This window comes from Zophobas morio, unplaced genomic scaffold (genome assembly GCF_036711695.1).
Source record: "Zophobas morio isolate AGI-343-1 ecotype UQ-CSIRO unplaced genomic scaffold, CSIRO_AGI_Zmor_V1 ptg000024l, whole genome shotgun sequence".
NCBI classification, from domain to species: Eukaryota; Metazoa; Arthropoda; class Insecta; order Coleoptera; family Tenebrionidae; genus Zophobas; species Zophobas morio.
The window spans coordinates 12,734,748-13,307,029 of NW_026972129.1; the positions used below are offsets into that span (position 1 = coordinate 12,734,748).

At 32.6% G+C, this 572,282-nt stretch overlaps 20 protein-coding genes, 5 long non-coding RNA genes and 1 other non-coding gene across 71 annotated transcripts; 13 read left to right on the plus strand and 13 right to left on the minus strand.

The window, feature by feature from the left end:
• Nucleotides 1-5,946: 5,946 nt before the first annotated feature.
• Nucleotides 5,947-24,889, plus strand: LOC135135361 (GTP cyclohydrolase 1-like). 2 transcript variants are annotated; one of them, XM_064064388.1, is made up of 4 exons: nucleotides 5,947-6,128; nucleotides 15,679-15,888; nucleotides 23,831-24,113; nucleotides 24,172-24,889. In XM_064064388.1, the coding sequence occupies exons 1-4, from the start codon at nucleotides 6,053-6,055 to the stop codon at nucleotides 24,299-24,301; spliced, it is 699 nt and encodes a 232-aa protein (XP_063920458.1). In that variant the 5' UTR covers nucleotides 5,947-6,052; the 3' UTR covers nucleotides 24,302-24,889. The 2 variants fall into 2 exon arrangements, with proteins under 2 accessions (XP_063920458.1, XP_063920457.1); XM_064064387.1 differs by lacking the exon at nucleotides 5,947-6,128 and adding an exon at nucleotides 15,216-15,484 and having other exon boundaries at nucleotides 24,172-24,885.
• Nucleotides 24,890-32,552: 7,663 nt separating this feature from the next.
• Nucleotides 32,553-34,118, plus strand: LOC135134901 (large ribosomal subunit protein mL38-like). Its single transcript, XM_064063783.1, has 5 exons — nucleotides 32,553-32,788; nucleotides 32,841-32,996; nucleotides 33,049-33,373; nucleotides 33,433-33,728; nucleotides 33,781-34,118. The coding sequence occupies exons 1-5, from the start codon at nucleotides 32,650-32,652 to the stop codon at nucleotides 34,071-34,073; spliced, it is 1,209 nt and encodes a 402-aa protein (XP_063919853.1). The 5' UTR covers nucleotides 32,553-32,649; the 3' UTR covers nucleotides 34,074-34,118.
• Nucleotides 34,119-35,049: 931 nt separating this feature from the next.
• Nucleotides 35,050-42,155, plus strand: LOC135134985 (uncharacterized). Its single transcript, XR_010281416.1, has 2 exons — nucleotides 35,050-35,588; nucleotides 41,465-42,155. It is a non-coding gene; the product is annotated as an uncharacterized LOC135134985 (long non-coding RNA).
• LOC135134983 (ATP-dependent DNA helicase Q4) lies at nucleotides 42,135-72,049 on the minus strand. Of its 2 annotated transcripts, none has more exons than XM_064063915.1 (6): nucleotides 71,870-72,049; nucleotides 69,774-71,814; nucleotides 69,336-69,719; nucleotides 53,952-54,655; nucleotides 53,371-53,833; nucleotides 42,135-42,763 (listed from the first exon to the last, which is right to left on the minus strand). In XM_064063915.1, exons 1-6 carry the CDS (start codon nucleotides 71,978-71,980, stop codon nucleotides 42,219-42,221), a joined length of 4,248 nt encoding a protein of 1,415 aa, XP_063919985.1. In that variant the 5' UTR covers nucleotides 71,981-72,049; the 3' UTR covers nucleotides 42,135-42,218. The 2 variants fall into 2 exon arrangements, with proteins under 2 accessions (XP_063919985.1, XP_063919986.1); XM_064063916.1 differs by lacking the exon at nucleotides 42,135-42,763 and having other exon boundaries at nucleotides 53,507-53,628; nucleotides 53,684-53,833.
• LOC135135209 (uncharacterized) lies at nucleotides 63,805-64,543 on the minus strand. The gene is made up of 2 exons (XR_010281467.1): nucleotides 64,083-64,543; nucleotides 63,805-64,030 (listed from the first exon to the last, which is right to left on the minus strand). It is a non-coding gene; the product is annotated as an uncharacterized LOC135135209 (long non-coding RNA).
• A 796-nt stretch (nucleotides 72,050-72,845) lies between the features above and the next one.
• LOC135134882 (putative uncharacterized protein DDB_G0271606) lies at nucleotides 72,846-74,990 on the minus strand. Its single transcript, XM_064063757.1, has 2 exons — nucleotides 73,527-74,990; nucleotides 72,846-73,476 (listed from the first exon to the last, which is right to left on the minus strand). Exons 1-2 carry the CDS (start codon nucleotides 74,756-74,758, stop codon nucleotides 73,119-73,121), a joined length of 1,590 nt encoding a protein of 529 aa, XP_063919827.1. The 5' UTR covers nucleotides 74,759-74,990; the 3' UTR covers nucleotides 72,846-73,118.
• A 45-nt stretch (nucleotides 74,991-75,035) lies between these two features.
• On the plus strand, nucleotides 75,036-76,837 carry LOC135134883 (uncharacterized). The gene is made up of 4 exons (XM_064063758.1): nucleotides 75,036-75,381; nucleotides 75,444-75,576; nucleotides 75,639-75,725; nucleotides 75,775-76,837. Exons 1-4 carry the CDS (start codon nucleotides 75,165-75,167, stop codon nucleotides 76,775-76,777), a joined length of 1,440 nt encoding a protein of 479 aa, XP_063919828.1. The 5' UTR covers nucleotides 75,036-75,164; the 3' UTR covers nucleotides 76,778-76,837.
• Nucleotides 76,822-79,444, minus strand: LOC135134884 (uncharacterized). 6 transcript variants are annotated; one of them, XR_010281404.1, is made up of 7 exons: nucleotides 79,396-79,444; nucleotides 78,354-78,734; nucleotides 78,205-78,295; nucleotides 77,971-78,152; nucleotides 77,532-77,914; nucleotides 77,195-77,485; nucleotides 76,822-77,141 (listed from the first exon to the last, which is right to left on the minus strand). XR_010281404.1 is itself a non-coding variant. In XM_064063761.1 (7 exons), the coding sequence occupies exons 1-5, from the start codon at nucleotides 78,799-78,801 to the stop codon at nucleotides 77,808-77,810; spliced, it is 585 nt and encodes a 194-aa protein (XP_063919831.1). In that variant the 5' UTR covers nucleotides 78,802-79,335; the 3' UTR covers nucleotides 76,822-77,141; nucleotides 77,195-77,485; nucleotides 77,532-77,807. The 6 variants fall into 6 exon arrangements, 2 of the variants coding, with proteins under 2 accessions (XP_063919831.1, XP_063919830.1); XR_010281406.1 differs by having other exon boundaries at nucleotides 78,354-78,538; nucleotides 79,396-79,413; XR_010281403.1 differs by lacking the exon at nucleotides 79,396-79,444 and adding an exon at nucleotides 78,782-79,333.
• A 276-nt stretch (nucleotides 79,445-79,720) lies between these two features.
• Nucleotides 79,721-86,618, minus strand: LOC135135141 (pyrimidodiazepine synthase-like). The gene is made up of 5 exons (XM_064064137.1): nucleotides 86,401-86,618; nucleotides 81,174-81,282; nucleotides 80,682-80,904; nucleotides 80,116-80,355; nucleotides 79,721-80,061 (listed from the first exon to the last, which is right to left on the minus strand). Exons 1-5 carry the CDS (start codon nucleotides 86,423-86,425, stop codon nucleotides 79,936-79,938), a joined length of 723 nt encoding a protein of 240 aa, XP_063920207.1. The 5' UTR covers nucleotides 86,426-86,618; the 3' UTR covers nucleotides 79,721-79,935.
• On the minus strand, nucleotides 81,063-81,135 carry Trnaf-gaa (transfer RNA phenylalanine (anticodon GAA)). The gene has a single exon. It is a non-coding gene; the product is annotated as a tRNA-Phe (tRNA).
• A 7,451-nt stretch (nucleotides 86,619-94,069) lies between the features above and the next one.
• On the plus strand, nucleotides 94,070-144,855 carry LOC135135049 (uncharacterized). The gene is made up of 4 exons (XM_064063989.1): nucleotides 94,070-94,545; nucleotides 140,109-140,270; nucleotides 140,324-140,538; nucleotides 143,891-144,855. Exons 1-4 carry the CDS (start codon nucleotides 94,279-94,281, stop codon nucleotides 144,678-144,680), a joined length of 1,434 nt encoding a protein of 477 aa, XP_063920059.1. The 5' UTR covers nucleotides 94,070-94,278; the 3' UTR covers nucleotides 144,681-144,855.
• A 5,216-nt stretch (nucleotides 144,856-150,071) lies between these two features.
• LOC135135263 (uncharacterized) lies at nucleotides 150,072-152,179 on the minus strand. Of its 2 annotated transcripts, XR_010281479.1 has the most exons (3): nucleotides 151,918-152,168; nucleotides 151,211-151,859; nucleotides 150,072-151,148 (listed from the first exon to the last, which is right to left on the minus strand). It is a non-coding gene; the product is annotated as an uncharacterized LOC135135263 (long non-coding RNA). The 2 variants fall into 2 exon arrangements; XR_010281478.1 differs by having other exon boundaries at nucleotides 150,072-151,859; nucleotides 151,918-152,179.
• LOC135135261 (hepatic leukemia factor) lies at nucleotides 151,142-276,043 on the plus strand. 3 transcript variants are annotated; one of them, XM_064064290.1, is made up of 5 exons: nucleotides 151,142-151,270; nucleotides 269,173-269,348; nucleotides 269,400-269,577; nucleotides 274,087-274,328; nucleotides 274,420-276,043. In XM_064064290.1, exons 1-5 carry the CDS (start codon nucleotides 151,177-151,179, stop codon nucleotides 274,504-274,506), a joined length of 777 nt encoding a protein of 258 aa, XP_063920360.1. In that variant the 5' UTR covers nucleotides 151,142-151,176; the 3' UTR covers nucleotides 274,507-276,043. The 3 variants fall into 3 exon arrangements, with proteins under 3 accessions (XP_063920360.1, XP_063920358.1, XP_063920359.1); XM_064064288.1 differs by lacking the exon at nucleotides 151,142-151,270 and adding an exon at nucleotides 201,248-201,531; XM_064064289.1 differs by lacking the exon at nucleotides 151,142-151,270 and adding an exon at nucleotides 201,248-201,531 and having other exon boundaries at nucleotides 274,144-274,328.
• Nucleotides 165,215-166,655, minus strand: LOC135135021 (uncharacterized). Of its 2 annotated transcripts, XR_010281424.1 has the most exons (4): nucleotides 166,437-166,655; nucleotides 166,214-166,381; nucleotides 166,051-166,156; nucleotides 165,215-165,887 (listed from the first exon to the last, which is right to left on the minus strand). It is a non-coding gene; the product is annotated as an uncharacterized LOC135135021 (long non-coding RNA). The 2 variants fall into 2 exon arrangements; XR_010281423.1 differs by having other exon boundaries at nucleotides 166,214-166,644.
• A 23,040-nt stretch (nucleotides 276,044-299,083) lies between the features above and the next one.
• On the plus strand, nucleotides 299,084-299,503 carry LOC135135606 (uncharacterized). Its single transcript, XM_064064699.1, has one exon. It carries the CDS (start codon nucleotides 299,084-299,086, stop codon nucleotides 299,501-299,503), a length of 420 nt encoding a protein of 139 aa, XP_063920769.1.
• A 6,280-nt stretch (nucleotides 299,504-305,783) lies between these two features.
• Nucleotides 305,784-399,202, plus strand: LOC135135532 (G-protein coupled receptor Mth2-like). 15 transcript variants are annotated; one of them, XM_064064608.1, is made up of 8 exons: nucleotides 318,262-318,348; nucleotides 319,367-320,158; nucleotides 392,765-392,947; nucleotides 393,560-393,638; nucleotides 394,680-394,861; nucleotides 396,927-397,095; nucleotides 398,037-398,234; nucleotides 398,880-399,202. In XM_064064608.1, exons 2-8 carry the CDS (start codon nucleotides 319,567-319,569, stop codon nucleotides 399,031-399,033), a joined length of 1,557 nt encoding a protein of 518 aa, XP_063920678.1. In that variant the 5' UTR covers nucleotides 318,262-318,348; nucleotides 319,367-319,566; the 3' UTR covers nucleotides 399,034-399,202. The 15 variants fall into 15 exon arrangements, 14 of the variants coding, with proteins under 14 accessions (XP_063920682.1, XP_063920679.1, XP_063920678.1 ...); XR_010281584.1 differs by lacking the exons at nucleotides 318,262-318,348; nucleotides 319,367-320,158 and adding exons at nucleotides 347,711-348,345; nucleotides 398,338-398,442 and having other exon boundaries at nucleotides 398,880-398,972; XM_064064617.1 differs by lacking the exons at nucleotides 318,262-318,348; nucleotides 319,367-320,158 and adding exons at nucleotides 362,911-363,090; nucleotides 363,139-363,374.
• Nucleotides 399,203-406,819: 7,617 nt separating this feature from the next.
• Nucleotides 406,820-413,236, minus strand: LOC135134921 (uncharacterized). 12 transcript variants are annotated; one of them, XM_064063818.1, is made up of 9 exons: nucleotides 413,091-413,236; nucleotides 412,745-412,796; nucleotides 412,567-412,696; nucleotides 412,253-412,465; nucleotides 412,095-412,195; nucleotides 411,634-411,997; nucleotides 408,954-410,714; nucleotides 408,276-408,376; nucleotides 406,820-407,422 (listed from the first exon to the last, which is right to left on the minus strand). In XM_064063818.1, exons 8-9 carry the CDS (start codon nucleotides 408,330-408,332, stop codon nucleotides 406,865-406,867), a joined length of 615 nt encoding a protein of 204 aa, XP_063919888.1. In that variant the 5' UTR covers nucleotides 408,333-408,376; nucleotides 408,954-410,714; nucleotides 411,634-411,997; nucleotides 412,095-412,195; nucleotides 412,253-412,465; nucleotides 412,567-412,696; nucleotides 412,745-412,796; nucleotides 413,091-413,236; the 3' UTR covers nucleotides 406,820-406,864. The 12 variants fall into 12 exon arrangements, with proteins under 12 accessions (XP_063919888.1, XP_063919883.1, XP_063919884.1 ...); XM_064063813.1 differs by having other exon boundaries at nucleotides 412,852-413,236; XM_064063814.1 differs by having other exon boundaries at nucleotides 408,954-409,758; nucleotides 409,813-410,714; nucleotides 412,567-412,796; nucleotides 412,852-413,236.
• On the plus strand, nucleotides 413,236-414,535 carry LOC135134923 (uncharacterized). 2 transcript variants are annotated; one of them, XR_010281410.1, is made up of 3 exons: nucleotides 413,236-413,514; nucleotides 413,624-414,205; nucleotides 414,254-414,535. It is a non-coding gene; the product is annotated as an uncharacterized LOC135134923 (long non-coding RNA). The 2 variants fall into 2 exon arrangements; XR_010281409.1 differs by having other exon boundaries at nucleotides 413,378-414,205.
• A 2,287-nt stretch (nucleotides 414,536-416,822) lies between these two features.
• Nucleotides 416,823-433,964, minus strand: LOC135135260 (pre-mRNA-processing-splicing factor 8). Its single transcript, XM_064064287.1, has 24 exons — nucleotides 433,832-433,964; nucleotides 433,311-433,667; nucleotides 432,665-433,258; nucleotides 432,481-432,606; nucleotides 431,295-431,548; nucleotides 430,861-431,241; nucleotides 430,581-430,807; nucleotides 430,200-430,526; nucleotides 429,770-429,976; nucleotides 428,743-429,653; nucleotides 425,343-425,489; nucleotides 425,143-425,293; nucleotides 424,914-425,090; nucleotides 424,624-424,860; nucleotides 424,384-424,574; nucleotides 424,023-424,328; nucleotides 423,695-423,971; nucleotides 423,480-423,640; nucleotides 423,235-423,426; nucleotides 422,816-423,182; nucleotides 418,314-418,601; nucleotides 418,067-418,260; nucleotides 417,147-418,012; nucleotides 416,823-417,059 (listed from the first exon to the last, which is right to left on the minus strand). The coding sequence occupies exons 2-24, from the start codon at nucleotides 433,664-433,666 to the stop codon at nucleotides 416,905-416,907; spliced, it is 7,092 nt and encodes a 2,363-aa protein (XP_063920357.1). The 5' UTR covers nucleotide 433,667; nucleotides 433,832-433,964; the 3' UTR covers nucleotides 416,823-416,904.
• A 16,626-nt stretch (nucleotides 433,965-450,590) lies between these two features.
• On the plus strand, nucleotides 450,591-507,053 carry LOC135134827 (mucin-2-like). The gene is made up of 20 exons (XM_064063664.1): nucleotides 450,591-450,663; nucleotides 450,764-450,858; nucleotides 485,852-485,912; nucleotides 486,571-486,753; nucleotides 493,413-493,672; nucleotides 493,861-493,985; nucleotides 494,050-494,179; nucleotides 498,537-498,722; nucleotides 498,775-499,037; nucleotides 499,089-499,402; nucleotides 499,502-499,836; nucleotides 499,888-500,150; nucleotides 500,202-500,318; nucleotides 500,371-500,544; nucleotides 500,602-500,763; nucleotides 500,811-500,999; nucleotides 501,051-501,119; nucleotides 501,169-501,267; nucleotides 501,325-501,405; nucleotides 501,458-507,053. The coding sequence occupies exons 2-20, from the start codon at nucleotides 450,853-450,855 to the stop codon at nucleotides 506,820-506,822; spliced, it is 8,382 nt and encodes a 2,793-aa protein (XP_063919734.1). The 5' UTR covers nucleotides 450,591-450,663; nucleotides 450,764-450,852; the 3' UTR covers nucleotides 506,823-507,053.
• A 1,044-nt stretch (nucleotides 507,054-508,097) lies between these two features.
• On the plus strand, nucleotides 508,098-533,790 carry LOC135135607 (uncharacterized). Its single transcript, XM_064064700.1, has 4 exons — nucleotides 508,098-508,124; nucleotides 508,675-508,915; nucleotides 532,681-532,956; nucleotides 533,036-533,790. The coding sequence occupies exons 1-4, from the start codon at nucleotides 508,098-508,100 to the stop codon at nucleotides 533,446-533,448; spliced, it is 957 nt and encodes a 318-aa protein (XP_063920770.1). The 3' UTR covers nucleotides 533,449-533,790.
• Nucleotides 514,253-531,571, minus strand: LOC135134828 (uncharacterized). 5 transcript variants are annotated; one of them, XM_064063665.1, is made up of 5 exons: nucleotides 531,467-531,571; nucleotides 522,218-530,707; nucleotides 515,043-515,148; nucleotides 514,788-514,991; nucleotides 514,253-514,577 (listed from the first exon to the last, which is right to left on the minus strand). In XM_064063665.1, the coding sequence occupies exon 2, from the start codon at nucleotides 529,277-529,279 to the stop codon at nucleotides 523,349-523,351; it is 5,931 nt and encodes a 1,976-aa protein (XP_063919735.1). In that variant the 5' UTR covers nucleotides 529,280-530,707; nucleotides 531,467-531,571; the 3' UTR covers nucleotides 514,253-514,577; nucleotides 514,788-514,991; nucleotides 515,043-515,148; nucleotides 522,218-523,348. The 5 variants fall into 5 exon arrangements, 3 of the variants coding, with proteins under 3 accessions (XP_063919735.1, XP_063919736.1, XP_063919737.1); XM_064063666.1 differs by having other exon boundaries at nucleotides 514,788-514,998; XR_010281388.1 differs by lacking the exon at nucleotides 522,218-530,707 and having other exon boundaries at nucleotides 531,467-531,535.
• A 1,986-nt stretch (nucleotides 533,791-535,776) lies between the features above and the next one.
• On the minus strand, nucleotides 535,777-538,390 carry LOC135134829 (probable RNA 3'-terminal phosphate cyclase-like protein). 2 transcript variants are annotated; one of them, XM_064063668.1, is made up of 4 exons: nucleotides 538,306-538,390; nucleotides 536,821-537,158; nucleotides 536,581-536,766; nucleotides 535,777-536,526 (listed from the first exon to the last, which is right to left on the minus strand). In XM_064063668.1, exons 2-4 carry the CDS (start codon nucleotides 537,113-537,115, stop codon nucleotides 535,880-535,882), a joined length of 1,128 nt encoding a protein of 375 aa, XP_063919738.1. In that variant the 5' UTR covers nucleotides 537,116-537,158; nucleotides 538,306-538,390; the 3' UTR covers nucleotides 535,777-535,879. The 2 variants fall into 2 exon arrangements, with proteins under 2 accessions (XP_063919738.1, XP_063919739.1); XM_064063669.1 differs by lacking the exon at nucleotides 538,306-538,390 and adding an exon at nucleotides 537,637-537,655.
• Nucleotides 538,391-541,359: 2,969 nt separating this feature from the next.
• LOC135135123 (delta(3,5)-Delta(2,4)-dienoyl-CoA isomerase, mitochondrial-like) lies at nucleotides 541,360-544,618 on the plus strand. Its single transcript, XM_064064118.1, has 8 exons — nucleotides 541,360-541,509; nucleotides 541,569-541,674; nucleotides 541,725-541,872; nucleotides 541,940-542,028; nucleotides 542,088-542,332; nucleotides 542,416-542,579; nucleotides 544,018-544,144; nucleotides 544,478-544,618. Exons 2-8 carry the CDS (start codon nucleotides 541,614-541,616, stop codon nucleotides 544,574-544,576), a joined length of 933 nt encoding a protein of 310 aa, XP_063920188.1. The 5' UTR covers nucleotides 541,360-541,509; nucleotides 541,569-541,613; the 3' UTR covers nucleotides 544,577-544,618.
• A 6,594-nt stretch (nucleotides 544,619-551,212) lies between these two features.
• On the plus strand, nucleotides 551,213-554,187 carry LOC135135080 (delta(3,5)-Delta(2,4)-dienoyl-CoA isomerase, mitochondrial-like). Of its 3 annotated transcripts, none has more exons than XM_064064036.1 (8): nucleotides 551,213-551,260; nucleotides 551,544-551,637; nucleotides 551,687-551,834; nucleotides 551,892-551,980; nucleotides 552,031-552,275; nucleotides 552,362-552,525; nucleotides 553,135-553,261; nucleotides 554,046-554,187. In XM_064064036.1, exons 1-8 carry the CDS (start codon nucleotides 551,216-551,218, stop codon nucleotides 554,142-554,144), a joined length of 1,011 nt encoding a protein of 336 aa, XP_063920106.1. In that variant the 5' UTR covers nucleotides 551,213-551,215; the 3' UTR covers nucleotides 554,145-554,187. The 3 variants fall into 3 exon arrangements, with proteins under 3 accessions (XP_063920106.1, XP_063920109.1, XP_063920107.1); XM_064064039.1 differs by lacking the exon at nucleotides 551,213-551,260 and adding an exon at nucleotides 551,271-551,473; XM_064064037.1 differs by lacking the exon at nucleotides 551,213-551,260 and adding an exon at nucleotides 551,271-551,469.
• LOC135135081 (dynein regulatory complex protein 8) lies at nucleotides 553,269-555,048 on the minus strand. 2 transcript variants are annotated; one of them, XM_064064041.1, is made up of 4 exons: nucleotides 554,961-555,048; nucleotides 554,672-554,909; nucleotides 554,410-554,620; nucleotides 553,269-553,713 (listed from the first exon to the last, which is right to left on the minus strand). In XM_064064041.1, exons 1-4 carry the CDS (start codon nucleotides 554,989-554,991, stop codon nucleotides 553,705-553,707), a joined length of 489 nt encoding a protein of 162 aa, XP_063920111.1. In that variant the 5' UTR covers nucleotides 554,992-555,048; the 3' UTR covers nucleotides 553,269-553,704. The 2 variants fall into 2 exon arrangements, with proteins under 2 accessions (XP_063920111.1, XP_063920110.1); XM_064064040.1 differs by lacking the exon at nucleotides 553,269-553,713 and adding an exon at nucleotides 554,123-554,343.
• Nucleotides 555,049-572,282: the final 17,234 nt, after the last annotated feature.

Below are 572,282 nucleotides of genomic sequence, written 5' to 3' on the forward strand. Positions count from 1 at the left end.
AGCCTCCTGAGTTAAAATATCATCGGATATGGCTAAAGCAGATCTTTCACGAATGAGTTACACACAATTTTTACTTCCTGAGTAGGTTTCGCGTTTCCGTTTGTCTGTCTTTGTCGATTATTATCATTAGACAGATAATCTCCGAAACTAATGGACCAATGGTTGTGAAATTTTATGTCTGTTAAGAATATCGTGTAGATGGTAAAACGCGAACCAAAATTTATTTAATAATCCCCACCAAAGAAAAGACGTCATATCACAATTTTCCTGATTAAATCTTATCTAAAATATGCAAAATATTAAGAGTGGTTTGCCACTAATGCATTCATATTTTTAGACTTGCTGATACAGAGTGGCTAATAGTATATTAAAGAACGAGTTTCATAAGGCAAATATTGAGGCACGAATCCAAGTTTATAGAACGAGCGGCGAAGTCGCGAGTTATATAAAGGATGAGTGCCTCAATGGCCTTATGAACGAGTTATTTATACTATTTTTTCTACCGCACACGTTTTTTCCCAAAATTTAATTGAAATTTGCATTTTTTTTAATCTGGGGACTTTTGTCGTGCTTGGTGATGGGTTGGTCTGACACTAACCACGAAATATTTGAGGTTCGAATTTTCACAACAACAACTGTAATTCGAATCAATTCGAGTTTTTGTAATTTAAAATTGGTTAAAATGTCTTGCGAAGAAGTTACGCGTCCAGAAACATGGGAAATTTTAAGTTTACATTTGCCACTGACATTCACCTGACATTTCTCGTCATGGCTACCAATCTTACCGATCTAAATTACACCAGATCTATTAAAGAACGCCTTTCCGCTATTAACGAACTGCTGTGACGTCATTTGCGTGCGTTAATAGCTCTATTAGAAAACCAAAAAACGTGGGCGGTAGAAAAAAAAAATTAATAGATTTAGCAGTTTATTTTATTGATCAAATCAAAAACGGCTCACCGTGAGTATAAGCTAAGGAAGTATTGTAATCGAGCCCATCGGGTGACTGGCTACTTTTAGATTTTCTTGATGTGTTATGACCCCTAGAGTACAAAAATATAGGTCTCCCGTTTTCGCCTGTCGATCTGTCTGCCTGTTTGTCCGCCATCCGCGTGAATTTTTGTTTGACTGATAATCTCCGAAACTACCGAACCGATTGTTGTCAAATTTTATATGAGTATTATGAATATCACGTACCGCTAACCAAACTGTGTCTAATCATCCCCACCAGCAATGTGATGACGTCACATCAAGATTGTATATAGTAAATGGGTTTTAAATTGTAGTCCTACATGTGTAGTTTATGAATCTTTTTTTTCCATCCGAGACATTTAGATTTTTGAAAAGAAAAATCAAAATTGTATAATAACATTTTGGAATTTAATCTTGAAACTGCAATTTGCTTTTACTCTGAAATTTTGTAGACGTTTTAAGCATGATAAATTTGTAACCAAAATATATTTGTTTATTCCTCCAAAAAATTGGTGACCCCATCTCAAAATTTTGCCAAATAAATCCTACCGAGAACGTGCAAAATATGCAAAATATACTTGAGATTTATCATTCATTCACCACTGTTATTATTAGTATTAGGCAGCACATATCCAAACTGATATACATATAAATATTGATGACGTCATCACATAACTTTGTAAAGGAAAAAGTACGCTTCTTTGCATTTATTTTAACTTGCAGGGGTTCTCATAAAAAAAATTAAAACTTGCAAAATCAAATTTTGTAATTTTTCGGAAAAGCTGGATATGTTTTATTACACTCCAGGAGCGAAGGGAGTTTTGTCGAAATAACCTTCGACCAATTTTTACCTTTAGTTCAACAGGCCACACATATCTTTATAGAGGTTATCATAAAATACATTATCACAAAAAAAATAATTTTTCTACTGGAGTTGTTCGATTGTATTTTATTTTTTTTTTAAACTACTCCAACAACTACTAACGAGCCACAAAGTGGACACGACCACACCAACTCTTTTGTTTTGTTTAAAGAAATCAAGTTATGGTTAAAAAAAGCATCGGTGGTTTTGCAGCCATTGTGCTAAACAATTGTTAAATTTATACATGGTCGTGTATGTAACAATGATAATAAGCTTTATTGTCTCGAAAGTTGCAATTGCGCAAGGAACTGTTGAAATATTCTTCTACGTTACTGGATTTTTTTATAATAATCCCTAAATACTCTCTTATTGCGAACTTAATTAACTGGGTCCAGAGATCAACATCACTCAGTTTTACGAATCAAAGAAGCAAATTAATTTCAAGACGTTAAGCCGAAACTAGGTATAATTAATAATATATTTAATATTATTACTAATTAGTATTTACATTATGCATATACAAATGTTTAACGAGTTCGACTATTGTTATTAATACGTTGTTTTTCCTGTGATTTTTTTTGTCTCTTAATGTTAAACATTTACAATTGTATTTACATGTGGTTCCTTTCACTAATCAAAGTTTCACACTATTACACCTACTTCATTATTATTCTCGTTTAAAATATCCACAAAAAAATAATTATGATTAAAAAAATACGGCGTCATAAATTTAGGAGTCACAACGAAAAATTACAGATTTTTCTTTAAAATGAGGATCACATAAAAAATCTCCTGTGTTATCCAAACATCAGAAGCATTTTAATTAAACTACCAGGTACAAAAGTGAGTCTAAGTTATTTAGATAGAACTTCCCTCGTTGCTGAAGTGCAATCGAACAAATAAATATAGCTTCTTGGAAAGAAAATTTAATTTTTCGAATTGCACTTATTTTTTAGAACCCCTATAAATTAAAATAAAGATATGTCTGTAGTGTTGAAGTAAAGGTAAAGAAGCATGCTATGCGTATGTCTCAAGTGAGTTTTTCCTTAACAAAATTTTGTGGTGACGTCATCAACATTTTAGCAAGAACACGTATATCAGTTTTAATAGGTGCAATTCAGTATTAAAAGTAACAATACTTTACACACAGATTGTCGGGAAAATGGGGCGAGATGTTGTTAATTTCACTAATAATATAAATTGACTCATTCACAATTTTTTTTGAGTCGCATGTATCAGCAATTCTAAAAAATCAAATAGACATATGCAGGGGTATATTATCTAAGAAAACATAAATACAATTTGCTATAAAAATTTTTTTTATTCATCCCCACTAGACTGTATTCTGTATATCGAAAAATGGATTCTGAGATACCATATTGTCCGTTAAGGATGTGTTTAATTTTTCAGAATTATTTAATTGTTCCTGATAATAATAAAAGTATAATGCGATTCGTTCTGAAAACACAATTGCATCATGATTAGAGTTACAATGTGCATATAAAAATGAAATATATGTAAATGATATTGATATACATTTATTTAAATATACAGGTGTCCCAGATAAAACATCGTGGCCTTATAATGATATTGAAATTCTGTAAACACTGCTGTGTTTAGTTTGGACTGATTGTTATACAATTTTGGGTGTATTTTAAGTAAAATTTCTCTGATCACTCCCACCAAAAATTTGATGATGTCATTTCAAAACTTTATTTTTTATTAAACCCTCTTATTTTAGACATCTAGATTTTTGGAAAAAACATCAAAATTTTGCAACATTTTACAATCTAACTGAAAAACCGACTACTCCCTCTGAAACTAAATGACGTCATCTAAAAATGTTGTTATCTAAATTATATCTAACATGTTTAAAATACATATCAGACGTCTCTAGTTGTGGTATCAATGCCCACATATTTATTAGAATTTCTTATACAGATGAGTCAAAAACGTAACAAATGAAGCAATTTAACATTAACACAAAATTTACAATAGTCACTTTATAATAGACGGGAATAGATGTATAAACACTGCTAGTGAAATATTTTACTATTTTTCAAAAAATATATAGTACCAAACAGGATGGTCTCATATGAAAAGCCGGAAATTTATATCAAAGTAAATATACTGTTTTGTAGTTTTCTGATAGCAGATTTGAAATAATTTGATAGTTCAAACGCCATTTATGATTGATTTGGAAGAAATTTGTTCCATACATATTTATTTCTGTTGATTATTATTTTAAAAGTAAAACTAAAAATTAAAAAACTAATTGATAATAAATTTTAAGACTTTTTTCGGTATCCGGGTCTACGTTGGTAAAAAAAAGGAGTGCCAGACCTGAGGTATTAATGATGTTAAAATAATCCATAAAAGTTAATAAAATATTTTTGACGCACTCTACCCAGAAAATATATTTCCTGTGGTAAAAAAATTAAACTTTTCCCAAAATTTTAAATTATAGCCAAAATATTAGAAAACCCTAAAATTCCATGGTTTTTATTGCATTCCGCACATTAATTTGGTTCTGACGTACAGCACTTAAAAAATTGGTACCTACCCATAATTTTTATAACCAATCAAATCAGCCAAAAATAAAATAAAAGTAACCAGTGCGGTTTTATTACTGCCCCCCATATCTAAAATTTCCACTGTAAAAGTTGTATTTACCATCTGAGTCATTTTCTTCGAAGGTCAAATTACAAGTTTCCTCTCGGGTTCTCCACTTTGTCTCGCCACCGTTGATTACAGTTACCAACAAACCAGCGGGTTTTTGCCATTTTGCCCACTTCATGGAAAGGATCCAAACAAAGCACACTCCATTACTACCTCCGGAATTATTCATAGAGGAACAAAAAATTGCATACATTTTGAAAAGTTTTTTTCATGGATGTTCAGTGAACCGCAATGGAATTTTATTTTTTTGTAATTTAAAAACAAAACAAAACAACGTCAAAACAATAAAACAATCACAACAATAAAAAAATAGACGAATTTGCAAAACTTCCTAAAAACATCATTAATACACAAATTAGTTAAATTATATTTTGTATAAATTAATGTAGCTACGGTTCTGACGAAAAAACTACTTTCCAGCTAAGTGTGAACTCTGAAATTTTCCGTCTTGTTTCGGAAGTGAATCAGTTTCTCTTAAACACGCGGTAAATCACAAAAACTTTGTACAGCAATTATCATAATTTTATTTAATCTGGTTAAACACACACGTTTTGCGGGATTTCATTGAAAATGTGTAGTGTATAAATCGTAATTGATTGTGTTTTACCTAACGATAATTGAATTTATTGACAATATTATCATATTCAAATCAGACACTTTTTGAGGAATAATTTACTCACTATTTATATTCCTGAAACTGTAATTATAAAACCAAATAAATGCATTTCAAGAGAGGTGTTAAGTGAAGCAGTAAATATAGAGTATAATATGCACATGCATGCTCTAGTAACTGCATGCTATCCCCTTACGTAAACAACAATACTGAAGATACAGGAAACCTATTTTTTTAATAATAATAAATATTGTTCTTAAATTTATTCATAATTTTCATTATAATTCTTACGTCAAGGTTACCTTTTTTATAAAATTATTGCAAAATGTAACCTCGCTAAATGAAATGAGTCACGCAGTCGACAATGCTACTGACAGTTTTTTTTATAAGAAGTATATACCTATGTACATTTTTTCACAATTTTCAATTAAAATTTTTCTAGGGCCTACAAACTCAAATTCGTCTAGTAAAGCATATATTTGTAATGCAGTGAAATCTGCAAACTACATTTGAATTTGCCATTGCTTCAGTGACTGATTATGTAAATAGCATTAGTGTGTTCGATTAAAAAAATGCCCGTGTTTGGATGATGTTATTGTGGGCAAAAATTGCTCCATCCAAAGAGAACAATTTGAGTGGATCCGTTCCATATTCTAGCGTACAAAATTGCTAAAATCTTGAGCGAGAGAGCTATATGTAAAAAGCAAGGATAATTGTAAGAAATTAGAAAAGGGAGGAGTTAATCAATGCCGTGACGTCACCTGCAGAATGAAATATAACACACAAGATCATGTAAACTCCTGACAGTTGTTTTGTTCCCCACTGTGGACAGGGGTGTATCAAAATAAATTGACTTCCTTAAACAAACACCACGAACACGTGTTCGCATTTTTAAAAAGTCCGCGTTTTGTGATCATAAGAAGAAAATGAAGGAATTGGCTATAGCTACAAACGGCATAAACCCGGAAACGCAAATTGGTTGTCCTTGTAAAAGTAAAAATGGTAAGTGTTGAAAAACATTTCTAACATTGACCCATTTTTTTGAATGCCAAAGTGATTAAAGGTTATTGCACCAGGCACAGTCTTTACTCTTATTAACATAAAAAAGTCTCAGCACCTTGTGACTGTTGACATAATTATTTAATTTTTTCGTTAAGTATTCGCGTGCTTTCACACGTGTTTAAGCACGAGGTGCCAGGGACGCATTACATAGAAAACGTAGAGGGCTGGAGACCAAGCCAACAAATCACATGTGACAATGTCTTATTGATACATTTATTTGATTTACATTGTTTAACTTAAAAAAAGAGCAAACATATTTTAAGACTGAAAAAAGTATGTATAGTTAGTCAACATGTTTTTATTAGCGTTGATTTTAATCATCGACAATAGTTGACGTTGAATCAATAAGTACTTGAATCAATATGATTTTAACATTCAATTAGCTTTGTTTAACATAACATAATCTTGTCTTCTGCGGCGTGTTATAGACATAATTATAAATAAATAAATGATTTTTTAAGAAATTTTCATTTAACCATTGTTTATTTTATGTAGATTACATATTGTATTTGTATTTCATTTTTGTAATAAAAATTTTTTAGCTTGTTCTTTCCACTTTTCAAAACTAAGTTTTTGTAAATTTGCATTTTTACTACTTTTGGAATAGTTTGTTCAAGAATTTACTTTGATATTCAATTGACTTAACAATAATAATGGGCACCACAGAATTTTGTGACTCCTGGAATATTTACAACTATTAATTTTTAGTTTTTTTTTGACAAAATATCAAAATGTTAAATCAAAATATTGTTCACAAAAACTCTATAATGAAGGGTATTTAGAGGATTTTTTGTCTAAATTTGATTTGGAGGATCATAGCAAAAGATGATTAATGTCACAAGAAATTACATTTCTATATGTCACAAATCCTTTAAATTTTTTGGACTCAAATATAAGTATAATTAAAAACAGCTTTAATCCTGTAACATCATCTATTGTTTAAATTATTATAGTGTTAGAAAATTTAAAAATTCTGTTTGACCTTCACAAAATTTACTATCATGAAAATGGATCAATTTAAAATAAGCACACGATTAAATTATTACTTAAATTTGCATGAAACAACGTTGTTTTTAAATCAAAATATCTCATATTTGACAAAAATGATAAAAACGTAAATAACCTTGGTTTATAAATTTTATTTTATTTATATTACTTTTGGTAATTATGAAAATATACCAGTTTTAAGCAATATTCATTTAATTTTACACTTTTATAAGACTACCTGCATTCAAATAGCCATATTTGTTTTTACAATGTTGCAAAAAAAGTGTTGACAGTTTACACGATAGAAACGAAACGAATATACACGTATGAACTTTTCATTTTCGTTATCTTTTTTAGCTATGTAATTTGGAAAATACGAAGTGTATATTTTTCCAAACCTCATTGTTACTAATACGATTATCTTACCACAGAAAATATACGTTTTTAATGATGCTAGAAAAAAAAGTCAACTTTTACATTGCGTGGTAATAGGAATTCATCGTTATATTATTTTTCAATGTGAATCATGTTACCATGCTAAATGAAATAAATTAAGTTATAGTAGCTTGAGGTTAGTTCTTGGTTACGTGGGAAAATTCTAAAATACAAGTGGATCCCCTTCGGTCTAAAGAACTGACGTAATCTTTATCATAAGGTTTACAATATCGTCTTCCATGATTATATTTTCTTTTACTTTGCTTTTTTCAACCGGAACAAATGTGAGAAATAGAACTTCTGTACAAAAAGGAAGAAAACATTTAATTACGTTGGTTTTTTTGTACCATACTTATTTGCAATTTATTGATAATTTCACTTTTTGCAATAATAAAGGTACTTCACAGTTCGGATAGTAATTAGCTAAATAGTTTCCTCAGAAAAATCAGAAACTTTTTACAATTTGCACGCGATCGCTGACGTTTAACAGTAAAAGAACAAAAACCTTTGTGGTTTTAAATTTTCAACTCTAAAAATTTCCAACAAATAATGACACTTCTATCTACCGCTTTTAACAATGATATGTCGTCAAGGAAATAAAATTAGTACTTCTATTTCATTAGCAAGTGAGTCATGAATTAAAAAAAAATACTCCTGTTGGAATATTTGTCAATTTAACTATGTTTTTAACATACATACTTAAATATAGTTAAAAGATATTCGATCGAAGTAACCATGATTTTTGCCGCCTTGTCAAAAACATGAACGGCATAATCGAACTGTCAAACTGACTTTAAATACAACTCTATTGAATTGCAACAAGACTCACACATTATCAATTTTAAAATTATGACAACTTTATATGTGGATTTATTTGCTACCGTTCTTTATGATGTTCACAAAATACTTCAACAGAATGACATCATCTCATTCTTATCCCCTTTGCACTTGTACGGTTTTTGCAGACTGTCCTCGAAAGTTTTCGCTTTGATCCTTCTCACAATTTCCTGCAGTTCGCATGTGCATGACATTTCTCTCGCTTCTCTTAATGTAATTTTACAAATAAATCGTACAAAAATGGCAATGATAGCTTCATGAACGTTAAAACCGGACGTACTTGATAAAAAAAATACGGAAACCAGAACGGGGAATGCTGAACCTCCACCTCACATAAATGATACGCATTACATGCGACAGAGAAAGGACAATAATATTGCAACAACAGAAAAAGAAACGACTGAAACGAGTGTAATAATTATTTAGGTTTATTCAAGTGCAGATCACGAGTTATTGGTCAACATACGGTTAATGACTGTTAACAAACCTGTTTGCTATGTGTGATTTCGGCTTTCCAGCTGACGTCACATTTACACGTTTTACGTCATTACGCAAAAAAGTGATTGGCTTACTTATCGCTTCTTCAGAAGTTCCCACTTCCTTGCGATTTCCTTGAAAAAGTTAGTGTTTTCCATCCAGTGTAAAAATTAAAGGTAATTGCGGGGACGGATCCAAGAAAGTAATACCATCTTAACTAGGGTTATTTGGGAAGTACGCTAATGTTGCAAATTAGTTTGAAGGAAATCTCGTGTAATATAATTTTCTTGGAAGGTCTTGTGAAATTCTTGAAAATCTTTTATCTCTTGCTCAATCTGAGGGAAATACCCATTTGATTGTAAAACATACATAATTGATGCTGCTTTTTCCATTTATTGCGCTTGTGGTCTAGAAGGGCTATACAATTATCATTTTTAATTATAATTATATTAGTGATTTTGAAATAGCTTATAATTATGTAACCTTGACTTAATCTACTTTAAATGAAAAATAACAGTCACTACAATAAGACATTATTTTCTGCATGTGCAAGATATCTAGTATGTTTCCAGAATAAATAAAATATGTTGCATTTTTACACGCGAAACAATAAGACCTTTATAGCTGTCAGACACAATCCTGTATGTGGAAATATCGCCTTAGATCGACGTCCTTATAAAAAGAAAACATATTTTAAGGGGAAAACACATGAATATTTTAATTTAAGTTTGATATTCAGTTATACAAAGCCATTAATAAAGAATATTGCGGGTTAATGCACCTACTATTTATATCTGCTACCTACCGCAACAAAAAAGTAACAAAAAAAAAACAACATAATACATAGTCTATGAGCAATGAACCTGGACCCGTTTATGCGGTCTACGAAATTAAATATTATTAGGTTGTTGCATAAAATTAAATATTAGACTGATAAAGGAGGCTTAGCCGTAGAAAAAGTGATACCAAGATTCATTTTGAAGAAGTTATATTAATCTAAAATGTCAATGATATTTGCGGTGTCTACCGGAAGCACACTTTTCCCCACGCTTTTTTCCTGATATTTGCTGTGTCCAATGATGGATTGGATTGTTTTGCACATCTCACGCTAATGAAAATACTTAAATACACCATAAAGCACTTATAGAGGTATAATCCACAAAAAAATCTTCTGTTATTGTGAAGTTTAAAGTTCACGCGTTTAAAAAATACGAACTTTCATTAAAAAATATGGCATGATTTTGATTATACAAGTTTTGCTAGTAAGTTACAATGGGGTCCATTTGACGGATGGCTAATTTTATGTTGTATTCACCTCCGTGGTTGTATTGATGTTTTAGAGCTTCTATAATACGAAAAATAGGTTGCCCATTTCCCTCCTTCTGCTGTTGGAGATTTTATTAAAACGATCATTTCCGAAATTCCTGGACTGATGATTGTAAAGTGAAAAAGATAGTAACAAGATAACCAAAATTTGACACGTCATCTCAAAATTTGGTTAGAAATTGTAAAAAAATTAAAATAGAAAAACATTTTACAGTATAACCTTGCAAATGATTTAAAGCTAAAAATGGTAAACCAATAATCAAAATGGATATGTTTATTCGCTCCAAAAATTTGATGACCTCTTATCAGTAGACGTCTCAAAGATATGAACGAATAAATGTATGAATTAAGTTTTTTTTTTTGGATAAATTAACCTTATCTCATTTGCTTGAAATTTTAGAAATATGCTACTGTACTATATCTGTTTAAATTGCTATATTTTTGTTTCTTTTTATAAAACTGATAATGTCATTACAAAATTTTATTAGCGAAAACTTTGAAATATACATATAGCATACTTTTTACTTCCTGAGCGTAAGTTACGGAAGTTTTGTAATAGAGTACACCCAGGGAACGGTTACTATCATGTTTTCTCGACGTTGCATGATGCCGAGAGTATGAAAAAGTAGATCTCCCGTTTCCGTCTGTCTGTCAAAGATATGTCTCGATATTTATTAGACAGATAATTTCCGAAACTATTGGACTAACTGTCGTGAAATTTTACATGTAGGTATTTTATAAGTGTTACGTAGATGTTACAACGCTAACCAAAATTTAATTAATCATCCCCATCAAAAATTTGATGATGTCACCCCAAAATTTTATAAAATAATATCGACCTATACTTCTAGTTTATGAACTCACTATGACTTTTTATACTAGAGTTTTGTCAGTTCTTTAAATAGTTCTGGGTCTCCAGAAAGTATCAATTCGTTCTGAATGTTGTCATTGCTTGACGATTTTCGATTTTTCAGTTTATTTATCGCTGTTTTTGGCTCCTCCAATGTTATATAAGCATTTTATTGTTCCTTTCTAAAAAGTTGATGACGTAATTGCAACATTTAGTTATGAAAAACTCACTTGAAATATATGGATAGCATGTTCGTTTATTTGTAGTATAACACATATCCTCACATATCTGTATTTTAACTCACGGGGATTATAATAAAAAAATAAATAAAATTTGTAAAATAATAATCAACAATTTCTTGAAGAAGCTGGATGTTGAACTGTACTTCAGAGGCGAGGGAGTTTCTGTCTAAACAATCTTAAGCAATTTTTTTTCAGTGGTTTAAAACTCCACCTCTACTATCATTTTAACATGAAGAGGTTTTCATAAAAAAATTCATATAAAAAACTGTATTTCTATTATTGTGGCTTCAAATGAAACAATTTTTAAAAAGTGGTAGTTAAAAATTCGGTTAGTAAAATATTTCACATTTTTTTAAATATAATAATAATCTGTGAAAAATGTTTGTCATGTTAAATGCATAAAAAATTTGAAAGTTGAAATAAACAACTCGTCTTTATCCTACAGGATTAAAAAATGCAGTAATGCGAAATAGGGTAAAATTGAATTACGGCTGGGAATAAATGTTATCAACATTAAAAAAAAAATCTTTTTATCAGAAAGGACTTTGTATTTGATTCAAATGACCCTCAAACACAACTTTATACAACATGTAGTACAAGTATGAAAATGACTTATTTTAAGTAGTTTAGTGTAGTTAACAATTCTGAGAAGGTCTACTTTTTGAATAATATTGTACAATGTACAGTCATACAAAACTACAAAACATTAATGATTTTGTAGTTTTAATTTAATGATTAATGATACTGTCCATTCCAGGGACAGCTTTTTCTTTAAAACGCGAGGAATACGTCGATAGGATATCGTAACTTCAAAGTAATTTGAAAACGTCATTTCACTCTATATTTTTAACTAAATTTGTAATATTATATACATATACAAAACTATTCATACAACCGTAAGAGCCTGAATAACTTTTGATGCAACTTTCCGGGAATCACCCTTTTCCAGTTGTAGTTCATTTTCAGTCAGTATCAAATTAGTGGTAATGAATTTCTAATGGTAAATAAAGAGACGTACAATTGTAATCTAAGCACTTCGAATATGACGTATCCGCAACATGAATTCCTATTTTATTTTGTAGGGTGTAGTGATCGACTACAGATGTATATTGTGTTGCATTCGAAATACATTCGCTTCGTACTTCTATGGGAACCACCTGTTTATTTCTGATTTAAGTGGCTCTTTACTAGTTTGTTTAATTAGTCTCATTCACAAACGGTGAATTTCCGACTTTAATGTATTTAGAATGACAAATTGTATCTTCAAAGTTTAATAGTCTACAGGTACTCCAATCACTCTGTATTACGGATGATTTACACTATCAAAAACGTGTCTAAAACAAATCTCTACATTTATTCAAACATATTTAACAACTTTGTTCTTTAAAGTTTTCTATTTTTTTAAATTTAAATTGCATAGATGTATGTACAGGGTGAGTTGGCTTATTAAAATCGTAGACAAAACTTAACGACATAGAAACGTCATTAGCGTCAAAATTTTGAGGAGATTCGTATATTATAAGCTGTACATTCACGTGATTTTAGCCACAATTGAATGTGCTAAAAAATTAGGTTAACACCATAGGGTCACTTATACATCAGGTGAATGTTCATCAACTTTATATCTGTCATTTGTGTCACTCTGTTTTGCAGTGGCAAAAGCTTCAAAATTTTCACAAATCAAGTGTAGGCCATTAATGCGAATCAACATTGTCGTTAAGTTTTATCTGAGATTTTAATTTTCTGACTAACGTTATTCTATGCTAGTACAACTTGACATAAAATTTGGTAAAATGGTCTATTGGAATGTTCAGAAAAGCATAACAAAAAATAATTTCACGAGTCTCAAAAATAAATGCTTCATTACTTATGTAAAAACGTGTTTAGAAAACAAATGCTTTAAGAAAATATTGTTTTGCAAAAGAAAATAAATCGTATCAAGTAATAAATATTGAACTTTATAGAGTATTTTTTTATCAATTTTATAGTAAAATTAAAATTCGTATAAATAAAAAAAAAATCTGTGACGATTTTTTTCATTACTTTGCTTTCTATCAATTATTTCTTGTAAGTGAAGTGATGCTTACATAGAACTCATTTGTCTTTATTCACAAACTAAATTTCCTTAGTAGATGTTCATAAATAAAAAAATTATTCGTTCCCTTTTAGCTAACTCCCCATGTACATTATTTAAATTTGTTGAAAACTACGATAAATATCTGCACAAGACGTAAACTATAAAACAAGCACGTACAAAAATACTCTATTTAAAGTTACTATACAGCTGACAGTGTAATTCACTTCTGTTTTTATTGTAACTTATAGGAGTTATGGAGAAAATAAAATTTACAGAATCAAATTTTATAATTTATCTACGACACCAGACTAAATAAGTATCTACGCTTTACGAGCAAGGGAAGTTCTGTCTAAATAACTTTGCGCTAAATCTATTACAACTTGTGCTATACTTATTTTTTGCGTATCCACTTCAGGAGCTTCGGGTTAAATTTAAAGCAGACAAGGTTCGTCTAGCAAAGGCGTTTTATAGCTCTTAAGTATATGACCTATAACTGTAAAACTGTACGTATACTTCAGGATGTGTTCATCCCCAGCAAAAATTTTATTACGTCATCTCGAAATTTTGCTAAGTAAATCTACTTTAAAATATACAAAATAATCTGTGGTTTAATAATCCACCCTTGTAATTTCAAAAACATTTATTTTCTAAAACCGTTTATGGTATATAAATTTTTTCGAAAATAAGAAACATGCGTTTAGAGTTCTTGAAATAAAGAAAAAATAATAACTAGCATTTAAAAAGAAATGATAATTGTTACTCTTCTCAGGTTGTACCTGCAGCTAACTTTACGTCTTAAACGCGTTTTACGAAGAAAATTTTGAAAATTACTGTTTCATTTTTTTCCAAAAATTTGTAGGTAAATTTTTAACCAAAACTTTTTTACAGTAAAATAATGTTTACACAGCAAATTTAAAACGTACTGTAGGTCCAGAATTTAGAATTGAAAATTACCTTAACCTCTGTTGATGACTAATCAAGTTTTGTTTAATCATAATAATCATATTTTTCTTTTGAGTACTAAATATGATGCAAGCTCCTATAGATAAATCGTAATTTTTGTCGCCAATTACAAATATACACAAATATTGAAATATCAAATTTGTGGAGAGTTCTTGTTCTATGGACTTTGAGTTTTAGTTTACACATTAGTAAAGATTACCAGCTGTATTTCCCCCAAATTGCAGCAGCTGCCAAACAAAAACAATTTACTCCTTTTCTGAAATTCCTATAATAACACTGTTCGTTACATGTGTAACATCATTAAAATGACAAATATGTGCAGTAGATGTTTCAGTAGCTTTTGTTTTATTTAGAGAATTTGTTTTCTGAACAGTCGAAAAAAATAAACACCGTAAACGTATAAATTTCAGGTAAATCCAGCGGTGCATATATATTTGTTTATGTAGTTATGTTTGTCGTCCATAAAATAACCTCTTCGACAACATAATTAATTACTATGTTGATAGGCGTTGAAAAGCAAATAACTTGGTGCCGGTCACCTTTTTGATAATTTTACGGTCCATTGGTAGCAATATTTTCAAGTTTAAATAAATTATGATAACATCATAATTAACATAATTAGTCTAATGTTACAACTATTTCATCAGGGGTCACGTTTTTACAATCTCAGATAACATTAAAGACAACAAATTGGTCAATTCGCGTGTAATATATTTGTGAAAGCTGTCAGATCGTATTAATTTTCTAAGCCGTTGCTGGGTATTTTCTTATCGAAACAGCGCTCAGAATTTGCGAAAATCCCACTTAGCGCGGCTTTCATATAAAGTCAACATTCCCACCGAAAGCTGCCAGTTCGCATTCGACTAGGTGAGAGGAGTGTTGTTCAGTACGACGGGTGAATGTACACGTGATATCTTGTCGTTGCATTAACAAGAATATTTTTTAATCAAAACAATGACAACTAATGGAGAATGTCGTTCCAATGGCGTTATGAAATCGAAACCTAGACCTCTACTGTCGCGTAGTTGTTCTGAAAATTATGAAATTAACGACGTGGAGGTGCCGGGAACTCCCAAAACACCTCGAACTTCCACAACTCCAGGTAAAAAAAACGGTTGTGAAAAGTAAATTCTTTTGTAATATCGCTGTAATTAGAAGGCAAAATTAATTTTTAATGTGATGCTGATAAATATATCAAGGTAAATGTTGCTAAGAGGAAGTTTCGTTGAAGGTTTTAACTTATTAATGCTAATTCCTGTAAAAGACGTCCTAGATATTTAAAGTCGGTTTTTTCAGGTCATGAAAAATGCACATTTCACCATGACTTGGAACTGGACCACAATCCTCCCACTAGGGAAGCCATGCTACCAGAGATGTCGAGGTCGTATCGGTTGTTGCTGGGATCTTTAGGGGAAAACCCTGACCGACCTGGACTGCTGAAGACGCCAGAACGAGCAGCTAAGGCGATGTTGTTTTTTACAAAAGGATACGATCAAAGTCTCGAAGGTAGGTGGTGTTTGAGATACAAAGACCCAACGACATGGTTTTATATTGCTACAGTTTTAACATGGCTAAAATTTCGGCTGTGCTCATCTAAAAGAAAAAAAGTTGGCGATCTATTTTTAAATTAATGTGTCTGTTTCAATAAAAAAATGCAGAAATGCAGTTTGACAAAAATGCCTTTTCACGTCGGTCACATTTTTTTACACATTCTGAAAAAGGCATGGAAAACAAGAAATTAAAGAAAAACCTGTTTCTAGATAAATGTGTGTGCAAAATAAAACCCTTGTAAAATATAGAATAAAAATGATGAGTATGTTACCTGTTTAATGAATATCCGCATTATTACATTTTTTTCTATTAGTAATAGTACCCATATTTCTAGATAATGAAATATGAATTTGTATTTTACTGCTTTAAGCCAACCACAGGGAGAAAATATCGTATTTCATGGGTACGTTGAGCAAATAAGAATAAACCTTTGGTAGTTACTGTAAAATGATCCATTAACAATGGACGAGAGGTAGTGTTGCCATGACATTTGCGTATCTATTACGGTTTTGTATCTAAATACTTCATTTATATCGGGTGTCCAATTAAAAATCCGATCAACAGTGTTTATGTCACCAGCTTTTGTTTTTTCCGTATGTCATTTCCGAAATGAATTGTGAAAACCACTTGCCATATCGATTGTTGTGAATTAATAACCTTTAATTTGAGTTTGACACCAACATGACAACTGTCTACGACATACGGAAAAAACAATAAAATAGGACGCAGTCCTCTTGACCATATTTTTAATTAGATACCTGTTAGTTTTCCATTTTAAAGTTTCATGAGAGTTTTTTGTCTATTTGGAAGTAGAAAAAGTATATTCGCAAATATTCATTCAGATGATTGGCTTGACTCGCCTACGGCTCGTTTCACAAACGTCGTCTTCGTGAATAATGGCTATTATAATTGCTCACATAAGTCATATACTATTGTTATCAGTATCAATAGTAGTGTATTATTTATATGACAATTCAAATTATTATTCACATATAATGTAATAACTTATGTGAAATTGTAGAACTATGGTTTTAGCTAATAGATATGTTTGTGGATATCGACATTATACGTTACTACACACATATTTATTTAATGCTAAAATTCGTTTAAAAAAATTTGAAGACTTAAATACAATTCTAAAACATGTTCGTAATTGTTAATAATATGCAAGATATAAATCTTTTTATAAACTGATATTGTGAATATTAGTTGCTTTTTGTTTCATTGTTTTTTGTATTAAATTGTCTTGGAGATTGAAATAAAGAAGGTTCAAATACTACTACACTTCAAAAATTAAACTAAAGCACAAAATTTGGGGAATCTTTTTTGTGAGTAGACATTTCATTTCGATTTTAATTACTTTTATTTTGTAAAACCTATTCATTTCAGAGGAAAATGTGTTTTTTTAATTTCAATGCAAAAAAATAAATCTAGTTTTGGAATTATCGTTCACTTGCATGCGATAAATTTATTATCTACGTTAATGAATTAAGAACCAACCATCATTGGTTTTTTAACTCATTATAGTGTCGAAATTTCTATAGTAAAAATACGAACGCTAGTTCTTTCAACAAAAAGTAAGATATAATTTCAGTCAATAAGCTTTACCGAAACACCTTGTGAATGTGTATTGTTTCTTTAGAAAAATCTGACTCTTAGATTCATTTAAAAATTATTAAAAGCACAGTCACGTCATACCTACTCTTATTATACCAATGGGAGTCACCCAGACCAAGAAAATAATTGTTTATTTAATTCTTTTGAAACAAACAAAACTGCTAAACAGGAACAAATTATATCTCACCACAGATTACGTAAAATCTTCAGTTCAAATTTTTACAACAACGTTATATCGAAATTATATCAAAAAATCCTGAAATTCATTTTCAAAAACTTGAACCCTTCCACTGTAGCAACTTCTTTAACGAGCTATTGTTGTATTCAGCAAATAAACTATGACTTCCTTATTTTTTTTACAGTTGAATAATGTTATCGGTAACAATCTTCAGACAATTAAATATTTACATTTATTGCTCTTATATTTGTTTTGACTTTTTCAAATAATCAACATTAAATACAGGAGTGGTTGAAAGAACGACACATTAATTTCTCGTTTTGTCATTGAAACACATTTCACATCATTCGAGGGTTATATTCTTGCACAAGATGCGCACATCACTGAAAATGATTACAGCTTATTTTAAACTAATGACTAATTTCTTGGGAAAACTGTTGTTATAACACCATCTTATCACTTTTTATAAATTATCTACGTTATTTGAAGAATCTGTAAGCAACATGACTCTGTATAATCCCGGATTCCTGCAAACTTAAATCACATTGAAATGTTGTGTATGGTTTTGCAATTACTTACTTAATCGATTAATATAAATAAACTAATTAATTTCGTATTGTGCAATTTGTCAAATGTCTGCCCTTCGACCTGAGACACTGATATAAAACATAAAGTCGTTTGAAACGTGCTCACCCTAACTTCCCGTTGCATCGTTTACCCTATTACCTAAGTGAATAATAGAAAAATTGAAAGTACACACATTAAATCAATGAGATGCATACAAACAAACATACCTCCCTCATCGTTATTAAACCACTCGATAACTACATCATCCATAATACCGACATATATTTCATAACCATTCTGGTATTGACATCAGGGTCACATGAGTTGTTGTGACACTCTTCATCAACAAGAGATCAAAAATTTAATCTGTTAACGCCCTAACCAACAGAAAAACAGAATCGCACTTATAGATATAATTAAATCTACTCATTAAACCAGCTTGATGTATCCCATATAATAGCAAATTTGTGAAGTAGCCAATCTCAGTGCTATCACAACATAAACCATTTTACCGAGAAAATTAAATTTCCATTAGATACTTTATGATTATATCGGCAATGAAAACGCACTGTATGTTGCAGTAGAACGAACGTGTCGTCTCCATGGCTACAGTATTCAATCTGCCATCATCATGACACAATCACGATTCTCATTGTTCTTATCCCGACTTGTTGCAAGACGGAAGGATCATAATTCGTCAAGGGAATTCAGTTCGATGTAATTGTTCAATTTCTGCTCAATTTCCGCTAGTGCGAACAAGGGGTTTAGATATCTAGGGTCTTGAGAGACTCGTTTTTTAATTTGTAGAAAAGAATGAGGATCTCTCCGACGATTAGTTCTTTTTTTATTATTAAACTCCTAGCTTTTTTTTTTATTTCAATACTCAACATTATTATTTTAATTTGAAGTGTAGTTTTCTGCATAACAAGCGTCCAAAGCATTCTACTTTCCCCTAAATTAAACTGTATAAATCATCACCATTCCTCTCTATCAGTGACAATTATAGTAATAGATTACGTGCACTGCTGCTTTGAATAAACTATATAAAACCTCTCTGGTTGGAACTGGAAGTGAAACAAATTTGTGTCCTATTTATAGCAATAATATGTCCGCAATAGATTGAACAGTTATTTATTGCTTAGGAAGTTAACAAACTAAGGATTACAATATCAAAAACATGTGCACCTTGTACTATTTTTTCTAATAGTAAAACTGCAGTGGAAGTGGACTTAATAATTTATTCGTTTATTAACCTGTCTATGAAGGAACTTTCCCAATGTTTGATATAGATACTCAGACACAGTAATTATTGCTAAATAACCTTCGTCTACATTCATTTACAGTTCCTTGGGAAATTTGCATTCGGAAGCCGATTTTAATGACCAAATTTAAATCAGTGAACTTCAATAGCGTTAAAATTCTCCTATATCCTTGCACACATTCCTTTCAGTGTAAAGTGAATTATCTACAGGACCTCGACGTTTTAGTGAACGACGTAACCGAATTACCTGTTGAATGAGTTTCAGTAAGAGATGAAGGACGATCGTTGAATGAAACCCGTATAAAGACGGTAATTTCCTGAAGAGTCAATTAGTAACTGCCAATTAAGCTTTCAATGGAGCTTTTCATTCAGTGATACACGCAACAATTGCCTCTCTTTTCTCGATTTCATCAAATTTAACCTTATAATTGAGAAGTTAACCCAGTTTTGATCGTTTTTCCACTTGACATTTGACATTAAAAGTTGGGTGTAGTTGAGTAAAATACAGAAAGAAAATTTCCATTTATTGTGGAGTAGATGATAATGCGGTTAACAGTGAGTGGAGATTTCTAAAGGACTTTGGTCAAAGTAGGCAATGGTTTGAGAACCTCAGCTTCCGCAGCTTAAAAGCTCGAGCGCGTTTCTATGGCATTTGAACTTGTATCACTAGTTTTATGGAGCGGCAAAGACGTACATTACTTTGCATCATAAAAAAAAAGCAACAAACAATTGTCCACGTATTCATTGAAACAACCTAACTACTGGAACAAATATTTTTCAGTGATTTTTTTTTTTTAATTTGCTTAGACATTAACAAATTCATAAACGAGTGTAAACTGAAAAAAAAAGATTACGTGAAAGCGTATACGTTTTCCATTTATCTAGTTTATAGTGGTTCAGAATTTAACATAAATTAGGGGACATGAGTGGCACAGTTGACTCAGCATGAGTCGGAGGTTAGATTCCCAGCCAAGACGAGACACCTTGCCTCTGGGTGTTTATGTAGGTCTTCAATGTCTGGGAATGTGGTGGGTACCCAGGTCAATGAGGGTAACATATAATGGGACAAAACACCTCCGCGTGCTTGCTTCAGAGACAGAACTAAATTAATTCTTTGTCACACTAATGACGCTTTCAAGATTTTATTTCTTGCCAACCGTATATTTTTATATGTCTCCCTGTATCTTAATAAAAGAAGAGATAAACTAGATATAGTCGTGTAAAATTTCAAACCACGAATGTAATGACTAATGAGTATTTTAGGATTTATTTGAAATGGTTATTATGTTGTATCAGTATATGATAAAAACTAAATTTAATGACGAATTCAATAACACTAGTACGCAGGTATAAGTTTTTACTTATACCTGCTTACTAGTGTTATCGCTATACACTTTTGTGTATAGCGATGACCTCATCTGTAACCTTCAACTGTTTAATACAAAATGGAATTATATATAGTTTCATTTATATATTGGACGTAGTTTTTATATCTTGTTATGTATTTTTTCATTTTATAATATTACACAAATCACCAAATGTATAAAGTTTGTCTAGAATTATAAGAATTTTATGGACTCCCAAAGTTATCAATTTTACAGCCCTGTTGTCAGTTTTATTGTTTAGCTGAAGAGCGGGGTGAACTCAGGTACAGAAAAGATCGGCTTTCTCCTGACAGGCTCTTTACCTGTACAATAGAATTGACGCCTGAGCTGTGAAACAAATTAACGTTGGGAGTCCATAAAATTCTTATAATACTGGACAAACTTTACACAGATTTACATAGAAAAAAAATCGTTTCTTTAATAACACTGTCTTGACTGTTTTTTGACGTATACTATCCTCAAACATATTTGGCGTTTATGACTTCACACCAATTTGACTCCCATTATAATTCAATAGGCCGTCACAACCGGATGTCTTAAACCCGCTCACCGATACCTACCTGAAAAGACCTTTTCTGGTAAAAGCACAGGGCAGGACTGAGTTTTGCATTTACCGACAACTGCGCCTTTCGAGTTTTTTATTTTACGTAAAAACAAAGTAACTTTGTACTCAATCATTTTTTATTACGGCACAACTACGAGTATTTACTTATTAACTACTACTGCTTATTTATTGATCGAAATAGTCACTGTCATCATCACTCGACTCTTCTAAATTAATAATTAACGGTGTTATCAACCGTGCCCTGTACTGGTCTTCTTCTTTTGTGGAATGTCGTACACAATTGGCCCACATTTCGGCAGTTATTTTGGAAGCTTCTTCCCTAATTATGTCAATTGTTGCACTACTAAATTTTGGTGCCGTATTATTCCTTCTTATATTATTTTTCATTTGCGACCAGATTAGTTCGATGGGGTTAAATATACAATGGTACGGCGGAAGTCTAATCACCCTAAATCCACGATCTCGCGCCATAGCATCTATTTTATATTGTTTCTCAAATTTTCGAGTGTGTAACACTTCTAATAATTGTGTCTTTGTGTAATTTTCTTCAAAGTATAAATCATGTTCTGTAAGGAAATTTTGAAATTTGAAAATTTTAACGAACAAAATTACTCTGAGTCCGGTCCTTCGCGTCTCGACCGTCCCTGGCACGTCGAAAAGGTCTTTTCAGGTAGGTATCGGTGAGCGGGTTTAAGACATCCGGTTGTGACGGCCTATTGAATTATAATGGGAGTCAAATTGGTGTGAAGTCATAAACGCCAAATATGTTTGAGGATAGTATAACATGCTAGTAGTTAAAGAAGCATCAATTTATATTTGAAAAAATATTAATAAATACTATATATTTATGAATATATACATATAATCTGAAATAAACAAAGGTCCTATAAATCTCTACTTTCTTTTTTTGTATATATAAATATTTTATTTCACTGTGCCCATGTAACATGGGACAACTGATATAATCAGTTTTGCATCGACGATTTACGTGTACCATTTGTGAAAATATTACATCATACGATTAAAAAAAAATGTCACGATAGAAATAGCACGTTTTTAGTTTTTTTTATAGAAAAAAGTTAATATTTTAACGGTAAAAGTAAATTTACTACTCCTACTTAAAAATTGTATTTCTAAGTTTTTCTTGAAATTATACTTCTACTGAACACTACTTACTTATCTAAGGAAGATTTTTCGTTGGCTATTTAATTACAACTTAAAAAAAAATTAAATATAATTTTTATATCACTTGTCAATTTGTTAAAGAGTTTTTACAAAGAACGGGAACAGTTTTTTACACTATCAAAAATCATCAAAACAGATTTAATTATTTTGACAGCTTTAGTTGGCAGTTCTAAGACAAATCCAAATTTGATTCAACATTTTATTAGTATACCACGTATACTTAAGGTAAAAAGTAAGAGTGGATTCGTAAATCACACATATATAATGTCCTACATACTTTAAATAGGATTTACCTACAAGATTTTGAAATGACGTCATCAAATTTTTGAGTGGAGATGATCAGACAAATGAGTATTACAGTAATTCTATAGGGTGTTAATAAATTATTTACATCTCGTGGGCTATGAAATATATTCACTACTGTGTCGCTTTATTTGACTTATTGCCAAATTAATTAATCTGTCAATTCAAACTTCTGCCGTCAAAAAACTGTACTTTTCGAAAGCGATAAATTTTTTGGTCCAGTCGTGTTCACGGGCTTCTAGATGTAAATCATTTATTAACACCCTGTATAGCTTATATTCGAGAAGTAGGTATCTAATGCATTAACTTTCCATATTTTCTAATTAGAATGCATCTGTATTATGAGAAATAGAAATATGAATTAAACTCAAAAATAATAATCAGTAATCGTAGGTTGTGTTAAAATTTTTGATAAAATAATAATTTTGATAAATAATAATAATGTAATAAGGAAAATGCACGTACGAAATTATAAACAAGCACTTTTTGTGTCATATACTGTTGTAATATTACTGACATATAATTCAGAAATCCCTCCAACTGCGCCAACTCGAAACAGACAATTACGAAAATCCGCACCTTACGAAGTGTGTAACAGAGCCACCTAATTCGTTTCTCACTGCATTAAATTACAATACCCTCTCAGCATTTGAAAGTCTTAAACGCGATTTATCTTCCTTTTTAGGAGCAATTTTTTCGAGTGCTTATAAAATTCCACACTCGAATATTTCCGAGTAACATGTTGAGAAGGTAATTTATCATGTCGTAGAGAATACACGGATTTCATTTTAAAGGGTATAATCGCAGCCTCACGTCACTTCCATTAATTGTTGCAGAAGTGCTAAACAACGCGATTTTCGACGAGGATCACGACGAAATGGTGGTGGTTAAAGACATCGAAATGTTCTCCATGTGCGAGCACCATTTGGTTCCGTTTTATGGGAAAGTGTCCATCGGCTACCTTCCATGCGGGAAAATTCTTGGTCTCAGCAAGTTAGCAAGGATCGTAGAAATTTATTCCAGGCGGCTTCAAGTTCAGGAGAGATTGACAAAGCAGATTGCAGTTGCTGTAACCAAGGCTGTTCAACCAGCTGGAGTTGCAGTTGTTGTGGAGGGAGTGTAAGTTGATTTTAGAGGGAAAAATGACTTTGAGGCTATTGTATTCTCTTTTGTGCAGGCATATGTGTATGGTGATGCGTGGTGTGCAGAAAATCAATAGCAAAACTGTCACCTCGACCATGCTTGGAGTATTCAGAGATGACCCAAAGACAAGAGAAGAGTTTCTGAATCTGGTACATTCCAAATAATTTTACGAGCGACGAAACGACATATTTATTAAAATTAAGAATGTAAAGTTAAGTTTAAACACTGTCTAACACGATGATAAATCTGAAATTAGAAAATTTTAACAACGAATATGTTTTCCAAGGTTTCATGTTTCCATTTATGTACGCACATTTTATTTAAATGTTGTTATCGTGTTAGAAGACCTACATTTGAAGTTTTTGATTTTACCTTCTAAGAGCTATATACGTACTTATTTTGAAGTATATGTAGAGCTAAGCGCAAATAGAGGACCATCTATAAGACCAATTTAGACAATACACATGAATGTGTGTTATACCATATTTTTTAAATGTTTGTTTGTATTTGCTGTGATATACTAAATTATATATTGGATATATAAAAAAATACTTAAAATCTCTGCAGGGTTGCCAATAATTATTATTATAAATAATTTAAACTCGATTTTAAAAAGTAAATATTTTACACTTGTTAAGAATAGTACTGACAATGGAGTTTTCTATTCTTTATTACTGTTACAGTATTTATAAACATATTTTAAGATTTACTGTACTATGTTTATTGACAATCAACTTAGAATTTTATGCCTATATGACGTATATATTTAAAATCATATTTATGTAAGTGTGAAATGTTGTAAAAATAAAACATGCAAGCTACTTATGTTCTTTCTTTTTGTTTGAAAAGATATACCTATGTTAAATCCTGAAAAAAAAAGTATAGAAAATAACTCTTTGGACTTGGAGCATTCTGATTTCAACAAATTTACTGAATGTACTAAACAACTCCTTAACATTTAACTCAAGTGGTCGAAGATAGTGGCAATGGACATTTATAATAATAACATTAAGGAATAACAGGTTAAGTTTTTTAAAGGAAACAAAGTATTTTATGGAGGATAATAACGACTAAGTTATTTTTTAATCACAAAATTATTAACCATGGCGTGTTTGCCTTTCATCGAATAGGTACTAGAAAGGTGACGTAAAGGATAGGATCGAAGATAAAGTAAAACAATTCGTTTATTTGTACTCACAAATGAGCAGACAGATGTCTCGTTCAGTTTGAGAAAACAATCAATATACCTAAATGATAACAAATAAATTACCATTGAGGTCAGTAGTGCCTGTTATAAAATTTTCTAAGAAATGTTGCCACTTAATTTTTCAAATTTCAGTTATTTAAATTATTACGTATTCATTATTGTTGTGACCTTGAACTATAAATAAAGAATACAAAACATATATGCACTAAACCGGGGAAACCCTGTTGATAAAACGCACAAATAACCTCCGAATTGAGTGAAAAACATCACAGTATACCGTAAATCGTTATTAATTTCCAGCCAGCAGCTACTAGAATAAGGTAGTGATTTTGGTGAATCTCTAACTTATTCGTTTCTTAGAGTTTTATAATTATAGAACACGAAAATAGCAAAGTTTCCATTTTCGATTTACCTCTATCCTCTATTGTCTACCACTTGTTGTCTGTCTGTTGGTGGTATTATCCTATTTTTTTGCCTCCTGAGCGTAAGCGAAAGAAGTATTGTACATTGATTAAATTATTGCAATACGAAATGCGAATTTTTTAAAATTTCTAAAAATTTCGATATTTCAACGGACGATTCTGGAAAAACGGTTGCAGTTATCAAAGAAACGAGGCCCGATGGGAGTTCTAGAGCTCGAAATCTACAAGAAAATGGATTTAGTTAAGTTTCGAAAATGCCAAAAATTGGCCGAAATTTGAAGAAGGGGGGAATATTGAAAAAATTTAGTGACGTAGATCTCGACATGCTGATTCTAAAAATAGTCACGGAGCAACATTTTCGAAAAACTCGATGTAAGATGCGAATTTTTGAAAATTTCTAAAAATTTCCATTATATCAACGGATTATTCTGGAAAAACGGTGGCACTTATCGAAGAAACGATGCCGGAAGTGAGTTCTAGAGCTCCAAATCTAGAAGAAAATGTCTTTAGTTAAGTTTCGAAGACGTCAAAAATTGGCCGAAATTTGAAGATTAGAAAAAATATCACTTTTAAAAAAGTTGTCTAAAAATTGCGAAAAAATTCAGGGATGTATTATTATTAAGTTTAATAGGAACAGAATCAGTCTTATCTTAGCAAGTGCTAGCCCCGCCCACCCGCCCCTTATTGTCTCAGAGTTTATGTCATTTGTCAAAATGAATTATACCTTTGCAAGTACTAGCCCCACGCACTCTATTATCTCAGAGGATATGGCATTTGCCAAAATCAGTCTCATTTTACCAAGTACTAGCCCCGCCCGCCTACCCCTATTTTCTCACAGGATAGCTCTCTAGAATAGTTCTAGCAAGTACTACCCTCAGAGAAAATAAAGGGTTGGTGGGCGAGGCTAGTACTAGATAACATAAGTTTTATTTTGGCAAATGACATATCCTCTGAGAAAATAGGGGGCGGGTGGGTGGGGCTAGTACTTGGTAAGATAACACTGATTTTGGCAAATGACATATCCTCTGAGAAAATAGGGGGCGGGTGGGTGGGGCTAGTACTTGGTGAGATAACACTGATTTTGGCAAATGACATATCGTCTGAGAAAGTAGAGGGGCGGTTGGGCGGGGCTAGAACTTTGTAAGATAAGACTGATTTTGGCAAATCACATATCTTCTGAGAAAATAGGGGGCGGGTGGGCGGGGCTAGTACTTGGTAAGATAAAACTGATTTTGGCAAATGCCATCCTCTGAGAAAATAGGAGGTGGGTGGGAGGCCTAGTATTTGTTAAGATAAAACTGATTTTCCCTTATTAATCATGTAAAAACTTGTGAAATTTAAAAGTCTTAAATTGCAAATTTCCATTGTAACGAGTTAAATTCCGAAGTCCCAAACTGTGCAAAATATGATGAATTTTTACTTGTGATTAATCATTCCATTCATATTTTTTAGATTTGCTTATACTGTACGAGTCAAAATAAATTAATGAATCAGTGAGTTTATTTATGTATATATAATACTATATACTCTGAAATCTTGCAGAGGTTTTAAAGTTATTGTAGGCATGGTAACTTTTTAATCAAAATATATCTGTTTATTCCCCCTAAAAATTCATGACGTCATCTCAAAATTTTGCCGAATAAATTCTACCCAAAATGTGCAAAATATGAGTTTTTACTTGAGATTTGTCACTGCATTCATTTTTTAGATCTGTTTATGTTGGTGGCTCAAAAAACTCATGAATCAGTCAATTTATTTTACTGATTAAATCAGGAACGGCTCATCCCATTTTCTCAGAAAATTTTGGGAATACAATACTGTTATTTTTCAATTTCCATTTTACACTAAATAAAGTAAGTCAGTGAAATGTAGAAATAAGGTGGGAGGGGCTAAATTTAGCTTTTTTCTAGTTTTTTTAGTTTTCTAGTGGCCACGCCTACTAACCCCTAATTCCAGTGACTACTTTTAATGTTGTTCAGTCCTATCTTAGCAAGTTACGAATCGCTTTCAGGTTTTCTCAACCTTACAATACGAAAATGTAGGTCTCCCTTTTCCGTCTGTCTGTGTCAATTTTTGTTAAGACAGATAATGCCCGAAACTACTGGATCAATTGTTGTCAAATTTTATATTACATTTTCGTGTAGATGCTGACCAAAAATTGTCTAATCATCAGAAGGGGATGGGGCCATAAGAAAATCGGGAATTTTCCAGAGGCGCCAGTAGCCGTGGAAACCAGACCGTTAGAATCAAAAAAATTTGTATGCAATTTTAAGTATAGTAAAATTTGAAAAAAAGGCCCATTCGGTCTTTCAGGGGCGCCGGTCTAAATTGTCCCGCGTTGGTTCAGCAAGTCCCATTCGCCCTTGCTATCAGTGGGATCACGTTATATCCAATATTTACAATAGTAATTAATAATTATTATTTAAATTTTATAAAACAAGATATTCTTACACTTGTGGTTTATGAATTCGTGTTGAGTTTTTACCTTAGACTTCAGATTTTTGGACAAAAATCAAAAATGAATTTTACAATTTAATTTTGAAATGCTCTGAAACCTTGCAATGTTTAAGGTGACCGCAGGCATAACTAGTTAATCAAAAATTATTCATTTTAGCTGCCACTCATACTTTATTTTTAAATCAACAAGATCTGCTTCAAAATCAGTTACTTTAGTAGATGTGTTCGAACTGTCGTAAAATAGTCGTAGATTTTTATTTCGCCCAACTTTTAATTTTTTATGTAATACGAGCCCTAACAACTAAATATTGGGACACCAAAAAATTTTTATAAAAAAATCACCAAACTTTTTACAAAAATGTAATTTATTTTAGATAATTAAAATTTTAAAATTAATTCGTTTTGCAAAACTGTTAATGTTTACAGCACAACAAAAACTGATTTCTAACTCAAACAGTGACATAAAACTCTAAAACAACGTAACATTTTGTGACACATTAATATTGGGACACAGCAAATTCAGTAACTGGTCATATCTCCTTTTGCCTTAATAACTGCAGGAATTCTTGCCATCATACTTTCAACTAATTTTCTACAATACACAGGAGTTGTTACCATATCCTACACTCGCTAAATTTCCCGTTGAAGATTGACAATCGCTTGTGATGGATGATTTCCTAAATATTTTTTTATTTCACGCCATACCGTCTCTGCTAGATTAGGATCTGGGCTATTCGATGATCAGGGCAAACATTTATATTATTATTCTTTGTAATAAGTGTTGTAGGTGTGTAACTTGAAGCATCATCCTGTTGAAAAATATAAATATCAACAGGATAGACTGCTTCAGTAGTTGTTAATATTTTTTTACAAAGTCTCTTGATATTTGTTTGAATTTGTAATTTCCCTTCCATGAACGTTGTTAACTGGTCTTTAAATTCCGTTAATAGACATGCACCCCCAAACCATTTTTCCGCTTGCAAACTTGACTCTTTGTTTGAGATAATCCATATTAAAATTCCTTTTTTATTTCAATAACTCTTTTTCGACTATTATCTCACCCAGACATCAAATTTGGACTCAGCGTTATATATTACTTTTCTCCAATTTTTATTTCGGTCATATTAACCGATTTTTCTTGCGGGCAGTTTTTAATTGTGGTTTTACTTTAGCCTAAAATAATATAAATAAATAATAAAGTCCATCAAAGATAGCTTTATTTAAGATTTACAATGTAAAAACCAAGGCCTGATTTGTGTATGCATTCGCGACAATATTGTCTTGAAAAATTTAGTTGGTTATCGCTATTCCAGCAAGTAGTAATTTCTCTTGAAGGAGTCCGTCGTCCACTTTTATAAATTTTCATCAGTTGTCGTTGATCACGCGGCTTCACAAGTGGTAGCCTACCGGGAATTTTACCTTTTATTCCGATGGTACCTCTGTCTGCGTAATATTTTACGACATTTACCATCGACGACTAAGCTATTTGGAACAAATCTTCACTTTTTCTTAGCGATTTTCCCTTGAGCTACTGAGAAATTATTATTTTCAGGACTTTTACTAAAACTAGCCCGCCGCTAACTATTTTTTTCTAAATAAAACCAACACTAGCATGAAATGCTACGATCCCTATAATAATGGCAGCATTTACCAACTACTACGTTTGTATTTCGATGGTATACTTAGCAAATTTTCTCGGGTGTCCCAACATTTAAATGTCAGCAAAAATTGCACATTTTTTGGTTAGGTGACAATTTTTGCGCTCTAAGAAAATTTATTAATTTGCAAAATACCTCACTCTCTGCCAAAATAGACGCCCATGCAAAATTTGCATTTAGTCCAAACAAATTCAATGATATCAAAAATATCTACCGGATTTTTTTGAGAAATTGTCTGTGTCCCAATATTTAGTTGTTAGGGCTCGTACTTATAAATTATTTTTATTATCAATTGAAAATTAAATAAATCTCATAAGTCTTTTATATCATTGTAATCACAATTTTATGGTTATCAATTTAAAAAAATATAGGTTTGCAATCAGTTAAATTAAGCTTTTCTTATCAAGCTAAAAACAATGGCTTTTACAGAATTTCGATATTTCGATTCGTTTTTAAAACATAGATCTGCGGAATTTTAACTGGTACACCTGTATACTATCGGCGAGACATACTTTTCCCGTTAAACTTGTAAATATGTATATGAATTGGTATATTTCACTTTTTTAGCACATAATAATTCTCTAATTCCTGACATTATATTGAAAAAATTGGCCGAAAGTTATTTCGACAGAACATCCCTCGCCCTTGAAGTACAATAAATTCAGATTTGATTTTGCGAATTTTATTTTTTTATGATAATCCTTATAAGTTATGTAATGTAATCAAGTGAGTTTTTCCATAACAAATTTTTGTAATGACGTCATCAACATTTTTGCAAAGTATATCAATTCAGATAGATGCTAATACTAATAGTAACAGTACTGTATTCAATTTTTTGGGAAGTTGGAGTAAAACTAAACAATTTGTTCCTCAGTAATACAAATTTACACGACTAACTACACGGTAAAAATATAACAGCGAATAATTCTAACTCGATTTATACTCATTAATCAACTCGGCTGGATTAGACTACATTGGACGGTGGTCCCTATTTAAACCCTTACGTTTCTTCTAGATAGATCGCTATTCCCGCTTTCGAAGTTGTTCTGGAGTCCACCATATAGAGACGTTCCGTACATACTACGTCGCACTACGCCGTACCTACATGCTAGAAAATCTATAGAGTCACCCTGGATAAGTAATTGTGCTATAAGTGCCTTGATAAACGACAAATATAGTCATCATATTTTGCATATTTCAGAGACGATTTATTTGGCACAATTTTGAGATAACTTCATCAATTTTTTGAGAGACAGACGGACAGACATACGACACACACACGGAAACGTGAGACCACTTTTTTCGTATTCTAAGGGTTATGAAACGTGGAGAAAACATGAAAGTGGCCATTTGTCCGATGGACTCGATTACTATACTTCCTTAGCTTACGCTCGGGAAATAAAAATCATAAAGCTTCAATTGCTGCATGTCGTTGTTTTTTCTCTTGCAACTCAGTTTTCGTGTTACTTGTTTGAAAAGAAACTACGGTATCTGTGATTCTGAATTCTGAGCTTATCTAACACAAAAAAAATCATTGTTACTTCCCTTTCCTTTTTAGCTTACGTTCAGGTCAGGAAGTAAAAATTGACATATTTATCTTAAAAGGATGCCCCTTCATATCCTCTATCGATTTCGAATGATGAGTAACAAAAAATAAGTACAACCAGTCTACACTGCCAGACAAAAACACCCGGACACTTGATTTTTTTATGATTACCTGCGATTGGTCGAACTTTTATAAAAAATATTCCAAAAGGCAAAACATTAATGAATTCATTATCAGAAAACATAACTTTATTCTAAAATATATGGAAACAGAAAAAAATTAAATGGCAGTATATTTACTTTTTATTATGTTACTCTATATTAACAAAAAAGAGAACTTTTAGAAAACATTTGTTTTCGGTTAACACATTTGAGAATGATTACCTACTTAATTAATAATAATTATTATCAAATGAGTTGAGTATATGATGCTATATGCACATTATTACAATTTACGGCGCTTAAACCATTTCGTTGTTCCACTGGAAATTTCCAGAAAACAACTTCTAGGCTTTTCTCTATTGGAGTTTATTTCGTAAAAATATGAGGTCCCTCAAATGTGACAAAACGCGTCTTTTCAAGTGTTTGTAATCTTGAATTCCTGGACTGAAACCTATAGAATAGTTTCAGAAGCTGAAATACCTTCAAATATACATATGAAGCAAACCATTCCTCTGAAACAAACATTTTTCATTTTCTTTGAAACATTTACCGATTTACCTCCACCGAAAGAGTGGATGGTTTTTCAAAAATTAGTATTTTAAATTTGATTGAAAAATAGGTTTGAAATACAATATTAATGTTGTTAATTTGTGGGATTATATTGAGAATATTTGAAAAGGTATTTGTTATAAATGGATTTATTTTCTCGATTGTCTTGGTTTAACGTTGCTTTATGTGCATCAGAATATTTGTCGCCACCAAATGTGTGATAGTATTAAAAAATATTAAATAAAGCTGATTTTGAAAGTGTGTTTCAAAAAAATGCACGAAAAATATGCAGTTACTTTTAAAGAGTTGACCCTCAGTAACACCAGTTAACACTAACTTTTTTTAAATCTGAGAGCGACATCTGACGACGTTATTGATAATGAGGTATAGAAATCTTTATACCTCTTCAAATTTTTCAAACACATAACCTAAAACTTTTGCAACATCATAACCTGGATATGAATGTTGTAGTGATTTAGGGCGGTTTGTCTATTTTTTGATCCCCGAAAACCATGTCTTGCATATTATGGAAATTCTCAAGTAACATAAATACACGCTCTAGCTCAGCGGTAAGAAACTTAATTAGGCATGGTCACCATCTTCGAGGAAAACCTCCTGGTGTAGCCCGTTCATTAAAACAAAGACTAGAAGGTTTATAAAAAACTACCTTTTGAATACTAAAGTAATTTTTATTATTTTTTAGAAATAAATTACAAGAATCCTAGTTTACATTTTAGAGTTGACATAGGCTTACCACCGCCTGTTGTTTCACGATCCACACAATTAAAGGAACGCTTATCTGTCGTAAAACAACTTAGAAAAAATTCTGAATTAGAAAAATTGGCACGGAATAAGCAACGTAGGTCGTTATTTTGCAATCAAATTAAAAAATACAACTGATTCTTTTGTAGTACTGATTAATTTGGAACAGGCAAATGAAGAGTGGCTGCGCACATCTGGATACTACCACATAAAAAAGTTGTCAGATCACTATGGTGTCTATGAACACTTATTTGGAGATGCTTATTTTTTACCAGTTGTACCACTGTGTGTTAATTATACAAAGGCTGATGTAAAACACCCTGTTTATTTTGGTAATTTAATTAAACCATCAGATGCAGAAACTAAACCTGAGGTACACTATGAAAGTGAAAAGGAAGCACTATGGAGTCTTATTTTGACAAATCCTGATGGACATTTCACAAAACAAGATCAAGAGTACATACATTGGTTTGTGTGAGTATATTACATAAAATTGTAAGTGTTCCATTTGACGTGTTTCACATCTTTAATAGTGGCAACATACCAGGAAATAAAATTGATCAGGGTGAAACCATAGTTGAATACCTGCAACCTTTTCCACCTAAGGGAACAGGATATCACCGCCATATATTCATTTTATATAAACAAGAAAAACGCATTGATTTTTCTGAATTAAAAAAATCGGGCCCTTGTTTAAATTTAGAAGATAGAACATTTTCCACACTAGAATTTTATAGACAGCGACAAGAAGATTTAACACCTGGAGGGCTCGCTTTTTTCCAATCTGATTGGGACTCAACTCTGACAGAATTTTACCATAACACATTAAGTAATAATAAATGTATTCACACATGCAATGTAATATCTGACTTTATTTTTAGATATGAAGGAACCAGTATTTGAATACGATTTTCCACCACCATATATAAGACCACAAGAGTGGTTTGCAAAAAGAAGACCATTTAACTTATATTTAGATAAGTACAGAGACCCAAAACAGATCAATAAGGAATTTTTAATGAGAAAATTGAAGAATGTGCATCCATTTAAAGCGCCGCCACCTCCTCTACCATATCCTAATGCTGTATACTTCAAAGACTCTGTTCCGCAATGGTTGAAGTTGGAAAAAATTAAAAGCAGACTGAAATGGGGAAGAATAAATGAAATTGAATGATTGTAATAAGTTTTAGGTGTAAATAAATCTGTGTCTTTCTAGCCATTTTATGAAATCGTAATTGTTACATCATTTTTACTAGATTAGAATTTTAATGATGCTTTATGACATAACATTACAAAACGAGTTCCCTAACTCTGCTTAAGTCTTGCTTGCAGATGTAGAACTATCATACTTAAGTACCTATTTTTACTTTATATTTATTTAGCATTTAAATGTCAAAAAAGTTCTTGCTGCGTGGATCATCCTGGCTTTGGAAATTTTTGTGAGTCAATTTTCATGTTTAATTTTTAATGGTTGCCTATAATATACCACAAAGTAACTATATCAAACCAGGATCACTATAGGATTTTCAACACATTTTCAAAATATCAGTTAAATTAAGCTTTTCCTATCAAGCTAAAAACAAGAATCAGTTTTGTTAAAAACATTATAAATGAAAGTTTTGCAGCACGTATTTTTAAAAATCCATATCCCAATTATTTATGGTAATTTCGAAAGACGGTTTTCAACACCGGTTTCAACTTACAAAACTCTAGCTAGACATCGTATAAGATACATGTTTTTCGCTTGCTCTTTTCTTGTTTCATTTAAAGAAAAAATCCAAATACCTACTCAATTAAAAAATGATATAAACAATTGCCCGATTTCATCACGGTTCTTTTTAATGAGGGTATAAATCTGGCACTTACAAGTTTAAAAACTGTTAAGAATTGGTATAAGAGATTTTAAGCAGCGATATTGGGAAATTTTTATTACAAAATCAATACCTAATTTCACAGACTTGTTTTGAGTCTCCCAGAGTTTCAATCGATAATTTTCCATACAATAATAAATGATTTGTATTTAAACAATATGTTATTGCAATTTAAGACTTAATCTGAATCGGTTATATGTTTATCTTTTAATAAATGACACTTTGTTTTTAGTCTTTAAGTATAAATTAATGTTATTCCTTTAACCACATTTACGATTTTACCACTTATACTGCTACGAATTTATTAAGTATATATTAATAATTATAATTCTTTTTAAACAGAAAATTACAGTTCGGTTTTAAAAGATGAATTAAGTTTAGAAACAAATTCTGTCATCAACAATACTCCAGGTAAAATGCTTGATAGATTTTATTTACAAAACAATAATCGTAAAAAGCAACTTACTGTCATCATAGATCACCCATGATCATTTTATTTATGCTCGTTAAGGAATCAAGAGTCACCTGATAAGTACAGATTGTGTTTAAATTTAAATGTTGCCTTTGTAAATACTAGAGTTCCAGCGCTTAATATAAACTCATAAAGTAATGACGTGTGTGTATCTACAATTACATGTTGTGTAGTCTTCCTCGCGTATAACCCAATAATTATTTTGTTTTACCTTGCTGCTGGCGTGCAACAAAAAAATACAGTGATGTGAAACAACAAGTTTAGATGTAACAACACCAAGTAGTGATTTTAGATCTTACATCAGTTTTTTTTGACAACTACATTCGGCTCTACTTATCGTAAAATGGTAAGCAATTACGTTGTTTCCTAAGTTAATTTTAACTTGTAGAATGTAGGCATTGTCGCAGTAAATATTTATTAGAATAGGTTGGTGTATAAATATAATAATTACATTTAGCAGGCGCACGTTCATTTTATAAATAAGTAATTAAAATGTAGACACGAGTTCCTGTTTGACATCCCATGATATCTTATCATTTCAACCTAATATTTTTATTCAGCTGTAGCCGTATTTATGGTTATTGTATTAAACAACAAAATGGAAGTTCCTATCACTTATGTTTATCTTTTACCTTGGATATAGTTATCTCATGTAAACTTAAACTCCGTAGGTTTTTAAGTTTAATCAATTTTCACTTTTTTGTACTTGACCTCAACACGTAACGACTGAAGCGTAAATTGATTTCCGTCCTTTATAATACCAGGTGCATTATACACAAGAAAGAATCTATAGGTAGTCACCGAGGCATTACCTACCATTTTAATTTTTGATATTGTGGATTTTGTATATAATTATTTTTTCCATTGTATTAGCTTCTTTCGGGCGATAAATATGTTTTAAAAGGTGAAAGTTCCTTGACCTAACCTTTAGAAGTATTTCGAAATAATGCCGAATATATATATACAGACAATGATTAATCGGTGGTGTACTTAATCACAATATTGCGACTTGACGCAAAATTTACAAAAATAATTAACCCACAGCAACATAGCGACAACATCATTTGGTATTCAAATCAATTCCAGTTTCCTTTACTGATTTGAACTACAGCCAAAATATACAAGTGATTTAAGTTATATAAGATGGTAATGCATAACTTCTGATCTCATCTTTAAAACCTTAAATGATACAAAGAACATTAATTAATAAAAACAATACTTTGTTATTACAATAGTTAATAGCAGGTATTTATTCTAGACAAATATTAACATTAAAAAATTAATCATCGATTTAACGTTTTTAACAAAGTTTCGGAAGGGTGTATTACATCCTACCGGGGATAAATTGAGTAAAATGGACTTCTTTCTTCATACAGGAAGTTAAAAAAATCTAAAAGATTATACGAAATTTCAGTTCTACATTCCAAAAAGGGAGGTACCTATGTACAAAAATGTTGACTTTGACTTCCGGCTTTCTGTAATACTATTAATTTTAGATGTACCGATTTTAAATTAATCTAGCTGATAGTTAAACATTACCCTAAATTTGCTTCCTAATTCGATTCCATAAATTGATAATACATAATAATAGAAATAAACTTGACCTTAAATTTATAAAATAAATGCTCTTTTACATTTAATTTAAAACGGACCCATATTTTTAAGCTTTCATAAACAAGTTATCGTTAAGAAATTGCAAAATGTTCATCGCCTAGCATTTATTCACTTCATCCAAAAACTTGATGACGTCGTGTCGTTTCATAAATATCCCTAAGATGCAATGTTTGTGTTTTGATGATGAGGATGATGAATAAATCAATTTATTATATATTTTTATATAGATCCCAGATAAAATTCCGCCACCATATATCTTGAGAATGATAAAAATGTTGAATTCTGTAAACGTCATTGTTTTTAGCTCCCCACAGAGGTGCTGTGCCGCTGCATTTCGTAGATTAGGTATTTATTTCAGTTTCAGTTAATAACAAAATAAATAAATAAAATTTATGTCCGACTACATGATAATATAGTCGTTATGGAAATATTTAGCAGTTATTTTTGCCATTCCTCGATTATTTTTCACAAATAAAGAACAATTTCACGATTTAAAATGCAACTTGAGAAAACACAACTCGATAGCGTGATTAGATGTTTGTTTTTTTTTGTATTTTTACATTTTTTTAAAAGATTTAATTGTTCCAGTCGGACATAACGCTTTGTATGTAATTCGTATATAAACCGGCTTTATTGACTCGGCTTCTTTATCAACTCTGTCGTTACGCTCCCTCGTCTATTAAAATCGGCTTGTCAATAAAGCCTTGGTTTATGTGGTACTTATTAGATAAAGAGCTATTATAGACATGTATGTATTGTTACGATTATCGGTAATTTAAAATCCACGTGGGTAAACTCAACAATTTATTTCTTACTAACTCAAATTTACACAGAGATTATGTACAAAATAATTCCGGCGCAACTTAGCTGGACTCTTGTCTTGATTGAACTGGCTGAATCATCCATTCCCGAAGATGGCCTCTATTTAAACCCATATTTTCCTTCTAGATGTTTCGCAATCGAGGTATGTCTGGAATAGCCATCGCGACTTCCGCTTCCAGACTTTCTTTAGCGCATGCCGCCCGGGCGCCGTCACCGACAATGAGTCATCATCGCCGTACATACTAGAACCCATAGGCGTCGTACCGGGGCGACGTATGGGTTTTTTTAGTAACAAATTAAATTTAAAAACAAATGCAAGTTGAGTAAAATATTTAAAGGGTAGTTTATACAATACTTTAACCGAGATTGAGTTAATCTCTCATTTAACGACGCGTTTAGCGACGTCTGGTTGACGTAGAGTCGGTCACGTCAGTTAATCAAAAACTGAGCTTCTATACATCGGGTCTTAGGTACTTTTCATTTTCAGTTGATAAAAAAAAAACAAAATTTATATGTATATAGGTATATTAAGAAAATGGAAGTTTGGCGAAGTAAAGAACTCTTAACGATAAAAATAATGGCGTTTAGAGAATTTCAATATTTCTATCCGTTTTCATGATAATGTTATTGTTTATTATGGCAACCAATGTACGCCAAAATAAAAATATGAATGTATCTAATGTTTGAGTAAAGGTAAAGAAATGTGCTAACCGTTTGTTACAACTGAGTTTTTCTATTACAAAATTGAATAGTGATTTATAATCAACAAAATAACGAAATAATTTGATTTTATCAATAAAAAATATGAATGCAATGATGAATCACAAGTAAAAACTCATCATATTTTGCCACTTTGGGTAGAATTTATTCGGCAAAATTTTGGAATAATGTCATCAGTTTTTTGGGGAGAATAAATATTTTTATTATTTTTATAAACAATTTACCATGCTTACAATGGCTTTAAAACGTCTGCAAGATTTCAAACCATTCAGTTTTGCAGTTCTTGATTTATTAATTTTTTTAAGTCACCCTGTACAAGTAGATCTAAAAAATATGAATGCAATGATAAATTGCAAATATAGTTTCCACATTTTAGATAGGATTTATTTGGAAAAATTTTGAGATGACGTAATCAATTTTTTGGGGTTGATAAACAGATACCTTTTGGTTAAAAAGTTACCATACTTACAATAACTTCAAAACGTCTGCAAGATTTCCAAGTTTTGAGTTTTGTAATTCTTGATTTAAACAATAAAATAAATTGACTCAGTCATTAATTTTTTTAAGACACCCTGTATAAGCAAACCTAAAAAACACAAGTCACAAGTATAGACTCATCATTAGAGATGTACCGACTGTAGGTCTGGCCGACTAACCGACTAGCCGATTGTTCGGCCAGTAAAAACCGACTAGTCGGCCGACTGTTCGGCTTTGAAAACCGGTTTATAAATGCGACAGACAGTGTGTTTTTTTTTTCTGTTTTTCTGACTACCTTATAATTTTTTTTTTTATTTATTTTAATAAAAGGAATAACTAAAGTTCCTTTGTTTTCCAAAAAATGTGTTAAATTTGTTTGGATAATATTAACATTTAATTTTTTTTAGTAACTCAGTACAAAAATAAAGAATAACACAATTTAGGGCCAGTTTATACAATATTTTTACTGATATTAAGTTGATCGAGCATTCAACAAGGCCATTAGCGACGTCTGATTGGCGTAGAGTCGGTCACATGGTACTTTAACTCGGTGTTAAAAATTAAATCGCAGTTAAATACTTAATTGTGGTTCTGTAAACCGGGTTTAATTGTTTTATATACTATTTCAATTTTAATAAAAAAAAACCGACCGATCGGCTGTTTAGCCGACCAGTCGCCGACTGCCAGCCGACGATGAAAACCGGCCGAATAGTCGGCTTATCCGACCGGTCGACCACTAGTCGGTACGTCCCTACTCATCATCCTTTGCACATTTAAGATAATATTTGTTCAACAAAATTTTGAGGTGACGTTATCAATTTTTTAGGGGAGTGAGCAAATACATTAATAAAATAAATTTGCGCATTCATTAATTTTTTTGAGTCACCGCCTGTATAAGCAAATCCAAAAAATATGAATGGAATGATAAATCACAAGTACACACTTATATTTTCTACATTTTAGATAGGATTTCTTTGACAAAATTTTGAGGCGAGGTCATCAATTTGGGGGGGGGGGGGATAAGTAAATATATTTTGATTAAAAATTCATCATGACAGTCATAACCTTAAAATATCAGCAAGATGTCAAAGCATTCGCTTTTGTAAATTCAAAATTAAATTGCAAAATGTTTTATATATATATATATTTTTTTTTTCAAAAAATCTGGACGTTTCGGGTGAAAACTCAACACGGAGTCATAAACTACATGTGTAGGACTATGTTATTTTATATAATTTAAAACCCATTTATTATTTTAGCGAACAAACAAAGTTTTTCAAAAAGATGAACAGATATTTTTTTTTTTAGAAATTTGCCATGTGTACAATAACCTTAAAGAGTTTGCAAAATTTCAGAGCAGTCGATATCATAGTTTTTAAGTAAGTTTGTAATGTACAATTTTGAATTTTTTAAATCTAAAAATCTGAGGCAAAAAATGTAAGCGAATTAATAAACCACAAATATAGGTGCCTGTTATTTTGCAAAATTTAAGACTATGAAACGTCGGTCGAGAAAAAAATTAAATTAGCCATTCGCTAAATAGCCCCTAATACTTCTTGAAGTACCTAAGCAAAAATCTGGAAAAGTTATTTACACCGACCTTTTTTAGTCTCTGAAACCTTAAGTTTAGTTGTGTTTTCGAAGCGAGAAAAGTTGGGCGCACGTATGTAGGTAACTTTGCGGAAATGTTGGCTCTTCAAGAGCTTTGTGTAGTATTCAAATATTAATAATAAGTATAATAATAAACAACGCAGTAATCTCAAAATAGGTTGGTATATCACTGGAAAGAGTACAAAAATGCTGACCTTGTTCGCAGATAAAGTTAATTTCTAACCAACTGTTCCAGAAGATTTTTTAATATGTATTTCAAAAATACATACATACTTTGTGATTATTGTTTCCAATATTTTAATTTTAAGTCTTGTGTCTTGTTACGGCTCATGTGTATAAAGAAACATGTAAATTAAAATAGTTACACTTTAATATACTTAACACGAATTTTTTTATACTGTATTCATCACAAACTTCTATTATTCCCAGTAACAATTATTAATGTTTTGTAACATTTAACCTTGCAAACATTCTTCTTATTACGTACTAGAAATTAAAACGACAATATTAATTATCTACTGAGAGGAACACTGTGAATCATCAACAAAAGAATTTAAATTACATCAAACCAAAATATACCATATGGTTGAAAAAAGTTATCTAGTAAACTCTGAAATTTAATGTTTAACAAGTATGTTGGCAACAAAGCGTTCAGTTACGGTCACATAACTGTCAAACACCTGCATTGCCAATATCCTAAAAATAAATTTCATGGCCTACTAGAGACTGTTTTTTCGATTATATAGCATATTTGTTCAGACGAAAATACCTTGGATTCTGGACACATGTTAAAAAAATCACGTGTAAGTTCGATGATTTACGGTAATCGAGTAACCCGGAGAGATATGTATATATTTAGCACAAATGCGACAATGTTACCGTCAAGATAGACTCAGTTACAAATCACCTTAGTTGCTACCTATCTACACCTACACTATTTAGTTAAACTGTTACTAACACAGAAATCTTAATTTTCAGAATTTTAAAAAAGATGCAGAGACTGGTGAGGAAATAACAAGACTGAATTTAGAAACCGGAGAAGTGGAATTTATAATAACATCTAAAAAACTACCAGCAAAGCCCAAAGTCTTCAGAATACCGACATCATGCATGAATCTAAAAAAGAGAGAAGAAAAAATAAAGTTTGACAGTTCTCCTACATTTACAGCGGCGCTTGTATTCCTATTACCAACAACCATATTTTTTTCTCCAATCCTTGGACTCCTGGTTGTTTTGATTGAAGTTATCATTCACGTTTGGGCTCACAGAAAAAATAAACTGATCAGACACAAAAACCTGTACTACCAAAGTCCACTTCACATAATCTGCAAAGAGTACTGCGGAGCGTGCAAAGAAGAAGAATCCAAAATAAAGATAACCAAGTTTCAGGAGAAAAGAGCTGATAAATTTAAGAAATACGGTTTCGAATACTTTAAGAGAATTGTTACGTAGCAATAACAATCGTTCAACACCATTGCCAGGATTTTGTTTGTTTAATGTTTATAAACGATTAGCTAAAATCCTAAAGATGTGACAATCTCACTAATGATTAAAATGTTATCTCAATACTGTTAGGTACGGGTACTGCATGTTCTTAATTTGTAGTCGATAATTTGTTGTTATAGTTGATATTTTAATAAAACACATGTTTAAAACTGTTCGAAAATAATTTACTGTCAATAAAATTCAATATTTACATATAAAATTAACCCTTTCAACGAAAATATACAAATCATCTAAAATTTAATATTTCTTTAGTGGCTAGTCTGCAAATTGTATGAAAATCAACGTTAAGATGGCATCTCCAATATTTACACCTTCCCCAAATTACAGCTGGGTAATTTGGACTCATTACACCATGGAATATTCTAGCCACTGCCTTACCCGTAAAATTATTGTCTCTATAAGTACTAATCAGGCCACGAATATTATTTATAATTAGTTGTTCGTCTATAATTTTATTTTCTGTTAAGGTGATCGCGTCCAATGGATTCGGCGACTCGAAGTATTCCCTAATTTTTATTTTTAATTTATCGTTACCTTCTGATGGTTCTTGCGATAAACACGATTTATACGTCTGTGCTGCCACATCGACAAGAGTCTGATGAACGGCACGTAATTGCAAAAGTGCCGTTTTCTCTTGTTTTACCACGTGGTCATACAAACTGTCCAATGCTTCGTCCAATTGCTCGTCGTCCAAATTTCCAGGAGCCAGAAGTCTAAATCCCAGGTTCGAGAAGGAAACATTTAACATTGACCTTTTCGGTTGACCGTTTACTGAAAAAAAAAAAAAACTACGTAAAAACACTTTGAAACTTTACGAAAACTACTAAATTTGACACAGATAAGTATAAAAGAAAATCAACTGAAATTGTTTTGTGTCTCTGCGCAAATGAAGTATTTTTTTCTATATAAAATGTATTTTTCAACAATTTTTTCCCGTTTAGACAAATGTAATATTGTGAATTATGATAATTTAGAAATATAAACAATAAAAAAATTGGTCCAAGATTATTAAGACAGAACTTCCCTCGTCCCTGAAGTAAAGAACAAATCCAGGTTCTACGAAAAATTATAAAATTTGACTTGCGAAATTTTATTTATTTTATGATAATCCCTAAAGTTAAAAAATATCGATAATACATGCCCGCCATAGTGTATGAAAAAAAGTGGTCCAAGAGGAGATCGAATCGGCGACGTCTGGTTAGTTGGTTGTTCTTATACAAATATGAAATATTTTATTTGTTTTTTTTTTGTGGAAAATTTGGATGCCTAGGTTAAAAAATTGGTTCAAGATTACTTTGCCAGAACTTCCCTGGCTCTTGAAGTTCAGTCCAACAAATTCCGAGTCTTTGAAAAATATAAAAAAACTTCATCTTCTGATAACCTTTATATATTCAAACCCCTTGGTCCACGGGGGCGCAATTTCCAAGGAGCTGCCGTCCGCAAACATACAGACAATATGAAATACACATATTCAAAGCAAATAACCAACGGAAGAGTGTATTATCAAACTACAGGCTAAACTTCGATTGTTTATGCTTATACATCGAAAGAATGTCACATAGAAATTTGTTTAACTTGATTGAGTTGTCTCCTCAAAATAGAGGACTAAAATCATTAATTACCTAATCCACAATGTTTTGAATATAATTATTATTATTATCTTATTTGATCGTAATTAAATAAAGACGTGGGTATTCTCACACTATCTAGAAAATGAGGCTCTTAACTTGATCAATATATAATAAACAATTGATCGAAAGCTGCACGTACAATCCGACAAATCCAGCTTTTTAAAAAAAATTACAAAATTTGATTTTAGGATTTTCGTTTTGTGGTAACCGCTGAAAATTAAAAACCAGCGGCATAGTTAAATATCACCCCTGCAGCCCCTGCGCCGTACGGATAATGTAGAATTTATTTAAAGCACATAACTAACGGGATAAAATGTCCTTCAGCAGTAGGTAATAGCAATCTGAAGTTGCTAAGTGTTTATTTATGTCTGATTTGAATGAGTTTGTCTTCTCAAAACACAGGATCAAAATTATTAATTAAACCACAATCGGACAAAATGTTCTGAATATTATAATTCTTATTTTATCATTATTATAATTATAAAGACGTGCGTATTCTTCACATTTTTGAGAAAATGGGGCGACTCAATATTGATATTACTAGTCACAGCACAAAAGAAAAGTAGTCATTGCGTATTGCAAAAACAAGAAAAAAAAAGTAAAAAGCAAAGTTCGAGATCGAACCCACGACCGCAGGTCACCGTTTTGCCCGACACAGCCACTGCGCCACGTAGACGTATATTCCGTGTTGGTAATATAACGTTATTATACCTTGCAATTGTTTTTGCGAAAATTTGAATGTTTACCGAAAAAACTGAAAGCGGATTGGTACACTACAAGTATAGGAGTATATTTTTATATAACATTCCATTCATTTTAAAATAAAATTCATTGAAATGACGTCATCAAATTGTTGCTGGGGATGATTAGCCAAATTTTGGTTAGCATTTAACCATCTACGCGATATTCCTAACATGTACAACAATCGATGCAGTAGTTTCGGAGATTATATCTAAAAAAAAAATCGACAAGACGACAAACAGAGAAGCAGAGGACAGGCAGACGAAAACGGGAGACCTATTTTTTCGTACTCTTGGGGTCATCATAATGAAACATTGACGAAAAATGAAAGTAGCCAATCACCCGATGGGCCCTATTACAATACCAACAAAAATTGGTGAAAAAAGTATAAAATTATTTTCAACTATACAGACTGTTCTAATTTTGAAGCGCAGCACATATTTTATACATTTCCTAAGTGAATTCTTCTTAGGATTTTATTTTTGAAATTTCGCTGCGACGTTGCCAGGTTATTTCAAATTTCTTAAATTTTTCTTTCCCAAATGTTAGCTGAAGAAGTACTGCATGAGGTAAATGGACACTTTTGTTTTTTGACATTTCATAACCCCTAGCGTATGAAAAAAGTATGTTTCGTATTTGCGTCTATCTGTCGACTGACTGTGTCGATTTCTATTAGACAGATAATCTCCGAAACTACCAGACCGATCGTTGTCAAATTTTGTACGTAGGTATGTTAGGAATATCATAATTATATATTATAAATTTGTCTAATCAACCCCAGCAACAATTTGATGAAGTCACCTCAAAATTGTGGTTGGTGAATGCTATTTTTTATAAAATAACATACTCCTGTACTTATGATTTATGAATCCGCTTCGAGTTTTTACCCTCGTATCCAGTTTTCGCAAAAAACCACAATTGTATACTACCGTTTTATATGAATATAAGATTTGACGATTCTTTGTAGGCTAGTAGATCAGAACGTAGATCAGAACCTGAAAGTCGTGGGTTTGCTTCTCTCATGGACGGCCGTTTTTTTTTCTTACATTGCGACTGATATTATCTATATTGTTTTTTCTAGACAACTGAATATGTTTGATCGTACTGCAAGAGTGAGATAAATTCTGTCTAATAATGTGAGTCCAATTTTTATTTTCCGAGCATAAGCTAAGGAAGTGTTGTAATATAATCTATCAGAGGAATGGCTAGTTTCATGATTTCTTGACATTTCATGGCCCCTAGAATACGAAAGAAGAGGACTCTCGTTTCTGTCTGTCGAACCGATTGTTGTCAGATTTCATGTATGTTAAGAATTTCGTGTAGATAGTAAAACGCTGATCAAAATTTGTCTAATCATCCCCTCCTGCACTATAATGACGTCACTTTAAAATTTTCCTTAAACTCCATTTCAATTTTATAAAATAATACAATATTCTTGTACTTGTGCTTTGTAAATCCGCCTTGTTTTTGTTTATTATTATTATTTGTATTATTTAAGTCTTTTTTAGTCACATAATATTTAGCCCCCTAAGCATGTGGAGAGGCACTCTTTTCTGCAGATGAAAGCTCCGTGGTTCGATCCCTGGCGGCGTTTCCAGTTTTTTTTATTAATCAAAATCAAGAACAGTGTACAATTTTGTATTGATATATGAATAAGTTGTATGTTGTGTTTGATTGTTAAATAAGAGCAGCGGAATGCGAGATAAATATTTGGTGTTTATTATCGGAAGGATACAGATCAACTCCCCGTTTCAAGGCCGGTGGTGGCCCGACCAAGCCCGTGAAGGCGGAGGGGGTAAAAACAGGCACCCCCTGGTCATTGGCTCTCACATAACCCCCCACCTTGAAACAATAGAAGTGTTTCGAAATACAGAATATATGCATATAATATTTTACACAGATCATACAGATAAACAAAAGTGCAAAGAAAGCAAGCAAATTATAGACACAAGTAGAAATGAATAGGAATGTCCAGATTTCTGGAATATAGATCATGGATTGATTAATATTAATCAATTGGCAACGCACACACTTTCGTAATTGCACGTTTAACTACACCACCTTTATGCCGCACTGACACTACACGCACCAGGCCGTCGTTTCCAGGATGTAATTGAGTAATACGCCCCAGCGGCCACTGTAACGGCGGTAGATTGTCGTCCTTTAGTACCACCAATGTACCAACTTCCGGAACTTTGGCGGATGTGTGCTGCCACTTGGCCCTGCTCTGCATCGTAGTCAAATACTCCTTTGACCAACGTCTCCAGGAATGCTGGCGGCAGGCCTCAATCAGCTGCCAGCGAGACAGCCTATTGGACGAAATGGCGGTGTGATCCTTTTCTACGGGGGCGGTAAGCGGATGCCCGATTAAAAAATGGCCAGGCGTAAGGGCCGAGAGATCATTCGGATCGTTCGATAATGGCGTCAAGGGGCGTGAGTTTAGTACCGCTTCAATTCTGACCAACAGCGTGTACATCTCCTCATACGTAAGGTGATTTTCGCCGATTACGCGCTTAATGTGATTTTTCACTGATTTAATACCAGCCTCCCAGATACCACCAAAGTTTGGGGCTCTAGGAGGAATAAATTTCCACATGATATTTTCGTTTGCCAGTTTATTTTTAAAAATCTCGCTTTTAAATAATTGTTGAAGCTCTTTTCTCGCGCCTACAAAGTTAGTGGCATTGTCACTAAGAACGAAAGAGATATTTCCGCGGCGCGAAATTAATCGTTTCAGGGCACTAAGAAATGAGTCGGATGTCAGGTCGCCTACCAGTTCGAGATGTACTGCCTTTGTACTTAAACAAATAAAAAGGCAAATATAGGACTTAGTGGTTCTTTTCCCTTTTCCGCGGCCTTCTTTAATTAATAAAGGACCACCGAAATCAACCCCTACCTTGGAAAAGGGACGTGAGGACATTATCCGCTCTTCGGGAAGATTTCCCATAATTTGACTGTAAGGTTTTGGATTGGTCCTATAACATTTTAAGCATTTACCAATTACCTTGCGAACTTGACGCCTGCCAGAAATCGGCCAATATTTTAAGCGCATTTGCGCAAGAGTACCTAATTGCCCCGCATGTAGTAGGCTTTGGTGTATATCTTGTATTATTAATTCGGTTATGTAATGTTTGGGCAACAAGATGGGAAATTTTTTATCAATTGGTAAAGTTTTGACATTGCTTAGTCTACCCCCCACCCTGAGCAAATCATTAGAATCTAGAAACGGATTAAGTTGTAAAATACTACTGTTACCAAGTTTTTTACTGTGAGTCAACTGATGAATTTCGGAGGAGAATGCCTCCTTTTGAACTAATCGGATTATCGTAATTTCCGAATGTTTCAATTCTTGCGTTGTTAAACTGCCCCTGATTTCCGGTTGTTTTTTGACCCTATTCCGTAGGTTTTTCATAACGCGCAGCCAACACGCAATTGCAACTTTTAATTTGCCAAAGGTTGAGTATAGGTCAAAGATAACATTTTTAAAAGAATTGGTTTGTAGATGCACTGCAGTTGAAACAAAGCGTTTTTCTAACAGTAAACCTTCGCCAGAGGAGTCGCACTTGTCTACATTAGAGGCATTAACAATCGGAATTTCCATTTTATGCAGCCAAGCTGGACCATTAAACCACAGTGTATTTGTCGATAATTCCCTAGGAGAGGCACCACGAGTTATTATGTCGGCCGGGTTCTCGCTGCTTTTCACATGGTTCCAGTGGCAATTATTAGTTAACTGCTGTATTTCAGAAACGCGATTAGCGACAAAGGTTTTCCAATTACCTGGATCAGCTGCTAACCACGATAAAACGATCTGAGAATCCGTCCAACAGAAACACTGCTCAGGTAAAATGTTAATCGTTTTAGTGACCTTTACAAGCAATTGGGCTAACAAAAGCGCACCACATAATTCAAGTCTGGGCAAAGAGATGGTTTTTAATGGCGCCACGCGAGATTTGGCGCATAACAAATTGACGTGTATATTTAATTGGGAATCAATGGACCTAACAAAGATTGCTGCACCGTAAGCCTGTTCAGAACTATCGCAGAATCCATGGATTTCTATTTTGATAGCATCACGACAAATTACTGTTCTAGGAAACTGAAGTTTATTTAGATAAGGCAAGCCGCGTAAGAAGGAAGTCCATGCTTTTTTAAGATTATCGGGAATTTCGTCATCCCAGTTAATTTTCAACGACCACAACCGTTGCATTATTATTTTTGCCACTGTTATCACAGGATTAACTAAACCGAGGGGGTCAAATAATTGAGCAATGGCGCTAAGTATAGTACGTTTGGTGGGCTTGACGTTAACAAAGTTAAAATGTGTGTATGAAAGATTATCAGATTCGTTGTCCCAGCGAATACCCAGAGTTTTCTTTTCAAGCTGTTTCTCCGTTATTATGCACTCATTGGATGTAAACTCATCTTTTAACACATCAGCACAATTAGATGACCACTTACTTAGAGAAAATCCCCCCTTCCCGAGAACTGTCTTTAATTCGTCCTTAATCCGCGCTAATTCGGGTATGGTATTTGCGCCAAACAATATGTCGTCCACATAAAAACACTTCATGATGACGTCGTGTGCTAATGGATAATTATCCTTTAGATCTGCGCCCAATTGTTGTACACATTTAATGGCTTGGTAAGAAGAGGAAGTCAGGCCGTAAGTGATGGTTTTAAGTTGGTATGTATTTACGGGTAAATCGGGAGATTCTCGCCATAAGATTTGTTGAAATACACGGTCATCAGGATGCAACCAAATGCACCTGTACATCTTGGATATGTCCGCAGTTATTACGAATTGAGGCAGTCTAAATTGAATAATGATCGTAAGAAGATCAGGCTGCAAAACGGGTCCTGCTAATAAATTGTCGTTTAAACTAAGATTGTTTGAGCTTTTTGCCGATCCGTCAAAAACAACGCGTAGTCTGGTTGAAGAACTATTTTCATTTATGACCCCACTATGGGGCAGGTAATAAGAATGTTTCGAAACGTCGGCAGGTACTGGCTCCATGTGACCTAATTCCAAGTACTCGCGCATAAAGGCCAAATAACCCGCTCTTAATTTATGGTCGCGGGAGAGTTTCCGTTCAAGAGACAACAACCGTTTCATGGCTACATCACGGGAATTTCCCAATTTTGGAATTTGCCGGACAAACGGAAGTCGTACAACAAAGCGACCGTCTTTAGATCGGCTGGTAGTGTCATAAAAGTGGGCTTCGCAAAGGTCTTTGGAAGAATGTTTATTGATGGAAGGGACAATTACCTCGGGTTCAACGTTCTCTATTTCCCAAAACCTGGTAACAGCTGATTCCAAACTTATTTTGTAGCAGTGCAAGGGTTTATTATTAAAATTCGGCATTTTACCTGAGATAATCCATCCCAAAACACTATTTTGTAGAACAGGCTGATTTTTACCGAGTTTTATATTTCCGGAAGTAAGCAGGTTTAAAAATAATTCGGCCCCAATTAATATATCCACGGGAGATGAAACATTAAAAGTCGGATCCGCTAAGTCTAAATTATTGGGTAAATGGATAGTATTTATATCGAACGTATAAGAAGGCAAGTTTTCGGTAATTTTGGGAATAACCAAACATTTAATATTGTAAATAAAATCAGTTGATCTACTTCTGATCTCAACTTCAGCAGACTTAGTCAATCTTGATTGGCTATTTATTCCTAGGATCGACACATTTGAATTTTGAGTTTTCAAATTTAACTGTTTACATAAATTTTCCGTTATGAAGTGAGATTGACTCCCAATGTCTAATAATGCGCGACATTCTTTTATTTTACCTGTGGGACCCTTAACCAATATTACTGCTGTTGATAAAAGTATGTTGTTTGAGACCACTAAATTACAATGAGATGTCCCCTCTCCAGGATCCGTGATATCATTAACTAATTGATCAGTAATCGCATTGGAACTAGCCTTTACATCAATATGTAAAAGAGTGTGGTGTTTTTTATTGCACTGTTTGCAGCCAAATATAGTGCAATCTTTCGTAAAATGGTTTTGTCTAAAACAATTACTGCAACGATTCAATGATTTTATGTGTTGCAGTCTTTCCTGGGGGGTTAACTTTAGAAAATCAGCACAATTAAAAATATTATGATTTTTTTCGCATATAAAACATGAAGCTAACTTTTTGTTACTTTGAGCCTTAGAATATGAAGTATGGAACACACGTTTTCTAAGCGGCGTATTAATGTTACATTTTTGAGGAGGGAGAGATTTTGTATCTTTATTAATTTTATGGATGCTTATCGATTCTAAGGTTTTGCATCGCCTTTCTAAAAATGAAATTAAATCTGTATGGGACGGAATGTTATTGGGTTCAAGTGACTCTTCCCATGTGGAACTAGAAAAATGGTCCAATTTTGAAACTACAATGTAAATGATAAGATCGCTCCATTGATCGACAGGGCGGTCCAACGCTTTCAGGGTATTTAAATTAATACTTAGTGTATCTAAAAAGTCGCGCAAGGATTTACAGTCCGATTTATTAACAAAGGGCAAACTGAAGATATTTTTTAAATGATTGTTAATGATGAAGCGCTTGTTTTCGTATCTGTCTTTCAATAATTTAACCGCAATTGCATAATTTGTGTTGTCCGCTTTTAGCGACTCCAGAGTTTTCTTGGGTTCATCTTCCAAGCATGATTTTAAATAATGTAATTTTTGAGAGTTGGATAATGACTCATTACTGCCAACTAAACTAGAAAAAGTATCAAAAAATGATGCCCATTCGGTATAATCCCCATTGAACTTAGGTAATTCAATAGTTGGCAATTTTACGTTAAGATTTTGATTTGAATGAGATGTGGCTGATGAACTACTAGATAATTGAGATGAGGCCTTTGTCACCAAATCATCATATACACCAAGCACCTCAAATATTTGATTCAGTACATCCCTAAACTTATATTCGACCCGTTCATCAGACTCGTTTTCATCTTCTGAAGTTATTATTATAGAATTGGCACCATAGTGCAAACTGATATTTTCCATTTCCGATTTTAATTGTTCAACGTCCTGTAGGCGACGCTTTAATTGTCCAACCTTTGAATGATTAGTTTCGTCATCAACGAAAATCTCATGTGTGTTTAATTTATCAAGAAGAATTATGAATTTATTGATTGTTTCGTCCTGGCTTTTCGTCATCTTACGTACAAGAAATGCACAACGATATTATAAGAATTGGAGCTTACCTTGATGTCCCCAGAATTGTAGACGACGAATCACAGAAAAATCTGTATATGACGGTTGACCAATATTTCCGATTTGAATAACTTTGTGTCGAAATAGGGCGCACTGCACTATTATATAACACTCGCGGCCGCTGATCCGGCTCGAAGGACCATGTACAATTTTGTATTGATATATGAATAAGTTGTATGTTGTGTTTGATTGTTAAATAAGAGCAGCGGAATGCGAGATAAATATTTGGTGTTTATTATCGGAAGGATACAGATCAACTCCCCGTTTCAAGGCCGGTGGTGGCCCGACCAAGCCCGTGAAGGCGGAGGGGGTAAAAACAGGCACCCCCTGGTCATTGGCTCTCACAAACAGTATACTTAATTTTTTATTTCCCGAGCGTAAGCGAAGAAGTATTGTAATCGAGTCCATTCGCCGACTCGCTATTCTTATGTTTTCTTGACCTTTCATGACCCCTAGCGTACGAAGAAATAGATCTCCCGTTTCCATCTGTCTATCCGAATTTTTATTAAACGGATAATTTCCGGAACTATAAAATTTGGCCAATTATCCCCACCAATAATTTGACGACGTCAGCTCCAAATTATATTTACATACCTTTATTTTAACTTATCTGGGTTATCAAAAATAAGATAAAATATAACTCACAAAATCAAATCTTATAATTTTTCGAAAAAATCTTGTTTTATTGTACTGTAGTTCAATTTTGTCGAAATAAATTCGACCAATTTTTTATTATTACTATTACTGCACGTGTCGGAATTGACATAAAATTCGTGTCCTTTCTGAAATGCGAGTCGGAACAGTTTCCAATGGGAAACTGGAGTAATCCTTTGACCGTTTACCCGATTTTCCAAAAACTGATATTAGTATAATCACAACTGAAGAAAGTTATTGAGGGTCACCCTATTTCGCCAACACCACACGGTGTGCAAAACTGCTACTATTGTTGGTAGTGTACTCTAATATCTATTGTAATTAAAATAAATGTTTGAAATTGCATACAGGGTGACTCAAAAACAACTATTCATATTTTGGAACATCCCTTGAGTAGCATTCTGTTAATTCGGGTGCCATCGAGTCTCCGTTTCCTATCATCCGTGGAGAGGTGCGAACGGACATTCCGTGCCAGACCAAATATAAAGAATCAACAGAGTATGTTTTCGTAACATAATTCGTTCGAATTAAAGGCAGTGGCGGAGTATGGGTAATTAAAGTATGATCATTAATAAATTAAGGAAAACAAGCTCCACAAGAACCTCAAAAAAAAGTAGAAGCAATAGTATTTTACTTTCCGGATGTAATTTACTTTATTAAAATATCCCATCACAGAAGTCTGATGAAGAGAAATCATGGTGGGATGGAGTCACGGTTTTGAAGGTATAAGAGAAGGACAATCTAAACTCGTTGATCTTTTTACCAATCCAAAGGTTCATAAAAAATTGCACTGGGTTATTTTTAACATTATATGTTACAATAGTTTAGGAGCAGATAGAGAAAAACTTGCGGTTTGTTGTAGTGTCAGTAAAATTGAGTCTTGGTATACTAAGTGTTTTTTCAAATATTTAGGTTGTAGTTTTTTGAAACACCCTGTTTTTACTGCAATCTATTGCGCCTTTGTTTTATTTTGATAGTTTCTGCGATTTTACAATTTTTTTAATAAAATCAAAACCGATCCACCCCATGTAAAATTTTTAGCTTAATGTCTCGTGAAATCGTGGCGTACTCGGAACACACTTTTTTTAGTTACAGCAGCTTAGCAAATAATTCTGTATACATACCTGACGTCCATTCTAGATTTTTTAGTTTGTGCTTACAAATGCCGCTGTCCCATCCTATCGCAGCCGCAATATCTACAACGGCGAACTCTACAACGTTCTGCTCTTTTTCTTCTTTATTCTTCTGAAGAGCTAAAGCCATCGCAAGCGGAGGACACTCCTTTGCAGCTTTCCGTATTTGATTAGCTCCCCCATACGATATAATTTTACAAACAGTATAAGCTGGACTTAGTAACTCAATATACTTCTTTTCATGTAATTCTAAATAGCAAAGGAGAGTTGAAATATTTTCCTCAGGTATGTCTAAAGCTCTTACGGTTTCTTCAATCGAGAACGCCACTTCATGCTTGGGACAGGTTTCCTTGCATGAACATGGCAGAAAAATTTTCTGTAAAAGTTTTCTGATAACGTGACGATCTATAGAATTTGCGTAGATGTGACGTCTCAGCTCGTTTTCGTCGTTACCCTAAAATCACAAGATTTATCATCCATTTAATACTTGTTACAAGTAATCATTAATAATCATTAAATTAATTCGAAATAGAGCCGTATCAAATCAAACAACTATTAGGTGAATAACTTACTTTTGCATCTAGGAAAAGATGGCAATGTGCAGGCAAACCGTCCCTACCAGCACGTCCGATTTCCTGAACATAACTTTCAAAATTCTTTGGCATGTTGTAATGGATCACAGCACGAATGTCAGATTTATTTATACCCATTCCAAAAGCCACCGTTGCTACTACTATTCGCAACTCCCCAGACATAAAAGCTTTCTGAATTGTTCTTCTTCTGCTAGCAGACAAACCAGCGTGATATGGTTCAGCTTGAACACTTATGCGTTTTCTCTTCTTGTTATCAGTTTGTTCGTATTGCAAACTGGTTCTCAAAAATTTCGTCACACGATTGCATTCTTCACGCCGAGTGCAGTACACGATTATACTTTTACAGTTTGTGAATCTCTCTGATGTCAGCAGAGCTAACAGAGCTTGATCTCTTTGATGATCCTTAGAAACCGTTAATATTAAATTGTCGGGGAGAGGTATATCGCTGATAATGCCATTTCTACCATCCGGTATTTGTAAATGTTCTACTATGCTATCGCTAGTGGACCTAGTTGCTGTGGCAGTTAGACCCAAAACGGTTTTCACCCCCATTCGTTCCCTTAGAACTCGGCAGATTAAGAGGTAGCTGGGCCGAAAATTGTGGGACCACTGGGAGACACAATGGGCTTCATCGATGCACGCAAATGCGATGGGGGGAAGTTTGCGAAGTAAAGAACCAAAACCTACAAGTTAAACTTAGTGTAACAAAAAGATGTAACAATAAGTTAACTAAGAGTACGAAAATTTACAAAAATCTTTTGTTCATGAATAGTAGATTACAACAAAGAAATAATAAAAAATACCATTTATTTAACATTGTGTCCAAATTATTTTTATCAATAAAATAAAAATAAAAAGGGAACAACTGTAGGTTGGATTACAATAATGTTTGCTTGCATAAATATCACCATTATGTAGTTCAGATCTTCAAATGTACATAAATCAGTAAAAATTTATTTAATAATTTTGTTAGATGGTGTTATCAGATCTTGGGTTTTTGATACTTACAACAAAGGAACAATCATAACGTTGCTGTCTTTCCAGAATATGGTTAAATTAGAAGAACGTATAAAACAATCGAAATTCAATTATAAAAAAAAAAATGGTTTGAAGTTATTTCGACAAAATTTCCCTTGTCCCTGAAGCAAAATCAAGAGAGATCGGACTCGTAAGGGTATATTTTTGTGTCCTCGCTGTATTTAGTAATGGGATTATCTTTCCGTAATGTGTAGTATAAACGCCGCTGATATGCATGAATCTGAAGGAAAACTAATCCTTTTTTGTACCATACAATTAGCCACCTAAAGGTTAATGGCTCCGACGCCAGGTTCAGGTGCATCATTGCGTTGGCTGTTTGCCGCCTTATCCGCAAGAATCCGCTCCGATTTTTAGATAAATTATAAAAATTAATTCTGTAATTTTATATGATAATTCCTATAAAAGTGTCCCAGCAAAACACTCAAAGTACCATATGATCGAAAAAAAGATCCTTTAGTAGGCTGTTCAATTTATTTTTAAAATAACGATGTTGACAACAGTAATGCGCTCCTTGTTCAGTTTGACAATCAAATAACTGCTAAATAAAGGGTCAAATAGCTGCAATGTCAGAATCATTATTTTAAAAATAAATTGCACGATGTACCAGGAGCTTTTTCGGTCATATGGGACATTATTTTGTTTAAATTTTTTTGCATTCATAAGTTTTGTTTTTTGTATTGACTCAAAATGAAATAAACACAAGTTTTTATGTTAACGAATTCAGAAAAAAAAACTACAAGAAACTCTAAAGAAATATACAGGCTGAAATCAGTGATCGCGCTTCGCGATATCTCATTAATTAATAGAAGTAGAAAAAAAACAAACATGAAAGTTGTACAGTTTTTTGAGAACATATATCAAAATTATTTTCAACTATGCGGAATGTTCTGTTTTTAAGGCTTAGCACACAACTTAGTTTTTTCAAATAGAATACCCTAAATATTTTTATATATTTTAATTGACCTCTTCTTAGGCTTTATAACTATAATTTATTTTAAAAATTCCGATGCAACGTTGCCAAGTTCTTTCAATTTTCTATCTAAATATTGATATATCAGTTTTTTCAAACGGAACACCCAGTATTTTTAGTAATAATACTACATCTTATTCTATTTTTTGTTCTCTTTCTCTTTTATTAAGTATTTTCTATATTTAATATTGACAGTAGTAATAAAATGTTCTATTTGAAAAACTGAAACATCGATATTTGAAAAATATAAAGTTTAATTTTTTTGTAAATACTCTGCATATTAACATTTTATTTAATTGATACCATAACCATGTTTATCTCTCCATTTTTTCGTGAACCCTTGCATTGCTAAAAAAATAAAAAGCCTTGGAAGAAGCTAAAAATATGTAAAAATATATGGGGTATTCTATATAAAAAAATTGGTCGAAGGTTATTTCGACAGAACTTGCCTCGCCCCTGAAGTGCAATAAAACAAACCCAGCTTTGTAGAAAAATTATAAAATTTGATTAGTCCCTTTAACAAAATTTTGTGATGATGTTGTCAACATTTTTGCAAACTATTCCCAAATTTTCGGGAAAATGGAGTTAGTCGTTATCGATTTCAGTAAAATAAATTGACTCATTCACTAATTTTTATTAATCACCTATATAAGAAATTGAGCTGCCATCATCAATTTTTTAAGGGAGATAAATCGATATATTTTGATTAAAAATTTTACCATGTTTATGATAAGTTTAAAACGTCTGCAAGATTTCGAAGCATACTGTTGTGCAGTTCCTGATTTAATCAATAAAATAAATTGACTCTTCCATTAATTTTTTTGGGTCACCTGTATAAGTAATTCTAAAAACTATGAGTGCGTTGATACGCCAGAAGTATGGAGTCATAATACTGTGCATGTTTCAAAGAGGATTTATTCGGCAAAATTTTCAGATGACCGTCATCAATTCTTTGGCAGGGATAAATGAATAAATTTTGCTTATTGATTTACCAAGACCTTAACATATTTGTAAGATTATCAGAGCATTCGGTTTTGGTTTTGCAGTTTCAAAGTTAAATTGCAAAGTATTGTTATACAAAATTCGACACGGATTCACACACCACGAGTACGGAGTATCTTATTTTAAAAAAAATTTCTATTATAAATTTTGGAGATGACGTCATTCCATTGGTGGTGGGGACGATTAGCCAAATTTTAGTTAGCGTTTAAATATACATGATATTCCTTATTTACATACAAAATAGAGATTACGTATATAATAAAAATGGATACAGACACCAGACAGACACCAAACAGACAGACGGAAACGGAAAACCACTTTTTTCGTACTCTAGAGGTCATGACACGTCGAGAAAATATCAAAGTGGCAAATCGGCGTCTGGACTCGATTACTATACTTCCTTAGTTTACGCTCGGGAAGTGTAAAATTATGTTGTGTTCGAAACCAAAACACTCTGTATAATCGAAAATAATTTTAATGTATGCTACTTAAAGATACTTAAAGAGCCGTACAACATTAGTCTCTGACTAATTTTTCTATCTCTAATAAATAATAAGTAATCATTAATGGGAATACAATGTGTACAATGTACATTTATTTAATAAATTTTTGAAATGAAAATTTTGAATTTTTTGACGTTATGATATTATTAAGTTTCCAAGATAAATTTTACTCAGTATTTTGTAATTTTATGTAATAATTGTTGCAATATGTCAGAATTAGATACGCTCTGGCCCAGTACCGGTGCGACACTTGTGTGGTTGAAAGTCTGGACCCTTTTGTCTTTGTCGGCGTTTCACGGCAAATCGACGTCCAGATGTCGAGACCTTTTTTACTAACTGCCCATTCACAATGGACATAAGACATAAGAACGAGCGCATAACATAATTTACGTTTTTGGTTTGTGTCTGGCTTATGCTTATCTACGTTCACAGTGGACAGAGTGAACTCTGCAAGAATTGTTAAACTGCGCAAACGCAGAACGGAATAACTCCCGGCTAAACATAGAAACGGCTAACCTCAAACTGAGTCAATCAAAATATCTAACCTACAATTTCATACGATATTCGAACTTGACAACTCGCAGTACAGAACAGACTCGCAGTGTGAAGCTTTGATTATAATTTATATAATATAATCAAAGGTGTGAAGTGCCAAGTGCCAACTGTCAAAGGGAATTCAATAGCAGCATTCAAAAGTCCCTAGATTTTAACATAATTTTGACATAATTCGTGCATAAAGTTGAACTTATTTCAACTTTGTGTACGCACATAAGGATTACATAAAACGTTTATAAGCATAAGAATTACGTTCGTCCACTGTGAACAAGGGTACACGTTTTCCATCGTTTCAACTTTATGTATTTATGTAAGCTTTATGTACTTGTTATGCCTTATGTCCATTGTGAATGGGCAGTAAGTTAGTTTTCACATATTGTACATATCTAAGTCAGTTAATAAATACCTTCGCTAGTGTTAACATCGTTGGCCTTTTATTTTTCGCACTTTAAATACGCACATAAATTAACAGGTTATGGGCCCAGATTACGTATCGAGTATTGTGCAATTAGTATTTTGAAAAAGTGCAATTAGCGGAATATCAGCGATTAGTTCCTATTCGAAGTTGTGATTTGTAGTTGGTCAGTGTTCAAGTTCGGTTTCGCGGCCAATAGTAGCAGACACATCGAAAATGGATAAGTTCGCGATAGCTAAGTTTAACGGCAACGATTTTGCAGTATGGAAGTTTCAAATGCGCGCCTATCTGCGGTATCACGAATTGTTAGACGTTGTCGAAGGTATGAAAGCTCGCCCTGATTCGGGAGGTACGTCCAAGGAACAAGAAGAATGGGACAGAAAAGACGAGAAAGCTCAATTTGCGTTATCGTGCGCTCTAGAGACGAATGTTGTGCGTCATATAATGAATATGAAGACTGCAGCTGAAATGTGGACACGACTGGTGACTATTTACGAACAAAAGAACAAGACGTCGATTCATATTTTACACCAAAAATTTTATAATTATCAAATGCGACCAGGCGCAACAACTACTGAACATGTTGCTGCTATCGAAGAGCTGGTGAGACAACTGGAAGATCTGAATCAGAAACCCACCGATGAAAAAATAATCACCAAAGTACTGTACACATTACCACAAGAGTATCAGCATATAGCAGCGACTTTTGATATGCTTCCAGAAAAAGAGCAAACCATGGTCAACCTTCTTCCTCGGTTATTAAAGCTGGAAACAATGAGAAATGGAATGGTCGAGATTAAAAACGACGAAGAAGACAACTCAGCCCTTTACACAAGCAACGGCAATCGGGGACAACGCCAAAATCATCAAAGAAATAGAGGTGGTCGTTATCAAAATCAGCAGCGACAGCAATTTACAAAACAGCGATTTAGTGGGAAGTGTTATAATTGCGGTAAGACGGGACATAGAAAGATCGACTGCTACAAACCCCAAAACACTCAAAACAATGGCCAAGCGAATACAGCATCAAACAGCGGCGCATCGAGTGCGATGATGTACACAGCCGAAACGATGGCTGTCGGTAACGCGGGCGAATTATGGGTCGCGCAAGTAAACACATGACTTTTCGACGCGACATTATTACAAATTACAGGGAGTTTAGTGCAAGTGAGAGAAAACCGATCACAGTGGGCAACAATGAAACTATTTACGCGGAAGGTGAAGGAGATGTAATGATTAGCTCGTACGTTAATGGACAAGTACTGGAGCAAGGCATGAGTGAAGTGTGGTACGTGCCTGAAATTGGGAAAAATCTGTTCTCAATAAGTGCAGCTAGTAATCATGGTGTTAACGCATTATTCAGCAAACACACGTTACAATTGTTTAGTCGTGGCAAAGTGGTAGCCACCGGACAATTGGCTAAAAACGGTTTATTCGAAATGAATATTCGCGCGCGGGCAACGGCAGAGGCTATGATCGCAAGTGCAAGTGCTCAAAACGTTCGAGTGTGGCATGAACGGCTTGGACATGTTGCATTTAAAGTGGTTCGCGAAATGGCCAAAAGTGACGCGATAACTGGCATGAAAGTTGTGGACTCGAAAGATAGTACGGACAATGAGGACACATTTTGCGAAGACTGTGTATACGGCAAGCACGTGCGACAACCGTTCCCGTCCTCAAATTCGCGGGCCGAACGATCTAACAGGACATTAAATGAAATGGTGCGGTGTCAACTTGCAAGCGGAAACCTGCCCCAAGGACTATGGGCGGAAATGATTAGAAACGGGGCTCACATTAGAAATAGAATACCACGTGCCCGTCTCGAAGGGAAAACCCCCTACGAACTCTGGACCGGTCGAAAGCCTGATTTGAGTCATTTGCGTAAAATTGGTAGTACTGCATATGCATTAATTGACGAGTCGAAACGGAGCAAATTTGAAAAGAAGAGCGAACGGCTCATCTTAGTTGGATATGAATTTGAGCAACACGCATATCGACTTTGGCGGCCAGGTACAAAAGTAATTATTAAGAGTCGTGACGTAAAAATTGTCGAATTACCACCAAAAAGACCTCTTCAATTGTTACCTGAAATCGCTACAAATGAAGAACAATCAACACCAACACGAGCGGCGTACTCGAAACGCGTGGTACCTTCAGATGAAAACTCCATCGTAAACAACATCCGATCTAAGACGAAGAAAAGGATGGAAGAAAAAGATGAAATGACCGAAGTTCAATTTGCAGCCCTCCTGACTGAAGGTGAGAAAATAGTGACTAAAACACCTGAAACTCTCGCAGAAGCGCTAGCCACGAATGATTCAAAACAGTGGGAGCTTGCAATGGCTGATGAATTGGAGTCTTTAGCCAAAAATGAAGTTTGGAAATTGGTGGAGCTTCCAGCGAACAGACGACCAATCCAAAATAAATGGATATTCAAGATTAAAACCAACCCGGACGGCAGCATCAATAAATACAAGGCACCGTTGGTCATTAAGGGATGTTCGCAAAAAGCGGGCATCGACTACGCGGAAACGTTTTCACCCGTTGCACGGTTCGAATCAGTGCGTGTATTGTTGGCCATCGCGGCGGCCAAAGATTATGAACTCTTTCAGATTGACGTGAAAACTGCTTTCCTTTATAGTGAGCTAAAAGAGGAAATATATATGGTGCAACCGGACGGTTTTGACGACGGTAGTGGCCGTGTGTGTAAACTAAACAAAAGTTTATACGGACTGAAACAGGCACCATTAGTGTTTCATGAGAAAATGGACCCTACTCGGTTTGACCGGTGTGTGTACGCGTCTGACAATAACGAACTTTATTTCGCGCTGTACGTGGATGATGGACTGGTAATCGGTTGTTCTGTGGAATGTGTCAACAGTTTCATAAACAAACCAAAACTGAATTTTGAAGTTACCGGTGACGTGGCAAACTGTATGCAAATAGTGCGCGATCGTGGGACAAAAACTCTACACTTAAAGCAAACCGCTGAACATTTGGTGCGAAATCCTGTTCACCATCGACGCACCATACACATCGACGTCAAGTTCCACTACACATGTGACGCCTATCAACGGGGAGAGATTGATATCAACCACGTTGGGACAACGGAACAACTGGCGGATATGTTCACGAAACCGCTAAGCCGTGATAAATTTGCCAATAATTTAAAATTGTTGAATTTACATTCAGTTTAAGACTTATTCTCTTAAGTATTATTTTATTTGTGTGTTCTAATTTTTCTTGTGTTTGTTTATTTAGTTCATCTGACCAGAGCGAGTGGGAGTGTTGCAATATGTCAGAATTAGATACGCTCTGGCCCAGTACCGGTGCGACACTTGTGTGGTTGAAAGTCTGGACCCTTTTGTCTTTGTCGGCGTTTCACGGCAAATCGACGTCCAGATGTCGAGACCTTTTTTACTAAGTTAGTTTTCACATATTGTACATATCTAAGTCAGTTAATAAATACCTTCGCTAGTGTTAACATCGTTGGCCTTTTATTTTTCGCACTTTAAATACGCACATAAATTAACAATAATAACCCGTAATTCCAAAAAATTAAATCCTTTCCCAGATTAAAAAAAACTGTAAAATTTGCTTTAATCCGTATACGTATCATTAAAAATATGATACATATTTAAACCACAAACAAAGTAAATAACATGTTACAACATAAACTGCAAGCAAGATTTAGGTACTTAACGAAAATTTTAAATGATGTCATAGAATTTTTGAAGAGAATAAACACATGAATTCTAATTATTGATTTACCTTACTGACAATAATTTTAAAACGTTTGAAAATTTTCTATGTGATCGGTTTGAAAGTTTTGAATTTAAATGTAAAATTTAGTTTTTCCAAAAATGTACACGAATAAGGTTAAATCTAGGGGTGGATTAATAAATCACTTGTATAGAAGTATGTAACTTTGCAATACTTTGCATTAACTTAAATAAGACCTACTTAGCAAATTGTGGAAACCACGTCATCAAATTTTTGATGGGGATGAGTACATAAATGGTTAGTATTTTATCATTTACATTTATTCATAAGATAACCTAAAACTCCGCTACAATCAGTTCAGTAGTTTCGGAGATTGTTTTGCTACTTTCATGACAATCCTAAACTGCACTTAAAATTGAAAAATAATCAATTTGACACTTTCCAAGATTTTCTACTTAAAAAGTTTCTGTCAAACAGACGAAAATGGAAATCTCAATTATGAATTTTACGATCTAGAAACAGTCAAAAAAAAATTGGTCTAAAGAGTTTAGATAGTACTTCCCTCGCTGTCGGAAACTTGACGACTGCATGCCTATTGTGTTTTTTTTCTCATTACATTTTTGTAGTGGGAATTTAAAAAAAAATTGCGATGACGTCATCAACATTTTTGCAAGGACACGTATATCAGTTGGGATAGATGTAGTGTAATACTAAGAATAAAATTATTATATTCTCAAATTTTCGGGAAAATGAATTGGGTCGTTTTGAATATTGATTTGTAATAATCAATAAAATAACGAAACAATTTACTAACGTATACGTATCAGAGGCAACTGAAAATCGTGTATGTATAAACATTCTTAATTTAAGATGACAGGCGTAACAGCATACGTGAGAGTCAAACAGAGAAACTGTAAACAAAACGACCATCGGTTTTATTGCTTCGACTTCCGCTTATTATACAGGGTCATTATAAAATATTGTAGTCGAAGAAGGCCATGATTTTGGTGACATTTTGTGCCGCCTTTTTCAGTTTTGTGGAAAGGATTACACTAATATTGGAATTTTTATTTTTAACGCCACATTAGTTGACATTAGCGGCTGCACTGTTTCAACGCTTCATCAAATTCTGTCAGATGTCAATAATTTTTTCGTTTGTACTGGTACGTTTTCCCTCACTTTGTGCGTTAATTGACTTGTCTTGTTTTCATTTTTGCTGTCTTCCCCTTTGTTAGAACTTTAATAAGTGTCTCAAAAAACAGTTTTTATCAAAACTACAGATCATTGTGGAATAATCTCAGGTAATGAACAGAGAGGAATAACTATGGTCAGTGTTACAAATGATTTTTTTAGTTCTTTGGCGCAATCATCATGCCTATTACCGTAATGGGGTGTTAAATGAGGATGGGGATGGAGTGTACTCTGTGGAGGCGTCTAAAAACGAGTATCTAGTGAAATGTTCTGTTGTCATTGATGAAGAATCTTTGAAGACGCTATACGGCGAATTATGGCCAGATTTAACGACACTGGTAGCATTTCTAAGTGAAAACCGACGGGGAGACCTCAAGTTAGTGAAGACGTTGTTGAAGATTTAAGGATGAGAATGGAACAAAGTCCGAATAAAGCTTTGTCAAAAATCTTTACTGTCCGGAGTACCATACAGCCCATGTCAGAAAATCGTAAAAGAGAAGTTACATATGCATCCATACAAGATTTTGTTGGTTCAGGAGCTGCAACCAGCTGATTTTCCTTGCCGCGTTGGGTATTGTAGTTGGTTTCAAGCTGATATGGACGATAACGGGATTCTCGATTTGTCGTTCTTTTCTGATGAAGCCTGGTTTCATCTGTTAGGCTATTATGTCAACTGACAGAACTTCAGAATTTGGTGTATAGAAAATACTCACGCTTTTGAAGAAACACCATCACACGCAATGAAGGTTGGTGTGTGGTTAGCTGTTTCCAGACGACGATTCATAGGCCTGATACCACAGTAGAGATAACAATCAGTAGAGACAGCTCGCCGTTTTTCGTGACCCGTTTTCGTGGGTGGTCGTTCGCATTATGACTAGACAGCGGATTTCTGTCGGGCTAGGCAAGGCCAAACTCGGTACGGCTCGTGCGGGATGGAAATTCAGTGCAGTTACTAGCTGCACTTCGTCTATTTTCGAATAAAATAACGGTGCTTCGTTGTACTTTGCTGTTAATTCCCGTTCTCATTTACCTAGCTGTTTTACGAATTAAGGTTTCGTGAATTGTATTTATGGAATAAGTGAAAATTAAATGCACTGATTATTACCCGCTACTGATTCACAGCGATTCACGCGTCCCCACCTAATAATCGTGACGTAGCCCGACAGAAATCCGCTCTCTAATTATGACCGAATGAGGGCGCCCAACTGACGTCTAAAATATTTGAAATTTGGCAGTTTTGTTAGAATATTTTTGCCGGTTTTGCTTGTTTAAGACTGCTTTTCCGGTAGAATTGTACAAATAGTGTAAAAATGTAATTTTCACAATAAAAGGTAAAATCTTTGTCCGATGAATTTTCATACAGGATCCCTGTTGTGCGCCTTATTCTCTCCATCGTGTTTGGAATACTTGGAAAAGATAGTAAACATAACACACTTTTTGTTTAAAAAGTCGTCGCAAACGGACAACAACGGTGGTTATGAAATAAATAATAAAAATTTATTATATATGATTCCGTTGTTGTGGTAAAATTAAATATAAAAATAATAAGAAACAAATTACACGTAACAAAAAATTATATAAGCAGACCTTCTCTCAATAAACAATTTTTTTATTCATCATGTATATATATATTTTTTGACCTACACAATCTTGAGTTTTATTTTGAAACGTTGCTTAACCCATAAGCAGTCGCGCGTGGATAAAAATGACCCAAGCCGTACATTTTGTCAAATATCCTTTTTCGCTTAATCCCTATGGACTTCCGGTTTCATGAATTCCTTAATTATTCTTACCTGCGTCGACCCATACCAATTACCTGCACTTTATGTGAGCCGACAAATATGCATTTTTTTTGTAATAATTTTTTTTAAATAAAAATTTTACTTTATATGATATTACGCTTACGGGTTAAGTTGTTAGGTAAAATGGATTTGACTATATATTAATAAGACGCCTTTGCCAAGACAGACGCACTAGAAAACTGTTTTGGATGGATTAGGAAACAAAATGGAAATTCTATTAACCCCACATCTAATCAATTTCAAATGGCTTTTAGAAAATTAATCATACAAGATTATTTTGATGAAACGAACACAGGTAATCAAAACTGCGAGCCTGATATGGAAGAAATTTTAAAGTTAAATGTAGGTCGTCGTTTTGATGAAGAAGAATCAGTCACCACAATGCAGAAGACCACCTTAAAACTGCACAGTTTGCAATAAATTGCGTACACGAATCAATTTTTGAAATTGTAAATGAAGTGATACTTTTTAAATTGGGTGGCGACATCTAGGAATAGTTTAGGCAACGACCACCCATGACGGCTTAAAATTCGGGTCAGAAAGAACAAAGGCGCCGACACGAGCTGTCTCTACTGATTGTTATCTCTACTGTGCTGATACTTTTTCAAGTAAATGAATGTGATCAATAAACAAAATTAGATGTAGAAAGTGTATGTAGGTACTGCAATAAAGTTTTTTATTTTCAGTAACTTTCATTTTTCTTTCGGTGTTAGTTGCATTCTCTTAATTTAAAACTTACTTCAACTTACTGTTTAGTAATAATTGTAATTTTACTATTAGGAAAGTTAAAAATCTTTATTAAACATTCTGTTGTTTCAAGAGATCTCATAATCATCTACAGAACTCTTAACACTATGCTCCTGAAATTTTTATTTTATAACCTTAAAACATGTGCAAGATGTCAGAGCATTCCGTTTTGTAGTTCCTGATTAAATCAATAAAATATATTTACGCATTCATTAATTTTTTTGAGTCACTCTGTATATGCAAATCCAAAAAATATGAATGGAGTGATAAATGACAAGTGCAGGCTCATCATATTTTGTACATTTTAGATATGATTTATTCGGCAAACTTTCGAGCTGACGTCATCACGTTTTTGGAGGGGATAAGCAAATATATTTTGACTAAACATTTATTATGCTCTTTATGACCTTAAAACAAGATTTCAGAGCATTCGGTTTTGTAGTTCCTGATTAAATCAATAAAATATATTTACGCATTCATTAATTTTTTTGAGTCACCCTGTATATGCAAATCCAAAAAATATGAATGGAGTGATAGATCACAAGTACAGACTCATCATATTTTGTACATTTTAGATACGATTTATTCCACAAACTTTTGAGCTGACGTCATCAAGTTTTTGGAGGGGATAAGCAAATATTTTTTGACTAAAGATTTATGATGCTCTTTATAGCCTTAAAACATCTGCAACATTTCAAAGCATTCTGGTTAGCAGATTAAAAATTAAATTTCAAAATGTTGTTTTATAATTTTGATTTTTTTTCCAAAAATCTGGACGTTTCGGGTGAAAAGTCGATTCAGAGTTGTAAACTACATGTGTAGGACTATGTTATTTTATACAATTGAAAACCCATTTACTATGTACAATTTTGAAGTGACGTCATCGCATTAGTGGTGGGGATGATTAGACAAATTTTGGTTAGCGTTTTACCATCTACATGATATTCTTAATATAAGTACAAAATTTCACAACAATCGGTCGAGTACTTTCGGAGATTATCTGTCTAATAAAAATCCGGGACAACAGACGGACAGACGGACGGACAGACGGACAGACAGACGGAAATGGGAGACCTATTTCTTCGTCTTCTAGGGGTCATGAAAGATCGAGAAAACGTAAAAGTAGAGAGTCGGCCGACGGACTCGATTACAATACTTCCTTTGCTTACGCTCGGGAAGTAATAACTATATTGGTTGATTTGCAGAAATATTTTTAAATAAAACTAGAAATAGAAAAATGTATTTTAAAACTTAGGAAAAATTATTTTTTTCACTAGCAGCCTGGACGCATGCAAATGTCGACTCATTTAGAGGGAGCAAATTCAATTTTTGCTACCACGGGTTCAAAAAGAAAAATTGAGGTTATGTACGCAATGTTTGATGTGATTATTTCTTAAAAAATGAAGAAATGTGTGCTACAAACATTACTTGAGTATACGCATGGTAGTTGGTAGACGGTAGAAGATAAAATGATTAACTCAGCGACAAGTATAAACGGTTTTCTTTGTGTTGAAGATTTAGATTAAGTTTGATTAAACATCAAAACAAAATCATGTTGCGTCAAAAAATTGAACGTTTATTTTTTCAGTTTATTGTCTTATGGTTTCTGCTAGTGAAAAAAATAGTATATTAACCACGGTTGCAAAGCCACTTCTAGACCTCGCGCTTCAGAGCCCTCGACGCTGCGCGTCTCGGGTTCTAATTTGCGCTCGGTCTAGAATGCTTGGCTCTGCAACCTTGGCTAATAATATACTATTTTTAACATTCATGTAATTTAAAGCAAAGATTATAAAAATACTGTAAATCAACTCTAGGGCGATAAGAAATGGGTGTGGAATATCTCAAAATCGTTGGTTCTTTGGAAATTGTTCAGCTCTAAACTAAACTTTAAATAATAATAATAATAATTAATTATAAAAAATTGGTACTACAACCAAAATATCTCAAAAGTCAAAACTATATAAATTTCCCCAGTTTTCTCAATGAATTATTATCGATTAGCATAAAATAGCACTTCTTTCTATTCCAGTCGACCTACGATCAATATTTTTACGAATTGTAACATCATGGCAACCAGTAATGAAAGACATACCTTGCATACATGCATGCACGCACACTTGAGAAATTTGATAACCTGACAAAAATCCAACACGATTATTTTTTAACTTTAACTTCATCTAAACATTTGAGAAGTTTAAAACTTAAATATGAAAAAATAGATTTCTCGTTTCCGTCTGTCATTTTATTAAACTAAATTTTCCACTAAATATATGATGTCAGATGACGTCATCTCAAAATTCTCTTAAATAAATTCTATTAAAATACAAAATAATATGGATCTATACATATAGCTTACTATTCCTGTTGTGTTTTAACTTTGGGTATGTAGGTTTTGGCAAAAAACAAAATTGTATAACAAAATTTTACAGGTAAATCGCTAATCAGACTTTATGTACTCGCATATTCCCTACAAAAACTGGATGACGTCATCTCACAATTTTGCAAAGTCGAAAGAATAGCATATCTGTGCATGTCGGTTCTTCATACGCTCTAATTTTTTTTTTAACTGTTTATATAGGATGTCTCTAAAAATGAATGGACGAAGCATTTATTTTAATGAATAAAAAATATATATCTTGTTTTTCTGAAATTATGGCAGCACAGTACTGTTATTATAACTACCAAACTGTATCTATTCACATTGATGTTTTTATCCCGAATATAATTTGATGACATCACAAAATTTTATTAAGAAAATCTTCCTTGAAATGTAGGCACAATACGCTCCTTTATCTGCAGTTTAGTAATCCACCCTTATTTTTATTGTAACTTATAAGGGTTATGATAACAAAAAAGTCGTAGAATCTAATTTTATAATTTGTCTAAAATGTTCTGGACTTAGTTAATTGTGCTTCAGAGGCGGAGGAAGTTCTATTTACACAACTTTAGAACAGTTCGTTCACGACTTTTATAATTATTAAATAGTATTCCTACACAAAGTTTGTGGTAATTATTTGCTCTTTGCTATTCGTACGATGGCAAAAAGTTTCGTAACCAAGAGAAAACTGAAACTGTTACTCTAAAACTACTACCTACTTGTAGTGCCAGCGTAAGTAACTTTTAATAACTATTTCTTTTTATAATGGGATTTAATTAAATGCATTTATAAATTTGTTAATATCATAAACTGTTGACGTCAAAAATATCATCTACTTCATTATCAAACAACTTGAAGGCATTTATATCATTCTTAATAATAATAATTTAAACGCTGTTATACGCCTATACATTATAATCATTTTACAACAACACCAATCATATTCCACAAGATTTTCTTAAATTACTTTGTTGTAATTTCCTCTAAATTTTTAATGACTGGGTAAAAATAAACATAAATAGAATTAATTCTACACAAACCTGTTTGTTTTTCCCCTGCAACCACAGCTTCTGGTGAAACCAATAAAACATTCAAAAGTCCTGATGATATTAATTCTAAAACCTTCTGTCTTTGTACTTTTGTCTGATTAGTATGCAAACAAGCAGCTTTTAAAAAAGCTGGAATTCCAGTGACTTGATCTTCCATTAGAGATACCAGTGGGGAAATAATGAGAGAAATGCAAGGTTCTCTTCTTGAATACAAATACGCCGGCAACTGGTAACACAAACTTTTACCAGAACCAGTACTTAAGGTAACTAATGTAGATTTTCCAGACAAGATTCTCATTACTGCTTGTTCTTGCCCTGGTCTAAATGAAGAATGACCAAATTTTTTCAAAGCAGAGAAAACTTCTTCTGGAGTCTCTAAAATAAGTTTTCTGATGAGAAAAAAAATCCTACATATATTGAAGAACATACCTATAACCATTCCATCTTCATTTGTTTTATAATATGGTTCCACGACTGTCACGTAATCCAAGTATGACTGCAAATCTAACTTGGCAAAATGTTCTTCGAGTTTTAAAGTTTCCGCCAATAAAAGATCAGTATCGCCGTCGTCAAATATATCGTCATCTGAGCCATCCAGGGTGTCTTCTTGCGATTCTGAGGTTGTGACCATGTTTGATTTTCTTATAGCCAATGAACTTTCTTTTGCCATTTTGGATGCATCTTCAAGTGTAGGAAATGGACAAACTTCTTCATCTGCTTCTAAAGGTAGAAGTGTGTCGCCTTTAGTTTTTGGGCAATTTCTAGCAAAATGTCCAACATCTCCACAATTGAAACAAGTAAGCATTCCGCCGTCACAGCCACCCATATCCATATCAGGACCAGCAAGTGCCTTCTTCTTATTTTTCCACTGCTGTTTTTTGTATCTGCTAAAGTTCATATTTTTCTTGCCTCTGCTATAAATCTTCTTCTTCAAATTAATTGTAATAAAATTCTCATTTAAACTGCCTGACTGGATTTTCTTTTGCAACTTTTCCTTTTCTTGTTCACGTTTACTTTTAATCTGGGGTTTATTTTCTTTTGTTTCTTCTTTATTAATTATCTTTGTTGATGTTTCAATTTTGATGAGTTTTTTAATATTTTTGAAGCGTGGTGCTGAAATTCTGGGTTTAATTGAATACTCTAATTCATATGTGGACTCAGTTTCCTCTTCATTGTTTTCTTTTAACTGCGCTACTTTTTTTGCTCTAGGCTTTCTTTTCTTGGAGGTGTCCACCAGTGTATCTTCTCTATTTTCTTCAGTCAATAAATCACTATATTTCGTTTTTTCTTTGCTGAGAGAAAATTCTGGATCATTGGAGTCATTATCTGAATGGAATGGATCTTCATTTTCACTATGGGACTCAACCATGTTTACTTTTGTTTTAGTACTTCGACGAGAAACTCTAATAGTTGGTGGCTCCTCTGTCACTTTTTTTCTTGGGTTTGTCTTTCTTTTTTTAGTAGTTCGCGGTGTAGTTTTTTTTAGTTTGTTCTTTGGGGTATTGGGGATGTCACTATTATCCAACACAGCATCCTCTTTGAACTCAAAAGGATCATCAACTACTACTTTTGATTCATTTATATTATTAGTAATGTCTTGGTTTTTGCTCTTCTCATCACTCAAATTTATGTTCTTTTCTTCACTAACATTAATTTCGCTATTTTGGGTCTGCATGTTTTCAGTAACACTATCTACTTTTTGGGATATGTCAAGTCTTGCTCTTTTAGCAGTATGTCCTAAATTTACAGAGTTTTCTTCATCCGAATTGTCAATAATATCATCACTGTCATAATTAAGATGCATCATAGTTTCGTCAAGATATTCATTACACATTGAACTACTGGATTTTTCAATTTCAACACCAGTAGTCATCCCCACTCTTTCAAGCCAGCCTGAATCAACAGATTTCAATGGTTTGTACTTATTATCTAAAACACTTTGTACTATGTTTGTTGACTGTGAAGTAACTTTCTCAGAAGGAGCCACTATTTTCACATTACTTTTATTAAATATTCCTTCAAAAGATACGCGATCCTTTTCTGCAGAACTACTTTCTGTAAAAGACTGAGTTGGTTGAGACAAAACCGAATTATCAAAACTTGATGACTCATTTTTCTTCTGTGAAAACGACGATGACTTTCGTGAATACCGTTTTGATAATTTTGAGCCACAAAATAACTTTTTTGATAGAGTTGTGTTGAAATTTGGTTTGTCATCGTCTGCTCTTTTTTCAGGCTTGTTGTCTAAATGTGAACCCCACACTTCACTGGCCGGTTCCTCTACAGTTTCTACGTGAACTGTGTCGTTGGTTTCAATTGCGGGGCTGTTTTCGGGTACTTTTTCGTTATTTTCGTCGTCTGAATTAAAACCATCGACACCTTTAAAGCTCTGTTCTAAAGCTGCTGTTTTTAGTTGATAGTACTGGCGATACGCTGCTCTAACTTTTCTATCTGCTTCACGAATATCTAACTGAATGTGGACAAGAGTTAATAAATTAAAAAATGCTAAGAAAAGTACACAATACCTTCGAGGGTAAACGGCCGTGTGTCTTCGTAAAATTGTGCTCCCATAGTTTGACAACGTATTTACACTTATCATACGTACTTTTTATTTCAGGATTTTCTAACAGATCCATGTTACGTCGTTCCAAAACGCCACATAGATTACTAATGTTCTAATTGTTTGTTGTTACTTAAAAACCCATTATCTCCCCTACTGTTTAAGAATTTGACAGTGACAGAGAAAATCGCGCGGAATTTGAACATTGTGGCCAACAAAACTCTTGCCTGGTTATAAATTAAAAATACCTACACCGCATGTTTTAAACATTGCATTTAAATATTTAATTTAAGCAAAAAACGTAATTGAGCAAATATGTAGAAGTCTCAATGGTTCAAGATTCTTGTTTATTGTTTCACAAATTTAAAAAATTAACATTTGGGAGGCATTTACGTTTTTATAGAAAATGCTTGCAGCCCCTCTAGTGACAGATTCGGTGAACTATTTTTTGTTGCTTTTTTTTAAGGTTATACAGATAAAGGTTATATTTAAATGTAAAAATATTTTTTTACACATTATACATTTGGTTCTGTTTAATGACATTTAAATGTATTCTTCAGTGAAATGTAAGAAATGTAGAAATCTAATATTTGACGAAGAAGTATGTAAGTCATTATTTTTGAATTCACATAGTGAAAAGTTGGAAATATCCAACGAAACTGTGTGTAATTTGGAAAATGTGATTTTCCTCAACGAGGATTATGTACCACAATGGATCAAGGACAAAATTGAAACAGAAAACTGGTCGAAAGGAAGAATAAACTGCCCACAATGTGATTCAAGAATTGGAGCCTTTAACTTCATCACAGGACTGAAATGCAACTGCAACAAGTGTGTATTACCATTTGTACATATTATAAGAAGCAAAGTGGATTTAATAAGTTTTTGAATAATTTTTTGCACTGTGAATACAATATTTTGGTAATAAAGCAAACATAAAAAACTTGAAAAATGTTTAATTTATAAAAAGAAGTACAAAAAACATAATAGATTATAAAACCTGCTACCAAATTGTGTAATATCACTATAAATATAATTGTCATAATTCATCCTTATAAAATATATATTGAGCATGTATATTTTGGTATGTGAATATTATTAAACATAAAAAAAAGATACTGGAAATATTGTCTAATCTGATATATCCATAGAAGATCTGCTGAGTATAGAAATAAATTAATGAAAATATAAACTATAAAAACTTTGGAAAATGATTACTGCTGCTTACAACCACCATCTTTGCCTTTCTTCTTTTGTTTCTTTTCCAAGGACGCCGTCCTGCGTTGTCCTTGAATAGGCATATATGGAGGAATATTGCTATCATCATCTAGTTCCGCAATATCTGGTGGGGGCAACACTATACCAGGGCTACTACTAGATGTACTTGTAGTAACAGTACTGGAAGAAGTATCAAAACTGGAAGAAGAGTGCATTCCTCTTTTAGGATATGTTGGGTCAATGGCCATTGCTATATTGATATGTTGAGAACCAGGAGACGTTGAGTGCCCGCTTGCGTTATCACAGCTTTCTGGTTCAGGATATCTTGGCTTGTTTATTCGATTCAATGGAGATCTGCAAACAAACAATATTATAACATTGTCAGATTAACTAAAACAATATACTTCAAATCCAGCTGGGTTGGTCTAACAGCTGGAGTATTTTCCTTGCTTCTATCAGTATCAAAGGACGGACGAACACTTGAGTCAGCACTATTTAGTACTTTTTCATTTAAGGCATACCGTTGCTCATAGCTTTTCTGGGGGCTATAATTTGATTTCATATTATTGTCTATTAAACTATGTGAAGGTATAACATCAGCAGGTAAACTGTAATTAATATCATCTTCATTTTGATTTGGTAGTGCATACGTATCAGATGCATGATTTCTTGGAATAGAAGCTCTAGGCGGTATTAAATCCGCTGGATATGAATAAGAATCATCGGGCATGATTTGATTAGTAGTACCTTGTTGTGATTCCAACTGTTGTTTCTTTGCAAGGGCTTTTTGTTTAGCGCGTTCACGAGCCCGTCTAGCTTTGCTCCTTTCTCTTTCTTGCAACATCTTAGCCAGTTCCTTATCTTGAGCTTCAATTGCTAGCATTCGGTCTCGGTTTAACAAACTATCTTCTAAGGAACCTTCTTGTTCTTGCAACTGACGTGCTAATGCGGCATCTCGTTCCTCCTGAAGCTGTTTCTCTGCCACTTCATCAAGTGGAAGACCCACTTCAGCAATATCAATTCTATCTAGTTGTTTAGCAAGAACTTCGGGGCTACGATAGGGCTCTGTGTATAAATCAGAAACCTCATTTTGAAAAGTCTGAGGAAGCGGCATTGGTTTAGCCTGCCTTCTAGGTAAGTTAGCTTGATAATTATATGAATCTGGTCTATGAGGAGATATGTTTTGTTCATAATTACGAGGTGGTGGTGGTCTTTGACAAGATAACATTTGTTGTCTTTCAACATTGACTCTTTCTCTATGTAAAAGCTGCCTTGCCACATCTTGGTCATGTATTTCCAACAGTCGTCGCTTGTTTCGTTCTTCACGCTCCAGCTGCTCCGCTAGCTGTCTAGCAACCTTGTTATCCTGCTCTTCTTGCTCAGCTAACATACGTTGATAAATTAATGCAGTTTGTTCAGCTAAACGTTGCTCTCTAAGCTGCTCGCTTTTAGCTCTAGGGAAGTCTTCGCGGACTACAGCGTTACGGAATCGATTTCCTGAGAGATGGTCCGTGATTTCTTGGTTCTGTAAACGATATGCTAGGGCCCCATCTTCTCTCACCATCCACTCCTGGCATACTTCAGTTACCCTCCCTTTGGGTAGAGCATCGTCGTCTCGAACATTCGCCTCGGACATTGCCACTGTTAGATAATTAAACTGTTAGATGATTCATTCAATATGTAGTAATTTACGTTGTCACAAACATTCGGGTCACTGATCACAGACAAATTTCACATTAATCATATTGCAAAATTCGAACGAAGAAATACGAATATCAATAATGATTTTTTCCAGAGAGACATCTTCGTCACAAATACCACATTTTCTTTAACAAGAAACAAAGGGATGTTTGAAGTTTGTCAACTTTTTGTTGACAATTCGGCTTGCAAACGAACTATAGGTGGCGCGCGACACAACAACAACAATGGAGACCGAAAAGGAGATAAACGTTTGAGTGTCATATGTGTACGTTGTGAAAAATAGTGTTTGTGGCTTAAAATTGAGTTGTTTTATTGGTGTATATTATTTATTTCTGTGAAAAATGGACCCTAAACGCCGAAACAAAAGTAATAAATACTGCTGCGTGCCCATGTGCACGACGTATTACTCTAGCAATATTTCGTTCCACAAATTCCCAACGTTAAACAAGTTATTGCGACAAAAATGGATTAATGCCTTAAAAATAGGAAAGGAAGTTAGCCAACATATGGTAGTCTGTAGCAAACATTTTCGTGATGAAGACTATTTTTTAAATAGACGTAAGAATAACATAACCTCTATATTTGGTCTGGTTATTTAATTATTTAAAATATATTCTTAGGTTATCAATGTAAACTACAGAGACTAAAACCAAATGCAGTGCCTTCGGAAAATCTTCCAAAAAGAATGCATGACAGAGAAATCAATGAAAATTTGATTTTTCAGAGGCAACAAAGATCTGAAAATCGTAAAAAGTGAGTATAAAATAATAATGCTGACGAATAGGTAATTACTAGTCAGCACATCCCCTTTGTAGGAATAAAGAAATTAAAAGTATGCAACAGCAAGAAAACGAATTTCGAGATCATGAGGGGTCTGTCGAAACAATGAATATTATTTCTATGTATGCATCTGTTCATGATATTTAAATCTTTTTGAGCTTATTTTCCTAGAACACATGATCAAGATGAAGTGGACGTTGCGGAAGTTTTAACATCCTGGGGTCACAGTAATGCTCCTACAAATGTTAAAGAATATGCAGATAAAGGTGTACAAGTAAATACGTACGAGGAATTCAATCAATTTGATGTATCAGACATAATAAATACTGATTACAAACTTCGAATCTTGACTGGCATACAAAGTCTTGCTTTTCTTAATTTATTAACATCAACTTTAGCGCAACACATGAAAATCAAATCAAAACTAAATATAAAAAAATTGATACTTCTATCATTAATGAGATTGAAATTAGATGTACCATTTACTTCTTTAAGCATATTCTTTAATGTTAGCCATACAACAGCTCAAACATATTTTCAGCGCATAATAACTAATTTGGCTTTTTGTTTAAAAAGTGTAATTAGATTTCCTAGCCAACAAGAAATAAAAAGGAGCATGCCAATTTGTTTTCAAAATTATTCTAATACTAGAATTGTACTCGATTGTACTGAATTAGAAATAGAAAAATGTAAATGTCTAAAATGCAGAATCAGAACATACTCATTTTACAAAGGTAGACATACAGTAAAATTTTTAATTGGTGTAGCTCCTTCAGGAACTATAACATATTTAAGTAAACCTTACGGTGGTAGGGCGTCTGACAAAGCCATATTCAACAAGGAAAATATGATTTCAAAATTTTCTCCAGGTGATGGGATTATGGTAGATAAAGGGTTTTTAATCGATAAAGAATGTGCTAACAAAGGAATACAACTGATACGTCCACCGTTTTTAAAAAAGAAAAAACAACTAACAAAGGCGGAAGCATTAAGGACTGCAGAAATAGCCAGAGCGAGAGTGCACGTAGAACGAGCTATCCAGCGAATAAAAAAATTTAAAATTTGTCGAAATATATTGCCATTTAAATTATTAAGAAATATTAACAGTATTGTTATTGTGATAGTAGCTTTAACAAATTTGTCAAGTCCAATTTTATCTGTTGATAAATTTTAAGTTTTTCTTGTAATTATGTATTGTTCTATATTAGAAAAATAACATTTTGATTTTTGATAAGTTTTTTATTATTTTTTTTAAAGTGGTTCACACAATACATGCAACATATTTTGAAAGAAAACACTTTTCAATTTTTTCAAGAGATCATTGCAAAATATTTCGTCCCGATCTATATTTAGCAAATAAAAAGATCTGTCAAAACTTGAATAAATGATGAAATCGCAACCTAGTAAATTTAAAATTGCCAAGGACAATTGTATTTGGGCCATATACCCATGCCGTCTCTTCAATGTCCAGCCTTCCCCCTCTGAAAATTCCATGTACTCCAATGATGGAAGACATTCAGTAATGGTTTTTTTTGCACCTATAAAAACAAGTTTTCATAAAATTTTTCAGTTACAAGTTCGCTTGGTTCACCTAAAACAGGACACTTAATTTCTAATAAACGAATTGGTCGTTTATCCCGAAACACAATGCCATCAGGAGAACAGGCCAACCATGGATTCTTTTGGCACACAATCAGCCCACACTGGATTACAGTTTCGGCACTTGGGAGATTGGTCATATATGCTTGCCGGGCAAAATCTTCTTGGTTGTTGCCATATCTTGTGGCATAGGTTCCCTTAAATGATTTGGGATAAAAATATTTCACGGCTTTGGTATGCCAGTCACCCTGACTGTATGTAAATAAGGTGTAACATCTTGAACCTGTAACATCATGTTAAATAAGCTCATAAAAATTATGAAAACAAACCGGTTATTCTATACTGTCGTTCTTGCATCCATGTGGCTTTGCTTTTAAATGTGTCTTTACAAATTTCAAATCCGTCGCATGGATACAATTTGTTGTAGGTGGCTACACAACACCTCCGTAAGGGAGCATCTAGATTAACCTGGTATATTACCTCACTCAATTCGCTCCGATAAGCATTGTCGCAAATTGCACTGAAGAGATCATCCCTGCAAAAGAAAAAAAAACAGCAGCAGCAAAAACTTTTAAATAAAGATGTGTTTATATCATTAACAATTGCTAAGGCTTGATGATGCCATTTATAACAATTATTTGATACAACCTAGACCTATCTTCAGGATTAATAGTCCCCTTGAACAGCATGGCAGCTCCAGAATTCGGGAGAACTATTACAAAAAAATAAATGATAATACAAAATCAATTTATATAATTTGATGTCTACCTTCAAAGCACTTTTGTACGAAATCTTCTGGAATAATTCCTGCCATATCACATTTGGAATGCTCCGATGACTTAACATGGCAAAATTGTTCCACAGGAACAACTTCTACTAGTTCTTCCCGCTTCCGTTTGCCCCATGCCTGGGGAACATCGGTGCAACTAAGTAGGCCTATACTCTGAGCACTAAAATTATAATGAAATGTTTATGATTTCAACAAGAAACGGTGCAGCTTACTTGTAAACATACAGTAGGGTGGCAACTATGTGCTTACATTTCCCTCCTGCTCCTGCTTTGCAGCTGCAGACACAGTTCCACTGTCTGTAATCTGATAAGACAATCCATTATTAGGTCTATATTAACATATTTTCAGAATGTCACATCACCTGAATAATCTGCAAATTGAATTTGAATTTCGTGAGGTGCTGCACTAATTTTTGAGGCTATGCACCGTGCTTCGATGTTTTGTCCCTCAAAAGTGCAATTGCCTATTAAGCCAGCCACATACAGTGCTTCTCCTTGTTCAAGGGGCCGCGTTTTTCGATCAACACACGCATTGTCTTGTATGTAACTGTATACAGTAGCGGTCATTTCTACGGAACCACTCGATAAAAAGTCAAGTTGATAGCCCTGTCATCTAGTACTTTACGCCGAACGCGGTTGGTAGCGGTAGTTGATATGGCAATCGAAACTAGCACAACACGAATGTTTCGGTTGCCCTCAAATATGCCGCACTGTATCCCGTGCAGACTGTATGTTCTGTTCATCTATTTATTAAAATAAAATATCTACATTAACAATGGGGCCATCTAACCTGTCAAATTTTTGACACATATGTTTTCCCCCAGAAACCCGTCAAGGTCACTTACACCAAACAAATTTTGAAAATTTACACTAGGGAGTGGTTCTATAGAAAAGATCGCGACTTTATGTTACTGATCGAAATCAACATATTTACAACTCAAACTAATAATAAGTACAAAAGAACACAAGCAACACGAAACGAAAGGGAAATTGTCTTAAAACACTCTAAACAACAATGAATCGCACAATAAAAAACAACACTAAACACAACTAAACACTATTAAACACAACTAAACACTATTAAACACAACTAAAAAGCACTAAAAAGCATTAAACACAAAATAAACACCACGCACGAGTCAGAGCTATCTCCCTCTGGAGGGTTCACATTCTTTCCGCTACGTGGCGCGTCGATATCCCGGTCAGCCGAATCACACACAGGCCACAAATGTCAAACAAGAATGACAAGCAGGTTATCCAACTGAATTAGTTTAATCGTATCAGATCGTATCAAGGTTTTTGATTATTGATGTTATTAAAGTTCCGGCCACGGTACATTATCGTTTGTGAGTTTTGTTACCACCGTTGTAACTTGTAACCCTTGTAACCACAGAAGATACTTACCTTCTAGAAGTAAAACAATGGTAAAATTGAAAATCGAAAAATATGTCTAACTTGGATCAACAGACCGAATCGATAATATAATAAGTTGTTTCATTATCTCTTATTATTGTGCGTTGATTAAGTACATGCACTTAATCAATGTCAATGTATTGTGGAAGGAGGACCCTGCTCTTATAAATTTTCCATGATATTGTTGGCTACCTATATACAAATTTATTTTTAAATTTAAAAATGTTTTTTCAAGTCATTTTGAACTTTGTAAAAATGTTGTCAGCAGCCTCAATTTTTGTAACTACAGTGTATCAATAATAATAATAAAAAACTCTTTAAATGGTAAGTACTCAAATTTTAATTTTTTGATTTTTAACATTAACATATTTATTAATCTGTCTAAAATTACGTATGTTAATTGTATATATTGCTTATAAAAAATATAAAGGTGACACGACAACACTGATGATACGGATTATGTACTTATTAAAACCTAATTACTTACAATAATTAGGTAATACAATAATATATTCACAAATTTCATTTTTTTTAACTAAGTAAATCGTAGTCAGGTATTCCTGCCCTGTAGGACTGCAAGTATTTAATATGAGTATTTACATCACAACAGCTTTTTTTCACAGCCTCATCTTCCATCATCATTTTTCGCCATTCCATCTAAAAATATCAGCGATTTTGAAAAATTAAAACATTAATAAACATTCGGATTACCAATCTCTTGTATTTATCTTTTCTTAAGATATACTCTTTACCGAACATTTTTAAAACATCGGATCTTTCACACCATGGCCATATCATGTAATCCAACATTCCTGGTTTGTTACCACTAAAATATGGGCCAGGTCTATTAGCTAATTCTTTTTCAAATGTCGTGAGACCTTCAGTAATAATGTCCGCTTCATCGTTATCAACTCTGCCCGCAGAAACAGTCTTGAGTAAGGCATTTATCACCTAAAAAAGAAATATCGTGGATTTATTAATATTAATAAAAAAGAATTTCAGTTTTGTGTGGATGAAAAAGAGAAGTCAGAAGACGAAATAAAGCACATTTTCTATCCAATTGTTTATGGTGACTAGACTTTTTGTTTTCTAAGAAAAACTATTGTTTGTAAATTTATGTAAAACACAAAGCAAATATGTAAATAAAGTAAGTGATGCGTTTGAGTTCATTATAAAGAATTTCCGTAGTCTAAAAGAGATGACTCATACGTATAGTTATGGAATTATGTACAAAATTTATTAATTAATTAGCAATAAAGCTGTACAAAAAGTGATACCTTGGTAAACTGCCTCAATAAAAGTTGATCTTTCGCCTTCTGTAGAGGATCTTTAGAATGTAAATGATGAGCGTGATATTTTTCATCTAAATAATCAGCAATAATTAAAGACTCGTAAAGCACTTCTCCATTGTCTAACTCTAAGGCAGGGATTTTTCCACTTGGAGTCTTATCGTACATCCAGTCTGGTTTACTAACTAAATTTATGTTAACCACTTCGTATCTGAAACATTTACTTGTTACAGTCTGAGGAGTTGTTTTAAAACAATAATTCCACGTATGGTTGTAATTATAATAGCTATTTTAAAATATTATCATGTGATTTCTTTAAAAATATGTATATTCTTATTTTATGATAAAAAAAAAGAAAAAAAAAACAAGTGCCGAAACCCGGGATCGAACCAGGGACCTTTAGATCTTCAGTCTAACGCTCTCCCAACTGAGCTATTTCGGCATGTCTTACTACAATCTACAAAGTTGTTTAAAACATACGGAATCTTTTTCGCATCTAAAACTAGGACGATTCGTTGACAATAAGGGCAAAATCGATTGCTGTATAAGCGAATTTTCCCTTTTGATATTGGTGATGGTTGTCTTGATCCTGAAAATAAAATTACTGTAAGAATTATATATATACAAAAAAAAATTAAAATAAAAGCTAGTACGATGTTACGTATTATATAAAATACGATAGTCAATCTCTCGGATTTTATCGTCGTTGAATTAACAACAAAAACGCCCATGACACAGTATCGATTTGTCAGAGTGTTTCCTCCAGTTTAGTCAATAAATGGCAAGGTCGCCATTTTCTGGTTCGTGTAGGATACTAACTACTAACTACTAGTAAAGGAAATAATTGGAAATGCAATCATCGTTACAACATTTTTCGTAGATATTTATTACTTCTCTCCCTATTAGGTAATGGGATTGTGAAAAACGAATGCTGTACAACGAACTCAAGCGAACAATGTAATCCAAAGTAAATACAATCACAAACGTATTGTTTACAACAAACTCCACAGATGCTGGTTATGGAATATGATTACTTTGATGGCATATTTGGAAACCTGTCAAAATTAACAAGGAAAATCGGACGAGTCTGAAAGGACGAAAAGAGGAAGGGTGTGCCATCAGCAACATCACTATCACTGAACAGTCGATATTTTTGAAATTTCGATGCGACGTTGTCACGTTATTCCAATTTTTTGTAATCAATTTTTAGCAATGAAAGAGTTCACAAAAAACGAAATAGGGTTATTTTTAAAATTTTTGTTACAATATTTTGTCGAGAGATGATATTTCAGCTTTTTCAAATGTTTTTTTTTCTTTCATTTTAAATATTTCTACATTTACAGTTGATAGTTACTGCAATTGTTTACTTCTTTGAGAGATACACCGACATATTGAAAGAAAGAAAACAAAAAAATAGAGTAAGATGCTGTAATTTGAAAAAATTGAAAAACTGAAATTTGAAAATTGTAACGTATTAGATTTCTTATAAAGGGTCTGTATATTAAAATTTGATTTAATTGATACCACAACAAAGTGTGTATCCTTGTTTATCTCTAGATAAAATATTACTACACAGATCTAAAAAATAATATTTATTACTACGATTATTTGTGAACCCTTGCATTGCTAAAAAAATTCAAGAAAATTGGAAAAATATGGCAATGTCGCATTGGAATTACAAAAATAAACTATAGCTCTAAAGCCTGGAACGAGAACATGTAAAAATATAAAAGGGTGTGCTATTAAAAAAAGTTGTGTGCTATCACTGGCGGATTGAGGACATGGGGATCACCGGGAAATTTACAAAGTGGGGCCCTGTGGTATTGTTTTGGGTATTATTACTATTACTATTAGTTTCAGTTTTGCCGGCGACAAAAATTATGTTGTTTTTAGAATTTCGATGACGCTACCAAGAAAAACCAACGGGAAAAATATAAACATTTTCAATTTTTCAGAATATGCTTATCTTGGACTGTTTGTGTTCATAGTTCGACCGAATTCGACTTTTAGTACGTTCAGATTACTAGCATCAGCGGTTAAAAGAAAATGAAATTTGGTTGATTTTGTGAGCAAAGGACATAAAAAGATCTTAAAATATCTTCATGTTTTCACAGAATTCGGTTTTGCAATTTCAAAGTTAAATTATAAAACATTGTTATATTTGTTATACAATGTTGATTTATTTTTGCTAAGAGTAAAAAGTCAACACGGATTCATAAATCACCCATGCAGGACTAATTTTGAATTTTTTTCCAAAAATCTCATACAAACATACATAGAATATGTAATTCTATAAAATTTAAGAAACATTTATTCTACAAAATTATAAAATGACGTCACCATTTTTTAGGAATTATAAACGAAAAAAATGCTTACGAAAATCTTAAAAACCTTGCAAGTTTTCAGGGCATTCGGTTTTACAATTTCAAAGTTAAATTGTAAAATGTTGTTATACAATTTTGATTTTTTTCTCAAAAATCTGGATGTCTTGAAAACTCGACACGGATTCATGAATCACACATGCAGGAGTATACAGTCCTATAAAATTAAATATATATAATACCAAAAAAAGGGGCAAATTACTAGTAAGGAAAATCGTACGTTCCACCCCACATTTTGTTTTTTAATTTATTATAAGGTGCTTTATGTTTTTTTTTTTGGAAAACAGGCCAATTTTGACGTTGAAGGTTTTTTTTTTTTGTAAAAATCTGGAAGTCAGCGGTGGTCAAAATCTTTATAAATCCACAACTTTTTAAAAGATAACCTTAACAATAGAGTCAAATGTAAAAAAAATGCATTAAAAAAACTTCATGACGAAAATTGACTTTTTTTATTTTATAAAAAAGCAATACAAACTTCAACATCAAAATTGGCCTGTTTGCTTAAAAAAATTATACAGTAAACCCGAGTCATTCAAAAGAGAATTGGATTTGAAATAACAAACAATGCTTTTGGAATCACCAAAATTTATATTTGGTAAATGTAAATAATATAGAACATTTATTCGGCAAAATTCTAAAATCATGTCATGTTTTAAAGTGCCAACAACGAAAAAAATTGATTAACGATTTACCATGGTTACGATAACTTTAAAACGTTTCCAAAATTTCAGAGCATTCAGTTTTGTAGCTTCAAAGTTACTTGTAAGAGCAACCTTGATTTTTTCTCCAAAAATCTGGATGTCTAGGATAAAAACTTAACAGAGGTTCATAAACCACATGTGCAGGAGTAAATTGGTCCAAAATTTTCCTTCATTTGTCTCTTAGATTTTTTTAATAAAATTTTGTGGTGACGTCATCAATTTTTTAGTGGGGATCAATGTATGTCCGAATAATCTAAAAGCATGTGCAAAATTTCAAAGTTGTTGTATAATTTTGATGTTTATTTCTAAAAACTTGCATGTATAAATATTAGTCCAGAATATCAATTTTTAGAAATATTTTACCGTTTTAAAAATATTTTAACTTGGATCATTTTTTCGAAAATTTCAAATCATTACAGTAACGTTAAAAATTGACTGAAAGTTGGTAGATTGACTACTATTTAACCAATAACCACGGGCTGCAGTTACCTTATTAAGTACATATTCTTTTTCAAAATTAAACAATTTTGACAGGTTCTTGGCAAAATTTTCTCAAAAAAAAGTTAATCTCTTTTAATAAACATTTTATGATTTCGGTGTTTTTGCCGCTGCGACTGAACTTTTGTTGAATACCACCAAACGATGGCGTGAGTTATCTATAACAATTGACGCTATTCTGTTTGAAAGTTGAAAGGAAATTTTAAACCATTTATAAAAAACATATCTTGGTAGTAATCCAGCTGCACGTCCTTCATCGACAACAACAAGGTTCCAGCAGGAACCAGCATGGGGAACAGTGGTTCTCTTTCTTCTTATCTGTTTGTACAAATTATCTACTTAACCGTTTTTTTAATATTTCGTGGCTATCAAACCACGTCTCGTCTAAAAAATAAAAAATCACTTCTAATTCACCTAACTACCTTACAAATCACACTGTCCTGAAATAACAATGGCTCAAAAAAAACTATAAGTATATTTTATAAATTGTAATGTGCTAAATTCAGATCTGACAGCAGAATTCTTTTTTTTTTCTATCAAATTACATTTTTGAATTATGCAAAGCACAAAAATAGTTTTCAACAATTTTTGTAATTATTTTTTTAAATTTGATTGCCACCCTTGTTGACATGAAAAGCCTAATTCTGTTAACTAATAAACGTTGAGCATTTTTGTCGCAATAGAGAAATTCTGAAAATAGATTTGAACTCATTGCATCAGCTACCATACGAATTAGATCATTTAATCCAGGAGCCTGAATATTTGGCACAAAATATGGTATAGTGTGACAGGCAGAAGTGGAAGTTAAAACTTTTGTGACGTCACAAAAATTTGAATGCAAATATGCAGTGTCGAAATTACTACTGAAATTAATTCAGCAATTTCAAAACTAAGGGTATTTGTCGAAAACGCTTAAATAGGTCAATTTTTATTTCTAATTTTGCTCTTCTTAAGTTTTTCAATTGTTTACGACGCCATCCACTTTTGAACTACTGCGTCATATGTATTTTTTTGTTATTTGTAGATAGTACCTTTAAGGACTTTTTCAAGGAACCCACGTATTTTAAGAGCTCTTCATTTTTTTAAATTTCATTAAAAAGAAGGTCATACTCTTCATAGTTCGAAAGTGAATGACGTAATATATATGTAAAAAAAACATATCTAATTAGAAATAAAAATTGACCTGTTTCAGTGTTTTAGACAAATACCAACAGTTTTGCAGTTGCCTACTGAATTTTTATTCCGTAAGTAATTTCCACCCTGTATATTATTTCATACAAATAAAAATTGTTGTTTAATAAGAACGTGATTGAATTTCAACTTGCTTTATTAATGAAGCTTTCTATTAAATTTAATTATTTGTACAATACGTTTTGTTTTGTTACGTACATTTGTGATATTGTGTTGTGTTATAACTTTATAAGTATTTTTATTATAACCGTATATGGTAGTTTTAAAAAAGGAATTGCGGAGATTATGTTTTATGAGTCTTAAAATAGCTTGCTGCATTAATAAACAAAGCTGTACTATTTTACTGTTACCATAATTTATTTCTGCCTGTTATAGGTAGGTATAGACGGAAATAAGGTCAACAGCATGTTACAACAGCAGGAAATTTTAAATTCAAGTGAGGCAATGGAACAAAAATAAATATGACAACATTCGATATAACCTGAAATAAAGTTTTCAAACAACGGAACTTCATTACTTAATAGCCACTGTAAACACACATTTATATAAATGAATTCATTACAAAGTAGTTTTTGCAGAATAGGTGGGCAGTTGAGAATAATAAGCACACACAAAACAAATATTAACATAAATGCAAGAAAGTTTTGTTTGCAGGTCTCTTTAGCTAATGCAGTTTATTATCATTTTATCAGATACGTGTTGGTGTAAAACACACTCACGTATTTGTATAGTGCCTTTTTTAGCGTATACTTATTTATTTCACAATGCTGACAAAATACGACCATAACCAAAAAACTCGTTTTTATTTTAAATTGGCAATTTCTGCTATATATTAAAGAATGCGGTAATATTTATTTTAACTAGAAACCAAATTAAGACTTCACTTGCGAAATGCACGGATAGTGCCTCTCGAAGTGTATATAATTAATGACTTACCTTTCCTAAGATGTTTTGAATTCATTGTAGTTCACTCAAAATTGTGTCGTTTGCCGAATGTTATTTCAGTGTCGTAGTGTTATGTCTAGAAAATTGATCTCAAATAATAATCAATTCCTGCACCACGACGGCAGCGACGAGTAAACTAAACACCAGAGATCGTCACAACCTAGCGCTCACACGTTGAAGTTGCGCATTCGCCATAAAGCTAAAGAAAACTGAAACATTCACCACTTTGTTTGAACACTTATACACAAATTATCATAAGGTTATAAAAATATAATTAAAAGTTATAACTTTTTTCATTTTCTATTTAATAAACAATGTTCGCTTCGGAAAATAGTGGTTAACATGTGACCGGTGTCTATAAATATACATATTACTTGATTATTATTTACAAGACTATAAAAAAGACATCTTAAGGTTACATCGATTGCAGCAAATGTAAAAGATGGAATCTGGCTACTGATGACATCTAAATCGTCATTCCAATGGTTAAACAAAATTATTAGCCTAAGAACTTGCGACCAATTTACTTGTGAATGAAGTCTCGTATACCTACTGAATTACTCATTCTGGAAACTGGTATTGGCCGGAATACGTCACTCCTAATTCACAAAGGGGGTAAAACAAGTTATAATTTATACGACGTGATGAAAAAATGACGTATGAAGTGGATAGTACGTGGTAAAGAAGGCTCTAAGAACTCGAAAAAATGGTTAAAAAAATCCCTGCATCAAACTTTCGAAAATATTAAACTTCGAAGTTGAAGAATTAATTTCGTAATTCTGATTTGTTTGAATGAACTGCCTGTCTCACACACAATTAAATAATGCCATTTTTCACAATTTTTGTCGGAATTTGTCGATTAAATTCACATTAAATAAAATTCAGGGATTTTTTTAGCAATTTTTTTCGAGTTTTTCAGAGCCTTTTTAACAACGAACCATCAAGCTTATACGTCATTTTTTCATCACCCTGTATATAGCACCAGGTTTGTCATTTGTTTGAAGATGAGTGTTTGTTATGGAGAAAAAATATTGCAAGAACATTTCCGCTCCTCTAAATCGTTAACTTACTAATAAGTGGTATTTTTTTATGTTTGCTATTTCACCAGTGTTAAAATTTAAATCGAGTTGATAATAAGTGTTCTAATGAATTATTCTAATACTGCAGAAAGGCGCAATAAATCTTTGAGAATTTGGGGTTGTTTATTTAGGCCAGAATGGGCATTCTTTATTCTGTAGGTATTCAAAAGTTTGTGAATGGTTTTTCATGACTACTAAAATACACAAATAAATCGGTCGATAGTTCTATAATTGTACCTAGGTCGAATACGAAAACATAGGAATCCCGTTTTCGTCTATCTGTCGTTTGTGTCGATTTTTATTTTACAGATAATTTCCGAAACTACGGAACTGATTGTCATCAAATTTTATATGTATTTTGGGATAATGTAAAAGATGGTAAAACGCAAACCAAAATTAGTCTAAAAATTCTCACTAACATCTTGATGACGTGCCTGCAAAGTGTTTTTCATTAAAGGCCATTTAAATGTTTACTTCCCGAGCCTAAGCAAAGGAAGTATTGTAATCGAGTCCATCGGCCGACTCTCTACTTTTGCATTTTCTCAACCTATCATGAACCCTAGAGGACGAAGAAATAGGTCTCCCGTTTCCGTCTGTCTGTCTGTCTGTCCGTCTGTCCGTCTGTCTGCCGTCCCGGATTTTTATTAGACAGATAATCTCCGAAAGTACTGGGCCGATTGTTGTCAAATTTTGTATTTATATTAGGTATATCATGGCGTCAACCAAACTTTGTCTAATCATCCCCACCACTAATGTGATGACGACACTTCAAAATTGTACATAGTAATTGGGTTTTAAATTGTATCAAATAACATAGTCTTATACATGCAGTTTATGACTGCGAATTGAGATTTTACTCGAAATGTCCAGATTTTTGGAAAAAAAAAAATTAGGACACAACATTTTGATATTTAATCAGGAACAACAAAATCTAATGCTTTGAAATCTTGGAGATGTTTTAAAGTTATCATAAGCATGGTAAATTTTTAGTCAAAATGTATTTACTCATCCCCCCCCCCCCCTCCTAAAAAATTAATGACGTCACCTCAAAATTTTGCTGAATAAATCCTATCTTAAATTGTGCAAAATATGATGAGTCCGTGGTTGTGATTTATCATTCCATTCATATTTTTTGGATTTGCATATACAGGGTGACTCAAAAAAATTAATAAATGCGTGAATTTATTTTATTCATTTAATCAGGAACTACAAAATTCAATGCTTTGAAATCTTTGAGATGTTTTAAAGTTATCATAAGCATGGTAAATTTTTAGTCAAAATGTATTTACTCATCCCCCCCTAAAAATTAATGGCTTCACCTCAAAATTTTGCTGAATAAATCCTGTCTTAAATGTGTAAAATATTATGAGTCTGTAGTTGTGATTTATCATTCCATTCATATTTTTTGGATTTGTATATGCAATTATGCAGGGTGATTCAAAAAAATTAATGAATGCATGAATTTATTTTATTGATTCAATCAGAAACTACAAAACGGAATGCTTTGAAATCTTGGAAATATTTTAAATTTATCATAAGCAAGGTAAATTTGTGTTCAAAATGTATTTGCTCATCCCCCCTAAAAAATTGATGACACCATCCCAAAATTTTGCTGAATAAATCCTATCTAAAATGTACAAAATATGATGAGCCTCTTCTTGTGATTTATCACTCCATTAATATTTTTTGGATTTGCATATACAGGGTGACTTTTTTCTGAAAAAAATGTGCTATCTGAGATGTGTAAAGAATGATGTGTCTATACTTGTGATTTATAACTGCATTAATATTTTTCAGATTTGCTTATACGGGGTGTCTGAAAAAAATGAATGACTGAGTCACTTTATTTTATTGATTAAATCAAGAATTGCAAAACTGAATACTGTGAAATCTTGAGACGTTTTAAAGTCATTGTAAGCATGGAAAATTGTTAATCAAAATACATCTGTATATTTCCCCCAAAAAATTGATGACGTTATCTCAAAATTTTGCCGAATAAATTTTACCTAAAATGTACAAAATACGATGAGTTTTTACTTGTGATTCATCATAGCATTCATATTTTTTATTGATCAAATTAAGAACGAGTCACCCCATTTTCCCGAAAATGTGAAAATACAACCTTATTTAATAAAAATTATAATAATGATATTCAGAACATTTAGTCAATTAGTTCATTATTACTAGTTGTTGTTTTGATCCTCTGTTTTGAGAGGATGAACTCATTCAAATCAAACTAATTTCTCTGTGAGACATTCTTCCGATGTTTCAAGTTGTTTTACTTATCGAGGATAACCTAAGGACGTACAGTAATGGCATTGCTCAATTTGGTACTTTCAAATTTTCTGGATATTTCATCACTATACAGGGCGCTCATTTTATCTGTTCATGCCTGATAATTTTTGCATAGGCAACATATTATACACCCCAGATACGACTTCGTCCAATTTATTTTTTTTTTAATAAGCAATCATAGCAATCACAGAAAAAAATGAAAAATGAAGCTTTCTACTTTTTTTTTAAGCCTGATTATAATACGCCTATGAAGTATACCGTTCTAAACAATTTTTTCAGTTCACCCTACATGCATTGAAGAGCAGAATTTTGATCTGATTTAATTTAGGATAAGGGTATTTATGTCCCACTGTGAAAACAATAAAAAAATTGATAATGTCATCACAAAATCAAAAAAGATAAATACTCTTTAAACTGTGTATGTCAAAAGATACTTTCACATGTGCTTTAATATTTTTAATTTTCGAGGATAAGCTAGGAAAGGCTTTTATTAAAAAGCCAGCCGCTATGTTTAACTCTTGTGGAGTAAGTATTGAATACATTTTCAGAATGCAATATCTCCGTTTTTAACAGACTTGTTCTTATGAAATTTTAAATATAATCTGTTCACAATCTCCTTTACATAAAACAATTATAGTTTTTTTATCATCATCATTATTTTTAACATTTTCGTGAAATTTTCCAAATAATTTTAAAAATCAATACCTCAATGATTTCTGAAAATTTCGGAATACAATTTTCACCACTGGTTTCAACTTACAAACATCTAGAAACTGTAGAAAAAACATTGTCGATTTTTTTTATTGGAAATGAGATGCAGAAAAGCAGTTTTTTTGACACAAGCTGCTTTTACTATAAAATTTGAAAATTTATTTTATAGAATACAAAATTTTGGAACCACTTTAAGGTTCTTTATCTCCTTAAAAGGCGTTGATTAATTCAAGGGCGAGAGAAACACTATCTAAACTTTTTGAAATATTTTTTTATCTTTGCAGATTATTGGATTACATGAAACAAAACAATAATTCTCTAAAATAAAGATATCAAAATCAAAATTTATTATTTTTTAAAAAACAACAATTAATATCTTTAAAATTTTCGGTAAAGCACTAATTGGTAATGTGTAAACTAACATGCTGGTTTTGGTTTATTATTTTTAATTTTATACAATATGGGGTTATGTACAAGAGGAAAATTTTACTTCTTATCTTATAGAGACTCCTCTGAATTCTTGGTAGCTACTTTTTTTCCAAGAATAAAGGAGCTTGTTAAATATTTAAAAAATACAACAAAATAACTTAAATTTTACGTATATATTGTATAATTGATCAATGTCCAGAATATGCAATGTTTTTGCATTCTCATTTTGACTAGTTTCAGATAAGCGCCGTCAATATAATTTTTTAATAGCAATATAGGATAACTTTAACATTATTGAAAAGTTTCTTTTGAATTTAATCATGTATCCTATATATTTGTTCTTTTTTACTTTTGTAAAATAAAGAGTTTTCTATATTTTGAATACTAACTAAATAAAAGTCTAGGTTTTAGATTTGAATTTGCATTATTTACTGTTTAATTTCATCAGCCTTCAATTTGCGACAACGCAAATTAGCGTGAAATTGAGCCCACATGGTATAGGTTTCATCTACGAAAAACGAAAAGGTGCTCTCAATTAATATAAATAAATATCTAATTAAAATTACCAACCACTCCAATCTGACGCTTGATGTATTTGCAAAAAAATAATTTTCACAAGAAGAAAAATTAATTTTCACAACTTTTGTTAATGCCAATTTCATTTTATTTCATTTTGTAATTTTAACCTAAATTTTAAAGTGTTTTTGATAGCTTGAAGATGGCCTTACGTTATTTTTCGGTCGAAACATGTCGCGGTGAAATAAATTGTGTTCGAAAGACACAAATTTCAATAAAAAGTCGAACAGGTTAAAGAGATGGTGTATCTAAAAAATGTTAAAATTACCTAACTTACATCAAAAAAGAAATATTTTTATTTTACAACCGTTGCTCAAGGAACTCGTCAGTTATTTCATAGTAGTAATGAAAATGTTGAATCTTAAATAGCTATTTCTATCAAATTTAGGATGCAGTAAAATTTGCATTAGTGTTATCAAACTTCATTTAAATTTCAGCGAAAAGATTGTGAATTGTATGTATAATAACCACAGTTATGAACATTTTTTTTTCTCATGCAGATTTCGCTACAGGAAATCTTGATGAAAAAATATGTGTTGACGAGCACGTGTTACTGGTCACGCTACAAAGGATGCAGGAAATAGTGATTAAATTGTGTAAAACAATGCTTCAATTATGTTTTTGATATGTTTAAAAAACTATTGACTAAGTTAGTGGGAATTTAAAGTAAACGCAAATATGATTATAAAAAAAACACTAATTTTGGCACATGAAGAAGATGTCTTGGTTTCCTTAGTAATTTTAAATTTTATCAACTTTTTGAAGGAGTCAAGTTAGTCTATATAACGCACTATCTTCCAAAAGTGCTGATTACATTTTCTGAGTACAATCTAGAAAAAAAAAATCCAGATCTTGTTGTTTAAGAACACTTTTTACTCTACTTGTTAGAGTTATTTCTGCTGAGCGATTATTTTTCAAATTATTATATAGACTTCCAAAAGCAACAAATTTTAAACTTGAAAATAACGTGTCCGGTGCGTGCAATTTCGTTCAGGGTTGAGTTTAAAAATATCCCTTATTATTTTTATGTAAGGTTTGGCAAGAATTAACAAAGTCTATGGACCAGTAAGTACAACATCAATTACCTTCCCTACCTCTAACTGCATGATTAACTAACAAAAATGTTTATAATAATAAGGTTCTTTGGATGAGGGTATACAATACCCTACTGAGTTAGGGAATCGTTAAATTAACATCAAGGCGTAATTTAAACTTCATCTAGAATAGACAAATATACTCATGTAAGGATTATCCTGTTTACTTTGTTTCTAATATTTTCAGTTCATATATATACAGAAATATACCGGGTGCCCATTTTACCAGTTCCACTTTAATATCTCAATTTTGAAAATGTTGCGCATCAGACTAGCCTGCAGAGAATAGAAAGATATCTACAGTTCTACATGTCATAAAAATTTCACAGCGGACTGTCAAAAAATAACGACATACGAAATTAATGGAGTATTGCCATTTGAACTGGGCCACATTGTACATATATTTTTATACACAATTATACATATATTTATACATTTATACTTTTTGTTGGCAGTTTTTTTTTTATTAAATTTAACACAAAAATGTTGTTGCGGCTATCAGTCACTTTTATTGGAGTCCTCGTATAGGTTTTGATTTTATAAATTGCTGTTTAATTTTTTGGATATTAATTAATTCTAATTTATTATGGCTGTATAGTGTTATATTTAGTTATGTAAATACTCATATTTACATGGTACAATCATTAAATGTAAAAAGCTACAATGTATATAATTATTACAAACTTTATAGTCATAATTAATAAATCAAGTGTTTTTATACTTTTACTTCTTATAAAACTCGTCAGTTCACCTGGTAGCATTAATAAACATTTTAAATCATAATAGTAAAAAAATACGGATGATAGGTGAGGTCGTCCTTCTGTATATTTATCCTAAACGGCGTATTATTATTTACTATTATAGAGATGATATTATTTTTTGAGTATTAAGACCCGTAACTTTATATTTAGCTGTGGTATTTCCCTTTAATGATAGGACATAAAGAGATTCTACTGTTCATTAAAAAAAAAACTTGTTCATCTAGATACTTAATAATAATTTCTTAATGTGGTTGTTAAATCAGACAAAGAAATTAAAAAAATAATTTTTAAATTGTAGTAAGTACATATACATTTCAGAAAAACTGCGAAAAACCCCTCAGTTAAATACCAACATTTTATATAAACACCGGAACACTTGACATCCCATTACTTTTTTTGTAGGGCCCCTATTTAGTAAAGTGGTTAAAAATGGTTACTTTATAACAGACTGATTGGTGAATGGTAAAAATTGCGTTTAAATGTATTGATTAGAAATTAACCACACAGTTGTACATAAATCGGAATAACTGGTTCCTAAAAGCTGAATCAAAATAATAATAAAAAAAAAAAAAACAAAATAAAAAATATTGTTAAAAAGTGTTAATATAAAGAAAATCAACTCCTAAAGAAGGTTTTGTTAAGATCTGCAACCAATAATACACACTTCACACATGCGCACGAACTAAAATCAGTGGCGCGTGTTAAATGACTTTCAAAGAAGTTCATTCTTCCAGTCCTTAGAGGACCGTGTGTGGTGTCTGTGATTGTGTACACGTGGGGTTAAAAATACGTACTGCAACTGGTGCCACCGTCGAGAACATGAATTCTGCTGTTCCCAAAACTATGTGACTTAATTTTCAAAATCCTTTATTCCGACTGTCACAACATAATCTCGTCAGCGAGACACTTGGATGTTTTTATTACATGGAAGTAAATGACAACAAAAATAAAATGATTAGTGAAAAAGAAACTTATGACTGGGGTGAAGATTTCGACGACGCGACGTTTAAAAGTTGTTTCGCTCGTTCAGTGGCAGTGAATTCCCAATATAAACAGTTCAAAACATCGGACCCACGACAGCTGCAAACCGCTGACAATAATGATTCTTCCCAGGAGACCTTTAAAAGATTAACTACTCGACCGTTAATTCCCGTAAATGAGCCTATCATGGAAGAAGTTAAATTGAGAAAGGTTAGTGATTTTAATGTTAAAAACATTAATGCAGTGTTAAAAAGTCGTTAAAGAAAACAGAGCAAGAAGCATTACATTGTTATTTACCGCTCGCGACTCCCAAACGAATGTTTAACTGAATCTAAAAGCTCTGCAAAGTATTTATAAAAACCAGTTGACACAGTTGTTGCAGATGCAGTTTATGGTAGAGTTTTTAAAGCGCCAGTGTGTCGATTTTTTTGTACCATGAAACTATTGTGCATCTTGACGTTCAAGAGAGTTCTGACAATAGCTTCCTCAAATTAATGTTCCCATCCAGGAACGCTTCAAAACGTTTTTTATTTACAACAGCATAAATCAGTGAAAATAAATAAAATCAATCACTACAAACATAACCGCCTTTCGACGCATAGGCACAGGAATTTTATATAAATATTTAAGCATTATTTATATACTTCGCCTAAATATTTATACAAAATGCACATCGTCAATGAATCTGAAAATTTTAATTTAAACTGGCAGCCGAAAAAATAAAGCAAAACCATCTCATTTCTCTAGTTATTTATATTTGAGAAATATTAACTTGACAAAAATCTGTCAGTGATTTACGACATTGCTGTAAACCTGTTCAAGCTTTTTTTATCAAGTGTCATTACTGAATTTCTTTTGGAATGCATTCTCTATCGTACGGACCCATCGTTAACACAAATATAAAAAATGTTTGTATGTTGCAAATAATTTGCTTAACAAGAATTATTGTTGTGGCATCTCAAAAACAGCTTTTCAACTTGCAACTTTTTGTTTCGAAAACTCAGAATTCTATTGTTTGGTTCACGTTACGGTAATAAAGCCGGGTATGAAGATCATAAGCAATGCTTTTATACAACAGATTGCTCGATAGTGTTCTCAGTCATAGCGGATTTTTTAAAAATTGATGAAATCCGCGTGGTAAAAATTTCAAAGACAAGCTTTTCAGGTAGCAATTTTTTTTAGAGGTATTTAAGGACAGAGATACAATAAAGCTAAAAACAACATTATAGAATTTCAATAGCTCCATCCATTTTCAAGATACAAGGACGCATAGTTATATCTGGGAGAGCTTGTATATTTTAGAAATATTTTGAGAAGACAGTCGAAAAATATGTAAATTTAAATTAAAATGTCTTTTTATTGTGTGTACCAAAAGTAGGTTATTAAAATATTAAAAGTAATGATGAAATGTGAATTATTAATAAATACCGAGTGACTATTAATGTTTATGATTTTTTTTGTCGTATTGGCAAGATATTTAAAATTTTAGGATGACATACCTGATTGTTGAATTGACATTTGTATCAAGTTAGCAGCTGCCATATTTTCTACTTGTTTTTATTATGTGCGCTCGTGCCAAATTGACAAACTAACATTGCTGCCAATAATTCAAAATTTCTAATATAAAAATTCCCTTCAACCATTAGGCTCACCCGGTATTTATAGATAAATAAATAATTAACAACCTTTAGGATAACTGTAAACTAGGACAATCAAAGTTTATTATTTTAACAGTAAGAGTCAATTACGTATCTATATATGACGAAGGCATTGACATTATTATTCTCCAATACTAGAATCTAACTATGATACACATATTTACGTGTAAGTTCTCAATTATCACGCTGTATAGTACAACAAATAAATCGTTATTATTGCTCTGCTCAGATTGCTGTGTCTTCCGTTTTAGGGTCTAAAAGTTGATGTTTAACTTGAATTTATTGATTATTTCTGAAACTGATGGCGTTGTACATTCGTTTTAACATACAAAAGGTATAGTCGTCTCACCGCAGTAAGAAACTTTGACTAAAGCTATATATCATAACCACAAAGAAACCCGTCGTTGTAATTACCCTAATAAAGGAATAGGGGGATTAATGTCATTGCACTGTCGTAAATTACTTACTACTTAAATCTGATGAGTTTTTTTGTCATTATGATTTTAGTCAAAGTTTCTTACTGCTGTGAGACAACTGTAAGACTAGGCATACAGTAGTACACAGGTTCTAACGTCATATGGCAGGACCTTAGTGTTATGAAGTCAAATACCTCGACAAAGAAATTCATAATAGGGGTAATATAAATCTAACCGCGAGGCTGCATTTTTAGCTTGCTGTCAGATTTATAATATGTACCCCTATTATGACCTTACTTGATTGCATAACAGTTGGGTCCTCTTATTGTATTCTCAGAGCTATTTCCGAGTTAATCAATGAAATAGATTCGCCTGTAAGTTTTTTTTATTTTATTTTACAATAAATATTAATTGTATAAATTTCGGGATGACGTCTCCCAGGAAGGATCAGTGTTTGTTAATCTTAATTAGTGATACGTAAGCTAATGTTATCGTCTTACGAATTTTTTGTATAATCCTTGTAGGTTGTAGGCAAAAGTAAAAATAAAGGTAGATGATTAAATCACATGTAAAGAACCCGTACTATTTTGTACATTGAAGTAAAGATAACAAGATATTTTAAACTTACGTCATCCTTGGAAAATGACTAAATACATTTTAGTTAATATTTTTACTTTGGTCGAATGGACCCACTAACATTCATGTTATTTCGACGTTTCAAAATCCCGAGAGAACGAAGAAGTACATCTCTCCTTTCTGCCTATTTGTCTATCTCTGTCATCTACCTGTGTCGATTTTTAATAGGCAGATAATCTCCGAAGCTACTGGACCGATTGTTGTCAAATTTCATATAGGTATATCGTGTAGATGCTAAACAAAAATTTGCCGGTTCATCTCCATCAACAATTTGATGACGTTACTTCAAAATTTTGCGTGGTAAATGCTATTTAAATTTTATGAAATCACATACTCCTGTACTTGTCTATGAATCCGTTTTGCATACAGATTTTCGCAAAAAAAAATCAAAGTGAGTAACAAACTGTTCTATAAATACAACAAAGCGGGATTTGTTGGACTGTCCTTTAAATAAGGAAAATAACTTTAAATCAATTTTTCATCTTCTTGCCATTCTGAAATTATAATAATTATAATATTTTAGAGTAATTTGCAAAGTGTTTTCAGCAATTATTTGTTGTCAAAATATTTCCATCAAACAGATATTTACTTAAAAGCATCGAAATAATATGTGGTTGCTTATTTTATGGATCGTATTACATTCTTTGCTTCCATATTTGCGACTTTTTATAGACCTGTTGGAAAAAATCGTTAAGTTATCAGTGGTCGATTTTCTTTACTTTTAAGGTAGATATGTACAAGCCAGTACTCGTTCTACATGTGGGTTTGAATTTATAGCAGTATTAAACAATTATTAATCTTATAAATAAACAACGTAATGAATAAGCTTTGTTGTTTATAAAAATCCATAGTCTTGCAATTTATACAAGTTACTAATTTCATAAAAAAATTGATAATTCAGATTCGGATTTAAAATGTAGAGATACGGAACTGCAACACAGTAGTACACTGTACACTTTTTTTGTAACTGCATATTAAAAAGCTGCTCCTTCACTCATGTTATTATAATTTCCGATAATGAAGATATAAACTGTTTAATCTTTCTGGCACTAAGTAACCTGTCTGTGCTAATTGCACTGCGTGATGTCTTATCGATTATGATCTTGATGCGAGAAACATCATTTACACCGAAGGCGAAACGATCACCTTTTTTTGAGTAAGGACAAGTTTATCATTGTTGAAACGCTATAAAGAACCCGGTATATACGGAATTAAAAGAGCTTTTACATATTCAACAAACAAAATTATAAATTTATTTGTGTAGTGTACAGAATTAAAAATGCAAATTGGGTAAACTATCAACTACGGTAAAATCATTTATTTTTCAAACAGGAATTTAGTTAATGTCTTAGAAATTTATTTAAAAATATTGAACTACACTTGTAACCAATAAATTAATATGTCTTGTAAATAATGACGGTTGTATTTTATCCTGGAAGAAGGAAGTTTCCAATTAATAATAAGATATCCGCCTTTACATTTTTCGTGCATGGTAGGAAGGTAATATGTAAAAATAAATTACCCTAATTCAATTAAACTTGTATTAATTTACTTGATTGAGTTTCTTCTGATCTATTTTGAGAATGTTAATTTAATGTTTCTACTGGTACACATTCTAATTGGGTGAAGTAATTTATCACGGCGTCCTATTCTGGTTCATTTGGAGGTGGGACGACCTAACAGGGACAAGCTAAATAGAAGCCTAAGAACACGGTAAATTTATGTTATGGCATAAATGTGGGCTGATATAGAACTCCTCGTCCTTGCCAGTTTGGATTTAGTCACATCACATACCTTCGACACAGCTTTTATGATAATCACATGTCACCTGCTTGTGTTTAAAACAGATTTATGTGTTTGAGAACCGTAATCCGGAAACAACTGTTGTTTAGCGTATAAATAATCGTTGTTGATTTTGTAATCTGATTGATGCCTCACGGAATTTAAGGTCATCATTTAAATGAATCATTTCTGTTTTTATTTACAGTATATACAGTATTTACAGTCATTAACAATATTTTTTTTCACGTTAGCATAAACGGTGTTAACTACCGTCACCGGAAGCCATGGCTACCGAGTCAAAGATCTTTTTACTTCAAGACTACCTCTGTTATCATAATCAAATCAGACAAAAGAAATAACTTTCATGGGCATTTTCACAGACTAATAAAACTTAAGGGATCGTGGGAAGTGAAAGTGAATTCATTTGGTTACATTTAAATGAGAATAAGAAAATTCAAAATGAATGCATAGAGGCATTTGTTTACATCCGAGAATTGTTCTTCATAAGCACGTATGGTGTTTAACAATTTCCTTTTTCATACAGGTATTGTGCTGTCTACATTGTGTGGAAGTAATTTCGTTTCAAGTTAGTGAAGTGCATTTTTAGATAAAGTGTTGAGAATTTCATTCACCTGTTTCGTTTAATCTTCAGATTCATTTTTCATGCAGTTATCAATGTGATTTTTGTCGGTATTATGATGTCCTCTAAAACCCGGATAGAAATTGTATGCAATTATATGCATTTCATAACTTAACAACCACAATCACAATTCAGCCAGTGTTGTACGTGACAAAAAGGGAATGTGCTCTTATGACAGACTATTACGTAGAATTTTCGATTTATTTTGGGGAGTAAACTTGCCGAAATGGTTGAATGAGTATTCAACTACTTTCATATTTCTCAGGTCACGTGGTAATAAAAAATGACGTTAAATGGCCCACTTGTTCCTTCGTACACGTTTTGAAAGGCCTGAAATCGTTCGTGTAAGCACTTGAAAGCTTAGGCTCAAATTTTATAGTTTGTTCTAGATACCTATTAGATAACGTTTGTTGACAATTCAGGTAAAGCACTGATGTAGGGATTACAAAAATTTCTAAAATTTATTTACTCATTTTCTTCATGTGTAAATGGCAATATTGATGTTTTATTCTACAGTATTGAGTTTTAATAATTAAAATTTGTGGAATTCTTTTAGTCATGGGTTAATACAACTCCAACCGCAGAGAGTAAATTTATGAAAATTATAATCGATAGAGTTTGAATGCATTTGTCCGTTAAGTTAGAAAATAATAGATGCCTTTATTTTTTATCACCAACAATTATGAGTGAAGGTAGTTTATATTGAGAAAATATTTTCTTGGAATTCATTCCAGTCACTTTTAAGACGATTGGTTATTATTTCTCAATAAAAACCTGGTCGGGTTTATTGATAAGTCGATTTGATATCCCAATTTGTAGACCATGGGTTTCTTTCAAATTTACAATAAATGTTTTGTGACTTTAGTGGACTGATCGATAAGAAAATTATGCCCTATTACTATTTTTACCAGTAAAGGAATGAAAATTCCGTACTCGTGTCTGTAATGGTTGAATATAACTTTATAATTTTACAATATAATATTAAACTGCTAATAATTTAATATGTCCCACATAGGTACTACAATATAGTGGGTATCTAAGTTACACCTGAGATTAAGTCAGGTGTATCGGCGCAGTTTAGCATTACCGTTTTATTACCACTAGTGTGTTATGAATGGTTATGATGCATAATTTAGACGGTTTTACCATAATAAGATAAATGTTTCGTAACTTGCTGTCAGCCTCTTTTTAATTGAATCATTTTCTACATCAGATAATTATTTTTAGTGTACAATTAATCAGTCAGTTTCATTTTATAATTAATCCCCCGACCTTGCGTTTAAATTACCCTACCAGCGAATACCGTACAACACACAAACATGTACGTACAATTAGTAATTTATGCGCCACGCTTTGTTGGTACTACGATATTAATTTCATAATGGCAAATTGTTCGCGTAATAAGCGATTTAAATCGCTGGAGGCGACCCAAGTCACTCTCCTACAACAAATTTAACATCCGAACCACCTTATGGAAGTGGTCGTATAAAATCTGGTTGTCAGACAGCGTGAACTTCGTGAACCACCCCTGCCGGAACTATGGTCGATGAACACCACCAGCTAGTACCTCTATTTCAATAGCGTGCTGTACACACTCGTGCAGCTATTCTTCTCTTCCTTTGGAATTTAACGAGGGGAACAGAGACGGACGTAGACAGATAATGTGCGTAAAAATAGAATTTTTCGTTTTTAGACGCGAGGAAAGAGGTGTTTCCGGTGAATCAACGGTTTTAATGAGTACGTTTTGATTAAACCCCTATGGTATGTTTGTATGTACGGTCGGCAGTTGGAACAATGCGTTGGTTTGTTGTGTAGTAATTATCCCATTGCGAATAGAAGGGTGATTTATGGTGTTTGAGGTCGTTATTTTACATCTATCTTCTGATTATCTTTAAATGTCTAAATTATATTTGAAGTGATTGAGAATGCTATTAACGGAGCTTAAAGAAATTAGGGTAAATGACAAGTAATTAGTACCACACGACATTTTTATTTTATTAGTGTAGAACGGGCCAGTTGCCATGAAAGTTAATGTCGACAATAAATTTAATTAACACTTTTACTTCGATCTTACGGAGTGATAATAATGTAGTACATAAAATTTAGAAAACATTTAAATGTAAAAAAAGTAATAAGAGTACAATAAAAAAAATCGTTATCTGAGTATTATTATTTACGCGACAGTATATAAGTTTTTGTTATTGTTTCAACAAATAGTACCAATGTTGTCATAATTTGATAAAAAATTTCTTCTGATTACTAAAAATGACTTGAACGATAAATATTGTCTCTGCTTCTAATGGATTTGGCCAGTGAGTATTTAAGTAAACTATGCAAACAAAATGTAGCTGTTTTCCCACCGCGAGATTACATTGTTTTGACACCACAGTTAAGACTAAACATAGTTTAGGCAGTTCACTGCAAAGGTTATTATTAATGCGATTAACCCCTTTCATTTGAGAGCGCAGTGCTAAATGGTTAGATTTAGATTTAGATTAGATAATTAATTAAAATGTTAATTTTAGGGTCAAATTAAAGCTGACAATGAAATCATCGTACATTAGCATATGTATAGGACTTACAGATACATCTGTGCAAAAGTTTGATTTAGTTTTGTTATTTACTAATCTACATTTTTTGTGGTTAAATACATACATTGTAATACATTTCAGTAACAATACTTTTTACTTGAAAGAATACATATATTATAAACAAGTAGCTTATTAACTGATTATATTTGCCTTAGAAAATGTGATCACCAAAAAACGTCCTCAAGTTGGCTAACTATCCGAGCAAGTTCTCTCTCGCTTTCTCTCTTTCTTATTGTCTATGATTCACAACGATGAAGGAGAAGGACAAATAAAAGTTAGCGCCAAGTAAAGGACAATTTTTGTTTTTAATTCTTTCGGAAAAAGCCTTGGTTTATGTGACAGGTTAATTAACAAGAAATATTTTGCATGGAGAGGTTTTAGAAATTTCTAACATAGTGTATAATTAATTTATTCTGTACACAAAAGGCTAAATGTAACGTCGTACAACGATTTGCATTAATACATTTACTGCCAAATGAATGAATATTAGGTCACGAAATTCAAATTTAGCTTGCATGCACTGTTGAAATCAATGTTGTAACCACAACCAAATTTGTTTTTCTCAAGGAAGTTGTATGCTGAACATTTTCAGGTACCAAAATGTTTGATTTTTTTCTAAATTATTATTTGTAGTGGCGGAGGATACACTAAAAACAACCCAAGATCATTTTCTTCAGTTTTAGATATTCCAAGATGTCTGCTGGTATATTACTGGGAAAATTTAAAGACCTCAAACTTACCTTATTTGCTATTTCTTTGAAAATACTAGAAATAGGGTTTTTTATTTTTTTATTTACCAGTAGCATAATGCAGATTACATTCCATCACGAACAGTCTGCAAAAAATTGTCGTGAATGTTGATAAACCTATAGGTAAGATTTAGTAATATGGAGGCAAATGATGCACTGAAGAATTTTATAGTAGCTAAAGAAGTCATTTTTAAGAATGTCTCACTGGAGATGTTGCTGGCGCTTTACAGCGTGTATAGTGGTCCGACTCTGTCTTCGTTTTTATGGTACTGCAATCTCAATTACCGCAAGTATTATGAACTCTATTGAAAATGTAAATAGCCGTGTCATAAATCATCTTAAAGGTTTACGGGCGCATCCGGCCCTGTGTAGTACGGGCCTATTATGGAACTTAACTCCTTCACAATAGGATGCAGTCATAAAAACGAACCAGCAGTTGGAGCACTATACAATAATTCAAAAATACTGTTTTTCCGATTTTGCCTATGTCTGCTGTAAATATTATAATCAAATAATCTCCAAAACTTCTGAACCGACTACTTGGAAATTTTAATGGACTTTAACATAAAGACTAACCAAAATTTGTTTACTCTCTCCAAATAATTATTGGTATCGTGTCAAAATATTGGTAAATAAAATTCACTTCAAATCCGAAATAGTCAGCCCTACTTTTAACTTAGTTGTATATAATTAAGAGTGGTCCTAAAAGAAATAAATTTGATCAAAGAAATAAATTTGATCAATCAAATTTTAAACAATTTTTTTAAAGTTTACATAACAAACTTCTTACAAATTTTGACACAATGCATTTAGGTAAGAATTGTTATAGAACAATAACAAAATTTTATTGATATGCATTTGATGAAATCAGGATTAATTAAATTTGAAATGCGGTATTGATTCTGATTTGGCAACATGTTTTCATTTTTCGGGACTGGTTATAAAGAGTATCTAAAAAAAAATAAATTGAACAGCATATATGATTTCCTAGAATATATAGACAGGATAAAGTCCTATATTGTACTTTTAACTTTCCGCATACCCATGATCGTAAAAAATATATATAACATTTTTGGAACTTTAGAAGTACACCAAGTTGAATTAATTATTATTAATTAATAGGAGTATCAGTTGAAATGTGTTTGTTAATTGCCAGTAGAAAATGGATGAGGTTGTTCCGATTTTTTTTTTTAAATAAATGTTTAGTAAAAATTATGTCCGGGCATGCAATGCTATTTATAACGGCTGATTAAAAAGTTTTGAGATTAGAGTTGGCCATGGAAATATTTGTCATATCTTCGATTAAAGTGCAAATGTCATAAACAACCTCATTTGAATTTCTATAATTTGAATTTTTGACATTTGCAGTTTAATCAGAGACATGACAAACAATATTTCTATGGCCAACTCTAAATTGAAAACTTTTTCATCATCCGTTACGTTGGCTGCGTGCACAGGTCATTATAAATGAGTCCGGTTAAGTCTATAATAAAAGTAATAATGCTGTGTAATTAAGAAGCGGTACACAAATTCAATTGTTTCAGAGCCACTTTTGACCATAGTCTTTTATAATGATTCTGTATAATAAACTCACTTGACTTGTACCTAGTAAACCTTTACAACGAACAATAGAGGACAATTCTGCGCTAGTCAAGTGAGTGTACTATATTTATGTTTATTTCCTGAGCGTAAGTAAGGAATTATTGTGGGAAGTGATTGTATAGAAGTATTGTAATAGGGTCCATTGGACGAATGGTTATTTTTATGTTTTCTCGACGTTTTGTGACCCCAAGAGTAAGAAACCGTAGGTCTCGTGTTTCCGTCTGTCTGTGTCAATTTTTACTATACAGGTAATCTCCGACCGATTATTGTCAAATTTTATGTGTATGTTACAAATATCTTATAGATAGTGAAACGCTAACCAAAATTTGTCCGATCGTCTCTACCTACAATGACTTCGTGTCCAAAATTTACAATAGAAAAATTTTATTTAAATTTATTTGTTTAAACAAAATAACAAATCCTGCAATTGTAGTTTACGAATCCGTTTTGAGTTTTTACCATGGAGATCCAGAATTATAGAAAAAAAAAATGTTTAACAGCATTTTAAAAGCTGTAAAATCTGTCAAGCGTTTTAAGTTATTTTAAGCGTGGTAGATCGTTAATCAAAATTGATGCGACCCAAAAATTTATTCCGTTATCTCAAATTTAATCTAAAAAAAAAAATGCAAAATATTAGAACTCCATACTGGTTTATCAATGCATTAATATTATTAATATTATACAGCGTGACTCAAAAAAGAATTACAGGTAATATATTTTATTAATCAAATCAAGAACGGCTCACAAATTGCGGTGTGTCTCAAAAATTGTTTCTATCTTTATAGGCAAGGGTTATCATAAAATGATAAAACTGCAGAACCAAACTTATTTAGTTTCGGATTTATTTAGAAAATTTGTAACTACTAGAGCTCAAAATGGAGATTAAAAGTTTAAAGTTCGGTTCCTTAAGTGTGTTTATACCTATGATTTCATAAGCATTTATAGCGGATCCCTCGTAAAATGCAATTAATACAAATAATAGCACGTTATAAAGACGTTTAGGTAGGCTACGTACCATATTGAAATAATTTTTATTTATTACTTTTATAATAGGAGAATTTTTTGGCCAGGTAAGCGATTTAGTGTGCCCTGCACTTTACTCGTAAAAGTTACCATAAGTTGAGTAGCGCAATTAAGTCATAACCACGCTATATCTTTGGACGAACTATACTTAATTATTATTAAGAGTGGCCAATGGTTTGATGTTTCTTTTTGTATGGTGTATGAAATAGTAATTTTTATTTCCATTTGTATTTGTTATAACAATTATACATATATTATAGTAAGAAAAAATTATATATAAATATTGGTGTTTAAATGTAGTGAAAACTGGTCCTGTGGATGGTGAAAACAGTTTAAGTCCATATTTTGATGTCTGCTAATGTACAACAGAAAACAAGCAGTTATGCAGAGGTTTATTAATAATGAAATAATCAAAATTAACTAATGGGCAACTTGGAATGTATGAAACATTTGAGACATAAATAATGACAGAATAACTATTTCAGTGCTCTGTGGCAAGAATCTTGTAAAGCTGACCTAATTTTAGAGTGAATAAAGCCTAAGTTAAGTCGTCCAAAGAGTTTAAAGTTTTGTATACTAATTATTCGCCAAGTGCTTGACAATCATGTTATTAATAGCTGCTACTTGCAAGGCTCATTTATCACTGTAGTAACAGTGGTGAAATGCCCCCACATTGTTTAGAACTGCTGTTTCTCACGGTATACATTTTACCTAAACTTTTTAAGAAATGTAGGTACTCAAAGCGTGTATGGATGCTGTTTCTCACAAGCTTGCATTTCACGCGAATCTTCAACTTGTCATTTAAGGTGACTCAAGAAATGTGGGATATCCTTGAATTTTTTCTTTTCCGTGGAATGTATTCTTGTCAGATTCCTTTGGTTTTGTTTTGCATGGCGCCTGTATAATTAAGGATTCGAGTTTTGGAAAAATATTAAATATGCGGTTCAAACATTTGAAGTAATCTTAAGGTAATAATTATTTTCATCAGTACGGTTACAAATTCGTGACGATGGTGGCAACCACAGACGCCAGCTTTCTTCGTCACGATGTGTTGTTTCATTTGGTAGTACTGTAAATAAATGAATTTTGAATACCCAGAATGTAAATATTCGAAGTTGCTGGGGAAAAATCAAACGACGCTTCTAATCTTTTGAATCTAGATGAATATTTCATGTCGAAATTTGTGATATTTTGTTAACAAGGTAAAGATAAAATCATTTTGTTGCTTCAAACGTAAAAGTAGAAGGAAATCCTGTTTGCTTCGTTTACGGTCCATTTAAACTCTTAAAAAATGGGTAAAACAATGGAATTTTCGTTGGGTGCCAAGGATGCTTATTGATATTTTTATATAGAAACAAGAGCCCAAAACCGTCATATTGAAACGAACGGTCAATGCCAGCTATTGCGAAACAAGTAGCAAAGATACGATCGTGGACAAGAATACTATGTACGCTTTGTTTCGAAGTGAATGGGAAGATAGTATATCCGTTATTACAATACGTTGGTACGGTAATAAACATATCTCACAAACTTCCTGTAATTCACATTTCCATACAACACGTCGCTCGAATACAATAGTTGATGACAAATAAGAGCGTACCATGAAAGTGAAAAACAAAATTAATTGATTATTTTAAGAAACGAGGGGTCGTTGTCGACTTATGGTAATTTAATTGCTGGTGTGGTCTTCCAAAGGAAATTACAAAACTATGAGACAACATCCTTGGTTTGAAACACCCAAATTAATGGGTTTATTAATACGAATCATCCATTATGGTTATATTATCGCATTTTTATTCACAAGTCAAAACATCTCTATTTGCTTGGAATGTCTCATCTTTTTAGAATAAATTGGGTTGTTGTCCTTAGCTGTGTTCGCCATGTTTTTGGAAAATCACCAATAGTAACAACGAAGCAACTCCACAATTAACATAGTAAACCTTGCGGAACATTGAGCGATAAAAGCGGAATAATTTGAAGTTAATTTAACAGTACAAGGTGTTATTTTTGGAGTCATTTACTCTACCATGGGCAAAGAACTCTGCGACGTTCGCATAGTCAGTGAACTTCTTTGTTTCCCAGTAAATCTGACTGTACTTCCGTTCAAAGGACTGTAAACATTGTGGTTGTCTTCGAGTCATTCGAGCAAAAAATTCAAACAAAAAGAATAAAATAAAGGATATTGCTTGCCGATGTCTTCATTACTCAACCTGCATTTACCTGCTGGAGGTACTGCAATTACTATAATCGGTTAATACAGTGTTTAATAATAATAGATCATTTTCTTTACTTTACGACGTTATATAATTAATGAAGAAAGAAATGGACTAAGGACGGTTTGTTCTCTTTATTCCTCGTACCGTTTGACTTCGTCGTTTATATTTTTTAGACAAAAGAGCAATTTTCATTAAACGCTTGGGTAATATTGTTCAACAAAATTACTCATACAGAGTAAGAAAATAAAATAATAATACAAAATTTACTAAATTACCAAAGGTCTTCCAAAATTTTTGTTGTTTTTAATCTTAGAAACTCCTACACCAGCCCCAAGTATTTTTTGATTTGTCACCATCATACCGTTGTAACTGTTTGTGATTGTGGACTTACAATACTCTGAATTATTTTTAAAGTTCAGTTGAAAAAATAGTTTAAGAGTTTAAGTTTAAGTAATCAGAAAAGAAATAATATAATAACTGCCCAGGTCCCTCCCATTTCACTGTTTATTGGAAACTGAAGTTTTATGAAGATTTATACTTAGAAACAAAATTCTGGTAATCCGAACTCCGTGTAAGAATGTATATCTAATAAGAGTAAAAGAGATATCCTTAACTATATATGTTAGATAATGTGAAAATGGCAGTATTACTTTTGTATTTTTTTTAGTGTCGCACTAATGAGTAAACATACGAGTATTATAAAATAGTGCCATTACAGGAACACAAAAAAGTTACTAAAAATTATATTCTCTCCTTGCTTTACAAGCTTAAAACCTACTGTATTGAATTTTTTGTGGCACAGTGTTATTTCATCGTATTGCTGGCTATGTCTTTCATTTTTAGTGGGTTTAGGTCATTCATTATTGCAAAATTTAGTAATAAAATGTTTCAGAAGCTAATATGAAGTTCATCATCGTCGTCGATTATAGGCTACCACAGTGTACGCTACGGTGATGGGAGGTTTTATTTATATACAAAGCTTCACCCAATTTACAATTTCTGCAAATTCCTCGTTAATTGGACCCGCATTGCAACTAAATAATGATTTAAAGAACGTTCCTTGTATTATACACTAAGGCTTTATAAACGTTAACATATTCTATAAATAACTGTGGTCTACAATTTGGAGGCAGCTTTTTTTACCACGGAGTAATTTAGCTGATTTGTGTAGTATCTAATCATTTAATCAGTCAATCACGTTAAGGATATAAATATAAAAATTCTCTGGCACGTAGCTTTTTTTGTGATACTGTTTTATTTATAGCAGGGATTTTTGAGGTTCACCTAGGGTAAGGGTTCCTAAAATGATTGGTTAATTCTATAAATGGAAGTAAATTTTAATTATTGGTTAAGACAGATATTCATCAATCATAACAACGATCAAAATTCAAAGCACGCACTTTTGTATTAACGGCGTAAACTGTCACCAGTTTAAAATATCCGTCACCATATAAAGACATACAAAATTCTAACCTTTATGGCTTCTTCTTCTGCTATTGTCGAGTCCCCTCTTCTTCGTATACGAACCCACTGCAACAAACACCATTAAAATTAACTTAAACTTTTACGATTGAGACCAACATCACAAAATTAGACTTAAACACACAGCATTTAAAAATATTATTTTTAAATGCGGATTTTTTTTTTTCATCCCTGAAGATATTACAACCATTGTTATAATATATTGTTTAATAAATATGTACTTTGTAATTTTTAGTAAGAATACTCATTTCGTAGAGCAGGTACAGTCCGAATTTAAAATTTTAATATCAAATAGCAAAAATTTTTGCTAAATATTTCTTTTTCTCAATTATGATTTTAAAATATGATGCACAACTTTTCTGCTGATCGACTTTAACATCAATTTTGTGAAAATGTTTACTCACTTGTTAAATTTATTTTAAGAAGTAACGTATTGTCAAATATTTCAAAATTTAAGCATTATCATAAAAAAGTAGCGACAAGGAAAACAAAATTGAAGTTTTTTTTTGTCAACGTCCGATGGATTGAAACTTTATAACATTCAGAAGTGTTAATTATTATTATTTTAAATAATTGCAGTTAATGCTACATTCTTTACAAGACAAATACATACTTGATGAATGATGAGCTGTGAGCTCACTTGCAACAAAATGATGTATTGTATACATATTTATATATTAAAATTACTCATACTTGCTTAGTACATCTAATTCTAGTTTCACCTTATTATACACATAATTAAATTAAAAAGTTAATAACTCTCCAACAAATATCAAAGGACAAATAAGCGTAATAGCAATATCATTTACCCTTTAAATCCGGATTTCCCTTTCTTCCGCGCCGATCCCTGAAGATCCCTCACGACACATTTTATTTTAGCCCAGAAATAAACATGAAGTAACAAAAAATTTTAGCCGCACTTCTTATCAGAGATTTTTTATGAAACGTAATCGACGCAACATAGAGCAAATAAATGTGTATTAAATTATTGAAAACATCTTCGATAATTAAAGCAAAGTTCCCAGATTTTGAGGATGAATTGAATAATACGAAGATCTGAATACAATTCGCCAAAAACAAGTGGTATTAAACTACTTACATAACGCCATTCATTACCAATTAATTTTTAGGTGTAAACTCAATCCTCGGCGAATCCAAGAAAATTGAAAACAAAAACAATATCAGTAATTAAAACTGGGTGTTCAATTGAAAAAGTGAACAAGTTGGTGTTGCTGGTTTGATAGAAGTACGTAGTGGAAAACGCATGTGTTGTATTAGTTCATACTGTTGTGTATAATTGACATTTTCGCGTTGTCAGCTGTCATCGATTAAATTTTAGGTTAATTGTAGACATACTTCACAATGTTTATAAAAAATCAAGGCCACCTTTAATACTTTTTCAATTGAACACGCGATAGCACAAAAATAACTTTTACTGTAAATTGTGAAAATTAGAATAGATTTTATAGGCATTGTCAAATTAAATTAGTAATGAGTTTATTGTCCAACGGTGCAAAGTAATAATGACATGTTTATGAATTTTTAGAAAATTGGTCTAAGGTTATATAGAAAAAATTTTGCTCACCCCTGAAATACAGTTGAACAAATATAGCTTGTTTAAAAATTATATAGATTTTTTGTGATAATTTCTATAAATAGAAAATCTGGCTGTTTAGGGTAAAAAATTAAAGCAGGTTTATGAACCACAAGTAGAGGAATACATTATTTAAAAAAATTCAAATGACATTTACTAGAAAACAAAAATTGTTGGTGGGGATGATTGGCCAAATTTTGGTTAGATTTTTACAATCTATATGATATACATACAAAATTTGACAATGGAAGTTTCGAAAATTATTTGTCTAATAAAAATCGAAACAAATTACAGATAGATAGTCAAACAAATGGAAATAGGAGACCACTTTTTTCGTACTGTCGGCGCCACGAAACGTCGAAAAAACATGAAAGCAGCAAGTCGCCCAATGGATTTAGTTACAATGCTTCCTTCGCGTACGCTCGGGAAGTAAAAAAAAAATGGAATAAATAAGACGAGGCTAATAAGAATACGTAAAAATATATAGGATATACTGTTTAAAAAAACTAAGTTGTGTGCTATGTATTGAAAACAAAACAATCTGCTTAATCGAAAATAATTTTAATGTTTGCGACTCAAATAACTGTATAACTTTGGAATTACTGAAATCTGACTGATTTCTTTCTGTTATGATGTTACGAATGTTATGATTTATAAATTTAGTTAAAGTTATTCCTATCGAATTTTGAATTTCGGGAAAATCAAAGAAGTCGTTTTTGATTTAATCGATAAAATAAATGTTTTCAAAGATCCTGTATATAAATATAATATAAATATACAATTTAAAAAATAAAGATCCATTAAGCAACTACACGAATGAAACGATGCTATTCTCCACATGTTAGATGAGATTTAATTTGCAAAATTTTTTAAATGACGATCAAGGTTTTGAAAATGGAACAGGAAGATACGTTGTGACTAACGATTTGGCATAGTCACGATGATGTTCGAATTCAAAATTTCAGAGCAATTGCTTTTATTATTTAGATTTTTTTAAATCGCAACGTTAAAATAGGGGCGGATTAATAAATTGCACCTGCTCATTTTAGTTAGGATATGCCACGCAAAATTTTGAAATGATGTCATCGAATTTTTTAAGGGGATAAACAGCCAAATTTTAGTTAACGTTCCCACAGTGCGCATGGTGGTTTTGACAATTTACTGTTAAAGCAGTCATAGGACAAAGAGACGGACTTAGTATTATTATATTCCGGAAGCTACGAAACGTTGAGGAGACATGAAATTAACCATTCGTTAAATGGACCACAATAATCCCTTTTATCAGTTTTGTTTCATATCGTCTTCATAATGTACAAACAAAAATTGGTATCTCAATTTTTATCTGAAAATCAAAATATTAACCCAAGAAATATTCGGAAAGATTACAGTTAATCCGGGAACTTTAAAGAAACCTTACGGTAATTTGCAGATTTAATTACTCCATATAATTAAGATATATAACGTTTAATTTTTTATCTGTTTATCAAAGAAAACCGAAGCAGTTTTCCGTAAAACAGTGGAGTTCTGTCTTTGAAATAATGAAACGGCCAATTTTTTTAATTATTTGTTTTTAGTGAGATGCTATCTTATAAGAATTATTGTTAATTAAAAGATCTTAATCTTTGGTAGAACTTGATTTTCTATTATTGAAAAGAGCTGAAATGTGCAATACAGTGCACTACATCGTTTCCGGTTCTAGTATTACAAGGAAACTTAATTTCACAATTTAAAGAATCAATAAGTTAATAAGTCCATAATATTGGATATATTGTCAGTAGAATGAGCTAGAAGTACTTGGTATCAAATGGGTATAGAAAGAGCATCTTGATGGTGCTTTTCGATGTTCTAAATTTTCATGAAATATCTTCTGATGATTCCTCATAAAATTCACGTTATGTCAAATTAGCGGTTAAGATTAATTTACTAATTTGGCAGTGGTTTCAACCTTTAATTTTATAACTAAAAAAAGGAATACAGTACGGTCTTGTTTGCAATTCCACCTGCTACATATATGCATACATAAAATAGCATGTCTTGACATCTAAAGGCTCGTAATTTAATTTATGGTATTAATATGTTCGCAAAGCACAAGAAATGGCGATTGATTATTTCCTTTATATACTTGCACGTGCAGGCTTCCCTCTAAATGAAGGCGCCGCGTCAGTTTTAGATTTTTCGAGATGCCTTTGCGTATTTATTTCGGACCGAATCTAGAGCGGTATAATCAAAACTGAAATAATTCACATGTCTAAATCAGGATTAAACGAACATTGTGTGAACAATCCGTTACATAATTTTTTAGTGACGAATGAAAGTCAATTGCATTTTTGCATAAACAGGTGAACTGCCGTTTCAATCGATAGTAAACGTCCTTGTTAACGACAATCTATCGTTTTTTATCCTAATTGGTATCATTACAGACCACCACAGATCACAAGAATGAAAAATCGCACTGAATAACGCATATTCATACAATAGTAGATGACAGATAGCCGTTTCAGATATTCAACCTTGTTCTTATTTTGGTCCCAGCCCTAACCACAGCGCCATTTGATATTTGTATAATAATACCACACCACATCAGTGTACATTTACAGAAGAAGGAAGAAATACTTCATGAGTTGTCTTTCAGTCTTTCATTATTAAGCGTGATGCATAATTAAAAGTATACACTTCCTCTCAGATTTAAATAACTTTTTAATTGCAAGTAAGTCTGCCTCAGCAGGAAGCGGGATAAGAACTACGGCATTTTCTATGAACCTTTCAGGTGCACCTGTCACACGGTTGGTTGAGATTGTAACAAGAATTGAGAGTCCTACCCTGCACGCAAGGTAGGCAGAGGTAGACGACATTATTTTTTATTTAATCTTACTATACGTCAGTAATACGCTCTAGAAGTCTCATGGACTATTTTTCACTTCACGGATTGCCGACTGCAACTTTTTTCAGCGTTGAGCATATTTTATATTCATAAACACACCCACTCCACCGCAGTCAATAAAATAAAATAACCTTACAGGTGCTCTGGAGTCCGAGATTTTGATAAAAAGCTTAGTATAAATGGCTTTTTATTTTCGTGGAAGATATTTTCGAAAATGAAAAATATAGAAAGTAGGTATAAAAAAAAATATTGAATTTCGAGAATTTTAGTTTATTTTATTGATTAAATCAGGAACTGCAAAACCGGATGCTTTGAAATCGTACAGACATTTTAAACTTATCGTAAACATATAATTTTTTATCACAGTATATTTGTTTATCCCCCCAAAAATTGATGACGTCATCTCAAAATTTATTTGCCGAATAAATCCTATCTAAAATGTGCAAAATATGATTGTGATTTAGCATTGCATTGATATTTTTTAGAATTGCGTATACAAGGTGGCTCAAAAAAATTAACGAATGAGTCAATTTATTTAGAATTGCTATACATGGTGATTCAAAACAATTAATGAATGAGTCAATTTTTTTTTTTTATTAAATCAGGAACGGCTCACTCTAATTTCCCGAAAATTTGGAAATACAATACTGTTGTTATTAGTAATACATTTTACATATCCAAATTGATACACGTGTCCTTGGCAAAATATTAATAATTGTACTACAAAATTTAGTTTAACATTACATACATATCTTCATTTTAACTCGTATTATTGCACTTCAAGGGCAGGGAAATTCTGTTGAAATAATAATAAGAATTTAATAATCCACCCCATTAGGATATGAAATTATAGGGCGATTGTCACAGATCCAAGGTCATATTTCGTTACACTAGTACCTGGAGTGCCTTAATCCCTCACCTTGTTCAGGCCCAAACTGAAGGACTGTAAAATTTGCCTGAATTTTAATTGCGCCTTTTAGAAAAGTTAGACAACGTCGGAATTTTCTATTGCAAAAAATTCTGCACTACAATAAAAACCGCATTGAATCATATAAATATAACAACATTATTATGTTATAATTTGTTACAACTTACTTCTTTTAGTATTGCACAACCCGCAAACTATACATATTGTAACTGCATGAATACTAACAGTGTTTAAACTATGTATTAATATAATACCTTACTTCTTTCCTAATCCAAAACCAGTTAAATGTGTTTCTGCACTAAATAACTATACACTCAGACGTGTACTTAGATATTTACCGGAGTTAATGTTATGGCTAAATGGGCAAAGAGACCGCGGACCGGAGTTAAGGTGCCGGATTAGTAAACGCCCGATCGAGATCAGAGTTGTGATTCTCCAAACTTATGCCCTTTATACAGGGTGCCGCATCCAAGTCTGGATATAGGAAATTAACATGGGAATTGGTTTTTATTTTATGATATCTCCCCAGATCACTTTAAAGCTATTATTGAGTGATGCATTTGTGGAGGTCGAAGAGGGCTATCGGCCAGTATTTTTTTCAAATCGTTGTATCGCGCTCATTCACTGTAAAAAGGTTTTAAAAATCGTATTTTGAAATTCGCGCCCGATCCGATTTGTCACGAAATGTTCCGTCGCACCGTCGAAGTTCGGCGATCGCGTCTTTGGAATATCCATGCAAAATTCAAATGTCAAAGTGAAATTAGAAATTATTCTCAGAAATCAACGAACAACTCAAACTGAATTATTTTATCCAGTGTGATGATTATTGTAGGACAAATTAAGCGGAATAAATGTACAAATTGATCCATTCATTCGTCATAGTGCGCGACCCCGTCAAACGAGCCATCTCGAACTACACTCAGACCGTATCCAAAAAGCCCGAGATGAAGACTTCGAGCAGCTGGTCTTCCTCAAAACCCCATCGGCAGGATTGTAACATGTCCTGGGAGCCCTCAAGCTAGGAATGTACTCGCGCTGCCTCACTCAGTAATCACTGAACGACTCAAATTGAATTATTTTATCCAATATGTCGATTATTGTAGGTCAATTTAAACGGAATAAATGCACAAGCTGCACAGAATATTTTATTAGGTTATGTTGCTGGTGCTGGTCGAGTCTTTATTACTAAAATCTCATTAAAATGCCGTGTTCTACTGCGATTAGATGAAAAAGCGAGGGCCCGCTTTTCTTATTGTGTGATGATAAGATTTACCATCAAAACAGCTGGTGCTTTTGAAGAGAACCTTTTAATGAACCATTTAGATAACTACAAATAACAAAACTTAACAATTGTTGATAAATGAAGTAATGAAATATTGTACGAATCTGGAGAAGTATTGCACTATTTTCAAGAATTGCTCAAAAAGACTGCTCTCAGCAGCTGTACAGTAAGTAAGCCGATCTTCAAAACTTCTACGCGTGTTGATCAGCATTTGCGTTGCAATCTGAAGACAATATTTGTTGGACTGCTTGTTTCAGCGCGTCTCTGTTTGTATAGCTGGTATTGTTTGAATACAGATGGTCGTGAAGAAATCTCAAAAGAAAAAATTCCCAGGGATTTAGATCCCGCGAATGCACAGACCAATGGGCCGGTGCAAACTTTCCATTCCAACATTGCGGGAAAATACTGGTTCAAATAAACAACATTTATGCGAGCTATATGGCTGGAGATTTGGTCCTGGATGTAAAAGACCTGCTGCAGATGCCTCACCCTTCGAGTCCCAGGAAGTATTTGCTGAGCTAGCATATTGTCCTACTTCTGAGCATTCAATCTAGATTCGATTAAAAGAGGTGCAATGACATGATGTCCTAGAAGCCCCAGTCAGACACTGACAGTTGCACGCCATTAATAACGATAGTCATGGACCACGTGAGGGTTGTGTTATGCTAAAATTTGATCGTTCTGACGATTATAACTTCCGTTAAGAGCAAATGAACATTCGTCAGTAAAACAAATGTTCCTCAAAAACTCTCCATCAGCCTGGATTCTCTTAAGCATTCCTTCGTAAAACTCCCTACGTGAGAAGTAGTCCTCAGGCTTGAATTTTTTGTCATGATGCTTTTTGAAACTCTTCTATCCCATCTCTTTAAGATCCCTAGAAAACGTTGTGCCCACCTGATTTTATTTACTTTTTATCACCTTTGAAAATAAATGTAACTTTGTTTTTGAAATATTATTTTTATTTTTGTTGTTGTTAACACAATAAACAAATAAAACAGTAACACAAAAGTTTCTGAATCCCAAAACACATTCGTAATAGAGAAAAATACTTTAAAATGTTGATGAGTCAATGTTCTACATTTCTCTCTCAAAAATTTCTTGTAACGAACATGCTTCCAGGTGGCAAAAATTCCAGCCCTGCTTAACGAATGTAAACACAATTGACTTCCAATCTTTAGTGATTCGAAAAAAAAGTGTGAAAATTTCCCAAATTACCTACTAATTAAATTAACCGTTGAAGAACAAGCAGGCCCTCGCTTTTTCATCTAATCGCAGTAGAACATAGCATAACCTAATAAAATATTTTGTACAGTTTGTGCATTTATTCCGTTTAAACTGACCTGCAATAATCATCACACTGGATAAAATAATTCAGTTTGAGTTGTTCGTTGATTTCTGAGAATAATTCCTAATTTCACTTTGACATTTGAATTTTGCATGGATATTCCAAAGACGCGATCGCCGAACTTCGACGGTGCGACGGAACATTTCGTGACAAATCGGATCGGGCGCGAATTTCAAAATACGATTTTTAAAACCTTTTTACAGTGAATGAGCGCGATGCAATGATTTGAAAAAAATACTGGCCGATAGCCCTCTTCGACCTCTACAAAGGCATCACTCAATAATAGCTTTAAAGTGATCTGGGGAGATATTATAAAATAAAAACCAATTCACATGTTAATTCCCTATATCCAGACTTGGATGCGGCACCCTGTAGTAAAAAGTGGACTTCCTAGAAATAAATTTTACGTCTATAATTTATCCAAGATACTGGATTTAGTTTGACTGTGGATTTGGGACGAGGAAAGTTCTCTCTAAATATCTTCATACCAGTTTTTTATTTACTCGAATAAAATAAGTAATAAATATCAAGGTACTTGAATTTCAAATATTTGAGGTTGTAGATCACCCCTGTAATATTGTTAATGCAGTACTTGTTAAGATAAGATTGATTTTGGTAAATGATATATCCTCTAAGAAAAAAAAGGGTGGGTGGGCGGGGCTAAAACTTGCTAAGATAGGACTGAACAATATTAAGAGTAGTCACTGGAACGAAGGGGTGGGTGGGCGGGGCTACTGCTTGCTCATAAACCTAGAAAAAAAGATAAACTTAGCCCCGCCCACCTCCTTTTTCCATTTCACTGACTTATTTTATTTAGTGTAAAATGGAAATTGAAAAATAACAGTATTACATTACCAAAATCTTCTGGGAAGTGCAGTGAGAGGTCCCTGATTTAATCAATAGAATTAATTGACTCATTCATTTTTTGAGCCACCTGTTCAAGCAAATCTAAAAAATATTAACGCAGCGATAAATTGCAAGTAAAAAGTCATCATATTTTGCACATTTTGGGTAGAATTTATTCGGCAAAATTTTGAGAGACGTCATCAATTTTTTGAGGGGAATGAACAGATATACATATTTTGAATAACAATTTACCATGTTTACAATAATTTTAAAAATGTCTGGAAGATTTCCAAGTATTCAGCTTCGCAATTCTTGATTTATTCAGTAAAATATTTCATTCATTATTTTTTTATTTACCCTGTAAAAGAAAATCTAAAAAATATGAATATAATGCTAAATTACAAGTATAGACTGATCATATTTTGCACATTTTAGATGGGATTTTTTGGCAGTCAACAATACACTCTTAATTATTATGAACAAACTTTAAAAATATTCTCAAATTTTAGCATTAATTTTCACTTATGGCCACTTTCATGTGTTCTCGACGTTTCATGACCCCTAGAGTAAGGAAACCTAGATTTCCACTTTTTGTATGTTTGTCATCTGTCTGTCGTTTGTGCCAATATTTATTATTTCCGAAACTACTGGACTGACCCATGTCAAATTTTATAGGTGTTTTAAGAATATCGTGTAGGTGGTAAAACACTAACCAAAATTTGTTTGATTATCTCCACTAACAACTTTATGATGTCACCTCAATACCTTGTAAAGTAAACGCTACTTAAATTTTATAAAATAATATTCCCCTGTACTTCTGGTTCATGAATCCGGCTTGATTTTTTACTTTATGCATCTACATTTTCGCAAAACAAAATCCAAATTGTGTAACAATCCTTTAAAACTAATATAAGAGGAACATAAAGTATCGGCCATATGTAGCGCAGTTGGTCCCTTTGTGGATTCGTTCCTATATATAGGAAGTATTATAAGAGGAACCATCCGGCGAATGACTGCTGTCATGTTTTATAGACGTTTCATAATCCTTAGAGGTAGGTTTCCCGTTTCTATCTATCTGCATTCTATCTGTCGTCTGTGTCGATTTTTATTATATCATGTAAATGGTTAAACGCTAATCAAAATTTGTCTAGTCATCTCCACCAACCATAATTGATGTCACCTCAAAATTTTGCATAGTAAATGTTGTTTAAATTTCCTAAAATAACATACTTATGCAATTGTGGTTTATTAATCCGTCTTGACATTTTACAATTATTTAACTTTGAAACTGCAAAACCGAGTGAAATGAAATCTTTCAAACGTTTTAACGTTATCATAAGGATGGTAAATAAAATTTATTTATAAAATGTGCAAATAATTGTGAACCTGTATTTGTGGTTTAGTAATGCATTCCAGCCAATTTATTTTTATTGATCAAATCAAGAACGCCTCATCCCATTTTCAAGACAATTTGTGACTAAAGTACTGTTACTATTAGTATTATATCGTACCTACTCAAATTGGTATAAGTGTCCTTGCTAAAATATTGATAACGTCATAACAAACTTTATGAATGGAAAAGTTCACTTGAAACATAGGCATAGCATGCGTTCTGTACTTGTACTTTAACATTACGCGCATAAGTATCTTTATTTTAACTTATATAGGTGTTAGTAAAAAAAATTCATAAAATCTAAGTTTATAATTTTTTTATGTTGTGGTGTATTTAAGGGGTGACGGAAGTTATGTCTTCATAACTTTGCACCTATTATTGTTCTCTTACACTGTGATTGATATTATCGATATGTTTTTGTAAAAAACAACAACAACTACAATCTTTTTTGGTAATTTAGTGAAAAAATTGCCTTATTTTATAGAAATAATTGCCAGATCTTTTAAAAGATATTAGTTGTTGTCATAAATCAAAAACCTGATGATATTATATATTACAAAAAAAGTAGTTGCACAAATTCTGAGACACGTGCATGTTGGTTGTGTTTTGGGGGTAAGGATCTTCATTGTAATAATTTTGCCGATTTTTATGCTAATAGCTTGAGATTTTTTGTGTTTTTTATATGGTAAGTGTGTCGGCGTTAGACAAAGTCCATTTCTTCTGTCGTGTTAAAGAAAGATCGGTGAAAATGTCACCAAGGAACCACTTAGGTGTAACGTGAAGTTTCACAAATTGCTTGCGCTGTGTTTTAACCGTACCTACTTTTTGAGGTTTGTTAAATTTAATGGAACAATTATGAAGGCGTTATTAAGAAGTGAAAACAAGCTGGGATTTATGACAATGTTTTTGTGAGTCATAACGGTAATTTAAGGTCGTCTGTTGTCAGTTTCAACACTTCTGAAATTGCAGGCCACCTTTGACCGCTTATGGGAGACAATGCAACGTAATGCACACCGCTCAAATAATTATATATAAATTTTCTCAGAAAAATAATGTAAATTTGGTTTTGTAACTGTTTTGTGAAAGCGGAGACTTTACAAAATTATTATGAGTTAATCTGTGTAAATCAGCAGCTTTATTAAATCACTATTACGTTTCCAATTTGCCGCAATGTAGGCTCGTGTTCATCCGAGCGCAAAAACGACTGAAAATGTTAAAAACTGCTGTTGTTTTACTTGTGTTCGCTTAATTAATGACATTGTAACAGAACACATCCTTTTTAATCAGTATCGTTGTACCTATGTAGTATAGTATTTTGGCTTTGATTACCGTATGAAGTATCATTAACAACCATCAGATACGGCGATTTATAGCTTACTTCTAAAAAGTATCTGTTTATACGCAACATTGTTCAAGGAGATTCCACCAGGAATGATTGTATCTTTTCCAATTTGCGAGTCTGACTTTTTAATTGAGAAGATTTCGATGAGAAAAAAATCGACAATAAGGATTACTCAATGCATCTGTGTGTACATGATTTTTAATTAACTGTAAAATATGTTGCGATATGTCGGGTGTAGATATATATTATGCAAGTAACAGGACCTCTAAATTTCATCACTTGGAAGAATTTAAAGACCTCCCATACTAAATTCTTCATCAAAAGGACAATAGAAATAAATGCGTCACGCTTCTTTCGTTCATGAATCTCATCATTATAACCTCTCACAATTACCGTTAAAGGGTTTGAATGGAAATGATGTTTATCTGGCGAGAATCTTGATTGAATTGGAAATAATTATACATGCGTACATACCTAACGTACGTTCTGTAGGATGGTAATATGTACCTATTTTAAATCTTTTCTTGACAGGAGTAATATGGAAATTTGTTTTAAATGTATCTATTAATATTTGTTATTATAATTAACATTTTACTGTACCTTTATAATAATTTTGGGGAACAAATTAGGAAATTTAATAAGGTTAGAAAGGAGTTATTTTTATATAATTTAGCTGGAACCAGGAATTTGATGTGCTTCAGCGACCAATTGCTGTCCACATATTCTGAGAAATGATAGTGGTAGCAATCGCGTGGCAGCTAAAGTCACAAAAGTCATTAGAACTAATACATTTAAATTTGTATAATTTCTATTAAATTACGATTAATTTAAAAGCGTGTTTGTATTTTACTTTCACAGGTCCATTATAAATTAAATTTAGATCTCAAAGATCTGAACTATCAAAATTTACTGTTTAGTAGGCACTTATCATTGTGGCCATTTTCTTTTCTATAAAATAATTCTGGTTTGTTGCTTAATGTTACATTTTTTAGATTGCTGGATACACATCTACTCCATCAACGTGGTCATTTATCTTGAGTGGATCGTCCGCACGTATTCTGCGGTACTCCATGATATATATCACCATGACCTTTACACAAATAACCTTGAACTTTCCGTGCGAACGTAGTTTGGTTGGTTATATATACGAATTTTACAAAAAACTAATTTTTCAAAAATAAAAAAAATGTCAATATTTACAATTTTTTCAAAATCTCAGTGTAACGCAATTTGCAAAGCACGATGATTTCACAGGGGAAAGTTATCAGTTTTGACTTTTACAATAACTAATTAATGTTGTCTCATGTTCGAATTATCTGCGTATCTTAATTAAAAATTATTTATTATCGCTCTTTAGTAATTTTACAATGAAGCAATAAAGTAAGACTGTGAGAGCTTAACTACTTCTTTAAAAGTCATTGTATTTGCCAGCGTAAAGGTATCATAATCCTGTTTCCTCATTTTTGACATGCAATTTAGCTCTCCAAATCTAATTAGATGTTATTAAAATTTAGGTTATAATTTACATCAAATGACTTCATATTATTGCCGAAACCGTGTTATTTACTTTTTGTCTGTGATTTTTGAAATGATGAGTGTGAGCTCCAAATAACATGCCAAAATTCTGTAATAGGACAACATAATAATTTCCGAGTTGTCAAAAAATACCATAACGTTATATAAAGCTAATTGTGTCACGCACATCTAGTTGGTAAAGGTTAAATATTTCTTAATAAGGGTTGATAACCGAGTGTTTTAAAAAAGCAATAAAACTGATTCTGTGGAAATAAGGAAAAAAGGTTTGGAATTGTGAAATTAATTTTCTTCAACAATTGTTATTTGCTTGGATTGTTAACCTTCTCTGCTTTTTAACCTACTTTTGCTGCAAATGATTTTATTACTTCTGTTTTCTGTTTCTTGCATGGGTACGTTTCTTCACCGTGTTCTATTATCGGTAACTCGTGCTACTGTAACGCTTTTGAAATTTTTGTTCCTCCTTCTTCGTTCGTAGTTTTGTTCGTTTTGGCATGCATTTATAGAACACGGTTTAATTGTTTTTTTTTTGTTGCTAGTTTCGTTTTTCCAGTTTTTTATCCATCAGTAATCTTAATAGTAATTGAACATTTTCGTTCAATATGACAGCATATTTGTTGACGCCGCGCCATCAGGAAAAACCTAAACTGCGAAACAGTATTCTTCGAACTATACAGTAAATAAATCTTCAAATAGAATTGACATTCATTTAGTGACATTGAAGGTTTATTCATCTCTAGATATCTTTTGAACAACATGTACCTTCGTGTATCCATCCACCAGATCTTTAATCCCATCTATTTTTAGTTTTTCCGTAACCATTTGGCTGGTTGAATTTAATTTCTGAGTTCATGCTCTTCTGTGTCATGATTAAACTTTTTAGGATCAAAACGTTTTTATTTTTACGATGTACCACCATATCAGTAATATTACCATAATTAAAACACAATAAAAACCTTGCGCTTTTGTCCTTTTTTCGTTTTTTCAAAAAATGTATTAAACAGTAGTCTTCAGTACGTATGTATTTTACAAATTTTTATTTAACTATTTGGTCGTTATGCCATTTAAATTTAATTTATTAATTGGTTTTTCCAGAGTACCGTTGATTATATGTTGACATTATTATGCTTCCTTGTCAATGTTAATGGTTTTTATTTTGTCAACATCCTGTCCGAATCTGCGTTATTTATTTCTGTTGCAAATTTCTGTATTAATCCTTTTTTTTTTCTTCAATTTTTTCACCTTTCTCTAATGGCACGAAAGTCATCTCTAAACTCGTGGTAAAATAATAATTTTCTTCAACTTTTTTAAGTTGAATGTTATTATTATTACTATTAGACTCCTGCTAATATGATAAAATGATATCCAGTAATTACGAAAAAATATTTGATCATTCAAACGAGCTTGCATTTCTAGATAGTTCCGTAGATTTTTTTTTGTTGTTCGTCCTCCCAGTGCTTTTATCGCTATTGTTATAATATCTTCATAACCTATTTGCACAAGGAAACTAAGCGATGAACTATTTGATTGAAATTTGTTAGTTAGAAAATTCAGTATCGTACTATAAAAATAAAAAAAAATCAAGCAGTTTTCCATGATTTATTCATCTGTCACTTATAGAATTTGTGAAACATTCTTCCATTTCTAGATCAATTTTTTATTAGCTATCTACATTCTTTGGCATCAGACTGTATCCTTGAGTTGATTTAGTTGGATCTTCTTCTGAAACTCGGCTGAACCATTGAATAATTCTAGCTCTTTCCGCCTTTTTTGCTTTGTCCTTAAGTCCTTAAGTCGCTTAATAATTCTGCCTCTTTAAAATTATACAGTTTTTGTGAAGTTAAACAAAGATAAATATTTAAATTTTGAAAAATATTGGTACTATAATTCTGGACAAACGCTTTCCACAGTACACACCTTTAACCACCACAAGTCATAAACTACTGTAAACCTAAGGATATATTAAAGTCTTTAACACTAATCTTCAAAAGTGTGTTCCTGTGATCAAACTGATTCACAACATGGATTTATATTTTAACGTATAATTTACAGTAACCAATCTACATATGTTCGCTTTTAACGACAAGCACTAAGATGATCATATATGTAGACTTTTTACAGGCTTTTGATCATGTAATCTATTAGCATCAAATTAGAAAAAGTTTCAGTTATTTGTGGAGCTCTCCAGGGCTCTGTCTTAAAACTTTTTGATGACTGTTTCCAATTGCAGTAAACATAACAACTTACTTGTTCATTTTAGCAATAAGAGCTCTACTGTATGTTACAATTATTACACTATTAACTTCATTAAATCAATAACGGCTCATCCCATTTTCCAGAAAATTTAGGAATACAGTGCTGTTGTTACATATTACACTTCACCTATCCAAACTGTTGTATGTAGATATGCTTACTAAAATGTGGGTGACGTCATCAAAAATTTGCTAATGGAAAAAACTCACTTGAAACATACGCATAGCATGCTTTTTTTACCTTTACTTTAAGACTGCACACGTCTTTATTTTAACTTATAGGGGTTATCACAAAAAAATAAAATTCGCAAAACCAAATTTTTCGGAAAAACTCTCTAAATAACTTTGGACCAATTTCTTTGTTGATACCTGCGTTTATCGAGTTAACCTGTTAGTATAATAATGATTTTTTACTTGTAATCAATTCCGAAGTACATTAAAAACTTTTATTTTTAAGCTTTGGAGTATATTGTGTATTAAGGGAGCATCTTGGTGTAATTAGCTCCAGAAGCTTTTTACAAAATACAATAAGCAAAAAAAATATAAACAATTTTCAAAAATATGTTTGCATAAAACAAGACGAAAACAAATGCGTATTTGTATGTAAGGTATATAGTGTCAAATGTACAATACAGAGTTTCAAAAATTAAACATCTTTAAATTTTTGGAAAAAATTTGCATAGTTAATATGGAGCAATAATTACTGAAAATACGAAAAAAATGCCACGCTATATAGAATCAATAACGCAAATTCATCTACCAGAGGCTGTCCTAGAAAAGGATGCAATAAATTCTAGTTACTAGTCAATACTTCTTAGCAACAAACATACGACACAGCTTTACTTCACATGGGTTGTATTTTATCTGTTGTGGCAATACTATTGCACTACTTCTCAAGATTTGCTGAAAACGATAAATGATGATTGCTATTAGAAATTATAAAAATTCTGGGACAAAAGATGTGTGAACATTTACTTTTGTTTCATTAATTATCATATTTTAATTTAGTGTGGCCAACAATCACGATGGAACGTCAGTAAGATGTAATCTACACAGTATTAATAATTATAACGTTAATAAACATGCTTCCAATTTAATTAAACGATTTCTTTTGATCAGTTATGGGTTACTCGAAACTTTCGACGATTTCGTACTAGCTGCTGTTCAAATTTCATTACAGACTAGTTAATACATATTCCCGTTATCAGTATAATCTCAATATCAAAATTTTATCCTGAACGGAAATGAAAGTAATAGTTAGAACAGCTGCTAATAATAAGATTTCTGCAACGTCATTCAATACAACGATGTTTAGCTGTATTGATATTTTTTTTAAAGGAAATTAATAACATTAGAAAACTATAATAAGAATTTCTTAATGTTTCAACTAAAAACTTGGCGATTAACAAGTGATTATTTTTGCTTTGTAAAGTAAAGAGTTCCATGTACGTCGAAGAATTCCTTTAATTAAAAAAAGTTTCATACCTGCCCATGTGCAGTAAGTGCTAATAATGAGCTTTTATTTAATACTCTAAGTAGAACGTGAGCCAAGAGAATCAAATAACTGTCGTGCTTGTAAAGATAAAACATAAAACATGATGTAATTTTTAAACACCATTATTGGTTATGCAAGTGCACTGTAGTTAACGAATATTATCGACTTGTTTTACTTGTTCTCACTGTAGGGGTCTATCCTGTATTTAATTATCGACACTGTAAGTATTGCAAATTTATAAAAGATGTGGGATTTTCACACAAGGTATGGGTAATTAAAATTCTTCTGTTTCTTCCAAAAACTACGCTTCCTAGAACTATTTATCTCAAGGTTGTCCTAAGCAAACTCTTTTTTAATTGCAGAATTATATAATAGTCCATAGTGTGAAATCTAAACCATTTAAAACTGTCGTGTACGTAGCTCATGTCAATTTCAGGTCGGTAAATTATTACTAGTTTAACGTCAAGTAAATCTCCACAGAAAATTGTATGATCTTAATACATTTTAGCGTGACTCACATTTTGGTTTGGATAATTAACTACTCCGGAAATAATTATGTTAAAGTATGTCTTGGTTGCTGCGTAAGGATGTAAAAGTGAAACATCTTCATGTCTATAAGACTCAAGATACGCCCGGCTGAAATGAGATTAATAGATTTGGTCGTGCCGAGGATGGTCTATTTTAAAAATTGCGGCTTCTTTCTTTTGTTGTTGACAGGATAATTAATTTCGGTAAATTCTTAACTATCTACTTTTTGTAAGTTCTACTTCGAAATACAAAAACGTCCCTTTGAAAAAAATATACAGCGTGACGTTTCACTAAATTACTTGATTATAGGTGGGTCTTTTTTTAGCTCCGGATATCCACGAGATTTTGTTCACAAATAGAAGTGAACCGAATTTAATTTTCTACAATGAAATGCCTATAGGAATATTTCTTCAATTAGGTTAAAGCGTAAATCCAATTTTATGCCAATTACCTTCTTGTTTACGACGTCACGACTACCAAGCTTTCAGAGGTTGTAAGTATTTACGTGTCCTACAAATACGACGGTGGTGCTAATTTATGTAAAAACTGTGCGGCAAAAATTGTTTAGAAAATACTTGTAGTTTTAAATGAAACTGTATGGTAGACTTACGTAGAGCATAAAATGAAACAAAGAAATCTGTGAGAAACTGAAACTTTTGAGTTCACATTTTAAAATCAGTTTGCTTATTTCATTAATCTTTTTCGCGTAACAGCTGGAAATCGTTACAAATCCAGCTGTGAAGTAAGAAACTTGCGAGAGCTACATTATTAATTTGTAAAAGATAAGTAAATAGCAGCCTATCTGCCGTTAGTTAAATAATTATACAATTTTTTTTGTTTATTTATTATAACCCCAAACGAGGGCAAAAATTGACATCTAGTAGTACATATGACAATTGATAAGCGATTATCAACTGAAGTCTATTGCGAAAACAATAAGACTTAAATATCTAATTAATTAATTATGTTAAAAATGTTATACATACAGTTGCCGCCAAAAAATTTCATATGTCAATGTCATTCAGTCGTCAGATAGTGTAAAGCAACCTTTAGATGTTTCTAACCTAAATATTTGACAGTCATTTTTAACTTTTACATTTGACACTTACATGAATGTAGCTGTAGCGTAAGCTGGAATTTTGAAAGTTTGATATTCCAGCTGTCCGAAATAATGACAATAAAGCATAGACTACATTAAAATTTTTGACATGACAGAAAAGTGATGTTTGAACTTTTTTGTCGGAAACTGTATATGTATAATCATGCAGAGAGATTGTTTGGAAAGGGCTGTTCCTACTTCAGGAATATCACTGGACTCGTTCTTTTCATACTCTTTAAGAGAGAAAAAAAAAACTCTAGAAAAAATACAAAAATAACAAACAATTCAATGTAGTAACAATTTAAGTTAACACCACATCTGTCAAGGGAATGTCTTGGGTTATTTCAGGGATTGTCACTTGTGTCATTCTATATATTTTGACACCCACATTTTAGCCACTAACGTTTCAAAATTTTTGACTAATTATGTGTAGGTTATTTTTGCGAGTAATATACAATAGAAGAGAAAATTTCTGTTATTTCGACCAGATAGTTCTAACCAACATAGATCGTTTTTCCTATCGGAGTGAAGTTTGGCAGAATCAAATAATCCAAAACGTGTACTAAATAAACGGAGTTTCCCTCAAACGAGTCGATTACCTCTTACCTCTTGAAACTTGTTATAGTACCAAATACATTTGTCATGATCTTCCCATATATCCTCCATTTGTAAAAACGGTCGACAACTTTAATCATCCTTCTTCCACTAACTTTTTAAGAAATGTATCATTTATATGCGCCTAATCTTCGAATTTATTGGTCCTGTATGAAGTGAGGGATGGTATGATTGTACGCTTTAGAATTACAAAGTAAATAACGTCTGCTTCTGCTATCGTGTTCTCCATTATCAATTCACTATTGAACTTTCCCTTCATTGATTAAATACATATGTTCTCCAAACATCGACGAACGCCAAAGTGGTCACAGCTCGGGTTACATATTCAAGCTAAGGGAGGAATCCTACAAAACACGTCTTTCCCAACTGTAATGTTAATCGTTCAGTTTCTTGGGGTTGGTCATATTTAAGAAATTTGAAAGGGAAATTATGAAATCATTTTATTCGCGAAAATTGTGTTTATGCTATACAAACTTTTTTCGGTCCTTTTTCTTTCTACTTTTTTTTATTAAATTATCTAAGACATTGCAAAATATAGAAGCACTCAAATTTTTACAATTATAAGTGTCATTTTAATGTTTATTCTTAGAGAGTTGCTATTTCTTGGCCACGTCCAGAGTAATGACATATTGTTTCTTAAATTCGTCAAAGATATTTAACAATGAAGACGTCAAATAAAATTTGCTCATTACAATTCAGATATTCACAATTCAGAGGAACTTGGTCGCCGGCAGAAAAAAATAAGAATGTTTTCAAGAGTAAAATAATCTAGTGAAAAAGACCCAGCAGTTTTCAATGTAATTTTTTCCGTCTGCCTGTCTGTCTGTCTGTCATCCGTCTGTATCGATTTTTATTGGACAGATAATCTCCGAAACTACTGGCCGATTATGATTTAGAATATGGTGTAGATGGTAATATGCTAACCAAAATTTGTCTATTCATCCTTACCAACAATTTGTTCATGTTCCCTCATTATTTTGCGAAGTAAATGTTATTTAAATTTTATAAAATAATATACTCCTACACTCGTGGTTTATGAATCCGCCTTGATTTTTATCAGAATTATTTTACAAAAAAATATATGTGCAATATTTTTAACACGTTTCATATAGTAGCCTAGTTGATTAAGTGACAGATTGCCTGACTTTGTTCTCTGTCCATATGAGTTGGAATCCCATCTTTACCGAGTGTTTTGCTCCCCGAATGTAAGCTCTTCCTTAGCTTCTTGTAATAGAGTCCGTCTGACGAACGGTTGCTTTTATGTTTTGTCGACGTTTCATAACCTCTAGAATATGAAAAAATATATCTCCCATTTCCATTTATCTGTCTGCCGTCTGTACCGGCCCTATTATTGTCAAATTTTATGTGTTAGAAGCATCGTGTATGGTAAAATACTATCCAAAATTTGTCTGACCATCCCCACCAACAATGTGATGGCGTCACTTCATAGTAAATGTTAGTTAAATTTAGAAAAAAAAAAACTCCTACAGGATTGACTTTTAGACATCCAGACTTTGGAAAAAGAAAACAAAAGTATATAACAGTATTCTACAATTTAACTTTGACAGAATGCTAAATCTTGCATACGTTTTAAGATTATCATTAACATGATAAATCGGTATTTCATGTCGTTGTCATCTCAAATTTTTGTCAAATAAATCCCGTCCAAAATATGTAAAATATTGTGAAAGTATACTTGTGGTTTATCAGTACATTATATTCGTTACAATTGCTTATACAGGGTAATTAAAAAAAAATAATTAATAGGCAATCTATTTTATTTTACTTCTTAATCAAATCAAAAACGGCTCACTCCATTTTTTTCAAAATTTGGGTATACAGTAGGTACTGTTATTATTAGTATTATACAGCATCTGTTCAAATTGATATGTGTTTTTGTTAAATTATGAATGACGTCATTACAAAATTTTGTTGAGGAAAAACTCACTTGAAACACACGCATACATGCTTCTTTACTTGTACTTTGACAGTTTACAGATATCTTTATTTTAACTTATAGCCCAAGCGAAGGATGTATTGTAGTGGGGTTCATCCGGCGAATAGCTACTTTTATGTTTTACCGACGTTTCATGAAAATAACTCATTCGTTTCCATTTGTTTGTCTGTCTGTCTGTCGTTTGTCTATGTCAATTTTTATTAAATAAATAATCTCCGAAACTTCTGGATTGATATCGTGTAGATGGTACAATGTTATTAAAAATTTGTGTAATCATTCCCACCAACAATTAAATGAAATTTTTTTTAGAGTAACTCTTATCTACATTTTCTAAAATAACACTCTTGTGCTTGTAGTTTATAAATCCGCCCTGATTTCGGTCACAATTATTGCACCAATGTTTTTCTACACGTAAAAGCATTACATCGTGATACTTTGAGCTTCGAATTACTACCTTTGTTGTAGGTCTTCGTTATGGCCCTTATCATCATCAAACGTGCGTTAATTTTATTTGAGTTCTCAGTTTTTTTTTTTAGGTGCCTTTGATATGAGGGTTGACAGCTTGAAAAAAAATACCGTGGTAGATGTACATACCTTTTAAGTAAAAAATTCTGCAAACATTTTAATGTGTAATGAGTCGGTTCAGTAATTTTTACGATGTTTTAACGGAGCATAAATTAGAAAGCGACTAAATAGTTAATAATATGGTTACATTAATTTTAGCTAAAGTAATAAATTGCGAATCGTGAATAAAAGTGAAGCAATCTTTAAAACTGGACGAAAGGTCTCACGAAACTAAAATTTATTTCCCTCCTAGATGAAGTATACCAAAAAATTGGTTTAAAATAATGTAGACAGAAATTCCATCGTTCCTGAAGCACAATCAAACAAATTCAGTTTCTTACATAACGATAAAATTTTATTCTGCAATTTTTTTTATAAGTTAAAAAAATATACAGATATATGTTCCCAAAATTTTTGGAAAAGAAGACATCCGGTTTTTGATTTAATCAATATAATAACTTGCTTCATTCATCAATTTTTTTGGGACATCCTATATAAGCGATTCAAAAACTATGATGGATTGATAAACCATAAGTGCAGACGCAAAAAACTTTGTATATTTTAGATGCGGTTTATTTGCAAAATTTTGAGATGACGTTACAAGTTTTTCAAGGGGATAAACAGATAAATTTTGAATAACGATATACCGTGTGTACGTTTACCTTGAAGCGTTTGCAATATGTCAGAGCATTCGGTTTTGTAGTTTCTAAGTTATATTCTAAAATGTGGTTGTACAGTACAATTTTGATGGTTTTCTAAAATTGTAGATATTCACAGTAAAAAATAAGGCTGTATTAATTAATAAACCCCCAGTACAGAAGTTCATTATTTTATAGAATTTATATAAAATTCACTTCGCAAAATTTTGAGATGATCTCTACAAATTGTTGGCGGGTATCATCGGATAAATTTTGATTGGAGTTTCACTATTGACGTTTTTTTAGTGTTATTGTATTCACACCTGTCTTAGCAGTACAGACTCTTAAGTACAGATTATTTAATGAATAATAAAAATTGCCGTACTTTTATTAAGTTGTTGTCCATCTATTGAAATCGTCGTAAATAAGGGCTACAACCCATTAAAATTCCATTAAAAACCCAAATTGTCTGCTTTATGGTTGTTAACTCCTTGGGACGATATTCTTTGATTGCAGGAGTTTCTAAAATAACTGACCGTCCTATAAAAAGATCAAAATACATCGTACATCATGCATGAAAATGTACTCTTCTTTCAAAGGTCTGAAAGTTTGGGACATAAATCGAAAGTGAACGCGACATCCGTTCGCTTAAAGTCAAAATGAATATGCTAATAAACGTGTCGTTTCTTTTTATGCAGTTGTTCCAAATATTTCACTGTTTGTTCCAAGAAAAAGATTGTTCTCCCTAGACAATTCTTTTAATCGTTATATTAATTCTGGTATTCCTCCGATCCATTTCCCTTAAAAAAACACTTTAATGAATAGAAGCACCGTAAATTAAATAGTACAGTTGTCGCGGTTCTGTTAAACACACATCGTAAAGCTCTGGCTAATTGCGATGCGCTTGTATTAAATTAACGAGTTACCTTCATAACATACTTACTTTACGTTCTTTGTAATTTACCGACATGTCGAAAAAATTTGTACGGGTCATTTTTCTCGTTCAAGAACTCGTATGCCACCTATGTTAGGAATTCCGTTATTATTTACAGTTTGGTATATATAGTTACGAGCTATTTTATTTCTGTCGTGCAGATAAATGCAGGGAATCTTTATAAGCCTGACTTTTTTTTTAACGGTCGCCTCTAAAACAAGAAGAAAAATGCTACAGAATACCGATGCAACCGTTCGAATTAGTTCGATTAAATAAAAGCTCCCATTACCCTTGAATCCTGCTCAAACTACGGCAAGGTATATACAGGAAGTAAGCATTTTTACTATAATTTTATTAACGCAACTTTCTCCTTCGTGTTTAGGGCATTAGCACACACGTTCCGCCAGAAAACTGCAATTGATAATGAGATATACATAAAGAGATATTACCTTTGCGGAAAACGCAATCATTTTTATTGTAATCATCGACCGTGTAAAAGAAAAATAACTGATGCATCGTTATCGGCGATGTTAAGTAAGTCATTTTTTTCTCTCGAATGCCAATTCCCCTTCAATTAGCTTTAAAAAACGGGTTTGCATTGTCGAATCTACAATTCATGGACCGGGTTTCGTTGTTTAAGGAATGGACCAGTTTGTGTTTTAGGGTGGGTCAGTTGGCAATGATTGCATTGCAGAGGAGCCTATCAGCTATCAATTGCCTTATATGTATGTATACGATGCCTATAAAGTTTGTGATAAGGTCACAGCTCTGATTCATACGAAATGTAAATTATAATTTCTGAATGAACTAAGTAAGTGAAATGTGCTGTACTTTCTAATTATTAGCACTAATTGCATAGACGGGGCTGCAAAAATTTTATTGAAATAGTTCCCACATTACCACGCGACAGGAATTTAATTGTTGGCTTTTAGCTACTTATTAGTTATGATAATATAATTCAACATTTTTTCCTTGTGCTGTACACCATAACTCATAACTTAACCTAATTACAGGGGTCGTACAATAAGCTAGATTTTCACAAACAAAAATAATAAGCGAAATTTACATTTCCATATAAATAACACGTTAAAAATTTTAACATTTTTTAATTAGTTTTTAAATATCCTTATGTATTAAGAAATGTAAATAATTACGAGTATTTTTAAATTGTTATATTGCGGATGTTCAAAATCTGTAGTTTTGCTTAATGAATGGCGTCTCCTACCATCATTGTACTATTATTATTTTGACTCAACTCTAAACGTAAAATTCCAAAAATAAAATTAAATAAAAAAATCTGATGAAAGCAGTCCGTACATTCTGTGTTCCATTCTTTTCGAACAATTAAGTTGCCAAAAACTGATTTATGAAGTTCCAATGTCACAAGATGGGATCATCCAAGTTCGACTAGATTCTCGTTACCAAGATATAATGGAGGAAGAGGTTTCCAAAAAATCTATAAAACAATAAGTGAAGAAATATTTTCTCAAAAGCGAAGAAGAAAGTAAACTGTTTCACACCCCATTACAGAGCAGGTGCAGGTGCAGGTTTGAATCACACAGATCTAAAACTATCTACTACTGACTAAATAGACTAAAACAAAACTACATGGAAAAATTTTCGAAGATTTAGACTGAAGATGATGTTAAGAAACTGTCAATTGATTGGGTCCAAAAAGTGCAGTTTGTATGCGGGAACACAAGACTTTTCTTGGGGTTCAAGATCAGATAATTAATACAGAGAATTACACAAAATATATATACAAAGATTCAAGAGTAAGTAAAGAAAAACCCTCTAACCATCATTTCATCTTATAGTGTCCTGGCACAATTTGAACAAGTGTAGACTTGACAATGTAGGCAAGATCATTCACAAAGAATTAGTAACAACTCTAAATTTAAGCCAAAATGAGGCTTCGTATTACAGTGACTCCATCATCATTCCTTGAAAATACCAACTACAAGTTATATTGAGATTGCACAATGTTTACAGACCTAAATATCACAATTAGCGGATCAAACATCAAAATTATAAAGAAACGTACCAACGGGGCTATTTTTATACTGCTGTTCCTAACACAAGCAGATTAATACAAACAAATCAAAACAAAATTTCCAAATACCAAAAATGTGTAATTATCTTGAACGTACTGATTATGTTAACCAGTTAAGATTGGCTTAACTATATTGGAGTAGTGCAAGTCACTTTTCAAGTAAATAATGCGAAAAATAAGTATAGGTAGATTGGCTTTGATGATGCAGGGAAGGTAAATTTTATGATGTGGAAGATCAAATTACCTCTTGCGGTGAGGAGATCATTTGTAGATCTTTAATTTCCTGCTGTTAGGGGTGTGTTGTTTGTCTAAACAACCGGGACATTCGAATATACAATGTTTACAGACTTTGTAGATACGTATATGTACTCGTATTTCGGAGGATTTGAAGCTCTTACCAAAAATCTGAGCTGAGTGTAGTTCGTCATTTTATCGAACAACAAACACGGGTGAATCGCTTCATGCCAAGTTTAATTCATTTTTTTGTTTAAAAGTGACAGCGCGAGTCAAATAGAATACTCCTGTTGAAAGTTCTTTTATTTTGTTAATAATCCCACAAATGTGTGTCATTAATTAATTGCAGGACATATACCCGTAATTATAGGCGCCTTGCCTGAATGCCAGTCGTTTCTGGGCCAGTGCTTCAGTTTGTACCGTGTCGTTTGACATTCTACAAATTTGGTGAAAAGACAGGTGAAAAATATATCTGTTCAAACACTCCTTATTAAAGTTATTACATAATACGTAGATAGTACTTTTCGTATAAAAGTTGGCACGAACTCTTCTTTTATAGAACAATATAAAATTTAGTAATATTTTGTACCTAGAAAGCAATAAAAACATGATCAAAAACAGCAATTGATTTTTGAAGAATTGTTTTTGATAAAATTTTCGTCTTGTTAGATTACCATGAATTTGAAAGTTTAAGTTGAAAATGCAACAATCAAGGACAATTAGATACACCTTCAAAAAATCGTGACTATCTTTGATCGTGCAGAATAGAAGGTACTAATTTTTGGCGCTCCAGCAGACTAAATCCAATCCAGTCCAAACCATATTAATAATAATATATTTTACATTCCTATAATACACCTAGTTTTGAAATGAAGTTATCGAATTGATTTCATAGCAGTCGGAGTTTTTTTTTTTTTTTTTATAAAAGTGTGTTTATTTTAACTAACTACTTAATAAGCAGAGCAGAAAAATGTACAGAGTTGGAAGTAACAAGATCAATAAATATGCAAATAAAGGCTTGCTGGGTTCTTGATAATGCACCTTCAAAATGGATCTAATTATCCCCTTTTGGGTGACAATGACATAATTCAGGTAATTAAGGGTTCTCCGGAATACAAGACCATACCTTAAGATGGATTCTATAAAAGAGTAGTAATATATAGATTATTAAAACATTAGTTTCGTAAATTATTTATTATAAAAGACGCTTTATGCATGATCAAAATTTAAGCGGTCATCAATTTCAACCCCTGGGAATTTAGTTTCGTCTGTTGTAGGAATTGACTTTGAGTTCATTTTAATATAGACATTTTCATTCTCCTTTACAAATACATTTCGAAATTGCAAGAAGACTGTCTTATCCTTATCGAGCACAGTTGAGTTAGTTGTGAACCGCCCTGTCATTCATTTGACTAAATTATTTCCTGCTGTTGTTATTTCATACATATTTTTGCCAGTGATTATGCAGAAGTGTCATCAGCATATTGATATACTGAGCAGTTGGCTAGATATTCTCCCAGATCGTTAACATATGTAACGAACAAAAGAAGGCCCAATATAGAACCCTGCGGAACTCCTCTGGTAATTTTCATTGGGCTTGAAAATACGTAACCACCCGATTTTGCCTGCACACAGTGTTTATTGGAAGCCTTCATCGAATCGAACGTCTTGGACGACTAATATAACAACAGTAAGTAGTCGTGAGTGTAATTCGGGAACAAGCAGTAAAATTTTAAAAGACTTGTGGAACTGTCTGGAGCATGTGATAAAAGTTGAAAATAGTTTCTTGAACACAGACACAATCGACGACGACGAGGATTTTGATTTTTAATTTGTTTATAGAATTAGCTTCCCCAGTGTTTTCATTGTTCTAAATATATCTTAAACTGAGCGGATTTTATAGCACATCTGATTCATAGAACCTTTATTCCTTTCAGCCATGCAGTCGCGGACAGAAGGTTGTGTCTGTAAATTATCATTACTATTATAATCTTACGCGGTTCCAATAAACACTTGGAAACAAAATCTATGGTCACTAAGTGGAAATAAATTGACTATTGCATGCACATGTATTAAAAAAATGCCTAAGGAATACAACTCGACAGTTTTTATTAAGAAATTAGAAACTTGTTCTAATTCAGCAATTTCTTGGTAATGATTAACATGTCATTTTCTGATATATTGCCAGTATTTATGTTGTCAAAATTGCAAACAGGAAATCAGTGTTGAAATATGTATATAGTTAAAAGTTCGTTCTTTGGGAATTCATACCGTTCCAAGTGCATAGCGAGAGAGCAATAAAAAATACCATCAACGACATCCATGAATTTCCCAATATTTGTCTTTGATAAAATTTTGGTCTTGTCAGATTACCGTTCATTTGAAAATTTGAGTTGAAAATGTAACATTCAAAGACAAACTTTCGAGAACGCATGGCTATCTTTGACAGTGTTTTTTATTGCTCACTTGATATGTGCAACAATGTGGTCAAGTAATCGTAAAGTTGACACGTTTTTCTATTTAACTTGCTATTTCAAATGCCCCTGCCTACTTTGCCATTTTATAAACATTATTTACATTTTGTTATGAAAATATTTCATATTTTCTTGGGCTTCATTGATATTGGAAAATAATTTTTCATAAAAAAATTAGCAACACCTTGAATGTACAGTTTATTTAAAAGTTTTATATAAATGACCCAGATATTATTTCTTCGTATCATAAAATACTACAAATTTAAATAGTGCGTATATGTATGTATGATGTATGCGTTATGGTTCAAATGATTGTCAACCCACCAAAAAATATAAAAAATTCAAAAAAGATTAATTGCCATGATGGTCCCGGTTAGTAATATTCTAATTTGATACTCAGCCTGACCTTCTGGTACCCTCACGATACGAAATTTGTTTCTCATTTTTTTTGTTGGTGTGGTGATAGTAATTTTCATCATAATAGATTAATACTAATGAAATCTGTAATAAATAACCTCGGAAAAAGTTTATCAAATGTCGGTAATTAATTAAAAATGGCTAAATTGTTAATTACCATCATTATCACCAATGCATAATCATATAATCACATCGCCTCGATGTTAAATCGTCAGTGCAAACCTTGCAGTTACAACAAGATACAAGATAAAGAATTTCTTAACACTGTTTGCTGCCTGACTGAAATGACTTTCGACTAAAGTGTCCCGGAAGATAACAGCATAGCTGTTGAAACGCGTCGACAGTTTTTTGAAATTTTTATTATGGAAATATTAACAGGCTTATGTTATTATTTAGCTTCGAAATTGTTTTTGTAGTACTTTATTTTAACCTTTATGAATAGTTTATTATATTTTTTGACGTGCCCGATTTTTTTGTATACATCGTCTACTGCACATTTGTTAGCAACAAAAATGCCATTTTGTTTGTTTAGTTGTTGCTGCGTTGTAGTAATTAATCTAAATGATCTTGTTGAGATAAGTTGAACACTAAGGAATGTTTTGCACATGTTTATCAGCGTTAATCCACTGTTATGTCTTTCAGTTTTTGATGTTTCATTTATGCTTGGATGAAGTGTTGGATTAGAAACTGGGATAGCTCTCTATAGTCTACATTTTTGGAAAGAAGTTTATGTTGTATTACTCTCCAAGTGTATTTTTTCCAAAAAAAAAAACACTGACAAAAATGAAAATTTCTATTTTCATCTACCTGTCGTTTAAATGTTAGAAAGAGATTAGTTATTTATTTCTATAACTAAGGCACACGGCATATTGTAAATAAAATCAATCTAAATTGAATTGTGCGTTGTAACAAGTTCCTATATGACGAATGGCTACTTTCATGTTTTCTGGACGTTTCATGACCTGTAGACTACGAAACAATAGGTCTCCTGTTTATGTATGTCTGTCCGCCGTCTGTGTCGATTTTCATTAGATTGATAGTCTCAAAATTTAATAAAATAACATACCCCTGTACTTTTGGTTTATGAATCTTATTTTATATCACAATATAAATAAAATTTCGCACAATCTAATTTTATAATTTTTCGAAGACGTTGTGTTTACACGGGCGAAGAAAGTTCTGTCCGAATACTGTAGACATTTTTGCCTTGTAATATTATTCCAAGATGTGTGAAGAAGATATACTTACATATTTCATCTTATATACTGTAAATATATACATATATACCAAAACTAGAATATGTATCCGCAGCAAAATATTAATAACCTTGGATCAAAAAATTATAAAATAAAATTTTAATAAAGAAATTATTCTGACCTGCAAGCGATATTGGTTGTCCTTCGGACGCAAAGGAAGTCCTGTAGACATGTGTGTAAAAAACTTGACAGGTTTTTTAATTCAACTTTCATTGCATTATTATGTAATATTTTGTGGATTTGCGTAGCTGCAAGAATGTACAAAGCAATTTCGTTATTTACAAAAAAAATCGTAAAAAAATAACATTCTTTAAAACGAAATAGAAATAAATGTATTTTTACATTTATGTAATTATATATCATATATCCCAAGTATAATATTTCATCAACTTCATAACGTAAATCCCCTGGCCTGCCGTACATCTGAAATTTATGTATAGTGAACGGATATGGTTAATAATTCTGCATTATTATTATTATTATTAAATGCCTAACACCTTTACACCGTCTGTCTTATTATAAATCAACTTAATCATACGGTTATATCCTTAACTCCTAGCGATACTACATTCAGATACAACATTAAAAATATTAATGGAATACGGAGATAGCATAATCGTAGAATGAGTTGGGGCGTGTATTGATATTTCGTAGCCTTCAGAAATGTATTGCCTTATTTTTTAACGTGCTGAAGATCTTGCTGCAGGTATGAATCACGACTCAAAAAATGAGACCTCACGAAGTGAAGGTAAATCGTTGAATAACTGTTACATCATGAAACTGTATTAAATTACCAAATAAAAAAATATCAGTTCAGAAGTCAAGAGTGGCAACAACCACTCCTTTACTTGTTTTCAATTTCGAAATGTAAATAATTGAAATGAAGTGAGTTGCAATAAAACAAATATGAGCGTCGACGCTTGTAAATTTTTGCTTCGAAGACGTTCACTGGGATATCTGTAAATAACCTGGAATGCGAGATGTCTTTTTGTTCGTTGTTTCAACACACTAAAATATTCATGTCTTACATGCGTGGGAAGTGCTCCAAACAGTTGCGTTCAATGCCTCTTCTGCATTTTCCCCATTCATTGAAGTGGTGTGTGTTTACAACAATTCGTATTTATAGTCTTTGTAACGATAGATCAGTTACTCTGAGGGACAATTTTGGAGTCGCAGAGAAAGTCGAGTTCAGTAGACTAAATCACTTAAATGTAAAAACTATATTATATTGCAACTGAATAGTGAAGAAAGTCTCTTAATCATTACACTACACTACTTTACCTTGACGCCAGCTTTTACACTTTTTCTTTCATTTCAGAATTCTCAAGTGAGTAACGGAAACGACATTCGCCGATTATCATGTAGTAGCATCGCTAGTAGTAGAAGAACGTCGATTTGTTCAAGCCGAATTTCCGAAATTCCAGTCGAAAATATCGTCCAACAGTCAAAAGTCAATACGCTGCAATGGCAACTAAAGGAGGTAAATACTGTCTGATCGGAAAAAAAAATTGGAAATACTGATTTTTTCCGCAGGTTGAGAAAAGTCGGGAAATGTATAAAGCGGTAATGAAGCAAGTCGTAACCTTCTTGGAGAGGGCACATCGCAGTTTAGAATTGCTAGGAAATAGACTAAATGCCAAGCCGACCGTTCCACGTTCGAAAAGTGAACATCAAATTGTCGCAGGCGACAATGGTGTGGACACTCTTAGCAACACAGACGACTTTACGATGTTTCGAGATTTCACTTGGTAAGTTACTAGCCGAAGAATTCAGTGCAAAAGTGAACCATGTTTATAATTAGCATGTTTTGAGTTAATTATAATACTTACCTACTTACGTATTGTTGGAACAGAGAGTACTCAAATATCATATAATAGACCAAATGTATGTATTGTTTTAAAGTTTAACCAACATTTTAAAAAATCGAAGTTATTAAAAAACAACTTGAAATGGTTCGCAGCGTAATTTTATTGCAGCTTTTGATCGAATTAATCGTTATTTCGATTTTGTGTGTTCAATAGACATAACGGCACTTATTTCGAACCGAATTACCTTAATTTTTGAGATTTTTTATATTCATCCAGTTTTTGAAAAAAATTTTTACCAGAATTTTTTGAAATTATTTTGTAACTATGCAGTATTGGAAAAAGATTGGGAATCATTGGAAACTGATTTCTTCTTCGTCTTCGCATGTGCTGTATTTGTGATGGTTCTTCTCCAAAATAGCCTGGAATTACTTGTGTTGATTTAAAGTAAAATTAAATAAAATAAATTTTACTATTTTACTCATGCGTTTATATCTGTTCGTCGATATAAAATCACACTTTTAACATAGGTAATTTATACACCCACGTACAGTACAACTACATTTTCTACAATACACCATAAATTAATGCTAATATGATTACAAAACTATCGTATAGATGGTTAAATGCTAACCAAAATTTGGTTAATCATCGCCACCAACAATGTGGCGTCATTTCAATGAATGGTATTCTAAAATCATTTGAATGTTACAGAAAAATATACTCATGATATAGTTGTAGTGTACGAATCCGTTTCAACTTTTTCGCTAAACGTTCAAATTTTCGCAGAAACATTTGCAAGGTATAATAACGTTTCATTCCCAACACCGATGGCGACCCTGCGACACTGCGATTGTGTGTTCGATACAGAACTTGGCCGTTTTTTTTTTTTCTTGCATTGGTATAACGCTATGACTACTTTTCTTTTGTGCTGTGACTCGAATGATCCGTGTTGATGATGTCATCACAAATTTTTTATTGGTCAAATTAAGAACGAGTCACTCCATTTTCTCGAAAATGTGAAACATGCACACGTCTTCATATATTAATGATAAAATAAGAATTATAATATTCAGAAATTTTTTTTCGATTGTGTTTTAACTAATAATTTTAGTCCTGTTTTGAGAGGACAAACTCATTCAAATGAAACTAATTTCTAATATTGTCTATTCTGACATTCTTTTGGTGTATATAAACATAAATAAACACTTGAGCTTCAGATTGTTAAAAACGTAGTGCTGGAGGACAAGGGGTGTTTTTTATGCCTCTGGTTTTTACTTTATAAACGAAAATCGGAAAATCAAATTTTATATATATTTTTTAAAGAGCTGGATTTGTCGGATTATACTTATAGCCTTCGACCAATTTTTTATTGACTGAACATCCATTTACTATGTAGAATTTTGAAATGACGTCATTACATTATTGAGGATGCTTAGACAAAATTTGGTTAGCGTTTTACCATCTGAATGATATTCCTAATATAAATACAAACTTTGGCAGCAATCAGCCCAGTACATTTGGAGATACCCGTCTAATAAAAGTCCGTCCGGCAGACAGACGGAAAGGGGAGACCTATTTCTTCGTAGTCTAGGGGTCATGAAAAGTCGAGAAAACGTAAAAGTCCCTTACGCTCGGGAAGTACAAATTACCACATCATAATTTCAAAAATAAAATGTGGTTGTAGAGCGTAAGAATAGACAAATTAGAGCACGTGAGAAATTATAGGGTGTTAAATTAAAAGAAAAAATAAGTTATATGTTGTCCTTGAGGAGTGTTAACAGATTTCTTGCTATGCCATTTTAAATATAAAATGTACATAACTTACTCAATATAACAGCGCGACATTTTTTTAGAAAATAGTTTGCCATTATCAATCTTTTTAAAGTTTGGGTGAAATTTTCATCACGTATTTTTAAAATTCAATATCTCAATTTTCGTAAGAACAGAACAATTTGTATAGCTGAAAATAAAGTTATTTTATTGTGTAAACAGTCACAACTTTTTTCTATTTCCTATATTTTTATTTCCACCCTATATGCACTTTTAACTGTAAAAACTCGTAGAATATCGACACACACATAAAAAAAACATGGACATATTGTGCTTGTTCAGAAATGGATTTCCAATTTTATTTAATTAAAAATTAAAACTTTGGTTAGTAAAACATTAAATAAAAGACACAAATCCCCGCTCAAACCGTTCTATATTTACAGTTTTGGCAAATATTATTGAGTCAAGGGTCACATTTTGATTAATGCTAAGCCTTAATTTTCCCGCTTCCACCCTTCTTTAAAACACTTCAGAATTCTTAAATGTTATTCACGCATACAATATGTATAAACTTTTTTTTATAAATAACTTCGTGTGACAAACATTATTTTCTTAATTTAAATTACTAATTAATTCTTCCTACATGTTTTAATACTTGTACTAATGCACATAAGACAGGAATTGTACCTTTTCTCCCCTTGTGAACAAAAAGTCATAATCACACTAGTAAGGAAATACACCTTATCTTCTCTACATCTTTTCTACAAACCCATTTCTGTAACAAAATTTATTTCTAAAATTGTAAAGTTGCTTTTAAGGATTATGTTATCTGTAAAGTATTAGCTTTGACCAAAAATAGAAAGAGCAAAGAATGACCTCCAAAAATAAGCGAACACCAAATTGGGCGAAAAGTGACCGTCAAATGAAATATCAAAATTAACATATCGGTAGGTAGTTTTCAAGTTACGTGATTTAACAGGGATTTTTTCTTTCTTAAAAAAAAAGTAGTATTTGCTTAAAAAATTAGAAAATTAGTAAAATTAACTCGTTATTTTCAATTTACATTTTCTAATCTGAACATCTGCAATTTTCATCCTGCTCAGTCAGTAAGTAAACATGAGTGTGTTTCTATGAGTAAACGACACTTTTTTTAATAAAGGAATTCTCATTATATTTGTTATCAAATCCCTTGCCTTTAGATTTAGAAACGTTGCGTTCTGTTGCGTGTCTTCTGATTCACATCTTTGTTTTATCTAGTTACTGATTTATGCACATATTTCCTATTGTTTTTAGACTCAAAAACTAGTTGTGAGCTTTAACAAGACCACCTGATAAGATTGATAAGAAGTTGATCTACTTTTAAATTAATTATGCTCTGTGGTTCTTAACTTTCATTTTTTTCTTCACTTCTTGGCGCCTTCTTGCAAATGTTTTGATTTTTAAGCCAACTGTATACCAGTCTTTTACAATTTTGCACACATTCCTCATCATTGCAGTAACAACATTTTATTTTGTTTTGTAGGAGACGTCCAAAGAAACAAGAGCTACCTCCAGACGAAATCCCCCCCGAGAAACTATCCCAAGAAGCGTTCCGGCTCCTCCGAACTGCTCAATCTTTGTTGAACACTCAAGAGCCTAAACTTGCTTCTGTCGATGATGCACCCGACGATCTCGAGTTCCTTGCGCAACTAGCTAAAGAGTTTCCTCAAATTCCCGAAGTCAAACCCCAAAGGGCAACATCGTTTTCCCTTAGCCCAAAGCTGCTTACTCCGGAAAAGGAAACTAGAATCTCGACTGCCTTCAACAGGAAATTGTCGCTGCAACTGAATGAAACCAGAAAAACCACGTACAAATATAGTCACATTCAGAGGGCGTCACCTAGAGGCAGCGTAATCGAAGCTCCATTCATGTCGTCAACTATGAACGATTTTAAAGATCACCATGTAGGTTGCAGCGATAAAGTTAAATTTAAACCTGAATCGGAAAAATCAAATTCGCCGCCAGCTGGTAGTGTCAGCTCGGTTGAAGACGAAAGTGGATTTTCTTCAATGAATTCGTTTCAAGATGTTGGTTTACCTATAGTGGGGGATGAGGTTAATACCAAGAATGCTTTGCTGAGAAGTATGTTACATAATAATGTTGAACCTTTGAACGGTTTTGCGAGGAGTGTTGATAATTCGGTAAAGAATGGAAGTATTGAGAAAGATGTAAAGTTGTGGGAAAAACCTGATAACGTCTCGCATAAGAGGTGGAGTTCAACGCCTGTAAATTGTTCCAGTACTAAACAATCCGTGAATGTATTGTGGGTTTAGTTTTGTCCACAAAATTAACATTTGCCATTTATGTATATTTATTTTGATAAGTAAAACGAATGTGATAAATTTGTAAATCTTTATTCGTATTTATTTACTGTTAAGCGTCACTTGATATAAATTTTTGCAATAATGTACGTATGAAATTAGTGTGCTTTCGAATTTTTGAATAATGGGGTATATTTTTAACTAATAAAATAGGTATCCTATGTAAGAAAACTTTAAATAAATTGTTGTAATATTGATGGGTTTTTAATTTCTTCAAAGATCGTATCAGTCGCTACATTATAATAATATATAGATGCTCATTAAGATAAAGTGTAATCCATCATATGCTTCCGGATATTATTTAAAATATTACAAAGGTAAAAAACAAAGTCGCTTGATCTTTACATTCATATCATATAAAACTAATAAAGAAAGAGTATTTCGATTTACATTAATTTAAATAAAAAATTTGCACTCATAAGTTGTAATTGCCATACTATTAATGTTTTTGGAAACTCATTTTTCAGATAGTAATATAGTGTACAAGTTTCTAAGTAATGACAATATTATGAATTCTTTAAAAGTTATCTTTGTGATTGTTTTTTTGGCATGTTTTTCTTCTAGGCACTGCACCCAGAACAGATTTCATGTAACTAAATCAATTGCATTGGTTCTCGTTTCTCTTAAACTGAAAAAAGTTGGGCTTTTGAGATCACAATTTTTTTTCAGGGGCTTTATTTTATATAATTCATTATAACATCAATGAAAAAACGTAAAAAAAAATCAGAACTGTGTTTGGCAGAAATAAAACAGTAAACACTGGAATTATAAAAAATTGTCATAACGGTGAGTGAGTTCTCTAATTTATCGAACCAGTTAAATTTTTAATTAAAATAAATGAGACATTAACTGAGAGAAATAATAATGTAATGGCGAAAGTCCTAACAGTTGTTCCAAATTCTCGAAATATGAAGCAAATTTTACAGTTGGTTTAATTAAGATATAAATTTAAGACTATAATACAGGTAAATTAGGAAACTATACCAATGCAGCTTTCTGGTGATGACTGAACATTTTTTGCTGAACCTAAATTTAAGGTTATAAAAAGAAATAAAATATACAATAAGAAAACCCCAAAATGGCGTCATTGTATCGTTATCGTTGTTATATACATAAATAGGTACCTCATATGTCTTAATTACTTGTATACTACTCTACAGGCATTCTGGAACCTGTGTTTGAACACACTTAACTTCACATTTCCAGTTAAATTATTGTTTGTTATTTTGACTTCGCAACCAGTCATAATAGGAGTTTCAATTCTTTGCCGTTGAATGAAATAAATATTTTGTTTGTAAATAAGATGACAAGAAAGAAGGCACAGTTTATTTTTTGAAACAAAAGGTTTTCTTAATTTAATACCGACGTGCAAATAAACCATGCATTTTAAAGAACAAGACAGAAAATCAGAGAATGTCACTTAAGAAAATCTGTTGTGCTTTTTCTCAAAACTTTTTACGAATATACCTGATTTGATATATTATTTTTTTCTAAATAAATATTGTCAATTTTTGTTGAAAATTTAAACATCTCTTTGACTTTATGCCTTATTTATTTCGACAAAATTTTAGCGTTCAAAGTCTGCTCCTTCAGGGTGGCACATTTTTTTTTTTTTAACGAAATGCATATAATAAACATTATGTAGAATATGTAATCTGTAATATTGGTGTTCATACATATGTGACTGACGTGTGTCAATGACGTGACTGTTTTTGGGGTTCTGTCTGGCTATATGAACAGAAACTGATATATTTCAAAAGAAAGTGGAGTGATTTCAGCGTTATTTAAAATGGTTTCGCGTTTCGTCAGCTACTTTAGCATTACCTAGACAAACCGTAAACTATTTAGTCTCACCGTTTTGTCTAACGTAGTTACGAACCGCGTCCACAAAGAAAATATTTTTTGTGTTTTCCGTGTTTTGGAGAATAAAGGTTTATTTGGTTATAAATGTTATTATACCCACTAACTTTACTAACTTTTCAAAAAAAAATTTGTTGTTAACGCTTTATTTACTTATTTGCAAAAGTTTATTTACATAAGGTGGGGTATCAAATTAAGTAGTAGATCCAATATGTTTCCCAGCACGGCGAGGAGCTCGACAGGCGAACTTTTCAAACTGGTTCCACTCATTTACTGCAAGGAAGTTTTCTCCCAGTTTGACAAACACATCCAGTGTTTGTGGTTGTTTTCTAGAAGAGCTTCTAGACCTCTCACGATTTTGGAAAGGATTCATATTTCACTTCTTCTCTATAGAGGCGGTCTGTTGTAAGGCTTCCAGAAGGAACAGAGGGAGGTAATGCAGGAGTAATTCAACTAGTACCCTAGTGGGAAAGCCCTTAAAAAACCCACTGAAAAATGAGGCGGTAAGTACCTAGATTAGAACCTGGGACCCAAATATTAGATTTCCTTGCCTGGAACCTCCAGAAAAAGAAAACCTGCAAAGGCCTTTTACCTGGCCTTTAATCGAATAAGATCAGGATGGTACTGAAGCTAAAATAAGATGTGAGAGAGGTTTGCGTCGAGTACTCATCACCTAATCTGTAGCGACACAAGCGGTTCGTTAGAGAGTCTGACGAAATGTAGCTAACAAAGCGGACCGGATTTTGATACAGTATTGATTTTTACAGAATCCAGAATTGTTAAAGTATGCGATCTAGCAGAAAGTTTTTTAAAAATGAACTTTTAGCATCCGCAGATGTATATATTATCCATCATATTTACTTTGTTAATAGGTAAAAACAAATTCACGAACAAACGGAATTTTTAAATTTGAACTGAATACTGGGAATAAATGTATAGTTGGGCTAAAGATCTAGTGCGGTTATAGTTTAATTGCTGCTCAATTTGTGATAATTTTTACAAGTTGGTCCAAACGGGCGTAGTAAATCCATTTATCTTCTCCTAACTCCTATTGTATGTAAGTCACACAGTTGTATCTTTCACTGAATTTTAACAGATCACTCATTAAAAACCAAGTACAATACAGACTTAATTAATTTTTTTACATTTATTTTTTGCTTGACGTTTGCTTAAACACCAATAAAATTATTAATAGGTATTACTAAAAATAATGAAGGCATTATATTTGAATTATTTGTAGTTTCTTTTTTAGGGGAGAAATGTAACTTAGTACAAAACAACCCCATGGGGCAGGCAATTGTTTAGGTCAGGTCAAATCATCGGCATGCGGTTACCCGCAGCGATGGGCCACGAATGACAATGTGCAAGTATTTTCGGGACAGTTTTATCTTCGGCTTGCCGTTAAGGCTGTAGTAATTCATGAATATCTGCGCCCTCTATGAACAAAAAAAGTAGTCAACAATTGTTCAGAGAACTTTGTTTTACTACAAGAAAATTCAAGTGAAATGATTTTTTTTTGTTGTGTAAGAAACTCCGAAACTACGAAATCCAAAAGCTAATGGCTAATGGAAAAAGAATAATGAAGGTATTACTTAAAATATAATTCAAAATAGGGAACAAAAATCTAGGTAGCTACCTAAGTATTAGGTATTTAGAATTTATAAAAATGTTGACAGTTCTATTTTTTTACAAAAACACACACTAGAAATAATCAATAAACTTCTAGTTGAAACGTTATAATTTATTATCGAAGTTATTTACTTTTCTCACAGGAAATTGTGACAGTTCTTACACAGTAGGTTCTTATACATACGGTTGGCTTCAATGAAACGGGAAAAGAAATTTGACCTAATGTCTTGTCTATTGACAATAGTATCTGTTATTTCCATAACTGCCACAACTAACATTTCTGACACATAATTAATAAAATTTGACTTGTTCTGACATTTAAGAGATATTAAAATTCTGTAAACACAATTGTTTTTAGTTGGAAGGAGTACAATGCAAATATGATATATATGGCATCGTCATTGTAACACAATCCTAGTTACATATTTTTAAATTAACACATCCATCGATTTGAAAACAAAGAGGCGTGGTTTGAAGATTCCTCTTTGGAAATATACTGAAACTTTAAACCTGTTAATACAAAAAAATGCTCTAAAAAATATTAAAACAGGAGTTTCCTTAACTCTAAAGTACAACAAATGCATGTTAAAGCGTATTTTTTTATTAAAAATGTATTCAGTAATTTTTAGTAAAGGTAGATACTCAGTTGCGTGAGGGAGGATATTTAAGAGGACAGCATGATGCGACCATTCTCTTGGCTCGTAACCAGCGTCTTGCATAATGTCGGATATTTATTGTTATTATTAATTAATAATAAAATTATTATTGATAAAATCTGATAAAAACCTGGTCCCCTGATAACAAAATTAGCAGTTGATAAAAAACTACAAACATATTAATTTGAATGTGTATCATGTAATACCATCAATGTTATCCCGCCCTAAAACTTAGAAAAGAAAACGTAGAAAAAAATGGTTATGCTATAGATCGAAAGTGAGATCTTCTGTATGGAAAGTGGAAACTCTTGGTGAGCTTTACAGCATATATTGATGCTGATATTATAGCACTACAGAGCAACTTGATTCGTAGAAACACCTTTATAAGACCATCTAAAAAAATAATTATACATATAGTACAATAGGTGTTTTGTAACCATTGGAATAATTTCGTGGAATAGCAAAGTTTTGATTTTTTTGCTAATACAGACAACCGACAGACGGAAACGAGGACAGTATTCTCTGTATAAGCTACGAACCGTCGAGAGAACATTAAATTTAAACGTTGTTCTTTCCCAGATGATGCTCTAAAAATAAGCATTGAAAATATTTTTTAAATTAGTGAAGATTGTCCATTGCATTACGATGGCATCTGACGTTGGTAAAAAACATCAGTATTAGAGAACGAATGTTGGTTTTATTAATATTAACTTCTCATAATTATGCAAAACTATCTTTATTAAACTATTGCTATAAAAAATGAAATGTTAATCAGAACTGAATACAGACTGTGTCAGTTATTTGTTATGTTACATAGATCGTTATTTTCGGATTTTTTATAGACTGGCTGCCTAGAATTATTGCGATAAACACCAAATATTAATATTTTGATTTGAAAATAATAATATTTGGTAATTAATAAATATTTATTGATTTCCACATCAATGTCTATCTTTGCAAAAGCATGTCTTCAATGTAGTTTGCTGCGTCTAGAAGTTGACTGAAAATTTACCAATTCCAAAGAAATGTGTTTATTCTTTACACTAGACCAGTCCTTAATGATATTCATATATACCGGATTTTTAGTTCTCCTAAATTTCATTTCTAACCCATTCAACAAACAATCCTGTCCGAGAATTATTAATTAGCAGTTCAGCAAGAAAATTTGCATCGCAATGGGATGTGTGTTTTGATAACGTTTGACGCAAACGTGTCTCGACAACGTTTTACATTTATTTGATACAAATGTAAACACTACACTTGGTGTTTGAGCTACCGTTTTTAGAATAAATAAGTACTTATTCAAGACTTGTTACATCCAAACCTCTTTTTGATTCCGTACTAATCTAATTTGTGTCATGAATTCTAAAGAGTTTGGAGTTATTTTCAATATGCTTTTGTTGATCTGAATGTGTATATGTATACCCACTATATTTTGCATAGACTTAAAGTATTAACAATCGAATCACATATGCACATCTTCGGGGTGGTAGAAATAAAAAAGCGCCAGGCGCTTTTTCTGAGTTTTTAAATAAAAATATTATTAAGTTCTAAGAAACGAAAAACCATTTTAAGAAGTTAACCTTCTGTGAATTGAAGCATTTTTAGTGAGTTTTAGTCAATTAAAGAAGGTAATTAAATTTCTGTAGGCACTCTAGGCTTTTCGTGATTTTTCTTTTTGTTGTTATCGCTTTGATTATGTTTGGTGTTTTCCACAAAGCCTGGCGATGAGGCGCAACTTTCTATAAAGAAGTTGGCCATTTCATTTCCTTCTAGAACAAATAATAATCTAAGAAAATCAAATTATCATCTTGTTATATGTGATTAGGTGTATTGTTGCTTGCCTAATTCCATTCCCGACTCCGGTTGCTGTTTATCAGCTGTCGGTAGGTGGGTTGCAGCAGTCCGGGCGCAAGCGCCGTCATCAGTAAAAATGTCAGATATGCTCGCAGGAACACGAAGATTGGTTATGTTGTAATGTATTACAGCATCGTTTAATTGCCGGCTATCATGTGTAATTTTCTATCAGCATTATCAGCATCGTTATCAACCTTGGACTGTAACCCGGAGCGGCGGTAGCAAGTCGACGCGCCAGAGTGCAGTAATGTCGCGTCGTGGAGCGAACTATTTTAGTACGAATTGATTGCGGTGGTCCGCTGGCCGAACCTCGTCTTATTTATGCAGTAAGTCCGCTTCTGGTGCGGTCGCCCTTTTTTATGGTATAGTGTCGAGTGGTGTCCCACCACTCAAAAGCCGCCAAAATTCCGCGCTCAATCTACAATTTCAGTGACAGTGACAGTGAGATGAGCTACAAGGACCGCAGCTCACCCAACTTACTGGAAAGCGGTCTCAAATCCTTCCTCGGACACCCCGGACACAACTATCCCCTAATTAACGGTGAGTGACGGCATGCCGCCGCGAGTGCGCGCTGCTTCTGCTGCCGGTTCCTGCGGGAAGTGCCGGAAGCGGCTCCTGCAGGACCTTGGCGGCTTCCGCGTTTTTACTTTTCATTGAAAAATCGGGCTTACAAGTGTGCTTTCGTAAACACGGCATCCGCCGATTATTTTCATTTCCTAAATATTGGCAGTCACATGTTTCTTTCGGCGGTGCGCATGCGTACGCCACCGCATTACTGGCGTTACTGTGGACAGAATCGGTCAAACGAAATGTTAATAAGTAGTACGAGCCGTCAAATTGACTTGTTCAAATAAATACCGCTAACGAGTTCTCTCGTGTTTGAACTATTTTAAAACTGAGCACATGAACACGTTATTTTTACTGTTCTTGACGTCCAAATTTTATCAACGGCCTTGTGGGATCCCTTCCTAAATTTTATGATTAATAATTGCACTTCATGATCATTGCACTTTATTCTCGGTGCAATAAAAAACATCCTTCCAGTTTATGGTTCAGCATTATTATTTTGGGTTCTGGATGGATTATCTATTTTCTCGTATGGATTTTAACAGATTCCTGTCTGTAGCATCTACACGAACAACATAAAAATAAATTAATTTAGAAAATGTATAAACCTAAAATTATACCTTTAGTCCGATTATGTATAATAGGTATACAAACTTTGACAACTTCAAAATCCTGTTGTTTTTATCTTCGTCGCTGTATCTATTGTCAGATTTTCCTATTTAGCTTGAAACTCAGATTTTTTTCTCTTTCTCCATTAACTTCTGTTTTCTTATATCTCGTTCTGCAGCACCGTGTTTGACTTGTAGATTTGCACTTTTTGATTTCTTAAATACCGCAATCACATGTTGTTTTTCGTGGTGCGCATGCGTATGGCATCGCATTACTGACATTACTATGGAAGGGATTGGTCAAATGAAATGTTAATAAGCAGCACGAGCCGTCAAACTGACTGATGAGTTTCATCTTGTTTGAACTATTTTAAAACTGAGTACATGAACACGTAATTTTTACGACTCTAGACGTTTAAAATTTATCAATGGTGTTGTAGGAATTCTTCCCAAATTTTAAAACCAAATAACGTATTTATTTCGATTGCACTTTATTTTCAGTACAGTAATTCCTTTCCGGACCTGTGTATTTATTCTTATTTCCCGAGCTTAGATTGTAATAGGATAATTTTGACAAATGTCTATTTTTTGTATACATTTGCTCTAAAAAATGTATAGATTAATAAACGTTTTTAAAGTTCAACGAATTTATACTTGAATATTCGTTCTGATGATTCTGACTTTCCACACCAGTTTTATTTTTATTGGCGTTCCCAAAAATATTTTAATTGTTAATCATTACTGAGGTTACGGTGGACAGATGCACTTTATTCTGGGTGCAATAAAAATGTCCTACCAGTTTATGGTTCGGTGGTTTTATTTTGGCTTCTTGATAGATTATTTATTTTGTCCCGTGAGTTTAAACAGATTCCTATATAACATCTACACAAACAACAAAATAAGAAAATGTATAAAATAAAATTATACCTACATTTTGTATATGTATTTCAATCCTTTTTATGCGTGCCTTGTATTTCCATTCATGAAATCCAAAATTTTTTAATTCATAAATCACTTTCTTTCTACGAACCCCTTTCTTGTATCTGTGTTAATCCGGTGCTTCATTTTACTGTACCTATTTCCTTCCGAAAACAAACTTGAGATCTCTCGCTTTTTATTCATAAATTTTAGTTATCTTCCTCTACGTTTGGTTCTGCAATACCATGTTGACTTGTGGATTTTTGCTTTATGGTTTCATATCATGTTATTTTCAATATTGCGCATGCGTACGGGATCGCGTTACTGTCATTACTGTGGAAGCGATTGGTCAAACGAAATGGTAATCAGTAGCATGAGCAGTCAAACGACTGCTTCAAATAAACACAACTGACGAATTCTCTCGTGTTCGAACTATTTTAAAACCGAGCACATGAACACGTAATTTTTACGACATACGACTGTTTAAATTTTATCAATGGCCTTGTGGGAACCGTTCCCAAATTTTGTGGTTATTAAGTGTATTTAATGTTAGGGCACTTTGTTTTCACTACATCCATTCCTTTGTACAGCTGTAAATTTATTTTTGGTTCTCGAATGCTGGCTAAGGGAAGTACTGTAATAGGGTAAATTTGCCAAATGTCTAATCTTATATTTTTTGACGTTTATTTTTAAAACATTATAAATTAATTGAGGCTTCTAAAGTTGAACGAATTTATACTTTGAACTCTGGTGCTCACAACAATTTCGACAGCACTTCATCGAACAAAAAACATTTAAGTATGTTCTTAAAATACACAGTTTGTTTATTACAAGAAACATTTAAATGTGAATAAACAATTTGCAAAATTAATGTCTTAATTGTTGATAATTACTGGCATTACTGTGGAAAAAACTGCGTAAATGAAAGAGTGGCGCTAATCGTCAAATTGACATGTTAAACGAAATAGCATTGACGTGTTCTCTCATGTTTGAACTATTTAAAACCGGGCAGATGAACATGTTATTTTTACTGTTCTTGACGTCCAAATTGTGTCAATGGCCTTGTCAGGTCCTTTCGTAATTTTTATGATTAATAATTCTGCTTCCAGATTTATAACATTTTTTTCTCAGTACACTTAAAAGTGCCCTGTGTTTGTCGTATTATTTCGATTGTCGAAATTATACTTTCTGTTGGTCATGAGGATATTTCAGATTTTGGCAAAATTTATTGTCTGCTTATTTCCCATTTTTGTAACGCGGTTGGGACATTAATTTGACTTTCAAAGTACGTGGAGAGGTATTTGACATTTACTAGTGAATGCATCAGATTATATTTGCCAAAAGATTCAACCTATTGTCTTCCTGTGTGCCATTAAAATGCTAATATAATATGGGGACACAGAACTCTGCAGGTAGTAATAAGTTTGTGTTATAATGTAAGCTACTATGTTAGCGTTTTGGCATTAATATTTAAAATTTGAACTGAAAAAATAAAGTTCATAACGAAAAATAACTGCCATTAAATGTTAATTGTATTTTTTATGTTTTCTTCCGTTTAGTTAAATGGTATTGTAGATTAATAATATCACTTTATAGATAGACAATGTTCTTCAAAATGTTCTTATTAATGTTTTGTTTTTAATTCTTACATACTAGAGTCGTGTGAGTGAAAAAGATAAAATAACTTTTTTGTCTGTTAGAAAAGATAGTGCTATTAAATGACATGGCAATTAAATAAATTTTCTGCGTTCTATAATTAAAGACAGTAATAAATATTTTCTTTATTAACACCGGCGATACAGATGTAAAAATAGCACAATATTGCCGAAATTTTATAAATAATTGGCACAAAACTATAATATTGTGTAGTAGAGATGTTAAATTAAGTCCAATGTTTATTTTAGGCCGTCGTAACAACAAATACGGCAGGTGCGCTTTAGACCACATACTCTGTCAACGCAAAGGTTACAGTAGTCTGAACTGAAACATAAAACACCTAAATTAAAGTGTGACAACTTTAGTTTTAGTTAATGAAAAAAAAAATGGGGATCAAAAGTTTCCTCAAACAAACAACGAATGTTTTTAGTACAACACGCGTCTGAGCATGGAACACAAGAAATATAAGCGACAGTAATAGTTGTTCTATTTTTTTAAATTTCACATTTTTATGCCAAAAGCATTTACTTCTATAAGAATAATAACAACGTCATGAACATATTTTTTACATTAAAAAAAGTGTGTGTGGGTGGGTCCTGAATGTTTTTGTAAACTACTAAAGGTAAAACACAAAACTTTCAAGTAAGCGCTTACCAACTTTATTTTTAAAACCAGTCACATAATCTATTTTATAAAATGATCATAAATCATTATATAAAACTACTCACTAACTATAAAGTAAAAAAAATGGAATTTAATTCATTTCTGTGGCACTAGATTAAATAAAAGTAACAATAATATCTGCAAAAACAATATTCTTGACATGACATATTAGAAACCGATTTATATTGGTACCTTAAAATGTCAAATTAAAGCTTCCCTGTTTGAGATAACCATAGCATAGTCTTAAATGACATCTACTTTTTTGTTTATTTATTACAACAAATCACACCAATAAAATTAGCATTTGAAAGCATTTGTTCTAATTTTTGAAGGAACTAATAGTAAAAAATAACAAAACATATTGTATTTAAGGTGTGCTAAATGTTTTCGATTTAAATATGGCGGCAGTAGCCATTTTGATGAAAAGTTCGTACCATTACTTGATGTACAGGTGTCCCAGATAATCTCTTTTTGTAAAAAAGTATAAAAAAAAGTATTCTAGTACTTTATTTCACTCAATTTCAAGTTTTTTTATGAACATTTTTTTTTATTGACTACAAATGAAATAAACACCTAAGTATTTTATATTATTGTAATCGCTGTTTAATGGTATACCAAAATCCGTTAAAAAATATATGTCTACACAAAACCCTATTCGTTCTCAAGATATATTTGTCCGTGGAGTTTTATCTGGGACACTCTGTATATGCATTTCGATTTTACGTTTATATTTTTGATTTTTGATTGTTTTACTATTGTTAAAATTTAAAAAATATGTTCAAGTTTTGAAGAGAAACCTGTAATCCTGTTGTGCTATTTTTCCTTCTATTTCTTTTTTGATAAGTATCTTCTGTATTTAGTTATTGCGATTTTTAACTTTTTTAAGAAATACACATATTGAAAGAAAGAAAACAAAAAGTAGAGTAAGATGCAATAACAAAATATAGGGTGTTCTATTTGAAGAGATATCGATATTTGCAAATTGTAACGGTTTAGAATTTAAACACAGTGTATTGAAGACAATTGGAATGACGTCATATGGGAGTTTTAAAATTAAACTATGACTATAAAGCCTATAAAGAGTTAATTAGAATTTGTAAAAATACATAATACGGTGTCTTATAAAAAAACAAAGTTGTTTGCTATGCCTCAAAGACAATTTTCTTGTATTTGTAATGATTAATAAGATATTGAGAACAGTACGCATTATGACTCATCCTGTATTTTATATTGTTTCTTATATGAAAGCTTTGCGATAAGATATGTAGTAGTCTGGTGTTGGAGACTTTATTAGTTTTGAAAATTTAGAATTGTTCGAAAAATGGTTTAATTGTGCTTCAAACACGAGAGAAGTTTTATATAAATAACTTTAGACTAATTTTTTCTTAAAAAAACATAGTAACCATACTGAAAGAGAACAGAATACACCACGAAATTTAAGTAATAAATAAAATGTGGGTTTGGACTCCTATCTATCTTGTGTGTTTTAATTTGACATTATCTTTATCTAATGATAAACGGGGAGTATTTGTAGTATTAACTAATTGAAGAGCTCTTTTTTTTGTATTGAATAATTGTAATAATTATTATTATCAACCCCACTATATACAAAGTGTCTATAAATGATTCATACATCGCAGTACCTGTGGAAAACTGTTAAGTTGCAGTTATTTCAAGATGGAAACCACTTTCACCATTTTTGGTGACTTATTGAAATTTTAATTTTAAAAATAAAACTATATGTAAAAACATCATTTCTTACAAACGGCAAAATTATTTAATTTACAAAAATTAAAATTTTCCAGATGTCGCGACGTCGAAATAGTCCAAAAACCTAGAAACGCTTTTTGTTACAAAAAAGACTGAGGAGAAGTATTGGGAACGTAGAAGTTTTATGTTTTCTCTATTTTGTTTTTTTTTTTCTGAATGATACGAGAATAAAACGCGAGAACTTAAGAAATATGAAATCATTTTTCTACTTTGCGTAAACATAAATTCATTGTTCAACTAAAAATAGCTCGACAATGGAAGCGCTACTCTTAATTTCTTTTATAGACTGTTTTTCAATATGCTTTCTGTCATATTTTACATTAAACTGATGAATTCGAAGTTAAACCTGAGTTTCACACTAATTTCAACACTAGTTACAATTTGCAAATAATTATCAAATTGAATTTTTATAGTAGATAAAATACCATATTAAAGCGTTTGTCCCAAATAACTGGTACGACAATAGAACGTATTTAACACGTTTAATAATAGAGCTACCATTTATTAATTACTCACTTGTTGGAGTAAATAAAACATTTATTTTTAATATCAACTACGTTCATAGGCAATAGTACAAACGTAAATGATAATTTCATTCATAAACGCAATAATAGCATCTACTCAGATTCACGTGGAAATTTTATTGTTAATTATCCATAATCGCTACTGTGGAAAATTCATGTCACTCAGTGATTTCTTATCAGTCGATTACAATGTTACAAGTAACTTGATAAAAATGAAACTTATTGCAAAACCTGTTGATTTTTATTTTAAATCATCTACAACGAAACGTTTAGAGTCTGCTTGTTAACTGATCATGTTCTTCTCAAAGCTAGAGAATAAAACGAATATTATGTCAAAAGATAAGCTGACAAGTGTTTGTTTGTCGTTTAACACATTCTGTAAAAGTAAATAAGTAAACTGAGATACGTCATCCATCCTCGATGTCACTGTTTAATGTGTCATTAAGACTATGTAATTTAACAGAATTAATACCATTGAAATAGGAGGTTTTCTTCGAAGAAATTGCTGGCTTGTTTTCCATTAATGCATTAGAATTAGACGCAAATGGATTATGTACAATTTTTTGTTGGCATTTGTCAGTTTTGATTTGTAAAACCTTTGATTTATAAGATTTTTCTGTTTCAAGAAAATTATATACTCCACATACACGCGTTATGGAAATTTACCGTCAATTCCAAAATGAAAGTTGTCATAAAGGTCCTTCATTTTTTCAATAGGAACGCGACTCTTGCCATGATGTTATTATTATTTAAACCTAAACAGTCATTAAAGATACTTAGGGAATTATAATATTAGGCTATTTTCGTGTTTATTGAGATAATTAATGGAACCTTGACAATTTCCACGATTAAAGTATTCATGTGTTCGTGTACGCATGTTGTCTGAAATGTGAATATCCATATCTTAGTCATTCATTTTTTTAAAAGGATTTTAATCGTGGGGACTCCAATACTTGTTTTTTTTAAATTTTGATAACCGAAGATCTTTGTACCGAGAAAAAAAATCGGTTAACTTGTTGCAGGCTATCGCACTGAACGTTACAAAGATTATTTATCAAGTGTTTAAGTTCATATGATGTAATAATAGTGAATTTTAGCCACCAAAAACTAAAACACACTATTAGGAAATATCCCTATTACAAAAATAATAATTAGACATGCTTAAAAAAGGACAGAAACCCTAGTCAAAGATGAATTATTATAAGATTTCACAATTTCGGTGAAAACGTAAACATTTTCTAAGATAGTAATTAGTGTCATCTTATCTTGATGATAAAATCGATAAAATTTGCTCCATACTCAAGTTGATAAGTGCACTTTTTCACAATTTATTTAAGAGCATCCGATGTTTATTCAAGTACAGTGTATAATTTTTTTAAAATATAAATAGAAGCCTTCTGAATCCCGGCAATATTATTTACATGGAAAATTTTCGGAAATCTCTATTTTTATACGCAGTTTAGATCGATTTTCTTCCGAACTCAATAAATACATTTGGCTCATCGATAACACAGTAACCTCACGAGGATATTAAAGTACATCAATGTGTCTGATTTCTCCGAGATGATTGCCTTGTTTACTTCATTTGTGTTGATTCAGTTAATTATGGAAAAAGTTGGTCTTCAAAAATCAATGGTCAGACGGTTCACTCTGATAGTGCACTCAACTCATTGTGAAAAGTGTAAATGAGTTATATGAAAGTTTTACTTGATAAAAAGATAAACATGTTGAGCATTTCTGGGACGCCCACGTGTATATTTTAAAATGTGTGTTTTCTGTAGTTTTCGCAGTCAGCTGACTATTATTAGGATAGTACTGGACTACCGTCACGTGAAAATTCTTGACGGTGTGCCAGGAGTATTACCGATAACTACACTATTATAACACACTGCATTGAATGAACTTCCACATAATGTGTGCTTACTTTGTGATAATCGATGTGTTGTTTTTAGTCGGTTTATTAAAAGGCGGACTTTATTAGCCGGTCACTCGTTTTGAGCCTTAGAGGACCGAAAATGTTTACCATTTATTACACACACTAATTGAGTTGTTTATATTCCGTTATATGTAGTAGTGTACTGAAAACATGCGATTGTAAAACATTTTTGCGTTACAGTTGAATGAGGGGGGTCCTGTTGTCACAAGACAAATAAAAATATCTCCTTAGTAACAATTTTTACTATATTCTTTTACACGAATTATGTTGTTTTAAAACACAATGCGATAATAGGAATTAATAATTTACATCAAGTGTGGTTAATGGTACCGGGAAACCTGTTTTACACAGGTATGCGATTTTTTTATTAACTTCTGAATGGAATTAATTAATATTTAACGTCGTTGTTGGTAGAAACTACATTTTACGGTTTTTGGTTTATAATAAGAACGAATATTATTTGTTTCCAATGTCATTTGGTCGAGCAGGAATACACTTCGGACGAATTAATGTCAATACGTTGTTTACTATTTCGTTGATAATTTTCTCCATATAAATTTTAAGTGAATTATTGAAAGCAATGAATTCTTCTAAGTCAGCAGACATATCTATGTTTATGTTTGTTAAAAAAATGGGTGTCAAAAGATCAACGTTTTTAGGTCAAATGAATTTAATTAATTTGAGCTTTAGCTACTGCTCTACCGCACTACGGTAAGCTTCCGCACATGTAATATTTATGTGGTTAAGAATCAGATATGTATGGTTTTTAGAATAGTATTATTTACAACGATTTTTTTATGACGTTTGGCACGAGTTTTTTTGGAGGATTTTTTTTTGTTCATATTTAGTTAAAACATTTGTTTAGTTAACAAAATATATTTAGTGTTTCGTAAGTGTATTCTATGAAGTGTTGACTTCAACTTTAGAGTTCGATTTAGAATCCCGATGTAGAAAACTTCAACTCGAAAGTTAATGTTGAATAAAAATATATATATTTTTTAACGATAAAGAAAACTGTCATGTTAAATCGAAACCACTTAGGCATAAAAAATCATTAAGTTACGGATGAAATGGACTTACGGAGAGCGGAATTACCCGACACAGACGTATTACATTAGGATAAAAGGGATAAAGTGATGTAGTAAATCCATAGAAATATTATAAATAAGTATATAAAGTTCAGCTTTGAGATATAAAGCTGTTTAAATATATTTTAGATGAAAATAGGTGAACTCTTTTTAGATTTGTAGCTTATAATTCGAACAAAAATACAGATCAAACAATTGGTCTAAAAAGTTTAGACAGTACTTCCCTCGCTGTCGGAAACGTGACGACTACATGTCTATTGTGTTTTTTTCGTATTACATTTTTGTAGCGTGTAAAATAAAATGAGTATTAATTTTTTCAATTTTGTCATTATTTGGCATTGGCATATTTGTCATTTTTTTGTGATTGCTATGATTGCGTATTTAAAAAAAAATAAATTGGGCGAAGTCGTCTCTGGGGTTGTATAATATGTTGCCTATGCAAAAATTATCAGGCGTAAACAGATAAAAGGAACACCCTGTATAGTACTTGTAATTTAAGACAAATACGTCTGCAAGATTTCAAAGTATTAAGTTTTGGAATTCTTGATTTAATCAATAAAATTAATTGACTCAGTCATTAATTTTTTTCAGACACCCCGTATAGGCAAATCTAAAAAATATTTATGCAGTGATAAATCACTAGTATAGACTCATCACTCTTTACACATTTAAGATAGCATTTTTTCAGCAAAATTTTGCAGCGGCGTCATCAAATTTTTTGGGGGGATGAGCAAATACATTTTGATCAAAATTTTACCATGCTTATAAATTTAAAACATCTCCAAAATTTGAAAGCATTCGGTTTTGCAGTTCCTGATTAAATCAATAAAATATATTCACCCATTCATTAATTTTTTGGAGTTACCCTGTATATGCAAATCCAAAAAATGTGGATGGAATAATAAATCACAACTACAGAATAATCATATTTTGCACATTTAAGGTAGGATTTATTCAGCAAAATTTTGAGGAGACGTCATCAATTTTTTAGGAGGGGGGGGAGGAGCAAATACATTTTGACTAAAAATTTACCATGCCTATGATAACTTTAAAACATCTCCAAGATTTCAAAGCATTTGGTTTTGTAGTTCCTAATTCATCAATAAAATAAATTGAGTCATTCATTTTTTGTGTCACCCTGTATACGCACTTGTAAAAAATATCAATACAGTGGTAAATCACAAGTATAGACTCATCATATTTTTCACATTTTCGACAGGATTTATTTGACAAAATTTTGAGAAGACGTCATCAGTTTTCAGGGGGATCGTAAACAGATAAATTTTGATTAACGAGAGCATTCGGGTTCGCAGTTTCAAAGATAAATTGTAAAGTGTTGTTATACAATTTTGTTTTTTTTTTTAGAAAAATCTGGACGCCTAGGGTAAAAATTCAACACGGATTCATAAACTATAAGTGGAGGAGTATGCTATTTTATAAAATTTAAATAATATTTACTATTGTAAATTTTGATCGCATTGGTGGTGGGGGTGGTCCGACAAATTTTGGTCAGCTCTACACGATATTCCTAATATACATGCAAAATTTGCCAACAATCGACGCGGACAGACGGCAGACGGCAGAGAGACGGAAACGAGAGACCTATGTTTTCGTATTCTAAGTACATATCATGAAACGTCCAGAAAACATAAAAATAGCAAATCGCCCGATGGACTTAATTAGAATACTTCCTTAGGTGCATCATACCATGCTCCTTTACTTGTTGTTTAAAAATCAGTTCTATTTGACGCGTTATGTTCATATTCGTCCTAGAAATATAGTTAGAGCATCAAGTTTTATAGTTTATCTCAGACTCTCATAGATTAAATAACAAACTTTTTAAAAATTGTAGCAAAACATTATTATTGATTGAGGAATGTCAACACTAATAAAGTCTATTCGTTCATCCACTTCAAAAATGTAGTGACGTCATCTCAAGAAAAGAAAGCCACTAGGGAGAAACTTATTGCTTGTGTTTCAGTGATTTACATGAGTTTTTTTTAATTCATGTAGATTACATTTTAACATACAATATATCTTTTTTGAAAGTGACCATAGGGATTCCCGTGTTAAATTTTATACCCCATGTTAACTTATGTTTGAGTAAAGATTCAGAGCTGAAATTTTTACTGGATGTAACTTGGGTTATCTTTTGTCGATTTTATTAAAAATCATCTTTTAAATGAAAGGATATTTCTTTAAAAAAATTAAAAGATTTGTATATTTTTGTCGCTAATATTGTAGGTAGCCATGTAAAAACAGACATTTACCTGATGTTTCTAAACTTTGATTACTCGTTCAATTACTGGTTTTTAGTGACCGAAATTCGTTAATATGCCGCAGTACACAATTAAAGAAAAAGTAGATTAAAAACACAATTTCAGTGAAATTATCTTTTATTATCTTCATTTATGTTTGAATTCCATCATTCTGTTTCTTTTCTAAAAACTGCAATTAAGGTATTTAATGATTAAATCAAAATTATGCTGCCAAAAATGACAAGTTAAAATGATAAGTCAAAACCGTCTATGATGTACCAAACTTTTTTAATCAAAATAATTTTTATTTTTTTAAGCACAAATTAGCAAATTACTGCAAAAAGTGGTAGTGAAAATTAAAGTAGAACCCTAAGGTTATTTTCTCCGCAAAAATCATCTCTGGGTTTTCACCCTAACAAAAGTTAACATGTGATCTAAAATTTAACATGGGAATCCCTATGGCCACTTTTAAAAAAGATGCACTGTATATTATCTCATTTAAGTAGTCTGAACTTTTGTCAACACGGGAACGTTAGCATTAGTTTTACGTTGTATATGTATATCAAAAGTAATATATTTATTCTCACTAAAAAATTATAAAATTTGATTCAGTTAATGTATTTTTTATGACTGCCTCAATAACTTAAAATAAAGATAGATATGGATTGTTAAACTACAGGTAATGATTATAAATATGTATAGAGTGAAATTGTGAGGGTAAAATTTTTGATGACGTGATCAACTTTTTAGTAGAGACATATATATCAATTGGAATAGATAGGTACAATACACTAATAAAAATAGTACTGTATTTATAAAATTGTAGGAAAATGACGTAAGTCGTTTTTGATTAAATAAATTGATTTATTTATTAATTTTTTTGAGGCGTCTGTATAAGATGTTCTAAACAAATTATGAGACGAAGCCATCAAATTTTTGGAGAGAATAAACAGATAAATAATTTTATTAGCAACTTCCTATGGCTATGATAACCTTAAAACGTTTTCAAAATTTCAAAATATCCGGTTTTGCTGTTTCTAAATTAAAATATAAAGTTTTGTTATACAATTTTAATTTTTTATCAAAAATCTGTACGTTCAAGTAAAAAATAAGGACGAATTGATAAACCATTAGTACCTATAGAAAAACGTTATTTTTAAAATTTATTTAATTTACTTTCGAAAATTTTGAGGTGACGTCATTAAGTTGATAGTTGGGAAATCAGACAAATTTTGGTCAGCGTTTTACGATCTACACAATATTTCTGAAACACCGCATCCAAAAGTTCACAACCATCAGTGCAATAATTTCGGAGACTATGCGTCTAGTAAAATGGACAATGACACAGACGGAAACGGGAGACCAATTTTGTAATGCTTCTGACAGCCGAATCTAAAGAGAACAGTACTTAGAAAGGAGATTTTTAGAACGCTCAGATGCTTTTTGTTACATGTTTATTAAAAATTTTTAGGTGAATTGTCAATATTAGTTTTACTTTTTTTTAAATTGATTAAGAGTAATCAAGTATAATTTTAAAAGCGAGAAGGTAGGACGTAGAAAACTCTTTCTCCATACAGGATTTGATGTAAAGATGGTGGCATATTACATTACCATCCTTTCTATATGCTTTGCTAAAAATATAACATTTTCACAGCAGGATGACATTCGCAGAACAACTGTAGCGGTTAAGTGGTAGAAATTCAATGGATTCGAGTGCGTTGCCTCTTTCTCATGGAAGAAATTTTTTGAATTTTTGCATTTGTTATGTACACTTTGAAATTATCGAACTGTTTTTTGGAATTGCTACAGTCACTTAAATTTCGCTTTAATTATTTTAAGATTTTGTTGAATTTTTCTGTTGTTGTCTTAAATTAATATTAAGACCACATTTACTTACCTTTTTAATGAATTATTTTCACTTCAGAAAATTAGTTAACTTATTACGAAGAAATGAATTATCTGGCACGACTCGGAATTTGTAGAAATTATTCTGAAATTATTATTCTACCTACTTTGATGGTTTTAAAACTCCTTGAAATTACTTCTTTTGACTTTGGATTTTTCTTTTTTTTTTAATTATTTTATTGCTATTGGAATTACTAACCACCTACTTACGGGTTTTTTTCGAAATATCGGAGGTATCGTGAAATTAGAAGAATAAAAAAAGTGAAATTGTTTTAAATTTCCCAAAATTAATGGAGTTTGTTATAATTGTTATAAATATTGAATAACTACTCGATACAGACATTGTATAGAAAGATTTTGAAAACGATGAACACCTCGATATCTGAAAAAATCCAGATTCAAATTACCTGTCAACAGCTTATTTATAGTGATTATAATCTTTAATGTCAATTATAATCCCACTGTTTTAGTGGGAAGACTTTTTCTTATGTTTGACATACAGCCGCATTTTTTTTGGATTGCTTAAACTGTAAAAATTCAGTTTCGAAAAACGTCAATAATTTGTCTGAAAAAAAAACAAAAAAAAAACAATTGAACATTTATGTAGTGTATTGTATATAAATATATGAACATGTGTAACAACTCTCAGATATTCTTAACTAAGCTTGTCTCATAAAACTTCAGATACTACTAAATAATAGAGTATCAAATATCTCAAACATACAAATATGATTGCATTAATTAATTATTGTACAACATAATTTTGGTGTAAACAAGTAATCAATTGTATGTAAATTAAAAATGAAGCGCCGGATGTCATAAGAGGTTTGAACCCTTCTTCTGTGTCAAGTAAACAATAGATGAATACAGACTTACAATTTTTGCATTTCTAATTTGTGAATTGATCACACGAAATCAATCTTGTCCACACAAAATCGTCAGATCATTGACGGCGATTTCCCTGTTTCCCGTATACAAGTCGTGTTTGTCCTAGTTTTAGTTTTAATTTAACTCTGCGTCAAATGGACCTTAGAGAAAATTTAATAATAAAGTTGTTGACCAATCGTAATCATAAGACTAATAGGTAGTTGCCAGAGGGTTTACAAATCTAGATTGATTGATTTCTTCACTTGAATGTACTTTCTATTTCAGAGTTAACTAAGAACACATAATATATATATCCTCTGTTGTTTAGCAGTTAGTTAGAATGCGTGTAAATAATGACCGAATTTTTCCATCGCTGCCAAATCACACTACTGGCAACCTAAAATGAAATTAATCATTATCTTAATGCAGATGTTTAACGAGTTTAATGAATTTTAATGATCCTTCTAACGCAAAAAAAAACCTTTCACTAAATTTTTTCTCCTTAGAATTTAAATTTAGAGGTTCATTTTTTCTGTTTTCGTTTTAATATACGTACTCACTTTCGTTTTTCCCTAAATTTCAGTATCTGTTCAGCGTTTGAATTACTGTTCGTTTTTTGTCTGTTTTCATCGTGCAGCTCATTCCTTCACATCCAAAATCTGTTGTCTACAATACATTTTCAGTTTTAAAATAGTTGGTACACATAATAAATGGTTCATTCACCTTTCAAATTCTTATTTTTGGATCATTTTAGTCCAGTACATCAAGAAACTAAACTGTTTCTGCGAAGCACACCTTATGCGAAAACATCCATTCCTGATAAGTAATAATCAAAATGGCCGCCTTTCCCGATTAGCAGCCGCAAATTTCCCATTTTCGCTAATTCCCCGCCTGGAAATCGCCAAAATTAGTTAAAATTGCACACCACCGCAGTCAAAAAAGTCACGAAATTTCGCCATCCACTCGAACCATTTTGACGAATGTCAAAATTTTTGCACTACTATCACACTGTCGACTGCTGGCACCGGGAAAATGATTGCGTATCGTTGTAGATGCCGCTTCTCTATCACGTGACGAGTGCATATGTGCATGCACAAAGTGCATTTTGAATGCACTGCGCTTGCCATCTAGCAAACCACCTTCTGTTATCCTGGTAACTTGGCTGCAGTTGTCGCCGTGACGTCACAAAATGCAACTGCACTCTGGCACAGTCGACACTCCGACGACCTATCGAGCTCAAAATAACATCAACCTGCTGCTGCTTCCAAGTTGCAGCGGTGTGCATGTGTAGGGTGCGATGCACCGCAGGAATTGCATATTCGAATGCATCATTATAAAATAATGTAATAGGAAACGTATTTTTTATTTCGTGCGTGATAGTTGAGGGAAGTATTGTAACCAGGTTATATTAGCTAGTGCGGGATGAATTTATGTACTTATATTTTTAGCGACTTATCTTACGAATTTTAAATAATTGGTAAGCGACTTTTTAGTCGCTAATATTGCACGTTTGTACCTACCATATATTCTAATAAGACAAGGGGTGTCTTTTAGAACTGTTTTAAACTTCAGTCTAGTTCATAAAATAGCAATATAAAGGACAAAAATGGTTAAATCTGTGGAGGAATATGTAAGATTAGTGGTTAAAAAATACTTTTATATTTTAAAATTTTGAATACATAGTTTTAGAGAACAGTGTGTCTGTCAGGTCAAAATATAACATTCTTATCCAACGTTGATATGTTTTTCCGACTGATAGATAATCCCCAGAACTGCTAAACTTTTACTTTTAATTAAAAGTGTGCTTTTAATGTGGCTCTTCACGAAAATGGTTATTGATTTTTAATTACGTTAAACACTAAAATTGATTAATCTAATTGAACTGCTCTGTTTTTATGTGTTCACCTGATGTTTCTGTTTGATTAAGATCTAATTGTTAGATAATTGACAGGGAAATATCGTAAAAAATGTTTTCTGGATCTTTATTTCAGAAACAAAGCATTTTTTTCTGGAACTAAAACGTTGATAGACAGTTCGTAAAAAATGTATCAGTGATTTTTCTTGGAATCTATACCAGTTGCCTTGAGAAATGTGTTTTAAATTTGAAGAAGTTGTTTAGTTGAATTTAATTCATGAACTATCGCATATTATTAAATTAAATTAAATGACTAATTGTTACTCTGTCTGATAGAGATTTTACTGAAACCGAACTGCCTGATAAAGTATCAGAATTCAAAGTAGAATTGCTTGTCGTTCCAAGGAGTTGAGAATTTCTGAATTTTGACAGGACATTTTCTGAATAAATTTCTTTGGATTTTCGTGGTGTTATTACACCAGTCTATGAAATGATCCTAGGCTAAGTTGTATTGATGTTTCGATTAACTAGACAAGTCAGAGTTTGTCCTTAATAAGTACTGCTTCTTCAATTTGTAGTGGCACCTCCTCCTTTAAACTTAACATTTTTAATAAATCAAAATTCACACGTTTTTTTCCATCATTTTTACAAATTTTCAGTAACTAATAGAATAATAAAACAATTAATTTCAAATGTTTTCCCCGCCCACGGAGAAAACGTTTTAATAAATTCTAAACTGCCACTGAAAGTCAAAATTAATGTAAAGTTTTATTATTTCAACCGCAAGAAAAAAAATAGTAAACGATATACCAGTTAAGATGAGGTTTTATTTTGTTCTCACGAAATAAAACCTTACTTAATCTTTTTATCGTAATAATATTATTTTATAGGGCGTGTTTTTTTCCTCACCTGCCTTGTGACATTAATTTAATTAAACCATCATAAAATAATAAGATAACATGGTAAATAGTAGTTTCCATTATTAAAAAAAAAGATTCCATCGCAACTAGTTTACATAGTTGTTCCAATTATAATTCTGTAAACGCCATAATTTTTAGCTTGAAAAAGAAACCTATATTTTTTTAAATTGTAACCTATGTGGTTTTTAACGAATATTGATAGACAATACTTAAATACGTATTTCATTTTATATTGCTAAAAAAATAAAATTTATAAACATAAGAAAATTGAATTGAGAGAAAATAAATAAAGAACCACCATCGTTTCAGGGCAGTTCGAACATAATCACGCAAAAATAACTAGTTTTGAAACAGATCTTGTTAGTTATAAAATAAATTGTCATTGCTTTATTTCATTCATCTTTTATTTTTTTATGTTTATATATTTTATTTTTTATCAACTGTAAATCATACAAATATCAAAACGTTGTATATAATATTATAATCACAATTTAACAACCTTCCAAAATCCGTTTAAAAAATATACGGTGCAGTTTAAAAAAATTGGTCGAAGGTTATGTCGAGGAACTTCCCTCGCTTCTGAAGTACAATTTTTATGAATTTTATTCTTTTATGATCGCGTAAGAAAAAAAAAGTAGAGACAAAGAAGCGTGCTACCCGTTTGTTTCAAGTGAATGTTTCCATTACAAAATTTTGTGATGTCATCAAAATTTTCGTGAGGACACCTATCAATTTAGATAGATGGAGTGTGATATTAATAATAAAAATCCCAAATTTTCGAGACAATGGAATTTATTAACTTTTTTCAGTCACGCTGTATGAATAATTCTGATTTATTCGCCATTAATTTTTTCCGAGGAGTCAAAAGAATAAATTTTGAAAAACGATTTACCATGATTACTGTAAACTTTAAAACGTTTGCAAGATTTCAGAGCATTCGGTTTTGCACTTCCAAAGTTAAATTACGAAATGTTATACAACTTTTTTTTTCCAAAAATCTATATGTCTAGGGTGAAATTCAATACGGGTTCACACATTACAAGTGCAGGAGTATCTTCCTTATAAAATTAAAAACAAATTTACTATTGTAAATTTTGGAGATGATGTTATTCCATTGGTGGTGGGGATGATTGTCCAAATTTTAGTTAGCGTTTTATCATCTGTCTAATAAAAATCGACACAGATAGAGAGACGATAGACAGACGACAGACAGACGGCAGACAGACGACAGACAGACGACAGACAGACCACAGACAGACCACAGACAGACCACAGACAGACCACAGACAGACGACAGACAAACCACAGACAGATGGAAAAGGGAGACCAATTTTGTCGTACTCTAGCAATCATGAAACGTCAAGAAAATATGAAAGTGGCAAACAAAAATAAGTAGGTTTGCGTCGCGACCCTAACGCTATATGTGCGTCGTCACATTTGCAATGTACCAAATTAGGCTATCCCCTGTAAGCTAAAAACAATGGGGTTTACAGAATTTCAATATCTCTGCTCGTTCCCAAGATATAAGGCCGCGTAATTTTAACTAAGGTATTTTGGATATCACTTGAAAATAATGTATTAGAGTATTAGATATTTTTATTATTATGACCCTTCAATAGACAAAAGTCGCTGCAAAAGTTTATTGAAGGGAAAACCAATAATAAAGGTAAAATAACGAAATAAAAATAAAACAAACAAACGATACAAAAAATAAGAAAATGAACGGTACATACAAAGTTACAGAGGTTCTCAAGGTCTATAAACAAGCGCTGTGCTTTCTTTATCTCTTCAACTGAAGATTTTGTTTTTTTATACTTGCATAATTATGTAACATTTAATATAAAGAAGACTTCATAACATTCCTCGTTCGCGCCGGTATCTTCATTATAGAATTAATTCTCAAATTAATTTGCTGTGCCTTGAAATACCGAGTGAGCATTATTAGTGATTTTTTTGTCAGGTTGGCGATGTATTTCAAATTTTAAGATAAAATGCCTGTTTGTCAAATTGAAATTTTGCGCACCAAGTCAGTAGCGACTATTTTCACATCACGTTTGTTACGTGCCCACATGTCAAAATTAACAACTGTGAATTGACACGGTAACATTACTGCCAATAATTTCGAATTGCCAACACAAAATTTTGCTTGAATAATTAATAGTCACCCGGTATATCAGACTTAAAAGAAGTTTGTAATTCTATGTTGAATGAAAAATATTATGCAGAAGACGAGAAGCAACATCATGAATTCATGATAAAACATTGTGTCTAGAAAACAGATATTTCAAAAAATCTACTTTGAATTTTTTGAGTACCACTCCATACAAATGAAAATACTGCTTTAAATGGGGTGGATAAAGAAAAAAGGTTCCGAATATCCCAAGCATTAGAATTTCGAATTACAAAAGCAAAAAACTTATAAGTAGATGTTACAACCTTCTGAACATGTTTAGGTATTAAACTTTAAGCTTGTGTTGGAAATTACTCAAGATTACATATATTATCAGATTTTTTCAATATTAAAGCATCTGTTGTACAACGAGATGTTGGATTTTGAAGAAATATTTGATGACGCACTTTTTATTTAAACTCATGTTAAGTTCATTTGTAGTTGGTCAATTACACAATCTGTTTAGGTTGTCTTGAAAATTCTAACAGTCATTCATTGTTTTGATTTTTTTTAGAATATTTTAAGATCACCAGCGTATATTAGATCCCTTATGGCAACTCGATATCATTCATATAAATATTAAACAATAAGGAGTCTAGAACAAAGCCTGCCTTTTTAGAACCACGTGTAGTTTCATTTTGGTTTAACATTTTGTACAGACTAACCTGAAGACGTTAAAAGTTAGTTATCATAAATCATCAATTCATCATTATTTATCTCCCTTTATCTGTGATTTTATAGTCCACCTATATCTTTAACTTTAGACCATGGATAATTGTCAAAAAACAGTTAGAAAATGAAATTGTAGAATTGTTTTTATTTATCTCCTTCGTACAGTTAATGACCTCATCTGAAAAAATTATAAATATTTGTTGATTTGTTACTGTTTTTTGTCTTTTAATAACCTTAGGCTCTTGATTTTACTGATTTATTTCAAAAACCGGATATCGAATTTCTTTGAAATTTTGACAGTTTTTACATTATAAACAAAGTTAAGATTTATATATTGTTACTTAAACAGTTTTTTGATGCCATTTCAAGAAATTTTGATTTTTTTTTTTTCAACAGGTTAACCTTAAATGCCACTTTACTAGTATGATTTAATATTTGATGTTCTGAATTTTCTTGTAAATTTTTGGCAGAAGCACAGATATTGTTCCTTCCATTCAACGGAATTTTGTAAAAATTTGTAAAAAAAAATATCTTAAGAGATGGAGGAAGATGCTGGAGAGGACGAATAACTAACGTTTTTTCTTGCTACATAGCTTATTTTTAGATGATGAGATTTCACATAGCGCACAGGTAAGCTTTTAAAAACTGGATTATCGTACTCAAGAGTAGTTTAGATATGAAGATTTACAAAAATTTAACCCGATAATTTTAATACACGTACCTAGTAAAATCTCGTAAGCCAGGGTTTTTGTGAAAAACGAAAAAGTGGAGTGCGATACGATAAATGAATAGATGATTTTTTCCTATAATCCTTATGAACACTTTTTGATGTTGACACTAGTGAAGATAAAATTTAAATGTTGTAAGCGTAACTAAAGTAAATAACCTTTATCCGATTTAATAGTTGGAATTAGGATTAGGTTGGCGTGTGGAATATTTTATATGAGCTAAATTATTGTAAAAATTTGCTCAGACACATATTTACGAACACGCATAATTAATTTCTAAAATAACAGCAGGTGGCATTTATGGAAAAAATCTTAGAAACAATGTGTATTTTTAAATGTAACAAAAGAAACATTGCAACAGTATTTTTTTTTCGATCATATGAGTCACACATGACCATGCCAATGAAATTTAAAATTGGCATGGATAGAAGCAGAAATATTTACAAAGGACATTTACTTAAAAAATACCGCGCTTACGTACTTTGTAACCTATAAATTTAGTCCACGTGCTTTTTTTGTGTCTTGCATGTAACGGATTTCTTTGTACCTAAAATATAATAAATATAATTTTTATTTTGATGCGGTATACGAAGAATGTCGAAACATGTTACAATCTATCAAGTTTTCAATGTTTTATATTATGTGTACGCTGTTATGTCTACAAGGTAAAACTATTTATTATTTTAGATTTATAGTTTTTCGGTCTATTTTTATTTGTTGTTGTTACGCTGGTGGCTAATAGAGGAAATGGCACACCAACGACATGATCGAACAATTGCAGTTGTCGGAACTAAAGTGCGGTATGTTTTTCCTTATGACATATTTAAATACGTAATTTGGTTTAATGTTATTCGCTAGAATGTAAGCATTTAAAGGGAAATGTTTAAATGTCATGCATCTAAAACTGTTATTTGATTGACAATGCAATTAGTTTTTGGTACGTTTCATTATCTGTTAAATTAATCCATTTTAAGATAAAATAACATCATTCCACGCCACCTGATGGACCGCATGCATTAGTTTTGATAAAGTTTGTTACTACACTTTTGGAACACTCTTTACATCTACAAATTGTTGTTAATCAGTTTCGAATATTGTCTTTTTGATAAGTAAAATAAGGAAAGGTTAACGTTTTGTTGGTTTTACGTCGTTTAAAATAAATAAAATTAAAAGAGATGTATATTCTGACCTGGATCCAGCAAATTTACAATTAGTTATAAATTACAGTTATGTGATAATACCCTTATTTCAGTAAAAGTCTAAACTGTTATAGATTGTAAGCGATGTGGATGGCAAATAAAACAATAATATAGCACTTTACTGTATAACATACGCACAAAAATAAATTTTCGAAAGTAATCATTCATAAATTACCAATGTTGCCTAATGTTAGTTTGCAAAATTTCAAAAAATGATTTACGGATGTTAGTATAGTAAATTTATGGTACCGAAATGAGAACTCATTATACAAAGTGTCCTGTTGTTTGAAAATAGCACGCGTGCAAAAGACTCAATAATCAATTATGGATGACAGAGCTATCGGTTACTGTGCAATTAATCAAGAATTTGTGCATGGTTTGATGGTGTCGTGAAGTGTAACCGCGGAACCAGACGGAATTATTAATTACGAACGTTTCCTCAAACGTTTCCATTATTCGAAGCACAAGTTTTGGCGTAGGAAAATTTTATTGAGTTATTATCCCACACAACACAACAAACAATGGAATTTGACACGTGTTAGCAAATATAGTTTTTGCAAATTTTGTGGTGTTACTAAGTGGGGACTGAGTTGATAGTAACACCAGAGTGCTTTGAAAACTATGCAGTGCGTTTATTAACACTAAATTCGATCAATATTATAATAAAATGTTTGAATAGTTCGAACGCTTTTGCTTAGTATTTTGGATTAATATTGTGAAATATTTTTAATGATTAATAAATTAAAATAAAATTTGTGGTTGACGGTGTCAGAGTTGTGACGGAGTTAGATGTTTTAAATGATTTACTATTAACTTATTCTTTTATTGTACATACATATTATGTTTTTAATTCTGTTTGTAAAATTCAACGGTTTATAAAGTTGGCAATGTTTACTCTAATTTTAAAACGAATTAGAACTGATGTTGTCCAAATTTGACGTCACCGGGTGTTGACACTATCAGAATAATGTGATATGTCAGTTGTTCAGTAGTACCACCCATACCATTGATCTCACAACCAACTCTAATTCGTTTTATTTTCGATCGTGCCGTACTATCTCACTGAAAATTATTACAAATTAATTTCTAAAATTTTAAAACCATCTGTTGCCGGTCAAATGTCAGAGATGAAGGAACCTCAGAGATTTTATTACCAGTAATATATCTTTTTTATCTTTATACCTTGTAAAGATTGATGTCAATGTGCTTAGCATTTTAATGATTGAAATGCAATTTAATTATTTCGTGGTTATTTTATATCCAATTATTATTAATTTGAAAATTATTTTATAAAAGTTTTTGCTTTATTTGATTTTAATTGATAGTAATACTTATAATAATAATAATCGCAATATCTATTAAATTTATTTACACTAATACGTGGTATGTTTATGTACTCCAGTAAAATCTGTTCTGTCATAAAATAACACAGTTAAACAAGCAAAAGATTTTAAAATAATCAACGTTTCATAATGAATAGTCACAGTTATACAGCATAATTAATGCTGGTTGTGAAAGGTTGTAGGCGCTGCGATCGTGTGTGCTCTCATATTTTAGTGAAAATAGTGCGTTTTTTTCCACTATTGCAAGTGTATTTGGTACCAAATGGAAGACTTCAGTGTCCTTTATTGATGGTATAAATTTCATCTCTCCTTATTCTGTCTCACTGGATTAATTAACACTTTTTACCGCCGCGAAATTACTTATCACCAGAGTTTTTCTCACCCACATAAGGTCGAGCAATCAATTAGTTTTTCAGTTTATGAATATAAACCTCTGTGAATTCCTCTCAGACACCTTTCCGTGGCCTTCTTGTGTTGTCTTTGTTAGCCACCTTGACGGGCCCCTAGGTGCGAAAATTTGTATCCCCGTTTATTTCCCTATTTAATTAGTAATTAAAAATACTGGTAGAATGACCCTCTGTGTAAATTGCGGCACAATATGTGCAACAAACGCTGGCAAGACACAATGTGATGGTTGTCAAGGTACGGTTCATCTGTCATGCATTGGTATCTCTGAAAAGGAAGCAACAATGACGAGATCTAAGTCCAAATCCATAAAGATTGTATGCAATCAGTGCAATAACAATATGTCCTGCCTTAAAGATCTCAGAACACTTATTACATCTCTTCAGCATGAGTTGTCATCTTCAATTAACCAACTTAAAACTGAGTTTCAGTCCCAACTTGATGACATTAACGTCAAACTCACCCAGTCATCACAACAACGTCAGTCCACACCTGTACTGGAAGAAGTTGTCCAAGAAGTATTGGAACGCCAGAAACGTGCCAAAAATATTGTTATATTTAATTTACCTGAGCAGTCCAATAATACTTCTGATGAGATAAGAAAGGAAAATGATAATCTTCTAGTTAAAAATGTTTTGAACATCACCAACCCCAATGTCGATTTCGAAAATTTCAGTGTACGCAGAATGGGTAGATTTAATGAATCTCGCAATCGACCCATTAAGGTGTTTTTTAAGAACGAATCTGACGTTTTCAGTGTAGTCCGGAGTTCTAAAAATCTCAAAAACGATCTGCGGTTCAAAAACGTCAATATTTCTTTTGATAGGACACCTAAGCAATTAGAATTATATAATCAACTTAAGACAGAGATGAACGGCCGTATTGCTAGAGGCGAATCTAATCTAAAAATTCGATATTACAATGGCACTCCTAAAATTATACGTTTAAACTGAAAGCGCCACCCAGTTACACTACTCCTCTCAATTGTTTTTACCAAAATGTCCGAGGTTTGCGCTCAAAAGTTAACTATTTTTATAACAATATATATATGTGCAATTATAATTTTATAGCTTTAAGTGAAACCTGGTTAAGCGACGAAATTCAGAATAGTGAACTTTTTCCTGATAACTTTGTTGTCTTTAGAAAAGACAGGAATCAACAGTTGACGCATGTTTCAAGGGGCGGTGGAGTTCTTTTCGCTGCGGAAAGTAAATATATGTGTTCTCAATTGGACCTCTCCCCCATTACTAATACTCTACCATTTATCGATATTGTTGGCGTGAAGATCTCTTTTGATACTAGTACTTGTTTATTTGTTTTTGTTCTTTACATAACCCCATCTGTGTCCGTTAATGATTACCAATTATTTCTTGACATACTTAGTAATATTGAGGAAACTCACAACGACAGAGTTATAGTATTGGGTGATTTTAATGCGCCAAATTTTTGCCAAAAGTCCAACGATAGTATAAGTACACACTTAAATAATTTTAGTCACTTTTATAACTTTACCCAATTTAATAACGTGCCAAACAAATTCAATTGTACCTTAGATTTAGTTTTCGCTAATGTTAATTGTAATGTGACCCGATCGGAGCACGCTCTTGTCATTGAAGATGACTACCATCCAAGTTTAGATTTAAGCTTTGAGGGAATAAAAAAGCCATTTGTTAATTTCAGCACGAACACCGATTCAGAACAATTTAACTTTATGAAAGCTAATTTTTTGTTATTGTATCAAGACCTTTTATCTGCAGATTGGTCTTTCTTGTATGACATTAAGGATGTAAACGCTGCTTGTTCTTCTTTCTATAACGCTTTGAACAAAATTTTTACCAAGTCTGTTCCCAAATATAGAATTAATTCCAACAATTGTCGCAAATACCCTCCATGGTTTGATCGTGAGATAATTGACTCGCTAAAGTTGAAATATTCTTTTCATAAAAAATATAAACGTTTCAAAACTGAACATTATTTGATCAAATTCAGATACTACAGATCACTCTGTAAGACACTCATCACATCTGCATACCAACATTATTTGAGTAATATTCAACATTCGCTCTCAACCGATCCGAAGAAGCTCTGGGAATATATTCGTAAGAAAAAGGGTCACACAAGAATTCCAGGGGTAATGTACTACAACGATAGTGAGCTGTCCAGTCCTTCCGCTATTATAAACGCGTTCAATGATTTCTTCAATTCCGTATATATTGCTTCCGATTTTAGCCAGCAGTGCGCTGTAACAAAATGTTTCTCTAGTACTCCCATATCTGTTACATCTATCTCAGAGGATGAAATTCTAGAAGCCTTAAAGCGATCTAAGAATTCACTTACAGCCGGCATAGACGGAATTCCAAGTTTTATTTTAAAGGACTGCGCTTGTGTTTTGGTCAAACCGTTACATGTCCTGTTCAATCTAATTATAAGAAATTCACAGTTTCCTGAAATATGGAAAAAAGCCAGTGTCACCCCTGTTTTTAAGAAGGGCGATCCAACATTAATTCCTAATTACAGAGCAATAGTTTTACTTTGCAATTTTTCTAAAATATTCGAGTCAGTAATTTATAAACACATTTATTTTCAAATAAAAAGTTTACTAGCAACTGAACAACACGGTTTTGTCGATAAACGATCTACTGTTACAAATCTCGCCTGTTTTAGCCAATTTGTATCCGAAGTCATTGATAAACAAGGTCAAGTAGACGTTGTCTATACAGACTTTCAAAAAGCTTTTGATCAAATTGACTATTACATTCTTCTTAACAAATTACAGTCGTACGGCTTCACTCAGTCCTTATTATCACTGCTCGAATCTTATTTACTCAACAGAGTACAATTTGTCAGATACTGTAACTTTTACTCCTCAAGCTTTTCTCCAACCTCTGGGGTACCTCAAGGGTCAAACTTAGGCCCACTTTTATTTCTCATATTCATCAATGATATAGTTGATGATATCTCTTGTGGTAAATTGTTATTCGCCGATGATATGAAACTTTACCTTGAAATACGTGCTCCTGGTGACGCTCTCATTTTGCAAAAAAATCTTGACATCATCTCAAACTGGTGTGCACAAAATCGCTTAACCCTTAACGTATCCAAATGCAATGTAATGACTTTCTCGAGAAAATCTAAATTATTACTACATGATTATTCGTTAAATGGAGAGGTTATAAATCGTGTTGATTCAATCAAGGACCTCGGTGTTCTATTTGATCAAAAATTCTATTTCACTGGTCACATTTCTGATACTTTGGGCATGGCTTACAAAACTTATGGTTTCATTTATAGGAATTGCAAAGATTTCACCGATGCATCTGTTCTGCTACTCCTTTATGCATCATTGATTAGATCCAGGCTGGAATACTGTGCATTGATATGGTACCCTATATACAATATTCATAAAGATCACATTGAATCGTTGCAAAGGAAATTCCTTAAATTCATTTCTTATGTTGTTGATGGTGTTTATCCCCCTATTGGTCTTGATCATTCGCTTCTTTTGGCAAGATTTAACTTAACAACCTTAAATACCAGACGTGCTATAAGTGTTATTCGCTTCCTTTACAATCTTGTCAACTACCGAATAGACTGCATTTATCTTTTAAATAAACTTAGTTTTTTAGTGCCTCGCATGTGCGCAAGGAACTCACGTACTTTTTATTCTGCACCTAAAAGAACTAATGTTTTAGTTAAGTCACCGATAGCGCTGATGATGGATTTATTTAATAGCTTAAACAGTGTATGTGATATTCATTTTGACTCCATTTATAGAATTTCGGAAATTGTTATTACGGTTTTTGAGAAATAACTTTTTCTTTTTTACCTTCCCTTGTTTCTTTTTCACTTTAATATATTTTTTTCTGGTTAAATACGTTTAATTTTAAGTTTATGCCTACATTCTTTGTTAGAACTAAGTATTTTATTGTTTCCAGTAATTGGGTGTAATTTGCCTGTTGGAAATAAATGATTATTATTATTATTATTATTATTATTATTATTATTATAATATTGCAATACATACCAGCAGTAAGGCTTTATTTAATATTTTTCCAAGATCATCAACTTCTAGTGAATATAAACAGATAACACCGGGTAATTATTAATGCTTGTGATTTTTTTGTCAGGTTGGCAACAAATTTTTAAAAAATTTGGGGGGCATACCTAATTGTCAAATTCAAATTTAGGACACCAAGTCATCTTCTCATCACATTCGTAAGGCGCGTTAGGCACGCTCGTGTCAAAGTTAACAACTGTGAAATGCTACCAATAATTTAAAATTACCAACGCAAAAATTTGTTTCAGTCATTAATAGTCACCCGGTATCAATTTTCACAGATATAATTTATGTGACACAAATCATGATTTCAGACACATTTCTCGTCATAAATAGTCAAGAAAAGAACTTGGATAAACGTCTGTAATTTTACGTATATCATCAGGGTAGTTGATACATTTTCATACTGCAATAAAGCTGCGTAATTTTTACAATTTATTGTGTGGTAACACAGATCACTCTTAAGATACCGAGTGACTATTACGGATTGAAGCAAATTTTTGTATGGGCGGTTTAGAATTATTGGCAGCAATGTCACAGCATGCGCCTGACGCGACTTACAAGCGCGATGAGAAGATACTTTAATTTTTATTTTGACAATCAGGAATGTCATTATAAGTTTTAAATAAGTTGACAAAAAAATTATAATCATTAAGAGTCACCCGGTATTTAAAATAAAGCACAAATAACATTTTTTATGGAAAATTTTTGGCTGCTACGAAAAATACAGACGTCAGAATATACAGAAAACTGATAAATACTTTGTTAAAAAAAAAAAAAAAAAAACGATTTCATGGTGTTGGACACGACTTCCTTCGTCTCCGAAATACGTTCAAACAAATCCAGTTAAAAAAAAAAATGATAATACCAGTCACAGAGTGTAAGAAAAATAAAATTTCTCTTATATTAATATAAAATGTTGGACAATGGTGATTTTTTTTGTGAAAATCTGGATGCGTGATAAAAAATCAAGGCGGATTCATAAACCACATGTACAGGAGTCTATTATTTTACACAATTTAAATAACACTTACCATGCAAAATTTTGAGTTGACGTCACTAATGCTGAAGATAAATTTTTGTTAGCGTTTTACTATCTATACGATATTCTGTCTAGCAAAAACTGACACACGATGGACAGATGACAGATAGACGCAAAGAGGAAATCTATTTTTTCATACTCTATGGGTCAGGAAACGTCGAGAAAACATTAAAGTAGTCATTCGCCTATTACAGCACTTCTATAGCTTACTCTACTAACTCTCGCTAAATTCAAGACAAGGCTACAACTCATTTTCTGTACTTATCTTTGAGAGTACATTTTTATTGTTTCTAAAAATACAATATCTATTATCTCTACAGGAGTACGTTTTGGTATCTAGAAGAGTAAATTAAAATCAAAATTTGCCCAGGCGTTTTAGTTCCCGAGCATACGCTACGAAAATGTATTGTAATAGGATCCATTGGCGAATGGCTAATTTCATGTTTTCTCGACTTCCATGATCCTAGAGTACGAAAACAAGTTTTCTGTTTCCATCTGTTTGTCATCTGTCTGTCTGTCTGTCTGTCTGTCTGTCTGTCTACGGCTTCAAGTCCTCGGACGGGTAAGCAAGGGGTATTTCATATGTATTTTAGGAATATCATGTAGATGGTAAACCGCTGACTAATTATCCTTGATGTTTTACCCTAGGCATTCAGATTTATGGAAAAAATCACAATTTAATAAAATTTTACAAAATTTAACTTTGAAACTGCAAAACCTTGTCCTATCGAAAATGTGGAAAATATTACGAATCTATTTTGTTGTTTATCAATGCATATTTTTTTAGAATTACTTATACAGGATGTCTCAAAAAAAGTGAGTGATTGAGACAATATATTTTATTGATCAAATCAATAACCTCATTTTCCAGAAAACTTTGGAATACAGTACTGTTATTAGTTATTACTTATCTTTATTTTAGTTTACAGAGGTTATCATAAAAAAATCTGCAAAATTAAATTTTGTAATTTATGAAAAGTATGAATAGCGGTTAAACATAAGAATTTTGTGTTTTCGTGATTGGTTACAGACTTTTTTAAAATACAATCTGCATCTTAACATGGAAAAGTGGAGGAAGATGAAATGGGAATTATACCAGCGCCAGCGATACCAATGAACTACACCTGTGATTTTTTATATATTTACGAAATTAGTTAAAAAATTTACAGGTAGTGTCATTGTGACAATTATTAGTTTTCCTTGCACACTAATTAAAAATCAACATTGTAGTTACGAGTTTTGAAAATTCCGAGGCCCGAAACGATTTGAACGTTCCGCAGTATGCAAAACTAAATACGGATTTGTATTTAGGGTTGCCTACTTCCATCATTGTTCCGCTAATACCCGGATCGTTCTGTAACTCCATAAACTAATTATGTGCCTCCATAAGTTTCTAAAGAGCTGTGAATTAAAAGAAGCACGTTTCGAGAAAAATTGAACGTGATTTGAACTTTTATTTTTTAATTCGAGACTGCACATCAATCATAAGAGTTAGTTCTACGCTGTTGTCATAGTTACCTGGCAAGCCTCGCGCCTCAGTCCACGTGAGTTTGGTAAACACGCTGTTAAACATGTGACTGTTGATCTTTCACTACCAACATTGCTATTTCTGTATTTTTAATTAAGATTAATTTTAATTAGATAAAGTCACTTTATGTTGGAAGTAGAGACCCAATTAATGATTAACGAGTGTCTGTCTAGTTGCCTCAGGTATAACACGAGATATTTCTTTCAGTTTCGATGTAGCAATCAGATTTATGAAAAGAGGATTTAATTCGCTACGCGACGTTTGTAAATGAGCTTAATTAACAGTTTCTTTTCCGCCGTCTTCGAACTCGCTCGAACTATTCAGGATCTGTACGCATGCGAAGTGGAAATTAAATGGGTCTTCTCTATTAGTTCCTTTAGCAAAAGCTAATCAACTGTTAGAACAGACCCAAATAAATTAGAGGTTCTAATATGTACTTTTTAGGATTAAGAGTGAATCGTTTGCTATTGTTGGAACACTCGTCGGACCGCCCACATTTCTTAAGTCCACTTTTAAATAAATTATCACAATTTTAAGGTTCCTTGATTCCGTTAACTTTCACTTCCCCGTTATAATATTATTTATAGCAAATTTATGTTGATTTATCAGACTGTTACGTTTCGATTTTGGTGGTGCGATACACTTGTCCCCTCTTCATGAAAATTTGAGTCAATTAAACACACTCGCCTTCCAAAAAACACGATTTTATTATGCGCTTCGAAATAGAAAGTGTGTTCAAAATTTAGTAATTTAATTATACGTTCAGTGGAACAGCACAAATTTTAAAAATAAACGATTTTTCCTGATTGCGTTATCGTGGTGTTCATCAACAAGCTTGAAGAAATTGTTTCACTCTTTGTTGTTCGCTAATTAATAGGTAAAGAGGTGCGTCTTATTTAAATACGTTATAATAAATTATTTTTCTAGAGAAAACGTTCTTAGTTTGATAAAATCGTTGGCGGACGAACAGAGAACAGGGAAGTGACATTAAGAAGAGCGTTTAAATTGATTGCGTTTGTCCCATTTAACAATATATAAAAAGGAGCCGAGGTATTGTCTAGAATCAAAAAGTGTCTGAATGTCAAAATTTCAAGCTTTCTATGAAAGTGTATTTTTAAAAGCATGCGAATGTTTAGTATGTGGTCGGAGTGACTATACCTTTTCAGCAGACACCTACGTAGCGGAAACTTTCACTTTTATTGACAGAAAGAAATGGGAATATATGTATGTATGTAGTATGTAGGAATTAATTATCGTAAAAATGAACTTGTTCTATCTTAACGAGTTGCAAAAAAAGTGGAGCGTTTACTCTGGTGCTGCATTTTATATGCAAAGTTATGCGCGGTTAATTATTATAATAATAATTATTAATCCTGTAATATGGAATATGGTAATCACAAGTGTGACATATCAGAAAAAAACAATTGCCACTGGCATCTGTTGATTATTCTTCAACCTGTTGGTTGTAACAAAGGAATATTTCAATCCTGCACCATTTTACATTCTAGAGCAGGTAATTTAAAAATATTTCTCAAATTATTATCAAACAAGTTTTATTGATTGTTACCTTTATTAACTATAAAAAAATTTCATATTGAAATTTCAGTGCGCTTTTGTTCCACGTGTTTACATACACATTACCTGCCTTATTCATTTCAGCAAATGACATTCCAGTAACAAGCAAAACGAGTTAATCATAAAAAGAATAATGCAGATTAGTAGGATTATACGAAAATAAATTGCCCGAAATTGTCGTTGAAATTTTGTATTACGGTCATAACCGTATAAAGAACATTCCAGATTTTGTTATGTTGTGAAAGTTGTAAATTTTGCGGGTCAGTATAAACGTTTATTTTTTGCATTTTGAGATTGATTTTTTTGTTTCTAAAAATTCGCCCCAGTGTTTTCATGTTATATTCTGGTCGTTTCTGCTAGTGACACAGTCTAAAATACTTAGTTGTATTTGTGAATCAAAGCATGTACCTATTTTCCTGGTGCGTATTATTAGGGGTATTAAACTTTGCAGATGGGGGAGAGTTGTTCTTGTTTTGGTAATTAGGAAGTTCACCCTATTTTCCTAAGATAAAGGTGTAATTAAAAAAAATAATAGCTACTATTGTATCTTACGAACCAATGTTTCCATAATTGTGCTGAAACATAAATAGCGAAAAATTTAGAACAAAAATTAGCCACAAACTGTTTTCACTTTCACGTAATGGATGACACAAATATTATTTTCTTATTTTTCTTTATTTCCAAAAATCACTTGAGATTTAGATCTTCGCATTCACATGATGTACTTAGCATTTTGATAGAAATAGATTGAAGAGTTAAATTTTTCATACACAGTTTCCTAATTGTCGGTGAATTTTTCCTTTAATAACTGACTAGAATTTCCAAATATAGTTAAATTAATGTACCTACATTATATGACCAGTTTTGAATATCAAACTTGGTTAGGCATTTTCCGACAAATTAAATGAGGTCATACAAATGGAATGTACATCCTCGAGAAGTTAAATTACAGCGCATTTTTAATTTCTCGAAGATTCCCAAACAATAGATGGTAGATTTTTTTGATTTATGCAATGCATCATGTGTTCAGATTTAAAATACACGGCCAAGGGAACTTTATCAAAAATATAGATATAAATTTCCTACAATCTCCATCTACATTTACCACGTTTAACAGGATTCCAACATATCATAAAAATTCCATGGTAAACCTTAGAAGGTAATATTTTCCATTATATCTGGAATGAGAACCTCGTCAGATCTATTATCAGAAATTGTTGAGTTTTAATATAGAATTGAATGCGGTTTTGCTGGTAGTTAGTAGAAGTGACACATTCTCAGTAGTCAGTACACATTGAATATGGGTTTATGACTAAATTAGTTTTTACCCTACTAACCAATAAAATGTGGTGTTTTTTCTTCTAATCCTGTATCACTATTGTGAAATTTTTTCGTTACAAGTCTGTGATATTAAATGTTATAAATACTTGTATATGGTGTTTCATCGCATGCGATTTGGCAACATTCCTTCAAAATTGCTACCTATTGGGGATACAATTATAGGATGAAGAATCTGCAAACAGAATACTCAGGGATAGGATATATTTAATTTATAATAATATATTTAATTTTTCTGTGTTACTTGAAACTTTAGTGTTTCTCGTTGTAGAACACAATTTTCGAGTAAATTCTAATTAAAATATCTTTTTCAAAGATGGCTGAATAAAATAATTGTAAAAACTTAGTCGAAATTGTTTTCAAACCATGTTTGTTTAAACATTTTGTTGCGTCCTGAAAATGAAGAACTTGGACCAATTTTATGTTTCCCTTTATTCAGTGGATCCATCATTGTTCAATTCGTTTCTAAATTTCTCTAATAGGTAAGGTTGTTACACAAAAGAACGTTAAAAGCGTCAAACCATTACAGTTATGACAGTTACATCTTTTTTTGTGTGTTTGGTAAACAATAGTTCCTAAATGTGTCCTTAAAACCAACCATCGAAAAATTTCAACTTTTTTCTACCACTGAAAATAAATAATAAAAGAATAGGTTTACCATAACTTGATCATTTAAAAAACTATATGATTTCTTCAGCACTTTCAAATTTTTATGAAATTTATCCCTATTTTCGGGACAGTCTGTACATTTAGGTAAGTATGAAAGTAAGACATACATGTTTTAATCTAGCCTTGAAAAAATGAGTATTCATTTAAATTGTTTGTTTATTTTTTAACAAGCAACTACCGTAACCAGACTGAATTAGAATACATTCTAATAAGATAACACATACTAAAGATTTTGTTTTTATTCACGATAAAATAGTCAAAAATACCCTTGGCTGTTTCTTCATTGCGCTGAAACTCTGTTTTTTTAAGACATTTTAAAACGAGCGAAGATTCAGGTGAATTGAATGATTATCTTAAATTAAAAACTTTACGATTATATGGGGCACAGAAAGTTCATGTAACTGGTGATTAAAATTGCCGATAGTTCACGTTTTTCCACAAATAGACATAAACTCGTTACAAGGAAAAGTGAGTTAGAATGTGAGAATCAATTTCCACGCGTTAGTTCTTGTAATCTCGTGGGACTTCTCTGTGCTTTACATAGAATATGCATGAGACAGTTGAGGAAATGCAGAGATACAATTACTCGTCCATTTTTCCGTTTGTTTTTTCTAAATAAACTTTTGCATGGAAATATAACATTTAATTACATGTTGAAATTAATAATGCGGGTAATAAACAAAGGACAAATCGATGATTCATCAATTTAAATGTTTGTTTTATAGCGAATAATGTAGAATAATAGTGTATAAAGGAATGGTGGTATTTCTTCAGCCTCTTGATTTCATTTTACGAATCTTCCGGTATATTACTGTATAATCAGACATATTAAAATCTACGGATATCAGGAACAAATTTCTGAAATTGTTAAACAGTCGACTGTTTATAAAAAAACAGCAATTAAATTATAAAAAGAAAAAAGTTCTTGTTGAGATTGTAGGTTCACAATTTTTACAAAATTACTTTCCAAATAACAGTGTTCCTTTATTTAACGATTCAAAACTCCACAGTTATCAAAATAGAAATAAGAAAATAATGAACATCTTAAAAATCACCAATTTCTTCGCTACAAATTATTCCAGGGTCAATGTTAACTTTATAGCCAAAATAAGAATTATTGCAAGTTTTTAATCACCTAAACATTATTTGTAATACTAATAATACGGTAATAGTCGTTTAACTATGCCAGGAATGACCAAGGTCGATTAGATGAATCGTATCGATAAATTTGCTGGAACGATTTTCGAAATTCGTTTTTATAGACGGGACACGAATTTAAATTGGTCGCTAGCTTTGTCACTGTCTCGAGTTTTGATATTTAATTTATTTTTCTTAAATGTAAAGTGTTTTCTCACTTTACAGTTTCTAGCATATTTGGAAAAATAAAAATATACGTTTCTATGGTTTATTTTGTGTAAATACGAGTATATACCAAAACAAAAATAGGATAGCAACTTTTGAAGTATTCAGTTAAAACTTTTAGACTAATTACATGAATCGTAATCCGGTTGTTGGTCTCGATACAGTTTTAATGAAATCGATTCGTTGTACACTTTTGACTACCCCTGCGACATGGACCAAACAACTGACATGCGCTAGTGCCGTTACTACGTTTCGATATTCCTTGAAGTTAAAAATTCTAAATAAGGACATAGTTGAATGTTGAGAAACCACATTTTGGTTAGCTCCTTATTCTCACAGCGATTTCCATTTTTTTTTTTTTTTTCAAAGGAAATGAACTTGTTTCTAGTACTATTGATTTACACAACCAAATAACTTGTTTTAGTATTCCAGTCCATCTGAAGAAAATTCCAAACATTGTTAAAAACAATGTATCTGTATTTGGTGTCCGTGGTAATCTGGATAGTGGACAATAAGAACAGTTTTTTATCTACTAATAAAAGTCTACAACCTTAAAGTTAAAGAACCTAATACCATAAACCGTAAAAACCATTAATTACATATTCTCGGTCGAAGCTTGTGAGTGGACAAATGGTGAACAGGGACGGATCTGTTCTATTGTGTAACGAATTTAACTAAGATATCTGCAAGGTCACTTAGAGTCATAGAATATTAACTTGTTGCTATTTTCGTAGGTCGTATTTAGTTGATTTTCAATATCATCAAATTATCTTTTTTATTATTTATCTGCCCCATCGTCTTCCTTAATACAACCCTGCAATTTGCGCAAATTTCAAAGCGGCAGGCGTCGATCGACAAAGATCCCTATATGAAGGTTGCTCTACCATTGTTAGTCTAAATGACACTAACAAGGCCATAAAAGTTTATTAGTGCACAAACGTAATGTCCTTACTATGTTTGTCGGCCATTTTTTTTTGACTTTTGAGTTGTTTAAATACAAGAATGAAAAGTTTAGTATCTTAGTAATAAAATGCTTGATGATCAGAAATTTTGAACTTGTATGTATGTGTACAAATTGTTTTTTAAAAAAGTTGTTTAAGAAACCTTTTAAGTTTATCTGTTAACATTTGTGTATAATCGGTACCACAGAAAATTGGTAATTGATGTTTAAATAAAATGACGTAATTATGGGAAAAAAAGTAACAAATAGTTTTAATTTGTGAATGCACATTGTTTAAAAACAAAAGTAACTTGTCTCTATGAAAAAATATCTATTTAGCCATCATATTTCAATGTATGTACTTTATTTCAAACACACTGTGTATGTTCATTCGAATTTCCAGTATTCAAACTTGAGTGTCATTCACAATTTCTTCTAAGCATATTTTGAGAATGTAATACGGTCTCTGCAGAAAAAGGGTAAGTTCATGTTTTCTCGACGTTTCATAATTTCTAAAATATTAAACAGCAGGTCCCTCGTTTCCGTCTGTCTATCGTTTTTGTGACTTCTGTTACGCAGATAATCTTCGAAATTACTAAACTGAGCTCTGTAAAATTTTAGATGTGCTTAAAGAATATGGCATAAATGGTAAAACACGAAGAAAAATTTTGATGACGTCATCCCAAAATTTTGCAAAGTACATCCTATTTAAAATGTATGCTTCTACACATGTGACTTGATAAAAAATAAAAAAAAGGATTTTAACACTGACTCTTCACCCCGTTTTTTGTTATTCGTCAAAAAAAATTTGGGTATTAATTATATATTTTTATTTTTCTAGAAAGTCTGATATCAGATGTTTAACAAATAATAATAAGCGAATCAATTGCATTGCTTACCTTTGCAGAATCAATTGAATAATTAAAATGTGAACAATGGAAGTCGTTTTTCAATGGGAAGAAAATTGCCTTTTTCAGTGATATTTTCGTCATTCACAGAATAGTTATTTGTGACTAGAGATGTTAGAGAATAAAAAATGGTTTGTTTTAATTGGTTTAAAATATGAGACGTGTTTTTTTTTTGTTTTAATTATTACTATAAGCATAAGCTAAGGAAGTATGGTAATCGATTGGACGACTGGCCACTTTTATGTTTTTTCGACGATTCATGCCCCTAGTATACAAAAAAGTAGCTCGCCAGTTTCCGTTTGTCTGTCTGTCTGCCGTCTGTCCAGATTTTTATTGGATTTTTTCGAATTACATACTCCTGAATGTGTGATTTATCAATCCGTGTCGAGTTTTTACCCTAGATATCCAGATTTTTTGGAAAAAATCAAAATTGTTTAATAGCATCCTACAATTTAATTTTGAAATCGTAAAATTGAATATTCTGAGAATTTGTGTTTTAAGGTTATCCTAGGAATGATAAATCGTTAATCATAATTTTTTCGTTTAGGCCCTTTTCCAATTTTGCTGAATTAAATTCATTAAATTTTATAGAAATACATACCTGTGTGATTTGAGAATCCATGTTGAATTCTTACAGAAGACATCCAGATTTTTGAGAAAAAATTCAAAATTTTATTTTAAAATTCAATTTTGAAATTGCAAATCTGAAAGCTCTCAAATTTTGCAAACGCTTTAAGATTATAGGAAGCATGATAAATCGTTAATCAAAATTTATTCGTTTATGGTCTCCCAAAAAATGATGACGTCATTTTACGATTCTGCTGATTAAATTTTATAAAATAAAATGCTCCTGTATGTGTGATTTATGAATGCGAGTTGAGTTTTTATCCTCGTCATTCATATTTTTGGAAAAAAAATATAACAATATTTTACAATTTAAATTGGAAACTGCAAAAACCGAATGCTGTGAAATCTTGCAAATATTTATCATCTTTTTCTCACAATTTTGCAGAAGATTTTTCAAATTTATGAGTGTTTTTGAGAAAAACTTAATTAATTAATCAGTTCTCTCTTATGCCTTGAGGAGACAAAATCAATCAAATTTCATTTTCTTTTAACCGCTGATGCTTGTAATCTGAACATGCTAATAGTGGAATTCTTTCGAAGTATAAACATAAACAGTCGAAGTTGGTTATCTGCTTAAAATAGAACAGAGAAATTTTATGATTTTTTAAAGAAGCGGAATTTGTCGGACACTTCGAGGACGAAATAACCTCGAGCAATTTTTTTTTCAGTTACATTTTTCAGAAGTTTGATGTGACTAATGTAAGAAACACCAACAATTTTTAAATTTTACAACGGCACACAAATTAATCAAATACATCATTTTTAATGAAATTCTGTAATTAATATGCCGACAACTGCAGCATAAAATATAAATGTAAAACCGTACCATAAAACGTATCAACAAAATAATTTGTTCTAATCTGTATTCAAAATTTTGAGGTTATGATGTTATGGTGGCACGTTGTTCATTTCGTCCAAGTAGTTCAAAATTAAACCTAAAGATGAGACTACGACAAATTTTAAAATTTTTGAAATTTTTAAGGAAACCTTGACTCCACTAAATAAAAAACTTGATAATTTATGGAAAACAGTATTTTTCAAGCGCTTATTTAATTAAAACTATTAATTTAAGTGTTTATAACAACAAAAAAAAACCACCAAAAAACAAAAACAATGTTTTTAAACAAAAAAACCGAACCCTTTTAATAAAAAACGGTTTTTTAAGATCTCCAGGAAGAACACGAGTACTCCTAAACACATTTTATGAATGTGTGTTTTATAAGATTCTGTGGATCGGCTTGTATTTAAAAATTATTTAATTATGTTAACAAAAAGAATTGTGTTTTTTTTTCGTTTGGTATTACATTTGATTTTAAAAGCAGCCAGGTAGAAGACAAATTTTGACATGAAACATTTAGTATGTATTTCCCTTTATTAAAGGAAAAGGTATGATGACCATACACAAAGTGTTTTTTTTTTATATATATATCAACTACATATTTGTAAATTGTAGAACAAAAATGGCACTTCCTTTATTATTCACAAAATCCAAATTTTCCAAAATGGGAAACATCCGACGGAGGGCCACGAAATATATTTCCTTGCGAAAATCCAAAATTTTGCGTGCCAACATTTTGCAAGACCTCGTGGAATCTTTTGCCCCGCCCCCCTCGCCCGACTTATTGATCAGCACAAAAAAGAACGCAACATTTTTCTAATTTAACCTGCCCGTATCTTTTACGGTTTCCAAGATCATTTCACGGCAGTGAGAAGCATGGAGGCACCATCACCCTGTATGAAGTCGTTTATGGACGCTTATGTTTAACACGTGACTTGTGTATACAGCAGATCAACTGTTGGCAAGATATTAAAGAGTACATTAATCCTATGAATTTCGTATGCACCGTCTACAATTGCATGTAAATGTTTTTAGTACTGACATACATTATAATGTGTTTGTAAATATAGCAGCGAGAACTTTCCTAGCAACCTCAGCGGGCACGGGCGCTGGCACGTTGCAGGCTACGTGAATCCGACGTCCACGTGTGATCCGGTGTGCTTGCACCCCCAGACTCTTCCACCTGGAGGCATGTCTTTGTATTCAGTGTTTGCTGATAAGTCCGCAATTTCGGTGGTGTTTTGACGAGTGATCCAGTTCCGCTAAAAAACTAGTGTGAAAATTTATGATTGTTAAGCAAACGGGGTTGTAGCATTCCAAAATTTCATTGTCGTAACATGCGCGATTGTTAGTTGTGGTCATTGATTCCATTTGCTTAATTCAATTGTTTAATTCTCTGTACTTGTTTTTGTGTTTTCCCATTTCGCATTAAGCTGCCTTTAACACTAAATATAACTTAGGAAACGAGCCTGTTCAAATTTGTTTAATTCATTAGCCTCACTTTGGAATTTTCACTTTGGTTGGGAAAATTTACACACGTTGAGAGAATGAAAAAAAATAAATATATACACAGTATCTATTCATGTTATGTGGGAGTCGGTTTTGTCCAGTACACTACGTATAGAATACCGACATTTAAAAACATTTCAGTTTGTTTTAATTTATTAAAGTCATGACATCGAGCAGCTGATTAAAATTTACATTTTTAATGGTTGTCATTCCAGCAATAGCTTTGTCACGTGTGTTGGTGATAGTTCTAAGATTATATTATACGTTTTCCAAAGCAAATTTACATTTTAAACTAAAATAGTCTCGTATTTACAGAATTATTTTGTCTTTTATTCCACGTGCGTTGGTTTTAAATTCCATTATAAAAAAAATTGGCTTAAATGTGGTTGTAAAGTGATTAAGCTGTGAGCGGAATCATCAAGTTTTTGAATACTAATCTGATTTTAAATGGAAAATGATAAAGGGGCAGGAAATAAATAAACTACCTGAAAAAATGGGGTACTTATTACACCGCTTATGATTTTTATTAAATAGTCGAAATAGCTTTGTATTAGTGACTTTCATTGAATTTGGTTAATCATTTATTGGACTTAATATTTGATATAGGAAATTGTATCGGATTTAACTGGTTTTTCCGATTATTTTTTTCACTGAAGTGTTAGTGAAAAAGTGTGTATCTTTGTATAAGCACAAAAGTGAGCAAGAGATTTTTTTGATATTTTCAGTAAGTGCAGTGTTTTCCTGAAAAAACTGAAATCCGAATTTAAATCCAGTGTGTGTGTTTCTTACTGTTGTCAAACTAAGACTAATAAGAAACGTAAACAGAAAATGATTGGTAGTAAAAAGAATTTGAATGTGTTTTCCCTATGTTTACACTATAAATTTTCCTGCTTAGACAACGAAGATTCCATACTAAACTAGATACGGTTTAGATTTTTCGTTTCATAAATTGTTCTAAACTAGTGATATATGATTTTAAATAAAAAATGTTGGATAAATGACTTTTCAGCATTTGTAGTCGATAGTTGTTTTACTCACACCCAGGAGTAGGAGACTGAGGAGTAGAATCTTTAGTTGAAAGTCGCGTTTCTGTATTTTTGAAAAAAAAAAAAATAGACCCATTAAAACATAAATATTTGAATCTGATTTTATAATATTTTGTGGATTGTGGTGCAAAATCACAATTACCCTTCCAACAAAAAAAAAAAGAAATTTCAGAAAAAAATGCTACCAGGAAGGCATACACGGTATCTCAACACAGTCTTCAGCAGCTATGGTATTAATTTTTTGTGAAATTTCTCGTTATTGTTGGCACAGTGAGAGTCATTTGCACCACAATGTACATACTTTATTTTATACGCAGGTGATAGTCGAGAGGCATTTAATTTTAATAGACGTAAGCACGCCTACGATTTTATATTGGACATCTTTTTAAGAAGTGCAGCAATAAATCCTTTATAACAAAAGCGACTTTATCTCACACTGCAGAAAACGTGTCTAATGAGAGAATTGAGTTATATTGGATAGTGTAGGATATAAAATATCTCCTGTCACATATTTATTAATAAAATCGTCGCGTCGCATGGTTTGTGCATTAGGACTTTACTTGTTTATTTTATTTATTACGAAATGAGAAATTAGTCACGAATATTTCAAAATAACTTGCTCGTTTCAATGTTGATTGATGGATATAACGAAGTGTATAAAATAAAATGTTTATTGTGCATCAGTACTGGCAGCCATATTTCCTAAAAAAAATCATGAATCCGGAAGTCAAATGCTGGAATGGCAATCTTATTTCATCCCTGATGTTTGTTTAATCGAGCTAATGCTTTATTCATCAAACTTTTCTTCATTTCGGAAAATAGAATGACTGTTGTAAATCTTCTGTAATGTGTTGTTTTTCCACCAGGATCTTGTCAAGCGAACTATTTTCGTGCTTACTAGTGACAGTTTTTCTTCAATCAGTGCTTCAATCATTTCGGGCCCAGTTTGGCCTCGGGATAATTATGGGTACATTGCAATGAGTGCACCATCGAATGAGTATCAGAACAGGTCTCAGTTTTACGACGAACCTGGCGGGCCCTACTCAGGATGGGAACAAGGAAGACAATGGGTGCCTTCCTACTATAATAACCCATCAGGTGATAATTCTTCGGGTCCAGCACGACCTCCAGTCTGTCAAGGTACGGTCGATGTAAATGTGGTATCAAGAAATCGAGATTTGCATGTGCAAGCTGTAAAAGATTAAATTTATTAATAATTTTAGTAAACAATGTTCTGAAGTATATGTACTCGTAAATAAGCATATAATGGAGGTTTTTAGAAAGTGATTAAGGTTGTTGAAAACTGAATTTATTTATTAGTAAAAATCATTAATATCGGGCCGTAATTCATAGGGTTTGAGCTTTTCTAGCAACTAGTAAGAAATTCATTTAGGTAATTAGTAAAAAAATGTTATCAAAAATAGCATGAATTTGTTCATATTAATTTTCTACGGCTATATCTTTTGTTTAGGGTCTACCTTAAAGTGTACGTTTGCATCTGATCTATAAAGAGACACTTTAGTAAGTAGGTGGTTCAAGACTTTCATTAATCACGTTTACTGAGGAAGCGTGATTAACTGATTCAGCTCTTCTGAATTTTTCAAAAAATGAGTTTAAAACTACTTTCACAGGGTACTGCTGTATTATACCGCCTAACTAAGATTTTTTAAGAAAAACAAATAAAAACAACTAACTAACCAACCAAATTTTAATAAATCGTTATGAATATAAATTTTCAATAAATGTTCAAGCTAGGTTCATAAACCACAAGTACAGGAGTATATTATTTCATAAAATTTAGATCATATTAATTATACAATATAATGATGTCGAGAAAATATGACAGTAGTAAGCCGCCCGATGATTTCGATTGTAATAATTCCTTTGCTTACGTTCGGAAAGATCGCATAAGTATTAAAGAGATTTTTTTTACGTAGATAGAATATCCGGTAATATTTTTGTCATATTTTGTATTTTTATGTTATTGGCGTGGACAGTCAATTCTTAAATATGTTACAAATGTTATACAGATCTTCAGAAAATAAATAAATTAATGTTATTGTTATTTATTATTATTATTATATACATTTTTAAAGAAACTGAACAACATGTATTGCCCTTTGGCAGCGAGGCACGTTTTTTGACAGACGATTAATATTTTATTTGTTTTAAATTAGTTATATAAGTTTAGCTTTTATTTCATAATATTAATATCAAATTTCTATTTTTTTCACGGTAATGTTTATAATGTGTATATCAAACCATATTTGTCCCAACATTGTCAAGAAGAGAATAGCAAGTGAGCATTTCGAAACGTCAGCAAATTCGACGATAACAGTATCACTTTTAAAGCCTTCGTTATCATTTTCCTGGACAGTTTCATTATATCGGGCAAATAAAATTATAAGAGTTAAATGATTTGTTTAAATTGCATAACACCAAAATAATAAAATCATAACATGCCCCATTAGCCCATAAAAAGGAAATTTATTACAGGTCACTGCTAGTGTCACGATTATTTATAACTAGACAGAAAATATAGTTGACACGTAAACTGTACAGATATGGTTAGAGAGGGTCTAAATAAGAGTTATTTAAATTTCGGACAATTTGACTATCTGTAATATAATAATACTCTGTCAAAAATTTTGACTATGTGAGTTTCTAATTCTCTGCCTGCCACTTAGTTTGCTTTCTAAGGCTTGTTTCTTGGAATGGATCTATTGAGACAAGTGACAAAGAAATAAATACGATACTTAGAAAGTAGCAAATGGCGAAGACATTAAATTTGAACCATTGCATTGTAGTGTTGATTAAATTGAAGCTAAATTATTAGTAGCGTTAAGGTAGCTAAATGTGGATGCACACGCCACAGATAAAGCTACTCGTACAATGTATGCCATTTATTTCAAACATTTCAAAGTGTTTTTATGATAAACATAAAAGCTGAATAGCAAAAAAAAAATGTTTGGTTAATATCACGAAATTTTGAAGTACATTCCATTATAGGTATATGGCTCCAGTACAGTAACATCCTAGATAAATTTGAAACAATGAAAAGATCATATCAAATAAGCATGTTTAAGTGAAATAGCAATGAATTAGTGAAGTTGACCCTTCCTCCAAGAGACACATTTCGTAGTACAAAAGAAAACAATTTTTATGAAGTAGATGAAAATTAATGCAATAATATGTTTAGAAAACGTTATGCGAGAACTATAGCCATAATTAACATATATCGTATCCTGAATCAGTTAGCATAATTGAATTCCATAGAATTATCTTTGACAAAAAAAACTTCAACTTACCTCTGTATTCAATAAAAATGATTAACATTATGTAGTTTAATGGAAGAATAATAATAACTGTCAACAATCTTCACAAAGCTGAAAGATACTTTTTTTGTAGAAAATTTTTCTCCAGGATGAATCAGCATCCTATAGAAACCAAAACGAGCGAAATTTTAATTGTGAAAAAATTAGACTGTATACTTAACTATGTTTCTTTTTTTTCACATGTCCACGTTATAACCGAAAAACACCACTGCATCATTTTGTAGGTGAAAACTACCGGAGTAAACAATTTTCCCATTTCTTTTCCAAGTCGCAATAAATCGTGCTTTGTTACATATTTATAAAACTGTTGTTAGGCGATTTTTATTGTGGCCGTGCAGGTGACCTTGCCGGCAAAACATCTCAAACACGTTTTAGAGACGTGTGTGGTATCATCTTCTAATATTTTATCATAATTGCGAATCGTACGCTTGTTGTTAAGATCATTGGTCTATATTTTAATAATTCATCGGTCTCGTCATATGTATTAAGTTTCCGTTTATTATGAAAATGTCCGTCTTATGGTAATCGTGGTGCATTTTACAAAGATAATTTCATTTTCCTAATAGATCCATCATCATAGTTTCCCCTGTGAGAGTTTTATCATAGCCATTTCTTTCAGTTCAATCTGTTTTATGAAAGCACTCTTAATATTAAATTTTTTGCCGAGTACCTCTCCTACTAAATTGTTTTGAACCCGCTAGGGGACACTTCAGCTTATTGTAGGCCAGTATATTAAAGATTTTTTATGCTTGAAGATGAGTTGGTATGATGTGTACAAAGCTTAAGTAATTTTTTACTTTAATGGTTTAATAATTTACCTTTTTTCTATTTGTTCAACTTTAATCGTTTTAAAATAGAATGGCCTTGAGTATTTCCCCGAAGAATATTAAAATAACAAAGTAGATGTCTGATCTGATCCGAGAAATCACTGCTGCCTGACTGAGGTAGTATAATTCTTACTAAAACTTGAGGGCGAAAAATTCTCCAAAAATTAAATTAACGATTTTTTTATTCGTTTGACTGTTTTCCGCGTCTTCAATCTAACAGATAGGAATAGATAAACAGTCGAGTTCTGAAGTTCACATTTGTATAAATAACAAAGTTTTGTCTAAACAAACAGTAATAATTGGCGAGTTTTATTCGAAATGGAATTTTACTTATTCTATTGGGATTTTTATTTCACCTTAATTGGATCTAAACACCTACAATATGCAGGATTATTTAAATTATTTTAATAGGAACTTTCATATTTAAATTTAGCAAGATAAAAAGTGTTGATTGTCGAAGAACAATATCGCTTCTTGTCAAGACCACACAAGAAGCGCTTTATTTAATATAAACAAAATAAAGGTAAGAGGGCGTTATTTTATTTCTGAAACACATACAAATTAGTTTTTGCAAATGCAACGATATGTTAAAAATTAGAGAACTACCTGTAGCGATGTAGATTATGCTAATCAGATGTTCCAAAACAATCTCAAAACAAGAAATTCAGGATGAGTGGAGTCAGTCTTATTTATTGTTACTAACTACTTTCATACGGATCGTAAAATACGTTTTTTTTCAAATTTTTATGCATACAGGCTCGTGATCGTGGTCCGGTGTACACAAATACATATACATGTATTCAGTTTTTTCTTTATTGTTTTATTTTACCAGTTCTGTTAATATGTATTATGCGGTTGTACAGTACGACGAACAAATTAAAAAAAATATATATACAGGGTTTATTAGAATTAATTTGCAAGATTTTATCAGCGTGGTGGCGGTATGTAATGAGTAATGACTAATTATTAACTAAGTTATTGATAACACAAGTCGAAAATATTGTGCAAGAAAAATCCAAAGTTCCTCGACTTCTGCACTGCGAAATTTATAAAAATGTTAAAAAATCAGGGATTTAGTGTCAAAAGTTTAATATACCTTATGGTTTTTAACTGATTTTTTAGTTATAGTTTTCAAGTAGTAAGACCGCAGACATGAAGAGAAGCAAAATTAATTATTAATTTATTGTTGTTTTTAGAAAAAAAAAAAAAAATGCAGTCTTTGTTCGACCGTTGCGCAACTGGTACCTTAATGATTATTATTATTATTACAAATTATGCATGGATTTGCAGGCATCCACTATTACGACGTAAACACTTTTTGTATTAAAACTGGTTACTGTCGTGTTAGTTTTTAACGGTAAGCTTCCATAAACTAACGGCTAATTTTTAACTTTTTATATATTAGTGGATCAATTGCAAAACAAAAAGTTTAAAGGGGACCAACTTTGCATTAAATAAAGATATTTAAATAATGTTTCATCTCAGTTGTCTATATAGGAAGTAAGTCTGGAAAAAAGCAAATTATAATAGTAATAGTACTTCCAGTTTTGCCGGAAATGAAGACAAACTTCGTTTTTATGTGGAATTACCACCTTTCTTATTTCTTCACAAACTTATTTCCTATAGACATGGTAATAAACCGGTCAGGACCTCAAAATTTTAACGTAAATTCACAAATATAAAATTTGATTTTTGGCATTATGTAGATGCAAAAAGAGTGACCTTGTGATTCTCTTTACTATACGTTTTACTAAATCAGTATTAGTATGTGATGTGTGCCTCACAAGACGAATAAAAAAATCTTGAAAGTCATGAAAAGTCAAATAACAAAATATTTCTTAGTATTCAGATGTGTCTCATAACGTTAGTTTGAACTTTACTCTTCAGAACTGCTTATACGGATGTCTCAAAAATGCATATGAAAATCTATTTAATTAATTTTCCTAAAATTCTATCAAGTTATTGATTGTCACGTCTAGTGCTACATTAAATTTACGGATTGAGTGTAAGTTCTAGTGCTTGAATAAATATTTGCTTATCTTTTAGAATTCTTTGTTCTGGCTGTTTTTCAAAAGAGGTTCATAAACTACTTCATTTTATTTATTCTAGGAAGAGCCTTTTTATTTTTTTTTCAAATTCTTTTTCTAAAGCACCTATTTTTAAGACCTTTTAAATAACTATTAAAAAAAAAATTTGGTTCCCACATTATCATTTCCAGTGGAACTTAAAATCACAATTATTATTTCTAATTTTCATTGTTAGCAAATGCACATTTTGTATTAGCTGCTTTGTTGATCGTAAAATTTGTGAATTTCATGAAGATTTTGAAATAATATCAAAGTTAAAATCAGTGTATCTACCAAATAGAAATACTATATCCAAATAATTAAAGAAGTCGGACAAATGTGTTCAACAAGAAAAAACAAAACAACAACGAACATATTTGAAGCAAAGGTTGTTAATATTCCTACAGCATACATGAATAACTAACAATAATACTACAGTTAGTTTTTATGTTCACTCAGGCGAAAATAATTGTTAGATTGATTATATTTCAGTTTTGCTTTAAGATACACTAAAAATAAAATTTGGCTTGACATAGATTCACAGGAATTCTTTTTGAACTTATGAAACACTATTGTAAAATCGAAATGAATCTGAATTACTAGAAATCACTGCTACTAAGTGGAATCGAATTTGATCTGAATTAGAATGTTATTTTTGTAACGACTAAAACTTTATTGACCTGTGAAATTCAAAATGGTAAAAATTTTGGGAAAAAACAAACACTGAAACTACTATTTGAACAATGAATGTATTAACCGATTTGTGTTTTCAATTTTATCAAAAAGGGTCTATTTGTAAAACAAAACTCTAACAATAAAAAAACTCACTATTTTATGATTAACCATATTCCATGTCCATATTTACACAAAGTGCCCTTAAGGGGGTAGGAAAAAAGATTAATTCTCATACGTTTACCTAAATAACACAATATGTAATTAATTTCTAAATGTGCTAAATATACAGGGTGAGTCACTAAGTGCGCGATCATCGATATCTCACTAATTATTATTAATAGATATAGGAAAAAAGTCATAGACTGAAGTTCTATGGTTCTTTGAGTACCATTTATTAAAATTATTTTCGACTATTCAGAGTGTTTTGTTTTTGAGGCTTAACATGTAACAGTTTTTTTTTAATATATGAATATTGTTTGTTTTTGAAATTACGTTGCCACCTTATTACACTTTTATTGAAATTTTTTTAGTAATGCAAGGGATCACAAAAATGTAACTTTTAAGACGTATGTAGTAGTATTTTATAGAAAAATAAACGGAAATTTTGTTGAGGTATTAATTAAATGAAATTTTAATCTTATACAGAGTCTTTATAAAAAAATTTTAAAACTGTACAATTTTTAAATATTGATATTTCAGTTTATTCAAATAAAACAGTCCGTATGTTATTACTCCATCTTACTCTATTTGTTGTTCTCTTTTGCAATATGTCGGTGTCTCTTAAAAAAATAAAAAATCGCAATAATTATCAAGTGAAGTATACAGAAAATACGAAACAAAAAAGAGGGAAAACAATAATCCAGATGCAGCAATAAAATACAGGCTGCAGCATTTGATTAAACTGAAATAGCGATGTTTGTATTGATGAGGCTGATACGTGTTTAAACTCCATATTAATTTTAATAATAATGAAAAAAGAAGAGAAACTTCTGCCTGAAGACGGTACTGTGTACCGAAACACGTGTAGCAGTGACTACAAAAATATATTTTTTAAACTCTGAAAGTTTTTTCATTATTATTAAAAAAAAAAAATGAAATAGCGATATTTGAAAATTTGAAAATTTATTTTTATCATCACAAAATCTTGTAACATAGATTAAAAAAATGTGAATCCTTCCATTGGCATTGCTTAAAAATTTCAAGAGAAATGGAATAACGTCGCATTAGAATTTCAAAAATAAACTGGTTATAAAACGAGGAGGTTGGAACAAGAAATTTTATTCCACTCTCCTCGTTATAAAGCCTAAGAAGATGTCAGTTAGAATGTCTAAAAATATATTAAGACATTTCATTTGAAAAAATTGACTTGTACACCGTACATGTTTAAATAATTTTATTTTGTAGTTGATTATTCGTAGACTGCCTCAAAGAAATTAATATATGAATCGATTTATTTTATTGATTATCTGGGAAAAATTTCACCCAATTTTCCGAGTATGTCAAAAGGGTATCAAAAGTAATGTGTTTATCAGTATGTAATTTGATGACGCCATCTCAAAATATTATTATCAAATAAACATTCGCCCTGCTGATATGCTCATGCGATATTTATTGTTTTTTGTGCTTCGGAGGCGAAGGAAGTTCTGTGTAAACAATTTTCCAAACTTTGATTTATATCGTCTCCGAGAAAATAATTTTTCAGGCTTAAACAAGTGAAAATAAAGTTAAATAAATTAATAATGAATGATCATAAGGAAAGCAGAATTTCGTAAATCGTATTTGAGCGAAATCTTACGTAACAGCACACATACAGACTCATTCCGAGCCTGAGAACTCGCTCCGTAAATTCGGGCGAAGTGAAAGTGCTCCTCCGGTGCCAAAATCTCCCAGAAACAATGGTCAAAAGTGTGTGAGAACGTCGGCGTCTTCTTCGCTTCATCCCGCGATTCCGCACCTACAATCGTCGAATTAATCACCTCGTGATAACGACGTAACGGGAAGCCAAACAGAGAAAGAACAACAACAAACAATTGCAGAGAGTGCCGGTAGTTTCCGGCATTTGCGAAACCGAGAGTGGCCCCCACCCGCGCCGGCCGCCCATTCACTCAGCACGGAGTCCGCGGGCCCTGCTTCATGTCCAGTTGCTCTTCCGGCTCGCAGAAGAGCGCTCAGCAGTGTTACGGTAGTGCCGGGCTGCAGTTAGCATGTTATAACATGAGTTTTGTGGTACCGGTGAAGGAAGCGCAGAGAATGGAGTACCAGTTGCCGCCGCCGCCAGCCGCCCCCGGCGTAGGGGCGCACCAGGTGCCCGTGGGGGTGATGCAGGGCACACTCACCCACGTCCAGGCCCAGGACGACCGCTGGACGCAGTACCAGCAGCTGTGGAGGCAGCACGTCTACATGAACGGTACGACGCTTGACGAGTTCCTCTTCTGCCAGAAGGATTATTGCCTATTACGCGATTATCTTATCGGGAGTTTTTCACTTTTTCTCGCGCTTTTTCGACTGCCATGTAAAGATCAGAGGCGCTTTTTGCGGTGTGATAACGGTGACCAGCACCACCTGTTGATTGGCGGAGCGCTGCTTATTTTCATTCTTGAGGTTTTTAAACAAAGTGCTAATGGATGTGGATTCTTTTTGATGGTACCTGTTGAAAGTGTTTGGGTTTTTTTCATTATTCTATTGAGTTGCTTAATGCGGAGGTGTGATTTTCTAATTTAATTTCGCTGTCGTCAAAGTGTTCGAAGAAATGTGCAATTTCACGAAGTTCGAATTGCTTGAATATTTCGCCAGGTATTATCATGACATCCATCGAGTGCATTTTTATAAAATAAAAAAAAATCAACGTCATACAATTCAAGACGTTTGATTTTATAAATTTAGAAGACTTCCAATTGCATCATAAATTAGACTCGAAGCTGTATGGAGTGATCGCCAAAATGTGCTTTGTTTGTTTACCTACCCACGAGGTACGTTAAGAACACAATGCAATAATTTTTTAGTCGATTTGTAACCGTTACATTACCAACATATTACATAAATACAACGCACGGTTGTGACGGCGTAGATCGTTTTCCAAAATTTGTAACATCGTTCCTGCTGTGTTTTTTACGTTACTGTGGTAAGTTTACCATGCTTTCTTCAGTACTAGTTTATTTTAATTTATTTTATTACTCGTATTTCCATCGTTTTAAATTTTACTAGATGCTAAATTGTTCAAAATATTAACTTTGAGGTTCATTTTAATGTACTGAGACCTGCTTATACGTTGGGCGAAATGAAAGAAAATTATAATTGATTTATTTCTATGTTGAATTTTTACTTTCTTGAAAGGCTCTTCTCTGTCTGCAATATTTTTAGTACTTGCAAAACTATACATTTATTAAGCAATAGGAGAATAACATAATCCATGAATTGTAGATAACTATAATAATAATAACAATAACACTAAGATCATAATACATATAAATGCTCTATTTCAGGCCATTTATGATATCAGAACTATTTAGAAAAATTGCATTAACGTTTTTTGATTATATATTTATGAAAATCATTAAGCTTTCTAAATATTTTGATGTGTTGCTTTAAAAGTATTATACATTTTAGACAACGCTCTTACATATTCCATTTGTTACAATCAGTGTGAAATAATCATGGCAAAAACATGCGTTTCGGTAGTTTGTTTAGATACATATATTACTTTTTTTAGTGTTTTTTATACAATGAAACGTAGATATGGTGAAAGCATGCTCACAATTTATATAAATATACTTTTTGCCGAATATTTTCAGTTATCGCAAACTGTGAAATTTAGTTAAGTGTTTATAGTATTTTGCTAAAATTTATGTTTTATATTCCTAACGGTGTGTCCGTACATACTGTCTTTTCAGAATAAATTGGCCGACATTTTTTATAAATTTGTATTAATCCATGTTCCTTCAGAATTAAATATCTGCTGTGAGATTTTTTTCAATGATTGATAAAAATCTCACAGAAAATCAAGGATCAATCATATAATGTTTTTTAATCAATGATTTACTGATTATGAGAATTATTAATTTGTAAATGACTGCTTTTTCTTGAAATTAAATGTTTTGTTATTATGAATTTTAAACTTAATATTTCGTGCTTTTATAAGCGGTGTATAAAATACGTAGCTCTTACAGGCATCTTTTGAAAAAATTGATGAAGACGAAGATTTTAAACCATTTAAGAGTAATTATTGTAACAAAATACCCAACGCAAAAATACATAACTAAATTGAGTGAGAAACGACATTTATAATGCGTTTGTAGTATGCCTTTTGAATACTTAAGATTACAATTAATTCATCAGTACATTCATGTTTGAATTTAGTACTCGATTAATTATAACGCCTAACTAAATCTATGTGCTAATAATAATAACTCATCTGCAATTTGATTATTAATCGTACCATAAATACTTCATAACTGAATAGTTTTACAGATGATTTAGGCATTACTTTCATCTTATTTCCGCATTTGAAGTGAAGGTTTTGTTGGAAAATATTTTTTTTACCACAAGTTTGTAGTCTTCATGCTTTTAGATACCCAAGCTTATCGGTGAAATCTTGTAACATTTTTCGTTGTAGATTGTTGAACGTTTTTTTAGAGACCGATAGTAAGTGAGTTTAAAAATATCGTTTTAGTCTCGTACGAAAAATATTGCTAATTGCCACTAAGCTTGTGGTAATTTTTGCAAGTGGGGTGCGATAAATCCGCGTGCCTGAGAAGATCTCCCACAAAAAATTATGGCTCTTGGCCTAGCAACCAATTGAATTTTATTAGGGGTATCCCCTGCAGAAAGCTTATTAAGCCAAAGTCGTTAACGAACTAAAGCTTTCTGCGTCCTTTGCTGGTGATTGTAGATATGTATTTGTTACAAAATCATTGCAATTGATTTATTGAATTAAATTTGGTGGGTTTCTTCTTTACGAAAGCTAAGATTCCAAAAAGTCTCTTCTTGAAAAATGTGAATTTAATTCAACAGGGTAAGACATTCACAGCATATTATGTATGTAATTGAGCTGATAGCATTGCAAAACTAGCACATTACAAACTATAAATGACCGTATTCAATTTTTATACTTTTCCGAGAAACTGTTTTAACTGCCAGTTATTTTTTTTCCTACAATTCTTAAATTTTTGTATTCCTGTTGGTGTACCAGAACAAGGAGAATTTCTTTTTAAATTGTCGTTTCAGGAGTTTGCCTTTTCGAAGATGATCTACAATCGTGGTTGTAATTATTTTCTTTTTATTTGTATGATGAAAAACTTACGTAACTGTAATATTTTTATGATATTGAGTCTGTGATTATGAAAATTTTTCTCAAATTTAATATCTTATCGTATAAAAGTTGACACGATACGATCAGATGATTTTGTTTAACAAGTGAGTTATTGATTTTGAGCTTTATTAAACAAAGACATTTTTTTGCTCGAATAACTAATTTGAAAAGCAATATAAAAAGATAGCGACCACAAAAATACATAACTTAATATGAGAGGAAGCGATTGTTGCAACGCGTCTATGCCTTTTGAATAGGTACTTACTATTACAATTTATTCATCAATATATTCATGTTTGAATTTGGTAGTCGGTTAATTATAACGCTTAACTAAATACATATGCTAAATCATCTGCAATTTTATTATTAATCATACCATAATTAATAGCTGAATATGTTACCGGACCATTTAGACATTAATTTCAATTTATTTTAGCATGTGAAGTGAGAGCTTTGATGGAAAATTGTGTTTACTATTTGTAAAATAATAAAAGCACAACTTAAATTGCTAACAATTTTGAAGCCTATGACACACCACATTCAGTGTTCAACATTGCGAAGGTTGCACAGTCTAAATGCTAATTCGGCAGCGAAGTCAGAAAAAGTAAATTTCTTACAAACAGCAAAAACAACGTGCTGTGAATGCGGAAGATATATATTTTCGTTTTTCGATTCTTCCGGTTGCCCAAAAAACATTTACTGTCTTCGCTTTGGACGAGCTCATTAACATTTTCCAAAGCAAGTGTTGTATTTTTTTTTGTTCGTTAAAAAGAACCGCTTTTTATAAAATGTTAGTGGAAGAATTATGGAAAAAGGAGACAAAGCTCAAAGTGCTCGGAGATCTTCCATAAGCGTAAACGCCTAAGATAAGTAGGTATAGCTTTTAGAAACGTTTTTCAGTTTTCTGGACGGGAAAAGCAAAAGGGGTATGAAGCACGTGAGAAAAGCATCATTTCCTCATTTGGGTGCTCTCAGTTGTTGTGTAATATGCAGACGCAAGACTGTTGTGTCTTTTTCACACTAATTGTATAAATGGTTATTTTTAATGACCTTAGGAAAAATGTGCCATTTTACGATGGGAACCTGTAGAGCTAATACCAGACAACAGTACTGTTGTAAAGGTTTCCTTTTTCAGCCGTTGTGTAAAAAGTTCCCGATGCTTTTTTCAGCTGCTGGCTAGCTGAAAGCTGTTTGCCTGTCTTGTGGTTTTTAAAACAAAGCGTGAATGGATGCGGATTCTGTTTGATGCTACCTCTTGAAAGTATTGGGTTTTTCTGATTATTCTACTGATTTTCTAATTTTAATTTCACTGTCGTTAAAGTGTTTCATACCAATGTGCAGTCTTACGAGTTTCGAATTGCTTGAATATTTCGCCAAATATCCAATGACATCCTTTCAGTGCACTTTAATGCAGAATTTAACGCCGAAGACGTTTCTTGTTTTTTACCGATCACCATTTTAACAACCATTTATGAGTTGATTTCAATCAAATTGATTATAGCTAATGTTCATCGCGGTTTTCACAGGGTACTAAATTTAATTTTGTACGTTTGTTTTAGTATTTAGAAATGTTTTGAGTTTTTTATTTTTGTACGTACTTTTTGCATAAAATTATCATTAAATCATATTAGCATAAAAATGCCGTTAAAAGTTTTCAAAAATCAGTGCAGATTCAACGAAGAAATTTAATAGTAGAGCGTCTCAAAAATTTATTTTGAACCCGTAATTATTTTAATTAATTAATTTTTGCTACCGTTTTTTGCTTTAAATGTTCGTGGAAGAATGTTAATTTGTCACATATTTTAAAACTTTGAATTTGATAAGATCTCTAAGTTACATGTAAGTACTGTTCCAGAAATTGGGTAAGAATTTACGTTAAATTAAAAGAAACTGGCATTGTTTCATTTGGTTTTAGAATTAACATAACAGTAAATATTTAGCTGTATTTACGTATCATTTTGACATGGCACGAATTTGTGACTAATTCAGTTGATTAGCATTAAGAAGCGCAAAAACAGTTAATTTGAATGAATAAAGATTTGTAACTACCACATAATATAGGTCTTTTGAATACTTATTGTTACGATACAGTTGTCAAAATTTTCAATTTTCAATTTTGTATCCATATAACTACAACGTTTAACTAAACACGTATCTGAAAAGTGTTGTTTCTTTGAAATGGCGGTTTTCATGTAAATGTGGATTTTTCTAAATGAAAAATATGGAGCTGACATTTCATAACTTTACAATGAATTACAAAAAGGAAATTTTTTAGCTATTTAGATTTGTATCTATAGTTAATCTGCGGTATTTATTTACAGTTTTGTTGTGGGGGTTTATAGACACTACAGAAAATTTTTAAAGACTGTGTTCCGGGTGTTGACTGATCATACTGTTCGGTATAATTAAACTTCGACAAAATTGTTGAAAAGCCTTAATTTTGGCATAAATAGATTACCATCAATTAACAATCTAGGAGCTTTACAATATCAGTTTTGCATGATATACATTTTCTCAGTGTACATCAGATGACTTCTATCCATCCGGTAAGTTGTCGAAGAACGTCCCATACTGTGACCCGTGTAGAACTCTACACTGCTACTTTCAAGAAAAAAATAGCTATGTAATCTATCTTCTACATTCTCAATGTTCAGATACATCGTCTCTTTACACGGATGTTCTTTTTCCAGAACCTCCCCTTTTTTAGTTTTCGTTGTTACACTTTTTTTTTTCCATTCGTTCAACTCGGCTAATTCTGTTTCGTCGTCATTCTTCAGTTTTACAGAAAGCAAATGCAAAATCGTTTCGTGAGCTCTGCCGATTCCTGCTCTCGAACACTCATTTTCTTCCATTTTTCAAACGTGGATTACTCTTTTACAAATTTCTCACGATCTAATAAGTAAAAACAGCAACGCGGCGACCATTCCGTGATCATCCGTGTTTTTCAGAATCATCGAGACGTCAAGTGAATACACAAATGATTTTTTTTTTAAATTACAAACAATTATGCCTTAAAATGGATAAAATGTTGTATGGCACGAGTGTCTTACAGGCTCAGTTAAACACCCAATATGCGGTTTCGCGTGTCAGCTTGTCTTACCTACATACATCACATGTCTTGTAAGACACGTGTTCGATAAATAAGTCTAATTGGGTAATGAAAATTGAATTTTAAAATTACTGGAAATAAAATACATTCACAATGTTAAATGTAACAGTTTTCTAAATGATCAAAACTAAACTTGTACGAAGAATATATTTGTAATAAAGAAATCCAATGATGCTTTTAGCAGAGTTACGCTGGACGCAGTCAGCAAGCTCCAACGTGAGTTTTATAATCGTTGAAGAAAACGCGGAGAATGGAGCACTATTAGCCTCTGCCGCCAGCCGCCCCCGGTGCTCGTGCTTGACGCACTCCAACAGCTGTGGAGGCCGCACGTCAACGTGAACGGTACGACGCTTGACGAATTCTCTCTTATTCTGCAGAGTTGTGCTTTTTCTCGTCCTTTTTCGACTGTAATTACATAAAGGTCTGAGGCGCCTTTTGCGGTGTGACGACGACGACCAGCACCACCTGTTGATTAACGGTGTACTGTATGGTTTAAATCTTAGGTCATTAAAAACAAGGGGGAGACATGCTAATTCTAGTGACGATAGTTGTTGAAAGTGGTGGGTTTTTCTGATTAGTGTGTTGATTTTGTTAATGAGAAAGTGTGATTTTTAGCTTTAATTTCACTGTGTCACGAAGAAATCTGCCGTCTCATGGGTTTTGTATTGCGCGAATATTTGGTCGAATTCCATCCTACATTCTTCAAGTGCATTTTAATATACAAAAGAATTGAAAAGTTGACTCTTTTTTAGGAAAATTTGCTTTTGCTTAAAAATACACTGAAAAAACCATTCAGCTTGATCGTCAAAATGTGCTTTGTTTATCCACAAGCTGTGTGGGGAAAAGGGTAGAAAATATTTTCAAACCTTGAATTGGATGCTCTAATTTTTGATAACAATTTGTTGCAGTTTCTCACCGATTCGGTCGTTGATAGTTTACCTCTTTCCCAAAATTTGTCACTGTGTATGAGTTTTTAAATGTCTTCGTGTTTTTCAGTGTTTCACACTTAGCAATCTTTATGTTTTTTATCTTCTTTTTGTTTAATATTTTTAAAATTTCTATGAGCATTATGAATATTCATTTTTTATTTGTGCGCACTTTTGCATCGAACAAAAAAAGTCACAAATAAAATAAAGTTACAAAATGTTCAGAGACAAATTGTAAAAAAAAGTAACGGGTTTGATACACATGCCACTACATACTACAAAGTGCTGTCAATTTCAATTGTTGGTCAAAGTTTAAATTGTGCACTGCGTCAAGCACGCACAACTTTTATACATCAAGGAAAAAAGCTCTTTTTGTGTGAGTCGAAAACAGTCCGACCTTAGCAGGCTCACATAAACGGTATGACGTTTACCAGTTTTTTCTGCCAAAAGTATTTTTGCTTACTACGCGATTATCTTATCAGGAGCTTTCAGTTTCCCTTGGGGTTTTCGACTGTTTTGCGGGGTGATAACGACAGACACCACCTGTTGATTGCTGAGCGAAACGTTTGAAGCTTGTGGTTTAAAAAAAGGCGGATTCTATCTGATGGAACCTGCTGAAAATGGTATTAACTATTCATGGAGAAGTTGTAGTCATTCTAATTTTACCGTTTTTTTTAATTATATTCTCGTACTCCCCAGTATTTAAAGCACAAATATTTCTTCCTGATTATTATTATTATTTTAATTTGTGTTATTTACTTTTTTATCAACGATACAAGGTAAAAAAAAATTAAATCAATTATCTAATAATGAGCTGAACCGGTCGTGTGATAGTATAGCTTGAATCCAGAATTTGTAATTTTGCGTCTTTTTTGACGTCAGTCACTTTTAATGAATAGTGGAACTATAACAAACTATGTAAATTTCATCGTTTAATATTCTAAAGTTCTGTTTATTACAGTAATTTAGGAAGCAAATTGCTTAGATATTGATGTTACTGGTCTAAATTTCTTGAAAGGTCAAAATGGCTGAATTGTAGCTCCGTACGATAAATTGTAATACATGTTTTTCTGTAATATTGTTTTTTATGTTTATTGATGTGTTATGCATGTAGCTGAAACAGAAAATATTACTTTCAACGTTTGTAAGAAGAGTTGTTTATTTTTTAAATAATTATTGTGTTACTATATGTTCGGCAATATGTGAAAAGCTTTTGTGATTTGATTTTTTTTTTAATTTGTTTAGTGTATTGTTTTGCCTATCGATTTTCGGATTATAATTAAAATAAATATTAATCTACATGCAAAATAAACTTAAAGAAATTACTTCGATGTGTGATGTCATTTAAGTTTTATCCTCATTTGTTTCCTTGTATCGTACATAAACAGTTTTATTCATCCATTGCTAATATCCAATTTTGAATCTAGTTTTCGTATGCTTAAAACTAACGTAACTAAATACAGCAGTTTAATTATTATTATAAAGTCACATCTTAATTTTGTGACTAACAGATCTGATGTTTTGATGTTGGTCTCCATTAATACTAATCCGTAATTTTATAACAAAAAAGCGCAAATTCTATCCAATTTAATGATTCGAATGTGTAGGTAAATGTAGAATTATTCTCCCATGTCTTCATAAAAACATTAATTTTCATTCAAGATAAACATTGGTATTGTAGCCATGCAATGTGTCAATTGCCATGGCCTTCAGTGCAGGTTTTTTGTCTACTTTGTAAAAAATTGGGAACACATGTGGCTTAAACAACCCGCAAGTTAATAAAATGTGGAGTAGACGATTGTCGAGCATATAGAAAAATAATATATAGCATTCGCAAGGTCAGGTTGCATTACATAAAAATACTGAATTTTTTTGTAACTAGGGATTCAGACACTTTTAATGTTTAAATAATCAGATCAGTGCTTTTATTATTGCTTCTGATCAGATTCCTTTCATACTTCGTATAGTTTACTCTCGTTAGTTAAATTATGATTTCTGACGCTTATTTCACTGTTTAAGTAGAGAGATTTACATTAATGCATGCAAATAGATCAGAGCCTAGATAAATAAAAAAACAGCTAGCATGGAAGCTTTTGCAAATGAAGTGGCATTTTCACCTTTAATTTCCCGAGTGTCTGTCTCTTGTTTGTTGTCTCTCTCTTGCCAATTTTGTTAGTCAGATAATCTCCGAAACTGCCGGATTTATGTGAAATTTTAAGTGTAGAAAATTTATATTTGATAGTTTTAACTTATCTACATGCTAAAATTAATATATTTTTCTTTACGAAATTTCCGCATCAATCATTATTGTAAAATACACTCGAATGGGTGTTCGTTATTGCTTAGAGGTGTAAATAACTTTAGGACATTATTTTTTGTCGTTATGAATTTCGAAATTTGCTGACGAATTTATTGTAATAACTGTGTAATGTACATGTGTGCTGTAAAAATTATTGATACACTTTTTTCTTAAAATTTTAATTAGCCAGGAAATGCTCGTAAATACTACTACGTTTGAAGGGAATAGATATTATTTAGTTAAAGGTAGAAATTATTTAATACTGCTCGGAAAAAATAAAGGAAATAATAAACAGTACCCACATTCTCTATATGTTCCTATTAATTATATTTTCCTGATAGAGCTTTTAAGTGAGTAAATAAATTATGTGTTTATGCTAAACTGCTGGTGTATTAAGATTTATTTTCATTTTTACTGTTTGTTTAAACTTGCCGGATTTAGACGATCGATTAAAAATGGTGATAGTTCTAATCATCGCAAGACAAAACTTTAATAGAAGAAAATTTTTTATACAGGTTTTTTTATTAACGTGTTGTAAATATTCTTGTTGTAAATAATTAAAACTCATTAAGCAGTCAATCAAACTAAGGAAGGAAAATACACAATCTTGAGAATTTAGTTCCATTAATAAACAGCATGATTTCTACCCTTGGGGGCTTAAAGTATAATATAGCCAATTCAATAACACGTGTGTACTTATGATATTATCTAATTATATATCATGAAAATGATTTACATTGTTATATCTACTAATGTCTACTTTCTTCTTCTACCCTGAATTATAGCACGTTGTTACTTTAGCTCTCGAGCGTCTTCCGCCATTCTTGCGTTTCTATATATTTTTTTCAATGTTTCTTCTATTTACTAGTTTGTTACTTATTTTTCTTGCGATGATTTTCGGGTGTTAGTTTTAAATGAAAAAGAAATTATTAAAATGTATTTTTTGTCGGACGTTTCTTGTAAGAGATCCCTTTCTGTTGGCAAGAGAAGTTACTAACACCACTCGAAGAAACTACGACCAGATATATATTTTTAGAAATTTAAAATGTAATCTTTTTGAAATTTGCAGAAAAGAAATTGTCCATAATTCTTCGGTGCGTAAAAGACTAGCTATAAATTTTATTCATTTGAGGAAAGTTGCACTTCCACTCTTTAAAAAATTCCTTTTACTCTTGATAAGTTGATCGTTTGAGCACCACGGATGACACTTTTATTAATAGTACGCTGACTTGTATATACAAAAATGCGATTTTTGTGTCCGCAAATTTAATAGCACTCGCATTTAATAGCGTAATTGTACGGTTTGCAAAATTTCACACAATTAATAATAAACACGTTGCTAGTTGATTAACTGTCATCGTCCTTCAGTTATTCTCTTTTGATACACCGACAATATGAGGTGTGTTGGAATAGTTGAATTAGGTACGAGCGTTAGATTATTCCAGTTTCAATGTCAAAATTTACTAGTCACAACAGTTAGTCAGTGTTATTGTTGCAGAAATACAATCGCTTAAACTCGTTAGGTACAGGTACGTTTCACAAACTGATGAGAGGATACAAACTCATTTTGCAAGGTCACGTTTGGTATTTTTGAATTTTTTTTGTAACGAGGTGACAGAGTAGTAGTTACCTTTGTACACTAGTCGATAGTAGTGTCTTCGTCTTCATTCTATAAACCCGAATAGTTGTTACTGCGTCTCCAACACCGATCATTAATTGAAAAAAATTACCTTGTCGATAAACAAGGCTAAATATTCAAATGTTCCGCGGTCAACCACCTAGAACCGAATAAATTAAAAACGCAACTTTCTTACGTTCATCTGAGTCGTATTCCGCAGTTTTTTGCATGGAAAAAAATGTTTGAATTTCGTATCAATTAATGCGTGCGCATGACATTTGAACGTCCTATCGTAGGTGTTTCACAACTTGGAATCGGCACGCTTGAAAGCATTTCTGCCCCCAGAGACCGGTTCCAGTTTGCCAGACTGAGCGCTAAACTTTCTCCAAACTGCGAGTTCTTCCGGGATTGGGACATAGCGTATTGTATCTCGTTTCAATCGTTCGACACGTCAAACTTTCAAATATGACCACAGACTGCTGCGCAAATATCAACTGTCAACAGACGAGTTTGATAATAATTGATATTGACAGCGTTTTTCCGCCAGAATGACAGTCAGCTGCTGCTCGCACCCGACAAAGTCATATTGATAGTGATATTTTGATACCAATCATTTCCAGAAACAATAGACTCAAAAAGCGCTAAATGCGTTTGATAAGGCCTGTAAGTGGAGGTTAAGTAGGGACCGGATTAAGCAACTTATTGTAATGTATGATACGACTTTCCCATAAGATACATATCGCAGCTTTTTTACGACAATAACAATAATCACATCGATCACGGCAAATTATATACGATACTCAGAAAATACAGCAGGAAATAACAGATTATGAACATCCTCGACTTCTGTACGTGCATACGTAATTTTTAGTTTTTAATGCAATCATAGACAACGTTTACTGATCGAAACTTAACCAAACACGAAACCTAACGTGTTTACTGTAAAAATAAAGCGTGAGCCCGGAAGAAAAACCAAACTGGAAGCGAAAGTTCCAAATTTTACGACGTCGAACGAGTTTGGTTTGTCTTCGTCAAAACAAATATGAGTGCTGCTGCTTAAACAAAACTTTTACTTTTTATAATAAATTACTCCGTGGATTCGCTTTCGGCGGCTAATTAGCGGTCCTGGTCTGTTGGTGCTACAATTAAGATGCGTATTTCTGATGATCGGCTCATTAAATTTAGTGATTGGGATGGCGCAATAAAGAACTTTGATTTCTTTGACTCCAAAGTTATAATTTGGGACCGAACGATTTTTTATGCCCGTTCCATTAGCAAAAATACACGTGTGTGTACTGAAAAGTCGACAAAAACGCACGTTTGCACAACTTCCTGTATCAAACTTTCTTTACTTTCTGTTTTTTTGTTTCAATACATACATTAGGTGTAAGTGGCCACACCTATTTGTACAGTACTTTTTTCGGGCTTTACAGGCAGTATTCCACAATATTAAATGTAGGTAAAAGTAACAGTTCCAAGTTACGTAAGTGTTATAAAATGCGGAAAAATTTCACATCTTTTAAAAATCAAATATGTATATGTATTAGATTTATGCGTGATTTTTTTGATTTTTGATTGTGTTCGGTTTGTCGCATACTTAAATAACTGCACAACAAAAAATCAGGTAGTTATTAACACAAAGTGACTTTTTGTTGCAAGATCGATTACTGCTAAGTGCATTCTAACTTATATTATTATTATTAATAACTATGCATAATTTTCACATTGTACCCAATTGAATATGCTTTAAGCCATAACTTCCGTTCATATTTCTAATTTAACTCTTTCACATAGGAAATGCATAATTATAAACAACACAAAAATGTCACCCGTTTTCATTTAATAGATTTCTATAAAATTTGTCGACTTGTTTACTACATCTATTAATTCGAATACAATAGCATTGATTTTATGACAATTTAGCATTGTGTAATTATCAAGAACTGACTTACGTTTGTTTATGTATTTTACTACTTGTATTTAAGGACCAGACGAATTTACGGTTTTAGTGGACACTTTGTTACTGCTAGTGTAACAAATTAAATAAACTGGTACACCACCAAAACAGATTCGCTATAATTTTTTTAATGCTTCATTGACTTGTAATAGTAGTAACAATGTGATGATTAAAGGTTTCATAGATTATATTTTCGTTGTGATTCGTACAATGTTTAAGTCCACTTCTATCCTGTTCCAATTTTAGTTCATCTAAGATAACCACCACACTTGTGGGTCTTGCGATGAGTTGATTACTTCTTCGCAGTTGGCTATACTGCTTTCACTCACTTAATTTTATGAGGTGACAGTTTAGACACTCCTTAATCAGTTTAGTGTTTTGAAGCATATTATTTGTTAACCAGTCTAGGTAATAAAGATCTGGAATATTCTTGGCCAGTTTCTAAACCCACACCTGGGTTTGTTTAAAAACATGGACAAATAAGTAATTGTCTAAAGGAAGTCCAGCGTTCAATTATAATTCTAAAACTTTCAGGAAATTTGAGACGTCACATCTCAAGCAATTTTTAAAAATACCAAAATGAAGTAACAAAATATTTAATATTTGTATTTATTTAATTAGTACGGGTTCCACAGTTAATAGCAGAGAATGATAACAAGCATGCTCGCTATAAATTAAATGCACGATAATTTGTGATTATGTTGTACGAGTATATATACAGAGATTTGAAACTGAAATCACGGAATATTTTGTTGAATGCATCATTAATTTTGAATTACGTGATGAGGACTGAAAATCCGGACAAAAGTCTAAAAATTTATTAACTATTTTTGATATAAGATGTGTTAATGCATTTAGACCCGGTTTACAGTAGCTCGGTTAAATATTTATTTGCGACTAATTCTTAATATGGCGTTAAAGTACCACGTGACCGATTCTACGCCAATCAAACGTCGCTAAACACCTCGTTAAATGTATGATTAATTTAATCTCAGTTAAAATATTATAGAAACTCGCCCTTGGAGTATTTATTGAGCGTTTATTATTTTTTATCGTCCAAAATATACCAATATATCGAAAATCTAATCACATGTTTCGTGCATCGATTGTTTTATTATGCAAAATTTATTTCAATTTTCAGCATTGCATTATTACTTACACTTGAAAAATTTTATCAAACGTTTCAAATATTTTATGTCGCGCAGTTTATTGGTAGCCAAAAATATTTAGAAAAACGGATGGAAGCAATCGCAGTGGAACATGTAATTTCTGATTTTTCCTTCTGAGCTGTTTGCCATTATCTTTGGTAACAATAAGGGTTGTATTACGTTTGCGTTACTACGTTACAACCTGATGTATGTAAGGTCGAATTTATCAAGATTCCAGAATTTTAAATATGCGACTTGATGAAGGAATGGTGGCGGTTAGTATAAAGGCTGAAAAGAATGGTAGTCTAAATAATGCAACCATAAAATCGAAGCTGACATCCTGTAACTATGCATTCTCATAAAAAGTTAGATGCGGAAACATGTATCAATGGTCACAACTTAATATTTGTTTAACAGCGGCACATTAAAAAACGACCGCTTTATGTGCAGTTTTGGTAAAAAAATTTCCAAGAAAAGATGGTTGTATTTATTTAAGCAATAAAAAAATTCAGGTTTCCCGTAGCCAAATGTGATTAAGATTACATATGATGACGGATTTTCACTCGTGTTCCTGTTTCACGCTAAGAAATTCTGAAATGAATAAATTTATAGAAAAATTACAACGTGTATTTTAATTTTATTTTTGTGTAACATCAGACCAAATGCTCACTTATACATCACTGACTATGTGCAATAAATTGACTACATGAACAGCAGCAAAGAGCAAAATTTTGTGTACATATGACAGGAACTGTGAAATAACACACTAAATAATAGAAAAAAACTTCTTGAAATGCAAGTGTCCAAAAATTAGTCACAGGTTATTTAGACAGAACTCCTCTCATCCCTGAGGTACAGTATAATAGTCTACTCACAGAAGTAAGAAACTTTGACCAAAATTATAAATCATAACGGTAAAAAAGCTCTCCGGATTTAAGTAATTTACGATAGTAGGTAGTTGCAGTTAAACATCTACCTGCAATGACATCAATCCGCCTCATCTTTTTATATATACATATAAAGAATTGGGTGAGGTAATTACAATGCAGTGAAGGATGTGGGATCTATGGAATTGGGAATGTTAGAATACACAAATTACATACTTAAATCTGACCAGTTTTTTTCTCGTTATGATTTATAATCTAGTCAAAGTGTCTTATTCCTATGAGTCGACAATAGAACGAATATCGCTTATATGAAAAATTATACAATTTAATTTTGGAGAATTTAATTTTTTTATGATGATCTCTAAGTACTGATAATCCTCCTATATCAGCACAAAAGGTTGTTTTCAATTTTAATTTTTTTTGCGAAGATGAATACCAAAGGGAAAAAACTCAAGGCGGATTCATAAACCAAAAATATAGTTTTTGCCAAAATTTAAAAAACACCACCTGTTGATTCTAGTGTCTAACAATAACTCCAGTGGTCATTTCAAACGTCAAGGTTGTCATCACGAAGTACGTAAGTGCAAACAAATTATAATGCAATTATTTTAACGTTTGTAGAAGTTGACTTTATTATCTCTCTTTAAAATGTTTTGAAACTTCAAAACACTTCCAAAACCTGCCATTGAGTTTGACATTGTATAACCTATCTTAACCTATCTTTTTTTCTCGTACGACAAAACTTCAAAACTAATACTGCGGTGTTGTTGGTAGTATTTTCAAAGTAGGATGTACCCAAGTGTTGGTGATTTTCTGGGTAATACTATACAGGAGTAGGTTATTTTACAAAATTTAAGTGGTAAAGATTAGAAAAATGTTGGTTAACGTTTTACCATCTACAAGGTATTCTTGACAAATATATATAGGGATCACGAAACGTCTGCAAAACATGGAAGTATAGTCATTCGCCGGATGGACCCTACAATACTTCCTTAGCTTACGCTCGGGAAGTAAAAATCAGGAACTACATATATTACTAATTTCAGTTTTATTCATAAGCTATTGTTTATTGTCACACCTATAGTGACATTTGAAATATGACATACTGTGTGAGCAATGACCTTGACCTGTTTTTCAACGTTTCGTAACCCCTAAAATACGGAAAAGTAGGTTTTCCGTTTCCGCTTATCGATCGTCTGTTGATGATTTTATTGGACAAGAGATCTTCCAATCTATTGAACACATTATTATGAAATGTTTAATTTATTTTAAGAAAGTCATGTACGTGGAAAAGGATAATCAAAATTGATGTTTTCCTCAACAAAAATATGACATCAACTCAAAGTAAAGTAAATCCTATTTAAAATGTGCACCTTTGGTTTCTTGATCCAGTTTTATTTTTAACTTTGCATATATGCTGTTAATAAAAAGAAAATCACAATTGCTGCTCCGTTTACCCCTTCCAAAATCTTGATGACGTCGTCTCAAAATTTTGCGATTCATTTGAAATGATTAGCGGAATGGCATGGTTGCAATGTATGTGTTTTCTCCATACATTCTACTTTTTACAATTATTTATACAAGACATCTCAAAAACAATGAACGAAAAGCAGCTTCTTTATTTTATTAATTAAATCAAAAATGGTTTATTTCGTCTTCACGGTACTAAAATTTTGATGATGTCATTACATGATCATTTGCCTGTAGTTTAATAATAATTTATCCCTGTTTTGATGTTAACTTATGTCAAGGGTTATAATAAAAAAAATATACTTAACAAAAATTTTACGTATTCAGTATATAAGAATGTATGTATATGTATAATTGTGTCCTAGTTCAAGCCTTGAGGTTTTAATGAAAACAATTTGAAATTTATTAACAGTAGTTGTTATTAATGTGTATGAAGTAAATTATTAATCTCACGAAGTAAACAAAGCTGTACATTTAACAACTGAATAAAGATGGCTTGCTTACCGATGTATGCAAATTAGAACAAATGAATAATTACAAGTCAAATTAATGTCTCGTCTTATTTTATTGGAAGTTTAGAATGAGTCAACACTTTTTTATAAACCAACTAAAGTTATCTGTGTTCATTGTCGTTTTTTTTTCCAAAAGTCGTTTCTGCGTTCTCCCTATTGTATCACTATTTGCCAAATTAAAATCTGTACAGCAACATGAAAAAAGTGGCATACTTATCTGCGTACTAGTCATACGTGCAAACCTAATTGACGTAATTTCAGCTTTAGTGACGCTGAAAATAAATCGAAAAGATGACTGGCAAAATCAATACAATCTTTTCCTAATGAGTGGTTTTAGTCTTCATTGATTTTCTGGTGTTTCTATTTTCTCTGAACCTATTTTAAATAATTAGTGGGTAATTATTTAAAATATTTTAATTTACAACAGTTCATTGCAGAACGCAGGAGAGAACGTTCTGTCTTCGAAAAAGTGTAACGAAATCCAAGAATCCTTTCCCTTGGTGTTTTTTGAACGTTTTCTTTAGACGTGATTTACTCGGAGCAGATGAAATGTTTTGTTATTTCTGCAGACTGTTAGCAAGTTGCTCGCTTATGATCTAGGATAGGATATCTTCCAGTTATGGTGACCAAACTGGTTGTGGAAAATATTAGCATCTCTTCGTTCACGGCTAACAACTTTTTTTGTATCGAATATATTCCAGCCAATTGTTTGGTTCTTTTATGCAGATTAGTAGGTGGGATTCACACTTAATAACCTATCTTTCAATTCGTTTATTAATTAGCATTTATTGACTCTACAAGTAGTTGTAGCTCTTGCTATCCGGCCACAATACACGCAAGCTCTGAAAAGTTTTAGTTTGGCAACAATCGACCGTACTTATTGTTTGCTCACTCTTCATTATGACTTGTTAGTTTGCGGAGAAAGTAAATTAATAATTTTCTACACACGCTAGAAGTGTTACAATCGACGCATCGCGGGACACAAATGAAGTAACTCTTGCACAATACACTTTCTGTCTCGCCTTTTTTTCTTATATTCACACCGAGACTCATTGTTTGGTAATAATTAGTTAGTCAACTGTGAAAAATACATGAATTGGATGCAGTTCTTCCTTATTTGAAATTTGGTGGTTTTTGATGGATCAACTTTGATTAGCCGCACCGCTACGTTTGCAAATAGAAGGCATTTCGGCAAATATCAATTCGTCACTAAAATTTTCATTACTTCGAAAATGGCTACCGAAAAGTGTTGTGTATCTAATGAACATTTGCTTAAAGATGCTTCATAGATCAATCGAGTATTAATTATTTGTAGTTGACTTGCACGTTTAGTATTATCTTTAAAAAAATCTCTTCCTTTTCGTTTAAACGAAATATAATTTTAATAGTGGATGTAAATTTAAACTATTATAGATCTTAAGAATGACTTCGTTCAGCGAAACTGTGGTTGTACTCTTTTTTTTTTTTTTTAATAACCTCTCCCAACGTGTTGTCGACAGAAATTTATAGCTTCAGATTTTGTCGCGCCATTTTAATTTAAATTAGGTTTTTTTAATAGTTTACGAGTAGTAAGAGATGACCTCTTTATTATTAGTTATTTATTTGCATATCATTCTATTTTAGACTTTTAAAATATGGTCATTTTATTGTTTACAAAAGTGGGATATCCTGAATAACTTGTTTTCTTGTATGCAGGCTATGTTTTTTCGATTATTATTTACTATTATGATCACAGAAATACGAAATCATATTACTATAAGAAATTGATATTATATTTTATAGTAATACGTGATCAATTATATTTTTTTATGGATCCTGTATTGGTATATTCGTATCAAAGGAAATTAACAAAAGAGTACTTAAGTTGAATCAGTGAACTCCAGAACCAGTAGAATAGAAATAGGATTTTATGAAGAACTGCAAATAACAATCGTTAAAAATCAGAGAAGAGAATAATAAAATATGTAGTCATAAGTGGAGTCTGGAAGGCAAGAATTGGGAAAGGCCAAGAACATTGAACTATAAATCCAAATGGGAAAAAAGATCACTGGATGTGAAACATTCATTTAAAGCAGAAACATGAGATGCCAGAATCATTATCACCAACACACAAAAAACTAGAAGAACAAGAAAAGGACAAAACAGAATGGACTTTTGAAAATAAACGGGGAACCTTCGAAGAGATAATAAGAAATAAAATAAAAGAAATATGCTGAGTGAAAAAATCAAGAAATAGACGAGAAGCGTCAGGAGGGATAAGAAATGGGAAGAACTAGCTGAAACAAAAACAAACGACATTTTAAAAATATAGGCAAATTACGGGGACCTATTTTTTCATACTCCAGGGGTCATGAAACGTCGTGAGCTGTCTACCATTAAAAAAAGTATGTACTCCGAAATTCCGACAGTTGGGGTAGTATTACAAGAAAATAAGTTCAGCAGATTCATTGAAATTAATTGTTCTTGTAATTACTTTTTAAATCTGAAGCTAGATTCTTTTTAAATTATTGATGTAACTTTATAATTTTGAAGGGTACAGATTCAAAAGTATTGAATCATATCAACGAAGAAACTTCAATGAAGGTGATAAAAACATTGCACCAGATTTTCCGCTGCTTATGTATTCGTTTCAAATATCGAATTTTATACGATAGTTTGAACTTTGACTTAAACAGATCAGATGATACCAATTTTGGAGAAAAAAATATTATTCGTTATAAATAAATAAAATTTTAAGAGAATTTGGACCATGTCAATTTTGGAAAGAAAATCGACGTTTCGCGTACTTTCATGAGGGGCATCTTCAGAAAATAAAGAACAAGAACAAGAAAACTTCCGAAGAAAAGAGAACAATGTTGCAGACAAATCTGTTTTTAAAATAACGAAACTGTAGGTAATTTTTACTTAAGAGATGTTCTTAATTTCCTGAAGATACATATTACTTACGAAAATGGGCGAATCGTCGAAACCCTTTTCAAAAAGTTGCTAGCAGTTACAAAAGTTGGCACCAGGGCCTTCTATGCGCTCTATCAAAATTGTTTTCTGTTTTTATTTAAAATAACCCAAATTCGTAATAAAACTGTTGGTTTTATTTTTGTGGGTGATGTTGCATTGTTTCTGTTATTGTACAGGGCGTTAATTTTAACTAATCGGTTAGAATCACTTCAAAACTTCTGCCTGTACATGAAACAACCCATATCACTTCGTATCGACAAAATGAAATCTGTTTGAGGACATCATAAAATTCATCGCAGCACTTTCAGTTTCACTGGAAATGAAAACAACGTTTGTTTTTTTATAGGACTACTTTTTTGAGAGATTACTGTTTTTGTAATTTACTAACACAACGTTTACAGTTGGTTACATAACGAAAGTTTGGAGTAAATATTGTTTGATCAGCAGTCCCGAAAATTCTGCCATATAAACGGATTTATATTATGCGAATACCAATATGAACTTGAGAAAGTTTCATTTGGTTATATTTTTTTGTTTAATGTTAACGCAAATAATATGGACATATTGGCATGGAATATGTATTTATTTATTTACAGTTGGTAAGTAATATGTTCAAATAAGAAATTAGTGTAAATAGGGTCCTTCTGGCGAATTGCTATTTTCATGTTTTCTGTTTGTGTGTCTGTCGTCTGTGTCGATTTTTATTAAACATAAGGTAATAATATAATTTCCGAAACAAACTGAATCGATTGTCGTCAAATTGTAGATTATGTTAGGAATATCGTGTAGATGACTCTAACTAACAATTTGATGAACTTACCTCAAAATGTTGCATAATAAACATCTTTATAACATAACATACTCCTGTACTTATGGTTTATGAATCAGTGTTGACTTTATTATTATTATTATAGTTTTTATTATTTAATCCTTTTTCTTTAGACGCATAATACGAAACTACGCAAGCGTGGCTGGTAGAGTTGTAGAAACCTCACTTCGCAGATGATTTTCAATTTTTTTATCGACCAAATCAAGAACGGTGACAATACAGTAGTGTTATTAACAGTATTATGCTGCACCTCCTCAAATTTATGTACGTATCCTTCCTAAAGCGTTAATGACATCACAAAATTTTGTAACGGAAAAGCTCACTTGAAACACGCAGAGCATGCTTCTTTACCTGAACCATAGTACGTATATATCTTTATTTGAATTTAGAAGGGTTAGCACAAAAAATAAAATTCGTAAAATTAAATTTTCTAAGTTTTCAAACCTAAAACGCAAAAAAATGTATTTAGCCTGCGGAGTTACTTGTATTATAGATTCGTAGATTGTAGTTAAAAACACGGACTATTTCACCCCAACCAACCGCTTTTCTCGCAGTTATAAACGAAAGTTTGCAAAACCTTAGAAATTGTAATCCTTGTTAAAGAAGTTAGAAAAAGGATAGTGACTTTAAATATGGCGAAATCGAACGTGCTGTGGTCAAATTTATGAAGTGCATAAATAAAACCTTATTATGTTAAATTCGTCATCGTATAAATTGGTTTCTATACAACTTATAATTTTAATCAATTAATTATTGAAATATATAAATGAAATATACTTGATATAAATAAAAAATGGATTAATATATCTGCTTTAAATAAGTGACAAAAAATGTACTTTCACAAGTGAAAAAACTTTCGTTTATTGAAATTATGCTATTTGTGCATCCGTAATGGGTCCAACAAACTTTTACAAAAACTTGGCTAGTTTTTTGAACACAAACACTTACCAAAAATTGCATCGCTTTTACTCTTTGGTAAATACATGGTTGTTTATAAACTCGGTGAGAAAGTCTTTGACTAGATGACAATAAATTATTTGATACATAGAACATTGTAGGAGAGCAACTGTTCTTTAGTATACTCCGCTATGAAACACAACTCATTAGCACTTCGAAATAATAAATTACTCAAGTTCTGATAACTAATAGCAGCATTGATTTCCTTTCCAAGCAGCACGAGTGAAAGTTGTGCATAGGCTGCCGAAAATTATTGTCGCATATGCTGTATGTTGAATGTTGCTGAATAATGTTTTATATCTTGTCCTTTATCTCCATGGAGATCACATTAACAATTTTTAAAAGAAGTCATGCCTACTTGATCCGGCGGTATGTAAGTACTTTCCCTGAACACGACCGCTTGTAATTCACGTCGTTGCAAAGAGGTGGTAATTTATTAGATATTTCAGGACCCTGTAACGCCCATCTTTGAACTCTCTGGTTCGCATGTACTGCTGATAAACTTGACATTTCGATATTTTCAGTCGTGTTCATTTCCGGCCAACAATTGACGCTTCGCTTATGGCGTGTTTTCCAGAGATGGGAGAAATCTTGAAAAAAATTGCTGTCGTCAACCGTAAAACAAAAATTAAGAAGTGAAATCTAGTGATTCGTGTGGACGGTGACCCACGCTTTCGGACACATAAGGGTGCAGGGAATTGAATGCTTAATTTAAACATGCAAAAAAGAACAAGCTTGTTTTGATCACCATGTAATTAATTATAGTCTTCTGAATGCTATACAAGATCAGTTCACTGAAGCAAATTAAATGTACACTGAAAAAAAGAAGCAAAGTATTAATTGACTTAAGGCGATATATTCTGTTCACGTTTTAAGAGTGTACCACCTGTTCATCCATGTTGGTAATCGAATAAATATCCCTATGGACCGATAGTATGACGACAGTTTAATTGTTTTCGACGACATAAATGAAGACTAATTAATTAATTAAATTTGTTCTGTTGTCTACAAAAAAGTTGGTGGTCTGGTGGTAATAAAACAAAACCCAACTTGTCATTTATTTTAGAATAAAAATTCTAGTGTTGCCACGTGCCTTTGGAGGTAAATTGCGGTGTTGGTAGTTTTTTAACATGTGTTCTCAATTTTAAATTTTACGATTTGTGTTGTAACGAAGTCTAGCTGAAGGATATTTGTTTACAAGTGTTGTGACGAATATTAGAAGGACAAAAACTAAAATTCATTTCACCGTATTGTCTTGTGTACTCAAAAGCGTGGGTCACCCTCTTTAATGTTGTGAATAATGATACTTCGAGTTTAATTTTATCCCGTACGATCATCTGCGGAGATCCTAAGACAGTTTGACGCCAAAATGACGTCATTTCAAGATGGAATTCCCTAAATAAAGTGGTCGCTGTTTGCCGAGTTAACACAAATCCGCTTTAGCAGGAAGAGTGATTCTGATAAATCAGATTGTTGTAATTACGTTGTGAACGTCAGTTACTTTCATTTTCACTCGATGACTGGTTCACTGGGACAGCATAAAGTGCGTTTTCTGTGCCACGATGTTCAATGAAAGTGAGATCGCACGCTGTAACACGTAGAATGCAGATTAAATGTTTTACAGAGCAGAATGCACATTTTAGATTCCGTCTTGTTCGACGTTCTTGTAAAGTTATGAAGTTATCTCCGCCATCACGTAATCGAATTTTTGCTTAATTTTATTTCCATGTTTGTTTTTGGACTAATATTATGAAAGTTTTTTTTCTTTTTATTACAGGTACGTTGCAGAATGCAGTTTAGTGGGTCTGAGGAATAACGTGAGTGAGTATGTTGATGGAATGGGGAGTACAATTCTTAAATATTTGCTTTTGTTTCACCTTGGTTCCTAGTTGGCACGTTCTGTAAAATTAACATTACCCGCAGCAAAACCACACTGATGTTCATTTGAACGCAGCTTCGTGATGATATTCGGAGAAAAACCACAAGGCGGTATTACGAGCAATTAAAGAACGGCTTTTCAAAGTGCAATACGGATATAAAATATTTAAAAAAATGGTCTATTATTGGATTTGTTTAAACAAAATCCCCCACTTTGCTTCATCTGCATAATAGAAGCGTGTGGTTAAATGTTATAATGACATAATAGGGGATATACCAATCTTTCCATTGTCATTTTTTATTTAGTTGGTATATTATACACAGCTATCTACTTTACAAACTAGATTGTCAAAAATTCATAAGAAAAGAGATTTGAAATATATGATATTTTATTATTTAGACATACTGTTATTATTTAAAAAAATATTCGGAAACCTCAAAAACATTTCTCAAACGAGTTGCATATTTGAACAGGCAATTGTTTTTAAACCATAATATAATTTTGTCTCGTTTTTTGTTGTTTTAAATAAAACACAAATTATTCTTTTTGTTTCGACAAACTGATTTCATGTTGCCTTTTTTGGATTAAAACATGAACCGTGAAAAAATACATTAGTGGTGTACCTGTGGAAATACACTCTGGACCTTGCACGATACTGGTAATGCTAAAAAGATTCATCATTATACTGTTTTTCAATTCTGTGTTTCAGCAATAAGAATTAAACAAAACTGGCAAAATAAAATATTGTTCATGTCGTTTCAGTGGCTCAATCACGTAATAATTAATTTTGATTCGCTAGTTAAACAAAGTCGAGCGGTCCAACAGTGCAAATGTAATGACTAGACCGCTTAACTCGCGTTCCCTTGACATTACATGAGGTACAATTAATAACCATCTTGGTAATCGCGGCGAGTACTTTTTCAGTGGTTAAAAAAACAAAACCTAAAACAATTTCTAGGATTTCAAACCCAACATACAACTACCTAGAAATTACCATATCAGATCGTCTATTTTTAAATTAAGTTAACCGATTTAACTTTGATATATTGCGACGTTTAAAAAAAATGTCAACTACAATGTACCTGTAAAAGAAATGTGCAAGGTCAATCTGTCATCTGTCTGTGTCGATTTTTATTAGACAAATAATTTCCGAAACTACTGGACTGATTGTTGTTAAATTTTAATGTACGTTAGGAATATCGTAGATGGCAGTACAGGCTAACTAAAATTTCTCTTCATCATCCCCACCAACAATTTGTTGACTTTCTCTCAAAATTTTTTTAGTGAATTCCATTTAAATTTTCTAAAATAGTATCCTCCTATACTCGTGGTTTATGAATCAGCCTTGATTGTTTATCTTAGATACCCAGATTTTCCTAAAAAATCTAAATTGCATCATTTCATTTTATAGCAGTCTTGAGCACCAACGTGTGGTGAATTCTGGCCGTGTCGTAAAAATGTTGAACTACTAACGCGAAGGTCGCTAGTTCGATTGACCCGTGGGTCAAAATTTTTTTACACTGTGACTTGTATTATTTATATTTTTTATTATAAGTATTGCACGTGTCGGAATTGACATGTGTGTCCTTGCTGAAATGTTGATTGGAACCTTTTTGCAATGGGAAGTCGCACTAGAAACCGTGCGCTTTATCAATGCATCATACTTTTGGAGGAGTTGTTTGATTGTTCTCTAGTCCACGCTCTACCAAAAATACATAAATTAACAGACTGGATTTTCGTAACATAATGCGTTGGAATCAAAGGCATTGGCGGAAGATGGGTGGCCAAAATGGTCATGGCTCAGTTGCGCGCCAAGGTCAGACAGATTTGCATATAATTGTAAGGGTTGTAAAGTACTCGGAAAAATAATTTCATTTTCACACAATGGCACACGTTTTTATTAATCATTAAATATGTATATTTAAGTTAGCTTTTCTACCAATAGGTTCATCTTGTAAAAAATAAAATAAGTTGCTGAGAAATTACGGGTGAGTGCATAAGTGCGTAAGTGACCAACATCCACTAAAGTATGATACATTAATGAATTCAGAAAAACATATTTTTATTTCCCAAGCTTCAGTTGCTTTTTAATCGAATCCATTGGGTGACTGGCTACTTTTATATTTTCTCGATGTGTCGTGGCCTCTAGAGTACGAAAAAATAGCTCTCCGGTTTCCGTCTGTCCGTCTGGCCGTCATCCGTAACGATTTTTATTACACAGATAACTCCGAAACTACCAGACCATTTGCTGTCAAATTTTATGTGTATATTTTAATATCACATAGATGATAAAGTGCTAACCAAATTTTGTCTAATCATCTTCGCCAACAATGTGATGACGTCGCCTCAAAATTGTACGTAGTATATGGATTTTAAATTATAACAATTTTTTGGAAAAAATCAAAACTTTGTAACAACACTTTGCAATTTAGTTTTGAATGTGCATAACAAAACGCTTTGGAATCTTGCAGACGTTTTAATGTTATCGTGAGCATGATCCCTGCCAAAAAATTGATGACGTCATCTCATAATTTTGCCGAACAATATCTAGAATGTGAAAATATTATGAGTCAATCCTTGCGAGTGATCTATCAGTGCATTCATATTTTTTAGAATTCCTTATGCAGGTTGATCAAAAAATTAAAGAATGAGTCAATTTATTTACTGATTAAATCGGGAACGGCCCACTTCATTTCCCTGAAAATTTGGAGGTGATATTATTTATTAATGTTACTCTGCACTTATTTACTTTACATTACATACGTATCTTTATTTTAACTTATAGGGCTGGGTTCTCATAAAAACATGAAATTGGTAGAATCAAATTTTATAATTTTTGAAATAAGGGAGATTTGTTGGACCAATGTTTTAATTTTTAAGTTCCTCAAAAAGCTTCTTCTAATGAAAACGTCATTTTTAATAAAAGAAAAATCACTACTGTTGCATAACTTAAGCAAATTTGTAAAATGTCGTAAAACTATAAGATAAACTGTAAAAATAAAAAAAACATTTATATTTTATCGGTCTTCGCTAAAAATTCAATCCAACAACTGTGCACTCTTGCTTGGTTCTTAAAATTGTGTACTTTCTCTAAATAGGTTACTGTTTTAGTAGCAGTCAAGTTGTTTTTTTGTTATTAGGCTATTGCTGTTTTGAAGTTTTTGTTCGATCTTCTATTCGAAGTTTTTTCAAGCAATAGATAGTCCCTATTAAAAAATGTTTCACGTTAAATTTTTATAAAAACATTCGAAATTTCCACAGGACATTGAATTTAGGTTGGCTGATATAAAATTGGTCGCAGCACTTTTATTTAAATGGAATTTGTTTTTCTATGTTCTTATATGTTCGGAACATTAAAACAAATTGTAGATTTGGTTTTATAACAAAATTTTTTGAATCATCATGATTTGAAGCGTTATGACAAATCAAATTATAAATTGACTCTTGCTGAATTAATAAAAATCTGATAAAATCAAATTCCCATAATTACTTTTTTTCTTCTTTCGTGTTTAAATTTAAAATTTTATTTCCTTTTTGCTAATTTGTTAAAATCGAAAGTGCTACCTGTCTGAACTACTCTTGACTAGTTAGTAGAACTTTTAAAACAATTTTCTATTATTTTAGAATTTTTTTTTCGCAATCTGAAACAGGGTGTATGTGTTCGATGTGTCGTTACTCTTCCTGTGCATGTTATTTGGATTTACTAACTCATTTTCCTAATAATGCTGGTGCTTTTTTCTCCTCATAGACAATAAATCCCTATTTTCCGTGTGATTGCTATTCACGAAATACATTGTCATCGTGTTTGTACTACGTACAAAAAGTCTATAGTATTTCTAGTCATTTCTTGAATAAAATTAAAAACAACTGTCTTAATGCGTGTGTGTGAACACTGTTACTTAAAATGATTGATTGTTGCCACGACTCTGAAACCTGTTTATTTATTGCAACAATGTAAGGCACCAGATAACTTTAAACAAGCGATTTCCATATCAAAAAATTAAAATCAAAATCTTCGTGTCAACTAAAAATTCGTCGTACTGAAAGAGGTACATCTTAATGGTTGTACCTAATGAAAAATAGAATGACAACTGGTTTTAAACTTTGTAATCAGATAAAAAATCCGAGAAAGTATCACATGTTCCTAAAGATAATCAGAGAAAAATGAATATCACTATCGCTACTTTGCAAATAGAAATTGATTTATGTTTTATTTTTCATAAACAAGCGTACAAATAATCAATAAAAGCTTTATCATTATAAGAAATGATTTTTGGTCGTACGACTTCCGCTATAATAAAAATTCACGAAAATTTTTTTTTATTGTTTTCTGTTGCACAACGAATAACTAAGACATGTATGTTGTATGACAGTAGTTAGTAGGTTCAGCTTAGTGATCTACAGAAAATTCTGTAATTTTAAATTTTTATGGTACGACATAACGTGCATTAATTTAGCTTATTTTGAAATCACTTATTTTATAAACTACTTCTGCGAGAGTGTTATATCTTAATTAAGCGGACATAATATTGACGGAAAAAAATTAAATCCATGAAGTTACATAATGTTCTAGTTTTTTATGATTTAACTGTAAACTGCTGAAAGTTTCAACCATTCAAACGTTCATTATTGATTTCATGCAAAAGAAAAATTTAACTACGTCAAAAGTCAAATTAAAAAAAAAAAAAATTAAAACTGGTTATGCGTTTTGGGCTTTATTTTCAAAAACAAAGTGCTTGCTTTAACACGAACAAATGGGTATAGTTACTTATTTGAATGGCGATGCTATTTGTATAATTGAGTAGAGCCTTGTAGATAAAGATAACCATTAAACTGTTAGTATGAATACATACATAAATGTAGGTGCATAATTGTAGCCTTTTCAAATTATATGTGTGCTAGAATGCAACAAAAAACACATTAAAACTAAAGTCATTGTAGTAAGAGTATTTTGACCTATGATTATTTTAAAATTCTTTTTGCGTAAATCACATGTGAGTAAATGTGTCTGGCGGGTGACATACGACTTATGATTCTTTCCCAAGAAAGTAGGAGAGTCGGCCTCGCCACTGGGTCAGCAAGATACCACACGTCGTACAATTGCAGCGTTATACTGTAAAGAAAGTGAAATTTCATACTTCCTAGTCGAGTACGTTGCAATAATTATACACTGTTCAATGTTTATTATTACCATTGATTTTATAAATTTTTTAGCAATAAAATTGTTGATCGAAATCTTATGAATAACTATTAATACTATTCTTCTGTAGAACAAATTACTGTAATTATAGTGTAAATTACGTTCCATGATAGTTCATTTTTTCTCAGAAACATAATACTGCACGATCGTTTTTTATCGGTTTCGTGATGTTCTTTCAATTTTTACCAAAGTGCAACGACCATTTTTGTTGTTGTGAATTTACATCCTATTCATAGATAATTGGTCATGATTATCCTGACAGTCGAAGTAGGTAGAAACTTGACAGTATTCGTTGAATGGTAACAGATAACATGTGAAGTGGAGATTTCCTCTCACAATCGACGATTGAAATCACCGAGAGCGTGCACTGTAAACTCATAATTAGTTTCAGGAAGACTAGATTAAGCACAGAATTTATTGCATTAACAAGTCGATTGTTCAGCCTTTATCTGGCATTGCCATTTTATCTCAGTTTTGGTGTCACTTTCTTTTGCTTTCAGGGTGCTACACTTCTAGTCGTTCATTGATAGCACCGTAAATTACAGCTGAATATTAATAAAAGCTGCTTGCTCGTGAACGAAAGTTTCTTATTTCGCAATTACTTCAATCCTAGTGTTTATCCTCCTGGATACTTAAATTTTTATGCACGGTTGTAAAGAGAATCTAATAAATTACGAGTATCCCGGAAAGTATTTACAACTCGGATGGCATATTATGTAACGGAGTGGCGAGTGGAACCGAAATGAAATTTTAATGATTCGCTAAATATACAAAAATTTTATGCTGCCAATAATTAAACAAAGTGAAAGTTATTAGCAGCGACGTCCGAAAATGAATAAATTACTCAAAAATTTTAAGCGCACTTTTATAGGATACATTATACTTGGCGAGTATTAATTACTTTATAATAATACTATAAATTATAATAATTATAATCGTTGGAGGAAGTTGGCGTTTCGTCCAAGGAAAGTGGTACGTGGCAACAGTAATCACTAAAAGCTTGAGCTAGTAAATAAATAATGTAATAATAGCAAAGGTTGTCTTTACAATAATAAGATTGTTAAATATGACGCACAAGTGATTTTACTAGAAGAGGTATGAGTAAATGAAATTTTTTCAATCAACCCTCCCCTAAAAAAATAATCACTTTTTGTTTCATTTTTACTTCCTGAGCGTAAGCTACAGATGTCTGTAGTCTGTGTTAAGTTTTATTAGACATATATTTAATCTCAGGACTGAACCGGTTGTTGTCAAATTTTGTATTTATATTAGGAATATCACGTAGATCGTAAAACGCTGACCAAAATTTGCCTGATCATTCCTACCAACAATTTGATCAATTCATTTCAATAATTTATCTACTTGTCCGGTAAATGATACTTAAATTTTGTGAAGTAGTATACTTCTTTACTTGAGGTTTATGAATCCACTTTGATTTTGTTTATTTTTTTTTTTGTTTAATTCATCATCTTTAAATAATTCATAATACCACGAATATTACAATAATTATTATTAGTATTACATTGCATCTATTTTTTTCCATCTATCAGAGTCATATTCTTGAAGATGTGTTTTTGATAAAATTTTCGTTTTGTCAGAGGTTATCGTCAATTTAAAAGTTTGAGTTGAAAATGCGACAACCAAGGGCTAATCTTCGAAAATCAATTGCGATTTTTGATCGCGTCTTTATTGCTTTCCCGGCATTTTCTAATGAGTCTAGTGGACGTCAAAAATATTTTTCTTTTTAATCCTTATTGTTTCTGCAGAAATAAAATAATTAGTTTCGTCTTAGAGATAAAAGCAGTATTTTGGGTTTTGATTTTGTCTACTAATAACCAACTAGTTGTATCTATGAAAAATAATCTTTTTTATCTTTATAATTTCGTTCACTGTGAGTGTAAAAAATTCTCATAATTTCTTATTTAATTACTATTGTACGGTTCTGAATGGAATAATTTTAACCAAAATTTGGACATAAAAATTGGAAGTGTAGTATTTATAAATTACGTACTGTATATGTTTGTCCTAACAACAACGTTGCAGTTACTTTAAGAAAAGTGACAGTTTGAGGTTTGAACGAGCAGTTGTTCATTGAATTCACAATTTAAATTAAAACACAAAATGTTACCGACAATAATTTACTAGTACATTAAAATCAAATAACGCATCTATAAACGTTGTACAGTTAGTAACATCTGTTTTGTATTAACTTTCTTAAAGAAAATCTGAAATGAAATCAAAGTTGTTTCAAATTTGTAATTTCTCAAGTATAGTAGAGGTTTCACACCACGATTGTAGTAAATTGCTTAGTAATGAAACCACAATTACCAATTTCTCCTCAATTTTTCTTAAGGGAAGTATAATAGGGCCAATCCGGCGAACTACTAATTTCGTGTTTTCTCGACGTTTTATAACTCCTAGAATATGAAAAAAACAGATCTCTCTTTTCCGCCGCCTGTAGTCGATTTTATGAGACACAATCTCCGAAACTACTGAACTGCGGAATTTTAAATGTATTTTAGGAATGTCGTTAAGTCAATAAAACGCTAATCCAAATTTGTCAACAATTTGATGATGTCGTCTCAAAATTTTGCAACTTCAATCCAGCGTAAGTTTATAAACTGCAAAATCGAATGTTCTGAAATCTAGCACACGTTTTAAGGTTATCGTAAGCATAGAGAATCCTTATTCAAAATGTATGAATTTATCCTCCCCAAAAACTTGATGACGTCATGATACACTTTTGATAGATCAATGCTTTCTAAAATGTGTAAAACTTTCCTCTACACTTGTGGTTTATCAGTGGTGGATGAATAATCTTTAGAGTTGTTTATACAGGACGACTCAAAAAATGAGTGAATGATGCACTTTATTAATGTATCCAAGACATTGGATTTTTTTAGACCATTTTACGTCATATTGAGCCACGCTAATCGGTAGTTACTCATTTTTAATTTATGTGGAAAGTAATTTTCGCTAGTATAAGCGTCACAGTCGCTTCAAGTGTCCATTTATGTTAGTTTCTTGCGTCTCGGTGTTCTGTGGCTCACAGTGGCTGCTTTAAAGTCCGCTTAACACAATTTTTTCATGATCGTCTAATCGTTTAAAAGTCCTGCCCGCCTTTTTCACGGTGCGGTGCTGTTTTCGATGCCCAAAAAATTCATAAATATTTACTTTTTACTAATTCTGTATTTTTTAAAACATTTCTTCAATCAGTTTTGTCTATTTAATCATTTTTCGCTTCACTAAACTGTGAAAGTGACATTTAAGAAACCATTAATTAATTTTGAAACTGCCAAAAGATCGAGAGATAGGTACTCATTAGGCAGGTAGATGTGAATTTCATTGGTCAATATTGCCCACATGATAAAAAAAAAAATAGATTGATTACATTGAACAATATTAATTTTTAGAAGGTAAATTTTAATATTAACCGGTTTACAGGCAAACAATTATATTCCGTATAATTATAAGTATAAATATATAAATATGTCCTGTTGTAATTCTTAGAAACACATGTTTATATTTTTATTTTCGTCTTTGCTCCATCACCATCTCGTTGCCGATTGTCTTTCATTAACATATTATAACTAATAGCTTCCCTTCGCTAATTTAAAATTCTTATCTTGTACAATAAATAAGGTAATTTATGTATGCAGCCATCAGTGCCCTGCAAAATATTATTTCCAAAATATACAGCCGGAAAGAAACCGACTACATTGTATTTAGGAAGTCATATCGCTACAATCACACACCCTAAGCAAAAACAACACTAATTGGCTTCAAGACTTTACATAGCCCCATCATGCACATTTTAGCATAAAAATGGTCGTATCAGAAGTACAAATTACGTAACTCACCCGTAACGGTGTAAAATATTCAAAAATATGCACCTTGTCTGGTGAGTAATTATAACGCATCTTCAGCTGAGAAACTGATCGATTGCGTGTTTAAAATTATTGTTACGTAATACGACACCGTAATTTTATCATTAATTAAAATTCACATCTGCATGACACAGGAAGGCATTATAATGTCAACAATGTGGGTTAAACTTTTACCGATGGCGTGACTCGTTCGGATGAAAACGGTAAACCTCCGCCACTGATTTTTCAATCAGTCCGAGATGCTTTCGATTTTTTTGCTTGGGCGTATATTCTCTGCAAATTATACAGCAATGCTTGCCAAAATTACAAGTGACTTCATTCTCCGCAGCATGTTAATTGCCGAGGTATGTTGTAATGAAGACAAACGCAAGAATGGGGTTTATTATCTTTTCTTCTGTTACTTTCTCTCTCTGCGTCTAAAGGTGATGCACATTTGAGCTTTTTAAGTAGCCCATCAAGCTAAAATAACGTCTTGGTGGCTCCATTTGCATTCATAATTAAGTAATGAGCGAGTTATTAATAACGTCTTAATTAATCTAAAGTAAACGCGATATATAAAGCTTGCAATTCGTTAATAAGTGTACAGCCACAGCGGTCGCGACTGTCGTTTTCTAAAATTTATGAGCCAAAAACAGTAATACGTTAATACGCACATAGAAATTTTCGTTTGTTTATTTTATTTGCGCTCTGTGTCAACAAATGAAAAGGAAATTCTTATTGAGCAGATGTGATGCAAGCGCGAATTCGAGTGAAAGTAAATAATAATTGGTTTTATTTTATGAATTATGGTTGCTGACGGCAGTGATCATGTGCATGATTATGTTGTTGTAGTGTATTTTATTTGTTGTCATAACTGTGTTGGCAAGACACGGAATGAGAAATTTTGCAAGCTTTATTTTCACTGATAAGAATTTTACATGACTAATGAGCATGGACGATTTCGCGGTAATAATTGTAATTCATTTGAACATCTTTAAAAGCTCATTTCGTATTCGTCGCTAGTTGAATACTGAAAATTGTTGAACACACGAGACTCACATAAAAAATTGTTTCTGTGTAATCCGTTTCTGCCTCTTCTAGGTATTATTATCCCTTAGTTGGAGTTTTGTGCATGTTTGCATTTTTTGCCTTGTTGGTTTTCAAACTTAGGTAGTTAGACTTCGAATATTTTATTCTGTTATTGAAGAATGCTCGATTGAGGTGAAGTTTCAATAAAAGTTATTCATACGCTTACGGATTGATGGTAGAATATTCTGTCGTGATGGCTTCAGATAAATGGGCGTTAACAAACTCTCCCCACGAAGCAGTTTCACGACAAAATAACTTAACACAAGTGACTTTCTTTAAAATAGCTACAAAGTAAAAAATGCTACCGCTAGAGGCCAAAATAAACCGATGGGTATAAACATTGTGACAGAGAAAATGTGGTATTTTTTGTCTATCTTTATAGAAAGGACATAATAAAGTAATTGATTTTTTCATTTTACGTGAAAACACTGGGAATTAATTAATTGGTTAAAAAATGAGTGAATTGAAAAATTGTGAGTAAGAATCTTATAACTATTTGTCTACGCAGAACTGTGAAATATGAAAAAAATAAAAGCTGTGTGAATACCTGTCAAAATTAATATACTTTAGTCTTATCTTCTAAGGTATATTGCCAATTGTTAGCTTATTCGACAAAAAAAGTTCAAAATTTGCGTCGAGTAACTTCAGAAATTTCTCCACGTGCTCTCTTACCAAAATTTTAAACTATTTATATTTCGCAAAAATTGAAAATGCTATTTTTTTTTTCTGTGATTACATCACATGTTCTTTTCCCCTTTCTTCATATTTATGAATTTTTTTTATGATAGTTATTTTCCGACTTTTTTGACAGTAAGTTATGTTACAACATAAAACTTAAGCTTCTTTCTTGACTTCTTGTGGAATAAGAAAAGATTTCCGTAATCCTACCATGTTAAACTGTTAGAGGTGTTGGATAACGGTTTGTATGGTACCTTGTGTTATGTACATACCATGTAAGGCGTACCACACTCGTGTAAATTATTTGTAACCAATGTGCATGTACCATAGGTACCAATTTTTGGTTCGTATAGAAATGTATAATGGATAATTTTAAATTTACCTACATTAAAAATGTACGATTTTTGGCTGTGCGAAGAGAGAAGGATTTTAAACAATTGGTATTCCTTTTCCTATGTTTGCGTTCCAAAAAAGGAGATAATCATGACAAACTCGTAATTTATTCGGATAATCTTAAATATAAATGTAAACGTCGTTTCCGTGGTTAGACCTACCAAATTGAACGAAACTGAACTAATCCGTAAAATTTGCGAACTAAAAAGCTTGAATAATTTGACAAGAAATAAATACATTAGTTTATGGAAAAGTCGAACATTCTATTATTATATTTACAGTAGAACTACAAAGCTCCTTAAAACAAATTATTATATCACCGAATTAGAAAATAGAAAATGTACAATTTGATGTGCAATCGTTAACAGCTTTAACAACGAGAAAAATGAATAAACAACGAAATATCGCTTGGTTTAGAGCAACCTTAAATAACATCAGGTACAATACCATATTCGTGGTGAATAGAGTATAATAATTATCTTTAGCTTCTTATTTATTTCTTAATTTTAATTTCTACTAGCGGTGGTATAAAATAACTACCGGTATTGATCCCCAATGAATAAATAGAAGTAATTAAAGCATTTTTTTTCTCTCGATAGAATTAAAAATATCCAGCTTTTTCGAAAAATTATAAAATTTGATTTTGCAATTTTTTTTATAAGAACCCCTAGAAATTAAAATAAAGATGTGTACGTATTGTTACAGTAAATGTAAAGAAGCGCGCTAGGTGTTGTTTCAAATGAGTTTTTCCTTTACAAAATTTTGTGATGACGTCACTTGCATAAACAATTCTAAAAAATATGAATGAAGTTTGAAAGTTAAATTGCAAATTGTTATTTTGATTTTTTTTCCTAAAATCTAAATGTCAAGGGTGAAAACTCAACACGAATTCGTACACCACATGCGCAAAAATATTTTTTTTTTATAAAAATAAGAACAAATTTACTATTGTAAATTTTAGAGATGACGTCATTCCATTGGTGGTGGGGATGGTTAGCCAAATTTTGGTTATCGTTTTACGATGTACATGAACATGATATTCCTAATATACACATACAAAATTTGACAACAATCGGTTCAGTACTTTCGGAGATTATCTGTCTAATAAAAATCGACACAGAGACGGACCGACAGACGGAAATGGGAGACCATTTTTTTCGTAGTACAGCTTACGCTCGGGAAGTAAAAATAAATAAAACGAAAAAATACTGATGGTAAAACATTTGAAATTAAATACTATGCCTAATAATTTATGCTACTATGTTGTTAGTTAACCAATTTTTTTGGTAGAATTCTACTGGAAAATAATTTCAAATTAAGTATTTCAAATGCCATTGTCAGTTTGTCGATTATGATTTTCGGTAATGTTGGAAAAAGGTTCTTTGATGTGACGGACAATTAAAAGGAGATCACACTCTCTTTTTACGCGACAGTTTCGTCTATTTTTCAAAACATATACATCATCAGACGAACAAAAATTTCTTTCAGAGTGATCTTACAATATATGTATTCCATTTCTAACTTTCAGACTTTCAAAATTAATGTTACTCTAACAGATGTAGTAGGATTTATGCTCAACAGTATGATATTCGTGGAAAATTCTATCTAATTAATGTAATAATCAATTTTTAGGAACAACAGGTAATGTAGGCAGCGGTGTCGGAAAGATGTTACGTCATCTTTAGTGTCACCAAAATCACCTTATTAAAGAGGTATTTTAAACGAAATAACACTGACAGGAAATAGTTAATTGTATCACAAAGCTAGAAAGTAAGGCTTTTGCGAATACGAGTCATTTGTCGACCCGAGTCGATAGGCGAGGCCTGGAAAACATGTTCTAGGCGAGCGATACACACAAGATTTTTTGTACCGATTTTTATATGAATCAAATTGTTATTGATTATAGTCTTTTCAACGGTAGGTACATATTTATAGAAATGAAATAGGATTTTTCTTACGTTATACGCATTATTTATTCCTAAAATAAGGTATACGTATTTTAACAGTTAACTTAAAGTTATATTCAGTGTATATGTAATTAGTATTATTTTATTTTATTTAATAATATTAATTTAAAATTCAGGGTACATATATCAAATTTGTACTGATATTGACATACTGGGTACGTCAGACTTCACGACATCGTAAATGCGTCCCAAATAAATTTAATGCTGTTTTAGAGATGTGTCTAAGCATCATTCAGTAAAGAAAAATACGGTTATTTTCTGTGTGGTGTTATATACAATTATATATACACTGACGGTTAAAAACACGACCGCCCTGAAATATTTAACAGGACCACTTTAAAAATTATTAATTTAACTAGTGATAGTTATTTTATTAAAGAACTATTCACTGTTAACACTGGATGTGAAAATTACCTAAAAAAAAAATAATTACAGAATTAAATTAAATTTAAGAAAGTAACAGAAACAATGCAATAATTCAGGTTGTTCGGTTTTTTGTCAGTGTACATATGTTGCTCTAAAGTATCAAATCTAGCGTCGATGACTTAAAATTATCAATGTAAATTTTCATGTGGAGCAACAGAAGTATGTTTTTACATAAGATTATCTGCACATAGTTGTTTTTTAGAAATCAAAATCTACATCTCAGGAGTTTTCTCAGAGAAAGTGTTTCACATTGATAAAGCTAAGGTTTACATGGCCGAAGTGGTTGTCTTTTTCTGTTCGAAAATAAGCATTCTACTATATATCATAATGCTAAAGAAAGGTAAATTTCTGCCAAAGATGATTACGAAAATTAACGAGTTGTAAATATAAATAGGTCGCTATAAATATAAAGAACTAAAGTTGCACATAAATATAGCCTTCTTTTGGCATAAGAAAATTTATTGCTGTATCGAAAGACGTATCAAGAAGTCTTAAGCTCATTAGCCCAGTTGGTCAGAGCGTTGTGCTATAAACGCGAAAATCGCAAATTCAATCCCCTCATGGGCCACTTTTTTTCTTACATTGTGAGCAGTATTATCTTTTTTTCTAAAAAACTGGATTTATTTTCTAGAGTAGACGGTAAAATATTAACTATAATTTATTTATCATCCCCAGCAACAATTTGATGACGCCATCTCATTTTTATTATTCAATGTATCTCGTAGTGTTATTTTAAATAAAATACACAATTTGTTTTCCTTACACTGTGACTGGTTTGCCTGTATTTTAGCAGTCCATACTCTCTTCTTTAAATTATAATGGATATTGTTAATTTTACAATTTTTCCAAGAAACCATACTTCAAGGAGTGTAAATAACCTTGGACCAGTTTTTTTGTATTAAGAAAATCTCTTTTTCTCTTTTATTACAAAATGCCAGGGAATATTTGCAATTTATAAAATGCGTTTGCACTAATGCAAGCAGCCGTTAATAATCTACTGTTTTCATTGATACTTAGGTCGATAGGTAGGGTTATTCGTACTTAAACAGAACGACTCAAAAAAAAATATGAATGAGACAATTATTGATTAAATCAAGAATGATTGCTTACCCAATTTCCAGGAAATTTAGCAATTATAGTACCGTTAGTAGTTATAGTATTGTTAATATTAGATTCCACCTATTCAAGTTGGAAATGTTGATGACATCATCACAAAATCATTAATAAAATTTCAAAACCATATTTTATAAATTTTCGAAAAAGTTGGGTGTTGTACTGAACTTCAGGGGCAAGAGAAATCTGTGAAAATAATTTTCAACCGATTTTTTTATTTCTGCCAAATACGTCAGTTTTTGTTTGGATAAGAACATCTTTCTAATGAAGCGGACAAAAATTAAAAAAATATATGTTATTTATTTAAGATCACCATTAAAATATGTTCGGTACTCGGTACATACTGTAACGATGATCGGTGAATAAAATCGGCGTGGGTAAAACTCAACAATTTTTTTCTCAGTAACTCAAATTTACATGACTAATTATATAGCGATTATGTACAGAATAAATCCGACTCGACTGGAATGGATTTGACTAGACTCTACTTCTCTCATTGTCCGGATTTCACTCCTTGGCTTAGACTGAGACTCGTCCCCGAAGGTGACCTCCATTTAATTTAAACCCATATTTCCTTCTAGACCTTCTGCGATCGAGGTCTTTCTGGAATACCCATCGCTACTTCCGCTTCCAGGCTTTTCTTTAGCGAACGCCGCCCGGCCGCCGTCACCGACGATAAGTCATCCATCATCGCCGTACATACTAGAACCCATATATAATAATAATTCTACATTCTCATAGATGTTTTCTATAAATTTTTAGTTGCTTCTGTCAGTGGACGTTTGGGTTACAGTTTTGTTCTCTTCAAACATCGTAAACGGTACAATTAATTTTACTAGTACATATTGTGCTCTTAAGTAAATGGCGTTACAACCATTTTCAAAGTCTCCGTCAAACTGCAAATCTGTAAGAGCAAAATGTAGAATATAGCGGTTTTTTACAGAGGTATTGGTCGAATCGGAAGTGCGTCCCAAATGAACTTAAAATTTGTTAAAAAATTTTGAAAAAATACTAATTAAAGAGTTGATATGGTATTATATATCAAATCAATATTTATATGAAAAGGGAAAATTGTATGGTATTTTTAGGATTTATCGTATCTCTCCATAGTGTTACCTGTTTAAGTTCCGAAAAATAAAACAAAATACTGTTACTCTTCTTAAATAAATTAGTTTGGTTTGCAGATGATGTATTATTTTAAATGATTAAAAAACGCTTCAGTTCATAAAGTAATATTTTGAGGTGTATTGTGTTTGCAATATTTGTCCCTCTTGATTCAATTAGGTTAAAAATGGACAAGAACAGAAATAATACCACTACTTAAACGTGGGATGTTGAGTATAACTTGCTTGTAAAATTCAACAAATCTTAGTGGGCCTCTATAAAATTATAAAATTATTAGAACTGCATTTGATTATTGCACCATAGAACGCAAAATGACGACATTTTATAACATTAAACTTTGGATGAAACCTCCATTACTGTTCTAATTCTAGCTACTATACCCATTGCTGTCTGATTTTTTCTTCGCCAAGCATAATCTTCGTATATTTTATTACGTAGGCATAAATTTTGGACAGCAATATGAATAATTATAAAAGTATTATTCTTATGCTAGAACAAAATTTATAGCTGTAACAAGACAGTGTGTGCGGGTGGGCTCTTGTCCTAATGCACAAATTCGACCAAGGCCAGCGGCCTGGAAAGTGATTTAAATATGATGAGCAGTTGGTTAACCACCTTCTGACAGCACAATTTTTTAATAATACCTTGGGTAGTTGATAAAAATACAAATTCCCAATTGTTAAATTTCAACTTTTGGATATTTAATTTCTAATAACAATTACTTACAATTATTATTGTAAAAACAGATTTTTATATATTGTGCAAAGTAGTTAGAACGTTGGCGTTTACTCACTTGGAAGCTTTCAGTTGTAGTAACAGGTATATACATGTTGACGTCGTATAGATTCTCTAATTAAACTGTCTGCAAATCCATCTTACAAATAGCCAACCAAGAATTTTAAACCAAAACTTTTTTGATTCGGTTGAGTTGTTACAGAATTTCCTCTGCGGCAAGCCCGTCGATTATTCCAAACTAATAAAAGCAACATTTATTTAATTTAACCGCGAACTTATGATTTATTAAATTTAAACTTTCTTTCTTTTTTTTGGAGGACTCGTCATTAATAACGTCACAGCTTTTATTAAAGGTGCCCAGACAGCGTTACCGAACCGTATCGAAAGTGTCGAAATTCGAAGACTTAATTTCAGTCGTCGACTTTCTTCCAGCTTACCTGAGATTATGATACGTGCGGTAAAAAAATCAATTAACGCCACCACACAGTTTTCCGGAAAGAGAACATTGCCACATGATGTAGTCTTTTGGTAGATCGACCTAAACGGGGCCACCAGAATCGATGTGTTTGCTTTTTCCTTGTGAAAGTGAGAGTTGTTTCGTCTCTTTCTTAGTAACGTTCAGTGAAACTTGCTGTTCTACACGTGTACAACTGGACGGACAGCATATACTTCGACTGGGGACAGCTTTGCGAAATTTTGGTATTTTTTGACTGATTCGAACTGGAAAGATCGCTTCCGTTCACTTTTAATTCATAATTATAGGCTTGTTATTGATTGTTAACGGGGCGTTTTTATTAGTATTAGTATTAGGGATTTATAAAGAATAATAATTGTGGATGGAAATTACACACATCCGTGTGAGCACGCGAATGCAACGCTCACAAACAGGAAATGAAGAACTGCATCGAGACAGCAGTCGCTTGCTCTACTCTACTGATCCAGTCACTCGATGTTTCCTTTTCCTTGTTTTCTTCTTCATAGTTGATATTCTGCGCTTAAAAGCTTCACTTTTTCAAGTGCCGCTTTAGCAGTTTGCAGAACGCCTATGGCTAATTGAAAGTGGCTTTTCTCGTGCAATTGTATTAATTTAATAGGTTTTATGCAAACATGTTATTTTAAATACCAATTTATGGCATCACTTCAAGTAATGCTTTTGTTGCAGCAATTAATTTTTAGTTTGAAGTTGTATTCCTGCTGTAAATATTGCGCAATGCACTTATTGTGTGGTCTTTATTTTCAGATTATGTTGTTGTTCAAATCAGCTTTTATAGCTTTGACAACAAGCAAATTATGACATGATGTAGAGGTGACATGAATAACTATTATAGAGGAATTTATTTACTGCCACAATTTTCGAACGTGTGTGGAACGATTTCACATTAAAAAAAATGTTGGGTGGGTGTTCTAGTATCAGATGCCTATCGAGAAAAGGTATGCGCCAAAATTTTAATTTATAATAGGCGATCTTGATTTATTTTCAGCTTTTTTTGGCAGTCAAATTTCAGTTTGAAGCTGTCCATCTTATCTGATGCTCCAATTTTATTAGGAACATACTGTAAATGCAATTTATAAATGATATTTTCTTATTATCATCAATGTTTTCTAACTTCTTTGATAAACTGGCTGCTTACCGCTCCTTTTGTGTATTGTAAATCGTTAAAGGTGACAACTTGAGTGGAACATAACTAAGAATCAGTCATTAGAAGAAGTGTTGTCGATTATAAATTTTATGACGGGACTTTCCGCATATCAAATCTGAAAGTGACAGATCCTTAATATTCATTTATCTTTATTTGGTGCGTAGGTGTTTGGTATATTATAATATGTAAATGAAAAGGTGATCGAATACAGGGTTGTGTTAATTTTATGACGATAGTAATCTAATAAAGTGGTTCATATAATTTCAGTGGCTTGAAAATGAAAAGTGTTTCTGGTATTTTTTGAAATCATAAAGTCGTGTTTGGTAATTTGGTCACTGTTGTATCATTTTGACATAAATTGTTCGTTTTACATTACGAACAAATTTTAATTTGGCTAACCGAGGTAAATGGAAGTATAAATTATTCCGTGCTCCCAACTGTACTTAATAAAAAAAAAGCCATTTAAAACTATTTGTCGTGAAGTTCTTTCGCCCCTGCGGCGTATTCATGTTGTTGAGCCCAGTTTTAATTAAACACATATTCAGTAGTTTTTAGTTATATTAATTTTAGTATACAGAACGTAACATTCTCAAAGTTAAGCTGTCCTTTGAATTTTGGAGAAAGTATATATTTTATGAATTATAGAAAGAATTGAGATACCGGGGATAGAATTTGGAAATGTCAAAAACTTCATTATGACGGTTTTAAGACAAATTCGAAGATTACATTATTTGAATCGAGATTCACTGGGTAAAATTTTGAAAAGGCTATCAAAATTTTAGTAGGAATAAACAGACAAATAGTTAGGTGTTAGACATCCAGACGACACTCTTCAAGTATACCTAAAATTTTAGTCCCGGAGCTTATCTGTCCAATAAAATCGTCGACAGACGGAAACGGGAAACCACCATTTTCGTATTGCATAAGCCGTGAAACGTCCAGAAAACATCAAATCAAATATTCATCAGAATAAGTTTACTCCTTGTTGAGCAGACGGTTCAACGCTAATTAAACTTCTTCCCCACCAACAATTTGATGACGTTATCTCAAAATTTCGCGTAGTAAATTCTGTTTAAACTTTATAAAATAACAGACTCCTGGACGTGTGGCTTATGAATCCGCCTTGATTTGACTATTTTATAACTGTTTTATAAAACGTGTTCTGATATTTTCAGCAAATGGTAGTGATAATTTTCAAGTCGACCAACCGCAAAGCTGTAGACTATACATATTCTCAAATTATTTTATGAAGGAGAGATATTTATCAGAATTTTGGTTGTTTCAAATACCTTTCGAGTATACAAATTTTTGACACCGATATAGGAATTATTACCGAATCCTTCTTCTTTTTTAAATCTAATTAGAAAGTGTAAACCACTTTGTTGAAAGCTTTCTAAAGAATTTAAAGATCTTTTGCGCTATTACCAAAAACTTTTAAAAAAAAAATGTTGATAGAATCAATAGTTTGAAAGCAAAACTCAAATTCCTTCGAAATGTGATGTGATTAATAAAATTGAATGCTGTATTTTTTAAAAGTTCAAAGAAAATCGAAACTACGTAAACAACGATTTTGTGTGATATTGTGGAAGATTTGAATGTACTTTACTGTGGAAATTAGGGTGTTTGTAACGAACTGGCAATAATTTCCCGCTATCTTCCACATATGTATGTATGCTATGTATGGTGGAGTATAATATGTTATTTAAATTCTCGTCCGTAGTCTAGGAATCATTGCCACCATTGTGCTTCATTCTTACTTCAAGTCGAGATTTATTACAAAATAAATTCAACGGCAGTGCGCAAAATGAATTTTAAAATGTATCAAGCAACAAACGTACGTTCATATTAAATTTCAAGCATTTTCACAAAAGATTAAGTAGAATGAAAATTTGTAATAACGGCAAGATTTTTATTAAAAATGACGGACCCGCAAATATTTGAGGGTATTTGTGACTTCATTATTTTGTTTAATCATCATTAATCTGACAGGAAATTTGTCCCAGATTTCACAGCAATGACTTCACAAGAAATGTTCTTAATAGGATAAAATTACATAATAATACGATTATAAAAATTAAAAAAAAAATACCATGTAAGTGATGTGCAAAAGAACACAAGTACAGTATTTGATAAAAGCAAATATAGTTTTGTAAAAGTAAATTGCGAAAAACAGGTCATTTTGATTTTAAAATGATATTAAGTAAGAACTAGAACCACAAATAAATAATGCTCTAACGAATGTTTAATTTCCTGATGTCATTACTTTCCACAGTACATAGAACACTGAGGTGTGGATTTCCCGGAGAACTTCAACTCCGGTCCAGGTCGAGCTTTCATTAATCTTAATTCCGGTCCGCGGTCATCCGCTCTCATCCTTGGGCATGGCATTAGCTCCGGTCCGGACACAGATTCAATTCATTTAGGATTAGGAAGCGAAGTAGTAGCAGTTATGAAGTTACAAAATTTGTTATAAATTATAACATAATAGTGTTATATGTATATGAGGCACATTTTACAAAATCGTATGTAGAAAATCGGTTTTCATAATATTGCAGAATTTTTTACTGTCGTTGTCTAACCTCTTTATTTATTACACGTCTACTTTCTGACGTATTTAGTTTTACATTTGTTTCTGTTTGCATGGATTTTAAAAAGGAAGAGCTAAAATGTATGCAAAGTTTACAACAGATGCTCATATCAGTTTGGACTTGAGTTAAGTCGAGGGATTAGGGCACTCCAGGTACCAGTGTAACGTAATATGACCTTGGACCAGAGTTGATGATCGCCCTGGGTTTCCTGATCTGTCTGTTTGTCGTAATATGCAATGGAAATTGATTGGACAAATAAATAATGTCCGTAACTTTGAACTACTAAATCTTGCAGATGTTTAACTTGAAAATTATTATGAAAACGGTAAAAAGGTGGGGAAAATAGCTATTTTATTAATTGTTTTAGCGATTGTTCCCTAAATTTAACTATTTGTGTATCTAAATTTTATAATTTATGTCAGAATCGCTTAATATCTTCATAGATTCCTTCAAATCACATTGTTCCGTTTTTTAATTTTGGAGTCTTGCATTTTAATATGTATAAAAGTACCCGTTTTGTGATAAGTTATTAATAAAACCATGAATCAGAAACGAAACTTATGATTCAGTTCTGATGGTATTACCACGAATTTTTACAAATCTTCACTTTGTACGTTTGGTGATTTAGACCCGAGGGCTTCTAATCTGTTACGCATAGTTTTTTACAAATTTGATACAACATTTTTACATTCGTGTGCATACAGATGGTTGTATGTCCAATTTCCAAGCAAGATGGACTACGAAATATAAATTGCTTATTTTTGTTAATGACTGTCTTTGGGTATACAAACTTTAGGAACAACTGGATTTTTAATTAGCATGTAATTTTAAGATAAAAAAATAGCAAACTAATCAGTACAAGATTTAACCATACCACAACACATTGTATAATGTAGAGAATTTTATGTACCGTGAAAAGTTCTCTGCATGTGTTTTTATATATAGCGAGTTGATGTTCACTCAAACGTTTGAGTTGCGATTCCTGCTGCAAGGTCAAGAGGCGTCACAGTGATTTTTTATATTTCCACTATATTTGCGCTAAAATGAAGACGACACAACAACTAATAATTTCAAAACTTAAGGATTAAGAAATCATGCGGTGCGTGCGAGATCCCTTACTTTCGTCACACACATTTAAATCAAGTGAAATAAACGCGTGAACCACTTTGTTGTTGGCAATTTTTTCCATTGTACCCAAATAATATTTAAAACAAACCATCTCCTTTTTCGGCGAAAATCCACATAAGCGTGCAACTTTCTCTTCTGTATGTGCGGGTGTATTTTGACAGTTCAAGTATTCAAATGAATTTTTATCTCTTCATGGACGAAAACTCTTACCTCTGGTGTACACCCAGAGAACTGTTTTTTACGATCCAAGTCGAAAAGTAAAATTAAACCGTTATTTAAGCGAAAGTGGTCGCGTTAAAAAGTTGAAACGTTAATTAGTCCGATTTGCACTTAATGCGATTTTAATTTTTTCGACCGATCGAATGGAAGCTGTCGATGATGGCGAAAAGCGCCACTTTGAACAACCTTCTCTTTTGTCCATGCAAACAGCATGTCGTGTGGAATTTTAACTTGCGGCCATCCAACACAACGATTTGTCTAGCATCTGATACGCAGAGAGCACGTTCGGCCAGTTGCTATGGGCGATATCTAGTTCTAAACCTAGAGTAGTTCCACAAACGGGTTTCGTACGAAGAATTTGCGACTAGACTTAGGAATTAGATTTTAAGAAACCCGTCGTGGATGCCTTGTACTACCAGCCTGTTGTTTGAGTCACCTTGATGCGAACACCGGGCGTATGCTGCTGCAAATTAAAATCTCCAAAACCGAACTGGGAATACACAGCTTGACTGAAGTAGACTTCTTTTCATAAGGTAACGTTCCATTAATTAAAGCAACTTAGTTAATTGCACACAGACTTTACAGTTGTCGTCTTTAATTTAAGCATTCAGCGTCCTTAATCAAGGTACAATGCGTTCCTGCGGAAAGTTGGTGACATTTTTATGAGGCGAATTAAAAATTTAGGAACGTCAGTTAATGAAAATAAATCAAGTATATATGAAAGTGTTAGTTGAAAGTAAAATTAACGTGTTTAATTTTTTGTTTGGCTAGACGAATTATAGAGGAAAACAGGTATTGCATGTTTAAAAATTTTAAACTGGAATATGCTGAATTTTCATCCTAGTGATGTTTAGAATCACTTGGATGGAGTTTTTTTCTCTTTAGATAAATTTTAAATAATATGTATATGAATAATAAACGAGTAAGGATGAATTATTAAACTACAAGACTAGTAAAGGAGCATACTGTGCATATGTTTCAAGTGAGATTTTCATTATAAAATTCTGTGATGACTTCAAATTGTTAGTAGGGATAAATAAATCAGTTTTGATATAGTATAACACTAATTACAACATTACTGCGTTTTTAGAAATTCACCAAAATAAGATCTGTTTTTGATTAGGTCAGTACAATAAACTGCTTCATTAATCGTTTTTGAAACGTTCTGGATAAACAGTTCTCAAAATAGGAATATACGCAGAAAATGCAACTATGGTACTCCGGACATTCCAAATGAGATTTCCTTCGCAAAATTTTGAGATGATGTCATCAAATTTTTGAAGAATTTCCCCATGTCTACGTTAACCTTAAAGAGCAAACTTACAGGCGCAAGGTTAAAACTAAAATTAACAACAAGCATACAGTTTGGACATTTTAAGTAAATTGGATTCATTTTGAAGAATTTTGGATAGCATTTTCCATCTAGAGACTACATGATATTCCTAAAATAACTCTAAAATAGTCTAAAATAGACAGTTGTTCGTTGCTTAGCACAATTTTTATCAAACCTGTTTATTTCAATTCCAGTTTAATGACATGTTGTGTAGATGCACGAAAGTATCAAACATGTTGTAGGTATACCCTCCTCCGCGCTGCTTCCGCCAACTTTTTCTTTTTTTATTAGTGTCGTAATTTTTTTTAAATTGCCAGCTATTATGTAATATATATTTTTTAAATTACAATGCCTTAATCATATCGATGCAAAACAGTTTAACTTGTACGTCATAAACTTAATGATAATGGTGTCTATTATCGTGGATCGTAGCGTGGATCGTGGATCAAATATTAAAGCACAAAGTTGTTGTGCATTTTATTCCAAATCACTTTTTCTAGATGGTTTTTTGTAACATTAAAAAACAATTAGAGTTGACTTTTTTTTAATTGAAGTAGTCCTGGTATGCTGTGCTCATGTGGTACTTAATAAGCATGTGACACCCGGTACAGATAAAGTACCTTTAACGTAAAATATGTCTATGTAATGTCGACATTATGAAAGACTTTCAGCCATGTTTTGCATTGAGCAATCCTGTAAATGCATCATGTGATTCAGCAGAAACAGCAGTGAGGTTCAGTTTAAATGACTACATATGTGAAAGTTATTGGTTTTAAGACAACGTTGTTTTAGCCCAAAGAGGTATTTATTATACAACAGGCTGTCTGTTTTAAATAATTTCGTGAGTTGTCGATTAGTGTATCAGTTTTTTAACATTAGCAATTCTACCCTGTGAATACTAAATTACTGTTTTGAGGTTAGAATTAATTGACGCAAATCCCATTTGTGCATTTTTGAACAGAATACCAATTAATCTTCACCTTCTATCATGTTGGCAGCATGAGATGCAATTTACAAGACAGAATTAACAAAAATCACGCCCAACTCTAGGATTGTTTTTACCGATCGATATCAGAGCCTTTATACACGCATACTATATTATTATTATTACTTATGAGATTAATCAAAATTAAATATTGTAAGAATGTCATATGAATGAATCTTTTTTTTTAAGGGAGGTTATAAGTTCACACGAAGGAAAAGTTTTTAGTATTTGTTTATTGGCACTTTGATGAAATTAGCTTCGAACCACGGACCCCAATACTTTAAGATTTTAGATGAGTTTCAAAATATGAAAACTGTAAAACTAACCGAAATTTTTCTATTTATCCTACTGAAAATTGATGACATCTAAAAATATTGGGAATACAACAAAATGTTTCACTTTAAATGCGGCATCGTATCTTTAACCTGTGAGCAGTGGTTTAACAGTTAGTTTCTATTTTTAACTTTGACTTTTTTGATTTTAAATTTGGCTGTTCGTCTTACAGAATATATAACAAGCCTATTTGAAATTACATAAGTAACATAACATTTAGGAACTATATCACATAACAGTTAGTTATGTCTTGCCGTTTTATTATTAGTCTATAACGGCGTGGATTTGAGGTACGTTATTGACCGAATAATACCCTTGGGCATTAAAAATATTTAACTATTTTAGTGTATCGCTGGTTGTGAAGATACGGCGACAGCGCTAATTTATATTATTGACACCACGATTTTTGGTAACAGGTAAATTCATAAAAACCAAGAAATGCAAGAAACCCAATAAACTCATCTTAACAAATCCAATAATTCCAAAAATTCAAAAAATCGAAAATACCCAAAAATCCACGACATCCAAGAAACACAAATCCTATTTAAAGTGCATAAAATACTGTGGATCGACATTTGTGACTTATCAGGACATTGATTTGTTTTTTATGGCCAATTCGCTGTTTAAATCAGAGGAAGTAAATTGGTTTTTCTAGAGTAAATACAACTAATAAAGAATGTGCAAAGATTACTTTTTTTTTTGTAAATACCAATAACTAAACGGCAAGACATAAAATTTTGTTTGTACCACGGGCATTATTTATAACACTAATAACTATTATCATGTATTAAAGGCATTATGAAGATGTCTTATGTCCTTCCGAGGACGAGAATTTTGGAAGCAGGAGGGCTTGTAAATCGCTCGAGGGTATAAACAACAATTAATATGGCCATGATACATACAAAATTTCGTCTTGTTCGTGTTATTAAAAATATATTTCAACAAAATAGCAAGTCATTTCAGTTTCACTGAAAATTGATAATGTTACTAAAGTAATTTTATAATGGCCCTAATAAACCAGTTTGTGTGTTATTATTTTGTTTTAATAAACTTCCTAATTCACATAACTATTTATTTTACATATTTTTTTCGACATGCTTTCCCAAAAGTAATGTACTTGGGGGATCTAAAAAATAATGATGTCGTTCTACAGTCGTCTCTATTATAAACTACTTCGTAATACACGTGTGGTATTAGTTGTACTTCGAACAGAGGGGAGTTATTTATAAATGACTACAGACTTTTTGCTGTTAAAATGGTGAAGTCACAATAAGAATTATCTTCAACATTGATTTCAACTTGTAAATAAATAATTAAAACACAACTTAAAAAATATAGTGTTTGGTGTGCTTTAAAATTAATGCGGCTGTAAGTCATTATTACAACAATCTGTTCCTGCAGCAAAAACCCATTTCAAGTTTTATAGCATCTTTAATTAACATTAATTATGGAACTGACTCTAACTAACTCAATTATGACTATATAGAATTTACATTTGAACAAACGACTACTCGTTAACGATTTTTTAAACAGAAAAAACAGAGAGATGTTTCAAAAATTTATGATTTTTTTTTTCGAACAAAAGCCACAAAAGTATTGATATAAGTTAATTTGTACAATGATTTCAAAGATTGAGCAAAGAGCTTAAAAATTTTACAGTTCTTTATGTTTGTTGGTGGTAGAGAGTAATCTACATACGGCATTATCAAACGAGCGTTTTTTATTTTCTAGTCTTATTTTCACCTAATCATAGAATTTTGGAATTTTTACTCACAAATACTCACTCAAAAAACGCATAAAGTGGGTTCAAATATAAAAAAAATCAAACGAGTCAGACGTACTGAAAAAACGATCTTTTATAACATTGTGTTTTTGATATGCAGAATGCAAGATTGCAATTTTCGACTTTGAGAAATACATGAAACATTTATTCAATTCTTTACACATTTTAGTTAATTGTTAGCGTTTACAGCTCAATAAGCTTTTTTATATATCATCAACTCCTTATTAACTAACTTATTTATTACTCATTTAAAGACCCGGTATTCACAGTGGCATCATGTAGTTGAAAACTTAAAAAAAAAACGTTAGTGGAAATTCCCCCAATTTCCGACACACCTTGGAAGTAAAATACACCGAAATAAAATTCCGTGCAATTTCCAGTCTCCATAAAAGCAGCTTTTTTGACTTTTACGATTTTTAAGTCACATTTTACAGCTACCACATTTTATGACAATCACGTCTCAGGCTGAGGTTTCGACCGCAAGAACTCGAATCGCTTTATTTTTTCATGTGGGTTTCTACCGTTTCCGTGTACGTATTCCTGCGTAGCAGGAAGAAAGTCGCTCTTTTCGCGGATTTTTGAACATTGGCCGATTATGCGTGAAATTGCGTAAGAATAATCTAATTACTTATTATTACATGAAGTGGCTGTGATATAATACATAACCTATACAGTTTCTTTTACTTTGGTGCATTTATTTCCTCGTACTTAACAGGAGCACCATCCGGAACGAAACCAAAATTTCCGTTTCGCTCACGTCCGAAGTGTCGTAAATTTTCTTCTCTTTCCATTGCCGAAATTTTTTTCGGCCAGCAACAGAAACCTAATATCGCTCGCGGTTTTTAACGCGGCCGGCCATATTAGACAAATGTTGGCTGTCTTCTGTTATTTTAGTCTGTTGCATGTTTAGATGCTAGTTGTTGGCCTTGGAAACATCAGTTCTTTAATTACAGTTCGTCAATACGGAAATGTAGTTTTGGTTTATTTTTAATTTTTTGCTAGCTCTAGATCCAGTCTTCAGCTGGAATGCATCTGATCCTGTTTTTTAGGCGCGCAGATGTTGAAAGCTCGCCCTCACCTATGCAGACCCATATTCGAGCAACTACGATGATTTTGCTGTTTTGCCAAAATTCTATTGAAAAAGATACAAATGATTCGTTTTGTTTGATGAATGAATGACTTGTGCGAAGGTCGATCTAGTAGTGCATTTGTAAAAATTTCAAGGTAATGCTATTTTAAATATCCTGTAAACAATACAATCTAGATCACGGCGTTTTTAGCATTTTTACAATTTTTTTTTGTCAAAGTGTGTGGTCTCGCCGTATTAGTGCACGTTCCACTCCGCTGGCGAAAGAAAAAGGCACTTGACAAAATTTTACATTAACACAGACAACGTGCCGAATTAAAATTCAAATGAACCATCAAATACTCGTTTAGCATCGCTAAGTATCGGCAGTCCAAATGTGTTTTCTTTACGTATTGCGTCGATTCATTCCTTAGCTTTTTTCTTGAACGTCTATAATAATCCCCATGTCCATCTTGGGTAAATTGTGTTTTAATGCGATTTTTTACAACCTTGTCGCTAATGTGTTTCATCTCCTAGAGACATCTCAACTCGTGGGGACATCTCTTCAAGGTTTCTCTTATTTTTTCACTCATTTGAAAATTCGCCTTTACTTACTGAACGGAAAAGTGACTATTCATTCTCTTTCGTCAAGTTAAAAATAAAAACGTTTTGCCTTTGTCTCACACAACTGATATTCGAGGTCAAAGTGAAGGCTGAAAAATGTAGCTTTGATCAAAAAAAGTTTGATACTTTCCGTTCGATAGCAGGTGAATTTCAAATTTTCAAAAGCTGCATTCACGTTACTGGACGAATGAAGCCTTGCTAATGTCAAGGCTGATGTTATTGAACAAGGTTGTATATTTTTTACGTATTGTTACTCTCATTAGAAAAAATATATATGTGTAAGAATAGGTAGAAAATTTCCAGCATCATTATGGTTGCGATAAATAACAAATTATTACTTTATGGTTACGAATCAGGATTTGCATTTTTATTACAAACACTTGTGTTTTATGGTTTGTAACTTCTATTTTGATCTAAACTAACATTTTTTGAGGTAGTTGGTCAGAAAATTTGAAGAAACATGAAATTGCAGAACTGCTCGTGTGAAAAATTACATACTTATTGTAAATAAAAACCGCACGATCCTTGTTTTCAGGAAATGTGTTAAAACATACATGTAAAGTATAAACTTAGGCCTTCGTTTTGCTAACATCTTACTATTTTTGAAGCAAAAACTGACCGCACGACATTTTTAAAAACACATTAAAATCTCATAGAATTATCTATGAAAAATTTGCGTGTAACTGTAAGTGTCTAGCATTACGTTTTTATTCTTGCTTTAAGCAGATTTCAGTTTTAATCTGAGCAACATTTAAGAGTTCATCAGCAGCGCGGTTATTAAAGTTTAATATTTCAGTGGTAAGGTCGTCTAGTTTAGAGCAAAACTGACACATTGTGAATGACTGGGTTATTAATTATTCATTGTTTTTTTAAACGTCTTTCACATATACAAAGGCAACATTCATTCTATTAGAGACGTCTGGTAAAATTTAAAAATTAATTGTACTTTGTTATGGCAACCTTGAGTCGGGCAGCATCACTCTAAACTCCAGGAAATCTTGTGGCGTCAAGTATTTCTTCTGCGTTGAAATTTATTATTTTATAGTACAACAGACAACAGACCGTTTTTATTAGTTTTTTAATGATAATTTTAAATTTCATGGTGATTTGCCATCTCCGAGCTTTTTGTGCCCTCAAATTATTGTACAGTAAATAGACAATGGTCAAGGATAATGTTGGTAGTTGTGAAATGTTTGATCTTTAATTTTATTCTGTTAATTGGGTAAGGAATTAGAGATGTAACAAATGAAGCATTCACCGACCGTTTCCTTGGAGAAGTAATTCTACCGACTATTATAAATCAAGGCAGAATTAGTGCGAAGTGCCCGCTAAACGCTCTTCTCAAATCCGCCAGTAACACATTTTCATACAGAAATTATGCGGTGCAGCAAGTAATTATGTTGTCATGCGTTGCATTTTGCAAGATAAACTTGAACAAAAACGGTGACATTGAAAAGCACAGCGTTACGAGAAACATGAATGAATTTAATAACATTGTTCTCTATATACAATTTAAATTGCAGTAAATTATGCACATTTTTAATTGATTCATTAAATAAATTAACTTGTTTTTCGGGAGCCGCTTTTCGAGTTATTGTACAGCGAGATGTCATTTTCTGGCGCGACCTTGGCTCTCGACCAACTAATACGAAAATTTTATATCATTAAGAACTGAAAAGTCGTTAATGGTAAGGAAACAAAGCATCTGGTTCAAGGATACACACATGCGAAATTGCTGGGAATCTAACATAGTCTTCTGAACCGTGACAGAATGATGCGACATTTTCATACGAATCGAATTTTTGTCCGTCTGCTATTAGTCACATCGTTGTCACTACACAAAAATGCCATTAAGGGTCAAAAAAACACTTCCATGACAGACAGAAATGCCGAAATTAGGTGGAGAAAGTCGCATAAAAAGTAAATCATCCAGGGTAATGGAGATTGATTTGGACTGACGTGCAGCGAATTTACCTATCACTCCTTTTTCAAAATTTGTTGCTTTGTTTTTTCTGGAAAAATTTTAAATTGATTGACAAGATCTTATTAAAATTTGGCCATTTCTCTGTAAATTAAAAAATCATTATTTTAACTGGTCTTTGCCAGAAAATACGAGAGGGAGGAAATCACAGTTTTGTCTTCAGCTGTAAATACAATTGTTTCTACGATCATGCGTCAGAGGAAGGTCGGACAAGGCGGATACCTCTAGTATTTCTTAATCAAACGCACCAGTTTATGAATTAGAGTTGTCACTAATGTGTTCCTCTTATCCCATGTGCGTTGTGAGATCAAACTGTCACATTCATTTGTAAAAAAAAACTGTTCTTGTTAAATACCATGTCGCAAACTTTAATGTCAGAATATGTTCTTTTATTTTTCACAACGTAGTTCATAAATATTGCCACGTAATTTTGGTTATACAGGTTGAATACACCATCAAGTACGCCATTTAAATTTATCTCTTTTTGATCTTTTTTTTTTCTAAAAATGGGGAATACTGTTTCCAGACAAAACGAATGAATAATAAGCAATGTTTAGACGCATGCAGGTCTGAAACCATAACCTACCCTATCTTGATCACTAATGATGTCAGATTAGGAGAAATGACTTGCGGTTTTATTTTCTCTTAAAGTTTAGTTTAGTAGTTTATTAGAACTTGCAGTTGCATAATTCATAAACGAAGATTAATGTAAAGATTATTCAACAGTTAATTATGTTTATTTACTTTTAAACCCTTCATTATATTTTACGTTAAAGCTAAACTACTCCGCCTGGTCCCACGAACTCCGTATGTTTGGAAAGCTTTTTTGGATTCCTACTTTCTAATCGCGATCAACAATACAAAGAACGAAAAATTAATAAACGCAATTAAAATAGTTAATAATTTTAATATCTGGAAGTATATTTATGATAACATTTTAAATATTTTTTCTTGCATTTAGACCGAACATCTTTGGTCTATTACATGTATATAGTCTTAGAAGATATGTTCAATCTCTTATCAGAACACACATTCACAATTAACTGTTCGTTACTATCGTTTTAAAGCGTTTTAAATTACCTAATTTTTATGAATGGCAGCAGTACCCAAACAAAATTAGTCACATAAGGAATTAACAATTACAAAAACAAAATTTTCATGTTTAATGTTAGAACAAATTAAAAATAAAATTCCTATTTTTAGATAAAGTAATTTTTTTAATCAAAATTATTATAAATGTGCAAACCTCAACGCGTATTTCTTCATTTCGAGCTTTTCTAGTAGCAGTAACTTGATTCCTTCTCATTGTTTGGAGTAATTGCTTTTTTTCTGGCATGACGTGGCCGCGATTGTCTGAGATGGTTGCCAAAAGCGGAATATCGTTTCGGGTTACAGTGTTTTTTTTGTTCGTGTCTTCAAATTGCGACTCGTCTCGTCAGTGTATATTGCTTCATAATTTTTGTTGTATAGTTCGTCATCGCGTGTTTGCTCTATTTCAAAATTGTTCTAAAAAGTGTGAGGGCTTTGTAATCTTGAATACCGGTTAGATATTTACTTCTTTCACTATACTTGCAGTTTTTAGGGGTCCGCTAGATAACGCTTGTAACCATTTTGTGTTTTTAGTCATCACTTATTTGATCTACATCTAAATTTGTGTTTTTCCTTCGCGCTATAGCCAAGTGATGTATTGTAACATATCTGATACAAGTAAATATGGTGTTGATATATGCTGTTGTGACGTCTCCTGGCTGTTCGAGGCGCGAAATTGAAATCTACTGTTAAAACATACGTACATTATTTAGTGCTATATGAGATAAGATATAAGATATCATATCCTATCTGAAGTATCCCTGTAATGTATCGTGCTCCTGAGTTCAACGGGTGGGTACTGGTACTGTTCAACCTGGCCAGCGTATCACTTCTTCCACAAGCCTCTAAACGCCCCAGGGTCTTCTACCGGCCATGATACCAATTGAGGAGAACTATCAGTTATCAAATTTTGAAGCGCTTTTACAAGGAATTGAGCCAGGGCCTCTCATTTATGAAAACAGCCTGTACCACGCGAAGGTGGTAGTTGTCATGGAGCACGAGAGGCTACATTTTCGCTTCTCTGTTTCATAGAGTAATGTTCTATCGGTAAGGTAGGATCATATTGTTCCTCTCATACCCTCCATGCGGAGGTAGTGTCTACCAGTCCCGGTTTCTCCATTTAGAAGGAGGTAGGCAAGTATCGGGCTACTACAATCTTAAACCTAAAAGATTATAATCAGTTACTTCAACATTAAGATTACCCATATCGCATAAATAAAAAGGGATTTTGTGCCCGTGATAAACACATAAAGAAATGCAATAAAAATGGCTGAACTGAAAAAAAAAACACACCATCTCGAAATGGTTTTCACCCATTAAACGACTCCGCCACCAAATTGTATATTGTAAATGAATTCTTATACATTTGAAGACTTTTTTTTCTAAAATTATTAGTACCATAATATAATAAGAAAAAATTGGTCTAAAGAGTTTAGACAGTACTTCCCTCGCTGTCGGAAACTTGACGACTGCATGCCTATTGTGTTTTTTCTCATTACATTTTTGTAGTGGGAATTTAAAAAAAAATTGCGATGACGTCATCAACATTTTTGCAAGGACACGTATATCAGTTTGGGATAGATGTAGTGTAATACTAAGAATAAAATTATTATATTCTCAAATTTTCGGGAAAATGAATTGGGTCGTTTTGAATATTGATTTGTAATAATCAATAAAATAACGAAACAATTTACTCACGTATACGTATCCCAGGCAGCTGAAAATCGTGTATGTATAAACATTCTTAATTTAAGATGACAGGCGTAACAGCATACTTGAGAGTCAAACAGAGAAACTGTAAACAAAACGACCATCGGTTTTATTGCTTCGACTTCCGCTTATTATATAAAACATTGGGTTTTATTTTAATTCTTGACGGTGAAATTCACAATTGGTTGATTATAAACATGTCTATTTCACATTCGCGGAACCAAGTGAACGCATAAAACAAATGCAGGTCTGTAATGTTAAAGTCGATGTAAATAAGCATGCTACCCTTATGTTTCAACCGAGTTTTTCCTTTAACAAATTTTTTGTCTACCAAATTGGGTTGGTTGGGGTGTAATACTAATAATAAGTGTTGCCTTTAATTTAATCAATAAAATAAATTGACTTCATTAATTTTTTTGAACCACCTCTTAAGAAAATCTAAAAAATATGAATGGAATGATAAATCACAAGTACAAACTCATCATATTTTTTGCATTTTAGATAGGATTTATTCAGCAAAATTTAAGGGTGACGTCATCAATTTTTTTAGGAGGGATGAACAAATACATTTTGAACAAAAGTTTACCATGCTTATAATAACTTTAGAATATTCCCAAGATTTCAAAGCATTGGGTTTTGTAATTCCTGATTAAATCGATAAAATAAATTCACGCCTTCATTAATTTTTTTGAGTCACCCTGCATATGCAAATCCAAAAATATGAATGGAATGATAAATCACAAGTACAGACTCATCATATTTTGTACATTTTAGATACGATTTATTCCACAAACTTTTGAGCTGACGTCGTCAAGTTTTTGGAGGGGATAAGCAAATATTTTTTGACTAAAGATTTATGATGCTCTTTATAGCCTTAAAACATCTGCAACATTTCAAAGCATTCTGGTTAGCAGATTAAAAATTAAATTTCAAAATGTTTTATAATTTTGATTTTTTTTCCAAAAATCTGGACGTTTCGGGTGAAAAGTCGATTCAGAGTTGTAAACTACATGTGTAGGACTATGTTATTTTATACAATTGAAAACCCATTTACTATGTACAATTTTGAAGTGACGTCATCGCTTTAGTGGTGGGGATGATTAGACAAATTTTGGTTAGCGTTTTACCATCTACATGGTATTCTTAATATAAGTACAAAATTTCACAACAATCGGTCGAGTACTTTCGGAGATTATCTGTCTAATAAAAATCCGGGTCAACAGACGGACAGACGGACAGACGGACAGACAGACGGAAATGGGAGACCTATTTCTTCGTCTTCTAGGGGTCATGAAAGATCGAGAAAACGTAAAAGTAGAGAGTCGGCCGACGGACTCGATTACAATACTTCCTTTGCTTACGCTCGGGAAGTAAAAACTAAATCAATCATAATGATTCAATTATGATTATGGGAGTACTTGAAAATAAAAAGCGTCTAAAATATAAAAAAAGCCACTGTGGTTGACGTGATGAACACGGATCTGACATTAATAACATCTTTGTGATAATGAAGCCGATATTTAAGATGAAATGACGTATGAAACACATCGGCAAGTTTTCGTGCAGACATCTATTAAATAAATAATTATTTTTAAAAAAGTCAGCTCTGTGGCTTAAAAGCTAGCTATCCACGGAGCTGACATTTTCAAAAATTTATCACGTCCAAACGCTAAACAATCGACATATGTCAATTAGCACCATTTTCATAACCACTCTTCATGTTTTATTTTTGATTTATGTCGTTATAAAACCAATACAATTTAACACAGAAATGATGCAAAAATGCAGTTTTATTTTGGGACAACGGAGCTGACAACGCTTTTCCGGCACACTTAAAGTGGTTTTAGAAATACCGAATACAAAAGTAATTACAGCAACATTTCTTCAAATTGATGCACGTTTCTTTCAAAAATTGAAAAATCAATGGTCCATGGAGCAAGACATTTTTAGATGTTTTTATTTTTATTTTTGTAACTGCTAATGTTTTTAAATTTTCAATGTATATTTACAGTATTTATGACAATTGCCTAGAATCCTGGACCATATAGGATTTTTTAACTTAAAGCAGTTTCAATAATTAAAAGGTTTTTCTTACTAACGAATTTGTCCCTGTCGAGGCATTTGTAGATGTGATGAAAGGGCCATGTCTAATGTTGAAAAGGACATGACCAAAGCATCCGTAACACTATTTATATGAAAACAAGTCATTAAAAATTAATATTACATTAAACCATGTTAAAAAAATCTAATGAAAATAAATAAAAGCCTTTTACTATTCTGGACCGTTCCAGCAGTTGGGGCGTCGGAAGTACTGTAACAATATCGCTTTCATTCATCTCACTTATGTCGTCACATTCCGGATATTTAAAATTTTCACCTTTGCTAGATTATTTTTACAAATTCGATCCTAATTTTTTTTTTCTGCCGCCTTTTGCAAAACTTGATCTACAACATGTCTAAAATAATTTTTTCTTTTGTTTCAAATTTGACCACAACGTAGACATTTGGTTGAGTTGGCCAAGCTTCATGCTTAGTATCAGAAATATCTGTATCATAATCATCATTAGCGTTTTCATTATACTCCACACTAACAGAACCTGTAAAACTAGTCGTGCTCGCTTCTCGGAACAGTTCCTCCTTATTTATTATCCCTACTTGTGAGGAATCGTTTTCTTTTATTTTTTTTCTCTGCAACTTGTTGTTTTAGTCATATATTTCAATAAATACTGTTTTCTTCCTATATTTTTGTTTTGTCCAAGTGGAGTTTTTGGAAGAAGCCTCAATATTTTTAGAGTAATAACGTCAACGTGTTGCTGGACAGTGACAATACGAGCTCCTGCATTATTCACCATCTAATCATTTAGTGCGGATTAATAAAATGTTGGAAAAAGACCAAAAACTGATACGTCTAAAGGCTGTAGCTTATCACTGCAGTGATGTGAGAATGTCAAAATGATGACATTACTCTCTTTTGCATAAATAGCTACGTTTATACTAATATGGCTCTCGTGGTTATCAAGTAATAATAATACTGGATTTGCTTCGCTAGGCTTGGCATGTCTAACAAAGTGTTTGAAAGCTAAACAAAAGTTGTCGGTAGTCATCCACCTCGTTTTGTGGGCTAAAAAAGGGCTCCCAGTAAGGCAATCTTTTGTCAAAAACTCTTTAAAATTTTGTCTTGGAAAAACGAAAGCAGTAGGAATTATATTTCCAGTTGCCGAGACAAAAGCTAACGTGACAAAAAGTTGACCATGTTCGTCTGAAAACACTGTCCAAATTGTTTTACTCTTTTTATAACAACTACATTTGGTGCCCCAATGATAGATGGTTCAAAGATCTGTTTCGTCTCCGTTGTATATATTTTTTGGGCGAAATATTTATATTTTTTCTGAAGACGTTCCAGATATCCAAAAAAATCCCAATAGTTGATTTCTAGAAGGTTGTGGCTCCAGCCAAACTCGTTTTCTCTGGTTTTCGTAACAAAAATGTATTATACCTTCTAACATTAATTATACCAATCTATTCTTGCCATTCGATTATTGAGGGCTAACTCTGATATCTGAGTACGAGTCAGCCCATTGAAGATGAAGTTTTTAAATGATCTTCTAAAGACTGCTCTTCATTTTGCATGAAGATTTTTCTATTGCCAATATCCGGCTGGTACTGTTAATTAAAAAAGGTCATTTTTATAAATTGTATTTCGAAGAGTTGTTTTCAAATGTACATTTGACCACGTAATAGGTCACATTTTATAAATATAAAAAAAAAATGCAGAAGGTCCTGAAAACAAAACTTTCAACTGTTGACGTTTATAATCAAATTTTTGAAAAACAAAAAAAGTACCGACATACGTTTTCTGAAACGCAACCAACTGCGATCACGAATTATGTTGCCCACCCGATATTTGCTTTATAAGTGTTTACATTTTTTGAATCGTCTAAAAGTTGATCACAATATGAGATTTACGAAATCTATAATGATTTCAAGAAAATACGTGATATTCTCTAAGGTTCCAATTTCGTTGCAGTATAAGCAAAACAATTTGGATTAATCATTTTACTTAGAATTGCAGAAATGTACGGGATGACTTAAAAAAAAGCCGGCGTTAGCTGAATACCCTGTTACGATACTTCCCTAGTTTATATTCAGGAAATAAAAGTAGATAATTTAGAAAATTATTATGAATACATAAATAGATACTCCTAATTGTTTATTTATTCATCCTCTCCAGTAAGTTTACATACCTCAAAGAATTAATCAATACTGTAATTTTTATGTGTTTATGATCTGTTGGTAGCTTTCGTTTCTGTCTTTCGTTATACATATTTTTCGCCACATTTAAATTTTTATATTTCATGCCCTAATTACTACACTTCTCGAATTTTTGTATTTCTTTATCGATTTCTTTTTGATGTAAAATATAAACAAACATGGTTTTGGGCACATGGTAAAATGGCACACAATTAGATTTTTCTTGTTCTCGGATATTCAATTCGCAAAACTTTTGATGAAACTTGTTAAGCTCTTTTTCTAAAAGAAACAAATTGGCATAATTATAAAAAATCAAGATTAAAAATTTCGTTCGCCACGAGTTTGAGCCCGCTTGATGCAAATTCAAACCTACTCACCTGAATTATACCAGTTAATTACGCTCTTTAGTATACAAGATCACTTCAGTGAGGCAACTAGGGTCCAAGTGTTTAATTAATACTTAGTCGTAACTTTGTTGTCGTTCATAACATTTCAAATTGGTTTGGCAAATTCCAGAATTCCTACGATCATTGTAGAAAATGCAATCGAACTTGCATCCAGGAAGAAAGCAGTTTGCAATTTCAGATTTTGAAATGTTAAAGTAATTTTAGAAAAATCTGGTTTGTACACGTGGTCAATAGCAATGAGGTTCACTAAAAATTTAGCTGATTTGATTGATATTGAGGAAAGTAGGAAAAGAAAAAAACTCATTTTACCACGTAATTTCCCTGTGCCGTGGGTCACGCAGTACATTTAATTCGTTCTTTGTCTTTCATTGTCATTCAAGTTCGAAGATAAAAATTGTGACTGGATAATAACTACGATTGTCATACTTTCCCTTTGCACATCGTCCTCTAAAATTTGTTATTCACGCCATCAGAAAGTCAAGTTTAAAAATGCGTAGACAAAAAGGTGTTAAATTACTGCGAATTGTTAAGAACAAATAAATTTAGCAGAAGTTTTTTTAATGAGATGTGGCATCGCTGCACCATTTCCATATTGTACTTCCCAAGACTTTGTACTGCCGAAATACCGAGAAAAAACGTTATCTGACTACTATTATAATGGTTTTCTACTCCAAAGACAAATGTGTTATTTTTAGCTTTTTGACGCAAACCTATTAATTAAACTCATACCTGTGTAGACTATTTTTATCCGAAAAACCCTGCCCATTTCTTGAAACTATCCGATCTTTGTGCAGTTTTTTCTCGTGTAATTTTGCGTGGGCTTTACCAGCACAACAATGACTGTTATTTTTCATGCTTTATAGTCAATAAGCTAGTATTAATTACATTCGAATACAAAAACATGGCAGGGTCTCCTCCCGTTGTGCCCACGGCTCTAGTCAGACTTTGGCCCTGAACCACGCTACATGATTGACGCTAGAACAATAATTTTTGACATTCGTACTTTATAATGTGGTAATCAGCGGCACTTACTCACCGACTAATCACCATCACGATTTTCATTTAAATCTATTTGAATATCAATAGGTTCGTTCCTTTAAGGCATCTTGTGGGATGGCTTTGCCTTAAGAAACGCATGAAAAAGAACTGAGAACTTGAAAAAAATGTGTGTGCGATTTGTTAGGTTGATTACGTCGTTTTCTCATGCAATTTTTGGTTTGTTTATCTTATTTTTAGTTTTGTGCAACAAAGTAGTTTGTCGTAAATCTTGATCGACACCAATATAGAAAAGCTCCAAATTGTTAATTATCCCCAAAAACGTATCGACCACCATCATTATTGAATAGTAACCGTGACCGTTAACAAGCTAGGGTATATAATAAGGTACACAATAAAACGTCTTTGCATGGTGTTATAGAGCGATAAATCAAATTTATTGCATGCGAGTTAGGTCTCTATACGGTTTAGCTGGCAGTTCAGGTGTGCCGCCCTCACAGAACCTCCTTGACCTTCCTCATGTCGTGGGAGGTAGGACTACCAACAAATACTTTTACTTCCTTGTACCTAAGACTTCACGAAAGCGTTCGTGGCGAACTTCTAATAAGGGGCCTTGTCGAAGAAGCTCCGGGCTCTTTTTTGATAGTCTCTCCTTATTGGTTTCAACACTAAAGTCATTTTGTGCCGTCAGGTTGTTATTATGTCTTCGTGTGACCGTAATAGGTACCTCCTGCAAAAAAGGTCAAAAGATTTTAATTAACGATGCAAGGTGGAATCCAGCAAGGTAGTAAGTCTGGCGAAAGAAGAATGATGTATTATTAACATTTAAAAAATTATTGTAATTAATGGCAGTAATGTATCTACCCGTCAATATCTAATGATATTATTAGATTTATTTATTGTGTGTACGTGTGAACGTGTACATCTGAGTTTGTCTTAGTTAAACCTTACAGTGAAAATCTACGGTAAAATGAAAGTTGTGATAGATGCAAGTAATAGAAATACGTTTATTTATATGGATTATAAAGCCTAATAGAGTTGCAAATACACCAGGTATAGTAATCTTGGTGATTTAACATAGTGTGACCCACAGAGACCCAAAACCACAAGATGAATGACCATTTTAATGCGACTACTGAAACCTACTCCCCTTTTTGTAAATTCGCATATTAAAAATTTCAAGCAAAAGATTAATGGGTGGTGAGATTAAGGTGATTCATGATTTATTTATTTAATTCAGGAACAAGTCAAGAATTTCACACGTGTGTGTATTAAACTGTGCTCTATGCCATTTTACCAATTTTACTGACTTCTACCACACAACAAGACATGTTAGAAGTACCAATTAGTTTATAAGTGTATAGTTTGGTGGTTTCTACTCAGGACATCAAAAATTCGCAGTACGATGAACTATGACGTGACGCCATCTAATTAAGAAGTTTGGACACCTGAATACGTTTGATGGTGAATTGAACGACAAAGGGAAAACCAACTGGAAACTTATTTTGTTTATTTATTACATCAGTCTGAATTAGGTACATGCAAATAACCTCATTTACAACCATAAACAATTATCAAACTCGTTCTTTATAGCTTGAATTAACTGTGGGCTCTCAAGAATCGATTTCTCCGCAGATTTTTGTATTATACTTAAATGAAAATTTAATAACTGACTTCCTTAATGTTTATTAGTGCAGTTTATGATCAGGAGATTATAAAGTTTAAAGCGTTAATCGTTGTCTGTGGCGGAGTGTATCAAAAGTATTGTTATGATTTATAGCACAACTACAAGGTAATTAGAAATTATTTAAAATTTAAATTTTTAGTTACACCGGTTGTAAAAATTCTCAACTTTACATAGATAAGCTAATTATAGGTTGTTAAAGTACTTTTTAGTGGTTGTACGTGCGGGCACTAAAACGCAAGGGAAATATACACAACAGTCAAAAAAACACAGTTAGGTGATCTCCAACGAACGTATATTTTCATATAAGTCACAACAGTCTGATAATAAGTAAACAGCTTAACATATTCGCAGTGGTTTGCAGTACTGAAAACCTCATTCTCTGATTTCTACAGCGTGTTGTATCTTTACAGCTTTCATCCTTTAGATTGTAACCGAACACTAACATAAATTTTGAAACAGTCACGAGAGCATACAAATAAAATGAAAATATCCGACGCAGGTTTACCAATTAAACAAGTTTATCAATCACCAGATTTCGCGATCATGGTCATAATCGGCAGATATAACGATTCAAAGGTTAGCTTTTGGGGTCGTGTGCCCGTTTGTTTTCTTACACTTTTAATTACTAACCGCAATTTTAAATTCAAATCTATAAACTAACTTCGAGTTTTTATTGATATTTCTAGAAACCAATGGAATGAATCCGCAAAATGTTTTTCCTGATTTCATTTAAAGACATAAAATGTCATTTAATTTTAGGACGTTATTATTTTATCCGAGGTAATTGAAAGTAAGAGGAAGTTAACTTTCATAAATATACCAGTTTTATTATTATAAGAGGCAGTAGTATTACTTATTTTTTATTACTGTGTATTTTCATTGATTGTTCCCATTGTGATTATTCACGAAGGTATTACACTTTTTTCCGAAATAAATCACTTCGGTTGTTTTACATTTTTTCACATGTAATATGCAAATAAAGCTCACAACATCGATTTCTTTTCCTTTGGCTTTTCTTTGAAATGTTGTTCGTTTCTCAGATTAAGTTGTGCATTGATTGTTAGTCATCTGATAAAACTCAACCAGATGTATTCATTGGCTTTTTTCGAGACCCACGCTTTGCAATTTATTATCGAATGAATACTTTCAGTTTTTACAGAATAGCTTTATTTATTACAATTTCTTTGTCCTACAAAATGAAAATTGTCTTGATTAATCACTTTTATTTTCTGTTCTACTTTGCAAGCGAGACAATCAGTCACGGCTGTGGAGTTTGACCTACGTGGGTTACTGCTCACCCGAAATGCGGGCTTATACTCCTTCAGTCATACTTAAAAAGTATCACAAAGAGTCATTTTTGCAAATTTTAATTCAATAAAGATGCAGGTGTCCTTCTTTTTCTGTTCCCGAAACTAACGAATGGATTACTTTAATATGTTAATTTTATTAAGCTATTCCAGAGATATAAGTTAAAATTCGTTTATTGATCCCTCTAAAAAACTGTAAATTTTATTTGAAATGTGAAGTGTAATATATCTTTCACGTGTGTTAAGTAAACCGTTTCTATTTTTTTTTTTTTTGACCTCACGTATATAGGTTACAGTAAAAAATTATATTCGAGCGGTGTATCAAATTTTACGGTTTGGCCTAAATATTACTTAAAGTGTTTCTCACGAAACTTTAGAGGAAGGTACATTGATTTATAGATTAAAGAACTTTAATTAAAATTTGTTTATTTATTCCTCTCAAAAGTTGATGAGTTGATTTCAAAAAATTTTTTGAAACATTCTATTCGGTGTGTTTTAGTAATATTTTGAGTCATCTAACTAATTTCCTTGAAATTCTGGCACTAATAAATTAGCATTTTTGTCATAAGAGTAGTTACACAATCAAGATCTACAGAATTACACGGCAGTGATAAAACGGTATTACACGCTTCCCTTCTAGAAGTTCCGCAGTCGAGGTCTTTCTGGATTGCCCATTGCGACTTCCGCTTCCAGGCTTTTTCCGGCCGCCGTTACCGACAATGAGTCATCGTACATAGGCGACGTATGGGTTTCTTTCGTAACAATATCATATTTTTCTGTAATTGTTCAGATTGTACACTGTGTAAATAAACTGTATTAAAGTTTATTATTCTTTTATTTTTAGTTATTCGTCAAATCACCACTCGATATTAAATAATGAATAATTAATGGTCCCTAAAGATAGATAAAACGTACTCAATATAGATACTACAGTTATTTTTTTGTTTTTATCGCATGCACAAAATAAATAGTAATCTATCAACTACTGGTACTCATACACGGTGTGCATCTAATTAAAAGAGACGTGATTAAAATACATATTGAGGTGATACAATTTTTTTTCTACAACTTTTTGCTCTATGCTTATTCATTTTTCAACATTTATTTGTTTCGAATCCTGGCATCTTTGCCATTTTTTTAATGGAATTGCACGCTGTTTTAAACTTTATTAATTTGATTAAATGCACAACGTAAAAAGCATTTTAGACATTTATTGTTTTGCAGATATCAAAAAGCAATAAAGATTATATTACATATTTCATATTTCATTTCATGTCAAATAATTATTTATAATTTATAACTAATTATAGACAAGTGGTTGTAAATCATAAAACTCTATTTATAACTTTTGTTATTTTAGTAACTGATGATGAATACGCGTGTGAAACAAATATTTATCACTTTTCTGAATTTTTTGGGATAATTCGTTAATCAGCGTCTTTCTCGCATCAGGATAATTTATTTATTTAGTTATTTTTGGATGTTCCACTACTGTTTTTTTTTTATTTGCGGAAGTGCCTACTTTTATGTTTTCTAGACGTTCCATGACTCCTAAAGAATTGACGGATAATTCCGAAACTACTGTTGCATATTACTTTAGAAATATCGTGTAGATGGTAAACCACTAACCAAAATTTGTGTACTCATCCCCACCAACAATTGGATGATGCCATCTCAAATTTTGTCACAATAATCTCAATTAATTTTTTTAGAAAATCATACTCCTATACTTGTGGTTTATGGATCCACCGTAATTTTTGCCCTAGTGTCGGCCGTGCTACCTCAATTGCTCTCAACGTTCTCTTACTAATGCGAGGGTCACAGGTCTGATTTCGTTGGATGTTCCAACCCCTCATGAGCCTTTTTTTCTTACACTGTGGCTGGTTTTATCTACATTTTTTTACCTTAAATGGATTATCGTAATAAAATCAAATCGCTATAGAAGTACATATATTATATAAATGTAATTAGATTTAGATTTTATTGCTCCGTTTTTCTATCATCATTGTGTATAATTCTGAAGTGCAGTTTACAAAAACTTCCTAAGAAGATGTTGAATGTTACCGAAATAACGTTTTTAAGCCACTAGAATGTTTGTGGTCAGACAGTTTGATTTATTAAAGTCAACAATTCTGCTCGTTTAAAATGCGTTCTCTTCTTTGACATGTATAAGATGTGCATTCTTTTAATCTTTGAGTACTTTTTTACATATATGTTTTGATGGAATTGCATCCGCTTTTACGAAGATGATGTACACATGTAAATTTAAAACTCTTATTAAATTTAATAAACGCAATAAAATTTTCCACTATCGCCCACGACAAAAGTCAACACAAACATTCCAAGACTCCTGAAGCTCATACGCGAATTTGTAATTGTGCTTGCCCAACATACAGCTCGTTACCTCAGTTTGCTTACTTGCTGCTAATTCTTCCAGTTTGCTTAGTTCATTCTTAATAGCCCCTTTCTTTCCAGGAAATAGTAAACCTACTCATCCTCACGGTCACGGCCACTCGACGATCAAAGACTTGGCAGGAAGTATATTAGGCGACGATAAAAAAGACGATGGAGAACTTTGGAACAACGTTGAAGCCCAAACAGCATTCCTCGGGCCTAATTTATGGGACAAAACCTACGAAACCGACCTCAAAGTAAGCGGTTCGGTACGTTTGTAGTTTTTTTGTAAAAATCTTTTGTTCTAGTACGTGGACTTGGACGAATTTCTCTCAGAAAACGGTGTATCGATGGATGGTTTGGGCTCACACGGATCACTTGGACCCTTGGCCAGTTCGCATCCTTTACCGAAAAGGGAAAGGTCACCGAGTCCTAGCGACTGTATGAGTCCAGATACCATTAACCCTTCATCACCCGCCGACTCAAGTAAGTTAAATAGGTCATTCATTCTGCGAGGATCATCTAATGGTTTTTACGAAAATAAACAAAACTCGGGGAAGCAGTTTACATCTTTTTTTTTTTTTTAAGTCTCTAAATCACATACCATCTGAAAATTTGAATTTTGTAGCTCCTTTTTTAGTGGTATTAAGTAATGGAGGGAAATATAAGTAAGAAAAAGATCTTGTTAGAGACAATGAAAGTGCTAGAACGATCATTACATTGATTAATGATTAGTGATTGATGAGTCATTTTCGACATTTCCAAATGGTACACTTAAAATTACATAAATGGTGCTAACTCATCATTTCGCTACCATGCTGTGTGCAAGACGCTCATCAGGAAAACAAATTTAATAAAAAAATCAGGAAGTAGCGTGAGAAAATCACAGGGAGAGGTCAAACATTATTTTATGTAAAATAATTTTTAATGGCGACTGGACGTTTTTTGTGTATATTTTGAGAACATAAAATTTTTTAATGGCAAAGTGAAAAGGATGCGAACAAGAGAAGCGAAATTACGGAAGTAATTACGTAAATACATAATCCATTTTTAGAACTTTTCGTTGCCGGTATCAGAATCATAACATGAACTTTTTTAAAATGACTACAAATTGTCACTATTTACTTGGATCATGTACTTTTTTAAAAATATACACAAACGGGCTTAACATTAAAAAAAAATTAATAATGTTATACTTGAGAGCAGCAGCAAAAATTTTCGATTGTGTTCATAAAAAGTCTTGACTTGTGCTACCGTTTTTTATTTTTTTATGCAGCAATGAAAATAATATTGACGATGTAGCACAACTTGAAACCCAATTTTTTTTAACTTCTTTTGTTCCCTTTTTTTCATGTTTTGATGCTGTTTCTTTTATCCAGTAAGTTCCATATTTGTTGAACACACCGTAGGTGCTACTGATTGTGTTATCAAATGAGCAAACATTAAAAACAAACGCATTTTGACATGGTGTGGATGCTGTTACTGTTCACACAAAAGTTCTATTCAATGCGATATTTTATTTCACAAATAATCTACTTGTAAAGACACTATTTTTGTATACTAATAAAATTGTATGACCCTGTTAGTGTAAATTAGTGTGAACAATTTTGCTGGTAGGATTTTTCGTCGATCTTTTACAGATGACGTATAGCTTTGAAATCTTTGAAATATCAGGGTTGTGTTTAGAAAGATATTTTTCCAGGATGTTCGAAGTTAGTTACTATAAAATAATAGAACTACGTTAATATTTTATCATTCTAACCATTTGTTTTGCGGATTACAGACTTTTTAACGTTTAGGTTGTAAAATTTTGTTATTATTTTATCAAATAAGTAAATTAATAAAACGTTAAAATTTCCCAAATAGGTACAGAAAAAAGTAATTCAAAATAATTAGCTGTTACCTGTCAATTTTATTTTATGTTTCGTATGAAATGTTTGAAAATGTGAAAAATGAAAAACCTGTTGATGTCTGCGATGGACGCGTAGAATGTTACAATCAAATAATACCCATGTTTGATACAGACCGCACGTTTCTAGAAAAATTAGAAAAACTGTTTTTGAGCGAAGTTGCTTTTACATTAAATGGTTCGTTCAACAAATAGGCAAGCTTCTAAATACCGGACTCGAGTAAATCCTCGCTGGATGCGCTAATTCCATACTCGGCATCCTGCGAAGGCATTGTTTGGTGTGGACTAATAGAGGACAGAATAATTGGACCTTTTGTTTTTAACGAGTTGGGCTAAACATAGTGAATAATGAAGATTTAAATACGCCTGATGCCTAAATTTGGTATCAACAAGATGATTCATTATGTTGTTGATGTTCAATACTTTTTGGATATAATGTAATCCGTACCTCAATCCTGATTCGTAATGCACAGGAGAGTTTATTTTCCTTATCATGCTGTGAATAACCGTTTTCAAAAATATCTTTTGTTGTTCTGTTCATATTTTTGCAAAATATGAATTGTGACTCCATAGTTTTTTCGCTTCAACATATTTTCAGAATGTAATGTCTCCATTATTAACAGACTCATTGCGATAATATTTTAAATAAGTTGTCCACAACTTCTCTATATAACACAGCGGAGGTTTTTTTTAATAGCTACCACCATCATTCTTTTTAAAATTTAGGTGAAAATTTACATCACGTATTTTTGAAAATTAATATTTTAATTATTATTTATGGAAATTTCAGAACTGTTGTCAGCTTAAAAAAATCTATACGTTACGTGGAAAACATTGTCGATTTCTTTTGTTGAAAATGAGATAAGCAAAAGTAGCTTCTTCGACACAAGCTTCTTTCTCATCTCAGACAAAAAATCAACAATGTTTCCCCAGTAATGCATAGAATTCTGTAAGGTGAAAACTGCGTTACGAAATTTCCATAAATAATAGAGATATTGGTTTTTAAAGATACGTGATGAAAAAGTTCACCAAAATGCTAAAAAGAAGCGTTATATTTCGAAAGATCCATTTATCTCTCCATAAAGTATTGCAATATATAAATCTTATAACGATGATTAGAAAGCTAAAAATAGGCAAGTGAGAATAGGTAAAAATATATAGGATGTTCTATTTAAACAATAATTAAGTTGAGTTTTGATGATTCTAGTGTATGGTACTCAAAGAACCATACAACTATAACTAATGAGACATCAAGGCCTCACGCTGAGTGACCCAACCTGTATTATATTTTTTTCAATATTCGTAACAACTGATGACGTCCACTTGACTCGATTTCTAGAATTTCCTCCTCTTAATTGTTCAAATATAAAACTTGCAAGTGAGAGGGAGGACGAGTTCCATGCGATTTTCCAAAATCTTTCTTTCACAAAAGTTGCAGTACTTGTAGCCGGTGACCTAAAACTTTCTAAAAAAATTTGTCGTGTCAGCTAAAAATTTTCTTTAGTTTGTGTAAACCTTAACCGAGGTTGGTTAGCATATTTCTTCAAATGCCTTTGAACATATTTAACGTAAACTTCATGTGTAACATGTCCATTTTGTTCCGTTATCTTACCAAGACAGCAGCTCCAGTAGTTTTTCAGATACTCATACTTGAGCATACACTGCATTACTAATATTGAATCTTCTTGACTTGACTTCGGCTTCGTTTTAAAATATTTTTGCTGTAGGTGATTTACCATCAACGACATTTAAATGAGGAATCGAATGATATTAAATTTAATAAAATGTATCAACAAATCTATCAAAGTACCCGGTGAACTTACAATTAGATACAGAACTATTTTGAGGCACACTGCACAATGTACATGTTGTTGGCACCCTTGTGGCTAATAAAGTTATTAATATTATTGGTTGCGTTCTGCTTAAGTAGTCAGGAATGCTTATTCTGTTAACTAGATTTTGTTGGAATTGTATTTACAAAGAAAAGAAAAGTTTTTAAAGCAAATTGTTAGATGTTATGAAAAGACTATCCATTGCTCCTCATCCCAGTACATAGAAAATTTTTTCTCAGATGATTTAGCAATACATGCCACAGTTTTACATTTTAAACATTTTAAACAGGCCTAATACCAAAAAATTACTTGATTTTAGTCCTGATCGTTTTTGGTGTGTACCACAATAATGAGGAAATCACGCCAAAAACATTAAACTTGACAGAAAACGCGAATTAATTTCAATGGAAATTAAACTAATTAAGAAGTGGTACTAGTAATCCGTAACCTTTCGCCACAGTTAGTATCAGTATCATGGAACTCCACTGGATTATTGCATTCTATATATGAGAATATTGCTTTAAAAAACTCGAAACTTTGTATACTTACTCTTCCCCGAGTTTAACAGTGTGTGTAAGTTTGCATGAACTTCTAATATATATAAACCCAAAAAATCCTATAACATTACTTAAAACTTTAAGTATTGTCATTACTTAAAACTTTAAGTACCGTACAGTTAACATAATATTAAGTAGCCCCTTTTCGGCTGATTGAAAATTGTATATATTAAAATTTGTCCCTTTTTCTTCAAAACTATCGTCCATTATCTCCGCAAGGAGCAAACATCTTAGTCATTAAGTTGCACAGACACTTTTCTACCTCCATTTGTTTCACTGACATTTTTTCCCAGTACCGCTGTAACTTTTCTCACTTCATTCTCATTCATTTCCAACTGCTTGACATCATGTAGGTAGCAAGGGTTTAGCCTTTCCATGTAGATTTAGTCGTAAATTCTGCTTTGCTTTACTGACAGTAGTAAGCAGTAAGTTATAGTATAGGTGCAAATTTAACTCTGTTCCGAGATAAATATGCTTGCACTGAAATAAAAGCGTTGCAGGCATACTTATTGCAGAGTTCAGTTTCCGCCAAAAAGCCTTATTAAACTTCAGAAAAACGAGTACTTGATGTCTCGATGTGACCTTACTAGATTCGTAGTTGTGGTGTCGAGAAGAAATTTAGTAAGGCAACGTGAGAGAGTAAATTATTGTGTGTGTTTGCACAATACTAATATCTAAAATGCAGTTTTTTCTGAAGCGTTGTCAATGGCTTCGAGTTGTCGCGACTTCGACCCACGGACAAGAGCATTTTCAGATGAGGAGCTCAAGCCCCAACCCATCATCAAAAAATCCCGCAAACAATTCGTACCAGACGACCTAAAAGACGATAAGTATTGGGCCCGGCGTAGGAAGAACAATTTAGCCGCCAAAAGATCTCGAGACGCCCGCCGAATGAAAGAAAATCAGATCGCTCTTAGAGCAGGATATCTCGAAAAAGAGGTGAGCATTGAGGAGTACTAGGTACCACTTCGTTTACGTGTTTGTTCCTGAAAACTGATATACATAATTGAGATTGTATTTTATTTTGCAGAATGTTGGTCTCCGTCAAGAGCTTGAACGACTGAAAAAAGAGAACTTGATGTTACAGAACAAATTGGCGAAATACGAGGATGTGTAATGTTAAAGTTACTGTTTTCAGTCTTGTATAGATTTTCACACAACAGCCGTTCACTCATCCAACTCGAAACTGTTCAGTGAAAAGTGTTCCTTCAAAAGGCGATCCAACATTTGTAAATAAAACATGCACATTATGTAGTCATCATGTAGTATTAAGTTTATTACTGTAGAAGAAAAATTTAAGTACATAAAATGTTCGCTTTGGTCAGGAAGTATTTAGAACCAACAGTAATCATTATAGTACACTGTTTTGTGATATTAAATAATGAATATGTAAATACGGTAATAAAGTATATAAGTTTACAAAGTTTCATTAATCTACCGTCAATCATCACAAATCATTTTTATTGTATTAAGATATATTCTATATTAGAATCTAGCAAGAATTGTATTAATTGTAATACAATCGTTTTTTTTTTAAGTTTTATTTCGAATGTTCCCCTAAATAAGTCCTGACCAAAATACTGCCCACTAATCGGCAGCTGATGACCTCTGTTATATTTGTAGACTTATTGTTGATTGTTTTTATGTTTATATAGTCTATTTTTTGGTTGAAGTTACTTTAGTCGTACTATTAAGCAAAAATAGTGTAAAAGAAGTAGTATGCTCACAAATAACAGGGATAGAGAAGGACCGTTCTTGCAGGGATCCATAGAGAACTAAGTAAAAGTAGTAGTGCTTACCCCTCAATGTGCTACCGTTATTTATATGCCTGAATGCAAGTTTTAGTTATTTATATGTGTTGTTTTTGGTTAAAGTTTTGCTGTTGGTTTTACGGAAAAACAATGTAATCGATATTGAGGTTGATATTATCAAGGTTGTAAAGGATGATTGATACACAAAGTGATAACTGAACGTTGAAATTATATAAAATGTTACCGTAATCTTAAGAATATACACATTGTAAAAATGACTGCAGTTGAACGTTTTACTTGTTCTTCATTACCATTAACAACTGCCTTGAAGGCATGCCTTATACATAAAAATTTTTAACTTTTATATGTATTTGTTGGGAAAAAATGTTTCCACTGCAGTGGGATTTTTATACATACGTACTGAAACGAGGAAAATTTATTTTCAGTAAAAATTTATATGTATTTACAAAATGTTACTGTTGAATGTATACTACGTATCGCTATATTTATTTATAATGATTTTTACGATGCAAATGTTAACCTAAACGGCCTCAACTTGAGAAATGTAAATTTTTATGAATATGCAGCTTATATCCGCAAAAGTACAACGTATAATGTAACTTACTAGAAAATAAAAGTGTTCAAAAATAGAAATATCTAATTATAACAACTGTAATTGCTGTTGTGAGCATTAAATTATGTAAAAATTATATAAATATTTCATTTCATTGAAACTCTTGATGAGTGTGTCTAGACTACTACTTACTACACTACTGCCACAAAAGTATGACGAATTCATCAAGAATATGTATGAGGAAACATTAAAATAATCACGAACATTTAGAAATCAATAATGTAGATTTTTGTTATGAAAACATTAAAAGAGAATAAAGAAATGTAAAAGTTGTATCTTTGCAAAGGTATTTTCATATTCTAAACGAGTTAGAGAAAGATTCAAACAAATGGGTAACGGCATTGTTTTAGATGAAGTCTACACTTATTTTAATCAAATACTGCGACACTAACCTGATGTAGAAGTATCAGAGTCAAGTACCTGAAATGACAAATGTCAACAAGTTAAACTAGGTTCATTGGATATTGCAAGAGTCATTTGTCAACAAGAGGTCCTTTACAACACGGCGAAGAAACTAACGCAATGTGGGACGAAATCACAAAGCTCTGGTAACAGGAACAAAGAACAGTCTAAAACAAGAAATATATATGAAACGACAATGGAGACGACGAATCAGATTCTGGATGATAACATAGTAGTTAATACAACTAACAAATTAAACAAATGGAAGGAATATATGGAAGACCTATTTATATAGTGATGATCCCCCAAATAGGAATAAAATAACAAATTTCAGATGACCAAGAAATAACAGAAGATGAGTCGACTAGAAAACAATAAATCGCCCGGGTCAGATGAAATACCTCTCAAAATTATCAAATTCATGAAAGGATGACCATTTAGACATCATAACGCGACTTTTTAACCGTATACATGAAACCAGTAAATTACCTGAGGATTGGCGTAACTCTGGTTTTAGAAATGGCTCTTAGAGCAAGAGAAGCTGCTCTCCTAAACAAAATTTTACAAAAGACAAATATTGATGATAAGGATATTAGAACAATCGCTAATCAGTCACTGATAATAAGTTATAAAGGAGTACAAGGGTGTATATTCCCCCCATGTTATTCAGTGCAGATTAAGAATACTCCTTATTCCAATAAGGTATTGAGACAGACGGGTGACGGAATAATAATTATTATTAACAGAGAGGTAATAAATAATTTGAGATATTCCGACAACACTGCGGGTATTACTGATGGTGCTGAAGGGCTATAAAGGCTTACTAATACAGTGGTCGATGTAAGCGAGAGTATGGAATGAGATTGAATAGTAGACAAAAACAACCATGATTATAAGCAAAAATCGAAACAGTAATGCTCAATTAATGGACAGTGGAGACCATTAACATGAACTCAAATGTGTGTTGAAAAAGCAAGAAGTGATGCCTCTAATTTAGTTCAATTCTTCGGATTCTCAAATGTTACGTGTTTTCTGTCCTGATATATGGATGGACAACCAACCACCTGTGGTTGGCGAATACGACTAACTGAGATCTGGTGCTACCAACGAATACTTAAAATATGCTGAGTAACATCGTATAACCAACGATACAGGAATGCAGCGTTCATTCAAAACACCACAAACTCTAAACATCACATAAAAAAATAAAGGTAGTATACTTTGGATACATAATGCGAAATAGCGACAAATATTGAGTTGTCCAGCTAGTGCTGCAGGATAAAATAGGCGGAAGAAGAAGCCCAGGACACCGTCGTATATCTTGGATTCGTAACCTGGGGTTACGGACCTGGGTGACAAGGACTGACATTTTCCGAGCGGCCGTAAAAAATTAGATAGGGTAATGTGATCGCCAAAATCTATAGAGAATAGGTACATCAAGAAGAACACAATATAACAGAAAAAATTGTAAAAACTTTCAACTACTACAATATAAACAACAACTACTAAACTAAATGTACTACTCTTGACTTTTTTAACAGAAACTAAGCTTTTAAATTCAACTGAAAGTTATTTAAAAAACTAGAATAGTTTTTTAAATAACTTTCAGTTATTTAAAAAACTTATTAACTACTTACCTACTGTTTTCGAGATGCAAGGCCAACTTGATTTTTTTTTTTTCAATGACACTACCATATAATTAATGCATTTTTGAACCGAAACCAAGATTAAACTTCTGTTTCTACAAACGATGCTCAAAATGCTCTCCATTTACTTCCTGGCAGTAAAAAAGACCCTGAATAGTAGTAACTTTGTAGCGAATTAATGAGAATTTCTGGACGAAGCTAGCAATTACGTTACGTATGCGTTCCTGTAAGTCTTCAGTGTGAATCGGTCTATTGATATAAACACGATTCTTCAAAGAGCCCCAAAAAAAAGTCAAGCGGTGTCAAATCCTTGACCTGACCTGACCTGGCAGACCACTCAATAGTACTCCTTCGACCTATTCATCTGCCAGGAAAAGTCGCATTTAAGTACTATCGCACTTGACGTCCAAAATGGGGTGGAGTACCGTCTTGTTGAAACCAAATAGTTTCTGCTGATAACTCTGGATTTTGGTAATTAGGAAACAATTCTCTAAGTCTAGGCACTAACGTTGCTGCAAGAACCTTACGTATCCCTCAGAATTTAAATTCCGTTTAACAAAAAAAGGACCAGTTACATGGTAACCAATAAGACCGCACCAAACATTCAGTTTTTCTGGACGCTGTGTGTGGATTTTCTCCATCCAGTATAGAAACCTGTACCTGCAGTTGTGTCTGATCGCATTACCATTTAAACAAAACGTAGAATCACAAGAAAACATTTCCGTCTTGTTGTATTCTGTTCATAATAATTTCGGTAAATTCAACTACAATCAAAATCATCTTCGTTTAGCTCTTGTACTAAATGGGTTTTGTGTGGGTGAAACTTTTTCTTTTTCATTATTGTTTGAATTGATTTTCTACTAACATTGCGGTTCAGCGCTAATTGTTGCACTGACGTTTTGGGACTTTTGTTGCGTCTAAGAGAACATTAAAGACATTGTCATCATTTATAGCAGTTTTTGGCCTGCCAGGTTTTGGACGTTCTTTAACACTTCCAGTCTCATTAAATCTTCGTTGGGTTTTTGAAAGCGTCGACTCAGAAATGTGTTCTCGATCAGGATGAATTTCACTGAAAAGTGTTATTACTTGAGCAAAACTTCGTCATTTGTCACCGTAATCGATAATAATCATCAATAATTCTATGCGCTCAGTTTCACTTAGGAGTGAAGACCAGAAAGAAAGTATGATTGTGCTAATTCAATGAATTAAAAAAAAACTTTATTCAAAAATGCATTAATTATAAGGAATTGACGTTCGGTAGATGTAACTAGATTTGCTAACTTTTTTTTTTTAAGCTGTGTAACTGCGGATATAATTGTTCTAGTGTATAATGGATAATTGGAATGTCAGAAAGTAGTATCAAAAATGTGACATGTAAGTAAGTAAATGTCAAATATCGAAAATGTGAGATGAATGACTCTCTTATTTCTCTCTACCTACCTGTGCGTTGAAATTTGTGTATGTTAAAGCTTAACATTTCGATTTTGTATTTTGATACGTAAGAGTATTGTTCTATGTTTATTGTGAAGTAGGTAAGTTTGTGGACTGATGTACATAGCTCAAAGGTTGTCTGAAGCTACATGAGGGCGCTTGCGAGATGCGAGAAATAATTCCAAAATCAGCCCGTAAAGCCATGGTCGGGCCTGCCCTCAACTGGATAAGCGTATCGTTTTTACCTGGTTTCTCCGAGTTTGTGAGCGACTCTCACAATACGACCGCATTTCGAAGTGCGGCAGTCATCTCCGATAAGTCTGTTTTAAGTGTATTTTTTTTTGTGCCAATAATGCCAATCTTTAATTTCTAGTGATCTTATGATTGCAACTTAACCACAGAAAAATTTCTGTTAGTTACATCTACCGAACGTGAATGCTTATTATATGGTAGCGCCATTTTAAAAAAAATCAAGTTGGCCTTGCATCTCGAAAACAAATGAAGCAAAACAAATTTTTTTTGACAAATAATTAGAGCACAACTTCTTGTATCCCACTATGTAATTTCAGGTGATTTGTACAATTGGTTCTCAAGATATTTATTAGTTCCAGTATATATACCAGCGACCCTGTATACTTACGCAAAAATTCTCGAAAAAATCAATAAAATTGATAGTTGTGTTTCAGTTTGATTATTTTGACGATGTTTTCCCAAATATACAGTTTCCACGTATTTTTGAAATATCAGTGAAATACAAAAGCTTAGGGGATACTCTAGAAACGTAATACATTGTGGTAATGAGGAAAAGTGTTACGGCCTGAGCAGGATTCTAAGCCACGTCTCCCACTTGTCGAACGAATATACTTACTATATTAATATACTACTATCAGGCCCCATGATTGTCTCTCCTCACGTTCCACATTGTGCGGCCAAAATATGTTGCAGGTACATGGATAAAGAAACCTGTGTGTCTTTCCCATGAAGGTTCCTTCCAAGCACTGTTTGCGAAATAAAGGAGCATATAGAGCATTCTTTTCTATTCAAAAAAAATATTGGCAGTATGATAGATAGTGTTATCCGCCAAGGACACGGGTTACTAATGCAGTAGAGGTATTACGTCAAACTTAACTTTGGAGTTAAATTTGGATTCTTTTTCATCATTTGCTGTGTGACATGTTCGTTACTTAACTGATGTGCTAAAATAAACCGATTGGAACTGAACTAATTAACAAACTATCTTCAGTAACCTTACATTTTGAACGAAAAACTCTTTGTACATCTTATTATTCCAATTTTGTGAATTGGTAGCACACAGTGATAATCCATTCTACTTATCTGTAGGACTGTAGTACCTACGCAATACAGGTGATTTGGCGGTTTAGCGCCGGAAAATATCCTAGACTTTGGAACTAATAATCTAACACAAACTCATTGAGTAAATTAATAAACTATACGAACAGACGTATATTACACAAAAATTATTTGTTTTTTTTTTTAGTGGGTTTTGTCACTGATAACGATTAAAACAGGAAGAACTAATGGTTTCATTGAAGTAGTGCGTTTAGGAAAGAAAATTGTGGTTTTCTTAATACATGTTTTATTTTTGCTGCATTATAAAAAGTCAATTCGGGTTAGAACATGATTTTATTAATTTCAAAGTATTTGCTTAACAAACGCTTTTCATTTCCGTTTTCATTTAAAAATGATTTATTTTCTGATTTTTTTTCTCTCTCAGAAATTTCTATATGAAGTAGAGATATTTCACTATCGGCGACTGTTTCAACGTGATTTATTTTTCAGTTTGTGACACTTTTTGATAATTATCGGTGACCGTAATTTTGCTTCTTAAAATCAAATCTGTAACGACCACCGTGAATTGGAAACAGTGAATTCGGGTTTTATATTTTTTTTATAACAATGTGCTGCAAAATTTGTGATGGCAACTAGTGGTAACTGATGAATAGTTAGGTATCACTGGATATCACCCTAAATTTTACGATGAATCGATGAATGAGGTACCCACATTTTCATCTGATCATCGTGAGAGAAGTATCCAACCACTGTTTTAATAGCATACAGCTACTTGTAAAGCGATTTGACGAAAACATGGTCAGGATCACTGTTTAAAAAAGCTGTGACTCAGAAAGAACAGCCACTATTCACGCTATAATCGAAAAATGACGGTATCGTTCATCTGTAGATCGAAGTTTCCACTCGTTGTTTTCAATTTTCACAGATATCACTAGAGGATCACTGGTATTTCTTGTTGTTTATGCATTAAAAAAAAAAAACATTTCTGCGTTTTTCCTTTAAATGCTTGGATTGTCCTATTGGTGTATCCATACTCATGATCTGTAAAAAATTGTTCTAGAAATATACTTATTGCACCTAAATTAAACCGAAAATATAAACAAAATTAATTCGCAGTATTATATTTATACATTTTAAATAGAATTTACTTAGTAACCTGAAACGTGGCGTCATCAAAATTTTAGTGTTGTTGGACAGACAAATTTTAGTTAGTGATCTATCAATGAAGGACAATCTCCAAGCATGTGCTAAATTTCAGTACAGTGGATTTATTGCTAGTTACAGTGATATGTTACATTTTATTTTATTTTTCACTTTCTTTTAATGCTGCTTTTAGTCATGTATTTCTTCCAAATATTGCTCATTTGTAATATGGATTAAAAATTTACAAACTTCTTTTTGAAAAGTAATTCGCATAAAAAAGTTTGACCTTGCTTCAATGTGTTTAATTTCGGTGACAGTTTGTGTACAAATAATGTGGGATCAACAAAAATCGCTCTCAAGTTGGCATTGTAAAAGTAACAAACCATGCGAAAGATAGTTTGCTTGCCCAGCTACAATTTCAGCGTTTTGATTGACGTCTTGTCGTTGTCTTTAAAACATTGGGCAAAATTAAACACTGATACAATATTCGGCATAAATTGAAATTTGAAAATGCATTAAGTTGATTAAGAATGTAGTTAGTTTATCGGTATTTATTGTCTTTACTAAAAATAGTGTGATTAGTTTAATCTATATTTATTCCGTTTTGGTTTGTGGTTTGCGCGATAATATTTGGATTTAGGTAACGTTCTGCACGGAAACCCTGTAACAAATTTATTATTCAAAATAATGGCTTAATTTTCCTGCATTTGGGACCTGTTTTTATGCGAAACTAATTTTAGAGTTTGAGTTAAATGTTTATAAACTTAGTAGGAACATATCAATCACTACTTTGATTTTTCCAGAATTAACAAGTTAAAATTGTTTATTTCTTTTACACTTGTTTCAACATAGTTTGCGGGTACATCACATCCTATTCTTATTATCGACGTTATAAATTAAGTCCGCCTTTCCTTTCAGGCTACTAAATTATATTTTGAAACTAATTACATATGTGCTTTTTCTGGATAAATCGATAATAATTATTGTAGGTATGTGTGTCCGGACCTAGTAACCTATTTTGATATCTCCAGTTAATGGGGTCAGTAAGCCACACATAGTAAAATTGTATTAGAACAATGATAACACTTAGAATTACGTCTGTATAAAAAAGAAAATTTACTGTTGTGTGTGCCCATATACAAAATAATTCCTAGAAGACATTTAAACTTATCGAAGTGGCACCAAAAAATAAGACAGAAGCCTTTTAGGGATCAGATTTTTTAAATGTAAATTCACACATTATTCAGCCTCAGTATATTATGCTATTCAGTTTCAGTATATTATGTCTCCGTCGAGACGTCGTATCTTCTTTGAACCGTGTTACGTATTTCCAGTTTTGTTTAATTTGTCAGTGTTTCTTATGTTTTTTACAAGGGATAGCCTATTTTCAATTACTTCTACGAGTTCTAAATAACCAACACCAGCTGTGAACTTAAGACTTTACTGTAAAATGGGTTTCAAGATGCATGTTTTTAGCTAATAGGAACAATTGGCTGGTTGTTCACCCGTTTGCCCGTTTCAGATATCCCTAAAAGAAGTGAAAACTATCTGCAAATCTTTAAAAAATGGGCCAGGTGATATACCGGCTGAATTAATAACAGCAGGAACAAACATGCTATACGAACACTTTAGGAAGCTATTTAAGAACTGTCTAAATGGGGATAGGGTATCAAGTGAGTGGAAAAAATTGGTCTAAAGAGTTTAGACAGTACTTCCCTCGCTGTCGGAAACTTGACGACTGCATGCCTATTGTGTTTTTTTTCTCATTACATTTTTGTACTGGGAATTTAAAAAAAAATTGCGATGACGTCATCAACATTTTTGCAAGGACACGTATATCAGTTGGGATAGATGTAGTGTAATACTAAGAATAAAATTATTATATTCTCAAATTTTCGGGAAAATGAATTGGGTCGTTTTGAATATTGATTTGTAATAATCAATAAAATAACGAAACAATTTACTCACGTATACGTATCAGAGGCAACTGAAAATCGTGTATGTATAAACATTCTTAATTTAAGATGACAGGCGTAACAGCATACGTGAGAGTCAAACAGAGAAACTGTAAACAAAACGACCATCGGTTTTATTGCTTCGACTTCCGCTTATTATATAAAACATTGGGTTTTATTTTAATTCTGGACGGTGAAATTCACAATTGGTTGATTATAAACATGTCTATTTCACATTCGCGGAACCAAGTGAACGCATAAAACAAATGCAGGTCTGTAATGTTAAAGTCGATGTAAATAAGCGTGCTACCCTTATGTTTCAACCGAGTTTTTCCTTTAACAAATTTTGTGTCTACCAAATTGGGTTGGTTGGGGTGTAATTCTAATAATAAGTGTTGCCTTTAATTTAATCAATAAAATAAATTGACTTCATTAATTTTTTTGAACCACCTCTTAAGAAAATCTAAAACATATGAATGGAATGATAAATCACAAGTACAAACTCATCATATTTTTTGCATTTTAGATAGGATTTATTCAGCAAAATTTAAGGGTGACGTCATCAATTTTTTTAGGAGGGATGAACAAATACATTTTGAACAAAAGTTTACCATGCTTATAATAACTTTAAAATATTCCCAAGATTTCAAAGCATTCGGTTTTGTAATTCCTGATTAAATCGATAAAATAAATTCACGCCTTCATTAATTTTTTTGAGTCACCCTGCATATGCAAATCCAAAAATATGAATGGAATGATAAATCACAAGTACAGACTCATCATATTTTGTACATTTTAGATACGATTTATTCGGCAAACTTTTGAGCTGACGTCATCAGTTTTTTGTAGAAGATAACCAAATATATTTTGACTAAAAATTTATTATGCTCTTTATAACCTTAAAACATCTGCAAGATTTCAAAGCATTCGGTTTTGTAGTTCCTGATTAAATCAATAAAATAAATTTACGCATTCATTAATTTTTTTGAGTCGCCCTGTATATGCAAATCGAAAAAATTTGAATGGAATGATAAATCACCATATTTTGTACATTTTAGATAGGATTTATTCAGCAAAATTTTGTGGTGACGTCATAAATTTTTTAGGGGGGACGACCAAATACGTTTTGATCAAAAATTTACCATGCTTATGATAATTTTAAAATATCTTCAAGATTTCGAAGCATTCGGTTTTGTAGTTCCTGAGTAAATCAGTAAAATAAATTTACGCTTTCATTTATTTTCTTGAATCACCCTGTATATGCAAATCCAAAAAATATGAATGGAGTGATAGATCACAAGTACAAACTGATCATATTTTGTACATTTTAGATATGATTTATTCGGCAAATTTTCGAGCTGACGTCATCAAGTTTTTGGAGGGGATAAGCAAATATATTTTGACTAAACATTTATTATGCTCTTTATAACCTTAAAACATCTGCAAGATGTCAGAGCATTCCGTTTTGTAGTTCCTGATTAAATCAATAAAATATATTTACGCATTCATTAATTTTTTTTGAGTCACTCTGTATATGCAAATCCAAAAAATATGAATGGAGTGATAAATGACAAGTACAGGCTCATCATATTTTGTACATTTTAGATATGATTTATTCGGCAAACTTTCGAGCTGACGTCATCAAGTTTTTGGAGGGGATAAGCAAATATATTTTGACTAAACATTTATTATGCTCTTTATGACCTTAAAACATCTGCAGGATTTCAGAGCATTCGGTTTTGTAGTTCCTGATTAAATCAATAAAATATATTTACGCATTCATTAATTTTTTTGAGTCACCCTGTATATGCAAATCCAAAAAATATGAATGGAGTGATAGATCACAAGTACAGACTCATCATATTTTGTACATTTTAGATATGAATTATTCCACAAACTTTTGAGCTGACGTCATCAAGTTTTTGGAGGGGACAAGCAAATATTTTTTGACTAAAGATTTATGATGCTCTTTATAGCCTTAAAACATCTGCAACATTTCAAAGCATTCTGGTTAGCAGATTAAAAAAAATTGGTCTAAAGAGTTTAGACAGTACTTCCCTCGCTGTCGGAAACTTGACGACTGCATGCCTATTATGTTTTTTTTCTCATTACATTTTTGTAGTGGGAATTAAAAAAAAAAATGTGATGACGTCATCAACATTTTTGCAAGGACACGTATATCAGTTGGGATAGATGTAGTGTAATACTAAGAATAAAATTATTGTGTTCCCAAATTTTCGGGAAAATGAATTGGGTCGTTTTGAATATTGATTTCTTATAATCAATAAAATAACGAAACAATTTACTCACGTATACGGCGCCGGTGTGTAATATCTAGAGAGCGGATTTCTGTCGGGCTAGGCAAGGCCAAACTCGGTACGGCTCGCACGGGATGCGAATTCATTGCCGTTGCGGACTGCACTTCGTTTATTTGAGATTAGAATAACGTTGTTTCGTTGCACTCTGCTGTTAATTCCCGTTCTCATTTACTTAGCCGTTTGATTAATAAATCGTTAATTATATTTATGGAATCCAGCACGTCCCCCCCTATAATCGTGACGTAGCCCGACAGAAATCCGCTGTCTAGTAATGTGAGGGGCAACTGAAAATCGTTTATGTATAAACATTCTTAATTTAAGATGACAAGCGTAACAGCATACGTGAGAGTCAAACAGAGAAACTGTAAACAAAACGACCATCGGTTTTATTGCTTCGACTTCCGCTTATTATATAAAACATTGAGTTTTATTTTAATTCTGGACGGTGAAATTCACAATTGGTTGATTATAAACATGTCTATTTCACATTCGCGGAACCAAGTGAACGCATAAAACAAATGCAGGTCTGTAATGTTAAAGTCGATGTGAATAAGCGTGCTACCCTTATGTTTCAACCGAGTTTTTCCTTTAACAAATTTTGTGTCTACCAAATTGGGTTGGTTGGGGTGTAATACTAATAATAAGTGTTGCCTTTAATTTAATCAATAAAATAAATTGACTTCATTAATTTTTTTGAACCACCTCTTAAGAAAATCTAAAAAATATGAATGGAATGATAAATTACAAGTACAAACTCATCATATTTTTTGCATTTTAGATAGGATTTATTCAGCAAAATTTAAGGGTGACGTCATCAATTTTTTTAGGAGGGATGAACAAATACATTATGAACAAAAGTTTACCATGCTTATAATAACTTTAAAATATTCCCAAGATTTCAAAGCATTCGGTTTTGTAATTCCTGATTAAATCGATAAAATAAATTCACGCCTTCATTAATTTTTTTGAGTCACCCTGCATATGCAAATCCAAAAATATGAATGGAATGATAAATCACAAGTACAGACTCTACATATTTTGTACATTTTAGATACGATTTATTCGGCAAACTTTTGAGCTGACGTCATCAGTTTTTTGTAGAAGATAACCAAATATATTTTGACTAAAAATTTATTATGCTCTTTATAACCTTACAACATCTGCAAGATTTCAAAGCATTCGGTTTTGTAGTTCCTGATTAAATCAATAAAATAAATTTACGAATTCATTATTTTTTTTGAGTCACCCTGTATATGTTAATCCAAAAAATATGAATGGAGTGATAAATCACAAGTACAGACTCATCATATTTTGCACAGTTTAGATAGGATTTATTCGACAAACTTTCGAGCTGACGTCATCGATTTTTTGGAGGGGATAAGCAAATATATTTTGACTAAACATTTATTATGCTCTTTATAACCTTAAAACATTTGCAAGATTTCAAAGCATTCGGTTTTGTAGTTCCTGAGTAAATCAGTAAAATAAATTTAAGCATTAATTAATTTTTTTGAGTCACCCTGTATATGCAAATCCAAAAAAATATTAATGGAGTGATAGAAGTACAGACTCATCATATTTTGTACATTTTAGATATGATTTATTCGGCAAATTTTTTAGGTGACGTCATCAAGTTTTTGGAGGGGATAACCAAATATATTTTGACTAAAGATTTATGATGCTCTTTATAGCCTTAAAACATCTGCAACATTTCAAAACATTCGGGTTAGCAGATTAAAATTAAATTGCAAAATGTTGTTTTATAATTTTGATTTTTTTTCCAAAAATCTGGACGTTTCGGGTAAAAACTGAATTTGGAGTCGTAAACAACATGTGTAGGACTATGTTATTTTATACAATTAAAGACCCATTTACTATGTACAATTTTGAAGTAACGTCATCGCATTAGTGGTGGGGATGATTAGATAAATTTTGGTTAGCGTTTTACCATCTACATGATATTCCTAATATAAGTACAAAATTTCACAACAATCGGTCCAGTATTTTCGGAGATTATCTGTCTAATAAAAATCCGGGACGGCAGACGGACGGACAGACGGACGGACAGACAGACGGAAATGGGGGACCTATTTCTTCGTCTTCTAGGGTCATGAAAGATCGAGAAAACGTAAAAGTAGAGAGTCGGCCGACGGACTCGATTACAATACTTCCTTTGCTTACGCTCGGGAAGTAAAAATTAACTGTTGTGTGGGCCCATATACAAAATAATTCCTAGAAGACATTTAAATTTATCGAAGTGGCACCAAAAAATAAGACAGAAGCCTTTTAGGGGCAAATGCGCCTTAAAACCATTTCAGATGTTTACTTTCCGAGCGTAAGCAAAGGAAGTATTGTAATCGAGTCCGTCGGCCGACTCTCTACTTTTACGTTTTCTCGATCTCTCATGACCCCTAGAATACGAAGAAATAAGTCTCCCATTTCCGTCTGTCTGTCCGTCTGTCTGCCGTCCCGGATTTTTATTAGACAGATAATCTCCGAAAGTACTGGACCGATTGTTGTGAAATTTTGTACTTATATTAGGAATATCATGTAGATGGTAAAACGCTAACCAAAATTTGTCTAATCATCACCACCACTAATGCGATGACGTCACTTCAAAATTGTACATAGTAAATGGGTCTTAAATAGTATAAAATAACATAGTCCTACACATGTAGTTTACGACTCCGAATTCAGTTTTTACCCGAAACGTCCAGATTTTTGGAAAAAAAATCAAAATTGTAAAACAACATTTTGCAATTTAATTTTGAATCTGCTAACCCGAATCTTTTGAAATGTTGCAGATGTTTTAAAGAGCATCATAAATCTTTAGTCAAAATATATTTGGTTATCCCCTCCAAAAACTTGATGACGTCACCACAAAATTTTGCTGAATAAATCCTATCTAAAATGTACAAAATATGGTGAGTCTCTTCTTGTGATTTATCATTCCATTCAAAGTTTTTCGATTTGCATATCCAGGGTGACTGGAAAAAATTAATTAATGCGTTAATTTATTTTATTGATTTAATCAGGAATTACAGAATCGAATGCTTTGAAATCTTGGAGATGTTTTAAAGTTATCATAAGCATGGTAAATTTTTTATCAAAATGTATTTGCTCTTCCCCCCTAAAAAATTGATGACGTCAATCCAAAATTTTGTTGCATAAATCCTATCTAAAATGTACAAAATATGATGCGTCTGTACCATGGCCGACTAGTATAAAGATTATGGCCTGTCCAAAGGACTGCCAAAGGTACATAGATAAATAATACTACGTAAAATAGAATGCAAAGTCGGCTGTAATGCGTGTCCCAGGTTTGTGTCTAGGCTTATGTACCGGCCACATAATAAGAGATAGCACTGATAGCAGTGAAGTATTTTTTTCCAAAAATTACTTGGCGACAACTTCCACAGCCAATTTTAAGAAACAATAAAAAAACTAATGTCATTTATGATTAGTATAAAAGTGTCATTTGTGTGATTATACGTGATAACAAAGCGTAAAATATGAAACTGTGCAGTGTTTTGAAATGTCTAAACACTAAAATTATTAAACGCCATCGTTTTCCCAACCCCTACAAATACAACGAGCGTTTTAAAATTTGGTTGGAACGGACAGGGAATCCAAATTTAGGCAAATTAGATCCCACGAAAATATATAAAAATGGATATTTTCTTTGCGATGTACATTTTAAAGAAACGGATTTTGGCCCCAATCAAAAACTTAAAAATACTGCCATTCCTACAATTCAAATTATGCATGGTAAATATTTGTGTGCAAGTGAATGCCATAGATAATTTTTACAATAATTTCAGATAAAATGAACGACTCCGAAAGACACACCCATGATCCCGTAAACCCTATTTCTATACTGGATTCTCAAAAATTTTGTACTGAAGTATCTCGAAATTCCAGAGAAACCCTAAACGAAACTTTAAACCAAGAATCTTCTCGAATACTAAATTTACATTCAAATTCTAGGAATATTTCGCGTACAGCCCGTAGAAACAAAATTAAGGTAGCTTCGTATCGCCAACGATTGAAATTATACTCCAAATTTGAAGTAAAATTAGAAAGCAAAATTTTAAGTCAGGATGCTATAAATTTTTGTTTATCACAATTAAAAAGACGAAATGTCAAACCAAAGGGTCGCAGGTTTACCACTGAAGATAAATTATTTGCATTAATGTTTTATAAACAGTCTGGGAGATGTTGTAGAAAAATGAGACAGATTTTTGCACTGCCTTCACGTCAAACAATTATGTCTATGTTGAACAAAATTCCAGTAGACGTTGGTATAAACAAAATAATTTTCGACAATCTTAAAGAATCTGCTTCAAAATTAAATAACCAAGATAGAATATGTGCATTAATTTTTGATGAAATGTCCATAATTCCCCACATAGACTATGACAAATATACGGATACATTTTTCGGATTTCAAAATTTTGGATTTGAACAAAATTTACAGATAGCAGATCATGTTCTTGTTTTTTTTCATTCGCGGAGTGTTTAAAAAATGGCAACTGCCAATATACTTTGGATTTTCTTTTTCGTCTACAAAATCTTACATATTGACAACTATTATAAAAACTCTGGTTGAAAAAATACAAAATTGTGGATTCAAAATTCTGGTTACAATTTGTGATCAAGGCCAACCAAACCAAGCAGCTATAAATTCTCTGCTAAAGGAGTCGAAACAACGTTATATACATAAAGGGATGGAACCTAAAAGAAGAATTTTATTAAGGGATCAAGAAATTATTCCATTATATGACACGCCTCATTTAATTAAATGTATTAGGAACAATCTGCTTACTAAAAATTTAGTGTGGAAAACAAGCGAGGAAATTTTAGTTGCAAATTGGAAACATATAATCGATGCGTACTACAGTGATCAACCATGTGGAGAATTACGGGCTCTATACAAAATTACGGATCTCCACGTAATTCCGGAAAAAATTCAAAAGATGAAGGTGTGCTATGCGACACAAGTTTTGAGTCACTCAATGGCATCGACTATTACGCTATTGGTTAAATCTAGTAAATACAAATTTAAAAATAATTAACTGATTCATTTACAATTTAATTTTACAGCCGAATGCAGTTCAACACACGAGGCAATGGGAACAGCACGAATTATAAAATTTTTTGACAAGCTCTTCGACGGTGTAAATGGCAGTACTTTTCAACCACGGTGCGGAAAACCATTTTCTGGGGGCGTATTTAAATCTTCCGGTCATAAACATTTTTGGAAGGAAGCTATCAAAATTTTGGGTGATATGTATTTCGTCGATGAGGCCGGAAAAATGGTAGTACCTCCGTGTATAAAAAACTGGATTGCAACGTTAGAAGGTTTTGTGGATTTACATACAATTTTAGTAGAACAGGGCAGGTGCAAATATTTTTTACCTAGATGTTTAAATCAAGATGTTATTGAAAACTATTTTGGCAAAATCAGAAGTCAAAGAAATCGAGCAACTAATCTAACGGCAGCCCAATTTAAGGAAAGTTTCAAATCTCTATTGAGTATTACGCAATTTTTATAGTTCAAATTCAGTGGGCGCAAATTGTGAGAAAACGAACATACCGGATTTATTTCATATTAAAGGACTTGTGGATAAAAACATAAATCAACCTTCAGTAAATGAAACGAGTTACGAAATTTTAAACGTGAATATGTACATTTCAAAACTGTCTCCATATAATTTAGAAAAAGATCTTCATAAAAGTATTGTTGGTTATGTGTCTCGCTGGGTTGCGAAAACATCAAGAAATTTGAAGTGTGAATATTGTAAAACCCAAATTTTAAACAATTTTTCGGAAGACGAACAATGTTACAAATTAATACGTATAAGAGAATACAATTGTAATAACAGAAAATTGCAATATTGTAAGTTAGATTTTATAAAAAACATTAACAGAATTTCGTTTCATTGTGAACATAAGGAATTAATTGAAAGTGAAATATGTAATAAAATTATATATTTAACAATTTTTACGTTTGTAATAGTTATTTATGTATTAAGGGCATAATCAGGGAGATTGTGGCACGAGGGAATGTTTAAAGCCCGACGAAGGAGGGCTTTTAATTTCCCGAGTGCCACAATCGACAATTATGCACGTGGTACATACAACGTTTTATTCTATTTTAGTTTCTAAACTATTTTTAACGAAATATTGAGTATTTTCGGCAAGACTGTGTGAATTGTGCCGATGCGAATTTTAATACATAGCTGGCTATTATTTTGATGTTGTTATGGATACCACGTTGATTATTTGATAATTCGTTTTTCAAAATGTAAATTAAAGAAGCGGAAAACCTTTATTCAAACGAAAGTTTAGAAGAATTTGAAGTCGGCCAGGTAATGATTTGATAAAATATTATTTTTCCAACTTAAGAAAAACATTGAATATCGAAGCGTGTTTGAATTATTAATTGATTAGTGTAAATGAACAATCAATTGTTGCTTAGCAATTTTTGACAGATTTGTGCTAAAAAGGCCAATTTAAGCCCGCATTTGGGTGCTTATAAATAAGATTATGGTTCTAAAATAGAATAAAAGGTTTGAATTTAATTTTAAGCGGTCGCGATACAAGAGTTTCCACACATAAAAATGCATTATATCAAAATGCTTGTATAATGTACCAAAAAAATTAAAGTAAAAAAATCGTAGACAATACTAATAAATTGTATACTTATTATTCTACTCCGTGTTTTTGATATTATTAGTGATAATAAAAATAAAATATTAATTATAAAATATGCAGCAATGACGCATCTAGTAGTTCATGCTTTAGCACCGGCCACAAGGCACCAGGGGGCGTTTATTGGGACCAAAAATCAAGTGGGAGTTTGCATTCTATTTACGTAGTATTATTTATCTATGCAAAGGTACCATACGTGCTGCCATCTATTAATAATTCAAAAACGACAAAAGAATTATTAACACTTTTTGAAAGGCACAAAGGCATTCATACCGAAACAAATCACCATTACACGTTTTGAAGTCCCATAATGTCAAGTCAAATTAAAATTTTGCTAAATTATTAAGTGTAATTATTAATAGATGGCAACACGTATCGTACCTCTTGGACAGGCCATAATCTTTATACTAGTCGGCCATGTCTGTACTTGTGATATATCACTCCATTCATATTTTTTGGATTTGCATATACAGGGTGACTCAAAAAAATTAATGAATGCGCAAAATTTATTTTACTGATTTACTCAGGAACTACAAAACCGAATGCTTTGAAATCTTGAAGATGTTTTAAAATTATCATAAGCATGGTAAATTTTTGATCAAAATGTATTTGGTCGTCCCCCCCTAAAAAATTTATGACGTCACCACAAAATTTTACTGAATAAATCCTATCTAAAATGTACAAAATATGGTGAGTCTCTTCTTGTGATTTATCATTCCATTCAAATTTTTTCGATTTGCAAATACAGGGTGACTGAAAAAAATTAATGAATGCGCCAATTTATTTTATTGATTTAATCAAGAATTACAGAACCGAATGCTTTGAAATCTTGGAGATGTTTTAAAGTTATCATAAGCATGGTAAATTTTTTATCAAAATGTATTTGCTCTTCCCCCCTAAAAAATTGATGACGTCACTCCAAAAGTTTGCTGAATAAATCCTATCTAAAATGTACAAAATATGATGAGTCTGTACTTGTGATATATCACTCCATTCATATTTTTTGGATTTGCATATACAGGGTGACTCAAAAAAATTAATGAATGCGCAAAATTTATTTTACTGATTTACTCAGGAACTACAAAACCGAATGGTTTGAAATCTTGAAGATGTTTTAAAATTATCATAAGCATGGTAAATTTTTGATCAAAATGTATTTGGTCTTCACCCCTAAAAAATTGATGACGTCACTCCAAAATTTTGCCGAATAAATCCTATGTAAAATGTACAAAATATGATGAGTCTGTACTTGTGATTTATCATTCCAATCATATTTATTGGATTTGCATATACCGGGTGCCTCAAAAAAATTAATGAATGCATGAAATTATTTTATTGGTTTAATCAGGATTTACAGAACCGAATGCTTTGAAATCTTGGAGATGTTTTAAATTTATTATAAGCATGGTAAATTTTTTATCTAAATGTATTTGCTCATCCCCCCTAAAAAATTGATGACGTCACCCCAAAATTTTGCTGAATAAATCCTATCTAAAATGTACAAAATATGATGAGTCTGTACTTGTAATTTATCATTCCATTCATATTTTTGGATTTGCATATACAGGTGACTCAAAAAAATTAATGAATGCGTGAATTTATTTTATCGAATTAATCAGGAATTACAAAACCGAATGCTTTGAAATCTTGGAGATATTTTAAAGTTATTATAAGCATGGTAAACTTTTGTTCAAAATGTATTTGTTCATCCCTCCTAAAAAAATTGATGACGTCACCCTTAAATTTTACTGAATAAATTCTATCTAAAATGCAAAAAATTTTATGAGTTTGTACTTGTGATTTATCATTCCATTCATATTTTTTAGATTTTCTTAAGAGGTGGCTCAAAAAATTAATGAAGTCAATTTAGTTTATTGATTAAATTAAAGGCAACACTTATTATTGGTATTACATTGGACCAACCCAATTTGGTAGACACAAAATTTTTTAAAGTAAAAACTCGGTTGAATACATCGACTTTAACATTACAGACGTACATTTGTTTTGTTGCGCTGACTAGGTTCCGCGAATGTGGAATAGACATGTTTATAATCAACCAATTGTGAATTCCACCGTCAAAAATTAAAATAAAACCCAATGTTTTATATAATAAGCGGAAGTCGAAGCAATAAAACCGATGGTCGTTTTGTTTACAGTTTCTCTGTTTGACTCTCACGTATGCTGTTACGCTTGTCATCTTAAATTAAGAATGCTTATACATAAACGATTTTCAGTTGCCTCTCACCGGCACCGTATACGTGAGTAAATTGTTTCGTTATTTTATTGATTATAACAAATCAATATTCAAAACGACCCGATTCATTTTCCCGAAAATTTGGGAATACAATAATTTTATTCTTAGTATTACACTACATCTATCCCAACTGATATACGTGTCCTTGCAAAAATGTTGATGACGTCATCGCAATTTTTTTTTTAAATTCCCACTACAAAAATGTAATGAGAAAAAAAACACAATAGGCATGCAGTCGTCAAGTTTCCGACAGCGAGGGAAGTACTGTCTAAACTCTTTAGACCAATTTTTTAAATGTATATTCACACATTATTCAGCCTCAGTACATTATGCTATTCAGTTTCAGTATATTATGTCTCCGTCGAGACGTTGTATCTTCTTTGAACGGTGTTACGTATTTCCAGTTTTGTTTAATTTGTCAGTGTTTCTTATGTTTTTTAAAAGGGATAGCCTATTTTCAATTATTTCTAAGAGTTCTAAGTAACGAACACCAGCTGTGAACTTAAGACTTTACAGTATGCTGTAAAATGGGTTTCAAGATGCATGTTTTTAGCTAATAGGAAGAATTGGCTGGTTGTTCACCCGTTTCAGTGTTCAGTTTGTTTTATAAACAGATTTGCTTTTTTTCCGTGGCCAACAGTGTTACCATTCATTAATTTAGCAAATGAAGAATAAGGTTTATAGTAGATAAACAAACAAGGCAATGTTAATCTACACGGTGATTTCGAAATATATGCAAGAAGAAAAATGGGGAATCATTTTACTGTGTAAAATTCACGTTCCTAAGTGGTAGCAACGTCTAGAAAAAAGTATTTCAAATTAAATATAAATTGTTACACGCTGCTGGTAGTGTTTCTTGACCTACTTCTTCAATGAATGACACAGAACGACTTGGATCAAGAACCAAAAAAAGTGACTGATAAGAAATTTGCAAAAACACGAAAAGGGCACTCGCCGTCTTTAAGCGGAGGTTGGAGTTTCACAATTTGTAGCGCATCGTACATTAAAAGAACAAGGCCACATCCATACCATGTTCAAAAGTGCAAGGTTTGGAGTCCGCTGATTATCCACGTTGTGTAATTTACTGCAAATAGTTGTTACCGCAGTGTCGTGAACCTCATAAGTGCATCTTGTTTACGGATGAAGCAGGATTTACTAGTAATGCTGTTTTCAACAGCCACAACACTCACATTTGATTCGATGAAAAGCCACATGCTCGTTAAGAAGTACGATTTCAACGATCGGTTCAATGAAACACTTAGTTAATGGAAATCAACAGTGTCCAGAAACTATCAAATAGCTTCAACAACAAGTGCAACTGGCAGCCGCTACAGTTCGTGGAACTCCAGGTGGTTTCCTACCTATCAACAAACATCTTGCGACGCTCTGAAGCCTGTATTGCTAATCAAGGACAACGTTTTCAACATTTCTTGTAAAAAGGTAGTAGCATTCTAAGTTGCTCTTATTTTTGTTCTATTTAATAAACAATGTAAAATCATTGTGGCAAGTACCAAACTTCCGTCAGAATCAAAAGTCTATCACCATGAAGCATTATTCAAAAATTGGTCTTGCTCAGGACCACTATTTGTTTCTACAACGAATAATCTGTCGCACTGACCTTTAATGATGAATGAATGCATTTTTTTTTTAAAGCATTAATGGTAAGCAGCAAAAAGTCGGTTTTACTTTTAATTGAAACTGAAAGTGTTTACATCGTTTTTATTCAAAGGTTTTTCCACCTCTGTTTACAAGGTGGAACAGTGACTTCGTATCGAGGGTGGTTCGTGGGGGTTTTGCCCCATTCGATTTTTAGTTTGTTTTTCTATATTTCCACACTACTACGTTATGTAATGCCGTGGTTAAAATTATTGCATATATTTCGAAATCACCCTGCATTTAGAGATTGAAAAAAATCTTTACAAGAAATTTTTGAACTAAACTTAAAGCTTTTTATTTTTCAAAACTAAATTACTACGAATTACTATTACTACGGAGTTAAAAAAATCATGAGGTAGTAAGATTAACCAGAGTTTATTTAGTCATTTCCTCCGAAAAATTAACTTGATGAAAGGAAAACGGCTATTACTAGGCTGCTAATGTACGTATTAAAAAAATCATTAATTTTAAAATCCTGTTGATGGCACTAGAGTCCTGATGTTTGTTCTCGTAATTCAAAATATGGCACATTTTTAATAAATAAAGTTTGAGCAGAACGTAGAAAATGGGAGAGTTTTCTGGAATTTATAACATAAATATGACCCAAAATGATTGCTCGGCCGATTCAGACTAAAACTTTTCGATCTGTAAACTCTCCATTAACTATGGGAGGAGCCTGCAACCCCTAGACAGCGCGTCCCCGGGTGGCGGATTGGGAAATGCCCGACCCGGTTTTCCGGTGCGTAGGAGGAAAATAAAATACCTCCCGCGGACCAACAAGTGGGGCAGAAGGGGCTCCTAAGCCGTAGAGAAGGCAACCCTCCTAGAAGAAGGAAACTTCGATAACAAAACCCTGCTCCTCCTAGTAGGGGGTTGAGTCATTGGGCTAACTCCTCGATACTCAGAGAAATTAATGTTAAAAACCTAACAATAGCCTCGGAACAAGAAACTGGAACAAAAAACAACGAAAACTGCAAAGGAAATGGATAATGATTTACGCAATATGGAACGTACAAGGACTCTTTCAGAAAACAAATGAAATAATATCGGAACTAAAGAAAATGAAAGCAGATGTCTTCGTGATAGCAGAAACTCAAAAGAAAGGTAATGGCTCCGAAAACTGGGACACTATGACGGTACTACAGCGGCGTACTTAAAGATCAAAGAGCCCAACAAGGGGTGTCCATTCTAATACGTAAAACACTAAGACATCAACCAACGATTTATAAAAATGAACCTTACAAATAAAGGATATAAAATAACAATATTAGGAGTATACGGTATAAATGATGACTCCCTCGTCAGCGTAAAAGAGGATTTTGTCGAACAACTGAACGACGAAATCAACCGAATAGGAACATCGAAAGAAATCATTATTTTAGGAGACCTAAACTGCCGAATCGGACGAGAAGCCAACAACAAAGTACTTGGCCAGTATAGTGAAGAGACACGGAACGACAACTGAAATAGATTATTATTAGCGCTATGTGAACAAAACAACTTACGAATACTGAATGACTTCTATCAACAGCGCAACACACACAAATACACATGGACACAGCCGACCCGAAATTTGAAGTCCATAATCGATTACGCTATTGTCAGACAAAATACTAAAATGAAGATTCAGGATGTAAAGGCATGTAGAGGACCATCGTGTGGCAGCGATCCCTACCTGCTGAAAACCATAGTTGTGCTGCCAAATAGAAATGAACAACAAGACCAGAAACAAGTACGGTATAATTTAGACAATCTGATACATGACAGCGTAAAATTGTTCTATCAACAACGACTGAACGACAAATTAAAGAACAAGACATTTAGCACCACGGAAGAACATTATGAATACATTAAAAATTGCATACACGCAACAGCGAAGGAGGCCCTGGTAGAATATGAAAATCAAACAAAAGATAGGAAAGACAGAAACCGTATCGGTGGGATGAAGATATCGAAAGAGAAATAATAGAGAAAACACAAAAACACATGAAGTTCCTATAGTCTTTGCCATTTCTATTGAAACACCACTTGTTAATCGTAAATTTGGCAACGTTCATATTCAAACAATTTTCTGACTAAAAGCCGTTGTCAATCAACCGAAAGCTATTACCAATTGCCAAATTTTAAGCAAAATCAACAGGTGGTGTTTCAATAGAAATGGCAAAGACAATAAACACTAACAAAGATAGTGACAAAAGACAATATAAAGAAGCACAAGCAAGTGTAAGGAAAAAATCACACAAAAAAAGAATGAAACATGGGAAGACAGTTGTAATACAATAAACACATACATCGGCGGGAGGAAAAATATAGAACGCTAGAGACTAATAAAAAGACTACGAACAAATAAAAAAATCGATATAAATCACCGGTAACACTAGAAAAATGGCAAGAATACTTTAAAGATCTTCTAACGGAATATCAGATAGAATTTATGAATGAAAACCAGGAAACAGAAATAAATATAGTCTCCTCCCCCATGAGGATATCCCTAAAAGAAGTGGAACCTATCTGCAAATCTTTAAAAAATGGAAAATATCCTGGGCCAGGTGATATACCGACGGAATTAATAACAGCGGGAACAAACATGCTATACCAACACTTTAGGAAGCTATTTGAGAACTGTCTAAATGGGGATAGGGTATCAAGTGAGTGGAAAAAATCAGTAATATCAACAATCCACAAAAAAGGTAGCAGAGATCAGTCCGAAAATTATACAGGCATAGCTATAACAAGTACAGGAATCAGAATCTACGGGAAAATTTTGAAAGACAAAATAGAACTGGAGTACATGGATGTGGAGGCAGAAGAACAAGCGGGATTTAGAGCAGGCAGGTCGACAGTAGACCATTTATACTGCGTCACTCAAATTATAGAGAAAAAATTAGCGTTTGATTAAGAAGTCCATTTACTTTACGTAGATCTACAAAAAGCCTACGACAGTATTCCCTATCAGTTTTATCACAGACTATGGTCAACATTGGAACAAACATTAAACATGGAGTAATAAAAGCAGTGCAAAATATGTATACAAATAACAACACAAGTTAAGGTGGAAAGCAAAGTTTGAGAGGGATTCGCAGTTACCAAAAACTGAAGCACTTTTTAAAATCTGTCTAGAACAGGCACTGAAAGTATGGAAAAGGAAGTGCAGTGGCATGGAAATTCCTCTTAATGTCAATACAACCCTGCATACATCATGTTTTGCAGACGATCAAATCGTAATAGCACAAGACCACGAGAATTTAACTTACGTGGTATGAAAACTTATTGAAGAATACATAAAATGGGGATTGGAAGTAAATGTAAAGAAAACAGAGTGCATGAGTATTGGAGGGCCTGCACAGAATATCGCCTTAGAGAACAATAAAATAATCAAGACAAAAATAACACAGGACGGAACTCAAGACAAAACAGTAAAAGAAAGGAACTCGCAAGGAAGAAAAGCCATATGTATGATAAATGGAATACTATGGGATCCGCATGTCTCAAAAGCGAACAAAGACCGAATATACAGTATTGTGAAGAGCATCGTCACATATAGCAGCGAAGTATGGCAATTAAAACAAAACACTGAGAAAATGCTACTGATAACGGAAATGGACTACTGAAGGAGGTGGGCAGGTAAATCGAGAAAGGACAGAGTACCAAATGAGAGAATTCGAAAAATCATGGGGGTAACACATACAATAATTGACGACATCAAGACAAAACAGTTGAACTGGTATGGCCAGGTACAAAAACATTTTTTTATTTGTTTGTAAAATAATATGGTAGTGTGTATTTTATTTCATTCAACTTCAATTTTTTTATATTCACAAACTTAATTTTAACGACTAAAAATTAGATAACTGCAGTTCGTGTAATTTCTTTTTAAAATACATACTGATATTGACAACACCAACCATTTTTTGCTCAGTTTGGTAGTTGCGGTCAAATAACTGTCAAATAAGGGGTAAAATAGCTGCAATGCCAACATTATTATTTTAAAAATAAATTGGTTCTAGTAGGAGGCGTTTTTTCCGATTATATGGTAATACAATAGCACAGATAGGTTAAGCCACCCGATATATTGCACATCTAATGTTTTCTATGGCTTAATAACGTGTCCATATTTTTAACCTTTCGTACATAATTTATGTTAAGGTAAAAAGAAAATAAAATAATACAGGGTTTTCAATCTTTCTTACATCGTAGATGGGTTAAATAAAGTTTGGGTCTATCTATTTTCCGCTTTCTGCTTTTGTTTAAGCCACCTACGATGAAGAAACATTTATGAACCTATATTTTACATATTAGGACCTGTATAACGTCATGTTTTGGTAGACACACTAACCTTGCTGTAGGGATTATAGAACATTCGCTAAGACCTGTCAGTTTATTTTTTCTAGAATTCCATCGTTATTTTAGAGTTACCTTGTAGGTATCACAATTTTCACAAGTGACCATAAAAGGCCATATATCAAATTGACTTTGAAACGTTGTGAATTTCGCCGCCTTGTTGTGACTGATGACTACTCGTTTAACATTGAGGAATGAATATACTTATATTCCTGATAGCTAGACAATCAGTTCGAATGGTAGATTTGCTACGTATCTAAATAAAACGGCAAATTCTTAGTAAAAATGTAGTGACAGATCTTTCGAAGCCAATCTAATGTAAGATCGACGTCTTCACAAAATTTTATTAGTAAAATTTCACTTTCAACAAGTGGAGACATGGGGTTACCCTGAAACAACAGTTAATAGAACCAAAATTTAGGATTGGTTTAAGAATAATGCTAACAAAATTTTATTTAACTGTCTCATTCCAAAAATTAATTACTTCATCTCAAAATTTTGTTGATTAAATTTCGCTAAATCCTTTATCTGTGGTATCGTAATCTGCTTCCAATTTAAAATTTGAGAAATGCTTTTACTTTGATTGGAAAACAAAGCAGATATACAGGGTGGGGCAAAAGAATAGGATCGGTATCTGTCATGCACGGGGTATTGGTCACGCTTCAGGGGCAAGCCAAATACTGTCTAACTCTTAGACCAATTTTTTAAATTGTCATTCAATACACTTTCTCTTCCCAAGAGATAAATATATTCATGGGAATAACATGTAAATGCATATTTTTCAAAGAAATTCAATCTAAAAGTATAATTTAATTCTTCCGATGCGACGAAGGATGTTATCACCGCGTTTTCGCAATTTTTTAAAGTCAATCTACTAAATGTGATAAACATGTTTATTAAAGAGTAAAAATGCAACAAAACCGGATCGTCACGAAATAGATAATTTAATAATGGCTTTTTGCACGAAAAGCAAATATATTCACGTCAAAATTGTTGCAATCAGACATTTATTTTCCAAGCATTGAAGAAAAAAATAGCCTAAGATAGCAGAACCTGCTTAATGTCTACAACCTGGTTGTAGTAAAATTTTTTTGTCGTAACTTAAAGTAAAGTAGACCACAAATGTTTAAACCAAATTCGCATTTGTTAAAACATATACAGGGTGATGAAAAAAAGGCGCCGACGATTTTAACTAAAATGTCCTTTTCTGATAAAGCATCATGAAAATTGCAGCAAAAGTGCTATAAATATCTTTTCTTTTACTTTAAACCATTTTTCTAGCAGCAGAAAATGGCAATACTGCATAAATTTAACTTTCTTTTTTGTAAAATTAATAATTCACAGGTGCGTTGGTCTCCAAGAAACTGAAACGGACAGCTACACAAAACAAAAACGACTGTCAAATTGCATAAATTTTATTATTTTTATAAATCTTAATTTATTTTAATTAAAAACTACAAAAACTATTAGAGCAATTGCTCGAAATGCCTGCCTTCCACTTCAATGCACAAATTTGCCCTTCTAATTAAATTTTCCTTCACTCTCTGGAGCATAGGGGGCATTTATCGTTCCAATAGCTGCATTTATTCTGTCTCTTAATTCTGCCAAGCTATTTACTGGGGTAGCATATACGAGATCTTTGAGATGACCCCAAAGAAAGAAATCGCACGGATTTAGGTCTGGTGACCGAGGAGGCCATGCAATCGCACCACCTCTACCAATCCACCCATGCGGATAAGCCTCGTCGCACCAATTCCGGACTATTCTTCCAAAATGAGGAGATGCGCCGTCCATCTGCAACCACATATTCCTTAAATTAGCGAGGGGCAAATCCTCAAACAAAACTTGAAACTCATTTTGTAAGAGTTCTAAAAAAATTTCTGCATTTAGCCTTGCAAGTAATTCAAATGGCCCTAGAAGATTCATGTTAATAATGCCAGCCCAGAGATTGAGGCTAAAATGTCGTTGATGGTGTAACGTTTCAATTTTGTTGAAGAGATAAACGTTCCAATTGTTTTGTTTCATCCCTTCTTTAAAAAAAAGGGTTGTTTTATTGGGGATGCAATATTTTACGTGCCGACATCTAAGACATCATGGTTGCCTATGGGGAGTGTCAAACGACGTCGTGGCACTGCTAATGCGCTGGTACTCCCACCCCGCGAAAAAGAATATTCGAGAGAGTATCGACCTGATAGGGGAAGAGAGAGGTTCTCGTGAGGCGTTTTGGCGAAGATCCTGGAAGAAGGAAGTGCTAGGACGTAGCCGAAGAGGAGAAAAGAAGTTTTCGAGAAGATTTTGGTGGAGTTGCTGAAGGAAGGAAGTGCTAGGACGTAGCCGAAGAGGAGAAAAGAAGTTTTCGAGAAGATTTTGGTGGAGTTTCTGAAGGAAGGAAGTGGAAGGACGAAGAGGAAGTACTCAAGATAGAGATTTTTATCGTTTTGTTCGAAGCAAGAGGTTTAGTTGAGCCGTTTTCGTATCGTCCACCACAGAAAAGAGGAATTTTATCGTTCGTTTTTTTATCACCGCACCCAAGTGAAGAGTTCCTGGAAGAACCAAGCTTATCGTGATGCCGTTGCAGTGAGTAGCTTATTGTCGTCCCTGTTGTTCCCTTGAAGAGACCATATCGAACCGACGACTTTGATTTTCGCTGCTGTTCCTGCGGAGCCGCCGCTAACCTTGAAGTTATTCTTCGGATCCAGAGGTCTGTGACGCCGCTGTTTCTTTATCAATCCCAATCCAGACGAAGAGGAGCTGCTGATAACTACGGTTACGAGCTAAGTCCACTCTAACGCCTTATAGTTCTAATTTTCCATTTAGTCGCCCGGTCACAGCTATCTTTATCTAAATTCTTGGAAGTTTTTTTGTTTTTTAATTTATCATATCGCAAAATAGTTTTGTACGAGGACGCATGAATACATTTCATTTTCTGCTATATTACTTTAATATATTTCAGTGATAGTCCCTTCTGGACGTTCATGGTAATTTTTTTTTAATATTAGATGAATTTCATTTAATCAACACTTGTCAATTTTATTATCCGTTGAATATATTTTTAGTTTTTTTTTTGTGTTTTCTTGTGGCTTGATTCTTCTCGACTGTTTACTCGACGTAGCGGAGTAAACTACCCCAACAGGAAGCTACGTGGCGCCCAATACAAAAAAAATAATAAGAACTCTCCGAACCGCGACCCGCCCCGGCTAAAGAGCTGCCGTTCGCTGTAAAACCCTCCGAAAGGGGGTTATAATGGTCACGAGGACGGACAACGAATAGGTTTTCAGTTGCCCAAAAGTGATTATTGTGCTGGTTGAATACACCATCCTGAGAGAAAATTGACTCATCTGTCCATAAAACGTTGTCAATAAATCTAAGGTCGTTTGCATGATGTTGAAGAAGCCATTCGCAAAATTGCACTCTGGCAGGGTAGTCACCTGGACGAAGAGCCTGTACCTTGATGTAATGATAAGGATGATAATGTTCATCAGCAAGTATAGCTTGTATCGTTCTATAATCTACTTCAAACTCTCGTGCTAGTCCTCTAATGCTTCGCCCTGGTGTATTTTCAATAGCTTCCAAAACAACTTCCTCTAAAGCTGGCGTACGAACTTCACGCGGTCTTCCACGATTTACATAAATCGGCATCATTTGACCATTTTCTCGTAATCTTTGCTCCACTGGTCTAATAACTTTATCATTTGGATGACGTCGTTGTGGATAAAGTCTAGTATATTCTCTTGCAGCTTCGGCTGCGTTACTAGTTGCTGCGCCTAAACAGAGCACCATGTCAAGATACTCACTGAAACCGTATGTGTATTCCATTACAATTTTTTTGAATATTTTTTATTGACACACGTTCAAATGTGACAAAACAAAACAACAATGAAAATAAAAGTATTGTCTTGTTACTATGGTTCACAACAATGAATATCCTAGAAAGTTCGCAATGTTGCATGATTGCTAAATTTTCTTTGGGGTCGAGAATTGGTACTTTTATATCTTTAATAAAATTGGTTTCAAGAGGTTATTTGTTTGTTTTTGTGGCAGTTATTATTAATTGCATCAAGATGTAGACGCTAACAAATAAATTATCATAAAATTCGTTATCCTATAGGTTTCTGTTACCAAAAAAGGAAAGCTTACATCTTCGTTAAAAGGCAATGAAATTAATTTTTGTTTTCGATTTCTTCTACAGTTAAAAATTACTTCTAACATGACGATTAGCTTCGGCGCCTTTTTTTCATCACCCTGTATATTTAGTCTTTAAAATTTGACAATAGAATCATTATGCTATCTCTTGCTTTCCACATAACTGAATAACTTATGTTATACTGTTTTTAAAAGATTACTTGTAAAATTGCAGTGGGCTAAATGGAAAACTGTTGAAGAGGTAGCTGCTGTTGTGTTTTAAAGTTATCAAGATTTATCCGCGAACTGTTTTTAACAATAGCCCCCCAAAATCTAAAATTGAAAAAACAAAAATTATCTCAGCTACAAATTCACACCCTTACATTTTTAGTAAATATCGATATACTTAACAGATATTTTACCTTTACGATTTATCTACTTACATCGATACAAATTTTATTCACTCGATGAAAGAAACAACAAGAACATGAAATAGGTTCTTAGTATGGATATCATTTGATCTATGTCTCACAGCATGAATTCAACTTATTACTAATTAAATTATTCATTAGGTTATCTGCGGAAGTATTTCTGCCACTTTACTATTTTGTCTGCCGGAGCGAATACGAACTTTATCAGTTTCTCAGCAAAGGAACTTGTGATTAATTACGTCCGTTGGTTAATTTACAATTAGTATGCTTGAAACTTTTAAAACGTGTTGACAGAAATCTAATCATGTGTGTAACAACAGTATTTATTGCACTTTTAGTTTCTTCAAGGATTTCCTTAATATACACTGTTGAACACTTTCTTGATCATAACACAGGTGATAATTACGCGATTTGTGAAAAACAAACTTGTTTGCGAAAGTGTTGTCCGGAGAACTTTATACTGGCTAGAGGCGGGTGTAGGAGAAGCAACAATACCCTAACTTTAAGGGTTTTTGATGGTCTTACAGAACTTAACGAATCTGTACATTTTAATGTCATTCATGAAAAGAACTGTACCGGGGGGATAAATTTGCGATTGTCACCAAAAAATTTTGATATCGATATATACTATTTACAAAAAGATGGTTCATTGTACAGGCCTTTTCATAACGACAGTTTTGTCAGTTTTGCTATGTTTTGTATGGAAACGTTTCAATTAAAAAACAGGACGGAAATTGCACCTTTGGTATGCTTTAATCCAAATGAAGTCGTACCTGAACCGGAAGGAGTTTGTTCTTGGGGTGAGTATTTTTTTCTACGATAATTTTATTTTGAATAAGTGTTTAAAATAAAAAGGTTACATGTCTTCCGTTGTCACCGCCAGCACATGGAACGTAGTGGAGCTGGTTATGTTATATATAAAAATAAGAACTGTAGTGACTTGACCTGGTGTTGTATCAAGTTTTTTAATTGTGACTTTAAAAATTGCTTTGATTTTTAATGACATGATTATAGATATTTTTATTAAGTTACTTTGTCGTGCAAATTCTGCTTCGAAATCTGCAATCTGTAGTTATACCTCTGGAGCGTAAGCTAAGGAAGTATAGTAACGAGTCCATCGGCCGAATTGCCACTTTCATATTTTCGCGACGTGTCATGACCTCCAGAGTACGTAAAAAGTAGTCTCCCGTTTCCGTCCGTCCGTCTGTCTGTCTGTCTAGTGTCTGTATCCATTTTCATTAGACAAGTAATCTCCGAAACTGTTGGACCGATTGTTGTCAAATTTTGTATGTATATAAGAAATATCCTGTAGATGGTCAAATGCTACCCAAAATTTGGATAATCATCCCCACCAACAATTTGATGTTATAAAAAAAATATACTCCTATATTTATAGTATACGAATCCGCTTTCAATTTTTTCGCTAAACGTTCTAATTTTCGCAAAAAATAAAGAAAGGTTTAATACCAGTATATTACCCCCAAGCAACAGAACTCATCGTGGCTCTGCCCATAAAGGGGCGATATTTGGTTGTGGGTTCGATGCCGAACTTGGATATTCGCTCTTTCTTTTTTTTTGCACTGGGAATGCGCTGCGACTACTTCTCTTTGTACTGTAACTAATATTATCCACGTTGATAACGTCATTACATTTTTTTGTCTTGCACTGTAACGGCCTAGTATCATCTATGTTAATCACGTCGTCACAGAATTGTTTATTGATCAAATTAAGAATGACTCCCCTGCGCCCGGCGATGTTTTGGTTTTCAGCGTTAGGTTTGGAAAGAAATCTTAATCAACTACATGCGCAGAACAAGTACCTAATATGGCAATGACTAATAATGTGAAATAAATACTGCTCTAGCATATGTAAAGATTTACTTGTTACTTTAGTGGGTAAACTACACATTGTACTTGAATTTTTTTATACAATAGTATTATAATTTAATTAATTATGATATTTCTATATGAAAAATAAATAAAAAAAGTATATTTTATAATATACAGCAATCGACAATACATGCATATTTACTTTAATTAACCCAGTCAGTCCAGTCATCATCATTAATCATCATTTTGTCAAAAAATACAAATGCAACATATTTTTGGTTTTTATTATTTTTTAAGATAAATTTAATGACTTCGCCGCGTATACGTGTTTAATTCATATAAATTAACAACGCAGAGTTAAAACTCCAACCGTGCGTCCCTGGGTCGACCCACTCTTTTTTTTATTTATTTCACATTATTAGTCATTGCCAAGCACGACATGCGGCAAATTTGCACCAAACAGTAGAGGCGAAGTTCCCTAGGACGCGGCCTAGTCTGTTCGGCAAATCAGTTCTCAGGTGACGACTTGGTGACTTGGAAAAACAGCACAACAAAAATATATCAGTCGTACTTGCGGGTCGTGCTGGTTACAGAACTGTTACCACTTTATTTGATGTGTTTGTGTTTGTGAGTGACAGTGTTTATATAATAATGATAAAATAAGAATTATAATATTCAGAACATTTCGTTCGATTGTGGTTTAATTAATAATGAGAACAATTTAAATGCGCACTAGTTTTAATGAAATGTGAAATAAGTCACAGCATTATTAAAAACATTTCAACACAGAAGAAACTATTTCAGCATTTGTAAAACTGAAAGGGCAATAAATAAAATAATGGTAGATTATTTTTTCTATTTGCGCAATAAATAATGCAATTTTGAATTATTTAATTAAATTTGCTCATTCGTTAAAATAACTGTTTCTTTAATAAATCAATTTGTATTTGAGAAAAAATAAACGAGCATTTCAAATGTTCCGTAAATTACTAAAATGTGCATTAGTTCACAGTAAAGTGGGCATTACACTCCCACTCTTTAAAAGACGTGTCATGTGCTTCATTTCGCGCCAGTTCGGCAGGGGAGGAATCCGCCCTTCTAAAGCCAAAAAAACATTAATTATTATTCAATAAATTAATAATGTTTAGTAATTGAGTTTTTTGATGAAAGAATGTTGATTTTAAGTTTCTTTGCTAATTTTTTCAAAACTTTTAATTTGCTTAGCTACTTTTTTGCTATGAATATCTTATGTTTTCGTTAATTTTGTATGCATTCATAAAATACATTTTAATACAGCAGGTCTATTTTTGTTTGTTATTTTCTATACAGTTTCAATAATGCACGCAGTACAGAAAATCATTTCCCAAAACAATAATTTTATTATTCCAATTTGCACTTAATATAATGCACAAAATGCAAAAACTTATGGCGCAACATAGTAAATTTAATGCACAACTGTTATTGCGCATAGTATAAAATTTAATGCACAAAGTATTAAAAATAATGCACACTTAATTACGACCCATTAATAATTATAGTCCTGTTTTGAGAAGCCGAACTCATTGAAATCAAACTAACTTCTACGTGACGTTTCTTCGATGTATAAACAAAAACACCTGAGCGTCAGATTGCTATTACCTGAGTTAAATTTTATAATTTTTTTAAATAGCTAGAGTTTTCGGATTATACCTATAGCATTCGATCAATTTTTTATTGATCAAATTAAGAACCTCATTTTTTAGATTTGCTCATACAGGGTGACTCAAAAAAATTAGTGAATCACTCAATTTATTTTATTCAATAAATCAAGAATTGCAAAACTGAATACTTGGAAATCTTGCAGACGTTTTAAAGTTATTGTAAACATAGTAAATTGTTAATCAAAATCTGTCCATTTATTCCCTCCAAAAATTGATAACGTCATCTCAAAATTTTGCCGAATAAATTCTACCCAAAATGTGCAAAATATGATGATTTTTTACTTATGATTTATTTTTTACACTGCATTCATATTTTTTACATTTGTTTAAACAGGTGGCTCAAAAAATTTAATGAATGTGATTTATTTAATTAATTAAATCAAAAACAGCTCACTCCATTTTCCCATAAATTTTGGAAATACAAAATACAACACTGTTATTCTGTACTTCACTAGAATTTTAGCACCAATTTTAGTCAAAACTTTTGTTATTTGGCTTCTTAACAACCTTGCAAAAACGGTATAATTACAATGCATTTGCCGCAATTAAGAAACTAAGTTATTAGCAAATAATCATGTTTTTAGTTTAAACAATTTCTCAAACTCTACTAGTATAAACATCCGAAGAAATATTAGAGATGACACTATCAAATGACGTCTTTACAAATGCAAAAACAAGATATTATTCTTTAAAAATAACACATGAGATCACTGTTGAAAAGGTTGTTGCATCACAACAGATAACGTCTAAAAGTATACCTTAACCAAATTAATTTGTCTGTCGAATTAGAAATTATTAATTTTTAATAAATCTAGTAGAAGTAACACGTTTCTAGTCAGTTTTATTGTTGACACTTATGAAGCTTTCAACATCAGATTTTCAAAAGATTCTAATAAACCGATAAAAGAAGTTTTGGGATTCTACGAAGTTCTTACCACAGTCAAAGATTGACCTTTGTTTTGTATTTTAATTCCTTTATCCTCCAAATTTGCTGATAAATTAAAAACAGAAGTACTAAAGTTTTCAACTTGCTTGCACTAACACAACATAATCTTGCAAAAAAATGGGAAAAGTTCTACTATCAATAATTTCATACGGCCACTAAAAGATTCCAAAACGTAAATACATTGGATATGTCTCCACGAGTTCGAATACTTAAATACTAAAAACTTCGAGTGAATTTAAATATTAAAAAAACTGCGAACTTTATTTTTTTATGATAACCTCTACAAGTTAAGTGTGGACTGCTAAAGTGCAGACAAAGAAGCATGCTACGCATATCTTTCAAATGAGTTTTTCCATACCAGAAAGTTTGTGATGACGTCATCAACATTTTATCAAGGACACATATGTCAATTTGAACAAGTGCAGTGTAATACCAATAACAGCAGTGGGGTGAACCATTTTTGATTTCAATAATTAAATGTTCAATAAAATAGATTGCCTACTTCATTAATATTTCGAGTCACTCTGTATAAGTAATTCTAATGCATTAGTAAAGCACGAATCATAATATTTTGCTATTTTAGATAAGATTAAGACTTATTCGGCATAATTTTGAAATAACGTCATTAATTTTGTGGGAAACGGATAAATTTTGATTGACGATTTACCATGCATACAATAATCTTAAAACATTTAAGATTTCAGAGCATTCGATTGTGCATTTTTGTAAAATGTTAATTTTGATTTTTTTCATCTGAACGTCCAGGGTCAAAAGTCAACACAGATTCATAAACCACAAGTCTAGGAGTATGTTACTTAAATAACATTAATTTACAACTGTAAATTTTGGAGACGACCTCATTCCATTGCTGGTGGGAATGATTAGAAAAACTTTAGTTAGCGTTTTACCATCTACACGATGTTCCTAAGGTACAAAAATTTGGCAACATTCAATCTAGTAGTTTCGAAGATTATCTGTCAAATAAAAATCAACACAGGCAGACGACAAACGACAAACACATAGACAGACGACAGACAGAGGGAAATGGAAGACCCCTTTTGCCATACTATATGGATCATGCAACGTCGAGAAAACGTAAAAATAGGGAATTGCCCGATGGACTCGATTATTAGCTTAGGCTCAGAAGTAAAAAGAAAATCTATGTAACTTTACGCCTACTTACATTCTAAGGGCAGGTCAAATAATTGCATTTTTCTCAGGTGTATCTACTTGTTTAAGTTGTTTTGTACTCTGGTTTCTTAACCAGTTTTTTTTTTTGTTTGTTTTTCTTAAAACAAACTATGAAATTTCATTAAAGAATCCTATGAATTCTGAATCATGACTACTTTAATGTGTTTTACGACACCAAAGTACGAAAAAATTGGTTTTCTGTTCCTCGCCTCTATCGTAGGTATGTCGTTTTTTATTAAACAGATAATTTCCAAAACTACCGGACTGATTGTTGTTAAATTTGATATGCATTTTAGGAATATAGTGTTTATGATAAAACTCTAATCAAAATTTATCCGATCGTCCCCACTAACAATTTGATGATGTCAGCTCCTGTACGTCCTTGTATAAGAAAATTTTATAGTAATACAACAGGAACGCTGAATGACAACTGAGTAGCTCAGATGGTTAGAGCGTCGGGGTAATAACGCGAAGGTCGAGGGTTCAATCCCTTCATAGGCCACTATTTTTCTGCTTACACAGTGACTCTGATTAGTGTTATCTATATAATGGATTTGTTTGATTGTACTTCAAGGACAGGGAAGTTGCGGCTAATAACATTCGACTAACTGTTTTATTTTACATCTAGTCACTCCCTTGATTAAATAAAAAAAAATGCAAATAAAGGACCCGAGATTGTCGGCCATTTTGAAGTAATTGCCGAAATGGTTATCAACACCAACTGCAAAATGCGCAGCTAATTTGAATGAATAAATATTTACTTCCCGATATGAAGCTAATAGGTTTTCCCACCACCTTTAAACACGCAATAATTTTAAACTTATGCCACTGTTTAGTATAAAAAGTGCAAATACCGTTGCAATTTCCTTATTTTAGAATAAAAAAAATATATATATTGCTACACTATACGACCCAATCATAAAGTCTTTTAGTTTCATGTCTCAAGTTTTTTTTTAAGTAACTAGTTCCAAATATTTACACTGTTTTTACAGTACATAATGTCTAGTTCTTGTTGAATGAGATGCGGATTTGAGATGGCGGGAAATAAAGGAGCAGTTAACTAAAGTTTGAACTTTTTACATAAAAATGAAACAAAAATGTGTTTGTTAATGTTACGCATGACGTCATGCTACATAATTAATTTGCGACGTGAAATGTGAATTCTAAAAATTACCCTGAAGATAAAAGTTACAGTACTAACAATTATTATTATGTAGATATGACGTGTTGAACTAACAGTTCAATTTTCGTTGCACAGATGCAACTTAGATATGTATATGTTTTTCATTATGATCACTAAATACACTTTTTACTGTTGGAAAAAAATTTCGTCCAGCTCGTTCCCGAAACAATTTTAGTTGTTTTAATCGATTTGTAATCCTTCATTTTCGTGCGCCAAAATATCCTACATTTATTTCGCTAAAATGTGTTTTTTGACACCTTTTTGAAAATATGTATTATCAAAGTTTAAAATGTACAGATAAGTATGGTAAAATTAAAAGTAAAAGTTTTCGCTTTTTTACTGCGTACTCCAAAAGAGAAAATAAAGCTGCTTCAACACAATAGTCTTTGGTTGAACATTTCGTAAAAAATCACGACGTTATTTTTGTCGAATTCAGTTATCAGTCGTTATTAATCGCGCATTCCCATACACCGTTTAGTGATTCCCCTAATACATATTTTTTGAGACTAGTGGAATCAAGGGGATGTTCCTTCGAGTGTGTAATTATAGTTGACTGCAATATTACCAAATTTCGCAAAACAATTTCAATCCGTATTGTATCAGTATATTATGTATTAATGAGTCGGTTAAAACTTAACATTTGACCTAATTGATATAGATTTAAAGCTAAGACAAGCTTTAGATCAAGTTTTATCAATCTCTTTGAATAAAGTTAAGACTTTATTAGACCCAAAATTGCCAAAAGCAACGACTATAATAAATTTCGCGAGAAAGAAGTTGTCTTCGCGTTAAAAGACGTCAGTGAATCGTAAAAGAAAGATACAGTCCTTCCTGTGGTCTGGTAGCGATATGGGAACAAACTGCTTAATTTAGTTACAGTATATCTTGCGATACTAGAAAACATGCTTCTTCTGCAATTTTTTGTGTTATTGTTTTCCTCTGCGAACTCTCTAAAAACACCATGCCCGAAGGTGTTAGCTTTAGATATTACAACAGGAAACCGAAATGGCAGTGTGATAGTAAAAGACGATCTAACGTTTACTGAAAACAACTATTTTACCGAAAATGGAACTATCTACGGTTGCATCTGTAATATAAAGAAGAACTGTATAAGAAAATGCTGCGGCCCGAATGAAATTATGGTAAATAAAATATGCACCCCATCAGATGACACTACCTTGATTTATAAAATGCATAGTGGAACTGTTGGGATTAATTCGTCAGAAAAGCATCATTTTATCCATAACATGGACTGCGATAATTACAAAACATTGTTACTGCCACACTACAGTAATATCGATTCATTTTATATACAAGAAAATGGTTCTATATATTTACCTAATTTCTTGAAACGACAAATGCGCACCCCGGAACATTTTTGCGTCGAAAATTTTGAAAATGCTAAGTTTAAAATGACGTCTGCTCTAGTATGTTTTCTCGATGAGGAAGGTGAGAACGAAGATACCGTTGCAAAAGCTGTCTCTCTGGGTGGTAAGTTTTTGTGTTTATTTATTTGTTTGAAAGCAGTGCAAATTCAGAAGAATATCTACAGGGCTGTCATAACTGTTTCGTTCATCTAGTGACATGTAAAATTTACAAGGGCTACAGATTTGCTAATTCTTAGTAATGGTAGACATTTTCAAAGTTTTATTTAACATGATTCATGTGTCATCTGTCCGAATAATGATGACATTTGAACTTTCCTTGTCATTATAGTTACACATTCCGAACGAGGCGGAACAAATCAGTACTCACTTGGATGTACAGATCGTTAATGAGAGCCCTGTATAACAAACAGAATCCAAAATGGGCGAAACGTCGAAACCTTGGTTATAAACTGAATTAATAATAAAAATAATTTTTAGAATATGAAAATATTCTTTGCTTATAGTTACATAAATTTTTATATAAAAACGTTATAATTTTATTTTTTAAAAGTTTCTACAACTGCTAATAACACGCAGTTGAGATTCTTTTTTAGTATTAAATTTTGAGTGTTTATAAGAAAAACACGAAATATACACGGTGACATAATGATTTCTTTATTAAAATTCTTTGCAATTCATTCTTAAACGTGAAAAATATGTTTTTTCTTGTTTTGTTAATACTTTCAATACGTTAGTTGTGAATATAACTATGAAGTTTTATATCGTGATTTTTTAGTAAAATATTGGAAATTGATTCAGAAAAATTATATAAATATAATAAATTATACGTTTAAAAGGTATTATAATTAATTTGAAAATATCCCATTTTGTAGAAAGTCTTATACGGATTTTTTTTGTTATTTCTGAGACAGATTCAAGTTTTTTGCTCAGAACTTTTACTAACTAGCAGTTTCTTTCTATTTTGTATATATAAATGGCCGGTTATTATCCAGGATTCTTAAACAAATTTGACAAAAAAAAACTCATCCATGATAATAAAATGTATGCAAATTTAATCATACACATTAATCGCCCATACCTAAATAAACGGAAATTTAATAAATGAATACGAGTATATTTTGTACTTTGTGTGGTACTTAAAATAGAACCATTTTTTTACTCACTTATTTTTAATGAATGACTTGTTAATATTTGATAATAAATAATCTACACATTCAAACTGGGTAACTTATCTCATACATAACAAATTTCTCATAAATTCAAAAAGTAATTAATAAAAGAACTTACATAACAATTAATCGTTTCCGAAGTCCGTTATCCACTTTGGGTTAAGATTAAGAACTTCCCAATAGCTCTGCGTAGACATAAATTCCAATGTCTGAGCTGTCATAATGTTAGGTTGCCGTCTATCAGTACAATTATTTTTGCGGAACAAATTTGCTCAGAAGCGACTCAGCTAATTTTCTAGAATTCAATTTACAATTCTGGAAACATGTAGGTATGCACGATATTACCATTAAGTTAGGTCCTACATATTACAATTAATAATAATTTCAATTTATTTTTACATTCCAATGTTTAACCCAAACATTATATTAAATATTATATTGTAGACACAAAGGTATTTTCAGTTGGAACTGGAGTGGATACGAAAGTTATTTATTTACGTTCGTTAGTGTTAAAGATAAACTCAACAAAACATTTTTGCTCGATAACAGATACTACCGGATTATTTACGTCGTCAGGATGTGCACAAGGTCAAAATTGTAGTTTTTTATCATCAGCGTGTTACAAAGCGAACAACTTAAAATTTTTTAAAAGGTCTAAAATACACATTTTTTATGATAAATTGTTTCAGACTCAGCCTGAAATTTCAAGCAGCGGATTGATATACATAATATTTGATGCAATGAATTAAAAAAAAAAGGAATTATTATCATTGGTGTGTTAATTAAGCTGTCTTTAAAAAAGCAATGCAATTCACTTTAGATGCAAGAAGATGGTTCAGTTTATATATCAAAGAAGCTCATTATCAAACGGAAAATTCTGTTTTGACTTGTTTGAAGACATGATTATGTAAAATTTTACTATGTAGGAGATAAAAAAAGTCATAATTATACAGTATGATCCAAAAGTTTTCTGATAAATGGAGGGTGTGATCAACGCACGTAGGGCATGATAAATACAGAACTAATGTAGACACTTATTACTGTATTAAAAAGAAATAGAATAAGCTTGAGTATATTAATTACGGTCTCCCTTTATGAAAACTATTTTGGATCATATGGTATATATGTATAACAAAAGTAACAAAAGTAACGAAAGTAATTTACAATTTAAAACTCAGGGTTGTTAATCTTAGTACGATTTTTACAACGGCTTTTATAGTTCAAACGATCAGTTCAAGTGTCTTTTTCTAAATTTCATCACCTATTTTTTAACTAGTCGATTTCAAAGTTTGTGAGTACGCTGTATACATATTTCTGCATACCTACAGATGTTAAATGAAAAGTTACAATTTAATAAGCTATCTATTAATGACTACACCCTTGTGGAGTTAGAGAGAGTATTAATACTTTCCTAATAATTTCTGAACAATATAATATAATTACATACATATTCTGCAAAATGTTTGAGGTATAAACTCTGTATTTCTCATTTTGTTTTCTCCGAATGTGGAAGTCGAACCCGACATCCAAATTTCTTCTACGCTCAAAAGTTTTCATCGGTCATTCTCATTAGTAGCATCTAATGAAGTAATGAGTATCGTTGTTAAATAAAAGTGACGCAGTTTTACAATTCTCACTATTTTTATATTTATATTGGTCTAATCGAGTGAATTATAATTTTTTTAATATTAAGTTATCGTGACGTTACACCACTGGAGTATAATTTAATAACTTTTAGTACACTGAATCTTAAAAAAATGTACATACAGAGAAACGTCAAGTTTATTACTGTGTGCAGCATTTCAAATTGTATGAATATTTGAATTTACTCAAGTACAAAAACGAAAATTACTTTTTAAGGGAACGAATATAACAGTGATTGATGCAGAGAAACTTAGACGTGTTAACAGAGATTATAAATTCTGTCAGATGTTTTATTTCGACTTATAAAATTTGCTTATCAGTAACTAGATAACAAAATTAACAGATCTGGATTTAGTCAAAAATATTTGGTTTTACATCACCATCTGAGTAACTGTTTAATTTTCTTGAGACAGTTCACAATTTCCACTTTCGTGCGTGCGTCTGTTCGTGGTTTTTATTAAATAGAAAACCTTTGAAACTATCGAAGCCAGATAGATGTACTATGACACAAAATATTTAGCTATCAATTCGGCCTCCAAGGGTAGAATTTGCAGGTAGGCTCAATCTAAAGTACAAGTAGGTAAATTTATATTTCAACCAAATATTTATTATGATTTAGTTTTAACTTGAAACTTGGCACTGCTGATAGTAAAATATTTTATTATTATTCTGGTATGAATATATAATAATGTCCATTCTGATACCACCTGAAATAAGCAAGCCTAAATTCACAAAGATTTTTGCGCTGCTGGTGGGGGTTTCAGTGATGGAATTTTCATCTGGAATTCAGTTATTACTTATTCATCAGCGAAATTTACTTATAACTTATAACTATATTTAAATTTCACCAGTGTAAACGATGTGAAGTGTAAGTAAGTTTTATTACTAAAAAATAGAGGCATTGAAATAGGTTGATTATGTCATTTCACCACAAAAATGTATGCACGGAATGTCTTGGGCGTCCTCAAAATTTTGTTAAAATGTGTGAAAATTATTTGTCCTGCGAAAATGTCTGAAATTGTGCAAGGCTGATTTGACGACCGTTTAGAAAGTATACGATTAAATTGACCAGCAAAATCTCCAGATCTCAATCCAGTTGAGAATCTTGGGCCACAGAAATTACTTTAAGTTTCAAGTTAAAAGTATTTTATAGGGAGAATTTAGTTGAAACTTAAATTGGCGTTGTCAGACTGAGCTCGCCTGCAAATTCTGTCCTTGGAGACCGAATTGAGGACACGGATTTTGAGTGTTTAGGTCCGGATTAGCCGTCGATCGCTGATGGGTCGGTTCAGCCTATAAGGCCAAAAGTTTTGCCTACTTTACATGTATATCTACGATTATACCCCTTCGAACTACATAGGTATAAAAAAAAAACTTTTTCAAAATGAAGTGGTTGCCCGTAGAATAATTACTATCATTCATTAAAAACGATTCAAAATGTAGTTAACAATCTAAAAGAGTGAACATACGGCATTATATTTGCTTTTATATAATTATTTTTAGATATAAATTGATCGAAAGATATTTTAACGTCGATAGTACCTACAATATTTACTCGAAGCCGAAAGCTTCCAACAGCCCGCCCCGATATTTATTCAAATAACGTGTATTTGTATTAGTAAATATAAATAATAGTTTCGCAGAAAGTTTAAACGATATCATAGAAAACCCGTTAAGGTATAAAGAACGTGTGACCGGTTTTCCTTATAGTGAGAGTATTTGATTTTATCATCGGTGATGAAAACAAGAAAACAAGGAATGCATCTACCTGTTCGTGACTATTTCTACTTTTAGTAACTGGTAATAATTTTATTTGATAATTTAAGCTAAACCAGAGGTATTATGTATTGTTAAAGATGTGCATCCAAACTTTTAGAAGCTTTATTTTCAGTTGTACTTCTCAGAAGATTTTATTATTTATATAGTCGTTAAAGGGTTTATATATGTTTCTTAATCTAATCTATCACGGTCTGAATAACTTAATCCTGTCTTATTTGATGCTTTAAAAAATGTTCAGAATTTTTATTTACGATCCGAATCGGTTTTACAGCACTGCCGGTAGCCTAGTAAGTAACATCTCCTATGTGCAAAATTCCAAATTTTAGAGCAGGTACAGGAAACTTCTTGTTTACTAAAATGGAAATATACGATTTTTTCCTTAAAAGTCAGTCAATCAGTCAAAATCTAAAGTCAATGCGCACTAAATAAACTAATGGAAGAAGTGATGCTGCAATGAATTTTTTGATAGTAGTACACTATATTTAAACTAACCATTAGTTAAAATATCACACCTAAATGGCATTATTGAAAACATTTTGTATATAATACATATTTTTCTGTAGATAATTAAAACAAAATAAAATGAAAATAAATTTTAAAACATCTTAACATAATACGCAATTTGTCAATTCTTAATTACATTACAAAGGTGTGATTGAAAACGGATTAGGATTTGTGTTTTGTTGACTGATAGTAAGGTCAGTTTATAGATGTGATACAACTCAGAAACCTCGGGCTAATTTAGATTACACTATCTCAGAAGGAAACGTTTTAGGAAGGTATAATTTCCTTTTTCAAATTTTTTTTACAATAATATTTACACATGTGTTCCCTGCTCTTTCAATATTGTGTATTAAATAATGATCGAATAATTACGTTACAAAAACCATAAGAATAAACCACAAAGTTTGTATTTTTAATAATTTTTATTCTGTTAACAATGAAAGAGAAATTCACGCAGAAAATGCTTCTAAATAGGATACACATCGACGAGAAACATACAGAGTTGTATATAATTATATATATTTCTTTAATTTAGTATTCGACCAAAAGTTCAAAAGGCAACCCGCGTTAATAAATTCCCCAAGATAGAAATTTTCGTCGCCTTTAGAAGACTTCAGTGAATAACGTAAGAGCAAGAAACAGGAGACAACCCTTCCTGTGGTGTGGTAGAGATACGGGAACAAATTGTTTAACAAAACTTGGTCAGTGTACCTTTATCCTGCGATACTACAAAACATGTTTCTACTGATTTTTTTTGTGCTATTGTTTTCTACTGTGAACTCTCTAAAACCACCATGCCCGAAGGTGTTAGCTTTAAACATTACAACAGGAAACCGATATGGCAGTCTGATAGTAAAAGACGATGTAACGTTTAATGAAAACAACTATTTTGCCGAAAATGGAACTATCTACGGTTGCATCTGTAATATAAAGAATTGTATAAGAAAATGCTGCGGTCCGACTGAAATTATGGTAAATCATACATGCACTCCAGAGCACACTACTTTGAATTATAAAATACATAGTGGGACTGTTGTGATTAATTCCCCGGTAAAGCATCATTTAATCCATAACATGGACTGTGATTTTTACAGAACATTGTTACGGCCACACCACAGTGATACCGATTCATTTTATATACAAGAAAATGGCTCTATATATTTACCTAATTTCTTGAAACATAAAATGCGCAACCCAGAACATTTTTGTGTTGAAACTTTTGAAGATGACATGTTTGAGATGCGTAGAATGACGTCTGCATTAGTATGTATTGACTCCGACGAAATTGAAGAAGAAGATACCGCTGCACAAGTTGTAGATCTTTATGGTAAGTTCTTATGTTTATATCTACAATTGTTTGTAAGCAGTTCAAATTCAGAAGAAAAACTACTATCATAAATGTTTCGTATCTGGGGTGCGATTTTGTTTCTCGATCGAAAAAAACTCGATAGCGATAAAATCTCGTTTGCTGATTGGTTGATGCTACATTTCTGTCACATTTCTCAATTCTGTCACGAAATCAAGTCTTGATGGAGTGATATTTTCTCGATAGCTCTGAGTGAAGTGATGAATTTTGAAGACATAACCTCGAAATTTATGTCAAAATAGAAGTTCAAAATCGTAATTCTGAGTTATAAGTTCTTAAAATTAAGGTAATTGTACACTTTTGAGCATTTAATAAGCTTATATGCAAAGAATAAATGCAAACTTTTGCATTTAAAAGTTACGCAATGACATTTGTCGTAGTGATAATTTATCACTTCGATCGAGAAACAAAATCTGATTCTAGTGATTTGTGAAATTTATTAATGCTGCAGTTTTACCACGTATTAGTAATGAATGTAATGATAGAAATTTTAAAAGTTTTAATTATCACGGTTACTATGTCACCTGTCAGAATAATTATGACATTTGAACTTTCGTTGCCATTATATTAACGCACTCCGTAAGAGGCGAAAGAAATCAGTGCGCACTTGAATGTATGAATCATTTATGAAACCCTGTATAACTTTATCGTTACTGATATAGCCGTGTAGATAATACTCCACAACAACGGTATCAAACGTTGACAGTTCTGGGAGTCAATCTTTCTACAAAAGATCAATTATTATTATTACTATCGAATTTTATTATTAACAACCACTAAGAAATTTATTTTTAAAATAATGATGTTGGCAATGCGTTCCTTATTTAGTTTGGCAATTACGATCTGACAACTTTCAAATAAACTGTCAAATATCTGCTACGGCAGCATATCATTACTTTAAAAATTAAACTCATAGACGACTTCAGGACTTTTTTTGTCATAATATGGTACTCTCACGCATATAAAGTTATTTTTGATATTGCTGACCGTACGATAGGTATAGACTTATAGAGTAATAACACGAAAATATCCGTTTTTGTGCAGATTAGTCAACTAAGAAAACAGTGTTATGTTGACAGTTTTTGATGCATTTATACCTAACTGATAGTTCAGTCTTTATTATACTGATCAACAGTAGGTATCATTTTGACTTTTTTCAACGATTATTAGTTATGAAAATAAATTTGTAGGTACAAACAATTCAAATATAACAATTACATTGTTTCATAATAGAAAATTTCATGTTGTTAGACAGAACTTTTTTCGCCCCTGAAATCCAATAAAACAATTCCAGTTTTTTAGAAATAAAAAGTAGTCATAATGTATGAAAAAAAAATACCCATGAGGAAATTGCACCCTCGACCGCTGAAAGCGGTTGTTGAACATTCCTCTCATACGAGTAAAACGTTTTATACAATTTTAATTTTTTTCCTGAAAATCTGAAAGTCCATGGTAAAATTTCAAGGCAAATCCATACACTACATTACGTGTATATTTTTACTTTTGTCGGACGAATACTAATTAATCGGGCGTAGGTAAAATCTCAACAATTTGTTTTTTTAACTCGAATTACACTACTAACTATGACAGCGATAACTTCGCAACTTAAATGCATTCGCTCATTCGAGTCTTGACTGAATTATGAATGGATCATTCCCGAAAGTGGCGTCTATTAAAATCCTTATTTCGGCGATTCAGGCTTTTCGAGCGCCGCTTCGAGACTTGTTCTGGCCCCGTCGCGACATCCGCTTGCATCCGCGCGGCCGATGAGTCAGACTACATACGAGAAGCAACGTGTACATACTAGAAGAGCCATAGGCATCGTACCGGTGCGGCGTGTGGACTTACTTCGTAACATTGCCCCCTGGTTAGTTCTGATCGTCCCGATCAGAAACGTCGACGGTGTCCTTGTTGTACTCCATAAGGCGGTCTAAATGGACGATCTTCATTTTCATCTTCGGCCCTCGTCGAATTCTGTAAACGACATAGTTGATTCTCGTCACGACAGTATATGGACCTTCCCAGTCTGGTGATAATTTCGGGCAACGACCTTTCTTTCTTTGGGGATTATAAAGCCCTACCAAATCCCCTGCCTGGGTCCTACTGAGTTACCCTTAAGGTCGTAGCGTGTTTTCATTCTGTCATTCGCCACCCGGATCTTGTGGCGCACCGTTTCGTGAACGCTCAGCAGCTTCTCCTTCAAGCCATCGACGTAATCTATGACCTCCTTTGGTTCTTCACTCGGAGAACCGAACAAGATGTCACAAGGCAGACAGCTGACAGCTGATCGATAAGCCAGTAAGAACAGTGGAAAGGGTCGATCCCAGTCTTTCTGCTGCTCGGCCACCACCTTCGCAATATGTTCTTCCATGGTACGATTGAACCGTTCTAATATTCCCTCCGACTGCGGGTGCAACGGGGTAGTCCGTTCCGTGTCTTCCGTATCCCCAGTACTTCAGTAATCCTTTGCAATAGATTTGACTCGAAGTTTCTGCCTTGGTCCGAATAGAATTCCATTGGGACCCCAAACCTGTTGATCCAGTTGTCAATTAGCGTTGTTGCAACTGTCGTGGCTTCTTGGTTTCGTATGGCATAAGCTTTGGGCCATTTGCTGAAGTAATCGCTGGCGACCATTATATACTTATTCCCGTCCTCGGTCACCGGGAAAGGACCTGCTATGTCCACTGCAATTCTTTCGAAAGGCAAACCGACGATGTATTGTTGCATCGGCCCTCTCGCTCTAGTCCGCGGTCCCTTGACCGCCGCACAGGTCGTACATCTCTTGCACCAGCTCTCAACATCTTCTCGACAATGAACCCAGTAAAATCTCTCCCTAACTTTAGCAAGCATCTTGTTGATTCCAAAATGAGCATCAGAGCCACCGTTGTGTATTTCTCGAAGTACTTCCTTGGTTCTAATGGCCGGAACAACCAACTGCATGGTGGTATGTTTCCCATCCGGACTCTCCCAAGCTTGCTTAAGCAATCCATTCTCAACATGCAGAGAGTCCCACGGGGCCGTAACGCCTTGAAAGAGGGTGACTCGTCTGATATCTCCGACCAAGCTGGTCGTTCTATCCCATCTTCTTTCAATTTGAGCAACGGCCCGATATCCATGTCCTCCTTTTGGTCTTTTCTAAGCTGGGCGGTAGTCCATTCTTCATCTTCCACAACTGCTGTCCTCTCACAGTTGAACGACGTTTCACACTGCTCGATCTTGTCGCAGTGTTTGCAATTCTTACACGGTCTTCTCGACAAGGAGTCCCCATTATTGTGGAGCTTACCAGTCCTGTGTCGAATTTTGAAGTGATACTGTTGGAGTCGTTCAAGCCATCTAGCCACTTGTCCTTTGGGATTCTTCATATGAAGGAGCCATGTGAGGGCTGCGTGATCGGTTCTAATAAGGAATTCGCGTTCATAGAGATACTTCTGGAAATGTTCGACAGCCCTGACAATCGCCAGCAACTCGTTCCTCGTAGCACAGTAGTTCTTCTTGGGTTTCGAAAGTACGCTGCTGAAGTGCTCGATGACTTTTTCTTCTTTGTCCTGCACCTGTGACAATACAGCACCTATTCCGATGTTGCTCGCGTCCTTGTCCAAGATGAACATTCCCGATGATCAAGCATAGGACAAAATAGGACTAGAGCATAGTGCGTTCTTCAATCTTTTAAAGGCTGCTTCACATTCAGCAGTCCAATTGAACTGAAACTTCAAATTCGTCAGCCGGTGCAGAGGAGCAGCAATGTCTGTAAACCCGACAAACCTTCTGTAGTACGTGCACAATCCCAAGAAACTCCAGACTTTGTGTTTATCTCTCACAAATCGCCTTGATCTTCGTTTCCGTAGTCTTGATTCCGTTTGACGAAACAGTATGCCCCAGAAATTCTACTTCTTTTTGGAAGAGGAAACACTTCTTCGGATTCAACTGCAAATTTGCCTCCTTCATTCGGCTAAATACTTCTTCTAAATCGGTCAAGTGCTCCTCAAATGTTTTTCCCATTACCATGATGTCGTCTAAATAAACCAAACATGTTTTCCATGTTAACTCTCGTAATACCATCTCCATCAGTCTTTCAAAAGTAGCCGGAGCGTTACATAGTTCAAAAGGCATTACGGTAAAATGATACAAGCCGCTTCCGCCAGAAAAAGCGGTCTTTTCCTTATCTTTTGGATGAATAACAACTTGCCAGTAGCCGCTTTTTAGGTGTAACGTGGAAAACCAGGCGGATCCTGATAATGTTGTGAGCGTGTCATGAATTCGTGGAAGCGGGTAACTGTTCTTCTTGGTTACATCGTTTAATTTCCTGTAGTCTACGCAGAATCTCGTCGATCCATCTTTTTTGGTCACTAGCACTACAGGCGAAGACCATGGACTGTTTGACTCCTCTATGACGCCTTCGTCCAACATTTTTCGTACTAGTTCTTCGCGCACGAATTAGGGCATCAGGTGATGTTTGATACACTGATACTTGTAGGATCTTCTTAACTGCACCGTCGCGAATGCCATTTACAAACGTTTCTGTTGCAAGACTCTCTTGGAAGGATGGGGGTGCGTTAGGGTATGCAAGACGTACCAATCTATTAATATCTGCTTCAAATTCTTGTAGAGATTCCCCCGTTTTCTGTATTCTTATTTTGAGTAGGGCGGCAAAAACGTTTTTTAGATGTTCATCCCCAAATCGAAGTTCTAGGGCAGCAGTTAAGGAACTGTATTTTCTTCGGATAGAGTTTGCAGTATCTCCAGCGCTGCGCCTCGCAAAGCTATCACCAAAGCTGTAGCTTTTTGTTCTTCTTCCCAGAGGTTTGTTGTCGCTGCGGCTTCGAACTGCTTCTTGTATGATGACCAAGGTGTCTGACCATCATAGGTGGGTGGTTGAATTGTACTGTGGGGCGTTATCACATTACATGGACTGGTTGTTGCTGCAGTTCTCATCATCTTTTCGAATTTCTTCATTTTGTGTTCCATCTTATCTTCTGTACATTCCACAGATTTTTCCAACTCACTCTTTAACTGATGCACCATTGAAGCCATATTTCGTCCAACAACATTTTCCATAACTTTCATTTGTTCTTTAATTTTTTCTATTTCATTCTTGTTTGCTTCCACTTCCCTTTGGAATTTTTCGGTTAGACTGGTGATTATGTTATCCTTTTGCTTCTATATTTTTTCGTTCATCTCTTCTATTCTTGCATTAATTTTTTCATCTCTTGCATCCATTTTTTGGTTCATTTTTTCCATGCTTGCGCCCATTTTTTCCATTCTTGCGCCCATTTTCTCGTCCATTTGTGCAGGCATAACAATGATCTTTTCCTCCATTTTCGCAGCTTGAGCTCTCGTCTCATCCGATCTGCCCAGATCTCGTCGTAATAAAACCGGTTATTAATTTCAGATTTCACTTCCGACACGTTACGATTGACGGGCGAATAATTAATCGGGCGTAGGTAAAAACTCAACAATGTACTTATTTAACTAGAATTACAACTTAAATGCATTCGCTCATTCGACTCTTGACTGAACTATGAATGAATCATCTCCGAAGGTGGCGTCTATTTAAATCCTTATTTCGGCGATCCAGCTCTTTTTCGAATTGGGTATTCGTGACTTCCGCTTCCAGGCTTTTCGAGCGCCGCTTCGAGACTTCTTCTGGCCCCGTCGCGACATCCGCTTGCATCCGCGCGGCTGGTGAGTCAAATTACATACGAGAAGCAACGCGTACATACTAGAAGACGCATAGGCGTCCTACGGGGGCGGCGTATGGGCTTACTTCGTAACAATATGTTTCTTAATCTAATCTATACTCTATAAATGTTCAAAATTTTTATTTACCATCCGAATCGGTTTTACAGTACTGCCGGTCGTTTAGTAAGTAACATCTCCTACGTGCAAAATTCCAAATTTTAGAGCAGGTACAGGAAACTTCTTGTTTACTAAAATATAAAAATATAAATATACGATCCTTTCCTTAAAAGTCGACCAGTCAAAATCTAAAGTCAATGCGCACTAAATAAACTAAAAAGTGATGCTGCAATGAATTTTGTGATAGTAGTACACTGTATTTAATCTACGCATTAGTTAAAATATTACACCTACTAGGTGTATACACTCCTAGAGACGCACTGGCTACGACCTTGTGGACCAGATCAAAGCGTCCCCGTTACTCGCCGTAAAACACACCTTACTCCAACTGGGGAATTGCAGCCGTAAGATAAATTTCCGCGCACTGTTAATCACATTACAAAGGTGCAATTCAAACGGATTAGGATTTGCATTTTGTTGACTGATAGTGAAGTCAGTTTATACTTGAAATATGTTTTAATGAAAAAAAAAAAAACTTCAAAATCCATCTTTAAAGTTACTTATATGTACTTTTTTAATATTGATTGCTGGTAGTCATCAGTATTACTGGATACTGATGACTGCTTCTTCATAGCACGGGTATAAAAAAGATCGTAATAAAGATCATAATCTTTTTCAATCTAGGGTGCACCACTTTGATGTTATATGAACATTTTGACCGCGTTAATTATTTTAACATATAAGATGTTCAAAAAGAGTGTACATACAACAGTTTTATCCTGATATATTTATCGTTACTGACGTGACAACTCATAATTTTGTTATATCAACAATACAAAAGGGAAATTCATTAGTTATGACACCACCCTATACTGTATTCTACAAATAAAATAGGTAATTGATAATTTAAAATAATTCATATCTACAATTACTGACAAGAAGCTCCTCGCCTAAAAAAATTAAGACACAACCAGAAATACAACTTTACAATCATCTTTGATATTTCATGTCATTTTTCGACATTCGACATAATATTCCACATAAAATGATAACAACATTTTTTCAGCAGTAGAGATTCTTTTTTTAAATTTTTTATTACGGTTCCTTGGTCAATGTGATAGAACTCAGAAACCTCGGGCCAATTTAGATTACACTATCTCAGAAGGAAACGTTTTAGGAAGGCATAATTTCTTTTTTACTTCCCGAGCGTAAGCAAAGGAAGTATTGTAATCGAGTCCGTCGGCCGACTCTCTACTTTTACGTTTTCTCGATCTTTCATGACCCCTAGAAGACGAAGAAATAGGTCTCCCATTTCCGTCTGTCTGTCCGTCTGTCCGTCTGTCCGTCTGTCCGTCTGTCCGTCCGTCTGTCCGTCTGTCCGTCTGTCCGTCTGTCCGTCTGTCCGTCTGTTGTCACGGATTTTTATTAGACAGATAATCTCCGAAAGTACTCGACCGATTGTTGTGAAATTTTGTACTTATATTAAGAATATCATGTAGATGGTAAAACGCTAACCAAAATTTGTCGAATCATCCCCACCACTAAAGCGATGACGTCACTTCAAAATTGTACATAGTAAATGGGTTTTCAATTGTATAAAATAACATAGTCCTACACATGTAGTTTACAACTCTGAATCGACTTTTCACTCGAAACGTCCAGATTTTTGGAAAAAAAATCAAAATTGTAAAACAACATTTTGAAATTTAATTTTTAATCTACTAACCAGAATGCTTTGAAATGTTGCAGATGTTTTAAGGCTATAAAGAGCATCATAAATCTTTAGTCAAAAAATTTTTGCTTATCCCCTCCAAAAACTTGATGACGTCAGCTCAAAAGTTTGTGGAATAAATCATATCTAAAATGTACAAAATATGATGAGTCTGTACTTGTGAACTATCACTCCATTAATATTTTTTGGATTTGCATATACAGGGTGACTCAAAAAAATTAATGAATGCGTAAATATATTTTATTGATTTAATCAGGAACTACAAAACCGAATGCTCTGAAATCTTGCAGATGTTTTAAGGTCATAAAGAGCATAATAAATGTTTAGTCAAAATATATTTGCTTATCCCCTCCAAAAACTTGATGACGTCAGCTCGAAAGTTTGCCGAATAAATCATATCTAAAATGTACAAAATATGATGAGCCTGTACTTGTCATTTATCACTCCATTCATATTTTTTGGATTTGCATATACAGAGTGACTCAAAAAAATTAATGAATGCGTAAATTTATTTTATTGATTTAATCAGGAACTACAAAACCGAATGCTTTGAAATCTTGCAGATGTTTTAAGGTTATAAAGAGCATAATAAATTTTTAGTCAAAATATATTTGGTTATCTTCTACAAAAAACTGATGACGTCAGCTCAAAAGTTTGCCGAATAAATCGTATCTAAAATGTACAAAATATGATGAGTCTGTACTTGTGATTTATCATTCCATTCATATTTTTGGATTTGCATATGCAGGGTGACTCAAAAAAATTAATGAAGGCGTGAATTTATTTTATCGATTTAATCAGGAATTACAAAACCGAATGCTTTGAAATCTTGGGAATATTTTAAAGTTATTATAAGCATGGTAAACTTTTGTTCAAAATGTATTTGTTCATCCCTCCTAAAAAAATTGATGACGTCACTCTTAAATTTTGCTGAATAAATCCTATCTAAAATGCAAAAAATATGATGAGTTTGTACTTGTGATTTATCATTCCATTCATATTTTTTAGATTTTCTTAAGAGGTGGTTCAAAAAAATTAATGAAGTCAATTTATTTTATTGATTAAATTAAAGGCAACACTTATTATTAGTATTACACCCCAACCAACCCAATTTGGTAGACACAAAATTTGTTAAAGGAAAAACTCGGTTGAAACATAGGGTAGCACGCTTATTTACATCGACTTTAACATTACAGACCTGCATTTGTTTTATGCGTTCACTTGATTCCGCGAATGTGAAATAGACATGTTTATAATCAACCAATTGTGAATTTCACCGTCAAGAATTAAAATAAAACCCAATGTTTTATATAATAAGCGGAAGTCGAAGCAATAAAACCGACGGTCGTTTTGTTTACAGTTTCTGTGTTTGGCTCTCACGTATGCTGTTACGCCTGTCATCTTAAATTAACAATGTTTATACATACACGATTTTCAGTTGCCTCTGATACGTAGGTATACGTGAGTAAATTGTTTCGTTATTTTATTGATTATTACAAATCAATATTCAAACGACCCAATTCATTTTCCCGAAAATTTGAGAATATAATAATTTTATTCTTAGTATTACACTACATCTATCCCAACTGATATACGTGTCCTTGCAAAAATGTTGATGACGTCATCGCAATTTTTTTTTAAATTCCCACTACAAAAATGTAATGAGAAAAAAAACACAATAGGCATGCAGTCGTCAAGTTTCCGACAGCGAGGGAAGTACTGTCTAAACTCTTTAGACCAATTTTTTTTAATTTTGTTACAATAATATTTACACATGTGTTCCCTTCTCTTTCAACATTGTGTATTAAATAATGATCGAATATTTACGTTACAAGAATCATAAGAATAAACCACAAAGTTTGTATTTTTAATAATTTTTATTCTGTTAACAATGAAAGAGAAATTCAGGCAGAAAATGCTTCTAAAAAGGATACACATCGACGAGAAACATACAGAGTTGTATATGATTACATGAATTTTTTAAATTTAGTATTCGACCAAAAGTTCAAAAGGCAACCGCACTAATAAATTCCCCAAGATAGAAAATTTCCTCGCTTTTAGAAGACGTCAGTGAATCACGTAAGAGGAAGAGACAGCCCTTCCTGTGGTGTGGTAGAGATATGGGAACAGATTGTTTAACAAAACTTAGTCAGTGTATATCCTGCGATACTACAAAACATGTTTCTACTGTATTTTTTTGTGCTATTGTTTTCTACTGTGAACTCTCTAAAAACACCATGCCCGAAGGTGTTAGCTTTAGATATTACAACAGGAAACCGATATGGCAGTCTGATAGTAAAAGACGATCTAACGTTTAATGAAAACAACTATTTTGCCGAAAATGGAACTATCTACGGTTGCATCTGTAATATACGGAATTGTATAAGAAAATGCTGCGGCCCGAATGAAATTATGGTAAATAAAACATGCACCCCAGATGACACTACCTTGAATTATAAAATACATAGTGGGACTGTTGAGATTAATTCCACGGTAAAGCATCACTTTATCCATAACATGGACTGTGATTATTACAGAATATTGTTACGGCCACACCACAGTAGTACCGATTCATTTTATATACAAGAAAATGGCTCTATACATTTACCTAATTTCTTGAAACGTAAAATGCGCAACCCAGAACATTTTTGTGTTGAAACATTTGAATATGACATGTTTGAGATGCGTAGAATGACGTCTGCAATAATATGTATTGACCCCGACGACATTGAAGAAGAAGATACCGCTGCAAAAGTTGTACATCTTTATGGTAAGTTCTTATGTTTATACAATTGTTTGTAAGCAGTTCAAATTCAGAAGAAAAACTACTATCATAAATGTTTCCTATCTGATTCTAGTGATTTGTGAAATTTACTAATGCTGCAAATTTACCACTTATTAGTAATGATAGAAATTTTAAAAGTTCTAATTATCACGGTTACTATGTCACCTGTCAGAATAATTATGACATTTGAACTTTCGTTGCCATTATAGTTACGCACTCCGCAAGAGGCGAAAGAAATCAGTGCGCACTTGAATGTATGAATCATTTATGAAACCCTGTATAACTTTATCGTTACTGATATAGCCGTGCAGAAGATACTCCACAACGACGGTATCAAACATTGATAGTACTGTGAATCAAGCTTTCCACAAAAGATCAATTATTATTACTATCTTAGTAATATATGTATTTTATAATTAATAACCACTAAGAAATTTATTTTTTATATAGCTGACCGTACGATAGGTATAGAGTAATAACACGAAAATATCCGTTTTAGTGCAGATTAGTCAACTAAGAAAACAGTGTTCTGTTGACAGTTTTTAATGCATTTATACCTAACTGATAGTTCAATCTTTATTATAGTGATCGACAATTATATGAAATAATAATAATAATGATTTATTTTCCCAACAAAAAATCCACTTATAGTGATGGCAGAAGTAAACGGGAGACCTATTTTTTCATACTCTGGGAGTCATGAAACGTCAAAAAACATGAAAGTATCCATTTCTCGATGGACCTACCCTATTAGAATACTTGCTTAGTTTACTTTCGAGAAGTAAAAATGACTTTAACATCTATTTTAACTCTGTGACGTCTTAGCTTTTAAAGCGTGTTTGTAATGTTGATGTTGTACGTGAACCATTACGTTTATTGTTCAATTCTATTTTGATTACTGATGTCAGTTTAATATTTAGTGAAATCCCTTGTTGCCAGAGATCATCATAAGGTAGTAGTAGTTTTTTTTTGACCAATGAAATTTTCTGTGGTTACTATTGGATACAAAAAACCAGCAAATTCAATGTATTAAAAAAAAACTATAAAATGACTACTTCTAAAACAAATCTGAAAATATATACTTATTTGTTCGATTTATGTTTTGACGGTCCTGATTTAAACAAGGACGTAAGACGATTCTGGTACGTGGATCACACTCAGGATTGGCGATAACACCGAGGCAACGAATATCCGCAACATCGTCTGGTAGTTTAAGTAAAATATGAATCGTTAACAGACACTTTCATGCCAGATTTGAGTGGAAGAAGAAAGCTGTAGTTGAATGTAATTTTTGCACTACACTTTAGTGTTGTGTTACATAAAAGTCGTGAAGTTTTGAAGCCTTAGCTGTCATGGAGGAGAATTAATTTCTGAAACTTCAGTTGTAATAAATTAATAATATATGCAAATTTTGATATTTAGAAAAGTGTATAACATCATAACTTTAAAGGGTCACCTATACATTTTTAAAACAATTATGAAATCATCATTCGAACGTATTTTATTTTTGTATTTCTTTTCGTATAACTTTAGCTCTTTTGTTACTAGTATTTGACTTAGTTGTTTAAACTTTTTGGCAACTCTGCTTAGTTTTACTTTTCGAAAGTAAGCTGAGAAGTAATTTTGACGAATGTCTAATTTCATATTTTGTCGCCTTTTCATAAAAAAATATAAACCAGCAACTAAAAATATTCAGATCTGCTTGCAAAACATAGTTGTACATTTAAAAAAACATTTTTGTAATTGTGTTCTTAATTTTTTAATGGGATTGGTTCTTTATATTACGAACACAGTGTACACAGTACATAATGGAAATATGCTTATATAAACGGAAGGGAAACATTTATCTTTTTATGGTTTTTCTGTTTACCGGAAAAGTGGCCTTGTATAAAACCCACCATATGTTAAAGCACGATAATTAAATACAAAACTTGTGTAGTTATTTGTATCAATATAGGGCAACGTCATGATTAAATTTACGAATTATTTTATTGTTATATGAGCGGCTGTCTTTTGGAGCGGATGGATTCAGGTTATCTTTGTTGGCGATACTATAAAAACAACACATATTAACAGAAAATAAAGTTAAGACTAAATAAACTGTTGGAAAAGAGAAAGTAAACAGGAATAATATTTAAAACCGCAAAATACTGGAGTTCGTTAGGAAGAATACACGTGAAAATTACTTCAAATAACGAATGAATGCTAATGTGCACTATGCTCACGGATAGTAAGTGGATAAACATATGGAGTATTAAACAAAATTAAATATAAATTTTTATCTTACTACTTGAAGTTATTATAAATACGACTAATAAATTAAAAAACGTAGACGATATTTTAAATGCGACAAAAATGCTTGCAAACACATCACCAACATCGAACATCTGTAGACTGCAGTTTCGACCTTTTTAGGTCTCATTAGTACAACATAATTCAATGGTTGTATATCTCACCATTGATTAAATACATACAGATACACCCATCCTATTATGGTGCACCAACATTTGGCGGTCAAACGCCGTCGAATAGCTTGGACCCCAATTGCGCGCATGGACTACCACCATAACAGCAACAAAACTGTTCTTAAATCTACGTATTTAATCAATGATCTCATTAACATTAATAATTTTGTCATAGTAACTATAGGTGATTATTTTTATATTTGTATTATTTAAATTTTATTCATAATTTATTATTATTTAAATAATAAAAATGGAACATCTGGAGAGTATGTATTATGTTTAGAAACACAGAAATTAATAAAAAAGAGTAAATCACTATCTACTACTATAATGTCTTATTTTAAATAAAGATATCAGGGAGAAATATTTTCATGTATTCTAAGGAGATATAGGGTTGAGTGAAAAATATTGTGTTTTTCCAACCGAGTAAATACACACAAGTATACAATATTCAACAACGGATTTAATAAACAAAATACAGTGGGGACATAGTAATTTATATTGTCGAAATCTTTTTATAAATCTTAAGCACATTTCATGTCATTATAAAAAATTAAATACAATGAGGGTTTTAAGTTGAAACCATGACATACATTAGAAAAACAGCAGGATATTAATGACTTATAACCTGAATATGTTGATTTTCATTGTATAAAATCATGACGGTGAGTGGTTATTAAGTAATAACTTCAAACAATTTGACAAAGTTGGGAATATGGTAATTGCAACTGACGTGAAAATCGATGCATACTTTTGCAATTTTCCAACGTTTGTTTAGAATCAAATTACACAATTGTTGTGAAAGATTAACATTAAAGACAGGAAAAACTGAGGTATGGAATCTGTATCCATTGTAAAATTTACTTTGACATCACTGTTATTGACTATAAAATTATGTAGGACTTTAGGACTCAGACAAGGTGATCACACTAACCGATTGATAATAATAAGCGAAAGTCATCAACAGGGACAGTAAAACTCAAAATAAAACAAAATCACGAACAATACCTTGTTTATTATGCTGATAGATGGAAGTACATAAGTATTAGAAAATATTTTTCTTTTATATTTTGGTTACTACTCTGAGGAAGCAATCCTCAATTGTTGTAGAAGTTTGTAAAGTAAGAACTGAGAAATTTTCAAGGTAACCACGACCTTACGCTGGCTCACCTATAATGGGAGGCGATTGTACGGTCTTAAGATCTCCAAATTCTCTGATGAATTGAGATCCTGTCGTTTCAACGTGCTCATTTTTACTTAGGTAATCAAAATTAAAACAAAAAACGTTCGTTCGTTCAGAAGACGAAAACGTACTGAGCAATAAATCTGCCACTAATTTCTCAATTTTCTCGCTTCTCCAAAAAAGCAATTCCCGCTTGTCTAACGATTCCGAAATTGCAAATTAATTACAATAAGCGAAGTATGGATCACAATAAACGCAAAAATTGTAATGCATTGGTATTGCGTAGACCCGTTGCAAGCCATTTTGATCAGTTGATCACACTAAGCAGTTGGTAACATTAATCGTGATCTATGGTCATATTAAGCGCCGTCTACTGTACCCTCGAGAAAACCCATAGGCGTCGTACCGGGGCGGCGTATGGGTTTATCTCGTAACAATACACTTTATTATCACAGTAGTAGTAATTACGATTATCACTAGCATTGCATAAATGTTAATACAAATAGTTTATCTCTCTGTAAACAAAAGCTGGGGTTTGTTAAAATTTTCAACTTTCAACCATCTGATGTGTGTTTCTGAAAATCACGATTATACAACATCAATTAATATTATAAACCAGTCGCAATAATTAAATTCCCTTAGTTACGATGTATTGTATCGCGAATTTTCGTCACCATGCGGTGTTTCTCGAAAATACCTACCTAGCGATTTTCAGTATGTCTATAACGTCGTCTTCGTTGATTCCTAAGTATATTCTTCTGTAGAATGGGAGTGGAAACTAATAGAACGAGAAAACGTAAAAAAGCGCTAATCGTAACTGCTTTTTATATAAAAAATTAAAAAAGTAATTTCTTGCAAAATTTCGTTTTTCTTATTCCAGAAGAAAAAAAGAGAATGGACGGGTGGGTGGGCGGGGCTAAGTTTAACTTTTCCTTACTGGGTCTTTTAAATGTAAGCAATAGCCCCGCCCACCCACCCCCTCTTCATTTTAGTGACTACTCACTCTTAATACTGTTAATTAATGACAACATTATTATTTTATTAGAATCTTAGGCAAATCCATTAAACCGTTGGTGAGAAAATAGACCAGTTGTTAAACAAAGTATCTAGAAAATATTAAGCCGGTGTTAAATAGGCATACCAGAGGTGAGAATCATATTCTCAGAGAGGAGCATAGCAATATTGCTGATGCTTCTCTCACTCGCACAAGCTCCACCTTAATAAATCATTTCATTGGCCTGGAGATGAGCGGCCGTTTGCAATTATACCTCATTGTGTCTACATGATTTTTTATTATTTAAGTGTAAACGCTGACGACAAAGTCGTTAAAAAGAAAGTGAATCAACGAAGACGACGGTCTATAATTTCACAAATTTGTAGTCTAGGATATTCGTTGTTGACAAATTAAAATTTTGAAAACTTTTCTGCAAGTTTTATGTATGAAGAGAATGAATCGATTCGGCGAGAATTCTAAGCAAGAAATTGAACAAACAATTTCTTCAAATAAGCCAGCCAATACTGTGAAAACAGAAAAATATGTAGTGCGTCAATTCGAACAGTTTTGTGCCGACCGAAGTTACGTTTAAAACAATGATAAAAACGATGAAGATACATATTTTAAAATTCTCGAAGACTGGTAATTTAAAATGCCTAAATTAGATGGGACGTAGACCTAGATCCACTAATCTGAAGCCACTAGATTTTTAGTTTTGGAGTAGGTATATAAAAATTTCATTACATCCAATGTTTCGTTTGGTGCTGAACACTTTTGTTAAATTACAAGTGTGTAATTTAACAAAAATGTTTAGCATCATGTTTAGTTTAGTTTAGTGAAACTCAATATTCAAAATACCCTTCGTTTATAACTGGGTAAATATCTCTAAAGATAATGGTCTTAGAAAAATAATAATAATTTTATTTCAGAAGTGAAAAATAAAATCGTTTAATATTCACAACGACAACTTTTAAAAACTGAAAAAAAGATACTGATTTTCGTAACTTGCTTAAGATTAAAAGCATAATATCTGATATGCCACTATTTCTATACATATAGAATGCATCTATAGTTAGAGTTTATTTCGAACTTAACGATTTACATTTACCTATATTAAACTGAATTTTAGTTTTCAACATTTCTTAAAAAACTGGAAGTGCGCTGGAAGGATTTTGATTCATTTTATGGGATACGCATACTACGCATTTGTCAAACTAATTTGAACATATAAAATCCTTAAGTGGACATAGTGTGGCGCTTACCTGGCTTTAGTTGCGTAATTAAGTACACTACTTGGCTTGCATAAAATGAAATTATTCAAGATAATTACTGCCCATCTCGGTGTACATTAATTAATTATTTTCTACTTCCGTTGCTAAATATTAACTTCTTCATCGTCTTTCTCTTTGGGAAAAGATGTCCATAATTTATCCTGCTAGTCAGTTTAAAAAATAAACTTCAAACTTTACAATACAATACAAAACAACGAATAATATTTTCCTAACCCAATTATGTCAAATTTTACTTGGTTTCTCAGCAACCTCGTGCGCATGTGACACAACTCGTGTAATACTGAGAAAATCTCATTAAAAGTGTTATAAAGAATATGTTTTAAAAACTACGACAAAGGACGTACTTAATTTTATTCCAAATGTTTATAATTGTCTTACGTTTTAGTCGAAATATTGCCCACTACGTATTTCATTTGCGGTGAAATATCAAGAAATACGAAATTCCCATACATGTAATTTAAACCTTCAGGGCTTTGAATGATTTCGTTGTAAACTTTGTTCGAACTGTTACGAAATTCACACTTGCAAAAAATATTGAATGTGTCTTTGGAAGGGTTATCGTCCCTTGCGGAATTTTTGTGAAATGATAGATGATGATCGATTGTGTATACAAAAACATATTTCAGGTCAATTAGGTATACACACACTTAATGTACACAGAAAAATATGAGAACTGCCAATATACACATTATTACAAATAAAGACGCAAAATAAAATAATCAAGATGAAACGCCCCCACCAGATACCAGTTTTGTGTGTTGTACATGTAACGAAACCCTGAAAAAATCGTGCGTTGTGTTTTTGTGGATTAGGAAAGGAAGAACTGCCTTCCTGTTGTGGTCACGAAAATGTCGACACAAAATAACATTGTACAGATTCGTACTTGTACCAGTATTTGATAAGTATAGTAACACAGTCTACCATGAGCGTGTTTTATGTTCTTCTCGCATTTGTTTACGTATGTCGTGGACAAAGTGACACTGTGCCGTGCCCTAAAGTGCTAGCAATCAACATCACCGGTGGCACTACAGACAGAAACAACTCCATAACTAAAGATGGGATAGTTTTCGAAAAAAACAACTACTTTGTTTCAAATAAAACTACTTTCGGTTGTGTTTGCAACATTATGCCGTGCATTAGAAAGTGTTGCCGTGCTGAACAAAAAATGGTGAATAGACGCTGTGGTCCTAGAAACAATGCGTCGATGTCTTTTTTGATATATGATGGAATTGTGGCCACGAATATTACGCCTTACTACGAACATTTTCATCTGGTTTACAGCAAAAAGTGCAAAAGAACTAAAGCCTTGATAAACCCTTACAAAGACCTAAGAGATACATTTTATGTTCAAGCTAATGGAACATTATTTTTACCACATTTTACAAGAAAATTGCGCAGACCAGAAGAATATTGCATAGAAGTTTTTGATGTGGCGGGTTATGAAATGAAAGACGTGTTGTCGGTCATCTTATGTTTAAGCGATGCTGATCTGGTCACTCCCCCCGTTCATCGTCTCATTTGTACTGGTAGGTTTTATGATGTTTGAGCAGCTTGTAAGTAGTATATCACAAATTAAGTAAAAAATAATAATTATTATATTATATAAGAATTTTATTGTTCTCAAATAAAATGTGGAGTGTATGACAATAGAGATAGTATGCAAAAGAATCGCATGTTTCACATTTGATTTCATTTCAAAAATGATATTCTTGCTTCATCTTGAACTTTTTATATAATTAATTCATATTGAGGGTGAGATTTCTTTAGGAAAAACGCTTATCTCCGAAAACTGCATTGTCAGTTATTAAATAATCCGGGCGAGCAACATAATTTGTGATCGAGACATCTTTGAAAAGGAATTAGCATGTTGGTGATTAAGCCACATGATAAATGTCAAAACATGACAAATGTAGAAACATAAATGGTGGACACTTTTCAATAAGATTTTTAATAAAATATTAAAAAAAACTCCAAAGAAGAGCTGTTAGAATTGTGGCTGGTATTGGTTACCGAGACGAATGCAAACCACATTTTACTAAACTAAAAATTTTTACCTTACCTTGTTTGTTTATATTTCGTTGCCTTGAGCATTTAATTAAAAATTTTGGGAACTATTTTCCACTAAAGTCGTTTCATCAGTATGAAACTAGAACGGATGAAATCGCCTTTAAATTATTAAGACTGAGCAAATCTAAGTCTGGCACTTCATACTATGCCATCAAGTTTTTTAATAAATTACCGAATTCCTTTAAAAAAATGACTCCTAAACTTTTCTTAATGAAAATTAAACAGCACCTCCTCGACCACGCATATTATTCCTTCGAGGAATATCTGCATAACAATTTGTTTGAAATATAAAATCTAGTCTTATTGATTTCTGTTATCAAATATATTAGTCTCATTGTTATAATGTTACATATTATTTTTTTCCCTATTAGGTACTGACTTGTGTAAACACTATTGTGTATTAACATGAATAAAGACATACATACATACATACATACATATATTAGAAATTAATATACGATTAATTAATTTTATTAAATAATAAAATTAAATTACAGTAAGCATAAATGAGCTCTTCGTTTTACTCCATCAATCATATTCTTGTTTATATCGTTAATTTTTTTCTTATTGTCAATCTTAATTCCTCCAAATTGTTGGCAGATATTCGATAAATAGTGTTTTTTAAATAGGGCCACAAAAAGTTCACAAGAGTACAATCTGCGACTTCCCTTCTTTGTTTGTAGAGACAACGTTTCCCGGAATCACATCACATCATTTTTGTCACGTCAAAAACCGACGATTCTTGAAAATGACATTTAACAACGAAATAGGTAGGTTAAAAAACACTTTCTCATTTTGGTCTTGATGCACATATGCTGACGGCTGATTATTGGGATAAAATTCACAAATAATTACCATATTGTTACGAAATAAACCGATACCCCCCCCCCCCCCTGCTACGCCTATACGGAAGTCGCGTTGAGTACTCTAGAAAAAACCTCGATCGCGGAATATCTAGAAAGGAAGTATGTGTTTAAATAGGGGCCACCTTCGGGAACGGTTTCATTAATTCAGTAAACGAGAGAATCCAATCAAGTTGCACCGGAATTATTTTGTACAATGTACATAATCGCTGTGTCGTGTAAATTTGTGTTACTGAGAAACAAATTGTTGAGTTTTACCCACGTCGATTTTTAAATACCCGTCCAACGTATCAATATTATTACTGCTAACCGACATCACGTTAACATAAGGAACACCATTTTCGGGCCTTTGAAAAATTTGAGTTAACTAGTACTGCTTCAAAATTCATTTATTTTAAAAAAAGAAAGTGTTTCCAGACAAATCCACATTTTTTCACTTAAAAAATTCCAAGACGTGAGTAGTTGTTTCGAAATTTACAACTACTGACAAATCTAACAAAATTAATTTTATTTCTACGGATTTTTTTACAATCACTTAAACTAAAAACTAAAGTGGAATTAATACATCACCAATTCATATCCTACCCCTTCGTCGACTACACAAGACCGTAGAAGGACGAATTCAGGATGGGTCCATTATCTAAATTTATCACATCATCTTTGTTTTTAAAAATTTCTAAACGTTCGTGGATGTTTAAAAAAGTTTTTATTGACATTTTTAACAAACTTTAAACAAAACAAAACAAAATTTCGTAGAAATAACATTAATTTTGTTAGATTTGTCAATAATTATAAATTTCGGGACATTCACGAACGTCTAAATTTTAAAAGAAAAAATGTTGTTAATATTAAAATCGTCCTTCTACGCCATTAGTGAAGACCTACGCCACTGATCGAGTGGGAGGAATCCTAGTTAGGGTATAAATAAGCGTCAAATTCTAATTTAACTTTAGTTTAAGTTTGCCCTGTCTAGATAATGCCAATGTGGTTAGCGAAACGTGTCGGCAAAAATATTTGTGCTTGCGGTATTATGTTAATGTATCGTATCGAGTGACCAAAAAGATTCCCACCCTGTTATAAATAAACGGCAAATATTAATTCCAAGCCCTGCTTCAAATATATTTTTTACTGTACACCCGTTATTATTTTCGCAAAATTTTATTACACATGCACTAATTTACTGTCAATTTTCCGTCAAGCAAGATATATGTCCTTTCGTAATTTTTTTTTAAACAGAAAGAATAGAGTTATAGGACACAGTATGATGTCAAGTTTGGCTCTGTTGTATTGCTCCCCTGTGTCCTACATCCTCAACTCCAAACATTTTAAGGGGCAAGATACCTCAATTGAATGGTATTTTAATATTCTACCTGGCTCTATATCCCATTGTGAGTTTATTCTTCCATTTTGTTAAAAAAAAATACTAAAAAGAAAAAATATTTATTTTGCTTTATTAATTTTTTATTGAGACATTGTTGTACTGTTAAAATAATGTTAGCAACATATGTTCCATGGTTTTGATGTTAACTAACGATCATTTAACTATTAATTTATAATCAATTTAGAAACATTTTATTATTTAAATTTATTATGATAAATTAATTTCACTAATTAATTATCTATAATTTTTTAAAGTATTTAGAGTGAGTTCCACTGACTTCCATGCACTTCTTGAGCCTCAGATCAAATGCTTTCGAACATGGGTCAAAGCTGTCAGTTAGTTGCCGGCACTCCCAAATGATTGTGTCTCTTAATTCTTTCAAAGATCCTGGTCCAGTTTTGGCAGTGGCGTGAGATCTATTGACCTGGCTGGTTATACTACACGTTTGGAAAATTAATCTCTAAAGTACTTACAACTAAATTCTCAACTACACATCAGAAGAAGAATGAATAGTAACACATCTGATATTAATCGACGGTAACTGCCACTCTAAAAACTGTTCATTTATTCATGATAATGAAGACAAAATTAAAATCATTTTTTGGAATCAGAAAAGTCTGGTAACTTGGCATATTTTTATGACAAAAATTGGAATGCAGATGAATCACGTGGTAGTAAAACGGTTAGCCGTGAAAGTATATAATTTTAGCAAAATATTAGGATGAATTTATGACACTCATCACCTTACATGGTGTTGCCAGTGTTACAATAATGTTATTATAATAATTGTACTTTTCATAGTGGAATTTAATTCTAATAAAAAATATCACTTCGTTCTTTTGGCGTTTATTTTATTTGTTATTTGACAGTACGAGTACAGTAAGATTTGTAATGGCTACAAAATTTGTTTAAGCGTTAAAAATAATTAATGACTTTTTTAACAGATAACAAACACACTTCAAACTAACGTATACAGTCATATAAAACGTCAAAATACCTTTCAAATGAGACATCACTCCTTTAAAAAAAAATTTTTTAGAGGGGGGGGGGGTGCTAGACCCAAGGCGGTAGTGACAAGATCAAATCTGACATCAACTGTGTCCCAGAAAATTACTGTTTTTGGATTTTTTTTTTAATAAAACAACAGCTGAGTTATTTTACAGTGATCCTTTAAAAAGTGGATAAAGTCTCCACATAACATAATAATTTACCTACGTAAAACATACAATTTATATTTTTAGATTAGCAGAAACAACTTTGAGATTACAGGAGAATTAGAATTCAGTGTACCCGTGAAATTTATCAGGAAAACACGCTATTACGTTAAAGAGTTTCTAAGAATGTTTCATCCTAACTGTGACTTTATGTTTAAACTGGGAATTTTTACGTTACACTGAAATGTCCAACATTCAGCTGGAAATATTCAGCATTCAAGAATAGTATTCTCATACACGTAAACATCACTCCTATTCCACTACATATTTTATCTGTGTGATACTGTGTAATTGGGAATTTTACAGGTTCTAATGTTATGCGTGTGAATGTTGAGGAATACAAAAAGCAGCTTTCCTTCTTAGATTTATCTTTTGTTTCTGTTTCCTATATCTCAAATAGGACAACAGTTACCATTATTACGTAAGTAAGTAATAACTATTAAGAAAAGTTTGGGTGTTAGTTATGCTGTTTGCAGAGGAGAAAGGGAAGTATTGCCTTCCTGTTGCGGTCACGGCATGTGACGACACATGCTAATCATGATGATACACATATTCGCACCACTAATCAGTATTTGATAAGTTTGCTGTCATTCAACGTAGAAATTTATCATGCTTGTGCTTTACGTTACTTTTCTGTTTGTTTACATTTACAACGCACGGTGTGAGAAAGTGCCTTGCCCCAAAGTGCTAGCGGTCAATATCACAGACGGTACACGCAGTGATAATTCCATAATCAAAGATGGGGTAATTTTCGACCAACAAAATTATTTTGTTACGAATAATACTATTTTCGGCTGCATTTGCAACATTATCCCATGCATTAGAAAGTGCTGTAGGTCTCAGGAAATTATGATAAACAGACGTTGTGCCCCTAGGAACAGTACATTATCATCTCTAGCGATATATAATGGAACTTTGGCCACAAACATTACACCGTACTATGAGCACTTTTATTTAATTTACAGCAAAAAATGTAAACCACGCCGTAAAATGTTATTAAGACCTCATCTAGACACAAGCAATAAATTTTATGTACAAGAAAATGGAACATTATTTTTACCTCGCTACGCGGGGAAATACTACAAACCGGACGAATACTGCGTTGAAGTTTTTGATGTCCAGCAGTATGAAATGAAAGATGTGGTTTCAGTCATCCTGTGTTTAAGAGAAGATGATTTCGTCAAACCTGGTCATCACCGTCTACTTTGTACCGGTATGTTTTGTATGCAAAAACGCATTGCTAATAAAACGACGCACTGGTTTAAAATTTAGTCATTGACTGAAGTAGTCACGTAGTGTGACGTCCCTTGCTAATTCGGACTACAGAAGACCACAAAAAAAATGCCGATCATAACGAGTACTGTGTAGTACAGTATGTCCACATATTAATGAAGGTACTTGTTATATTTTTGAGGGATTACATGTTTTAACCGACAAGTCCAGTATCCCAACGATTTGACAGTGGAGGATTACGTACTTGCCGGGGACAATGCAAAAAATTTTATATAGATCTCATCTGAGGTAAATGTTTACAATTATTTTCAAATATATAGGATGTTTCGTCTAAAGCTTGCATTGTTTTAAATGTAAGACCCTATATATATACACCTGACTAAATTCCTTATGAAAGATGTAAAATTTTAACATACATATTTCTAAACACATACACCCATAATTTTTATATCATTCCAGTAGTTTTGAAACGTCTGTGTTTAACAAAACCATCAACAAATAACAAACAACAGATCATCGATAAACGACAGACCTACGTTTTCATATTCTAGGAGCAGGGAAACGTCGAAAAAACCTTTTAACATAAAAATTCAAGTATTTTAAAAATTATTGATCAAAAAACCCTAGAGTTATCACCATGTCGCTTCTACATCTTACAAATTCATGGCGTTTTCTTTGTGTTTTAAATTTTTGCTAAGGCCATAATTTTGAAAGATGCTGTCATTGTAGGTGTATAAAACCGGTCATTCTACTAACACTTAAATATTAGCCAGATTTTTGGGACTAATTTTTCCTGTATTATTTGTTTTTTTGTTTTTTCAAAAGACGGAATAATGTTTTCCAATTTTTCCTTATGCTAGACTATCGTCATCATGATGTTAATTACATGGTTATTATTACATCGTAAAAATATCAAGTGTTTTATTACCAATCAGAAATCACTGTTTTCGTTTTTTACAGGTATAAAACTGCATGTGTTAATCATTCAGCGCATAATGCATTTTGTTAGATGATCTAAAATAAACGTGGGTTTTTTTACAGTTAAATTATCCAAATACACGTACGCTCGTTGGCGTACCATTAATTTAGCTTGAAATATGTCTTGTACCGCGTGATCAGAACTGACTGAGTCTGTTGGCACTACTTTTTAAACAAAAATGTAAACTTTTCGCGTGTTTATGTTGGGATAACGGAAGTAATTGTGTGACAGAGATGTCAATCGTAGCATGAGATAAATTTAGGTTATGTTTTGAATACAATTTGCAAATTTTAATGTCAGCAATCTGTCAATCTTGACAGCTGACGGGAAATTATACAAAACAGCATGATACCAATTTCAACTAAAAATTCAGCATTGCCAACAGACTCAGTCATTTCTGATCATGCGGTATATGTCTTTATGGAAACAAATTGTCTGTGGACGGTCGCTACCGTCAAAAATAATTGAATATGTGAACGTCATTTTACACTAAACTAACTTTGCTCCTCGAAAAAAGATTCTGTTTAAAATTAACAACATATCTGTATTCTGCTAAGCCACCTGACTTTCTGTTGGTTGGTCTATGATGTGTCGGTCACGTGGAAAATTAAATATAATCTGTTAATCACACACGAAACTACGCTTGGTAAATACTCGCTAATTTTATTCATGTAACGTACTTGGTCGTGACTTACATTTTAATTACCATAATCTCAATAACTCAGGATTCTGTCAGAAGTTTGCAAGGATATTAATAATAATAACACACATGGAAGCTATTTAAACTTCTTTTTGTGCGGAAAATGTTGCTTAACTGTTTCCCATTATCGTGCACATTCTCACGCAATGCTCATCTATCAAAGAGAATGACCATTTTATAGGTATGTATTAGTATCATGTGTAATTATACTTACAATAGTAAAAACATTAACTTTTTGTAAAGACTGTTTTAACAGTAGTTTTTATGATCTAACTCCCCATGAGAATTATAAAAAAAAGATTTTTGACGCAGTCTGGCAGAACTTATCTAGGCTATATAATATACTGCTTCTCTAGAAAGATGTTGAAGGAATAAAAATTGTTGATACGGTTAAAATAACTGATTGCGTAATTAAAACGACAGAAGTATAAACTTGTGTTTAAATAAGTGACAAAAATTAAGTTTATTATTAATTAAGTGCATTATTTAAAAGTTTTTGTAGATGAAATACTTGCTTTAAGTCAAGCCAAAATGTTTATTCTTTTGATTTTTTTTTTCTGTGAAATAGCAAATAAAAAATGCTCTTGTAAATTCAATCCTGTGACATACTGTATATATTTTTTTAAATGTACAGAATTTTTCTCAACCTAACACCCTATATTTATTTACATACTCTTAAATAGGTTCCTTTACAAAGGCAGAAAATTTTCATATAGACATAAAAGTTTGGATAAAAAAGTTCAATTAGCTTCTCTTGAGATATGCATAGAACTTTGAAAAGTATGTTTAAGCCAGTTTTTCTCTAAGTAAATTTTCTTTTGATATTAAATTTCTGACGTTCGTCCTCATAGATTTTTTGAAATTATTAAACATCCAGCAAGTGGTATCAAAACAAAGCTTATTTAGAGACAAATTCGAAAATATTATAAAAATACAGGCGTTCCAAATATGAGAAAACAGACAGTTTACAAACTTAAATCACTCTGTATAAATAAGTTTAAACCTTGTTCATTTTTACATACGTACGTAAAACAAAATTATCAAAAACTTACGGCACTGAATTTTTAAATATACCATTTTTTGACGTTAAAACAAATACAGCTTTTTTGAAAAATAAAAATTAATATTTTGCGAATTTTATTGATTTTTATGACAACCCATATAAGTTAAAATAAAGATATGTGTGGACTGTCAAAATAAAGGTAAGGGGCAGTACAGTGACGTAAATAACACCCCCGCAGTCTGTACGCCACGGGGGGCGTAGTCCACACAAGCACTGACAATATCAAATATATTTAAAGCAAATAACCAATGAGAAAATAGATTATCAGTACATGGTTAACTTGAATTGTTTATGTTTATATGTAGAAAGAATGCAACGATTAAGCACGTAGCGAGCTGCGTGAGTTGAATGATTTTGTCACCTCAAAATAGAGGAGTTGACTAAAATTATTAATTAAGCTAAAATTATGACCATTATTATTTTATTATTATTAAATATAAGCGGACGTACTCTCAAATCGTGGCTGATTTGATCAATAAAATAAACTGACATTTACAATTAACATTTTTATGGTACGACCATAGAGTTTACCACATGCTCTTGTACTGGTGTGTGAATTTGAAGCGAACATATAGATGCCTAGTCTAAAAAATCAAAGCGGATACATAAACCACAAGTATGTTATTTTATAAAATTTAAGTAGTGTTAACTAAAAAAGAAATTTGCGGGGATGTCATCAAAGTGTTGGTGAGGATGATTACCCAAGTTTTGGTTAGCATTTTAGCATCTACACAATATTCCTAACACAATTATAAAATTGAATAAAATCCGTCCGGTAGTTTTGAAGATTATCTGCCTAATAAAAATCGACCCAAACAGATGGAAACGGGAGACTCACTTTTTCGTACTGTAGGGGTCACGGAACTTCGAAAAAATATGAAAGTAGACAGTCGCCCGATGGACCTTATTGAATGTAGCGATTTACAAATGTTGAGAAAAATTAGTGAACATTGTATTTTGGAAAAAAAGTAGATACTATGTATTCTAAAAACATAAAAAACATAGATTTTCTCCATAATATTGTAAATGCTTTAAAACTTGTCTTTTAACATCACGTACGCCGAATTCCCCTATTTACCTCACCCAAATATTAAATGATAATATTTTTATCAAAATAAACACAGCGATATAACTTGTTGGATACAGGTATGAATGTGCTAGTTAAGACATGAACACCATTTTGTCAAATAAAATGATGTTTACAATATTAAAAAATATACATATATAAATACTACACAAATCTATTAAGAGTCACCAAAAAATAAACTGTTTTGGTATTATGTACCTACATATATACGTTAAAAATACAGTTTTTCAGTAATCAATAAACACACAGAAACACGTTTTTTCTTAAGCTTTATATCTGTTTACACTGCTCCAGGTTAAGATAAACGTATCTTCAAAAGACCATCTCTCGAATTGTATTATTTTTTCGTCTGAAGGTAAAATATTTTTTTCGATAACTGCACCTTTCAATCATCGCATAGCCGCAACTTTCAAACAACTCCAACTCATTCAAAATAATCAAATTAAAACTGAACTTCTGAACGCCCGACGCATGAAATTTCCCAAACATTTGCATTTAAATAGCGGAACCCTGTAGCGCCCGAACTATAATATTTACAAAAAAGTTTGTTTTGGAAAACTTGTTTTGCCTATACATTTTTCACCTTTCGCATTCTAATTTTAGAGGGCGTGTAGACCATGTTAATGATATTTTCCAGTATCGTGGTTTAAATATGTGTAACGTTTTCAGTACGAGCTCGGAAATCACGTAAGCCACACGAAAACGACATGTTTGTCTGTGTATTATCATTTTTATTACTAGTGGAGGTGAAATTAGGAAACACTATAAGCCAGCATAAATTACCCTGCCCAAAAGGGCTCGCAGTGAGTCTAAATGACAGTGAGATACGAAACGACACGAGAATTAAAGACGGTATAATTTACACGAAACAGAATTATTTTTCTGAAAATGGTAGTTTATACGGTTGTCCGTGCAACGTTAAACAGTGTATCAGAAAATGTTGCGGTGCCTCAGAAAATATACTCGGCATTAACTGCACAAACAATGCAAAAACCGACTTCACGTATGGTATCTACGAAGGAACGAACTTGCTACCTCATCAAAATTCAACGAAATTTTATTTGGTGCATAGCAAATACTGCAAAACAAGTTTGATTCCATTGATTCTAAACTTGAGTGATCCTCTATCACAGGATAACTTCTATCTACAAAGTGATGGAAGACTTTATGTTCCTCTGGATGAAAAACACCCCATGTACTCTCCTGAAGAATTTTGTCTTGAAAAATTTTATGACGATGAAGGCGAAGAATTGTTTGGGTACGGTGGATTGATATGTGTGCTTGAAGAGGAGTCGTTTGAACACCTGTCGATGGGTAATTATAGTTGTTTGTAAATAAATGGTTCATAAAATTAATTTTGTGTGTCTCCATGAGAATCTAATTTGTTACAACCACGCGTTTTTGCTTCGCAATTTAATTTAATAGAGTGACATTAATTGATTAAGCTGCGTGTTTATCTTGTACATATCCTACACAATATAACACGATACAAATGATGTAGGGTGGTCTGTTTGTTTCCAATAACTTTAATGCTTGTGTGTCCTAATTTGACATCTTCAAAGAAAGCTATTGATTTTGTGTTACACATCCCAGTGCTGATGAGTAACAATTTTATTAATTAAAGTCATAACGTTAATAACAACAATAATGCATTATTACAAATAAAATTTAGTAGCAATTTAATGTTTTTTTATGTTTTTATCAAAAAACGGAAGACAATAACCATTGTCTCCATAGGAAGATATTTTACAACTTTGCTTGTTATACACATGGATGATAACATTGATAATACTTTTGGGATAACTATACCTACTTTTTCGTGTACACTCTGTCTGACCTAGTTTAATATTGACTTATTAACTAATATTGGCGATATTCAAAAACCACTTTTATAATATTGCATTTGCCTGGTTGTGTGCAATTTGAGGTAAACACAGCCTTATTTATATTTTTACAAAGAAATATGTATTTTACAACTTAGCTCTGCCCCTCGGCTCACGACGAACAAAAAAAGTCATCACAATTGAGATAGGGCGGGTGAGCGGGGCTTACATTTTCCTTTTTTTTTTTTAAGATACATAGTCCTCTTTTTATAACAAGAAACTTAAAACATGTTTTAGATGGTAAATTTTTATAGAGAAATATGTATTTTCCAATTTAGCTCTGTCCCTCTGCTAAAGACGAATAAAAGAAGTCATCATAATGAAGACAGAGTGGGTGGGCGGGGCTTATATTTTGTCTTTTTTTAAATATACATAGTCTTTTTGTCATAACCAGAAACCTAAAACATGTTTAAAATGGTAAATTTTTACAAAGAAATATGTATTTTGCAGTTTAGTTATGACCCTCGGCTCACGACAAATAAAGAAAGTCATCACAATTAAGATAGGGCGGGTGGGCGGGGCTTATATTTTGCTTTTTTTACGTCCCGAGCGATAGATGGTAAAATGCTAACCAAAATTTGTCTAATCATCCCCACCAACAATGTGATGCCGTCACTTCAAAATTGTACCTAGTAAATTAGTTTTTAAATTGTATAAAATAACATAGTCCTACATATGTACTTTATGACTCTGTGTTGAGTTTTTACCCGAAACGTCCAGATTTTTGAAAAAATATATCAAAAGTATAAGACAACATTTTGCAATTTAATTTTGAATCTGCAAAACCGAAAGCTTTGAAATCTTGTAGATGTTTATAGGTTATGATATGCATGATATATTTTAATCAAAATATATTTACTTATCCGCTCCAAAAAATTAATAACGTCCGCTAAAAATTTTGCCGAATAAATCCTATCTAAAATGTAGAAAATATGATGAGTTTATACTTGTGATTTATCACAACATTAATATTGTTTAGATTTGCTTATACAGGCTGTCTCAAAAAAAATTATGACTGAGTGAATTTATTTTATTGATTAAATCAAAAATTGCAAAACTGAACATTTGGAAATGTTGCAGACGTTTTAAAGTCATTGTAAACATGGTAAATTGTTAAAAAAATAAATCTGTTTATTCCCCCCAAAAAATTGATGACGTTATCTCAAAATTTTGCCGAACAAATGATTGCAAAATATGATAAGTTTTTACATGTGATTCATCATTGTATTCATATTTTTTTATTGATCAAATTAAGAACGAGTCACCCCATTTTCCCGAAAATGTGAAAATACAAAGGCCTTTATTTAATAAGAATTATAATAATGATATTTAGGTCGATTGTAGCTTACTTATTATTAGTTTTGATCCTCCGTTTTGAGGTAACGAACTCATTCAAATCAAACAAATTTCTACGTGACATTCTTCCGATGTATAAACAATTAAACGTAAACACTTTCAAGTTGTTATTCTTATCGAGGATAACCTAAGGACGCACAGTAACGGAGTCCGTCGGGCAATTTAGTGCTTTCATATTTTCTCGATAATTCATAACCCCTAGACAAGGCCATAGTTAGAGGGAGGCTAGGGGATGCTGGTCCTCGCCTAGATCTAGACAAATTATAATTAACCAAATGTGAATTACAACACCGAAAATCAAAATAAAATGTAGTGTTTTATTCAATCAGCGGAAGTCAGAGCAATAAAAAGTCTGAACCGTTGGCATTGTGATCCAGTTATTGCAATTCCTAGAAAACATCTTTTAGTTTAGTTTCTGTTTCACTCTCAGGTCTATCGGTTGCTAAGTGTTATCGATGTTTGTCTTAAATTTCAAGTACCATAAATGATTTTCAGTTTAGTCTTCAGTCGCACCCTGTTATTACATACATCAAGAACAATAATAATATAATACTTTTATTATTAGTATTATAATGCATCTACCCAAACTGATATATGCGTCGTTGCAAAATGTGGATGACATCAACACAAAATTTTGTAATAGAATAACTCACTTGTAATAAACAGTTAGTACATTTCTTTACCTTTACTCAAACGTTAGATACATATTTTATATTAATAAGGTAACTTAAATCATCAACATATTCCCATGATATGTCGGGACATTACACGGATATTACTATGGTGAAAATCTTCTTTCAGGCAATAAAGTGCAATACATGTTAATAATTGTCAAACTTTTTTATAAATAACTTTTGATTTGTAACTAATTTTATTTCTTTGGGCAAAAGATTTTAATGCTGCGTAAGAACATGTTCTCTCATTAAAACTTATTAACCCATGATGATGGCAGATCATTTATGTAAATCACAAAAAACAGCACCCTGGTTCCCTGGGGAGCCACTAACTTTATTGTCAGGGAATCAGATGCATAGCTTACACCTTCTTTTTCAACCTTAACAATTTGCATGAGGATTATCTAAGGAAGATTTTATCCACCCATTTATTAAAAAAAATGTTTCTTAGCCAAGATGTTCAAACACCTTCTACACATCTAAAAAACAACAAATATTAACATTTTTTTGTTCTGACGAATTTCCTAAGGTTTGTACAAAATCAAAAATCGCTGTGTCTGTACCTTTTCCTTTTTGGAAAACTACATTTGATGTTTATTAAATAGATTGTATTTCTATGTTATACTGAACTATATTCAGGTAATAAATACTTTTCTAGATTTTCAAAAAGATTGTGATTATTTTGTACCGTACTCCTAAGCAAAAAACGGAAAAACCAAAGGACAAAAAAACATGAATTAGATTTTGTTAAAAAATCGCAGTTTCTTTATATTTAAAACACATATTTAACACCAAAGATCTACGAAAACTTACTGATGAAATCGTAAATTAGTGAGAGTTTATTATTCAAACCAAATTTCAGTAATTAACCTTACCGTCTTACGGATTACCTATGATAAGTTATTTATTAAGTAAAATGTATACGACGAATGAATTTTAGGTTATTTTTACTTAAACAATATGGGGATCAAATTTGGATACTTAATATCTTGTATAACACACACCCACCTACGTGTGGTCGGTCACTCCTTTCCATGCAGATTCCGATAACACTTATTTATACTTTTATTGTTGTGTGCTATAACACAAATGCATTTAAAGAATGAAGACATGTACACTCATAAAATCATAATGGCATTATGGTAAAAAATTGTAGATTTAATTGCTTATTAACATATGCATACTTTTGAATTTTTATGTTAATACAGACATTAAAGGTAGATGCAAGCATCTATTACGTGACTAATATCTTCATTTAGGAACCTACATTTATGGCTGCATATGAGGTGCATAAATCTGTAAAGAAATTAGGTAAGTAGGTACTATTTTAAGTATATAAGCAATAGATGAAACATAATATCTTTACACGTCGAATGAACCATTTATTATTGTGCTAAGATACCATAAAGGTGGGATGTGTTATTTGATTTTGAAAAAAACTTAATAAACATTTTTTCCATTCAATTATTTTCGATGATGCATTAATAGAATTTTTGTATATACTAAAATTTCGTCATGTGAAAAACAATGAATTCGATTGTATTTAGAAACATTTTAATCATAAAATACCATACAAAGTATAGAAGCTGCATTGATACTACACCTGTCAAAATGTTTACCAGGTTAATTTATAAGACTTGTTAAGTTCATATTAGTATGGGAGTTTTCATTATTATTATTACTATTACTACTGCTGCATAGAATAACATCTAAAAAAATATCAAGAATAAAATTCAAAAGTTAAGCCTTTTATTCCTTTGATTATTGTCAAGGCTTTTTAAATTTTACTTCTCCGTTCTCGGACAAGTTTACACCTGGAATGTAGGTATTATCAGAGGCAGCTAATCTTATGCATATCACTGGTTGCCTATCTCATGCAAACGTTTTCGTTGTTAGAAACAGGCTGGGGAGAGAATTTTTTAGCCGCGAGAATATGAAAAATACGACTTAGGTTATTTTGGTCTCCTACCTCTAAAATTATGTTCTACAGACATTTCATAACTACTTTCCGAAAATACTTTTGTGTTTGTGTATTAAAAAAAAAAACAGATCGTACTCACTGTGGACGTTTTTTAGAATGAATTTTATTCTTTGATGTATGCTCACTTAAATAGACACCATAAACTTTTTTGTTATGTAGAATTTAATAAAATATTTGTCTTATAGAAAATTTATCAGATCTGTTGAGAATTGTTCGTAATACAAACAGTAGAAAGATGCGTAAATTATTGGATGAATTTGAGGTAAAACAATATCTTTGTTGTAGTGACATTTTGTGCTAATTTCACTAAAGCATTGTTCTGTATTAAATTTTTCCTATTTTTTTTAATACAAATCTAAATAGATAATTAGTTTGTTTAGTTTCATTTATTTTTTAATTAGTTTCTGAGAACTCGCAGGGTTTTCGTAGTTTTACGACAAATACAAATAATATATTTTTAATTTAAGTTAAATATCTACACTACATTACAGCGTTTTCAGTTCACAAAGTATAATTGATTAATTCAAGCTTTTAGAATTGTTAATCAAAGTAGAGTGGAAATTCTTTGAGAACAACAGAAAGATTGTGAGCATGTTCTTTTCATAGTATTTTTACTATAATTGTTAGTATCAGCTACGTAACAAAACAATCTATACAAATCTAATATTTTGTTTTAAATTGAAGGGTTTTAAGAAAAAAGTTGATCAAAATAACCTCTAAACATAAAATTTTGTGGAAAACAACTGCAAAAAAAATTACTTTTAATGCTCATGTGTCGTTAATTGCGTGATGAATCGCTTTCTAAATAAAAGATAAGAACGATAAGTTATCGATATTTCTTCACTTAAAACTACATAAAAGTAAATTTTTGTCGCCAGTTTTGTTCATTATGAAAATTATAATAATATTCTATGCTTTCTTATTATTTTACTTAGTTAAGTGTGACTGTGAAAATAACCAATTTCAACCATGCATTCCAAAATGTTGCAAAAAAAACGAAGTGTTTGTGGACCGCACTTGCAAATCTCTGAAAGTTCCTCACAATGTGAGCGACTATGTTTCTACAATTTTAAAGAGATTTCAAATGATGCCAGGAAAAATGTGTACGAACGCTGCAATGATCTCCGACTTTGTGATCAACCCTAATGGAAGCCTGTATCAAAATGAAACTGAGGATTATTTAACTACTGAGCAGTATTGCCTAGAAATGCACTATGAAAAACCTTCCGACACGAAACCTGAAGTTTATGCACTGTGGTGTTATCAAAACGAAGAAATAATGCCAGACAATCCAGTCGCCATGAGTATAGGTAACTTCTTCGCTTGAAATTCATTCTAAAAACATTAAACTTTACACAAAATGCTAAAACTTTGTACACACCAAGTTAGAATCATTAGAATGTTTAAAAAGCAACACCTGAAAAACTAAACTAACTCTAACCACGAAGTCTTCCCCCACTTTCTTTCCGATTAAGTAAAGAGGAGTGGGAGATAATACGAGGAACAGCGTTCTAATTTTTTTATATTCTTCCAAGTAATTTTTAAGAATCTTCATCAAATTTGGGGTTATTTTAATTTTAAGAAATATGTTGGGCAACATTTGATGAAACTATTAAATTTAGATTTTGTTTTTTTTTTTGTTTTTCGGGTGCTATCTCGTTACCGAAACTCCTTGTTAATTGTCAACAACAAAATAAGTACTTTAAAAGTTACGTACTTGTTTTAATAAATCTTACAATTAGTCGTTATATTTTTTAAAGAAAATACTTCATCGTGTCAATCATATTAAATTTTGAAGTATAAAAACAAAAATATCTGAACACGACTATAAATTTCGTTTTATAAAGCCACAAGTTTCAAGTAGTTTTTATTACAACATAATAAATTATTTTGTTTTATGTAACAATATTGCATTGTGGATAGTTAAGAATTTCTACCTAACGTCAATACAATTTTGTTTCTGCCTTCAGCACGTACCATGTATACAGTGTAATAAAGTAAACTGCTTTGTGCCTTTATTTTTAACTTCTGTTGCTTGCAATTCATAAATCACATATTTCTAATAACCAAAACATTTTCTTGAATACTCTTAAATGAAGAATGAATGTGGAAATTGACTCTGATCATAATTTTCATTATCATGAATATTTTCAACATGGTTCCACTTGAAAATAGAAAAATATGAACAAACACCGATAGGTATAATGGTATGGTAAATAAAACACCAAATTGCGAGGGTCTAATGTAATCAATAGGGAAATTGTTGCCAAAAATAACTGCTGTTGTGTGAGTTAATACAATTTTTTTATTAATAACAATTTAGTATCCCTCCAGGTGACTTATTGTTAACGTGAAAAATGATTTTACTGTACTATTACAAAAATTATAAATTAGTTGAAAACTTTTGGAAATTGTATTTTGAACCCATTAGGGCTTTGTCACTGAAATGATCATTCTTACACTTTTGTTACTGGTGGATGTTAGAAGTAGAAGTATTTTTGCTTTGCTGCTCAATAAGTATACACAAATCTTTGTCTTAAATGGTTTACCTCGGAACTACTATTTATATATATGTTACAGCTAATATCCGAAATACGTTATTATGCATAATAACTAGACACTTTAGGAATTATGCGTAATAACTAAACTTGTCAGTTATTATGCATAATAACCGGAAAGATTAGGAATTATGCGTAATAACTGAAACTTTCAGTAAATGGGTTTTAAATTGTATAAAATAACATAGTCCTACACATGTAGTTTACGACTCCGAATTGAGTTTTTACCCGAAACGTCCAGATTTTTGGAAAAAAAATCAAAATTATAAAGCAACATTTTGCAATTAAATTTTAAATCTGCAAAACCGAATGCTTTGAAATCTTTCAGATGGTTTACAATTATGATAAGCATGGTAAATTTTTAGTCAAAATAGATTTACTTGTCCCCTCCACAAAATTGATGACGTCAGCTCAAAAGTTTGCCAAATAAATCCTATCTAAAATGTACAAACTATGAAGAGTCTGTACTTGTGATTTATCATTCCATTCATATTTTTTTGATTTGCATATACAGGGTGACTCAAAAAATTAATGAATGCGTAAATTTATTTTATTGATTTAATCAGGAACTACAAAACAGAATACCTTGAAATCTTGAAGATATTTTAAAGTTATCATGGGCATTGTAAATTTTTAGTCAAAATGTATTTGCTCCTCCCCCCTAAAAAATTTATGACGTCACTTGAAAATTTTGCTGAATAAATCCTATTTCAAATGTGCAAAATATGATGAGTCTGTATTTGTGATTTATCATTCAATTCATATTTTTTTGGATTTGCATATACAAGGTGAATCTAAAAAATTAATGAGTGCGTGAATTTATTTTATTAATTAAACCGATTATTTTGAAATTTTGGAGATGTTTTAAATTTATCATAAGTATGGTAAGATTTTTAATCAAAATATATTTGCTTTCTAAAATTGATGACGTCACCTTAAAATTTTACCGAACAAATCATATCCTAAATGTGTAAAGAATGATGAGTCTATACTTGTGATTTATCACTGCATTAATATTTTTTAGATTTGCTTATACGGGGTGTCTCAGTCAATTAATTTTATGGATTAAATCAAGAATTACAAAACTGAATACTTTGAAATACTACATACTTGGCAAATTATTAATCAAAATAAATCTGTTTAATTCCCCCACAAAATTGATGACGTTATCTCAAAATTTTGCCGAATAAATTCTACCCAAAATTATGTCGATTGTAGCTTACTAGATAATTGTTTTCATCCTCTATTTCATCATTCTCATTCAAATCAAACTAATTTCTACGTGACATTTTTTCGATGCATAAACATAAACACTTTCAAGTTGTTTTTCTTATCAAGGATAACCTAAGGACGTTCAGTAATGGAGTCCATTGGGCAATTTGTTACTTTCAAATTTTCTCGACATTTCATAACCCCTAGACAAGGCCGTAGCTAGGGGGAGGTTAGGGGATGCTTCCCTAGATCTAGACAAGTTATAATTAACCAAATGTGAATTACAGCATCCAAAAACCGAATAAAATGTAGTGTTTTATTCAATAAACGGAAATCAGAGCAATAAAAAAGTCTGGTCCGTCGGCATTGTCATTCGGTTATTCCAATTCGTGGAAAACATGTTTTAGTTTAGTTTATGCTTCACCGTCACGTCTACAGGTTGATAAGTGTTATGGTTATTTGTCTTAAATTACAAGTAGGTACTATACAGGATGTTCCTTTTATCTGTTCACGCCTGACAATTTTTGCATAGGCGACATATTATACACCCCAGAGACGACTTCGTTTTTAATGAGCAATCATAGGAATCACAAAAAAAATGGCAAGGATGTTAATGGCAAATAATGATAAAATTGAAAAAATTAATACTTACTCAATTTTTATTTTAAAATGTCCCGCTACCAAAATGTAATACGAAAAAAACATAATAGGCATGCAGTCGTCACGTTTCCGACAGCGAGGGAAGTACTGTCTAAACTCTTTAGACCAATTTTTTTTAAAATCAACTGTACATGTGATATGTAGGGGAAAGCGAGGCAGTAGCTTTTTTGAAAATATTATGCATAATTCCTGTTCCTCTATTAGTTATTATCAGTATTACCTAAACGTTTCCGTTATTATGCATAATAACTGAAAATTTCAGTTATTACGCATAATTCCTAATCTTTCCGGTTATTATGCATAATAACTGACAAGTTTAGTTATTACGCATAATTCCTAAAATATCTAGTTATTATGCATAATAACGGATTTCGGATATTAGCTGTAACATATATATGGAAAAAATACAAAATTTGATTTTGCCAATTTTACTTTTGTTATGAGAACCCCTATAAGTCAAAATAAAGACATGTATGCAATGTTAAAATGTGAAGGAGTATGCTACACGTATGTTTCAAATGAGATTTTCCTTTACAAAATTTGTGAAGACATGAAAGCACATGTATATCAGTTTGGACAGGTGCAGTGTAACACTAAAAATAACAGTACTGTATTCTCAAATTTTCGGAAAAATGGAGTGAGGCGTTCCTGATTTATTCAGTAAAATAAACTGACCCATTCTTTAATTTTTTGAGTCACTCTGTAGAGGCAGTACTAAAAAATATTAACACAATGATAAATGACAAGTGTAGACTCTTCATATTTTGCACATTTTCGATGATAGCATTTATTAAGTGACGGTATCAACTTTTTGAAGGGGATAAAACAGATAATTTTGTTTACAAATTTACCATGCTTACGGTAACTCAAGATGTCTGCAAGATTTCAAAACATTGGGTTTTGCAATTTCTGACTTAATTAATAATATAATATAAATTGATTCATTTCTTTGAGTCGTCCTGTAAAAGCAATTATAAAGAAAGTGAATGCACTGATAAATCACAAGTGTATTAGTTTAAACACTCATCATTAGTTTACATCATCACTGACAATAATAATAAATTGTTGAAACTGTTGTTACATAAGAATTGTCGACTTCAGATCGTGTCCAATGCAGCTCTTCCACAAGTCTTGGCCAATTTGGGACACTTCTTGTCTGATCATATTAATGGCAACATAATACCCTTTTATAATGGTAAGGGTAATAATGTCCTGTCCTAAAGAGATTAACTCTATTCTAGCTGTTCTATATATAGTAGTGAAACATACAAGTGACAGACCTAACTTTTAAAATCCGCCATAAGATTACCATAAAAGTATAAACTTCTGTCAAATAATGCTTGTTACCCTTCTATTTATGACTAAAGACCTGCTCATCTCGGTTCTTCTGTGCAAGTGTTTCTTCATAAATAGAAGAGTAATAAACAGTATTTCATAGAAGTTCATACTTTTACGATAATCCTGCAGTGGCTTTAAAAGTTATATTACAGAAATCTGTAACGTAGCAAGCGAATGCAATTAAAACTTTAACCAAATGCGTAGTGGTCATTCGCGAGTTCGAATCTTACGTTGCTAAATAATTTATAAAAATAAGAGATAATACAGTTATGGTCGAATCACGACATTAATATTATATTCCCAAACTGACCTCTCCAAGTGATAAAGAGCGCGATATGTTGAGATCTTCCAAAAATAAAAAGGGTCACTGGTATAATACAAACAAACAAATTTTACAATAAAATTCAAATAAAATGTTTATTAATAGTTACGAGTAGTTGCATTACAAGGTCAGAAACTAGGCTTTCGAATTTGACGAACCGAGCCGATAGCCGAGGTCTGCAAATAACGAGTATTGACAAAACCCGGTTCTGGACAAGGGGTCACAAGATTTTTTGTGCCGATTTGTATATACTTAAATAAAATGTTTTTGGTTATTTTGTTTTTGAGGGTATATCATTATGTAAATGAAAGTGTGTAAATGACCTACCCTAGCCAAACCGACGATGGCTTTATGAGTCTTTTTACCTTACACACATTGTTTACTTTATTTATTCCTAAAATAAGGTGTACGTGTTTCAATAGTTAGATATCTTAAATTTGGTATTCTAGCTCAAAACTTAAAAAAACTTTGGTTTATTGCGGAAATATACTCAGATAACCCACTTGTCGGTGGTTGGATATAATCATAAAAAAAATTCCTAAGCTTGTGCCGGACTAGTCCGGCAATTTTATAGTAACTGGTCCTTATAGATGTATCGAAAACCAGTGATGCGGGCCGAAGGCACGACAATTTTATTACTTGTATATACATATATTTATATGTAATACCGTTTTAAAGTAACTTCACCCTCGATTAGTATAAAAATTTTGAAATTGAAATTATACTAGACATTTCCAAATTTCGAAAGGTCAAATTTTTTATACCTTGGAGGAGTGAAGTGACACCGTATTTGAAACCTAATTTCAGAGTCTTTATTTTAATTTTGTAGCTGTACACCATGAACAGAAATTTTGAGTTAACAAACATCTGCCTCTAGTTCCTGCCTCAGTTTTGGTTAAATTGTTCAATACGAATAATAATAAGTCTGCCCATGACAAACCCTAAATTGCGACCCTAGCTATTAGTTAAGCAGTGTACAGTTTGTGAGTAAAAATTAGTCAATTTATTCGCCGGCTAATTGTAATTGTAATAACTAAAAGAAAAAATTACAGAATCGGATTCAGAATTAAAAACAAAATGAGTATTATCTGTTATGACGCTCATTCATAATGTTGAAATTTCAGAATATCAAGTGGTTTCATTTGCTGATCAACTAACGCATCTGGATTCTGGATTGGATTCTGGATTCTTAATTTATGGGGGCTGACCGTAGCCAGCCGGCATTTAGGCCTCGCCTTTGGGCCCAATGTACCTTCCCCAAGTCCATATCAGGGTGTTTTCCCGCTCCTCTACTCGTCAAGCCACCCAACTGCTTGAATGTACTTGAGTAATGCAGAGGGTGGAAACTCCCTGATATTTGCCATACTAGGCCAGATGTCCCCTAGTATGGACTCCTTGTAGGAGGCTAGGGCTAGACACTCACGAAGAATGTGCTCAGCTGTTTCCTCTTCTTCATTGCATCCACGACAGATTGGGTCTGTTACCACCCCTATCGTATGTAGATGTTTATTAAACTGGTAATGTCCCGTAAAGAATCCTACCAGTTTACGCAGTTTGTCCCTTGAAACTGAGAGATAAAATTTCGTCAACTTATGGTCTGGTGTCGCCATACAAGCTCTACTATGCCGACAGCTGCTCAACGTCGCCCATATCTGCTCATGGCGTCTATGGGTATATTGCTTTACGAGTTCGTTCGAGAGGTCGACCGAAGGCGTGATTGCCGGTTCGGGTCCCCAGAAGGGCATGCGCGCGGCTCGCTTCGCCATCTCATCTGCCCTCTCGTTTCCTTCGTTGTCACTGTGTCCTTTGATCCAACAAAGTTACACACTATTCCTCTGCGTTACATACTTTAGCGTTTGTCTGCACTCCCAAACTAGCCCGGATCGAACCATACAGCTGTCCAGGGCTAGTAGTGCAGACTTGCTGTCAGTAAGTATGCGTATTGATTTGTTGCCGATTTCACGTTCAGCAACGATTCTAGCTCCCAGCATTATTCCCATCAGTTCTGTTTGTAAGACAGTCGTGTGGGTGCCGAGAGGTACACTGATTTGTGCGTTCAGTTGTTCGGAGTAGATGAACAACTGAACCACTATCTATTTTGGCACCATCGACATAGATATCTATCTCGGCTCTTCCTTCTGAATTATCATTCATTGTGCCCATTCGGTCACAACCCATTGTTGGACGCCTCCGTTAAGATCCGAGTGTGCTTCGTTGTGCGGCCTTGCTTGTTCCATACTCCCAGAGAGTGAAGTCTTAGAGACGTCCTCATTGCCGCTTCCTCTATGTAAAGGTTAAGAGGTGCTAAGCAAAGAAGAGTCTCCAGAGCCCAACTAACGTATCTAAAATTCATCGAGAGTACTGATATTTTCAATATTTCGGGGACTTTCATGACTCATTTCTATACTACAATTTTTTGGACAAAGTTTTTCCAACTGCATTAGATAAAAAAAATACTATAGTTAATCTTACTGGATCAACAAAAACATCACTAATTTTGGTTTGAATTAGCAAGCAAAAATTTGCTTTCTAATACGTTTTCACGGATTTACGAAAATAATGTAAATATCGTAATCATAAGTGTGATACATACATGCAATTTGGCAGGTACCTATCTCAACTGAGGATTAAAGCGTTGCGCAATATATTTCCAAGGATTACCCCAGAATCGAAGGAATACTTTAAAAATAGATTATTGTAAATATCTAGACATCTTCGAAGATAAAGTACTGATTCTGCGCTGCAGATACTTCTTCTACTTTTGTGTGCCCTTTCTGCTTTTGCACCATAGCGCAGAGAAAGCAATAATGATACGATGGAAAGAGGTTAAATTTAAATAATAGGGGTGTTAATTTTCATATTTATTGCATTGCAGAAATCAGGCGGGCGTTATTAAATAATCAAAGTAATTAGTGCCCTGAAAAAACTAATTATGTAAATTTATAGTAATTATCGTCGGTTAATTGTCATAATCATAAATAATTTAAATTTACTTCGGTATTTATAAATTAAAAATCTAACTGCAAAATAAGTTTGTATTTGACAAGGGAATAGTAAATTTTTTAATTGATGTGATAATTAAATAGAAAAATTCTGCATATTTATTTTCAAGTAATACAATTGAACATTTGCAGTTTTTGCGACACTGTATCTCATTTCCAACGAACAAAGTCGATAATATTTATTTGGAGTCTGAGTTTTGTAAGCTGAAAACCGCGTTCCGAAATTTCCATAAATAATTGAGGTATTGATTTTTAGAGATGTGTGATGAAATGATGAAAAAAATCACCAAATGATAAAATCTTCTGCAAATGTAGTGAAAATCCCATGCGTCAAACGTAAAGAATCCTGTAAAAGTTTTGTTGGAACATCCTGTTGCAGTGTTTTTCTTGAATATGGCTTGTGAAATAACGAGTGACACTCGGTTTAAAACGTCATTTAATCGCTGATATGTTTTCTAAAATAATGATGTCCACATTTCGCAATATTCATTTATCCTGGTTTTATTTACAGTGTATTAAACGAATAATCAATAATAATCAGTGGGCCGATGCATACGTCCGACTATCTTAATAAATACTTTGCTAAATTTAAAGACATCAGTAGTTGTTAAACGATGGAAAATTCACTTTCAAAATTTTGATTCGATTATTAAATTTCACGTGTTAATTATTCTTCTTGATTAAATTTTTGCCTTGTTACCGCGTAATCAATATATAGATTAAATGACCAACCCTAATTAGTAAAGCTAACAAGCACATTAACGGTAAACACAAAAAGTTACTATATTAGCAAATATTGTGGAGCAATACGTTCGGATTAGATATATTAGAGATATTCGCGCTAAAATAAACAAACGACTTTGCTCGAACAAAGCTCTTGATGAGTGAACGATCTTCCAGTATTTTAAAAGTATCGTCGTCATTTTACGCACAATGGATTTCGCTTCGGTCCTTATCTGTCAATTGCTCGTTATATCGGCTTGTATTTGTTTTGTGATTAGTGAAATTGTAAACACGAGTTGTATAAGAAAATGTTGTCCTCAAGGGTCCGTCATATCTTTGGAAGCTAATAGGTGCATTAATAGTGTAAACGAAACTTACAAATTATCAGACTTCTACAGTGTTTGTTTTATGCAAAAATGGAAGTGTAGTAAATCCAAAGTGCCATTTCTGGTTCTCTCAAATGCCTTCGAAGTATCCGAAAACAACACACTCGAATACACTTTTCGTGACAAAAGTGTGTTTTATTCAGGAGAAGATTTTTGCCTTGAGTTTATCAACGGTACGGAAAATGTTACAGCCGCCCTAGTGTGCAACAATATTCCGAAACAAAATGAAACCATTACAAATGCTCTAGGTGAGAAAAAAACAAGATGTGGTTCAGATGGTTGTTCTGATGCTTGTTTTTATTCTGGAGATTTTCAAAATTGCACCAAGGCAAAAGGTAACACGAATGTACCTTTAATCTGCCCTTTAGATCGCAATAATTGCAAGAATAAAGTGCCATTTATTCTGGAAAGCAATAACCTTAGCATTGAAAATCATTTTTTAAAATATGAATTCGACAATCAAACTACTTATTTTCCAAGCAATGACTTCTGCATCGATCAATCACATATTTCTAATATTACTGCCATGGTGTGCGTTGAACCTCCAGAAATTCAAGTTCCTAACGAAAACTTCGTTTTGTCTTCAAGTGACGAATGCTTTAGTAAATGTTGTAACCATCGGTCTATTTTTCTAAAATCGAATTTAACTTGCGTCGATAAGGACAGTAATGTTAATTTACCAGAATTAAATTTATGCCGGGAGACCCGTAAAGATCAAGGTAATATGTGCATGGATAATAAAGTGGCGGCATTTATACCCGACTACATGTTAACTCTTCTCGAAAATTACACACTTGTATTTTCGGCTAGAGGAACCTCGAGGTTTTTTGCAAAAGACGACTTCTGTATAGATATGGACGATACGCAAGAACGTATTGCTTTGGTATGTGTTGAAGGGCCGAAAAACCTCTACATGGAGAAAAATGCTGTTACAGGTAATGAGTTTCAACAAATCTTTTTCTGAACTAATGTATACAAATCACTAACACGACACAGTCGCTCAGCTAATATCCAATAACAGCTTATGTGTACGTATACTTTTTTTTGTGTGTTATGTTTATTATGTTTATGTATGCTATGATTTAAAAAAAATGGAAAAACCATATGTAAAAATAACGACTTCAGTCATTTTTATTCAAGTTTAGCTTCTCAGAATTCTTCCACTTCGGATTGGTAATAACTTTTGGTTTCAGTTATGATTTTTAGCATTTATTTGTTGAAGTGCTCCTCAAAAATACTGTTTTGTTCAAATTATAGAAATTGTTCTGTAACTCTGTGTTAAAAATAAAAGCCTGATAGATTTTTAAAACCTTGTTTTTGTGTAAAAAAAAGACATTTATGTATTTTTTTTAGTGAATTTTCAAATTCTGAATTTGTAATTTAAGAGGGCTAGTAATAGAGGGCAATTTATCATAATCGCCCACTATGAGTAACTTAACTCAAGCCTAATATTTTTATACAGCTGTCTAAAGGACACATACATTTTCGATAAAGATCCTTTAAAAAATCTTTTTGGATCTGGATCTGGCGATATTGCTTCTGTCTGTAAAAAAAAAACAATTATTATTAAACGTAAATTATAATTACTAAACACAAGAAATAATTTTTTAAACGCCCATTACACACCTAGTTTTTTTTTACTGAAATATCAAAATAATTTTTTGAACTGACTTGTCACTGTTTTGTACTCAGATGTCGAAGACTTACTTATGCGTCCTTGTTCTTCACTAATATTTTTTTAATATAAAACCCTAAAGCGCCGTTATTTGAACTCCACCAATACTTAATACATTATAAAACATGACTACAATTTTTTTTCATAGTAGAGGAGCAAAATAGCACTTCGGTTTTTATCAAATCTGCAAGACTTTTCCTCCAACTAAAAAAAAAAAAAGATTTTCTAACTTCAAACCACTTACTCAATCAATGATTTATCTGCATAGTCCCCTAAAAAACATTGTGTGTCCCTCGACCAAAGAGAACCTTTTTGGTCTGATCGGATTTGTAGGCCTCGGTCACGCCTCAGCCTCAAATTTCAGATCGGCCGAAAAAGTTTATCTTCATGGCCTTGATACACAAATAACTATTTTAGATCTTCAGTTTCAAAATGGATTAAGTAGCGATCTATCTATCGACATTTAGATTTAGAATTTTTTCAATTTTTTCATTACACTTCCCATCACCGCAGTGGAAAAAGTCAGGCAAACACGTTAAAAGCAGTTATCTGTTTCTTCTTTCCGTCTTTTTGTTGGCAGTTTTATTAAACAGATAATGTCCAAAATTACCAGATTCATTACTGTGAAATTTTACGTATGCTAAGAATATTGTACGATAAATGACAAAATTTGCCTGTTTATCCCCCACGAGAATTTGATGACGTAATCATAAATTTTATTAACTAAATCACACGTGAAATTTATATTACATCATTAATGTGCCATATTTTTAAGATTATGGATCACTAAAAAGAAATAAAATTTGCAGAATGAAATGTTACAATTTAGAACATCTTAGAACCAACAATACGGAGTTTTCAAAATTTTTACTGACAAACCAAAAACTTCGACTTCTATTATAATCAGACATCTGGATCATCATTTTTACTCTCATAATTCAGTTCTATTATTTAAATTGAAAGCAGCTTCAAAAATAAGTTTCTAAAAATATACACAACGAATCTCATTCCACATACTGATATCCTTTCAACAACGTATTATTAAAAATAAACGCTCACTTTTACGTACATTTTATTTATTTTGAGTATTTTTTTCAAGATCATAACATGCGAGAAAGACGGAGAACGCTTACGTAGTTTATGACAATATTTTAATTGTCTATATTTTCCCAACATTGGCTGTTGCTATTTTTAAAATACCCGGAAAACAGATATACTCCTACTTTTTTACTGTTTAGATTGCATTCAGCTGATACTATTATTGCTAATTAATTGCCGTTCATCTTAGTGAGTGATAACGATAATTGATAACGATTAAGTATTTAAAGCAATTGTTTTCTGTTATTTTATTATAATATTAAGTAGAAGGAATGGGTTTCCTATGTGTGTTTTGTTTTTGTGAACAGCATTAGTTACTTCATTTGTCTATTACGACGATTGTTTTATACTTTTGCGAAATCGATAGGTCGTAAAATATGATTTAAAAAAAATTACGAAATATACAATTTTAATGCACTTTACTGATTAACTTTTTCTGAAAAAATGCCTTATGATATGGATAACTGATGTCAGCACACGGATAAATTAATCTGATAAACTAACGAACGAACTTTCTTGGAATCTTATCAAGTGCTTAGTTTTTCACGGAAAAATTACAATCATTGAAAAAATAAATGAAAAATGGATAATAATATATAAATTAATTGCACGATAACATTCGAGTGTTTTTTTTTCAGAAATTAAAGTCTGAGTACCTACCCACATGAGATTTATTTACATTTGTAAAAATTTTAGTACTTGGTATAAATGCACGTATGCTTTATTAACAATTTTATTGCCACCTAACTGCAATCACTAATTGTTAATTATGAATTGTTAATCAAAGCGGAAACATTTCAACAATATTGAAAACAAGAGCAGATATCGGTTTAGCAGTAGGTAAGCTTTGTTACGGTAAATATCCATGTAATTAAAATACTTAACTCCGTAAACAATGTGACATAATTAATTATGATAGCTACCTAACGATAAATTTATTTACTTAATTAAATTAATAGCAAATATTGTTTCCCCAAAGCGGCAATTACATGAGGCGGAAACATGTTACATGTGTCAAAAACCTGTTCATGTGTAGAGCACTCAAACAAACTTCACTCGATGTAGATGGATGAAAGCCATACTTAAAAATTAACGTAAAGTGCGCCATAAAACAGTTTTTAGTGCTTAATTATTTGAAATGTAATTTTTATTGCAAGGAATAATTTATTTGATTTTGTAATTAATTTCAGAGTAAATGTTGTGTGTTAAGTTTTAGTATAAATTAATTTGCAAAATTACATAATAGGTGTTTAATTAAAAAAGTCATTAAATTAGCTTCGATTTTTTGTAAACATTCTACGTCTTCTTCTATCAAAAAACCAACGTCAATTTGATAACTTTTTAAATTAAACACCCAATATGTTTGAAATGACTTTAAACAAAAAAAAAAACTATTTTAATCATGTCACGACTATTTAAGGTTTTATTCCAACCAATTAAAGATAGATGAAATGTGCTGTTGTAAACTTCTAATTATTCTAATTATTTAAAATGACAGAATGTGTCCAATTTGTTTACTGTTTATATCCTCACACGTTTTTTAATGTTTACGTTGGACTTCCTGATAACGATTCAGAAAATGTTATGCGTGCTTATCGATGTGAAACTCCACGCCTAAAAAAATCAAAATGCAACCAACAATGCAATGTCACAATAATGCTCTGGTATTTTTTTTTTTTTTTTTTTTAGTGAAATAGCTGTTTGGTTTTGATAATTTAGAAATAAACGTCAATTTTAAGGTTAAAAGCAAAAACAAATTCAAAACAAGAGCTCTGAAAAACTAATTTATCTAGAAATCGGTATAATAAATATTTCAACTGCACTCACCACTCATCAAAACCATGTCATAATTTTCATGGTACATACATGTTGCAACCATTCTGCCGAAATGACAATTTTAATATGACATTACATTAATGTTATTACAACAAAAAAAATTAACTGTTTCACTTTTTTTAAAGACCGTATGGAACATAAAAGATGATTTGAAATTGTATTTCTGGTTGTGTCCTGAAATTTTCAGGCCTGAACAACCTTGAATGATCATGATTTTCGGCTAGTTATCAATTACTACAATGAAGATCTGAAAGTCACAGAAACTGATCGTTTGTTTGAAAAAGCAGAATGGGTGACGTTTTAATTCTTCACAACAGATGTAGAATCGTATCACGTGTCGATTATGAAATTTTTGTTTTGACATTCATGACAGTTTAATGGCACAGCTTTAATATAACGTCAGCAGTCACAATCCGTGACATCTGTATTTGATTTCATACGTCACTTGGCGGTAGGTTTAAATGATCAAGTATTGGATATCGTCAAGCACATGATGCATACTAAAAGGAGAAAGCACAGTGTTTACTGATTTTTTTAAAGATTTTTAATCCAGTATGTTTTTGAATTATTTTCGTTTTAAAATTTCGGCGAGCAATTTAATTCTATTTTTTCATTAAGAATAATATAGTAGTAAAAAATGATACATCTGTTCCATGTATTATTTACACAATAAAAGTTATAACTTATAACAATAGCCACTTCAAACATTTTATTTTTTTTACATGTTTTTTACTTTCTGAGCCAACACCAACGCGGTCCTTCTTCGATTTGATACTTACGGTGAAATTACTGTCAAATAAACTGACAAATAACTGCATTTCCAACATAATATTTTTTGAAAATAAATTTCGTAGCCTAATAGAAGACTTATTTTTCCGACCGCATGGTATTTTATATTCAATCAAATATTCCTATAAGAAATGTAGAAGGCTTTCATTAATGATTCTGACATCCAAGTGGACAGTGATTCTTTCCGCCTCTACATACGAACCATATTAATTATAATTTTTAAAATATTTGCCATTATTACTAGGAAATACAAAATCTTCAACATTCTTAAATTTCCCAAGTAACTGGATGTAAGAAACATTTATGAAAGCCCTGTAGAAAGCGACCCCATTGTGCCAGAAGCACATTCTGAAGAAAGTTCGGTTATGATTGACATTTTTGACAAGCAAGGTGACATCAATCATCACAACGAGGCGGCAAAATTTATGAAATTTCATAGACAACTTGACGTACTATCTTTTGTAATGACGTTGTACAACTGTAATTAGCAATGTATTAAAAAATCAAGCACAGAGCCGAGGTATGACAAGAACATGTTTTCTTGACGATTTATAGCCTGTAGAATACGAAACTGGTGATCACCCATTTCCGTATATCTGTCGTCTGTCTGTCTGTCAGTTGACGATTTTATTAAACGATTAATCACTGAAACTACGAGACTGATTGTTACAAAATTGTGGGTGTGTTTGAACATGCACGTCTAGATAGTAAAACGCCAACTAAAATTTCTCTGTTTATTCTCACCAAAAATTGTATAACATCGTCTCCAAGTTTTCTTAAATGAATTTCGTTTGTAGTTTATATTCTGACACGTAATATTTTTGCCCTTCCTTACGTATATGTGTTATTGTAAAAAAATAAAGAATTAAAAAATTTATCAAATTTTTCGGATATTTGACAACAGAGTACTGTAGTTATTAGTGCCTAGGTTACGATATACTTCTCATTCAACAAATATTAAATTTGCCCTCACCAGAAATTTGATGACATAAAACTTTATCTAAAATATCTTAGTGGGAAAATAATAGCATTACATGTTTCTATGTTTCTCTATGGCTCTATAATCTATCCTCATTTAATTATATTCTTGTCATACAGAGGTTGTTATAAACGTATTAAACTTGCTGAAGCCCCACGAACAAATTTCACTTATAATAATAATTAGATCTATAAAAAAAAACCCTGATTTTGGAATTATTCTAAAAAATACAATTTATAAATTATGTTTTCATTTATCTAAGAAACTGGATTTGTTTAATTGATTGTGCTTCAGGGGCGTGAAAACTGCTGTTTAAAAAATATTTGATTAATTTTTTGATTTTTTGGTAAAAGATTAATTTCTAATTCATTACTCCATTCATTAACAAAATTTGATTTATATACATGGTAAGTGACTAAACGGGCGTTCCTTGATATCTCTTTAATTTTTAAAAATAGAAGAATAAGCCAAAGACCAAAGATGTACAGTTCGTTTAAGATTATACTCTAAAATTTGTTTTACTGTCCAGGATGTTCTGTATATATACATACAACTTGATTTTTTTTAATAAAACACCCTTTACACATTTTTTAAATAAACCTAAAGCGATTTTTTTGTGAATCCTTCCATTGCTAAAAGATTTCAAGAAAATTGGAATAATGTGGCAACGTCGCATCGATATTTCAACAATAAACTGTGGTTGTAAGAAGAGGTCAATCAAAATATGTACAAATATATATATAGGGTGTTTGTGTTGTGTGTTACGCCGTAAAAACGGATTAAAAATAATTTTAAAGCATAGTTCTCAAAAAAACAACTGTGGTGTTTTTTTTCTATCTCTAATTATTAATGAGATGTCGAAGACCGCGCGATAAGTGACTCGTCTTGTATATCCCTTTAAAAAATATTTATAAAAAAATGTACAGTTGCTTACATGTTTCGAAAATTACTAATGCATTAAGGTTGTTTCTACGCTGAAATCAGCAAGAAGTAGCACAACTGGTTTTCTATAATAATAATAATAATAATAATAAGCAATGGTAAAATAAATAATGACTTGCAACTTTTAAAGCAAAAACTAAGCTGTTTTATTGTAGGAGTACATTGTTTATTGAGAATTTTGCATAGAAACAATCGAACTATTATGTTTGTACAGTATTATTATTTCTTGTAATAACAATAAATAAACTGGTTAAAATATTTGTTTAAAATTTAACGCTAAAGTACAAGGTAATTTCACTTTTTTTTCACTCTTCCCCTTACAAAACTATAAAACAAAGTTATCAAATGTTGTAAAATAGAAAAAATGTTTGATGTAGCGATGGTCAAAACACCTCAGAATATGACTTTATCTAAGTAATAATCTTTAGTACGTATTTTCTTATATATTACGAATATATTTGTTTTAGATACATTTTTCTGAATTTTTTAACATCTGTGCAGCTAATTCCACATTCATTTTTTTCTTCAATTGCACAATATGTTTGTTTTTATATAGATAGTCAAACACATTTAAGATAATTTGTGTAGTTTGATTACTGAATATTTTTATTAGAATATCCTAATTTAAGAAACGCAAAACGTAAATCAAATTTTTTTTATTTCAAAATTGATAGTAGTTTCGATGTAAAATTTTAAAATTTGACATGAAATTTCTGCGGCATACGTAAAATTTCATAATTTCTTGTTTCACGCAACTTGCATGAGATAGAAAAGGAAAAACTATGACTAGGGGTAATTCCACAACTATAAAGACATTACAGTGTATATATTAGAATTACAGTAACGAAATCTCCAAGTAATTTATTCCAGTATGCCAGGATTGCCAGGTTCCACCTTTCTGTGTAACAGGAGTAGTAAACATAAGCAACATTTGTATCATAGTTGCTTATTATTTTAACAACGTATTATTAATTTTCTTAAAATATTAATTTATTCTAATGAAAAAGTTGATGACGCGAGTTCTATAAGCCATTTGCAACTCATTTATTTTCTTGACCTCACCTGACCTGACCTGATCATACGTCTTAGTGTTTAAATATGTTAAGCTATGTATTTGGGAGAAATACTCTTGAGAGCTGTTCTCTCCATTCAACACACTTCTGAGAGCAACTCTCGAAGAATTGACAAGAAATGACAACACCCTTGTGCAAAAAGTCTATTTATTTTACAGTATTTCATGTAAATACATATTATTAAATCATATTGTGGTTTCATTATTTTGACTACATTTCAGACTATTAATTAATGCTAATACCACAAAGAGAAAGAAGCTTCTGTACAAGTAATTTTTCTTAGGTTTGTGTCCATTGTCAATATGCTGAAACTCACAGTTAAATCAAAATGTGGGTAGCAAGCATAGGAAAAGTGTAGTAAACAACTAATAAGTAGCACTCGGTATTTCGGCTCATGCTATACATTACACTGTTACTTATTTTTAGCTTTGTAAATAATTAAATATATTCCAATTACATTGTATAAACACGGAATTTGCTCTTAATGTTAAATCTCCACATGAAAAACACGTCACAAATTTAGGAGCGTATTGGAAAACCTTTTGCACAATTCGTACCGTATATTTCCGTGTATGACACATGTAAAGAAGACCGTCTTAGACTTCCTCTGTACTAGTAAAAACCTATTACCATTACTCTAAATATTTATACAACAATGGAGTCGGTTCTAGTAAAGGCGAGATAAACGCGATTCGACTTAGTTTTCGCGAACACTGTACCCCAAATACAATTAGGTTCACGTTTTTGCTGGTAAACGGTGTTGTCTTATCTAATCTTATTATTGTTAGAAGTTAGTCTTTCCCAATCACGATACATCGAGTGTGTTTTTAGTGATTAACACCTAAGATGGCTGTTAGTTTCAAATATCTAATTTTATTCCTGAATGAAATCGCGCTAATTTTGACAGCGGATACGCAATGTGAAAACAACTGTTTAAGAAAGTGTTGTGCAAGTGACCAGTCGTTGAAGTTCAAAAATGCTACTTGTGTGGATGACAGTGGTCCCGAATATGACTTTCCGAACGTTTCACCTACCAATATTATCCATGGTAAAATAATCTGCGAAGAAGGTTTATCAAAAGTGCGACTAGATAGTCGAAATTTCGACTTTCAAATACAAGAAGGAAAGATAAATTGGGAAGATCATGACTATGATTCTGATCATTCGTGTGTAGATACTCAGGAAGGGCGGCTTGTAGCCTTCGTTTGCGTTGCTGGAGAAGATGAACGACAAGTTGTAGCCTCTGTAGGTAATGTAAAATAACCTTCACCAAGTGTTTGATATTAGGCAATTACTCATTATTTGAATAATTATTTACTTTACTGATGACGAAGCGGAAATGCTGTATGTCTCGCGAAATTCCAAGAAATATAATGATATAGTCTTAAGGAAAAAAGATAATGGTTACACAGGAATCGTGCAGCTTGTTATTAGTATGAGTTTATTTGTTTGCTATTGCGTAACTGTGATAACAGTGATAAATATGAAGGTAACAATTAAAATAAAAAATCTGTATAAAACATCTTATTTTCCTTGCTTCTTAAATACTGTTAATCTAGATGCATCTAGGGATGTACTTTTATTAAGTATTTATTTAATACATTTTTGATATTACATTATCAACTTTTATGTAAACTTTAAGATAAAACATTATGAAAGCAATATCGTCTTTAGTTATTACTCAGAGAAGAAAAAATTGTGAAGTTACGTACTTTCGATTCTAAATATTGTTTTTACACTAAAGACGTATATGATGACTTTTAAAGATGGGAATGATTTTTGGTTTATTACTCGCCTCAAACAAGTAAACGAAAACGGAAAATCTACTAGCTATGAGACGTCAAAAAACCTTAAATTTGAAATATTTAAAAAAGAATAATGTTTTTAAAGTATAATCTTATTAAGTATTTTGTATACGTACATAAATGTTGAAACATCAATCTAGATGACGCTACGTTGAAAGAAAAACGTTTTAATAGAACGACACTCGATATTCCCATGTTATCTAATGTTCAGTTGGGCGATGAAACAGTTGCTGGTTTATTTAGTTAATCAACGAGATGAAAATGTACTTGTTGTTAGTGTTTTTCTGTAATTTACCCATTTTATTAGGTTGTAGTGGCTCTACAAGTGACAGTAATTGTTTTCGATCCTCAATCATTTGGAAGTGTTGTCATTTTGGGCAGTACTTTATAAATGATGAATGTGAGACAGTGGAAGATAGCAGTAATTATTTTAAACGGGCCATAATAAACTTACATTTTAATTTTTCGACAAAAGTTGTTATTAAATTATTTTCAAATGTTAGTGAAAAAATTTGCTTTGAGCTTTATGAGTATGAATTCAATTTGAAATGGAACAATGTGCTTTATTACAGAAATCGGTTTTATGATGACTTTTGTGTGGACTATGATTTAGACAGAAATGAGCTTCTAGCAGTTGTATGTAAATATGGTGGTGAAAATCGAAAAGACCCCGCTCACAGGATTAATTTGATTGGTAACAAAACTTCTTTTCAAGTGACATGTTCATATTTTTTAACAACTTTTTATGTTGTGAGTATATCAAAACTCGACGTTTAAATAACTGAAAAAGGCTAATATTAGTTTCATGATTTGACTGTCACTTAACAGACACAGGCACAATAGCACAGTTAAGGATTAATCTCAATAATTGTTTCCATAGTGAAATTTATGTGTTAAAACAAACAACTACATTATGTTTTCATGGTTATCTTTTAAATTCCCGCTCATATTTGGTTCGGTTTTTGGACAAAAAAATTCTAGATGCATCCTGTAGGGTGACAACAGAATCGGCGGGTTGTTGAGTTTTTCACTCAGTTCATTTCATTTCAGTGAAATCATTTTACAGATAGTGAGATCTGACATCATAATACACACCAATCCTGCTATCTATAAAAAATCTGTGTAATTATTTACATAAAAAATGTGTACTAAATCACTTTTTAAAACAACATATCTACATTTTAGTTGAATTAATTTTTTTAATTTTGATCTACACATTACATGAGTCGTGAAACTATCGTTTTCTCAATTATTCTGTATTTAAGCAATGAAAAAAATTGGTCAAAGGTTATTTCGACAGTACTTCCCTCGTCCTCCTGACGTACAGTCCAACAAATCCTGCTTCTTTGAAAAATTATTATAAAATTTGATTTTGTGAAACTAGAAGTTTCAATAATCAATCCAGTAGTTTCAAAGATTATTATACAGACGGCAGACGACAAAATTTGGCTGAAGTTCATTATGCAAGGATTCCAGGAGGTTCGTAAAATGTATTGGTTGAAATTTAAAATTTTGTGACCATAACCATAATTTCTAGTTCTACGAATTTCACGCCTAACTTATTTATCTTATCTAATCTTGCACTTCTTAAATTTCTGGCGATACGGATTAGTTACTAATTCAGTCATCTAAGATCAATATGGGTTTCGGTTTACTCTACATTATCGGTTTCGTTCTCTGTGAATTTGTATCAACTTCAACTGCCGATCAAAAATGTGACAATAAAACGGGAAACATTTCAACGTTTAACATTATTATAACGCCTGATCGTAACAACTCTTGTTCAGAAGAAACTTTCAGATATGTTTTGTCATCCATTGGTAATGTATATTTGTTACACCTGCAGCATTTTACAAAGACGGTATTCACCATTTAGAGACCGGTTGTTTAAGGAATCGTCCTTTCTTCTTAATAGTTTTTTGGAATTGAGTGATCAAGGTTTTTATCTTTAAAATGCAATAATGACAATGAGCCTGTTGTAATCATTCTCAAGAATTCTTAAAAACCGATGATTGTACCTATTCCCTGATAAACTTGAAATTAAATCATTATTACTTTTACTACGGTGTAATAACTAATGTGAGTAATTACTCAAATTATTATATTATTTTATTGTGTTATAATTATGTGTGATATAAAGCTCAGTATTCTATAATAAATAAGGTTCTTGATTTTAATTTTCTTAAAAAAACATGCATGCGCCAAATTTAACTATAGCGGATTTAAAAAAAAAAATGTTTCTATTAAGTTAAGTGCTGACAGATCTAACTAAGTGATTATTAGTCCCTCAAATTATTAAGAATATCTATAGCTAAAAAAATTGTTTCATCTTGTTAGACAGAACTTCCCTCGCGCTTAAAATACAGTCAAACAAATCCAGATTTTCAGAAAATAAATGTGGATATACCAATCAGAGTGTAAAAAAGTAGCCCTTGTGGGGATCCAATCCACGACCTTCGTGTTATTATCATGACGTTCTAACCAACTGAGCTTATGAACGGTTGGTTGTTTGGCGTTCCTCTTATATTACTATAAAATGTTATTCTACAATTTAGTTTTTTTTTTTCTCCTAAAATTCTGATTGCTTAGGGTGAATAATAATCAATACAGATTCATAAACCACAAGTGGAATGTTATTTTATATATATATAATTCGGTTTCAAAACGTTCTACGACGTTTTCCAACTCCTAACCGCCATTCTTCCCTATTTCTCCATAGGCGTTCTGGTACATCTCGTTCTTTTATTTCTTTATCAATTCCTTCCCGCCAACTTCTTCTAGGTCTCCCTCTTTTCCTTCTTCCGTGTGGTGTCCATGTCAAGATTTGTTTTAGAAGTCTATTTTCAGCCATTCACTGTACATGGCCATACCAGAGCAACTGTTTTGTTTTGATGTCGTCAATTATTGTATGTGTGACCCCCATGATTTCCCGAATTCTGTCATTTGGTACTCTGTCCTTTCGTGATTTACCTGCCGACCTCCTCCAGTAGTCCATTTCCGTTATCAGTAGCATTTTCTCAGTGTTTTGTTTTAATTACCATACTTCGTTGCTATATGTGACGATGTTCTGTTGTATATTCGGTGTTTGTTCGCTTTTGAGACATGCGGATCCTATAGTATTCCATTTATCATGGATATGGCTTTTCTTCCTTGCGAGTTCCTTTCTTTTATTGCTTTGTCTTGAGTTCCGTCCTGTGTTATTTTCATCCCTAGGTACTTGTATTCCTTACAATGTTTGATTATTTTATTGTTCTCTAAGGCGATATTCTGTGCAGACCCTCCAATACTCATGCACTCCGTTTTCTTTACATTTACTTCCAATCCCCATTTTCTGTATTCTTCAATAAGTTTTCGTGCCATGTAAGTTAAATCCTCGTGGTCTTGTGCTATTACGATTTGATCGCCTGCAAAACATAATGTATACAGGGTTGTATTGTCATTCAGAGGAATTCCCATGCCACTGCACTTCCTTTTCCATACTTTCAGTGCCTGTTCTAGATAGATTTTAAAAAGTATGGGCGAGAGGCAGCATCCCTGCTTCAGTCCTTCGGTAGCTGTGAATCCCTCTGAAACTTTTTTTCCAACCTTAACTTGTGTTACGTTATTAGTATACATATTTTGCACTGCTTTTATTACTCCCTGTTTAATGTTTGTCTATTCCAATGTTGACCATAGTTTGTGATGGGGAATACTATCATGGGTTTTTTGTAGATCTACGTAAAGCAAATGGATTTCTTGATCAAACGCTGCTTTTTTCTCTATAATTTGGGTGACGCAGTATAAATGGTCTACTGTCGATTTGCCCGTCCTAAATCCCGCTTGTTCTTCTGCCTCCATATCCATATGTACTCCTGCTCTATTTTGGCTTTCAAAATTTTCCCGTAGATTCTACTTCCTGTACTTATTATCGCTATGCCCCTATAATTTTCGCACTGATCTCTGCTACCTTTTTTGTGTTTTGTTGATATTATTGATTTTTTCCACTCACTTGGTACCCTATTCCCCATTTAGACAGTTCTCAAATAGCTTCCTAAATTAAATAGCTTGTGTGTTCCTGCTTTTATTAATTCAGCCGGTATATCACCAGGCCCGAGAGATTTTCCATTTTTTAAAGATTTGCAGTTAGTTTCTACTTCTTTTAGGGGTATCCTCAAAGGGGAGGAGACTATATTTATTTCTGTTTCCTGATCTTCATTCATAAATTCTGTCCGATGTTCCGTTAGAAGATCTTTAAAATACTTTTGCCATTTTTCTAGTGTTACCGGTGATATTATCTTTTTTTTGTATTTGTTCGTAGTCCTTTTATTAGTCTCCAGCTTTTTGTACTTTTCCTCCCGCCGATGTATGTATTTACTTTATTACAACTTTTTTCCCATGCTTCGTTCTTTTTTTGTGTGATTTTTTTCCTTACACTTGCTTGTGCTTCTTTATATTGTCTTTTGTCACTATCTTTGTTAGTGTTTAGAAATTTCAGATATTTTTGTCTTTTCTCTGTTATTTCTCTTTATCTTCGTCCCACCAATACGGTTTTTGTCTTTCCTGTCTTTTGTTTTGCTTTTCATATTCTCCCAGGGCCTCCTTTGTTAATAAATTTACGTCATGTATTAGACTATATGTATAAATTATACCGTACTTGTTTCTGGTCTTGTTGTTCTTCTGCACTTTTTTGTTGTTTGTCATTTATATTTGGCCGTACAACTTTGGTTTTAAGCAGGTAGTGGTCCTCTGCATGCCTTTACATCCTGAATCTACATCGTAGTATTTTGTCTGACAATAGCGTAATCGATTATGGACTTCAAATGTTATTTTATAATATTTAAATATCAATTGCAATGCAAAATTTTGATATGCCTAAAATGCTAACAAAATTTGGCAATAATCAGTTACGTAGTTTCGGAAAACGGGGACCTATTTTGTCATACTTTAGGGGTCTATATAAAATGAATAATCATACCCATATGTATGCCCAACGTGGTCCCAAAATGTTTAGAAATAGTATCATGTACTTTATATGAGAGGTATTATTTGCAATGGGTCCATATTAACATAATTTTATCATTTTTCGACTTTAACTAACCTCACCTGTAATAATCTTTTCAAAGAGAAACGTGATAATATAGATTATAGATTAATGCTGATACAGCTTGCTTGTAAGACATACTAAATGTAAATATAATTAAAAATTATGCATATATACATATATGTGCATTGGTGTCCCAAATATAATAAAAAAATAATTTCTATCAAAAATGTTCTGCATTTGTGGTTTATCAATGCATACAATTTTTACAATTGCTTGTACAGGGCGACTCAACACCACACATATATCTCAATTTGAATCTATGAGGATTATTTTTCAAAAGAGTCAGGGGTATGTATTATACTTTAGGGGCGAGGAAAGTTCTGTCTAAATAACTTTATACCAATTTAGGCGCTCGGTAGAGAGAGATTTATTTTTGTAAAATAAAGTGATAAAGCACATACATACATACTTAAAAAATATGTACGTCGCAATTAAAAACAGTATAGGTAGCGTCGCGACCCTGAATTAAGTAATAAACGTCATATTTCCAATGTACTAAATTAAGCTTCCTCCTTCAAGCTAAAAATATATGCGTTTACAGAATTTCAATATCTTTATCCGTTCTCAGGCCGCGGATTTTTATCGGGGACACTCTGTACATATCGTATATGTATACATCCAGTACATGGCCTTCTTATTAGTGACAGTAATGATTAAACTTATGACCTTCATTTTATGATATATTGTTAATAATAATAATAATAATTCGCAAATCTATTAATAATTACTCAAATACTGATTCGTTCACACTATTGTTTATTATAAACCTATAAGATTTATAGACAAACCAACATCAACAGTAACGACGATCATCCTCCCTGTTCGACATACTATTTACGCGCCACCACACTATATACAGTTAAATTTTAATTGTGCATTACTAAACAGTAAATTAGCAGAAATTACTGATGAATCAGTATAAATACTAACAACGAGACGTTAATATCTACGTTTATAAAATATACAGCTTGTACTTATATAAATAAATTTTTGTGGACTAATAATAAGTCTTACTTCTATTTGAAGGGGACAAATTAAGTCCAAACACCTGCTTTTTATCGAAAACACCGTTGACTTTATTTTAAACCAGGTCTGCTTTTAATTACTAAAAAAACTGTAAATTTGTGATAAAATGGATGTCGTTTGAATGTGACGAGACCTTTTATAACTACTTATAACAAGCGAAAATTACTTATGTGCTTCTAGAATTGAATGTATTATTACTCTTCGTTTCACTGGGTTAAAGTGCAGAGATTAAAAACACATTTAATCCCTCGGGGACTAAAGTAAAAATAACCAAACGTTACCACAACATGTTTTTATAAATGATTAATCGGAAACAATCTGTTGGAACTTTCCGCTGAGTTGTATAATTTTACATAATTGTGTAAAGTCGGTTGTATTTGTCGCTTAGTTTTATTAATGTTCTCGATACCTACTAAAAGATATTTTTGAAAATGAATTTATATTATTCTAATTCGTTTTCTCTAAAAGTCTCCTATTTCCAAAATTAGCCCAACCTACATAAATATTTGATAAGTCCGCCTTTAACACAACTACATAGTTCTTTAATAATTAATTTTTCATCTAAAAACTGTAATAATTAATTGTTTCTGCTACTACAAACTATGATTTATGACACAGGGTCGTGAGCTAAGTCTGATTTAAGCGTAAGCTAAGAAAGTATTTTGTTAGGGTCCATCCGGCGAACGGCCACTTTCATGTTTTCTCAACGTTTCAAGTTAAGAGTACGAAAACAAGGTCTCCCATATCCGTCTGTCTATCCGTTTGTCTGCCTATTGACTGATTAAATTTTTGTTGGGTAGATAATCTCCAAAACCAACGGATCGATTGTTGTCAAATTTTAAATGTAGGTTTTACACGATGTTATTTTTAATACAATATTTGATACAAAATTCCGCAACAATAGATATTAACTGAAACACTGTCAAATTTAAGTGAAAGAAATTATGCTGGACCAGAATTTTTAACAAAAATTGTGTAAATTTTATAAAAACAACATAAGCTGATTATGTGCCTGCCAGAGATCTAGGACTATTATAGAAATATTTCTATAAATTGCAATATTTTGTATTTTTGTAGTAAATGCTATTTAAATTTTGTAAAATAATATATCATTGTACTTGTGGTTTATGCATCCGCCTTGATTTATATCATCAATTAGAGTTTACAAGTAGATTTTTAATATTTTTATTTTCGAAATGTATTGACTGGAATAGATTTCATTTGACGAATGGCTAATTTCTTCTTGACATTTCGTGGTTTGTATAATACGAAAATATCAGTTTTCCGTTTCCCTCTGTCTATCTTCTGTCTACTGGTAATGGTATTGAAGGCGGAATATCCAAAACTACTGGGCAATTTTAAGTGCACTTTACGACTATCGTGTAGTTTGAACGAAATTTGATACACTAACAGTTTAATGACGTCATCTTACATTTTTGCTTGGTCGCTGTCGTATAAATTTTATTTTTCATTTAAGAGAATACAAAACCGAATCTGGAATCTTACAAACGCTTTAAGATCATCATAAACACGGTAAATTGCTAATCAAAACTTAGCTCTTATCCCCTCCATAAACTTAAAATATTGTTAAGTAAATCCTGATAAACTGTGTAAAAAACTATGCGTATGTATGTGTGGTTTATTAATCCACCCATATTTTGCATAAACATTTCTCTTCACAGAAATTTGTATGAGTAAAAACCCCAACATACATCGGGTCACGCTTCTGAGGATGAGGAAATATTTTTTTTAGAACAATTTTTGAAAAAATAGTTTCTCAAAATACAGTTTTGTCTCGAAGTTGTGTAATTAATAGCATGTAATTGTGTAATGGACAATGTTAATTATCATGTCTACATAAATATTTATTTATTAATTATTGCTTCATTGAACAGATCAAATAATTTATACAAAAGGTTAATATGCCAATGATTCTTCTTGAAAGTTTCGAGACAAAAAAATTAAGTTTAAGACCACAAATGAATGTATTGTATAGTTAGAATAACCTCGATTACAAGGGGTTATTTTTTATACTTTACAGTAATTGTGTGCAAATGTATGTCACATTTATACACAATGCACTGGGGTAAAATTGGCACAATTACTTTTTGGCGAGCCTGTAAGAGATAATTTCAGCAAAAAAAAGGTTTCAGGTAATTAAAAATGTATTGCTTGCGTGACATACCTACTATTTGAAAAAGTTGTTGCATGTTGTCATTAAATGAATGATACGCATCTACTTCATTCTTAAAAGGAGGTATTTGAATGTAAAACATGTAGCAAACTCAATTATATTTATTCACACTATATGCTAAGTTCTCGAATAATTTTATTTATAATAAAATTTTTACAATTTAACGATTATGATAGGTTTAAATAAGTACGCGCCTGTTCGATAATTTTGTCCTTGATACATTTTAATAAATCGGTTGGAAAGAATTTCGATGTTACAAATATTTATTTTTATATATATTTTTTATGCTACGTGTAAGTATGTTATTTTGTCCTTAAACCACATTTCTAAATTTAAAATAATTTGTAAATGGCAAATGCAATTTTATGAGGTTGCTATCAATGGTATTGAAATTAACTAATAATAAATTTAAATTGTAAATATTCGCATCAAATAGTATAAAATAATTCTGTTCACCTTGACGGTTCACTCGTTATTCAAATTAACTACCTAGTTTTCGTAACAACATGAATTCGTTAGTAAGTTCTGTTGTAGTCTGGACCACAGTGCATATATTTATAAGTATTGCATTTCTTCACAGTTTATTGTTTATAATGAAGGAAAAACAAATTACGGCATTGGCACTGTTAGAAACATCGACTAACCCAGAAAATAACTGGCGTCTATCCAAACTATCTAATCAAAGTTGAAAATACGTTTCAATATAGGACAATGATTGGCTGAGTTTCTTCTTTAAAAAAAATTATATGTATTAAAAACCAGGAAATTTCACATATTCATTTCAGCCAAAATAATGTTTCTAAATTTAAAACTTATGAAAGCCCCATTTAACTGACACGTATGACCGTTCTGATAAAGATTACCCACTTATTGTGTTCTAAAAACGAAGACAAACAGCACCTACTAAAGCACCGAGTGTATTGTTGTTAATTCACTCACTGTATCTTTTAATCTTCGTTTGCCTTCGTCCAATATCGTTGATTTTTTCCAATCAGCATTTAAAAAACGTGACCTGTCTGTCTGTATCAGACACCTGCAGATATGTGGAGGTACAGAAGTGTGTTTACTAAATAGTGAGAGGAGTGGACAGTTCGCGTGGAACGATGCTACATGTAGCGGTCTTACTTCTACTAGCACCGTTTGTAAGGGCCATTTCTTTGGATTTGTGTGATTCTCAAAGTGTAACATCGGCAAATGTAACTGAATACAGGTATAAAAATCAACCAGTCCAAAACTGTAATTGCACGTCGAAGACTTCGTGCATTAGAAAATGTTGTGCGGTCGGGTTTTACGCGAAACGAGGTGTGTGTACAAGATATGAGGATCCTGATTTTGTTTTGGATATTCCGGTTTACAATGAAAAAACTCTGGTGCGCCATGTGAGTGGTGATTCGGAAATTTTGGCGGGTGTGATGAACTGCCCCTTTTTTCCTTTCATTCCGAATGGCACAGATTGGTTTTATATGCAAGAAGATGGGAGAATTTTAACGTCTCAGTATGGAGTGTTGAGTAATGATTATTATTGTGTGGATGATATCAACAGGAAGGGCTTGTCTGCCTTCATTTGCTATGACAGGGGTGGCGCGGAAAGTACATCGAGAAAAATATATGCTGCAGGTATTATGATGATTTTTACACTTTCAATTCAGGATTGTTTCGAAATGTAAACTATGTATAAATGAATGGCATGCTAATTGATGCAGGAAAATCCAATCGTCGGGTTTAAACAGGTAAATAAAATCAACATGCGCGGAATTTTATGTCAAGTGGAAATTGCAGATTCAACTGTTGATTAGAAACCTTCGCTAAAGAATAAATTACACGAATGTAATAAATTACATTATTTTACATATAATGTGGTGAAGAAACCCACATTTGTTATATCTTACCACCATTCAAGCATTTATCAATTACGAAAAATGTGTTCGGTTGTGTTGGAAACATTATTTTACTAAGAGATAAATGCAAAAAAGTGGGTATTTCACTACGAGTTGCTAGTAAATATTACAAAAACAATTAGTAATTTGAAAAACCCCAAGGAATTTAGGCACATCGGCCAAATATTTTTCATTTAATACTATATTCATAGTAGAATTGAAATAGATACATTACGTCACTGTTTAAGTGCTAATTATTATGTAACCATACAATTTCGACTTTAAAATAATTAAATTATACATGTGTTTTGCTTAAACAATTATTTTTTTGTAAAATCTATACTTTCAATGTATGTTATGTATAGTAAGTACTGTTTACTGTATAAAATATAGTATCAATTAACCAAAATCAATACAAAAAATAATCGTTCGGTGTGTTTTTCCAAGTATTTTTAAAATTATGTTGCTTCAAATTCTGCTGTATATGTTGATATCACAGAGTTCATTGCCCTTTTCTTACAGCGGTGCGTCAACTTTCAAATTTTATGTTTATACGCAACACCTTCTTAAAAGACTGTCTATATATCTGCATTTTCTAAGAATATGGATTCACTTTCGTGGTGACATAGAAAAGACGTGTCCAAAAATGAAGCAGTTCTCTTTTTTGCAACTACAAAAAATATAAAAAACCTTTTAAATGTATAAAAAAGTTATCTATATTGATTAATACAGTGTGGTCATTTAATTGACACAAAACACAGTGATTTGAAAATCGAATGCGTGTACATTAGTGGCGTAAGAAAAAAAATCATGTCAGTTGTGACGTCTTTGATCAAGAAACACGTCTAAAGCTGAGTTAATGATGCCAGGCAAGTTGTTATCATAGCTCATGAATTCAGATTTTTTAAGAACCAATGCGTCCTAACAGAAAAATGTCTAAGAACGGTCGGATTTATAATGTTCAAACTAAATAGCATAAAGTAGAGGCCAGCAACATTGCAGGGGTGGGGATGTAAAAGACAACTCAGTAAAAAAAAACAGAACACTTTGCGAAATCTTGACTTAAAGGTTTTTACGTTCAAGATAGTTATCAAGAAGTTGTTAACTAATTGGGGTTATCACCAAAAAATAAAGTTCTAAAATCTAATTTTATTTTTATCTATAAGAAACTGGGTTTGTTTGATGGTACGTCAGAGGCGCAGAAAGTTCTAAATAAGCTTTAAAAACAAGGGTAACATGTGTGGACTTCTTGAAAACGTCTTTAAACGTACTGTTTACAACTTTCTATTTTAAAAAATGCATGTGATGTCTTTGTTCGAAAGGGAACGTTACAAATAGGTACGACAACTTAAAAAGAGCGTATTTATAAATACAAATTGACCTGTTTCAGCGTTTTTGATAAATATCATTAGTTTTGAATTTATTAAATTTATTCCACAAATAGTTTTCACACTGTAGGTATATTATGTTTTCAAAATTAGTCTCCGGACGGAAGAAGTTAACAGTATTTTTAATATTTTTCGCAAACTACCTTAGAACCTTAATAAAGTTTAAAATTATTTAACAACGGTTTACTAATTATTATTTAATTTTGATACAAATTACGTTCATAATTATGTATCTTAAAAAATTGGGCTAGACAGGACTTCCCCGCAGCTGAGGTCAAACATTCAAACAAATCAAATGTGTTAGAAAAAAAAAATCGTCGACCATGAAGTTCAAATTCGAGTTCAACACTGAGACGTGTGCCCGTAAACCAAAACTCGCGGCACACGGCAGAAATTTTTATAAAGTATTTGTGATAAAATTCAAGGCAAATTCATAAACCACAAGTACATGTATGTATGTTCTTTTATACAATTTAAATGGTGTTTACTATTAAACATTTTCATCAGTCATCACATTGTTGGGGGGAATGATTAGACAAAGTTTGGTTAGCGTTTTATGATTCTTAACAATTGTAAATACCTATAAAAAACCAAAACAGTCTAAGTTTTATTAAGGCGGAATTCCACTAAAGCAACATGTCGTTCAGTGTTGCCTCAGTGGAATTCCGCCTTTAGACACTGCAACTATATAATTTATGATCAAAAACAAACTGCAATGAAGTATTTTTAAAGGAAACATACAATCCACCTAACATTTTCCGCAAGAAATTGTATATTATAAAAAGAGAAATCATACAGTAAACATCATCATAGAGCTAAAATAAGTGTTAATTTTTACTTCCCGAGCATAAGGTAGGAAAGTATTGTACGGTCCATCCGACGAACGAATAAATTCATGTTTTCTCGACGTTTCATGATGTCTAGAGTATGAAAAAATGGATTTCCGTTTCCGTTTGTCTATAGTCTGTCTGTCGTCAAAATTTGTCTGATCATCCCCGCCAACAATGTGATTACGTCACCTAAAAATTTTGCACAGGAACGTATTTAAATTTCATACAATAGTATATTTTTCTACAAAACCTACGACATACTAAATTATTATATCAACTTAAGCATGTTTAAAACAACACATTAAATTTAAATGTAACTCAGTTCTTATGTAGTCATATATGTGGCTTCTGAATGGTTAAAGTAAAATGTGCAAATGTAATTAATCTCTGAATTACTTTCGTCCATAGTAGTTTTGGATACAGAATGCTATACGAAATGCTACACCTACCCTAACTAACGTAGATTTGTGGTATTTAACACTGATTCGTTTCTCGAAATTGTCTTAGAAATAATTTGTGTTGCCTATAACGTAGAATTCTGACGCTAAATATATGGATTGTTTAATAAAAATTTGCTGTGAAAATAATAATAATCCACTATTATACGTACAATTTCCGGTTTTCCCGCTGCAATCTTAACTTTGATCTCGAGATAATTATAGTCAACACCGCAATTTATAATTAATGGGTTTTTTTCAATAAGTGGGCCAAAAATGCCTCGGGAAATAGTCCCTGTTTTCATAAAATGATGAACAAATGAGGCAAAATTTACTTGCAGTCAGACTAACAGGGTAAAAAAATCAAAGCCTGAAAAACTGACACTAAAGTCGAAAACTCGAGAAAATTAAGAGTCACACCGTATCCTATAATCATCCCTGCAAAGTTTAGATTTTGGAAAATCGAATCCAAAATGAAGTTTATTTTTGTTGTGTGAAATAAAACTGACATGATAATATAACAATAATCTTTAATCTATGCAAATAATCAAGGCCTTCGGTTTTACAAATGAATACGCATGTTAAGGTCATTCCAGTTTTATTTCAGGAAATTGCGGAAATGCGAAAAACAGTAGATATCTAGTCATAGAAACTTGTTCCCTTTTGTGTTGCAAGTTTCATGTTTTTGTAAACATGTAGAGTGACTAGTGATGTTTTTATATAATCGAATCGTTTAGTTGATTAATTGGAATGAAACATCCTGTATGTACTATTCTTCAGATACTTGGCTCACATTACATCAAGGTTTAAGTCGGCGAACTTTTATGGTTTATTTTGTTAACATTTAATCATTTTTTATTATCACAGGATAAGACAAGACGACATATTTAGACCAGATGTTAGCTTAATCAGTAATAACAAAATCACCAAATATAACATGAGAATAGATAATGAAATAAAACCGATTTTTATTAAAATTAAGGTAATTGGCTGCACATGTCATTAATGTAATGAAACCATTTTTTCAATTGTGTACATAGACAATGAGCATCATTTCCTACAGCAGAAAATCACCTGAAAAACGGTGTTCAAAAACGAAGGAAATAGTAAATATATGTTTTCGCAAAAATTTAAATTGTCATCAAATACACTTTGCGCTCCCAAATGACAGACATATTCGTGTGAATAATAATAGACAAATGTACACTTTTGAAAGAAACTCAATCTAAAAGTATAATTTAATTCATCCATGCATTGACGGATGTTTCAACGAATTCTTGCTGTTTTTTGAAACTAATTTGCTAAATGTGATAAACTTGTTTATTGAAGAGTAAAGATATAGCTAGACACAGGACCGTCACGAAATAGATAATTTAATAATGGCTTCTAGCACGGAAAAGGAAATATATTTGAGTCACAACTATTATGATAAAACGTACATTTTATAAGCAGAAGTACTAATTAAAAAAATTAATTCAACCAAAGACAATTTACAATGATTTATTATATTTTTATGCAAAAGAGCATGCATGTTTTATTTTAGGCGAGACTTGACGTTGTCACTTTCTTGGAGAGATTGAAAATAAAAATTTTCTTACTAATTGATTATGTTCACGATATTCTTGATATACTTACTATGTATAAAATAATGTATGTTTGCAGAGAATGGGTGTAGAAAATCGCTAACAAAAAAAAATCTTAAAAATGAAAATAGACATTCGTTAATGATGATGATGATTCTTATAATACTGCACGTATTCCTTCCAATTAAAAATTACTTTCATATAATATGAATAATAATTTGTGTAAAGAACTTGTATTTCTATATGCAATTGTTGTAGAAAAATCAATCTTCTACTTTAAAGATTTAAATTGTATAATTTGAGAGTATAAATTGCAATCATTAAAGATAATTAGTAAAATATTGCTACAGTATGTGTTGTATATTGTATATATTACAAATAACCAGCAGCATCACTAAACAAAAATGTAATGGTTGCCTATTAGTAGAAATACACTGATAATACGATTAAAAATTTCTAACCATTAAATGTACATATGTAAACGTAAAATCTATTAAACAAATTATTATTTACTGATAATTAATTAATTCAACGTTAATAATAATCGCTGCTTTATAACCTTGACAATGTTTGTAAATGAAATAGTTCAGTTTTTGTTTGAAATGCTAATAAAATAAAAGTCAAATTGTGTTTCTTAATTGGCCATGACTCTTAAAAATATGGTAATTTTAATGTATGTGTTTATTTTCCAAAATATTAATGCCAATTTTAAATCAGCGTTGTTAGTGTTACAGACAGTAAATCTTCCTGCAACATCTCATTTACTTTGAAAAACCGATATATATTTGTTAACTTAAAAACGGCAATCTAAAATTTTGTTTATTTCTGTAAGGATTATTATGGTACTACAGTTAAAAAAAAACGATGTTTAGTTTTTATGAACCTTGACATTTTGTATGAAGAGGCTAAAATAGCGTTTTGTTGTCTAACGTACATATTCTTCGAAGTATTTTTATTACAAATTATTGCAGATAAAAATATGAATTTTTTAGGTAACATCTTTCAATTTCAATTAATTGCAAATAAATAAACCATCTTACTCAATAAGCTTGTATTTCACTTAAGAATGCTAATAAACCTTTATCTCGTGGAATTTTCTGGAGACAGGTAAATTTTGTTTAATTTGTTTTTGTGAATAATTAGACATTTTACCTTTAATATTGTTCTACGGTGTGTAGCAATGGAAAAAGTTTGAAGCAATTAAAAATATCATGACATAATTTGATCTCGAAGCACAACGCAATAAAAGATATTAATAATGTAAAATAATACGAAGGTGTTACGTTTTATTTCCACAATAACTAACTTTAACTCTATGAATAGCGTTCAGTGACTTTAAATAAAATTTGCTGTTTTTCATTTCAGCTTAACTGAAAATAAAATCGTACGCAAATAACAAAAAATATGGATACTGAAAATAAAATCTTAATGTTCTGGTTTAAAAAGGTTGCAGCCAGTGGCGGCTCGTCAGGGGGGGCCAGTTAGGCCAGGCCGAGTCTGTCACCGAACTTGTCAATTTGCGATATTCATTTTTATTTTAAACGCAAGAATATAATTTAAAGCTATTTTGAAATCACCTGATTTTACTGTTGTTATTATTTTTTTAATTACAAAAAGCGTTATCTAATTTATTCACTTTCGTTCGGAAGCACAAATCGTGCCGGGAAGTTTGAATATTTTTACTGCGAGGAGCTGAGGCCGGCCGACTACAAGAACAAACGTCGAATAATGTCATATCTGCTATCGCTCTCTGTTTAGCAGAATTAAAGAGAAATAGCTATAAAGACTGATACGTGTCTGATACGCTCTGATTAACGCGCCTGCAGCAGTGATTGGTCAAATGTCTGCTAAAATCGGCCGGCCTTTTGGCAGTACATCAAGTTGTTATAGCGCTATCACCTTCTGTTTGCATAAGTTAGAATGCAATAGCGACGAAACCGTACAAAATTCCGTTTCATCACTGCACTTCTGCCGTGCACTTTTCCATGCGGTTCCCCACTACCGGCACCGGCTGGCCGCTATCGGTATATTGTGAATTTCTGCAGTCTTCACGTGGATGAAATTGGTTTAGGTTTGTTTCTAATTTCAGTAACAATGACAACAGTTTGTAAGAGAATTAGTAACTGATTTAAATTTTGATGCTGTTACACATCTATTAAATAATGACTTTCGACTTTTAACATACGATGATCAATTCCTGGGATATAAAAGAAATGGCCCGTTCGGAGCCGCGCATGCAACATTTAATCGAAGCACGGAGCAATAATAACGTCAGCTCCGGTGCAATAGCATATATTAATAATTAATAATAATTAATACAGCATGGTATGAAAATTATGAATGGCTGACGGGGAGCAAGTCAAAAAACAAACTATTTTGTTGGTATTGTTTAATTTTTGAATATCATGTTGACAATAAATTCAAAAAAACTTCAGAAAAAGAGTTTTGCCTCTGGTCGTCTGGTACGATTGGCATATTGAGTTACCGTGCTCTTTTGCCATCTTCCTAATTTCTCAACCCTGCTCCTGATGATGCTACTTACGAAAATGTAGAAGCCTCCGAAATTATTTCTGTCTTTAATTTTAATCATATGGTATATGATTAAAATTAACACACACACATCAGCATATGTTGAACGCAGTTTTTCAGCTTTAAAGCGAAATACAAATTTTACTAGAAACTCCATTAGTCAAAATTGATTATCCAAATTATTCGTTTTAGCAATAGAAAAAGAAGTGCTTACAAACTTATCGGAAGATCAAAAGTTCTATAATCAAGTAGTTGACCACTTTGCCAATACAAAACAAAGACGCATTGAATTGGTTTATACAAATTTCTAATTTACTTTTTTAATTTTGTTTTTTACTAATAAATAGTTGTTGACGTTTAATGTTATATTTTTTGTTAGAATGTGTTACTTTATAACTTGAATGTTATTTTCATTTTTATTTGAGTTTATTGACGTTATTTTATTATTATAGATGGCTTATATTGTATAAGTATATGCTTTACTTTATACCTATTTGAAGAATATTTTTTATTTTGTTTTACCAAGTTGTTAGGACTATATGAATTAACACCATACAGGTAGCAAATTATAGATAATGATTAACTTGAGGTCCCTGGTTCTTGTATTCTATGTCTTAAAACTTTGGGTTACTCACTGCTGGCCGACCCAACCAAAATAGTCACGAGCCGCCACTGGTTGCAGCAGTATTTATGAGACTCAACCATTAGTCGACGTATTTCGGAAAACACACAGCATTGAACAACTATGTAAATGCTGGTAATTATTGAAATGTGACTTCTAATATCACTTTAAAACCAATAAACAAACAAGGTCAAAAATAAGAATACGTAACGGAGATTTCCATAATTTGGTAGATACTAGTTTTCTTGTCTTGAATAAAAAATACTAAATACGGCGTTCTTTTTCAACTTCACTTCTATAGGAAATAATATTTTATGTATGTGTGTTACAAATTTATCTACAGATTTTGAAAAAAAAACACTGTAAATTCTAACAGCTGTAATGACTTAATCAAGTTAAGCAAATGCATTTTAATTACAACGGAAAACCAATACGAAGGAAATTACTTACAGTTTCACCGAAATATATGTCGCGCTGAGTTATTTCAGTCAGTCAATAAACAACGCGAATGAAACACAGAAATTATTCTTTGTTTCCAAGTAAGATATTTATAAATTTTACTGGATTTTTGAAACTGGTATCCAGCACCTAGTCTATTTCTTTGGAAGCTGAGTAATCCATATAGGTTACGTTCCACGAACTCTCAGAAGTTGAAGGTTGCCATGTTGATGCTTCTAATAAACCTTTCCGATGATTGTTGACATTTAAATTTATCATTTTCTAAAACATTTCGACATTATGTGAAAGTGCATAGTTATCGGAAAATAAATTATTTACTAAAAGATAACATGATTGATAAAAAACTAGAGATATTTACACAAAACTTCCCCACCCATCGAGGACAAAAATACCGCATTTATGACTTTTTTTAGAATATTTTTTAATTATTATTTTTTCGAGGTGAAATAATTACCTTTTGGTAAGGATAAATATTTCAGCTTTAGCACATTAATGAAAACATTCCCGGAATTTCAGGGATATTAAATGAGCAAATTCTGAATAATCGATAGAATAAATTTATTACGTATAAATATATTATGTACGAAGGACCAGTTATCAACACCTTGATGGTCAAAATCCTGTTAACATCTGAAGTTCCCTATTATTCCGTGGTTGGTCTAGAGAAAAACCTACAATATTTTTATGATATAATCTATTTTTAGAAGGGAGAAATAGAAACATTTTTGCAGGGTAACAACTTTTTTTCCATAACTAGCTTTCTTATGTTTTTTTTAAATATACGTAAATTTTGTTTGTTTATAAATTAAAATGAATTATTATATATTTTCACAATTTTTCACTATTCTTATCTTAAAATATGACACCTAATCATTATAATTCAGTTTTAAAACATTGTTTAGTACCTGTGCTGTCTATGTCATCGGTCACACAAGAACAGCATACTCGAATAGTCACCACAGTATTATACTTTTGTATAGTTGCAACCATTGAAATGTGGACTACTAACAACAATTTATATCGTAATTTGTAGCTTTCATCTTTTTTCAGTTGTCACTTTATTGTTAGATAAATTGCGCTATGATTAAGTGACATTTCTGTAATAGATAGTATAGCATTTTCTTTATTTATTTTTTAGTAAGCAGGATTTACCGTTGTAGATTTAATAACAAACTTACAAATATACACGTGCTTACTTTCACTACAAACGTAGTTTAAGTACCAAGATTAGATGAAAAATATTGTAAGAAGTCATTCTGCACATTTGACAGTCGAGATGGAAATTGCTTAGTTGTTCTTTTGTAGCCCAATTTCTTTCATATTACCTTAATTTACATTTTTGCCGAATGACTTCTAATAATATTCATAGCATTTTGTCGTAGCAATAATTTGTTAATAATTTTCTTTTTTCAGGGATGATAATATCTATGCCATTCCTTCTATTAACATTCATCGCTTATGCACTACTACCGGACAGAAATCTTCACATGAAAGCTTTAATGATTTATGTTATCAACTTGATGCTAGGCTATTTACTTCTGGTAATCATTCAACTTAGTGAAATCAGGTTTAGTGATGGAGTCTGTACTGCCATGGGTAAGATTTATTTTACAGAATACATTAAGATCGCAAAATTTTAATCTAGGCAAAATAGTTATAGAAACAGTTACGTAGAAGTCGCGGCATAAAAAATTGTTTTTTTAACCATCTAGAAAATCTAGTTTTGTCAAGTAGAGAGCAGGTTTTTGCCAAATCACTGATGAAATATTAAACTAAAATATTCTTAAGAAGAAATGGTATCTCCAATTTAGCATAGCAACGTGAATTACATAAACGAACTTTTGTTATATTTAACATGTGCTCGATATTTAAAAAAATATCTCTCGCTTATTTTTGAAGATACGAAATGAACATGAGGTAACCATTGTATGATTTTTTTTTTAAATCTAACGTTATTATAAAAATGTTGGTACAAAAATCGTTTTAACCTCTGTGTGTTTAACATATTCTCACTTTATTTACACCGTTTGATAAACAGTAAACTGCAATTTGACATCAAGACATTCATTTTAAAGAACAATTTGCAACAAAAATTAATTTTATAATGAAATAGCTATTGAGAACGATTAAAATTTGCGATCTTTAATAAAAAATATACGGTGAAATTAATCGTTCCCTATAATTCACTAATGGTGAAATATATTTCAGGTTATTTTTGTGTATTTTTCTTCCTGGTGTCCTTCTTTTGGATGAATGTTATATGCATCGACATCTGGTTCGCATTCAGGTAAGATTACTTTGTGATACTGTTCCCGTTGTTACTTAAACGTACGCTTTTAATATTTTTTGATTTCACAACACTAACATAAAACAGAAGTTTTTTTCTGATGATGCACATAAGTTGGAAAAGTGCATTTTCAGTGGTCGACTGCGATATTGGCGCCACAAAGATTTTCCCGTTTTGGTCACTCGTGAGGTACTGTTTACTTATTATCAGTATTTTCACAAAAAAATGCAATATTATCGTAACCACGTCTTCCGCTGATATGAAACAAACACTTGATTCACACTGACGCATGAAAAAATTTGTCCCTAAAATAAACTTTTTCCCATTAATCAAATCGTGGATAAAATAAATAGATAAATAACAACGCTTCTACTGTGGGAAACTGCTAATTGAAGAGAGTGAGTCAGTGATAAATGAAGTAATCAAATAATAGTAATTTCATTCATGAAAATGTACGCGTTATTACAAGATTAAATAGAAAGTGAGTGGTAATAAAAACTTCATTACGTATTCATAGTTCTGAAAATTAGTTGTAAAAGCGCAGTTTTTAACACTTATTCTAGATTTTCAAACTGTGTGTTACTCATGAGTAACGAGTACCATCCAAGGTTCATTAGCTGTTGTCTGTTATGGATAGGACTGTTGCACACCTACCATACTATAGTTGCTCATCTACAGCGAATAAATACAAATTCACCGAATCAGGAAAATGCACAATCCAGATGCAAACTACAGAATTTTTCAGTAACAAAGCATTTTTCAAATAATAATAAGAGAAAGTTGTTGAATAATAATGATATTTACAAACCATAACCTACATTACTAAAAACCGCTGTCGCAAGTTTTTCCTAGTGTTTTCGAAAAAACAAAAAAACAAAATGTTTAACAGTGGAGAATTGCCAAGCAAAATATTTCCCTTTTCAGTATATGTTCCCAAATTTTGATGTGACCAATCTTTTTCAATTAGACAGGAATTCTTAACATGACACCTTTTTTATTGCAGTCATCGAACTTGTTGTAACTAACTTCTATTATTTTCAGTGGTTTACGAGGTTTCTCTGGTAGCAAGAAAACGGCAGAAAGAAAAAGATTTTTCATGTATTGTGGGTACGCATTTGGCATGCCTGTGCTGCACGTCCTGGTTGTCCGTTTAATTGATTCAAGCCTTGCCCAAAACTCTGATTTCAAGCCTGGAATTGGAACTGGTCAATGTTTCTTAAAACGTAAGTAACTTTTTTCATTTCGCGTGAGGAAGATGTTAACCACAATAGTGGATAAATTCGTTTTGTTAAGTTAAGATTAAACAAACTACGCCCTGATAAACAATACACCCTAAAAATACCACATTTAACAATAATATTTTCTAGACTTTTATTTGAATAAATGTTCGTCCAAGAATTATAGAATACATTGCAAACAATCAGGAATGCAATTTACGTTAAGATCGTACAAAAGATGAAGCCCATTTTAAACAAGACGCACGTGAGATACATAAATTTATATACACACTGTTTTCCATAATTGTGCAGTTACGTACAAGAGAAACCTCAGATTTTTCAGTTTATTAAAGAACTTCTCAACGTCAGAGCCGCTGAAGATTTTCAAACGATACTAAAGCCACCCAGAATTTGTTAATAAGGATAAGGACTATAATCAAATGACATAGAATATTTCATAGTTAATTAAGTGTTAAGAAATTCAGGTTCTCTCCTTAATCCTATCACTCCATTGTCCTTGACTACACCGTTTTCACTGACTAAAAGTGTATTCACAACTTTAATCCATATTAGCACTAAAACTATCTATGCTATTTTCTTTATTCACAATTAATCTGTTTATAATTGGTACTGTGTAGAGTGATTTAATATTAATAATAAAAAAAAATCTAAATGAAAATGAACAAGGAGAAAGTAACAAAACTGACGCAATTTTAGCGGTTTACTACCTGTTTCGCAATACGACAAATAGATATTTATTTACCGAAGCTGAATTTGCTTAAACCTGCCCCAGCAATTACGAAAATATTCAACAAAAATTTTACATTTTGACTTTAAATTTCCACCTCGAAGTTTTCAACCAACTGAAAATACGGTTCTAATTATTTTCAAAACTACTACATAACTAAGTTAAATTCTGTCATTTTTCTAATACATCCTGTTTTTACAGCACATAATTAATTATAATTTCCAGTCATCAAAATTTCTAATGTAAAATTTAAAAAAACGGTCAACTGAAAATTTTAAAAATACATAATATGACAATATAAAAAAAGTCAAAGAATTCTATTGGCTATTATGAACCACTCAAATATGACTAAAATCGCTAAAATTCGTAAATAAAATATCTCAACAATAAAATCTCACTACGTACTTTATTTTGGCTTACATCTAGTTCTCTAAAGAATAGGAAACAACTCGAAAATGTGTTATTTGAGCAAGTTTGACATCTTCGTTTTTTAATTCAAGGGTTTCAAGGAACACATTATTTTTAAGCTGTAATATTTAATTCAGGTTCCACACGACGAATTGAAAAAATTATTTCAAATTTACACAATGAATTCATAATATCTTTACTTTTCTGTTTCAACATTATTTAACATTTAATTTTCAATTTTAAGAGGAGACCTTCATTGTCTCTTGTAAGGTGTTCATTTTCAGAATGTAATATCTCCATTATTAACAGACTTATTGCTGTGAAATTTTAAATATATTGTACACAACTTCTACTATATAACGCGAGAACAGTTTTTTTTCAAAACAATTTATCATCTTTTTTTAATTTTGTTGAAATTTTTGCATCACATCTTTTTAAAAATCGATATCCCCATTATGTATATCTATGGAAATTTCCGAACGTGATTTTCACAACTGTTTTCAGCTTACAAAACTCTAGAAATTACGAAAGAAACATTATCGACTTTTTTTTGTCGGAAATGAGATACAGTATAGAGTTTTGCAAGCTGAAAGCAGTGCTGAAATCTGCGTTCCAAAATTTTCATAAGTAATCAGATGTTGGTTTTTAAAAATTCGCGATACAAAAATTTCGCAAAAATTGTGGATAAGTTTCATAAGTAATCAGATGTTGATTTTTAAAAATTCGTGATACAAAAATTTTACAAAAATTGTGGATAAGTTATAACTTTCAAAGCAATAACTCTGTTAATAATGGAGATATTACATTCTGAAAATGGACTGAACACTCACTTGAATGTTGATGACTTAAAAAAATCGTTACATTATTATATTGTTCTTGTTTTCATACAAATAACTCACTGGTATTTTGTTGTAGGAGGCTTCCCTGAACTTCTGTACTTTTATGGACCAATGGCAATTCTGATTACCATAAATATAATTTTGTTTACTATAACTGCGTTCAAAATTAGGAGTGTTAAGAAAGAAACATCTATGTTGAAGAAGGAAGACAGTAAGCGTCACAGTTATGAAAATGATAAGCAAACGTGAGTAAACTTATTTTCTCTTTAGACGACAAATATACAGGGTTAAAATTTATAATAACCCTATATTTACAGAAACATATTTGTTTGAACATTTAAAAAAAAATCTGTTTGAGGTATAATCAAAAATACTTTTCGGTATGCTTTAAAGTACATATTAAGCTTAAATTTCTTAAATGGAACACAGCGTCACACTTCCACTGTTAGGTTTATCTTCTTATGCTTAAAAGAAAAAATATACTAAAATAATGAAAAAACCCTATACAAAAAGTCAACTAAACATGAACCACAAAAAATCTTATTCAAAAGGAATTATGAAAACAAGAAATAAAAAAAATTAAACAATGATTTTTAAATCATAACAATCATAACGCTTCTTATAAATAATTTATAATACTGATCAGTTGTTTATAATTCTACAAGGCCAAGCCAAGAAATAAAAAGGAAATTGCAGTTTGTTTATCTTTATTTTCTTTTAAATATAGTAAAATTTAAAATACAACAAGAACTTACAGTTATTTCACTTTTAATTTTAAACAAGCGGAAAAAGTTTTAGTGTTTAGACAATTTTTGTGAGCTAAAAGTTTTATAATATTTTTATAAACTAGCGAGTGTTAGATACACGTTTCAACCTGATATTGTTATAATAATTTATTGCACGATATGCACATAAATTAGCTTCTAGCTATTTGTGGTTAGCCTCAAAGTTAAATATACCTTACGAAATCTATTAATTTTTTGTAATGCAGTGCTGTGGTTCTTGTTTATTTTTGACATTAGTTGGGGGCAGAATATTTTTGTATACATAATTCCGAAATATATGCATGACTGTAAATTAAAATTAATTAGTTGGAATAAAATTATGTTAGGGTAAACTTCAATTGGTTTAAAAAAGAACCCAAAATGATAGTACACGCTAAGAAAAACCTACGCTATATCAATAGGTTCAACCTCTACCTCAAGCTGCTGTTTGCCATGGGAATCAACTGGTCGATGGAGATAATTTCTTGGGCTGTGATATGGGCAGGAAGGGCACCCGATGCCATCTGGTACTTAACCGATTTTTGTAATGCCATATATGGAGTTTTTATTTTCTTCATATTCGTCTTCAAAAGAAGCATTTGGAAGTTGCTAAAGAAGCGGTAAGTACTTTTTAAAATTCTATACGTCTCGCTACATACATATAAATGTTCATTTCATTTTTGTTTTAACTAATAATGTGTATTGATCTGAAGATACTTTTAGATTTTACTGGAGTAAACCAAAGATAATTCAAACAATGACAACAACGAGCTTATGAAATCGAGTAGTAAATCTTTTCCCGGAATTAGATTTTTTTAAATAGTGGCAGTAAGTTACCAAGCGTGCAAATGTATTTATCTTACACTTACTGCATCTGGTTTCTGGCTAACGCTTACAAAACAATAATAATAAGTCTTTATTTCTTTAAATTAAGACGACAACGGCTGGAGGGTTTTCGTTTTTCTTTATTTATTTATTTGTCTACTTGTAAATAACAAAAATACAATTAAAATATGGTTTAGGTTTTTAGCGTTGCACACGGTTTGCGGTTTAGAAATCTAAGTAATATCTGTAACGAAAAACAATAGTAACTAACTGACCGCATGCTCAACTTTTCTGTTGATAATACTTAACTTAAGTGGTGGCATCAAGTTAATTTAATGGCGTGCACTTAATAGCACTTTGAGACAATATTTTTAAGAATATTTAATTGCAGCTTTTTTCAATTAATTTTCTTTCAACTAACACTTTTTCTTCATTTTCAGTTATTACTCGTTTATTGGCAAAACACATTTGGCTCACTCTCTGACGATGACAAACACAACGAGAGTTACAAGCTACTCTGTTACCAATTCCTCGGTTCATGAAAATCCGCATGGAGTAGCAAATGACAGCAGTACGTTAACCAGCTATGCATAAAGAAGTTGTTGGAGGAAATTTGAAATGTATTTTTTGTTGTTTTTTTAATGATGTTTTAGAGTTTTTATTTAAACAAAAGGTAAACTCTATTTCTCGAAAAATTATATTTTTGGTAAAATGTTTTAGTCAAGAATTCCTTTTATATGATAAAAGATAAATTCGTTTGAAATGTGTTTATTTTCATACCAGTATAAACATTTTCCATGACAAATATTTCTAAGTGTTTTTGTATTCTGTATGTACCTATGTTTAAAATACAATACCTGTGTCCGTAAATTATAGAACATATTCCATTAAAAATAAGAAATTAAATTTACAAAAATTGCCAGACAAGTAAACCAATAATAGCTAAACATATTTCGAATTGTTAAAATATAGCAAACGTGACAAAATATTTCAAATGTTCTAGCTGTCCAAAGCTGATCAAAATTTCTCCGAATTGTACTCAGTTTATTTTTACTTTAGTTCTTAAAATCTACCCCGTGTTAAAACATCGTTTTACATGTTATCCATTTTCATTTCTAAATTTTTTATAGAATTTATTCCATAATTTAGGGACCCCTGTATGGGTTGAAGAGTATAATTTCCTTAGACTCTTTAGAAGTTTTACTCTTCATTTAATGATGAAACAATTATTTTAGTGCCATATGTATACGCATTCATCACTCTACAATCGCACATTAATATTTCGTTGTTCATTATCTAGCTGTAAGTCATACACACAATGTAATTTCATATCAACCTCTTATCATTCTTAAAACGTTAGAATGTGGAGAAACTAAATGCTATAATAATTCAGTTTTAAAAGTACGTATCTTCATAAACTTATTTTAATTCGTGTTATGGGGCAATTACGAATCTACTAAATATTTTCGAATAAAAACAAGTATATCAGGCTTCAGTATTGACTCATTCGGAGTAAGTATTTAACATTTCAGTGAAACAGAAGTGAAATAAGATTAAATAATAATTAATAGAGTTGCAGTTTTTTTTTTTGTCAAATACCAGCATATTACGTACTACATAAACAGAATTACTTTTAAGTGAAAACTCGCTAAAATTCTTTTTTACATGTAATATCCGTTATTTAAACGTGTGTAATGGTGATTTATCAAACTTAATTGTAAAATTTCTATAACCCAAAAAGACAAAACTAACTCTAATATACACAGTGACTCTAAATATTGCAATATTATCAATGTTTGCTGTGCATTGTGTCCTCCGTTTTAAAGATAGACCGGATTAGTAATAAATTTGGTAATAAATTTGTCAAGTATCATAATGTATACCTTTTCAAAAAGGTGTTAAATTTTGTGCCAATTTAGTCATTTCTCATGAGCGAATATTTCTAATTACTTCCTGAGTTAGCTTGCATTTTTAGGCTAAAGAATAATATGTGATATTTCATTAACCTTCATATGTATGTCATTTACTGATGTGGAAGGAAAAACAAAGAACTCTTTTCATTTTAATATTAAATTTCTCTCATTTGCGTTTTAGTAGATGTACTAATTACATCCAAACAATTTTAACTATAACAATAGTAAGAGTACTTGTAACAAATATTAATGATATGAAAACACAATATTTTTATATTATTTATGAAGTAACGTTAAAACAGTTACTTCTAGCCATAAGTAAGATGTTGCTTGTACAAAGTCTTGAAAAATTATTAATACATGTCTTATCATAAAATCTTACTCTAGCATACCTATAAGTACACAAAAGTTACCTACTTTAGTTTTTTAGTTTCATAATGGAAAAAGCAACATTTTAGTCGATTAATAACTTAATACTTAGTTTCACACACTACGTTTACAATTTTTATATGCTTCGTTAAGTGCCATTGAACATAGTTTTATTTATTCCGTAGTATGTCATTGTAATCAACTTTTAAATATATTTTATTTGTTGATAGTTTAGTATAACTAGCACCGTGCGATCAAAAGTAAAAGGAATTTGTTATGATATTGAGCTAAAAATTACTGCCATCTAACGAAAACAACGGGTAATTTTAAAAAGATTAGCACAACTTTACTGTAATATTTCATACGCAACCTGATCACTCAGTACCAATCTAGTTTCATATCTTCCCCGAACTGTTTTTTTTTTTTTTTTGGTTAAGGGCGTAAAATGGACGTATACTAAGTATTCAAATTTATGCTTGTCATTCCCAAAATTGTTAACGGCATGATATGAACCTTATAGGTCCAAAACACCAGCTAAAGTTATACAACCATAACATTTTTTTTGATGGCACGATAAAACTTAAATGTTCATCAATCTTTCCTTATCTTAATAGTTCTTCCTGTTTAGTAACTGTGGTCTTTGTTTTCGATGTGCTGAATCCAAGAAAAACTTTGTAAATGTTATAGTCCCTATAGTCCACATAGTATTTATCGTAATAATACAAAATATATTGTGCTTAATATACTTATGGTATATTGGTGTTCATTAAACATATGCAGAATTTGATTATAATTTAAATAATCAAAATCACTTTTACGTTTAATGTATTTGTAATTTTTTTATTTATTTATTTGCTTAATTTAGCAGTTTACACTAATCGTACAGTGATAAATTTACGCAGTTCGAGTAATAAAATGTATAAATTTTTGTTCAAAATTTCCAAAATCTGCATTATTTGTTTTATATTCTTCTTTTTGTATGACTGATAAATTTATTTCTATAGTTTTAGTTTTAAGAATTTTCTCAGTTACCTGAACTAAAACCACAAAATTTAATTACGTTTCTATGCGTTATAGTGTGATACTGTAACACTAATCGATGTAATATTGTTCACCTATATTGATGTTTTTTACTATTTTTAGAGCATATAGGTATTTTGATGATTTTAAGTGTATCCACTAGTCTTTACCTGTGTAAGTTATATTTTTAAGTAAAATTACTTTTCCTTTAATATGTATAAACATTTTATTTTTATTTTTATAATTATTAGTTACCATCTATGCAGATTTATAATTGTAAAATGTGTATCTATGGATAATTAAATAAACTCATTAAAAGTATAGCTTGGACTCCATTTTTTGGACATTTATATCCATATTCTAACACTCATTAGAACTGAACAATGACACATAGAAAGAATATTCGCAATATCTTGCTTAAAGGACCGGTTCCATGGACAACGGACACACGACAGCGGACGTTTACGTACCTATGTAGTACTTATCCTGCTTATACAATCGGAGAAAAACTAATTTATTATAACATGTTTTTCTGCTGTTTTACCAAAATGTTGAGTGACTATTTAAGTTCCTCACCTTCGGCAACTGATGATTTATTGTAAAGGTCATAATAAACATAAAGGTAGTAATAATGTAACATAAAACAATCATTTGTTTTTTGTTTCACTTGAGGACTTTAAAATAATTTTATCTCATTATATAACTTGCTTAGTTATAACATTTAAGTGAATTGTGTACAAAATAGCTTCATTTGTAATTTTGACGCAAACTGTGTTGATTTGTCACTAATCTTTGTCTGTAATTTTAGGTGTAGGTACATCACTTAACAATTTTAGGTACGAAATAAACAATATTTATGTAGTTGCAATTCTATGGTTGTCCGTGAATTTTATTCAAAACTGGTGAGAACGAGGATTTTTGAGTTAAGTACTATAGGAGTTTCTAATAAAAATATATGAACGAAAAAATTGGAAAACATTCTACGCGCGAAGTGTATTTATATACGAAATGAATCTGACTTTGTTAAGACAAGCAAACATCCGGGAACAGTTGGGCGACTGATGTCACCATGGTGTTCACCAACATAATAAACAGATCGACAAAAACCAATAAGTAAATAAGTCCCATAAGTGACACTATGAGTAAATATAAATTTATAATTAATTTTAAATATATACTTTTTCTTACTTCAGACTCACAAATCGCTACTGTAGACGATCCAACAAGATCCCTTCAGAATGACCAGTAGCTGTAGTGTATTTTATGTAGTATAAACAAGATCATTCATGGTAATGAGATAAAAAATCGTGTTTATTATTTCCAGTCACTCAAACCCTAGTTGTTGCAACATAATGATTCATTCTAGTGTGTTAAATATATCCTTTTTCTAAAACCGTCTGATTTTGATCAATTACTCAAACATTTTGGAGCTGGAAAATTGAACTTTCCGGACTAGTCAGTTAAAGAAAAGCTGTCAAAATTTCAATTTTTGTTTCTTTATTTTTAACATTAAAAGGTAACATTTAAGTTAATAATTGTATTTTGGATATTTGAAACATTGATAATAGGTAATTTTGCATAGGGAATCGAGGAAGATGAATTCAAAACATTACGTGATTCTTCAGTTATTCTTCCTTATATTTCTAATTTGTTTTCTATTGAATCAGCTATGTACTCTACACTGTTACTCTGTGACCCCCTATGCCTCTTGAGCGTTGTTAAATTTCCTCCTGGGTCTACTAAGAGAGTAGCCGAACTACGGCGCAGGCAATGACCGCTGTATTTTTTAGGATTTCGTAAATTCAAATATCCAGCAACGTAACCTGGGATCTTTCCAAAAGTATGCAGACCTACAGGTTGACTTGTACACTTTTTTTTTGTAATTTAAAAATAAATGACGATGTGTTTTGTGAGACGATCTCAACGCTATATATGTATTTCCTGTAAAGAGCAATATTATCGTTATCTTGGTCATTAACGACAACACAACGTCTTGGTTTATGCGTTTTTGAGTCAGGAATTTGGATTGACGTCATCAATCAACATCTTCACGAGTTCGTCACAACGACACGCCCCAGCCAATGCAATTATTAACGTAATCTACAAAACAAAAAAAAAAGGTAGAAACAAATACTAGTAGTACATCTTTTACTTACTTTCATTAATAAAAGGTTTTGATCAGGAGCCTGAGAAAGAAATTGATAGACTTCCGATTGTGACAATGTTCTGGACTTTTGCGCTTGGTATCCCAGATTTTTTTTAAGCATGCCATTAACTTGGTGAACTTTTTAATGTCAACGTTCTTTTTCAGCAACAATGTAGATCTTAACAAAGAGTGTATACTCCACATAGTCGACGATTTATACAGATTACTTTACGAACGCTATCCACCATGCCTTTTGAGGCCTAAAATATCGACACCTTTGTTCACTAACAAAGTAGCTGAGCTTCTCCTAAATGAATGGCCCACGTAAACCAATGGATTTTGCAAATTTAGGCTCTTTGCAATCTTTGAGGGCCAGCTTCCTATTGTATTTTTGCCTACTGCTTAACACGTGACTTTTCCATTACGCATAGCTAAGAAGAAAGCAACTTGGGACTCTCTTGACTCAACTGGCTGAATAATCCCCTCGTTCCAGAAGGTGGGCTCTATTTAAACCCATACTTCTGCGATCGAGGTTTTTCTCGAATATCCCTCGCGACTTTCGTTTCCAGGCTTTTCGAACGCCGTTCGGCCGCGTCATCGATGATGAGCCATTGCCGTGAATACTAGAAAGCCCATAGGCGTCGTATCAGGGTGGCATAAAGTTTTTAGTGGTTTCCCCAAGTTCTTATTTAGATTTCGTAACTTCTCACGTGAGAAATTAAACTGGTCTACCTATTGATGGATCTAAAACTAATTTTAACCGTTGATCCATTTTGGAAAAAAAGAATTTTGAAAGTTATCATCAGTTAAATTAATATCATCCTGAATTTCTATTTTTATTTACCACCTTCTTTTGAATTTGACGGTATTTGTTTATTTCTCTAAGTGTTTATTTCAAATGTGCTTTGCTCTTATGTGATGTGAGGATTTACTCACGATGTAAATTTGATTAATTCATTTTTAGATATCCAGACCTATATAACAAATTAAATTGAAATTATTTGCATTTATAATGCACCAACTAAAAATGAAGTTCTTCGCTTTTGTTGTATGCTTATGTGTTCGCTACAATCTGTAAACAATTTCAAACTTTATAAACTTCTAATCGGTGTCTGTCAGTCTGAACTTTGCTGATTGTACCTAAATACGTGGGAATGACTAATGTTAACGATTTGGTACCAATCCCTTTCCAAACTATATCGATAGCAATTAAGTCATGTATCATAACATTTTTAACAACACTATTTATGTGATATTTGTTGAGCCGGTCCAGTACCTAAACTTCGAATTTTATTTTGATTTGATCGTTAACTTAAATTAATGAATAATTTAACTTCATGTAATTTCTTGTTGTTTGAAATTGTTGATAGAGAACTAACAAATTGAAATTCATCCATAAGAATGTTAGCATGGCGGGATTTTAACGCAAGTTGGCCCGCCATTTTTTTATTCCGTTCAGACTGAAGTACCTACTTCTTCGTGGGATCAGCAGGTCTTCCGAATGACAGTCCGCGAGAAAAGTGGATTATGCGGCCAACTATGTAACATCCCGCCAGGTTGAGAATTATGTGTTGTAGCTCGCGGATCTCACAAAAACAACGTAACGCTGAACAAAGGACTCGATCGCCTTGATCAGAGCCATCGATCCCATAAACGTAGTCTATGATTTGGACTCCCGATACAGACTTTGGCTTTGTTCATTTTTGAAGGTGGAAAGGGTTTTTGCAGCTGGTTTCCAGGTTTTCGCTCTCCAAAATAGAAAAATACAGTAAATACACCATTTGCTCTCTATATTTTACATTTTGATTTAACAGCACTTTTAGAAGCTTGAGGTTCACCACTTTGCATTTGAACACATTGATCACAGTTCAAGTCCAAATTTTGAATTTTTCGCGGGTTTTAAACTTTTGTGCACATGTTTAATTTTGGCGGGATGTCTGGTTTGCATTTGCGTAGTTGCCCTCGAATGTTCTTAGTTTTGTTACGATTTGAACTGAAGTAATTGTGTTAATATCAGGGGTGGTTTATGACTTGAACAGTTGATGGGACAAAGCACAAAACGCTCCAAAATATAAATAATGCAAGGTTACTTAAATATTTTCTACTTACAGTTAAACAAATATGTAAATTCATTTAACTGTCCAGCAAGAACCAACTTGGAGGTGTAGAGTATAGTCCCTAGAAATACAATGTGTTTTCTAGGGGCTATAGTGTTGAGAACACTTGCCGGGAGAGGCCGGGAATAACAGGACAAAAGGAAAGGAACACGTAGTCAGGAAAAACTAAAAATGTATCCGCTTGATCCGACATTAAGCCCGGTACACACTTGAGCGCACATGCAGTGAAAACGCATGAATATGCGTGCGTTCTCAAGTACTGTGTCGATTTTGGTATTTTTATTTAAACACATGCATGCGTTCTCGGCAGGGCTCAACCCGTACGACCACACACCATTCGAAGTCAAGATGGCAGATAAAGTGGTCATTGCGGGGGCAGCTTTCATCATTATGTATAAACTTGCATTAAACAAGAAAAAGAAGAAAAATACACGATGGTTGATTACACCGCTATATAGTAGTAGAAAAAGTGATTCCAATCTTCTACAGTCCATGCTGATAGAAGAAGATGCAGGACATTTTAAGAATTTTGTTCGCATGTCGTCTGCGGATTTTGAGGTGCTATTGAATTTGATTGGTCCAAAGATTGAAAAGAAAAATACATACTTGAGAAATTCGGTTCCGGTCAAAGAGCGTCTTGCTACAACGCTCCGTTTTCTTGCGGCTGGAGATTCCTACACGAGCCTACAATATCTTTTTAAAGTATCAAAACAGTTAATTTCAATGATAGTGCCAGAAGTGTGTCGTGCTTTAATCGAGGCCCTACAGAATTACGTTAAGGTATGTATATATTTTAGATAATGAAACCATAGTAATTACTTTAATAAAACATTTATAAATTGTGTAAAAGTAACTATATATTAGTGATACAAATTTCCATCGGCAACCGTATTGGTGGTGTTATGATTTAATGACTGCGGACTAAGCATACAGGTATCAGACACATATTGCGATTGGGGTGACAGTAGTGGGACACTGCTAGTCGAAGAGCTGGACCGAGTACCAGTAGCTAACGAAGGATTGGTGGCCGGAGTATCGTAATATCCTATGTCCGCTTCAAACAGGATATTATTAATTGCATGTTCTACATACACCTGTGTTCTGGGAGTGTATGTTCTCAATTTCGCTGCTACGTGTGGAGAAAAAATATTAAACCTATCTGCTGGTAACTGCGATTGCGACATAGTGTACCGATTATGAGTATCTTTCAGCAGTTGCAATGCCTCGTTCAGCTGCGTGTCGCCTTTATCGTGTTTCATTTTTTTAGGCTTAGGTGGTCTTCCACGTGGAGACTTCACATTTTCCGTGGAAAGAACAGGCACATCTTCTGGACCATTTTCTGTTGGTTCACTTGGTGTGTCCTCTCCATAGTCCTCTTGAGACGTACCGGCTTCAATCTGCGAGTCGTCAACTTCATCCTACAAATCAGCTTGATATAATTCCCAACATAATTTTTATTCCCGTTTTGCTTATCGATATTTGCGGTTAGAATTTTAACTATATCTACTTTATAAAAATTAAGTATTAAACTGATCTAGTGTGATTTGTTCTTTTTTTTAGATGCCATCAACGGCTAATGAGTGGGAGGTTATAGCAAAGCAATATGAAGAAATGTGGAATTTTTTAACATTGTGTTATTTGCTCTTATTGACGCGGATTATTATTTTTTGTTTGTGGATGTGGGGTGCCAGGGAAGAATTTCTGACGGAGGTGTTTTCAAACATAGCAAACTCCATAAAATGATGGAAACAGGAAGATTATCATTGCCGGCCGACGGGCCATTAGAAGGGCGAAATAGATTGATGCCCTACGTAATTGTACGTGACGAAGCTTTTCCGCTAACAACAAATATTATGAAACCTTACGCCGGCATGCACAGCAAGGGTTCACCAGAAAGAATTTTCAATTATCGACTTAGTAGAGCACGAAGAGTCGTTGAAAATGTTTTCGGGATTGCGTCTTTAGTTTCCCGATTGTTAAGAAAACCAATGCTACTACAACCAGAAAAGGCAGAAATTATTGTTTCAGCAGTGGTGTACCTGCATAACTTTTTACGAAAATCGCACAACAGGAAATTTTGTCCCTGGTACCTGGAGAACAACGTTAAACGAACAAACTACATCTCTATTATTTCTCAGGAATCTTCCCCGTAGATCAGCAGAAAATACAAAGGCAGTTCAACACGAAATTACAGAATACTTTTCTACTACTGGACGTCTACCTTGGCAAAACAACTACGCTGAAGTTGAATTCATTTTTCATTATACTTACCAGAGTTTCAGTGTCGACAGTGGGCAGACTTTCATCTTTGTCAAGTAAAAACATCATTCTCTGCAAAGCAAACCATTTCGACACATATACTTCCTGGCGTCCTGCAAATGAAGTCATTAAGATATTTTTTTCACTAGCAGCCATGACGCATGCAAATGTCGACTCATTTAGAGGTAGCAAATTCAACTTTTGCGACCACTGGTTCAAAAAGAAAAATTGAGGTTATGTACGCAATGTTTGATGTGATTATTTCTTAAAAAATGAACAAATGTGTGCTACAAACATTACTTGAGTATACGCATGCTAGTTGGTAGACGGTAGAAGATAAAATGATTAACTCAGCGACAAGTATAAACGGTTTTCTTTGTGTTGAAGATTTAGATTAAGTTTGATTAGAAATCAAAACAAAATCATGTTGCGTCAAAAAATTTAACGTTTATTTTTTCAGTTTATTGTCTTATGGTTTCTACTAGTGAAAAAAATAGTATATTAACCACGGTTGCAAAGCCACTTCTAGACCTCGCGCTTCAGAGCCCTCGACGCTGCGCGTCTCGGGTTCTAATTTGCGCTCGGTCTAGAATGCTTGGCTCTGCAACCTTGGCTAATAATATACTATTAATAATTAGATACTGAAGTTAATAAATTTTGTGAAATAATAACATTTTGTTGTAGACTTACCTTTTACACTACCTACTGTTTTTTTTTCCTTTGCTTTTCTGGCTTCTGAAGGAACCCAGCAAGCTATTCATTTTGCTTTTCACCTCTTGCAACTCCATATCCGATTCTGTCGCAATTTCCACCCAAGCGTCATGTTTTTTCTTTTTGGAAAAATATTGTGGATGTTTCGCGGATATTTTTCGTAAATATCCACCAATTCCAAACATTTTTCATGTCTCCACTCTTCGCACATGTGGCATTCGCACTGTCACCGTCCAAACTGGGAACACATGCATGCGTCAACACCTCCTATAGATCATGGTACAATAATATAAGGTATGCTATTGCGCATTTCGTTGTGACGTCAAGCGGTATCGCCGTCCACCGCCAAATTTAAATTTTGTGATGTATGGTATATTCATGTAATATCACTATTTACTTGTTTGCAATAAATACTATTCACTTAATTTTTAATTCTTTATTACCCAATAATCATATACCTTGTTTTAATACACAAATAACATACCATGAGTAAATTCTGAATCAAACAGTCAGAAACCGGCAACGTGCAAGGAAAGGATTACAAAGTGCAACTTTACTATTGTGCCTAATACAGATGACTCAAATTGTGAACAAACAGAACTGACTTTATTTAGAAACGTAAACGTGTTGTAATATCCTGGTGTTAAGGTTAACAGTGAACAATAAAAATGGTGCACTGTGCAGTGTTTGGCTGCTCGAACAGCCAAAGGAAAAAGGAGGATGCGAATGTACACTTTTTTAGGTTCCCGAAGGATCAAAACCTTTGTCAAGAATGGGTATCGTTCTGTAATAGACAAGATACAGTAAATGCCAAAACTGGTAGCAACAATACATATACCTTGATGACAACATCTCTAGCAGTGTTATTTTCAGCGCGTATATGCTCTGTGCATTTTGCTGCAGAAAGTTTGTCGAAGTCAATGCAACACAAACTGTTGGAATACAGCCCTAAGAACAGGAGAAGATTGAAGTCTGATGCCCTTCCAACAGAACGTAGGCCGACAAGTGTAAGCACTACACCCAGTAAAAAAGGTTCTACTCAGGTAGGCACTATTTTGGAAACACCATCCCCAAAAAAGCTACAGAGTCCAAGCAAAAATAGTACGCTTATTAAACACTGTAGAAAAAACATATTTGGGGATGATGTCAGGCCTCTGGTAGAGTGTGATGAAAATTGGGAAGAAAAATATAAAAAAGTAGAAGGGCAACTGCTTCAGTTGCAAGAAAAAAATAAAGCAACTGAAGCTGAGAATGCTTTATTAAAACAACAGGTTAAACAAAAAAATTATGATGCTAAAGTGAGCGAGGCTGTATCTAAGATTTTCACAAAAAGTCAAATCAAAGCCCTCATTACTGGGAAAAGAGTTAAGTGGACAACTAATGATATCTCTGCGGCCATTTCATTGCGTAGCGTTAGCCCTAAAGCATACAGGTATTTAAGAACACAATGCCACTGGCCCCTACCAGGATTGAGTACTCTAAGAAAATGGGCGTCATCTTTCATAATTAATACTGGGCTTCTACACTCTGTGTTATATTTAATGAAAGAGAAGGCGAAAACTTTATCAGAAATGGAACGTTTAACTGTCCTGTCATTCGATGAGATGTTCATTAAAGATGAAATCTGTCTTGATAGATCACTGGAACAAGTGTTTGGGCCTCATAAGACGGTACAGGTCATGATGTGTCGGGGTCTATTTTCCTCTTGGAAGCAGCCCGTGTATTATAACTTTGATGCACCTGTAAACAAAGACGAATTGTTAGATGTTATAAAACAATTATTTGAATGTAAATATATTGTTGTGGCAATTGTTAATGACATGGGACCGAGCAACATGGCTTTTTGGAAAGCAATGGGAATAGATAAGGATCATGTTTCTTTTGTCCACCCCTCTGATCCTGAGAAACTCATTTTTTTGTTTGCAGATGTACCGCACCTTTTAAAATTAATTCGCAATCATTTTTTGGACAAAGGATTTAAACTTTTTGATGAAATGATCACGAAGAATTGCGTAGAGTCTCTGTTAAAAATATCTCAGTCATCAGAATTAAAAATCGCTCATAAAATCAACTCATACCACTTAGATGTAAAAGGCAGCCAAAGGCAAAAAGTCAAACCAGCTGCCCAGTTATTGTCCAACACGGTGTCCAAAGCAATAGAATGGTGTGGTGACAACAAATTAATCCCTGACAAAAACTACAAAAACACGGCGAACTTTATAAAACTTGTAAATGATTGGTTCGACATTTTTAACACAAATATGAAATTTTCCCCACGGTGCAAAACTTTCGGTATTGATTTCCAAGAACAAGTGACAACCATTAACAAAATGACTTCCACCATGGAAAATCTCAGAGTTATCGGTAAAACCAATTTACTGCCCTTTCAAAACGGTATTATAATTAGCAACAAGTCATTATTAGCATTACATCAATATCTGCATAATGCATATAAAATAAATTACATTTTAACACGACGTTTGGACCAAGACATTCTCGAAAATTTTTTCTCCTACATTCGAGGAATGGGAGGAGGAAATGACAATCCCAATCCAATCGATTTCAAGCATAGACTAAAGCGATATATTCTAGGGAAACATTCGTCCGTTGCCATAGCAATCAACACAAATTGCGAAAAAGACAGTGCTGCCTTACTTACCCGAGCAGATGATGATGACGAAGAGATATGTTTAACGGAATCTCTGTTTTCATCGATTATAAATACGCAGTGTATTTATAATGCACCATCAAATGAAAACGAGGAAGGTGATATAGCCAAGTTAGAAATTTTAGATGACTCCAGTGAAGTAAGAGTTCAATTACCAGACAGTCATCTAACTTTAGCGGCACATAAATATGTGGCTGGGTCTGTAGCTCATCGCTTCCGACTAAAATATCCAGGTCTTGGTACCCCTACAGAAAACTTGACTGATACAAGTAAAGACGACTGTGACTGGATTCAATTTCTTTCAAACGGGAAACTATTGATGCCTTGTTCAGATTTGTTAAATACAGCGAAATTGCTGGAAACATTATTCTTAATTTTTCATGGTTCTGATAGTTTAAACAAGGAACCAAATATTTTTAAAAAACTCGCAGAGCAAGTTAAAGAAAACTTACCAAATAGTATCCAAATTCCAGAAGAAGTCTTGCTGTGCTTGGTCCGAACAAGGACATTCATTCGGATAAGAGAAATGAACAAAAAATCATTTTTCAACGACCTACAAAACACAAACAGAAAAAAAATGAAAAAGATTTGTAGTAAAAAATAAACATACTTGCATGGAGATGTTCACTATTGGTCATGAACTACTATTTGTTGATATGTCACTTGTTTGAATTTTATTTCTTGTTCCCATTTATATTAGTATCTTTGAAAGTTTTCTAGTGTTTTTTTAAAGCCATGGTTATCCATACACTTCAACTTCTGGGTTGATGATGTAATATTTCTCATTACAACTCATGAATTTTTGGTGCAATGGAAATCATTACTACAAAATATGTTTATAATAGTTATTTTTGTTTTAAATTTATATTTATATCTATATATATACTTATCTACCATACTACATAGATTTAATGTTACTCTTACATTTACACTTATGCTCCAGAGCTGTTGACTTGTCGAATTTATTGGAGCAGTATACAAGTACAGTTCCCAATTGTTTTATCGCATACAGTAATGTAGTATTATGTTGAGCTTTCATAGTGGATTAGGCCTCCTGGGGATACCACTATAAACAAAAAAAAAAAACGCGCCGTTACTCTACCTCGTAGGTGGTGTGGAAAGGAGTATCATGAACGACTCACAATTATTTCAACCTACAAAATAAAACGTTTTAGCAATATCTAAATTAACAAATTGATAGAGACCTACTTATCTTTTAATAAACTGTACGCGTATTTTACAAATAAAGCAGGAACAACTTCCGCACTTCACATGTGAACGTGAATATATTGTATCGTATTCCCGTTCGGCACGTACTCAATAAATAAAATAATTTCACATGTACATGATTAATTAACATTTTCATCGTAAGGCATCATAAAATATAATGAAAAGTGAGGAAATTGTTGTTTGCAACACAAATGGCAACACATTTTAACCTAACTCACATGACAGATTAACTTGACAAGCATCACAGATCTGTCAGAAAACGGGTGTTTGCAAGGTTACGTGACGTCATGCGGTATCGACGCCAACAGGACGAGATTTCGTCGTTCGGAATAGCAAACCATATATATTTTAGCCATGCTATAGATAAGGCCTGTGCACTAGTTTTGTGACGTCATCATGATGGGTCCACATGAAAATGTCAACATTCTCGAAATTACAAAAAAGCGACAAGTAATCACCATTAATAATGAAAATTTATTTCAGACATCGTTCGTTAGGCTGCATTGTACCGTTAAATGTATATTTGCACAAAAATTTGATAAAAAAACAGACATAACCTAGAATGCCACTTTTAAGAAACAGATAGTTATTAAAGATTTCTTTTAAACATGGATTGTTGCCTTAGATAGTGTTGTTTAAACGGTAAGTAGACTTTTTAGAAAAAATACAACATTCCACATACCAAACTTCTTAACTATAAACTATAAAACTAACTATAAAAATCGGAGGCTGTTTAAGTTTTTCTTTTCAGCTCGGCCATTGGGGTCTTAAAAAACTGGTCATTATGCTTTTTGCAATAATTTTTGAGTAAAATATTGCAAATTGGCCGTAATATAAAATCAACAATTTTGCCTGGGGAATGTTTGGAACATTGATGACCCAAAAACAAATTGTTGACTGATTCGCCTATGGATTTTGCTGCTAAAGTTTTTATTGTAAGGCGTTGATCAATTTCGTCTAAAAAAATTTTTTCCAAGTCTGTATCTATGCACTTCAAGACAGTCAAATATACAAACGCACAGCATGTCACCACATCTGTAGTAGGGTAACACAAGCCCCCTCTGCTACTGGCAGTTATTACACTGCTTCCAGAAAGGAGATCATCAGTTACTAAAAACACCTTACAATAACTACACTTTAACTTTTTGTTTATAGCATATGAGGCATATCCTACAACATACACCAAAACTGGCCATGTATTGTCATCAATATCGTTTAAATCATCATCGCTCACAAGGCAATTGGTGATCAATGTAACAGATACAAGCGGATCTTCATTGGTATCCCTAAAAACTTCATCAGGTGGATCCTCAGGCGTTATTTGAAATTCGCCGTAAGTTTTTGATTTTAAGATCAGTGGCGTTATGCTTTGCATCCGTAGTTTGTTTTCAGATTCGAAAACTTGACGAATAGAAATTTTGTATTGCCCCCCTGCCATTTGCCGATATTTTCCAAACCTTTCTTCCAGTTTATCAGTCTGGATTTTTCCGCAAAGGAAGAATGTCAAATTTTTGTCAGTCAGGCAATAATTGGATAATTTAATTAATCCATCAGTGGTGGTTTCTAGCGCCCACTGTGTCTCAGGTGTTAATTTTGCTGAAGTGTTCATTTTTTTCCATCTCTGCAACCATTCTAGAAATTGTTGTAAATATTCTAAAATGTGTGTCGATGTTTTAGTTATCGGTTCTGCCAGTTCGTTGCGAAGTCTCTTCCCTTTCCACAATGTCTTTACATTTACAACATCCCACCACTGGCATTTCTGAAAAAGTATAAGAATTAGAAAAGTTTCGCTAAAATGATCAAAAAAGTTCAAACAATTCAAATTCAATAATATGTATAACCTAAACTGTTGAACGTCTGGTTTCTAATAATTATGCATTATAATACCACAGAAAACATGAACAGAACACATCGGTACTAACCTATCGGTTTTAAAATGACCAGCAGAGTGTTAAACTACAATAAAACAAAACAAAATTATTTTTGAGCGTTCAAAAATAAAAACGTTAAATTGAATTGTGGCGATAGCGATTGCGACTATGGACTCATCGTGATGACGTCACACGCTGTCAATAGTGTCAATGAGTCTGTGCAACGGCCTTGTCTCTAGAAGGTGTTGCATGCGTAGAGTCCTTTGAGAAATGTCAAAAGACCGATACGTTTTGGCTCGTTACATGTATTGTGCGCTCACAGTGTCTCGTGAAACAAAGAACATGTGTCGAGAAAAGGCGAGAAGCCCGTCCACACTAGAGAACGCATGCATGTCTCATGCGTTCTCGCTGCATGTGCGCTCAAGTGTGTACCGGGCTTTACACCTACGCGTATTGGTGACTATAAAAACTTAGGTTATGTTAGCAACAGCTGCCATTTAAAGAGTGCACGAATGGGAAATTTAACATTTTTTTTTGGTGGCAAAAAGACGCATTTGCACAACATTTAAAGGTGAGAAACATAATCAGAGGGTGATGTGGAAGCGTTTTGTGCAAACAGTTTGTGCGAAATCGAGAAGTGCGTTTTGTAAAATTTTATCCTAATATCCGTTCGCAAAACTCCCGCACTGTCAGAATGACATTCTGTTGGTATGAGAAATAATCCTCTAAAAGATTTTTAAGTTTATATGATTACCGCCTTGAATTTCAAATTTTCAGAATTAATGAATGAAAAATAAAATGTTTATTAACTATTTTACCTTTTTGATTTGCTGAAGTGTTCAATGTGTTTAAAGAACTTGTCAGTAATTCAAACAAATTGTAGCACCAGAAGCGTAGAAATGGACACTAAGGTCAAAAATATATATTATTCAAAAAAAGCTTTCGTTGTCGTTCGTGTGTCATACTCTTTCTTTACTTGAATTGATAAAAATCTTCAGTTAAAATGCTTTTGACATTTTTATTTGACAAGTTATTTTTAGTTACTAATTTGTCACTAGATTGCAATTTTGCAACATATTGTACAGGTTTTTCGCATCTCACCACTGAGTACACTCAGGTCATTTTTTCCAAATCTGACACTGACAGTGCGGGAGTTTTGCGAACGGATATTACATACAATTTGTCATACGTGAGAGTAGAGAAAACACATGACAATTATTTATTAAAAAGTCTACCACACTACCACATCATTCGTGTTCCTAAGAGTTACCTTGGATCCGAGTTCATGCACCTTGCTGGATTCTGGAACTGCCATTGTCATTAAACGTTAGTAGAGAAAAATTTCGATTTGCGATAATTTACTCATAATCTTAAATAACGGTTACCGAATTCAAATTATAACAAGCACAAAGCACTAATTCGACACACGCAAACGTTTAACACAAAACTCTGTTCCCGTAATTTTGAATCAATTTATACACACACATTTTTTGTCGCAAAACAATCAACGGCCTAATTTTGAACACTCCTGCAAATGCACCATGCATTGCAATCGCACGTGGTGCGCGCGCAAATGTCACAATTGCAGGCACGGAAATGAGGCTAATTGGACTAGCCTCAATCATTCCTCAATTTTATCTTTTTTCAACTCATATCGTTTATGAGTGTATTGCAGGTTGGTTGCCTATTTTCTAACGGACATCAATTTTACATCTGCTGTAGAGGCAAGTTTCGAGTTTGCTCTAACAGCGTCAGAAAATGCGTGCTGCGTCGTGTTGAAGCGCGCAGTTTAATTCAAGGAGCAGCGAGTACCTACCTACCTAGATAAGAATAACAGTATAATTTTGCAAATTTTTAAAATTTTAGAAAACAAGTTTTGGGTACGAAGAACGCTAACGTACATTTTTATTTAAAAAACGAGTCGGTTTTGCTGCGCTTGTTTTATTCTCACTGAAAAAATAATTTTTGTATTAATTTACAAAAAATGTTAGTCTGGTCCACAAATGTGTGCACCGCGCGGAAAACAGATAATAATCAACAGAATAAAGTAAATATATGTAAGTGTGATAAAAAAAGACAATTCTATAAACATTTATTTAGTAAAATATTTACAGTTTCAAAACATAATTCTAACTTATTTAAAATAACTAAATTAAATATTTCACGCAAACGCATCTTCTCTATCTGCACCTGCTCCATCTCCATCTTCTAAGGACGAGAAATTAAGGAAATGGGCCGGTCTATGAATTTCGTGATAAAATTCTTTAGGATTAGCCAACTGCAGTTCATATTTCATACTGGGATCGTGACGTACACCTATAAAAACCACATTCAATATAAAAGTTCCTAGGTCGCTAACCAGATCTTTAAAACAAATCCACACATGACAAATTAAAAACTCACCCATAAAGTTGTAATTCCACGACCCTTGCGCCGGAACCATGAAGAATCCCAAAAACCGATCAGACAACAACATTTGAACCTTCTCATAGTGACTTGGAAGGTACCCTTTCGGATTATTCCCTTTATCAGTATTCGCTCTACCCCACTCATAACCAGAAGGTGTCAACTTATAAGCCGTCAAGGAACAAGAACCGGGAGTAAACGAGCACGTAATAATAACGGTTTTTTCGCCATCCCAAGCTGGGTTGTCTGCCATCAATTTGGCATGCGTTGTAATATCCTGTGGTGACAACTGAGGTAACTCATTTGGTTGTGTATGAATCCATCCCAAAGGTTCCATGTCTTTCAAGAATGGATGATTTGGAGGCGTATTTGGGATGTGTACAGTTTGATGTGTTCCCCACTGTGGAGGCAACACCAAGCAACGTAATTCTTTCACTTGAGGATTGTCCGGAGGACTAACACCATACAAAAAGGCACAAATTTGAGCACGCAAGTCCGAAATTGTGACAAACTTCTTCAGAACATTCTTAGGCAAAATGTATGTGTACCCAGTTTCTTTGATATCATCTGAACTGACGTAGATATGGTTAGTTCTCAAGTGAAGATTCGTCGCAGAAATAGCTCTGACTCTCCATTCAGTCTTTGAGCTGAACGTCTGTGTTTCGTAGTTACTAGTTGTACTTGTAATGATTTCATCTCCATGTTTGTTCACAGTTCTTGTCGTCGTAGCCGTGAGTTGGGATTGCTCTTTGGTTTGTTTTTCAATTTCCGCAATCTGTTGCCTCTGAGCTGACGGAGCGCTGATTTCCATACCCAGGATGATGTCGCGAATTTCGCTCTGAGTTAACGATGCCACGTTAACGCTGAAATAAAATTAACAGTTAGATGTGTTTATTATCACTCATGTTTAATCTTACTTGTTCTTCTTGCCATAATCTGCTAAAATAAGATCCTTCAATTGAACTTCCACTTTGATCCATTCATCATCAGAAAGTGTCGGCCAAATATGATGTGGTTCCGTGATTGTCGTCTTATCAGGCTTGAGAATAACTTTTGTGCGTTCAGTGTTGACATGCAAGGCTCTCAAGATTAAAATCAGTCGGGAGAATGCCTACAAATCATAACAATAAATACACATACAAAAAATATATAAAAGAGACTCACCGTGTATGACGAAATAGTCTTCAACCAGTCATCGTACAAATTGAAAAGAACCATTTGCGGTTCAGTAGCTTTCAAGATAAGGTCACCAAACTTCTCGATCTTCAAGCACGCTTGGAAAGGCAATTGTAATTCTGATCCCTTAATGACGATGTTCGGGAAATCAAGAAGATGGACCTCGAGTGGATCCAACATGCCTTTTCTGGTCACAATGATCTGTTTTGGTTGTTCTTCAACGGGTAGAGATCTAATCAAAGCGGCGACTTCTTCAGCAGTTTTCCATTTAGCCAACTGCAATTTTAGAAGTAATCTTTTAAAAACAGTATAATATAAGTTGGTATGTATTCCATTATGTGGAAAGCAAGAGATAGCATAATAATTCTATTGTCAAATTATAAAAACTAAGTATATATATTTTAATAAATGCGAATTTGTTTTAAACATTTGTGGAAGTCTGAAAGTTACGAGTAAAAAATTTTACTGCAACCCGGGTTGTAGACATTAAGCAGCTACTATCTTAGGCTATTTTTTTCTTCAATGCTTGGAAAATAAATGTCTGATTGCAACAGTTTTGACGTCAAATATATTTGCTTTTCGTGCAAAAAGCCTATATTACCTATTTCGTGACGATCCGGTTTTGTTGTATTTTTACTCTTCAATAAACAGGTTTATCACATTTAGAAGATTGATTTAAAAAAATTGGGAAAATGGGTTGATAACATCCTTCATCGCATCGGAAGAATTAAATTATACTTTTAGATTGAATTTCTTTGAAAAATATGCATTTACATATTATTCCCATGAATATATTTATCTCTTGGGAAGTGAAAGTGTATTGAATGACAATTTAAAAAATTGGTCTAAGAGTTAGACAGTATTTGGGTTGTCCCCTGAAGCGTGACCAATACCCCGTGCATGACAGGTTAGGTACCAATCCCATTCTTTTGCTCCACTCCTGTATATCTGCTTTGTTTTCTAATCACAGTAAAAGCATTTCTCAAATTTTAAATTGGAAACAGATTATGATACCACAGGTAAAGGATTCAGCGAAATTTTATCAACAAAATTGAGATGATTATTTAAAACAAATAGGTTAATTTCACACATGTTTTAAATAACGATTGTTCAGTTTGATTTGTTTGTTTAGAATAGCGCTGAAGAAGGCTGAAAAGTAGGTCAAAACATGTACGCTACAATATAACATAATTTTAATAAAAGTGAAGAGCTAGCGGATAACCTCTAAATTATCTTTTATGTTCTCCGTTTCCGTCTGTCTGTCTGTTTGGTGTCTGTATCCATTTTTATTAGACACATAATCTTCGAAATTACCGGACCGATTGTTATCAAATTTTGTATGCACATTAGGAATATCATGGTTAAACGCTAACTAAAATTTGTTTAATCATCCCCACCAAAAACGTGATGCCATATCCCCAAATTTTTTAACAATAAATATTTTTTTAATTTTATAAAATCATACACTCCTACACTCGTAGTTTACGGACCCGCGTTTAGTTTTAATCACAATTATTTTACAAAAATGTTTCTGAAATATTCGCTGCGTGTTGTACATAACCGATATCTCGCGCGCGTCTGAACAAATACCTTGTAGCGGCATGGGCTGGAGCGCCAACCAAGCGTTCGAGTAAGGTCTGCACTAGTGAGGTTCGAATCTAATTCTCATTCCCATCCCCGTTACATCTTTTTTTTTTAGCAAATTAAGAACGGTTCACCACATTTATTTGCAAATTACAGTAAAGTCACACCGCAAATAATTCGAATTCTTTCGAAGTATAAACATAAATACTCGTAGTTAACCATGTAATTACTAAAAGTTAATTTTTTCGTTAAATACATATATTTTCTATCGTTCGCACTTTTAAAATTTTATAATTGTTCAAAGCAGCGGATTTGTTTCAGGACCGAGGGAAGTTCTGTTGAAATAAATTTTGACCAATTTTTCCAGACAGAAATGCCACATTCAAATTCAAATAGAATGTGGTATGTTTTTAACTGAGTTACACAGATAATACTTTATACAATACTACAATATTATTTTTTTTATATTACGAATCTAAAATATTTTTAACGATTTGTCTTCAAATAACTGAGAAAATCCAAAAATCCCCAAAATTTCCAAAAAATTTGAAACCGTTCCAAATGGCTTTATTTGAGAGGAAAGCATTGAGTTTTTAGTTTTATAGAGTATTAATCGCAGATTCATCTTATGGAATATTAGACTCGCCCTCCCACCCTCTATTTTCTTAGAGTATGTCATTTTCCATAAAATGATTTTAGCAAGTAATAGCTCCGCCCACCCTCTCTCTACTTTATTAGGGGGTATGTTACTTGCTAAAATCTTTTTTTTTTCTTAGCAGATACTAGCCCCGCCCACCCACCCTTTATTTTCTTGGAGGAAATGTCATTTCCCAAAATCAGTCTTACCTTAGCAAGTAGTTGCCCCGCCCACCCACCCTGCATTTTTCCTAGGAGGGGTGCCATTTGCCAAAATCAGTCTTATCTTTGCAAGTACTATATTATATATTGAAATGGCAAAATACATTATTAAACAATAATTAAATAGTACTTGCTAAGATAATACTGATTTTGGCAAATGACATATCCTCCAAGAAAATAGAAGGTGGGTGGGTGGGGCTGGAATTTGATAAGATAAAACTGATTTTCGCAGTTTTGACACTTTCGACTATTTTTCAACTATTTCCGAAAATTAGCGAGAAAAGTGAAAAAATTTTTCGTAATTTTCAAATATTTTTTGTCTGAAACAGTTAAAAGACGATCTGACCCAACGGAAAATAGTTGGCTTAGGTAGATAAGTTTTCGCAGATTACGATCTAAAATATTTTTGACGATTTGTCTTCAAAAAACTGAGAAATGCGGAAAAAGGACTGCATAAATCCCAAAATTACCAAAAAATTTGAAACCGTTCCAAATGGCTTTATTTGAGAGGAAAACATATTGAGTTTCTAGTTTTATGAAATACTAGCCCCAACCACCCACCCACCCTCTATTTTCTTAAAGAGTATGTCAATTGCCAAAAATTGTCTTATTTTAGCAAGTACTAGCACCGGAAAAAAACTCCTGTTGGAGGCCATGAAATTTATTTTTACAATAATGATGTTGGTAACACCAACACGTTGCTTATTCGGTGTGACTGTGACAGCCAAAGAACAATGCCCACACCATTATTTTTAAAATCAATTTCATTGTCTAGATAGGATTTTTTCGATCTGAATTTGACTTTTTTTAATTTATCTTAAAAAAAAAATTAATATATTAATTGACGCAAAACACTAAAAATAAATAAGTATACTGGAAAATAACATTTGTCAGAATTTCCGGAAATAGATGAGTCCACGACAGTTTTTTTTTTACTGAGAAATATTTCAATGCCAAATCACTACTAAAAAACACGTAAAATTTCAGAAACACCATATTCGATTTTAAATAAAATAGTTGATATAATTTGCAGAAAAAACAGCACAGACAGATATGTAATTATTTTATGGATTTTTCACTTTTCGATCGTAGAATAAAGAAGTATTGATAGCATTCATCCAACAAATGGACGTACTTTCATGTTTTCTCGACGTCTCATGACCCCAAGAGCACGAAAAATTAGGTCTCGCGGTTCCGTCTGTCTGTCTGTTGTCTGTGTCGATTTTTATTAGACAGACACTCTCCAAAACTACTGGACCGATTTTTGACAAATTTTACATGTATTTTAGGAACATCATGTAAAACGCTAACCAAAATTTGCCTAATCGTCGCCCGCAACAATGTGATGACATCCCCTCCAAAGTAGTACGTGGGATTTAAATTTTATAAAATAATATATTCCTGTACTTGTTACTTATGCATCCGCCTTGAGATTTTCCCCGAGGCATCCAAATTTTCGCAAAAAAAGAACCTTTTTTTTAGTTAGCTTATTGCCTTCCGAAATGTAACGAGAAAATCACGTACATTCGAATGTGGCGTGGGGTTTTTTATTTCTTACATTTTTGCTACTATTATCTACATTTTTCATTGATCAAATCGTAAGAGCGGTACACCCCTTTTTTATTAGTATTGCACTGCACGTGTCGGAGTTGACATACGTATCCTTGATGATCGACACATTTTCAAATGGGAAAAAGCACATTAGAAATACATAGCCTTGCCCTTTATCAATACATTAATATTTTTGGGGCAATTGTTAATCGGTTTCCTATCCCGGGCGAAGAAGTGCACTCAAAACCAAATATAAACATGTGTTATATACAGTGAAGGTGTATGAGTGATTAAAATATGATTAATGTATTCTGAAAAGCAAGCGCCGTAAGAATCTTTAAAATATATAGTGTCATTAAAAAAAGTTGGGTGTCACGTTTTACCAACTTTTAGTAAGTCCCATGTATTGGTATTTTGTTACAAATTAGAGACGATGATTTTGAAGAGATGAAATAGGAAGAACTCAAAGCACTCTTACGAGTTTAATGCATACTTACTTGACCTAAACGTTTCTGGCCTGCCCACACAGAAGTATGAATAATCTTCAAAAACAGTTGCCCTGTTCTTGGGTTGAAAATAAATATAGCGCCGTTGATTGGTTTGGTCGTCAAATTGCCCTCAAATGTCTTGTGGATCGTGACTCTGTACACATTAGTATCATCAACAAACCAGATGATCTGGTTGGAGAACAACTCTCCATAGTTCTGACTGGACAAGTAAGGTTCAGTCGGTTCACTGGAGTATAACTGCAAGGCTTTTCTTATACGTTCCCTCAATACATATAACGCAGGATTAGCCTTCATAATCTTAGCCATAGCTTGTTGAATTAAAGGTTTGCAACCCGGGAACCAGTTGCCGTAGGCGCTGTAAACGAAATTTTAAATAAATATTTCCGTATTTGACACTATTAATTTACCTGTGCAAATTGTAGGCCAAATCGATAGCAATTAGGACTCCCGTGGGTGACGGATAAATAGACATGTTGTCTGTGGTGTAATCTAGGAACTTAGCACGAGCGTATCTCTCAATATCATGGGAATCATAATCGCCCCATCTCAGCTGAACATCAATCCAGTATTTCTGAGTTGTAGTGTTGTCCATTGTGTCTCTAAAAACAACAAAAGGTAAGTAATTGAAGAAACAAATCCAGATACAACTTACTTAGTATCAGCCAGCAATGACGGTCTCGAAACATTCCACTTATAAGCTGAAAAGAGCAAAATATCCGCACACGAGGAATTCATCTTGTATGACTTCCTAGGATGGATAGTTTCCTTCTGGACTGTTTCGATTTCAAGCGCGTCCAATTCTTGATCAAAAACCTAGATACATCAACATGAATACTTCTATTAATTAACACTACAAATAAAACTTACTTGACAAAGATCCATCACAATAGATTCGTGCACTTTCTGCCACAAGTGAGCACGGAAAATCTGAATCAAAGAAATCTTCAACGTCGGGATTTTACCGTGCATGAAAATACCAGTCAAATCGAGCTGTACTTGGAAACCAACGTAAACGTTAGCTCGGTTAATAGTGGGTGACCACCATAACGTAAATCGACGGTTTGGAATCTGATTTAAACCAGACCTTTGGGCGTTAGTTAACTTCTTGTATTTCATCGACTCTTCAAAACCAGAAGCCTTTTCCCTGTTATTACACAAATTAATATTTGTATGAGTACAATGAATCAAAACTTACCAGAAAAGACCCTCCCACGTTGGGAAATAGGTACCCTTGAAGAGAGTATGTTCCAAGATACCCTCAACACCACCAAGAGCCTGGATCATGTCAGTACGGTAATTATTCAAGTTCCATAATTTACCGTCGTGTCGCTGATGCGTCCACCAGAAAGGATTTTGTTTCAGTACTTGGTACTGTTTGAACTCTGTACGAATTCTCCAACCCTTGTCATAAGCCAAAGTGTGTCGGTCTTTTTGGAACAAAGTGTTGATTCTGGGTATACCTCTATCCCACGAATCTTCCAAGTCCTCTAGGGTCAGACGCCTAAATACACAACAAATTAGCAAATGATGTGACTTATTTAGTCTTCACGTTTTACCTATTCTGAGCGTTGGCTTCTTGTCGTTTGAGCGAATATTCGGCCCAAACTCTTTGAGAATCGATGAATTCGGATTCCCATGGTTGAATGTATCGGTACAAATTAGGGATAAGTTGATCCTCGTCATGGCTCATACCGGAACGGAAATGCGTGATTCCTACGTCCGTTTGCTTAGACCACCTTAAATCAGACTACACACAAAATTAATATTTTGAAAAAACAACAAAACGATAATATTACCTGTGGGATTAAAACGTGACCCATTGATAGCATACCAAGTCCACCCAATTCTTTCGGGGTGTAAAACACTACAGGTGGAAATCTGCTTGGCATTTTTGAATTGAGACCAATCTTGATTCGAGTTTGGATTTTGTTTTCGCACTTGACCAAAAGGTCTAGTAATTCTTGAGTGTTGACGACGGCTTCTCTGAAGTACGTCATTAGACCAATTAACGCAGTATTCCACTTGTTCACAATCTGTTGAAACATGAAAAATTAACAAAATACTAATTTTAGATGAACTGAAATACCTTTGTGAATGTTGTTGAACCGGAAGCCATCAAAATTTGTCTCACTCGATTGTGGAAGCGGCTCATTGACTCGTCATCAACTCTCAAGAAGCACTGAGCCGTCCTTTCCTTACTACCTTCGTGTTGTAAATTCCAAACGCCGTCGCGGTGGGTGAACTCTTCGTGTTGGGTGCGACACTGAATTTTGAATTGTTAGAACAAGTTTAATTAAAAATGACACAATACTTACTTTTGGTAAAATTCTGCACTCGAATCCACACATGTTGAAAAGAAGGTTGGGGTTATCTTTGGAATATACGCTAACGAAGCTGTTTTCCCATTGAATAGTGGTGACGGATCTGGGTAGACGGTTCTTGATGTCCCAAAATACGGCACGGCCCCTGCATAAAAATTGTGAGAAACACATTATTATTTTTTCAAAAAACTTACAAATTCACGTCGTGTTTCATCAATCGCATCCTTGCATCTCTAGGCCAGCATTTTTTATTGTTGTAGCCAACAATATTTTCATTGTTTGGATCGGGATGTTCGGTTAAGTATCTCTGAATTAGCTCTCTAGCTTCGTCTGCGGAAAATCTGAAAAGGTAGTGAGAATTTAGCGCATGGGATTAAAGTAAGGTACAATCAAAATTTTATACAGTTGTGTAAAATATCAGAAGCGCATTTATCCAACCAATACGGTACCGACCTACATCAGCAAACGTATTGGTTGCTGACTTACAGTGTAGTCAGCTTCAGGACCCCTGCGCGTTTCATCACTTGTGTCTTTAATTATAGCATAGGTTAAGTACAGACAGAAAATCATCAATAAAATACAAATTATTGAATGAAATGTGCCCGCTTCTTTGAAAAATTATAAAATTATATTAAGCGATGTTTGTTTTGTGATACCTCTACAATGTAAAAGGCAACGCCCTGGGGGCGCAAATTCTAAGGGGACCCTTTTTATCCTATTATGAATACTTGGCTAGAAAGGTTAATTTACATATTTTCAATCCTTTAACTCCTGTTGAGATATTATTTGCGCTCAGACATATTATTTAATCTAATACCTAATGAATAAATCGTAGTATTAATTTTCAACAATACTGTAAGCACTGTTGATTCCAATAAGTATAGTTTCACACAAAATTAATTATGCCAGTGGATTTTTAAATTTTAAACAACTAGATATAAGATTCGATGATAAATAGGTACAACGTACCGTACACTTTTGAAATTACTGAACGAACAGAAAAACAAAATAAGTATGAAGAACTGATACTGAAAACAACATGGCCGTCCGGCGGGGGCGTCCTTTATATGTAGGTGGCTGACTGGCTGCTAGTCATAAATTACTGGAACGCCCGGAAGTGGCCAGTTTTACATTTTGCGCAATCTCGAGATCATATGTGCCGACAAACACTCAGACAAAGACGAAATTGCATTTTTGTAATAACCAAATCAAAACCAAAAAATTTTACTTTCTTTTACATTTAGGTTAGAAGGGACCCCGTAACTTCAAAAATTTTCATTTTTAAATGTAACTTATTCACACTCAAAGTACACAATATTCGAATTGTTTCAACAAATGTATTTATCTTAATTGTAACTTGAACGACAGTATTATTCCCCGAGCGTAAGCGAAGGATAGTAATCGAGTCCATCGGCCGAATTGCCACTTTCATATTGTCTCGACGGGTCATGACCTGTAGAATACGAAAAAAGTGGTCGTCCGTTTCCGTCTGTCTGTCTGGTGTCTGTGTCCATTTTTATTAGACGAGTAATCTCCGAAACTACTAGACCGATTGGTCTCACATTTTATACGTATATTAATATCATGTAGATGGTTAAACGTTAACTAAAATTTCGCTAATCATCCCCACCGCCAATGGGATAACGTCATCTCCAAAATGTATAATAAAAAGTTTTTTAAATGTCATACAATAAGATACTCTTGCATTTGTGGTGTACGAATCCGTGTCGAATTTTCAGGTTGACGTAATCATGGTAAATAAATCATTAAGCAAAATTTACTCGTTTATCCCTTCCCAAAAAATGAATACGTCATCTAAAAATTTTGCCAAATAAATCCTATCTAAAATGTGCAAAATATGGTGAGTCTATACTTGTCATTTATTTATCATTGCGGGAAAAGTTTTTATATTTCTTATACAGGGTGACGCATAAAATTAATGAATGAGTAAATGTATTTTACTGATTAAGTCGGGAACGGCTCACTCCGTTTTCCCGAAAATTTGGGAATACAATACTATTATCATTAGTATCATATTGCACCTATCCAAAGTGGCATACGTGTTTTTGCAAAAATGTTGATGACGTCATCACAAATATTATTAAGGAAAACTCATTTGAAACGTACGCCCAGCACGCTTCTTTACATTTACTTTAACGTTACATACATATCTTTATTTTAACATATAATTAAAAAAAAATAATAACATTCGCACAACCAAATTTTATGTAATTGTGCAAAAACCTGGATTTGTTTTATTGTATTTCAGAGGCGAGGAAATTCTGTCGAAACAACTTTCGACCAATTTTTTAAAAATGTAAAACCTTCTCGGGGGCCCCAAATGTCTTTTTTTAAGAATGTAAAAACTTCTGGGGGTCCCAACTGTCTTTTTTTCAATGTGAAACCTTCTCGAGAGCGCCAAATGTTTTTCTAAGAATGTGAAACTTTTTCGGGGGTCGCAACTGTTTTTTTTTTTTATTGTAAAATCTTTTCGGAAGCCCCAAATGTTTTTTTTTTTTTTTTTTTTAAGAATATGAAGCCTTCTCGGGGATCCCAAATCTCTTTTAAAAATGTAAATCCTTCTCGGAGGCGCCAAATATCTTTTTTAAAAATGTAAAACCTTCTCGAGGGTCCCAAGTGTTTTTTTTTAAAATGTAAAATCTTCTCAGGGGCCCCAAATGTCTTTTTTTTAATGTGAAACCTTCTCGGGGGTACCAACTGTCCTTTTTTAAAGAAGGCAAAACCTTCTCGGGGGGCGTAAGTGTTTTTTTTAAGAAAGCGCAACCTTCAAACGTATTTTTCTTATGTTAAAGCTTCTCGGGGGTCCCAACTGTCTGTTTTAAAAATGTAAAATTTACTCCGGAGCTCCAAATGTCTTTTTTTATGAGAAATTTTCTAGCGAGTCCCAACTGTCTTTTTTAAAAATGTAAAACCTTCTCGGGGGCGCCAAATGTATTTTTTTAAGAATGTAAAACCTTCTCTGGGGTTCCAACTGTCTTTTTTAAACATGTAAAATTTGTCGGGGGCGCCAAATGTATTTTTTTTTAATTGTGAAACCTTCTCGGGGGTCCCAATTGTCTTTTTTAAACATGTAAAACCTTCTCGGGGGCGCCAAATGTATTTTTTTTAAATTGTGAAACCTTTTTGGGGACTCCAATTGTCTTTTTTAAAAATGTAAAACCTTCTCGGGGACCTCAAATGTATTTTTTTTAAGAATGTGAAACCTTGTCGGGGGTACCAACTGTCCTTTTTTAAAGAAGGCAAAACCTTCTCGGGGGTCCTAAGTGTTTTTTTAAGAAGGTGAAACTTTCTTTTTTCTACTACACTGTAACTAGTACCTTCCATGTTGTTTTTACTTCATAGAGGTTATCACGAAAAAGTAAAATTCCGCATCCAATCAAATTTTATCATTTTTCAGAGGAACACTATTTGTTGGACTGTCCTTCAGAAGCAATTTTTGTTTTGTTTGATAAAATGCAATCTTTACATCAATTTTGATAATTAACTAAGAAATACTTTAATAATAACAATATGATCAAAGTAACATCCTATTGTTATTATTTGTACGTCAAAACTACAATTTATGAAACTTACCTGAAGAACATGTGTATCTTGTCAACGTATCTGCAGTACAACCTAATCGGATGACACGTTTCAGTGGAAACATCCTGGAAAGTCAGAAAATCGTTTGGCATCTGCGGAGGTCCTGCCATTTCACTCGCCCTCTGCAGACCCAGAACCAACAAATCCAAAACCAGTCCATAATACTGAGTTATGAACGAAGCAAACTGCAGACCTCGAATAATCCCGTAACTGTTCGTATGGTTCATATCTTTGTAATTGATCACGACGTTATTCTTCGCGGTCATGTAATCAGCAATATTATGATCGACAATCAACCTCAACAATCTATTCAACAGAGTCAAATCGATCTTCTCGTATAACTTCTCAAACTTCGACTCCAACAAAACATTGCATTCTCCTTCTGCCACGTCCCACACATCTTGCAAGTTATTAATTCCTTGACACCATTTATATACCAATAATGGCGGTGGTTCGGTATCGGCAGGTTTTATCCACGGTGGGAAAAGCCTTCTTTTGTCTGCTTCATACCACAGGTATTGGTCCAAATAAGCGTCGGTTATTTTCTCGAGTGGTTCCACGTCATACACGGGTATCAGATGGCTGTATAAATCCATGAACTCGATTCCTACTTCTTTGAAAGCTCTCTGTGTTAGCAAGTGACGCTTTATTCTGGATAAAGCTTCGTGTGGATTGTCGTAAGCCTGTTCTATGAGACCCAACTCTTCTCGCTGACTTTGATTTAGACGAGACTTAACACTGTAGGCTTCTTTCAGACGCTCGAGCGCCAAAATGAGGAGTTTTGTGTCGTGCTTGTAAGAAAGAGGTGGGAATGGAATTGGGGCGAATCTTCTTGATTCAAGCCAGTGAACGGTTGTGGTGTAAATTGCGACAGCTTCTTCGGGGCTGATGTAGGGTCCATCCTAAAAATTGACAACGCTATTTCAAAACAAACAAAAAAAAGCTCCAACTGTTTTTTTAAATTATTGTTTATAATGATTCATAAAAAAAATTGAGTAATTAACAAAAAAAACCTTACTTTCAGGTAATTATGCTGGCGTTCTTGTTCCGACTTCAGATACAACCTCGTAAGTCTTCCCAAATTCTTTTTACAAACTGTTTTATCAACAGTTGCACCTCTCCTTATCCTTTCCCTGTTGTAATGAGCAGTATTCGTCCACCAATCTGCCTTCATTTTCACATACCGCAAAATCATATTTTCTATAGGAATGGGTAAACCAGGTACCTAAAACACGATCATTAATAAAACCATGTACAAATCTATTCCTCTAGAAATAAATGTGACTATTTAACAGTGTGTTCAGAAGCGCATTATCCAACCAATACTCCGCCGACCTACGTCAGCAAAAGCATTGATTGTTGATCTACAGTTTGATCAACTTCAGGACCCCTGCGCGGTTCATCATTAACAAACAACTAAATCGATAAAAAATAAAGCAAAGACTCACTTTCCACGGAATATTGGCTTTCCAGCAGCGCCATGCCTCTGATAAATGCTGCAAAATAGTCCTGGCCTTATTCTGTTTGATACCTTCCGGCATCATGTCAACAATATCGTGCATAACGGATGCTCTCAATTCAAGATCGAAATGAGATTCAACGCGTTGCTTCGTCACAGTTTTAGCAACTCCTTTTGAATGTCGACCTTCGAATTGACGTGATAACAAGTTACCAAGCCAACGTTCGAGTAGAGGTGTGATTCCTCTCATGAAGAAAAGCCACACCCTCCAACCTGGAGCCCAACAACCACAACCAGGCCCTTTTCCGACAGGTCCCTAAAAGTTACAACATTTTTTGTCATGTTCAAATTAAACTGAACTAATACTTACAGTATTGAAACGGTAGTAGATCAAGTGTTTCAAATCTTTGCACATCCTGATTTGCCTCATCAACTTGTACTTATACCTGTACATACCAGTCAACTGACCCACGTGGGCAAAAATGTACTGAAGTCCATCAGCCAATTGAAAAGCGTCCACGTTATTTAAACGGTATTGTACGTGCGAATCGATTATTAATTTTGTTAGTCTAAGAATCTCTCTACACAAGTGGAAGGCTACAAAATTGTAATTTAATTTTACTATTAACTCAAAACCAAATCATACACACCATTTCCGAATCTTGACTTCTTTCTCTCTTTGGTAGTCAAGGTCTTGACAGGTTTCAGATTGAAGTTGTAATCCAAATGCAAATAGTTCAAATTCTTGCGGTGAATCAACAAATTAAGCATGTTATAGCCTTGTCTACAAACCTGTAGACCTGCCTCCACCCAATCTAGAGTAGTTGTTTGGAAAAATTTCGTCGATTTGAACGAACGGAACAAATAACGTTTTTTCTGAGCTTTTGGTGGTCGATGTTTCAAAGCATTGAGAACGTAGTATTTTAGCAACTTTTGATAACTCACTCTGACTTTGACGGGTTGTCCTGGAGGACAATGCTCCATGTACCAGGTCTTAACTAAAGGAACATCAATCGCTCTACGACAACGTCCTAAAACATTTAATATTTGAGAAAACGTATTTATAGTGAAAATTAGAATTTACCCGAGCGCAAATTAAACGGTCTTGGAGCCCACAACAAGGCGATACCATTGGCAGTATTGTCAGTATACAGGGGTGTTTCTTGCAAAAATGGTTGAACGTGTTCGGGTAGAACATATTCCTCGTCATCTTCGGGTAAGGGTTCTAAACTTTTGACCGCGTGTCTATGTGAAATCGGGTTAATTAAAGGATCGAAGTAGAAAGCGGGCAAGTCTGGATCTTCTGTTTTGATATACACCACGTTTGGAGCATGGTACCTACGAATTTAGGCTACTTTACAACAAATTTAAAAATCATTTTTCATCTTAACGAAGGTAAGGTATTTTATAAGTGTACCTAATTTTAAAAATTATGTATACATTTTCTTTATTTGGAAACTTTAAAGAAGTTTAGTTTACATGATGAATGAAAGTAATTGAACTAGTAGAAATCTGTGATTTTCGTTTATAACAATCATTTTTGATAATAGTATAGTAAACAGAAATGTTTTCCACTTTTTACTTCCCGAGAGTAAGCATTGCAAGAATGTAACAGGCTAATTTAATGTTTTCCCGACTTAAATAGGTCTTCCATTTTCACATGTCTATCGTCTGTTGGTGACTTTATTAAACAAGTAATCTCCGAAACTACTGGACATATTATTATGAAATTTTAGATGTAACTTAAGAATATCTTGTAGCTATAACTACATGGCAAATCGCTAATTTTAAAAACCTGAAAACGTAATGTCAAAATGTTGTTAAAAAAATCCTCGCTTGAAATATACTATAGTTTTCTTTTAACAAGGATTATCACACAAAAAAAGAACATTTTTGTAATTAAATTTTATAATTTACCTAAGAAACAGAATTTGTTTTTTTAAATATTTTAATGTTAATTACAAAATTTTTCTTGGTGTCATAAATCTGAATTTCACCTTTCCACAATGTAACAAATTTGAAAATTTTGCTTTTGTTAATTCCACTTCAAATTTCATAGTTTTCAACTATAAAATAAAATAAAAAAAAACAACTAAAAATAAGTGATAAAATGTATGTGATCTATCAGCATTTTCATATAAACTTAAGGATGAAACGAATACCAAATCACAATTAATCTTCCACACTGCTAGTATGTTTGTTCTAAACTTTTGAAACAAACATAAAACAAATGTGGTGTTAAAATAGGAAAAAAAAATAAGACAACTTACCATGATAGATGTACAAAATGTGGCATATTGTTGTACAAATATGGAAAAGCTATCCTATATTCAGTTCTGATGGGTTGCCTAATTATAATTTTATTTATGTCATTAAATTCATTCCAATCTTCATCACTAAAACAGTTTAAAAAAATATATAATAATTTTAAGTACGTCAACAATTACAACTTACGCTGGATTCATATCTTTGATCAATGGTTCAAACTTCGGCCCTCCAGGTATGGCCATATTTAAAGCTTTTGCAGTGAAGAAGCTTTTAGTGTCAAAAAGATAAAAATAGTTATTATCAACCAAATCAGTCAACAACTGATTTGCTAAACGATACAACGTCGCCATCATTGGCAGCGTCAAGTTCCACTTTCTGTATGTAGGTCCATTCACATATTTAGTACCAACTAATGGTTTGTGATCGTAAAACCATTTTGCGACTGCTGCATCTTCTTCCGCATCCAATTCAATTTGAATGGCTTCAAGGGGTTCTACATCCAAAACGTTATCAGCGTAATCTAGAGGAGGTTCTTCATCATCGAATGGTGGAAAACGCATTCGTTTGAAATGACGACGATCGCGTTTTTCTCGACGCATCATAATCCACATTGTGCCCCACTGCGCTATGTACACTGGTTCAATCACCCATGGTATTTCATTAACAAAAGTAATGGCCCCAGTAATGTGATACAACACTTTGACGTCTCGAATTTGTTCCCAAGGCATCGGCATGTTTTCTAACAACTTCATCACAGCGTGTGGCATATATTTAAGAGCCCTGTTAATAATTAATTATGTGAAATGAAGCAGACAAAATGTTGTGATCATACCCTAAATAAACACGTTTATCATGCCGATATTTACGACTGCTCATATCACCATGATCCCTTATAATTTTTCGAATATGCTCTGGAGGCATATCTTCCTTTTGGGCATCCACGAACCCCAACTTTCTTTTGTCGGCAAATCGCTTCGACTGAAGTTGGTGCCACTTTTGTGCTTTTTCTTGAAGCTTTTCTTCCGTCATCACATCTGATTTTGGATGAGGAGGAGGTATTTGTTGCTGAAGAGCATGAGCGTGTGCCTGGGCCGCAGCTGCTTGGGCCTGAGCGTGAGCTGCGGCCAGGTGTTGTTGGGCCATCATGGCCCATGGATTTGGCCCCAATAAATACGGGGGTAACGACATTCTGGAATGTTTTTAACAATTTAAAAATTACGAAAATTAACACCGAAATAAATAACGTTCGCAACTGGATGTGATATGAGTACATTATACAAACGAAAATTTGCCGACACTAGCTGTGTTTACACGCGGACATTTCTGGCGTCCTAAAAAATGTAAAATACTTGCCTGGATTCAAAGCAGTAGAGGCATTGAAATTCTGGTAAATTTACTTTTTTACAGTATCATTAATTAACTAGAAGCACATTACGTTCGGTATACGTTCACAACACCGCTACCGCCATTTTCTTTCATTGACAGAAGCAGGGGAAACAGAAACGCATTTTTAGACAAATTGCGCAGGTGAATTACTGCGCATTTTGTTCATTTCAATGGTGTATTTATTCCACTTTCGGATAGATGACGCTGCAAAAACTGTTAATTTAAAAACCTAAAGAAGAGAGGTTGATGAAACCTTCGCTTAATTTTCATTGGTGCAGCAATCTTATATCATTTTCTGCTTGTAAACATGTAAACACTATGATTGGTTTAATTTAAAAGCTGGAGGAAATTTTAAACCAGTGCAAATTTCAAAAGATATCAAAAGAATTTCTTAATTTCTTCTTACGTAGAACTGCGTGGAAAATTTGTTTTTTATTATTCGTTCAAAGAATTGCATCCTTATTGTTTTACAATTTAAAAATGATATTAAACTTATTGCAATATTACGATCTATTCCGGGGATATCGACATTCAATCATGAAAATGACGACAGAAAATGCTTAACATATTTAGGATGAAAATTTTTGTAGAAAAAGAACAAATTCTAAATTATATCGTCACAGCAGTGATCACAGTAAAATTATGACAATGTATTATTATGTAAAATAAAAAAAATTATGTTGACTGGTTTTATTCTCTTATTTCCCTTAAGTATATTTAATTTAACGTCTAGCTGGAATGATTTTGTGATGTATGCCGTTACCCTAAAGTACACATTACAGCAAATTAAAAAAAAAGAACGTCTTTAATTGGGATATAAAATGGCGGCTTTGAGCAAACTTTCATCTTTAAAAGTCTCCATATCATGTTAAATTATATTAATTATAAATTAATGGAGTGACTATACACAACGACTTTGCATTATAAGTAGTTATGTACAATATACCTACCTACATAAAACTGACGTATTTTCTCAAATTTACGTCGATGTTGCTGGCGCAAACCTTCGAAACGTCCGAGTCGACATCTGTAAACATAACGAACACAATGCAAATTTTCTAAATTCAAGTCATTATCATTCTTCTATATGTGCTGCATGCTACATATTTAAGGTGTGGGAAGGTACAAGTATGAACGAATAAATGTCAGATCGAATAGGTATTGGGTGATCAATATTGATTGTAATCGAGTCAGCCTTGAAAGAGTAGACGTATGTTCTTAACTTAAATCACAGTATAGAGATCATTCAGTAGGGACAACTACTGTCGGCGCCTTTGATGTTTCTGACCCGAATTTTAAGCCCTCATCGATGGTCGTTGCCTAAATTATTTCTAGAGATCGCCACCCAATTTAAAAACTATTACAAGTGCTCGATTTAAAAATTTAAAAATTGATTAGTATACACAATTTACTACCTATCTTACTTTGAGAGAGAAGTGGATCTTTTTAATCTATAAACGTGATGATTTGTTGCAAATTTTAATGTAATACTCTCACAATTCACACAATCTTTCTCAGGGTACCTGTAGTTTTGTGATGATTATCAAAATAATGTAACAAATACGTATAAAAACAAAGGGATGCGTTTCGAAAAAAATAAAAAATACACTGCGAAAATGAAAAAAAAAAGGTCAAATCATTTTCTTTCTATTAATTTTTTCATAGAATTAAAATTTCCATATTTCGTAACAAATTGCACTCAGTGACGGTGTAGATCAGAAAAAAATCCTTCAAAACTAAGTACGTGGACAAACAACTTTCAAAAGAACAGATAAATATTTTCATCGAGTACAAGTTCTGTTTCTAACTAACTCTAAGAATTAAAATAGGGTCATAACAATAACATTTTGCAATTGATCTTAGAAACCATACAATGTGTTATAATAAATACCTAACTAATACAAAAATCAAAACTATATATCGAGAAGAGTTAAGGGTATTTCCGAAAATCAATGCTATTTAGGTTATGTTCTTCCTAATATTTTACAAATTCTGTATAGTGAAAACAAATCTAAAGATCTACGATTTTGCCACTGAGGGATACTATAGTAGAAAATATTTAGTCACGCTTTCAACATATATGTACATACTTCATTGTAAAAATATCTTCAGCAGGCCTTATATTTATACAACTGCCTCGTTACCAGTCTTTTAAGATGAATGGGATTTACAAAAACCAAAAATTTGTTAAATATCAGATCATCAAAGATTTTTTTTAGAGGAATTGTACAAACAATGTAATAATGTTGAAGTTAAATGCAAAAATGATCTATAATCTCCATTATTTAAATATGAATTTTTTTTTGACTTTATGTCGTGAAACAATCTTGAAATATCTAAAACCAATAGTTCTCAGATAGAAATATTATTTAGAATATTTCCAATAATCTAACAATGATGTTATGATGTTAACAAATTTTCCCAATATTTTAAAGACCTTTAAAAAAATATGTGTTGCTTTCGTCATCAGCGTGTGTTGAGAGAATTTTTAGTTCCGGTGACAAAATCTTGACGCCATCAAGGAATAAATTAGATGACGAAAGTTTCGAATCATTGTTATTTTTTAAAACATACCAAAGACGTTAATATAAGACATTTTAATGTTAGTGAAATTATTATACAGGGTGTCCCAGAATTCGCGCCATTCCCGTGAATGACATGTTCCCTGTCCCGAACTGTGCCGTAATTCGCAAAAAGAATTTTCCAGTCTTTAACCGTGTGAGAACTGGAAGGCGATTAAGTTGACCAATAGAGAGGCTGCTTTTATATCCGAACGTTTCTATGTTCAAAGTTACCTATGCCAAGAACAAAAAATCGGGTAATACTAAAGTTGAATGAATTTTTTCCGAATCCCCCTCCGTCAACAAAAGGAAACAGAAGTGTGGTTATAAATTTAATCATTTTGACAATTGTTTGTCATAAACTGTCACGAAGTTTATCACTGATCTGAAGAGACGCTTCTGCGCCAAAGATGACTGATTAATGTACACAGAGACATCAAGGTTTACTTTAAGGCAAGTAGCATGGGACAGAAGTTATTTCTGCTGCCATTCTAGTTAAATTGTGTTTAACTGGGCTGTACATGTCATAAGAGAGGCTGTTTCATTTCATCGTAGGCAAATAATACATTTATTACTATTCTACATAGTGTAGATACCGAAGAGCAGGTATTAGAAGTGATTTTCTTAGAGCCCCGTGAATAATCGTCGGCACCCAGACCAACATGTGTTTCACCGATTGTTACATCGAGCAAGAGAAGATGGATCTTTTCAACCTAGTCGGAAAGGCCGTGCTGGGGCTCCACGGAATGTACGTGTAGGTGCTGAAGAGCAAGTGTTAGAAAACATGGAAGCGGATCCTAGGAGAAGTGTCCTCTACGTAGCGCAAATGAGTGGATGCTCAAGATCGACCACTCATCGTATCCTTCAAGAGAGAAGACTGCATCCTTACCATTACACGAGAGTGCAGCATCTGCGACCAACCATTGTTGGAAAACGTTCCTTTGAATGTACGGCGGAATATGTGGTTTCAGCACGACGGCGCTCCTCCACATAATTCGATACTTGTACGACGAACATTGAAAAGAGTATCGTCATAGGTGGATTGGGCGTGGCAGTACTAACATCTGGCCTCCTAGATCTCCAGACCTTTCTGCTTTGGACTTTTTTTTTTTGAATCAAATTAAAAATTACGTACCTATATAGAGAACCCCTAGATATGTTAGAAGAACTGGAAGAGAGACTGCACGAAGCCTACGCTACAGTTACTCCTGAGATGTTAAATAATACACAACACAACATAATTCGACGAGCTAGAACTTGCATTGAAGTTAATGGTGGTCATTTTGAGCACATTGTTTAATAACGTTACAGTACAACGATTCCAGCCCATAGATTAATAGTATTGCTCTTGATATGCTCTCACGTTAGCGAAATGTGGATTTTCGTTTGCCCAGAAGTGCCAATTGTGCGCATTAAATATTCCTTTTCGGGAAAATCAACATTCGTCGGCGAAAAGAATGTGCCGTGAAAAATCAGGATTTAGTTCATTTTGTCGCAGTAACCATTTAGCAACATGCACTCGTCGCGCAGTCGGCTCGTCGCAGATGCTGCACTTTCGTTAATAGTAAGGATGCAGATTTTTCTCTGTAAGGATACGATGCATGATCGATCTTGAGCATCCAATCATTTGTGCCACTTGTTCTTCACCGTCTATGCGTATAATCCGTGGAGCCCCAGCACGGCTTTCCGAATAGGCTGAATGCAACAAACGACGAAACACATGCTGGTCAAGGAGCCGATGATTGGGGAAAAGACCTGTATATTCGCGCACAGCAGTGGCTGCATAGCGTGTACATTCTCCATAAATTAACATCATTTCCAAATATTCTTTATATGTACTAGTATGAATAAGACATCAATAACTTAGTGGTATTGGTACTGATTTGTTTATAGTTTGTATTGTTCTTAAAAAAAATTGCAACTAAACGATTTTTGTTATAATTTTTATTCGTATCTTTTCAATCTCTAGAAAGTACTCACAATTTTAAAGAAACTGTTTTAAATCATCATGTGCAACATCAATATTATTCTTGAATAAGTCTCAGTTTTCAGTATCTCCCCCACATGATTGACACCACAGCAGATACCTATGATCTTAATACACCAGAGAAGTGGAGTCTCGTCTCTTTTTTCGTTGCTTAGACTAGGTATCAGCAACAAAGCTGTTCAGTAAAAATTGATACTGTTTATTGAAAATCATAAGCACCGATTAATCAAAAGCGATATTTATGTTTTAGTATACTTAATAACGTTCTTTGAATGGACATGTGGTACTCTTTTTTAGAAATAACGATAAACTTAATATCAGGCATATGATGCATGTTGAAAATGTACTAATTTTCGTTAAAAAGAACAACACATTATTCACGGGGCTCTAAGAAAATCACTTCTAATACCTGCTCTTCGGTATCTACACTATGTAGAATAGTAATAAATGTATTATTTGCCTACGATGAAATGAAACAGCCTCTCTTATGACATGTACAGCCCAGTTAAACACAATTTAACTAGAATGGCAGCAGAAATAACTTCTGTCCCATGCTACTTGCCTTAAAGTAAACCTTAACGTCTCTGTGTACATTAATCAGTCATCTTTGGCGCAGAAGCGTCTCTTCAGGTCAGTGATGAACTTCGTGACAGTTTATGACAAACAATTGTCAAAATGATTAAATTTATAACCACACTTCTGTTTCTTTTTGTTGACGGAGGGGGATTCGGAAAAAATTCATTCAACTTTAGTATTACCCGATTTTTTGTTCTTGTCATAGGTAACTTTGAACATAGAAACGTTCGGATATAAAAGCAGCCTCTCTATTGGTCAACTTAATCGCCTTCCAGTTCTCACACGGTTAAAGCCTGGACAATTCTTTTTGCGAGTTAAGGCACAGTTCGGGACAGGGAACATGTCATTCACGGGAATGGCGCGAATTCTGGGACACCCTGTATATCGGTATTGTATTTAATATTTTATATGTATTTTTATTAATATAATATGTATATTTTAGCTAAGAACTGTTTTTATTTATACTTACTTTACCTTACACAGAAAGTAAAAGAAGTATTTAACTACTTCTTTACCATTCTAACTACGAACGTAGTTAGAAATGTAGTTAAATATATTTGATAAAAAGTAGTTGTAGTTGAAGTTAACTACTTATTTAAAAGTACTTTTAATAACACTGCTTGCCTTCCCAGAAGTTCAGATATTACGCCTTTAGATTTTATTATATGGGATAAAAAAAACAGTTTACTAAATTCCAATTAAAGGCATAGAATTTGGAAAATAGAATAATAAGAGAAACCATCGCATGAGAGGTTTTCACGTGGATGAAAATATCATTTTCGGATAGTTTTGGAGCATGTGAAAGAATTAGTGGACAGCATTTTGAGCAGTTGTTACATTAATTAAAAAAATGTTTGTTGTAAACTTTAAAAGTGACGTTTAAAGCTTTTGATAAATAAATACATCCACGAATCATTTGGTAATGTATTGTGGGTTGCGTTCCCAATTCTATGTTGCTCATTATCATTAATCACCCTCTATTCAAATTTTTCCGATTTGTCCTACTACGAACTTATGTATACGATTCGGCAACACGTTGGCAATAAAAATACCACCTTTTGTGTAAATATCGAAATTCGTTGTAAAAAGAACTCTTGCAAACCAAGATCTGGTGATTTATCATTGACCATTGAAATCATGATCAAGTACATCACGTGCTACCATCGACTAGACTAGTGTGCTGGACAACCATCATGTTGAAACCACATGTTCTGTCGCACTTCTAACCTCAAGTTTTTTGGTAATGCTGGCAGTTTATTTTCCAAAATGTCTCGGTAAATTTCACCATTCAAGTTGCTTTCAATAATGTGGCGACTCATTTTTGATTATTTACAAAGAAAATGTGGTATTTTTTACTGCAGAATTGTATGTATAGGTTCTCAGTAGAAGAAATCGAATAAAAAAAATCGTTTATTACAGCGTCATCTGTCATGAATATAAGAAAATGTTTTAAACAAACCCTACGTACTTTTAGCCGTAGATCCGAATCTGTAATAAAAATTCGAGATTCCAAAGTTACCCAGTTACCCTCCGTCCCACCTACAAGGAGGGGCGAGGGGGACTAGTTTTTTGCACGAAAGTATTTCCTCCATGGAATAATTAAATTTTGAATCTGGACATTTTTTGTAGAGTGTTTATTTTTCGAGATATTGAAAGTTTCGGGTTAAAAAAATCATCCTGTAAGTAAGGTCCGCGTATGTGTCGCCGGTTGCCATTTTAAAGACCGCTAGTCCTGTTAAAGGCCTAATAATATACTATTTTAATAAGTCCTACTGTGAAGTGATCAACTTAACGAGTAATGTGAAATACTAATTTTCAGATACAAATACACACTCGTGTTAATAATAATGAATTAATAAATGAATACACAATAGTCATTAAACTTTTGCATTTAGATTGCCTCCATTGTTGGAAATGTTTTTGTTTTATTTGCGGAGTTTTGTAAATGTAAAAATTTTGGCAGCTTACGATATAGTCAAAAAATAATAAATTAACTCACGTCATGGTGAGTCTACTCTGATGTCAATCTCCCTTTTCCCTGTAAGGGGTGTAAGGGATGGTATACTCCTGGCTAGCAAAAGTGGCAGATCAGACTTCTGTCAAATAATATTTACTGAGTTGATTGAGTCGAGCGAATAAGTTGGTTCCTGAAAATTTTTGTTTTAACTCATTTTTCCTAAAAACGTATTACGTTCCCACATTGAGGCAAAATGACCAAAAAATTCTGTTCAAGATTTCAGCAGGTCTACGAACACCCATGTTTTGTTTTTTTTTTTTCCATTTTTACACAACATTTAACTTTGTAAAGATATGTATATATGTACCATATACATGTTCCAGAAATACAACTTTAATATTTAATATTTAAATGAAATACTTGTATAAGTATGTGAAAATTATATAAACTGTAGTCCTCTACAAATTCTGTTAGACTGCGTCAGAGAATTTTTTCAACACTCCACGATAAATGCTTCTTCCACCACAAGATCGAGGACACACATATGCACACACATCCACATAGATAAGAATTGTTATACAATAATTTTTCCCAAGATCTACTTTTATTCCGACAATAGCTTTTTGATGTATTTACCTAATTATAAGGATCTACTAAGTACTACTACAATTGCCTGCGTCTTCCGTAAAATTTGCCTAATTTTTTGTATCGTCTGAACATCGTAACAAATATATACGCTATGAAAAAAACACATTATTACAAAATTATTTGAGAAATTATGTTTATCGGTGGTGGTAGACTTCCGTATGTCGCAATTTCTCCGGACATCCTATCATGCAGCAGTTCTAAATTTTTAATGTCGACACTTAACGACTGTTGGTGCTGACTAGGTACCACTTTCATCAAATGTAATTCACACATTGTTTTCTAGATAAATAAAGTGAAATTTAAAATATGACGCGGAATACATGCTGATTGCCTTAGGCAAAATATAATTGCCTAAACTGCATTTAAGTATTTCGCTATCGCAATTACAAATTTCTGTTGCAATGAAACTGAACATTTTATTAATCTACTAGTACGATATTACGTTATTAAATTCAGAAAATTTTAATAAACAATTCTGTATTCCTTTTGCATCTAATTTTAAAGAATAAATAATTACCCGCTGGGCAATTAATTAACAGTGGAAGTTCAAAACAGTTATAAACCGAATGTTAAAAGTCAAGGATTTTTAAAACATCTTTATAACATATTTGGACCCGTAGCTATTTTCTGGCAAAAATTTAAATAATTAATAACAGGAGTTTTGATAAAACTAGCAAATTTAAAACGTTTAGAAATTACAACTTTAAATTATTATTCGTACACTTAGGCTCATCTAAGTTAAGCTGAAATACTTCTGACCATGACATTTTATACTTAAGGAGCATCCTACTGACATATGTATAAAAACTTGTAGCAGTTACTTGAACCAATACATTCATATACTATGCCGTCACTGAATTCGTTACAGCGTTGAATTGATTTGGTTTAATGAAAAATTTATATAAGTAAGTAACACCAGTGTGTACACTTTTATTTAGAGCTAGTAACGAATTTTACATTTAGCATGTTAAACCACTATTGAAATAAACTGAGTCAAAAAGTTGTAGCAGCATAAGTATGCGTTTTACTGAAGTTGTTTGTTAAAAGTTGATACTTGTTCATCATTAAAAATAAATAAAATGGGAGAGTGCTTTAATATTCTAGGCTATTATTTTAACATGTTTAAATATTTCACGGAAGATAAGAAACTGACATTTGATGACAGAATTTTCCAAAGATAAAAATAACACACGTCAAGAAATTCTAAAGTTCTTACACATTAGCAGGTATAATTGTTTTAGATGTTTACTGCTCAAATGATAATGACTCTGATAAATTATTTATATATAAAATGTTACATTGTAACGCATTCGGAAAACGCAATTATTATTTAATTGCCTCATTACATTTAAAAATAAGTTCCCGTTGTATATATTTTTTATTACGAAATATGGATAAGGATTGCAGGAATTCCTTCGATTGTCACCGTAATTTAAAACTGTCGTCTTTATATATATCTTTCTAGTGGAATTTATGTTATAGATCTCGTGTCTTGGAGCGTAAAAAAAATTAAATGTAATCTGTTAATATTGAGTTACATGTGGAACGTCACACTTTGATACAATCTTCATATAACATTTCGCACTTTCAAATTTTGATATGATAGCTTAATTAAATATTACTCAACTATTACGCCGTAATAAATAGGCAATGTTGTTGTTTTTTAAATAATTGTCAAAGATAAAGTTTATTATTAACAACACACGCTATTCAACTTCAAGTACTTAATTAGACGATATTAATTTTTTTACCTATGGTTGTTAATGATTAGGTTCTTTCGTTAAGGCGTTTCGTTAAATTTTAGCTTGCTACATAATGTAATGTAAATATAGACTTTTTTGTATTAGTATAAGAACACGATTTATTAAAATCGTGATATATATACATACATATAATGAACAAAATTAAAAATATTTGATTATATGGGAAGAAAAATATAAAGTTGTTTGCGTAGTTTCCACTGTTGCCGCTGATTTTAGATTTGTTTGTATATGTTTTATTATACCAATTAAAATCGAGTCTCATGGAAAAAATGAATATCTCATTATTAATTTTTTTTGTCCACATGCATGTAAAATATCAAAATATCGCGTTTCAGACAATTATTATTATTATTATTATTATTATTATTATTATTACATACAATGTCCTACAGGCCGTAGCCCAATTATGGGACAAGGTTCAAACATGGCTAAAACAAATGGTTGAGTAGCATCTTTTAATTTGATTAATTGAGCAGTTAAAAATATCTATTTTGTTCTCAATATTATTATAATTAGACAGCATTTGTGTAAGTGGCGAACTGATTCCACTGTTCGTACGTGGTGTGTCGAAGGAGAAAGTGTTTTTAGTGCGTGCATTTATTCTGTTGATCTTAAATTGAGTATTGAAAAGTATTGTAGGACACTCTACGACTCCAATAATTATTTTAAATAAGAATACAACAGAGTGCTCAATACGTCTGGTGAGCAGAGAAGACATATTAAGTCGATTGAGGAGGAATTCTTGAGGATGACCTCTAGGTGGGTAAACACCATCTAATACGTATACTGCCGTTTTCAGAAACCTCCGTTGGATTCGCTCAAGAGCAGAGATATGTATGTTATAAATAGGAGACCATACAACTGAAGCATACTCTAAACGAGATCTACAATAAGTAATATACAAAATTTTCAGTGTCTCTATATCTGCAAACTCGCGCCCATTGCGCACAACAAAACCTAAGGACTTAAAGGCAGATGCAGTAACAGATTGGATATGTGAGCCAAATGATAATTTTGAATCGAACACTACACCAAGATCACGTACAACTTCAGGTTTAGTAAGAATAGTGCCATCTATATTATAATCAAAGAGAACAGGTGCTACTTTTTACGTAAAAGTCATAACATAACACTTGTTTTTATTCAGTACCTGATTATTGTCTTTACACCAATTAAAGATTTTATCAAGGCATTTTTGTAATCGTAGTGAATCATCATGAGTATTTATGACACTATAAATCTTTAAGTCATCCGCAAATAAAAGTGCATGCACATCTACAATTTCTACTATATCATTAATGAATATATCGAAGAGTAAGGGGCCCAGAACCGAACCCTGAGGAACACCCGTTGCCTGATGAAACAATTCAGATTGAAATCCATTAAGTTTGACAAACAAATAACGGTTAGACAAATATGAACCTAATAAGGAAATTAAAGAATCTGAAAATCCAAACCACTGCAATTTCTGAAGTAACATTTGATGGTCAATCTTGTCAAATGCCTTGGACAAATCGGCATAAATAACATCAACTTGACGTTGATTATCCAACGAATCGCACAAGAACTGAGTTATGGATACAAGGTTTGTCTCAGTTGAACGTCCTCTGATAAATCCATGTTGGTTTGGGCAAAGCATTTGTGAAATATGGAAAGAGAAGAAAGGATGTAATACTAATTCAAATACTTTAGCGAAATTGCTAATAATGGCAACTGGTCTATAGTTTTCTATATTGGACTTATCCCCCTGTTTGTACACTGGGCAAATTCTTGAAGTTTTCCACTGATCGGGAAACTTACAAGATTTTATACTAAGATTAAACAGAGTAGTCAATGGTCTCGCGAAAACATTCACACAATCCCTTACAACAAAAGCTGGTATTTGATCAGGACCACTAGTCATTTTGGGCTTCAGTTTTTTGATTGCCAAGTACACATTTTCTTCTGTAATACTTTTTAAAATCAAGAGATTTTTATTCAAACTCGAACAATTTAAATCAGATGGAATTTTATTTGTATTTATAAATGACTGGGCAAAATGTTTCGCAAATCCGTCGACTATCTCTTTTGGATCAGCCAAATTAATACCGTTGTAGGTCATATCTGATGGAATATTAACAGAGCTTTTTTTCGATTTCATAAATGACCAGAACACCTTTGGGTCAGACTTAATGCAATTATTCATTTGTTGTAAATAACATTTATACTTCTCTTTTATTTTTGATTTCAATTGTGTTCTCAAATTTTTGAACAATAGATAGTCATCTGGAGAATTCGATTTTCTATATTTTCTTAAGGCCAGATTTTTGTATTTTAAACCCTTAATGATGTCACTATCAAACCAGACCGGATAACTGCCAGAAGTATTTTTTTTTCTTTGGTACATAGATCTCTAAAATTCCATCCAGTACAAAGTAAAAATGGGACAATGCATTCTCAATATCAGAATATTCATCAAGAAAGGACCAATTTACTGATAACAAGGCCTCATATAATGAACACAAATTACATTTTCGGAAGTTATACTCAGATTCAAATGAAACTGGAAATTTTTTTTGATGAATCTTAAAAATACCAACTTCAATTTCGAGGGCAGGATGATGGTTGTCCTCCTTTAGAAACGGATTTTGTGATTTAAAGACAACACATTGATCACTGTTGGTTAAAACAAGATCCAAGAGGCGATTATTTACATTTACTATTTTATTGTACTGGTCCAAGTTGTAAAATGCCATAAAATTGTTAATACATTGGAAAGAGACTGAAGCTGCAACTTTATTCATTGCACTTGTGACAAACTCTGGACAGTTGAAGTCACCTAAGATAATTAATTGATGTTCATACAAATAAGACATGGAACATAAAAAATCAAAAAACAGTACGTAATCATTATTGTTGCAAGAAGGTGGTATGTAAACGACTAGAATGTAGATATTGCGGAAATTAATATTAATTTTTACTATGACTAAGTCTATAAGAGGTAAAATATCACAGATGTTATCACATATTGAATTATCACAGATGCTAGCAGAAATAGTACGGTCAACAGCTAGGAGAACACCTCCACCTCTTACATGGTTAGACATTTTAAAATCACGATCTTTTCGGAAGACGTTATAATTAGCTATATCAAATAGTTCCGCATCATTTATACTATTGTTCAACCAAGTTTCAGTAAGTGCAACTAGTTTAATATGAGATGCAAGAATTGAGGATATGTAAAACTCACCGATTTTTGTACACAAACCTCTGACACTTTGGTAGTAACACAATAATGAATTACGTTTAATATTAAGTGGAAGATCACTCACCTGTGAAAAATCACCAACGTCGTTATATACGAGTAACTTTGCAGATTGCAGTAGTTGCTATTCAGTGCCAAGTATTAAGATTTTAAGTTTTCCAAGATAATTCTGGTACACAGGACATTTATCCCTATCCCAAACTGCATGATCTACTTGCACATTCGGATCTTTTTCTTTTAAAGAACAGCAATGAGTACATTTTAACAAATTAGAATCACAATCTTTTAACAAATGAGCACCGGCACATTTGGGGCAAACAGGATCTCTCTGAGTACATTGATTCGACATATGGTTAAACCCGGAACACTTGAAACATCGTCGAACTTCAATCGCATCCCAAACACGACATGGATCATACCCAATCAGTACTCTCCCAGCATTAATTAAAGACCTGTAAGATTCTATATCAATTTCGACAATCGCTTGTTTGCGCTTGATGTTACTGCGTATAGGTTGATATTTTTTTAAAACACACGTATAGTTTGCACTGAACAAAAACCTGTTTTCGTACAATAAATAGTTAACTACTGCATCTTCTGGTATATCCTTATCAATCCCAGAGATTCTAATTCTAGGATTTAAGGTTGGTAACTGCTTAATTTTATAATCCGGTAAGGTTGTAGAAGCTAAACTCTCAAATTTATCACGATCACCCTCATTGTTACAACTTATAATAACACTACCATTACGCCCAGTTTTAACCGAAGAAATACCAATATTAGACTTGAAGGGATCAACTTTCTCTAATAGATCTTTTTTTGTTGTTGACACTAACTGATTTTCATCTTTAGGTTGCAGAATTAAGGTAGGTTTTTTCTTAATTACCATACTAGCGTACGAAGCAGTTTTTTCAATGAAGATAATAACTGTGTTTCCGAAACTTTTGTAAACCTGTTTATATAAAAGTAATATACACACATTTTTTTATACGAATGATACTTGAATTATTAATAGCTAACGTATTTAACAATTTAAAAAATCGTATTCGGTACTTTCTGAGTGATATATACTGAGTTCCATAAAAATCCGAACACCTTGAATTAGTTGACTGATAAAACTGAAAGTTTAACCAAACGTGCATTAAATCCAACCAAATAAATGATTAAAATAACAGGCCTAAAATTTGTGAAATAAACACAAACACCGCTCCGGTACGACGCCTATGGATTCTGGTATGTACGGCGTTGATGACTTATCGGTCGGGCGGCCCGACGTTCGTTAAAGGAAAGCCTGGAAGCGAATGTAGTAACGGGCCCAGAAAACCCTCGGAGCGGCGTGCTCGATCCATCGAGAGCAACGTATATGTTTAAATAGGGGCCACTGTCGGGAACGATTATTATTCAGTGAACAAATCCACTCGAGAGTGTCAAACAAATCCAGACAAGTTGCGCCGGAATTATTTTTTGTACATAATCGCTGTAATAGTTAGTCGTGTAAATTCGAGTTAATAAGAAATAAAGTGTTGAGTTTACCCACGCCGATCTTAGTCACCCGTTCAACGTACACATGTAATTTATGACTCGCTGTTTAGTTTTTACCCGAAACGTCCAGTGTTTTGGGGAAAAAATCAAAATTATAAAACAAAATTTTGCAATTTAATTTTGAATCTATAAAACCAAATACTTTGAAATTTTGCGGATGTTTTAAACTTATGACAAGCATGATAAATTTTTAATCAAACATATTTACTTATCCTCTCCAAAAAATTGTTGACGTCAGCTCAAAATTCTACCCAAAATGTGCAAAATATGATGATCTTTTACTTGTGATTTATCATTGCATTTACATTTTTTAGATTTGCTTAAACAGGTGGGTCAAAAAAAATTAATGAGTCTATTTATTTTATTGATTAAATCAGGAACGGCTCACTCTTTTTTCACAGTAAATTTTGAGAATAGAATACTGTTATTTTTAGTATTACACCACTCCAAGTTGATTTTTTTTTTATATTTCAGAGTGTAATTTAAAATGGAATAAGTATTTACTTATTTTTATTAAACAGAGTCCATCCGTCGAATGTTTTCTCGACGTTTCATGATCCTTAGAGCATGAAATAATAGGTTCTCCGTTTCCGACTATCCGTTTGTCGTCTTCCGTCTGTTGGCGATTGTATTAGACAGATCTCCGAAACTAGTGAACTGTTTTGTTTGCATACTCCCCATTTGGTGGGTTGAAATTAAAATCCCGAGAAAAAGTTATTTCGCTTCAACTTTTATTATTCACTACAACACTGCTCACTATGTATCGATGTTAGTTATGTTTTCGAAATTTCAGCAAATTGGGTAAATCGTTCCTGAACCAATCGATAAAGAAGTCATTTAGCACGTTTTTTTTGAGACATTTGTGTGAACACATTATTTCTTAAATTTTAAAAAAGCATTTGTTATAATTTATAATTTTTTCAAGAGCATAAATATGTTAATTGATACAAATTATAATGTTACTATGTTTCTAAAACCTTAAGAAATTAGATAAAGTATTTCTGGGACATTCTGCAAAATAAATCGATTCATACAACCTATGCAAGCAATTTCATACATTATTAATAATAAACACTGTAGCATTTCGAGTGATCATGTCTTGAAAATCATATATAGAAAGCGCAACAATTCATTATTGTCACCTAAATACAAGTACCTAAACAATTACTCAATAAAAACTGTTTTTACAGTCTGGTAGATTTCATAACACTAACTAAAATTATATTCCAGTAGCAGAGTACTGCTTAAAAAAATTACGAGACAAAATTGTATTTTTTTGATAGAACAAACTGTGTATTTTACACATATTGATTTCTTCCACATGGATAGTAAACTTTTTATGCTAAAAATAAGTTTTGAATTTGTTTCCTTATTTTTTGAAACAATTAATTTTAAAAATCATTATTTAGTATTTCTTGCTGAAAATATCTGTTTTGTAAACAAAAGTAAAGGGTGACCACAAAGTTTAATGAAGGTTATGCACGACTTTTACAGTTTAGTCAAAAACATGACAAATATTTACATGGCCAACTTTAATCTGAAAACTTTTTGATCACCCGTTATATTTATTTAAAGCACCACGCCTAAATAGATTGTAATTTGGTTCAATTACTGAATATTTGTCATTGTAAGAATACTACAAATGTGCACAATTGCAGACTTTCACCATACTTTCGTTTTTAAAAATGCCGAACGGTGAAGTTTTAAATGTGATGGTCTTTTTAAATTTCCCTACTAGCCTGTTTCATTGCTTTCTTTTGTTTAAGGAATTTAAATACACATATAGTACTATATTCTATTTAAAAAAGGGTAGTTGTTGTGTGTAACTTGCCAAAATAACACCCTATTTAATGAAAATGAACGTGTAGGGCTAGAACTAGAAAATAGCTAGTAAGTTCTATCAGAATATATCCAAGGATGTTTTTTTACTGTTTCCAGATAATTTATTCTTCATCAATTCCATTAACGAGGGAAACGACAAATGATACCCTTTACTTAAAAAATTAAGTTAGTAAATAATTTAACTAAGTAAATAATAAAAATTTTCGGTTAATTTTTACCAATGTGTTATACAGCACAAGCAAGTTGCTTACACTTTGTCTTTGACAAATATTAAATAAAAACAGTTTTACCTTCAACTTTGCAAATTCACTGCAATAAAATCACTTGAACTTAACAACATTCTTTTGTCAAGAGAGAACGTTGCACCAACCTTGCAACAACGCAATTGTTGTGGTTTTTTCCAGATTCTTGTCCCAGATTTCTCAAAATTATTAAAATTAATCTTCCAAAAATGCACTTAGTCATTATCTTCGATCGGACCTCCTTCGGTTTTAAACAATAATTAGTTCTTCAGACCGGACAAATTCTTTTATTATTTCTCCCCGCTGCCTTACCTTTCACCTTACCCAGCCCATCTGGTGTCTCTCGTAATTTTAATAGTTAGCTAAAGAACTTTGAAGAACACCATTCACTGACGGCGGTCGTGTTGTCGGTGTATTTGTGTCTCGTGATCGTATTTGTAAGTATATTTAAATTCTGTGCAGACTTTTCGGACCTTTGGCGTGTACAGAATTTTTAATGTTCGAGGTGGGGTTTCAAGTGCAATTCAATTCTTATAGGTAGAAAGCTCTGACTCTCAGTTCGGCAGGATATGTGTGCTTTTCAATATTGATTTGTGGTGATTTTAATGATAGGATAAGACAGCAACATGTCGGTAAGTTCTGTGAATAGCAATAGTAACTTTAATTATACTGTCTTTGTTAAAGTAAAAAAAAAATGCCACTTAATTTTCACTTTTAGTTTCACAAAATGCAATTAAGGTAGTTTCTAACTAGTGTCAAACAATAAAACGGTAATAAACAATTGTGAAAACTAATGAATTCACTAGATTGATCTTGTTTTTATCGAGTTGAAATGTTGACATTGCTTCGAGTTTTAATTAATTTTTATGTATAGATATTTTTGTATTTCATGAGTTTGTAATAAATCACTCGGTACGTGGTTTACTTGATTTTTATTGTTTCAGTATTTAATAAGGAAGTGATTTTTTTTAATAATTGATTTTCCAACGTACTAAGGTACGACTCTTTTTTAAAAATATAAATCACTGTTTATATTTACCAGTCACTTTATTTCTGTTAGGTAACTGAATTAACGAATTTGTAAAACATGCAGCGTGCGATCAGAAAAACAAATTCAATCAGACATTCAGGAATGCTGTCTGATAAAGTTTTTCTCGGTAAGACACATATGTTAAAAACAAATCTGACCATTTTTGACAAAGACTGTCGAAATTATAACGTATAATAAAATTGTCAAAACTTTAAAATGTCAGTCAAAAATGTTCTCAAACGTGATTATACAACCTTTAATTCATACAAATGTTTTTCTCAAAGTTAAAAATAATCTAAATAATGACACTGATACAGGTTGTAAAGTTGATTTTTATCATAAATCTGTATCTCTTTCAATAATCAGGATATTGCCTGTGGACTAAGATTTCACACACCCAGTAGACATACATAACATATAACTAGTCAATTATCATATACAGATTTTATCTAGCTACTAACATAAATATTTTTACTGAAATCAGAGTAAGTTAAAAAATCGTTTTGAAACTATCTAATCCCCAATCAATTAATCACTGTCTAGGAGGTGTTAAGCTAATTCACCCATATCACTTAACTAGTCAGTTTTACTACTTATCGAAATATACAAAAACTTATCAGCTATTTCACTATTGTGAAAAGTGACAGTGATGTATGATGATGTGTGTTATTAAGGAAGAAACTTGCTAGCGGCCAAAAGAAAGCTAATAATAACTTTTATCAGCAGGTACTCATTATTTTTGTAAGTAAATTTTCTTTTCAACAGATAGGTGTTTATTTTCGATGACCCAGTGCACAAATATGACTGCTTTGACAAATATGACAGTATATTTCACAGTGTTCTGGTTTATCAACATTTACGATTCGTGAATTTGTATCCAGCAGTAGATCTGAAGTGGATTTCTTTGAACTATATTGGTTATTTATTAGTTATTACTAAAATATGGATTGCCTTGGTAATCTTGATTGCCTCTAAGATATTTTTTGCAGACGAAAACTCAGGTTCTAGGCCAAACAGATGTATGGTGTTTGCGGTTAACCAAATGTTCAATCTTGCGTGTAGTATATATCATCCACCAAAGGTGATAAGTCCTTTGATGCATGAAATAATGATACACTTACTTGTAAATTGGTCGTTTATTTCAAACCGTGCAGTAGTTTTTATTATGTAATATTTTGAGACGGCTTTCTATTAGAACATTATTGATAGTGTTTCCCTGTACAACGGAAAACTTGGATAACATTGACGCCTCACCTTTCTAATTTTGCAATAAAATGCCGTTGTCGTAAATCTTTACATCCGAGAAGTAAGCAATTGATAGGTAGATACAGGATGTATAATTATAAGTCGTTTAATTACTAATCCGTGAGTCATTTTTGAGGCATTTCTTTCTAATCTTTTAATAATCATATTTCGGCTGGGTATATCCGTTAAATAAACCTTGGACTAACAATGACATTTAACCTATTGCAACGCATGCCACTGACAGATTCCAAAAGTTACCAGGCAAATAACTTTCAATGAAAGAATTTTCTGTTTATGCACATTGACCCTATTCGACACTATTGTATGCATTTTATCAAAAGATCACATACTTAAGCGCTGTTAAATTGCTATAGCTGACAATTTAAAATATGCTAATGATGTGAATCGCAGCACATTTAAATAGTGTAGTGTAGATAAACCCACCAGAAACAATATACTATTTTAGTTCGATAAAAAATTTCTAATTGCTCTTAAGTGTGTGTACTGAATTATTAATTAACAGAAATTGAAATGTTACTCATCGGTCATCAATTATATTATGAAATTAAAAACTCTCACTTCTCTAACTGTGCCATGCCCACTGGTACAAGTTTTCAGATACCGTTATCGGTATTTTGTAATTCACTTTTCTTCATTTCCTCAACTTAACGCCAGCAGAAACTTTATATATGTGGATTCCTGAGTGAAAGTGATACGGCTACAGTTTTACGAGTAAACTGAAACAAAAAATGTCGTGAGAAAGGTATTGTATGCTTATACATAATTAAAAGTGTTCTTGCACTCTCTAGAATTAATTTTTAGGCCATTATCAAAAGACTGGTGGCAAATTAAGTGACAAGGTTATAAATTATAATACATCAGTATGATGTCTTCACAATGGAGCACTTATTTAGAATTTTAACAATCAACAATATTTTTTTCAGAATTTGTAGTAGATGACTAAACTAGGAACGTCTATTTTAAAATTTTGGAGTCTTTAACCGTGGCGTAAAATTTTTTAATAAAATTCACCTCCTACAAATCAAAAACAACAGTTTATCGGAATGTATAAGCTGTAGCCGCATAATATTCAAGAGGACAATGCCTCCGATTCTCCAAATTTTATCTCTATAGAATCATCCCACTGTAGTCAAATTAGCGACGCAAACTAACAATCAATTCAAAGAAATCCTGAATTTTAAATTAAGCATCAGACAAGATGTAAGGTACAAATATAGAAGGTTGTCTCATCCATTTTAGGACCTGAAGTGTCGGCGGGTATTTCTGTCCAGGGACAATACCCATCTTACAAGTGTGGGTTTAACTTAATATTCTAATTTCAAGATGAATATATTTTTTTGGATGATTCATCATAAAAATTTGTTAATGGCATGCAAATTTTATGTTGTTAACTGTTTCAGTCGTTTGCGTTCTACAATCATTACACTGGTTACGTTCTAAGATTGTGTAATATCAAATTCATCCATAATAATAATAAAATTTATTGAACCTTATACAAGAAATAATTAAATTTCTTCACTGTCTCTGATTGCAGTGTAATAAAAAAGAAACACTGTTTGCCAAGATGTAAAAACTGTTCTAGTGACCGTATTTCCAGTTTACTCAAGTGACAATCTTTCTATGCAACCGGAATAAAATCAGCAGATTTTGAGATCGTGTGATAATTTCGCTAAACCTTTGCATTTTGAGAAGATATGTAAAAGTTGTTTTACCGGAAATACTGAAAAACATATTTATGTGTCACCATGGTTCCAGTGATCGATTAAAAACCTAAACGTTATTAATTTAAAAGTAAATGTTAATTCCAAAAAAAGTAAACTATGAAACTGTAACTTACGTAACAGAAAATTCTTACATATTATAAAGTTGAAAATATAAAAAAAGTCGTAAAAGCAAACAACATAAGCTTGATTTTAGGTTGTTTTAAATTAACAGTGAAGTCATTACTTTAGAAACATGCTCTATTTGCAAAACGTAATGTCTTGTAAAAAATTTAAAGTACTTAGAAATCCGTTATATACACATTTCACCAGAGACAAATAACCGATGTTTTTGTAGATAATAATTTTTCAGTACTTGTAAATATTGACCACTTTAGCAAAAGTCACTTTCTGAGAAATATGACTCTGATTTGTCGGAACAAACAGAGGTGCTTATTTCCATCCAAAGCTAACGTATTAGAAATGAAACCGAAATTAACCGTTAACATGATTAATAAATACTCTTGCGTCTACCGGTGAACTACAGTTAGTTTACGACGGCTAAGTATACAAGGACGAAACCATTACGATGTGTTACACACAAATTATGAATGACTGTGTTACGGCTCATTTGCTTTCATAAACCTACGTCTGTATATTTAAATTCGCAAAACAAAAATGTTACGCACTTTTGAATTTGAAAAAAAGTCTTATGTTTTTATTTATGCTTTTTAAATTTTTGGTCACAGAGACGATTGAGTAAATATTTGGAATTTACTTCTTACTATTGTTCAGAAATACACAAAAAAAATTATTGACTTTGCATTAAGTACGCACTAGTCAGTAATTAATGCTACTTCACTGGCCATTTCAAAGATTTACCTCACTTCACGTCCTCCTTTTTTTGGCAAACACAATTAAATTATTAAAATGTTTAAATCATCAATTAATATTTTTTATTAACATCAGTTTACTTTTAAGTAGGTATAGGTCAATCTACTCCGTTCAATATGATGCAAAGTTTAACCCGGAATCAAACGCTTTGACCTTGTTGAAAAATGGAATGTACGTCTCTCTTTTTCCATTCAATTTATTCTCGAAACTAATGCGAAATATGTGGTCTAAATGCTATCAAAGCAGTAATTTTAATTAATTTTAGAACCGATATCTCTGAAAATTCTCCATTATGAATAAAAATCTGTAAAAATATGTGCACACAACTTCCTTCGCCCCTGAACTACAAGCCAAAACTCGCACCTTGGATTATATTTTGCAGTAAAAATTTGTCTGATGACTTTTTGGACGGACACTAGGAACATTTTGGTGGCCACAATTGGAGTAATTCTGACCCGTAAAATTAAGAGCATTCCTTCCAGAGTTCGTCCTTGAGAACGGACAATTTGCCCTTGCTGTCAACACCGACTTACTTTTAATCGCATGTCATAAAAACGTCCAGCTTACCACCCCTATAGTAAGAATAATTTATGGATCCAACTCATTGAAAGACACTCATTTCTCTCGGTATCGGATTCTGTATAAATTCTTAACTAATAATTTGTATTTTGCCATTATTTAATTTTTTTCTGCCAGTGATATTATATAAGTAAAGTCGTTCGGTAATTAATAATTTAACTGTTAATAATGGTATTAAAATGTTGTATTTTAATTTACTTTTTACATAAATAGTTATTTATGCAACTACTTCGGCTCGTGCAACAAATTTTCCGTCTCGTAAAAAAAAGCCACTTTACTCACGAGTCGCATACAAAATTTTTTTCGCGTTCGTAACAAAACTCAACACCCACCAACTTCAAAAACTTTTTATTTTGGAACATAGATATTAAATGTAGCCGTATTTGCTATCTTGGCAATTTTTTGTGTATATGAATTATCATAGCAACGGCAGGCTTCTATGTTTTATTCCGTTAAAAAATGACACGCTACGACACTTTTTTCACTCAAATGCGTGAAAAAATGAACCGCTATGACACTTTTTTTCACGCTTCTATACCGCACTGTATAACACAAATCATACTGTCAAAACAAATTTTTTAAATGTCTTAAGTTCGATAACTTACCTCACTCTAATAAAAAGCAAGTTAGTTGTAGTCTTAAAAAATTGGTCTAAAGAGTTTAGACAGTACTTCCCTCGCTGTCGGAAACGTGACGACTGCATGCCTATTATGGTTTTTTTCGCATTAGATTTCAAACAATTCGGTTTTATAGTTCTTGATTAAATCAATAAAATAAATTTGCGCATTCATTAAATTTTTTGAGCCACCCTGTATATCCAAATCCAAAAAATATGAATGGAATGATAAATTACAAGAAGAGACTCATCATATTTTGTACATTTTAGATAGGATTATGCGGCAAAATTTTGGGGTGACGTCATCCATTTTTTAGGGGGGGATGAGCAAATCTATTTTGATCAAAAATTTGCCATGCTTATCATAAATTTAAAACATTTCCAAGATTTCAAAGCATTTGGTTTTGTAGTTCCTGATTAAATCAATAAAATAAATTCACGCATACATTAATTTTTTTGGGTCACCTGTATATGCATATCCAAAAAATATGAATGTAATGATAAATTACAAGAAGAGAGTCATCATATTTTGTACATTTTAGATAGGATTATTCGGCAAACTTTTGAGGTGACGTCATCAATTTTTTGGAAGGGATAAGTAAATATATGTTGACTAAAAATTTATTATGCTCTTTATAACCTTAAAACATTTGCAAAATCTCAAAGCATTCGGTTCTGTAGTTGCTGATTAAATCAGTAAAATAAATTCACGTATTCATTAATTTTTTGGGTCACCTGTATATGCATATCCAAAAAATATGAATGGAATGATAATTCACAAGAAGAGACTCATCATATTTTGTACATTTTAAATAGGATTTATTCAGCAAAATTTTGGGGTGACGTCATCAATTTTTTGGAGGGGATAACTAAATATATTGTGATTAAAATTATATCATGCTTATCATAACTGTAAACCATCTGCAAGATTTCAAAGCATTCAGTTTTGTAGATTCCAACTTAAATGTCAAAATGATTTTCCTAATTTTGATTGTTTTCCGAAAATCTGGACGTTTCTGGCAAAATCTCAATTCGGAGTCATAAACTACATGTGTAAGACTATGCTATTTGATACAATTTAAAACCCAATTATTATGTACAATTTTGAAGTGACGTCACCACATTAGTGGTGGGGATGATTAGACAAATTTTGGTTAGCGTTTTACCATCTACATGATATACCTAATATAAATACAAAATTTGACAACAATCAGCCCAGTACTTTCGGAGATTATCTGTCTAATAAAAATCCGAGACGGCAGACAGACGGACAGACGGATAGACAGACGGAAACGGGAGACCTATTTCTTCGTCTTCTAGGGGTCATGAAAGATCGAGAAAATGTAAAAGGAGAGAGTCGGCCGACGGACTCGATTACAATACTTCCTTTGCTTACGCTCGGGAAGTAAAAAGACTGTTTTGTTTAAAATCCAACGAAATAAAATATACGAAAAAAAAAAGACAAGACACACAGCACTAGACAAAATTCAACAAGTAAATGGTGTGGTGACTAGACCGAACAAACAGGTAAATTTGTACCAGTACCCACTGTCCGGATCCTTTAGAAGGGATTGCCATAAATCAACCCAGACACAAACCGCGGCTAATTATGATGGTCTGTTGTAAATCAAAATGAGACGAAGAAATTTCAGATGGTTAATCGTTACGTCTTAAATACTCAATTATTTATTAAAATTTTAAGTTCTGATTTTCAGCAAACTAATTTTAAACACAGTATCTCCACGACCGTTTTTGCAAATTACTACTTTTCGATTGATAAAGCCTTAAAGCTAAACCTATGATATTTGGTTTAATTATGCCCTTAATTTCGAAATGATACCGAACGAAAATTTAAATTTTTCTAAATCCGTTCTGTTGAGAATATTAAGAACATTACATACATATAAAATTTTAGTCAATATTGTTGATGGTTCGCAAGATATTTGTTCGGGTAGATGTATTGAGTCTCCCATAAGAAAAATACGGAAGGAATCCTCTTAACTGATCATAACCTCATCGTGTTTTTAAAATTTGGGACAAATTAGATAAACTGCTACTAACTCAGTCCGTATAATAACAATACAAACATATTACTTACTATAATACAAGCGCAAACAATTCACATCTCAAAGCGCACATTTCATACAGATCTATTTCATAATTTTTTTCAAATAATATAAACTTTTGGACGCAATAAGTAAATAAATTTTTCTTAGGGTTTTGCAATCCTTAAACCGATGTTAAAATGTTAGCAAAATTAGGACGAGGACTGTTTTGTAATCTCTGAGATAAAGTGCAAAATTTACTAGTCTAGGCATACTTTTTGAGTATCATTTAGATACTGTAAAGTTAAAAATGAGGATGGATTCATACTTGCAGTGAAATTTACAAAAGAATATTTTGACATACCATCAATAATTTTTTCGAGAGGATAAATAAATTTTGATTAGACTTTTATTGTTTTTATGGTAATATTAAGATACATTGAAACCGCAGAGTAACTAATGCAGAAACTTTCATTTGTGATCTACATAGATATGAGAAACCGGCAACAACATAAAATTAGTCAAAATGGACATGTTACAATATTTGTTGATTTTTACTTCCCGAGCATAAGCTAAGGAAGTACTGTAAAAGGATTCATCCTGTGAATCGCTACTTTAATGTTTCCTCGACGTTTCATATCTCCTAGAGTATGAAAATATTGGAATCCTGTTTCCGTTCGTCTGTCTGTCATTTGTCTGTCTTTGTTTTTATTAGACAGAAAATCTCCATTGTTGTCAAATTTTACAAGTATTTGAGCAATATCGCGTAGATAGTAAAACAACTAAAATTTGTCTAACCATTCTCACTAATAATTTGATGACGTTGATTTTACAGTCTCATATTTTTGTTGGCACTCTGTACATCGTCATTCTCTATATGTGGGCCAACCATCTCTTTTTTCACCACTGCCACTATACTTGATTCTTTAAATAATTCTGTTAGCTCACTGTTGGTTTTTCTTTCCATGTTCCTTTAACTTTTTTTCCTCCGTAAATTTTTCTTAACATTTTCCTTTCCCATCTGCTTAGTAAGTTCCTCTCACTCATATGTTACTTACAAAAATTACTATTGGCCGAATTATGGATTAGTACAATTATTGTATTTTAAGATTTTTTGATATTTTCTTATCATTTAGGATCCCTTTTTAATGCAGAAATTACGCAATTTCACTACATCAGTCTTCCGCTTCCTACAGTTATTTGTACCTGAGTATTTGAAGGTATCCACTTTTTCAAAATTATATGTAATTTCTGTTCTTGTTTGCACCCGTAGTTTACTTTTTTCAAATTCTTTGTTTATCTGTTTAATGTACTTTGTTTTCTGTTCATTTATTTTCAAACTTATAGGTTGTGGTGGTTATTCTAACGGTACAATTTTCTCTCTTAATTCTTGTTTACTACGAGTTATGTTATTGTTTCTCTGTCATCCACAAACGCTAGTATTTGGTGTCGTTTGTGGTGTATTAATCTATTTCTATTTGACCCAATCTTCTTTATCGCTTTTTCTAAGTTGAATAACTAACAGTGGTGATAAAGGATCTCTCAACCCATAGTTTTTTACGTCGAATTCCTCTGTCTGAGTAGATGGACACTCTTGCTCTACCTATTATTTCTTCTAGGATCATTTTTGTTAATTTCAACAATTTTTCCTTAACGTCCATTACTCTATGTATTGAGCGCATCTCTTTTTATTTTGTTATAGGCTTGTTGGAAGTCAATGAAGGCTACTAACGTCCCAAATTTATACTCCAGAACATTTGGTCCATCACTAATCTTCCACTCCTAAATCCATTCGATTATTCCCCACTGAATCTTTCCATTTTTGGTAATATTTTATTCTTGAACACCTTGTATCTTAGATATAACAGTGCTATTACTTATAAATTAGAGCAATCTGTTCTTTCTTATTTATTTTTGTTCATTACTTCTGCTTCGCTCCAGCTCTTGGGCATTTGTTCTTTTGTCTATATTTCCTTTATTAACTCTTTTATAAGTTTGAGCAGCTGTTGCCTTCCATACTTAAGCATTTCTACTGTCGCCATATCCTGTCCAGAGTTTTTGTTATTTTTCAGTGTCATAATTGTCTCTTCAATTTCCGTTAGAGTTGGAGTTCTTTGGCTTTTTCGACCACGTTTTGTATATTTTTCTTCTGTTTTTTCTATCATTTCTTGTTTATTTTGCCTACACTTTTTTTCTTCATCATACTGATTTTGTGATCCGTTCAATAATTTCTCGAAATGGTTTTTCCACATTTCTAATGTTTCTTGTTTTTCTCTTATTAGTTCTTCTGTTTTCCTTTTAAATATTGTCATTTTCGGCTGATACACTTTTCTGTCCTTGTTTAACCCCCTGCACATTTTGTTATTTCGTTGTTCTTATAGTTTTCTACAGTGACCTGAACGATGTTCTATATTCTAGTGCTTTTTGGCATTCCTTATCGAACCACTCGTTTTTATTCCTACTTGTATGTTTCTTTTTTTAACCTCACCAATAATTTGTTGAGGTCTCCTCAACTTGTCTTTAGTAAATTTCATGTAAATTTTTTTAAAAACATAGATACTCGTTTACCCTAGGCAACCACATTTGTGCAAAAAAATCCAAACTGAATCATTACATTACGTAAAAATGTTGAATCATAAACACTAAGGATATTGGTTATATTGATTCATAGGTCATATTTTTTTTACACTGTGATTGGTACTATCTACATTTTTACTTCCTGACCGTAAGCTAAGGAAGTATTGTAATCGAGTCTATTGGACGACTGGTTACTTTTATGTTTTCTCGACGTTTCATGCTCCCTAAAGTATGAAAAAATATGACTCCCGTTTCGATCTGTCTGTGTATCTCTCGTATGTTCAGATTTGTATTAGACAATTGTCAAATTTTATGTGTGTATTAGGAATGTATGTCAATTTTATAAAATAACATACTCTTACGTATGTGGTTTATAATTCCGTGTTGAGTTTGTACTCTAAAAATCTAGATTTTTGGAAAAGAAATCAAAATTATATAACAAAGTTTTGCAAATTTAACTTTGAAACTGCAAAACCAGATGCTCTGAAATCTTGCACCCGTGTTAAGATCGTAAATTAATATCGTAAACATGGTACATTGTTAATACAATTTTTTTCGTTTATGCCCCTCAAAAAAGTCATCACGTCATTTTACAATTTTGCCGAATTTTATAAAACTTCATTTCCTACATGTGTGATCTATGAATCCGTGTCAAGTTTTTACCCTAGACAGTTTTTTGGAAAAGTCAAAATTGTATAACAATATTTTACTATGAATTGGCAAAAACCGAATACTGTGAAATCTTGCAAATATTTTAAGGTGTGAAAATCGCAAAATCAAATTTTATAATTTTTTAAAGAAGCCGGATTTGTCAGAATATACTTATTTCAAGGGCAATGAAAGTTCTGTCGAAATAACCTTCGACAATTTATTTCTTATTAGTACTACACGTGTCGGAATTGACATACCTGTCACTGCTGAAATATTCATCGGAACATTTTTCAGTGGCAAAAGTCACTAAAAACAGGTATTTCCCCGCACCCCGCGCCAGACCAAATATAAACAAATTAGCAATGTGTTTTCGTAACATTAAAAAAAAATTCCATAAGAATCACAAAAAAATATGTATAAACAATCATATTTTTGCTTCTCAAGTTACTTTTTTTCAATATTATTTATAATTATCACAAATAAAATATCTCATAACAAAATTTTATAAACTTTCGAAACGGGATGTATTAGACTGTTTTTCACAGCCAAGCAAAGTTTTGTCTGAATATCCTTAGAGCAATTTTTTAATACTGTATCTTTATTAATTATGTATTACGTAACACAAAAGCTTTATTCGCCTATACGTCGTAGAGTCATTATTATGTTCCTTTTTTTTTTGTATTTACTCACTTTTGCCCATTTTGAGATTTATTTAGTAATGAATTGATGTTCCCGTGATTTTGGTAATCATAATCACACTAAAAGTTGTTTAACGTCGTATCAGACGATTTCTATATTTAACAAAAAATATTCTCCAAACTTGGTAACTTCTTTGTCTTTAATAGAGCTGAACAGAAAAATATTTTTTATAACAATTTAAGCTCTTCAGTTTTAAAATAATCCAAAGTTATTATATTTTATCTCAATCTCCTAACAATACAGTAATCTGTGGTCTGACCTTTGGAAAGCAGGTTAATAAAAGAGATGTACCTGCTATAATGGTTTGCGCGAATTGAGGACGCTGATAAAAGACGATAAATGTGAACTAAACGATTTTCTATTATATTCAGATTTCTCTTAAAAAAACGACAATTCTGGGTGGCCAAAACTCTCTACCGCAGTTAGAAAGGCCATTATTACAAAAATTCAGTAAAAAAAGATATACGTGATAGATTCTTCCTTAATACGCATAAAGAAAATGGTGTGCACTTTGATATTTTAATAAATGATTCCATCGCATACCTTGCAGACTAAACCTAAAAAGTTGATAAATGCCATTAAATGTGAGTCTTCCTTCATTCCTCAATCACCATGAGTATAATCTCCCTTTCCATACGTAGCGTGATGTTATTATTACAACATAGTCAAAGATGTTGCTCACGGCATTTCCTTTCTACGGACTGCAACAAGTGCATATTTGTGTTGCTATTTACACTAACGATTTATGCATTCGTGTAAACTGTTAGGTGTAACTGTGTCGTTACATTTTTGCACCATGAAAATAATTACCAACCATTAACATCGTGAATGGTGTAATGCCATAACAATTTTCTAGGTCACCGATTATAAAAAAGATGAATGTTGCATAAAAATATCCCGAGAACAAAAATTAATGATGATCTGTGGGTTCTTGAAACAATTTTCGTAAACGTTTAAGGAAAAATTAAGCACGGCGTGGAGGCCGAAATGTAAATCTCGTGGTGGTATTAAAAGCGTTATACCTAAGACCTTGCATTGAGAAGATTGTGAAACTGACTGATTAGTTGATAGTACTTTGTACAAAACGGAAATATTTAATTACGTGAGCTAATTGCGCATGTAAAAGTTGTTCTATTTTTGTCAAAAGGAGGAAAATGAAATCGGATTTCTACAAGATGATGCAGCATACTTTATTTCGACATAAGTCGTAAACATTGCTCCTTTATGAAGAAATTGAATATTCTCAGAAGCGGTATATTAATCCTCAATGATAAAAAAAGAGGTAGTGCCAGAAATGCAACAAAGAAGAGTTTGCATTGTTGCAATTCACTTTTCAGCTGAAGGTGAACGTGAAATCGAAAACCGCTTTCAGTTTCTACTCTGTTAAATCATCATTATATAGTTACTTAATAAAGTACACAGACAAAACAGGGCAAATTCCATTCAACATACCTGCTCAGGTGTGTCAAAAACAAGACACAAGTTTTGAAGATTATACCTACCCTAAAGCACATCTACTTTACAGTCAATAGTGAAAGTTGATAATTTCTCCGCTTTCTCTAAATAAAATATTTCGGACCAATAAGTACCGATTCGGAGGATAATCGATTGTGTAATATGGGACTGAGTAGTTTCTAGGTTAGACCCAAATAAATATTTGCTTTATCACGATTCTAAAGAATTACAGATACAAGTTATTCTTTTATTTTATACTAATGTCGGAATACATCATGGGAAGAACCGTTTTGGTAAATTTTTCGCCAAAAACCGCAATTGCTAAAGCACGGGATTTCTCTGGCTTGAAATCACATGGTTAGCGATTACCGTCTCAGTACTACTAAAGAGGTAAGACTGCAGATATCAAATGATTCAAATGTAAAAGGAAGAGAAAAGCAGTGAAGGGTTGTTTGCTTCATTTGCTCCATAGAAAGGTCGACTGTGCATGTAACTTGTGAAATTCACATAATTGAATAGTCAAACGAGGTACTTACCGAAGTTCGACTCAAATTGTCCTAACAGCCTCGTCCGAAGAGATAACTTACAGGTAGTTCTCTTGGGCCCCAATTTTACCACAATGTTTAAAGAAGCGCAGTAGGTAGTCCGGTCCTGTAGTCCCCACTCCGCCGCACACATACTGCGTGGAGCGTCTCATGAGTCATTAGTTTAAAGTGACAAAGGACGATCGCAATAACATACATAGATAACGTGGGGTTTACAAAGTGAGTTCTGGGTTGGGTGGGAGTTATCTCTTCGGACGAGGCTGTTAGGACAATTTGAGTCGAACTTCGGTAAGTACCTCGTTTGACTATTCAATTGTCCAACACAGCCTCGTCCTCAAGATAACTTACAGGTAGTCGTTGAAAGACATTGCGATCGGAGGAAATGCAACAGATTTAATATCTTTAGAAATAAAAGGGGACATTATATAATTGAAAGAACAGCCGCAGCAAACGTCGTGAATTGACCGAGTGGTCGATTATAAAATTTAGCAAAAACACCAGAGGCTTCTGACCAACCTACGGTTTTCTGGATGACGTCTACCGGAACCCCCTTCCGATGAGCAGCTGATGATGCCGCGTGGCGGGTGGAGTAGGCTGTATATTGCCCGATGTTAATTCTCGAATCTTGTAATATCCGTTGTACCCACTTGCTGATAGTTTGCTGGCGGCAGAGTACGGCGGCTTGGTGGTCAGAAAGACTTGGCCTTCACCATTACGCATAGCCGCTGTATTTTGCAAGTATAATTGTAAAAAACTTGCAACGCACAAGTTGGGTTTATCCGGAAAGAAGGGGATGTACAAACATTGTTGTTCATTCGCACGAAAAAATGTCTTAGTTTCATCCACAATAACTACTTGAATCCGGTCGGTGATATGAATATTGGAGACACGAATTAGGCTAAGAGTTTGGAGGCGCTCGGCTGTTATTAACAAGAGCAGGGTGCATAGTTTCCGGGTAAGATTCCGCAAGGAAACGTTTCCCGGAGCAAACTCAGTTGTGTGGAGATAAGCTAGGACGATGGCAGGGTCCCAGGTGAATTTGTATTTTGGTTGCAGTGGTCGCAAACGCGTGATACCCTTCAAGAAGCGTCGAATTTTTTCGTCGGCACCCACAGTATTTGCTAGGATAAGCGATAATGCAGATCTGTGGGAGTTAAAAGTCCCATAGGCCGCTGACTGAGTGTTGAAAATGTGCGTAAGGAAACGAAGAGCTTCTGTTGGCCCCGAAGAAAAAGGAGAGATCTTCTCTTCTGCACAAAATTGCCACCATTTGCGATACGTACTATTGTACTGCTTGATTGTAGAGGCATACAAAGACTTTAGGAGGATTGGGATCGACTCCGCGGTTATTCCTTTGAGGAGGAACGCTTTCCGGACAACTTGCAAGCAACTAGGGTAAGATTCGGTGATAAGCTGGAAAACACGGATATATTAATACCGCTTGTAATACATAAGGGATCTGAGATAAGCAGTCTTTGGAAGAGTGGAAACCAGCTTTGCACTGGCCAATGCGGTACCACTACAATGCCCTCAGCTTGGTCGGCAAGTATCTTATTTAAGACTCGAAGAACCATGCTAAATGGAGGGAAGGCGTAGAAGGATAGAGATTGTCATGATACCGTAAATGCGTCAACCGCAACGGGTGCAGGGTCAGGCTTCTAAGAAATGTACTTGCTGCACTTTGTGTTTTCGTATATAGCAAATAAGTCTATGTCCGGAGTTCCAAAGTTCTGACATACGAGTTCAAAAGTTGATAGTGATAACGAAATGTCGCTTTCCGTTGGTAGTTTACGGGATTCTATATCTGTGACAACATTGTCTAGGGAACTTATATACGCTGCGTATACAAAGAGATCACGAGTTTCGCACCAAGTCCAAATTTGACATGCTAAGTGACAGAGCTTAGGGTACTGAATACTGCCCATCCGGTCGATATACGAAAGGGCTGTGGTATTATCACACCTAATGAGAATGCTAATCGCAGCACGATCGGTAACAAAGAACTTTAAGGCGTAAAATATCGCCATCAATTCAAGGAAGTTAATATGTTCGTGTTTGTGGTGTAATGACCACCAACCATTAGTAGTCTGACCATTGCAGGTGGTCCCCCGACCCGTAAGAGAGCTATGGGTAAAAATTTCAAGATCGTAAGTGTCACTGCGTATATTATTGTCACCAGACCAAATATTGGATGACCACCAGGAGAAATCCTGCAAGGACAGAGACGAAATGCTCATCCGAGCGTCATAATTGTTATGGTGCATCTGAAGCGCTAAGAATTTATCTCGTTCTAATTGTTTCGTGTAAAGCCAACCCTTTTTAACGGCGGGGCAAACTGAACATAAGAGTCCTAAAAATTGAGCTAATGTGCGAATCCGGAGAGTTGCGGCCGAACGACAAATGGATTTTGGCTTTAACAAACTCTTTTCGTCGTTAATAATAAAGCCAAGTGAATGCAGTAACTGGACAGTAAAGGCCGTGTCAGACTTCCTCTGTTCAAATGTCTCCGAGAGTAGAAGGAAATCGTCTAGGTAATTGACACAAACGAATCCTTTGCTACGTAAAAGATGTAGGATAGGTTTAATGAGCTTGGTGAAGACAAATGGGGCGGTGCATAAGCCAAAAGGCATACAAACGAACTCAAATAGGTGGCCTTCGAACTGAAAGCGTAGGTATTTGGTAAAGTTTTTGTGAACTGGTATTAAAAAATAAGCATTTTTCAGATCAATGGTCGACAGTCCCCAGTCCTGTTTAATAAGCCGAGAAACCGTTCGTATGTCCTCCACTTTAAAGTGAGGAGGTTGCAGAAAGGTGTTTAACTTCTTAAGGTTCAGAATAAAACGGTTGTTGCCATTTGCTTTTTGAACAAGAAAGTATGGTGAAAGAAACTGATTGGAACAGGGTGAACAAATTCGAACTGCACCCTGATCTAGTAGCTCATTCATCGCTATAACCATGCCTCTCTTCTGTCTGTTTGCAAATGTTACAGAATGGGCAGACGTGTGTTGAAACGGCTTAGTGATAAAGGGGAGTTTATAACCCTTTAACCAGTCCAAAACTAACTGATTATTCGTGATGATACTCCAGCTCATAAAACCGGGAAAGCCGGTCCGCGGGAGTACTCACCTCTAGTTCCTGCGGTGGTTGGACTGGGTCCGAACTGGACGCCCCTGCTGTCTCTGCGACGTCGGGTGACGCCGAGACGGGCCCCCGCGAGGGTGGCTGCATTGGTTTGTCCCCCCCCCCCCTTTTTTTTTTTTTTTTTTTTTGCTGAATGGCCAGCAGGGAAGCGGGTAGTAAGCAGCGACGTCGACGGTTTAGGAGCGGGTTTGAGATCGTTACAAGAACGGAGAAGGGCTTTGGCTGCCTTAAGGCGTTCACCTAACTCGTTCCCAAATCGGTAAGCATCCGTCGGAGCTTGTTGTAAGGTTTCTTTTTTTTTTTTTTATGTTAATACTGTTCAGGATATTGTGCCGCCGAGATTGAGTCAGGTGATAGAACGAGTCAGTGATTATTTATTTTGGCCGCATCTGACAAAAGTGCTAGTAACTTGTCTGGTGGTGGGCTGGGCATGGGTTGCAACAGCAGATGCATAGCTTGTCCCAGAGGAACCAGGCCGAGACCAAGCTGAGTTTGGGTCAAACTGGCGGCGCGATCTTTTCGCCCCACTACAAGTGGCAAGGCGGGACGTAGTTCGGGGTTAAGCAGGGGTGCCTGCAAAGCGGCACAATTGGCTGGCACAGTATATTTCTGTTTGAGCTCTTTCTTCACCACAGTATCCAGACCATGAGTGAGGAAATGGGTCCAGCGACTAGCAAGGGCTATATGGAAGGACAACTCGCTAGTTGGCAGTGCCGACGGATCGGCGCCGAGGATGTCTAAAATTTCCGCCTCCAGGAGTGGGTCTTGCACAACTAGCGTGTCCGCAGAAAGAGCTACGGCTCCATGGGGGGAACCAAGTCCAATATCCTCAGCAGAAGCGCCTTCAGGTGTGTGTGACAGCGGAGAGTGCTCCGCGGAACGTGAGTCGCCGATATTGTCGGTCGACGTAGCACGAAAAATAGCAGAGCCGACAGCAGGTGTGCTGTACGGGTGCGAGCGATGACTCGGTGAGCGGCGTGTTCGATCACCGTGGGTGACTCGAAACCACGCCGCCGGTGAAACGTCGCCGGTGTGATCGGTCGACGTAGCATGAAAATTAGTGGAGGCGGCAGTAGCGTGGGCACTGCGCGACCTCGATCTACGGTGTACAGGATATCGCAAGCGGCGTGCGCGCTCTCGGTGGGTGACGCGGGAACGCTCCGCCGAATGTGAGTTGCGGCTGCTGCGAGACCTTGAGCGAGAACTGCGTGTTCTTGCACGACTTCGCCTGGTCGAAGGGGATCTATCAGGCCGATGGCGACGGTCTTTTCGCTTCCGCTGGCAGCGGCGCTTGAGGACGCGTAGACGTCGCTCGAGCGCTTTGCGGGAAGTCACCGAGTCCGAAGAATCCAACGGAGGATGGTGACCGGACGGCATTGTCGTGTTGGCTATAAGAGAATGCTGAAAGAGTGGTTAGTAAAAGAAATTACCTAAACAAGCGCGGTTTGCTGTGACGCCGTGGGCAAATAAACACGACGAACAGCGAAGCGTGGTAACGTCTTGGGCACAAGAGGACGAATGGCTCATGAGACGCTCCACGCAGTATGTGTGCGGCGGAGTGGGGACTACAGGACCGGACTACCTACTGCGCTTCTTTAAACATTGTGGTAAAATTGGGGCCCAAGAGAACTACCTGTAAGTTATCTTGAGGACGAGGCTGTGTTGGACAATTCTACTACTTCAGGCGAGAAAACTACAATTCTAGAACATTATATTATTTCAGGCAGAAACGTCTAATTAAATAAATTTCAGTGTTGTAAATAGCAATTTTGAGGAATGTCAAATTTCTCGACATTTATCTTCCGTTTGGTTGTCGCTAATAGTGCTAGTTTTAAATATGTAACACGGGATGTGAAGAAACCTGTTAAAAATTAATTAAAATAACGACTTGCTAGTTAGTATAAATACAAATTGTGTGTTGAGGCTTCTTTTCTTGAAGTTCACTTGAGTCATATGGTTTTAGAATTGTCTTGATATATCTGTTTAAAGTATGATTTATTTTTCGATTTTTTTGCTAATGTAAAAATGTCCCGGTTAATGAAGTGACGATTTTGTGGTTTTTGATTTATACGAAATCGTTTAATCCCATGCAGTGAGGTTTAGTTTCATAAGATCCTGTATAAATGTGGCGATGTGAAGTCAAACCAATTTGTAGAAACATTATTTGGTTCTGTTTGAGTGGACTGGTATATTGTAATTTATTTAAATTTAATTAATAAATATTTTTTCGGGTGAGAATATTTTCAATTTAACTAACCAGTTCTTTAATTAGATTTTGAAGCAAATTTACCTTTAAACGTCGATACAAAACACAACTAAATTTAAAATATACTTTATCTTTACCAGCCTCAGAGTGACGTAAATGTAAAAGAATGTTTTAAGCCATGCATGCGCCGGAGAAAAATTCCAAGCTTTTATCTTCTCAATATTTCTTCATCAAAGAAAGTAAAATTTCCCATCACTTAATAATCGACAATTTGGTTTCACTTTCTATTTAGCCAATTAACCATAAGTTTCGTACTTGACCGTTAAAAATCTGGTTAGTTAAGTAGCTTTTTTCCCATAACTACACATATGTCTGTAAAATTAAAAATTCGCCATAAGTATTTCATGTCGATTTTTTATTAAACTGTTTTCATGGCTATAAACCTTGAAACTCTGAAGAATGTTGAAGATATTTTTTGTTCGGACATTGGTCTCGATTTATAAAAATGGCGGAATTGTCTTTATAAACACGTCTGAAAAGTTGTTATTTTTAACTTCGTGTTTTTCGACTCTACCCACTCTGGTTTATGAGATGACTCAGGTAAAAATTAATCGTAACGATGACTCGGAGGTTCACGGTGAAAAAGGAATTCTTAGTTTTTTGTATTAATACATTTCAGATACTTTTATTAGATTATTATCAATTTGTCCTTTTTTGTTTTTGGTTGACAGAATTTTTATAAAAAAGTGCGTAATGTAGTTTTTACGAAGTTCTAATTCTTCTATCTTGCTTTAATTAAATTAAATTAAACGATTTTCAGATGAATAATATTAAGCTAATGGTGATATCGTGGTTCACTAATGGTCACCACCTCACGACTTCATGCATTCTACCATCACGAACGGCTATATTTTTGCTTTGTTCGAAAATATAAGAACAAAAATCTTTATCTTGCATGATCTCGTGTCATTCAACAATTATTTTATTTTCGCTTATTGCGTAATGTTGCAGATGTCTTTCAGGAAGTAACAGTAGACTTTAATTACTTCACACAGTTTGTGAAACTACACACTTAACAAAATTCGGTAGACTTATGCCAAAAGTAATATTAACAATACGACAATTAGTAAATGAATGCAGCTTTTTTGAGTAACAGACAACACACTTCATGCGATTTAGATTGTGAACAATGAACAGTTTAGTTACGTTAATGTACCTAAGTATTGTACAACAAATGCTTTTTGTTCTAGAAAGGAACAGGAAATATTCATGTACATAAGAGGAAATCACGTTTATCTTTCTGCTTTTATGGCGGTTTAGACATCAACGTTTCCACATAACGGGTTACGGAAAACTTTGAATCGATGACAAATTTATTACAACTTAAAGAGTTTCAGTATGCTATTAATTCACAACTTTATGATATAGTTTAAACCATCACTTTTGTTTAAAAAAATTGTATTTTTCGCAAAAGATTTATTGATTTTTTGACCATTTTTTAGTGGGACAAGCAAAGTAAATCAGCCGTACATGAGACAATGATTAAAGTGATGTCATTTTTTTTTAATAATCTATACAAACAAAAACAAAACATAGAAACAACGCGTCGTCTCTGTTTCAGTTGTTTAATGTTTTTTGAGAAAATGTCAACTTTTTTTAGCAAAGACGGTATACATACATTTCAATTAAAATTTTATTATCTCCACGTCGGTATTAATGTATTCTCCAGATTGAAGGAGTCAGTTGACCAATAAGATCACTGTTAAATATAAAGGTTTACAGGTTTATAGTCAGACTTACTTAGCAATATTCTGAGATGATGTCATTCACGTTTTCAAGAGGATTTTAACAGATCAGTTTTAGTTGAACTTCACGATAATAATTTTAAAGTGCATTTGAATTTATATTGGTGTACATTAATGTAAACACCACGAAAACTTTAAATTATGAATTTATGACATTGGTCAAAAAGACCTTATCACAATGGCTGCAACTAGGAGAGGAAAAATAATAATCCCATAATAAGCTATTAAATAATGATCCATAATAAGCTATTATACATATTTTTACTACTAGACCACATTTTCTTTGGTTTTTCAGATAAGTAAATGCAGTTGTAAACAGAATTTCGTACATTTTTGCTACCACTTTATAAACTTTGTCAGCATAATTTACATTTAAAGTTTAAAGATAATGATGAACATGAATTCTGCAGAAAATGCTGTGTTTCGTAGATCATATGATACAAAAATTTATTTATCTACTCAAATTTTAAAAGGTGTTAAAGAAGCTTTTATTCCTTCACTTAACAGTTGATCCAATATTGCATTGACAGAATATATTTCCTGATTGTTTAAAAAATTGTATCTATATTACCAATATATAAAAATGAGATGTTAATGACATAAATAGTTACATATTAATTTCTTTGGTACGTAATTTTTGTAAATTTTTCGAAAAACTGATGCTTTGGCAAGCTTTACAGTTTCTAAAAATGAACAATATAATCAGTTTGGACTGAAAAGGATACTCAACTATTGTATACTTTTGGAGACAACGAACTTGTTCTTAGTTATTTTAATTTTCCAAGCGTAAGCTAAAGAAGCACTGTAATCGAGTCCATCGGTCGATTTTCTACTTTTATATTTTCTCGACGTTTTATGACCCCTAGACTACGAAGAAATAGGTCTTCGGTTTCCGTCTGTCTCTCTGCCGTCTCTCCGGATTTTTATTAGACACATAATATCCGAAACTGACTGTTGTCAAATTTTGTATGTATATTAGGATTATCATATACAGGATTAGTCACGAGAGAATTACTTCTGAAAATTATTTTTACGCAACCCAAAATACTAATACCCTGTACCACTTGATATTATCTAAATTTAAAATGAAATGCCTAATCCATGATTGCTTTGACTTTGGCAGTGTCACTTTGACGTTAATTAATTTTTAACATTTTTTTTTTCATCGTTGACTCGCCTCTAGAGCCCCATTGGATCGACGACATACAGTCAGATCAATCTGGGCTATACTGAAGCCGTAAGTGCTCTACCAATGTTGTCCCCCGCTAATGTGCATGTGTTAATTCGCCATCTCTGGGTCACCTAGAGCCTCTTCGAAGTGCAAATCTGCAACCTCTGGACTTCTTAGGCCATCCATTTACAAAAAAGCCGTAGCATCCCCCCAAAATGCCCAACATTTCCAACAGATTAGTAGTTAAATTATTTACTTACTTGTTTGAGTTTGTGTTGTAACCTTTGAATAAAATGCCGTCAAAGGAATTTTTAGAAATAATTTTCTCGTTATTAATCGGGTGCAAAAGATCAAGAGGCACACTGACAAATTTATTAGCGGCGCCGGAGGAGATTTCCGACTGGCTGCGGTACCACCATGGACACTCGCGTAACCTCCTTTTCCACAATTGTCAAATGAGATTGTCAAACTCAAAGCAATCATGGATTAAGCATTTCATTTTAAATTCAGTTAGTATCAAATGGTACATGGTATTCGTATTTTGGGTTGCGTAAAAATAATTTTCAGAAGTAATTCTCTCGTGACTAATCCTGTATATTGTAATACGCTGACCAAATCACCTCCATCACCAATGAGATGACGTCAGCTCCAAAATTTACAATGGTGGTAATTTAATTTTATAAAATAAGATACTCCTGCACTTGTGATGTATGAATCCGTGTTGATTTTTCACTCTAGACATCCAGATTTTTGGAAAAAAAAAATCAAAATTGTATAACAACATTCTGCAATTTAACTTTGAATCTGCAAAACCAAATGCTCCGAAATCTTGTAAACGTTTTAACCACGGTAAATTGTTAATCGAAATTTATTCGTTTATCCCCTGCCAAAAAACTGATGATGTCACCTCAAAATTTTGCCAAAAAAGTTCTCTCTGAAATTTGCAAAATTTTATTACTCTATACTTGCGGTTTATCAATGCAATCATAGTTTTTAGAATTTTTTATTCAGGGTGACTCAAAAAAAATGGTGAATGAGGCAATTTATTGTATTGATTAAATCAAGAACGACTTATTTCATTTTTCCGAACATTTAGAAATACAGTATTGTTATATGATTGTTGAAACAAAAGCGTAGCACACATTTTCACCTTTACTTTAACACTACATACACATCTGTACTTTAACTTATAAGTGCTATCATAAAAAATTAAATTTCTCAAAAACAAATTTTACAATTTTCAAAAAGACTGGATTTGTTTTACTCTACTTCGGAAGTGAGGAAAGTTCTGTCTTAATAAACTCTGACCGATTTTTTAGATTACCATCTAGATTATAAGTAAATTGATAAGGAAGTTACTGTTTTATAAATTTTATCCTGATGGCACAAAGTTGTTATTATCCTTTATCAATAATTTATGTTAAAATTAATGACTAGTTGTATGATCCTCAAAATCACTCACAGTAGCGTTAAAATCACTCATGGGATTCCGCAAAGGTTTATTTGAGGGCCAGTTTTATTTTCAATATAAATATATAAATGTCTTGCCTGAATATCTAGTAGATGCAAATGTTTCCTTGTATGGAGATCAGGTTCAATTGAGCAAAATATTAAGACGAGTCCCTACTTTTGGCTCATGGGATTTTTAATATCTTTTGAGAATATAATACCTCCGTTATTAACACACTTATTGTCACGAAATTTTACATATAACCTGTCAATACCTTTTACTATATAATGCAAGAGCAGTTTTTTTCAAAATAGTGTATCCTCATTTGATTTTGGTGAAATGTTTCATCACGTATTTTTAAAAATCAATATCTCTATTTTTCATAGAAATTTAGTATCTCAGTTTTCACTGTTTTTAGCTTAAAGAACGCAAATGCAGTAAAAAGAATTTGCTGCTTCTGCTGTATCTCATTTTCAACACAAGAAATCGACAATGTTTTCTGGGTAGTGTATAGAGCTTTGTAAGTTGAAAACAGTTGTGAAAACAGTGTTCCGAAATTTCCATAAATAATTGAAATATTAACAAACATTTTTTAAAATACGTAATGAAAAATTTCACAGCAATAAGTGTGTTAATAATGGAGATATTACATTCTGAAAATGTACACTACGCAAATGAAAAAGGTAAGACCTCGCCTCAATAATAAAATGCTTAAGATGTTTTCTCTGGTTGAGGATTGATTTATTGCGAACCAGTTAACTTCAGATAAGGACAAATCTCAAGAATTAATGTTCATATCAAAACTGTATCTACATCAGAACCATATCTTCAATTTGCCAAGTATTTTAGTATAAACATTGACTCACAACTCATATGGAACAAACTTGACCAAGAAGGTGCTTCAAAAATAGCTAAAGATATTTATTTGCTTCGTAATTTAACTAATGCTCTACCATTGCAGTACTTAAAAACAGTCTATTACTCTTTAATATACTGTCATTTAGAGTACGGAATCTTAACGTGGGGATATTCTAACAACTATTCAAACTGCAGAGGAAAATCCTTAGAAACATTCCAAAAATTTGATTTAGATAAGAAATTTTAATGTTTCTTCAATGTATATATGTATTTAAATGTATTGAACATATTATTTGTAATACATATTAAGTTTTATCCAGAGTTAAATCAGCAACGCTACCATCATACTGAATTAACCTCCTAGTATATAAATTTCTGAGATTTATCAAATCACAAGATGAAGCTTATTACATATTTTTGTATACAATTTTTCCATAAACTTACATACAACTACAAACTTTTAGAACCAACCTAAAGAGCTTTTGAAGAAAGTTAATCATATCTTAAAAGAAAAGCAATTTATTCAGTTAGAGAATTTCTGGAAAATAATTTTACTGATGAATATAGCTGTTTATAAATTCGTTTCATACAAAAATAATCGTTAATTTTCATTTTGTATTTTTATATGGTTAATTAATTAATTTTACTTAATGTAGTTTTCCTTTTGCACAATGCTGTAACGGAAGCATGCTAAAATGTTCTACTTTTCTTTACACAATAAATCTATTATTGTTATTAGTCTATTCATTCTTTCTGAAAAAACGATTACATCATTTCAATACTATTTAGTAAACTCACTTCGAAAGTGCACCATGAAATAAATCTTTGTCTGTCGTTTAACAGTTATCTGTAACATTAACCTTGCAAGTAGGAATTATCGTAAAAATGAAAGTTTGTTCAATCAAATTTGATCACTCATTTCAGATACTACAATAAAAAAAATTAAAATTAATGTTTGTAATTATTTATTATTTTCTTTGTTATACGAAAGACGGCATGGATTAAATCATTACTCTTAACCCTTCGAAAAAATTGTAAAACAAATCTACACTAGTGAAATACAAAATGTCCCAAAAATTACGCCCTTATTAATTGAATCTATTTAATGAAAAACTGTAGACTGCATTTCGACCTAATTTGGTCTCATCAGTACAGCACATTTCAATCTACATTAAAAAATACGGACTAATGTGTAACGTTGGTTGTTCTACTTTAGAGGAGAAGAAAGCTTTATGTAAATATAATAAAAAAATCTTACTTTTTCTTGTATAAGTCTCTTTGACAAAGTTTTTTAACTATATATTTTAAGTGGCGTGAGAAATTCTAAATAGGTCACTATTTGATTTCTATCTCTTATAAAATCTTTAAAAGTTCTTAGTTAATTTGTCACAAATCCTGAACTGAACATAACGTAGATATAAAAAAGTAAAATAAAAACACTAAAACATCATTGAAAAAAATATATTGGAGTTCAGTAAGAATGTAGACATTTCTACAAAAATGAAGTCTTTGTTCTCAAGAAAATATACTGAAGAATAAACCTTTGTCTCTTTTTTCTCGCACCTAATACGTGACGTTAAGTCTATATGGGTTTTACTAAGTTTTATGTTCTGAGTACAAAAGACTAGTGCATACATTTTGTTCCTTAATATGAGAATAATCACACAATGAAACTGATTAGCAATTGTGTTATGGTGTGAACGAGTATTAATGAAAAGTGAAATGAAAGGGTCGAAAGTCGTCAATGAAAAAATGATGCGTCTTGTATCAACCCGATCTTGAGCAGTTCACCTGTTTAGCGTGCTTCTAGAGTTTGTGTTACTTTCTCTATCGACTGGTTAGTTGCGAAAGACATTCCACGATTGTTTGGGCGGCTTCATTATACGTAACTTGGCAAAACTAATTACGTCACAAAATTCAGGTTAAATTAATTAACATCATCTTTCCTGCTCTGGCTTAACACATTAAATGTGACACACCTGCACTACCTGAAATTGTGACAACTATTGAGGAAAAGGTTAGAATAAAGTGTTTTTGTTTCTGGAAATGTTCAAAATTGCTAGTCGCTTTTGAAATATTTTGGTTGAAAGGATCGGAAGAGATTTTTTTACTAGCTGCTTCTAATCGTTTACTAATTAATTACTTAAGAAATTTGTGAATGGGGATCACTCATTTTTTTACATCTACATATGATTCATTCATAAGCTTTACGTTAAGATGTAACAAAAGTAGTCGGAACTGACACTCTTTTCCATGACCTTCTCTTCTTACTAGAGCTCGATGTCCAAGTTAAAACTATGTCGGAAATAAAAGGAATCTTGAAGATTATATTATGTATAAACTGATATTCTGTCAACACACAGGCATACAGATGATGCAAGTTTGCAGATTTTTGAATGTAGATGAAAGTGGCTTCAGATTAGGATTTGTATTTGTATTTGTGTTTTGCTGACAAACTGGAACATAAGTATATTAATTATAAAATATTCAAGATCGTAACAATACATTTAAAAAAGGGAATCAAAATTTGTCAAAAACTACTGTTGGTTTCTATTATCCTGAAAGTAAAAAGCAAATTGGAAGTAATCTTAACCTTAAGACCTTTATCACTGTAACGTAAATTAACTAGACGTTCAACAATTACTGTATTGCAAAACTTGTATTGTTTATTGTCTACTGACCACGCAAATAACCGTGTGCACGTCGATGAACATGTGCTCAAAAGCTTAATACACGTGTTTAAGTCTATCTAATACATAGGTTGTTTTTAAAACAACTGCAATTATAATTACTAAATTTAGAATCGCTTAATGGAGGTCACGTTGAATTTACTATCTGAATTTTAACTTTTCGTGAGACATGTACCAGGTTAAGAATTTTTGTAGAGCGTAGTTGTCACTGTTAGACATATGATTTCAGGTGTGCTATGCAACATGACTTAAAGGACACCTACTATTCTTTTCTTTTTTTTTAATAGTTCATTTCCTCCAAGAAACACAGCATTCATTTAATCTTGATCAACCAGCTAGCAAAAGAGAAAGACGTTAACTCGTGAGTCATAAGTTGTCACTCAACAAAACTGCAACGAAATAAAGTCCGTTTACATCTAACCTTTTCTATTTATACAGTTCTTCTTTTTACATCAGATGCTTAAAATAATTTATAATACCAAAAACTTGATTTTGTAAAGCAGAGCCAACGATGGTTAATTTGCCCACCTAATGTTTATAAGTAGATGATGGTTAGATTATTCGGAAATATATTTTTGTCAGCTTGTGTCTTGACTTTACAGGTACAAAACTTTAGTCGATAGTCGATAATTACAGACTCTACACGAATTTTGAGCACGCAAATACATATATACAAAGGTTCAGAAAGACCACTGCACTTTTTGAGACAAAATATTTTTGAAATCCTCGTGTTTCGTACTTAGAATAGCTATATCCCAAACTTACATTTTTTTAATAAAGCATAAAATATATATACTCGTCGGGTCGTGTACGAGAGCGGTCGTCGCTACTGTTTATAAAGTGCGAGTGTGGTATTTTTACTTATTTATTGGTTCAAAATGGGACCTAAATTTAAAAAAGCTGTGAATGCCGAAAGTGATAACATAGCAGCTACCATCAGTCAGTGCCTGGTTGATTTTTTTGATCAGAATTTGGTAAATTGTGGCTGTGCAATTAATGTTTCCTCCATGCGTGAAGAGATTAACAACTGTAAGTCTCTTATTATTGAACAAACTGCTGTAATTCGCCTATTGCAAAATGAAGTAGATAGTTTAAATTCTGAAATTATGCAGGTTAAACGATTAGCACAAGAGGGCTCCAACTCATCGAATTTTATTGGCGATATTCGCGCAAATCGAAGGCTATCTGGTTTGCAGATAAATGCTACAAAAACCAACGAAAGTAATTATAGTGCTTCTTTATTTAAAGATACTGTTTTGTTGGATCGTTCGCCTGAATCTAACTTTCCACCTAATAATTACCGTCCCTTCACCGATCTTCATAAGATTTCTATTGCAAATACACCGATTGAGACTGAGATATGTTCAGATGAGGACAAGATTACATTAGATATTGTCCCCAAAACTAAACATGTTGTTAAGGCTGATATTCATCCAAAGCCACTCTCTGCTGATGTTAACGAGTATGATGATTTCCATCCTGTTATTTCAAAAAAGAAGAAAACTAGTACTGTTAAACAACATTCTAATAAAAATAAGTTTGTTATCGGTGTGAATCGTTCCGATCAAGAGCACAACTTAAAATCAGTTCCCAAAAAAGCTTTTCTTTATGTATCCCGTTTGCGAACGGATACCACGTCTGAAAACATAGTTGATTTCTTAAAAACTGACTTCCCCGAGGTCAAATGCGAGCCTGTGCCATCGAAATATCCTGAATATTATTCCTCATTTAAAATTATTGTTGATCTTGTCAATAAAGAAAAAGTGATGGAGGCCACTAGATGGCCCCAAGGAATTTATATTTCGCGTTTTTTTTTCAGAAAAGAAACAAAGATGTCAACAGCAACTAACAGGTATTGTTGGTACTAACAACATGGAAAATGAAGCAAATCTTTTTTTATATTATCAAAACACTCGTGGTTTGAACTCCAAACTGTCAAGTTTTTATAATTCTATGGCCGTAGGTGAATATGACATAGTAGCTCTTACTGAAACTTGGCTCCATCCTGGAGTCTATGATAGTGAATTTTCTACCCAAAACTATACAATTATACGGAAGGACAGAGATTTTTTACATACTAATAAATGTAGAGGTGGCGGAGTGCTTATTGCTGTTCGTTCTGACCTTCACTATACTGAAATTAACTTATCTAATACACCTCTTAATAATTTTCAGTATCTTGATTTTCTATGTATTAAAATGTTAATTGCTTCCACGTCTATTATAATAGTTGTTGTCTATATTCCACCCTCATTGCCTTTAAATTGTTATCAGTTATTTTTTGAAACATTGGGTACATTAGACTTTTTATATGATTCTAAGATTTTCGTAATTGGTGATTTCAATATACCGGAATTTTCATCATCTGCCTATAATCTTCGATGTGGCAAATCTATTTCGTTGCTTAACTTTATGGAATTGTTCGATCTTAAGCAATTCAACACCACTTTAAATTGTAGTGGTCGACTCCTTGATCTTGCCTTATCTAATACATATTGTTCTGTGTCGCCATCTGATGATCCATTTGTGGATGAAGATCCCCTTCACCCCTCACTTTGTGTTAAGATACTAGTATACCAAGAATCATCAGGCCATTATCTAAAACCTGTTTCTCAAGGAACCAGTTATAATTTTCATAAAGCTAATTTTATTAATCTTTACCGCGATATTCTTAATACAGATTGGACTTTTCTTCAGACGTGCTCTAATATTGAAGATGCCTCCTCCTCTTTCTATAATGAAATCTATAAAATGTTTGATAAGCATGTACCTAAATGTAAAAAGCGGAAATATAACTATCCTGCATGGTTTACACCGGAAGTTGTTAAAGATATTCGTCTAAAAAATTACCATCGGAAAAAGTATTTAAAATTTAGAAACATAGCTGACTTAATTGCATTTAAGGAATTAAGGCGTAATATTAAATACAAAATATCAGTTGAGTACATTAGATTTATAAAGAACTCTGAAGACTCCATTAAGTCAGATCCATCACGTTTTTGGCGTTATTTAAACTGCAAAAGGCGACACACAGGGATTCCATCCCAGTTGACTTTCGGTGATACGATTGTAAATGGAGCTGAAAATATTGTCAATGCATTTGCGGAATTTTATGAATCGACTTACATTGGTAGCTCCACTTATAGCAATTACCTCAAGGATAAGTGTAACGTAGCAAATGTTAATATAAGTTTATCTACAATTATGGAGTGTGAAGTACTTGATGCTGTTAAAAAAATCAAAACTAACTATGTTCAGGGTCCTGATAAGATACCAGCGGTCATCGTCAAAGACTGTGCTCAGGTTTTTGTGAAACCACTTACATTTCTTTTCAATTTCTGCATTAGAGCGGGTACGTTTCCAGACTGCTGGAAACTGTCCAAAGTGATCCCTGTTTACAAAAGCAAAAGTAGAAATGCTATTGAAAATTATCGTCCTATATCCATCATCAATAATTTTGCTAAAATTTTTGAAGCCATAATTTTCAAACAGCTTTATTCGCAAGTAGCGGCTGTTATTTCTGAGCGCCAACATGGTTTCATGCATGGACGCTCTACAGTTACTAACCTTTTCTGCACTACACAGTTTATTTCGAACGCTATTGATAGTGGGTTGCAGACGGATGTAATATACCTTGATTTCTCAAAGGCATTCGATAGACTTGATCATGGTATTTTGTTTCATAAATTGGACGTTTTAGGATTTGGCCCCCAGCTCATTCGTTTCTTCATGTCATACCTGTGTAACAGGCAACAGTATGTTCATTGTTTTGGGTATAACTCTCGTTATATTAATGTTTCATCGGGAGTACCCCAAGGTTCTGTCCTGGGCCCCCTTCTTTTTTTACTCTTCATTAATGACATAACTGATGAATTGGATATTGAATACGCTCTTTATGCAGATGACATCAAAATATATAGTAGAATCAGTACAACTAAAGACTGCATTGTGTTACAGCAAAATTTAAACAAGATTTTAATATGGTCTTCTGTAAACAGACTTTTATTAAATAAAAACAAATGTTTTGTCATGTCATTTGGCTTGAAACGAGAAATGATCAGTTTTGATTACAAACTCAATGCGGTCGTATTAGCAAGACCCCAGACGGTTACAGATCTTGGAGTTGTGTTTGATTGCAAGCTCTCATTTGTTGACCATATACGTAAAGTGGTTACTGATTGCACTAAAACTTTAGGCTTTATTATTAGAAATTCTAGAGATTTTAAGGATTGTAATACAATTATTCGGATTTATAATGCCCTTCTTGAAAGCAAGTTATATTATGCATGCATAATTTGGTGTCCCCACTACAATATCCATGGAGCTCAACTCGAAGGTATTATAAGGAAATTTCTGAAATATCTGACTTATCGCAAGGATGGTGTTTATCCCCCTATTGGTTTTTCACAGTCTAGTCTTTTGAACCGTTTCAATATTTCTAGTTTTATGGACACTTGTAAAAAATTCTATGCTGTCTTTCTATTTAAACTTTTACACAATTGCATTGATTGCTCCCTAATTTTAGAGCAACTACATTTTAATGTGGGCCCTAGGAGTATAATATCTCGTCACCCTGCAATATTTCACTTAACGGCTTCAAGGACAGATGTTGCCAAATTTTCTCCATTGCTTACAATGTGTCGTATTGGTAATTGTATTCACAATAAAATTGACCTTTTCTCCACCCCTTTACGTGCTGTTAAAGAATTTGATTATTCCCAAACTTGTCCATTTTGTTAAATCTACATCTTTTTTTACCTTATTTTATTCGATAAGGATCATGCCGTCTCCAAATTGGAGACGTAGTGATTTTCAGCTGCGGATCGCTGATTCTTATTGTACTGTTGGTCTGTAAGTGGGTTTTGACCTGTTGACCACTTGTTCAATAATAATAATAATAATAATAATAAAATGATTTGTTTACTTCATGTTTACACCATTGATCTAATGTTTTAGAGAGATATTCCCTGCTACCGAAAGTACAATCAAATAAATCTAAAAATGATTTAGTTTTGTGCGACAATATGGATGTCCAAGGCGAATTCATAAACCACAAGTACAGGAGTATGTTATTTTATAAAATTTAAATAATATTTACCAAGCAAAATTTTGAGGTGATGTTATTAAATTGTTGTAACTTTGGGTATATTTCTTTAACAGAGATTTATAATATAAATTAAGATGTACACTTTCTAAACGTGATGGATGTGCTTTATCAAAGCTTCAAAGAGCTCATTATGCATTTGGTTGGGCAAACTGTAAAATTTGATTGTTAATTTTATGTTTAATTTAATTTGAAGACGACTTCGTCAATTTCCCGCAGGGAATAAATAATATTTTTTAGTATTTTATCATCCTGATAATAATCTTGGTGTATTTGCCAGACGTATTTCTGCAAAAAATGCGTTGTTGGTCGTTTTTTAATTTCGACACAGCTTTCACAAACTGAATCATACAATGAAGAATTCACAATAAAGATACAGTATATAGGTATGTCATAAATTTGATGATATCACCTTCGGTTTCACTGGAATTGAAGACGACTTTGGTGTTTTAAGTAAGACCAACCTACTTCTGAATTTTATTTAATATTTTTTCAATTATCGCTTGTGTACTATTCTTATTCAAGTCGTACTCCGTTTTTACGACTGTAGCCTATTGTGTAGGAGTTAAATCCCTTCACAATGGGTCCGTGCCAGCGGTCATAAACCATCAACAGACCAACTGCTTGCGGTAATTGTTATTGCAGTGCCATATAAACGGAGTACGATGTGGACTACTATACTACATTATGCTTTACATTCGAACTTTTCAACAGAATAATTTGACTTGCAAAATTTATATCGACCGACAGCACATCGTACATGTAGGTAGAAGCATGACTTGAATAATCTTTTTTTTTTGTGTTGTCCAACGATGTTCAGTTCACATAAGAACAAAGGTAAGCTTTGTTTTAAAAGGAGGAATAAAATAGACAAATTTCAGTGTGGTCGGTTCAACAGGTCAGTTTATTTGCTCTCCATCAGACAGGATACAACAGATCACAACTTCAGGAAATCGTGAAATTAGACACTCTTCAAAATAGTTCCATTATAATTTTGTTGCAACACAAAAAGTAAAAATATAAAAAAGGATTATTGTATATCAAAAATTCTTAAACTTGTTTAAAAATTCCATGTTGTATACATTATGCCACGTACGAGTAGTAAAAATTTTGAGGTAATCTCTTTGTTTAGGCAATTGAGATGGAAGACCTTGTGTACAACGTCCATCTAAATACTTGATTAACACTGACATATTTATTCCATTATAGAAACTAAACCAGCGCCTTAAAAAGTACAACAACTGTGTTACAGAAATACCGTAATGAAAACGAATTATTCATAAAAATAGAAAAAAATCTATAAAATTCGTTCAGCTAATGTTTACACATTTCCTGATTTCATTAGTGTCTAATACTGAAAAAGTATTATCTTAAAATTTGATATTTTTTAGTCTGAAAATATAACAAGCACTTGTATAATCCAATATAAAAAAGCCAAGTAAAGGTTACTATCCCTTCAGTATTTTTCACTGAAATAAAACCACAGATACACCCGAAGATATACCTTGGCGCCTCACCTAGTCCTTGCCGCACATAATTAAACTGTTATTGAAATTAAATCCTTTTTTCTTTTACCTGTAATTTTGTACTGCCAACGTAACGTAAATTTAGGAAAAAACCTTGAGCATGACACCTAAACAGTACTAAGGTAGTATTTTTCACTAAATTTTAATTTAACAAAATGACAGTAATTTGATAATTACAGGTCTTCTGTCTCCCTAAAAATTTCAAAGTCTAATAAGTCCAAAATAAACTATGTTGTTATGAAAATTTTAAATTGAAATATTATTTATATACTGGAAAGATTTTTTTATTGTTTATAATCATTTATCATACTGTTCAGTGAAAAGTGGAACTGAGTGTACAACGACCTTTAAGATCAAGTACCCAGGTGTCTCACATTTCATTTAATAGACAAGTTTATTGACTCGTTAAATAATATAAAACGAGAAATTACTATCTCGCCTCTGCTTCGCACCACGAAAATTCTAGCGCCATATTTACAAAAAAATCAACGTTATCAGTTAGTATTTTTTGTCAAAACGAAAAAACGTATTTTTTCAAAGACAATCTTCAAAAGTCTGTGGCTATCTTCGATCCTCCTGTTTTTTATTGCTCGCTCGGTATACAGTCGCACAAAGTAATGCCCCATATCAAAAATATTTATACTATTCTATTTGGTTATACTATGCTTATGTCACATGTGATGACAAATATTGTCGCTAGTAAGTTTTTAAATATAAGTAAGCAATTTTCTGCTAGTTTTTTTTTTTTTGTAACAAAAATGTTACAAAAGGTACTAACATCATTTTAAAAAATCTGAAAGGGAGACCTTAAACACTGTTTTTATAATTGCCACTGCAGCAACAAGAACAATAGATTTCATACTCTTTTATTGTAGTTGTAAATTGTCCCAAATGAAGGATGTGATTGCAATTGCTACATAATACAGGCACTTAAGATGCAGACCTTGCAAGGTAGTAGCTATTATAATCAAAAAATCAGATAAAAGCGTTTTCCCAACATTATGCAAAAAGTAAAGTTAATACAGTGTACGTTGCTGAACATGAAACAGAGAAAGTATTTATGTGCTACTGCGGAACTATCAAAAACATAAAAAGACTATTACAATAGTGGTAATTATTAATGAATTAACACACATGTCAGTGAAACATTAAGATTATCGCCAGATCAGTATAGCAACGAACTACAAAACTTAGAGTTAATACAGTTAGAGAAAAGCAAATACATAGTTAATAGTTTGGAAATATTGATTTTTGAAAAGTGGAACATTTCTTTATTATTCAACAGGATGAAAATTAACCTGATAAGAATTTTCCCACAATTAATATTATTCAATTGCAATAGACGAATTGGTTGTGCAAGAAAAGTCGAAATGAACATTATTTATGGTTGCTGTCAAAGTGAAACCATTGTTAAAAATAATAGTGATTGTCTGCCTTCACAACTTTTAATTAATTACGGTGAAAAGCAATCCCAACATTTTCATGAAATTATAATGCTTTCATTCTCAATACATTAACCACGAAGTTTTTCTTGACAAATATTTACACTTTATTTGGCACTCTGTACCAACTACCAACAATGAGAAATGTTTGTTAATAATGTATTCTTTGTTACAGACGGACATCTGTCGATGGCTTTTCCTTTTATTATTTTTAATAACATGGACGAAATATTCAAGTAAGTATAAACTTATTATAATTTATGATAAATATTTTTAATAAAGATCAAATCAGATCAGTTCCTGCAATTTTACAAACTATTAAAAATGGGCTCAGTTCACAGGGAAAAGTTTGCTGAATCAAGGACATAAAGCACATATTTTTTTCACGAATCATGCCGACAAATAACTTAACGACAATCGATTCTTTGAGAGCACGAATATTTTGACACAAGGGGGTGATAAAGGTCATTTTATTGTAATTTTATTCCGTCCATACAAATTTTACCACGAGTGGTACGAAAGAGTTCATTAATATCTACAACAGTTGTTTATGTTTAATTAATTATAAACATTGTCAGTATAAAGAAAGATAATATTTATGTAAATTAAACTCGGGGTATACTCAAGGTTGCATTGTTTGCCGTTTGAACACACCCAAAAATATTCCACGTGTGGACTGCAACTCTTGCATAAATCACTCTAATTTGAAATTATGCGCCCATGTCCTGTTTATCACCGCTAATAAATCACTAATATATTTGTAATCACTTAATAAATTTTATTTGATTGGCCAGCGAATTTTCAAAGAATTCACCTTGAAATTCCGTAAAGTTAAATTTGGCAAACAATGCAAAAAGCGGGTTTGAAGACATATTTATGATCTGTCTGTTTCAGATTCCAAGGAGATCCGCGTGGTCTGCTACTACACGAACTGGTCAGTGTACAGGCCCGGAACGGCAAAATTTAGTCCTCAGAATATCAACCCCTATTTATGTACTCATCTCATCTACGCGTTTGGGGGTTTCACCAAAGAAAACACGTTAAAACCTTTTGATAAATATCAAGACGTCGAAAAAGGTAAGATTAAAGAGGTTTTACGCAATTGCGTTTATTGAACTAATTGAATATTGCTTTAATTGGTGCGCAGACTTGTCACTCTGGTATTCAAAGAATTTAGGTTACCATTTCTACTAAAAGATTAAAGTTAGTTGACTCTAAAGTCAAACATAGTGGCCGATTATGTGATGCAATTGGTTACGGCGCGACGTACCGCTCCTTTTTGGCAAAAAATGCCGCTCTTGTTTAGCGGAGTTTTATGATTTTTGAAATTCCGGAATTCCTGATATAATTAATTGATCAACTTTGTCACGCTTATTTAATGACACGCTCGGTATAAAAAATTCCACGATATTGTTAGTCGAATTTGGGTTGCTGCTACGTTTAATTAGTATTAGGCTCTTGCCACAAGAGAAAGATTCTTTCGATTGTGGTTATGGTTTTAAATACCGATTCGCTTCAACAGCTAAATTCACTGCCATAAAAAATTGAATTGTGACATACCTATTTAAAGTTATTTATTTTTTGAAATTTTATGGAATAAAACAATCGCTTTATGGTGGTTTCTAAAATATGAATTTTCAAGATTTCACTCGTGTTCTGATGTTTCACTGCGTAGAATAGTTTTATACATTTCTCTTCAAAAGTAAGGTTCATGCTAATGAAATATTATATCGAAATTTGAAAGCTACAATTATAAGCTTTCACAGTGTGCCCAAAATCATATAGAGTACATTTTTTTAAAAAAGACCAAACGAAATTTGATATTTCACGAAACTGTAATTCGCTTCGATGGCTCAACACACGAGCAGTTTCTTACTTTTTACGGGACATTCTGTATGTTACATTTAAATTTATATGTTATTGTTATTATACGATTCTTGGAAAAGTAGTGTTTTATGTGGCCAACTTACAATTTTAGTTTTAAAAAAAAACAAAATTCACGAATTCACGGGAACGATATTAAGTGCCTCTTTGGGAAATCACATAATTTAAAAAAATGTCAACATGAAATGCGTCCACTACAATACGATAACAGAACGTACAGTAGGGGCCAGAAAATCTTGGACGTCATTTGGAAAATTTTTATATAGTTTATGTTTTACTCTCAATTTGCCGTTAAAAGATTTGTCACCTCGCATCCAATATCACCATATCCGCAGTGTCAAAAATACTAAAACTAAAAAAATTAAATTACAATACTTAAAGGTGCTTCATACTATGTGACAGTAGAATGACATTGAGTCCAAGATCCTCTGGCCGTGACTGTATGTTTAAATGTCAAATCTGCATCATATTGCAACAACATTTGGAATAATTAAATTATCTACATTTTCTCATTCATACACTACTTGATTAATTTGATATTTTGCAGCAATATGCATTTGATTTTATTCGACAGAATAATTTCTATAGACTTTGATTGTGTTCCATCTGCTACGATGTTTCTTACTCGCCTAATGTTTATCTTTGAATTTATATGCATTATTCTACTGACAACAAAATAAAAAAAATCTTTTCGAGTGAAAGCCAAACTTCAAAACAATAAAACCATGCATAGTGTATGATCTGTTCAACTATGTAAATAGCATACTAATGACAAACTGTCGTGATTTTTGTATAAAACTTTTCTTGAAAACTTGGGTTATGGGCTAAATATACCAGTTCCCGCAATACTTACTAAACTGGATTTGTAAAATATATAATAAACCAGATTCTGTTTAATATTTTTGTTGTAATACAACAAATTCTCTATTGCTACCCATTACAATCAGACAATCGCATGTAAGTTCCTAGAAAAAGTGCTTTGTCACTTCAGTACGAATGATTACTAATTTCATATTTACTTGACGTTTTAAAGCCTATACAATATTGAAAAGTAGGAATCCCGTTTCCGTCTGTCTGCCTGTCGTCTGTTGGCGATTAGACAAGTAATCTTAGACACATATTTTAAGAATATCATACATATGGTACACATATGGTACAACGCTAAGTCAAACTTCTTTATAAAATACCAAAAATATGACGTCATCTCAAAATTTAGCAAAATCAGTCTCATTTCAAATGCTTTTCTATATACAGCTTTTTCATACATTTTTTTTTCTAAAATAGTTTCTACAGAATGTTTAAAAACAAAATAAATGAAGCAATACATTTTATGATAAACCGCTTATCACATTTTCCAGAAATTCTGGGAACGCTGTTGTTATTAGTGTTACACTCTGTTCAAATTGATATACTTGTTCCTATTAAAAACCACTTTAAACCAATTTTTTATTTCTCGAGCGTAAGCTAAGGAAGTATTGTAATAGGATCCGCCCGGCGAATCACTACTTTCATTTTTTCTCGACGTTTCATGACCGTGATTAGAGTACAAAAAGATAAGTTTCTCGTTTTTGTCTGCTTGTCAGCTGGCATTTGTTTGTCTGCCTACCTGTCGTGTGTGTCGATTTTTATTAGACAGATAATCTCCAAAACTTGATCTTGGTGATATCACCTCAAATTTTTGTACATTAAACATTACTTAAATTTTTGAAATAATATATGTACTCCTACATTTGTGGTTTATGAGTCCCCCTTGATTTTTAATCGCAATTACTTTCCAAAATTGTTTTATACAACATTTGCCACGTGTTTTTTGTAGCTGATGTCTCGCCCACGTAAGGTGCAGGTGGGACGTGTCGAATTTGAGGAACTGGAGTTCTGCACGTTTAAATTTGAATCTCATCCTCGTCGACATTTTTTTTAACACATTGACTTTGTTCGAATATTTGACTTCAGGTGTGAAAGAATTTTTGTGTAAATAACGTTAGACTAATTTTTTTAACTCCATCTTAGCGCACACTCAATCGATTAGAGTTACCCAAATTTTAATTTTTAGACAAATACAGCTTAAGTAGGTACTTATCTTTTACAATTATGACTCGACAAAATTTGCATAAACAAATACTTCATTTTACTACGTCAATTAATACACTTTTCTGTTTATTGAACTTAATTTTCATAGACCAAAAAAAATCACTCAGAATATATCTTTTTGTTCACACGATACATACGTACACGATTCAGGGAAGTTTTTTACTTCCCGAACGTAAGTGAAGGGTTACTTGCTACTTTCAAGTTTTTTCAACATTTCGTAACCTTTATAGAGCATGGAAAAATAGGTGTCTGTCTGTCTGTCATCGGTATAAACTATCTACTTATGTCTTTGGGAAACTTATATATCAATTCATTTCTAGCACACCTCTATTCAAATTATAAATATTGCCATCTGAAGCACAAATATATAAAAATTGGCCGAAGATTATTTCTACAGATTTTTCCTCACCCCTGAAATACGGTACAATGTATCCGACTTTCTCGAAAATTTATAAACCTTGATTTTGCGAATTTTATTTTTTTATGATAATCTCTATAAGTTAAAGTAAACTTTTCCATTACAAAATTTTGTTGTTTTATTAATTTGGATAGATAGAGTGTAGTACTAATAGTCGCAGTACTATATTCTCAAATTTTCTGGAAATCGGGTGAGCCATTCTTTATTTAATCAACAAAACGTATTTCCTAATTCATTTTTTTTTGAGTTATTGTGTATAAGTAAGTAGTTCTAAATAAAATCGCTCAAAAAACATACACTCAAAATATCAAAGAATACAGTGGATTATTAATAGTTTTTTACTTTCGAGGATTCGATTTTGCAGTGATACAAATGCATTATTCTAAGAAACCACAAAAAGCGGAGACAGCTGACGGGCATAATTTACGCTTGTTTCTGCTTGTTTGATAATAATTTACCTACTTTTTTGAAAAAATATTTCATGAGAAATATAGATACAAAATTAAAATAACCCTTAAAATGTAAAAGAGAAATGTATAAACTGCAAATATATACTAAAATCACTTTAAATACATACTAATAATATTTTACAACTTTAGTCAAGGAACCCAACCCACAGTACTCTAAAACCATAAATTATACAGGTAAGACCGCTGCAGAAAATTCTGTAGGCACGCGACTTGGCTTACAAGTTTACAAGGACCCTAATGCGAAAAACCGATTCGGCATTGTCAACCAAATAAACCTAATTATGTCATAAAATTTTACTAGTACGCAGTTAAAGTAGCCTCAGTTGACATACACCTTGTAAAACTTTTATGACTTAAGTAGCTTACGCCAATGCACCTTTATAAGTCAAACTGTCCATTGTTGCCATAATGGAGCTGTGAACTGAGTTAAGTTATACAATATCCAGTTTGACTTATAAGGGTGCTTTGGTTTAAGCTGCTTAAGTCATCAAAGTTTTACAAGGTGCATGTCAAGTGAGGTTACAGTAAAATGACCCTACAATACAAGTAACCAGTTACAGTGTAAGGGAATAAAATTGGATGCAATCCTAGACCCTGCAGATTCGTTTGCCACTGCACCATATTTCGTACAATAATTGGTATTTAGAGATCATCTTTAATATACGAAATCTTATATAAAAAAAAAATACATAGTAAACAAAATCAAGGTAAATTCATAAACTTCAATTATTATAGGCTTATGTTATTTTATAAAATTTATACGGTGAAGATGATTATACAAATTTTGGTTAGCGTTTTATGTATTATCCGAAAGAAGAGAAATTTTCTGTAATAAATAAAGTATGCTGAAAAATGCTAAGCGTAGGATTAATTTAGAGATCTGTAGAATCCATAAATTTTAGTCAAATATTTCAGAGCTATCTGTAGAATTTTTTCCCATTAAAAGCTTGCTGTAAAAGAACTAGGAAAGAAAATATTCGGTTTTACTGAAATTGATATAATTCCCTGCAGTCATATGGTATTTAAAATACAAAATTTAGGACAACTGTAATGCCGACTTATATAAGCACTCTGAAAACGAGTTATCATTCGAATTGTGGTCATTTTCTTCTCTTGTCATGTAGGAGACTAAATTTGATTCCTTATGGAACGAGTCTACTTTAATTCTTAATTAAACACAAAACTTATTTAATTACTGTTTTTATGGCATAATAGTATCTCGTATCTTGCGGCTACAACGGCCGAAATAAAAGTTTTAGTTTTTGCATTATCTGCTTGCAAGTATAGTGGGTACGGTTAGACCAGTTTTTTGTTATCAATTTTTTACCCTCTTATCTGATATGATGCCTCTAATTTGAAATTCCAGAAAGTTAGGTTTTTATGACTGATCTTAAATGTTTGCTTTTCCGTTGCGTACATACAGTTATTAGCCCTGGAAATGTTTCTGTAATAAAATTGCCAAAATATGTCATTCTGTCTTAATGACACGCTAAATTTAGTAAAATGTAACATTTAAAAAATAAGAAGATATATTAATTCACAATCTACTTACCCTAAAAATCGCTAACAATATTCGAGTGCTTTATTTCAAGAAACTTTTAAACGATTAAAATTATGAAAACTTATTCTGCTTGTCCAAACTTTTTCGTGGTAAAGTGTTTTGGTCTATAAATTTTCCAGAGTAAAATTCGCAAAATAGAAAATGATAATGAAGACATTTTCATGTCATTTAAAACCATTTCATGGATAGCGACTAATTTGTTAAATGAAATTGTGACCGTGACAGTAAAACAAGATAAAATACCTTGAAAGTACAGGTTACTCCAATGAAAATAATACCAATAACCTAGTGATAAAAGGTAGAAAGTTGTAATTTAAATTCTCATTATAAACAAAATATCTTAAAACTATTGAAACCTTTCTCTAACTTACAATACAATAGTAATTTCATAAACCAACGTCCACTTTTATGGATCTGTTTTCTCTGAAAGGAAATCCAATTGTTTTCCTCGACTAAGTGAAAATTTAATCTTTTCTAATTAGGTGACATTATTTTCTCGTTAGTTTCCGAGAATAAAATCGTTCCTTTGAAATGCGATATTTTCTATAATTAAAAAACGATTTATATTAGCAATTATCCCACATTCATAAACAGTAATAATATACTAGCATATGAAATTTTCGTTCGACATAACATACTTCAACTAGTCGCACTATTAGTTAATACCCAATTCAGCTATAAATAAATCGTAGTCTCATAAAATAAAACGGAATAAAATTTACATATTTACAGAAAAAAAGCAATCGATTAGGTGTACGTCAACAAGGTTACGAAAATCTGTTATGCAAAATTTGTTTATGTCAAAGTCTTAATAAAACTTTCAGTTTTATTAAAAATAGAGCAGTCTTACATCAGTACTTAAGGCTGCTATCAATAGAGCTAACAAAATAAAGAACAATATAGCACGAGGAACAATGCAATTGTTATATAAACGTTATTGCGGTAAACAAAGATTGAACATCTCCCTCAAGCAGTTTTTGTAGTAATGTATGAAGTAGTAACTGCGAAACGCGGAAACCGTAAAATGCATACTTAATTAATTTCAAAATACGTACTTTATAATTACTTGTTTATAAATTGCGTAACACTCATTTTGTTGTTAAAAATATTCGTGTGAAACATCTTTATTATCAATTCGATAACCTGTAATTCCACAAAATGAAACAGAGTAGATCGAAAGTAGTCTACAACTTATATAACCGTATAGCTTTAAACTATTTGCAAGTAAATCTGACCTGCACAACATACAAGTATCTGAAAACGTAATATTAAACAACATTGCAAAAGTAAATCCGACTTTCCCATTTCGCAGGTGGTTACGCAAAATTCACTGGACTGAAGACATACAACAAAAATTTAAAGACTATGCTGGCCATCGGTGGATGGAACGAGGGCTCTTCGCGGTTTTCGCCCATGGTGGCGAATTCCGAAAGAAGGAAAGAGTTGATCAAGAACGCCATCAAGTTCTTGAGACAAAACCACTTCGACGGACTAGATCTAGATTGGGAATATCCTAGCTTTCGAGATGGAGGAAAGTCAAGAGACAGGGACAACTACGCCCAACTTGTGCAGGTTTGTTCTCACGATCGATCTCTAAAAAAGCTGTAAATCATCAATTTCCTCCGATTTTATGCCTACCAAGCGGAAACCATATCGCATCGCACTTTGTGAGCATAGTTATTAAGCATGTCCATTTTATTACTATTCTCGATAGCTCACGTGTTAAGTAACAACGTGTTGATGTTGAAATACCATTCTAGGAACTGCGCGAAGAATTTGACAGAGAATCCGAAAAAACGGGAAGGACGAGGTTACTTCTAACAATGGCAGTTCCTGCCGGAATCGAGTACATCAACAAAGGATATGATGTGCCGAAACTTACTAAGTAAGTCTAATTATTTCCTCAATGTAGAGAAGTGTGCAGTTTTTAAGTTGCGAACGTTATACAGATATCTCGACTGGATGAATATTTTGAGCTACGATTACCATTCTGCCTTCGAGCCAGCGGTTAACCACCATGCTCCACTGTATTCTTTGGAAGAACCTTCAGAGTATAATTACGACACTGAACTTAACATTGTAAGTACATTAAAATAAGTTTAGCCTTAAGTTCTACTCTCATTTCTGCGGTAATATAAAAACAGTTTCCAAGGAAAGACCTTTTAAATCATTTTCAACAGGGTCTGAATTATAAGAATTTTAAGATTGCTCTGGATGAATTGGCTCTAAAATATTCATTTCTTCTGTCGCGTCGCTGTTGTTTGTAGATTCGAGAGCTACAACACTGCTGTAGTACCTAATTCTACTCAATTGTTACATTTATAAAAATAAAATAAAATTAAAAAAGTATATTCAAGTACTACTACTAAAAAACAAATTAAACTTGATTACTTTATAGTATATTGAAGTATACTCGTTTATTAAAAAACATGAAACTTTATGTGTAACGATTGTTTAAAAATTTACACAGAAAATTTATTTTGTAGGATATTTTTGTTCACCAATTTTTTTTGTGCTAGGGTAACAAATAAGTACCAAATGAAATTGAGCACAATACTTAGTTTTCTGTTACCTGCATATTTTTGAAAAAATTGCACTTACAGTTTCCAGAATGAGTATGAAATTTCCCCTTAAATATTAAAAAAAAATCTAAAACTTGTATTTTCCTCAATGGAGAATGGCACTACAAAAATATTTCTCAAATTTTCACAAATAACATCTTATCAACAAAAATTGTTCCTTAATTGGCATTGAATTTTTAACTGTCTTTCTCATTACCCGTCGATAGTGATTAACCATAAAACATAGTTTGTTCATTGTGAGTCAACTACAGGTTTTTCCCTACTGTTGCAAAAAGGCTTTAAAAATTAAAATTTATAACAAAGTCTGAAAAAATTCTGGATTCTGGATTTTTTATTAATCTATATGAATACACTCTGGTATAAGAATAGAGTATCTATTATTAAAAACATTTCCAGGAAGAATTTCATGAATATTTCAAATACAGATAATTTTTAAATTGTCTAAAGCTGTAAATGTTACAACAGTTAGTTAAGCATAATCATCAGTTAATGATTATTATTATTGAAAATCATATGGTTTCAAACTACTGAAACGTTATGTAGGACTTTACTTTGATTTAAACGGAAATGACCCTAAGTTAATGTTTTTAAATATAACACACTGTACATTTTTCCATTACTGAATACTGAATACAGAAAAAAATTGATTATAAAAATTTGCAACGAAAATTTAATAAAAAAAATAGAACATGATAATGGACACAGTTTTGAATACAGGATTGTACATATTACTGGATGACATTTTGAACATTTATTAGAACCTAAATTAATAACTATTATCTCTGCTTTCAAAGTTGCCTTGATTTTGTGTTAATTTTTATAAATGTTTATATAAACCCTTATTTTTTGACAATTTAAAACTCTACAGGTGTTTTATTTAAAAATGTTGAGATAACGTCATTTCCAGTTAAATCCTAAGTTCAAAATTGTTTATTTTGTACCACAAACTGAAGTCAATTTTTAAAAATCGCCTTGAAAGTAACCAAGATAACTGACTGTCCCTAGACTTTTAATTAACCCTTTAAAACTCGACAGAATTTTTGGTTTATTAAGAAAATACAAACTTTAAATTGTAAATATTTCCAAAAGTTTCTTTGAAAAAAATCAAGAATTATGTTAGAATGGCAGGTGAGCCCCAAAACCAAATACCATATGTTCAAAAAAAATCTTCTCTAGTAGGCCGTGCAATTTATTTTTAAAATAATGATACTACTTATTTGGTGGTTATTTGACCGTAACTGTCAAAGTGAACAAAGAACGCCTTGGTATTACCAACAATATTATTTGAAAAATATATTGAATGACCTAATAGAGGAGTTTTTTTTCAATCCATTACTTATTAGGTTTCACCAAAAATGATTTTTTTAGTCGACCATTACAAATCTGGTAGTTTTCCATCTCCAGTTATATCGATGCAGTGTCACATTTTTGTGCTGAAATGTCAAAATTCCTTTTTTGAACCCACTTGTCACTTTTTTTAATTGAATTGTCACTTTTTTGTACTCAGATGTCGAAAATGTACTTTTGCGTCCTTGGCCTTGTGTTTTTGACCAACATTTTTTTAAATAAAAAAGCCGAAATTATTTGAACTCCACTTTTATTGAATATTGTTATGAAACATGATGGTGCCAATTTTTTTCTTAGTAGAGGAACAAAGTAGCACTTTGGTTTTTATCAAATCTGCAGGACTTTTCCTCCACAATAACAAAAAAGTTAATCTCAAAACCACTTACCGCTGGTTTCACAAAAACGTTTTTTTGGAATTACTTAATATTTTTTGTTTTTAAGAGCAATATAATCAAATATTACTGACTTTAGTAAGTAGGAATGTGATTTTTACTGTAATATCATATTCCAATTTATTTTTTTTTAAATCCAGCGGCAAAGTTGTAGATTATATTTTGGAATTATTTTAAAGAAAAAGTAACAGATAAGAGTTTTACTTCTAAACTTGAACAGTTTCTCAAATAATACATTCATTGTCTCAATTAGCAAAATACGATCTTACAAATTTTGACTCAAAATTAAAGAGATACATTTTTTTTTCAAAAGTTATTTCGAAGAATAAGATTTTTGACGCTAAGCAGACTACTTGAAAACTCACGATAGAAAAAAATTCTTTACTTTTGAAAATACGTTTTTTTGTACACGCTCCCAAAAACAGCTATTTTACGGACTCAAAAGTGTTCGTAAAATAAGTCTTTTTCGGACTCAATTCCAAAAAGTTACCTGTCAAGTATTGATGATCATTTCGGATGATTTAGTCATATTTAGCCCACCATGTATTTTCGAGAAATATTTGCTTTGGTCACATTAGTCGTATAAAGGGATTTGTTGAGGTGTTTTTAGGAGCTTTAACAAAAAAATTTTGTTTGTGACACGTACCTAGAACGTTTTTTGGAACTCATTTGCTATTCCGGACTGTTTGTAAATGAGTCCCATAAAACGTTTTAGGTACGTGTCACAAACAATGTTTTTTTGTTAAAGCTCCCAAAACTCCTCAACAAATCTCTTAATACGACTGATGTGACCAAAGCAAATATTTCAAGAAAATACATAGTAGGGTGCCACCCTCACCGTAGTAACAGGTTGACCAAAGCAAATATTTGCCATGGTAACTTTTTGGGAGCGTATACAAAAAATAACTATTGTGGAAGTATCTGAGAATGTAATAGCTAATAAATAACAAAATTTCATACAGATGCCGGTAGGTGATGTTATAAGTAAAATAAAATAAAGTGAAGAACTAATCATCTTTCCGTAATTCATTGTCAAGTTCCTTTATGAAATTAAAAATGCAGACAACATTAAACAAAAAAAAAACATTGATTAATTTTGAAACGATTAAAAACTGGTTTTTCAGATGCTAGTTAAATATTAAAGTACAATTAAACTGACCTTTACTGTTTAAGATCTGCAAACATTAATTAACTATTAGTGGAACAATACTTTATTTTTTAAAATTTGGAATCATAACATTTAATACCAGTCTTTTCAGAATGTAGTTTCTAAAAACATGAACTTGTAAATAAGGACATATTTTGAAAACGATTTATAGTACTTTTTGTGTCCCATGATTTTGAGATTTTAAGATAGGTATACAACGTCTCCAACAGCAAATATGAATATAATTGTGTACTGAACTTTATAAAAATACTTCTTCCAATGATATTATAAAACTAAAAAAAAAAATACGATGAACATACTTTATATATTTTGTACTCTGTCAAGAAACAGACTGTTTTCCTAGAGTTCCTCGTGGCCAGGACTCAAATTCAGTTTTTAAAGATCACACTTGAATAACGATTACCATGATAATTGCATACAAGAATGTATTTCTGACGTAATTGTCGTTTTTTCCTTTGGAAAGTGTTCTTGTTGTGCGCATATTTTTTCAGTATAAATGTGGTTCTGATTTAAATTTAGATAAGCTTTAAAAATTACGTTTAATGAATTTTCAAAATGTGCTGAAACTTATGTTGTTCACAACCATGCAATATTTTCGTCATTACTTTCATCATTTGACCGAAACCTAAACGTTTCGCTATTCCAACTTACAGCAGCTGTCATCAAAATGTTTTTGTTTTTTGTTGGACAAATTCCTAATTACATTAATATGTATTCTACTGTTTTAAATTTGAGGTGGAGTCACAGTAGAACTATTTATTGCGTAATAGCATTACATAGTTTATAATTGAAAATAGAATTATGTCTTTAGAAAGGATTTTTGCCACAGACACTGTCTTCGTGGCACAAATTTTCTGTAAAAATTCCCGTATCGACAATAGATATAAAATAGCAGCGCCTTTCTCTATAATCCTCTCATGTGCCGCCTTCAACGCTTAACATTGCAGGATTATACAATCAAACACTATCTAAAAGAAGGTGCCGATCCTAACAAACTCGTCCTTGGAATTCCAACTTACGGTCGATCCTACACGCTTTTTAACCCTGATGCTAATGAAATTGGAGCCCCAGCCGACGGGCCAGGAGATATGGGAGATGCGACAAGGGAAAATGGCTACTTAGCTTATTATGAGGTTGCCCTAAATTTTTAACAAACGACCAAATTATTAACCACGCATGTTCTAGATCTGCGAATACATCAAATCTCAAGACTGGGAGGTAGTACAACCTAACCCTGACGCAATGGGTCCTTACGCTTTTAAAGATAATCAGTGGGTTGGCTACGATGATGATGATATTGCACGAAAAAAAGCTGCCTATGTTGCAGAAAATAATCTCGGAGGTATTATGTTCTGGTCCATTGACAATGATGATTTTCGAGGTAATTGCCACGGGAAACCGTACCCTATTATCGAGGCGGCCAAAGAAGCACTCATCTCAGCTTATGGGTAAATTGAAACTTTCCATTTCGAGAGGGGATTCTAATAGATTTATTGCAGTCTAACTGATGAGAATTTGGTTTCACCGCCCGCCAAACCGGTAAAATCAAAGACAAGAACGAGAACTCAATCTTCATCTAAATCATCAAGTGCCAAAAGTGAAGATACTGAAAAGAAAGTTTCGAATAGTGGAGGTTCTCGACGAAGAAATAGAGTCAAGAGTAAATCGGACAGTAGCAGTTCCAATAGCCGACCAAAAATACGTAGGAAGGAATCAAGGAGCACCACAGAAGGTCCCGTTTATAGTAGTTTGGAATTGGTTACGCCCAGTTATACAACGCCTGCCCCACCCCCAACTCCCGATATGGGCGGAGGTTAGTAATGATAATTATTATTTTCATTATTTCCTCATTTGTACGCACATGTTTATAATATATGTAAATCGAAACGATCAAAGCAAAATTTTTTTTTAGAATTCAAATGCGAGGATGAAGGTTTCTACCCACACCCCAAGGACTGCAAAAAGTATTACTGGTGTTTGAGTGGCCCTGGAGAGCTAGGAATTATAGCTCATCAGTTTACTTGCCCCGCAGGTTTATATTTCAATAAAGCTGCCGATTCGTGTGACTACACAAGAAATGTTCTGTGTAATAAAAAATTGTCAAAAACATCGACAACAACAACTACAACAGAGGCCAGTACTTCTAAAACAACTGCAACCACAACTGTACGAGTACCACCCAGAATAACCGCAGCCATAAGTCGAACTACACTTTTCCGAACGTCAACCACAACGGAACCTTATGAGGTAAATAATTATATTTTTTGTTGTATCAGTTTTTACCGTAAATTTTCTTAGGATGAATACGAATATGAAGATGAAGAGGAAGAAGAAGAAGATAACAAAAACTCAGAAGAAGATCCGAGAGTTATCAAAGAACTGCTAGATCTTATAAAAAAAGCTGGAGGTATTGAAGAACTAGAAAAGCAACTAAAAATACACGAAGATGGAAGTGCGTCAGTTTCACATCCGGATGCTACAACGCCATCTTCTATTAGTAAATCTCTAGTTGAAAGAGTGTTGGGGAAAGCGAAAAATAAAAACGGAGAAAGAAAAAATTCGTAAGTCATGCATTCATAAAAATTAGCAAAAATTATGAACTTAATTGACAGATACAGTTTCTTGAACCGCAACAGCAGAGGGCCACAAAACGAAGGGATTCAAAAGAGTGAAGAAAAGAAAAAGCAAGATCGGGGTAAACTACAATATACAACGATTAATAGACAAAGGTAGTGTCTAACAATTAGAAAATTGTCAAATCTTAAAATTAATCATCTACAGGACACAAAAGAGTGACAACGATAAGGCTGATGAGGAAGAAGAGGAAGAAGAAGAAGAAGAAGAAGAGAAGGAAGTTAAAACTTCAAGAAAATATACAAAAAAACAACCAGAATACGTTAACATCAGGCGTGGAAGAGTTAGTACCACAACCGAATCGTCTGGGGAAGATTCAAAGTAATTACAAAAAAAAGTAAACAAAAATACGTTCTTCTAAACTGAAACTGTTTGTAGGGGACAAATTAACAGAAATAAAATTTTGGGAGAAGACGACGATGAAAACGCCGAAGATGACGAAGACCAAGAAGAACCCGTTAAGAGGAAAAGCTCTACACCTCAGTATGTTAACATTCGCAGACAGAGGCCATCGACTACTGAAGAAACCTCCACTTCAAAGTAAATCTGACAATTTTATACAAACAGCATTTTAATGTATTTTTTAGATACACAATAATTAGAAGAGGAACATCTACAACTGAGAGCGATACAGCAGATGACTCTTTAAATGGCAAAAAGAGAGGAACAACCACTCCTAGCACTCAAGAGGAAGTATCTGACGGAAAAAGAAGAGGTACAACAACTGCTAGTGAAGTTGTGTCTTCGTCCACCGAAAAAACTGACTCAAAATCTAAGTACGTTTATTGTCAATTAATTATTTTATTTTTACACGTTAACATTTACAGGTACAAAATTCTCAGACGAGGATCGACAACAACGGAACCTTCAACGGAGGAAAATACAACGACTATATCGTAAGTTTTCCAAAAAATACTAGCTTCTTTCAGATAACAAGTTTTGTAGATCCAGAAAAAGGGGAACTACTTCTCCTAGCGTCCAAGATGTTTCCGAAAAAACTAAAACTAGAATTACCACAATAGCATCCCCCGGATCCGAAGAGAAGTTAGTATTTGTGCACATTACGAAATTTCCACCGTTCTAACAAAATTTAAATTGTAGATACAAAATTATCAAACGTGGATCTACTACCGAGACACCTCTGCAACCTGAAGAAACACCCAGCAACGGTTCAACTACAAAGTAACTATTATACAGCGTTGTATGATCTAGTTTTCATATTACAATATTTTAGTTCGTTGTCACGGACCAGTTCCACAACAGGAAATTCAGCTGAAGATGCCACAACTATATCTGGAACAGAAAATCCAATTATTCTTGAACAAATACTAATAACATCTCCCGAGAGCTTAACTATAAAAACTACTGCTAGCCTTAGTTCGACGAATCGAACACCAAATCTCTCAAAACTCGATTCTAATATACCCGATTCTACTGACAGTATCGGTGAAGGAGTTTATCAGACGCAAACTCCTCAACTTTTAGAACCACGTCCGTTCTCTTTAAGTACTAGTGGTCCAACATCAAGTCTAAAACCGGTAACTGAATCATCTACACGAGTTACAAAGGTGAGTGATCCAAATTATAAACTACGTCTAAAACAGAAACTTCCGAAAACGCAAACCGATATAATTAGCACAACCACTCTCACAACGGAAAAACCGACACCCTTTAGAACTAGAGCACCTTCTAGATATAAACAAACTACCGCAAGTCTGTTAGAGCAACAAACTACAAGAGTCACAATTAAACCTTCTGTTCGTGCCAGAAAAAGATTTTCTACAACTACTGAACAGTTTTTGGACAGCGTTGACGAATACGATTTGAATAGAACTTTCAGGCCTTCTGAAATCGCCGATTTGTCTTCTTTAACTGCTGTTGACTTTGGGACATTGAAAGATCTGAACAGATTTTCGAATCCATCAAGGTCGAGAAGAATACGACCATCGACTGCTACAACAACGACAACTACCACTGAGAAACCAGAAGAGAGTCTAAAAACTGGTTCAAGGACATTACCTTTAGCCAGAAAATTACTAGACGGTACCACTTTCGGAAAAAGTAGACGAGTTATTGCTACTAAGAATGAGCATGCAATAGAAGATCAAATTAATTCAAGCTCAGACACCACGCACAGAATTCGTCCATTCACTAGAACTCCACCTAATTTGTCAATAACATCTACTACTGAAGAAACCACAAGAGCAACATTACGAAACAGAAAAATAATTAGAAGGTTAAGACCTACAGTTGGTTCTAAACTACAGTCACAGAAAGACGATGACACTCGTAATCAAATTAGCTTTAAAAAACGTTTAGTGCGCCCGAGTTCTACTACACCCGCAACTGAAACAGAAAATCTTATAGAAAATGCATCCTCCAACTCGCTATTTAACAGACGCTTTACTCGACCTAGCACCACTACAACTACAACCACGACAACAACTACAACTACAACTACACCTGAAGAAACAACTAAACTCTCAACTACAGAAAGCGCACAGAAAACAACAACACAATTACCGAAAGAAGACGATGAACAAAACGAAACTTCTGATGATGTTAGCGCTGAAGAAGGGGAGAACATTAGATTATCGGAATCCAACATAAGAGAAAACAGTAATGTTAACAATCACAACGTTCTTAATTCGGAAGATGGTAAAAAAGTAAGAAAGAAGATCTTAAAAAGAATCAGAAATAAAGTGGATGATGAAAAACCAACGACCGAACCTAACATTGTAATCAGAACAAGAAAAATTATAAGAAAACTGACACCAACAGAATCGACAATTTTAAGTACCAGTACTACTACAGAATCAATTGAAGCTAGTACAGCAGGTCGTAAAAGAAAAATTATTCGACGATTACGACCGACTACCGAGTCACCTGTATCCATTACAGAATCAGCAACAGCAACAGATAAACCACTATTTATTCGAGGAAGACCTTTCATACCGCACGTAAGTACACACACACCTTTAGAAACGGTAGATGCTGAGTCGCCAATAGTTAAAACAGAAAGCAAACATTTGGAAAGTAATTTGAAGACTGACAGTGAAATTAAATTTAAACCGTTTAAATCGAAATACGCGACTATAGCACGAACTACTACACCACGTTTGGAAGACGATAGACAGGAAGAAAGTGATGAAAGTGACAAAGAGGAAAAGGTTTCAAGTTTTGACAGAACTAAGTACAAAACCTTTAGCAGAACAACCACCAAATCGCCTGATACAGACACCACATCTTATCGCACCATTGACAGATCCAAATACAATATCTTAAGTCGAGGTACTACTTCGACAACAGAACAATATAGCGAGCATGACGTTGAAGAAGAAGAGGATGATGAAGAAGACGTTCCTATTCAAACTCGACCTAAGTATAGAATATACAGACCAACAACTTTCCATGACGACGATGATGACGTAATAGAAGAAGAAGAAGAAGAAGAAGCAGACGTTGAAGAAAATACAAATTCTCAGAAATACAGAATCTTGCATCCTAGTCTTGCCACGACGGAACATAATGAAGACGCAGACGAGGACGTAATTAAAATTCGTATTTTAAGACCCACTACTGAACAAAATGTAGCAGAAGTCAGTACTGTGTCCATTACTAATTTTACGGAGGTCTCAGATACTCAGACAAACAAATCTCAAGATACTGAACCAATAATTAAAGTAGAAAAAGAGAATAACGAAGAAATAACTTCAGACCAAGTACAACCAACTGAAGATACAGTTACTGAAGAAACTACAGATCAAAGTGAAGAACAAGATAAACGAGACGAAGGAGCAGATGGAGAAAATTTAGAAATTAGTGACGACGAAGGAGAACAAAACATTACAACGACTACCACTGTTAGGAATTATATTAATCCAATTCTGAGTAGACAAAAAAATAGACCTGCGTTTGTACGACCGAAACTAACTACCCAAAATCCATTACGAACAATTTCAGCTAATAAACCTAAGTATAAGTCATTTTCTCGAAGTACGCTTCGTCCATCTAAAATACATATTGATACAGAAGATAATCCAGAGACTGACAATAAAAAACCGGAGAGAAAATTCGTTCCAAAGAGTTTCAGTCGTAATAGGTACTTGACCGTTGGACACGAAAACAGAACAGAGTCGACAGTAGAAAATTCATCTGTAGAAACTGTGGAAACAAACAGTACCACAGACAGTTTTTATAACACTACGACTGAATCTGGAATTGTAACATCAACTGAAGACGAAAATTCCACTCAGGCTGTAGAAATTACAACGTTAGTTGCAGAAGACGGTCAGGAAACTTATAATAACACTGACAACATTGAGAACAAGGAAAACGAATCGAATTTCACAACAGAGTCTACTATTGCAATTTCTCCAGTCACAAAAGAATATGAAGCTTTTATAAATATAACAACATCTTCTGACGATCAAATAAATGAAACTTCAGAATTTCACGTAACTAATGGTGAAACGGTAGTACCAGAAGTAACAACATTAAAGATATCTGAAATTAGTACAACTAAAAATTTCACTGAAGAGATTACAGAGGAATCAACTATAAATTTCAGTGACACTAGCACCGTTAGCACGAATGGTACTACAACAGAAAGTACTCAAACGTCTCTGTTAAAGAGTACTTTGCCTTCAGCGGAAATTCACGAAAATGAAACAACTATTAATTACAACGACCTGAGTACAGACAGTATAGACAGCACAACAACTGAAAGTACTCTAAGCGATCTCTCAAGAAATACCGTCTTATCAAATGAAAATGAACTGAATGAAACAACTATAAATTACAAGGATACAAGCACCAGTAGTACCGATACAACAACCCCTGAAACTACTCCGGTTTATCATTCTAAAAGTACACTGCGGTCGCTTCAGAATCGACCAAGATATAACGTTCCGAAGCGATTAGCATCAACTGAAAGTACTATTAACCCTAGCAGACCGTCACGTAGATTTAATCAAAGGAACAGAGGTCAAACGACAAAATCTAGATTTGTCACTCCGAGTTCGAGATCTACGACTCCAACTTCACCACTGAAAAATAGATTCCTCTATAATTATAGTACCACCGAAAGAAACAGATTTGTAACTAAGGAGGAAATCGAAGAACCAGAAGATGAATTGGACGAAGAAGTAGAAGATGTCGAAGACGACGAAGAGGAAGAAATTCAAGAACAAATTTACACACCAAGAACGCCGAGTAGTTATACACCTAAAACTTACACTACAAAGAGTAAACCAAGAGTGAGCAACAGACCAGAAGGACATACTTTCAGGAAAACAACCGAAACTTCTAAAGTTGCTGAAGATTTAAGTGACATTGATACGGAAGCTGTGAAAAATAGGAATAAAAATTTGTTTTCTAAGAAACGTAAAATGAACACTCCATTTGCCGGACCTGCACAACATAACGTAAACGTAACTGAAGAAAAATCTAATCTAACAGCAACAACTGAAAGTGCGAAAGCTGATTTAACAGCAACAACTGAAAGTACGGCGTATGATCTAACAGCAACAACTGAAAGTACGACTAAGGCAGTTTCTATTACAACAACACCTGACACTTCTGAGTCTGTTACAAAACCTGCGCCGGTTGCCGAAACCACTGAATTTTTGACCACTTTGCATCATATTTTTGCAGAAACGGAACTAGTTTCTGATAAAGGAACTACTACAACTGAGGCAACAACGTTGTCTACAGTCGAAAATGTCACAGATTCTACAAAGGTAGAAAAATTAATAGAAGTGAACAGAATAGTAGAAGTACATGAAATGAATAATACAGACGTACAAAAGGACAACAAAGTTATTGACAAAATTGGTGTTATTAACAGGGTTACAGTAGTTAAAGTTGTTGATGGTAATCCAAGTCCTGAAGAAAACGAAATATCAGAAACGACGTCTGAAACTGCTGACACCAGTACCACCAAAAATTTTGAAATAATTGCCCCTGAAATTGCAACAGTTAAAGAAATTCCGAACGACCAAGTTAAAATTGGACTGCACGGATTCACAAACCTCGCAGAAATATCAGGTGAACGACAAGACCGCAAATTCGAAATTTACGGAGGAAGCCAGGTTATAGATTATAGCAGCAAAGATATGAAAACAGATGAGAAAAGTAATGCCGAAATTATCGATGGAAGATCAAATATTAACATAATTACACCACGGCCTTACTACAGTACAGAGGCATCAACAATATCTCTTGAGGCTTTATTTCAAACCGACACTCCCCAAAAACTGAATAACATTAATGTAAATTTGCTGAAGCCTTCAAGTGATGATGAAATACTGGAAACTGGTAATTCGCGGTACATTAATGTTAGAGTTCTTGATCAAGATAGAGAAACAAAAGACGAGAGTCAAATTGTACCAGTTAGGGTTCCAAAAGGAGACTACATTACAATGAGAGCGGAAGTAGTGGAAGTCACTCCAAAGACTAATAAAGACATTATAAAAATTGTGCCAATTCAAGTCGAAATGTCGCGAAAATTAATACATCCGTCAGACTTTGACATGAAATATGACAATGGTGTACCTAAAGTCACTCTCCAAATACTTAAAACAGAAAGTAGTAATTAGAGTAATTATAAATAATGAATAGTATTATTGAGATGTTATGTATGTAAATATGTATGTTGTTGTATTTTTGAATTTAATTTAAATTGTGTGTACTTCAGTGTGAATAAATTTGTTGTAAATAACCGCACCTTTGTAATATATTGCACTATGTTCTTCTTCAATTTCCTCTCTCTTTGTGCCATAACATGGTTAGTTTCTTGAACTTTTTAGTGTTGTATGGCCAGTGAGTCCTTTCCATATTTGTGAAATTATAATTATAAATATTTTTTATTTTTTAAATACAATATTTTGATTACTTTTGCATTTTCTTTTTTTTTTCCTTTCTTAATACTGCATTATAAAGTAATAAGGTGAAGGTTCACGGCCGTCAAGTTCTTCTCGTTCATGGAAATTTAATGATTCACATTTAAAAAGTTGACATTCTGCGTAAACAAACTGGCCATCAACCATTTTTGGAATTTTCCAAATCATTTGCACTGCTTTGTTTAACCTTTTGAAATAGGTATTTTATTTTTATTATAGAGACATTTATTAGCACCTACCACAAACAAAATTCAAAAGATTTTTATTTGTTAAGTAGTTATAAAGCACTGCTTCACTATATTTTATTTATTAAAAGTAAATCTTTGCAGTCAAAATATTTTGCCAAGTACTTTTGAATGTACACCAGTGAGTTACTTTGACTGAAAATTACAAATAGAGAGAAAGGGAAAGAAGTAATTAAACAAAACAAGAAGGATTAAACAAAAAATTAATAATAACGTATTTACATGAAATTTGTACAAAAACTATAAATACCTGTACGAAGATCCATTATTTATTCCAGATAACATTTAATTAGGGTGAAACGGACCTAAATGAGTGGGAACAATTTATATATTAACAGTACCTAATAAAGCGATCTACAATTTTTGTGTATAAATACACACTTTACGTATTATACTAAATACATATGTTGAAAAAGATCTAAAATATATTTAATAATACATTACTTTGCCTAAATTGAAGCGTACCTGTATTTTAAAGGACAATTGAACAAAATAAAATGCATATATCATTAAAAAGTGCTTTTGCTCCTAAATTTCAATTTTTGTTGTGCCATTTCGATATCTCCTAGTTTAAAATGTAACACTTATTTTTCGTACTATGAAAAATGACTAGCGGACAAGAATATCGCAATATAATAACTTAAAAAATGAGTTTAAATTTACGTACTCAACCAAACATCAAATATTGTTTGAGAAGATCATAAATTGGAAGATATTTTTGGCCAAAATGTTAATGTTAAAACAAAATCACCAAGCAAGTGATTAAATAAAAAGCTTTAAGATTCACTGGTTTATCCCAACTTTTACCACAAGAAGGAAAGTTTTGTGGTTTATTACAGTGTTAAAAAGATCGTAACACAATGATTCACTTTCGTGATTCCTTTTTTTTATTCTAATTTTATGGCAATTTATCAACCCATGGAAAAACCTAATTGAATTATGGATGCAAAACAAATAAAATTAACACTTAGACGAATATTTCAAAGAACCACAATGCAACGATTTGCTTTAATAAATAAAAAAGTATATAGATAACCCATTATTAAATTCCAGTATCTTTCTTGATGATTAGACACAAGTGTAAGTACAACTTTTACCATTTTTTGAATCGGTAGTTTTCTGTAACCAGCATGAGTAGCACATTAACTGCATGTTAGTTATTAAAATAAAACTCAAAAAATTCCTAGTATTTATTTTTCAAAAATGAAATATAAGTAGGTTGACCTGTAGTGGGGAAGCACAGCCACTTGTACACAATAATGTAATACACAGTAAAAACAAAGTAGATCTAACAAAAGTAGTAGCATCATTTAACAAAAAACATTTTTAACTTCGTAGTATGTCCTGACGAGTCCTTTTACTTCCAGAGTAGTCGAGGAACGACTCCTTTCTTGTTCCGTGTTGGAGGCAGAAGGAAAACTTCACCTGCACTGACCGTAATAACAACAGCAGCTACGACTACCGCACCAAAGACCAGCTCCAGGCCGACTAAAATCACACGCAGAAAATACCCACTACAAACCTTCAAACCATTAGAAAGTCAAGGTGAGATTGTTGACGAAGATGAGAGATTAATGACGATATTTTAGTTGTTTGTCAGTCGATAATCCTTTCTCACACGTTCGCGGTTTTTTATTATATGCAAAAATTTCAAAACTTTGCCATTTGAGAAATTGTCGGTTTTGTTCCGTAATTATTGTTTGAAACTAGGAGACACTCGATTATGTCGTTCTTAATTGGTAGTTACATAAAGTCACTGTTCTTATTTCCTCATCACGTAACGATTTCTGGGCTGTTGCATTTGCATATTTACTATTGTTCGGATTTTACCTTGCCCAAAGTGTTTGCATTGCATTGAAATCGATTGCTTATCGTTACGGCACTCCAAAGAAACCGTTCCATAGAATTGAATAAATTCATTTTAAATCAGGAGATTGTTACTATGACGAAGGAAGTACATTTTTAGGTAATTCTAAAAAGGAATGTTTTATATACTGCTGAGTACATACCTATAACATTAATTCCTTAGTATAAATTATTATATTTAACTTTCACTTGACACGGAAACACCCAGTTTTACAGAACACGTGCTACGTGTTCTACATGGAATATCGGAATCACAGAAAAAATACATTCTTGTGACCATGATACCGGTTGAACTGAAAGTAACAAAATTATTTCTTAAAAAATATAAAAATTTCTGACGTATTATTTCTGTCGCCAAAGTGGGCAACAATATCTGAATGGGTTTATGATGATCTACTATAGTGATAAATTATCATCCAAATATTTTGTAGGCAAATTTGAATTCAGTACAAAATCTTAATTTAATTTAAAAAAAACGATGGCAAATTTAGTAGGTAAATAAATTTTTTCATCAAAAAGTTAAGAATATAACGAGTTTTTTTGGCAGATAAGCTCAAAATTTAGAATCACAGACATCGCATTTTGTTTTGAAATAAGTAACACAAAAACTGAGTTGGTAGAGAAAAAATAACAATGACGTCGCAGCAACTGACGGTTTATGGATCGAATTTATTCGATATTTTGTTGACACACTGTATACTTCATCCATATATGTCTCTTAACATAAAATCAGATACTGGAAAAAATATATGTATACCTACCAACCTGACGTTACCTGCTTTCAAATGCAGTATTTATTGTTATACAATAAAGCTGTGTTTTCCCTGCATCTTTGACGTTCGTTTGCATTTTTGGTCTTACAATCTACTGTGACAATCAAAAATCGTCACAGTAGGTACAATACACAAAATTTCAGTTTTCTAAAAGAAGCAGACAAACTAGAGAAAATCTTTGACCGCCGAAGGCTTCGTTTAATTTTTAAACATTAAATTTTATTATAAAACCACTAATTATATTATCAACTTTCGTTTGACATCTTTTTTTTATCCGTTGAGAGAAACATTTCGTGTGCAATTTTCCGTCGTTTGTATAAAATTAATTCATGTTTTAATTAAAGCGAACCAAATTCAGCCGAAAAGCTAAGTAGAACCAATCATATTGTACCCTCTAGTAAACCCAATGGATAATCTAATTGAGCAAAGCTTTAACGTTAGCACACATTTAATGACTTTCCCGTGTTAGTATCCGCCTGAAAAAATTATACGTTGTTTCTACATTATGCTTGTGATTGTACTCACTATTTTAACATTGATTAATATAATCGAGAGAGATACCTAAGCTAAGGAAGTATTGTAATCGAGTCCATGTTTTTTCTACGTTTCATGACCCCTAGAGTACGAAAAAATAGGTTTCCGTTTCCGTCTGCGATTGTTGTCAAATTTTTAAAATACACATGTTAGAAATATCATTATTTAAGTAAACGTTATTTAAATTTTACAAAATAAGATAAGTACTTATCCTGCACTTGTAATTTATGAATTCATGTTGAGTTTTTACTCTAGACATCCCGATTAAAGAAAAATCAAATTTTATAACATTTTGCAATATAACTTCGAAACTGCAAAACCGAATGCTCTGAAATCTTGCTAACATTTTCAACATCGTAAATCGTTGATCAAAATTTTTGGTTTGTCCCCCCTCCCCCAAATAATGACGTCATTTTTCAATTTCAGTTCTTAAAATTTGAGTGTTCAGTGTTCACGCCAGACATCCAATTTTTTTGGTGAAAAAGAAACGAGTGTGATTAAGTAATTAAATAATTAGTCCTCACCTCTGTGGTGAGGAGAAATTAAATCAAATGTAATTTTCTTTTAACACAATATACCTACACAAATGCCGCTGCTGATGGTTGTTATACGAACGTGATAATAGTCGAATTCTTTCGAAGTATACACATAAATGGTCGAATTTAAGTACGTACGAAGAAACTGAGAATACATTTTTATCCCGTTATCATACTAACCGCCCCTACCTGTCTGTCGTCTGACGTCTATCCTCTGTGTCGATTTTTGTTACACAGATTGAAATTTCGGAGACTACTGGACCCATTGTTCTCAAATTTTGTATGTATTTTAGGAATATCGTGTAGATGGTAAGACGATAACCAAAATTTGTCTAATCATCCCCACCAATAGCGTGACGAGGTCACCTCAAAATTATCCATGGTAACTGTTATTGAAATTTAATAAAGTAACATATTTCTACACGTGTGGATTATGAATCGGTCTTCATTTTTTACTTTAGACATATATATTTTTAAAAAATATATCAAAGTTTTACCTTAATATTTTACAATTTAATTCTGAAAATACGAAACCAAATGGTCTGAAATCTTACAACATTTTTAAAGTTATCGTAAGCAAGGTAGATCCTTAATCAAAATTTTCACCCTCCCCCTCCTCAATTGATGATGTCATCTCAATATTTTACCGAATAAATCCCATCTAAAATGTGCAAAAATGTGTATACTTGGGGTTTATGAATGTATTTTCATTTACACGGTGACTCAAGAATTAATGGACGAGGCAATTTATTTTCTTGATCAAATCAAGAACGACTCACCCCATTTTCCAAAAAAAAAATATTATTAGTATTACAATGCAGAGGTATCCAAATTTGGTATAGGTATGTGTCCTTTTTGATGATATCATAACGAAATTTCGTAATGGAAAAACTCATTTTACATTAACGCTACACACATAATTTCATTTTAACTTATAGAAGGGTTACTATAAAAAAATAAAATTTTATAATTATTCGAAGAAGCGAGTGAAGTTCTGTCGAAATTAACTTAGACAACTTTTGTTCGACGATTATTATTTATTAGTTATAAAAATCAATAAAACGTACATAAGTACGTACGAATATATTCAAATAAAAAGTATAAATTATTTCGTAACAGAGAAAACTATCGATGAAACTGCTCTAAACTGACTGCAATGAAGAAATTTAGGTGATGTTTATTAAATGTTACTAAAAAGACTAACCGCTTCTTGTGATGTACTCGTAAATATAAGAGAATAGCGTGTCATAACTCATAATTTAAAAATAAACCAAAATTTCCTGTTACAAGAATAAAAATAAATTTTATTGAAGCATTTTTTATGTTTACAAAATCGTTGGATATGATTCCAGTAACCAAGTCCTCTTTGAAATTTAATATTCCATGATCTAAAAAAATACACTTTGGCATCAAATTTTCCCATTTATCTCAGAAAATACAAAAACGCGGTTTTTAGATATTTTGTTGAAACTCTAATATATATTAACTTATGGGTTATAAAATTTTAACTACTTCTTATGAGTTCCTAAAAAGATAATGAATAATGACATCCTGTAAAACAAATCTACAAAATTTTGATGTTCATTTTTTAGAACGAAAGAACTCTGCTAAAAAAGTCAATATAAGTAAAACATGGGGAATATAATTTACTTGACACTTACTTACATTCTTAACTTCGCAAAGTGTTCAATGGGTCGCTGAAGGAATTTTTTCGCAGTTCACTCTCGAATTTTCCTTCTTAAATTTAAATAAATAAATAAATTTCGTAAAAAAAATACTTAATAAAAAATATTGTATTGCGTGCTTTGAAGTTTCACACTGTAGTTCGAGCAGATCATATTGTCATTTACAAGACGTTAAATGAATTAAAAATATTAACATTAGGACTCTGGACGACTTCCTCCGGCAGCTTAATAATAAATCCAAAACATTTTATCAAAAATGTCCACACTTTATTACGTTATGAAGATGTACCTAAGCACCGAGAATTGGTTAACCAGTTATTTTTAATTTTGTTATCATATTTATAAAAAAATTAGTCCAAAGTTATTTCGACAGAACTTCCCTCGCCCCTAAAATACCATAAAACCAATCTAGCTTTTTCGAAAAATTATGAAATTTGATTATGCGAATTTGATTTTTTTATGCAAACCCTTAAAGTTAAAATAAAGATATGTATGTAACGTTAAAATAAATGTAACAAAATTTTGTGATGACGTCATCAACATTTTTGCAAAGACACGTATAGTACTTTTTAGGTGCACTGTAATACTCATGGTAACAGTATTGTATTTCCAAATTTTCGGGAAAACGGAGTAAGCCGTTCCCGATTTAATCAATAAAATAAATTGACCCATTCATTAATTTTTATGAGAGATTTAAAAATTTTTAATGCAATGATAAATAACAAGTATAGACTCATCATGTTTTGCACAATGTGCATGGGATTTATTCGGCAAAATTTTGAGATGACGTCATCAATTTTTTGGGACGGGATAAACCAACAAATTTTGCTTAACCATGATCGTATTCATTAACCTTCAAATATTTACAAAATTTTAGAACAATCGGTTTTGGAGTTTCAAAGTTATACCTATTGCAACATATTGTTATTCAGTTTTGAATTTCTTCCAAAAATTCTAGATGTCTAGGATGAAAATCGACACTACAAGGGCAGGAATTTTATAAAATTTTAAAAAACTTTTTATTATAAATTTTGGTCATGACTTCATTCCATTAGTGGTGGGAATAATTATCCAAATTTTAGTTAGCGTTTAACCATCTACATGATATTCCTAATATACATACAAAATGTACAACAATCGGTCCAGTAGGTTCGGAGATTACTAATAAAAATGGATGCAGAGACCAGACAGACAGACAGATAGATGGAAACGGGAGACCACTTTTTTCGTACTTTTGAGGTCATGACACGTCGAGAAAATATGAAAGTAGCAATTCGGCCGATGGACTCGATTACTATACTTCCTTAGCTTACGCTCGAGAAGTAAAAATATATCGATCAGCAGATTCTTGTAGGTATTCCAGAGTCAGTTAATACTAATGCTCTATTGTTGTTTCCACGAAACTATGTTGGAATAGTTCGTAAAATCGTATATGTCATAAATTTGGTTTTTGCCGCATATCGATATCTCTATATTAAAATTATGCTGTTTAATGAGTTTGCAAAAATATATTTATATTATGTAAATAAAACAAATTAGTTAGAAGTAATTCTTAGTTATATGTATGCATATGACAATAAGCCACTTTTTGAAACTTGAATTATGAAAGTAACTGTCGATAGATGCTTGCCAGTTTTCGCTTCAGAATGTAATTTTCATGAATTCTCCGTCTGGTTAGATGATAGTCAGGAGCTCCACGAAAACATGATCTTCTTTATTTGGTAAGAGTTTGACTTTTCTCACATAAATTCCCGCTTTACGAATTGTTCTTGTTTAAAGAATAATCACCACAGTTGAGCTTATGCCGGTGAAACTGTAATTTAAAAATTGAGTGTCGGTAATGTATAAACACAGAAAATCTGGTAAGATTATGGAAGTAGAGGCATAGATCAATAAGTCATAGTTAAAAACACCTTTCCCACTGCACACTATTTTCAAAAACTAAGTATGATAGTTTACCGAAAGGAATGCAAAGTACACATACAACCACATTTTTAACGTTTTAGTTATTACTTATAATTACCTGCAACGATGCTTAACACCCCTTTTATTCTTCGGTGACAGAATTAAGTCTCTTATGTTATCTCCACTCTGGACTTCATGATCGCTTAGGATAAGGTCCGTTCTTGAGAGTTTTCACACTATATTTCCAATATAAAGGGTATGTTGAGTTTTAGAATCTCGCCCCGTTCGTTGTTTTGAGAACGAAATACGTCATTGTTCTTGACTGTATACTGTGGAGTATCAAATATATGCATATTTATTTTTGGGTTCATACCTTTGTTTGATGCCAAAGCTGTGATGAAAAATTCAATTTTCTGGTAGAATCTGTAGAAAATTACTTTATTCTGAACATCTGCATTTAGTGGTGATGAAATGTTAATCTGTAACAAATGTTTAGTGGATTTTGAATTAAAAAAGTATAAAAGCACTCACATAGAAGATGCAGTCTTCAATTGATTGGAGTATTAAATAGAAATTGAAATTTTAGAATATTATTATGCTGTCCACACGTCATGAATTAGAGTGTTGAATGGACGACTCGAAGGTTATAACAATTTAAATTCAGATAAGTATTATGGTAAAGAAATATAAAAATTCCTTACATAAACTGCTAGACGCCATCAAATACCTGTAGTTTGAATCGATTGTCATGGTGTAAGCAAGTCTCTGATGTATTCAGTAGTATAATTTGAACTGAACCGAACAATGTACATACATACAGAAAAATTTCAGAACACTGACTGTATTCTTAACAGAAAATGCAGTCGGCATTAGTGGACGGTTTTTCGTTTTTTTAACACACATCGAACACAATAACGTAGATATAACTTTATAAATCGTTATTTCACATACTTAGTTGAAATTATAGACATTATTTCTTTAAATGATAAAATATTTTCGAGACAAAGCATAGGTGAAACTGAGTGATAAATTATTGCGTTTAATAGTATTGTTCTATACGCTATAACACTTGCAACTCTACGATGTATGTAAAAGAGTGTATGTATGTTATTACCTATTACGTAAAGAGCAATAGTGTAAACTATGCGAAATTTTGTAATGTCAACCCATTAGTTTTAAGAATCATCCTGTTATCATCCACCCCTCATTGGTCATCTTTCATTATCACCAAACCATCCAAGTATATATAAGCGCATATCATCTTTTAGAGGATACCAATTCTGTACTGTCTTCGTTCACATTAATAAACATTCGTGAAGCTGCCGATATATTATTTTCATAAAAGAACCCACAACATTTTGGTGACAGCGGTGCTACTAAGTTTTACAAGTGACCATCATTAGAAGAAATGCTGAGGTGAGTACCGAATTTCCGTACGCATTTTGTAGTTTTTGTGATTTTACTTACTTTTCGTACCATACCGTGTTAAATAATAAACTTATATAAATCACCATCGCTTCACAATGGCCAAAGAAATTAAAGATATCATAGCATATATTAATTTAATACCACCTTTTGATGGTGATAAATCGTCTCTTCCTCAATTTATTTTTCAAGTTGAAGGTATGTCAGCACTAGTTGACGCAACCTTACAGACTACATTTTTAAAATTACTCGTTAACACAAAAATTACAGGTAAAGCCTTAGAGTCAGTACGAAATAAAATAATTAATAGTTGGTTAGAACTTAAAACGATTTTGTCGGAGCAGTGCAACGTTAAAAGTACCAACTGGCATATGCGCCTCATGAACGAGAATCAAAGATTAAATGAATCGGTTTCCGAATTTGGCAAACGTTTAAATAACATTTTCGAGGAATGTATTAACCCAGGTTCTACATTGGCACCCGATGATATCGTGGCAGTAAGAGCTAGCAATGAAGAATTTCTTTTACTATGTTACCGTCGTGGATTAGTTTCTGACGAAATTCGCGATTGCTTAACGAAATCAAGCATTACCACAATAACTAAAGCTATCGAACTTGCACAGACAATTGAAAATAACCTAAACTCGAATAAATTATTATCTCAGTCGTCCCTATTACATATTAATAGCCGTAATCCTAAACATTGTGCCATATGTAACAAAAACAACCATACTACAAAAGAATGTCATTACAATTATTACGAAACTCGTACAAATTTCTGCCGAAAACAAAACTATACACAACCCACCAATAATCAAGGGCCAAATTCTTCAAACACGTTTCCTTTTTCGCAACATACCAATTTTTCAAATAATCCAAATAGGTCAAATAATTCAAATAGGTTCCACCAAAATCAGCCTAGATCAACTAATTCTCGATTCCCTGAAAATCAGCCCATGTCAAATTCTCGATCTTACCAAAACCAACCCATGTCGTCAAATTCTCGATTTCATCAAAATCAATCTAATATGTTGTCAAATTCTCGATCTTATCAAAACCAACCTAATATCTCGTCAAATTCTCGATTCCATCAAAACCAGCCTATGCCATCAAATTCCTCTTTTCGATCGAATCCTAGATCATGGAACCGTACTACTGATAATACGACCAATCACTCAAACGTTTTTTATGCTTCAACTCAGCCCGGGAATTTATATTTCCCATATCCATACCCATATCAATGGCATAATTTTTCTGACAATATTCCACAACCGCCAACATCATCCGAAACCCAAATTAATAATAATCAGAATCAGGAAAACTAATAATGTCTCATGCGACGCCGCCAAACATGGGACAACAAACTTTAATCTCGTCTTCATCAAATTTAAAATCAACAAATTCACAAACATTTACTATGAGCGGCATGTCTTTAACTTCAGATCATGTCGATAGTAGCAAAGACAATATTATAATAGATATTGTACACAACCCTTTGGATAATTTCAATAGTAATTATAGCCCACAAATAATTATAGACAGAAATAAGTTCAACTTAAACCCTATTCACCAAACAAATAATTTAGATAACTCACTAAACAATTTTAAACCAATTACGAATACAAATACGCAAACCAAACTAATCGTTAAAGATAATTTAATGTCCGTGATAAAAGAAACTAGAATATCTCACAATAACACAAATATATTAATTTTATTAGTTTTAACATTTCTTTTAGATATTATGTCTCTAATCTTATCAGTAGATGTAGTAAACTTAGTTAAAAGTTATATTCCTAAAAAGAAAAATAGATTTAGAATAAATAATTTTAATATTAGAAATTATTATAAAATAATAGGTAGTAAAAATCAAAGTAACTTGATAAATAATAATAATTTAATTAATAACAATAATAAAAACAATTTTGTACTTTTAAGCACTGTAGAAAGTAACCTAAATATAGTTACATTTAAGTTTAATTTTCCGTCTAACATTCACAATAAAATTAGTGACATCATTGTTTTTGCGAACCTTATTGTAGATACAGGTGCAGAAATTTCACTAATAAAACGTAGTAAAATTCCATCTAGTTGTCACGTAGAGAGCTACAATATCAAAGAACTTAGAGGTATTAGCAATAACTCAGTTTTTACTATGGGAACATGCATTTTGTTCATAGAAAAAAACGACACTGTAATAAAACATGAGTTTCATATCATTCCCGATACTTTTCCAATTAAAAATGATGGTATTTTGGGTAACGATTTTATTAAAATAAATAAAACACTAATTAATTTTACGTCAAACATCTTATCAATTGATCAATTAGAATGGGAAATGCATCCTTCTAATACTAATTTAGTCATTCTACCAAAAAATTCGGAAGTTTTCACAATAGTAAAAAACAATCTTCAATTTGGTGACGGCATGTATGAAAATACTAACTTACAAGACAATGTATTGATTAGTTCCTGCATTACTACATCAAACAATTATAAATGTTTAGTGTCTATTTTAAATATGTCCGACAAAGATGTAATCATGGAACAACCAACAATTCATCTCATGTCAATCAGTTCAGATAATATTTTATACGTAAATACTAACAGTAATTTGCAAGATACTTTAAACGCAGTTAGCAGTGTTGACAGACACAACATCATTCTTTCAAAATTGGATTTAGAACATCTCAATGGTGAAGAGCTAGCGTCAATTTCAAAAATTTGCGATGAATACTCTGACCTGTTTTTGTTAGAAAATGATAAATTGACCCATACGAACACCGTAATGCATACTATTCCCACAAATTCCGAAGCAGCCATCCCTAACATCAAACCGTATCGCCTTCCCTATACTCAAAGACAAATTATTCGCGAACATACGGCAAAAATGTTAAAAGAAGGAATTATCGAAGAAAGCAACAGCCCCTACAATGCGCCACTTTTGGTAGTTCCAAAAAAATCAGATACTCACGAAAAACAGTATCGAGTAGTAGTCGATTATCGAGCTCTCAATAATATCACTAAAGATATGGTATACCCCTTACCTAATATAACAGACATTTTGGATCAATTAGGCAGATCAAAGTATTTCACAGTTCTCGATCTTGCCAGTAGTTTTCACCAAATATTAATGGACCCAAATGATCGTGAAAAAACAGCCTTTAGTACGCCATTTGGACATTATCACTTTAAACGTATGCCCTTTGGTCTTAAAGGAGCACCCTTAACTTGTCAACGACTTATGAACTCTGTACTTGCTGGACTTCAAGGAATCAGATGTTTTATCTATATCGATGATTTAGTCATTTATGCATCCACTTTAAAAGAACATGACGAAAAATTATATGAAATTTTTGCTAAACTCCGCGCACACAATTTAAAATTACAGCCCAGTAAATGTCATTTTTTGCGTAAAGAAGTCACATATTTAGGACATCTCATAACAGAATCTGGTATTAAATCTAATCCAGACAATGTTAAAGCCGTAATTAACTGCATAATACCAAAAAACGTTAAACAAGTTCGAGCTTTCTTAGGCTTAGCTGGCTATTATCGTAAGTTTATCCCTAATTTTGCAAAAGTCGCCTTGCCACTTTATAATTTGTTAAAACAAAATGTCCCTTTCAACTGGACACAAGATTGCCAATCCGCATTCCAAGAATTAAAAACAAAAATAACTTCTCCACCAATTTTACAATTTCCGGACTTCACACAGCCATTTATTCTAACAACAGATTCCAGTGGTTCTGCAATTGGCGCCGTACTATCACAAGGCAAAATTGGTAATGATTTACCTATCGCATTTGCATCCCGAACCTTAAATTCTGCAGAAAAAAATTACTCTACAACGGAAAGAGAACTTTTAGCTATCACGTGGGGAGTTACATATTTTCGTCCATATCTTTTAGGAAATCTATTTACGATAGTTACAGATCACAAACCTTTAGTTTACGTATTTAATATAAAAGATCCAGGCACAAGACTTACTCATTTGCGACTTAAACTGGAAAATTACTCATACAAAGTCATTTATAAATCAGGTAAAACTAATACAAATGCAGATGGTTTAAGTCGACTTTTTCTCACTAATGATAACCCAACTAGCTCATACGATCAATTTTTAGAACATTGCCAAACAAGCATAATTATCAACGACAAAGTCATTGATAAAAACATTCCAGTTTCGTCAGTGCCCCGGGACCATACTTTATTCTGTTTTGTACCAAAACTATTGACTGATCTTCAAAAAACAACATTGAGATCACTGGAAAACCAATTTAAAATTTGCGAAATCCTAAAATCTAAACCTAACTTAACAATAGGAGATCATATCTTATTGAGCCATAATAACCAGAATTTATATTGTTTTATAGTCAGTGAAACTGCTAACGATAATGTAAATTATGAAACTATTTGGAACCAAATTGAATTTCTCCGAAATGTCGCGATTTCCAACCAAATAAACAAACTAACATTTCTTAAAATTTGCCCTAAATTACACTTAAAACAAGATAAAATTCGCGCAATGCTTAGATACACTTTTAAAAATCTAAATACAAATATTTATATCAATGATAGTTCAAACTATGACGAAATCAGTAAGGAGCAAAAGCTAAGTATTATCAGAGAATATCATGACACCCCATTAGGCGGCCATCAAGGAGCCAATAGAACGTACAAACGCATCAGAGAACGTTTTAGCTGGCATAATATGCGGAAAGATATCAAGAAATATATTAAAACTTGTGACAGTTGTCAACGCAATAAAGTCCTAGGCAGAAAAACTAAATTCCCGTTAGAAATAACAACTACCGCTAAAAGTCCTTTTGAAAGAATTGCTTTGGACATTGTTGGCCCACTTAGTGTCACAGAAGCCGGGAATAAATATATATTAACCGTACAAGATGATCTAACAAAATTTTCCGAAGCAATCCCTCTTCCGAATCAGGAATCTAGTACTATTAGTTCAGCATTTGTTGATCATATTGTTTGCAAACATGGCACCCCACAAACAGTTCTAACAGATCAAGGAACCAACTTTTTGAGTGAACTTTTTAAAAATGTATGTAAATTACTAAAAATAAAAAAAATCAATTCTACAGCTTATCATCCTCAAACCAACGGAGCGCTGGAACGCAGCCACCGTACTCTTGCTGAATATTTACGTCACTTTATTAATAACGATCAAACAAATTGGGATACCCTTATTCCAAAAGCAATGTTTACATATAATACCACTCCACATACTACAACCGGTTACACTCCATTTGAATTATTATACGGCTATAAAGCTAACATACCATCAGCCATATCACAGGTATCAACCCCTAATTACAACTATGACGATTACCTAATGGACTTAAAATATAAATTCCAATATAGTCATCACATCGCCCGTGAAAATATTATTAACAAAAAAGCCGCAAGTAAAATAATCTACGATCAAAATACCGTTACTCATAACTTTAACATCGGTGATAAAGTATTACTTTTTGATGAAACACCTAGACGCGGTCGTTCGAAGAAACTAGACCCTATTTGGTTAGGCCCTTACACCATAATATCAAAAGACACACCAGTCAATTATACTATAAAAATGGGTAGACGTACATTACAAATCCATGCTAATCGGATAAAACCCTTCTTTATCTAACGTCAAATTAACTTTCTCTAAATTACTTTCTTCCACTAACTCTCATCTAATCTTTGATGTCGCATCTATAGTGTCATTTTTTAATAATAATAATTTCGTTTTCGTAGTCAAAATTCCACTTCTAGATGCAACGCAATACTATATCTATGAATTGCAACCCTTGCCTGCTCACGTTTTAAACAACAATTTTATAACAATTTTGCCAAATGACAGATACATAGCAGTAGATGACTCCAAACAACTTTATTTTTATCTAAATGAAGCCGAAATTTCACATTGTCACAAGTTTGAAACTTCCACTTTACCTAAATTTATTTGCAAACAAAACTCATTTGTAAAAATTGCTCACGTAGAACAAAGCTGTGAAATAGCTCTAATTGTTAATAATAATATTCAAACTATTCCAAATTCTTGCAACAAAAAGTTGATACATCTAAACAATACACTCTTTATTAAACTTCACTCACTCAACTCTTGGGCCTTTGTGACGTCGATGGTGGACACAGTTATCATCTCATGTATACATATGACGCCATTTGACGTGAAAATTAATGGTACAGGGAGTATAACAATTGCGAATAACTGCAGGGGGTACGCAAAGTCCGGTACTCTCAATACACAAGCCAGCATCCAGAACCAGACGAGTCCAGCTTCACTTGTACCCACATTAAACTTCTCAACGATTTGTTGTAGCCAAATACTGCTGAAAAAATTGAATTCGACAAAGCTACGACATCCGTCTATTGGGATGAAGGCATATGACAACTTTATCCAAGATATAGGTGCTGCCAACCATAACCTCGACCACCTAGAAATGGAAGTCCTCAAGGAAGAGGAAGCCCAGAGACACGCGACGACCCTAAGACATACTTCTATCATTGGCTATGTCGTTGCTTCTACCGTAATCTTCGTTGGTGTACTCATTCTAGTACATCGTGTCGTGCGAAGAAGAAGACGCTTGCCGCCCCCCACAAGGCCGAGGCAATTTCTAGCATTGGCCCCGCTAGAGACATCAAGTCCAGAGGAGGAGGCAGAAGCACACTACATGGCATCTACATCTCAGGATGTTCTGGAAGACGCACCACCGGCCGAAAACGTACCACCGGCCGAACACGGCAACATTTTCGCACCTCGACGATCCGCACGCGTTGCGCAGAGGAGGACGAATGCGGTCGTTTAAAAAAAAAAAAAAAAAATTATTACAATAACACCTACATAATAAAAATAATATGTAATCATAACTGTAAGATTCAACTTTTCAACTTCTTAAGTTGAATCCTTTTTTAGGGATAGAGGTGTAATGTCAACCCATTAGTTTTAAGAATCATCCTGTTATCATCCACCCCTCATTGGTCATCTTTCATTATCACCAAACCATCCAAGTATATATAAGCGCATATCATCTTTTAGAGGATACCAATTCTGTACTGTCTTCGTTCACATTAATAAACATTCGTGAAGCTGCCGATATATTATTTTCATAAAAGAACCCACAACAATTTGTATTAGGACATTTTTTTCATTAAGTATGAGCTATAAAATATCACATCTGGAATCCCCTTTTTTAAACAACTGTATTTCCCCCTTTCACCAAAAATTTAATCTTTTTCCTGTGGCCAGATATTGTTTTTAGCTGGATTTATTTCAGAGCCTGATTTCACTAAGAATTCAGCAATTATTTCGTGGCGTTTTTGAGACGCAACGTCAAGCGGTGTTAAGCCGTCATTATCTGGGCGATTTATTTCAGCCCCTGATTTCACTAAACGTTCCACAATTTTGTCGTGGCCGTTAAAACAAGCGAGGCGAAGCGCAGTAAAACCGTTTTTATCAGCGCGATTGATGTCGGCGTCTGATTTCACCAAGAATTCAACGATTAATTCGTGACCATTTTCAGAAGCTACGCTAAGTGGTGTGGTACCTGTATTCGTGGGACGATTTATTTCGGCTCCGGATTGCACTAAATACTTGACAGTTCCTAAGTGGCCATTTTGTGAAGCTACGTAAAGCGGTGTAAAGCCATCATTATCTGCGCGATTTATTTTAGCTCCTGATTTCACCAAGTATTCCACAATTTTTTCGTGGCCGTTAAGAGAAGCGTTGCGAAGCGATGTAAAACAGTTTTTATCAGCGGAATTGATGTCGGCGCCTGATTTCACCAACAATTCAACTACTAATTCGTGACCTTTTGCAGAGGCTATGTAAAGTGGTGTAGCACCTATATTCATGCGACGATCTATTTCGGCTCCGGATTGCACTAAATACTTGACAGTTTCTAAGTGGCCATTTTGTGAAGCTAAGTAAAGCGGTGTAAAGCCATCATTATCTGCCCGATTTATTTTGGCTCCTGATTTCACTAAATATTCCACAATTTTTTCGTGGCCGTTAAAGGAAACGTTGCGAAGTGCGGTAAAACCGTTTTTATCAGCGCAATTGATGTCGGCGCCTGATTTCACCAAAAATTCAACTATGAATTCGTGACCATTTTCAGAAGCTACGCTAAGTGGTGTGGTACCTGTATTCGTGGCACGATCTATTTCGGCTCCGAATTTCACTAAATACTTGACAGTTTCTAAGTGGCCATTGTGTGAAGCTAAGTAAAGTGGTGTAAAGCCATCATTATCTGCGAGATTTATTTTTGCTCCTGATTTCACCAAGTATTCCACAATTTTTTCGTGGCCGTTAAAGGAAGCGTGGCAAAGCGCGGTAAAACCATTTTTTTTAGCGCAATTGATGTCGGCGCCTGATTTCACCAAGAATTCAACTATTAATTCGTTACCTTTTTGAGAAGCTACGCCAAGCGGTGTGGCACCTGTATTCGTGGGACGATCTATTTCGGCTCCGGATTGCACTAAATACTTGACAGTTTCTAAGTGGCCATTGTGTGAAGCTAAGTAAAGTGGTGTAAAGCCATCATTATCTGCGCGATTTATTTTAGCTCCTGATTTCACTAAGTATTCCACAATTTTTTCGTGGCCATTAAAGGAAGCGGTGCGAAGTGCGGTAAAACCGTTTTTATCAGCGCAATTGATGTCGGCGCCTGATTTCACCAAGAATTCAACTATTAATTCGTGACCATTTTGAGAAACTACGCCAAGCGATGTGGCACCTGTATTCGTGGGACGATCTATTTCGGCTCCGGATTGCACTAAATACTTGACCGTTTCTAAATGGCCATTTTGTGAAGCTACGTAAAGCGGTGTAAAGCCATCATTATCTGCGCGATTTATTTTAGCTCCTGATTTCACTAAGTATTCCACAATTTTTTCGTGGCCGTTAAAGGAAGCGTTGTGAAGCGCGGTAAAACCGTTTTTATCAGCGCGATTGATGTTGGCGCCTGATTTCACCAAAAATTCAACTATGAATTCGTGACTTCTTTCAGAAGCTATGTGAAGCGGTGTGACCCCTTCATTCATGGAACGGTCTATTTCGGGTCCGGATTGCACTAAATACTTGACAGTTTCTAAGTGGCCATTTTGTGAAGCTAAGTAAAGCGGTGTAAATCCATCATTATCTGCCCGGTTTATTTTAGCTCCTGATTTCACTAAGTATTCCACAATTTTTTCGTGGCCGTTAAAGGAAGCGTTGCGAAGCGCTGTAAAACCGTTTTTATTAGCGCAATTGATGTCGGCACCTGATTTCACCAAGAATTCAACTATTAATTCGTGACCTATTTCAGAAGCTATGTGAAGCGGTGTGACCCCTTCATTCATGGAACGGTCTATTTCGGCTCCGGATTGCACTAAATACTTGACAGTTTCTAGGTGGTCATTGTATGAAGCTATGTGAAGCGGTGTAAAGCCATCATTATTTGCGCGATTTATTTTAGCTCCTGATTTCACTAAGTATTCCACAATTTTTTCGTGACCGCTAAAGGAAGCGTTGTGAAGCGCGGTAAAACCGATTTTATCAGCGCAATTGATGTCAGCGCCTGATTTCACCAAGAATTCAACTATTAATTCGTGACCTTTTTCAGAAGCTATGAAAAGTGGTGTAGCACCTGTATTCATGGGACGATCTATTTCGGCTCCGGATTGCACTAAATACTTGACAGTTTCTAAGCGGCCATTTTGTGAAGCTACGTAAAGTGGTGTAAAGCCATCATTATCTGCGCGATTTACTTTAGCTCCTGATTTCACTAAGCATTCCACAATTTTGTCAAAGCCGTCAAATAAAGCATCGTGAAGCGCGGTACAACCGTTTTTATCAGCGCAATTGATGTCGGCGCCTGATTTCACCAAGAATTCAACTATTAATTCGTTACCTTTTTGAGAAGCTACGCCAAGCGGTGTGGCACCTGTATTCGTGGGACGATCTATTTCGGCTCCGGATTGCACTAAATACTTGACAGTTTCTAAGTGGCCATTGTGTGAAGCTACGTAAAGCGGTGTAAAGCCATCGTTATTTGCGTGATTTATTTCGGATCCTGATTTCACTAAATGTTTAATAATTTTTTTGTGTCCACCCTCAGATGCCAAGATGAGAGGACTTTTACGATTAGCTATTGTGATAAAATTAGCTTCATGGTGACTGATGTTACCTAATTTTTGAGAACTAAACACTTCAATGACGTCGTCATATGCAAGTAGGGTAGAGTAATACAAAATGTTTATTCTATCATTACAAGTAATTGATTGAAGATATTCTGTATTTTCGCTTAATAGTAATTTTAATTCGACCGCCAAACTTTCAGTTTTTCTAGTATATAACAAGGGCGTTAAACCTAATAGAGAATCATGTTCTGAATTATTGTTTTTATTTTGTAAATATGTCACTGCTTCAAGAAATTCTTTAGTTTCCGGTTTACCATTAAAACCGCTAACCTCTACAACAACGAATGTGTTATTTACGCGGATTATTTTTGTACGCGGATGCCTTTGTCCCCATGAGCAAATCAAATGTAAAGCACTTCTTCCGCCCTTATCTTTGCGTGTTAATATCTCATCATCGTAAGTTTTAAACAAATCAAAATTTTTGTACAACACCGCGACATGAGCAGGCGAATTTTCTGCTAACAACATATCGAAGAAAAACCGTACGTTATTATACTTTTGATCAAAAAATATATCAATCGGTATATTTTTCAAATTTTTCGATAAGTATATGGCAACCAAATATTCCGCAAAGGATCCATGAAGGAACTGTGGAACGTTATTTTGTATTTCAGTTATGATACCAACGAAGGCATAGTTCTCATTTGAAAAATTTTTTATCGATTCTTGATAGCTAATATTTAACTGTTTTAGTACAAACTCGGGATATATTAGTTTTAACGCAAGTATTTCGTAGTGCTTTAACATTGTTTCCTTTTCTTTATCAATTCTAATTTTCAGGTGAGGATTCTGAAGATCATAAGCAATTTTATTTTCGTAAAATATGTTAAATTTTTCTTCGATGAAACTGCGGTATAAATCAGTTAAAAGGAATGTGTTGTCTAAACGTTGCAAATATTTTTCATTATTTTGACGAAATAGTTCCGTGACCATAAATATTTGCAACGGAATTCCTAATATGTCAACATGTTCAATAATTGCAAATGTAGATTTAATTTTCTGAATCGTTAGTTCAATTTCACTTATAGAACTGACAGAGTCAAGTCGTTGTTTTATGTAAACTTGTTGCTCTGTTTCGTTAAATTGTGTTAAGCTATGTGAGAGTACGTTCAATTTTTTTTCTAAAAATGTTTGCAGATGTCGTCTACTGGTTATCCACTGAACGAAACCGCTTTTTGACAGTTGAAGTATTATATCTAAAACACTATCTAAATATTCGTTTACAATTTCATCTAGTGCATCCCAAATGTATAGAACACGGTTTTGTTTTAAACACTCTTCGAAAAAATTTATTTCCAATTGTTTAAGAGAACCGTATTTTTCATGGATAATAAATTCTTCCAACGAATTAGTGTAGTTCGATGGTTGTTTCAGTTTAAAAGATTTAAAAAATGAATGAACATCTTTAGGATAAATCGTAACTGTCCAGTAATTAGGAGGACATTTGTTTTTGAAATTTTTCATTAGCTGCGATTTACCCATTCCGGGATCACTAGTGATGAGATTGATGTTATTTTCTAGTTGAGAAGACCACAGTACGTTCTCGTGCACAAAACATTTGTCAGATAATTTGTAATTCTCTAATTCACTCGTATCCCCTTTGCTTTGAATCCATTCTAAGTGACCATTATCCGCAATTTTGAAATAGTGAAATGTGTGGATTTCTGAATTATCCGTATATATTTTTTGCATATTAGATTCAGTAAATTTACTACTACATATGTAAATTTTCTTTAAAAGATTTGAGTTATCAAACTTATCGTTAAAACTACTTTTTGTGCTAATTACATTTTGTCTTATGTTTTCACCGTCCTCAAATTTGTCTTTTGAAACAATATCAATATTAACTAATTTATAATTGTGAAGTTTGTGTTTTATTTTCTCAAAGTTATTCGAGCAATTTAGAATGACAATCGTGTGTTCTTGAACTCTTTCTAGATATTTAAAGTCTATAATATTTTTAAATAATTGACGTTCGATATAAGGTTTAGACAGTATTTCTTTCTCTCCGTCTATATAGTGTGGTTCATTTAGCATGCCCATTAAATGGGACATTGTCACATTTTCTGGAAACTCTTCATTTTTTCCGAAAGCTGTCAATAGACTAAGCTCGTCCTTTCCTTGAATGGAGACTGTAAAATTTTCAATTACTTTTTCATAAAACCCTCGTTTCGAACTTAGGTCTGATAGTTTGCGAAACAACGAATAACTTTCCATCCATTTTTCGTTTGTTCCATCACTAAGCAGGATGAACTTTTGATCTCCACAAAGACGGATGATTTTTTCAAGATTTTCATTTTCACGTATTATTAATGGACATTTCTTCATTAACCATAGCAATTGCGTCAATAACTTTGGATCTAATTTCTCCACATCATTTTTACGAATATTATCAATAGATAGTTGATAATTTCTCCTAATTCTGTTTATTTCTCCAATATCGATTTCTTCATTTACAATATCACCCCATAGTTGTGTAGCATTTTTACATAAATTCTTCTCGATTATTGTGATGGTGAATGTAGACACAGCATCTCGAAGTATTTTCATTTTATCATTAACTTGACCAAAAGACAAGGGCTCAATATATGGTGACAAAAGCTGCAGAGCGATAGCACGTTGCATCCACTTCTTATGCAACTTTTCTTTTTTCCCTTTTCGCATATTCCACTCCGATATTATTTTGTAGTATTGGTCAAAAACCTTTTCACTTGAGGAATACATTGTTCTGAACTTTTCAATTGTTGATAGTCTTAGTGCATCAAAATTTTCTTGATTAGTGTAAAGAAAAAATTTCGTAAAAAATGCTTTGTATTCTTGAAGTTCAGAAACATGTTGTGCAGTCCACGCGTCTTCCACGATTTCAAATTTGTAAACATAATCTACGTTCTTTGAAATTTCTAAGTTGCCAGATGAATGACATACTTTAACAGGTCGAACATAAAAGTTTTTTTGCGCTGCCATAGTTGTAATTGACATTTTACGTTGACACGTGGCGTGTCGAAATGGCAATGAAAAAGGATCTAGTGCCGCAAAATACAAACGAGGAATTTAAGCTTTGAAAAAATAAATTGATTATCACAAAGTAATTACTACTAATTGATAATCATGTATCTAAAGTTATTATAACAAAAAGTGGCTCGAAATTTTAAAAAAGCGCAATTTAAGTTGTAATCTTAAATAGGGGAATTTGTTGATCAAAATTTGGATTTGTAGTAATTTGACAGTTGACACTATTCGATGGTTTGGTTTATGTTGTTGACAACTATTATGTTATTACTATTTGTTAGTAGTTCTTGTTAATTAAAAAAACCGTTTAAACTTGACGTTATTCGCAACCTCACGCTGAATCATAATCACAAGATTCTCTCTGATCTGGAGCCGTAAATAAAAATGTTTCCACTGGTAAGTATTTCAGACTTCTTGGGTTTGTGTCATTCTGCCGCTTTAAAAACGCTGTTAATTTATAAAATTTCGAATGATTTATGTTATGTTTGATGCAAAGAGTACTTTTCAGAACTGAATATATTGTCCACAGTGTGGAGGCTTTCATAATTTCCGACTTAATTTGGAAATAAACCAAGAGCGTCGTTTCAGAAAATTCGCGTATTTTATTTTCTTCGCACCACTTGATGAATTTTTGATATTCTGCTTCATATGGACCTGCGGATTTTGCAGGCAACAAATTTGCAGTTGCTTTATCTGCAATTTTCTGAATACGTGCACGATTTTCCATTTCAACTTTGAAATTCAAAAGCTAGCCCGGACAAATTGACAGATTGGTATTTGACGTATTTGGTAATAAATTCAATACCAACATAATTTCGGTTCAGTAATATTTATTCTTTTAGCGATTGAAAAATGTTATTTTTTCAAAAAGGCAGCGCAAAAAATATTGTATGATACTCGTGTGAAAACTCCATTGCATTACTCACTTACATACAGCGCTCGACTGCGTCTCGCGCCGTATTCCCGTTCGTAATGCAATGGACCGTTTTCAACACTTGTAACATAAATAACTATTTTTCCGTCAAGCTGAAACTTCGTCTTATCGGTAATATCAAATGAACGATTGGTAAATATTATAAACTCTTGTACTTCATTCTTTAGGTGTTGGAACGATTCGAAGTATTTGCTTAAACTAAAATCTCCTTTGACTGGTTTTAGCTGATCCAAGGACAATGCTTTTCGATCGCTATGCTTTAACTGCATGGCTTTTACAACGGTATTTTGATCCGACTCAATTTTGACGACTATATCATCGAATGCACCGAATTTGTCCGCGTTTGACGATATATAGAAATTGTTTATTTTATCATCGCTTACCATTTGTAAGACGATGTTGGCTATAGTGATGGTTTCATATTCTTTGCCCACGTCAGTTGTGCCCGCTCGTTTTTTAAATATCTGAAAATGCAAAAATAGACACTATAACTATTCATGATAGTTAGTCGTTTAAGATTTGTTATTTTGATACACATATTTGGTTGTAGAATATTTTATTCACCACTTAAAGTATATCAATAGATAGTAGGTTAAAAAAAAATCACTCTTATAAATATGACGTAATAAGAAAATAACTGCAAACATATTTTTATAAGATATTAACTTATTGAGTGTTTACAGCAACATTCTGATAATAAAAATGCAAAATCAAGCTAAAAAAGTTGTATCATTGGCTGTAAGAATCTTATCTAATTTATTAAATAAATAATGCGAAGAAAATATATCTGATCAAAACTGTCTTTATCATTATTGACCATCACATTTTCGTAAGCATTTTTTATGCAGTACGTAAATATGAATTGTAACTCCTGGGACTTTTCACAAAATTTTAAATTGTGCAGATACAATATATGCAAATAGTATCTCATGAACCTGTTTAAATTATTATTTAGGTTTGTACTGAGGTAACACAAGATAGTTAATACAAAAAAAGTTAAAAAACCTCAAATTCCAGAAACAGTTTTTAAGAAGTAAATGATCTCATTAAAGAACCGTTCCCATAAAAAGAAAGTTTTCTCCGAAACACCTTATGTTTAACAGAACATTAATATTTTTGACAGAGTAAAGAACGGAAACATAATATCGTAATTATTGCTTCGGTTCGAATTAGAAATTTTAAAGTAGAAAAATGAGTGTAGACAAAAGGAGTAAAACACTCACCTCACTTTTCTCCATTTTTTTCCACAAGACTAAGTGTTTGTAATTGGAAACTGTATACTTCGCAGTGGAAGAAATTTTGACACGTATTTACTGATAATCAAGATCATATAGGTAACCACGTAAGTAAAAAGTGGAAAGTTCGTTTTTCGTGATAAGATAAGATATAATAATTTAGAAATAAAATTTACTCTTTTTGTATGATGACGAAATTGAATTTATCTGAAACGTTCTTCAATGTTTGAACAACGATTGCAATGAAAACGGAAGACCTATTTTTTCGTACTCTAGATGTCGTGAAACGGCGAGAAAACGTGAAAGTAGCCATTTCTCGGATGAACCCTACTATAGTACTTCCTTAGCTTAAGTTCGGGAAACAAAAATACGTTCCTATTGTAAAATAATGATACTTAAAACATACGTAAGCTTCACATGAAACCTACAGCTTACATGTCCGTGCTGTGGTATAATAATCCACCTTTATTTTAATTTTGCATATACGAACTGTTCCAAAAAATAAGTTTAGTTCATCAAATTTTCCAATTTATATTTAATGTAAGTAGACAACAAGAGGATTTTTTTGTGAATTTGTTGTCATGTTAAAATTCCATATGCAAATTTTACATGCAACGAAACGCATTGGTCCATCGTAGCAGCAAGTTATATAGAAGATTATTTTATAAAAAACTGAAAGCCAATTTACGAAAGCTCAACTAAATATTTGATTGAGATTAAATTTTTAATGCGGTATTAAAATACCACATGACCGACTCTACGCCAATCGGACGTCGATAAACGCCTAACTAAATGCGTGATTAGCTTAATCTCAATGAAAATAAACTATAAACTGCAAGCAAACATCAAATTATTCTCTGACTTGGCCTTTTGCTCATTATAAACACGAATCCAATTCAATTATCGATATTCAAACACGCCTTACAATATAAACACACCTACAATAAACATCAAATAACCTAAATTATACCAACAATTTCTTTAAACTTCAATATTAAACTAAACGTTGTATAATAAAAATGTTTTAATTTTTCAAATATTAGCTACTGATTTTGAAATCACTATAATAACATAATAAACCACTTTATTTATTTAAGATCACCATAGTTAAAACTTATAACGTTTTTGTCAAAAGGTATTGAATAAAATGATTAAAAGGACTATACAGTTCATAAACTATACATATATCATTCTGATTTCAGAAACCACTACAAAAACTTCTAGAACGGCAGACAATCGTTATCGCTTTGTTTCAAGAAAACCATTTGCGCGTACTACCACCCCTAAAATTAGCATAAAAGAAGCACCAGATCAAGACAAAGAATCCAGTAATCAACAATCTTTAGAAGAAAATTTTGAAGGCAGCGACACCACTGAACTCAGCGATATCGCAATCGCACTTCAAGAGATTCAGCAAGCTCCTATACCAAAACCCACAACAGTACGAATCCCATCTAAAAAAACCAAGACTACTCGAGGTAATCGACAACAACGCAGCAGTCAACCATAGCATTACAAACGAGCACCGTATATTGGTAAATATCTTCTCTTTTTCAGGTCCACTTAGATCGAAAACGAAATTTTCCACTCCATCGCCTCTACCGTTAACAACAAACAAATTCATCGTCCGTAAAGTCAGACCTCAGGCATTTGAAAAAATCAACCCATCGGTTACAGTTTCCACATACCGTCCATTAAGCGAGTATGATTATTACGATGATGAACAAATGAGTATTTTGGGTCGAATACCAGAAAACAGTAAAGTTCTGTTACATAGCAATGGGGTTATCGAGTGTCTGGATCAAGGAAACTTTCCGCATCCAGTTTCTTGTAAGAAGTTTATTTATTGTGCCAAAATGGAAAATGGTAATGTACTGGGCTGGGAATACACCTGTCCTACAAATTTAAGTTTTGATCCAATCGGGGGTATTTGTAATTGGTCTGCAGGATTAGGGTGTCATGAATCATAGGAAATAAATATGGGCATACAAAGTCATCCCTGCTTTAAATGTTAAACAAAAATAGTGCTCACAACAAAAAAATACAAAATAATTCATTGTTAAATCATTTCAAATGTTAGGAAATTCTCAGAACAACAGTATACAGGTGCTTCATATACGATTCGCAGCTACTTACAATATTTTAATTACAGATTGGAGATTGAGATATTTTTTGTTCTTACTAACTAAAAAAAAAAGATTAAGTTGTGGATATAAAGAATAAGAAATTCAGAATGTGTTTTTTTGGATCTTTCAGTATTATAAATCTGGTAGTTTTGTGACACTAAAGCTTTCAAGATTTCTGAATATGAAAAATTTTTATTTTTGAAAATTAATTTTAATTTTGGAACTTCTAAAAATTTTAACATTTATCTCTACGCAATCCATACTAAAATTGTACCACTTCAAGATTTTATTTGAAACTTTACTCATTTTTTGGATTTTTGATGGAATTTATATATTTTATAAATAAGACATGAAAGCTTTTAATTAACAAAAATTCTTTGTAGAATGGTGTATGTGCTTCTACTTTCTGCAAATTTTAAGTTGTCTGAAAAACTACAATTCTCTATGTTTTTCAGATGACCGAAGTTACAAAATTTTTGAAATTCTAGGTATTTTGCCATTATGTGTTTGATTTAATCTGGTTGTACTGTGAATATTATCTTCGAAATTTTATTTAGAGGTTTAAGGTATGAACCGGATCTTTTACAAAGCAAATTTGTTTCATTTAAAAGTGTGGGGGCCTTCTAAGTTTTTCAAAGATTATTAAGATTCCAAAAATAGAAAATGTAAATTCTACATAAAGAAAATGATACCTTCGATAATCAATTTTTAGCATCAATAAATTTACAAATTTCCTTTAAAATATTACGTTTTATAAAATTTAGTTTTAGATTATATTTTTATCAAATTTTTATCACCATCCTTAAGCACACATTTCATAAAACTTGCCTCACAACGCTGACAAATCGAAAAACAAACTGTATAAAAAAGTAAATAAGATTGTAACGGTTGTCAAGAAATGCTCTATAAATTCTCAATGTTTCGTCTGATAACTGTTTTATTTTTAATGCTATGGCGAGACGTTAGAAGTAGAAATTTTAGATAATATCTTCTGCAAAAATATTTATGATAAAATTTTTGTTGGACCCACGGTTACGAAAATAAATAAAAAAAGTAATTAATTTTGAAGATAGAGGCCCAATAGCAACGCCTTCAATCCCGAAAACTCAGTTTTACACTAACCGACTACACCTCTAACAACACTTAAAAAAATTGTTGTGTAGGTACTCCAAATGCACGATTGTACACTTTTTAAGACTGATTTAATTTGACTAACTCTACCTATAACATATATGTACTACATAGATTTCAGTCTATTAGTGTATCTATAATTCTTCAGTCGAAAAAAACAGACGATCAAATTTTTCAGATTAGGATAGGCTATGGAAATATTTCTCATTTCTTTGATTAAATCGAAGATGTTAAAATCAGAATGGAAAGCTACGATTCAAACGGTTTAATGTTGGAACAGCGCGAACATGAAATCGTCCTTCGTATTTTCGTCCCTTCACTCCAGGCAACCCGTCATTCATGAGTCAGAAAAGAAACGTAACTTTATTCAAAATTATCTAACAAGTTTAAATTTTGACGAGTAAAGAAATGAAAAATATTTTCGTAGCCTGCCTCTTACGTTGGGCAAAATATGAATACCCTGCACATTTTTTCACAAACTTTATTACTATTTTAAAAATATTAAGACAACTAAAATCTTCCAAAATGACAATACTGAAAAATTTTACTGAATAGAATATCGCAATAATATAGTCCAATTTTTTAATTTAACGGAATTTATATTTCTTTTCGTTTACAATATTCTATTAAGCGTTGAGAAAAATTAAACCTGTCATACAAAAAATTTGGCATTTCATTGCGCTAAATTAAAAAAATATATATTAATTACCAGCGTATAGCCAATGAAAAAACTGTATCCTTAATTTTGTCAGTCACTAATTATTTGTAATAAAATATTGGCTTTTTGCGGCATCTGTATATGTTTTTGTATGTTTTACGACACATATAGTTGGATGACTCAAATTTACTTTTTCGTGATATGTATATTCGCTTAACTAATAATATTTGTACAATGTTGAAATCTTTTGACTGAATATTTTAACACAATTATGAACCAGAAAATATTTGTGACAGCTTCAAAATATTAAGTTTCGATAAAACTGCCATTTTCACAGCGTAATTATATAAATTATTAATTAGTAATTTATGTAATTATGAGTATTTTAAATCTGTAAAAAATATATTTGTATTATACATTAAATTTTAGATTAAATAAAAGATTTATCTTAAGTAAAAGTACAAATTTTATTTTTATTTTTTTATATTAAACAGTACGTTTACTGAAATTTATGTACCCGGTGCCAACACAAGTTAACACAACTTTTTGTGTTCCTGTTCCTGAACTGTCTTCATGTTTCAATTTAAAAGTGACACCAAAAAATTCTTTTAGGTGCCTCAAAAAGGCTATTGTATTTTCAGTAAGAGGTCCAGTAACAAACTTTGAAACATCCTGTTGCCCCAAAGCCATACATAATATAACAACTGCTTGAGAGGATGAATCCACTACTCCTCCTAAGTAGATTTCATATAACAAACGTGTAGCGGCACCTTCACCAACGTCCTCTGGAATTGATGGATCTTCCCCATTGGATACAGCATTTGATGCTTTTTCCGCTGAATATATAACACCATTTGTGGTTTCTGCAGTTAAATGCACACCAAATCCTGGACTTTTTCCTGATTGCCTACCTCGACATTCATCTGTATTTACATAAATATCAGGTATGAAGTTCAGAAGGACTCCTTTTGCTTTATCAACTATTCTGTTGGCTATTGCTGGTGACACTCTCAAAGCAAATGCTGTGCCCCTAATTCGTTTTACCATACCACTGTCTAATAACTGAACAGGTCGTAATTGCTTACAAACTGGACATTTGAATATTATTTCTCCACCTCCAAGAGGTAGCATGCCTGCAAAAAATAACGTGTCTTTAAAAATTTTGTTTTCTTAAATTATACACAAACCTCTTTTAGTAACTTTTATTTCAAGCCCTTCATCATCAAGAATGAAGTTCTTGACAGCTCTAATCATTGACGTTTTAATTAAATCAGCAGATGGGTCAATATTGTTATTAGTAACTCCACGTAGAGTAGCGTTTAGTGGTTGCTTGCAAAACAACCCTACCATCACTAGGGCTTCCAGATAATACCCTGTAAAATTTATAATTATAACAGAATAACATAATTAATGTTGCGGATTTTTACCAACTCCACGTTGCGTAGAACATTCGTGGCTAAATGTTCCTCCATGCAGCAGACCCGGTTGAAAATACAACGATGTACCCGTCTCATTCAGTTCAATAACCGTACCATTGGTTATTTTATCGAACAATTGAATTAAGCTAACTTCAAATTCTTTGATGCCTGGTTCATCTTCGAATGCACGAATGTAAGAAATTCTGATGGGTTTTCCACTTAAAACTGATAGTACTAGTCGTTGGCGAAAGAAATTGCTTCCTTTGTAGCACAAAACATTTCCTTTTACAGTTGCAGTTGTCATTTTTCACTGAATACGATACACAGTTTTTAATTTGGGTTGTTTCCTGAAACCAGTTAGATTTCTATTTACATTAATGTAAATTTTAAATTCACATGTGTACATGAATTAAAGGTTATGTTCACACGCATGGTAAAATTTGACATTGACATCAAAAAATGTCAGATACAGCTGATAATTGTCAAATTGCGCTTAAAATTATTGTTGTAATTTTTAGTAATTGCAGAACATTAGTTAAAGTTGTAACATAAACAATAATACGTTGTCATAAATTGAAGTAATTAAAACTTTTTCACTTATTGTCATTATTAAATAAAAAAAACTGGTAAAGTAGGACGTCCACTGTCCACAGAATAACCTCAATAATTGACCAATTCACAGTATCACAAACCTAAAAACTGTAGACTATAAAATAAAAAAAAAACTGTTAATAAGTGAACATTAAACAGAATGTTCATTTATTGCTTTATCTGTAAAAAATTAACTAAAACCAATTTTTTTAAACAAGTCGTTAGATAACTAACCCATAAAAATACATGTGGATACTAAAGTTGACTGCTTTTTTGGGGGGAGACTACTTTACTGTAGACTTTAACAAACTGTGATAAGATAACCCAGCATCCTGCCAAAATGAGATATGTGAACAAAATTTTGAAACCCGCAAGAAATTCAAAATTTAGCGTTGAATTGTCAACAAAATGAAACCCTACGTTGTGTACATAAAGTTAAATTATGCATTAATTCAAGTTATATTAATGATTTATTAAATCAGTGTTAAGTTCATCAAGCTTCCATCGTGAACCGGTCCCCATAACATTTAAACAAAGCAATGTAATAACTTAAATAAAAACATTCTAAACTTTAGTTATAACTTATTTAATACACAAAAGGGTGAAACCTGAATAAGGGAATTTCTCTGCCACGTGTTTTATATGAACATTTGCAGGACTGTCGTTTAAGAAGTGTGTTAGAACCATGAACAGTTAAAAATCTTAACATGAACTGTGAATTTATAAACAACAAAATAAAATTAACATGAGTTGTTGACGGCATCATCGAAACCTCAGATTTTAGATCAGAAAATCATTAATAATTAATTACGCTGGCTGGAGGGAAACTGTGATATCGAACGTGATCAACTCTGTTTAAATAAATTTCCCCTTTTATAAAGTTACAAACTAAATTTAACCTACCTTGATTTCCACCACGTGGTTACCTGGTTACCGTTTATACCGTTTAGAAGTGACAAGTGACCTGACTAGACTGGACTGAGTGGACTGCACAATAGGAAACATAGTATCACTGACTGATTACGAGGGCCTCTGGTGAGCAAGTGGCAAGAAGACCCACTTGGCGCGAAATATTCAATTCAATTTCAAATAGTTTATTTAGTTCCAATGATTTTCAAAATAATTAACACCTTTTTGTTCCATTCTTTATTAAAAACATAAATAGTACACTGAATATTAAAATAAGCAAGAAGAAATTAAAACTTATATAACATTAATTTCGTGAACACTTCGGAACTTTGGAAAATTACCATGGCTTTATCTAGAATAATTCGAAAACTTCAAAAATTTACATTCCTTTAGTATTATTTTTACTTCTAAAAATTTAAGCTGAACTTATACCAAGCATTCAAAAATGCCAAGTGTTCACAAAATAAATAAATGAATGGAGTTTAAAAAGCCATCAACAATTGGATAATATATATAAAAGAGTCATGTACTTCCAGAAGAAATTAACAATACCTATTCTAATCACTAGTAGTAACATTGCTAAAATAACTTTAATTTTCATGAAACCGCAAAATTTTAACGTGCTGCTTATGAAATTGTATTGAATAAAATATTGTTCAGATTATTAAAATAATGACTATTGATTTCACAAAAATTATGATGTAATATATAATAATAATATGAAGGAATCAGAAATAAAAACGCCCAAGTGAATTGTATTTTTTCAAACGATGTTGAACCTTAAAGTTTACTCTACAGTTTATGAATTTTTAGAAATTATTTAATATTCAGAAGTATTGTGTGTATTTTATAATTTCTGAACATTGACCATAAACTGTGCAGTGAACACATAATTATTATTATTAGGGTTTTAAGTTGTTTGAAAAAATAAAATCACCTTGGCGATTTTGCTTCTGAATGAGCGCCTTCCATATACATATTTCATATATTATCTATGAATGTGGGTGCATTGCTTTACATTTTTTTTTTTTTGGAAGTGTCTATCAGAAAAATAATTAGTTTTCTTTTGGTCCTTCACAAATTTGTAAATAAGGAACGTGACACAAGAATTAATAAGAAGTTTATCACAATTATGCATACTGCAAAAGTTCGAAATATAATTATTATTAAAGTGTGATTTAAAATTGTCCTCAAGATATGGCCGTACTCTTCCAAGAAAGTATAAAGGAAAGTGTGTATTTTTTCGACTAATGTGATTGTTTGACTGAGGTTTTGATTTTTAAAAATACGTGATATAAAAATTTCACCAAATTTAAAAAAGTTGATAGTAAACTGTTAAAAAACTGCCCCCGCGTTATATAGTGAAAGGTGTGGAGATGTTAGATTTAAATTTGATATTATATTCTGAAAATGTATTGACAAACCACAAGCGCCAAACATGAGGGCTCCTCTTAAACAGTGACATTCCCTAATTCCCTAATGAATCGTCTATTATAACTGAAAATTTCTGCACATGGTTGCCTTAAAGCTTGAACGATTTTCCTTTTTTTAAATTTTCAAATAATGTTTCGTGGCATATTGTTTATTTTTTTTTCAGAGCGAAATTTTCATTCAAACCTTAGATCATATAATAAATAGATACCACCATGCCGTGTTCTTTCCCTAGGACAGCCTGTGACGACATCCTCCTGTCACACATCTCTCTCGTGCATGGAGGGATTAGAATGAAGCTATCCTTGCCTGATCACTATTTGAATTTTGCGCGCCTAAATTTTAGGAAGTATGTCTGAACTAACTTCGGAAGAAAGATGTTGACAGCTTGATTTTATAAATAATTCACAGTAGATAACGAAAGCAATAGTAAATTATTGGGCAGCAATTGTGATCCTTTATGACTACATCACTTAAAATAGGATCTTTGTTCTAGATTCTAAAATTGTTTTTTGTACAACAACTCGAAAGAGAGGTTAGAAGAAACATCTGTCAAAAGCGACTTGTTGCGCTGGTGCGGTACAAGGATGGAAGTGAAATAGACATATACAGATGAAATGCATATAACAAAGATGAAGATGTGGTGATCACACAAGGATAGCATTATACTACTCCCCTGGACGTAGAAAACGACAACAGATAGCTTCATGTCTAGTCACACCTTTCAGTTTGAGTATTGGTATCTATTTATTATATGATCTAAGATTCAAACTCTGTTTGCTGCTTTCATGTGAATGTTTATCTGAAGTACCGGATTTTCAGCTCTAGTGAAATAGACTGTGTCCTTTGTCGAGATGGAACCTCAGGAATGCGAATGTTTAATGGCTCGTGGTTAAGGCACACAGTCCTTCACGAAAAGACGCCCTTCGCTACACTGCGTAGTTTATTGTTCACTTAACACTGTTTTATTTAAATTTGGCCCCACAACATCGTAATAACTGTGGTGTATTTGCATCCAGTTACTTGTGTTTAAATTTGTGATATTCAAATATTTGTATCGATTGGTAACATTTGATTTCATTTTTGAAAGCTGAGAAATAACTCCCTTAATAGTTTATTTCATAGTTTTTCCCTGTCAATAATGGAGAAATGAATAATTTTTCTTACATATTTTGGATTTTAATTTAAGGCCACTTTTCCAACCTTGGGGTTCACCTTGTGTGACCTTGTATTTGAAAGCGTTCCCCCATAAAAAAATACATAACGTAGGGTTCCATTTTGTTGACGATCACATCAGCTCAAAGCCATCGGGGACCAGGATGTAAATTTAAATTTTTAATTTTGATAGAAGTATTTTACAGTTCAACATCAAATGGATTTTCCATTTTTCAGTGTGAGAGTGAGTGTGACAAATGTTTTAGGACAAAATAATAAAAAATTGTAACAAACTCGTAAAATTCTGAAAATTAAATTTCAAATGACTCATTGTAATAAATGACTAATATTTATCCATTTCGTGGTAGGAAGAAGCATGGTTTGTTCGGCTAATCGTATACCACGTGTTATACGATAGCCGTTCTTTACTTTGTTATTCTATGTATACTCGTTCTACTATTTTGTGGTGTTTATTATTTACTTGCATTTTTTTTTTGTATTTTCATTTTTAACATATGTTCACAGTAATATATTTTATACAAATATTTGCAATCGTTATCAGGTATATAATATAAATATCTTGTAACAGACAAGTTGCACTCAAGTCCAAAGGTTTGTAATACAATGACTTGCTTAATGAAAAAAATATATATAAGTTAAATTATATATAGGCCAGATACATTGTGCAGACTGATTTTAAGAATAAAACAGCGAAAATGTTGTCCACTTTGGTTACTAAACCTGCCTTTGGGCTTCTATTTTCACATCTGAAAACTGGTGAGTAGTCCATTAATTTAAAAAACAGAACTAATTTAAATTTATTACAGGTGCTAGTAAATTTGTAAGCAGTACAGCAAAAATGTCGGCTCAAACAAATTATGAAACATTAGCTGTAACAATCCCACATGAATTTGTATATCATGTTGAACTAAACCGTCCAGAAAAATTGAATGCAATGAATATAACAATGTGGTCGTAAGTTGAAAAAAAAATGCATACATATGAATAACTGATGCAAAGAATAACATTAATTTTATTTAAGGGAAATTGGAAAGTGCTTTGAGAACTTGGATAATGATGAAAACTGCAGGGTAGTTGTTTTATCAGCTGCAGGAAAAATTTTTACAGCTGGTGAGTGGTGATTAAATTAAATTTGTCTTCAGTATTTTATAATATTGAAATACTTGTAGGTTTGGACTTTAAGCAAGTTTTTCTGAAAATGGGTCCTGAATTGGCAGACCTAGATGTAGCTCGCAAAGCAAAAGTTATTTCTACATCACTGAGATCATTTCAGAAGTCAATTACTTCTATTGAGTTGTGCAAAAAACCTGTACTCACTGCTATTCATTCAGCTTGTGTTGGTGGTGGATTAAATCTTATCGCAGCTGCTGACATCAGGTACTGCAGCAAAGATGCTTGGTTTCAGTTGAAAGAAGTGAGTATATATTTATGTAAAAGCTTTTTAGTATTATTCTCTTGATAAGGAGGAAGTTTGAAAAATTGTTATATACACAATAGGTTGACATTGGTATGGCCGCTGATGTAGGGGCTCTACAAAGACTGCCAAAAATTATGAATTCTGACAGTTTTGTCAGAGAGTTGTGTTACACAGCGCGTAAGGTAGAAGCACCCGAAGCCCTAAGTTCAGGATTAGTGTCTCGAGTTTTTGAAGATAAAGAAAGGTAGTATTATATATAAACAATACTCGATAAACACCACTAAAGAAATAGACAAATAGAGTAAATTATGTTTTAACCGAAGAAAAGAAGTTAAATAATATTTTATGCTGTGTAAAAAAAAACATTCTCTTCATTAACTTCAGTCCAACAACTTTGGAATTTCTTGTTCTACAAAATCAGGTCTGTGTTTGTTTGCATATCCTACCAAATGACCTTAATGTTTGTGATATGTTTAGTCACGTTGGCAACATATTTAAAATTTTATGATGGCATACCTGGTGTAAAATTGAAATTGTGGACCCAATTAAGTAGCTGCCATGTGCCATCTTCTCATTGGTTTTGAGGCGGCTTATGTCAAAATTGATACCTGTGAACTGACATGGTAACATTGCTGCCAATAATTTAGAATCGCCAACTCAAAAATTTGCTTCAATCATTAATATTGCATTTTGGTACTATTCTAATGAGAGATAATCATATATAGTTGGATTCATGTATCTTTTGACACACGTGACCGAAGTATCATACAAGCTCAGACAGCACCTACCATAAGAATCTTTGTTTTAAGGATTACAAAAACGAAGAGCCAGACAAATAGTATGTCTACCGAAATTAGGCCAAATTACACTCTACGTCAGTTATTCTCTTCGACAAAGTTCCTTGAATTAGAAAAAGATAAAATACGTAATGAATGCGTCCACATAGTGCGACAGGCACTGATGTAGTCAATCTAGTGACTGATAATAATTCATCGATTTTTCATCAAACGTCACTGTCATTTTTGGTTTTACACAGAGTGGTTAATCGCAGTTTTTCGTTGTTCTATTCAAGTTTTCTATTCAGTTCTTCGTAAAGTTCGTTGATTGTTAGGATTCTTGTTTCGTTGTCCTATTTTTTATGTTTTGTTATCTTATTTCTTGTTCGTGTTTGGTCTACAACATGACGGGCAAACGTTTGAGTTCCCGTGCCCAGGACATCGTGCCAACTTTATAGAGTATTTTGCTCTTGAGAAGGAAAACGATGGTTCTTTAATCTCATTAAATGGTACAGAACGAGTAAGTAAAAACCACTTGGAGGTTCACGGTTAATAATTTCGCTCAAATTTTTAGCGAGTTGCAGATGCTCTAGGCGTTACTCGCCGAACGGTTTCGAAGATTGAAACTCGAAAAGAAAAACTTGGCGTCCTTCCCAGTCCGACAAAATCACGACCCAATCGGAAAGCACCGAAACCAAAAGACCTGCCTGAGCCTACACATTTGTGTCATGTTGACGTTATGAACATTGTCATCTTTTTGACTAATTACTACAAAGTAACAGTTATTATTTCGGACGTTAGCTTTTGGTCACGTGTGTAAAAAGATACATGAATCCAACTATATTTAAATATGATTTCAATGCTGTTTTAGAGAAGTAACTGTTTTATTGAAAGACGTTTTTATAGCTTGATAAAAGGTGCTATTGATACGGCACAAGATATTGCAAAGAAGAGCCCTGTTGCTGTCCAAACTACAAAAGTCGGTCTGGTTTATGCTAGAGATCATTCTGTTCAAGACGGACTGGATCAAATCGTAAGTGATTAACGTTTTATTATCGTAAGTCGATAGTTCCATGTCTAACAAGAAATAGAAAAATTAAAAATATGCATTAACATTATATTGTTGTATTTGTCAATTTGAAATCAGAAAATTGTATGATATTGCAGTCAACATTAAGGTGACCCTCTTACTTAAGTATAATATTTCGATTATTGCATAATGTCACTCTAATAAGAAAAGACGAAATTTATTTTAGAAAAAATTTGCTTCCGTTGGTATGTTGTTATAACAACTTTTTTAATTATTTACTATTAATGAACAAGTTTCACTGTTATTAGAACTAACGATCGAATGTTTAAATTACAGGCTTCATGGAACCAACTTATGTTGCAAAGTGAAGATTTTATGAATGCCGTTGTTGCTCAAGCCAGTAAACAAAAGGACGTTGTTTTTTCCAAGTTGTAACCATGAACAAAATTTTGTAAAAATAAAAAATTTCAAAAATCATGCACGTCGTTCTTTTTGTTCATCCAAATAAAGAACAGTAGGGGTTCGTAAGAATTCGGAGAGTCTACATCTAGACGTCGGTTGATCTACCAACACGTAACGCCTGAGCCGGCATGTATTGCTAGAAAAGAATATGCACAACATTATATTACTGTGGTGTCCAATTTTGAATTGAAATTTCACGCTGGAAAAAAAACGGCGCGAAATCGCATTCGAATAATTTGATTTTGAAAAAAAATAATTAAGAAAATCGTTAAACATAGGCAACCATGTGCAAGTTCAATTCTTTTTTACTGGTAGTTGGTACCTCTTCTAGGGAATTTCTGGGAAGTATCTGGTAGGAGGTTTGGTAACTAATTCTTGCTGTTTTCTAGTCGGAAATATGTGAATTTTCGACCGACGCTAACACGTGAAATAAATTTAATTGATGATATGTGAATTCACAGTTCATGCTAAGTTTTTAATCGTTACTGGTTCTCACACAATTTAACAGTCATAAGATTGTTCAGATAAAGCACTTGCTAGGAGATTTTATGAGATTCACTTACTCAGGACTCATCATTTTTTTTATCAAGTTATGAATAAGATTTCTGGATGCTTATATTTAAGTGTTACATTGTAACACTTCTTAATTCCTTACACAAGATTGCTAATAGGTCATTTACGACAGTCAAATTAACCTAATGTTGTCTCATTTTGGGAAAAAGGACCGTGGAAAGTGCGGTAGAATTCATAATATCGGGGAATGAGGAATTTATTTTTTTTCCTTAAGTAGTTATCATCTGGATATCACCGAGACGGATTTCTTGCGATGAGGGAGGCATTTTGTGTTTATTTATCATGTGTTTGTTTGGGATGAGCTGGGAACAGTTCACGATATGAACTCTAAAAGCTGTTTTTTTTTTTGTAGTAACCAGTCACTTGGACCAAGGCATAATTTAACATCATGTAAATTCTTTCTTTGAATCGTTGATAAAGTGTGGCATAATTTAATATCATGTAAATTCTTTGTTTGAATTGTTGACAGTGTGGCACAATTTAGTTTTGTTCGTTTTTCTCTCTTGCAATTATAATACTCTGTTTCCATTGGATATCTTTGCGTGAAGGTTTACCCGTAATCCTTATTTGCGGGGATGGGAGTAGGCCGCAGTTTTGTGAATTTTGTCGATGCGAGTGTTTCAATACATGGCGCGTCGTGTGGCCCAAAAAATGATGCGTAGAAAATGTGAAAAATTTGTTTTATTTTGTTCGTAGAGTTGTTACTCGTTTAGGTTTCGTCTCGGAAACTTTGTAATTCACAAAGTAAATTGAAACTTTTCGCACAATTGTATTTATTATAGGTATTTATATTTAAATTCACACTCGAGTTGCTTTTCTTCTTGGTTAAGGTGAAGACAACTATTGTAATGAGTCTTTGAAAAATGGGGAATTTTATGTTCTCTTAGTGTTTTTTTCTGACGGGTCTATAAAACTGCTTACATTGTCATAGGAAGTAGAAGCTAGTAAATGCTAGTAGTTGTATCATATTTCGTCGTATTTGCTATAAATTCATGTAGGTTAACACCGATTTATTAGTTAAAATCAGTTTTATCCTCAAATTTCGAGAGATGAATAGTATAGCATTTTAACTTTTTACTGACGTCAAGCGTAAATACTATTTTTTCACTACTAGCCTCAGAAGACTTCATTATATATCGTGTTTGATGCTTGAGAAATTACTGTTCTCCACCTTACCCAATAATGGATTTTTTTCCACTAGTAGCATTACAATGGCTAATTGTCGACTTGTCTAGAGGTCTGTAATTTGGAAAATTGTGAACCTTGGTCAATAATGTAAACGTGAAGTTGGCCACCTAATGTGACAACTGTCCACAACTGTCAGAAAAACTGAGACATAACCTGAAAACGATGATTTTGGAAAATTTGCTTTTAAATTATGCCCTGGAATGATTTCCAAACCCTGAATTGATTATAAATTGAGGATAAATTGGTGAAACAAAGTTGATGAAGTTGATGGGAGTGAAAATGAAGTTTACGGGACTGAAACTGAATAATGGTTCCGATTTGGTTTGACTTGATTTGCCGTAGATGAGCTTTGGACGATTTCGGCGATTTTTTTTTTTATTGAAGATCGAGCCGTCGTTGTATCCTTCTGCTATGCTGGAGGATTTCCATTCCCCGTGTCGCTTTAACGATAAAAGGTCCATACCTTTTTCAGCCAAATTTGTCGCGGTCGCGTAAGTACGACGGAATGAGGAGGGGTACATGATGGTTCACTTTACAACATTTTTCACACAAAAATTTATTAAAAACGGGAAATATGGAGGAAATTAAAACAAAAGTTCTGGACCATTTCTGGATTGTCAAAAAATAATAAAATTCCAAAGCTTACTAAAATGACGTGAGTACACATTTTTATTGATGCACTTCAGAAAAAACATTTTGAAAATTCGCAAACCTCAAATGGGCTACTAGTGGAAAAAATAGTATATTAACCACGTTTGTGAAGCCAATTCTAGACCTCGCGCTTTAGAGCCCTCGACGCTGCGCGTCTCAGGTTCTAATTTGCGCTCGGTCTAGAATGTCTGTCTTCACAACCTTAGTTAATAATATACTATTCTCTCCTACTAGTAGATAATGAAAATAATTGACAGTATTGCCATGGTTACCTTAGAATGTCGTAGTTGAGGTGTTTACTTGACATTAAGCTGCCACATTTTATACATTGTTTATTAATGACAGATGATGTAGAACTGGGAAGCTGAAATTTCTTGCGAAATCTTAAATTTGCCGCCTGGACCACACTCCAGCAAGAATGCCACCAGAGCAATCATGAAAAATCTATTGCAGTTATTCTTACGAGCACGCGACATTTTTAACCTCTAATTTGTGTAATCTGTTAAGAAGTAGTATTTTTATAATAAATAATGAAAATGTTAATGTAGAAATAATATTGTGTTATTCGAAAGACAAATGTTTATTAAAAAATTGAGAATAATAAGTATTAACAACAAAGTAACTAAAGATTAACACCTCAACTATAATTATTTGAAATAATAGTTAATTGTGCAGTTGTGGCACGTCATATTGATTCCCGATGTATTGCGATTGGAGGTAAAGTTCTCCACCGGTATAGTTATTTCACTGTTTGTAGCAGCATGTGTGGAAGTAGATGGCATTTCACTACACACTTCTTCACTCCTCTCACATAAAATATTGGAAGAGCTAGGAGCAGGTAGGTTAATGTGATGAGGTGTTCCCTGAATTATATTTGCAATTCTTCTTTTGTCAGTGAGACTCCTCAACATACCCTTCAGCAACCATTGAGCTTTTCCAGCCCCCATGGCGTTTGAGTGATAATATGTCCCCACCCATATCAGCCAAAATAGTCGCTGATGTTCGCCTCAATGTATGGCCAGTAAATTTGTCGACATTTGGCAGTTGTAGGTATTGAGCTATTTTATAAGGTGTCTTGCTTATCGTATTATGTCCCATGTTTTGTCTAGTCGGTTTTCCACCTCTAAACCCAATGAAAAGCCTTGCCATATCAGGAGACGGCCTTTTTGTCAAGTATTTTTTAACCACATCAATCCAGGTGGGCTCCATAATGACAAATTTTCGAGAAGATTTTGTTTTTGTTTGAGGGATATTTATGACTATCATATCCTCTCGTGTATCTACATCTGTCATTTTCATGTTGCAGAGCTCATCTGTCCGACAAGCTCCTGCAATTCCTATAATGAGAATAACCTGGAAGCAAATGTAATTTGGCGTTTTTTAAAATCTCATTGTCAATTAACAGAATTACCTTAGACGAAAGAAAAATTTAATCAGGTGCTTCTAAAATAAATTTTGTGATTTGATGCTTCTCAAAAACAGCCGCCTTTTTGGGTGTGTAGGAATCATTTTTGCGTTTGAGAAAAGCAATTACTTTATAATATTTTGAAATATCCACATTTTCTTTTAATTTAAGAGTTTGTTTTAACATAGAAAATGTGGCCCATAGACTGGAAGCTTTTTTGTTTTTAGCTTTTTCTTCCATATAAACAAGAAGGACATTTTCTGACACTTTGGCCACTTTTTTAATTTTGCACCAATCTTTGAATTGTGCGTAAACTTTTAAGTAGAACTCTTTTGATTTTTGTGGCAGTAATTGATCACACTGCACGTTACTTGCTTCTTTTCGGATTTCTGGCGGGGTGCACACACTAGTATCTTCGTCGCTAGTCGACATTTTGCTCTTTATTAAGATTTTTGGTTTAATGTCATTTTTATTCATTTGTTTTCACAGGCTATTTGATTTTCATGGATATCTTAAATTCGTTCCGACTTTTATACATTGTCATTAAAGAAAAGTTAAACAAATGTGCTAGTAGTGAAAAAAATAATATATAAACCACGGGAGAGAACCATTTTATAGCCTCGCTTTCATTATTACCCTCGACGCTACGCGTCTCCGGTATAATTCAGCTCGGCTATAAAAATTGTTTTCTCTCCCTTGGTATATAATTACTATTCATGGCCTGCTAGAGGACTTTTTCTATCGATCATATTGTTACGAAATAGACCCATCGCCGCTCCAGTATGACGAGGGCTTTCTAGAATCCATGGCCATGTTGGATGACTCATCATCGGTGAGGCCGGGCGGCGTTCGCTAAAGAAAAGCCTGGAAGTGGAAGTCGTGATGTGTACTCTAGAAAAACCTCGACCACGAAATATCTAGAAAAGAAGTATGGGTTTAAATAAAAGCCACCTTCGGGAACGATTATTATTCAGTCAATTCAGTGAACAGAGAATCCAGTCAAGTTGCGCCGGAATTATTTTGTACATAATTGCTGTGCAGTTAGTCGTGTAAATTTGAGTTACTGAGAAATAAATTGTTTTGTGAGTTTTATTCACGCCGATTTTTAAATATGTATATAATTAACAGTAAGATATGAATTAATTAATACTTATTATCTGTGTTTTTAAAAAATAGGCAATCTATATTAGAAGTAGCACTGATACTTTTAGGTAGTTTTCCTGTTATTGATAGCCTTTAGGTGACACCAGGAATTCAACATTAAGCCATTGCGATAAATTTGATAAAATAAATGTCGCATCATGTCTCTGACAAATAAGAATTCTACTATATCTTAAAGTTAACTTTTAATTCTAGCACATTTACACGAATAGATTCATTCTTCGGTGTTTTGCTTTATATTAAACTAACATTCGCTCTTCATATAGGTACGACACAGTACCTACCAATATTTACACAAGTTCTGAAAATTCTGAAAAGCTGTGGGAGTTCAGCATAACTCATCACATCTTGTTGTTATTTCAATAACATTACTCGATATTTTATTTCTGTAGGGTCTAAATTAGACTACCGAAGTATCACGGTCTCCATAATCTCAGGTTCATATTCAGAGTATTGTGGTGACCGAATTTAAATCAAAGTTTTCGCGCTGAAATTAATTAACAGCGGCGCGAAATCACACTTGAATAATTTGAATTTGAAAAAAAAATCAATCACAAAAAGAAATCGTTAAACATAGGCAACCAGGTGCACGTTAACGCTTGCTGGATAGTCGGACAATTATTAGCGCTAGGGGATTTTAGTTAGAGGGTTGGTGGTTAGACGGAAGCAGCATGGCGGTGCGTCAGTCTGAATGTGTCTTTGTGACTGTAAACACGTGGTAAGAGCTGATTTAAATTAGTTGGTTTGTTAGTTAATAAAATGGGAGGAAGTCTTTGTTTAACGAGAATCAATCGTAACCCAAGTCACTCTGTTGTCCCCAACCCGCGCGGTTAATCCTTGCGGCCTTTTAATCGAAAAATTGCGGACTTCCGTTCAACGCGAAACATGTGCTGCAAATTTGTTTTATTGTTTGTAAATTCACCAATCAAGTTAGTTTCTCTTAATCGTCAGCTAGTGCTAAAACAATTTAACAATCAGGATTATTTAAATAAACCACTTGCTAGAAGATTTCATGAAATTCACTTAGTCAGGAAAACACCTTGTTGTTTAATTACGAATAGGTTTCTGGATGCATATACGTAAGTGTTACATTATAATATTTCTTAATTCTTCACCAAGATTGCTAATAGTTCCATATACGGCAGTTAAACAAAGTTCATTATACTGTAATTTCTACTTCGAGCTTCTTTTACATTTGGTTATTGTATTTATTTACTTTTGTATTTTTTTTGTGGATCTGGCATTGGGTTCATCAATCGTATAGGAACGGATTCATTCATTCAGGTTTAATGTTTTTTGTCACATAAATAAATTCCAATTTCTAGATCAGACAAAACCTTTCCAGTAGGTAGGCAGGTAATGAATTTGTAAATTTAAATTTATATATTTTTTTATTTTAAAGTGTTAATAACTATTATTTATTACAAATAGAAATAATTAATTTAAAATGTTGAGAAACAAGAAACCATTAAAATGGTAAAATTCTAGAAATTAGGTATTCCAGTCCAATGTATTACTTTATTATGTAATGGCTCATTTACTCATTCTAGTATAGACGTGGTTTGTTCGGCTACTCTTACCCGTTCTCACCACATGTTCAAAAGTTCAAAGTCCAAATCATAGGATAGATCCAAATGTTAGGATGTCATAGGATGTTTATCGTTTCTTTATTATTCTATGTACGTATTGGGCCTGCCTGTTGTTTTTCACCTGTGGTTTCACTCTTCTGTGGCGTTTATTTAAAAGTCCATTTTTGTATGATTTTTATTTTTATACCTTTTTCCACAGAACTGTTTTGTTTAATATTATTTTATTTATTAGATATTTAAAAATTGTTATCAGGTACATAACGTACATAAATAGTTTGAAGTTGCACTCAAGTCCAAAGGTTTGTAAGTCAATGACTTGCTAAATAAAAAAATATATAAATTAACTTGTATATTGGCTACATGTATTTTACAGAGTGGCTTTAAAAGCATTACACGAACAAAGCAAATGTTAACTACTTTGGCTGTTAAAACTGCCTCTGGAGGTCTATTTTCAAAATTAAAAACTGGTGAGTAAATTAATTTAAGAAGACTGAACCAATACTAAATTTATTACAGGTGCTAGTAAATTAATAAGCAGTGCAGCAAAAATGTCCCTTCAAGCAAAGTATGAAACATTAGCTGTAACAGTACCACATGAATTTGTGTACCATGTTGAACTCAACCGGCCAGAAAAGCTGAATGCAATGAGTAAAACAATGTGGTTGTAAGTTCAAAAAATACATATCGATAATTGCATAGCATAACATTAATTTAATTGAAGTGAAATTGGAAAGTGTTTTGAAACCTTGGACAGTGATGAAAACTGCAGAGTTGTTGTTTTATCCGGGGCAGGAAAAGTATTTACAGCTGGTAATAAATCAATTTGTTTCTATTCTACTATGATGTTAAAATATTCATAGGCTTGGACTTGAAAGATGCAATGGACATGGCTCCTGAATTAGCTGAACAAGAAGATGTAGCTCGTAAAGCAAAAATTGTAGTAGCTAAACTAAGGGGGTACCAGAAGTCACTTACTGCTATAGAATTGTGCAAGAAACCTGTTGTAGCTGCTGTTCACTCAGCTTGCATTGGTGGTGGAGTGGATCTTATAGCAGCTACTGATATGAGGTATTGTAGCAAAGATGCCTGGTTTCAAGTGAAAGAAGTAAGTATATAATGGAAGTGTCAATTTTTTGTATTATTCTTTATGATGATAAGTGGACAGTTTGACAAGTTGTTACAAAACAATAGGTTGACATTGGTATGGCCGCTGATGTAGGGACCCTACAAAGATTGCCCAAAATTATTGGTTCTGATAGTTGGGCCAGAGAAGTGTGTTACACAGCGCGTAAGGTACAAGCGCCTGAAGCTCTAAGTTCAGGACTAGTGTCTCGAGTTTTTGAAGATAAAGAAAGGTAGTAATTTGTTTCTGTATAACTAAGTCATTCTGGTAAACTAAACTGTCAAGATGACATTTATTGAATGTCAAACTTAAGTCATCTTTAAATTTTACGTAAATTTGATATATTTCTTGAAAAAATAATATGCAGTTCTTCACTGAAGTTCTTTTCTATTATTTCTGTAGTTATTAATTAATTATTATTAACGCTTTATAAATAACCGTCTATAAAAACAAAATTCACTGACTTGGTGTGTAAAAAAATCTCGGAGGAAACTTAGCGACTAAGAAACGTCATGTGGGTTAAAATTTTCAAGAGATTCTAAAATTAAAAGTTACGCACTACCACAAATGTGGCCATAATGCAGTGTTGTAAAAGTTTACGGTAAGTAACACCAAATAGTGTCACTTATGCGTCAAGTGATTGTTCCGATCCACTCGTGTCATTCAAGGTAGTGGCCGTGGTAGTGGCTACTCTTAATAAAGCTTCAAAATTTTGACAAATCAAGTGTAGGCGTGTTTTTCTGTGTACCAAAAATGACCTCACTAACCAAGTGTACGTTAAATTTTTGCATTATCATATGAATTTAATGACGGTGCCGTTTTAGACAGATTATTTTTACAGTTTGATCAAAGGTGCTATTGATATTGCACAAGATATTGCCAAGAAGAGCCCTGTAGCAGTCCAAGGTACAAAAGTCAGTCTGGTTTATGCTAGAGATCATTCGGTTCAAGATGGATTAAATCAAATTGTAAGTGATTAACGTTTTATTATCATAAATTTAGTGACATTAATGTGATGACAAACAATCACTATGAGTATTTAGAATCCCAGGGGTGATGCACTCTTATCTAGAGACTAAGCTTAAATACAGATATTTATTTTAGACAGCAAAAGTGAAAGAACGCAATTTTGTTTTTTGTAAATATGAATCAAAATGGCCTTACCAAATATTATTATAATAATCTTAAGAATGTGGCATTTTGATGAAATGGGTTACTTTCCGGAAATACCCGTTTTGTTGAGATTAAGATTCACTAACGTCTTCTTACACATTTTTTTTATTATGGTTTCTTGCTTAACAATACTCAGCTGTAATTTACTTCTAACTTATTCGTTGATAAGTCATGTGTTGTGCTACATTTGATGTAATTATGAAGTGAGGGGAGTAGGTAGGCGTGCAGTAACTTTGTCTTAGTCCAGCTGTAAAAGTACAAATCAAGTATTATTTTTTTCATTAGCATTCAAAATTTACCAAAATATGCATTTCTTACTCATTTAAAACATAATTACATTGTGGTAGTATGTAGTATATACGTAGCGCAGTTACAGAAAAAACATGCAAGATAGATCAAAAAATTAGTAAAGATTTAATATAAAAAAATACTGGTAATGTCTACACTTAGCAAAAACAAAAAATCTGGGTGATGATAGTTTGTACCACACTAGGTATATATTTGGATCTGTAGTGCACAGGTATCTTACTAAGTAGTTCATACTGTTACCACAACTTGTGAGTGATCTTTAAATTACAGGCTGTTTGGAACCAACTCATGCTGCAAAGTGAAGATTTTACCAATGCTGTTGTTGCTCAAGCCACTAAACAAAAAGATGTTGTTTTTTCCAAGTTGTAATTAAGAACTAAACGTCACAAAATATAAAACATTTCAAAAACCATGCACGTCAGTTTTCTTCTTCTTTGAAATTAGGAACACTGAGGCTCTGCAAGAACTGGGAAAGACTTCGGGCAGGAGGAAGAGGAGGAGGTGGAGGATTTTCTTCATAAACTCTATCAGCTAATGTGTATATATATTTTTCCCCTTCAGGTTCGTACTAAAGCAATATTTAAGTGCATATGAAACAGCATTCTAAGTGAAATTTCAAGAAGGAAAATTTTACCATCAATTGATTAATGTAGTACTCATAGGGGACAGTTTGAGTGTGTGGATCAATAGCGATTTCGAGCATTTCGTCAAGTTCATCTTGAGTAAACGGTTCACCATCTTGCGTCATTAATGTAGAAATGTGCTCTTTTGTTAAGTAACCCCTACCGTCAGAGTCCAAGATCTGGAAGGCTTCCAACAGCTGTGCAGGGCTGGCAGGCTGATATCTAAGGTACGAACACGGTAAAATTAAATATTCTAGTGGCGGTCTTTGTTACTTATGTTCGGTAATAATCTCGCAAATATGTGGCAAAAAGTTTGACAGGTGGACACTTCCGGGAGCTTCTGGCATTTCAACGGCCATTAATATTTCTTGCACTTCTGCTTCTGTTGGACAACAGCCCAACGCACGGACGATTGTTGCAATTTCGCGTGAATCAACTGTTTTGTTACCTGCGTGGTCAAAAACTTCAAAAGTATCGGCGATTCTTCGTTCTAAATCATTGTTGATTGGAACTGCAAAAATTTAAATTTGGATTTTGTATAAATGTACGACTAGAATATTACCTGGAATTTCCTCTTCTTCTTCGTCTAACATACTTTAAATTTAAAGATAATTTTGACCTGCGAAAAAATCAAAGGATCAAACAAAATCTATCAAACAGTTCGTTTCCTAGCAACATAAAGATCAGCAATATGGAGTCGCAGAGGTATAATAAAGTAGATACCCCATTGTTAAAACTGAAATACGAATGTTCTATGAATCTATAAATTATTCGGGATACACGGATTTCTCATTTTAAAATTTCCCTTCACTTTATTTAGGTACTACGTAACAAAGAAGAAGCTGAGATAACATCTGAACAGATTTCACAAAGAATTAGCAAAAAAATGTATGCTTCATCATCATTATTTGAAAACTAATTACACTAGAATAACAAAACTTTGTTAAATGTTAGATTCAACATAGCTGACCTCTTATGATAAAGAGACACCAAAAAATCATTGGTATGACCATTTTTAACAAAAACAAACAAAAAAATTAAAATACTGTCCTCTTAAAAGACGTAGGTACGGTAACATTAATTTTAATTAGATTCCAAGTTGTGTTTAAATGTAAGTTGTGATAACCTTAACATTGAGCCTAAATTGAAACATGCCCACTAAAATTCGAAAATTCAGGAAAAATTTAAAATTTGACTTCGAGCTGTGATCGTCTACCAATCTGAGATAGTAACGAATTTGGTTTATATTAAAACATACTTTAACATAAGTTATTAATAGAAACTGCGTTGCGTTTACATCATGGACCGAATTCCCACATTTGAGATAAACACAACGAACACATGTTAGATACACTACAGATCAAAATACGGTGGTTTTGGTAACACTTCGCTGTGAGAGGAGACTTCAAAATTATAAAATCTTTCCATTTCGAGTCCATGATGATTTTACTTTAACTGATAATAACTTACAAAGTTACTTCTTCAAAAGGATCCATGTCTGGGGTTAATTTTTTAAGTGTTATCAGTGTATTATTTTAAAATTCCAAATGAGAAGCTAGGACAGTAGGGCATGTAAATAACAACTTAGGGAAAACTATCCAACGCTTTACATATATCACCACTAAACTAGTTAAGTGAAATTCTGTCACGTGTTTTGAATTAGGTAACATTTTCACCATTGCCACAACAGTTGTTTAAACAGTAAAGGAAATCCAACTAAACGTAAGCATTTTAAAATTCCATACAGAAATGTACAAAAACTCGGGTCTTACTTTCAATAAAATATAGAAATATATAGCACATTGTGTAGAAATACCACGTGTTATTAATTACTAATTTCGTTCTCGTATAAGAAATCAAAATGCATAATTTGTACAGCTTGTGTAAAATGTTGATTATGTGAAATAAATGGACATTTTAACCTTTACAAGTACTTACCTATGATTTTACCAGACTAGTGTCTTTTCGCTGTCTATCAAAGCAATGAAAACACAATACGCCGGTTTCCTGAAGTAGTCACGATTTTGCAACACATAACACTGACGAATTGTTAATAAAGTGACCTTATACTAATTACACGTTATCAAATATCGAGAGGGCACGTTTTTCCTGCTCGACTAACAGAATCTGGATCGCCACTACCAACAATTGTGGGAAACTCGTGAAAGCATGGTAATCTGAGTATAGTATTGAAAGGATTTATTTTTTCAAAAATTCTATACGTCATCAGGGCACAACACAAGCATGTATGCCTCTTATTGTTAGATTTATGCTTGTACTTGACAATTTAAAGAGTAAGAATTTATTGTAACAACATTCAAACTTTTTCTCATTTATGTATTTAATATTACTACCCTAACTTGAAAACCACCAAAAAGCTGAGGTTTTCACTAAGGGTTTTAGATAATACTAGCGGAACCCGGCAGACGTTGTCCTGCTTGTGTATATATTTACTTTGTATATATGTGGATATAAATGTATGGTCTGGAGCGCATAATTGTGTCGTATGCAAGTCGTTGATCGTTTGTTAAGAATCTTTTCTGAGTTTCAACATAAACTTGTAGCGCATCGACGTCGTATTGTTTTTCTCGCAATACGTCTCTATCGATAACATCGTTTCTGTCACGTTCCGATGAAAACAGCCCAAGCTGATTGAGGATTTTGTTGTTAATCGACATACACACATCTTCAAGTGATATCAGTGCTTCATTGAAAATGTCTTCCGAATACTGTACATCCAAGCCGAGATTATTTCTGCGTGCTCGGAGAAGTATGTCTTCGCTCATACTCTCTTTGTGTTTTTCCCATAAACCTTTCGGATCAGAAGGTGCGCAGGTTGTCAAAATTATGGCAAACAGAGTTCGTATTTGATGGGCATGACGTGTCTCAGATGCTTCTGCTAATGTGTTGTCCCAATGTTGATCATTTTCAAGCAAACCAAGTTTAAAACATGCTTCTCTGTATGTCTCACACTCTTGACCATCGATTGTTTTGATTGCTTGAAACGATGTTGGTTCTTTGACCACGTGAAGCAGCATTCGCAAATAGTAGCATTCACCATTATTTGGATGCAGGGGCGGCTTGTCCTATGAGGCAGGTGAGGCAGTGCCTCACCAATGAATTTTACGCCTTATTGGGATTTTTATTATTTTATACGGACACATTTCGGCCAATAATTTGTGTCTTTTTTCTAAAATTTTAAAAATAAATATAGAAAATTATATTCTTATTTTTATCTCGGTAGGTACTCGTTGCTCCCTTAAGGCTCGCGTCTGGATCGGTTTCGCCCTATACTAAATACATTGAAAACATCGTCGTGGTTTCCGGAGTTGCATTTTAAAAATACGGGATATATCGCTTTAAAAAAATTATATTTCGAATTAACAAACTTGAGTCCAGGGGACCTCCATATTTATATTCATATCTAGTCCGCAGTTTCTACAAAAAAAAAATATAAAGTTGACCAATTTTTACACCAGATTTAACCGGTACATTGATGCATTTTTTGAAGAAGTGCTGAAGTGATTTGCATTCTGAGATAGGAGGTCCCCTGGGGAAAAGTGTCAGCTTTCTTTTGATACCATTTATAATCCTAAAAAATTCACGACTGAGATAAATAACTCTCGAAAAGACAGAATCTGTTGAAACGAGAAATCGCCATTAAACGCGCTATGATGCCGTAGCAGAATACAGGTTTACTTAGATTCTGGTTTGGTTGCAGACTTAATTTAATGTGGACCTTGTCCACCAGGGGGAGCTGTTTTTACTCAGCGATTTATCGGAATAAAATTTTGATATCGCATTTCCGATTTTACAATACCATTTCGGTTTTTAGAAGTGACAAAATAACGTATCCATCCAGTGGCGTAACAATCAAACTGCGGGCCTGTGTTCTACAACACTGTGGGACCCCTAATGAACAGCGAAATAAAAATATTTAACAATACGAGTATAATGAGTAAAGAATGAGTAGATTGCAATTAGCGCTAACGTTTTATTAAAATCATTCTACCTGAAACATTGAATTAAAAAAATAAAATATGTACAATAATTACCTGAAGAAATACAATTAAAATATATACAATATTAGAAACTAGCCGACCCGCCAAACGTTGTTTTGGCATTTCTAGTGAATATTTTGGTACACAGTTAAATAAAAAATTAAATTAAAATAAATACATAAAAATTTATCGTACGACAATGATTATATTCAATGGTCATCTTGCAACCCTATTGCGCATCTGTGGATGAAAGCAAAGATACTCATATCGTTATTAAAAAATGGGGGTTGGTGGTAGAAGGGTCAAAATTTAGGGTTATATGTATTTTTTGATGGCAAATCTTAAAAAAATAAAAATAAAAAATGTCTAAAAAATAAAAAAAGTTTGGTGGGTCACTCTTATCACTTAGGGGTTTAAAAAATAGTTTACTAGACCTACCGAATATACACAAAAAAATTCATAAAAATCGGTCAAGGCGTTTCGGAGGAGATTGGTTACAAAAACACTGTGACACCAGAATTTTATATTAGATTATTTTAGAAAAAAATTCTTTACCATAAAAAAGGTTATACTGAGTCGACCTTAAAAGATTGACGTATGCTGTCGCGGACTTTTTTTTAGAACTTTTAGAAGGGAACAATTCCATCATACATGATTTTTATGTAACTTTAACCGTTTAATACGCAGCGTAAGCAACGGAAGCTGTCAAAGGACGAATAATTTTCCCGTTTTTCCGATATTTTTTCATTCTATAATAATTTCCCAGTCCAGTTTTTTTTCTACTTAAAAAATTAGTTGTAACATACGTCAGATATATTTTATTATTCCAAAAAAGCACCACAAGTACAAAATTAAAATAGTTTTGAAAATACGAAAATTTTCATAAAACACAACTGAAACTGATTTTTTTTTTCACGTTTTATTACAGCATGAAGTTTCACTGTAGAACTGAGGACAAAATTTAAGTATTTTGTTGTCTTGCATCATAAATTAGTCATACTTTTGTCGGATAAAGATTGGTAATTTACTACATGGGGTGTTAGATTTGCTACAATGGGATTGCGACACTGCGACAGGTTTATTACAAACAGATGCTGCTGCATTTTCGACCGCCGGTGCCTGTCGCTAAAACCCGAGTTTACTGAGTCTATGATATTGAATCTTTAGTTGATTGTTTATTTTTTTCAACATTTTCTACAATTTCAGAAATTATGGATTCAATAAACTTATGTGTTTTTTTACTGTTTGTACAATTTTTTGTACTAATTGCACGTTTTGTTTTTTTTTTGCGTAGATAAAATTTGTCACGAGCCATTATTATAAAATAAGGTGTAACAACAAAAATATAGTGCAAATAATTTGTAAGTGGACGACCGAAACTATGTTTTAGGCAGACACTGACAAAGTGGTAGTAACATTGGCAACTGTTCCAAAACTGAGTTTTGCCGAAAAAAGGTACTTTACGTGCATTTCAAACAATTACATTCATAGGACTCTACCATTTCTACCAGCCAGATGTAAACAACCACCTACAATAAATTTAACAACTTTTGTTTGTCACCGGAAGTGGGACTGGTATTGCGGACTGAAATTATCCCTTGTACACGCTTTCGACTCCATTTGAGTAACAATTTTTTTCCGAATTTAAAATTACGTTCAAGCTGTTGTTCAAGCCTAAAATTTAAAATTAAATCTTTCCGAAACAGTATGACAAATATGTAGTAAACAAAAAATATTTACACCTTATACAAAAAAATGAGGTTTACGATGCGCAAGCATATGATATACGTAAAATTAAAAGTGCAAGTCAAAGTTAATATGCATAAAAAATAGCAGCTGCTTCTATTAAAAATTTAAAATTAATTATTTAAATCCTTACAAAACGATATACTAACAAACAGTTTAAGCAAAGTCAAATTTTTAAACAAACTGCCTTCTGCCATGCAGTTAGCCGCCAAAATAATTAACATGAATATTTTAGTACTTACATAAAAAACCACCGTTGAATGCTTAGAATTACTTGCACACAACGTACTAATGATTTACGTTGAAGAAAGTAAAAAATTTTGCTATGTGGCTAATAGCTTCAAGGACACGTTATTATTCATTTTCAAACGATTGCGGCTAATAATTTTAACAATTTATTGTTATTTACTTGGTAAATATATTTTTATTTTTATTACTATTGTTTTGTTGCAAACGATAAAGTAAATAGCAAAACCAAACTCTTATACATTATTAAGTTTAAGAAAAATTTTCCGCCAAAAATATTCTATTTGTAATGAATGGGCATGTCCGACAGTGCAGATAGTAGGAAAATAATAAAAATATTTACTTATACCGGAAATATTGTTAATTCTCTTATTTCAAGTTTGGCCTACAAATGTGGAAAATCCCTCCCGTTCGTAAATAGTACCTTGGCGCGACCAATTTTTGCTTTACATGATGTTCCTGTAATTCAGACAAACAACACATCCTTGATAGGAATAAATCACATATCTACAGATAATTCCCCGACAGTAGGAGGTACTTTAATATTTACATATATTTAATATATTTACCGAAAACAATTTAAGTACGGAAACAAAATAAATAACTGGAAAGAATTAACTGTAGCCAAAATAGGAAAATGAATCAGTGAGTTTTACATCTTTCCGGTTTTGAACGGTCAAGGGTAAATTCAGGTACCCGGGTTTTGTTTGCAACTATTATGGCTAGACAGGCACTGCGGCTTGTGTACTAAAACTTATTTCCGTACAGTAAAATGTAGAATTCTACGGATCGGTGCTGCATTTATTCACATTTTAGCAATTCACTAACAGGAGGCAGCATCTCCCGGGTCGTTTTATTCTCACTTTGACCAGGCAGATATTTTGCCTCCAGACGGCACCCTTAATTAAACAGCGCGCTTAAACACTCGGCACAACATGTATTTTGTGACGCGAATGAGGCCGACTCGAAGCTTGCCTCTACAGCATATATAGAAATCATGTCGTTAATAGGCAAGCAACCTGCAATACACTTATAAGCGGTATGAGTTGAAAAAAGACAAAATTGAGGCTAGCCTCATTTCCGTGCTTACAAAAGAGATGGACAACTATAATATTTGCGCGCGGGGAACGTGCGATTGCAATGCAGTCTGCATTCGCAGGAGTATTCAAAATTAGGCCGTTGATTGTTTTGCCACAAATCTGTGTGTGTATAAATTGATTCAAAATTTCGGTAACAGAATTTTGTCTTAAAAGTGCCTACGTTTGCGTGGGTCGCGTTAGTGCTTTGTGCTTGTCATAATTTGATTTCGGTAATCGTTATTTAAGATTACGAGTAAATCGGAATTTTTCTCTACTAACGTTAAATGACAATGGCAGTTCTGTTTTTTCTACTTTCACGTATGATGATAAATTGTATGTAGTTAAGGAATTAAAACCGCCGGTTCCTGATTAGAGTAAATCGTTAATTGATCCATAAAAAAAAATTAAAATAAATCCGTATTTATATTTTATATTTTTTTCATTTTGTTTTTTGTTATAAATCAAATTAGCTTTATTTTATGTTGTATTTGATCTTTTTCGATATGTTTCCTTTAAAGTTTATTTTAATTTTGTTTTTTGTTAGAAGTTATATTAGTTTTTTCTGACCACGCTTCCCTTTCCTTTTGTCCTGTCATTCTCATCCTTTCCTTGCAAGACCTCCTTACACCTTCACGTTGGTTCTTTGTGGACAGTTAAATGAGTTTACAAATTTGTTTATTTGACTAAATATGTAGAAAACGGAATGGGACAATTTGGCGCGGCCGACTTGGCGCGGCCAACTTGGCGCGGCCGACTTGGCGCGAGCCATTTTGGCGCAAAGCCAACTTGGCGCAGGGACATTTTGGCGCAAGCCATCTTGGCGCGAGCCATCTTGGCGCGAGTACGTCGGTATATATTATAAAATATATTTATTGTTCGTACTTTGGTTGGCACCCTGTTATTTATGCTAAGTGTAGGTAACCAAATACACATTTTCATTCGCACAGATTCCAATAACTAAATGATCCACCGAGCAAGAAGTTCCACGTTTAGGAGTATGTTTATAATGGGGTGCAGGGCGCGAAGCGCCCGTATGTCCATTAAAAAGTCGACATTACCCCTCCCCGTGTTGGAGACTATAAAAATTGGGTTATGCTAACAACGGGTGCAATTTTTGAATATTTATATCTATTTTTCTTGGTGCAAGTTCATTTGCGCCAAGATGGCTCGCGCCAAGATGGCTTGCGCCAAAGTGTCCCTGCGCCAAAGTGTCCCTGCGCCAAAATGTCTCGCGCCAAGTTGGCCGCGCCAAGTCGGCCGCGCCGAATTGTCCTAGACCGTGTAGAAAATATTTAAGTAATCTTGATTTATTTATATTTTAGAGCGTTTTGTGCTGTGCCTCATCAATTTTTCAAGTCATGAGCCGCCCCTGTTTGGATGAACAGTATATACTCTTCCCAGTGCACCAGTAGAAAATATGCCAGCTATAGAAGAATGCCTGGCGCCTCGTTTTCTTCTGCAAAATTTCTTCGTCGATTGATTCCAAGTGTAGAACTGCGGGACTTCGTGATACATTAATGTTTTTGCGAATTCGTCAGTTGCACACAATTGGAAAAAAGCGGTCAACGTTGTATTTGGTGGATCTGCAACTCGTTGGGGTGCGTTGTGGTGAACACTGAGATGCATGACAGCAGGAAAGCGTTCATGAATGTCGAAGCCAAGAATTCTCCATACAGCTTCATTACTGCTAATATAACGTCCCATTTGAAATTGCTCGATTTCATTGACGGGCTCATTGGGATTCGCAATTCCGAAAATTGCCATATCGCTGCCTTTATTCACGTATTTACATATGTATTTTATTGACTTAACTGAATTACAGGACTCCACGTTGATATGTACATTGAATGATTTCGAAAGGATAGGAGAGTAGGGCACAATCCATCGGTTATCAACTTCGAAATCAACGTTATTGATTTTGATAGTTGTGGTGTATCCTCCATCATCTGGTTTTCGTCGTCTGTACAACGGATAACCGTCGCCACCAGTTTGTGTTTCTTGCAGCAGCTGGCGTGGATACTTTTTGGTGCATTTTCCGTCTTTCATGCATGGCGAGTGTGGGTTGTGTCCCCCACATGGTCCGTGAATCATATTTTTTTTCACAATTTCAAATAATTCTGGATCTTCTTCTGCGTTGGGCAGCTCAGCAGTAATGATATCATCAATTTGAGTTGGAACAATTTTTTCAACCAACCAAATTAAGATATGAGCATGTGGTAGACCACTTTTCTACCATTCGATGGAATACATCCAACAGCGAGTTTCTCCATATATATGGTTCTTAGTGATGAGATCCATAAAACGTATCAATTTTTGTTTGAAAACTCTCGCTGTGAGGTCATGCTGATCAGATGGTTGTTGGCCAGGCAAAAGTAAATATTTGATTTCACACCAAGATGGATTGCATGTGAACGTGATGAAAAGATCTGGACGTCCATATCTGCGAACATATGTCAGAGAATCCTGAGCATATTCTTGCATATGTCTTGGACTTCCAGTATACGAAGCTGGAAGTATAACCGTTTGTCCAATGTTACCAATTGTTCCATCATTCGCGATTGCATCTCGCAAATGAATATAATCTTCGACTCGAAGCTTCTATTGATTGTAACGAATGTAATTGAGTCGTTCGCTTTCGACTTTGGCGTACATATCAACGATGAATTGTTGAAAAACGTGACGACACTTTAAGATATGGTTGGATTGTTTGACTCGAATCATGATACGATATGCATAAAAATCCATACAACTGACTTTTTTCGTTGTCGCAGCACCTGTGACGGGATAAGTTTGATACAATTCGAGATGATAACCGTCTTCTCTTCGCGGAAATAGAATTGGATATTGAAGTGCGTCGTACGATCGATGTGTTTCAGCAATACGTTGCTTGGTTTGATTTCGCCTGCTGATAACAATATGTCGCCGAGTAATTTCTGTACCGACAATTACAGCTGCTACTTCAGGGGCTATTGGAGCATTGAAGCGTCTTTCATGCTCATTCGATGGGGTTTTGTCTGCTCTGATAATGAGTTTGAAGTCATCGCTCTTACATTCTCCAATGCGGATTTGAAATCTCGGACCAAACAGTTGTGCTCGTGGAATAATGCTCGTAATTCAGCAATAATCTTTCGATGTTGCTACACTAAATGCGCATCATCGATCAACAATCTCCTTCTCCACATTGTCCATGAGATAAATTTGCAAATATTGTGGATCTTTTTTTGGATATTGGAAGGAGTGAACCAATCTGATCCTTGCACTTTAAATGTGGGCATAAAATTATTATATCTCACAATATTCGTCGCTCCAAACGATGTCATCTGAAAGCATGAGTTGTATTTCCGAATATGCTGTAGAAAGTGTTTGGACTCCCGAGTAACTCCAGCAACGTAAGTGAGCAGTGGTTCTGGTGGTTCAGTCAGTGGTGGCAAACTGATTTTGCCATTGGAGCAACACATGCCAGGCGCTTCGTTGTGTTTTCGGACTCTTTTGAGGTCTGATAGCAATATAGTAGTATTAGATATATGGGTGCCGCTAAGTTCATAATACTTTAACAGAGAGGTTGATGTGCTGCAGTGCCATCTAGTGGCAAGTTACAGCAAAATCGATAGCGCGAAAATATTCTCCATGGTCAAATACCAACGTATATCAATTTTCATGAGGATCGGTTGATTGGTACAGAAGTTGATGTGTTGCAGCGCCATCTAGTGGCGAGTTACAGCAAAATGGATAGGGCGAAAATATTCTCCATAGTCAAATGCCAACGTGTACCAATTTTTATGAGAATCGGTTGAACGGTGTAGAAGTTGATGTGCTGTAGCGCCATCTAGTGGCTAGTTACAGCAAAGCGGATACCACAAAAACCTTCTCCATGAAAAACCACTTACATGTGCCAAATTTCATGGTGATCGGTCAAACGATTTCGGAGTCTATCGATCACAGATATATATACCAACATCCATTTTTATATATATAGATTCTTGGAATTTCTTATAAAAGGTCTATTTTTTTTATTTATGAGCTGTTTATTTAAGTAATAACTCTAATTATTCAACCATCGCATTAACATGATTTATCTAATTGCCAAAAATTAATTTAAATTTCGTATTTGATACCTTTTTGACTTGAATAGCGACGGTGCAAAAGATGATAAAGTGGGAAAAATATCTTTATTCACAATCGGTCAGTAATGTGAAACTTTCAAACTTTTTAAAAGTTTGGAAGTGAGCTATTACATACTTCACTTCAATCTCAAGGGTGGAAAGTGACATATGTCACTTATCTGTCACTTTCCACCCAAGAGCTGAAAGTAACTGTCACTTTCCACCCAAGAGATGGAAATGAATGTCACTTTCGACCTTAAAACGTTACGTATGTGTAATTAATGATAGATGGAAATCAGCGATTATAAATAACTATAAGGAGAGCTTATGGTGAAGACTGTCAAGTTATGTCAATTTTTGTATTTTCCAACGCCTGCTGAGTGACTCATATTAAACAGAAATCAAAGTTTTAAATTAGGATATTTTTATTTTATTTTAAAACTATAATTAAAACGATTGTTAATAAAATAGCATACAAACCTCGGCAAAAGTACCATTCCTATGTCTCGAGAACTAGTTCACCTCGAGGCTGCGCCTCTCGGTAAACTATAGTTCTCTCGACAGTAATGGAATACTTTCCGCCTCAGTATGTAATATACTATTATCTTGTTCGTTGAGTTGCTACTCATTCTTTCTACCTTGTCTGGAAACTTCTTATAATTTACAAAATTAACTGACATTTTTACCAAAATTATTTTTATATAAATTGACAAATGTAAAAGGTCATTTTGACGACATGTTCTTTTGATGTATTTGTCTGAGTCTTCCAGACACACTCAGTTGTGTGGTTACGTCATTTTGGGTTGGCTTATACATTTATTAGATGGTTTGGTATAGAAGTTAGAAAACGTTAGTTGTATTTAGCCACGTTTTCAATACATTGGTGTGGTCTACGTGTACACAAACACCAAGAAAATATTTAGAGGGTTTCAGCTTTGGTATAAATAGTTTTCTATAGGTGTATATTCACATAACGGGTGTTCAATTGAAAAATCACTCAGAGTAGGCTATGGAATTTCATTTGACACAAAGGGCATCTCTACTCTTGTAACATATGTACATACATATAACATACAACCGTTTATGTTTCTGCCAAATGGATGTTATAAGAATAGGCATGCCGTTTGTGTCAACTGAAATTCCAACGCCTACTCCATTTATGTGTTCTTTAAACGTGCACTGAGTAGGCTCTGTGTTTATTTAATTTGAGTTTTTGTTAGCACCTGAATTCAGATTGGGCTTTTCTGTAGGCGCCTTAAACTCATTACGAATTTAACAATCATTAATTATTAGGAAATAAAAAGTCAACTTTTGTAGAAGTAATTTTTTTACAAAAATTAAATAATTCGTTTTCGTACATCCCTTTGTAAGGAGTTAATTAACATAAAAGCACGCCTAAAGCATAAGTAATGCTGTATTTCACAGCGTACTTTCATTTAAAAATCACTTAATGATATATATTTTGAAATGACGGGATTTTCTTTCTAGAGGGCCACCAATAAATAAAATCTTATTAATAGTTATTATAAAAATTTCAAAGAACTTTCTTAAATAAATATATATTAAAATATGTTTGTATGTAAATTAATTTTTAGAACAATCTGAAAACATACAGTTACAGATAGGGATAGACTATAGAAACACAATATTCTGAGATAACGTCAGTAATTTTTTGAATGGAAATGAACAGACACATTTTTATTACAATCTTAATGTGCAAGTAAAATTTTAAAGTAATACTAACAAATGAATGAAGACTCCCGTTGGAACAATCTAAGAATAGATCTATCTTACATACAAGTTTAGGGGATATAGTTCCTGATAAGTCATGTCTGTAATAAGTTTCCTTTTATTTTAATAATTTATTTTAAAAACATCTATTTAAAAAATGCCTTACCCTAAATAATTTTCAAAAAATGAAAGTTAGAAACGTCGAAAATATGGTGGAGGCGCCGGGCAGGTTGATTATTGAAAATCCTTATATTTATTATTATTTTATCTATATAAAATGTTTTCCAGAGATTTTCAGCGTCAGTTTGACTTCTTACTGGAAAGGATAAAAGTTTTAGTGAGTCACGTAGAAGTAAGCTGACTTAAAACGAATCTTTGTTTCAAGAGCAAAGTTTGTTTCCATTTTTTAAACTCAAACATTTTTTAAAGCTTACCGTGTTTATATGATCGTACAGTTAGGGATTAGTGTTAATTTCGTAGACTATACTCTTTATTTATGAAGAAAATAAGATAAAAGAAGTTTTCTAAACGCAATAACAGATTTTTCTTAAACTGACAAATATTTTGTTTTATTTCCAAAAAGGGGTACTATCTATGTGCTTCAGCTGGTAATACTACTTCAAGCCAATAAATAGACTTTAATTCTTTGTTGCTTGTTGTTAAAAAATCGAAAATAGTTACCTGATAGACAAATAGAAAATCAATTGTTATTTGGCAATATTTCCAATATATTTAATGTATTTTGTGAAAACATTGCAAATTTGATTTATTTATTTATTTATGTATTTATTTATTTATTTATTTGATATATTATATAAAGAAGATTAACCGCATTATTGTCAAACACGACAACAACGACAGTCTGTTACTAGAAAGGTTTTAGGTTTTACAGAATGATGTTAGTTATATAGTTATAGGTTATAGCTAAGTGACAATATTAAATTTAAAAAATCCATAGTTGTTGTAGTTAATACTTTATTTGACATTTGTAGATTTATGTGTCATCATAGTTGCTTTATTAATTTTTCTAGAAACTCGCTTGAGTAAACATTCACAAATTAAATTAAAATCTCCCAAATACTGTTTATCTTTAATAAGCAGAGAATGATAAATCCCTTCCCTTTTCCTCTTAGTTAAAGAAGTTTGATCAATAATTTCTCCATCAGCTGGATCCTTAAGTAGACAGAAAAAGTCAATATCATCGTCCAAATACCTACTAGTAGGTTTCACAAAGAAATCAATTTTCTCTTTTTCATTGTTGATTTCAAAGTACAGAAAAAAAAGATCTTCCCCTCGTTTTATCAAATTTGTCGAATATCTTTCGTTGAGCGGAAAGCGAAAATAAACTTTATCGAAAAAGTTCAATGGATGTTTCGTCCTGAAATGGTTGAGCTGTTGACTGCCTGTACCTTCGTAGTTATTACAACAACGGCACTTAATTTTTTTCGCCTGGCAAAGAATTTCGTGTTTGCTGATATCGTCGAACGCCAATAGCTTGCTGCACCCCTCATAGCGATTCACACAAGGGAAAAAGTGGTTTACGTATCCAAAGATAGTATAGGGGATGTTGACTTGCTCGATTAGATCAACGACTGAATCGCACTCGAACAGACACTGTGAAGTTGTGTTTACTTTTCCATGACATCTTCCGCAAATGTTTCCTCCTTCCGGGTGCACACTGATAGGGCCTACCGTTAAATATTTATCGCAGAGGCGACATATGAGGGTCTCTAGAACTTGATCAGGGATAATTAAAAGTTCGTCGATGTTTAGCGAAGACATTTTCTCTGGAAAAAATATTGTAATAATTATGTTGTTTGAGCTTCAAGTGTTGTGTTAATTGATTAGTAAACATGCCGTAGGATGGATACAAATGTAATATTTAAATATTTACTCGCAATAAGGAGAATGGTTTCTTTTAACTGGTTTTTTAAACAGCAGAAAAACATAAGTTATATGATTTTAGTACCGAAAATGATTTCAATTTTAAATCCTGATTAACACAAAAAGGAAAATTTTCATTGTTATACTTAATAATTATGTTGGCTACACCAACATGTTGCTTGTTCGAATTAACAGTTAGCGTAAAAAAATAATATTTTAAAAATAAATTTCATGGTCTACTAGACGGTTTTTTTTTCGATGCAGTCATCGGTATTTTTTATAAACTGCAGCTTATTTTCTGTGAATTATTAAAAATGAATTAAAAACTACAAGTAATAAAAAAATGTGTAGCTGAACAAAAAATCATAAACAAAATAATTAATAAAATAAAACCAAATAATAACAAAAAAAAAAAACAATGAAGTGTAGATAACTTATTTTCGAGAGAAGAAGATACGTGGTTAATTTACGTTATTTGTGAGTTTGAAATTCTTGAAATCAAGTAATGTTTTGAGTATTCAAGTTAACTGAACCAACACAGTATTGGTGACCAAATTTATTCTGTTTCTGAAAATTACAGTACTGTATTCAGGTTGCGTTGTGTAAAATTTCAGTAAACTTTTTTCACATTCAACTCTAGCTTCAAAATTTTTAACTTTTAAATTTTAATAAAACTTCAAGTATTTAGATCTGAATATGTTGCAGTAAATAGCAAAAAAGGTAATTTAAAAATAATAGAAAAAATGGGACTTACAATCAAATTTTAACAGATAACACTCAAATTTTGACACCAGGAATTGCGAGATGACAAATAAATTGGCCCGGTCAGGTTATAAATCAATTTTTTATTCCCTGCCATCTAAATAAAAAAACTAATTATGAACAAAATATGAAAGAGTGCTGATAAGTGACATTTTTATCAAACCGTCTACATTTTTAAGGATTGAAATTAATACATCTAGGAAGTATAATATGTACCTACTTGGTAAAATTATTATTTGCAATCGAAAGTGGTAAGATTTTTTTTTATGGTAATGTCTAACTTATAGTTATTGTTTTTTAATATTCATTTATGGAAAAATCTAGAAAATTTTCTGTCGATGTAACAGTTTATTTCAAAAATCCCAAAAAGTATGTTGTTTTTGTCTGAGGTTTGTTTATTGAAATATGTTAAATAAGTTAAATAAATAATGATAAATCTGCAAAATTAGCATATTGACGAGTTGAATACTGACTTTTGTTCCTTCAAAAAATGTTACTAGATAAATACTAAAATACTTCAAATCTCTATCGGAACATGCTCTTTGTGGTTTTTATAATGTACTTCTATTTTTAACTAAAATAAAATTTGAGAATTTATGAAAAATATTTAAAATTTCAGTAAAATTGACACTAATCTGGAAAATGTAATTCAACAACATTTATAATCCTCCTAATAAAATTGATGACGTCTTCTCAAGTGGTTAATGTATGAAACAATTTATTTAGCGATTTTTTTCTGAAAAGGCTTTTCTAATTTAGTGTAGATATGTATTCTGAGAATATTAATTAGATTATTATAATTATTAGATGCAAAAAAAAAAGACGTACGTACATACATTAAATTTAATAAGAGGATGTTCCGTGTTTGAAATACACCATACAATTTTTTTAATAAATTTTAATTAATATTTTTCAATTTTAGATCCATATTTTGGTTTCCTATCAAAATTTTCAATAACTATATTACATAATATATAAATAGTAACATTTAATAATGCTTTGAAATCTTGTAGATGTTTTAAAGTTTTCAGAAGGATGGTAAATTTTTTATCAAAGTATATTGGCTGCCCTCCACCCCAGCAAATTGATGATGTCACCCCAATATTTGGCGAATAAATGCTATCTAAAATGCGCAAAATATGATAAGTTTTTACTTGTGATTTATCAATGCATGCAAAACATTTAGATTTGCTTATACAGGGTGACTTAAAAAAATAATTAATGAATGCTTTGAAATTTTGCAAACGTTCTAAAGTTACCATATTCATAGTAAATCGTTAATCAAAATGTATTCATTTATCCCTTCAAAAAAATCATGACGTCATCTCAAAATTTTGTCGAATAAATCTTCTTGTCTACTGTCAATTATGCAAAATTGATTGAAAAACAGTTTTATTCAATTTATTAAGAAAAGTCCTTTATATGTCTCTCCTTTTATAATTTTGTTTGTAACACAGTGTGAAACTTGTAAGCGCAATGTAAATCTGGTCAGTTTTTGCATGTTTCCATTTTTTTTCACAGAAAATAGCCTTTATAATAAAATTTTAATAAAAGGGGGACAAAATATATCTAATAAGGATTCTTAAGGAAAAAAAAAACGTCAATTTCCCTCGTTTTTAACTAAACTTGGGAAGAAAATTGTCCCAAATCAATCCGAGTGATATCGCCTTAACATTATATATTTACACATGTTTTTTTAACTTATAAGGATTCTCATAAAAAAAATTAAAATTCCCAAAATTAAATATTAGTATAATTTTTCGAAAATGCAGGTTAAGTTTCATTATATTTCAGGCGCGAAGTTCTGTCGAATCTGATTAATAGCATAATTGAGTTTCATGACAGAACTGGTATTTTTTATGTTTCAAATTGGTAGTTATCACAAATGTCGAATAACAAAAATATAACAAGCCTCAAAATAACTAAAATTGTTTTTAACGAAATTTATTCAGCAATAAATTCGGAATGCTACTTCGTGCAATTTTCAATATTCAGATGGCGTAAGATTGTCTTCAGTTTCATACTTTGTTAATAATAATTTATTTTTGTGAAAATTTAAACTTCAAATGTTGCAATCTGACATTTGTTGTACCAACCACGACAAAATTCCCCAAAATTTTAAAAATTCCATTTTGATTTTAAAATGGAAAAAAAGGTGCGAAGTAGAAAAACAAGTAGAATAAAATATACGTTTCATAAACATTTTTAGAAAACTCATCCCTTAGAAGACTCATCTAACGACTTATTTTCTAAATTTGGAATGCGTGCTCTAAAATAATGTATCAACTAGTTTTTTAATATACTATTATGCATTACCTATAAGACAGGTTCT

Coding starts and splice junctions, on each gene's coding strand:
- LOC135134883 (XM_064063758.1), top strand. CDS start 75,165: ATGGACCCTAAACGCCGAAACAAAAGTAATAAATACTGCTGCGTGCCC. Junction 75,577..75,638: donor AGATCTGAAAATCGTAAAAA/GTGAGTATAAAA, acceptor TCCCCTTTGTAG/GAATAAAGAAATTAAAAGTA. Junction 75,726..75,774: donor ACAATGAATATTATTTCTAT/GTATGCATCTGT, acceptor TTATTTTCCTAG/AACACATGATCAAGATGAAG.
- LOC135134884 (XM_064063761.1), bottom strand. CDS start 78,801: ATGTGTCAAAAATTTGACAG. Junction 78,539..78,781: donor ATGTGTCAAAAATTTGACAG/GTTAGATGGCCC, acceptor TACTGTATACAG/TTACATACAAGACAATGCGT. Junction 78,153..78,204: donor ACCCTACTGTATGTTTACAA/GTAAGCTGCACC, acceptor TTATAATTTTAG/TGCTCAGAGTATAGGCCTAC.
- LOC135134882 (XM_064063757.1), bottom strand. CDS start 74,758: ATGTCCGAGGCGAATGTTCGAGACGACGATGCTCTACCCAAAGGGAGG. Junction 73,477..73,526: donor CCAACCCAGCTGGATTTGAA/GTATATTGTTTT, acceptor GTTTGTTTGCAG/ATCTCCATTGAATCGAATAA.
- LOC135135049 (XM_064063989.1), top strand. CDS start 94,279: ATGGAAGTAAATGACAACAAAAATAAAATGATTAGTGAAAAAGAAACT. Junction 94,546..140,108: donor AAGAAGTTAAATTGAGAAAG/GTTAGTGATTTT, acceptor CTTTCATTTCAG/AATTCTCAAGTGAGTAACGG. Junction 140,271..140,323: donor TGCAATGGCAACTAAAGGAG/GTAAATACTGTC, acceptor TTTTTTCCGCAG/GTTGAGAAAAGTCGGGAAAT.
- LOC135135606 (XM_064064699.1), top strand. CDS start 299,084: ATGAGGATATCCCTAAAAGAAGTGGAACCTATCTGCAAATCTTTAAAA.
- LOC135134827 (XM_064063664.1), top strand. Junction 500,764..500,810: donor GAAGAAACCTCCACTTCAAA/GTAAATCTGACA, acceptor TGTATTTTTTAG/ATACACAATAATTAGAAGAG. Junction 501,268..501,324: donor TCCCCCGGATCCGAAGAGAA/GTTAGTATTTGT, acceptor TTTAAATTGTAG/ATACAAAATTATCAAACGTG.
- LOC135135607 (XM_064064700.1), top strand. CDS start 508,098: ATGTTAATGTTAAAACAAAATCACCAA. Junction 508,125..508,674: donor TGTTAAAACAAAATCACCAA/GCAAGTGATTAA, acceptor CAAAAGTAGTAG/CATCATTTAACAAAAAACAT. Junction 508,916..532,680: donor CAAACCATTAGAAAGTCAAG/GTGAGATTGTTG, acceptor TTCTGATTTCAG/AAACCACTACAAAAACTTCT.
- LOC135135361 (XM_064064387.1), top strand. CDS start 15,337: ATGACAACTAATGGAGAATGTCGTTCCAATGGCGTTATGAAATCGAAA. Junction 15,889..23,830: donor ATACGATCAAAGTCTCGAAG/GTAGGTGGTGTT, acceptor TAATTGTTGCAG/AAGTGCTAAACAACGCGATT. Junction 24,114..24,171: donor GCAGTTGTTGTGGAGGGAGT/GTAAGTTGATTT, acceptor TCTTTTGTGCAG/GCATATGTGTATGGTGATGC.
- LOC135135141 (XM_064064137.1), bottom strand. CDS start 86,425: ATGAATTCAAAACATCTTAGGAAAG. Junction 80,905..81,173: donor TTAGATGCGAAAAAGATTCC/GTATGTTTTAAA, acceptor TAAATGTTTCAG/ATACGAAGTGGTTAACATAA. Junction 80,062..80,115: donor AAGATAAATACAAGAGATTG/GTAATCCGAATG, acceptor TGATATTTTTAG/ATGGAATGGCGAAAAATGAT.
- LOC135134921 (XM_064063809.1), bottom strand. CDS start 408,419: ATGGCTGCTAGTGAAAAAAATATCTTAATGACTTCATTTGCAGGACGC. Junction 407,423..408,275: donor CTGTCGACACTGAAACTCTG/GTAAGTATAATG, acceptor GCTGATTTGTAG/GATGAAGTTGACGACTCGCA.
- LOC135135123 (XM_064064118.1), top strand. CDS start 541,614: ATGTTGTCCACTTTGGTTACTAAACCTGCCTTTGGGCTTCTATTTTCA. Junction 542,029..542,087: donor AGGAAAAATTTTTACAGCTG/GTGAGTGGTGAT, acceptor AAATACTTGTAG/GTTTGGACTTTAAGCAAGTT. Junction 544,145..544,477: donor AAGACGGACTGGATCAAATC/GTAAGTGATTAA, acceptor TTTAAATTACAG/GCTTCATGGAACCAACTTAT.
- LOC135135081 (XM_064064040.1), bottom strand. CDS start 554,991: ATGTTAGACGAAGAAGAAGAGGAAATTCCAG. Junction 554,621..554,671: donor GAGATTATTACCGAACATAA/GTAACAAAGACC, acceptor TTCGTACCTTAG/ATATCAGCCTGCCAGCCCTG. Junction 554,344..554,409: donor ACTACATTAATCAATTGATG/GTAAAATTTTCC, acceptor ATATTGCTTTAG/TACGAACCTGAAGGGGAAAA.
- LOC135134828 (XM_064063665.1), bottom strand. CDS start 529,279: ATGTCAATTACAACTATGGCAGCGCAAAAAAACTTTTATGTTCGACCT.
- LOC135135261 (XM_064064288.1), top strand. CDS start 201,258: ATGTCCAGTTGCTCTTCCGGCTCGCAGAAGAGCGCTCAGCAGTGTTAC. Junction 269,349..269,399: donor CCTACGAAACCGACCTCAAA/GTAAGCGGTTCG, acceptor CTTTTGTTCTAG/TACGTGGACTTGGACGAATT. Junction 274,329..274,419: donor CAGGATATCTCGAAAAAGAG/GTGAGCATTGAG, acceptor TTTATTTTGCAG/AATGTTGGTCTCCGTCAAGA.
- LOC135135080 (XM_064064036.1), top strand. CDS start 551,216: ATGTTAGGATGTCATAGGATGTTTATCGTTTCTTTATTATTCTAT. Junction 551,261..551,543: donor TCGTTTCTTTATTATTCTAT/GTACGTATTGGG, acceptor TGTATTTTACAG/AGTGGCTTTAAAAGCATTAC. Junction 552,276..552,361: donor CCTGGTTTCAAGTGAAAGAA/GTAAGTATATAA, acceptor ACAAAACAATAG/GTTGACATTGGTATGGCCGC.
- LOC135134901 (XM_064063783.1), top strand. CDS start 32,650: ATGTCTTGCATATTATGGAAATTCTCAAGTAACATAAATACACGCTCT. Junction 32,789..32,840: donor ATTAAAACAAAGACTAGAAG/GTTTATAAAAAA, acceptor ATTATTTTTTAG/AAATAAATTACAAGAATCCT. Junction 32,997..33,048: donor ATTGGCACGGAATAAGCAAC/GTAGGTCGTTAT, acceptor ATTCTTTTGTAG/TACTGATTAATTTGGAACAG.
- LOC135134983 (XM_064063915.1), bottom strand. CDS start 71,980: ATGGATCTGTTAGAAAATCCTGAAATAAAAAGTACGTATGATAAGTGT. Junction 69,720..69,773: donor TGAAGATGGAATGGTTATAG/GTATGTTCTTCA, acceptor AACTTATTTTAG/AGACTCCAGAAGAAGTTTTC. Junction 42,764..53,370: donor AAATCTAGAATGGACGTCAG/GTATGTATACAG, acceptor TTTTTTTTTCAG/TAAACGGTCAACCGAAAAGG.
- LOC135135260 (XM_064064287.1), bottom strand. CDS start 433,666: ATGTCGTTACCCCCGTATTTATTGGGGCCAAATCCATGGGCCATGATG. Junction 432,607..432,664: donor ATCAAAGATATGAATCCAGC/GTAAGTTGTAAT, acceptor AAACTGTTTTAG/TGATGAAGATTGGAATGAAT. Junction 423,427..423,479: donor TCATTGCTGGCTGATACTAA/GTAAGTTGTATC, acceptor TGTTGTTTTTAG/AGACACAATGGACAACACTA.
- LOC135134829 (XM_064063668.1), bottom strand. CDS start 537,115: ATGACAACTGCAACTGTAAAAGGAAATGTTTTGTGCTACAAAGGAAGC. Junction 536,767..536,820: donor TTCTACGCAACGTGGAGTTG/GTAAAAATCCGC, acceptor TAAATTTTACAG/GGTATTATCTGGAAGCCCTA. Junction 536,527..536,580: donor AATAAAAGTTACTAAAAGAG/GTTTGTGTATAA, acceptor TATTTTTTGCAG/GCATGCTACCTCTTGGAGGT.
- LOC135135532 (XM_064064604.1), top strand. CDS start 347,739: ATGTTTGTCTGTGTATTATCATTTTTATTACTAGTGGAGGTGAAATTA. Junction 393,639..394,679: donor GACATCTGGTTCGCATTCAG/GTAAGATTACTT, acceptor TATTATTTTCAG/TGGTTTACGAGGTTTCTCTG. Junction 397,096..398,036: donor TATGAAAATGATAAGCAAAC/GTGAGTAAACTT, acceptor CTATATCAATAG/GTTCAACCTCTACCTCAAGC.